The sequence below is a fragment of the Molothrus ater genome, chromosome 12 (assembly GCF_012460135.2).
Source record: "Molothrus ater isolate BHLD 08-10-18 breed brown headed cowbird chromosome 12, BPBGC_Mater_1.1, whole genome shotgun sequence".
Taxonomy (NCBI): domain Eukaryota; kingdom Metazoa; phylum Chordata; class Aves; order Passeriformes; family Icteridae; genus Molothrus; species Molothrus ater.
In genome coordinates this window covers 14,586,083-15,139,723 of record NC_050489.2, presented here as the reverse complement: position 1 = coordinate 15,139,723, position 553,641 = coordinate 14,586,083, and the positions used below count along the sequence as shown (strand labels likewise).

The 553,641-nt window shown below is 49.6% G+C and overlaps 28 protein-coding genes and 1 long non-coding RNA gene across 52 annotated transcripts in view; 16 read left to right on the top strand and 13 right to left on the bottom strand.

Moving 5' to 3' along the window:
* WWOX (WW domain containing oxidoreductase) overlaps positions 1-103,302 on the bottom strand; it is a 473,685-nt gene extending 370,383 nt beyond the window's left edge. The window contains exons 1-6 of one of the 2 annotated variants that reach the window (XM_036390457.2): positions 103,182-103,302; positions 100,868-100,932; positions 99,538-99,595; positions 98,842-99,020; positions 82,006-82,112; positions 10,269-10,357 (exon numbers count right to left, since the gene is read on the bottom strand). In XM_036390457.2, the coding sequence (XP_036246350.1) occupies positions 10,269-10,357; positions 82,006-82,112; positions 98,842-99,020; positions 99,538-99,595; positions 100,868-100,932; positions 103,182-103,288 (605 nt within the window). In that variant the 5' untranslated portion in view covers positions 103,289-103,302. The other variant, XM_036390458.2, reaches the window with a different exon arrangement.
* Positions 103,303-105,863: 2,561 nt separating this feature from the next.
* On the bottom strand, positions 105,864-125,003 carry NDRG4 (NDRG family member 4). 4 transcript variants are annotated; one of them, XM_036390128.2, is made up of 17 exons: positions 124,866-125,003; positions 121,115-121,206; positions 120,628-120,672; positions 114,064-114,169; positions 112,718-112,838; positions 112,392-112,454; positions 112,137-112,197; positions 111,743-111,829; positions 111,591-111,647; positions 111,159-111,262; positions 110,565-110,621; positions 110,417-110,468; positions 109,843-109,890; positions 109,567-109,602; positions 109,316-109,367; positions 108,757-108,795; positions 105,864-108,169 (listed from the first exon to the last, which is right to left on the bottom strand). In XM_036390128.2, exons 1-17 carry the CDS (start codon positions 124,900-124,902, stop codon positions 108,015-108,017), a joined length of 1,212 nt encoding a protein of 403 aa, XP_036246021.1. In that variant the 5' UTR covers positions 124,903-125,003; the 3' UTR covers positions 105,864-108,014. The 4 variants fall into 4 exon arrangements, with proteins under 4 accessions (XP_036246021.1, XP_036246022.1, XP_036246023.1 ...); XM_036390129.2 differs by lacking the exon at positions 108,757-108,795 and having other exon boundaries at positions 124,866-125,000; XM_036390130.2 differs by lacking the exons at positions 120,628-120,672; positions 121,115-121,206; positions 124,866-125,003 and adding an exon at positions 116,319-116,453.
* Positions 125,004-134,558: 9,555 nt separating this feature from the next.
* Positions 134,559-139,774, bottom strand: GINS3 (GINS complex subunit 3). Its single transcript, XM_036390456.2, has 3 exons — positions 139,578-139,774; positions 138,802-139,035; positions 134,559-136,415 (listed from the first exon to the last, which is right to left on the bottom strand). The coding sequence occupies exons 1-3, from the start codon at positions 139,749-139,751 to the stop codon at positions 136,185-136,187; spliced, it is 639 nt and encodes a 212-aa protein (XP_036246349.1). The 5' UTR covers positions 139,752-139,774; the 3' UTR covers positions 134,559-136,184.
* LOC118691306 (uncharacterized) lies at positions 136,358-141,024 on the top strand. Its single transcript, XR_004980989.2, has 2 exons — positions 136,358-136,443; positions 137,196-141,024. It is a non-coding gene; the product is annotated as an uncharacterized LOC118691306 (long non-coding RNA).
* A 33,293-nt stretch (positions 141,025-174,317) lies between these two features.
* CSNK2A2 (casein kinase 2 alpha 2) lies at positions 174,318-201,648 on the top strand. Of its 2 annotated transcripts, XM_036390357.2 has the most exons (12): positions 174,318-174,484; positions 174,680-174,791; positions 185,589-185,690; positions 186,412-186,462; positions 192,490-192,549; positions 194,546-194,629; positions 195,811-195,921; positions 196,136-196,237; positions 196,551-196,651; positions 197,371-197,519; positions 197,707-197,800; positions 201,212-201,648. In XM_036390357.2, the coding sequence occupies exons 1-11, from the start codon at positions 174,381-174,383 to the stop codon at positions 197,781-197,783; spliced, it is 1,053 nt and encodes a 350-aa protein (XP_036246250.1). In that variant the 5' UTR covers positions 174,318-174,380; the 3' UTR covers positions 197,784-197,800; positions 201,212-201,648. The 2 variants fall into 2 exon arrangements, with proteins under 2 accessions (XP_036246250.1, XP_054372135.1); XM_054516160.1 differs by lacking the exon at positions 201,212-201,648 and having other exon boundaries at positions 197,707-199,225.
* Positions 201,649-205,292: 3,644 nt separating this feature from the next.
* On the top strand, positions 205,293-211,688 carry CFAP20 (cilia and flagella associated protein 20). Of its 2 annotated transcripts, XM_036390214.2 has the most exons (6): positions 205,293-205,465; positions 207,509-207,588; positions 208,668-208,779; positions 209,113-209,301; positions 210,361-210,471; positions 211,371-211,688. In XM_036390214.2, exons 1-6 carry the CDS (start codon positions 205,382-205,384, stop codon positions 211,374-211,376), a joined length of 582 nt encoding a protein of 193 aa, XP_036246107.1. In that variant the 5' UTR covers positions 205,293-205,381; the 3' UTR covers positions 211,377-211,688. The 2 variants fall into 2 exon arrangements, with proteins under 2 accessions (XP_036246107.1, XP_036246106.1); XM_036390213.1 differs by lacking the exon at positions 211,371-211,688 and having other exon boundaries at positions 210,361-210,480.
* A 6,361-nt stretch (positions 211,689-218,049) lies between these two features.
* MMP15 (matrix metallopeptidase 15) lies at positions 218,050-223,099 on the bottom strand. The gene is made up of 10 exons (XM_036390212.2): positions 222,973-223,099; positions 221,777-221,925; positions 221,406-221,528; positions 220,995-221,302; positions 220,602-220,763; positions 220,257-220,480; positions 219,990-220,128; positions 219,598-219,748; positions 219,394-219,509; positions 218,050-219,141 (listed from the first exon to the last, which is right to left on the bottom strand). The coding sequence occupies exons 1-10, from the start codon at positions 223,078-223,080 to the stop codon at positions 218,705-218,707; spliced, it is 1,917 nt and encodes a 638-aa protein (XP_036246105.1). The 5' UTR covers positions 223,081-223,099; the 3' UTR covers positions 218,050-218,704.
* A 1,610-nt stretch (positions 223,100-224,709) lies between these two features.
* USB1 (U6 snRNA biogenesis phosphodiesterase 1) lies at positions 224,710-229,159 on the bottom strand. The gene is made up of 7 exons (XM_036390595.2): positions 229,020-229,159; positions 228,765-228,916; positions 228,437-228,620; positions 227,891-227,944; positions 226,761-226,866; positions 226,037-226,120; positions 224,710-225,755 (listed from the first exon to the last, which is right to left on the bottom strand). The coding sequence occupies exons 1-7, from the start codon at positions 229,121-229,123 to the stop codon at positions 225,651-225,653; spliced, it is 789 nt and encodes a 262-aa protein (XP_036246488.1). The 5' UTR covers positions 229,124-229,159; the 3' UTR covers positions 224,710-225,650.
* A 497-nt stretch (positions 229,160-229,656) lies between these two features.
* On the top strand, positions 229,657-238,624 carry ZNF319 (zinc finger protein 319). 2 transcript variants are annotated; one of them, XM_036390281.2, is made up of 2 exons: positions 229,657-229,853; positions 231,252-238,624. In XM_036390281.2, the coding sequence occupies exon 2, from the start codon at positions 231,623-231,625 to the stop codon at positions 233,282-233,284; it is 1,662 nt and encodes a 553-aa protein (XP_036246174.1). In that variant the 5' UTR covers positions 229,657-229,853; positions 231,252-231,622; the 3' UTR covers positions 233,285-238,624. The 2 variants fall into 2 exon arrangements, with proteins under 2 accessions (XP_036246174.1, XP_036246173.1); XM_036390280.2 differs by having other exon boundaries at positions 229,657-229,863.
* Positions 238,625-241,764: 3,140 nt separating this feature from the next.
* CNGB1 (cyclic nucleotide gated channel subunit beta 1) lies at positions 241,765-270,448 on the top strand. Its single transcript, XM_054516187.1, has 34 exons — positions 241,765-241,901; positions 242,129-242,186; positions 242,315-242,372; positions 242,479-242,605; positions 242,819-242,861; positions 243,025-243,091; positions 243,243-243,324; positions 244,220-244,256; positions 244,582-244,732; positions 244,837-244,912; positions 245,448-245,484; positions 249,168-249,333; positions 249,820-249,937; positions 249,979-250,610; positions 252,231-252,360; positions 252,695-252,769; positions 253,703-253,958; positions 255,260-255,392; positions 257,818-257,913; positions 258,394-258,551; positions 258,711-258,890; positions 259,535-259,743; positions 260,732-260,782; positions 260,895-260,981; positions 261,310-261,374; positions 261,752-261,874; positions 262,911-263,052; positions 263,258-263,417; positions 264,026-264,123; positions 264,212-264,295; positions 265,022-265,140; positions 265,709-265,855; positions 266,272-266,512; positions 267,775-270,448. Exons 1-34 carry the CDS (start codon positions 241,821-241,823, stop codon positions 267,985-267,987), a joined length of 4,500 nt encoding a protein of 1,499 aa, XP_054372162.1. The 5' UTR covers positions 241,765-241,820; the 3' UTR covers positions 267,988-270,448.
* Positions 270,449-281,528: 11,080 nt separating this feature from the next.
* KIFC3 (kinesin family member C3) lies at positions 281,529-297,283 on the top strand. Of its 4 annotated transcripts, none has more exons than XM_036390384.2 (21): positions 281,529-281,579; positions 282,297-282,411; positions 284,054-284,199; positions 285,343-285,484; positions 287,632-287,828; positions 289,950-290,015; positions 290,431-290,565; positions 290,650-290,889; positions 291,099-291,272; positions 291,385-291,532; positions 291,619-291,749; positions 291,840-291,951; positions 292,086-292,267; positions 292,344-292,448; positions 292,669-292,799; positions 293,375-293,498; positions 293,946-294,075; positions 294,185-294,414; positions 295,091-295,225; positions 295,564-295,672; positions 296,166-297,283. In XM_036390384.2, exons 2-21 carry the CDS (start codon positions 282,327-282,329, stop codon positions 296,189-296,191), a joined length of 2,748 nt encoding a protein of 915 aa, XP_036246277.1. In that variant the 5' UTR covers positions 281,529-281,579; positions 282,297-282,326; the 3' UTR covers positions 296,192-297,283. The 4 variants fall into 4 exon arrangements, with proteins under 4 accessions (XP_036246277.1, XP_036246276.1, XP_036246279.1 ...); XM_036390383.1 differs by lacking the exon at positions 281,529-281,579 and adding an exon at positions 281,589-281,893; XM_036390386.1 differs by lacking the exons at positions 281,529-281,579; positions 284,054-284,199; positions 285,343-285,484 and having other exon boundaries at positions 281,589-282,411.
* A 951-nt stretch (positions 297,284-298,234) lies between these two features.
* KATNB1 (katanin regulatory subunit B1) lies at positions 298,235-316,207 on the bottom strand. 2 transcript variants are annotated; one of them, XM_036390251.2, is made up of 19 exons: positions 315,824-316,207; positions 312,481-312,611; positions 310,324-310,441; positions 308,528-308,628; positions 307,975-308,016; positions 307,247-307,330; positions 306,188-306,303; positions 305,590-305,661; positions 305,195-305,345; positions 304,618-304,805; positions 304,363-304,493; positions 303,509-303,556; positions 303,261-303,337; positions 302,536-302,655; positions 301,622-301,771; positions 301,226-301,302; positions 300,759-300,833; positions 299,972-300,088; positions 298,235-299,390 (listed from the first exon to the last, which is right to left on the bottom strand). In XM_036390251.2, the coding sequence occupies exons 1-19, from the start codon at positions 315,861-315,863 to the stop codon at positions 299,258-299,260; spliced, it is 1,971 nt and encodes a 656-aa protein (XP_036246144.1). In that variant the 5' UTR covers positions 315,864-316,207; the 3' UTR covers positions 298,235-299,257. The 2 variants fall into 2 exon arrangements, with proteins under 2 accessions (XP_036246144.1, XP_036246143.1); XM_036390250.2 differs by having other exon boundaries at positions 304,363-304,496; positions 315,824-316,206.
* A 1,260-nt stretch (positions 316,208-317,467) lies between these two features.
* Positions 317,468-330,607, bottom strand: DRC7 (dynein regulatory complex subunit 7). Of its 2 annotated transcripts, none has more exons than XM_036390249.1 (16): positions 330,545-330,607; positions 329,848-329,986; positions 329,261-329,435; positions 328,291-328,416; positions 326,964-327,158; positions 326,503-326,646; positions 325,969-326,187; positions 325,152-325,262; positions 324,288-324,363; positions 323,661-323,789; positions 322,689-322,817; positions 322,013-322,239; positions 320,908-321,123; positions 319,765-319,875; positions 318,601-318,699; positions 317,468-317,920 (listed from the first exon to the last, which is right to left on the bottom strand). In XM_036390249.1, the coding sequence occupies exons 2-16, from the start codon at positions 329,973-329,975 to the stop codon at positions 317,807-317,809; spliced, it is 2,199 nt and encodes a 732-aa protein (XP_036246142.1). In that variant the 5' UTR covers positions 329,976-329,986; positions 330,545-330,607; the 3' UTR covers positions 317,468-317,806. The 2 variants fall into 2 exon arrangements, with proteins under 2 accessions (XP_036246142.1, XP_054372117.1); XM_054516142.1 differs by lacking the exon at positions 330,545-330,607 and adding an exon at positions 330,491-330,530.
* Positions 330,608-332,082: 1,475 nt separating this feature from the next.
* On the top strand, positions 332,083-336,684 carry LOC118691377 (uromodulin-like). The gene is made up of 9 exons (XM_036390543.1): positions 332,083-332,099; positions 332,928-332,994; positions 333,480-333,647; positions 334,215-334,420; positions 334,946-335,106; positions 335,295-335,540; positions 335,708-335,867; positions 336,145-336,289; positions 336,584-336,684. Exons 1-9 carry the CDS (start codon positions 332,097-332,099, stop codon positions 336,682-336,684), a joined length of 1,257 nt encoding a protein of 418 aa, XP_036246436.1. The 5' UTR covers positions 332,083-332,096.
* Positions 336,685-337,917: 1,233 nt separating this feature from the next.
* On the bottom strand, positions 337,918-343,374 carry ADGRG3 (adhesion G protein-coupled receptor G3). Its single transcript, XM_036390504.2, has 13 exons — positions 343,278-343,374; positions 342,809-342,838; positions 342,562-342,721; positions 342,372-342,480; positions 341,698-341,838; positions 341,487-341,609; positions 340,684-340,723; positions 340,504-340,604; positions 339,921-340,033; positions 339,491-339,774; positions 339,136-339,229; positions 338,442-338,728; positions 337,918-338,033 (listed from the first exon to the last, which is right to left on the bottom strand). Exons 1-13 carry the CDS (start codon positions 343,357-343,359, stop codon positions 337,918-337,920), a joined length of 1,680 nt encoding a protein of 559 aa, XP_036246397.1. The 5' UTR covers positions 343,360-343,374.
* A 726-nt stretch (positions 343,375-344,100) lies between these two features.
* On the bottom strand, positions 344,101-357,209 carry LOC118691325 (adhesion G-protein coupled receptor G1-like). Of its 3 annotated transcripts, none has more exons than XM_036390479.2 (14): positions 357,084-357,209; positions 351,725-351,810; positions 350,389-350,814; positions 349,797-349,920; positions 349,569-349,719; positions 349,357-349,485; positions 349,024-349,140; positions 348,422-348,467; positions 347,972-348,072; positions 347,770-347,885; positions 346,522-346,796; positions 345,814-345,925; positions 345,298-345,566; positions 344,101-344,737 (listed from the first exon to the last, which is right to left on the bottom strand). In XM_036390479.2, the coding sequence occupies exons 2-14, from the start codon at positions 351,762-351,764 to the stop codon at positions 344,631-344,633; spliced, it is 2,013 nt and encodes a 670-aa protein (XP_036246372.1). In that variant the 5' UTR covers positions 351,765-351,810; positions 357,084-357,209; the 3' UTR covers positions 344,101-344,630. The 3 variants fall into 3 exon arrangements, with proteins under 3 accessions (XP_036246372.1, XP_036246374.1, XP_036246373.1); XM_036390481.2 differs by having other exon boundaries at positions 349,569-349,716; positions 357,084-357,208; XM_036390480.2 differs by lacking the exon at positions 357,084-357,209 and adding an exon at positions 354,152-354,585.
* Positions 357,210-365,705: 8,496 nt separating this feature from the next.
* Positions 365,706-370,711, top strand: CCDC102A (coiled-coil domain containing 102A). The gene is made up of 9 exons (XM_036390324.1): positions 365,706-366,248; positions 367,344-367,546; positions 367,662-367,770; positions 368,012-368,128; positions 368,213-368,422; positions 368,665-368,835; positions 369,110-369,213; positions 370,189-370,306; positions 370,385-370,711. The coding sequence occupies exons 1-9, from the start codon at positions 365,706-365,708 to the stop codon at positions 370,400-370,402; spliced, it is 1,593 nt and encodes a 530-aa protein (XP_036246217.1). The 3' UTR covers positions 370,403-370,711.
* Positions 370,712-371,427: 716 nt separating this feature from the next.
* Positions 371,428-376,791, top strand: DOK4 (docking protein 4). 4 transcript variants are annotated; one of them, XM_036390511.2, is made up of 9 exons: positions 371,428-371,513; positions 372,543-372,750; positions 373,622-373,729; positions 373,924-374,038; positions 374,135-374,254; positions 374,358-374,547; positions 374,851-374,989; positions 375,077-375,200; positions 375,294-376,791. In XM_036390511.2, the coding sequence occupies exons 2-9, from the start codon at positions 372,685-372,687 to the stop codon at positions 375,416-375,418; spliced, it is 987 nt and encodes a 328-aa protein (XP_036246404.1). In that variant the 5' UTR covers positions 371,428-371,513; positions 372,543-372,684; the 3' UTR covers positions 375,419-376,791. The 4 variants fall into 4 exon arrangements, with proteins under 4 accessions (XP_036246404.1, XP_054372114.1, XP_036246403.1 ...); XM_036390510.2 differs by having other exon boundaries at positions 371,477-371,632; XM_036390512.2 differs by having other exon boundaries at positions 371,478-371,568.
* A 1,260-nt stretch (positions 376,792-378,051) lies between these two features.
* Positions 378,052-384,815, bottom strand: POLR2C (RNA polymerase II subunit C). The gene is made up of 9 exons (XM_036390121.2): positions 384,641-384,815; positions 384,415-384,464; positions 384,123-384,191; positions 383,964-384,016; positions 383,730-383,858; positions 382,430-382,481; positions 381,439-381,607; positions 379,208-379,282; positions 378,052-378,562 (listed from the first exon to the last, which is right to left on the bottom strand). The coding sequence occupies exons 1-9, from the start codon at positions 384,724-384,726 to the stop codon at positions 378,418-378,420; spliced, it is 828 nt and encodes a 275-aa protein (XP_036246014.1). The 5' UTR covers positions 384,727-384,815; the 3' UTR covers positions 378,052-378,417.
* A 28-nt stretch (positions 384,816-384,843) lies between these two features.
* On the bottom strand, positions 384,844-392,247 carry COQ9 (coenzyme Q9). The gene is given in 10 exon segments (XM_036390119.2): positions 384,844-384,954; positions 386,238-386,263; positions 386,266-386,290; positions 386,659-386,814; positions 388,396-388,500; positions 389,742-389,826; positions 390,106-390,248; positions 390,605-390,740; positions 391,321-391,492; positions 392,181-392,247. Coding segments are annotated over 10 exon segments (945 nt in total). The 5' UTR covers positions 392,242-392,247; the 3' UTR covers positions 384,844-384,918.
* Positions 392,248-394,307: 2,060 nt separating this feature from the next.
* On the top strand, positions 394,308-398,269 carry CIAPIN1 (cytokine induced apoptosis inhibitor 1). The gene is made up of 8 exons (XM_036390120.2): positions 394,308-394,479; positions 394,775-394,927; positions 395,783-395,859; positions 396,109-396,277; positions 396,486-396,559; positions 396,893-397,008; positions 397,541-397,610; positions 398,116-398,269. Exons 1-8 carry the CDS (start codon positions 394,323-394,325, stop codon positions 398,224-398,226), a joined length of 927 nt encoding a protein of 308 aa, XP_036246013.1. The 5' UTR covers positions 394,308-394,322; the 3' UTR covers positions 398,227-398,269.
* A 3,464-nt stretch (positions 398,270-401,733) lies between these two features.
* LOC118691378 (uncharacterized) lies at positions 401,734-405,620 on the bottom strand. Its single transcript, XM_036390545.2, has 6 exons — positions 405,542-405,620; positions 403,915-404,307; positions 403,489-403,539; positions 403,002-403,106; positions 402,486-402,532; positions 401,734-402,194 (listed from the first exon to the last, which is right to left on the bottom strand). Exons 1-6 carry the CDS (start codon positions 405,618-405,620, stop codon positions 402,006-402,008), a joined length of 864 nt encoding a protein of 287 aa, XP_036246438.1. The 3' UTR covers positions 401,734-402,005.
* Positions 405,621-407,898: 2,278 nt separating this feature from the next.
* On the top strand, positions 407,899-419,839 carry GFOD2 (glucose-fructose oxidoreductase domain containing 2). 3 transcript variants are annotated; one of them, XM_036390472.2, is made up of 3 exons: positions 407,899-407,990; positions 412,985-413,332; positions 417,584-419,839. In XM_036390472.2, the coding sequence occupies exons 2-3, from the start codon at positions 413,074-413,076 to the stop codon at positions 418,480-418,482; spliced, it is 1,158 nt and encodes a 385-aa protein (XP_036246365.1). In that variant the 5' UTR covers positions 407,899-407,990; positions 412,985-413,073; the 3' UTR covers positions 418,483-419,839. The 3 variants fall into 3 exon arrangements, with proteins under 3 accessions (XP_036246365.1, XP_036246366.1, XP_036246367.1); XM_036390473.2 differs by lacking the exon at positions 407,899-407,990 and adding an exon at positions 408,521-410,069; XM_036390474.2 differs by lacking the exon at positions 407,899-407,990 and adding an exon at positions 411,956-412,741.
* A 1,120-nt stretch (positions 419,840-420,959) lies between these two features.
* ENKD1 (enkurin domain containing 1) lies at positions 420,960-432,691 on the top strand. Of its 2 annotated transcripts, none has more exons than XM_036390417.1 (8): positions 420,960-421,061; positions 425,170-425,276; positions 425,549-425,773; positions 426,836-427,008; positions 429,135-429,296; positions 430,351-430,520; positions 431,360-431,496; positions 431,962-432,691. In XM_036390417.1, exons 2-8 carry the CDS (start codon positions 425,192-425,194, stop codon positions 432,120-432,122), a joined length of 1,113 nt encoding a protein of 370 aa, XP_036246310.1. In that variant the 5' UTR covers positions 420,960-421,061; positions 425,170-425,191; the 3' UTR covers positions 432,123-432,691. The 2 variants fall into 2 exon arrangements, with proteins under 2 accessions (XP_036246310.1, XP_036246308.1); XM_036390415.2 differs by lacking the exon at positions 420,960-421,061 and adding an exon at positions 421,081-421,465.
* Positions 432,692-434,197: 1,506 nt separating this feature from the next.
* PARD6A (par-6 family cell polarity regulator alpha) lies at positions 434,198-439,614 on the bottom strand. Of its 2 annotated transcripts, none has more exons than XM_036390418.2 (3): positions 439,479-439,614; positions 438,007-438,229; positions 434,198-435,276 (listed from the first exon to the last, which is right to left on the bottom strand). In XM_036390418.2, exons 1-3 carry the CDS (start codon positions 439,539-439,541, stop codon positions 434,489-434,491), a joined length of 1,074 nt encoding a protein of 357 aa, XP_036246311.1. In that variant the 5' UTR covers positions 439,542-439,614; the 3' UTR covers positions 434,198-434,488. The 2 variants fall into 2 exon arrangements, with proteins under 2 accessions (XP_036246311.1, XP_036246312.1); XM_036390419.2 differs by having other exon boundaries at positions 434,198-435,273.
* A 3,576-nt stretch (positions 439,615-443,190) lies between these two features.
* On the top strand, positions 443,191-450,358 carry HERPUD1 (homocysteine inducible ER protein with ubiquitin like domain 1). The gene is made up of 8 exons (XM_036390590.1): positions 443,191-443,343; positions 444,831-444,908; positions 444,992-445,066; positions 446,103-446,224; positions 446,690-446,812; positions 447,426-447,764; positions 448,612-448,717; positions 449,300-450,358. The coding sequence occupies exons 1-8, from the start codon at positions 443,212-443,214 to the stop codon at positions 449,465-449,467; spliced, it is 1,143 nt and encodes a 380-aa protein (XP_036246483.1). The 5' UTR covers positions 443,191-443,211; the 3' UTR covers positions 449,468-450,358.
* Positions 450,359-455,893: 5,535 nt separating this feature from the next.
* Positions 455,894-464,592, top strand: CETP (cholesteryl ester transfer protein). The gene is made up of 16 exons (XM_036390392.2): positions 455,894-456,038; positions 457,006-457,120; positions 457,886-458,020; positions 458,741-458,811; positions 459,231-459,318; positions 459,412-459,481; positions 459,768-459,828; positions 460,421-460,512; positions 461,099-461,278; positions 461,670-461,720; positions 462,092-462,259; positions 463,632-463,699; positions 463,820-463,862; positions 463,950-464,019; positions 464,345-464,430; positions 464,518-464,592. Exons 1-16 carry the CDS (start codon positions 455,894-455,896, stop codon positions 464,590-464,592), a joined length of 1,518 nt encoding a protein of 505 aa, XP_036246285.1.
* Positions 464,593-466,212: 1,620 nt separating this feature from the next.
* Positions 466,213-501,906, top strand: NLRC5 (NLR family CARD domain containing 5). Its single transcript, XM_036390546.2, has 51 exons — positions 466,213-466,284; positions 466,589-466,644; positions 467,182-467,301; positions 467,388-467,659; positions 470,299-470,363; positions 471,183-471,483; positions 472,830-472,892; positions 474,030-474,095; positions 474,528-476,277; positions 476,655-476,738; positions 477,086-477,169; positions 477,245-477,328; positions 478,813-478,902; positions 479,579-479,629; positions 479,958-480,023; positions 480,254-480,337; positions 480,675-480,758; positions 480,901-480,990; positions 481,851-481,916; positions 483,004-483,081; positions 483,462-483,545; positions 483,739-483,822; positions 484,752-484,841; positions 484,969-485,016; positions 485,845-485,913; positions 486,578-486,661; positions 487,385-487,468; positions 488,240-488,329; positions 488,437-488,499; positions 489,048-489,131; positions 489,736-489,819; positions 490,854-490,943; positions 491,834-491,899; positions 492,385-492,468; positions 492,544-492,627; positions 493,133-493,219; positions 493,662-493,742; positions 494,262-494,342; positions 494,708-494,791; positions 495,045-495,128; positions 495,630-495,713; positions 495,804-495,887; positions 496,548-496,631; positions 497,068-497,151; positions 497,997-498,080; positions 498,744-498,827; positions 499,656-499,739; positions 499,837-499,920; positions 500,911-500,994; positions 501,261-501,344; positions 501,781-501,906. The coding sequence occupies exons 1-51, from the start codon at positions 466,213-466,215 to the stop codon at positions 501,860-501,862; spliced, it is 6,153 nt and encodes a 2,050-aa protein (XP_036246439.1). The 3' UTR covers positions 501,863-501,906.
* A 3,985-nt stretch (positions 501,907-505,891) lies between these two features.
* On the top strand, positions 505,892-552,959 carry CPNE2 (copine 2). Of its 3 annotated transcripts, none has more exons than XM_036390062.2 (16): positions 505,892-505,992; positions 518,750-518,946; positions 524,006-524,185; positions 527,140-527,214; positions 529,932-530,003; positions 533,473-533,556; positions 536,641-536,730; positions 536,932-537,030; positions 537,819-537,905; positions 538,062-538,121; positions 540,431-540,564; positions 541,230-541,284; positions 545,528-545,579; positions 546,501-546,634; positions 550,253-550,489; positions 552,360-552,959. In XM_036390062.2, exons 2-16 carry the CDS (start codon positions 518,779-518,781, stop codon positions 552,465-552,467), a joined length of 1,635 nt encoding a protein of 544 aa, XP_036245955.1. In that variant the 5' UTR covers positions 505,892-505,992; positions 518,750-518,778; the 3' UTR covers positions 552,468-552,959. The 3 variants fall into 3 exon arrangements, with proteins under 3 accessions (XP_036245955.1, XP_036245956.1, XP_054372086.1); XM_036390063.2 differs by lacking the exon at positions 505,892-505,992 and adding an exon at positions 511,492-511,619; XM_054516111.1 differs by lacking the exon at positions 505,892-505,992 and having other exon boundaries at positions 518,591-518,946.
* The last annotated feature ends 682 nt before the right edge of the window (positions 552,960-553,641 follow it).

Sequence of the window (553,641 nt, the reverse complement as noted above, 5' to 3'; positions counted from 1 at the left end):
CCCATTTCTCATTTTTTTCAAAGTAAAAGTAATTCTGATTTAAGAGACTGTAAAATTAACATTATTTACAATATTTTATTATTAAAATCTGTGAAGAAATAGAAAAATAAATACAAAAACATTTTAAACAGTTATCATAGTGAAAATTTCATATCAGACTCCCTTTTAGAATTCCTTTATTTTTAATTAGCACTCGTGGTTTTAAATGCTAAATAATAAAGGATTTTTTTTCCTAGATAACTCCACAGAAAAGAAACCTAAAGGGTTGTATGAATAGACATGGATGTTGTGCTTCATTTCAGCTCAGAAAAAAGCCACCTCTCAGCTTTGGATCCACGTCCATTAAGCTATCGGTGTCTCTCGTCAGACTGCTAACAAAGGTCCAATTACTGAAAATTGTCATCTGAGTTTTTGTGACCCGGCCATTTGCACACCAGGAAATGAATGAGATTACCTGGGTAACAGCCACTGTGCAGTTATGAATTTCAGCCACAGATGACAGATTCTAATCTCAGTGGTGCACAGCTCTGTGTCACTGAACGTATCATTATGCAGGGACAAAATTTTTAAGATACGTGACAATTCACACCACACATCTGGCACTGCAGCTTTGCTTTATGACAGGGGTATTTTCAAGTGATAGCAGAACTATGACCTTGATTTCACAAGTTCATTAAAAACATTGCTGCAATCTGCATGAGGCTTCCAAGGAAAAAAAATATCCCCCCTCAGTTTAAAATAGTTTGTAATTCTACATCAAAGACACAGCAAAGGCCAACAAAGGATGTCAGAAGCAAAGGAAATTTTCCAGTGTTTACTCCTGGTATTGACATGACCAAGTGCTCCCTCTAACCATGACACCCATGAGATATTTTTGGAGACACTGCAGCTACAACCTGGCAGAGTGTTATGAAAATTTACCTCTATGTCTCCCTAAAATGTCTTCAGGCAGTGACTTACATCCCACCAAGGGAGCTAACGTGGGATACCAGCGCCATTTAGGTGGGCACTAGGACCTGATCTGCTCTGTTTTTTCAGGTTGTCACTGCTTCTTGAGCCTCAGGAACACACTGCTCCAACTGCAGGGTACCCAGCAATCCCAGAAAACCCTCACCATGCTGGTAACTGTGCCTACAACTTAGTGAAACTTTAAAAGCATGTAGAATCAGCCAGGACAATCTTATATGTGAATACCTGAGCTGAAATGCAGCTAATATTCTGTGCACTTCACAAAGCCTGTGATACTTCACTAACCTTTGCACTGGGGAAGTCATTCAGATCTCACATGCTGTGCACAATTCACCATTAGAAGCAACTAAGCAATCCAACTCCTCTGCACTATTTGAAATACAGTAAGTGAATACATTAGAGAGATACAGAAATTAAATTGTTGCTATAAATCAGTTAGTTATGAAATTTAATAATCAATTTGTTAGCACCTGATGTAAAACTGTGATCTGTCAGCAGCCTCCCAAGCTGGCTGTGTGCAGCAGTAGATATTTCCAAGGGAATTAATTACTGATGATTTGCAAAGGTAAGAATAATATTTTTCAACAAATGTAGCCTGTGCACTAGGAGGTTAAACAAACACCACCAAAATGTCAACAGAGTTCTTGGCTTTGGTGTTCTCCCGTTTCAAACGCAATGAAATAGTTAACCAGAGAGCCTGCACAGGGAATACTTTCAAATCTTCCCATGAAGCAGAATGTCACACCATCTGGGGCACTTCTCAAGTGATTTGAAAAGTTCACACTGTTTGGAATTACACAGAAATTCAACAGAAAAGGCCTCACCATATCCCCAAAGTCCCATAAGCAACTGTAGACCTCTGTCACGGCCAGTAAAGAAGGCAGAGCTGTGACTTCTCTTCCACAAAGAAGCAAAGTCACAGCCCACCAAACTTTTCCACCCCATAACCCTGAACACCCAGGCTGCTTTCTCTGGAAGTTAGAAAGTTGTGCTTCTTTCCACGAGGGAATGCCTAGATACACAAAGGGAATACCCAACAGGCAAGGGAGGCTTATGGCTCTCCAGAAAATGGGTAAATTAAACAACCATCTCTAGAAATCCCCCTCAGTTTACAAACAGTACTGACAGGAAACCAAGCAACAAGAAAATCACTAAGTCAGGGTTCAGACAGCAGCAGGAAAACTCAGAACCATGTATAATCTAATACTGACACAAAAATATTTAAATGTTTACTGGTTCAATGTAAAAGAAAAAAAAAAGCACTATTTAACTCAATAGCTTTCAGAAACAAAATGCTTAATGCCTAACTTCCCTTTTTTATAAAGATATTGGCTAAAAGGTCAGCAAAAATGCCCTTATTGCCAACTGCCAGCTGACAGAAATGTGGATCATTGTCATTCAGGCTTCATTTTAAGGCAAGCCTCTAACACAGGACTTAGAGCCCTGATGGATGACCTCCTGCTAGAAGCAAGGAAAATTCTCTGCAATTCATCCTACTGGATTTCTCTCTCCAGGATTTGACACTGTTGATCAGCAAATACTTTTGCTCCACTTCTAAGAGATTAATGGGAGTGGACTGAAGCTGTTCTGATTCTTCCTTCATAACACATCCATGGGAATTACTGTGAGCAGCTGCTCCTGTGCCTTCCTAATACATCATCTGCATACTGCATAGAGGTCAACCATCCCTCAATCATTACTCATTACCTCTCTAGAAGCTTCAGTGTACAATTTCATAAATGTTTGGAGAAGGAACAGAGGTCTCAACTGATTTGGAACTAAACACAAAACATCCATTAGTCGTGGTTTTCCCTTTATTATTTTTTCTTACATATACGGTGAGGGACAACTACCAAAATAACCCCACATCATCGTGCACCTTCAGAAATTAATAAGAGGCAATAGCAACTAAAATATCCAGAATCTGGTAATTTTCATTCAGCAGCCCACCTAAGGACACTTGCTGCTTCAAAGTGCATCTTTTTCAAAGTCTGTCAGAAAATCATTATTTACACACATTCACATATAGTCACAAAAAAGCATAAGCCAGACCTAAAGAAATATTCATTTTTGTAACAACCATGGAATGATTTTTTGCATGTACTTCTAAATATACAAATTTTGTTTGCACACAATAAGGAATTGTTAGAAAAAGAAAGCTACAACTCACCAAAAGAAAAGGTCAATTACTACATTTATTATATATTTATAATATTTTCACTTGAAAACAGCTAAATCCTTGGAAAATGTTTTTGGGACCACAGTTGATCATTCAAAGAATAAAACACCTCATTTTGAGCATTTCACTTTCCAATGACTCTTCCCTGTTTTACCCAGAGATTATAGAGCTGTAACAGAATTCACACACAGCCCTTCAGCAGCTGTGTGCTGCCATTCAGACCTGAAAGATTCCATGCTGTGATGGAAATTAATGTACTTTGACATCCTCTGGGATTCTGGGGAACAGCTAATAAAGAAATACAACCTTTTCAGTCTATTACACAAATTTTTGGATTCTAAGATCCATGGCCAGTCTCAGGCTAGCAGTGAGCCTTCCCTACCCAAGTAGCAGAAGACTCTGCCTTCTTTTTTTTTAATTATCTCCCCTAGAAAGCATTTAACTAAATAGACTAAATATATATTAATGTATATGTAATTAAATCCTCTGGCCTGATAATTCAGAATTTTTAGAAGGCAACATCAATTAAACACACAGAGCTTCTCAAAACTCATTAATCCATAATGCCCAAAGATCCTTGGTATAGTTGTGACAGAATATGTTTTAATCAGTTATTAATCATATTAATCAGACATATTTTTCTTATTTAGATGCTCAAAAGAGCTTTCACAGCTGGTGCATCTTGTGGAATTTTTTTAGGAAAACAGAGCCCCAAGCCATCTTAGACTCACCCTGGATTTAGCACAGACGTGGCTGAAAATGGCACCAGAACAACCAGGGAGCAGAAAGTCCCCGGGGGGTTTTCAAGGTTTCTTCATTAGGGCAGAGTGAAGTGAGTGCAAAGTGTCCAAAGACAAGTGGCAGGTTTGGAAATTTTGGACAGCACAGTCGTAGTCATAAAACTGTGCAACAAACACCAAACAAAATCTTTTTGTTAGTAATGTCTAAAAGCACTTCATCATTTTTTGTAGACGTAACCGTGTGTAAAGTTATGGTTAAGTAATATGGACTTTACTTAAAATAAAAAAAAAAAAAGAAATATTCTGAGGCAAAAGGTATTTCCACAATAGAGCAGATGAAAAGAAAGGTGATCTGATGAAAACATCAGGATCTCTGCCTCCAGGAAAAGGGGGAAGGATCTAAGATTCTGAGATTTTTAATTTTTCATTTATAAAGTACTGGAAATAATTTTTGGATCCACATGATTTGACACACGCTACCACAAAGGGGTAATTGTGTACAAGAGGTAAAAAACAGAAGAAAGAAGAAAAAGAAAAACTATTTATGCAGAAAACCAATCCCTAGGCTTTAATAAGGCATAGCATCACCACAAAGAGAAAAAAAAAAAGTTTTACCCTAATATTATTATGTACGTTTCAAAGGTAGTCAGCCTTTGATCTTATTTAAATTTAAGATATGTGCTGTCTGCAACAGTAGCTTCTGAACTATGCATGTTTCTTAATTCAATGTGGGTATTTTTTGATATCTCAAAATGCACAATGTTGTCCAGAAGTTTCTGCCTTGGTGGCACTGCCAGTATGCCAACCATACTCTAAGCTGAGAAAACAAATGTAAAATCTCAACTGTCACTAGTTTTAATTCACAGGAAGTAATTCTATTAATGGCAAAGAGTTAACAGAGTTTTACAGGGATATAAAATATGTTCAGCTTTGGAAAGACAATAAGCAGTGGCAACAATCATCTTTGATAGAGATACATTGACTACAGAACCATTAAACATGTTGGCATAATGGCATCACTGATAATTCATCTGAATCATATATTCATTTTTTTCCAGACCTTTTAAGTTATATTTGTACTGATTTGCTGAGCAGATCCCATTTTTACATATGTATTCTCAGGTATGCATAGAATTTATCACACAGTATCTATGATCTAATTGTCATTCAATTAGAATTAAAAAAACAAACCTGCAATATGTCAGTTATAATAAGGAAATGCAGAAAAATCATATTCTGGACTGACTTTTCATCAGGCTCCAAAATCTTAATTGCACCTGCAAGGTTTCAGTACACTTCTGCCTGCAGCATGAAAAATGAATGCAGTTACAGAGTTTGGGGCCTCAGCTAAGGAAGCCAGCTGAAAACCTGGCCCACTCCATTTTGGGTCTGGTTAGGAAAATCAGAAGAGACTAAACTTCCAAATGGAGAACCATAATTCATAACTGCTGTCTTTTCCATATTTCTACACACATCATTAGTGAATAAACTGTTAGCAGATGCCAATTCTTACCACAAAAAAAAATCTTTCTTTAAAGTATAGGACAGTAACTGCATTGAAGATCTACATCTGGAAGTCCTGCATAACTGTGAATTGCTCCTAACAATTCAGAAAATTCTAAGCAGTAGCTATTGGCAAACATTGTTTCATGTCTTTGGAGTAATTCAAGATTTTTCAGGATGACTTCAGCTTTTTTCTCTCAAACACTGAGAACATTAAATTAAAGCCTTACTGTTTGGCAGAAAATAACTTTAATTCAAACCAAGTGGCACCATGCACCACTGAAAAGTACAAATGCACATAAAATTTAATCTATAACTTTCCTGCTGTTTTGATCATGGAAGTGTTTTTATGGTGAGGTCCAGGCAAACGCCAGGACACCATGGCTGTAAATACTGGCAACAGGTCCTGTCCTGGGACTTTTAGAACTGAAACACCAGTGCTTCCCTCAGTTAAAGTATGCAGGTTTCAGCCAAGTATGGGATGATCAAATTGAGAAATAAAAACCAAGGTGCCACATCCACACGTCTCCACTCCTACGCAAACACCAATTCCACAGACCCTGAGCCACCCAACACTGACCCTGACTGAATTCCAATGCTGTGCTCCATACAATCACAGCAGGGCTGTCATTTTGTCTGTAAGGGGGATTAATACCAACCCTAATTCCTCACATCATGCCCACTCAATGAATAGCAGATTCAATTCTGTGTTTCTTAGTTCCAAAACGCTAATATGAAAGATTGGTTGGTGTGCCTCTGCCAGCTGAACAGAAATCAGCTCATGCCAAATCCATCTTAGCCCAGAACATTATTATAAACAGATCATTTATTTGACTTTCAGAGACATTCAATGAACTGCCTGAGCTGGAAACCAGCAGAGGGGAAAGACTTGATACATATAAAAGAAGTAACTTGAACAAATCCAGCCATTTAGGTGCACTGAGATCTCTTGTCCCATTCTCATCCTAACGTTAGCACTGTCTTGACAAGGAAGGAAGATGGAGTTCATTCACTCCTGGTGAAAATATCCAGTGGAGAATGTCCCTGCAGAAAATAAGCCAGAAATACTAAATACTAAAAGATAGCTGGATTTCTCCAAAAATTTTTTGCTAGAAATCCTTGAGGGCTATTTTTTATTGGACATCCCTTTTATGTGTTAGTCTGTGTGTTCAGGTTGTGCTACAATGATAGATTAAATATTAAACAGCAATATTGTTTTATTCTGTCTTCTCTCTAAGTTGACTTTGGGAGATCCAACTGATTTAGGTTTTTACCTTATTTTTCCCACTGAATCCTTCTACCTGTGAGACCAGAAAAAAAATGGAGGGCACTGTCCTGCTCCTAGAGAAAGTTTGAGTGTTGCAATCACAGAACTGCAGGATCTAAAATAATCAGCAAAACCCTTCTGCATGGATAAAAAAGTCTCAGAAAGAGAAACAGCTGTATCAACTCACAAGTATAGATAATGCAAACAAAAAAACCCCTCTTTTTCTCTGAGAGGAGGAAGGATTTTCTAGAATATATTTATAGGAATATGGCATAATTTACTGGTGTTTATATATTCAGAGCTCAGATTTTATCTGTGGACAAGTCTGCAACACCTAAAAAATCCATGTAGGAATAAAAGATTTCCACTAAATCTCAGAAGTATGATAATTTATAGATGAATCATCTGACTTTTACTTTCAAACAGGGAAGGCTTCTTAGCCTTAGCCTTTAAAGTACCATTCCAATTCATATTAAATATTTCTTTTCAGAGTAACTATTTCCTCCTGTTTATTATTTATGCTTTTCTCAAGGCTCCCTCTGTTGCATCATTTGTTGTCTGTATGCAACCAGCCCTGTTAAATTCCTGCTGAGCAGAGGATGACATTTCTTCATTCTTCATGTGGTTTCCACAATCCCTCAGATTCCCAAGCACATTCAAGAAGGCTTTTTTTTTTCTCTACAACTTATTTGATTAAGGCAAGAGATTCACAGTTTCAGCAATTTCCCCTCTGCTCTCTGCAATGCAAACAGCCCCAGCTTCCCCAGCTGCAAAGGTTTCAACTCAGTAAAATTTAGGGATCCTTTTTCTGAAGTTGTTCCATTTTAGTTTTCTCATCCAGGAGATCTGTTCTTCAAGACTATTTTCCAATTGCTGTCAACCAGGGAAGAACAGGGTCCCAGGCTGTGACGTGACTATGAGCACACCCTTACATCTGCTGACAAAAAATAACACCTAGAGCCAAAAAGTGTGCCAGAAAAGCAGAATTTCAGAAGGCATCTATCATCTATTTAAGAAATTTTCAGTTACTAGGTCATATGTCACCAAGACCAACACGTTGTGGAAAATACCAGTGTCCCAGAAACCAACAGTGCACTGGAGAAACCAAACAGAGAATATCACTACTAGCACAGAGATGTTTAAGATGTTCACCACTGAATACTAAAGGCCTCTTCACATAAGGAAAATGCAGGTCTTTATTAAAATGTGTGTGCTCATACAAAATTTCTCCTTGACATTTTAGAAGTATTGTAGTTTTCCCCAGAAACCAAGATCTAGACAGCTCAGAACTCAAATGACAGTTTTGTTTGGGAAGCAAAATTTAAAAATAAAACAACACCCACTAAATTTGCTTTTCCTATCAGCTTCATTGTTGAGAAATCTGTAAGAGAAAGAAAAACCTCTTCTCCTAAGGTATTTCCTACAGTCACTAACAAGAGTGACAGGTCCCTCATGGGAAGGGGGGGGACTCCAGCACGATGTGCTTCTCCTACAAGATATTTCAGAAATATTTCAGAAATTTTGGCTGCCAACAGACAAGACTGGCCCAAGCATAAAGAACAAGGCTCAGTCTGTCACTGGAGCCTGTAAGATTCCTTCCAGTTGCTCATAAAGCCCCAGGTGCAGAGGAATTCCCAACGTGACAAAAGCCTCTGGACACTGAGGCAAAACCGACGAAAGAGGAGACAGACAAAGGTCATCAGTGCTCACCAGGGCTGGAAAACTCATCAGCCACCACTGCAGCAGGAAGATGCCTCTGCCACATAACTGCTTTTCCAAACTTACCCAGACACAGTTAAATCACAAAAAAAATCAGAGGCCAGAAAGAGCTGGTAGATCTCCCAGTCCACCCTCCTGCTGGTGCAGATGGTTGTAAGGTGAATTTCTGTATCTGCATCAGATAAAAGATGCAGTGCTACAGGCAGTGTGTGAGGTCTGGTTTCCATCCAGCCCCAGACTTTAAACAAAATATTACTGGAAATTCATTTTGGTCAAAACCAAAGTCTCACAGTAGATACAGAACATAGACTTCCACATTATGCTTGGATGAGTCCTGCCAGACACAGGCAAATCTGAGCATATTTAAGAGAGAAAAGCCTGAAGGCAAGGCAGAGGCTTTGAATGCTGTCTATTACTAAACTATTTTCCAAATAAAATGAGTGAAACATTAGTAATGCCTGTCCATCACTGACAATGTAGCTTTACAGACCTACACTGGGAGAAATGGGGTATGCCAACAAAAACAAACCAGGTTTTACTGATTCTAGATCTTCTCCTTTCTTCAGTTCTCTGCCAAAATTGATTTAAGCCTGTTCACTTCCAAGGATTTATAAACATGCATACCTAATGGACTAGCTAGGACAATCAGGGTGTGAGCTGCAACACACAAATCAGGAAATGAGCTGCATTTGGAAAAAGAGTGGTTTTGACTTTTCACTGAACCACACACTTAAAGAAATGTAGCATATTAAAAGCATGAAGATTCTAAATTAAAACACTTACTGCTCTCACACCACAAAACCAAGTTAGTAGTAAAGAGCAATACTTGCAAGGATTTGTCTTGCAAGAAATTTTAATATATGAAGATGACATGATAAGAAAATATTGATACTAAGGATTTTGGCAGTAAAGAAATTCTGTTAGAAGTCAGTTTTGACAATTCTTTGCATCTAAAAGACCTACATATCTGGCTCATAAGTACTAAAATGTCATCTGTCTATTCATGTGAGATTTATCTTTGGCAGTGTTTCAAAAGTGAAAAAAAAACACTCTTTGTAATAATTTTCTCTAAGACAATGTATTTTCAAAGCTAAGAGGTCATATTCTCTGGAGAAGAACAGTAAGATGCATATCAGTTACAGAAATACTTGCAGAAAATAGCTAAGTTTGAATACACACAACAATCAATGGGTCAAACTGTGGATAAAAGCACAAAATGTGGAATTTATTGTCAAGACTTGGAAGTTAAAAGCTTTCAAATAATTTCTTCAATTCAGACATTCATTGCTCTGTTCAAGCTAAATTAAAGGAACCACTTGGAATCTAACCTGCTTATCTCCATATAAATTTGTCTACTGTTAAGTGATGTCATTATCACAACCTCTCCCCTTTTGTTTTTCTTTTTTTTTTTTGTTATGGACTATTCCACAGAGAGGTCTGGAAAATGGAGCTGTCTGGCTCATAGGGCTGTGGTTTTTTAAGGCTTTAAAGAGGAAAAGGAGAGAGAGAAGGTTAGAAAACAACACAAGACAAGAAGTGCACTAATTGTTCACCCTTGACCTCTTCCAAACCACTGCCAAACTGTTACCAGTTGCCTGAGCTGTCTTTATGCAATTCAGCTTTGGTCTTTTTCAACAGCCACAGGGTAAAAAAGCCCTTTAAAAGTGGGGCTACACATCAAATAATAGAAGATCTGTTATTTATTTTTGTGTGTGTGTGTGTATGAAAACAAATGATCTTTAATTTACATTGAAAAAAATTCCCGTGAAATGATTATTCACTCACTGCAGTTGGTGATCCATCCAACTATGGTGATCCTGCCAACTGTGCTCAGCTGATAAAGACATTAAAATAACAAGAAATTATTACATCTAATTTTCTGAGTACTTACAGATTCTTGGATTTGAATGCTTCAGCAAAGTGCTGCACACTCTGAAGAGAAGCAAGGTCTAAGGTCATTGCCTCTACCTTGGCTTTATGCTGGAACAAGAGAAAATATAAAAAAGGATAAATAACAGCAAGTTCAGTTCACAGTATCACATTACAGTAAATGTGTTATGAAACTTGTCTGATTCCCTTGTTTAACATTATAACCCCAGAGTGAATACAAATCATCAAAAGGGATGGACAAGCACAACATTTAGTGCCAAAAGTAGCATTTGTGATTTGGTGATTCTGCTGAAAACACACACTATGTAATGCACAGCTTTATATAATGCAATGAATGGACTCAAGGCAGTGTTAAGGTTAACAGCTATCTTTTTTGCTTTGATTTTGACAGTGAAACTTATGTAACTCATGAAATAAAAAGTAGAGTAAGTGCTATTCTCAACACATGCTATTTTTTGGAACCATACCAATAGGAAAAAAAAAAATAAATATTCTATAAAAAACAGCTTGAGATTGACACATATTAATTTTAAAAAATCTATTTTTCATGGTAGGTGATATAAAGGACAGTATAAAATGACTACAGAAAATAACAGATCAGTCTACACAGTGCTTTATACAGTTAGAGTTTATCAGGACATATTATAGATACACACTTCCCTGTCAGGGTGGGGAGGCCCTGGCACAGGTTGCCCAGAGAGGTTGTGGACTCCCCATTCCTGGAAGTGTCCTAGGCCAGGCTGGATGGGCTTGGAGCAGCCTGGGATGGTGGAAGGTGTCCCTGCCCATGGCAGGGGCTTGGAACAAGATGGGCTTTAAGTTCCAACACAAACCATTCTGTGATTCTGTGTTTTCAAAAGAAATTCTGTATACACCTAAAGCAAACTTCTCACCTAGGAGGGACACACTGTGCCAAAACACAATTTTCAGCTTTAAGATCCCTGTTTCCAGGTATTTTGAAACTCCAAATCTCAAAACAAATTGAACCAAAAGATGTGTACCTATTTTCATCACAACGCTGAAGTCATCACTGAACCAAGCAGCTGGTGGTTGCACCAGGGTCTGCTGGGATTACAAGGTTATACCATGAGCATTGCTGGAGGAATGAAAGGACAGAAGGAAGCCAGGAAGAGTCTCCCATTGTCTCCCAAGCTCAAGTGATCCATCTGACCTCCCCATTTCATTGCATCTGGCACTTTCTCCCTACATCTGTTTTCTATTTTGCTATGAACCCATTCTGCCTGCTACAACTACCTTACAGGTTTGCCTTAAACAGAATATCATCACTCCAATTCCTCTTGTCCCATTCCAGCCAGACTTATCAGGACAGCAAAATAAACACAACTAAAATTTCAACAGGTTCAGTCTTCATAGGAAGTATCAATTGCTGGAGGTGGAAAATGCTAAACCAAACTTTGCTGCAAAGAGGTATTTTACCCCTACAAGATGCACATCATTCAGGAATTCATTCTTCCCCACTGGGTAAATATTTTCTTCTGTTTGATGGTCAGAGACTTGAGAAAGATGATGCTGCCTTGCATTATGCAATAGAACTCCAGAACAATTTCCCTTCAGCTGTGCAGTTCAAAGCTGTTTACTCACTACTGAAGTCATGTGCATAGTTGGGTTTACTTTGCCTCTGCTTTCCTCAGTTGAAACATTCTCCTGTCTCTCCCAAGGGTAAAAGGACATAGGGAGGTCAAAAAACATAATAATCAAGTTGTTCAACAGGCTAGACCACAAGCTGCCAGCCACTGTCCTCTTGGGGACAAGGGTTCAAGTCCACACGACATCACTCAGGTAATGCTTTTCCTCTTGGTGTCACACATTAGGCTTCTGCTACTGATTCCAGGAACAGAAAAGAGGTGTCTGTACTTCATGTCCAAAAGAAAAAAAGAAAGTATGAAGCCTCCAAAATACTTTCTGAAATAGAAGTTAAGCTGACTCAAGTTGGCCTGATTTGAGGATTAATATATTGAAAATGTAAAAATCAGAAATTTTAAAATTATAATATTTTTTCAATTTTCTCCCTGCTTTTGCTGTTTAAAACCTTGATGGTTGAAGCCTGCATTTCCTTCACTTGCACAGAAGGCACATCCTGAGCACAGACAAATACATTTACTCTGTTTTCCTCATGGGAGAAACTGGAGCATGGGACATCCAAAGCACTCAGAACCTGAGTGAGAAGCTGACACCTCAGCTTCTGAAGGCACTCAAGAAGCCAGGTGTGAGTGTTTTCTCCAAGCACAGCTGGGGAAGAAATCACTTTAATGTACCATGAGTTTAGGCAAGTTCCCCAACTTTTTTGTTTCAGATTCTCCCCTCAACTGAGAATCCAGCACCTCTCACCCCACAGAGGTTTTGTGTAGACCAACAATTCCTGCTACAGTTTGAGACTGTGAAATGCAAAACCTTTAGTATCAATTCAATTTTATTTAAATTTTCCCACTGTTACTTATATCACAATATCTCTTTTTAAAAAACCTATGAATAAAGGAATATACTTGCAAGGTATGTTCTTAATAATGTACGAATATCTCCATAAATGACAAGTAGAAGGTTTTATGTTTGTTTTCTTACAGTAGCTCACAATTACCTCTGTTATAATGTTTTCCCTGTTTCCCTAGAATCCTAGGTGTCACACATTGTGATATGTATACAAGAGCATAGGAGGTTTTCATAAAAAATAAAACTAAAAATCATTTTTGCTAAAAGGCATCTTAACTGTAATTGTTCTCTGCAGTCAGAAGTGGTTGGTAATGGTATGCTGCAAATCCTGATCTAATGCGTCATAATTGTATTATGCTGATGTCTCTCATTACTTCACATGTTTTCAGCACTGAATTATGCCTCATTTTATGTTGTGAAACCTTAATGAGACTTGCCACCTTCCCAAATACAGCAGACAGTCTTTAAACTGCCATCATCAAATCCGTACACTAAGGCAGGAAACTCCAGAAATTTTGAAAATTAAATTGACAAAAAGTATTAATGTTCCCTCTACTGTTTTATTTTCAATTACATCATTTAAGGAGAAAGTAGATACTGAAATGAGTTTAGAATAATTTAGAGAGCTCTTTTCTAAACCACAGGCTCATAACTACGTGGTGCCATTGAAAAGCTGTGTGAAATGAACTGCTGTCCTTGCTGCAGGTATGCAGGACAAATGTCCCATCCAAAACCCCTTCAGGACCAGAGCCAGACCAGCTCTGCAAAGTGGCCAGAGGAGAACAGACACAAGGGGAGGGGACATTCCTGCTGTCTGCTGAGCCCTGAGCAATCCAGGTCAGCCAGAACCAGCCGAGAGGTTTGAGTTTGGGATGGGGGTATTTGTATTTCATGAAGCCCAATAAGCAGTTCAAGGCTAACAGTGTCCAGGCATCAATGTGGTGCCTTTGAAGAAACAGCCAAAGGCAAATCAACCTCCAGTTCCAAACAAGTCCTCTTCTAAACCCAACACAATAGCACTTTGAAAAGTCCAAAGAAAAAAATTTATCTTGTATTTCATGTTTCACACTCAGTTCTAAAAGCCTTTCATCAATATTTCCAGGTAGGTTTCATTACTCTGTACAGCCCAAGAAAACAGCTTATTCAGTTTTGTATGTAAGCTGCTCCCTATTGGAGCAAAAATATTAAAAATACTTAAGTGCAATTGGCTATACTTTGCACTCATGCTAGAAAAATGCTTATTGAGCCAGAAAGTAACACAAAAGTGAAAACCCCCAGCAAGCCAGCTATTTCACTATATGCAATGCATTCACTTTACAGCCTAAAAATTGTTTAAAAATGAACACTGCATGGTAGAGTAGTTTGGCAGTAAACATGATTGTGCATTTGTGTCTTGGTATTGAAGAAGGAGCCTTTTTTCATAGTGAATTTTTCATTCAAATGTAAGTGATGATTTACGTTAAATATAGGTAAAGCATAGCTACATTTTCCTGAAGGATTGCAAGGAAGTGAAGAGCAGTACAATAAGTTGAAGCATAAAAGCTTTCTCTGTCATAATATTTATTATAATGGCATATAAAATAGCTGAAATAAATAATAGATGACTAAAAGTAAATTCATATGATAAAGAATCTTTCAGCAGACACCATTACTTCTGACTGCTCCAGTTTCATACAGAGTTGAAGAGTCTTAATAAATATGCTGTAGCCTCTGTATCTGATGTAAGTACAAGTCATTTTGTGAGGGCCTGCTTAAAATGTACCATAGTGGACACTACATAATTTACTGTATAATTTTACTCTCAGAAAATAGTGCGTGTACATCTTCAATGTTTAAAAGTCCTTAACTCAAAACTGAATACTTGGCACAACAACAGGACTATCTGACTTTGAGGAACTGAAAGTACAATCAATTGGTAAAAAGTGGTTTAATTTAATACAGAAAAAATCTTCATGACAATGTCTTGGAATGCAGATAGTTCTGACAGGCTGTCTGAGAAAGAAAATCTTGGGGAAAAAAAAGAATTTTACATCAAAGCTGATGAAAAATCTGTGGAATTATCTGAAAATAGGTAAACAAATAACCAAATCTCAGCATATGACAAGCAATGCCCACATAAACTCATATTTCCACGTTGAGGATGGAGCAGGGGGTGTTTTAGAAGCACATCTGACAATTTGACACATAGCTTATGACAGTCAATAGCCAGTGCCATGCACTATTTATGGGGGTACCTAATGGGGAAAAAGGCTTTCACTCAGGATTAGGACTGCAAATATTATTGTCCCTAATGTAGTCAATATTTGGTGCTTCATGCAAAACTGTATTTATGCAATGGCAGCTCCAGCTGGTTGTGTGCTCTGAATGCTCTGCAGCTCCTGGGAGCTGATGGGGATGGATGCATCCATTGCTGCTTTTAGAGCAATCCAGCACCTCTGGACGATGCTCTAATAATGTGTTCTTCTGCTACCTTTGGGATTCATCAATAAAGTTCCTTAGAAGACCTTGTGGTGGAACATTTTTACACTCCCACCTTCCTCCTCCCCCCAATATCAGCAGTATTTGTGCAGTACTTACAAATTTCCACTAACTTTATGCAAGACAACACAAATCAATTTCCCAAATATTAACCATTTTACCAGCACATTCATGAGATGTACAAGGAAATAGCTAGGACTTACTTGATTCTTCATGAAAATCAGAGATGAAAAGGATTTCCATTCTTTCATTAAAAAAAAAAAATTTAGTAATACTTGGTTTCATTATTTTCTGATGTGGTTTTTTTTACCTGTATTTTGGTTGTAATTTAGTGGTGTAAATTTTTCCATTATTCTTCTTGCTCAATTCTGTCATAGTCTGATGCTGTGTGTGACCTCTCCCAAAAATTCATTTGTAAAGCCTGGTTCTTCCTGCTTAAGTAACTTGATCTTCTGATCCTCACAAAAATGAAATTCCTCCAGGGGTTGCCTTCATCCAAGTGAAGAGAACAGCACACAGATCAAGATTTAATGGGTCAGTGTGAGCCTGCAAACTGCTCAGATTACTGATCAGCCTTGGACCAACATTTTATCATGAAGAATAAATTATTAGTACCATTGTTTTCTTTGTCTCTATCCCTTCTCCAGAATTCTGGAGAATTCTGGATGTTTGGCACAGAACAGTGTTTATCTTTCTGGCATCATCTACAACTTAGAGGCCTCTTCAGAAAAGCCTGAAGCCCTCAAGCTGTTGTAGGATTGTCCTGCAAATTAATGCCCAAAAGTTGCAATTGCCTGAAATTCTGAGCCAAAAAGCCTGAAATTCTGAAGGTGAGAGTTGTGGAAAAAAGATAAGATAGCCTGACAGGAAGGAGTTCAGCTTCTGAGGATGGCATAGACCAATCTGGCATTTGGTCTCACATTTAAACAATTGCTGTTCACAACAATATGTTTCCTTCATCCAAATACTTCATTTCTCTATAATTTAAAATCCAAATACAAAAATGGGACTCAAGTCTCCAGGTACACTTTGTATATTTGACTTATCATGCAATCACCATTTTAAATTTCCCAATAGTTTTAGAACTTTATCTCTTTCTATTAGCAAATGTCTACACATACACTCATTCATTTCTTTGTGGTTGCTTCATTTTTCAGATTTTAATATCCTTTTTTAATAAATCTTCTATAATAAATACCACTTACCACTACAATAAGCAATAATGTTATTTCATAATCTTTACATTAGTTAACTCTTAGATCAGTATCTCTGTAAATTTGGCCTTTCATATCTTCTGAAGATAATTATAAAGGAAAAAAGGGAAAACATCTGCATTTCTTTATGAAATTAATATCTTCAGTGAAGTAAACTATGCTCCAGCAATCCTAAATCATGCTTAGAAAGAGTAAAAGAAGTCATTCTCCTGAAGATATTTTAAAAATTATTTATTCCATAACCAGAGAGAACAAAAAACATACAAAAACTGCTGGACTATAATTTCAGAACACTTCATTTAGTAGGCTCCGAATGCCCTGGTTTTTTTCTGGAGAAACACGGTTCCGTTGCACACAGGACACATTTGCTTCAATAATGAGAAATTACATGTATTTAAACAAAAATCTACTGTAGATTTTGGCAATAGGAATTTGTTTAGCCCTTAATGCACATGAACTGTAGGTAATTACTTGGGAGCCCACTTTTAGCTGGAATTTCTTTTTTCTTTCCCTGGATATAGATCACTTCTTTCTGTCTCCAAACACCCATTCCTGTAAAGCTCATTTGAATTTATCTTGGGGAATCTCAAATAATCTTGGCAATATATAACAACATGTGTATGGTTTACCATTCTAATAAACATATCTCCTTGTTTAGAGAATGATCAAGGGAGCCTGGGAACATGTAACAGAATCTCAGCTGTGGAGAGCCTCCTATTCAGATGCTTCCAATTCCTTTCATTCTGCACCATCCCAAGTGATAGCAGAATGCATTTTCAAAGAGAGGAACAAGGCAAACAGCATCAGGGTAATTTAGAAGCTACAGGTTTGGGTTTTTTTCCTTTTAAAAATTCCTTCTATTTGAAGTTTTTAAGATTAAATAAGCCCAGTTTAGGAGTTGCAGAGAAGGAAGCAATGTAGGAGGCAATAGGGTAATGGATTTGTTGGAAATGGCAGAAGCTGGGGGAAAAAGGAGAATTTCTAAATGGACTAAACCAGTAACGTCCCTATTTCAATACATTATTACCATTGTTAATTACCCATAAAATTAAAGAGGTGTTATCTTACATGTACAGCTCCACACACAGTGGTGTACAGAACTTCCAGGAGGATTTCACACAGAGGGAAGGGAAGGCAGCATCCCCACTCCAGACAACAAACAAGAGGAGAAGAGCAGGATGGTCAAAAGGGCAACAATGTTTAAGTAAATACAAAATGAAGCCTTTTTCCCTGTTCTCTCATGATCCATAACCATAAGCTACGTTGTTGCCTGAAAGTGCAGACGTGCACTGTGCAGTGCATTAATCCTTCAAACACTAACAGATGCTGGCAGGGATTTAGGCTGGAATGTATTTACAAAGTGACAAATTATGTTCTGTATTATACAGAGAGAGAAAGAGCACCCACAAATAGGCTGATAAATGTCAGCTGCAGTCACGACAAACGGTTTATTTTTATTATACTGTAACCACAAATGTTTTTTGCAGGGAGGCCCAAAGATTTATTTGTTGCAGGAAAAAACAAGATTATATATGACACAAAGTAATAACTGTGAGATCACTGATGTTCTGGGCAGCTTGCCCTCCTGGAAGCTGTGTTCAGATTGAAAAATGTCGCTTAAAAAATGGTACGTTAAATGACACAAAATAAGTAGTTCATAAATCTGCATTGAAACAACAATAACTAATAATTAAAGACAACTCTTACAACATGGCTCCTACAAGCTAGAAAGGAAAGCACGCCCTTCTCTTTAGTGGAAATGAAAAAGCAGTGAGAATATTGGAAGGAATGGGATGGAACAGTTTCCGACCAAAGCCCCAGCGCTGCGATGGTGAGATGGAGCCCTCGCTGCGGGCAGAGCGCGGGCAGCAGCGCAGCTCGTTGGCAGGATGCTGACGTCTGCAGGCTCACAAATGCACTGCAGCTCTTTGGGAGGGTGGCAAAGCTGGCCAAGGGATTTAAGGTACAGTCCTTTCCCCCCACTGTTAATATTGGGGGGGAAAATAAAATATCAGTGTGGTTAAAAGTCATCACTTCTGTACCCATGAATAATGTCGGGATGCTTCAACGTAAGTAGAAATAAATATATGAGACAAAGATATGAAAGAACTGAATAATTAGCTATTTAAGCCATTTTAATTGGCAGTTCGTGGTTACAATTTCCTAGATTTAAACAATATAACATTGATAACTTACAGAACAGTATGCTCAAAGAAATAAACACATACACAAACTCTTTTGTTTCCCCAGCTGTTCACATTTCCAAGCTAAGAGATGCATTGAAAATGGTCACATTGATATGTATGTAATTTTAGAAAGTGAAATAAAAGGGCTGAATCACATTAGTAAAGATTTCTTGTACAAGGGTTGGCAGGATCAGCTTCTTAATATACACTCAATATACACAATATAGACTTGAACAAAAATATGAAGTCTTTCTGCATGCACAGGAAAATATCAGCACCAGAATACGAAAATCTGCCCTTCTGCCACCTGATCTGTGGTCACTAAAGGAGGAAGCTTTTCTCTACTTTCCTTCTAAAGAAATATGATGTGGCAAATAAAACATGAAGAAAATAAACAGAAAGGCTGAAATTAAATGCGTGTGCAAACGTGGCCCATCTCAGGAATCACTGACGTAAAACCAAGCACATCATTAAATAGGTAAGGTAATCCCAAGGTTGTCTGAAAAGCTGAGATCAAAGTCCAGACCATGTATTTTACAGAGGCACAATGGGGCAGCCCCAGACAGGAGGGGTCAGAAGGCCACATCCCATTGTTCTGATAATTAAGAAAGTTTAAAATAACTTAAATGTAAATGTGAAAAAAGTTCGCGATCAAGTGTCTTATTTTTAAGCACCATCAACATGAAAAGCTTTGAAATTTTCATTTACTAAATATGCATTAATTTTCTGGTAAAATTTTGACCTCAAGATAACAAAAGTAATCCAGAAAATAATTGTCTCATGCAAAATAATTGTCTCTCATCATTAAACTTACTAAAGCACTTGTTTCCTAAATACAATTTGTGTATGTACAATATGGTCAGAAGGACAAAGAATATGCCTTAAAAATTATATTTGCACAGGTATTTGTACATAAAAAAACAAGCAGTGGTGCCAGGACAAAAAATAAAGCAGCAGGAAAAGCATAAAAACCACCTACTTCCAACTTTAAATATTTGCCTGAAGAATATGTGTGAGAGATTCATACAAATACTTTACTGGTAAGAGGAAAACAAAAAATTAAAAAAAAAAAAAACCACTGCCTTTCCCCTCTATAAAGGAAAGAGACTAAAAGGGACTAGAAGAGACTTTTCAGATGCCTTCTGCAATCCTGCAACCATAAGGGTTAATGCCAAGTTTTAATGTAGTCATTCAATTATTAAATTGCTTTTAATTTAACAGATATTGTTACACAGCTAAATAATCAGCACATATTCTACCTTGAAATTTTGGGGTTTAAGCAAGTAACTTAGGCTTTTCCCAAATGTTAAGGCTGTACCTACCTGAACACCTGAAAAAATAGCAGGTACTGTGTATCTTACCCATATGCCACATGCAAAAATGTAAAACATATTAAAAAAAAATTCAAAAAGAAAATTTCCAAGCAGATGTTTATAAACAGAAGGTAACGGATAAAAACCCAAACACAATGCTGCATTATGTTACATGATTCACTGATGAACCCATTGGAACTACAGCAAAAAGCCCTTCTGGAAAACTTCCAGAAATTAAAAGGTGCAAACAAGCTGCCTAATACCCTTGCGTAGACTGAATTCTTATGAAGAAAATAAAGTTTATTGTCTGGAAACAGAGAAAGCATGAGGAAAGCACTAAAGCAATGGAGGTGAACAATTAGACAGATGTTCACTTAAGGAAATAAAGAGAACAGAAGAAGCCATCACTGAGGAATTTTACGAGAATACTGACAACTCTGCACCTCATCAAGGGCACTGGTAAAGTTAAAGCCACTGAAGCCATTTCTCCTCAACTCCAGTTTAACTGCTGACCTTGCAAAAGTCTGCATTTAGCAAATGTGGCTTAGGAAAATAGCATTAGACTTTTCATTCCACTATTTTTTCCCGAAGTCCATTTATATACCCTACTGTATATTTCAAGAAAATTAACTTTATTTCCTTGTGTAATATTACATGTGCTCTGAATTTTTTCCTAACTCTGCTCAGGTATCAGGAAAATCTATACTTACAAAGCCTTTGTTACTTAAGTAAAATTAAATACTGTCAATTACATCTGAGATTCATAAAAGCATATACATGAATAGCTGGAATGGCTTTTGCTTAATATGATTATAGATATGTTTCTAAAATAGTCAGGGTTTGCATAAGATACAATCTGGCAATCTGGACATGTTTCAGAACTTGGAACATTTGGCATTTAACTACTGAAAGAAAAATGGAGAAAAAAGCATCTTTTGTTGATAAACTGTCTCATAGAGCAAAAAAATATGGGCATACAGGCAAAAGGAGGAGCAATTAATAATAAGAGGAAAGATTTTTTGTCAAGGACAAAAATCTTACTCTTCTGTGCTCGTTCACACTGAGGTACAAATGTAATTTGTTCCACAAATGTATCTCCTGCTTAAAATACAGTTTAAACATTCTTGGGTTTGATAATAGTTCTCTTGCAGATTTTCAGGAAAAAAAAAACCCTCCAAATCTCAAGTGCATTACTGATTACTCCTTTTATCTGCTCGTGTATTTTCAGAAATTACTGTCAAAGAAACCAGAAAATGTATCTCAGTGTCACTAACAGAACTTCCTGAGTGCACCAGGCTGCTTCCCACAACATTCCCCAAATGTTCCTGAGCTTTAAATTAAACACAACACCCATCACCTTCCTCTCACAGTGCAGGGGACACAAATACCAGAAGTGGGCTCAGCTGCCCAGGAGCTCCCCCAGCTCCCTGCACACACCAAACTTGCTCAGTAACATTATTGGCACGATTTGGGTTCTGGGAATAGGAAGGTACCAGTTAAAAGCTGTATCCTTATCTAAACATTACCTGTACACAAAGCAAACAGAAATCCTGTGAAGCAGATCTTTTTTATAAAATACTCCTGTTCTTTGCCAGCCCCAGTTTCACTGATGAGAAGGGACAGCTCACCCACTGCAAAGGGTTTTTTTTGCAGTGTTTGCAATGCAACCAGGGCTTGGCCCAGCTCTGCAGGGAACAGCCTGCACATTTCCCACACACTCAGGTTTGAAAGTTCTCAGTAACCTGGGAGAAATCCACAGGAAAATTTCATGATTCGCATTTTAAATAATATAAAAGATGTGGAATGTGATTGATTTCACACTAGAGAGAATTGAAATTACAGTTATGGGATAGGTTTTTTCATGTACTGTAAGGTCAAGTAATAGTAAATAATTAATGAATTATGAAACAAGTTTTCCATAAGGCAACACATAAATTCTATTCAATAGGATCTAAATGTGTAGTTACACCAAAAAGCCACATAATATATCACAAAATGAAGAAAATGCCTGATGCTGAGGAATAAAGGGGGGCTGCCATTATATTGGAACAACTGTTACTCTTGTGGAATATAAATAAGATCTTTCCATACATACACGTAATTTTCATAACTTTTATATCTCACAATCTGCAGGAAAAAGAAAAGAAAGCGTTTTCAACTTCTTCTGTCATTGTCTTTTGTAGTAAATCTCTTTCCTCACCTCTCCAGCAGTCAGAGGGGTTCTCAAGCACTGGGGAGGAGAATGATGAAGTGGATCAGAGTCTGGGTGAAACCACAGGGCTCCTTCTCTGATCCTACTGCTGATTTGATTCTTGGCTGAAATCAAGGTGTTGCTGATCCATACTCCCTCTTCACCAGCATAAATTTCACATTCTGTGATGCTCAGGCTGTCTCCTAGAACTTATTCAGGTGCACAATGTGATATTGAAGCTACCTTGGTTAGATCTCTGTGGGCCACTGACATACAGTCAGTGACCTGAATGGGAGGCAAGAAGTCAAAACACAAACACCAAAACATATTTCTTGCCTTGACATCATAAAATTAGTTGAGTTTTGACATTTCTGGATTGGTACAGGGGAAACTTTTTTCTCCAACTGTATAAAATTCTTTTCTGACTCTAATAACAATGTTCTGACCTGTAAGACCATGGGAAACTGGATTATCTTACCTGCAGTAAGAAAAAGGTTTTGCTTAAAGATGACAATACTCTGGATTTCAGGTTCAACTACATACAGAAAAGGACCAAGGGGAGGAGGAAACATTATCAGCATTTGAGGAATGTGTTTCTTATTTATGGTGGCTGCTTAAAGTCATTTGAAAATTTCACAAGGGCTAGTAAATAAAAAAAATTAAAAAACAAAGAGGCAGAGTTTCTGCCAAATTATTGTATCAAATGCAGATAATTTATCAGATCTGCTTCATAAAGAATCCTGACTAAAAGCCCTGAAATAATTCAAAGTCAGGTTTTAGGTCTCCAACAGCGACTGCCTCACCCTAAAATGTCTTTGGTTTTGGTCTCAGTAAGTGCAGGGAGGACCAAGTGCATAACTGGTCCTCACAGGGTAAAAACAGAGAGGAAGTTTTGAGATCATTCACAAGCACCCTCATCTGCAGAGCTATAAATGCTCACCAATAACCTGCAGTAGTGTAAATGTAAGGAGCTGAAACCCAGTCCCACCAAAATACATCAAGTTTCATTGAGATGCAATCTGATCCATGAACACCCCATGGCAACATTCTGTGCTCTCCTGCCAGATTGAAAGATAAATTACTAAAGTACAAATGAAGGCTTGCTTTTTTGGTTTGGTTTTTTTTTACTATTTTAATGGTAGGCTTGCAACTTTTAAGAAATACACAAAAAAAAAATTTCAAGGAAATCTGTAACAGATATTACCTTTTGCTCTGGAAGAAATTTTAACTTCTAAAAACTTACAGCAGTTTTCAGAGATGCTTAAAATCGCATCATAAATGATGCAATTATCAAAAGTGACTTACAAAGACTCAGTCTAAATGCAAAGGCAAATTCTCTAGAAATTATAGAAAGCTACTTTTCAATGAGCAACCTTCTAAACTTCTATAATAGATTTTATAAATCGTTTTGTACAATTTATAAATGCAAAAGCAGTCAGAACTACACAGGTTTTCATGGGAACCCATGGTTCCTATGCTGTGCTCCACAGACTGTGTTAAATAATTTACAGAACCCTACAGTTCTTGCAACATTTTCAGGTACAGCTTTCACAGCCATGATGTGCCTTACAGAACATGCTCAGAACTGACCACGACACAATGGCTGTGAACTTTACAGTTGGTTTATTTTCCTCATCTGCCTCTATCTGGAAAAGCCTGGCAAAGTTACCTGAAAATAGCCCTTTTCTCCCCTCCCATGTCACCATTCAGCACAATTTTTTAGTCTTTTTACTTTATTCTGTCTTCTCCAATCTAAACAGCAAATTTGACCAGTTAAAGAACACTGAATTGCACAAGGTTCCACAGAGCATTTCGAGGCATGACTCACTAATTCTCTCAGGCCCATGAAAAAGCATGTGCCAAGAAAACAAGCAGAGGTTTACAGTCATAAAACTTTGATTAAGTAGGCAATTTTAGGAGGACAGAGGCAAGTTTAAAAAAAATGAAAAGGCTGCAAAAATACTGAATTTTTGTTTAAAAAATCAACAGCATCCATACAATCAACTAAATAGATGATTATTTCCTAAATTAAAGTATCCAGAAATGAAAAATGCAATTAATGCAGTAGATGAGGCAATGAGAAACCATTTATATACTTTTTAACTCTTGTAAGTTTTAGATGACACTTTTCCTTCCTTTCTGTTGTATTTTAATTCCTTACCAACCTTTAAAAGAACTGGGCTCCTTTGCCAGCACCTTTGCTGTGTCCCGGCAACACTGAACAGCTAAAATCAGGTAGTGAAAAGGTTTTCCATTCAAATGACCCATCTGAAGCCAGGCCATTTTTTAAGCAGTAGATCAGAATGGATTCCTAAATTTTAAAGTACTAAACCCAGTCTTTCTCAAGGTTACAGGCAGCTCAGAGGCAGAATCTAACCAGAACAACCAGCATCATCCAAGTCTCACAACAGATGTAAAAACCTTCACAGCATCAGCTCTCATGAATGTGCCTCTTAATAAGGTACAGAAAAAGAGAAAATGTAGAACTGACCTTTAAGAAATATTCTTGTTATGCTTTTTAGCCACTGTGATGATAAGGAAAAAGTGTTTTTTTTCTGAATGAGTACCCTATACCTTTAATGGTTCATTTGTAGTTCAGCGTAAAATCTGAACTATTTGTTGTTCATTGTTGCTATATTCTGTTCCAAGGTTCATAATTTGAAAATTGACTTTGGGGACTTTTTGCTTGGTCTATTAAAATGATTCATGTTGCATTCAACATAAATTGTGCATACACAGAGGAGGTTTAGCACACGTATTCACAGTATAATAACTAAAGTGAATTTTGTACAAGCTGCAGTTTGTGGCAAGGATGCAGTATCATTTATCTTAATTTTTTTTCAGCATTACATTAGGCTCGGGCATTTACATTTTCAGGTATGGCTAAACACTTTAAAACTTTCTTTTTACAGCATGAGTAAAGAGAGAATCAAATCTACATGTTTATATGATGTAACAAAGTAATGCCTTTTTACTGTCTAAAGTACACATGGATTTACTTTCCATTTACCCTCCTGCACAAAGGCAAATGCAAAGTGCATGAAATATTCACCACCTATGAATCACACAGTGTTCCTATTAAAAAGATGATCATGTTCTGTTTTACCTTTCAAACCATGATATGGTAACAGCCACAGTGTCTAAATGGTTTTGTCACTCAAAACTACCAAAGTAATATACAGTAAGGAATGAGAGTGGTTACAGTGTTTTATATGACTTCAGGACAATCTAGTGTCAACTAAATAAATAATTAAGAGCAGAGATATTATTTCAGGCACTAGGCTCAGAAATATTTCTTTTCAAAAATCTGAGTAAGTGGATTTGCCAGAAGAGTGTGAATCCCACCAAATAGGTGGAGGGGGAAAGGAGAAACCAAGATTCTCATCTCCCACTTGATCTTTGAGTCTCAGAAAAACTTCACCTGTTTTTTGTACTTATTTAACAATTACTTTAGTATTTCTGACATGGAAATCTAGGAGATGTTTCAACTTTCAGCTCTACTGAGTGTAATTTTTCTCTATGGTTATTTTCTGGTTTTCATTCCTGCAGCACAAATTTCTGCTCACACAGAACTTTAGTATCAAAGTGTCAAAGCTTGAGGCTAAAAAACACTCAGAAATTAATATCTATGGACAAACTGTGTGGGCAGAGAGTCTGGAGAAATGGGTTTTCTGCACAAAAGACATGCATCCATAAGAAGAGAATGACCTGCATATTCAGGAACTGATCAGTCCCTAGAAGTTGTGTTAGTTGGGTACCAACATCATCACAAAAAAAATACCTTAAAAGTAAACAACTTTATTTATGTAGAGACCAATAATCCAGAATGGATTTTGCACAAAAAACAGATAAGGAGTCATTATGCACTAAATATTGCACTATGAAGGAGCCAACTCCTGTGGGAAGAAGTTTAGCCAACACATTATTTTGCCTTCAGAGTACAAAGAAAAGAAACTTTCCTTCTTAATTTGTTTTTGATGGTTAAGGCAGTCCAGAATTATTTAATAACATGGAAAACTGACTTCTCTAAAGTTTAATACAATCTGAGAAGCACTTAAAAACTGCAGTGTACTGACACTGAACCAAGTCTGACCACCACAGTGGGCCAAAGAGAAATCCCATTTTATCTGTTCAGTTGAACAGATTCTCATGCCTGAAAAGAAAAAGGTTGTTGCCATTGCACAAAAAGGGTAACATAAATGCTCACCTCGAAAGTGTTTTCAAAATTTAATTAGGGTTGTTCTGATCAGACTTCAGCCATGCAAATATTTTATTTTCTAAGGGGAGATCAGTCCCTAAGGCTGATTCCATGAAATGAAGCAGAAGAGCAACTCCCACACACCACATTACAATAGGGGCCAAATTTCAGCAGCTGCCAGCTCCTTTTTCTTCTTTCTAAGCAAACAAAACCCAAAATCACCAAAACTCATAAACCTTCTTAATAGTAACTATTTTAGCTACAAGCAGTACAATTGATATTGTGCAAGACTGGGTGAAGAACAAGTAAAAAACACAAGAGTTTTTATGATTGCACAAAAAAGCACAGAGAAATATATCCCTGCCTTTAAAAATGGCACAGAAACCAGGTATCAGAACACATCTTTCCCTCATTTATTTATATAACCATACTCAAATTGTAGGACTTGCTTCTTGTTTTTACAACTTCTGCTTTCATTAGGAGCATCAGTTTCCCATCACATTTTGAAATTACATAAACACTTACCAATATCTAGGAAAGATATAAAGATCTCTACTGATTATATTTATTAAAATTCCAGAAATTCAAGTTAAAAGTCCACTGCAGAAAATGAAAAAAAAAACCCCATGTAGAAGTGCTTAATTTTAAAATGCATTCAGAATCATAGAGATGCAGGAACTGTATGTGTTAAATCATATGGGCTAAAAAAAAAAATCTATATTTTAATCTTTTTGGGCAGAAACAAATTATCTTATTTACTACATGAATGGTTTCCTCAATTTGACGCCAATCTTTGGAGGCAACTTCAACCTGTCTGAATTAAACAGTCTGCAGAAGAAAAGACTAGATTATTTATATTACAGAATACTGTTAAGAAATAAAATTGAAGGATTACTTTACCACACATTGAAAATAAGAACATGCACATCACTCCAGCTTACAAAAATCTAATTTTACTTTTTCTGTTCTGAGAGAACTTTGATAAGTAGGAGACATGTTTATCTATACACATAAATATGTGTGTGCATGTATAAATTCCCCCCAAATGGACAAGCACCTAAAAAGAGGAGAAATTCACAAAATTGTTTTGTGCCTGTGATTTGTGATTATGAATGCAATGAGAATAATCTTTGATATTTAACCTTTTAGATGGTCCCAAAGTTCCAAACCAAACCCTTCTATGATTTTCTCATCATCAGTAAAATAAAAATATTTTATTATCTATTTAATCCAAAATGCCTCTTTTTATCGCTGAAACATTTTTAACGTTGTTGCTGTTGTTTTTATTATTTATTATTAAAAATTATTCTGAACATCTGTTAAATCACTGTTGCAAAGAATTCATGAGGAAGTAAAAAAACCCAATGTGAATGTCCCCTTTGCCAAAGCCAAAAATAAAAGCTGCATGAGTATCTTGAGCTTAAACTGAGGTAACCCAGACATATCAAAGTCTTGGATATCATGCAAGTTAATGTCACATGTGCCAGCAAGAGAATGTCATATTAAATTAACATCTACCGCTCCTCTACTGACATGTTAGTTTGCATAGAATGACTGAATTCATGTCAAAATTGAAACCACAGTCATACATTCAACTATCAGAGAGCAAAACTGACCAGTGCACAAATATGTAAACCTGAGGAAACTGTTGAGAAAATGCTACTGGCATTTTGGTTTTGCAGGAAAACAACTTTGAATATTTTAAAAGAAATTAATTACTACTGAGAATAAACTAAACATGGATGTAACTGCATTCATAGGACAGGCTCAACACACTGCACAGGGCCACAGCCACTCAGGGTTATGATCACCATCAGAAAACAGCTCATTACTCTTTAAAATAAAACTTTCTACACAAGTGGTAAGAATGAGAAGGGGCAGGAGGGAACACCTGAAGGATGCAGAAGTGCTACATGCGTGCATTTATGAGGGTACTGTGGGACTGATCAAGAAGATTTTGTGGGAAAAGCAATTTCACTGCAGCTTTATGTTCTTGTGTCCTGCTTTGACTTAACCATCATCGCCCTGAAGGAAGCTGTGTTTCATCCCAGTACCAGACCTGAGCACTTTGCCTCATAACAACACACATGGAAGAATTAAGGATGGTTTCTTCTCAAAAAACTTCCTTTTCAGAACTACCAGTGAGTACTCATACTAAAGAACAAATCTGAACCATTCAAAACCCTGCAGCTCCAATGGGATGAACATTCTTGGGTACACAAAAGACTGTCCTAAGCAGACACTTCAATGAGAGTCCCATGGAAAACACCAGGTGCCAAAAGCCCCTTACAGCAATCTGCAAGAGGGAGAAATGAATTAATCAAACTGCCAAATGAAGAAGGCTGGGTTTGACCTCCTTCTGATCTCATTACTTCTCTATTACCCTTTTGAAAAACATCCTCTTACAAAGATCACTAATTGAAGATTATGTGGAGGGGAATCGCACCTCTCCATCACCGTGGTAACTTTGACTCATTTGTCATTCTAATAATTCACTTATTTTCTTTTCTGAACAGACAGAGACATTAATAGACTACCATCAGTTAAAAAGGCAATTTTTCCATTTAATTGCACTCATTAAATACTGGAGTAGAACAATTGGAAAAGCAATACTCTCAATATTTAATCATACAATAGCAATAATGAAACATTACTTCAAAACAAACGTAGCAACATGTAGGATGACATAAAATTCATATTGTAACTTCTGCAGCACCAACTTAATTTCTCATAAAGGTATTTGAGCCCTTTTTCCTTACCTTTTTTGACAATTAGCTATATGAGTGGTCTAACAGCATTGACTACAGCAATGCACTGGAGAAAAAACAGTGGGCAAACTGCTCTGTAATTACCTCATCTCTCTTGTCACTGAAGCACAACAACAGAAAGGATTTCATAAGCCAAAACAGCAAGTCAATGTATTTGTGGGAAATATTGAACAAGACTGGATCTGCACACTATTTTACTGGAACAAATTGTATCACTTAGGAATGTAATTGAAGATAAAAAGGTTAATCACACTGGTGGAGTGACTGCAATGGGCACAGTCATCAGGTATTTATTTGCCTGGGATATCTTATTTTCCATCTCCTACAGAAATCCTATATCTGTCTTCAGTGTAAGTGCATTCCCATTATAGAAAGTTCACTGTAGTTTAATACTACCATAACATAGTAGGAGCTATAATAAACCTCTGAGTTGAGGAGATGCGCAGAAAATTTAGAAGTGCCTGTTTCAATTTCAGATGTCACAATACACAATGCCTGTCAAGAAATGTTTCCACTTTTACTGCAATTCTAAACACACAAAACCCAGCCAAGCAGTCAGGCAAACTTCACTGGGACTGTTCATGTCAATAGATACCACTTTATCTGCTATTTTTCTATCTGGCTTTGTGTAGGACCAAATTATTTAAATATTTCATTTAGAATTTGATGAGCACAGCAGGCAGGGGTGGTGACCAATATCCAAGCAAGCTTTGCCATTCTGGATTACAACTTTTAAAACTGAGCAGGTTAAGGGTTTTAGAAGGGAAACAGGGAGAAAATCACTTGGTTTGAGCTACACAGGTGCCGAGTAGCCACTTGTCCCAGCTGTTGTACACACCAAGTGGTACCACCACTTTACAAAGATTCCAGCTCACATCAATCAGATTATCTGGTAGATTCCATGTTCTGCTTGTTCAGTGGAAGAAATGAGGGATAATCAGTGAAAGGAAAGAAGTTTTTCACAAAAAACAGTTATGTTGGCTACCTTTGCTAGGAAAAGATGTGACAAGTGTAGCATCTCCTTAATCAATTATTTATTCAACACTTGCATGTGAGCAACCTTATTGATTCCAGTGAGACTAAGTGCCAGACCAATATGAAAGAAAATGACAGCAGGACAGGAAGTCAAGAAGCATCATGCAAGGCCAGGTCAGAAAGGCTGAAACACATAAAATATTCAATTTAGGAAAAATTGCAATTTAGTTTTATTCCTCTAACTACAAATCATATCATAAAGTTTTCAATTACAAATATCTATGTGTAACATTTTACAGTCAAAGAATAGTCCCTGAATGACTATAGCGCACAAATCAAATATACAGTTATACCTAGGATCTTTTTTCCACATAGCTTTTTTTATAATTATGTTATTATTTACCTATGCAACTAGCAACTTTTTATATGAATTCTAACTTAGATTATATTTAGCCATTACTCTTTTTAAATAAAATTTCCCATATCTTTAAAAATCGTATCTAACTATTGTGAAACCAGGAGTTGTGGTCCAGATGAGGAGACAGTGGGCACTCAAACACATGCCTTTTCCTTCAGAAGTCATTCTTGCAAAAATTCCAGGTGTGAGGATGCAATCAGGCTTTCAGAGGGGCACAGGGATAAGCAAGGGATGTCCCTCCTTGCACACGAATGTCAAGGCCATCTTGGGGTTCAGAAAATGTGAACAGTCATACTCCATTATCTAAACAGGCTTCAAAGTGGTTTTCTGACCCACACCTCAGTCCTCCATATATTTTTACATATATTAGAGGACAAACTGGCTCATCAAGCAGTATTTCAATACCTGCAACAGAGCAGGCAGCTGCCCAGCCAGGCCAAGTCCAATCACTACAAAGGACAGCCAATAATTAAAACAACAAAATTATTCTCAGCAATGCAGTGCAGCATTACAGAACCTTCTTCAGGTGTTTGTTAATGATACAGCAGCAACCTTCCATCTTGAGTCAGCTCATTTATCTGTACTGATGACTTGTTTGGTGTTGAGGTATAAAAATTTCAAGGAAAAAAAATACACTATTAGTGATAGATATGTGTATCAATAACTCCATCTTCATCCTCAGATGGTCCCTTCTTTGAAGCCACCAGACAGAAATAAAAATGCCGTGTATTGCCAGACCTACACATTCTCACCACAAGAGAGTCAAGACATTAAAAGGAGCGACAAGCATCAAGTGTTTTATCCTAAAGCACTCAGTGACAAAGACATAAAGCACAAATGGACGGTTTTCTTTACTTTTTTCTTTTCACTCCAACACGACAGACTCTTTTTCCCCAATATGTATGTGCAAAACTTCACTGGGAAAGCCAAACTACAAACAGGTTGAAAATGAAAATGAACAAGTTTACCTAAGATAAGTCTACTGCATTTTAAATTCTTTACATGGGTGCAGTGTCCAGCTACAGAAGTACCCAAACTGTTAATTACTGAAAACCAGAAGGGTTCAGCAAGGGAGAAATCATTCTGCACATGTTCTGTTAGTCCCCCTCTTTAGCCATCTGCCCCTGACCATTGTTTGAGACAGGGCCCAGGACCCAATGGATTTGCAATTTCACTTAAATGCTGTACTTAGATTTTTAATATTAAAATCTCAAATCACAGAAAGCAGATTAAATGGCTTTATACCTGCCATTAGAAGACTTTCACTCTAATGGTTTAGTTTCAATCACCTTCAGTTTTGCATAGGCAGCCCAAAGAAATTGAGTCAATATACCTGTATGCACATAACATGATTTATTGTCTTCTCACTGGAGACATCAAGTGTAACCTTGGGTTGATGCTTTATCGATTCAGTATCTATCATGTAAAGGATATAAAATTGGTTTCCTGCTTTTAAGACCAGTAGCCCACAAACATACAAACTTCCTTTCCAGCACCTGAACTGTGCACTGTAGCCATAGAGTGAGCAATGAAAAGGATTAGGGTCCAGTAATTTTAACTTAGAAATCAAAATCCTGATCAGAGCATGCAGAAATTTATAGTTTGGGCATTTTACCCATTCAAAGAAACTTGAGGGAAAAGTAGACTCAAGTCAAGCCTGCTCTTCACTACATTGTCATTGTGAATATTGTAAATGGCATAGACCTAATGCATTTACAAAATATTTCTCATTTATCTAGTTACTTGCTTGTAGAAATCCAGGGAAAAGCAGCTGCACAAGAATGATCTACGCACATCAGGCATTTCAAAAGTAGCAAAGTCATGGCAGAGATGAATGAAATACCTTCATCAAAAGCTAAAGGAGTAGCACATAGAGGAATAAAACCTGCCTCCAAGAAGCCATAAATCCACTCACTGATTCCTGTCTTCTCATCCTTCTTTATGTTTATTTGGCTAGAAGGGAGAAAAAAATTAAAACCTAATTTTTCAGGACTGGTAGGAAACCTCGATACCAGCAGAAAAAAAAAATGGGGTAATTTATAGAGTTGAAAGAAAATGCAAACTAGGTCACTTATGGTATAAACTAAGTGAATGCTACCATGTGCAAAAAGTAGATCGTATAATTTTAGAAAATAAATAAAGCACAATTTGCCTTTAAAAGTATCAGTTTAAAAACAAGGGAAAAAGAAAAAAAACAAGGCCTTTCTCTCTTAAATGTTACAACTGATAAGATTTCAAACAAGCCATCTGTGGTCATAAACAGGTGCCCACCCTTTGGCCCTGCTGTATTTTTGAATTCTTACTCCTTCTGAGCCACAGGCAGGAAATAATGCAAGGAAAGAAAAACCTACCATCATAGGAAGAATAAACACAGTTGGCAAAGAACATGTACACTCTGTGCAAAGACCAAACTACACTTTTCAGTCTCTTTAACACCATAGAAGTAACAGGAAAATAAGAATGCCACTTGTACTTCTTTAGCCTTTCCAGTAAAAATATATTTAGCTGCTTTACAAACATTTACTGTCAAAACATTCCCTGAAATTAAAATGATAAATTAAGTGTAACAAAACAAGTAATTCAAGTAACTATAAAATTCAGCAAAAAGGAAAAACCATAAAGCCTGAAATACTCCAAACTTCCAGTGCTCATTAATTCCCAATTTGCATGCCTGGAGTAGGCTGCTCACTGCAGCTAAACAGCCTGCACTAAAGACTCAGGGTCTGGCATAACTGGACTGTCCAGAAGACTATTCTCAATTTACAATTGCAGAAACAAAATATATCAATCCTGAAAAGATCTCATCTCATAAGATGCTTAATTCCCAGTGACTCCTAAACAAACTGCAAAGGGAATTTAGCTTTCTTTACAAAGACCTAAGAGGTCACTTTTGGTCACAACTTCATTTACTGACAGAAGCAAGAGGTAAAATTCTGGAAATCCTGGTTTCCACTCCTATACTCAGATTGTACACAAGCTTATCTCAGCTTAGATTTTACAACATAGCCAAATACATTTATCACATGGAAGAACAAAAAAGCAAGTTCAGTGTTCAGACAAACTGTATTGAGCTGATAACAAATAAATCAATTTGTAGGTTTTTAGCTTCTTTATCAATAGCACTCTTACAGATCAAGAATTTTCTAACAAGAAGCTTTGATTGCTGACTATACAATTTCAATTTTTTTTTTCTTTTAAGCGTGTGTCAGCTTATGCTTACTGGTATAAAAACAGCATAAATTCACTTCCTCTGGATTTACACTGCTGTAGCTAAAATCCGTTTCTAAAGTCAATAAAATGGGTTTAATGAAAAATAAAATTTAAAAGTTACAATAAAAACAAATGATTTTCCCATAAAAATGTGGTGATACATGTCAAAGTACTACAGCTGAGACTACAGACAGAAGTATTATTCTGAAATCAGAGGGACTAACTAGAATGAGATTCTCTTAAAGGCAAGTGAGTGTATCAGAATTTATTCCTGCTACAAAGCTTGAAGTCTCACAGTGATTTTTTACTGGAAACTTCTTTATCTCATCTCAGATCACTGACAACAGGTCTTGCTGCCACAGACTTCAGCCCCCTGTGCAGAACTCCCCAAATGCACCCTCTTCCCTGTGCTCCCAGAGCTCTGTCCACACTCCTGATGTTTTGGCCTTTCTGCCCTTCCCAGAGCCCCACCTGTGCCTGTCTTGGCCCTGTCTCCTGCATGGTCCTGGCACCTCTGCTGAAGCCTCATCTCCAGCCCTGTCTCTGCTCCAATCCTGCTGCTCCTGCCTGGATGAGCTGAGACCCCTTTTACCTTTTCTGGGTCTGTTCAGGGAAATCATCATCCCCACCCTGCTCAGCCCTGGGGCTTTGGCTTGGGGCTCACCCTCCCCAGCAGCACTGCCACATCTTCCAAGCATTAACATAACTCATCACCAGGGCTGCTCTTTCTCAGCAGAAACCTTCTGTGGAGCCCTTAGTGTGCTTTCCTGGCTGCTGAATTCTTTCAAGAATTCCCAGTTCTTCTAGGAGTCAGATTTCTGATATAATTCATTCTATCATCCCAACAGGAAATAAAAACACGTCTTCATTTCCATTCACACTGAGACCAATTCAGATTTATTAAGGCTTCCTTGATATTCAGTGATGTCTTATAAGCACTAAATCATCATGAAAGCTCCATAAGCAAAAGGCTGCAATCCTAAAAAAAAAAAAAAAACCAAAGCAAAACCCAATCAAATAAGAAGCCCTCTGAGAAGAATACATCTCCCCCACAGCACAGAGCTTTCTAGAGCTGCCCAGGATGATCCCTGAACATCTATTGCCCCTTTTTCCCTCTTTGGGTGATCAATCACATCCAGCAACAAGAAGAAATGGAAACACGTTCTGATCTCTGGGCTTCTGGGGTGGCTTGAAAACCTGCAGAGCCCTTTCCTCTTGCAAAAACAAAACAATAAGAATAAAAATGAGCTCCAGATTTTAAGATCCTCACTCTTAAGATCCTCTAAGTACTGGACTTAACATGTCTGTAGTATCTCTCCATGCTATCATGATATAAATGCTTCCTAACCAGTGAGAGACAAGGACTATACTGACACTTAAAGATAAAACACAGAAGTCTGTTTGTTCACCATTCAACAGCATATTAAGAAATTAAGTTCTGGAATGTTTTCTTTCGTTCTCTCAGGAAATGTGCCATACATCTTTATTTCTGCTTTCCACAGCAAAGATTTTAATAAACAATTCTGCAATTTTGATTATAAAGAGTATATGAAATGGAACAGCAAAGCGTTCATTTTCTCACAGTGAAATTGTCACCGAAGGAACCTCAGAGGTGTTTGTATTTGTGGAGTTTTATTATACAAACAAGTTGGAGGTTAAAAGAGCAAAAAGCACAGCAATAGAGGAGGGTGTTTGTGTTTTCAAAACTTGGGTACAGCCAGTGGAGAGCTATACCTGTCAGTCCTGTGACATTTGGGGAACTTTCAGCCTTTGAAACCACCCTGAACTTCTCACGGGCGAAATCAGTCACCCACTCCATGTCACACATCCATAAACCTCCTGATCTGAGGCTGAGTAACCTGGCATAGCCCATGGGCCTGTTCCTGGCCTGATTTCCCTGGAAATGTAGCATGAGCAATTTCCTGGGGGTTTTCTTTACCTCTGCTGCAGTGAGAATACTCAAACAATGAGAGAGGACACCCAGAGCCATCAATTCCAGCACACACAACACTGACTTCTGTAGAACTTCAGATGCACCAAAGACCTTTTGATAAATCAGCAACACAAGAGCATTACCACTGCAGAGTACTTACTACAATACTTACTCCCCTCCAGCTCAAAAATCTGTACTTAAGCTTTCCTGAGAGATGGCTCAAAGTATTGGACACATTTTATGGGTTTTTTTGTATTTAAGAGCACAATCCTTTCAAACCTTCATTGCAAGGAAGCAGAACTAGTTCCTGCTGTATCTCAGAACCTAGAAGCTATTTTAAAGGATGTTGTCATCACACCAGAATCAGTCCCAGGTCCTCAAAACCCTTCTAAGCATGACACTTTTTGAAAATTGCTAATAGGTTTTACTATTTACTAGGCTTCATGGTATAATTAACACATGATGTAAAATCGCTAACATATCAGGAAGAGGGAGTCAGATGTGTTTTAAGTACTTTGGGAGCCAGCCCAGCAAAGGTGTTGGTCCATCAAAAGATCAAACTGATGCTGAGAGCATCCTCCAGTTTCCAGAATTGTTAGTCAAAGGCAGGAGCCATACAACAAAACCCATCCAGAGTGGGTAATGACCCTGCTGTGGAGTGAGATATCAGCATTGGATAAAAGTGAAAACCTACCTAGGAATAAAAAAAAAAAGAAATTTGATATTTTGCAGCTTTAGTTCCAACCTGATCTATCATAACCAAACGTGGCTGAAAACAGAACATTTTAACCATTTGATATACCTGGCAAAAACCTTGCCTTTGCTTCTTTTTCCTTACATGGAATAATAAGAAAAAAGCCATTCAGAGACATTTAATAAATGGCAAAAAGAGGGGGTTGGTCAAATTTTAATCTGTTTGACCATGCAAACTGTATTGAATCTGATAATGTTCATGAGAGGTCTACTGAGGGACTTGCATCCTGTATGAATTATACCCAAGGCTCTTAAATTCATTTGAATGCATTAATTCCTAACCTAAATCACAGAAAAGTAATATACTGTTATTGTATTTTCCAATGTATACTCTAGCACAATGCACAAACAGAAGAGTAGTTCATTTATATCATGTGGATTCATTAAAAATGAAATCACCTCCTAAGTCTGTGTGTGTTGGTTTTTGAGTCACAAACATTCATATTTCCCATGTGGAGGAAAGGAATAATTTTATACTTAGGTGTATTCAAGGCTTTGAACTTGATATACATGTAATATTAGCGAAGGAAAATAAAAGTATAATGAAAGATTCTCTATTTCACGTGTTAGAAAACAATATGTTTTCCTCATTAAACCCTCAGATATAAATTCCATAAACCATGAAATTACCTTTGAGCCCTTACTGAAATAACCAGTTCACAAATTAATGATCCATGCAGGAAGAAAAGCAAAGATTAAAATAATAAAAGAAAGTTATATTTTTATATCAGCCGTCAAAAAAGAAAAGGAAAAGGAAAAAAACCAGCAAATTACTACTGAAGCACAGACTTGCAGAGGAGAGATTCTGCTTGAACAGGTAATCCTGAATGATTTAATTCAGCCACACTCAGAGATACATTAGTTGTATGATCCAAGATTATCAGGAATTAACTCTCACAAGAAATTGAGACTAACTTGGTCAAGGGAAACATTTGCACAGCTTTTGTTCCATCCAAGTTCCACCAAGCACCCTGTTTTGCATCCTGTTCCTAAATCAGTACCAATTAAATATTGCTTTTTGATGCAACCCGTCATTCTGCTCCTTGAACAGCCTCCTAGTTGTCCATTTCAGCAAAAGTTAAGATCACAGTTAGAAAGTTGACTTCTCTGAAGACTGTCAGGTCAATTTTCCAAAAAGTACCTAGCTCAGGAGCACTGAATGCCATTAAAACCAACCCTACCAAAGGAAAGTTCATTGGGAAAGTTAATTTGGTTAATTGGGAAAGAGACAGCTGGTGGGATTTGGTGGCCTCCATCAGAGATCACCATCAACTGCTTTCCCCTCAAAACCATTTATTATTCCCAGAGCTGTCACAAGAATTATTCTCCATTTCTATTCCAGTCCTCACTAGTCCCATCCCAGTTTTCCCAGTCTCTCTCCTTCACAAGTTCTGGATTTTCCTTACAAGTCCCTCACATCAAAAAATCACAACTCAATTGTTTTTGTGATGGCCTTTTTGCAGCATTTCACTGCTTTGGGCAGGCACTTCACTTTGTGGCAGCCCCCAGCACACCCTGCTCAGCACCTTCCATCTGGCTGTCACACCCCAGGGAATGGAGAGAACCCAAAATATTCTGGGTATGTGAATCAGATCTGAGCAGGCCTTACTTAACCTATAGAAAATGGGGAATAATCCATCATTTATTGCATATGCTATACTGCAGTTAAACTGATGTGTAGTGGTTTTCTTTTTTTCTTGTAGTATCTTTCAAAGAATTTTACCAGGGCCATGAGCAAAAGCAGATTAATTTTAGAGATATGGAAACATAGGAACAGAAAAAAAAAGAAATTACTGTATTAAATTAATTTGGTTTTCAAGGGACAAAGTGCAGGCTCTCCAAGGGCAGAAACATAAACAAGAACCCATGCCCTAAATATCTTTTAATCTAAATTTTAAAAAACAGGCAGAAGATAAGAAAATGTTTAGCATGTGAACATATGAACAGAAAGAGCCTTTTGCAATATGAAACAGGAGGAGGGAGGGGAACTGCTGAGGTGGAGAAACATGGCAAGAGAAGGAGTGGAGAACGCAAAGGTTGGAGCTCAACCCCAGCCAGCACGAGGGACAAAATCCTGAAAGCAACCAGAGAACAGGCTGATGTCACCAGTGACAGAGCTGGTTCTGCTTCTTGCTTCCTGCTGTGCCAGCTTCAGCCTCTGGCTGACCCCTGCATTCAGCTACTTTTCCCCAAAAACATGTGCTTGGGAAAGGCTACACTGCAGGTCCCTGGGGAGCCTCTCAGAGCAGCTCTGAGTCCATGGAGCATTATAGAAGAGAAGCCATTATGCCTCACTCAATTAAAACAAGGGGCTGCAAGCATAATTGCCTCTATTTTTTAGAGCTGCAGGGTATCATCCACACAAAACAATGGTGATTCTTCAGGTAATCGAGTGGCAAAGCTTTAAAGTCAAAGCCAGCACTATTTACCTACTCTACAATAATAGGAGCTAAAAACTCTAGGAGCAAGACTAGATTGTGACATCTGTTTAAGAAAAATTAATTAAAAAATCAAAACCAAACAAAAATATGGAATTATGCACTGAAAAATACATCAGACTGCACCCAAAATTCCATTACCACTCAAAATTCAACATCTAACCCCTGTATTCACAATGTAGTCAGCCTATTGCCATTCCCTCGAAGTGCAGTAGCAATTCACATGTTTTGGACTTAAAACATCAGAAGTGGAGAAGCTTCCAATTCTTTATTTAACTTAGAAATCTTTGATAGAAAGGCAAGCTAGTATTCGTGAAAATTTACTCGATAAAAATAATATCGACTCCTTTTCTTTTCAGCAATACTGGAAGTTTAGACACCTAATGTCAGGAGGACAGGAAACTTTAAGACTGAATTCTGAACCTGTGAAAACAAGCACCTATAACTGAACACAGAGACAAACTCTTAAACACTCCTATTAGATGTGCCTTTTGTACTTTGCACATATTTCCAATAAAAGCAGTTACAAGGCAGCTCCGGCCATAGACAGGAATTTAAGTTAGCACATATTAGCAGCCTGCAGTGGGCAAATGTTCAAGCACATTACGGTTTTAATATAATTATAATTGTTGAACATGTTCAACCAATTAGCCACAAATATTCTGTTTATCTGAGATGCTGCCAAAAATTGTGAGCTGCAGTCAAAATAACACGATACTGTCGTCCTTCTGCAAAGAATAGCACTAAATCAAAGGCAAAAACATATGGAAAAAGCCAAAGCAAATATCTTATCTGATAATTTATAAATCATCAAATACCATATTTTAAAAATGTTGCTCGTACAGATAGAAACTGCCACATATATTTATTTGATAAATTCACATTTTAAAAGTTCACGTCACCTACTTAAACAAAGGGCTTCAGAATAACTTGCAGCACGTTTCTTTTTTGTCCAGCCCCCAGACATCAAAATTCCACAAAGCATAAACAAAATGCAGATAACTGAGAGCCACCAGTTAAAAGCTGACGTGCCTTCAGGGTCAAGAACAAAATCATTTGGTTGCCTGCTTTTCTGCATCAACTGTGCAAGTACAAAAGTATTTTAAACAACCAGATGAGTCTAACTTACGAGGAAAACAAAATAAACCGCTACAATTTGTCTTTAAGAAAGAATTATTAAAAAACTGAGCAGTGTAACTCCTATTTAGACAATCTGCAATGCTGCAAAAGCAGTTTTTTCAGTGGTGTCCCCTAAATAATTAAGCTGTTCCTTTTACCATACTTCCTATATTACAGAAGTCATTTTCCTACAATAAATCAATAACTCATTCCTTATGTCAGTCATTTTTCTCCATTTAACTGAACGGACTAAAGACCAACACTGAAAGTTAGATTACCTTTGAATTATGTGCGTGATTTAAAATTCAAAGTACCACACTAAGGAGCCTTTTAGAGTGACCACTCTGCAGCCTCTTCATGCAGACACCCCCTCACAGAGCTGCCCACAGCTCTGAGCAGAACAGCAGCTCAGAAAGGGTTAAAAACGTGAGCACTGGACTGGCACAGACCAGGGCCAACATTTTCCTTTATTTACAGAGTTAAAACCCCAAGCAAGAGCTGAGAATTCCAACACCATCCCCAGCACCCCCCCCCCCGTTCATTCAGATTAACTCCTATTTGCATCTGATGGCATAATTTATTAAAGCAGCTTCCAGTGACCTTCTTTTGCAGACATTATCAATCAAAAATTTAGCCCTACCAATAAAATATTTGAAAATGTTGCTTATTTCTTAGATAATCCAATGGAGACTAAAAATGAAGAAAATTAAATGATCAAATATCGATTTCTCTACATTTTAATGAGCATAAAATAGAATATCTTAACATCAGCGTGTAGTTTAGTCACAGGTTAAGGGAAACACGGGTTCATTTTACATTAATTTATAGCATAAAATGTGCTCTTATTAGAAATAAATCACTGACAAGAGAATAACTGTTAGAGACAAGAAAAAAGATAATACGTCAAAAATGCCCTAAAAAAATGTTTATACTTCCTGCAATTTGCAGGAAAATTGATAATATTAAGGAAAACAAGTTTCCAGAGGCAATCTACAAACAGTGCAAGCCTGGGAAGCCTGTATCAATTAATTAACTGTCCTGTCTCAAAAGCATAAAACTATTTAATCCATCCTTCTATATGAAAGGTATGGATTTGTGCACAGGGCTCTGTCATCTGTTAGCTGTCTGTGAATCTAAAGCACAAGTTGTTGTGACATTTGTATTCTCCAGAACTAATAACCATCATTTCACTATCTCAGCCATACTTCATTTTAAGATTTTTTAAGAAAAACTTCATAGGCTCTTTTCCTGCCTCTGATGTTTACCAGCAGTGACTGACACAGCTGGACAGCCCCTCTGGCCATGCACTGACTAAAGCTGTCAAAGAGGAAAACTTTTGGTTCAAAAGACTTTTTTTTAATTTTTTTTTTAATTTTTATTTTTACTGAACTTTATTTTATAGTTAGGTTTGAGCTCCCACTCCATGCCCCAAAATTAGCAATTTATAGAAGCACTATGTGCCAAGATCTCTGATTTGGGGATTTGTACAGAATCAGAATTATTATTTTTTAATGTAGCACATCCTTACAATCAATCACTGTTTTTTGGTTTGTCTTGTTTGTTTTTTTTTTTTGATTATATAACTGCAAAAACTGCAAAAATGTACTTTTTTTAAAACGCAGAAATTCTCATCTTCCAGCCTTAGCATCATTCCAGCAGGCTCTGAACCTCAGCATTACCTGAAGCAATTAGAAGGAACCAAAGTGGCAAAGCAGTGTTAGGTAATGCTTTATCCTCAGCATTCTGGAAGCTCAGCAAGGCTCCCCCTCAAAGCTGCTCTCCACTCCATTTCAGCTCAGCACCCCGGATCTGTTCTTTACCAGCTGCTGATGTTCCTTGCATTAAACTGAGAATTTGTGAGAAAAGCAAAACTTCCTGCTGGGTGTCAGCTTTGCACGAGAGCACTCCACCCTAGGTCGTGACACTCTTCGGATGCTTTTCTGTAAATATTTTTCATTTCAGGTAAACATGGAGGGGGGGAGGTTCAATAAATTAAGTACTAATTATAATTATTAGAACTACTGCTTACTTGAAAGCAAAATAATACATTGTTGAATTTTGCTTTTATACAATTTTTTTACAGTAATAATTTAGTGAAGAGACCACACATCAGTTTCTGATTTTCATTAGCCAACTGCTTAACTTTGATTATTTTACATAAGGAGTATAAAGAAAATCAGCACGACAAGTTAGAATGAATCAGTTTTGTTATAGATCTAGTTTTAATGGGAAATCCTTAACACAAAACCCTTGCACCTGTTCTGGTATCTTAAATTGACCAACTTAGAAAAACTAAGATGAAACAAAAATTTAACCATTATTGGCTGAATTATAAACAAGCTATAGGGTCCATTCTTTATACAGCAGGACAGTAATTCTTCTGCATGTAGATTTTTCATGAGATCAAAATATTATTTAGCTTTAAATCAAAAGATCTGTTATTTTAGTAAAGACTAACAATACTCAGAAGTAAAATTCCTCATCTGGGGCTGTAATATTTGCTGAAAAAAACCTACTTCAAAACATTAATCAAATTTTTCGCCTACTGGGCAGCCATATGGTAAAGCAGCATGTGAATCTCACAAACTTGCTGATCTTCTGTAACTGGGTGCTATTAATTACGCTTGCTGCATCCATCTCTTAGATTTTTGCTTTGTGAAAAAAAGTATTTATTGCAACAGCTTTTACAAAACAAGGGAATGAAAATCACAATTGATTAATGAGCTGAATGGAAATATTTCCGTTAGCAGCTTTTTAAAATGAGTAAGGATTAATACTATGGGTGAAAATGAACCCTAATTGTGTGTCCCCCCCACCACTTTCTGTTTGGCAAGGGGCTGCATGAGCAGGGAGAGGGTCTAATATGCATTATTCACTGCACTGGTTTTAGGTGATAATAGGGTTTAAATTAAATAGTTCAATGCTATAAAGGCTGAGGACTTCATGAGTTTTAGTGCTAAATTCCTTCCTACGAAATTGAATTGTCACACAACGGCAAATTGCATTTGGTTTGGATTTGGGCTTTGTTTTTGTTTCTCAAACACAGCTAAGAGTTTTCCTGAAATCCAGAGAAGCAAACAATTCAGAATGATAGTCTCCATTTTGGCTTTAATTCCTCAGGCCACAGTACTGAGGCTGTTTTGGGATCTCAGCCATAAATCTAGTTAATCATAAATTATAGCTAGAATATAATCCTTGACTCTACAGCCTCATGTGCCAGGGAAACGGACTCCCAGGAATTACTGAAAGAAGATTGTAGGGGCTGGGCTGAAAAGCTAGCAAATAAGTTAAAATTGTGTTAGTTCACACACAAAAATCCCAGCCTGGGGAAAGGAGATGTGATACCTTTGGCCACTGCACACACCCAGAGCAGCAGAAGTCATGGCACACCTGTGAAGATTTGCCATATCACATCTTCGAGTTAGAAAAGATGATTTTTCTTGCTCTAATCTTCCCATTAGTCTCCTCTACAAAACTAGCTTATTTCAACATTTGGCAGAGTGTGTGAACTTCATCCCAGGTACCAAGGGCAATAATTAGAAGGAAAAGGTGAGGATTAGTTTTAGAGAGGGACCAACACAGTCATCAAAAGCATAAAACCCAGACTCACTCCTTATTTCCTCCCAGTGTAAAAGAATGAGACAGACTGAAAACACAAAACAGCTCTAACCCAAAATATTCTGTGTATGTGAATCATCCCCTCAGACTTGAGAAAAAGAACAGTGAAATACCTGGAATATTCAAATAATTGTAATAATTATGATGATGATGATGATGATGATGAGTGTAACCCCTCAAATAACTACTACTGGCAGCTTGGTGCAGGTAGAAGAGAGGGAAAACAGTGTCTTGAATATAGAACTAGGACTCACTAGAGTTATTATTTATTTAAAATGACCAACTCAAATACAGAAACTTCATGTGGAAGGAGACAAAGAAACCTTTACAATAAGGCAGGCTGCTGAATGATTTAAAAGATTACATATTTCCCAGACTCTTGAAACACAACACTCAGATATGCAGAGGAGTCACTTCTGTCCTGCCAAGTCACCTTCCTGAACCATGGTGTAAATTCCCTTGGCTCCCTAAAGTCTTTGTGCTTCTTAGCTTACAGAAATATAAGCAAGTAATAATCTAAATGGCAAAATATTTAATTATCAGCTACTTCAAATTACATGGCCACCCACTGGATGAGATTTCATTCAGCCTTGTGTACATATCTGTATTCATAAAGAAAGAACAGGAGGGAAAAAAATCAAGTGCCTTCAAGTGCTAAAGCAGCAAGGGAAGTTTTGCATTAAGAAAAAAATTAAATAGAAGGAAACTATATTTTTTAAAAAACCAACAAACATATGCTTCACTGAGCATGATTCTTATTAGAGAGTAGAAAAAGAAATAATAGCAGTTTCTAAGTCTCATTACTCCCTTTTTCCCTGTTTCATCCCAATTCCAATACAAATTACTATCTAAAAAGCAGTCTTAAAATGAATATGAAATGTTTAAACAATTTTTAATTAGTGACCCAAAATGTGTGCCATAACTTTTCATCACCTCGTGGGTGATCTCTAAACCTCTCCTGCATACATTGACTGTCTGCTTAAAAGTTTAAAGAGCTAACAAAATGTTTTAACGAGATACAAATCTCAGAGATCATTAATCAATATGTTCAATGTTATTTGTGATAATTCATCATGACATGATATTAATGGGTTACTGTACCCTTCAGAGGTGAGATTAATGCAAATGAGCAGCCACAATTAACTTTACTGCTCCCAACTCACAGGAATGGACAGATGATTATAAATGACAACTATATGTCAATTACAATATCCAATAAAGTGAAGCTTAGAGGGCAATCTATCTACTTTTATAGTTCTTGCCTGACATAGCTGAATTTAGCTCAACCCACTGTTGTCACAGTGTAACCACTGCTTTGAAGGAGGGGTCAAAGTTTTAATTTTCTATTTCTTAGGAAGGAATTCAAATTGTGCATCTAAATGCATTGTCTGAAGGAAAGCTGCAGGAAACCAAGAACAGATGTTGCTTTCTTCATCAGCTGAAGGAAATTGTATCTGTTCTCAAATTGCAACAGCAAGGCCACAAAGAAAATAATCTGCCCTGCTGTGTAATATATTTATGCAATTAAAAAAAAATAGAGCCAACATATCAATGCAGCGATGGGAAGGAATTTACATTTGGTAAATTGCTTTGTCACACACAGGATGCTGAGTCCACTCAGGTTAAGGATTCTGAGTGAGGTGTTGACTGCTGTGTGCAGCTTTGTGCACAAACAGATATTGTGTGATCACCTTTTGAGCACCCAGGCTCCTGCACCAAACAGATAAGACTTCACAGGAAAATACCCAAATTTCTACTGGCAACAAAAGAGCTAGAAACAAAGCCTTCAGATGTTCATAAACCAGACAGCTGGACAGATTGAGGAAATTCTGAAAACATGAGAGATAAAACTTCATATGATACCTCAGTAAACGACATATTTACCAAAAATGGGGAAATCAGCTCTGATAACATGGTCAGATTTTGGCTTTCTGCCCTCCAACAGAAAAAAGTAAAAAAGAGCTTCAGTGATGAAAGAAGAGAAACATTAGTCAAAACATTGTGGAAGCTATAGAAACACCATAAAACAGATATTTTTTGTAATTTCCTAAATTTTTCTTTGTAGAGTCTTTCCTATGTGTTATGTCCAATCATGATGCCCTGGGACAGCTGCTCTGCACAGGGGCCAGAGATGTCACCCATGGTTAAGGATGAGCCCCAGTGCAGTAACAAATCCTACAGCTACATTTCACATTTACTCATTAAGCTCATTTAATGAGAAACAACAGCAGAACCTACAACTTCAGCTCTTCAAAACACCCAGAAAATTCAGACCACGCTCAGTTTCTATAAAATCAGACACAAAGGGTTTCCAGAAAAAGTTAACCTGCACCTGGAAGTGTGTTTTGAGATAAATCCAGAGTCCTTGAGCAACAGTGGAACAACCAATGCCAGTTGTGCAAAGGACCCACTGACCACCCAATTTTCCTTGAGAAAAACTCCAAGGATGCTTCTTGATTTTAATTGCACCTCCTCAACATGAAGTATTTGCAATCCATTTTAGCTATACTTAGAAGGAAAATATTGAAAAGTTATTAGTGATTTATTTTTTCATTATCTTCTCTTTCCTCATACACTCATCTGAAAATCAGGCTCAGCTTCTGTGGCCTCTGCTTTGCTGTGAGCAGCTCCCAATTCTACAAGGCAAGTCATACCCTGGCATTGCAGTGAAATCAGGGAAGAAATCGGGGAAAGAATCAGGGAAAGAATCAGGCAGGGAAATCAGGGAGTGGAGGGGCAGGGTCTGGAACGCCTCACCAGGGGCACCAGAAGCTCCACTTGAAAAATATTCAACAAAAGCCACTGGGGGTTTTGGCTAAACAATATTTTAGACAGTATTTAACCAGTTACATTAGCATAACACTATATTTTTATCCATCATTCAAGTCATAAGATCATGTATGTTTGTACCTTAACACTTTGCTGGAGGACAGCAGAAAGTTCCTGATTTTCTTTAAAGCAATGTTTTCCAAAGGAACTCTCTCCTCCACCTCATTTTGTTTAATCTAATCATCAAGAAAAATGGTTTTTTGCTGAATAAAACTGCTGACACCATTATCATCATTTTCAACGAGGGGAAATAGGAGAAATTCTTTACTGCTTCCAATATGGATGATAATACACATTTTTGTGACTATTTTGTCGATTTCCTGATACGATAGCACATCCTGAAAAAACATGCCTTGAGAAGAAACAGTTTCCATGCTGACCTCTAAAAAACTGAATTCTACAACTATCCTTCAAATAATTTTATGATAGATAATTAGCTTCAGAGCTAATACTTTAACTAAAAGCAGTATGCCCTATAAGTCCTCAAAAATCCCAGATCCACCACCAGAAATAAGGTTTATTCCATAAAAATAACACACTACACTTTGAGCACAGAAAAATGCCAGATAAATTAATAATTTTAAACTACATTTGTGTAAGAGAAGGATTTCCTTCTGGATTTATTTTTTTGTTGGTGATGTTTTTTGGCGGTTTGTTTTTGTTTGTTTTTTGTGTTTGGATTTTTTTTGTTGTTGTTGTTGTTGGTTTTGTTTGTTTTTGGGGGTTTCCTTGTTTTAACTAATTAATCAACAAATTTGAGCTGGCTAAATAAAACCTCTTCCAACGCCTCCTATTTAATTGCAGTTTGGCACCAACAAATATATATCAAAATTATAGTATCTCCCTTGACAGGAAGCTCCTTGCTTCCACACACAGTTATGGCTCTCTGCAGAGTAACCAAGAACTGCTGACAACCTTGAACACTGCTACAACAATATTACTATACTTGGCAGAGAAGTACCCTTGCGGCAAGAGAAAAGCTGTAATTTTGACTGTCACTTCACATTACACTAGATATTATTTCACTGTATACACACACACACACACACACTCACAAAACTCTTAATAGACTACAGTTTTCTCCCTGCCCAGCTCCTCTATTATAAATGACAATATAATACTGTTGACCTACTGGTGGGATTGCTAATAAAGCCAACATTTAACATCACTGAAAATTTTCTTTTAAAATATAGCCATCATAAATTGCCTTGTCCTGGTCGTCTCAAGCTACTTGAGTAGCTCAAATTTATTTCATCTATTTTATTATTCATTTCAAATGAAAGAAAAGGTTTTAAAACAAAGAGGAATTATAATTCATTTGGATTTTGATAGCATGCTCTAAAATAGTTGAATAATTGCTGGTATTGTAAACTTTAATACCTTCATCCACAAGCTGCTTTGGTAAGAAAGGGATTAGTATACTCAAAAAGACCCCCAAAAAATAATCTTTCTAGATTTCCAATAATAATATAAGTAGAAAGGTAACAATAGGTGATAAATAACAGGGAGTCAGAAGTAGAGCTAAATTACTGACTTCTTCTCTGGGCCCATTTCTGTAACTACAAAAATGAGTATGGAATCATTTAATTGAAAAATAAATTTTGAGTACATAAGTACAGAGGACGAAGCCCCTTCTTTAAAAGGGGGTTTTTCAGAGCATTCCAAAATGCTCTGCTATGGAAATTAGTATCTTTGTGGCACAATGAAAGGGATCTATTTTGTTCTTTTAAACCAGATCCAACTCTATGATAGTTTTCAACCCAGTTTACGTCCTTACTTTTTATTCTGTATGCTGCATCCCTTCAAAACAGACTGCCTCCCTGATTTCCAAACATCTTTGCATGTACACATTCAGAATTTGCACAGTCCCACTGTACATCAGCAAAAGAATCTCAGTGAAATATGGCCATGATCAAATCCTGACCAGCCTAACTGCTAGAAAACAAGTTTTGCAATACTCTGATGTCAATTCACTACACTACAAGCAACTCCTGTGTTTTTGCTAAAAGTAAAACAAGATTTAATTAAGCAAACTGGATTTAAATAGACCCAAGAATCACCTGGAAACAGTCATTACTAAAAAGCACCACTCTGATTTTACTGTAGTCCAGGCATGCTTTGCTCCTACCCTTGTGTTATTGATATAGTGTTTCAAATGCATTTAGAAAGGCACCATCTCACTGGTGCTGTTTAGATAAGGAAGCATCACTGAACCTCTTTGCCCTTCTCCAATAAAATGTATCAAAAATTTCAGCACTGTCTGCTGACCGCACCACATTTAACAAGATTCACAAATGAACCCAGAGTAAGTTTCCCACTGTGACACATTAATAATAAGTTCCTTATCCCATCTATCCCAAGCCATGAATATGTAATGTTATAAAATGAGTCCTTTTCACACAACAGAACCTCAGACGTGAATAAATAAAAACTATCCATCACAAGCCTGTGAAAAATTAATGAGAGTTCTGAGACATAAAGAAAAATTGGTTACTGAGATGATAAGGTCCAGTATGTAAAAATCATGTTCCTCACCAGCTGTAAATTTTATTTTAAACTTTGCAAAAAGAGTTTAAAAAAAAAAAAAAAAGTCTTTCTTTCTAGAGCATATTTACCATAAGAAACAGAGAAGGGGAAAATGCTTTAATGGTGAGACATATATCTGAGTAACCCAGACAGCCTTTGGAATCAGGAAGGGGATCAAACACTGCCATAACAGGGAGTTACAGCTCCAGTTACAGCAAAGGTGTAACCTTAGATATTTAGAGCCACAATTCCTATTCTACTTCTTTTCCCTTCCTGATGAAATACGGCACTATACTTCCCTAAACTTCATTTACTCAGATAAAAGAAGAACAAGTAGAAATAAATTATTTTCATTTGAGTGTCTCTTTACTGTGCCAGTGAAGACTTTAATCTCTCAATATGGAGTAATCTAGCTTGCAATATGAACAGAAAAAAGAAAAAAAAATAATTTTTCAAAAGTCAAGCTCCCACTTTGTTTATCAATACATTTTCCCAATCTTGGCCCAAAGACCATGTTGATGTTTGAGGGCCACAAGGGCTGTACAAGGTCTGCTCCAACCACATCACCAAGAAATGCTGGAATGCTGCCCCAGGCCAGGAAACAAACAGAGAAAGAGCAAGAGGTACTGCCCAAGCCCTTGAAAGACTTTCTTCAACACAGACAGCACTTTCTAAACTTTTTACCAATGGACTTCAGGAAAGATTGCATGATCTACAGCCCATTTTGTGAAATGTTAGCCATTTTAATGCCTCACAGCTAAAATGAAAATTATGCTTTGTGATACCAAACTAGGTCACCTATTTTTCTCCAAAATCTATCTCTGCTCACTCAGCTCTTCCCCATTAATTAAGTTTTTCTCTTTTCTATCCCACCATCATTCCCGCATCAAGAATCTATGGCTTCCTCCAGGTTTGGAGTTCCAAACTGTTTATCGTTTCTTAGTTTCCTAATTTTGACAAATAAAAAAAGAGCATTTAACTCCTTGTTGTTTACTTTAATGACCATTTTCTGTTAACACATCCCATGGTGCAGTGGATGGAAAACAAACAGAGGGCTTCTCCTTTGCTGGGTGGTGCACATGTGTGAAGTGATGAGCTTGGAGGATGTGTTACTGACCCTTTCCTTGGTTAACAGGACAGGAAACCATAATGAAAAAGGACAGTGGCAGAGCCCTGCTCCCTCCCCAGAGTACAGATTAGATTTCTTTATCTAGGAGTGGCTTCACTACATCAAAACCTGGTCAAGCAGGATGTTTTATCCTGGGCTTCTTGAAAGTGGTTATGTCAGAAAGGATGGCCTCCAGAGTGCTGTCAGGGGTGTCTATCTGCAAAATAAATTACTTTTTCAAGTCTGCACTGGCAGTGATTGAGTGACTGTAAAGAATTATTTATTAGTCTTAAAATGCCAGTGGATACAGTTAAGGAACTATTTTTTCTACAAAACTATCATGGTCTCCAAGAAGAAAGGGAAATATGGTATGACCTGCTTAGACTGTTGGGTTTCGTTGAGGGAAGGGCAGGTCCCCTCTGCAAGGCTCTACAAGATATCAATCCCTGTTCAAAATTCCTATATTCCAGAAAAAATGGCCTGACTCCCTTTGGGTTTCTCTTGGTCATCTTTGCCATGACCACTTAGCTTTCTTGACTTTAATGCTTTAATGCAGCAACTCTCTTGGGAGAGGAAATGGGGGCAGAAATCATTAAAAAAAAAAAAAATCAACAAAAAAAACTCCAAAACCAACCTTAGCACAGTTCCATTACCACAAAGATTTTCTTACCATGGTAAAAAAAAAATACAAACCTGCAGCCAAATCATTTCACATCATTAGCTACTCCTGTTTTAAAATATCTGACATTTAAATCCTTTGGTTTACATTCAGACCATATTTTCATTACATTTTCTTATTAAAATTTTTCTCTCCCCTTTTACTCACGAAATTTCACAGTCTCTCAAATATGTTCATCAGACTATTTATAAGACCTTGCTGCTTAAATAGGTATTAGATTTTCAACTGTGCCAATGCAGCTGAAGATTCCTTTGCTAAATACCCTTATTGCAGGTTGACCTTTCCTGACTTGATACACACATTTTGCAGGGGAAAAGCCTTCAGGTCCATAATCAGCACAGTCATATGCCCACCACACCAACACAGAGGAGATGGCAAAAGCCTGCTAAATATCTTTGACATATATTATTACTACACTTTGAGGTCAACTTTACATATCAACTCCCATGAGGAAAGGCCAATTGAGGGTTGATTAATTTTCAGACGTATTTTAACTCTTACAATATGCATCACCATACGGGAGCAAAAGACACTGAAATGTGGTTTTTTCATACTTTGGGGGTGGGGAGAGGTGGAATTAAGAGCACCACTGTTTGTTCTTGGATTCTCTAAGTCACAAGGGGCAGCAGTGAAGGACAACCAGAAACGATTTCAATTTGCTATTTCCGTCTGAAGAGTAGCAGCCCCTGTAATGCACTTCCTCTGCTGTTGCAGCATCAACACTCCTCTGTATTTTTATGCAATCTATATTTTCCCCTGCTTGGCACTGCAGTGGTTGCAATTGGCAGTGCAATAGATGAGTGGGCAAAGCATGAAATTAAAAGATATTCTTCCTGCATTGCGCTGACAGTGCAAAATCTCAGCCAATAGCAGCCAAACCCCAGAATGTTTATTTTTAAACTAGGGCAATATACCATTAGTTCTCAAGTTTAATTCGATTGATTTTCAGGCAAATAACAATAAAATTAACCCCTAGATAGGACAATCTTTGGGTGATGGATGAGAGTGCTGCAGTGAACACCAGACCTCACCCAATGGATTCTCTGCCATCAGAAAACTCCCCCATGGGACACCCAGGCAGAGCAGGACAGATTCTGGGGCCAAGAGGAGTTCCCTGCTTCATCACCTTAGCAAAGATGGATTCCACGACCTTCTGAGAAAAGCCTATATATAATTTTTGCTGAATAGGCCCCTCAGTTAGCAGCAGAATCCAATTTGTAATTTAGCCTTAAATGCATACTCCACAAAAAGCTATCAGGTAAGAAAAACACCTGACATGTAGATAAAAATGCTTTTTGACATACGTAAGTAAAAATAATACTATGGCATTTCTCAAATTAGCCATTTGAAGTGTGCACACCCTGGAAAAGTTTCAGCATATAAGCATTTCTTTTGGTTTCACTTTTTTTTGGACCAAGAAAATATTTATGAAAAGAAAAATAAATAATTAATTTTCCTGGCTGCAAGCTGGGATTCTTTCCTGGTTAAACTATATGCAGTGAAATGGCATTTAAATTATATGAGAGAATTGATTCAAATGGCTTCCATTAGCAATTTGGCAGGCTGCTGTGAATTGCTCCTAATCAATTTTAAATAAAGCCATTCTATCTGCAAATGGAGGCATCTTCATGTTAAACATCTCCACATTGCACAACTGAAAAACAGTGGCTAAAATACAAATTTCTTCATAATTTTTTATAACTCGTTGTGTTTAACAATGTGCCATCAGTGAAACTAATGCAGAATAAAATAACTATCTGTGTCCTTAGAGAAATGTTCTGGGCTCTAAAGTTTTTCTCTTTTCTCTTATGTTAATGAATATTTCAAAGTAATGCTGTTCTAGGTCATTTTACAGTACAATTGTATCTTAATTTTGCTTGAGATTTTATCAAGAGTAATTAGATCCATTTGAGTTGTAGATGTTCAGCACACATACAGTATAACCATTTGAAGCAGGTGCATTTGTATTATGAGAGTTTACATTAAAAAAATAAAAACTGTAAGAATTTCATCAGACATTCAGAATTTTTGGCTCGATGTGTCTGGCTGTCATTTAGAGAAGACATCTACAATTTCAAATCAAACTTTTTTCCTGCAAAATCTTTCTACAGCACAGGAGAACAAATTCTAGTTGTGACAATCTATCTTCTACTTAATGTAGCTCAAAGGGCACACTTTCATAGTGGGCAAAATAAGACAAACAGAGAAATTAAACCATTGCAGTTCCCATTAATCCAGGCACATTGTTCAAATAAGCTTGTTAATGGATTTATAAAACCATTGAAGTTGAAATATCTTACAGTAGCAACAAAATCATTTCAATATGACTCTTCAGTCTGACTTCACATGTCATGGAAAGAGACAAGGCTGGGTTAGGCGCTGCAAAATTCTGAGTGAACTCGGTGACACATTTTCAGATGGCCACAGCCTGGTTTGGTGTGTCTGGCAAAGCAGGTACTGGCACGTGAGTGTCAGAAAGGGTCTCTGTTTGTCTCTCCTGGAAGAGGATCTCAAAAAACCTTGTCCTGGTGGTTTCAATGATTGTGGCATTCAGAAAATCTCCCTCCTCAGACTGATGTCCAACTCTTAATGGATCATATTTGGTACCGAGTCATTTAAAAAAAGAGATACTGTTCATCTTATACAGAGATGCCTGAGTCTTCCTTCAGAAAGTATTTTAAATATAAGAAATAATTAAGAGAGTAATGGTAGCAAGAACATTGTAATGAGACAAAACTAAGGAAGTAAAAAAAAATTATCATTTTAGGAGCATTGTTTACATGTGATCTGCTAATAGTTTAAATCATCTTCCTAATAATGGCAAAGTACATAATAAACTGTCAGAAACCAGTGAAAAAGCAGATTCAGTCACAGACAAGGAATTCACACTTTGTGGGCTGGAGAGACCTGGGGAATGGGAACATGAAGTGCTTGTTCCACACGAAGAAAAACAGTTATTTAACAGACTGTGACTGCTACAGTAAATCAAAGATTTGCTTTACAAAGCAGTAAATATGGTGAGGGGGAACCTCTCCCAAAGCCCATAAAGCAAAGAGGTGTAAGTAAATAAAGCTGTCCCACACACTTCCACTGCTCAGCTCCAAACACTAAAGCACAGCTTTCAAGAATCACCAAAGTTAGCGGGAGGTATTGCACAGGATACCTTTGCTTATTTGTCCTCCACCATCCCCTCTCTGACTTGTCCAGCAGAAAATGTGGAAAAACAGAGCCTGGAGATGCAGATGGAGCAATGCAGGCCAACAGCTGATAGGAAGGAACGCTTCATTCTGCTGCTGCGCTGTGCAGTGCAGGCACAGCCTGGTCTGCGTGCTGAGGTTTAGGAATGCACATTCTCTGCTGACAAAAGTTCAAATTGCACAGCACCTACACAGGAGAGCTTGATGGCTTCCCTGAGAACTGCAACCCCACATGCCCTTGAAGGGAAGAATCACCCTTTCCCACCCACAGCTGGAGAGATACCTCTTTGTTTCATGATGAAAGCAAAAACACTGAAAAAGGACTGCATCCCTCCTGCTTTCCTTGTGAAATCACTATGGAAATCACTAACCTTCCCAAACAGAAGCAGAAAACGTTTTCTGATGTGAGAAACTCAGTATCAAATTTTGTTTTGGAAAAGATTTTTGTGGTATGTTAACTACTTCAAAATAGAGATCTATTAATATCTCTATTATTAATAAAACCTACAGAGGAAGCAATTAACACAACCTTAATGCTAAACAAATTTTTGAACTCAGCACATTTAGTCAAGACTACTCATCACAAAATTACTATTCGTATTTCTGTTGGTTGCGAAACAAGGTAATACACTAATACTTACCACAACAGTATTATGCAATGATCCAGTTTTAATGCACACCAGCATTCAAGAAATTAGATATAGCAAAAATCTCTCATGACTACTTAAATTTTAATCACTTTTTTATTGTTATACTGCAGGAGTCAAGAGTAGAGTAAACAACGTTCTTAACCCCACTGGGCCTTAAGCAGGTTCTCTTTACAGAAATGTGAAGATGTTGGCAATTTGTACTGTTCAGAGATGCTAAAAAAGTCTGCCATCATCCAATACCCCCTTGTATCATTAAAACATTCTTATACAGCTAATTCACTGACAGTTCAGGTACCTCAAATCCATCAATAGCATTGGGAAAAAAGAAATAGACTATGGAAAAAAATTTCAACAAATCTTTAAAGCAACTTCTTTAAAAAATGCTTTGTTTGAGGATTTCTCATAAACTTGTACAAGACAGGGAAAAAAAAGGCATAAAAAAATTCCATTGCCTGAGCTTGCTGAAGTAATCAAGGATTTCTATTGAGAAGGAGTGCTATTGAAATAAACAATACTATTTGGCTGGCTGAGTAAGACAGCCAGTAAATTAAATCTTCCATGTCTTCTACAAATATTTTTTTTTATGAACAGGTTTGTATCTATCCCAGAAATAAAATTCTGATGGTTCAAAATCCCAGGTTTTCTATACCAGTTACAAGCCTGTGTTTGACCAGTCTCCTCCTCAAACACAAGACAAACAGAGGTGCATTGAACCTCTTCATGTTTACACAAACTGCAGGGTTCAGCTGCTCTTGAACACAATTTCACAGAGCTGAGGTCCTCAGATGTAACTCAGACCCAGTGCTGGACCCACTATTGCTTCTGGGTTTCTACACATGGGGAAAAAATCCCAGAATATGTCAACTCAAAGAGAAGCTCTGGAAAGGGTGTAATGAACACAGAGAACAAGCATCCAAAGGAAGGTAACCCAGCACTCAGGGTCAGCTCCCAGCCAGCTCAAAACCAGCAGGAGTGGCTTTGGAAATGTCCTGTGGGACAAGGTACTGAAGGACATAGAGCGGAATATTGCTTAAAGTCCTGGAATATGCTTAGTACCTTATTTAGAAGGAAAATAAAAGCTATATTAACGTCTTCCATACTGTCTCTTCATGCTGTCTCCAATTAGCAGGTTTCTCTCCTCAACATCTAATTTAGGTATTCTAAGTCCCTCATAACTTAGAACATTTATCAGCCATCCTTATGGTACTTGGAACAAACTATTTAAATAAACACCAAGACAAATGTTGGACCCTCACTACCTGTATTTTTCTATCCTGACCTCTCCTAGCACAGTACATTCATCAGTTTAGAAAGCAAAGAAAGAGGTTAAAAGGTAAGATCTTTCCTGTCTTCAAAGTGTCTGATAAATATGAATATCAGCTTTTCATCCATGACTCATGACATCTTATGACATTTTAAAATATATTTAATAGCTTAAAAAAAAACCCCTCTAAATGGCTCTAGTCATTTACTGTAAATGTCCACTGTAGGTCACATGCTCATCAGATGGAGTACATTTAGCATGCATTTAAGGGCTTGCTGTTGCTCTTCAAAACAAAAAGATATAAATCTTAATACTCTCAGTTCTAATGTATGGATACAAGCCATTAATCACTCAGACAAACATATGTAGGTTGCAGCCCTGTACATGCCTTAAGAATAGAAATCAGATGAACAGAGCTCACACCTTCAGGTACATCTGGGCTCTCCCTAAACCCTCATCATTTGAAATTTGGTACAGACGTTGAGTTGTGCTCTTTCTGTAAATATCTACATCACCTGCAGGCCACCCCCTTCAGGGATTTTTGGTGTTCTGTGATTTTTGAATGAACCAGAGCAGACAGTGAACATTTCACTATGAACTGTCAACTTTTTCGTGCGGATTGAAGTCTTCATCTTCCTTTTTTACTTACCATTACAAACAGAAAAGGGGATTTATAACAATAATGCATCAGCATGAGTCTTATCCCAATTCTGTTTCTACTAAAATCACTGCCAAACTCCCATTGATTTCAGCATCACAAAAGAGCCATTCCATAAAGTACTGCCTCATATTTTATGAGTTTGGATTTCTTCTCTGGTACTGCTACTAGAAATATTCCCATTCTAAGAAAACACAACAGACAGGTTTAATTTTACATATTACCAAAAGAAAGTCTCCCAAACCCTGCACATTTATTTTCAGACAAGAACATTATATAACAGTCTGCTAAAAGAATGATTAATGCACATCTCAACTTCAAATTTCAGCAGTGGAAGATATAATAGGAATATTTGATGCAGTTGAAGTAGTTTCCTTCAGTAGAAGGAGTAGGAAAAAAAGTTTGCAAGCAAACACAATTGTCTGCTAAGAAAATAAAATTAAATTGTGACCATTGTCTTGTTCACATAAACAAAAGAAAAAAAAATTGCTAATATTGACAGGTGTCCTTTCTCCCAGGACAGCTTGCAATACACTCAGTGACAGCAAGCACCAGAGAAGCACTGCTCCCTGAATAGATTTGAGGTTAGGCTAAAAACCTTAAATCCTACTTATAATTCTGGAAATAAGGTAAGCAACAGAAACCAAACCCAATCTGGTCATGAGAGAAAGGGATGGGCAGAATTCAAATTTTCTTCTGCTCTTAAGGAAAGGACAGGGAATCAACAGAAAGAAAAATACATCTTCAAATAACAAATACAAGTTTTCTTTATATGTGGAAAAACGTATAAAGTATTCCCATTCCTGATTTCCAAAGCTACCAAGTAAACAATCACAGAAACACAGGATGGTTTCTTTTGGAAGGGACCTTAAAGCTCATCTCACTCAACCCCCTGCCATGGGCTGGGACATCTCCCACCATCCCAGGCTGCTCCAACCTGGCCTCGGGCACTGCCAGGGATCCAGGGGCAGCCACAGCTTCTCCACCTGTGCCAGGGCCTGCCCACCCTCACAGGAAGGATTCCTTCCTTCAGTCCTGCCAATGACTCAAATTTACTGTGGATTCCACTGTCTGAGCCTTAAGGTATTTCAATATGAAAATCTCCTTGTTCCTCTTCTCATTTATCACTGCCTACGTTAGGGTCACGCTCCAGCAGCATTCAGGTGCCAGACAGGGAGGAAGAGGCAAAGAAAAAACAAGAAGTATTTGTCAGATTAACACAAAACCAACCAGAGATAATGAGGAGCTGTGTGAGACTGCCAGACACCAGAAACACCACGGATAGATAGATCTGATGGAGACAGGAGCCAAACCCACCCCATCAGTGGAGTGAATTCTGTCTCCAAGGAGTGGGGGAAACTCCTGCAGTGCAAGGGCAAAGTCATTTTGCCTTGAAGGCCAGATTTTAATCTGCAATGTAACATATATTGTGCGGTATCTTATGTTTTGCTATTATCTATAGTGAGCCTTTACTGTTCAGGCAAAAGAGATGCTGAATTAAAAGGGGGCAGGGGTGAGATCCCTATACCACAAAAAGGAAAAAAAAAGGCATTGGGAGATAATAAAAAATTTTTAAGGTACATTGTGAGTGAGTATTATGTATTTTATACTTGATCTATAGCTACAACTTTGAAACAAATTATGAAATTAAGGTTTCTGAAAGCCATTTTCTTGGAGATGATGACACACAAGACACTAAATAACAATTTGTCTGCACTCCCATAGAAAATATAAGCAACATCAAGAGCCTTTGTACATTTAAAACCAAAACCCATCCTCTCTAAAAAGTCATAAATAGTACCATGTAGAATTCTTACTAATATTGCAACTACCCATATTCCCCAAGTTCATATGGGTAGTATCAATAAAATATTCTCCCCTGAGTCAAACCTTTGCAAAGGTATTCACTTAAAGAATTATCTCCATTAGAACTTGGTGCTCAGCATGTTCTGCAATTTCTGACCCAGCCAATGACTTTAGAGATTAAAATGTGACTTCTGAAAAAAAATACCCAGTATGTTTTACAGAGAAATTTTATATCATAAAGGTAATATATTTGTAAAGATTGTATGATTTTACTGATTCTTGACAAAAATAAAGATTTCCAGAAACAGGACCCCTAACGTGATGAACTAAATTACTTTAACAGTTTTGAATCTTTTGCTTTGAAAATGAACAATACAATGTTCACTGCAATAAAGAACAGAATTAAAATAAAGGTTTCATGCTAAATGCTTTGTGTACAAATGGATTCGTGTTCTACTTTTACTGGAGCTTTGTGGTGCTTTGAGAAGACACTAATAAAAATGTTCATTATAGCTTAGGAAATGTGTGGAAAGAGATAGCGTTAACCAGAGCAAGGCTTGGTCCATGTTAGCTGAATATCTATTTAGACAACACACAGTGGTTAATATTTGCCAAAGAATGTAGCATTCTGCAGCAACCAGGTCAAAACCACAGTATGTCAACTTCCAATTAAGTTAAAAATAATGCAAAAATGTTTAACTTAGGCCTCCAAGACCTCGTCAGCTTTTAATTTAAATGGCTGCTGGGAACAGTATACAAAATCATATTTTATGAAGTTTTGAAATCTAGAATCATCTTTTATAACAAATAATCCGATCAAACTGAAATTAACCTCTAAATGAACAATGTCAACTACGATAAAGCAAAAAGTACTGTACAGATTCAAGCTGAATACACTGAAAGTCTGACTACCTTTGAAACTCAACCAGGAGATTTGCAAAAGAACTGGCACCCACCTCCCATCTCTGCAGCCACAAGGAGCTATGAGATTTTCATCACTGGAGTCAGAGCAATTATTGGGCCCCCACTCTAACTCCAGTAGACACTAATGCCTTTCACCACAAAGGGCAGCCAGCTCATTAGCATTCACTGCACAAGAAGCTTTTTTGGCTTTGTATGTTTTCTTTCTTAAAATTACTTTCTTCTCCACAGCCCCTGTATTTGCTGTAGCTGTGCACATCCATTACTGCACTCTACAGATAGGCAGACCCATTTTCTGCTAAACACTAATATTATTCCAAGTACTTAGTATATTATTCTGAAGTTTTGACAGGTTTCCGACGAGACAGGAAGAATATTTCCTGGCACACATAATCCCACCATCATCCAAGGAGGGAAGAACCACAAAAGAAAACAAAAATTAAATTTGCTTTAAACAAACATTTTCTTCTAAGGTTTTTCTTTTGAACGTGATTAAAATTTAAATTAAATTAAAGCTTTGGATCAGAAACAAATTCAAATTGTTCTGTGATACTCTAAAAAAAAACCCCAATTCTTTTAATATCGTAGTTGCAGATTCGTGTCATAGGGGAAGAAGAAATTTGGCTGCAATAAAGAGCAATTTAAATGTTCAAGAGGGACTAAGACAAGCCCTCAGTAGACCTCACAGTCACCCATCCTGCTACTAACACAGCTCTCCTACCACAACACAGAATGCCACGATGTCCCTCGAATTTTGAAATCCTGCCTGCACAAGCTGTGACAGAGATCCCCAGGCAAAAATAAATATATCATATATAATTAAAGACTATACCCATATATTCACAGAGGCAGAGTTCTCACTCTCTAATGCCTAAGGAAGAATGCAAAAATATGACACTGCCTTGGGATACTCTCCAACTCTCAAACAAGTTTTAAGCCTAGGACACCCAGAGTCAGAGACAACAAAAATTGTTGTCTAACAATTTTTTTCTATTACATTTCCATCTGACCAATTCCTCTTGAATCCATGTAAATTTCTGTAGTCAGAAAGCACAGAAAGTTTCAGCTTTGCTATTTCCTCTGCAGAAGGGATAAAATACAATTCTGGATGATAAGGTAAGTTTGAGCTGGGTTATACACGAAAGAAAGAGCACTCTGACAAAATAATCCACGACAACAAAAAAAGGCACAAGATCAGAGTTACATAATGAAAATGATCACATTTATTCAGTTAAATAGTTGAAGTCTTCAGAGAAATGCTACCAGCTGAACAGAAAATTCAATAAAAATGTTTCATAAATCTGAGCAGAAGCTTTAGGATTTGACTCATTACTGCTACTCATTCTCAATCTTCAAATCTTTCTCAAATATTTTTATACTCCCAAACAGATCCTCACCCCAACTGATTTTATTTGCTGATTCAAGAATTTAAGTGCAGCTGCATAGCACAGTATACTTTTTAAACAGAGGAGCAAAACAAAACACATCTCATGAGTAACTCTTAATCTGCCAGGAAATCAATTATAGAGAGCTTCTGTAAAAAGCATCTGAAAATCTGCTTCCAGTCAACACAACTTAGCCATCTGCTTTCCACAGATATCTGCCAGGAACGGGTTTGCAAAACCAAATTAACGGTGATTACACAAAAATATTCAAAATTTAATTTCAGCTTGCCAATCACTTTTATAGTCCTTCACATGCATGTGCAAAGAATCCTCCCCTCACCTCTTTGAAGTTAATGACATGTTTAAGCCGCCCCAGAAAAATGGCTCAAGCCACATTTAGCAGATTGGGTTGAAATTAGCTTTGTGGGTGCCACTGCAGTGTCAGGAAGGACACAGCCACCCCTGGGCTCACACATCCCTCAGCTGAAACACAAAGGCTGCTGTCCTCCAGCAGGGACTGAATTCACTGTAAAAAAGAGTGATACCTCTACTTCAGCTGCTTTGTTAATCCTGGATTAGTAGAGTTTTGGCTATCAGAGGTGTCAGTTCACCTCCTGACAGTTATTTATTGTACATCTGCTCACCAACTGTTCCACCACACTTGTTGCCAGTAGCCCCAGTCTATTCTAGATGCTCTATGTGCAACCATTACAATACTCCTTCCTCAATTTTTTCCTCTTTTTTTTCAGCATCCCAAACTGCCAGTTTGTAGAAATTCCCACTGTTTAATGACTACCAATACAAAGTTAATCTTGCAAGGAGCCACTCATCATCAGGCCCTTTTTCAGCAAGCACAATGAAGGATGCTGATAACCACACAGGAGGTACTAACCTTAGACAGATGTGCAAATAATCCTTTCACATGAGGATAGGGCTGCAATTTTATCCATCTCTATTTTTAAAACCAGGAAAAAATGTACAGAAATATTAGTTTTATATTTCCTCTTGCAAGACATGCAGTGAATTACAATACAAGGTGTAAATACTTCTCTTCTTAAAACTTTTCAATCCATGCCTTTAAAAAAATGGGATTAAATTAGAAGCATCTGTATTACTCTGCAGCCAAAGTCACATCATTCCAATAACATTGTTCCAATTCCTTCAATTTCTGTCGCAATCTTGTTGTACAAGTATATAATTTTATATCTAGCTACAAATACTGGAATCTCTGCCACTACTTCTGTTATCAGAACCAGGTTTTAAAGTTCAGAGCTCACATTTCTATTAAATGTAATATACAAATTTTTGGCCAAAAATATAAATATTTTTCTCGTGGCTTTAAATTTAAACAATAATTTTTAAAAGTAATTTAAATTAAGTACTTGGATGCCATTTAAAGATATACTATAACCTATCTGTTATCTTTAGTTTTAGAGGAAAATGCATGCGTAACATGTCCTAACACATTAGGAAACCATATAATTATAAAAGCATATTTAAAAGCTCTGAATTTTTCTATTCTGATCAAAGTAGAACATGAGCACTCCTGCAATGCAAATCAATAATTCAGTACCCCAAAACAGTGTAAACTAAAGCACAGAAAGCTGTGATGTTCTAATCACATCTGACAATGGATATTAATTTACTTTTGAGATGCTGGCTTCAAAACATAAAAAGAGGCCATGGCCAAATCCAAGCAGGGTCCAGGGTGGCTCCAGGAGCAGGCTTTTGTCTGTGTCCCTTTTAAACCTTTCCCACAGGATGTCACTCTTGCTCCACAGCAGTGGGGAGTGTGTCTGACAGACACTGGGGACTTCCACATTCCCCTCTCACAAGTATACATGACACAGATATTTCAGCATCTTCTGATTTTGTAAATAAGATTACAACAATGACTGATCCATCTCAGCTGCCATGTTGCAAGCCCAAATATTTGCTGACTTTTAAACTAATTAAATCCTGTTACAGTCCCTCCAGCTTGGAAAACTAGAACACTAACAAACCTGGAAACAGTGATGCTAATGCCTGTACATTGTCCCTACTTAAACAGAACACAATCCAACTGAAGACATTAAAGAATATTCTTCTTTAAATTCCTGCAGTTTCCCCTTTTAGGGCTATACAATTTATTTTCCAGATATTCATGCCATTAGATAGATTTTTTCCTAACAAAAGAGTGACATCTCGTGGTGACACAGAAACCCTGGCTGGAGCACCACTCATCTCTGCATGGAACAGAGAGCAAACCCAGCACTGCTTAAAAGCTGCAGCCCCAGCCCTGCCAGCTCCTTGAGCTGCAGTCAGGTCTCCTCTGTGGCAGCGAGGAGATCCCCTATGGATCCAGGAATTGTGGTCATGTCTCCAGAGACAAGAGGTCCCCACATTGCCCTGCCTTTAGCCAACCACTGCCACCTTTGTCTGGCAGTCAGGTGTGTGACCTGGAGGTTTGGAGGTAACTTCTCACAGTCACACGTGTCTGGCAAAAATGTCTGCAAGAACACCAGAATCAGTGAGAATCCAGATTTTCTAAAATGCAGTGGGTCAAATTAGCCATAGCATACTACAAGATGAAACTGAGCTCAGCAAAAATTAGATTTCAATCACCACACCTGTAATTAGACTTTCAAGATTAGCTTTTTTAAAGTGGGGTTTTCAGTGCTCCTATTCTGTTCAGTGAGTACCTTGAACTCATAAGTATATGAGTATAATGTTATGGGGGATAATATTTTTCAAAGGGATTTTTACATATTTATGCCTTGTTTTTGCAAATATATTTGCCTTAATAAGGTAAAACATGAATGTTCATATTGTTGACAATTCAAAAAAGTTAAAGCAGGTGTGTCGGGGTTTTTTAGTCTTTTATAGTAAATACTTTCTTGTTATGGAAATGATGAGAGTGTTTTGTACAGTCTTTTTGCCTGTTAGTGCTGCTTAATGGATACTGACACTTAATGAACAATGTATTTGTAGAGTGCTGTGCCTGAAACAAGGCATCATCAGCAGAAATCAGAAAAGAAAATTTCCCATTCTGCCATTACCATATATGCAATGCAACAATAATGAAGACCAGGTGCACACATGTGTGAGTTATTTTATACAAGAACAGCAAAACTGTCACTGGGGTCAGCAGTCTGTGAAGAATATAAACTAGAAAAATTACAATGTTGCAGAGGAAAACCCCCTAAAGTAATTACTGAAGTTTATTTAGCAGAATATGCACCTTTGCTACTCTTAAGGTAGTGGTGCTCCAGTTTGTGTTACCCAATATTTTAAATAACCTGCCATCTTCAGACCCACACTTCAAGCCAATTACACTGTTTTTTATTGTGCTCAGGACTGAATTAAAGCCAACAGGAAATATCCCATGTCAACAACCCTCTGATCCCAAATATTGCACATCAGTTGTTCCAAAAGAGCCATTCAAAATGATGCAGGATGAACCCAGAGCTCCGAGACACAGGAATCAATTTCCATTCACAAAAATGATGAATGTAATAATGCATCTGCAACATTCCTGAGAAAACTCTGAATCTTGCAATATTTAATGATTTTTCATGGTTGCAAGGCTGAGATTAGAACAGAGACAATTTAAAATCCATAAGGCAAATGATTACACCTTTCTTATAAAATGTCTCAACATATTAAAGACCATCTGATAATTTTATTTGGCAGCTGACACTTGGCATGGAGAACTCTTTTGCCTAAACTCTGTGAGGATGTATTATTGCAGAAACAATTAGAAATACTGAAGAGGTCAACAACCCAAACCATGCTGTTACAGAATAATATATTCTGAGATTCAGCCAAGAGCTCTATCAACAACAAGATTTAATCCCTTTCTTTTTTCACTGGAATAATCATCTTTCTCCAAGAGCAAATAACCTGTATTGCTTCTCTTCTCTTATCTGTTGTTCAAACTGCTGCTACATGGTAATGTCAGTAAAATACTCTAAAACTGCTACTGGAAATCAGCTTTCTGAACTCCTGGCACATTTCAAATGATTGAAGGGGTAATCTTGTTGCCCTGAGGTTTTCCACATGTTTTCACACACCTTGCTGTAAGTTTTAATCATCACTAACTATCAAAAATTTATATTGAGTTTAATGAGTCTAAAACCAACCAGATCTGAAGTTTCTAAAGAGCCTCAAGAATTGTCAATGTCAACTCCTTTTGAGGTGCCTAAGGAATCAATAAACCTCCATAGCAATAAAGGAAAAATAAAAACAGAGATATAAACTTATGCTGTCAGCATCTCAAATCAAAGGAAAATATAACAAAACCAGCTGTAAAAAATAGGCACAAAAAGAAGAGTGGTCATGTAAGAGTTAAAAAACCTACACAAATTATAAAGTATATATTATGGTTTCTCATTTCAGGCGTGATACCACAAATCTTAATCATGCAAAGAACTGCTTTGTTTCCTCATCAAAAGAGAGGGAACTAGAGGGAAGTTTTAGCTCATTTAACTCATTGTTAATGACAGTGCAGGAATTATTTCATCAAAATAACTTAAAGTAATATATTCATTCCTTTATATCTAATTAAAAATATCCTGGAGGGTGAATCCAGATAAACCCACAGTCACCTTGGTAAAGATGAGTTAGGTGAGGTCTCAAAATGCAAACCCCAGAGGCTGCTGATCCAGGATGAGAGACAGAATGGAGAAAAGTCTGTGTGCAAGAATCTGCATCAACTCACCACCAAAAACAGCTCTGCTAAGAGCTCTTTTAACTCAGTGATAGGCATAGAGGTAGGAATCACAATTATTCATATTCCCTGACCCTATTCCTCCACCAGAAGTTGGCATGGAAAGAGAATAAAATAAAATTGTAAGTAATTCCAATGTTGTTTGGCACAGGGAGAAAAATAAATCCATTTCAACTCCATATAATATGGATTCCATGGGTACAATCCAGTGATTGAAGAACTGAACTGGACATGATTTGAATCAGACACCAAAAACGTGGCTGAACTACTTGACATGCAATGTTGATTCTCCAGCTTTTTTCCCTACCAGAATGGACCTTCAACAAACTGGCACCATGAAGAGAAAAGTTAATGCTGAAATAAAGCAGAAGTCACAGAGAAAAAAAGCCAATTAAATAGTGAATTATTTATCAAACAAATTAAATGCAACAGAACATATTTACTTTATCTTAAGAAAAAAAAAAGTAGTGATCTTGAAAAATCATTCTGCAGATGGCAAAGTTTTTGCTATTTTCTTACAAACTGAACTGGACTTTCTTGGTAACAAATTTCTTAAGAATTATGGACACCAGATTTATACAACTGAACAGATGAAGTGGTTTGACTAGTTTGTAACACAGATTTGCATTCTGATATGGTTGCATGGCTGTAATTTCCAGGTGTTTGTGGATGCCTGTCAGGAAGTCTCTAGATCCATGTTTATTTTGGCCAATGACTTGACCAGTTTGGCAGTGTAACCACTGTCCTGATGGCTCTATCAATTAACTTGAGATGTACTATGAAATAATACTCTTACAAGTAGGGTATGGTTCCTGGATGGATCTTGGTTGCTGACCAGTATCACTATCAGGACTATTGATTTTCAGAATATTACAGTCTCATTGGTTTTCCATCAATGAAACTCACCATCTTAAAACAGAAACAACCTGCTCTCATTTGCAAACAAAACTAAAGGAAGGATTTGAAATCAAGATTGAAATCCTCATCATTAGAACATACACCCTAAGACATAGATCACAAAATAATACTTTTTTTGTTCAAGCAACAAAAGTGTCAAATAAAATGCTTGATTATTAAACCTTATGGAAAAGATAATATTAGACATCTTAAATTGATATCTTAAATTTTCACCTGGTTTACATTCTACTGCACTATTCCAAAACTTTGATGTTACAAAAGAACTGTTATTCCATTTTTTTCCTCCAGCCCCTCCAGAGCTTTAATCAAGGCAGCTGAAATGTTCCTAAGGACTACAGCATTCACCTCACTGCTTCCTCCTCCAGAAAGTTTATCTGTTGTGCCTACTGCCTGTCCTGCATATTGTCCAGTCTTTTATGGATTAAATCCACAGTCTTCTGAAACCTCAATTGCTCTACCCTGGCATAAGTCAGGCACAATCTCATAAGTACAGCACAGTTTGATGCATCACTGATATAAAACACAGCTACTACATTTCAAAGGCTTTTATTTCTTTTTATTTCCAGCTGATATCAACCAACCACTGCATCTACCCATGGGCATCATTTTCTACTTCTGAGAGAAGCAATAAAGAAATAAATAACAGATTTTTAGAATTTGTACTACAAAACTGACCACAGGACATTTCTTCTTACACATGACCATTTTTCCTGCACACAGATCTAGAAAACAGGCCCAGGAGCAGTTATACATATTATAAAGTATTGCTATACACATATCATTCTACACTCTTTATACATTTCTAAAGGTAAATGAAAAGGTAAATGAGAATTTATGTACTTCTGTACTAGAAATATATCAAGAGAAAGCTGGGATAAAATGAGGGTTATCAAACAAAAGCAATTTTCAACCATTTATGGAAGTTACAAACCAATTCTTGGTTTTCCAAACAAAAACTGCGGCCAGTATCAAGTGAGGGTTTTGACCTTCTAATCTGTCCATTTTATCCTTCATATCTTCCCTCTATAAAATATACTATTTCAGTTCATTATTAAATCTGAAGTGACTTGTTTCACAATAAAGCATCTCAGGAACCCTAACAGGGCTTTATGTTTGTTTGGTTGCTCAAGGTAGTGTGTAACAGATAAGCCATTGCAATAAAACTCAAAAATAATTTTAAAAAAAATTTAAAATAGAGAACCAAATCTAAAGACATAAAGAACCTTAAGCACATTTAAAATGCTGTAACAAAGGTATTTTGAGAGGGGGGAAGTTACCCAAAGTTTGGCTACTCTTAATTCTGTTAATGTAACACTGAATTCACTGTGAAAGTACAAACCAGCACTCAATACAGTGCCTTACCCACCAGCTGACTTCTGGATCATTCAGAGAAAGAACAAGTCCAAGTTTCTGGCCAGGGTGACTATCAGGAATATACTTTTGACAGTATTACTGTTCCACTGCTTATGCTTCCATGAGCTCCCCCTCTTAAAACAGAGACAAACTGCTCACTCGCAAAAGTGAGATTCACCGAGTTAAAAAATTAAGTTGTACAGATCAGAAATGTAATCATGGGAGACAAGCTCTGAGAGTTTTTCAATCACTGAGGGGCTGCATCAATTTAAAGTCATGTTACATTAAAGAGAAAAACGTCTGGGAAAGTCTCCCAGTTGTCACTTTAGATTAGATTTGTTGTTGTTATCAGACTGTGCATTTTGTAGGCTTTTTTACATTTTAAAGATATTGCCTCATGCAGCTACACAGTGCATAAAGAAACAGGAAACATACCATTTTTTTAATCAGATTGCCTGGAGATGAGGAGTTTGCACAAATTAACTGGTAGTCTAATAAAATAATCAAAAAAGGAAACATGCACGCACATCTTCTTGAAGCTTATTAACATTTAAACTTTAACTACCTTAGAGTCACAGGGAAGCCACCCAACTTAACCTTGCTCCACAGAAAGAAAGCCTCCATCCTTCCAACAATAAAACAGAACCCATTGTGAAGACCTCGTGTTCCTGGCCATCACAACTGCTTTTTTTTTTTTGTAAATTACCCACTATATTAATGGATTTATCCATGTAACCTACACTAAATCTGCTACAATGGCTCTCAGAATCAGGCCCTCATACCAAACAACTACCCACTACACAGACAATACAGGATTTCCCTATATAAAAATAAGATTGAAGAATTTTAGTTTATTTCTGCACGATTTCAAGCTGACCTCTAATATATGGCATTTATCAGAGCTTTGGAGAATTATCTTAATTACTCTGATTGTCAAGCTGTCATGTAAAGGATTCTTGAACATTACCATATGTATTCATGTTGTCAAACACTGTCTCAGACAAGTGTAGCAAAGCTACTGAATATGTTGCTCTACATTACTGTTTCAAGCAAATATTCCAAGTAATATTCATACAACACAATGATTTTAACTTGAATTGCATACAAGTATTTTAGCTATTAAAATTATACCTTCTAATATGAATTAAGGGATTTTTGTACAGCCTTTAAGTGTAGTATTTCAGTAATTGTAATTTTTCTAAATATATAGCCAGTAGCACACTAGTTTAAGTTCAAATATTTAACGGACACTCTTTAAATCAAATGCACACCTTTGATCTAGACCTAAACTTTTTGATACCTAAGGCAAAATACCGGGGTCAGACCATGCAGCACCTCCCTTCTTGCAATTTTTCCCATGGTGAGAAATATTCCCAGACTTTACTAAAGGGAAACCATTAGAAAAATTTGGAAAATGCAACAGTAGGTTGACAGCATGTAAGCAACATCCATCCTGACTCCAGCAACACCATCCTAGCAGAAAGAGCAGTGACAGGATTAAATCTGTTTAAATACCTCTGACCTCCCCAGGCAGCTGCCAGCTCTGCACAAAGTTTGTCTGTAGAACATCAAAATTAAGAAGCAAAGTCAGGCACTTACAAATAGTGGATTTTGCTCTTTTATTTTGGTTTTGGAGTCACAAGACTTTCACCAGTTTGGTGGGATTTCAGTACCATGGGGAAATGAGGTCTTTTGAAGCCATTAATGTTTTCTTACTAATGAAATTAATTCCTTTATACAAATAAAAACTCTCTTCTACTGCATAATATTTGTGTTGAAAAAAAAGCTACTCCCAATCTCCTCAGATGCCATAGAGGTACCCAGAAGAACCAGACTAAACTCAACCTCTATGAAAGATCTTTCTGCTCCAAGAGAAGACAAAGTATAGAGTTTTTAAGCTTTACCATTTCCTTGAGACCTACCACATTAATGGAAAACACCACAGACTGACATTTTTAAATTATTAACAAGTTTCAGACTTGCTTTGCTTTTTCTGAAGGTGAACTTTCAGCCCTGTAAGGAACACCAAAAGGAAGAATTTTATCCCCAAGTATGACAACTGTAACAGCTATGTCTTAGAATAGTACATCTTTAATCTAACACCACAGTCCTAAATCTGTTCTGGTTCTACAAATGCCTCTAGTTATTTCCTTTTTATCAGTGAAGAAAATGAAATAAAAAGTATTTCATACTTAACACCAAACAGACCATGTTACCCCAGAAGATGTGCTTAAATAATTCAGCTGTTAAAAAGAATCTTTAACTATAAATGTACTAAATTCCAGTGCAAAAGATTAACTACAAAAGAAATTAACACTGCCTAAGGAAAAAGAGATAACATTTTTCTAAAGCATTTCTAAAGCTTTTTGATATGCTATTTTTTAGAATTATATCTGGAGAGAACTAATATTTTTAAATGAGACTTTCAGAGCTGCTCAAATTGTAAAGTACCATTTGTGCCAGTCCAAGAGTTCTGAGGAACTTCGTTTTCTCCCATAAAGAAAAATCAGTACCCAATCTTTACCCACTAAAATCAGAATTTGATATTCAAATAATATTCACCTAAAAAAATGTTGTTCCTGCTTCTATCAACAACTTTGTCACAATATATCAAAGCAAAATAACATTTTCTCCCCTCAACAACTTAGAAGTTTCCAGGGCTTTATCATCAGTCGAAGCAGTCTGTTTGCATTCTCCAATACAAACTGACAATCTGGTGATACAGTACATTAAAAATTCTCTGTAGTATTGACTGCCTGAAGCTGATGCTCCCTTGCTAAATGCAGTGCAGTTCAATTAACAGCTCTTCAATATACAATTTAATTTTTCTTTCATCTTGATCCACAGCCGAGCTTGAAATGAGGAATGTTGGAATAGATGTACTTTAAATATTGAAGCAAGTCTTTATAAATAAATCTATCAAACTCGTAATGATTTCTGTCAGAACAGGACCAAACAGATGAACCTGAATGTCTGTGACTTTCAGGTTTGTGCATTGTTGTTCTCAGCTTTATTCCCTCAGTGAATTCCTCGTGCGGGGGAAGGCTCCAAAAACTCCCCCAAAGAGTGGAAGAGCTTTTCCTTTACTGCACCATTCTTAGAACTGAAAGGAACAGGTTTCTGCTGATGCTTTATAAAGTCTTTTGCATGTAAAAATCCAACTTGTCACTTATGCCACAATATCTCAAGGAGTTTTAATACTTCTCTCATTATTTAAGAAGGTCATCAAACAGAGAAGTACATGGCACCAGTTTCCATTACCAAATCTGCACTCAACCAATCCTGAACTGAAAAATAAATATTTAATGCATAAATACTACCCTGGATACCATTTTCCCCCCTGCAGTGTGAAAGTACATAGTACACTTCAAATTTTATCTAGGTAGTCATGCCATTTCAGAGGAAAATGTAAGGTTAATTTAACCAGGGCAGAATGAAATATTTCATTTCAAAGTTCCTCTAAGTGGGACACTGCTGAAGGAAGCTATTAATATCTCTTGTAGCATGCATGCTCAAGGAAACACAAGGACCAGCTCCTTTCTCACAGGTACACTCCACAGCTTTCCAAGTGGGAGGATTCACTACAGTTCATCAGAAGGGAAAACACTCCTCTCCTAAGCTAGAGGCACTTTCTACTCTTTAAGCATTCACAGAATTCACCTGACACTGACAGCAGAGCAGCACCACGGCCAGGGAGGGCTCCCAGCCTGCACCAGATGAGCTGGAAGCCAGAGAGGCTTGGCAGGAAAACACAAACAGCATTGCAAGAACAGAAATCCATTTCAGATGAGCTCAGTCAAACGTTCTTGATTATACTTAAGTGCATGGTGAAATGCACAGGTTTACCTTGTTTGTGTTCATATTTATAATGGTATTAGCTGAGATGGCAAGATTTTATTTTTAAATGTTACATTTCTTTCTTCTTCACGTATTTTTAATCATCTTATCTGGTTTATCACTTTGAATGCTGAAAAAATCTTTATAAAATTAACCAGTCTCATTATTGTCACCATTTCCTTTTTCCCTTTATTTCCAGTCCTACATTTTTAAGAAGTATCTCAGTACTGTATTTAAATTGTCACTGAAATAACATTCAGCATTTACAGCAATTAACTCATCATTACTGCGAATAACTACACTAATTGGGATGCTCTACAAACCTGCAACACTGCAGAATTAAAAATAAACATAACAAAGATACAATTTACAACTAATCTATACTTACAATTAAAGTTAGTTTCAAGATTTATTTCATTCTATTATTTTTTATTAGCTACAGCAGACAGTAAATGGGGTGTACTATGTTCTGCTTTGCAAACACCTAGATTATAAAACATAATTGCACAAATTAATTAGAAATGAGTACATACACTCATGTCTTTGTTTGCAGCCATAACATGTTAAACATGACTATATTATTGAACAGTTCCTAAAATTTATAAGCTGGTATAACCGAGGAAAACATTAAATCTCCCTGACCACACAAGGCATAAATGTCACAGAGAAGGTCACCACCACTCCAGATCTCCTGATGTCCTGTTCTGCAGCTGCAGGCAGTGTGCAGCTCCTTCTAAACAGCAGAGTAACAACTCCTAAGAACATCTCAGCACCCAGAGCAGAACACAAGTGCAGACTGAAACTTTCCCTGAACTGGGTTTTGTACATTCTTTCCCACCTGCTCTCAAGGGTTCTCTGATGTCTAAGAGCCTGAAGTCCCTTCAGTTGTGCCCACTGACTGCAAAGTTGGTTCAAAGCCTATTTTGCCTGGCTCTAGTAAAAACAAAGTAAGAAAACCCTATCCCAAATACTCATTTTGCTGCATTAATCCCACCCTTTTATTTGATACGCAAATTTTTTTGTTGAAGTTAATACTCTGTCTCAGTGACCCCCAATGATATAGGGGAAAGAACAAGTTTAGCACACCACCTCCAAAGGTGATTATTAAGATAAAAGGGAATTAAAGGATTGGGAGAAATTAGAAAGGACAGTAAATTAAACAAAAAGTATGATGCTTTGGCTTTATAGTGATAAAAGGTTTACAAATATAATTGACAATCACATAAATTATTAGCACTTTTTAAGCACTCCACTCAGCAAGTCTGTTTTCAAGACACCTCCTGCATTCCTGTTGAGCTCCAGCTATGCTTGTTTTATGTCACTTATGCTGCTCTGTAGTCATATAAGGCTGATAATTATCTTCAGTTTTATAAGCTGTTGTGGATCATGAAACAAGTCAGTGCTTCTTTTGATACCCTCACATTAGTCCCTTGTCACTGTTAAAACTGCGAGTGATCCTGCAACCACTTTTTATTCTTTTTTTCCTTCTTTTTAATGCATAACAATTCTGCAGTTGTACTACACCATCCTGGAGTTACTATTTTCCTGCTCTACTACATTTAGTCTCACAGTAAGACCTTAAGATTTTTAGGTTTATCATCAAGATTCTTTTAAACCTTATCACCCTGTCACAGCACTGCAGATTCACAAGCAGGAATTGTTCTTCCCCACACTGAGCTCAACCAAAATATATTTCTGTGCTTCAGAAGATTCATTAACCATATTGATAGACTGCTACAAGCTTAAGAAATCAAATCTTAAAGAACTGATTCTGCACATTGCAGGCTCTATGACTCACCAAATCAAATTCTTTGGGATCTAAAAACATTTTTAAGGCTAAAAACACAAATGCTGAGTCCCCCCTTTGGCTTTGTTTTAATTTCTGGGCAATTTTTAGGGTAAAGGCCCATTTTAGAATCATGACAGAGAAAACCAAGACAAGAACACAACACACACCAGGTTAGCAACAAGTGTGCACTGCACTTGACAAGTAAGAGTGTGTTTTGCTATGAAGCATTCTGTTTCTTGAATGTGTTGGAAGAGCTACAATCATTGCCCACTAACACTGCCTGCAGTACCAACAGCCCACCCTGTTCACTTCTGCTGATGAAATAAACTAATAAAGTTGAGGGATTCACGTGAAAATGTGATTAATGGAAATGTGTAACATCCTGAACACAAAACCATGAGTCCTTTGTTTACTTCTTATAAAATTAAAGCAAAGAACGAATCTGGCGACAAAAACCACCCGCCAGATTTTACCACGACTTGCACAAAAAAGCAATGATCAGAGGGCGCATTAAATCATGAGTGAGGCAGTTTTAGCATGCAGAGAATGGCAGGCGTGCAGAGGCAGAGGCGGAGCAGGGCCATAATTACCAGGCAGTGCTGTGCAGCCCAGCTAATGCCTGCTCTGACAGTGCAAGGCTATTCCTGCTCCCCCGAGCCCGCTGCAGACAGGGCTCCTCTAATTGGGTCCAAAGCACAGCCCACCAGCACAGCTCCTCCAGCCCAGGAATGGTAATTTCCACACCACTGTAAATAGTGTTTGCAAACAATACAAACACGGTAATAAGAGGCTAGGTGGGTAATTAATGTGGTTACAAAGCAGCTTATTTGCATTTTTATTTAAAACTGCCTTCTTTAAAAAGCTGCTCAGATTTCTTTTTGCGAGAGGAGCCTTGGTTAAGGAATAGAGCAGTAATTACTCTCTTTAGGGGTTCTTTTATACATTCTTTAGGGAATTAGAGTGAAAAGATAAGCAGAATTATAAAGGGAATCATGTAAAATATGAAATGCACTATAAACACTTAGTACTGTATTTACCATAAGCTAAGCTTGTCTTCTTTATTAATGGAATATATTACAAGCTTATGTTACAATCAGATTAATTGTGAAGATGGTTTAAATTATATATATGTATATCCAGACACTTTAATTCCTCCTCTTCCAGAACTGACAGCTAAAAATCCAGTGACAACAGAACTCACCCAATGTAAGAACACATCTATCTGTACTACAGTAAATAAGTTTTGAATGTCAATGTCAGCAACATTAAAGAGTTTTATAAAACACATTCTGAGAGAGAAGGATTCAGGAAAACACCAAACCCAAGTTACGCTAAATATATAAATTATCAGAGAAAACCCAAACTTTATATCCTATAAGCTACACTCAAGTCAATGTAAAAAGTCTACTTTTTTATAAAGACAGACATCCCCAGACAGGTTGGTGATATATTTGAGCACACAGTGTCTCCTAGTGACTTCTAACTGAAGACCAAGCATAAAGTGCAGTTTTTAAAGGGGTTATCCTGAGGTCTGTTACTGTCTGGGGGGGAAGGGGGGGGGGGGGAATCTTACTTTTTTTTTTTTTTGTTAAAAAAGCTCAAACTGCGTTTAAGTAGTATTATTATAAAGCTTTAGGCATGGTAGGGATTTTGTGACTCACATTTCCAGATTAAGAACAGCAGGGCTGTGCTAAAGAAACAAATTACCAAAAAGATCACTTCAACATTTCTATGTATAAAATTCTGCTGACTGGAGGAAAAAATTAAGGAATAGTAAAATACTGTGACTTCTTTAAAAAAAAAAATCTAGAATGTAATTTTAATACACATGTAACAGATATTGGAATGTGAAGAGAATTATGAGAGTAGAAGTAATTAAGCCAACTCAAAAGACAACTTTTATCTTTACTGGAGGAAACGATAGCAAATTGTCTTACTATGTTAAAAACCCTGCAACCTGATAGCTCTGGGGGTGCTCAGTTCCTATCAGCTGTGTACAGTTATGAACTCAGACACACCTGGGTGCTTTGGGGTGCAAACAGATTTAGGGTTTGCTCCTGTGTAGAAACCCAGGGCACTGGGAATATTTCTCTGTCTGCTCTGGGGTGCCCTGACCCCCAGGGCAGCACTGACTTTGACCCTCATTCATGGAGAAAGTTTCCTAAACTTCAAGATAGACTGGAATCCACAAAAGTGTGAAACAGATTATAGAGAGTAGTGTAGGTGTATCACTTGGTGAGAAATTGAGATTTTGGGATTTTTAGTATGTTGTGGATGGCAGCAAGATGGAGGGCACAGGGTGTCATCCTGGCTTTCTCCTTCATGCTTCTTCTTCTTCTTCATGGGTTTGGGTGGCATTTTGTAATTGGGCAGAAAAGTCTCCATTGCAGCCTCTTTGGGATCAGTTATTGGGTTAAAAGGGAAAATAATCCAGGTGTCAGTTCTTAATTGGATAGTTTAGTCTGAAAAGACCTTGTAACAAGAGATTGTTGGCCATTTTGTGCCTTCTAAGGAAAAGCTGCAGAACTCATGGTTGTGAGACTGTTTCACTGATAAGAAATAATAAACACCTGAGTCTGAACATGAACTACCATCACAAGTGCCTTCAATGCAGACCCAGAGAAACCCATACTCCTGGATTTGGGCAAGGGTCAGGGTCTAAGGGCTATCTCAGGTTTGGGGGTTGGAAGCTGTTAAAGGCAGCAGGGCCCAGTGGAACAAACCCTGTCCCTGCAGCAGAGGCAGGCAGGGCACCCTGGGAGGGCTGGGCTGTTTGCTCCATCATGATAAATAATCAAACTCTATCTGTTGTATGTATCCATACAGCACCAGTGCAGAGCTAACTGCAGATGAAAATCTAAGTGTGAAACAGCTCAGCTGCAGCCAGTACATCAACTCTGCAAGTAACTGCTATCAGTATTCAGGAGGATGCCCAACCCTGAAAGTTAGGGGCTTAACACATCTGCTATATAATTCAGACTCTGTTTTACAGCAGTTTCATTACTAACCATAAAAACTGTAACAGTGGAACTGTATAAACAAAATGAACAGTGTTTTTACTGTAAAACATGAATGTAATATAAATATTTGCCTTTCCCTTTTCTCAGCATCTGTAATGAGATCAAATTCATGCCATATGTTTATGGTGTGCAAAAAAAAAAACTATCTCAACAATCCATCCATGTAAATGTTGATTGTATTATTCCATGTTTTTAACTTCATGTGGGGGGATTTTTAAGCATCTGTATTTGGAAAATAGCTTTGCAGCACACACCACTCTCTTAAGGTTTCTCAACTGAGCAGATTACTCACAGAAACTTACTGAATTCTTAAACATTATGGCCAAAATCTGGTCATACATTCATATTGGTCCCAATGAGTTGTTGCCAGCAACAGAACTGGGTAATGTTCATACTGTCAATTCTCCATGAGCAACATACAGTCTGATTGCACTGCAATTAACTAAAATTAATTAGTTAATTAATTAGTTTTTGTTTCAGAAAAATCTGGATCACATCCTGAAGAATTAAAAAAGGCTTTATACTCAGCAGAGGAATAATTCTTTAGTTGGAGCGTCCACAGCTGCAAGCGAGACAAGTTGATGCAGATTTTTTTTTTTATTGCATTACCAGTTCATTTAATACAAGATACTGCCCCTTCCTGCAAGGCCTTTTCCCCACAGCAAGGTTTGGATAACTCCCTTGAACATGATTCTTCAGCATGGGCACTGCTCAAGCACTGGAAAATGAAATATGTCTACATATTGCAGGCCTTTCTAAGTGTATATTACACTGTGATGGCATGTGAGCCAGCAATACATAGTTTAGGATATCCTGCTTTGAAACAAGACAATTCTTTATCATGAAATAATAACAGAATATTTGGAAGCAATATTCTCACAGAAATTAATGTGCTTTACTTGTAGGAAATTCTGAAATATTTCCTATTTTGAGGATTATTTTTAAGAGCTTTTATTTAGCACCACTTTGGAACCCTTTGATTCTGTATTAACAGACTGTGATTTCAGTCTGTATTTACTACATCTCCAAAGCCATCTCCTAAGCAGTCTCCATCTTTTCCCATAAATGAAAACCTGCCACTAACCACGAGGAGGTTTGAAAAAAATTCTAAACCAAGGACAGCAGTGGAGACCAAACACTTTATGGGAAAACAGAGCTCCTTCCTCGAGGGGGAAACACACACAGTGACCACATGGAAACTGCTGCCCATGGACTGGTAAACATGCCCAGTTTGCTTCTTGTCTTTCTGCACTTGACAGGATCACAACTGGAATACAAAGACTCACTTATCAGGTTTTAATTTCATTCAGTTACTTAATCAGCAAGAATATAAATCACTCCTTCAGTGAAGAATACTGCAGGGGAAAGGAATACAGCAAGGAGTCATGTTTGTTTGGTTGGTTTTCTTCACAGCTTTTCTCTCTTCTCTTGTCACATCTCTACCTTGTGAGTCTCTACTTAAAAAGCAAAGTCAAATGTTCTTTTTACAGTTTAATCTAATCTTTAATGTAGCTGTAGGTTTAACACTGAGGAAAAATTACCAAAGAAACATAATATTTTTTATGAAATATTAAACTTACAATTTATCTTTTAATATGTACTTCAAAGGCTATTTGACAGGAATAAATAAATGAGAGCTTCTTGGCAAGAAAAGCTGTGATTTATGAAATATTTTATTCATTCATATTATTAAGTATTTTCTTGAGAATACCACTAACATCTGGAGCTACTCACTCTTATCCAAACATTCTGCTCATACTCAATTAGAAAATTATATCAATAATAATGTAAAATAAATTACCTAGCCTCTCTTCCTGGAGCATACATTTCCATGTTTGTCAGGGCAACTATGCATACAAACAGCACTGTAGTGTTTTTCATTAAGCCTCCAAGTCAATTAAGCTACGAATTGGAACAATCATTCCTCCTTTGCAAAGTATTGATATTTTTCTTGGCTGCTTTCAGGCCTTTTCACTACTCAAGGAGAGATTTATGTTTGACAATTTCTTTCTGATTAAAATGAATCATAACTCTAGAATTCTAATTTCCTCTTTTCCGAGCAAGAAATTATCAAACAGTTTTAAATTGATATTGAACGTCATCGTGCATGAACACTCATTTTCCAGATATCAAATGGAAAGCTATACTGATCTCTCTTTTTATCTGCTGCCTTTACACACTTTCTCTTCCTTCCTCTGTCTATATAAATGCATGTGTATAAACATTAGATTGCACCAATATAATCAACCATACCCTTCCATAAAAATTATATTTGATAGACCAGCCAGCCCAATCACATTAAAACTTGTCACAATGCTTTACACAAGGCAATTACCCTTGATTTGCAATATTAGCAAAATTCTGCTGTAGTTTAGAAAGAAAATAACTGGAATACTTCAGGTTGCAAACAAATGTCACTTAACCAAGGTAATTAGCAAGTTTATATGGGTAATCCTCACTCAAATGGCTCAAATTCCCTACAAAACAGCTCTTCGGGCATAAATTGTTACAAACAAAGTTCTCTAGATTTGTCTACAACAGCCAGTTAAGATCAGTTTTCATTTGCTTTTTAAACATAATGGCAGCTAATCTGAAAAAAAAATCTTATTTTCTCCAATTATTCCTGCTTTTTTTTCTCTAAATCTTAACAATTGGATTTTCCCAAGCCATTTAGCCAATCCATTTTGTCTTTATAAACTTGATTTTCAGCTTTCACCACAAGCGAACTGAAACTGCATTTTTTTGCCCAACAACTGATTTCAAAGTACAGCAGGCCCAGAGCAGAGAGGTGTTTCTGCAGACACTCAGTCTGTGGCATTCCAGACAAGGATGTCACAAACAGACTCACTAGGGGACCCAGCTGGGTGGTTTTCCTTAGTACTGTTATTTTATGCACACTGTACTTTATTTTTAAATGCTGCTTTACACTAGGTTTGATTTGGGTTTGTTTTGGGTTTTTTTTTTTTTTTGTTGTGGCTTGGCAGAGGTGGTGGTTGGGGTTTTAAAAATTACAGTTTTTTCCATATATATATTCCAGGCTCTATTTAATACAGCCCATCAATTAGGTAATTGTATCAAAATTTGAAATAACAAGTTGTTTTGTTACACACTTTAAATCATTTTCTCTTCTTGCAAAGTATGTGGAACTCTTGTATCTACAAAGAATGGAAAAAGAAATTTTCTGTGTGCAACATCTAAACCTTGATTAACAAAGGTTACTGTCCCACAGAACAGTCAGCATAGGGTACACACTGCTTTTGGTAATATACATGTTTTTATAGAAATACCAATTATATTACAACAACTTACAGTAAAATTCCACACTTAGGACAGGTAAACACACTAGAACTCCATTTCCAACAGTCTGGGGTTTTTTTGTTATAAGAGCATATCTCATGCAAATGAAAAGAGGTTTGGTTTCCTACTCAGTTGAAGAGTAGGAACACATTTATCAGATTTCTAACCCTCAAATTACTGGAGGAACATTGTATTTAATAGTGCAGCTCAGAGATTCAATCTCAAAGATTTACAAGAAAACATAAAACAAATGGGTAGCACTATTGCTACTGAAAATCCTACCTGAGTACCATGAGCGTGAGGCTTGGTGAGGCTGCAACCTAACCAGCTGTATTTTTCTTTAAATTGATTCCAAACAAAAAGTAAATCAGCTTCCTTGCAATAATTTTGCTTTCCCCAGGAACAGAGGAGACAAAATTCTGTTCATGCTTTGAAGCTCTTTCTAACAGAGCAGTTGCAGCTACATATTGAGAACTCATCCCAATCAGATGCAGAGGTTGTTGGTATTTTTTTAAACTCTTTCATTTTGAGGAAAGGATTTTCAATTAACAACTTCCTGTAGTTACACCTATAAGCTAAAAATTAATATTTGACATCCATATTTTAATATTAGAAGCAAATCAGTCAAATTAATCTTTGTCTCTTTGTTTTCAGTAGCTGATTTTGGGGCTGGATTTTGTGTTTGTTTTCCTCAAGACTGCTCACAATTTGATGTAAATTTTAAGCATCTTGTAATTCATCAACTAATTCTCTCCTGGTTACACACTCCAAGTAATTAAAGTTCAGTAATAACTTATTCTTTCTGCTCCAGCACCTGCATTTCATTTGTTTATTTTCCCAGAGTCATAAATCTGAGGGACTGTCAAAGTGCCATAATATTAGTGCAATAATCAAAGTTAATTAGTCCCTCTCAATAAACAACAACAAAGCCATTACAAAGATGCATTGAAGGTTTTCCAGCTACCAGTTTACAGATGAGACTCTTTTTCTGAACAATTAGAATTTGAAAACTGTTAGTAAATAAATGCAGTGTTTCTGAAGTAATTTGACCTTCAATGTTCTTCATTCAATTAACAACTCATTAACTTTGGGTGAGATAATACAGGTATTTAAGACAAGTATTCTGAACTCCCATTGTCTTCAAAGTGGTCAGAGATATGGTTAGGATTAAGAGGGTAATGGGATATTTTTCAAATAAAAGATGTTCACCACTGCCTAATTTTAGTTAGATAACGCTCATATAAACAGCCATATTTAGCTGGCCTGTGACTATCAAATTCAAACAGAATATCACCAAATCCAGTTCTATTGAAAGATAACAGACACTGTGCTGGCCTCCGTTGGAATTCTCTTGGAATTCTATGCTATTTAAATATTTTTTTTAATTTAACAAAATTTTTTTTTTAATTTTAAAAATAAGAGAGTTTTAATGGAATGAAAGTAGTAAGGAAGATATTTTTCCCAACCAACCCTTTACTGTAAATCATTCATATGATCTGGGCAAGAGAAAAAGGCCTAAATCCAGAGATTGATTCTTCATGAAACTTGTGGTTACAAAAATTAGCAGTATTGAAAGCATCACTCATCTGGAAATACATGTAAATAAGCACCATTTGTTTTGCATTAATAAATATTATAATTATCTTTAGACCACTTATGTGTAAATATTAATACTACTCAGTGCTCTCCCATGTCATCTAGCAGCAGCTGAAATACTTTGAGAGCTCAGGAAATAAAAGCAAAACATTCATCACTAATTTTAGTTGGCAAGAAATAAAAATCCAAGAATCTGATCCATTGGTCTTTTATTCATTTAAGTGTAGAGATGTCACCACATTCTCTCATGGAAGTCAGCAGTCCCAGCAAGCTCAAACAAAAGTAGCCTGCAATCCTTGCTAGCAAATAAATGATTGTGGGAGGAATAAATTAGGACAGCTGAATATATTTTAATTAAGGCCTTAGAAGATCGTTTAAAAAAATGGGGATCGGGGAATGGAAACAAAGAGCAACAAGGCAATAGATGGGACTGAAAAGCTGGTTTGTGTGACAAAAATGGGAGAAAAATGAAAGAAAGTGGGAAGAAGGTAGAAGGAAAAACCACTGTGACAGCCTGGCAGCAGGGCTGCAGAGCCTGATGAACTCGGAGAAGGAGAAATATTCTTGTGTATGAAAAGTACAAACATGACCCTCTGAAATCTCTCACTATAGAAAAATTATGGGCGAAACAGTGCCTGTGTCCATCCTCCTTTGGGTTGTCGTTCACTTGGGTTCTGCAATGTCCTTTCCTATGAACCAAGCCTCGATGGTTCTTCCAAACATTTTTTCCCTTACAAAGCATCCACAAACAAGATGGATAACAGCACATCAAACCTTGCAGTCCAACACACTCACAAGGAATGAAAAACCTCTATCACCCCTGCACCAGTGGCTGAGCAGGGCATTACCCAATGAGACAAATGACTTTTTGCTGATTGTGGCATGTGCCCATGACTGTGGCAGTGCCCAGAGGATGCCACCCCCGGCGTGCACTCACCCATTCCTCCAGGATGCGCTGCACGGCCGCGCCGCCTCGCGCCGGGCTCCTGCAGGCCAGGATGACACACGCCCCATGCAGGGCCAGGGACTTGGCAGTTTCAAAACCTAGGATAAAACATGGTCCTAGTCACAAACACATCCCAGGAGCAGCACAGAGCTATGAAATTACCTGAAAACAGGAGCCACATATTTCAGTGCAGTTAGGCCACCTGCAGTCTGGTGACCTGAGAGTCACCTGGACTCGGCTTTTAAAAGCACACATGAAAAACACAGACACCTCAATTTGATCAGGTCTTCTGGACAATAATCGTATTCTTTTGTGCAAACCAGGTTTGGCATCTTCAAGAAACAGACTCAACTTCTCTGCCTACCAGTGCTCTCAGCTGTTGGAAGGGCAGGATTGGATGTGCTCCTTCCTTGTCTGACTGTGAACAATGTGCCACACAGAGAGACTGCACAGCCACTGTGCCTGGCAACTTCATCTGGAAGTGACAGAGCATCCAACACGGCTCAGGGCTCTTTAGATGCACAGTTGGCCTCAGAGTCATCAATCTGAGCACCACCTGTGGCAGGGGGAATAAAACGTTGTTTCACTGTTCAATTCACTAATGAAAAGCTGCATAGAAGTTGGTCCAAAGGAAACTTCATTAAATGGGAAAAAATCTGTGAGAATTTACAACAGGAGAGGAGGACTTTTGGGGAGAGCAGAATGCCCATGAAGTGCAGAGAACTGAGGGAGAACCTGGGTTTCTTCCAGGAGTGAGCTACTACATATTTGTGATGCAGCTAATGGTATCACTGGGTGTCCATCTCCATGGAGAACTGTGCCAATGACAGGAATTGCCTTCTAGCTGAAAGAGGCATAACACAGCTTAATGAGCTCAATTAGAAAAGCCTAAACTATGAAAGAAAGAATCAAACTGAAATGCCCAACAATCTGAGTATGTGAAGAATTCAAAGAGAAGAGGCATTTGTTTTAGCTTTATGACATTTAAAGCATGTTCATGATTTGCTGTTAAAAACTGTTTATCAAAAAGCCTACGAAGATGGGCTGTCTCGCTTCCAAAACACCCTGGAGCACCAAAATCCAGTTACAGCACAAAACATAGCTTATATTATAGAAACAACAGACACCAAGACAAATTTATACAATTTTCTGCAATTACATACTTACGGTATTTAAGTCCAAGCAATTTTCCTGTATCTCCTTTAAAGCCTTCACTGCACCAAGCAACTTTAATTACCTGGATAATTCATTGCATGCACATGAATTCAGCTACAGCATATGCAAAGATTTCCCTTGCTCCTAATTCCAGTTTAAGCATATTTAACTAGAATTTTTCATGTAACTAATGTAAGATGTACCATTAGCTAGCTGTTATGCTTCTTGTTTTGCACAAGAATACTTATTTTGACTAGCTGACCGTATTATTAAAAACTAGTTGGAATGCCTGGGAATAGTTTTGCTATTGTTAAACAAAGATTGAGAGCTGGTGGCCAGATTAATTAGCAAAGCATGATGATGTTTTGCTAACTCTTCCCCATGTCACACTGCGCAAAATAATCAACTGTGCAAAATAATACGTTCCATGCCATTCTCCCCTGTAGTTAATAACTTCATACTCATTATAAACTAAGTAAGTTACATGCTGTGAGTTTCGTTCATTTTATGCCATCCTGACTCTTCCCTGCAAATGTGGAGAGCAGTGTTAAGCACTTCTCTTTAGGATGTCCTTGCTCTTCTCTGAGCTTCAAAGAGCGATTCTTCACCCCTAGGCAAACATGTTCTGATCTTTACATGAAACCATGTGCTAAAAAACTCCACTTGAATGTTGTCACAGGTGAAGTGCTGACATGTCTCCCCATCAGACATATTTTAAAGTAATTCACAAACACTCCTGCACTTAATTTAGGACAGATACACATGCAACTTCTAACCGGAACACCTGAAGGAGGAGTTTGGAAGCACCTCAGTATCCAAGTCTTTTTACAGCTTTAGCTCTCTGGTTCTTCTGCAACAATTAATGCTTTTTTGTTCCCCCTTAGTATCAAAAAGCTTAGACAGGTCAAGTTTCCCTTTTCCCTTACCTTCCAGCATCTCCTGTCAGATTCACTGTGTTAAACTAAGTCTGTTCTTCAGCAAAATGCAGCTATATTTTCAATATACAGTAAATTTTAAAACCTCAGCCTAACACATGGATTGAGTGAAGTACAAAACTATTTAAACTCTATCAATAAAAATCTTATCTCTCTATAAAAACTACCAATGAATCACAATCCACACTGAATGTGGTTTCATACACCAAAGTTAAACCACAAAGATCATAAACACCCAAACAGTAAAACCTTGAAAAAAATCACAGCAGGGTTACATAGAAAGAGAAGCCTAAATAAGTATGTAAGGGACATGCACAATTAAGGAACCAGAGCAACCTTAATGCTTAATTACAAAAAACCTAAATTACAAAAGTAACTCTGTGGTCTTCAAAAGAAGTAAAGATTGTCTTAACACTTCACGTATCTGACACTGTCACCACTTAGGGACACAGCACTTTCACAGTGAGGGGACACTAACAGCAAGGACATTGGCTTCTTCTCCAAGAAATAAGCTATATTCTCCTGGGGTGAATCTTCCCTGTACCACAGCACCAGGCCATGGTAGAGCTACTTAAGACAGGTAAAAGAGACAGCACAAGTTATACACTAGTTGTGGGGGTTTTAAAAGTAGGGAAAAGTACACTAGAAAAACAGCACAGAATTACAGACTTGTGCATCAAGGTCAACCAATTACAAGGAATAAAAGAGACTCTTCCCCAAATGTGACAGGAGAGTAACATACTTAACTAACATCCACTTTGGAAAAGTAATCACTGCATTGTATGAGTATTTAAATAAACTATTTTGAGCAAATGTTTTATAAAACTAATTTCAAGCAATTGCCCTGGAAATCTCAAGTTTGTGCTGAGATCAACTACTCTTGCTGCTGGTGCTGTGGCTGAACGAGCTCTAATCCGACACTCAGAAGTGAAAATCCTCTTTAAGAATAAGACATACATGGGGATAAATATTATGGCACAGTTCTACATCACCAGCTAACCTAAAGGACTGGAAGCAGAACTAACAAGAGAGCTACAAGCACATGGGATTTGCTAGAGACATTTAAAACCCTTCAGCCCCTTCCTTACAGTATTCGTTCATAAAGACTCAGAAATTAGCACTCAATTTCATTCTTCATCTTCTACCCTGATTGTTCAATACTCTCACATTCCTGGCTATCTGCAGTGACTGCTGCCACTAAATTTTGGTGCAGATTTTCAGCTAATGGTGGCAATTAAGAAGCAGTTAGCATCGCTCAATTAATGCCAGCTACACTGTGTCAACACACACCAGATGAGAACAGGGCTCTGTCCAATGGTGCAACCTCCTCTATAAAACACAGAAAAGGATTCACTGAGTGGAAAAGTATTTCAGCTATTTCTTGTTTAAACAGAGAGCATACAGTCCATCAATCAGGAGGGACATTTTGTAAAGAATTTGCACCAGGCCATCACATGCTTTAAAACATTCCTTTATTTCAAATATAAGGCAGTTTGAATACACAAGAAAAACTCAAGAACATTTTAGACAATAGCAGGTTTTCTTCAGCTTCTCTGCCTTTGCCCAAATACTCCAGGATACCTTGGAGCTGTCCTTTACAACAATTTGGAACACAATGATGTCATCTTTCTTTGAACAGCTCAGTTCTCAGTGTAAAAGCCTACAGGGTTTGCTTACAACAAACAGTCTTGAAAACTCAAAATAGACTCTCATCCCAACTGCTGCATCTCAGCAAACAGACTGTTTTCTGATTTTGGGAACTCAAGAGAACTATATATAAACAAAAAAGAAACTTGTGTCCAAGAAATCACTTAGATTTCTTCAAATCTGGAAGACCTAAACACCAGTGAGAGTGGATCAGTCCATCTTACTCAACACTTCTTCAGAACAGGAGTAAAGATAATTCAAATGTGCTACAAACAAAGTGATAAAGAATTCTTTTCAGGCTGAAATACTGCAACACTGAGGTGTGATTTAGAGAAGAATCTTCTGCAGCCAGGATCACTGCTGCCTGTGCTGGTGGATCCAGAGTGCAACATCCAACAGAGCTCACAGAGGCACATGCAGAACATCACATCATTGACAAACTCACACCTTTCACAGCCAAAAAAGCACCACACATTCCACATCAGGATTGCTTGGCCTCATCCACTCTGCTTCAGTACAGATATTTAGGATAAAATCTTAAAATTCAACTTGCTCCAAATGCAAGTTTTCAAGCAACTAAAGCACTAAGATATTTTAAGAGACTCAATTTAAAACAAGCAATTCCCATGGAATACTAATGCTGCCTTTGTTCCCATGTGTTTACAGGCACATGGCAATGACACATACTGATATTTTTCATAGCAAAGTGTGATTTTATATGGAAGATACATCTTGCCTCTCCCTTTGTGTGTAAATTGGACAAACGTGTTTTTCTTGGAGTCACGAAGCACAGAAAAAGCCAACACAAACGAAGCAGGATGAGTAATGCACTGGTTCTGTTTTCCATCTAACCAACTATGCACTCCTTACACTTTTTTTGCAATACACTACCCTGGGTAAGGCCAACTTATTCTTTACAGTAAGTGCACTGCTTTTGTCACTGACAAAACCCCAAAATATCTTGTTTCCTCTGAAGGGAGCACGCCACTAAACAAGCATTTTAAAACACCAATAAATGAATGGGATTATAAATATCTGTTGCTGTAAAAAATTTAAAATGCATCATTTGAGGGTAAGAAAGCTGAATTTGTGACTGATGATGCTGCAAGCAGCAAGAACCCAGCACAGGGACCATGTCAGGCACATACATCACAAATGTGCTGCAACTGAGAGCCATGGGGCTGCAACCAGTGCTGGTATCTGCTCCAGCTCACTGCCCAAAGACATCCACCAACCCAACTCTACAATGTCCTCACACCAGACACGAAGGAAGCTGGGATTTGAGTCCTTTGAGCTGTTTCACCCAACCCTGATCCGTATCTCAGCTACCCAAAGGTGCCACAGCAGATCCAAACACGCGCTGCTGACCCTTCATGGTGCAGAGGAGCCACTTCCCAATAAAAACACTGGAATAACAGCCAGGGGCTCCAGCCTGGAATGAGCCCTGGAGTGGGAATGCACACGTTAAATCCAGAGCCAAGCTACCTCTCACGTCCCAAGGTAAGACCTTGTTGTGTCAAGGCAATTCCCACCAACCCCTAAAATACAAGGAGATACTGCTCATACTAACTGGTTTTCAGCTCAGTTAGATTGCCTTAAAACAGCCTAATGGAAACATAAAAGGAGACAAAACCAAAACTGAAATTTTATACTAAACTGCAGAGATCATCCCCATCAAGATTCTTTTCCACTTCCCAAGTCATCTAAATGCAAACAGGTCCTGCAACATGCCTGAATAAAGGAACAGTGGCCAGGGATTCATCTGAGGGGAAGAAAAGGAGAATCAGAGATAACAAGTGAATTTTCTATCAAATCCAAGTTCTATCTTTCATACCTACTCCTTGCTTTTGATGCACATCAATGACCAAAAATCACAGTCAAATAGTTCAGATTTGCATCTTCCATTTCAACCAATCCCAAAGCTCTGTTTAGAAAAAATACACTCCTTTAAAAGGGGGTAAAAAAAAACCCTCCCAGCCTTCATGTTTCATCTTCATCTTGCATTTCTTTATCTATTACAGGATCATGCTCCTACCAAATCCCAATTAATTTCTACTGAATATTTTTAAAGTGTATTGCATAAGTCCAGTGGCCATCACATCTGGAACTAGGGATTATTCTGTTTGAACTTTTTATTCTCAGTGTTTCTTCAAGCATAGAATAAATTCATGTTTTCTTTTGTCTTTAAAAATGACAGTGTGGCTTCCTGCAAGCCAAGGTAGCCAGTTTTCCTAACACAAATCAATTACTGTATTAAGTAAAACAATCCAAATTTAGCGTTTGGCTATATCATTTAATGTTTACAGGGAATTTATTAAAGAGTTTATTTTTCTGTTTGCATACCATATTTTTCCTTTGCAACAGGTAAAATATCATGAAGGCAGACAGGTATCTGAATATGACACAACTCAACACACAACTTCACATTTTCTAAACAGAAACCACCTTTCCACTTGAAAGTGTATTTAAATGTATTATTATCAAGTCAAGTCAAATAGAGTTACACACATTTTAAAAGAAACCTGGAATAGCACTTTGTCTCAAAATAAGCAGAACTTATTTTAGTGTGACTCATATTCTTTATTTTAGTAAAAACTCTAAATTATTCAGAATTATAAATGCTTATATTCATAAGGGATAAAAAATATTTTGTTAGACTGTAGTTATGTTAAAACACTACTTCTATTTTTACTGCAAAATAAACACTTCCAAATTAAACATTTAACTGAAATCTGGAGTAGCAGAAAACAACAGATCTGCCCATAATGTAAGTCAACATCAAACCAGCATCTTGAGGAAACCTGGATCAGGTCTGAGCAGTCAAATTTGCTGTGACATTTAGGGCACTCCATGTCTCAGCAGTGACTGTTCCTGAAGGTTTGGCAGCTGTGGGATAAATGACCAGTTCCTTTGTTTATTTGCTTAAATAAAGTCAGTCTACTTATAAATACCAGTACTTGAATACATTATTAAGGAAATAACATTTCTGTGCATACTGCTGTTAATCAGATTTTTTTTTTAAAGTTCCAAATTCAGAGAAATAGGGTTGACAAACTTCTCTAAAGCTGCTCTTTGCAGCAGCTTTTGGCAACACAAGAGTTTTTCCCACCAAAGCAAAAATGGAGGAAAAAAGGCAGAAATTTTCTAGTTTCTTTTCAAGTACACCTCTGTTCCTCTGTTAGCCAACACCATCATAGGTTTCTGTACTGCTGAGCTGAGCCCTAATTAAACATAATAAAAAAATTAGTTGCATGTTTTGAATCTCCTTTTGGCAAGTACAACAGTGCAATGTTAATAAAAGAAGTAAATTCAATAAAGAGGAATACTTCATCCAAGGCAGAATAATTAAAAGACATACTGTGCTGTCAGCTAAAGTGCTAGATCCTCCTAGCTTTAATCTCAAAGTCATTTCATGAGAAATGTTCACAGTTATGTAAAGATACAGAGAAAGTGCTACAACATAAACTGGACCAATTTTTTTCTTAAAACAAACTTGATATTTATTTATATCAGTTACACAAACAGTGAAAAATTTTAAAACACACACTAGACATTTTACAGATAAATAATAAAACAAGGTTCTGTCCTAAAAAGCTCACAGTTCAGCTTACAAAAAAAAAAAAAAAGAGAGAGATCTATGGGAATCAAACACACAGAGCCAGATCCTGTTCTAAGGAGCTCACATTTTGCGTCAGGGGAAAGGAACAGACTGAAAATTAAAACAACACTACCTGATTTCTGGCAGTCTCCACCCACCTCTGTCTTTGGGCCATAGGAGATAGGACAATTTGGTTTGGCAGCAAAGGAAGAGTTTAATAAAAGAGTCATTTGAGGGTCCTGCAGAAAGGCCTGAGTACAGGAAAGATGCATTCACTGGTCTCTAGCTCAAACCTGGCAAACCTTTGGGTGTGCTTTAAACTACGAAGGGAAGAGGGAGGTGGGAAGCTGTTATGTAACTCAAATGATCCATCATGTGCTTCCAACACACAAAGTAAGGCAGGAGATGGAGTTCTGAAACAAAAGATGGAGAATAAGAACAGTATTAACAAAAAGTGTCTGTACACAAAAGCAAGGAGAATGGATAACAAGCAAGAATTAGAAATCAATTACAACGTAAGGCCATGGGCAAAAAAAAAACAAAAAACCACAATTGAAGACCTCTTTGCCACACCTTCAAGAAGTGCATGAAAACATGTCATGCATCTTCCCACACCAAAATTAATTTGTGTCTTTTTAGGAGACATTTAAAGTCTATCTGCTCACAGCTGGAACACCAGCAGCCCACCCCAGAGCTCAGTGACAACCATCCTCTACAGCAAAGGACCAATAACAATTACACATTCCAGACCAAGTTTTTTCCTCTATTATTCTATCATGAAGCCTCTCTCTGCCTTACATTCCAGGTGCACAACTTTTTGTTTTGCCAGAGATGAGTGTTTGAAGTGCCAGATGCAAAGAGCAGAACCAAGAAGCCTCAGGCTCCATTCCCTGGACCACAGACTCAATTCAGGAACACAGAGAGACACCTCACAGATCACAATCTCCATTCACTCACAATGCCAAAAGTGTGCTGCCAAATAGGTCATGCATGTTTTTATGCACTCCTCTTTGCTTAGCAAGGCACAAAATAATCCAATTTTACCTTCAAAATTAAAAATCTTTAAGCAAGAATAAGTTTATACCCCTCAGCATCTGCTCACAGCTGGACACAGACCCAAACAAATGAGGCTTTCTTAAAAAAAGCTTTCTTTTTTAGTTGCTGTATTTTCTACTCTTAATATATCTTAATTACTCTCTGCTGAACAATCAGAATAGCATCTAGAGAAATAGATATTTTATCTTGTGACAGAACAATGCAACTCCCACTTTAAACTGGAATAATCTGTAAATGTGGGTAATTTACTGCATCCATACACTGCTCCATAAGTAAAATAAGGCTATTAACACATTTTTCAAAATCTTCAGTAGCACAATCAATGTCTACAATGTACAAATGTACAGAAGCAAGGCATGCTGTTCATGCTCGCCAGGGCCAGGAGAGGAACACGCCCAGAATCTCTGAATTTCCTGAAGCACTGAATACATGTGAGAGTGTCTCCTTCAATTTGGCTGTGATACAGGAGAATTAGCAAACCTCCTCACAAACTTTTAAACTGTAACTTTCTGCACAAAGGAAGCATTTTGACTAATTACCACAAGAGGAAAATGCCCCAGAAATTCTATGATTTTGATTTTCATATAAGAAATAAAGGAAACGCAATTAGAGAATGTATAGTGTTAAAGCTGCTTGGATAAAGAATAAATAATGAGGAGGCACCAAATGCACCTTCTGCAAAGATAACAGAACCTGAGAAAAATATGAAAAAATTCTAAGCAACATTCATTGTTTGGAGCCTTGAGTGACAATGAGTAAGATTTCAATAAATACATCCAGAACTGAACTGCGACACATATTATTTCTACCAAGCAAGTATAACAACAATCAGGATAGCTAACTTCACTAGGATCTTTAACACAAAGAAGACATGAACTATGAATAGGAACTCAGGAACAGTGACTAAGGTAACTATCATTAATGGAAGGAGAGGAAATAAAATGTACTACTATGAAACAATTCAGATTTGAAGACAGATTGTAGGGAGCTTTCTGAAGCAACAGATGAAGTACTGAAATCCACAGTGTAGAAGTACAGCAAGAAATCAAAACCAGCTGGATGGTACAGGAACAAAAATACTGAGGTTATGTAGCTGAACATAAAGCTACAGAGATCTCACATATTAAAAGCCAACAGAATAAATGGAAAAAGGAGAAGAAAAAAATATCCACAGAAGAAAAATAAAAACAAGAGAAAGGCTTACAAGTGTAACATGTGACCTAAAAACTGCAAATACCATTAACTAATCTTAAAAAGGAAGACAAAGGTACTTTTGTTTTTGATGGTCTTCCCTTGAGGACTCCTGAAAGAATGTGACACTTGACAAATTTATTTTCATAAATCACACACTGTCTTTTTTAAAAAAAACTATGTATTGTAGACTTTAGGATGAGTAAGATCAGCTCCATTCTCACTGTACTATTTTTATTCTCTAATTCAGACAAAATTCTGACATCACAAATTCTGAAGATCAAACTCCTTTTAATCAGGTCAGGATTTAGATCTTTGTCTTCCCAGGTTTTTACCTGTCTCATTTCACTTCCTTCTTGGTAGGGATTTACTGTTTCACACCTGAGTTTCAAGACCTTGTAACACCTTGACACAACCAAGCAGTGAGAAGCATAAAAAGGACACAGGATACCGAAATCCTTCCTTCCTGTGCACCTACCTAGCATAGATGTAGTCACTAAAAATTTTCTGCTAGTAAGACAAGAATATCACATTAATGTACATCTACAGACTATAACCAGAATTGTCAGCACCTAGAAAAGCCCCTACATGTTTCAGAAGATCCTGTCATTAGAAAATAAAATGCATTTAGCAACCTCTTCCCTCTCCAGCATCTAGCATGCATTCCTAAATAATTCAAATGTACATGTATCTATTCAAACACTTCTTGAAGCACAATGAGTTTTCAAAGCATGAAGACACAAAATGATGCAAAGAGTAATCTCAATGTTGCAGCAAGACAAACTGAATCATGCAAAAGGTCTTTTCACCTCTGAAGTATGCATAAAATAATACAAAAAACCTTTGTGAAATTCAATATTTCAAAAGACAGAAAAGCAATCAAGTTGAAAAGTCTTTCTAGCTCTTGGTGTTAAGGGGGAAGTATCACCTAGGAAGGCTCCCTGTTCTACAAATGTTATTTCTCTGTAAAAGGAATACCTGAAAGTACAACACAGGCCCACAGCTCAATCCCACCCTTTGTGAAAATATTCCCTTACAAGCAGTAATCATTATTGAACCTTTTAGCCCAGATGTAATTTCTTACATGTTACAACAAGTTTCACATGCACTGTGAATTTCAGCCAAGGTTGATGAAGTTCAATAACTTGGCTAACCAACCATGTGTACTACTCATTACACAAGTAATAAATAGATTCATCAAAATGGACATGAAAAAACAGTATGAACATCTGACACCATTTTCAGCTTACTCAATAAGAAATATAAATTACAGGAAGTCCAAGGGGACCTCTTAATATTTACAGTATGTAACAAGTAAGCAGTTGGAGCCTTATGTAAAGCAGAGCAATATTAATATTCCACAATATTAAGCCACAGTTAAAACAGAGTGATGGCACTCATGGAAAGCTCACTATTACTTGCCATAAATTTTAAGAATACAGTTCTGTAAGCTAAAGAGAACCCTCTTCTATTAATCCAATTTTGAAAATAAAAGCTATTAGTGGATTTTTATTTGTTCAAAGTAGATCAGTACTAATCCCTGACTGACAGCTACAAACATCCCACAACAGAAGGAGTTAAAAGTTCCACCCCAGAGGCACACTGCCCTCCATAAATTGTGTTTTTCTACATCAGTTACCCCAATGGTCTACTCCAGCCAAAACACTTCCTGCAAGACCCAGGCTCTCCTGGGAAAGCACTGTACTCCCATTCCCCTAAAAAACTGGTACAACAAAATTCATGCCTGCTACAAACGTCTGGACTTCCACAAAGGAAATGCCCAGGGGAAAAAATAGCTAAGTGTAAGTTTAAGTAAGAAGCAAAAAACAGAACTTCTACACAGGCACCAACATTTTCATGGTAGTGCTACTCATGGGGTGTAAGATAATTGATGATACATGGAGCCAAAGATTCACCAAAAAAAAAAAAAAAATCAAAATATGCATCAAGGAACAGTTCTTCCATGCTTTTAAAAGCCAAATAAATAAAAAAAAACCCATGAAGTACAATACATGAAAACATTCTCAGGGACAGCTAGGACTTGGCCAAAAAAAATAATCCCAGGTTAGATATTGCTGATCTTTCTGTCTGCCTCACAATAAGCTCTGAGCCCAAACCTCCACAAATAAGCACCACCCCAGCTCTCCACAGGTGCAACCCTTGCAGCATGGAAACCTCCAGCCATGCAGAGGCTGCAGCAGCTCCTTCACCACAACTCCTGCTCTGTACTGAGAACACGAGATGCATCCCCTTAGCAAAACCCCAGCACTCCCTTCTCTGTGCACCCCTGAGCTACATCACAACCATGCACAGAAATTCTTTTAAAAACAGGCAAAAGTTTAATTAAGCCACAGGATTTCACACATTTATGAACATGAATTTGGTTCAGACAACAAACTCTTCTCACTAAGCTGGGGAAAAGTGGGGAAAAGACCATTCAAGAGGCATTGTCACAAGTTTGCTGCCCCAGCTCACATCCCTTGTTCTGCTCTTATAGAAACAGGATGCAAATAATAATTACTAGAAAGCAAAGACCTTGCTCTTTTTTCACCATAATAAGCCATTTAAATAAGTTTACACTAAGAAATCTTAAAATCATCATATGGATAGAATTGAGAAAAATATGGACCAACAGCAGACAGATGTATTTTCTCTGAGAGGTTTTCCTCTTCCCAAAACAAACTGTGTAGCAAAAACAAGCTGACTTTTTCAAGGCTGACAAAGTCCAGGTGTTCCAGCACATGAGAAATTCCAAAACCATACAAGAAATCATAAAGTGAACATATTTAAGGCAGTCAGACTAACATTAATAAAATCAAGCACCCAGTGACATGTAAAGGGTCTGTTTAATTCCTCCCATATGATCAGAGTTTGACTTAAATGAGTAAAACAGAAAAACTGTTATCATTTATAGAAGTTAAATGGCCAGACATTGAAAACAATTTCTTCTATCATAAAGCAGATGTTTAATTGAGATAGATTATAAGCACATTTCCCAACCTTTTGCACCAGTATGACACAAGTTGCTAACACTGAAGTTGGGTACAAGAAATAAAAACTATGGTAACTTCTTACACCAAATGTATATACACAGCAGGGACTCATCTTTTAAGCACTAATTTAGCAACTAATCCACAGTTTCTCTCCTGGCTAAGGCTTCTCCACTGCACAGAAATAAAAGTTCCAGAAAAAAATAAAAAAGAGAATTCCAACAAAACCCTAAACAAGCCACATTGTGGCTGGAGCTTCTGGACTTTCTTCAGCCTCTGAAAAAAAAAAAAATTCTGGTTGTTTTGGGCATCCCTCACAAAAGCAAGGCTTCTTTTGACCTTCATCTAGCAGAAAAATCAGAATCCCAGTTTGACCAACTGCTTGGTTGTGAATATCAATACATTTTTGTGATAAAATCTTGGAAAAGCATTAAGAAACAACCTGCTTTGTGGAATCTTCCTGAGTGGACAGAACAGACCCATTTTGCCCTTCCATTATATTCTGCAACACCACTTGCACTTCACCACTCAGACACACTCCAGTCACTGGGTTAGATCAAGTGCACCTGACACAGAAACCAGATCCCATCATGGTCCCATGGTCATACATGATCCTTAAAAACAGACAGCAATTTTTGCATAAGTCAAAAAATCATATTAGCTACACAACTGGCTCTCTCATACACTTTTTAAAAAATACTTGAACTTGGTTTTAGTATCATTTAAGATTGCTTACACATACAGTTGAAAATACCACATCTCTGTGTAAAATTAAACCTAGAGGAACTGCTGACACACTTTTATAAATTTACAATTCTTGCCCTAATAATTAAGAACACAAACAACAGAATTACAGGAGCATTTCTTAAGAACAGCAGTAAGCTTTTGTTCAGTATTTTCAAAGAGCAACACAGACCTCTACTGGCAACACTGGGGAGCAGGAATCAGCTCATACTAGCAGCAAGCTGGGGAAGGTCTTTCTCTATAAACTCATGTTGAGACCTTTAAACATAAAAACAACACTCAAAACTGCACACACCTTCAATTCCTCCCAGTGGAATAAATCTTACCAACCAACTGACAATTTACACTATTCATGTTTAAGTGTACAGACAATATGTTTTTATAACCAGACTGACAGCACAAGACTGAACTGTTCAGTAAGTCTGTCCTACTTCTTATTACACCAGCTTTATTGGGACCAAAATATACCTCAACTTTCTAATGTGATATTCAGACTAAAATTTTGATTGAGCTTGAAAAGTAGATGAGAAAATGCTACCATCTTATTGCAGGGGTTCCATACTGTTGTCTCCTTATCTCAAAAGTTTAATACCTTCTTGGTGTTTCTCGTGGGCATCTCCTCCAAGCACTGACTCTTTCTTCTTCACAAAGCAGCCACTGACCCCAGCTCCCTTTTTCTCACCCAGCCACCCCACTCTTTTATAGCACTCTTCTTCTCATTGGGTTACAGCTGTAGCCTGTAAAGTCAGGCCCATTCCTAATCCTTTGATGATTGGCCCAGCTGCAACTCCTTAGGGGTAAGATTACTTTCTACACTATATTTTCTTATATTCTATCCCCTACAAGCAAAGAAACCCTAAAGAATACTTGGACTGCACTGTCAGAAGAAAAAGCTTCAAAAATAAAAAAGAAAATATTTCACTAATAACTCTTGAGCTGCTAGGACCTCTTCATATTGTAAGAACAGAATCATTTGTTAACCTTTTCCAAGCTGCTAATCAAAAATTAAGTGTTTATGAATGCAATTTTTTAGCAGTTTTTCCCCTCACACTTTGCAGAGCAATTTTAAGGATTAAGTTAATAAAGTGGGTGTATAATCTAGGAAATTCTTACAGACCACTTTCCTAATCAGGAATGAAAAGAGCCAGCACAGGACAGACAGTGTCCCTATTTATAGACAAGTTAATGGCAATGAGGCAACGTGTGACACCACTAAAACCCTAAAACTGCTGAAGGCATCCAAAGTATTCCCTCAGAAACTAAACAAGTATCTCTGTTTTTCACAAGTTGAGGAGATTTTTCAAATCTAAGGGAAAAAAGTGCTCCTGACAAGCAAGATAGAAGTCCCTGTATTAGATTCACAAATAAAGTGAATTAAGATATCATTCCATCTTTGCTGATCTGTTTTTAACATTGCTATCTTAAAGCAGAGTATATGTATGAATAAAAACATCACTTATGTGTCCATCCATCTTTCAAGGGATTCTCAGCATTTCCCAAACTTTATCTTGAGCATCCAGCAATGCAGTAATTGAAAATGCATTTTTCTGACTGCAGTCTACCAAATTACAGCTTGATCTTTGTTCTATGCATCCTGAAATGAAACATTTCTCAACAAATGGACAGACACCATAGCTAGTTATTTTCAAATATACCACTGAAACTCATTTGGACAACAATCAAACGGCTCAGTTGTTTTTTTCCTTGCATTATTGAGTACAAATGCTCAACAAGTGATACACTATTTTTATCTCTCTTTCTACTTCATGGAGAACATTTCCCTCAAATTATTTACGCTTACCTCTACAAGAAAACATTTTGCTGTTCTGAAATCACAGGAATTGTTTACTCCTCAAAATAATCAGGGAGGAAACTATTACCTCCAACAGACACAGAAAATTCAAAAGGAATATCTACCACACCAAGTGGAGCATAGCAGTGAAATCCTAAACCAACTGCAAAAATAAGCTCCAAAACTGGTAAGAGTCCCTTTGAACCAGCTAATGAATCCATGCTCCATGGGAAATGGTAGGAAACATCAGACACTGCATAGGACTAAACAGCACTAAATGCAATGTGTGATAAGCAAGAGTTTTGAGTTCTACAGGTCCTAACACCATCTGGATCACACATTTTTACCTTCAAATTTATGGACTCTATGTCAAAGCAAAAAATATTTCAAGCAAGGATATGATTGATTACTTGTGACCAATGCAGATTATAAACTAAGGGAGAAACATGGAAAAAAAATTTTTGACAAAACCATTGTGTATCTTGGATTAATCTTTTGCCATATTTGAAACACCTCCCACTGATTCAGCAAGGCTGAATGGCAGCTCTGCTCCTGCTGAAGGCAAATCCCTTTGAGTCCAGGTAACTCTTGAAATGTTCAGAGACTGCACAATTGCATAAAGAGCAAATTGTACTGCTGGGTGTAATGTAGAGAAATGCTGCATCACAACTTGGAACACAAACCTCACTAGAAAGCCCCAATTCATTGAGACAGGTAAGTACAACACTTGCTGCCCAACTGCAGTGCCAATCTGTAGCAGCACATCAGGCAGAGACAGCAGGATGTCACTGCAAGGCACAGTGAAGCTCTAAATTCTTCATGTGCAGTAACACTCCCTTAAATAATTAAGAAATAAAACCCAAGAAAATTCAGAGTGGTAAGTTCTGCTATTAACCCATTTTACAGAAAGTCTTCAAGGTTTTCCAATGTCCTCAAAAATGCATTTAAGTCAAAATTCTGAACTAAACTAAAAACCACCAAATAATTTGCATAAGGACTCCTTCAATATTGATGTAATCCCATCACAAAGAAAAATGCAAAAAATAAAAGGCAACAAAAGGTCAACAGTTATCTGAATCTCTCACTCACCCACTAGAGAAGCAGTAATATTTAAAAGATATCTAAAGAAGCTGGGTCTGAAAGGATTGATGAATCTGTGAGACAATATAACTAGCAGGGATAACTAAAGGTCATAAATTGTATTTCTTTGAACTAAAGGAGCATTGAGTAAAACATCCTGACACAAGTTCATCATCAAATTCACTTGAAACTACCTTCAGAGATAAAAATGCCACAGCTTCCTAGGAAAATCTTTACCTGAATTTTCTTGCTAGCATAAGGCAGTCTTTCTGAATACTTTACCTGAACTGCCCTGCAGTGATACAAACCTCACTCCTTGTCCTAGCCACCAAGATCATCAAAATAAAATTCCTTTCTCTTTCACAGCCATCCTTTATATATTTGCATAATGTTAAGTGCCTCCATCAATATTTTTCTAGACAAAAATCAATTGTTTCAACACTTGATATCTTTCCTGTAGCTCTCCTATAAAGTCCAAATTCTCCCCAGATTTTTAAAAAACACCTTTCTAACTAGTGGCTTTATATGAAAAAAGTGCAAATCAAGTTTGAAAACAAAAAATACAGAGATATTTAAACAAGCAAGTAGGTTGTCAGACAAAGTTTGCCTTATTTTACCTTTTGTGCAATGTTAACTTACCTATTCCTGAATTGGCTCCTGTGATTATTGCCACTTTCCCACTCAAGTCACGGCCCTGCAGAATTTCCATTGCAGTACTGTTCCCATCATATTTTTGTCTTGTAGTGGGTTTTACTGGGTTATCTTCTACTGTAAAGGCCAGTCTTGGGTCAAGGTAGGTAGTCCTTTTGTTTATGTGGCTGCAAAAGAACACAAAAACTCAACTGCTTGAACTCTTCTGTTCTCTACATTTAGATTTTAGATGTATTTCAACCACTGCTGTGTACAATTCCAGTGGATTATTCAGATTCCCAAAGAATCTTTTTTTTTCAGTTTGGTTGAAATTATCCCAATTATTTTTTTAATCAAACTTTTTTTTTCCAGTTGTGACAGCATCCATTAATAATTGTATTTACATACTTCACAAGCTATTCTTAACTTCATGTGAACCCCTGATATAAAAGGCAGAACTGTGTCAGGGGAAAAAAGAAGAAAATCTTGTTACATTAGAGAAGATCTTGCTATCTTTTATAGCAAGTCTATAAAAGGACCCTAAACTTGCAGACACTGCAATATCTGCATTTGGATTCTGAAGCTGCATTTATTCATCTTTTTGTCTTTCCAGCTGATATTGTCACAGTCTCATAACTCAGGAGGCTACTCAGCATGTAACCCAGCTGTCCTCCTTCTACATACTCCACAATTTGAGATACTTACTCCACAAAATAGACTTGTCCATTTTCATCAGTCTCCTGCTCCCATCCATATGGCAGATCTAGGAAGCACATAAAGCATTGACTTTATTCTCAGGCATTAGAATACTCTTCAGTTTGAAGTTTAAGTGATTTCTCAGAGTGATGAGATAATTCTGCATTGTTTTCTGTGGGTGGTGCAGCTACCTGCTGTCCTTGAGTACAGAACTTGACAGAAGGATTGCTTCCCTAATCACACACAATTGCTCTCTCATGGAAGTACAACACACAGAAGATCTGGTACAAGTGCAATGGCTGGTAGATTAAGTACAAAGACAGTCTTAGAAAATCTTTATAAAGATTATTTCATGTTATAGTACAAAAAAATATAGCAAAATGCAACCATGCTTCCAAGCACATACAGATCTATACTACTCCCAGTTCAGTATCTATCCCTGCTAAAATAAATAGCAAAAGCATATAGGAAAATTTATGTGTAACACATACCAAAAGCTGAAAGATCAGAGCCCTCAAGTGGGCATGAGATACAATAAATCAAACCTAAATGATTCAATGAAGTTAGAAGGACAGATAAAAGAAAAATGACAAATCTTTACGTAACAAATTCTTACATAAAAGATTCTACAAAGGTAGTTAACAGATGGCATTCAGAGTATTTCTAACCTTACACAGACAATTTAAATGGAATATCTACAACTGGAAAGTATTCATTTCACTTTGACTGATTGAAGACTTAGTGAAAACATTCCACTTACAGTCAGATTACCAATGCCAACAGAAACATGGCCTGCCAACAGTGTGGTGTCCCCAGGTACAGAAGCTTCTGGAAGATCTGATTTAAGGCACTGACCCAAGGTCCTTGAGAAGATTTTCCTCTGGAAGTGTCCTGCAACACTGCCTGCCTTCTGCTCTGGCACAAATACTCAGTTGGGTTGGGGAGAGTGAGAACTAATGAGGTTTCCTTCCATGCCAGGGATACTCCTTGATGAAATACATTCTTTGAAGAATATAATCCAAATATAAATATTATCAGATGCACACCAGGAACACAGAACCCCAGCTTTTGACTGTGCTTAACAAGCCACACTAAACAAACCCTGTAACCTGGAATTAGTACTTTGGCTTTGTGGAGCAATACAGGGAAGCCATAAAACTGCAAAGTGATCACTCTACACAGACACAATCACAGAGGTAAAACCCCACTGAAATCAGCCATATTCTGCAAGCTCAGAATCAGTGACAACTAGGAGATCAAAATGAGATCAGTCAGAGTTTGTGAAGGAACCAGGTGTTTGTAAGATAATGTCAGTTCATTAGAAAAGTTTAACACAAACCTCCTGCAACACGCTTCCTCTTGCCAGACTTAGGATGTTCCCACTGTGTTTTTTCTTCTAGGTGGCTGCAGGAAAAGAAGACGTTTAAGATTTTTAAAAATTGCCTAATAATCTTTCTGATGTAACCCAAAATATCCCCACAGTTCTGAAAGTAACTAACCAGAGAGCACAGGAGTCTATAAAAATTCAAATAAATGTCTGCCTTCCAATCAAAGTTTTGTTGCTTATAAGGGAAAAAAAAAAAAACTCATTTAAAAATAACATTAACAGACTCAAAAAACACCTCAAAAATATAATGATCCTTGGCAGGAGTAAGGAAGAAAGAAGCAAGAAAAGAATTTATCACCAGCTAGTAATAATAAGTCTTCAAATTACAAAAGCACCTTTACAAATCAATATTGTTAGGTAGGAGTTTTAGAAAGATGCTTTTGAATTTGAAAGGTGTTTTAGAAAGGTTACTAATATTATACTCCACAAATAAATATTGTTAGGAGTTTTAGAGAGTAAAATATAAGTTGGATTTCTATGAGCAATTGTAGCTTTGGACAAGTAAGTTTATCCACAGGCCTTGACTAGCAGGATATTTATTTAATATACATAACAATGGTATCCCACCTTTTCTTCCAGTTCAGAGACTTTATTCATTTAAATCACTAGCAGAATTAAAATACTCCATCATAAGATTTTCTGCACTATAGACTAATAAGCAAAGTCATGTGCACATAAACAAGGTTCTAAAATAACCAAAGCACTGAAATCGAGTTGGACATTAGGATCTCATCTTTCATTGAGTATTTTTAAATAACAACCAAGTTTTAAGAGTCAGGCAGGGATTAATTGAGTGCCCAAATTGACAGCTGCCCAAGTGTGAAATAAAGAGTGACAACAGCAATAAATAACATACAAAAAACTACAAATAACCTACAGGCCTAACAGCCATTTACACACAACAAAAGCAACTTTCCCTTCTTACAGCAAGGCCACAGTGACAGCTCACGGTATTACAGGAATCACAGCTGGGGAGCTGGGACTAAACAAGTGCACCTGTGTGACCTGAAAATAGGAGATATTTAACCAAATTACAGCAGCCTGACAAGCGAATGCTGTCCACCTGTGTGCCCACCTAACTCATCATAAACACCTTTAAAAGTCTTCAAGCAAAATAATCTTATTCCAGCTAAAAGTTCATATTGGTGATAAGGTTTAAAGTAAATTCCCAGAATATGCAGAAGAATCACACATACAGAGTGTATACTTAAAGACAGCAGCAGTGCAATATATTTTTAGACACCCTGGGCAAGATTTTCAGAGAGTAAAGATATATTATGCTATGTCGTCAAACTGAACCAGCCCAGTTTCACAAGAGTTCAGAAACTGACCTGTTGAACTGACTGTGTAACAATTCTGCTCAACAATACCTCGTTATTTCGTAGGTTTGTTACTTTCACCAAGAGACTCCTTCCTGAAAGAGCTTTTGAAATCAAAGGAAATACACAAGCAATTGACATTAGACAAACACCTAGAATGAAATTGCAGTGTGGATAAACTAAAGCATTCTGTCCAGCGTTTTTAAGAGCAGAACTTGGAAGGACAAGGCACCAGTGAGATTGAACCATACTTTTCCACTCTTTTGTGGAAGGGAGTAAACTCTTAGGGCTTTCAACAGAAGGAGGTCCCAAGATCAGCATGGCTACAGAAACCACGCAAGAGGAGAGAGTGTATAAACACATATTCCACTGAGTTAGCTCATCCTGCGGCACATTCCCTTTGTAACCCGGGAGGATGGGATCCTGTCCAGCAGCACGGGCAGGAGGTGCTCAGTGCAATTGTTCATCTCTTGCCCCAGGTGTACTGAAGAGCTGCGGAGCAGCACGCACAGGGTTTAACTTCCACCGCACTTGTTTCTCCTCTGCTCCCATAAGGAAGCACCCTGACCAATCTGCAATATTGTGTGAGCCTTAACCAGCACGCACAAAGATCGCCCCGGAGTCCCGAGGCGCCCTGGAACGGCTCCCGGCCGCTCCGACACCGCTCCCAGGCGGGTCCCGCGGCTCCGCACCGCTCCGGCCGCTCGGAGCGGCTCCGCAGGGGCGGCTGTGGCTGTCAGAGCCTTCGGAGCCCGTCCCGCAACCCAGCCCAGCGCTCCCGCAGCCGGGCGGGCACCGCACACGGACCGCGCACCGCGCACCCCGCACCAGCCCCGCGGTGCGTCCGTGAGGGGCGGCTCCTGCCCCGCACCAAGGGGCGGCTCCGCGGACGCTGCCGCGGGGCGGTCAAAGCGCTCCCGGCGCGCTCGCCCCGCTCCCGCCCTTACTTGGCGTAGTAAACCCAGCCGTCCTTGGTGGTGCGCTCCTCCCAGCCCGGCGGCAGCTCCTCCTCGCTGTCCGTGTCCTCCAGCCCCGCGTACTTGAGCGCGGCCATGGGCTCGGCGCGGCCCCGCTCCGCCGGCGCGCCCCGCTTCCGCCCGGCCCCGCGGCACCATGGGAGCTGTAGTTCCCGCCGCATCGCCCGGTCACCGACACCGCAAGGGGCCCCGGCTGAGCTCGGAACAGGGGTCGCAAGGTTTGGGCTGCTCTGGTAGACTCAGTGAGGCACATCTGGAGCGCTCTGTCCAGTTCTGGGATCTCCAGTACAAGGGAGATGAGGAGTTAGCGGAGAGGGTCCGATGATGAGGGGTCCGGAGCGCCTGATGTGAGGAGGCACCGCGGGACTGGGCGTGTTTGGTCTGGAGAAGAACAGACTGAGAGGGGATCTCATTAATGCATGGAAATATCTCAAAGGTCGGTGCCCAGGGGATAGTGCAAGGCTCTTTTCTGTCGTGCCCAGCAGTGGGACGAGAAGCAATGGCCATAAACTAAAACACAAGTTCCACCTCAACGTGAGGAAGAGTTTCTTTACGTGGAGGGTGGCAGAGCTCTGGAATAGCTGCCCAGGGAGGTGGACATTCAAACCACACCTGGACACATTCCTGTGCCACCTGCTCCAGGTGATTGTGCCTTGGAAGGGGGATTGGACTGGATGATCTCCCAAGGTGCCTTCCCATCTGATTTTCAGGGTATCAGGTGCTTCCAGCCCTCTGTTTTCAGAGCGGTGAATACAGTGAGGCCCTGGGAAGCAATGGGAAATGAACTGGTCTTGAAGGGCAAAAGTTCTTTCCGCCGTTATCTGTCCCAACCTCATCTCAGGGATGAGACTCTTCCTCATTAGTGAGGGATCCTTGCTGAGGAAGGCCTGGCTGGAGAGAAGAACCTGGCTGTGCCAACACCCACCTGGGACCCTGCAGGTGCCTTCACCTGCTCGGAGGCACAAACACGGTCACCTTTGCCAAGCCTGGCTCTCTGGTGACACAGCACGGTCAGCTGCAAAGGCTGAAGCATTCAGTGAGCTGGCCAAAAGCTGCAGTAACTCTGGCCTGGCAGCTGAAGCCCTCTCCCCTGTGCAGCTGGGACAGATGGAGAGGGAATGGCTGTCACCATTGCTCAGCTGCTTCTGATTCCCGGACCCGTGTACTGTCATATTCCTGTCTGTTTACATAACCAAACCCAGCAGCCAGCGGTTGTAACAGCATTGCTGTCCTTTAGTGGGGTGTTTTAAACAAAATCAAGGCAAAGGCGGCGCTGGGCAGAGGCTGTGAGCACTTCAGACCGCACCAGGTGGCAGTGCAGCCTCACAGATGCACCGCAGGCTCTAAATCGAATTTTCATGCACTATTTGAGGCACTGACCTATATCGTTCCCTCACTCCCCACTAATGGCATCCGTATCTGGCCAGAAAAAACAGCCTGAATTTTTTTCTGCCCTGCTGCTCCCATTGCTTTGCAGGTTCCCCCGAGGGATTACACGTACTAAATGATCTCCTGCTAGAAATAAAAACTCATGCATCATCAACAGCCTGTTCTCATGCGAGTATTACTGGCAGTATTAAAAAAAGCTGTGACTATACTTTTTTGGGTAAACATTTTGGAAGGAAAGCTTCAGTGACATACTTGCTTCTGGTCCAAGAAGAGGTAACTGAATGGTGAGATGGGCCAGGTCCCAAGAAAATAGATTATTTAATCTGAAGTACAGAAAAAGAGTTTTATTCTAGCAGTAGTACTGTAGGGATATGGAGTTAGTTTTCTTCCTGTTGCAGTCTGTCAGTATGCAGCATTCAGCACTCCATGAATTGCATTCAGTGGGAATGTGGAAGTCATTTGTCTGACTCCTATCCCAGCCATCTGTACAGTATAAAGTCTGCACTATGCCCTGGATGGATACAGCAGTATTTCTGCATCTCAGTGATAAGGGTGGGGTGTGTGCAGTGTACACATCCCCCCAGGTGAGGCTCACCCTGACCAGCAGAACAAACCAGCCCAGAAAGGCTCCTGGGCTGCCTGCCCACACCTCAGCTCTGCCTTGGCCCTCTGCATTCCCCCACATGTCCAGGCTTGCTCTGCCCACCCCAGGCAGCCATGAGTGTGGGCTACACAACCACAGTGTCTCCGTGCTTTGGCTCTGGGACCAGTCTGGAGTGACCCAGCACGAGGCAGACACTGACACACTTGAGCAGGGACAAGGGCTAGGATGTAGGGAGGGGATCCTTCCCAGGAAAGGGAAGAGCTTAGAAAAGAGCTATGGTCTGGGACACTCAGACCTTGATGGGGAGACAAGCAGGGAGTGGACAGGGAAGCTGAGTGTCCCAAGGACCCTGCTCATCCCCAGAGTTGTGCAGCCACAGATCTGTTCTTCCCCAGTGGATACCCCTTGGATCCAACATCACTGGGTTACAACTGGCAGCTTTCCAGCCTCCATCCACTCTTTACATACAGGGCAGCCTGCCTATGGCTACCCCAAAGCCAAAGCACCCCACACCTTTCCCCCATGGGGTCCTGTGGGCATCACTAGTGGGGTTGGTGGCCAAGGTGTGTCCCCCTTGTCCTCCGTGCCTGCCAGGTCTCTGCAGGCAGGCCCCAGGTGGGCTCAGACCCATTTCCCTGCAGCATGTTGTAAAGAGAACAGCAGGTTCTTAACATCTTTATTAGTTAGTTGGTTTATTTCCAACACAGTAACTCCTCTCTACAGCAACAGGTTAGTTAAATCCGGTTTACATATTGCTGTCTCACGAGTGCTGCGGCCTCCGTGCCGCTGTGACAAAACCAGGCTGCACTCAGACAGGAAAATGTGTTAAATTCTGCTGTGACTGGGAAAAAAAGGAAAACCAACAAAAATCAAAAGAACAAACCACCAGGGAAAACCAAACCAACCAACCAACAAAACCAAGGTGAGGAACTGAAGGCGAGCACGGCCACACCACCTCCAGGGAAACCACACGGCACTGCTTGGACAAGAATGCAAGGAGGAGTGAACCCAAAAAGGTCAGGGATTGGGCAAACCCTTATATATATATTATGTATAGGTATTTATATATATATATCATCTGGAAGGACACGCTGAGAAAACAAGAGATCGCAGCGGTATCTACCGTAAAAAAGAGCTACGTAGCTTTCAGAGTCACACCAAGAAGGAAGCACACAGCAGAACAAAGTGGGGGACAAAGGGGCACACTGGTGTTTTGGGGTGGCCTTTTACCAGGGGAGGGTTTGGGTGGGGCACGGGTCTCAGGGCCAAAAGCCCTCATAGACCCGATGGGAGCCCCAGGAGCTCTGTGCCCTTCACTGGGGAGCAGGGATGGGGTCTGAGGGCAGAATGCTTTTGTGGGGCTGGCTGGGACCTGCTCCAGCGGGCTGGTTCTGCTCACCCAGGTGGTGGCACCTGGTGGGTTCCCTGCTCAGGTCCCCCATGGACCACCTACAGAGACCTGAGCACCCATCAGCAGAGGCAGGGCCATCCTTACCTGTGCCAGGAGGGGCTGGGCACGGCTGCTCGGGCAGCAGAGGCTGGCTGGTGGCCATCACTGGGGTTATGCAATGGCAGGGGTCCGTGCCGAGTGAGAGAGGCAAGAGCCACCTGGAGCTGGTGGCCAGAGGGGGCCCCACGGCCTGGGGGGAGCCAAGCCCTTAAGAGATGCCCCGCCCAGAGCGCAGGCAAAGTGCTGGAGGTGGGGTGTGGGTTTGGGGAGCCTCGGTGGGTCTGGGCAGCCGTGTGGGCAAAGCCAGACCATGGAGTGCTCCCCACAGCCCATGGGTCACCCCACAGTGTCAGCACCTTGTGGTGAGGCAGCCTGAGGGGCAGGGGGTGCTGAGGGCTCCCCAGCACGGCAGGGGGAGTGTCTGATCTTATTGCTAATGGCTCCTCGGTGATGACACCCACAGGTTATGGCAAAACTTGAGGTGGGATTTGCTGTGTGACATCCCCTAAAACAGTGGCCTCTGGACCCTGGCAGGCTCAGCCTAAGAGCTGGGAGTGGAACTGACAGTGTGGCAGGGGCCAAGTCAGCCAATTCCCCATCCCCAGTGCATTTCTGGTGGCAGATGGTAATTGTCCTTTTTGCAACAAGGGACCAAGGAAGTGCCACCACCGGTGGCAGGGGGACACTCATACCACCCTTCTGCCCTTACAGCTTCTGGGCTGACCTCTCTTCGGTTGCCCCAGGGCAGCCCTCAGGATACATCACCAGGGCAAAGGGACAGTTTGGGATGTGATTTCTCACGAGGCTCAGCCAGCTCTGGGGTAGCAAGTCCTGGGTGTGCTGGGGGATCCTGTGCTAGCTCTCCCTAGAGAGGGCCACCAGGGAGAAAAGAAAACTGCATCCCTAGGAACAGACCAGTGACCTCCCATTAAGCGCTGCTCCCTGTTCCTGTATTCCTTTCCATCAGTTGAACTTGGGAGACCAATCTACCTCCTGTGTCCTCTCCACGTGCTGTCCCATCCCATCATCCTGCCCCATCCCAACATCCTGTCCCCATCTCACCACCCTGACCCTGCTACCCCATCCTGGCCCTGTCCCCCTGCCACCCACCCTCCCGAGCCGGGGCCAAGCTAATGCTGGGGAGGGTGAGGACCAATGCAGAACCATGTGTGACTGCTGGACAAAGCCCCTCTCCTTCTCCTGTACCAGACAAGGGGGTGAGGCCAACGGCAAAGAAGACAAATTGACCCCGAAGAAGCGAGGGCCCTGGTGGAGGATGTCCACGGGGCGGGTGGGTGCTGGCGGGATGCTGACGGATGGGAGATGGCTCTGAAGGAGACGTCGGCGGCGGGCGTGGACCTCAGCACGAAACCTCCATGGTGTGGTTGATCTGCCCCATGGCCTCGGTGCTCTCCGAGTGGGTGCAGGCGCGCGGGCGGGTGCCATCCACGGAGCTGGCGCTGGTGAGGGAGGCCGTGCGGGAGCGTGCCAGGCGGGTCATGCTGGCAGATGGCACTGCACGGGCACAGAGAGACGGCCGGGCTGCTCAGGTCCCTCTGACAACCTGAGCCAACATTGCCACCAGCCCTGCTCCCTGATGCGACTGAGCCTGGGCACAAGCTTGCAGCAAGCGGTGCTGTGACAACATGAGCAGCTCCAGGTGAGGGACAGCAGGGCAGGGCTGCTCTGGGCAGGCTGAACACCAGACTCACTCCTGGGCATGCAACCTCTGGGCATCAGGCAGTGGCGTGACTACCTGACTACCATGCTCCAGGAAAAGACTGAGCTGGGATCAGAGCTCCCCTGGCTGCCCAGGGAGTGCAGGAAAGGTGGCACCATCCCCCAGGCAGGATGGCCCACCTGGAAGAGGGCACAGTGGGCACACTGCCGAGACTGTGCCTGCATGGAGGGGGAGTTCTCTGAATGCCATTTCTCAGCCCCCAGCCCTGGCTTAGGGTGCCATCTCAGGCAAAGCAAAGCGAGGCAGTGGGCATCTGGCAGGGAAGGGCCAGTCCTGCACCCAGGCTGCCCCCAAAGGTGCCCAGGCAGCTGGAGGGCACAGGCCAGGCAGGCACCATGCAGCAGCGGGCACTGAGCAGTACCTGTGCCTCCACTCAGCCTCCGATCCTTCAGGTGGGTGACTGGCAGGGGCAGGAGAAGGGCAGGGAGGGCAGAGAGAGAGTGTCAGCCCTGTCAGCCACTCCTCTGGGCCAGGAGCCCCTGCCCAGCCCACGTGTGCCTGCACACGGAGCTGTCCCTGTGCACACAGACTGCACACACACACGGACACACAGACACACAGACACACCCACACACGTGGACTTTTGCAACCGTGCACACATAGGTCAACATGTACACACACATGGTCTTAAACTGTGCACACACACACAGACTCCTGCACATGAGCTCTGCTTGTCTTTGTTGCACACACACAGCCCCTGCTCGTGCATGCCCACACACACACACATGTGCACACCAACACGGGGAGCCTGACACACACATTTGTACACACAGAGCCCTTGTACACACATCTGTGCACACAGAGCCTGTACACCCCACTCCCCCCTGTGGACACACGGACAGACAGACCTGCAGCAGGTCAGCACACAGACATAGGCACACACAGACCCACCCCAGCCCCAACCCAGCCCCAGCACTCACTGTAGCCCATGCCTTGCAGGAAGTACTTGAAGGCTTCAGTCAGCTTGCCTGGCTGTAGGGAGAGAGCAGAGTGAGCTGAGCTGAGGCAGCACTGAGGCTGAGATCCCCTCTCAGCCCTGAGCAGCTTCTGGCAGCCCCAGTGTGAGACCCCTATGCCCTCATCAGCCCATCCCCAGCTAGCCAAGGACAGCACCAGTGCATGTCTCAGGGCCCAGTATGCCCAGGTAACTGGGGGAATTGTGAGGGCTCACCTGTGTGACCTGGGGCAGCCCACCGGAGTCAGCCATCTGCAAAGAGAAGGTCCTGCTTAGTTTGGGAGGGTGCCTGTATGGCCCACGATCCCCCCATACCCGCTGGCAGGATGCCACTGCTGGGGTCACCCTGCTCTCCCCATACACCCCCAGCTCCAAGGGCCATGATGGACCTGGAATGGAGAGATGGGGACACCCTGCAGCCATGGGGCAGAAGTCAATGGGGCACTTCATAGGCAGCAGGAACCTCCCTACTGCCTGTTGCCACCAGCCTACCTTCAGGAATGTGGTGTTGGTGGGATCCAGCTTGGAGTTACACTCCACCTGCAGGCAAGAGAGATGATATTAGCACCCTAGGAAGCCAGGAGCCAAGAAGAAGTAGTCCACTGGCCCACAGCATTCCAGCTAGCAAATCCCATCCCAGCCAGGAGCAGACAGGGCACTAGGTGAGCCCTGCACCTGCAGGACCTCCATCCCTGCCATGGGACAGAGGGGACTTTCCTCCAATGAGTGGGGACTGGAACAAGAGGTGAGGGGGACTGGTGAGTCACTCTGTGTCACACGGGTGTGTACACGCACACAAGTGTGCCAGCAGCTGTGTGGGTGCACGTGGCCAAGCAGGGAGTGCCCATGTGCCCACACATCCGAGCGTGCACGGTGTGAGCACATCTGGGCATATGGAGAAGGGGAAGTTTCCCAGGTGTGGTGAGCAGGCAGAGCTGTGTGTGCACAGGTGCCCACACGAGCAGGCAGGTCTGTGCACCAGCAGGCTCCCACCCCCAGGAGCAGGCAGTGAACGTGTGCGTGCCCGTGCGTGGGCATCGCCCGCCTGCCGCCCTGCAGCACTCACCACCCCCTCCTCAGCAGGCGCGTTGTCTCCGACCACCAGCATCACGGGGCAGCTGCAAGTGACAGGAGAAGGGGGCCTGGTCAGGGTTTGGTCTGAGTGAATTCCCCTGCCCAGGGACCCCTCCATGACTTGCTGGTGTGACTCTTACCGCAGTGTCTTGGCATTGGGCACAGTCCCAGGCCGGTTGATGTCCAGATCCCTGCGGCTGATGGGGGAGAAAGGCCAGTGTGAGCTCATGGGCGGGTGCCACCACTGATGCCACAGCACAAGAATCGGGCCACTGCCTGAGAAGCTACACCCAGCCCTGCTGTCCCAGCATCCTGTGCATGGAGGATGCCATGGCCACCTCTGCCACAGCCCAAGCAGAGCCTGTGCCCCAGGATGCAGCACCTAGCAGAGTGGCAGGGCTCCCAAGCCCCTGCATGCATGGCACAGCATCTTTGCCCCCTCTCCCAGGCCTGTGCCAGCACCCAGTGCAGGAGGAGACATGGGAATGTGTACCCATGGTGGTGGGCTCTGGGACATGGCAAGGCTTTGTTTCAGGTACGACCACTCCCACATCCCCAGCCAGCAGGGGCAGACAGCTTTGCACTGCTGCCTGCATGCACTGGAGGGTGATGACAGCACCCAACAGGGGTCTGGGTTCTCACAGTGACCTCAGAGCCACCCACCAGCACTGCAGCCCCTCACCCTAGCACAGACAGGGACACAGCGCAGCAGCAGGGCTGCCTGGAGCACTCACCCATTGTACATGTTGAGGAAGAGCTGGAGGTTGAACTGGTTCACCACACTGCCAATCTGCTGCCGGTAACTCTGCACCAGCTCCGTATTGTTCATCAGCTCCTCCTGTGCCAGCAGGGGATGGAGGTCAGGACAGGTGCTGGGGACACACCCTGCTCCCCCAGTCCTGCCAGCCAGCACAGACAAGAGGGATGCTGGGCAGTGCAGCTGGGCACAGTGGTGCTGCAGGCAGCACAGCCAGGCAGGACATGGGCACGGGTCTCAAACTCCTCAAGGTTAAGCCTCAAACCAGGCAGCCCTTGACTGAGCCCAGCCCTGTAGATGGGACAGGCCCAGTGGCACTGTGGCACTGGCAGGGCACAGCCCAGGTGACCCAGCTGGGATGCTGGGCCGGGGGCTGGTGGCAGGGGCCTGGAGGGTGCACAGCCCTTACCTGGCTGAACAGGTGGGACAGGACAATGTCTGGCAGCGTGCTGGTGAGGCCGGAGAGCTGCAGAGGGAGCACAGGGAGTTACTGCACTGCCGTGGCTGCCTCCTGCCCCAGGAAGCTGCCAGGACTGGGAGGAGGGGTCAGGGCCTGCCCACCTTGGCAGCTGCCCAGTCAATCCAGCCTTTGCCGTTAGGGTCGATGTTCATCAGGACCAGCCCTTCAACCAGGTCAGGGAAGATGAGCTGCAGAGAGCAAGAGGGGAGAGGCTCAGAGGGGAGGGGAGATGTGCCCTGAGCAGCCCCCCACCAGAGCATTGCACAGGCACTGCACGGAGCTGATGTGACCCCATCCTGGGAGCAACAGGAGACCTGTGGCAAGACTGCCCAGCCACTGTGGCCTTGGCACTGCCGTCCTGGGTGCCCCAACCCCCCAGGAGCCTCTGCAGCAACAGAGACTGCCTGAAGGTATCAGCTCCTGCTCTCCCCCATGCCCTGGACTGACAGCAGGTACAAATAACTCAAGGCCAGCCCATCCCAGCCCCAGGCTCACCGCAAACTTGGCCAGCACGTAGGCTCCTGCCCCAACACCGATCCCGATCACATACTTGAACCTGGAAACATGGAGAGGTCCGTATGAGGGACAGCAGGCTCCAACACATTCCCTGGGACACCCCTCCACCCACAGCAAGAAGACTTGCAGGGTGCCAGCTTACAGGGACAACTCCCCCAGCCCCAAATCCTTGTCTTCTGTCCATCTCCCTGCCAGGACCTTCAGCCAGCAGCTGTGGAAGAGAGGCTGACTCACCCAAAATGCTGCACCACGCTGGGTAACATGGCAGCCAGCTGGTCCATGGATGGATACTGGTACCTGTGGCACAGGGAGGCACAGGATGGTGGTTATGGAACCTGTTCAGAGCACAGCGTCTGGGACAGGGCAGCTGGGCTGCCTGAAATGGGCAGGGAAATGCCACCCACCTGCAAACCACCCACCCTGGGCCAGTTGTCTGCCACAGGCTTTGGCACAGTTTGGAAAGACTCACAGACAGGGCACAACTGCCAGGCAGCAACAACCCAAGGGGCAGGGAGGTGACACCCCAGCAGGCACAGCGAGCCCCTGCAGCTGGCACCTACCCCTGAGGGAACTGTGAGGCTCCTGCCTGCTGTCCTGGTGCATCCACGTGGCACACCACAAAGTGCTTCGTGATCTCCTGCATGTCCTCGTAGTTGAAGAAGGTGTTGAAACAAAGCTTGTCTGTAAAGGGCAGGTGGGTATCAGAGACTAAACACCCCAACACTGGAGCCTGGTGGGCCAGGGGAGCATGGACAGCAGCTGCCCACCCTCCCACTGCCCTTCAACAAGGAGGTAACATGCCACCAAAACCATCCCATCCCCTTCCCTCCAGGCTCCTTGTCCTCCCAGCAGAGATCACAGCTACTGTTAGCAAGGGCTGCATCCTTACAGGTGTCAGGAGGCATGGGGATGGGCAGACACAGCGAGAATGAGGAGTTTGGGATGGCCTCATTCTCAGAAGGATGGGACCGAGGGATGCAGAGCCCAGGACTGCAAGACCACCCAGTGGGCAGCAGGATTAGCAGCCTGGGGTATTAGCCCTGTCCAAAATCCCTAGAAAGGGCTCAAGCAAACACAGGATTTGAGGAACAGCTGCAAATCTCCCTACTTGGAAATAGTCAGAGAAACATCTCCAGCTGTGGACAAAACCCCAGCACTGCAGTGGGATCCAGATACTGCCAGGGCTTGGAGGGGTCCTGTCCCATGGCATCAGTGCTGGGAGATGACTCCGAACACGTGGGGTGAGGCAGGTTGTGAGGCCCCTTGCAGCCAGCGTGACGTGTACCTGAGCAGCCAGAGCTGCTGCAATGGTGACACAGCTCATGTGGCATGTCAGTGACTCAGCCTCAGCCGCCAGCAGAGCGGGAGATGCTTCTCCCCACTCGCAGGGAATTGGGCATCCTGGCTCAGCTGGAGAGCACAGCCAGGAAAGGGCTCTGGGTGCAGGTCTAGGGCTGCAGGCTGACAGAAAGGGCAGCATCTCCACATCAGAGCCCCAGCTCAGGGTCCCTCCTTCCCTGCTATTCCCAGTCTCTCTTGTCCCCCACTCTGCCCTGCTGCCAGCTGGGTCCATGCTCTGAATACCAATGGGCTGGCAGCAGCAGCGAGGACCAGCCCAGCATCCCCCATGTCCCATCCCTGCCTGCTGTGGGCAGCATCCCCCATGTCCCATCCCTGCCTGCTGTGCTGTGGGCAGGCAGGCAGCCAGCACTGGGGTGGCCAAGCACTCCTGGCTGTGCCTGGCCTGGGCTTTGTGTCCAGCTGAGCATCCAAACGCCCCTGGTGCTTTCAAAAACCCCGTGCAGCCATGGGTGGGGACAAAGGAGCTGAGCCAGGGGTGATGTCCTGGCACCCCCTGGGGCTCAGCCCCGCCTGCCCTGCAGCCCCAGCTGGGAGCAGCACTCACGGTTGAGGCCCACATCGTGGTAGGTCAGGATGGCCGGGCGGTTCCCCTTGGGAGAGCCCCGGATCACCACGTGCAGCAGCCCGTAGGGGGTCTCAATGTCGTGTTCCTGGGGAAGAGGAGAGATGGGGTGATGCCCACCTGCCCTGAGGCATTCTTTCATCCTCTCCTGCCATCACACCCTTCCCTGCTGCTTCCCCAAATGGCTGGATCCCGTGGGAAGACACGGGAAAGAGGAGCAGCTGTCCCAGGAAAAAATAAACAGCTCTGGGCATCCCAGAGAGGGTAGAAAGCAGGACAAATCATGAGGGAAGGGAAGGGAAGGGATCATAGGATGTAGGATTGGACACGTGTATCATGGGATGGGATCGCAGGATGGTATCAAGGGATGGATCCAAGACAGCTTGAGAGAGAAGGATAACAGGATAGGACCACAGCACAGAAGAGGAGATCTTCAAGGGCTTGAGACTGAGAAAATTTTGGCAACATGGTAGGGGTTCACAGCATGGCCCAGTTGGGCACAGATTTGATGTATCTGGGACAAACAGGCAGAGGTCAGACCCTGGACAGCACTCCAGGAAATGCTGCAACTGATCCCAAAATTACAGCTAAAGTAACTTTAAAACCTGAAATGGCAGTGCCCCCACCCAGAGACAAAAACTACCCTGTGCCTCAGTTTTCCTGTCTAGGAGGGCTCCTTTCCTTCCACATCCTGGCCCTTGCTGCTAGCCAGCACAGGAAACTGAGCCCAGGTGCTCCCCAAGGACAAGGGACCAGAGGTCCCCTCCAGATGCCCGCCAGCCAGTCCAGCAGCAGCGACCTCAAGGCTGGGATCTGCTGGGTGCAGGAGCAGCATGTGCTGAGCAGGGCAGGGCAGGGGATGGTGGCAGGGTGCCCAAGTATCACAGTCCTCACTGCTGGCACTGGCAGCCCCATGGCTGGGCTGGTGGGAGGGGAGCAGGTACGTGGATGCTCACGCGGGTTACACGCCACCAAGGACTCTGAAGGACACGGGCCTGGGTGGGAGGAACAGCCTGGGGACAGGGTCTCCTCACTGCAGTGCCTCCCCTCACTGAGACCTGCTGTCCCTGGGGGAACACGGTGGCCAAAAGCAGATCCAGGGCTCTGTGGAGACATCTCTTCTCACCCAAGGGCACCCTGACCCCATCCCTCATCCACAGCTGTCCCTCCACCCCCTGCAGCTGCATCAGTCCATGAGCAGTGACATCCCTCTGCAACAACACATTGGGACACTGAGGCAGAGCAAGGGCCTGGCCCAAGGTCACAGAGCAGGAGACATCCATGTGGTCTGGTTCTGTGCAAGGGCTGCCTCCTTGCCAGCACCATCCCCATGGTCCCCATCACATGCCCAACAGCTCAGCTTTCAATCCTACCCCAAAATCACCTGCCCACGGTAGCAGATCCAGCCTCAGCACTGCTCCCTCCTGCCCCCCACCCTCCACCAAGCCAGGCACATCCTGCCCGTGGTGCAGCCTCTGCAGCACCGCTGGCTACCACAGCCCTGCCCTTTGCCGCAGGGATGCTCGCTGGGGGAAGAGCCTCGGCATGCAGGGGATGCACGCAGCAAGGAGAGAGGGGAACAAACAACCCCAGCAAGAAGAGAGGGGCACAGACAACCCACAGCAAGGAGAGAGGAGCACAGACAACCCAAGCAAGGAGAGAGGGGCACAGACAACCCACAGCCCCAGCGAGGAGGGGCATGGGGGTCTCAGCACCCATAGGTGTCTGACAGAGCCCACCCGTGTCCAGGCTACCTGCTCACCGCTGCAGTGCTCCCTCCTCACTCACCCCCTCTGCACCAGCCTGTTGCCATCGGGTGTTGCCATCACCGCAGAGGCCAGAAAGCAACTGAGGGCTTGTTTCAAAACAGCCAGAGACCCTGTCCCTCTGCAGCTCAGGGGGTGGGCAAGGGGCAGTGTGCCCCTGTCAGCAGACAGCCCCAGCACGGAACACATCATCTCTGGGCACAGCATCTCTGCCGGCCTCGGGGAGGACACGCTCAAGGACAACGCGTCCCCAAAACCTGCAGCACATCAGGGATGCGGCAGCAGGGCTGGGGGAAGGAAGGGCTCCCCAGCCGCGGGTTCTCCCTGCCCCAGTGCCAGCCTGAGCCACGCCGAGCACTGCCGGCTGCAAAGGCCCAGCCTGGGCAAGCAGGAGAGACGCTGGGGCAAAATACCTGGGGAGGGAGGGAGGGAGAGAGGGAGGGCAGCGAGCAGGGGAACGGCGGTACCTACCCCATCCCAGCACTCCGGCATGGTGAGGAGCTGGGCGGACGAGGATGCTCAGGCGGCGTGGGCCAAGCTGGAGGTGCGGGTGTGGGGCACAGTAACGCAGCGGCCGGGGCCAAGCGGAGCTCTGCGCCGGTTCAGCCCCTCTGCTGGATTTATAGCGGAGCCCCAGCCCTGCGCTGAGCCCTCCCTCGCCCTTCCCCCTCGGCAGGCTTGGCCTCCATTGCGGGCGAGCGCCGCGATGGAGCCAGCACTCAGCCATTGGCTGCCGCGGGAATTATTCATGCTCCAATTGGCCCCAAATACCCTTGTTTATGAAGAAAAAACGCCTGGCACCGTGCGGTACCTTCTCCATCTTCCCTCTTTGGGCAGACGGAGGCAGGCGGGGTGTCTGGACTGGCATCCCGCGGAGCAGCCCCGGCACGGCCAGGGCAGCGCCCGCTGTGCCCCTGCACACACCTGAATGCAGCCACACAGAGCAAATGCACACACCTGAATGCAGCCACACAGAGCCCACTGCACACACCTGAATGCAGCCACACAGAGCAAATGCACACACCTGAGTGCAGCCACACAGAGCCCACTGCACACACCTGAATGCAGCCACACAGAGCAAATGCACACACCTGAGTGCAGCCACACAGAGCAAATGCACACACCTGAATGCAGCCACACAGAGCAAATGCACACACCTGAATGCAGCCACACAGAGCCCACTGCACACACCTGAATGCAGCCACACAGAGCAAATGCACACACCTGAGTGCAGCCACACAGAGTCCACTGCACACACCTGAATGCAGCCACACAGAGCAAATGCACACACCTGAGTGCAGCCACACAGAGCCCACTGCACACACCTGAATGCAGCCACACAGAGCAAATGCACACACCTGAATGCAGCCACACAGAGCCCACTGCACACACCTGAATGCAGCCACACAGAGCCACAGCCGAGCCCGCAGCCATGGCCAGGGCCCTGCAGCCGTGCCCAGGCAGGGCAGCACACACACAGCCACAGATGGACACGGGCACACACTAAAAACAGGAGAGGGATGTGGCAGGCGTGCTGTGCCACGTGCACGTGACCACGTGTGTGCATGCACAGGAACACGTACCAACACAGACACACATGGGCCAGGCAAAACCCTGCCTGCCAGGGGGAAAACTGGGAAAGTTAATACCATTACCCACACCAAAGCACGTGCACCCCACAGAATGCTTGAGGCACAGCCCCCAGGCCAGGCCCTGTGTGTGTCAGTACCTGTTGCTGTGCATGTCGTGCACACCAGGAGCACACCTGCTGCATCCTCCTCCTGTGTGCTCAGCATGGATGCCATGGCCATCACTAGTGCTGGTGGATGCACAGCGAGCTGCACACCTGCAGAGCCTTGGACAGGTGTGCACAGAGGGGCACACACATGTCCACACCTGTGTCACCTCACCCAGCAGCACACTCGTCCCACCTGCTGCGGGATGATGGCAGGCAGGGGATGTGCAGGGTTTCTCCCTGACCTGGGGATGTGCAGGGTTTCTCCCTGACCTGGGCACTGCCAGTGGCAGGCAAATAAAGCAGGAGGAGGGACAATCCAGCAGCTCCAAAGGGTTGGATCATGTCCCTGGACTGACACATGCTGTGTGCATGCACACAGGTGTGAGTATTCCCATGTGCACATGTGTGCAGCAGAAGATTTCTTCCCTGATCCCAACGAGGCTTCTCACCACCACTGCCCCAAAACCCCCCAGCAGTCTGTGGGTGCCCTTCCCCTGTACCCTGCCTGCCCCTGCCCAGCCCAGCACCACTGCCCAGCTTGGCATGACCAGCACAAATCTGGGCAATCGTGGATGGAGAAGGAGTCCCACAGTCCTTTCACTGCCTTTCAGGAACCCACTGAAAGCCATGTGCTACAAACAAGCCAGGGCTGCACAGGCAGAAAGTCTGGCTGTGGGAGAAAGGACAGGCAGGCAGAGGGATGACATTCCCACTGCCTCCACCAGGCTTCACTCTGACTGCTCTGCTCCCGTGGGGAGCTCAGACCTAGACCTGGAAAGAGGCACCTCTGCAAATGAAGGACTGAGTATGATGGGGAAGCCCAGCTCCCAGGTAGTTCCTGGCACTCCAGGTGCCATTTTTTGTTTCCCCAGCCCTGCTGCCTGTAGAGCCAAAGACCATGACAGCCACAGTCCCCGGAAGAAAAAAAAAAACAAGAGATGCAGAGGGACGAAAAAAGACAGAAAGTGGTTAACAGAAGACAGAAGGGGTAGAAGAGCCAAGGTGAATGCAAAAGGGCTTCAGGGAGATGGGAGGGCTGAGCAAGGCTGACTTTGCTGGAGCAGCATCAAATGGGATCACCACTGCCTTGGCTACTAGCCCACTTGCCAGGCAGGTGGCCCAGGCCTCCTGCAGGATCCAGGGCACCTGGTTCCCAGGGCACCTTCCCCCAGCTCTCCTGCACCTTGGCTTCTGTCTCAAGGGCTTTACTTTGGCTGGTGGCACAAGTGGGGGCTCTCCAGGCCCCCCACTGCCCCAGCCACCCTGAGCATCCCATCAACAACTGGCTCTAGGGAGGAGCAAACAGACAGTGAAGAGTTAAACTGGGGGCTGGATTGGATTATCCCAAGGAGGTGAGCCTAGAAAATTGGGTAAGATCTCCCCAAGGAATGGCAGTCAGCCCCCAGCCTTTGCACTGCACCAACACACAAATATCAGAGTGGAGAAAAGGAGGTGGTTGCCCTGGCATAGCCCAGGAAACTCAGTCAATCCCTGCCTGGAGGCTCTTGGAGGGAAACCAAGAGGTCAAAGGGTCTGGCTGGCTTGGGAAAAGCTGCCTTGGTTGTTGCCCAATTCCTTTTCTAGGTCCTGAGGTGCATCCCTGTGGCATTTGCTGTCCAGAACTGCTCCACTTGGGCACCACCAGGGACACAGTTCAGTGCCACCACGGGCCAACCCTGAAATACACAACGATTGTCCTGGGAGGGACACTGCTCTTTAATATCCCCTGTGTGCCAACCAAGCCCTGCCCCAGCACAGCTGAGCCAAAGCCACACTGGTGCCTCTGGTGCTACTGAGAGCTCTGGGCAGCCTGGCACTGCCACCTCCCTCCCTCCTCACCTCCCTCTCCCTTCTCTCTCTCTCTCTGGTGACACCAGGAGGTTTGGTGTCCCCTCCAGTGGCCAACAGAAGCCCTGAGCAAGCAGAGAAAGGAGCAGCCCAGCCCTGCTGCTCCCAGCCCCAGCACCTCACCAGCTTTGGAGCTGCTGGGGAAGGCACCATTTTAATTATTTTGTGGCTTTTGAGAGGGCCATCAGGTATGTCCCACTCTGTGAACCACAGCAGGCAGCACCCAGCACCCTGCCAAAGGCCTTACTCCCTTACCAACTGCCCCCTCTCACCTGCATGGGAGTGGGCCAGCCCCAAAATTCTGGGCCTGCTAAAACAGGGACCTGTGCTCCCCTGCCCTTTTCCTGGGATGAATGAATTCCACATTTATTTTTTCCTTACAGGTGATGTTGTTTCAGTGCTGTTCAGCCATCACCACCCAGTCCCAGTCTCCCCATGGTCCCGCTGCTGGCAAAGTGGCAGCACACAGCCTGAAGTTGTGACAATCACTGGTGTCCCCTGGCAAGGGAACGCTTTGGGAGGGGGACAGGCAGCACTACCCAGTACCCTCCCTCCCCAGGGAGCCTGGTGCAGGATGGGCCTTGGCAGGGGTGTGGGAGGGATGCAGGGCAGACCAACGTGGGAGCCAGGCACAAGCTGAGCTCCCATGAGTGCTGGAGCTGTATCATGGGGCTCCTCTGGAGAGCAGAAATGGAGGTACAAGATGGGCAGGTGCCAGCCGAGGGAGCAAAGGGGCCCTGCTCTCCAAGAGAGGTGGGTGGTATAGGGGGCAATGCCCCAGCCCTCCAAAAGAGAAAGAGGCTTTCAAACACCCTTATGTAAGCAGGGAGCTGGCATTGCCTGGGAAACCATTGCCATGGCAATGGTAGAGGGGCTGGAAAAGCAGCTCGGCCTTCCTGAGAAGAAATTGCCTGTTTTAAAGGTTTTGTCCCCAGCCCATGGCCAAGTGCCCACCAGCCACATCTGAGCACCAGCACAGAGGTGCCTGGCAGCATCCCCCTGTCCCCTTCTGACAAGGACCACGATGGATGTGCAGCCTCATGCACAGACACTGACCAGGCACTGCATCCCATGAAAAAAGGGACAGCAACACCCCTGAGTCCACTCAGTGCCCTCCCCCAGCCTTCCCCAGGCACAGGCTGCTGTTCCATGCGAAACCCGAGGGTGGGCAGCACCTCCCATGGCTGCTCCTACCTTCCAGTCTGTGTCCACAGTGGAGAGGAAGACATCCGAGTTCTCCTGGGATGAGAAGGAGCCGTTAGGGACAGAGACACCCCTCACTCCGGCAGCGCCCTCCCACCCAGCTCACAAAGCCCCCTGACACCACAGGCGCCACTCCCCGGGGCTGCAGGGGGCACAGTGCCCACATGTGTGCACACACACCCTTCCACAACAGCTGCACACACGTGCATGTGTTACCTGAGTGTAATGTAGCATGATGTGCAACCCGTGCACACACATCCATCACCCCTGCAGACCACACCTGTGCTCAGCCATGGGGGCTCACCACCGTGAGCTCTCACACACTGAGGAGCACCAATGCGCACCCAAAACCAGCACACACACACACACACACAGAATACCACCCCAGCACCAGCACACCACCCTCCAGCCCTCCCAGGCTCCCCTGTCCCGGTGCCCCATGTGCAGGAGCCAGAGCCAGTGTGGTCCCCATACTCACCAGCTCGGCGTCCTGTCCCCGCAGCAGCGGCTTCTCCTCGGTGAAGCGCAGCTCGTGCAGCCCTGCCATGGTCATCTCCTGCAGCAGCAGCCCTGCCAGGGCAAGGCACAGGTCAGGCCAGGTCCTTTCCTTGGTTCTCTTTGCCCCAGCCCTCCAGAGCTTCATGGGGCTCCCTCCCATAGGGATGGGACCCAAATCAGCTTCACTGCACACATCTACTATGGGCACTTGGTGCTTCAGCTTGTCCAGGGGCTGCAGTGAGCCCCTCTGCACAGAGCAGACAGTGCCTGGATGGGCTCAGCTCCCAGCTCCTACCAGCTCCAGTTCTCCCAGTTAAGGACAAACCTATCTCCAGGGCGTGATCTTGGCCAAACTGAGGGGCCAGCCTCATCTGTCCATGCTGGTCACCTCAGTAAGCACCCAACCCAGAGCAAGAACATCCAAATTTTCATCCAGTTTTCAGCATAGGTCAAAGATAGAAAATCCAAATTTTTAGCCAGTTTTAGGCTGCAGATAGGTATGGATGGGACAGAGGCAGATCTCCCTGCGCAGGCAGAATGAGGGGTGATGTTTCTCAGCGATGCCAGGAGGCAGAGGGATGTTCCAAGCAGAAAGAGAACAGTGAGACAGCCTGAAGTTTGTACAGCAATGATGGAAGAAATCCAAATGTGAAGCCTTTGCTCCCAAAGTCTTCTCCTTGCCTGTGAGTCAGGTGCTGGCCCATTGGTACCTCAGCCCCACGACTTGGAGGGACAGACCTCTCCATGGAGCCACTGCTCAGCAGCGGTGTGAGACTGGGGTGCTGCTGACCTCAACCAACACTGGCATCTCCAAAAACACCCCCAGGCACAAGCTCAGCTCAGAGAGCACAAGAGAGCAAGGAGATCAGCAGCTGCCTGCACACAGAAGGTGAAAGACATGGGGACACAGGGAGCAGTCCAGGCTCCCCTGTGTTTGAATGGGATGGGTACCTGGCAAATCCCAGTGCCAGGGGATTATCTGCACTCAGACCTCAGGCATTGCCTTTGCAGCCTCTGTTTTTATCCCTTCCACAAGACCAAGCCTTCAGAAAAGCTATTGCTTCTCCAAATGAGCCAGAACAGATCCCACACCCTCCCAGCTGTCTCCCCCCTGTGCAATCTCCCTGGACATAACAGGGATGGTCTGGGTTGTACGAGCACCACAGCAGACACAGACCCACTCCATCCACACAGCCTCAGCTGAGCCTGCTTCACACTTTGTCCACCTCCAAACCCAGGTGAGCCCAGGCTGACAATGTGGGTCGGCCAAGAAATGCCACAAATATTGCAAAGCCACCAGGAATACAGGAGCTGGTCATAAACTGCCCTCCAAAGTCGGGTTTTGCTCCTCCAACTGGGTTTTCCATTCAAAACTCAAGCAGGCTGTGCCACCTGCCTGCTCCCTGCAGACACGGCGCTTTGCCTTGCTCCTTGGGAGCCATCCAACAATCCAGAACTGTTTGGAGGGAGAAACACCACTGCAAAGCCTCTCGAGATTCCCAGGGCACCCAGCACCAGGAGTCTCCTCATCACCCCCTGCCCAGAGGGTCCCACCAGGCTGGGGGATGTTGAGAGGTGCCCTCAGCCCCAAGGAGGGGCACAAGTGAGGGGCACACTGCTCCAGGCTGGGCTGTGCTGCTGGGGAGATGGCTCTGTGCACAGAGACAGCCCTGGCCCACAGCCCACCAGCACAGCCTGCAGAGCCACCAACAGAGCAACCCCACAACCCCAGGGGGAAAAACAGGAGAAAAATCAGCCTCACCAATAGCTGGGTCTGGAGGAGAGCAGGAGAGTCCCACGCTGAGCACACCAACCCACCGTGTGGCCACGGCCCCAGGGTGGCTGGGAACAGCACTTAGTGTATGGTGAATGCCTTTATTAATTACAGCCTGCAGCTAATATGGGAGGGAGGGAGGATGGCTGAGCCATGAGGAAAGGCCCCGTGACCTTGTTTGAGTGGTGGGGGCAAAGCTGGCTCAGGGGGGACGTGGCAGAGCCCTGCCCCTGCACGGGGTGGACAGTCTCCCAAAGTGGTGCTGAATGTGGGAACAGAGAAGGGATCAGTAAGTCAGGGATCAGTAAGCAGGGTCACACCATGCTGCCACCTGTCCTGCGTGCTCTGCATCCCATGGCACCCCACAGGAGCCCTCATCCCTCCTCAGCAGCATAGCTGTGGGGCTGTGGCAGTCTCACCCAGCCCCACTGAGCCACCATCGCTGCGGAGGGCTGGTGAGGAAGCCACAGCTCCAGGTCTCCTAGCCAAAACTCAGACTTGGCTCCCATCTTCTGCCAGGGTAACATGCCCAGCAATGAGCCCCTTTCCTTGCAGCTCACCCCAGTGCTCTCCAACGAGCACCCATTCCCAGGGTACCCCCCCAAACACACCCATCTCTGCTCCCACTCTGCCTTCCCAGTGTGGTGCCACAGTTTCCTTGGCACAGCCAGGACACGTCTCTTCCCTAATTCCCAATCAGTTCCAAACCCAGCAGGACATAAGTGCTCTGTCTGGGACTAGTGCTCTGCCCCACCAGGGCCCTGGCACTGTGTACATAGATGGGACAGGAGCAGCCACATTGGCTTCCCTTCCCCGGGGATCTGCAGCCCACTGCTGGCTAACTGGAGGAGAACCAGCTTGTAGCACAATTACTATTATTATTATTATTATTATTATTATTATTATTATATTATCATGATCACAACAAGGCTGTGAGCTCCATTTCACACTTGTGAGTGTGTTTGGTCACAGGGCAGGGATTCCCCAGATGTTGCCTCTGTGTCACAGGAGTCCCCACACTGAGTACCTGCGTGCTGCCCTGGCACGGATGTGGTGCCCACAGGATGTTGGCACCGACACCTCGGGCTGACTGAGCAGCAACAAACAGTCAGACAAATCAGGAGAAGTGAGGGCTGGCTCCTGCCAGGCAGTGAAGCCAAGGCAGCCTTCAGTGAGGCTGGGAGAGGGAGGAAGGGAACTTGCAGCTCCGACCGAGCCACGGCCGTGTGCCCATAGCATTGCCCCCCGAGCAGGAGGGATGGGGGAGCACGATGGGGTGAAGGAAAACCCCAGTGTGACACAGCCTGGCCACATCCTGCTCCACCGGTGCAGGAGGAACAGCCACGGCTGTCTCTGAACCCATAGGGGACACAGGACCCCAGCAGCCCCCACAAACCAGCCCCACAGTGCGGTCCAGCTGAGGGTGCAGGACCGAGCAGCCACACCACGGGAGCCGCCAGGCCGGGGGACACGGTGCCACTGATGAGGGCTGAGCAGCGCAGGGTCCGGGGGTGGCGGTGGCAGCCGGGGGCTTTGGAGGGGCTCAGGCTGTCTCGCTGTTGCTAAGAGCAGCCTCCTTTCCCAGCCCAGCGCATTGTCGGGGCAGCGGGGAGACTCCCGGGGGAGGCTGGCTGAGGAGCCGGGAGGCACCGCAGGGATGCTCCGGCAATCCCCCGGCTGTCTGCTGGCCGCCCTCCTTGCCTGGAGCTGCCGCCTCCGTTCCCCGTTCCCCAGCACCCCCGGGCTGGCTCTCCCCGCTGCAGCAAGGCATCGCCTCCCGGAGCCCGGGAAGGACCCGAGCCCGGCACCCACACCCAGGGAGCAAAGCCAGGGTGAGGCTGTGGGGGCAGCTCCATCTCCTCGGGGGGGGCTCAGGGGCTGAAGGCTCTCGCCGCCCCCGGCCCCACCGCCCCTCCGGGTTTCACAGCCCCGCTCCGGCACCGCGGCCGGGCCGTACCTGTCAGGAGCTCGATCTTGTGCCGGAGCACCTTCATGCCGGGGCGGGCGGGGCGGGCGGCGAGCGGCGGCGGCGGCCCCGGCGCGGGGGGCGAGCGGAGCCGGAGCCGATGCCGGAGCCGGAGCCGGAGCCGGTGCCGGAGCCGGAGCCGGAGCCGGTGCCGGTGCCGGTGCCGGAGCCGGAGCCGGTGCCGGTGCGAGGTGCGCGGGGCGGCGCAGGGGCTGGGCTGGGCACGGCCCCGCCGGCCGGATCCTCCTCCCCTCGCCGAGGCCGGAGGGGAGGGACGGGGCCGGGATCGGGAACGGGGGCACCGGGAGAACAACGGGGCTGAGGGAGGCGGGAGCGAACGGGAGATGGAGACTGCGGGGGTTTCGCGGAGCGCTGGGGGTGCCGGGGGCTGCACGGGGGATGGAGGCTGCCGAGGGCACACATCACCCTCTAGGGAACCATTTCGGTCCCAGGGTGGGACTGTGATGGCCAATAGGTCCAACAGGTCCCTGTGGTCGTGGAGTCCCAGAAGCAGGGGACAGCGGGAGCCCTCAGGAGCCCCAGGTATGGCACAAGGGGTCTGGGTCTCCCTGAGAGCAGGGCAAGGTGATAATCAAGGTGCTGGGGAGGATCTGGGACAAGAGGGGACCTGTGCACAAAAATGATACCTGGAACACAGCCATTGGTGGCCAGGGAATGTAGGGAATCCTGGAGAGTGGGGACATGGAGGACAAAGTGCTTGGGAGTATCCAGGAACAAAAGCACAGATGACAAGGGACCCTCTGGGGCACGGGAATGCAGGTTCCTCTGGGCATAGGATGGGCCTGATCAAGGTTGCCAGGTGGTTCCAGGATAAGAAAGACCTGTGCAATGAAGGTCCCCACAGCAGGGCCATAATGATGTGGGGCTGTGAGGGAATGGGGATTATGACAGTCGAGAAGGATCACTCAGGAGTGGAGGCTGTGACTGGGGTCATGATGACCCCATTCACACTGATGCTGGAGGTGTAGGGTGGCACCTGTTTGGGGCAGAGCAGGAGGTTGTGAATCACTTGTGTTCTCCAGAATTGGGACAATTGGGACATTGAGAGCAGAGGGCCTTGGCCTGCCCCAGGGAAAGGGCTGAATCCTGCTTGTCTCTACACTAGACAAGCCCATTCTGACACTGTTCCTTCCTCTGTACTTCTTTGCTAGCACTTTAACTGATTTTTTTTCCCACAGCTAGGGATGTAACAGCCTCCACTCCCATGCTGCCTGAGGCAACTGCACAGGACATAACCATCCAAAACTGACCCTTATCAAAACATGGGGAGCTCCTGAGGACCCCATCACCTCCTCTCAGTGGCCTTGGTTCCTCAGCACCTGGGTTGAATCAGGTATCTCAGAGCCCTCAGCCAGCCACAGTGGCCAAGAGACCGCTCTGCTTCAGGGCACATTTGCCTGCTGGGCCAGGGGGTGCCTTGAGAGCAGCCACAGGCAGTGCTCCTACAAACAGCTGCTGGGGGGCTGGAGAAATGTCTGCTCATACTGCCATTCATCCGTGGTACATCAATTTTAACAGCTTGTCCCAGGCTTTTTGGATGGCAACCAGATTTCAGCTGATTTCAACCTCTCCCGCTGAGTCACCACGAGTTCTGCATCCAGGCTGCATTCATTTGCCTTTTCACCTCAAAGAGAGGAAAAGCCCATGATGTCAGGGAGCTCAGGGACTCTTGAATCCCTCAAGTAGGAGCCAGCCCCTCACCTAGCCCTTTAATGGGATCAGATCTTCCCTGCCTTCAGTGCTGCTTTTCCCCCTCTTCTGTGGGTCCAGCAGCCAAGGGGTTTTCTCTGAACTGGTCAGGGATGAGACAGTGTTGGTTCTGATCTTCCTGGCATTGCACACATTGAAACCTCCTCCTCGTCCTCCTCCTTCAGTTGCCAGGGGTTTCTATGGGAATAAATTCTTTTTCATGCTTGGGTTTTATCTTCTCCTCAGCAGTCACACCTCCAAGTAGAGGCAGAGGGGGCCAGAACTGCTGAACCCATGGAGGTGGCAAGAGGGAGTTGGCAGGACTAGAGGCCCTGGGACCTTTCATTTTCCCTTTCTCTGGAAAGATTCTATGAGAAAGGCAGGGACCATAAAACTCCAACAAAAATGCTCCAGCATGACCCTGCTCCCTCCCAAAGTTCCTGTTGCAATGGTTCTCTCTCGACCTGGCAGAGGTGAGCTGGGACCCCTAACCCTGCTGCAGGCATCTCTGCACCCCTTGGCCACCCTTCCCACAGTGTCACCCAGTGCTGGCAGTGCCACCAGGACCCCTCCTGAGGTGGGCAGCTGGTGGTGGACAGAGCACACAGCAGAGAGGGACATAGAGGTGACCAGCTGGGAAGCAGAGGCTGGAATCCAAGCCCCGAGGCAGGGCAGGGTTTGACACCCATCCACAGCTCCAGGCTGCAGCCTGTGCTGCACACAGGGCTGGTCTGGGCAGGAGGAGAAGCAGCCTGGGGCAGATGTGCTGGCTGCCCAGGCTGGCTGTGCAGGCACCAGCAGGATCAATGTGCCTCTATTGAAGGGCTTCATGGGCATCGGGTACCACCCCAGGCACAGGCAGTCCAGTGACGATGTGCAGAGGAGTCACAGCTAAATTTAGCCTCATTTGTGCGTGAGTGTGATGTTTTTATTCTTGCCCTTAAATAAAAACATTATTGGAAGCCAGTGGCTGGTTCTGCTTTGATCAGCCCTGGACCTTGGATGGGTTGTTTCAGTCAAGCTATTCAAAAGAGGGAGAAACCAGAATCAGCAGTTGGTGAGACATATCCCAAAGACCTATTTTCAAAAATGCTCAGGAGCCATTTCCCAGAATCTAGCAGTGCACACAAAGCAGTGGGAGTGTGACTTTGGTGGCTGTGGGGATGTGCTGGTGCTGAGGGAGAGGTGTCTTCCAGGTAAAGCTGCTCCATGGGCATGGGATGACATGCTGGAGCCTTGACCATAGTGAGGGGTGTCTTGGGCAGGTTGGTGATGGGCCCCATCCTGCACCCCACCTTGGCTGGACATCCCACCCCTAGGATAGGCACAATATGCCCCAGCCTCACATCCCCAGGGCAGAAAAATGCACCTTGCTGGCTCCAAAATAATCAGAACCAGAATGACAGCAGGGCAATTAGATCTTGGGTGCCCCAAAAGAGACACCTCAAACCTTGCCCAGAGGTCCCAGATTGGTGCCAGGATGGGTTGGTGTCCCCAGAACTGCTGGGCTTCATGCAGAACAAGGCAGGGCTGCACTGTGGGCTGTGGGCAGGAACAGGGACAGGGACAGGCAGGAGCCAGCCCTGCTGCTCCACATCCTGACACCACACATTCCACTGAAGCTGCCTGGGAAGGCAAAATCCTGCAGGGAGCTCAGCATCCTCTCCCTGCCACACAGCCCCCAAGCCCAGGCTGGAGCAGAGGCTGTGACCTGGCCCAGGGAAGAGCTGGGCTGTGCCCTGTGTGCCCCACAAAGCATGTGCTGGGGCTGGCGAGCTGCCCGTCCCCCCCGGCTGCCTCCTGCCCTCAGGGCTGCCAGTAATTTTCCATGCTGGCTGTGAGCTCTGCCCTAACGAGATGTTCTCCTCTGTCCCTCTAACAGGGCTGGGCCCCATTCAAGTTTCTCTGTTCATTCAGACCCTGGGTCCCCACGCTGTTTTGCTGCACAAGCTGCCCACCAGTTCTGCAGGATGGCTGCTCCTCTGAGCCCTGTTCCTCACAGTGCTCACAGCCCCTCTGCCTCAGGGCAATGGGATGATTTTGTCCAAAAGGCAGGGAAAAAAAAAAAAAGAAAGAAAAGAAAAAGACCAGCAACCAGCCAAGAAAAATTCCCATGGCTCAGCTGCACTGGGGCCAGGAACAAGGCAGCCCTGGGGACTTTGCCTTCAGCCATTTCCAAAGCTGCCTCTGCACAGGCACCTCTGCCCGGAATTGCAGGTCTGGTCCATCAGCTGCACTGGCTGGCTGAGCACATCAGAGTAAAGTTGATCTCCAGAGGAAGGTACCTGGCCCTGGAGCACTGTGCCTGCAGGGTGTGTGCAGCAGTGTGCTGCCTTCAGCTCCTTGCCCTTGCAATGAAACTGCTCAACTCTGACCTCCCTTTAGGCATTCACTTTGTGGGCCTGGAGAGCCACCCACTACCAGGAGACATCTCTTGCAGAGGCAGAATTCTGAGCCCATCTCTCCAGAGCAGGCTCCTCCATCCCCTCCTGCCTCCCCCAGCCACAGGAGCCAGCAGCACTGCCCAGGCCCACTGTGCTGCTTCTGCCACGGCCTCTTCTCGGAGCCAAGCCAGGCTTGAAATAACTCCCTGTCAGCAGAGCCCAGGCAGTGCTCAGAGTGAGGCATGTGTGTGTTTAGCAGGTTGATAGGCGTGAGACAGAGCACAGACAGCAGGGGCTCTCTCCTCGGAGGCCAGAGACTGGCACATTCTCAAAGGCAGCATTAATCAGCATTTTCAACTGCACAGCACCTGTCACAACACAGCAGAGTTGCCCACTCTTACCTTCTCTTGGAGGATGGAATAATGCCATTTCCAAGGGCTGATCTCTCTAGCTGCAAGCTGCTGTGATGCTTTAGGGGGAGGGTGATGGATTTGGAGCACTGAACTCCTGTTCTCAGAGTTTCCACAGTTCCCCAGTCCCCACCAGCTGCAGTCCCTCCTCCGTGATGGTCAAGAAAGCCCTCACAGGAGCAGACCAACACCCAGCTCCCCTTGCCTTGCACCCCACCAGCTCTGCCCCTGACCTTCTCCTTGGCCCTCAGCTGATCAATACCTCTAGCTCTGGTCCATCAATCCTAACGATTTCATCCCACTTCTCACTAATGCACTCTCTTGTTATGCTGCATTTGGGCCATGGACCCAGCAGATGCTGGGAGGGGGCAGAGGCTGGCCAAAGGTGTGTCACTGCTGTCCCAGGACAGCACATTGACTCTGAAGCACCAACCTCTCTCCCTTCCTGAGGCAAGCCTTCATCTCTTCCTCCCACTCTTGGCTCGCTGGACAACCACAAAGCTCCCTCCTTCAGCTCTCCAGCTCCCTGCACACTCATCCTTTCCTTCCCTTTTTAGCCCTGTCCCTTGTAGATGCCTAAGATAAAACCAAGATGAAGCCCCAAACTGGTTTGGGGAGAGCTGGATACCAGGTGCTGTCCTGTGCATCTTCCCGCCTCAGGGGCTTTAAATCAAATCTTTGTATCACCCAGCCCTGGAAAGAGTGGTTTGCACCAGTGGGTGCCAGATACCCACCCAAACCCACTTCTCTTGGAGTCTCCATGAGCTCCTGAGTCAGGGTGTTGCACACCCTGGGGTTAAATGCCCCCTGAGGTGGCTGCTGCTCTGCAGCTGATCCTGGCAGGGCTCCTGGAGCCCCCTCCACGTGCTGGAGTGCACCAAACAAGGGGCTCCAGCCCATCCTGGCACTGACCTTCCCTGCCAAGCCAGTCACACGCACCCCATCAATAACAAAGTGCAAGATAACAAAATGAGCTGTCACAGCCAATTAACATGCTGGGCTTAATCGGCTTGTGGGCTTTCAGGGTGGAGGTGAGGGGCTGGCTCCAGGCTGGAAGGGCCAGAGGGAGGCAGGGTGAGGTGTTTCATGGATTGCAGCCACCCCTCTCTACTGGCTCCCTGGGCCAAGAGCCAGGAGTGGGAGGCCAGGGCAGTGCTTCCCACAGCCATGGCGTCATCTCAGGGGTGTGTGGGCACCCCAGCCCCGGGCACGGCCAGCAGGGAGGGACAGGCAGCCCGAGGTGACTGGTGTCAGACACCCCACACAGGGATTTAGCCCCCAGGCACACCCTCTTGCTAGGAGAGCAGCCAGCACAAATGCCAAACCCAAAAGGCTTCCACTTAAAGCCAGGAGGGATCTCAGTGGCTGTCGCTGAGCACCTCTCAATTAATTAGCATCCTGCTGATTCTACAATTGAGGCGATTGCTAAGGAGATTAAATCGGTCCCTGCCATAAAGCAGATGCTGTTCCCAAGGCCTGATTTGCAGTGATTTCCTTTTCCTAGAGCCTTTTCCCTGCCCTGTTGAGTCAGCTGAAGCCCCAGGGTGCTGGGTGCAGCCAGGACACAGCAGAGCTCCAGAGGGTGATGAGGGTGGGAGCAGTCAGTTAAATGTCACTGCACGCCCCAGGAGGGCTCGCTTGGAGGATGCAGTGAGAATCCAGAGCAGTGCTGGCTGAACAGAGCCTGGCCACCCAGGGAGGCCGTGGTCTGTTCACCCCATTCTGCCTCCATCAGCAGGGACAGACTCAGCCGGGCAGCCAGAGCTGCATTTGTGCACCTGAGAGCCCAAACTGAAAGGGAAAATACCAGCTCAGCCTCCAGGCAGAGCTCAGTAAATCCACCATGACTGCAATAAACCCTGCTGATTTGGTGCAAACTTGGAGTAACCCCAAATGCACAGGGCACAACCCCAATACTACAGGGCAGTAGCAGATGAGTGCAGAGTACAGCCCAGCCCAGGAGGCTTGGCTCCACTCCATCAGCACTCCTTGGGTCCCCACCAGCACAGCTGAGGAGAGGGAGGACCTTTCTCTGGAAGCCTTTGCAAAGGGTGTGACTCTCACAGTTGGTTTGTTAGTGCTGCCCAGGGCCTGTGTCTGGCTTGTTCCCTCACCCCAGCAGAGAAATGGCCATTCAGCCACCCATGGACACAAAGAGCACTTAGGAAAGGGCCTGCAGGATGTCAACTAAACAGCCAAAAACCTGCAAATCTGGTATTTGTGAGGTGAAGGCAAGAAACTCATCTTAAATCCTTGCTGTGATGAGAGCCTGTCTGCAAAGATACACCCACCCTGCCCAGGATGGTCCCACAGCAAGAGAAATAAGCACATGTGAGGGCTGCTTTGATTGTACTGATTACTGCATCTGCCTCACTGCTTCCTCCCATGGGCATTGCTGCCAAGTCCCACAGCCACCTCCTCACTCCATTCTGCTCTAATGCCTGAGGAAAAAACCACCACATTACATCCTCAGCATTTGGCAGCTTCCTGCTCTGAAGTCAGGGGGAAAATTGTCTTTTATGTTCAGCGAGGGTTTGTGAGGGTTTGTCACCATCCTCCTCTGCTTTCCCTGGGGAGAACCCAGGGCTCTCCAGGGGCCAATGGGACAGCAAGGGACAAGCCCTGTCCTACAAGCCACACAAGCTGAGTCGAGTTTTCAACCTCCATTTGATTTCTGCCACCTTTGTTTTTGTATCACAGCATCACAAAAAGGGAACAGCACCACTGTGACCCTCAGGTGATATCTCCTTACTACTGCCCATTTCCAGACACAGAAATCCCAGGAGGGTGAGTTTGGGACTGTCTTTAGGGTTGCAGTTTCTCAAGCTCATCTGCAGGCAAACTGGGATTCCCTATTCTGTGTCCCTCTATGCTCCTCACCCCCAAACCCTGCTCAGCAGCAGAAAAATGCTTTTTTCCTACATCAGAGGAGATCTCTGCCTTGCACAGGTCCAGCTGGGAATCCCAAAATCCCAAACTGGGATTCCTTATTCTGTGTCCCTCTATGCTACTCACCCCCAAACCTTGCTAAGCCCGTCTGCTGCCTGTGCCTTGCCTCGACCCCGCAGCAGAAAAGTGGCTTTTTTCCTACAACAGAGGAGATCTCTGCCTTGCACAGGTCCAGCTGGGAATCCCAAGGAAGGTGCATTTTCCCCAAGGTGTGGGGAAGCACTGCAAAGAGCTGCAGCTGTAAATCCTCCCAAAGGCTAATGAAAGGCAATGGACCAGTGTGCCCTGCCAATCCTGATAGAAAGGATACTGAGGCTGCTGGCACTGCCTGGCAGCCTGCCACGAGGAATAACTCTTCAAAAATAGAAGCACGCTAATCTGAGGAACCTGCTGGTATTGTCAATGACATTAATGAAGTGTTTGGAAAACCAGAACAAATGCCTTGGCTTTTTGGGGCTGTGCCCCTTGTAATTTTCCACAGCAGCTGAGGAGTGTTCTGGCAAACAGCACAGTGCTCCTGGTGCTGTCCTGCTCCCCAGAGCAGAGCAAGGAGCTGGCTCTGGGGGCTCCAGGCAAGCCTGGCCCTGTGCAGCAGAGCCTGGCCAGCCCCCAGGGAAGAGACTCCCCAGAGCAATTCCCATTGGGAAGCAAAGCCCATCAGGCACACTCAGTGTGCCCAGGGGAGGTGGAAGCTCAGTCTCCTCTTCCTTCTTGTTTTTGTTCCTTGTCTCAAGCCCCCTCTGGGTTCCACCATGGTCAGGACCTGGGGGTGGCAAATTTCTCCCTGGCAGAAGGGTTTTGGATTCCACAGCTTTCTCACCCCTTCCCTCCTGCGGCAGCAGTCAGTAATCCTTCATTTTCATTGCCAACCATGACATCCACTCCTCCTGTATGCTCCAATCTAGGACAAGATAGTGCAACCTACCAAACCCAGATTTCGATTAAAATTTTGAACGAAGCTTCTGTTGTAGCTGGTTACCCAAAAAGGTAGAAAATCACTGGTTGAAGATCAGAACAGCTTATGCTCCTAACTCAGCCAGGTGCCACTGTGTCTCTCATAAAAATAATACTTGGTGTTACAGTATGTCAGTTCCTCCTGGTTGCTGCTCAAATTTTGCCTATTTTTTCACTTGATTGCAATGAAAACATTTGTGGCAATACTGTAAAATGTGTCTATGGACTGATTTGTCATAAATACCAGCAGTCCTTCAATTTAAAAACTGAAGGACATGGGAGAAATAAAACTTAATAGTCCATTTCAGACCTTTTCCAGGTAGTTCTGTAATGAAGATTTATTGTACCATTCTGGAAACACACAAGTTCAAACTCCTCTAACTTAGCGCTTGCTGCAGTGCCATGGAAAAGGACAGCTGTGTTCACAAGAAGTAAAGAGCACTCTTCTGGACAGAAAAAAAACTAACCAATACTGCAATTTAAAATTACAGGATCAGATTTTTAAGGGTTCTTAACTCATGGTTATTACAAGTGGCATTGCCTTCTTACAAAAAGCCAGTGACATTGAAGACTACTTCAGGCATTTTTTTCCTCCCTACTCTGAAGGCTGTTGCACAAAATGTTGGCAAGTGAGCAGCCTTCTGCTTGGATTTTGCATCTAGCAGTAGAGAAGAAAAATGTTCTTACAAATGCAAGAAAATTAGCTTGGATAGTCACCAAAACCAGTCCAGAAACTGATGAAACTCATGATTTTTGTTATAAACCAGCTACATCCCAAGGCAAACATCTCAGTAAAATAATATTTCCAATTGAAAGATGCTTCTTGTCACAGATGGACTTCAACTTGCTCCCCTTGCAGCATTGATCACAGCTCTGCCATGGTACACAAAATGTTTGCCACAGTGCCTGGAGCAGCAGGATCTGGATAGAGACAGCCAATTCCCACCTCCCACCAGCACTACAACAAAGCTGAAGTAACACAGAGTCATCTCTACCCATCTCATGTTCCTAAAAATGCAATTCATTAAAGCAGCAGCTTATTGATTGCCTGGCAGGGTCTCTGCCACAGCCTGTGCAAGCTGCCAGACCCCACCTGGGCTAAGTCAGACAGGAACTGTTTCTACACTGGTACAACTGCACAAGTTAGCTCCTGACCACATTACCTGTAAGAGCAGAGGGATTATCTACCATGGCCACACTTGTGTACAGACCTGGACTTTCCCATTTGATTTTTCTGCTGCGACGCAATTAACAACAGACTTTTCACACTATGAGCATTGCCTTACAAAACATTTATTCAAGATAAAAATCCAGAAATGGACAACTGCCAAATGCATAAGCCATTATGTGCCATTAAGTCATTAAGTGCAGCAGCATTTCATCCTGCACATACTTCAAATACTTTGTCAGGCAAGCTTCCAGCTGGTCTCCTGTGGCAGGGCAGCTGAGGGGAGGCACTGAGACAGCTGTGAAGGCACAACACTGTCCCCTCTGACCACCTCCACAGGCTGAGCTTCAACATCTCTGGCCAAGGAACAGCCCTTTGTGCTCGAGGTCTTGTTTGAATCCAATATCCAGGGCCTCTGCAAGTCCAGTAACAGCTCCTCTGAGACTTGGATCTTGCTGTCACCTCCCAGGGAGGTGAAATAAACTTCCCACAGAAGTGGAAGTGCTCAGCAGCACCAGGACCCAGCTCCTCTGCTTAGGTTCTCTTTCTACAGAGGCACAGAAGCACCTCTAAGGTGTCTAATACTGCTCCCAAAGGACAACCATCCTGAGGGCTGCAGGAACTAAGCCCTACAGAGATAACCACATCTTCTGTCTCCATCCAATGGGACTTGAGATGATCTAGGTTTAAGGGCATCCACATGGGATGATAATCACTGTGCTGTTTAGCAAGTCCCAAATCCAGTCACTCCTACTGGCAAGGATGACATTTACCAGGATCATATTCCTAGATTCATTTGGATGGATCAGAAGGAAGGAAACTCAGTTCATTTGCTCTGTCCCTTCTACTAACCAAATTTAGAAATCAGACGAATTTCTCACGGAGGAACAAGTATTTCAAAGGTTGATAATGGGGCAGAGGTTCCATTGAAGTTTCTGCTTTTGATCTGGTCCAGACTTTACTCTTTGCTGCCTTCTCCTTCCTCCTCTGTAGAACACCCATCACAGAGACAAATCCAGTGCAAAAGCCACAGGCATCAAACAAGAACACTCTTTACTGCACAGCACCAAGGTCACAAGGGCCAAAAAGGGAGAGGGAGGACAAGGCAGCACGAGACCTGTGCAGCCACTTGCTGTGTGGGTTTGAGGAGGAATTTCTCTCCAGGGCACTGGTACTGTGTACAGGAGTCAGCAAAGATAAACATTCCTGCCTCACTAAGAGCACCTGTTCCACCTCAGTGTATAAGAAATGAAATTAATGCTGTATCACATTTTTTCCACATCACTGGGGCTCTCTAAAGAACAGGGAACCTGGAAACAGCTGTTCAAAGAATCAACAGTTGTTTCCAGGAGGTTGGGATGGGAAGGACAAGATTAAATACATAAATTACATTTCTGTCCAGATCTGATATTGTTAATATCAATTTGGAGCAATAATTAGTATTTATAACCCTTTTAGAAAATCCTCTCATGGCCTTTCAGCCACCTAGCAAACACTTTAGCTGCAACTCCTCAAGAGTGCCATGAGTAAGCTGTAAGGCTGTTCAGTGGTGTCATCTTGTTCTTGTACCCTTGCCCTCTGCCTTTAAAATTTTCATTAGTTTTACCCAAAGCTGCTACAAAGAATGCCCATTAATGGACAGGGAGCCTGTCCTTCCCTAAATTGATTGATTTTTCTCTTCTACAACAGGCTGTAAATCTGTATTCCCAACTGTAACTTCATGTTCTTGAGACTTTTAACCATCCACTTCTGTGAGCTTCCTTTTCCCATAGTTCTGCACCAGACTGGAAGCTGTGATTTGAGAAGCCTGTCCCTTTTCCCAGCACTGGAAGTCATTCAGCCCTTTCTGGCCCACTTGAAAGAGAGCCCTTTCCAGCTCATCCAGGCGTGCCACCAGCGCGGACGTGTCCTCGTTGTAGGCGTTCTGAGAGGAGTCCATGATGCGGCGGAAACGGGCAACGAACGTCTGAGGGGACAGACAGAGTCACAGACAGGTAACACAGCCTCAGCTCCAGGCTCACACCTGGAGCCCTGAGCTGTCACAGCTGAAAAGACAAAGTTTAGGCTCCTGTTCACAAGTCTGCAACCAGCACATTGCTTGTTAAGCTCGGCTACAAAGACAAAATCGCCTCGTGCCTGAGCTGGGACATCAAATACCTGATATTGGATGGGAAGCAAACACAGAATTGGATTTTGGCTGCTTCCTCAAAACAGGCTTGAGGAGACCACAGGATACAACACAGCTATGATCTATTCTGTCTCACTTCTCAAGCAATCATTGCTTTAGAGCAGGAAGAATGAATCTCATGCCACAGGAACGTACAAGCTGCAAGTTGTGAAGCTAAGCCAAACTGCTGCTGAAAAGCACTCAGTATGCTAGAAAAACATTTAACCATGAAAAAGGTGAAAAAACAAACCAATCTGCAACTTATAAATACTATTTTGAAAAGCTAAGGAACAAGATGTATTTAAGGCATTTTATTTTCCTCTCTATCTTTGCTTTTGAGAACTGGAAAAAAAAAAGGGTCAGAACTCTTTGAAAACTGTGCTTTGTTATTTCAGAAGTTGATTTTAGAGTTCCCAGAACTTATAGGATAAAGTAATAGGTTAAATAAGGATAAACTTATAGGTTTTTAACTCAGCACAACTCCCCCCTTGTTTGCTTTTAAAAAGAGAAATCAAACCTGGCATGCTTTGATTTTTCTGTCAATAAGTAATGAATTCTACTGTGGCTTTTTTCCCTCAGATGTCCATTAGCAGAAAAAGAAAAGACAAGGAAAGGCGTGGGCACCTCCTCAATGCACAAAGCACATGTTCAGTGGACAGCTCCAAGAAAGCAGCAGCACTTTAAAGCCTCTCTGCATCAGCCTTAATGTAAAGCACGGAGAAAGGGAAAAAAAAATGCAATAAAAATCTTCCCAGCCCACTTAGAGACCTGGCTGAAGAGATCTCAGAGCTGTTAGTGGTTATGTTTAAAAGCTCAAGAAGACTCAAGTCCGGAAACAGACAAAGATGACATCTATCTTTTAAAAGAGAAAGGGGAGATGGAGAGGGAGAAGGGAAGAGCCAGGGAATTATAAATCCATCAGCATCAATTCCTGGAAGCATACTGGAACAAAGAAGCAATACAGAAACTTCTGCAAGATAATAAAAGAATCACAGCCACCACGGACTTGCCAAGAACAAATTCCCAGAGCCCAGCCTGGTTTCCTGCTAGGGCAGGGCGCCAGGCCTTGCACAGGCAGGAAGAGCAGCAGAGGGGCATCTGTCATGGGGCACTGCTGGAAGATGTAGCCAGACCACCCAAAGATTGTCAGGGGAGACAGCCATCATCCACAGCTCCTGTCAGGAGGGAAGAACACACTGAGTGGAGTTCCACTGGGGTCTCTGTGGAACCAGCTACTGCTTGAGATGTTAATTAATGAGCTTACTAAAGGAATAGAAGCTGTGCTTATTAAATCAGCATGCAACATGCAGGAGAAGGAGAAGGGCTGACTGCAGGCATGTCGGGGAGCAGAACTCTTAATTCATAGCAATCCTGACTAATTAGAAAGATGGTGTGAAAACAATAGGCTGTCATTCCCCCAGGACTAACAGAAGGTTTTACATTAAGGCAGAAATAGCACAGAGTCAGGAAATTATTTGTTCACAGATGCAACCTGTACCATCTCAGTGAGGACTGCAAACCAAAGACAGATCCGTGTGACTGCATCGTGACAAACCAGATGCTGCACCAAGATGAGCCAAGAGCATCGCAGCCACACAAAACTCACAAAGTAATCCTTTTGTTTTCAGCAGCACAAGTCCTGAGCATGAGACTGCACTGCTGTTCAGGGCATGGTGTGGTGGATGCAGATCCACTGGTGAGGCACCAGCAGTGCACAATGAGGGCACTGAGGTTAGGGAGCATGACCCATAGAGAAACATCAAATGAACTGGGACTGCTGCAGGAGGGAAGAGAATAATCTGTCCTCTGCATTTACTTTGTATGAGACAAACAGAACAGAGCTTGTATTGCTGTGAAGGAGCTTTGGTTCAGACATTGGAGCAAACCTCCTAAGGTGAGGCTGGCAAGGTACTGAAAGAGATTGCCCAGAGCAGGGTGAGCTCTCAGCATTAGAGAGATTTAAAGACAGGTAGTGTTAAATAATCCTACATCTCCTCTAGTCCTGTTTTACAGGATTTTATGAAATACCCAGCCGGTGCAGCTGCCAAGAGGGACATCCATATTCAATCCAGAAGTCATCTGGATTAAACCAGGATATTTTTCCTGAAGACTGCTAAGCAGCTGGGAACTAAACGAAGACAGAAAAATGCAAATCTAAGTTTCAAGACCTGATTCAGATACTTGCCTGCAGGATACTCTGAGCTATCTCAGGATTCTCTGGATTCTCAAAATTCAGGAGCTGTGAGCCAAATCCATAGTAGTAGGGCCCCATTTTATGCAGATCAACCACATTGGCATCAGCACTGAACACCGTCCTCCAGGCTTCCTTGTAAATCTTTGGCAGTTCCACAGAGATGATTCTCCTTTTGCTGTCATGCAGCCCTTTAGCAAGCCACAGGGGGATTTCCAGCTTCGATCCCTGGGGGAACCAGAGAAGCCAAAAGTTATCCTTGCCATCAAAGTACACCTGAAGCAGCCCCAAAGACATAGAGTGAACTTTATTAATGAAGATCCAGCATTTAAAAAGTCAATTTTGTTTCCAGAACAGTCCTTTGTCACTGCAGCATAAACCAGACACACTTAGAGGCCTTATTACCGCAAGACTCAGAAAGGGGACTTTCTATTCACGTTCTATGGTTTAAGAATTGTCAGCTGATGAAACAGCAAGAGAAAAAGAAGGAAAAAAAAAACCCAAACAGGCAAGCTGTATATAATAAAAGCAGAATAACTTTAGGGAAAGTAGCGGAGAGCATCCTTGCAGTGACCACCAAGAGAGGGCGGCCGGGCCTGGGAGGCGCGACAGGAGGGGCGGGCGAGGCGGCGGGCCCGGGACAGAGACGCCGCGCCCCGTCCCCTCCCGAGAGCGACACTCCCGTGTCCCGTGTCCCCTCCCGAGAGCGACAGTCCGGGGTCCCGTGTCCCATCCCGAGAGCGACGCTCCCGCGTCCCCTTCCCCGTTACCTCCGGGACGGACTCGGCGCTGCTGGCGCCCTGCCCCATCAACACGGCCAGGCGCGGCAGCGCGCTCTCGGCGCGCCCCGGCAGCTTCTCCTGCGACATCAGGATATCGTCCAGCGAGAGGAAATTCTCCTCCATGCCCAGCCCGGGGCCCACGGGGAAATACGCCTCGGACATGGCCGGGCCGCGGCTCCCGCCAGCCCGTGAGGCACCGCCCGCCACCGGCACCACGCATGCGCCGGGCCCGGCCCGCGCCCGGCGCCGCTGAGGGGGGACCGGGACCGGGACCGGGAATTGGGATCAGGATCGTGATGCGACTGGGATCGGGATCAGGACTGGGGACTGGGGATCGGGGATCGGGGATCGGGACCAGGACCGGGATGGGGAGCGGGAGCGGGAGCGGGATCAGCACCGGCATCGGCACCGCGGCTGCCCCAGCGCCGGGGCTCCGCAGCCGCTGCCGTCCGTCCCCGCGCCCCGCAGCCCGAGGTGCGCTAAAGCGGCGTCTCGGAGCTGTATCAGGACAGCCTCACACTGGGATTGGGTTTTGCGGGGAATTCCTCGCTGTGCGGGCGGCCCTGGCACAGGCTGCCCGGAGCAGCTGTGGGTGCTCCATCCCTGCAGGTGTCCGGGGCCCGGTCGGACGGGTTTGGAGCAGCCGGGGATGGCTGCGGGTGTCTCTCCCCATGGCAGGGCTGGATCAGGATGGGCTCTGCAGGCCCTTCCTGCACAGAGCACTCCGGGCATCTCTGCTCGGGCAGGGCGGGCTGGGCACGGCTGCCCTGCCCAGGCCCCCTGAGCCCCGCGGCGCTGAGGGCGCTGCCCCGGCCCGGCCCTCAGAGCGCTGTTCTCTGTGAAAAATGCGTACTTTATGACTGGCTTTTCGCAAATATTAAAATGAATATTCTATGTGTTATGTTAGAAAGTTATGCTGTATTAATTTTCTTATGGAGTGTGTTAAATAGAGTCTTGGGTTATAACATAAGTTTAAAATAGAAACTATGCTATGTAGGATAGTTTTTTTTTTAAAGAAAGGACTCGCACCAAGATAGCAGCCACAGGACACCTAAATCTTTCAGAGAAAGAGAATTTATTGCTCTCTTATCAGAAGAAACAAACTTCTTCCTGCCTCGCTCAGCCATGAAGACACTGGTTAGGATTAAGAGGAAGAAGTTGATGATGACCGGACAGAATCCTGTGTTTGAATGGAATTTATGCATCGTGTATGAGATGTGTGAATATGCAACAGGTTATTGCTTTTAAGGGTTAATCCTCTGTTAACGTGTGTCCTTTTTCAGGCTTATGCTGCCCAGAAGAAGGTACCCAGACTGTCCATAACTCTTTGTTTCTATTGTCTCATATTGTCCTACTCCAAATTGTCCAAATTATTATTACTCTAATTATATTGCTATTTTTATAACTATTTTATTATCATTAAACTTTTAAAATTTTTAAAAAAAACAAACAAAACCAAGTGATTGGCGTTTTTGACAGGCTCCAGCACCTCCATCCACACCCTCCAGGTGGTTTGTGGGAAGCCAAGGGAATGCTGCCCGTGTGCTTGGCTCTGCCCGTGTTTCTCCTTGGCAATTCAGGACGTGGATCCCTGCAGAGCACATGATCAGGCCGAGGGATGTGGCTGTGCTGAGTAGGCAGAAGGCAGTGCAAATGAACCGTGTATACTTTGAGTTTCAAGGGGAGGCTACAGCCCAAAGTAGTTCATTTCAGTGCTGTAATACAAAGATTCAAGTCATACTGTTGGCAGAATCAAATACCCTGTGCTGAATTCTGGGTTTTGTTTTATAAAGATAAAAGAAGTGGTTATCTCCCATTTTGATCAGTGTTTTACTTCATTTTAGAACCTGACCTTGTGGGTTTTTTGCTCATTGTTTTGTTTTTTAGAAAGTAATTCATTTTTCATCAGATTAAAATTTTCTTGCTATTCCCTGAGCTGTACATGCTGAAAACATTACTTTTTCTATAGACAGTGGTCTATAAAATAACATTTAAATAATATAGTAAATATTTCAGTCTTTGTTCTGTTGAGGAAGGAAAATAAACAATTGAGCAGTGTTGCAATACCTGACAATTTCCCTGAGAAATAATCATGGAGTTATTTATAGAGGGTTTGATGATTTTTTTAATGACATTTTCAGTCCATGACTAAGGCGTAGCCCAATGCATCTTTAATCATCTGTTAATTCGTACAACCTCAGCATTCTTCCTGCTGCTGTTTGCTCAGGCTGGATCCACTATGATTTGTTACTCTTTTGTCATCATTAATTAGCATGTTGGTACTTCAACATCTTCATCAAAGCCAGACCCATGCAAAATAATAAAATCTGAACCGGTTTATTGAACCTTGTGCTGTTTTATTTCATACTGATAAAAATAAAGCACGGGCAGTGTGGGCTGAGACCTCGGGATGATGTGTGTCACTTCCACATCCCCTGGGTCCCACGGCAGCCTGTGCTATAAAAATCCAGCCAACAAAGGCAGGGTGAGGTGTTGTGAGCTGCGAGAGCAGAAGACATGAACCCAAGTGTGTTTGTCAGCGTGACACCCACACACTGCTGAGTCCAGGGCCAGGTACATCAAATACTGACAGCAGCTCTGAGGGCAGTGCATGCCCCCAAAGAGAGAGTTCCTGTAAAGCTCATTTCTTGTGAGATGCTGGATTTCCTTCTGTAGCATAGAAAACAAACATTGTATTAATTTTAGCAGCACTAACTATTGTCCTGTATTGGTTTTGTTTGGGATTTTTGTTGGTGTTTTTTTTTGTTTTAATGAGAGATTAAAACTCTCTGTTTGGAAAATAAATCCTCCTATCTGTGCACATTTTCCAGATGAGTTGCAGAGCAATTTCTGAAAGCTCTTTCTAAAGGACAGTTCTGATAAAACTATAATTTGCTGAATTGGATTAGTAAAAGTATTCCCTGCTTAATGAGGTTTAGGAAACAAATCTCTGCTAAATATGAAAGTGTGCACTTTGTAAGTGAGAAAAGAGAACAATGCAAATGGAATATGCAGGCTAAGACATCTGGAAAAAGAAGAAAGAAAAGCACAATTTCCCTGTGTCCTGAGATGCCTCAGCCTCCAGTGTGTGATACAGAAAGAAGCATCAAGATGCAGAAAACCCAAAGTACTGGGTAAAGCTGAAAAAACACAGAGGGAAAGATGTTTATACTCACTGTAAAAGCAGTTGAAGAATGGTTCTTTTGTGAGAATTTTAAAAAATAATGAGTTTGGTAGACAAAATTATGTCAACCCTTCTCATCCAGAGAAAGGCACCAGGCAGGTTCTTATTCTTGAACACTTTTGTGTGAATCTTAGTGTAAAAATATGCATAACGAGCCCAGCATCCTAAACCATATTATATTTTCATAAATATGATTTCATGGCCTTCCTGGAGGAAAAGGATTGTCCTGTGTCATAACTGATATATGCCAAAAATTGAGTAATAACAGAGAAAAGTGTTACAGAATTAAGGTTGAGCTGTGATGAATAAGACCCAAATCACTTGAAGGTAGAGTAGATAAATCAGAGGATTGCAAAGTACAGGAAAGTGTAAAATCTTTGAAATCAAGGAACAGCCTCTTACATCTGATCTATGTTCTTCTAAAATCTTGAATTCCACAGAGTTCAGCCAATTTAATATCAGATAAATTTGGGGAAGGCAGGGTTGTTACCTTTGATCAGAGCAGCCCGAGTCTGTGTGTGCTGCAGAGCTGCTGAGCTCTGTCACGTCAGCATCTGCATGGGGGTGATGCCAGAGCAGCTGAGGGACCCACCCTGGCCAATCTAAATAGCATTAAATCCACCAGGAAAGTCAGCTGAAAGAGCTGCAGCATGCTGGTGAGAGAAGGAAGCACCTCTCTCCCTGTGGCCTCTCCTTACCCTACTTTTTAAGGTCAAAGTGGGAGAGGAATCATCAGTCTCCACGTATTGGACTAAACCACAGCACAAATTGAGGTTAATCTTGAATCTTTTTCCCCTCTGAAGTAGAGAGGATTACAGAATGATTTGCTTTTCTTATTTGCATGTGTTATCCAGCAATCAGAAATGCTGGCAGGGTTTATTGCTGCCTTAGCATCCCTAGATGAGACATCTGGCAGCCAGAGCTTCACTGTCGAGCCTGGCCGAAGGATGCCGAGTAGCACCCTGCGAATGTCTGGTGTTCACGCCTGCTGAGAGCAGAGCGGAGGAGGGCAGCACTCACCTCGCACACATCCCTCACCCCCAGCCCCGGGCAGAATGTCTGAGCTGCTTTAGATAATTATTTACTAAGTAAGCAGCTAATGCTCCTTAGCTACTCCTTTCCCTCCTGGAAGTTCCACTCCACAAATTTGCATTTCCTAATCAGTTAACTTGCCCGTGGCAGTGGGAGACCTCATTTGTAAATCGTACTTTGTCTTTGCTGCCCCTTTGTTGTGCAAATACGGGTGTAGAACTCAAGTGAAGCAATTGGCTTCGGTAGGATTATCCTGAGGGAGTTAGGTGTTGTGTCATGTGAATAAACTCTGCTCTCCAAGGACAGGTTCTGCAGTCCAGCACAGCTTCAGCTCTTGGAGGAAAAGGGGGTAGCAGCACAAATCAGTAGTTAAATTGAAGAGATAATCACTTCCCTGTTCAGTTTATCTGCGAATGTGAGATGTTCAGCAGCAGCAGTAAGGACACACCATATCCATATTTACATTTCAGAGTATCATTCCTTTTCATGTGGAGGAAGTGTGGAGGATTGTGTCCTCACATAACCCCACATATTGTGGATGGGAGAGCAGCCACAGATAAAATGATGGGATTTAGGGTAACCAAACATCCTATGGGAAGGATCTTTTGGCTTCCATCTTCCAGCAAGGGTCTCTTAGCCAGAAGGCAGCTGGGAGTCTGGCCAGCTTTTACAATGAATTTCAAAATCTTTTAAACATCTTCTAAAAAAGAAGTATTGAAGTCGTAAGATCAACCAGATGCTGTAGCTTGCATTGCAAAAAAGAATTCTAAAAGAACAAAAACATTTCTAGAATTCCAATATTTTTCCCCAGCTGTCATTTACTCTGTTATTATGCAGGAGTAGATTCAGCACTTTCCAAGGCTTTTTCAACCATTGTGTAGTTTTTCTGGTAGGTGGAGAGTCACAGTTAAATCAGCAGCAGGAATTTGCAGAAAGTTTCTTGTTTTAAGCAGTAGTGCCATGTTGCTCAAACTTTTGATGGTTTAGTTGGGAATGCTGCCAAAATTGTTGATGTTTCTTCCATTTGGGGTTCCCTAGATGACAATTCACTGTTGTTTTTGTTCAGAAGTGTGGGAATATTGTAATTGTGACAACTTCCTTTAACAAGAAATTAATTGCTGATGACTGTGCAGAATTGCTGATGACTGTGCAGCAAATTCTAAAAGGGTGACATTTCTCAAACTTTTGGTGTCTCAAGGTGACTGTGATGATGTGAGTAGAAAACTCACAGTATTTTAGTTTCTTTCACATCCACACACATGATGGGGATGAAAGAAAAGTACTGTGTTCATTCTTGACAGGGAGACCCCTTCCTACTCATAAAGCACTCAAGCTGCTGAGTAAAACAATGAATCCTTTCCACAGCATAAAACATTAAAAATCAGCAATTTCTTTTTCTTGTGTCTCACCATTCAGAGTAAATATCCCAGGGAGATGTTGGAAATTATGCTCTTCCAATTAAGTTGCATGAACTCCAACTCTATTCAACTAAAGGCTGTTCAATGCCCAGAGACAAAAAAAATCTAATGAATCAATCTTTGTGCACAGAAAAAAAAAAAAGACCAAACCTTTCTTTTCCTTTTTTCTTTTTTTTTTTTGGTTTTTTTTTTTTGTTTGTTTGTTTGTTTTTTTTTTAAGGAAATTACATAAAAACTAGAAGCTGGTGACCTCTTTGAAAGGAAGAGATGGGGTGGGTTGCTATATGAGCTTCACTTTCTAAATGATGTGGGGGCTTTTTTTTCTGAGCTATCCAGGACACTTCCAGTAAAACCTAGCTAAAATATGCAGCTTTTACTGTGAAGAAAAGATTATTCTTTGTCTTTCAGACTCAGATATGCAATTGTAAATGCAGCTACAGATATTTTTCATGCTTTTCTCTTTATATCCTAATACTCCCGTTCTTCATTCTAGGTTCTCACTCTTGTTTTTATTACTCTGGAGAGTTTTAAAGTGAATTACTGGAAAAGAAAAAAAAGCAACCCTGTGTTTTTCACAAGATCCAGAATGAGAGTGTGAATTCTGAATTGCAGAGAGCAGGTTCCTACCAACTCACATAAAAGTAATCAGTCAGTTACTACAACATAAATGCCAACAGTTTCTTCACTGCCTTCATTCAGATTTCTTCTGTCTGGCTTCTGCACAAGCTGGAGAGGATGCACTCATCTGCATTTCTGTGCTCAGCTGCCTGTGCTCTTTGAGCCATGGTTTCAGCATTACTCCAGCCCTTCATCTCTCAGCACTGGATGAGCAGAATGCTGATATTCCAGGGCTTTTTCAGAGCATAAATGCTCCTTTTGGCCCATAGCTCACTGTCTTTTGGCAGCAGAATCTCTGAATTCTTTAAACCTGATTGCCTCTTGGCTGCTGCTTCTCAGTTCTGGACTGTGGGTATGTGGTCAGGCTGTCCTGTGTTTTTTGAGGCATACTAGAGCAGGAAAAGATCCAAGTTGTTTATTCTCTGATCAGATATGGGAAGGGAAATCTAACAGCACCTCACTGAAGCCCACTGCATTGTGTCAAAAAGTAGAGAATCTTGTTCTTAACTTGTGAGGAAGCTTTTCATCCTTCAAGGAAAGAAATGCTGTAGAAATGTCAGGCCACACTGAATACATGCTGAGAATATGGCTGAAATAATGGGATTACAGTCCAAATGAGCACACCAAAACTTCTGTGTCCCAGTGAGAAAGACTATTAATATAATATCAACTAGGAGTTCTGTGAGGAGCAGAGCAAACCCAGTTTCTTGCTGGCATTCCTGGTGTCATGGGGAGAGGGAGAGGTGGCTGCTGCAAATCAGTTTCTAGAGGCTGGCAGGGAGCAGCAATTTCTGAGCTGTTCAAAGGCATCACAGGCAGAATGGGAGATTTGGACAAGGTTTATCAGGGAGACCCTCCCACTGAGCCATGAGAGCCCCCCTGCTTTCTAAGCCCCTTCTCAGAGACAAGATGCAGCTGGTTCCACCTCTACCCCCAGACCTGGTCTGTGGTTTATGTCTATATAAAGGATTATATAGGTGTAATTGAGCCTTTGTACTGCTTTGTCCTTCAGGAGAAAGGATGGTAAACCAAATACATTTATATGAATAAAATAACTTATTTATTTGAATTGATGATGATTAGATTAAGAGATCTTAATCAGAATTATTTACTACACAGAATAGGTAGTGCACTACCTGTGCACTATTTATTGCAGCATTATTAAAGCAATTGTAGCCAAACCAGCAAAATAATTATTAGGTAGAGGTTGATGTTCCCCACCCTTAGCAAGGATCATGGGCAAATCTCTTTTGCTCCTGTGATGTTTAACTTTGGGGTTGATGAGTCTGGCTGGTCTCAGCATTCTCCAACACCAAAAGCAGCTGACCCTCCTCCTCCATCCAGCGCTGCTCACTTTTGCACTGGGTGAGTTTGGAGCTGTTTCAGCCCCAGGCAGGCAGAGCACCTGACACAAAGGGGTGCCCTGAGGGACCCTGCAGGTTCCCCCCACATCGTTTGCCAGTGCAGTCAGGCAATCCCAGGTGCTGGGAGCTTGGGAAGCATGGGGGGAGAGTTTGAGAGGTTAACCAGGGACTGAGGGGAAAATGCAGTTTGTTTTGAGCATCCTATCTGGAAGAATTCCAGTGATTCACAGTGTGGGGGAATGCAAAGAAGAGACAAGACAGGCAGCTTGCATGTCTGACAGCTGAATGGCTCTGTAGTTCTGAGAACATCCTGTCTCGGTGTATCCTCAGATCTGACAGCTTTGCTCTGCCAGGCAGGGACTGCTCTGTGATCCTGTAAAGTTTACCTTGGTTTTCATGAAACACCCCTGTACATGCCCAGCAATATATCTCATTGCCAGTAAGCCAGCAGTGTGCAAGAGCCAGCAGCTAAATATCCAGGAATGTTGTATTCAAAAGTGACAAAACCCCATGAGATGTGTTAAAAGCAAACACATTTTCTCTGGACTTTGTGGCTTGTACTCAGTGGCAGCCTTTATCACACAAACACAGATGAGGATTTTTGACAGGGTTTTAACCTCTTCTAGGAGAAGCTGTGTATCTTTTGATTTCCTCATTTTTCTTATAATCCTGTATTTACAAGCAGAGCTAGTAAAATAACAGAAAAATACATTAAGTGGGGAAGGTTTGGCAAACACAGCATAATCTTATTGAGATGACTGATGGGTTTAGATCTTGTTTTCGAAAAAAGGAGTTCAAAAATCTATCTCTTCACAGAATTATGGGCAAAATATCTCCATGGTATAAATAGATGTAAATCCACTACAGAAAGTGCAGCTTTCATCAGAAACACTGAGGGTGATTTTGTTGTTTTGTTGATGACATCAACATGTATCAATTCAATATTACAATTAGCAGTCCTTAAAGACAGTGACACCTTTGATGGGTGCTTCAATGCAAATGCTTTGGTTTTGTTCTCTTTTGACTAATAGTGTCCATCTTAGAGCCTCAGAGTGCATTAAACGTTGTGTCACAGACATTTTTGCCTTTCCCTTATGTCCCTTCTGAGACTTGCTTGCAGGGCAGAGTTGTTTCTGTGCTCCAATTCTAAATGCCCACAATTCTATGGCTTTTCTAGTAGAGATGTCAGACTGGATGGTGGTTGTTTTTCACTTCAGGTGAAACATGATAGAGTTTGTGGTTCCTAATGAGCTCGTTCCACAAATAAGTCCCAGCTTTTTGACAGTGAAATGTGTGAGTCAGACCTTGAAGATAAAGGTCTTATGCAACTGCTTAAAATTGCAGCAGGTTGTTTATAACATCCTTAGCACTCAAGCCTGCTCTGGCTTTAAGCATCGGGAAGAATTTTGTGACAGAGCAGTGCACTGGATCTGTCAGGGTTGGAGTTAACTTTTGTCACAGCTGCCTGGGTGGTGCATTTGTGCCTAAAGCAGTGCTGCTGCTGCTGCTGCTGCTGCTGCTGCCCAGAGTTCTGGCTGCTCTGAGCAGTGCTGGCACAGGGCAGGGCTCCTCCTGCTCCCTCTGCAGTCAGGGCTGGGGGTGAGCTGAGAGATGGGGAAGTGTTGGATTAAGCTTTTTGATTTATTTATTTAGAGATGGGGTAACTGAGAGGTGTTTTAAAAACTTTTATTCTATTTTCAGGGAAGCTTAACCCAACAGGGAAGGGACATGACCAAAGGGATATTCCATTTATCGTGGCAGGCTCAGCAGTAAGAGCTCAGGGAGAGGAGGTGGAGCAGGGGGATGTTTGTGCTCATGGTGCTTCTGTTCTCAAGCAATGTTGCCCATGCTGAGACCCTTCTTCCCAGGGAGGGACTGGGCATCTGCCTGCTGATGGGAAGTAGTGAATTAATCCTTTTTGCTTTTGCTTTTCCTGTTGAACTTGATCCATGAGTCTTTTCTTCTCTTTCTCCCCAGAGAATGGAGTGAGCAAAAGGCTGGATGGGTGCTTGGCTGCTGGTTGAGCTCAACCCATCAGGAGCACCAGAAAACAGACACTCAGCTCCTGCTCCTAATAAACATTGCTCATCTTGCTCTGCTGCATGGTGTTACATTGTTATTTCAGGATGTTCCTCTGCTTTTACATTTTCACCTACTTTTACATTTTCCCTCACATTCAATTTCCTTCCAAATAATTAGTTGTGGAAGTAATGACGTCATCCCAATTTGCTCTGACTGCCCACACCAGAACAGCTGGCTATTTCTGCAAAGCTGATTAGGAATGGCACCCTTCAAAACATTGAATCTAACTAAATTAGCATTTAGTTTTCAGAGAAAATGTCTCATGGAAACCCAGCCTCCTGAGATGTCAAAGACTGATACTGATTTCCTTCCCTAATTCAGGAGGTTTGTACAAAAGGTGCTGGACTACACAATTTTGAAAGGAGCTGTTTAAAGCTTGATTCACACAGAGCCTCTGCCCAGATTTTCCACTGCTGCCTTTGCAAGGTGCCTCACCCACAGAAGGTGCTCACAAGGGCAATCCCACCCCCCAGGAGGATGGCTGAGCAGCTGGCCAGGAATCTGCTTTGTCTTAATTCAGTCTCATCTTTTCACTGGGTCTGCTCTACACAAACTCTGCTGAGCCCATGGGCTCAGGAGCTTCTGCTCCATAAATGCAGCTCCTGACTTGCAGCAGCCTGATGGATGATCCACAAAGAAGCTGCAGTTTGCCCTTGGTGCCAGCAAGTTCAGCCCAGCCCAGCCTCTGGCCACACACATCAGCCATGTCTTCACACCAGTGGAGAGTACAGTTCTTTCATAATTTTTGTTATTTCATTCTTTTCAGCTTTTCTTTTGCTTGTTCGTCCTGCAGTTTTTATAGAAAGATATTATTTAAAAGTGGGTGAACTGGTTCGTTACTAATTGTGTTTGCTCTGTGTAATGATGGGTATTTCTAGCAGAACCCATCCTTTTAATCCAATTCTTTGCCACATATACACAAAGGGAAACAAAATGCCTTTAGGACATCGTATTTGTAAAGAACATTAGTAATGCAGTGAGGTAGATCAGCTTCATGCATTCATTTGAAGGCTAGGGTCTAAATTTAGATTTATTCCCAAATGAGAAGGGATTTGTGGCCTCAATTTCAATAGCTGTTTCAATCCAAAGCCACCACAGGAGTTAGTGCAGTGAGAAGTCCTTGATTTGGGGTCTGGGAAGGAATGGTAGATTAGAAGCAGGACCTCCAGCCTTCAGTGGAAATTCCTGGCAGAAATTCCTTGGATGTCTGACTTTGCTCTCTGTCCAACCTTTCTGTGAGTCCTCAATGTCACCAAATTCCCCTTGATTTACTCCAGGTTACTCGCAAGGCCCAGGTCTCCCAAAGCATTCCTGTCTGACTCAGGTTGGTGGTGCTGAAAGTGTGGGGTTGCTGTGGCAGCCTCTGAGTTTGCTTCCAGTGAGCCATTCCTGCTGTGGGGTGAAAGCCACAGCTCCAGGTGAGAGATTTGGTTTGGGGTAGAAGTGTTACCCCGCTTCACCAGCAGAACAAGGGTAGAACATCCCATCTCTGGACTTCTGCTGCTCAGAGTGACCCCGAGATGTGTTAGAAAGTCTCTTTTCCCAGCCCAGCAGTGGAAGAAGGAGTCAGAACTCTTCTATTGTCATTCTCAAGGTTGTTTATTGTTTTTTATCTATAAAATTCTTTCTCCTGCCCTGCCAAGGTCCGCTCAGCAGGACAGACAGAGGCACTCTGCCTGCCCCCGGGGTGGTGTTGTCTTTTTATACAAAAAACTACATGTACAGTATTTACAATTACTTCCAATACCTATCATTTATGTTAGACAGTGAGCTTCTACTCTAAACCAATCCAAATGTGCCAGCATCACAGCAGAAGATGGAGGCCAAGAAGGAGAAGGAGAAAGACTGGACATGCCCAGATTCTTCCATCTTGCCTCCTGAACCCCTATTCTAAAAACCTCAAAAATCTATTTTTCACCCCGTGACAAACTAATTATTATTCTACTTAGACTTTCGTGGCTTGCAGATCCTCATATAAGGTTGGTAACTTTTCCCATGGGTCATAATCAAAGTCACAGATGTCTTGGGCTCTGTGCCAGGGTCTCTGAGCCCCCTGGCAGGGGTTTGGGCCATCCAGGGCAGCCAGAGAGATGTCCTGAATTCCAATGGTGCCAGAGCTGGAGTGGCTGTCACTGCAGAAGAGCTTCTGTGTAATCTGTAACCCTGAAAATGACAAAGCATTTTAAAGTATGTGGGGAAGACTCACAAAGTTATTGTGTCTTATGCAGGATGCAAAGCTGGGGTCAGTTCTGTCCTTTTGTCTTGCTATATTAAGTGTCACAATCTTTGCCCCTTGTATATGTGTGGCCTCCATGAGGGATAATGGTAATGAGTTTTCATACCAAGGGGATATTAAATCTCCATTCCCCTTCAGTAATGTATAATGTCAACAGCAGGCTTTGATGAATTCAGCTTCTTCTTAATTAGATGCTTGAGCAAGAGATTATTAATCCATTTATCTCAAATTCTAATTGTACCATGAATTGCTTGCTGTTTCATGCCCAAGTTTATGATCATAGTTATCTTCTTACAACCTTTAAGAAGTCATGCTCTTAAGTGAATTTATTTCTGGAAACTTGAATTGTTGTGTTCTTATTTGTATTACTTTTCCTCAATATGTGTGTGTGTAGATATTCCAAAAGCCCCACTCCATCAGCCAGGGCTCTCCTGCAACACAGCAATTCAGCAACTGCAGCTAGATGACATTTCCATGGTAGTGACATCAGGCTTTAAAAAAATTTAATTTTAGCACCAATAAGGGGAACTGGGTGCTTTTCATGGCAAAGGCTGGGGGTTTTATACCAGAATTACTGAGTGGGCTTCATTTGGAGACCTACCAGCTTTGAAATGCAGGTTAAAACCATAAACTTCAGTTGTGATACCAATGTATAATCACTAATGATCCTATAGATCTAAAAATCAGTCCTAGGACATTCAGGGCAAGCCAGTTCATTTGTTGAAAGAGCATGTAGTTGCCTGAGTGACACACACTTGCCTGGATACAGCCAAGGATTCTTTTGAAAATGTCCTCAGAGCAGGCAGAAGGGTTTTTTTTTCCCTTTTAACAGGCTGAACTGGCCTAGTTTGCAATCCATGGTGAATACTGCAATGGCTCCATCTGCTGAAACAACTAAATCACTGGGAGCTTCAAAAAGTTGCAGCAAATGGGATTTATTTTCTTCTGGGCTCTGTGCTGTTCCTCCCCTCTGTGTTTCTGTGTCTGGGCTGGGCTATTTCAGAATGGACTCAGAACATTCTGTAGCTTCTCTGTGTGTCCCCACAGAGCAATGGGTCTGACAGGCACGTGGCTGACATTCAGTCAAGTGGAATAATAAATGATAGTGGGTGAGGGCACTTTCTCACTGCTCCTGTTTTTATATGGGCTGCTGTGTAGTGTTGCTGTGTGCAAATAGGGATTTAATGGCACCATCTGAATGGTACAGTGGTATCTGGGAAGAGAGAAGGGTATTAGAGTGAGGGTAGCAAGTTTTTCTCTTGTGTTCCCTGGTTTTATCCATCTATACTGGCTGCTATTAAAAAATACAAACAAAGCCTCCCACAGTCACTTCCTCTCCTGAATCCTGGGGCACATGACAGCTCTTCTGGCTCTGCAGGGCTCAGGTGCTGCCAAATGATTGCTTTGCACTGGTGTTCCTGATGTCCTCACTGACAGCTTGTCCTGGCTGTCCTTTTCAGGGCAGGGCTTGTTTCTCATGGGGTCTCTGTATCTCACTGGGGTCCCTGCATCCCACTGCTGAACAAATCCCAACCAGGACAAGGCTGGCTGCTCCCACCCCTGCAGCACTGGCAGAAGCTGTGAGCGTGTTCACAAGCAGCTGGGCTGAGTTTAGCTCCAAATACCCCTAAAATGAATTCCTACCTGCACAGCTGAGTGCCACTGTGTCTCGTTTTGGATGAGAGAATGGTTTAGGTGTCTGCTTTGAATGCATCTGGCAGACTGCATGGACTGCAGGGATATCTGCAGTCAGAGTAGCAAGGACAGGGGAGTTTCTTGCCCTGTCTGCACTTGGGTAGCTGTGCTCACTTGGTGTGTGAGCCCCAGCTTCACTGCAATTGCTCTACTCTTCTTTCTCATAGCTGGAGAGCAGCTGACCTTGTTTGTGTATCCCAGCACTGCCCTGCAACTGTTCCCCACTTCCAGGAGAATCAAATGTGAGAGGAACCACCAGGACACAAAGGCAGCAGATCCAGAGCCCTTTGTCAGCCTGGGTGGCAGCAGCCATTAAAAACTCTGATCTGTTTGTGCATGGGCTGGGCTCAGAACTGGGATTTCTGCACCTACAGCTTTCTGAACTCCCCCAGCTCTGCCAAGGGTGTACTTTGTGACTTGGGGAAAGTCAGATCTCTCTCTTTCAGTTTCCCCTCAGAGGGTGTCTCTGAGCCATGGAAATGTCTCTTGCCTCACCAAGACTGGGAGGATTAGTTGATCTGTGCATTTGAAGTCAGAAATTGCCATGCAGGACAAGACCCTGCACCAGTGCATCAAGGGAGGTTTTATCATTGCTTTTGAAGGGAGGAGAACTGTGATCCAAGTGCCCACAAGTGGGCAAACCCCACAGTGACAGGGCAAGTTAATTCATAAATTCTTTTCCCTGTCTCCCTCAAGCCTCCCTGTTGGCTTTTCTTATTCATTTAGAAATATTCCTGCCCAGTCTTCAGGCTCAGCTTTCTCCTGAGCTTTGTTTGTTCCTGCTGCTCTTTCTAGCAGGGCTCTTCTGCTTGAAAAAGGCACTTTGATTCACTCTATGCTCTTGACTTGAAGCTAATGGGGTTCATCTGATCTGGTGAGTCACAGAAAGTTCCTTTGCATCTCTGTCTTGTGGACTGAGTGAAGCAGAGCCTCTGTGAAGACAGACATGGGGTCATATTAGAGTGTACACACTGTGCCTGACTCAATCTTGAACCAATTCAGTGTAAAACATGCCTTTTTGCCTTGAGTGTATGGGGAATAATGGCTAAAATTATTTCAGTTCCTCTCTGCCTTTGACAAATTTAAAAGCAGTGTTATGCTGATGCTGAGTGATTTGTTTTGAATACTACACTGCATGCTTCTTTTTAGTCAAAGTCTTATTTATTCTGCTTTTTAACTTCTCTGCTCTCCACTTCTTAGAACATATGAATCTCTTTAATGTAAGTCACAACGTTTTCTGGTTATATTACTAGTATTTTGTGGGGCTCATAACCTCAAAGTGGAGATTTTTCATTACAGGATCTCCTGTTAAAGTAACCCAAGAATGGCAGTGCTGGATCCAGGTTTCCCATGCTGTCTGTGTGTGGCAATGAAGAAGCCATTTGTACCAGAGGCCCAGCTCACAGCTGAAACCTTAGAGACAAGAGGCAGTGGATGAGTTCATAACCAAGTGCCACAACACAGAGAGACACAATTAATGATTCTTGCCGTGGTCTGGCTGCTCCCTGTGTCCCACTGGGGCAGCACTGTTGGGGTAAGCAGGCACACCAGGTAGAAACTGTGGGTTCTCTGGCTCTGGGGTGCTGCAAGGGCCCAGTGGATCCCAGAAGACAGAGCAGAGGGATCCCTGGCCCAGTTTGCTGGAGAATTCCCAGGGGTGAAAGCAAAAGCAGAAGGGGGTGCAATATTCCTGCTGATACCTGATGTCATGAGAAGCTGAGTAGTGCAGGATCAGCCATTCCTGGTTATGTAACCCATTTCTGGCCTCAGATTCATTTGATCCCTTTTATGCATTTTGTTGGCAGCAGAACATTCTAGCCATTGCCCCAGGAAGGATGAAAGAGGGCAATCAGAGCAGATCACATAGCCAGTGAACCTGAAAGGGAAAGGTAACTAACCATCCCTTTCCAGTGGTTACCCTCTCCTCTGTCAGCAGAGCAGGATTTGTATCACAAATCTACCCCAAGCTGCTGAGGAAGGCCAGCAAGTGGGTAGCTTCTTCTTCCACCAAAGGAATAACCATCCCTTTCATGATCTGTTTGATGTGACATTATTCCTTCAAAATCCAGCCTTTGCTGGAAATTACTGATTTTAGAAGTGACCTAAGATTGCCAGCTTCAAGCTTGGTGTTGTATATTTGACAGCACTTTGGGTATAAGAAGTTCTGCCACCTCCTCCTGCCTGGTCTGTTTTGTGTCTTTCACCAGGAGACAGAGAAAAAAGTTCAAATGGAAAGCATTTTTAGAAAATCACAAGTGTTGGTGGCTAGTGAGTATTTCAGGGCACATGCAGGTGCTGAGAACATTTTCAAACACATTTTTGAATTATCCCTTTTTGGTGACTGATAAAATTAATTTGCATCTTTGAAAAGTCCCTTCCCTTGGACTCCTTGGGTGCTGTGAAGCTTTCTGTGTTCTGAAGGTCAGGGTGTGAGCTCAGGTTCCCAAATGGCAATCTAACATTAGATATCTGGTTTTTGAGCATCCCCAAACTCATCCTCACGAGTTGCACATGTGATGCATGTCTCACAGGCCTGCAAGCCATCAAGGCAGAGCCCTGCTGCTGTGCCTGCACGCTGGGCAGCAGGGCAGGGCTGCTCCTTGATCTGCTGGGCACAGATAAGGCCCTGCTCAGAGGATGTGTTTACCTTAGGAGCTGTCTGTGATGGGTCCTCTCGTGGATGAGAGCAGAGCTCTGTGTCTGCTCAGTTTCCCTGAGCAAACAGCTCCTCTCAGCTTTCAGCACAAGGCTCTGGGTGCTGCACCCCTGCACTGGGCAGGAGGTTCTGTGCTGGCCCTGGGGATGGATGCAGAGGATTTTATCTGCTGTGAAGTGCAGCTGGGGCTTAGGAGGCTCTTTCACCTTTGTCCTTAGACCAAGGCTGTAAGTCTGATGAGCACTTTGTCCTTTAGGATATGCAAAAATGGACAAAAACCTTTCAGTTCCCCATCCTTTAATATCAAGAATACTTTTGGTGGCCTCAACAAAGCAGCAATCACCCAGTGCCATTACAGTGTAGATAATTTCTCTGTGTCATTCAGTGTTATCTCATCAATGTTGCAGTCCTGAGCTTGGCACCATTCTGTTTACTGTCACATTGTTAGTCCTGAAGGAAGCTTAAAGTCCCTCTTCTTCTTTTTACTTGGGGTTATTTTATGTAGGGATTCAGTGATGTGCTGGTCATGGCTCTGTGCAGGCACAAGAGGATGTACATGCCCCATTCTCAGGGCTAGGAATGGTCCTCACAAAGCCTGAGGTTCTTTAGGATTTGTGTATTTACATGGGTTTCAGCAGCATGGTGACTCCCATCTATTTCCCAGCTACAATTAATGAAACCATGACCACGTATGCACTGATACAGCACCCATAGCTCCACAGAACAAGTTGAATGTCACAGCAGAACAGTTTTCACTAGATCTTTCATTTAAAAAATCAGTGTGATATTTCCCTTCTTTCTTCCCAGACTCATACTACTTTCTGCTGGACCCCACAGTTCACTACTACTTGAATTTTCCAAGAAATTCAAGGGCAAACACTGCTCTATCATTAAAAGGCTCCAGAAGTAGTGAGAAAATGAGACTGCACTTATCCCTGTCCACTTCAGAGACTCTCCTTGGATGGTAACAGCTCTTGTGTTGAGCCAAGAGATTCACACCAAGGCTGACAAATGCTCCCTGGGATGCTGACACTACAACTGGGTGTCCAACACTGCCCTATCACAAAGGCATATAGCTTCTGCTGTTTGGCAAAAAGTGGGAAGCTATTTCTGAGATTGAAGAATCATTTTCTCATCTCTGCTGGGCCCTGAAGGACTAAACACACGTCCTGCAGACTGTACATGCACTGCTAGAAATGCAGCCATCACCAGAGCTGTCTGACACTCCTCTCCTTGGGTCCAATCATGATGCAATTTTGATGTGAAAAAATGACAATTTCAGACATTACACAGTGGTATTTTACTACTCATGACAACTTTACTCATCCTTTTCTAATCCCTCTCCCCTTTTTTAGGATATTTGAATAAAAGTTACTATTTGGTTGTCAAGGCTTAACCTTTTGAAGGGCTCTTGTAGGGTCCCATGATTTCACAGACATGATATGAAGCATGTGTGGCTTTCACCTCCTGCCAGTGAACCAGCCCAGATTAATCCCTCTGGTCCAGCAGCTCATCACAGGCAAGACTGAGCATGGTGCACTCACTGCCAGTGCAGGAACGTGCATGGTGAGAGCTCTGAAGCACTGACAGTGAGAGGAGTCCTTGCTCTGAGATGTTGACATTTTGTGCTAGGGTGAGTAATGTGCTGGGATGTGTGCCAGCCTCTGAGACCTTCATGGGAAGGCAGCACCATAAGCAATTTCAGTGTCAGTTAATTACACTTGAAGACACTGTGGTGGTTGTGGTATCTAAACACAAAATAGACAGAGATGCAGAGAGGTGCCTCAGGACATGGTGACTTTAGTGTGACAGAATCAGTGAGGGGCTTTGAAGTCTTGTCTTGTATTCTTTGCAGATATTTCTCTATGATCTCATGCTGGGATTTGCTTGGGGTTGTTTTTTGGGTTTTTTTTGACAGGTGTTGGTTTTTTATTTAATTTTAAAACCCCTTGTCACATATAACAAGAGCTGCTGGATGCAGTTCTTAGCCCCTGACATTAGAGGAAAGTTATGGCTGACCTGCATTGCTGAGCTCTCCAAACCTCCTCTGCAGCACCTTGATGCTGGTGTCCTGCAGGGCTCCCCCTCTTCATCATGGCTGTAGCCATCCTCATCTCCCTGAAACACAGTGGCTGCCCCAAGATGATGATTCCAGTGCCTGCTCTGTGTAGAGAAAGCAAAGGGAGGACACTGGGATCAGGGGTGCTGCCTGTCTCATTTTATGGCCTATTAGATGATCTCTGGATGTCTTCTCTTCTCTGTGAAAGACTGACATTTTTTAGGACATTTGGATCCACAGAAGAAAAGCTTTGTAGCTGCATTAATACAAATAATTCTTTTCCATGCTTCCTGTGGCACTCTCCCAGAAGCTGTCACTGGCTTTGTGCAGGACCTCTGGCAGAATTTCCCCAGAACCCTTTTTCTGCCAACAGCGTGGGCAGCTGAAAATGGTAAAATTATATTTTTTAAAAATTAGTGGAGGCCATAAAGTATATTTTTAATGCCAGTAAGTATGATATGGTTGTATTAAAGCCACTGCTGTATTGAAGCACTTAAAATAGCTTCCCCTGCAAGCGGCTCACACTGGGGGATTTGCTGTGGATGCTCTTGGCTGTTAAACCATCCCAGCAGAACTTTTTTGTGCCTTTCTGTCTCGGATACAGAAGACTGGAGGACTTTGTCCTGCTGGCCTTTGTCCTGCCTGCACAGGGGGGCTTCAGTGCTGAAGGCTTTACAGCCATCCTCATCCTCCCTTTGCCAGTGCCAGCATCTCATCAGTCTGTGTGGACTTGCATGCACCAGGGGCTGCAGCTGTGTTTTCTCAGCAGAGCAGGCACAAAATAATGAGTCACTTTGCAGGGCCTTCCAATCAAAACTGTGTGTACCTCAACTCCTCTCTATTTTTCCTTTCAGTGCATTTTACCAAATATACATGAATCAGCAAAGCTAATAGATGTAAGCAAATAGTGCCAGTTTATTTTCTTTAAGCATATTCTGCTTCATGTCATTGCTAGAGGTGATATTCTAGTCTGTTTTATTTGTTTTTCCTGGAAATAGTGTTTCTTTCTTACAGAATACATCTGAAATTTGCAGTAAGGTCAATCTACAAGGTTTTTGTTGAACAGCTGCTCTGATGTGTTTGTCACAGAGTTCACCTTGCACTGTAGAACAAAGGAGGTCAGAGAATGCAAGCACGTGAATCCTGTTCCCTTCTAAATGCTGTCAAATTCCATTCATTGCCCTTCATGGTGGTGTTACTGAAACACCTTCACACAAAATACCAATATCAAAACCAATGGATTTCCTGCAGTACCTGTGTCTCTTGTGGGAGTCATTATTTTGTGTAGGCTCTTGTAATCAGTTTTTATGAGGCTTGAAGAAGTGTCTGTACTTTGCAGTAGAAAGGCTTTTTTGGATAAGAGCATTTTGCAGTATTTTTTTAAAACCTGCCTGGAACTTAATCTGCTACCTGGAGAGTATTTCATTCCCAGCTCTTTGCTGGCTCATTTTTGGGCTGTAGTGTCCTGGCAGTGTAACTCTTGGGTGGTTTGGGGGTTGAAGTGTGGTTCAGCAGCACTCCATGCATCCCGTTGGTGCTAAGGAAGGATCTGTGAATGGCTGTGTGTGAGCTGGGCACTGACAGCCTGTGCTGGCTGCAGCACACGCTCTGCATTCACAGCCAGCTCCATGCAGTGACTTGTGGTGACACAGCCAGGAAGAGAGGAACACACAGAGTCTGGGCTGAGAACAAGAAACAGATTTTTTTTAGAGCTGGAGTGAAAATTCCAGCACTATTTAGCAGCCATGTCTCTTGTCCAAACACTTGTGCAGGAAGAACCATCCCATATCTGAGGGAACCATGTGGGGTTTTTTCTCCCCTGGTTTCATTCTGCCCACTTCAGTCACTTCATATTTCCATGCAAAGCCTCTCCCCAGCTCCCCACCCACTGGCCCTGACCCACTCAGGGGGTCTGCAACCCCTACATGGGAATTTATGAGCAAAGCTGCTGCTCAGGAGGAGCAGGGGGTCTTTTGCTGCTGCACCTCAGAGCCCTGGTGGCCTTTAGAGCCAGTTACTGCCCTCCCAATAATTCATATTATTTTAAGTGGATTTGGGCCCAGACTCAACAACCAATTTAATCCCCAAACCTCCTGCTGAAATAAATGGGCTGCAACATTCATGTTGACTTTAGTGGGATTTCTGTCCTGTGATTCATTCATTGCTCTTTTCTGTATCTGAACCCTTCCCATTCTATTTTAAGGGTGCAGGGACTGAGCACAGCTCTGCTGTCTCTGCTTGTTGCACAGAGCTCTTTGCACACCCTTCAGGTTGTTAAATTCCGTGATATTTGAGGAGGAGTATTAATAGCCAGGATCCTGCTCAGGGACTAGCTTTGAAGGCCTCTAGGGTGGCATTCAGACTGCATGGGGTTCATTGCCACTCTTGCCTGGCTCCCTGTCTCCAGGCAGAAGGTGGCCTGTGGACAAGCTCAGGTCACTGCCTGAGCATGGGCAGGCTCTCAAAAGAGGATTCCCAAAATGTGCCAGGCAGTTCCTGTCCGATCCAGAGGTGAGCCAGGGGGATGGCTGGGAATTCCTTGAAAGCCTCTGTTTAAAGCCTAAGGGCCCCACGCCTCTATTTTCTGTTTCTGTGAACCTATTTATTTGAGAAATATACTATTTCTCATATTGCCCTGCTTTTATCACAATACTGAGCTGTAAGTAGCATCTTTAGTCTTGTGTAAGAGCCCTCATGCTTGGAGAGTAACATTGGTGTAGTTCATGACAATACAGGTTTAATTAACAGCTGCTCTGTGCAGGCAAGATTCAGGTTGGTAACACTCCTGGAAGGTAACATTGTGTTTAATAAACAAGAATTTGTGAACTAAAAGTCTTGAGTGTTTGCTGACACCCTTGTATCTTAATGAAGCTTTTCTTAAAATAACAAATCACACAGGTTTGCCATCACCACAGGGCACCCCCTCCATCCATGCCTGGAGAAGGAGGCTGAGGAATACAAGCACAGACTAAAGCTGTCTCAGCCTTGTTTCCTTAAGGGCTGTTTTCATGCTCTCTATTCCAAAATTATCTCATTACACAGCATAGACCCATATAGCTTTGCAATAGTACCCTGCCCTCCTTTGGTCTGTGAACTTATATCTGAAACATTTTTATTTGTTGTTTTTTTAATGTCATATTTTAAAGCTTCTCATGGTGCTTGACCTGCAAATGGATACTTGAAACCAGTTCTCTATAAGAACAGTTTCTGTGGAAAGAGTACAATCATATTAGATTATATTCAAACTGTGCTGAAGGAGTGGAATTGAACCAAGAGGGAAATATGATTTTTATTGCCTGCTTCTCCTGTAGATGACACATCATTTCATCTGGCTCATTTTTTTATTGGTATTTTCCCTCCTGCTTCAGTTGCAGAATTACTGTGATTTGGGGCACTGGCAATTTTACTGAGACCAGTGTCTTTGAGGTAAGGTGCCTTCCACCTCTTTCAAAAAGGGTGCTGCTGCTTCATTTGAAATCAGACTGTCAGCCAACATGATTTGAGTTTGTTAAGAACTGCAAATCAGTTTTCAAACTAGAACACTGGCACAGGTCTAATTTGACAGATCTCTGGCATGACAGAATTTAACAAGTTGGGTTCAGTGCATAATCCATGCTTGACGACAGCAAGATAAGAGTTTCACCAAAAAAAATTCAGAGCCCTGGTGTTTCTCACATTTAGGATTGTTATTGATGTTTTGGAGGACATCTTGATATCACTAACAGATGGCAAGGAGTCAGCAGCTAAACAAAAATGTGTGTGTCCAACTAGAGGTTCCTGACTAGAGCTGAAGTCTTTCAGAAGCTGCTGTATTTCCCATTGAGACAGAGCTATTCTGATCTATTGAAATTTTTTTAAAAAGTGAGATGACACTTTATCAGAAATTCATTTTGTCTGTTTGATTTTTAAATATTTCATTTTCAAATGAACACTTTTTATCTTCTTTAGGGCTAGATGAATTCATTATACTTACATACTATAGCCAGTAAAATCCTCTTAATACTAATTACCTATATATGTATAGACATGCATTATATATTTATATTTTCATTAGATATCTATTTACAATATATATCACTAATTATTCTCTTGAAAAAAATATTAAGAAGTTAAATGTTGAATGCCCAGAAGTTCAAATGTGGGCTTCCAAAGAGAACAGCAACTTGTATTGACCAAGAAGGGAAACAGGATCTGCAGTGCCTTAAAGGATGGGGTTAGATCTGATAGAGAGAGAGAATTTATGTAAGATCTGATGTTAAAAAAGTTGATTGTGATCTCTCAAGTCACGTCACATTAGTCAAGAATACAGCCTTTTGTTTTCAAACATCATTAGATTTTTTAAAATGTGTAAAATACATTCAGATTTGTTAATGTAGATATTATACTATTATTTCATACTAAAACAAGCAATGATTGACACTTGCAGCAGGGCAGGGTGCAGGTCAGACCTGTGGTGGCAGTGGCACAGGGCAGGCAGGGATGGCAGGATCCCTGTTCCAAGGCAGCCCTGGCATGGGATGCACAGCACCTTCTGGGCTGTGTCATTGCTGTTCTCTCATTTTCCAAGGTGCTGCGAGGAGCTCTGTGTCCTTGCCATATCCTCTAAGGCAAAAAGATCTCAAGTGTCACAGTGTCTGCTCTCTGGGGATGCTGGCTAATAAAGTGCTCTGCCAGTGCCTGCTTCTTAGAAATAACCCAAACTCAGGAGGTTACAGAATCCATTAACCCCAGGATGTGTTATTATCCCTAAGCAACAAAGATTTTTATGAGCTAAATCATAGCTTTGACAACAATATATTTTAGAAAATAATGCCATGGTTCCTAAAAGTCATGAAGATGTCTTAGAAGTCATAGGTTTTAGGTTTTTCAGCAGGTCTGAGATTTATTTTTTAACATTAGTATCATGATGATGTCTAATTCTCAACAATTTTCAAGTTTGAAAAAAGTACTAGTTTTTTTTCCTCCTGATGAAATGTGGCTTCAGACCTTGGGCTCTGAGGAAATCAGTAAATATTGCAATACAAAAACATTCCACAGTCTTTCAAATCCTGACTGTTAATTTTTAAGACAGTATGAATTAATTGTAAGTTTCTGACACAGACACAGCATCTAAGAGAACTGTAAGATTACAGTCCCCAGAGTATAATCAGAAGATGTTTTCTTTGGATCCTTCATCCTCTTCCACTGCTGAAAGCACTGAAATGAGGATGAAACTTTATTATTCTGGCAGAGTCAGAGCCAAGGCAGCGAGTGCTGGTAGCTCTCATCGAGCAGATGTTTGTCACTCTGCCTGACCAACCATTCCTGTTCTCCCTGGCTGCCACAGCTGTGAAAGGGAAACTGGCCCTGGAGCTGTTGGAGTGACAGGCTCAGACTCCTCCAGCTCCCCAGCAGCAGCACTGGGTGTGTGTCACAGCTCAGGTGTGCATCAGCCAGGTGTGAAGGCTGCAGAGAGGCATCTCCTTTTCTCCTCCTGGGAAATACCTACAGCTGGCAGATCATTTCTAGAATATTTTCCAGCACCTGATTTTGCCAAAATCTAAAGCTGATGTTTTTGGAGGCTTTCTCTTGGGCCCATGACTTCAGACGTGCTTTTGGAAGTAAGCCTGATACACCTTCTTGTCTGTCAAGGGCCAAAAAAAAAATTATTATCCTTAAGTTAGTTGATTTACCACACCAATGCTGCAGCTGTTGTGTTTGAGGTCATGGTCTCTAAACTCTGTATCTGAAAATAACATAGGATGCTGCTATAGAAATGGCTGGCAGCAAACAGCAATTGTTGCCTGCATTTCTGGATTCAAGGGTGGCCAGGAATTCAGCTGTGCTGTAAAAACCAGCCCACCTGCAATTTTTTTCTTAATGCACCTTCACCTTGCCCATGGGGAAGGATGCCCATCCAGTAGGGTGGGTGTGTGTTTTCTCTGGAGCTAATAAAGCCTGGTTTAACTCTTCCTCATACAGGAATGCAGACTGCTCTTGCAGCTCTGGTCCAGATGGAATACCCCAGCCCAGAAATGAATGCTCTGAGGCATTCAGGCACTGAATGCTCCAGTTAACATGATCTGTGTTTGAAAGAGGAAATACTGGTGCTGGGAAATCAGTAACATTAACCATCTTCATCTTTTTTGAAGGATGAACTTGCTATGGGAATGTCTGTCTGTCTCCTGCATAGCTCTGAAAGTTTGGCTGCCTTGAAATTTAACTCAGAAGCATTGTAATTAAATCTTGGCATTTGAAGTAATTAAGAAGCAGTCTACATTTTAGCATAATCTCAAAGTATCAGCAGGGTGCTGACAAAAATGAAATATGTTAATTTAAAAGTGTCAAAGTTCCTGTAAGCACGTGGTTCATACTGTTGGCAACAAGCTCTTCAGAAAGAGCACTGTAGCCCCAGTAATACAGAACCCAGCCCTTCTCTAAGGAGGGGTCGAAGAGGAGAGTCCAACTGCAGGAAAATGAGGGCCAGAGTTAGCACTCCCCATCAAAGAATAAATCTTACCTCACCATCTCTGCTCCTTCACCTCAAAATCTTGGGGAGGTCTAGGAAGCCCAGACTGTGAGCATCTCCAGGAGATGCCTAGGAAGGAAGCAGAATCCAAACTACTGCTTAGTGCTTCATCTGGAAACTGGACCTTTTGACATTGATAAATAGCCAGAAAATGTTTCTTTCCATCAGTGCCTCTGGGAGCCTGTTCATCACCACATGCAGATTCAGAAAAGTAAAAAATGGAGACGTGTTTTAGCCCAAAAGCCTCCAGGAGAGAAACTCAGTCACCTGTCACCCAGTGCCAGCCAGGGAGTGGGTTCACAGCTCAGGATTGCTGCCGTTTTACTGCTTGAAGAGTGTTGAAAAGGCAGCAGTGTAAATACCAAGACTTTTCAGTGAAGAGGTCAGGACTGGCAGCATCTGTGACGGTGACTCAGCCCCTACAAAGTCACAAGCATTTTGTGGAGCACCCTTGTGTCAATCTCTTGGTGATAAGAGCTTTTGCCTAGTTTTAAAAAGTAGTCCATGAAGTCAAGCTCCCAAGGCAAATAAATCAGAAGACAAATAAAGGTCCTCAGATGTATTCATGGCATCCAGTAAGTACTGAGCACTCACGAAAAGCAGACGCAAGCTGCGTGTTTTCGGTGCCCTCAGTGTTAAGGAAACTTCCCAGTCTGACCATTCAAGATACTCTCTGGAATTCACACTCCCAGTGCCAGAATTCCACTGCTGGGATATGTGGCATTCACATTCTCTAAAAATCCCTTGGCCCAGGGCTTTTCCCCTGGGAAGCTGAGAAGCCTCAGAAAAAAGGAAAACAATAATTATGTCATTTGCTTCTCCTCAGTTTTACTCGTGTGTGGAATGTGTTTGGAGACAGTTTACCCACAGGTGATTGTTTCATTGGATTCTGCTGTGAGTTGTTTTCACTCTTTGGCCAATCAGGGCCAAGCTGTGTTGACGCTCTGGAAAGAGTCACAAGTTTTCATTATTAACTTTTTAGCATTGAGTAAGTATCCTTTCTGTATTCTTTAGTACAGTTAGTATATTATTCTTTAATATAATATAGTATTATAAAGTAATAAATTAGCCTTCTGAGAACATGGAGTCAGATTCATCATTCCTGCCTTCATCAGGGCATTCCCTGCAAATACAGTAGGGACAGAAGCCCCTTCACAGTGGGTGGATCCAGTGAGCTCCAGTCCCACTGGACTCCTTAACCACACAGCCAGACCAGGTTTCCTTCCCAGTTTAACCCATCTCAGAGTCTCATTTGTCTGCTTCCATTAAGCCATTTATTCCTCCAAGGAGGAGCTGCAACAAAGGAACCCTTGAGCTTTTATAACCTCACAGTCTCCTGACATGCAAGTCTTGCTCTTCTTCCTGAGTCCCCGTCTCTGTGTGAACCCACCTCGCTGACATCACTCCTCTCCATCTCTTAAGATCATTTTTTAAGTTCTCCTCCTCCTATGTCACTAGATTTCTGATGTGTGCACAGTAAAAGATGCCAAGGAGGGGTTTAAACAGATCCTGTATCAAAGCACACGGGGCTGGGCAGTGTGTGAAGGTTTAGACTTTGTTTCAGCAGCTCGGGGCAGCCTCCTACCAAGATCCATCACTCAGTGCTGAGGTCTTGGAAACCAACCACGTTTCCAGCAGAAGCTTTAGCTGTTGCATGAGATGCTCCCCTCACTCAGGTGTGTGGGTACCTGGAGCAGCTCCCCCAGCAGCTCCTTGGCGTTTTGGGACTGACTCATACAAACCACATTTTCCTGCTGTGTGTGCTTAACCTTGGTATTAGTGACTAATAGTGTCTATCAAGTTTTTTTCCCATTTTTCTGTGCTCTGTAAACAAGCATATCTACAAGCCCTTCCTGCACCATGGTTATGGCAAGTGGCAGCCCCAGCTGGCTGCATTCCCCCTCCCTGTGTGTTCCCACAAAGAGGTCACAGGAACAGCTGTCCTGGTCACAGCCACAGCCTCTCACACATGGAAATCCCAGTTTTATTTGCAGCAGCTCAGACTGTGTGCTTTGCTTTAGTTGCCTGCAGACCCCAAACTTGCCTTTAGCTGCATCCATGTCTAGACCAAAGCAATGAGGTTTGGGGGTGGGAATGAGCTAGCAAATGGTTTTACATAGTGATGTGAGTTCTGGTGAGAGGAATCACACTGCAAAATAACGCTTCAACTTCACAGACTGATGAGATTACACTCCAGCCTGCTGGTACTGGCACTGCTGAGTGGTCAGGTCCCCAGTGCCTCAGTAGCTTGATTGCTTGCAGTTCCTGATCTTCCTCCTATGCTGACAACCTGCTAACTTGGGTTCAGAGTAAACTCTGGATTAAGCTAGAAGTTTCAATGGTTAAAGGTGAGGTCTTTAGCTGCCCTCTGAAGAAAATTTTTAGTTTCCAAGGACCTAGGACACAATGTCTGGAAAAAGAGTCAGTTAAAGGTCAGTATGCCTGGAGGAAAGAAGCACTGTGGCAATTTAACAAATGTGGCAGTGCCAGGCTCTGCCTCCTACTGCAAAGGATCCAGTACCCAAGAGGCAGGGATGTCTATGAAAGTGTCTGTCCCCTGCATTTTGGCCCTGACCAGCTTTCTGTCACAGACCATTAAGTCTGACCCTGTTCTGCCATGCAAACTGTTTCATTAATCACTGGGTGCTCCATCAGCCATTCATGTCTTTGGGCATCCTACAGCTTTGCAGGTGTTAGAACAGCCCAGTTCCGCAGGGATTAGGGATAGGTCACACAAGAAAATGTAGGGAACTTTCACATCCTCACACCGATGAGTTGGGATAGGTGGATGTAGGCAGGAATAAAGACAGAATAAAGAAACTGGATGAGCCATTGGTCTGCATGGCATCTCCTGCTTCTGTGGCAGAAGAATTTGTAGCACGGATAATACTGTCACTTATACTAAGGACATTGCTTTGTGACTTCAGCTATTGCTCTGGGGAAGCCTGGGGAAGCCAGTGGTGCCCCAATCCAAGGAAGGAATGGAGTGTTAAGGAGATTTCTCTCTGTATACATCTGATTCTCACAGCTTAGACTAAAGTGACGGGACCATCAGAAAAATGGACAAAGCTGGAAAATTTTTACTTGGGACAGGTGTCCTGGCTGGCCAACTCAATATTGCTCCACTTAGTGGGAACAGTGCCAGACTGGTGGCCTGGCAGAAGCTGTGAATCTCAAGGCTTTCTTTCCCTTTTTTGGATTAATTTTAACTTAAGTTTCCCTCCAAAATGAAGTCAATGAATTCCCACTAATTTTGGATCCTTCATGCTTCCTCAACTACACATCACCTGCTGTTGTACAGAGCCAATACAAGACATGATCACACAGATTTCCTCACTGTAACAATCTGTCAAATGCAATGATTTCTGAGTGCAAAACTTGTGGCCTCCTGTAATCCTTCCCATCTAGCCTCTTCCAGCCTTTAAAAATAATTCCATACTCTTTCCATTCCCATGAGACCTGTAAGTCTGGCAGCTCTTGGTTCTGTAGGATGGGAAAGACCCTTTCTGTGCTAGCCTGGTAAGATTTTAGCATTAATGGGGTTTTTAATTGTTTTATTATGAACTACACAGACACAGAGCCCTTTGGCAAGGGCACCCTGTAGAAATAAATTGAGTCATCATCCTTATAATAGAAAAGCTAATTCAGTATGGATCTGTCCTCCAGTTAAGAGCATGCACATCCCTCAGAGAATGGTTTTACCAACCAGACTTCTGCTTTAACCACTGTTTGCTTTTCCTGACAGATCCTACTGTCCTGCCTATGGAAATGATTTATCCATGTCTTCTACAGTAATGTGTAGGATCAGCCTGATCCTGGGGCCCCCTCAAACTGTGCTGCTCTACTTCCAGGACTACTGCATCATCCACTGCTAGAGGGACTGGGCTTGGAGACTGTTCTCCTGCCCAGAACCAAATTGCCCTCTACTTTCTGCCTTCTCTTCTATACAAATGTAGCAATACAACCCCAGGTTTGAAATACTCTTCTCCTTAATATGTGAGAGTCTGCAGAGACTGTAAAACTTCCATCTGGTTACAGAGAGAAAAATGAAAAAATTCAGGTTGTTGTCTGTCCATAGTGAAGATGTGTTTGTCCTGGATCAGCTCTTTGTACCATTGGTATGACAGTGGACAAAGGCCTCCTCAGACACTTCCTCTTCTGCCCTGGCTTTCTTAATATCTTCTCTCTTTTGATTTGATATCCTCTTCTTATTGGGAAGGAGGGATTTCATGTGGAACTGGGCTAAAAGGGATTTTAATGGTCCACTAATTCCAGTGTCCTGCAAAAGGTATTGAGTCACTTCCCAAATGTCTCTTGGTGCCCTCTCCATGACCAGGATGCTCCATGCAAACTCCAGACAAGTGACTCCACTGAGCTGCCACCAGCCATGCATTGGAGGGCCACACCAGGGAACAGATCCTGCAGGCAGCACCCTCGAGAGCCTCCATGTGTGCTCTGATAAAAAGCAAGTTTCCCATCCAGAGGTGTGTTCCAGGAGCTGGCTAAGTAAGCTGTACAGCAGATCTGCGCAATCACTCTGCCTGCCTGGAGTCATTCCCTGCTGGCCACACAGTCCCAGGCCACCTTCACTGAGAATGGCAGACACCAACATCTCTGGGAGGTAGATGGGTTTGCTCATGTGTGCTCAACATCTACTGAAAGGAGCTCAACCAAGACAAACACACTGGTGGCCTCAGTCTGCTGGTACCTGACCCATCCAGGCTGGCATGCCTATGCCATGGGAGTCTCTGTTCCAGCTGCTGCCTCCAGCACAGAACTAACACCATCCATCACAGCACTGGAAGTCTTCCAGGATTACTCACAGGTGGTTCAAATTTTGTCTTGGAGTCAAAACTTGTCTTGAGATTTGTCTCCAAGGCAAGATTTGAACCATCTGTGAGTAATACTGTGAGACTTGAAGGCACCAGTGGCCAAAAGCTGTTTTCTTGCAGAGTTCCTCAGTGAAGACAAGGTGCATCATTCCTGCCAGGCACCTGGCCAGGAGGGCTGTCACCAGGAGTCACCAGGAGTCAGGACCTCATTGCTAAGGCCAGCAGCAAGGGGAGCAGTGTGGTCCGGAAACACAAGAGGAGAAGCACAAAATGCCAAGGAAATGACATAAGAACTTGTCTTTGCACAACAGCAAACCAGGCCTGGAGAAGGAAGCGACCTTCAAACATCTCACTGCACTTTGGTAACACAAGCTGTACTCAAAGACTCCACACTGGTGACATTGCAAGTACCACACAGCATTTGTTTTTCTGGGTGGTAAATTGAATGGACGTGTCCTGAAGGCTGTGAGGGCTGTGCTGTACAGACTGGTTTGGCTGGGTTGGTGCTTTACTGTGGTTGATAGATTTTTATCAGATGCTTTTACTTGTTAAATTTTCCTTGGTTGTGGGAACAATCCAGCAAATAGTAAAAATGATGGAGCACCAGGAGACATGCAGCCAAGGAGATCATTTGTTTGGCTGGATCCCTTCCTGCACAAGGGAGGCTTTGTGTGAGCTCACAGAAGAGCCGTGTTCATCTTGCTGTGGGCAGAACTGGCAGCAGGCTTCAGGCTTTGTCTCCATGCAGAGTCAGGCTGGCTTGGTTCTCCACGGAGCCGAAAACTCATTATTTCCGAGGTTACAGCCAGGCTGCTGGGAGGCTCCAGCTCCTTGTGAGAAGTGCCTGTCTCCCAGCAGCATTGGCAAGGAGGCAGCCAGGCCTTTGGACAAAGGAAGATGTTTGTGCTGGTCTCAGAAAGGAATTCCATGCTGCCTGGGAGAGCTGCCATGGGGGTCGTGCTTCTTTGGCAGTGCTGACCTCCTCAGAGAGCTGCAAAGACAGGGGAACCCATGGCCTGTGGGTCTAGGACACGTGGTGGTCATGGCTCCACCAGCAGCTGGTCTCCAAGGTAAACTGCTCTGATAGAGGTACAAATGCAGAAACGGATCAGGTGCAGTACAAATGCATCTGTGGAGGATTGGCTGCAGTGGCAGGGGGTGTGATGGCAAAGGGACAGCCCTCCCAGGGGTCTCCTGGGGTGCACGTCGCTCCTGCTCCTGCAGCACAGGCTCCCAGAAGCTCCTGATTAGGCACTGCCACCAGGCTCCTTGGCACCAGCTGTGCCTGGCAGGACTCAGTCCAACAGCTGGGTGGTGAAGACTCCAGAGGGCTGCAGCAAACACTGGTCCCCTGCTCACATCTGAGGTACATCTGCGCCTCAGTGGGTGTTTCTCTGTCCATGACTCTGCAATCTTCCTCTTACAGACTCTGCTTTGTCACAATCTGGCTGTAAAACTGGGGGAACAATAGCACCAGTCCTGAAGGCAGCTGTCCCTACAGGCATGCCTAGTTTTAGGAGCTTTGTGAGGGTGTGGAGAATCATTTGCAAGTATCCCTGTTGCTGGATCCAGACCATGGAATAGCAATGTGCTCTGACTTCTCCATGCTGGATGCTCAGGGCCAATGGCAGTGGGTAGCAGGTCTGTTTAAATGTGTGTGTCTCCCCCAAAAGCTGATGATGTGGCCACAGCTTTTTTGGGATGAGGGGTACGAGTCAATCTAATCATATATACATGAGAAAAATCCATGCCCTGGCAAAGCCAGTCCCATTTCTGGCTAGAACATGTCAAAACTCATCTTCAAAATGCATCCAGTTCATGGGAGGAACCTTGCTTCCTGGCCTTGTTGAGTGCAGGGATGAACATCCTTCATTGAGGGATCTTCACCACATACAGACCTCAGTACCAGAAATTGAATGTTTTGGGATGAAGAGGAGGGAACAGCATGTATGGGGGCCATAGCCTGGAGCTCATCCTTGCATGCAAGGTGGGATGGGGATCCCATGAAAAAGCTGAACATGGGCACATGAATTAAAAGCTGTCTTCAAAGCAGTGCTTGTGTGTGTTGGCTGATTAAGACTGCAAAGATAACTGTAACACCAGGTCTCCACACCAGCCCATGGCTGTGATGCCTCAGCCTGACACAGGCCATGATTCAGTGGGTTGGGGAGAGGCAGCTGAGTGACCCAGCAGAGCCATGATGGGATGGTGAGCAAGGATGTCATCACTGGACAGCCAAGAGGTTTTGCAGATGCAGAAATATGGGGTGCAGATTTTTAAGGTGTTTATAGCTCTGTCCAGCCACACGAAGCTATTCAAAGGTCAGCAGGAGACCCAGCACTTTTCTGCCAGGTTTGTCCCTTGCTAAACACCAGACTCCAGAGATCTTGTCTTCAGACAAGGTGATGTTTTAATGGCTGAACAAATATTTTCCTTGACTTTGCTCTGGGAAATAGCTGGGCTTTGTATGGCCAGATTTGAAAATAATAATAATAATAATAATAATAATAATAATAATAATAATAATAATAATAATAATAATAATAATAACAATAGTAAAAACAGCTCTCTAGCATTTCAGTGAAAGTAGGTAAAGCTTGGCAAACTCCCCATAACTGCAAACAGGGCTTTTTGCTGTGGGCAGTGCCAGGCAGCATTAGAAGGCAGCCGTGGTGCCCAGAGCTGGGCAGCCCAGGCGCCAGCTGGAGGAGCTGGCAGCACACTGGCCAGCTTTCCTGCCAGGAATCAGCCTGGCAAGCCAGTTCAATAGCCTGCCTGTGTCCCACTGGAAAGCATCAAGGAAGATGTCACCAGTGATGAAATTGCTGATAATCCAGTGTACTCTACCAGGAAAATTATCCATCAGAAAAAAAAATTTAAATTGCCAACTCTGTGCTTGAGCATCTCTGCCCAAATAGTAGCACCCTGTGGAAGACAAATTCCCTTTTAGCACAAGATTTTGCTGTGGTCCCATGCAGAATTTGCCGTGAGAGAAGAACATCTCAGCTGTGTAGCAGGGCAGCTCCAGCCACCTCGCTCTGCAAAACAGCCACCTGCACATCCCAGTGTCACAGCACTGCTTCAACCAGTGACTCAGGCATTGGCCTTTGCATATCTGCCATGAACTCCAGTTTATGCAGGGCCTGATGCTTTGTTTATGCATTCCTACATCTCCTCCAGATCCTAGGAGATGATGTTTGTCTTCACTCTGGTGAAGACAAAGGGTGATAGGAAGGGCCAGTAAGCTGGGCTCAGGATGGAGCAGCCTTCCCAAAGGACAGCTGATCTTCCTCTTGCTTTGTTAAGACAGGTTTAGCAGGAGTGGGTGTCACATCTGGCTTTTCTCTCCAGGGCTGAATGCCCTGGAAGAGCAAGCATCATGAACACACCCTCCTTGTTTTCCAAAGATCCTGCAAAAGTCTTGCCTGAACTGCATTCAATCAGGACTCAAAGTATGAAATTTTAAAGTCCTCTTGGGTTTTTTCATCACGGAAAGCTCACTGGGTTTTGCAGTGTCTGGTTGAATCCACATTCTTATCTTTCCACGGGTCCTTTGGAGTCAAGGCTGATTTCACCTGAGCCTAAGCTGATGTTTTGGGGCCAGCCATAAGCAGCCCCATGTCCCAAGCTCTGATCTGTCAGCTCAGGCTGGTGGCTGGTGTTGAGGCCTGGCTGCACCCAGCCAGAGGGGCTTGAGGAAGAGCTGGGGTTGGCAGCTCCCCTGCGACTCGGGGAGGTGAGGGGGATTGAAAATTGGCCCAGAATGTGGTGATAAGAGCACAAAGTCTAGCTGGAGGCCAGTCACTAGCACAGTATCTCGGGGGTCAAAACCACACCCAGTTCTATTGGGAAGTAGCTTTATTGAAAAGGATCTGGGGATCTTAGCAGGCACCACACTGAACATAAGCCACAGAGAAGACTAAGGGTTGCTTTAGTCAAAACATTGCCAGGAGGTGAAGAGAGGAGATGCTTCCCCTGTGCTCAGCCATGGTGGATCACCCCTAGAGCCTTGTGTCCAGTGCTGGGCTGCTCAGTGCCAGGGAGACAGGGACACAGTGGGGAGAAGCCAGTGAAGGGACATGAAGGTGAACGAGGGACTGGAGAGAGGGTGCAAAGTAGATGGAGCCAGGCTCTTCCCAGTGGTGCCCAGTGCCAGGACCAGAGGCCACAGGCGCATGCTAAAACACAGGAGGGTCCCTCTGAACTTCAGGAAACACTTTCTCACTATGAGTAGGACCAAACACTGACAGAGCTGGCCGGAGAGGTTGTGGAGACTCCATCCTGAGAGATGTCTGGACATGAGCCTGGACAGCCAGCCCCGGGTGACCCTGCTGGAGCAGGGCTTGGACCAGGTGAGCTCCGGAGGTGCCTCACCTCAGCCAGCCCTGGCTCTGGGAGCTCCTCCAGAGGAACATGGAGCCCTTTGTTCACCCCAGGTCCCACCTTGGGGCCGGCGAGATGTGGTGGGGTGACAGGAATAACGAGGGAGTGTGACTGGAGGTGGCGATGGGGTGACAGTGTGACAGGGCTGTGACCAGGCCGAGGCGGCAGAGGTGAGGGTGGCAGAGGTGACAGTGTCTGCAGCGGTGTGAGGGAGTGGCGCGGGAGTGGCGGGCGTGTGACAGGCTGCGATGGCGCAGGCAGGAGGAGGCTGGGCGGGTGACACGGCTGCGAGAGGGTGTCAGGGTGTGGCGGGGCGGGGACACGGGACAGGCGACAAGCGACGGGAGGTTCGCGTGGCGGGACCCGGCGCCTGAGGGGCGGGCGCGATGGCGGGAGCAGGGAAAGGGCCGGACCTCCAGGCCGCCGGGGGGCGCTGCGCGGCGATGGGCGGGTGTGGCGGCGGCGGCGCCGTTTCCGGGTTGGCTGCGCGGCGCTCGGGGCGGCCCCGCCTGCAGCCGCCGGCACCGGGCCCGGGCCTCGGCAGCTCCGCGGGCCCCGCGCCCGCCGCCCCCGGGCCGGCCCCGCCCCGCCCCGGCCCCGCTCCGGCCTAGCCCTGCCGCCCGCCGCCGCCGCCCTCCTGCGCGCCGCGCCCCGTCTCGCCGGCCTCCCGCGCCGGCCCCGCGCCCTCCTCCTCCTCCTGCTGCAGCCGCCGCCCGGCGCCGCCATGCCCGGCCCGGCCGCCGGCAGCCGGGCGCGGGTGTACGCGGAGGTGAACAGCCTGAGGAGCCGCGAGTACTGGGACTACGAGGCGCACGTCCCGAGCTGGGGGTAAAGCGCCGTGCGGGGACCCGCCCTCCCTGGCGCGGGAGGGCCTCAGCCCGTGGGGAGGGTTCCTGATCCCCCGCTCCCGTGCTGGGCTGGGCTGTCCCGGGGGGCTGGGAGGGGACCCCGCTGCCCGGCCCGCTGCCCTGTTCGTTATCCACTCTTCCCCCACCGCCGCCTCTCTCCTCTTGGTGCCCACAGCAACCAGGACGACTACCAGCTGGTTCGAAAGCTCGGCCGAGGGAAGTACAGCGAGGTCTTTGAGGCCATCAACATCACCAACAACGAGAGGGTCGTCGTGAAGATCCTCAAGGTGAGTATCCCGTTGATGATGTAGGGGCTTGTGCTGGCTGGGAGCGAGAGAGAGAGGAGCTGGGTTGGCAGGGCCAAAGAACTGTTGGATCTCTTTCTTCACTCCAAAACTCCTGTTTTCTCGTTAAGGACATTGGGATGGTGTGTTTGGAAATGGATTTGGTGTCTTGCGTGCTGTAGCGATGTTCTGATGTCTCCACCTCTCCTTGTCCAGCGTAGCTCAGGGCTGAGAGTTCCTCTGGTGGGGGAGAGCTCTGAGTCCTGACATTTGAACAGCGTTGCGTGTTCTGCCTGTGTTTGGCAAATCGTGTCTGGCAATGCCTGTCTAAAACAGCCCAGGGACTGCCATTTCAACAGGAATGTGAAGCCTGGAGGGGGGAATCCTTCTGTTACTCTCTAGACCCGCCAGCATGTGGCCTTTTCAGAGCCAGGCTATGGGATGCTCAGCGGTTAAAAAAGCACCAATATTTTATATTCAGTCCTTTAGAGGATCTGATGTGAAAAATAACTTCATCACAGCCAGACTACAAACACTTTGGAAACTTGAGGGGGCTCAAGGAGACCTACCAAAGTTTGGCAGTGTTGGTGACCTGTGTGCTGGTGTGTTGACCCTGGTGGGGTTGGGCTGTGGGGACCTTTGTGCAGCACTGGGAGGTTGTAGTTTGGGATGGCTGTGCACGGGTTGTACACTGCAGGGCATGTCTCAGGTGTTTGACACTGAAGTAACAGCTCACAGCAAGCTGTGCTAACTACCAGCACTCTGTGTTGGTGATCTCGGGGCAGGCAGGGGAGTTAAGACAGAGATGAAAGGTTAGAGTTGCAGGTACGTTTGGTTCTGGCTTGGCTGACACTTGTGGCTGTCACTTGTTGGACCAGTGACACTTGTCACTTGTTCCCCAAGAGCACGTGGGAGCCAGTGTCTGACCATGGGTGTCCTAAGAATTTGGGCATATGTTCATCCACAGTGTGCAGGCGGTTCTGAGCTTAGTGTGCCCCTGCAGCCACTGACAAGAGCAGCTTTCCAGGACATGCATCTCTGCAGGGCTGTGGCCTTAAGGCATTCACTGGATCCACTGGGATAGCGTGTCTGGCTGTCTCTGCTGACATTCCCACTCTCACTGTGCCTGCTTCCTTGAGATCTGCATTAGCTTCCCAAAGAACTTGTCATGGTTTGTCCAGCCAGCACTCCTGGGAAAGGTGTGATCTTCCATCTGCCTCTGGGAGGAGGCACACAAACCCCAGCTTTGGCTGTGGGCAAGGAGGTGGCCAGGTGAGCTGTTTGGGAGAGCCTCTGTGGCTGAGCCTGACGTCAGGGTGAGGTTCACGTGTCCTTGCCAAGCCAGGTTCCTCTGGCATGCTCCCCCTCCTTTGGATGCTTTCTGTGGTTTGGGGTTTTGTCTTTTTTGAAGCAGATGCAGGCAGAAGTTTTTGCTGCGAGACAGTGGTCACAAGTGGCAAGTGCAGAGCTGGATTTTACAGCAAGATGCCTTGTGGCTGGCCTGGGGAAACTGTGCACTTGTGCATGCTGCTCTGGAGTCCCTGATGGCCTCTTTGGGACTGCTGTGGTTCATTGAAATCCTAGGTCTTGTCCCACAGAGAAAGGCAACACGAGGCTGAGAGGAGGCTGCAGGGAAAGTCATCAGAAGCCCTGCTCCTTGCCTCTTCCCAGCCCAGAGAGCCTCCCCTGGAGCGATGCTGCCCTGCCTGTGGCAGCTGAACTCTGTCACGTCTGGGGAGCCTGTCAGCCTTGGACGGTGAGTCAGCTGGCAAGAGTCATCTGAGGGCAGCTGGGTGCTCCTTCTCCTTGGGGCCTGAATGTGTTGCCTTAATGCCCTGCAAGCAGGAGACTGGATTGTCCCAGATATGAAGTGGTTGGTGTTGCCACTGGTTCCCTTGGCCCTCCCCACTTGCATTAACATGCAGACAGCATTCCTGTGAGTGAGCAAGGAAAAGCAGAAGGTCCAGATAAATAAAGATGAACTTTCTCCTTAGTGGAAAGTGGGTCAGTGAAAAGGGAGTTTCAGAGCACCACGTTGTGTACATTATGAAAACCTGTGAAGTGTGGCAATAGCATCACTCTGATCTGTGGAAAGTGCCTCTGGTTTCCTGTAACTAGACTCAAAACTTAATTGCAAACATAATTTTATGTATCTACAGGGGAGCCTTAGCAAAGGGGCTGGGTGTCTCTGTTCCTACTAACAGGAGAAAAAATTGGATTCTGTGAGATGAGAAATGCAACCAAAAGTCTTCAGGTTTTTGTGTGATGTAGGGATGGGTCAAAGGGAAGTGCCATGGTTGGGCAATGGATGTAATTCTTTAGCACAGTTGCTCCTTTCTCTTTAACATTTTTTGAGAGCACAAATTATGTTAGGTGTTAGAGTGAGTTTTAGCAGGAGTCACTGTCTTGATATCTCAGCTTTATGGGAAGTCACTGGTGTGTCTTCCTAGCCTTTGCTCTTTGAAGCAGCTTGTCCTTACTGAGCTCCAGCTAGCATATAGCAAGTGCTTCCCCTGCTTTGGTGTTGCACTACCTGAACATCTTGTACCATCCTCCACAGAGGTCAGGAAATTTTATCACCCTTTGATGCAGAACTGAGCCACAGAGATTTCCTGTGTGATTTTGGGCAAGTCCCTTAGCCTCAACAAAGCTGAGACTAGAACACAGGTCCTGGTTTAGGGCTGCATGAGGGAGATAACTGCTCTTCCTCTTAGGGCAGCCCTTGCCTGGTTTGTCTGTAAGTGCTCCATGAAGACTTTTTACCTTTGGACAAGGCCAGGGAGCTGAGGGCTCTGGTTGGTACCACAGTGCTCTCAGCCTTTTGGGCTTCCATAAAGCAAGGTGTCCTGTTTCCCTGGCCAGCACCCAGCATTTCCTTTCAGTTCTGCTGCCCCAAGTGCAGAACCAGGCATATCCTACAGGAAAATGGGATGTTGTTAGTTGTGGTCATAACATGCATCAGTAAAGGAAGAGAATTAAGATCATGCAAATGACTTTGACATTACCATTTTCTGGATTAAGTGCCTTACAAATATGGTGCTCTTAATGTCACTTTTCCTGGGAAAATTCTGCAGCTCTTTTTTAAAAAGGCAAATGAAGCAAGCAGGTTGTTTCTCACTCCACTGCAGCAGGACACCAGGATGCACTGTGGAGGATGGTGTGTGCAAAGCAGTGGGGCAGGAGCCTGGTTTGCCACACGACACACCTCCTGCCCAACATCCTCCAAAAGCTTTTATCTTGAGCAGTGAGGCAGAGGACAACTCCCCCCCCTTTTCAGTGTATTCAGGGAGCAAAGAGTGAGAAGTGTGGGGACTCTGCACTGTACTGACCTTCCTACCCCTCAGGTTAGTAGGGCATGGACTCAGGCAGCAGCTCTGCTCCTCAGTCCCTGACTGGTGTTGGAGGTTCCTGTCGGCTCTTTGATTTGCCTGGCCTGGGTACAGCTGTGGCCCTGCTTCCTGCCTGCCTTGGGGCAGCCCACACCAGGAAGGGGGAGTGTGTGAAAGTGTTCTGTACGTGTTTTCGTATCTGATGCTAAGGTTTGACTCCCAGGATGAGGCCTGACATTCCTCAGCATGTAGAGAGGAAGTTTAAGACATCCTTGTTGCCAGTGACTCCTGTCACTGTCCTGTCCTGTCTACATACAATGCAGGTATCTGAAGCACAGCTCTCTTCTTCCATATCTTACCACACAGAAGTTTTTGATGGACCACTGAGGTCAGTCTGTGCTGCCTCTTTGAGCTTCTCATTTTGTTTTTCTGCTAATGCAGCTCCAAAATGTCTCCCTGCATGCCTTTAAAGTGAATCCTCTGTTCTGGGGTAACAGTGTTCTTGGAGGATGTGAACAGTGTTGCAAGTTGCCACTCTAAAAGGCAAAGGCTGACTTTCCACGTTGCTTGTAACTGCTACAGGTGATAGATACCATGTAGTGGGAATGATGCTGTTATAATAAGTTACCTGCAGTTAGTGCTGGTGCTGAGCATTTGCTGTACCACCTGTGTAGGTGTGTCCTTCACCTCCCAGTCTCCTGTACTGCCTCCATCTCTACTGCACCCCTCCGTGGGGGTGGAGATTACAGCATCCATGTTGGCAGGTCTCTGCAGGAATCAGGAGTCATCCTGCTTTTGTGATGCACCTGTGTGTCCATGTATGCTCTGCTTGCCTGCAAAGCATTAAACCCATCATGAAGAGGCTGTTTCGTCTCCTAGTGTGGTTACTCTGCATAGGCACAACATGGGTGGAGGTAGGGGAAGAATGCAGATGCAAGGAGAGGGACCAGTGAGATGGAGGTCCTGCAGCAGTGATGAAATAGCCTTTTTCTCCTTTGGTGGCTTTTGTCCCTCTGTGCTGAGTCCATGCACTGGAAATTTCAACCATGTACATGGTTTCACAAGTGCATTCTTGCTTGTTTGGCTTTGTTTTTCCCCTGTTCCCCCATTTGGGCTGTGTGAAGCCTCCAGAGCTGCTCCTTATACCAGGCACTCTTGGAAGATCCTGCCAGTGTTGAACTCCAGTTATCACTCTAGTAACTAGAGAACCAAGTTGGGATGGTGGCTCTGCCAAGTTTTCTTCTGTCTCTACAAGCTTTAGAGCCTACATACATCAGCTTGTTCTAGAGGGAGGCTGAAATGACTCTCATGCTGGTGTGCAGAAGGGATTGCACAGGGAAATAGGATTGGATGCTGTTGGTCCCTCAGGCTGGAGCTTTTGACTGCATCAGTGACCTTCCACCGAAGCCGTTCAATGCCTGCTCCTGCTAACTCTGTGTCTCTTGCTCCTCCTGCATTTGCATGCACTGAATCAGCTCCCCCTGGCCCACTTCCTCCTCTGGCAGTCTTGAAATGAGCCCTTTTGCAAGAGAGATGGGTACACAGCTCTGGTCTTTCAAACACCGGTTGCCCACAATGAGCTTGGCAGAGTTGGCTGCTGGAGTCCAGCCTTGTGTGAGCTGAGACCAACTGGGACAGCACTGGGTGCCTTGCAGAGGCCTGGAGATGCAGCTGGTGACTCTCCTGGTGGTGGTGTAACACCAAGGAACTGATGAACTGCAAAGCTGCAGATCCACGTGGAGAAGGGTGAGATACAGCCTTGTGTCTGTTTGCAGGGCCTGAAGGAATGATTCCCATCCCATGGAATGGTGATGGGGATCAGGGCTTGGTCCTCATGTGCCTCCCTTTTAGTTGACTGCAGAATTCTTGATGTATCATGGGCAGTTCTGAAGCCCCAGGAGGGCTGGTTTGGGGTGTGCCATGTTGGAATGAAAAGGATTCTGAAGGAAAGAATGAAACTGCCTTCAGAATACATGCTGGGATATTCTATCAAACTTAAGTGTATTTTATTTAACTAAAAAAGCAATGGTACTTTTGTACTTTCAAGGTATGTTTTTCCCCCCCTCTTTTCTAAAATTCAAGAGCAGCTCACAAAAGTTTGAATTTCCACAATGGAAGTGGTAAAATGCAAACAACCAACAGAATGTTAACATAAGTGGGCTCCTCGATTTTGTAGCTCTTTGGAATACGATTATTTGGTTTCCCAGCTGATGTCTGGCAAAATAAGCAGAGCTGCTCTGAAGCCAATTTTCCTATTGAGCAATTGGTGTCAGGCTTTATAGGCCGATTATTGTGATCCTTTTGATAATACTTGCTAGAGACAAATGAGCTTCTAGTGCCAGCTTTTAAATGTTCAAAGCCTGTGACAGGGATGCTGCTGGAGCCTTTCACTGGTCCTGGACATTGTGTGTTCACATCTCCCTGCTTGTTCACTGGAAGCATCGTTGTATTTCCAGGCTATTCTGGCTTGGTGAGCAAATAATTGATTTTTTTAAATGGGATGGTGGAATACATCACTTTAGTTTCTCGTGGATTTGTATCTTTTGACTGCTAAACCTTCTTTCCTGCTGTGCTAACCCCAGTTTTGTTTCAGAGCACCTGCTGGGCAAAGCCCAGCACCTTCTGGGATTCCTTCAGAGCAGCACGTGTGCTCCTCAGCTGGCAGCGTGTGTGCACTGCCAGGCTGCCTGCTCTGGGCTAATGTAAAATGATTTTTATGCTTTGGACTTAACTCGTATTTCACATGCCTTCCTGGTCACTGCTTTTCTTTCACAGTGAGAAAATGCATAGAGAACTTTGGATAACAAATCTGATTTCTCTCTTTGCTTCAATTCAAGCAGTGCCTTCCCAGGTTGTTGGGGAAGGCTGGAACTGGAGCATCTGACAGAACAGTGTTCTCCCTTTGCTTTAGAAACCAAGAAAAAAAGATGTTTAGCCAGGCAGCCATTTATTCGTTCTAGACAGGAAGTGATGGTTGCAGTCTTTTATTTAAAGGTTTATTTTAGCAAACAATGTTAATTCTCCCAGCTGGTGTTTACTGCAGCTGGACTCCTTCCCTGCTTACAAGTTTGCATGATCCTGTGGGAAATGACCCAGGATCTGTTCTCTTGGTCACAAAAGGGTGTTTTCTTCTGGATCTACCTGACTGCAAAGATTATTGTGTGACATTTTTCACCTCTGCAGAGGGATAGCTTTGCATGATGCTCCCCAGTCTTTGGGCAAAGAGAGTTGGGATAGCTCTGGTCACTGTCACTGCCTCTTCTGCCTGACTTTCAAGGGAATTGAAGCATCTTTATCCATTTGGCTGGTAGGGTAGGCAAGGATAGGTGGCTGAGGACAGAGACCATCCTCCTGTGGCTGGAGTGATCTTGTCCCTCTGCTCTGGGCACTCAGCTGTGAGCTGCATGTTTTGTCTCCACAATCCACAGCCACCTCACTTCCAGTTTGCCTGAGGAAGGAAGCAATTTTCTGGGAAACTGGAGAACTGGCTTGTGCTAGACAGTAATGTTGTTCTAAGGGTACTGATGCAGTTGAAGTAATTAAACCCCTCCCAGTGTAGACACGGTTAAAGTGAGACATGTCTTTTAGCCTGGTTTCCTATGGAAACGAGTCTTACGCAATCCTGCTGTCTGTCAGCCTTTCTCCCCCTCCTCCCCCCAGGAGTTTTTGCACTGGTTGGCCAATTTCAACCAAATGCGACAGAAGTCTCCAAGCTGTCAAGTTTGTAGAGATTTCACAGAAGTAGGTGTTTGCACAGAGCAGAGAGACTGTGTTGGAGCCCCTTTCAGAGGGAAGGGCTTTGACCCATACTGGTCACTGGAGAATCCCAGCATGGAGGAAAGCTTTGAAATACCTCTGGTGTGGGAACAGATGGAGTTGGAGGCTGTACCTGTGTAAAACATTGCCTTACAAACACAAGGTGGATCAAACTCAGGAGCAGTTGATTTTGTTGAGGTGCCTGCTCCTTTCCTCTGCAGGAAATCCCCCTCCCAGTGCAGGAGGACTGGCCTGTGTAGGAAGCACAATCTGAAATGCTGCTGTTCATAGCCTGGTTTAATAAAATAGCCTTAAATGAGTATTGTTAAAAATACTCTGGCTGTAAGGGCTGGTGTTTTAGAAGCTATCCCTGCTGGGAGAGGCAGATGGTTGGAGGCCATAATAGCTTCAGTTCACATTTAATCCATGTGTGTTTGGAGTCAACATCCTTGGAGAGACAGATCGAGTGACTCTCAGAGACAGTTGTAGCAACCCAGACTTAATCCTGGTGTGTGGCTGATATGCTGCTGCCAGCCTGTAGTTTCAGCTCTGCTGGGCTCTGGGACGTGAGGAAGTCAGCAAAGTTTCTCTGGTTTGAACAGTGACCCCCAATGCAGTGCTGGCCATGTGCTGGAGTGGTTTGCACCAAGGTTTTTGACTTGCCAGATGCAAGAGCTTGGGCTTGGAATGGGTTACTGGACAAAAAAAGGAGCCCCAGTGATGTGCCCTTGGATAGCACATCCAGGGACTGTGCAGCTGTGGCTGGAGCAGTGGTGTGGGACCTGTGGGTAGGAGGTGGCATGAGGCTGGGTAGGTGAAAGCTGTGCAGGATGGGGTGCAGGCCAGCAGTCACCACTGAAATGGGGAAACTGTTCCCCCCATTGCTCTCTCTGAGGACACTTCTAGGCAATAGCTTTTCCTCTGAAATGACTTCAGCCAATGGCATTTCTTTTGCCTCATCCTTGTTTACTTAGTGGTGGAAAACCCCACTCCGAGTGTGGCTGAGGATGCAGAGCTTCCCAGCCCCAGCCCTGCCTGGAGGCTGGTGGGGCCCTGGCCCCAGCTCACAGCTGATGTGGGGATGGTGTGACCAGCCTGGCCAGAGCTCTGCAGCCCTGCAACTTAGCCAGAAAAAGTGCAAACAGCGAGTGGCTTTTAACTCTCCCTCTTGCTGAGACAGTGTTCACCCGAGCATCTTCCCTTGGTGATGTCAGAGATGCTGCTGGTGGTGATTATCTGCAGGCATTTCATTAAAAAAGACCAGCTTTCTTCTCTCCTTTTTTCTAAAAGTCACTGATTTTGTCTGCTCTAGTGTTTTAATGAGTATTGGGTAAGGGTAGATGGAGATTATCTCCATGGAATTTCTCATGGAGATAATGCAGAGCATCATTCTCCCATCCTGCAAAAGGTGAAAGAAACATGTGGAAGTGACTGGAAGACAACAACTTCTGCCCCAATGGGAGCAGTGGTTATTATGAAAGGAGAAAAGGGAATCTTGGAGGGATTGAGGATTATCCTCCCCTACCTAGCTGATGCAAAAAGCCCCTGAAATAACTACAGTACAAAGGAAAAGGTGTTTCAGAGTGGGCTTTCAGTTCTCTTGGCTGTGTTCAGGGACTGTTTCAGCTCCCAGTCAAGTGCAAGTGTTGCAGCAGAGAGGCTGGAAGGCATGTCTGTCATAGCCAGGCCTTTCAGGGAGCACCTTCAGGATATCAGTGCCTCAATTCCTCTTTGAAGTTCCTTGGAAAACAGCTTGTGTGTGCATCTGCCTCGCTGGACAAGCAGAGTAACCAAATTACATCCTCTAATTCCATCTTGGCCTTCTGGTAAGATCTGTGCATGTGGGTGACACAAGGGCGGTGTCTGTCTCCATGCTGACATAAATTAAATTAGTTCCTAATGAAGCATCCTCCTCTCAGGTTCCCAGATGTAGCTCTCACTCTTGCTGGTTTACATGCCCCTGCTCTGGCTGATTGTCCCTTTGTGTCCAAGCTCCCAGGAGCTCCAGCATTCTCTGGGTGCTGCTCTGGGGCTGTTGGTCCCACTCCCCAGCAAGCCTTGCCCAGCATCACTCCAGCTCTGACAGCTGCAGTGGCCTTGCTGCCATTTTCCACAGTGGCTTTATGAGGTGCTGACGCTCCCTGTGCTGGCATTGGTGTTATTTTTGGCACTTTGCTTCAGGCTGAGATTCTCATCTTTTGGCTTTAAAGTCTAGCTCATGCCTTTTAACTTGCAAGAGGAGAAGAGCAGGATTCGAATCTGAAGGTTTCAGCCACCTGAAGAGCCTGGAAATACAGCATATTTTATCACTTACATAAATGCCATATTTTCCCACTATATAAAACCTTCTGTTCCTTCTCCTGTCTGCTCATACATTTCTGCCAGGGGTCTGAAAACAGGGATTGCCTTGCATTTGCCTGTAAGGGGAGTATGAGTTGTACCATCAGCATTCTGTGGCTGTCATAGAAGTGGGAGGCTGTGGCAGAGGTGAGGTGGTGAGCATGAGCTGCTGAGCTCCTGTAGCTCCTTGTCCTTCACACAGACATCTGCTAATGTGTGTTACTTTGGGAAGGTGCCTCATACCTTTGCCATTCCTCATCACACCCCTCCACACATACCAGATTCAGTGCCAGATGATGAATGTTTTAGAAAGCTAGAAGTCTGGAGAGTGCTTTCATCAGCAGCCTCAGAGATGGGGCTTTACTAGCAAAGGGCTTTACCAGTCCCTGCAAGATGTTTCTGCAGCTCTTTTTAGTGGTACTGGTGGGGCAGGAGGGGATGTTCCAGCTATGGAATGAAGGACTGCTAGACTTGGTGACTTGCAGCTGGTGCTGCCCACACTGGTAAATAGCCAAGGCTCATTAAAAAGTCTCACCTCTTATCTGCTCTAAACTGCCTTTCATTTCCAGCAGGCATGGAGCTAGGCTTGTGCTGGGAGTGGATGAGTTACAGAAAGGATCATTTGCATTGAAGTGAACCACTGGATCAGCAGAGTGTAAAAGCCAGCCCAGGCACTGAGCCTCTGCCTTGGGAGCAGCTGTTCTTTGTCACTCTCCACAGGGGGATGTCCAAAGGAAAGCTTACTTTGCAAAGAGGGCTCCTGAGACTGAGCAGATTAGAGGAGGAGTCAAAACTGTTTAAAATGTCTTCAGGCTTTAAAAATAATCATGGTTATGGATGCAGTGACATGCAGTGCAGTTGGCTCTGTGCATTTGAGGTGGTTGCAAGTGAGGCACAGCAGTGTCTGAGCTTACAAGTAATCTTGGTGCTGGAGACTCTCAGGTTATCGTTTCATGGGATTCAAGTACTCATTGGGAAACTGGCTGAAAAGTGAAAGACTGGTTAGTGCTGGTAAACAAAAGCAGAGCTAGGTCCACCATGCTTGTCCTGTGACTCTGAGTGCACAACATGAATCAGTATGCTGAGGTTACCACCCAGCAGTCCAAGGCACTTTTAACCACAGTTACTGGAGTCACAGTTCTGTTTGTCTGGCACGGTTTGATTGTCCCCCTGATGCGTGGAAGGGTTTCATGGATGAGAGGGAAATCCTGGCTCATGCCAAGTGTCTGTCTCCTCTTGGTGCTAAAAATGTTCCCATGTGAGGGTGGGAGCAGAGAGAGGAGGGGAGGTGATTTGTTCCAGTCAAAATCAATGGCAGAAATCAGTGTTAATTTCTGAAAGGACTCTCACTTCTAATTTCTTTTGTCTATTTAAGCCAGTGAAGAAAAAGAAGATAAAACGCGAGGTTAAGATTCTGGAGAATCTCCGTGGTGGCACCAACATCATTAATCTGATTGACACTGTCAAGGATCCAGTGGTAGGTGCCTGTGTTGGGGGGGTGTGCTGGGATTGCCTTCCCACCAGCTGAAGGCACAAGCTGATTGTTTTGGATGGGCTCCTCTTCCTTTCCATGTTCCCCAGACTCCTCAACACCCTTCTGTGTCCTTCGTGAGTTGCCCCAGCTGATGGGGGAAAGTTTTGAAGTCCTACAAATTTTCTGTAAGAAAGCAGAGCCTGTAACCTTCTGTCTGGCATCTGTAACTTAAGTACCAGCCAGGGCAACTGGATATGAAGTTCTTTAATCCTTCTGGTTGCTGTCCTACCCAGTGACCGGTGGTCATGTCATGGTCTGCACTGCCACAGTTACCCCATTCCTGGGGAGTTTCCTGTGACTGGCAGCTGGCTCAGGGCTGTGACTCCTGGCCTGCTGGCAGCCCTGGAGAGGAAATCCTGCTGCAGTGTCACAGTTCTGGCTGACCTCTCTCCTGGGAGGAAGGCTGGGAGGCCTGAGCTCCTGGTGACAGGGTTTGCCTTGCCCAGTGCTCTCCCTGTTCCGTGGCGAGGGGGGAGCAGCGCTGGCCAAAATGCTGAGTTGGTGCTCAGAGTGTGGGGTATGAGCAGGGCTGCACTTGCCATGTCCTGCTCCACCTCGCTGTCCCTAGTGAGGGCTGGGCAGGAAGCAAAGGCTTTCTCAGGTCTCTTGGAGCCAAAGAAAGGTCAAGTGTGTATTTTAAACCATGACTTTTTCTCTCTTGCAGTCAAAGACCCCTGCTCTGGTGTTTGAGTACATCAATAACACAGATTTTAAGGTGAGTTTGCCTGAGTGTAGGGGAGGGAGGCTTCCCATTTCTGTAAAATGCTGTGATTTTCATATAATTCTCAAGAGCTGTGGGGGGAATTTAGAGTTTTCACAATTGTCAGCTTCACTTTTCTTTCTTAATGTAAATCAGAAACCTGTTAATGGGCTCTAGATGAAAAGGCATAAAAGATTTGTGTGCTGAATGTCCCAACTCTGAGGAGTAAGGTCAACAGGTTTAGATATTCTTGCTCCCCTCTCAATTTAGTAATCACTGCTGTGCTATATATTCAGCCCAAGTTAATCCCTGAGCTCTAGTGCTCTGTTTACAGCAGTGCAGTTGATGGAGCTGATGACACTGATTTATTCTGGAATCCTTCAGACCTGGGAACTGTGGGGTGGCAGAGGCTGGAGAGCTCATCTCCCACTGCTAGTGGGCCTGGTAATGAGGGATTGAACATTCCTGAATACATCTTACATTTTTTCCTTGGCTGAGGCTGCTGCATATTCCCTGGCTCTTCTGATGTCTGGGGACTTCCAGGGATATTACTGTTCCCAAAATGAGGGTCCTTCTGTCTGAGTGCAGCTACAACTGCCTTTGCTTCCAAAATGCTTCCAGACAAAAGGGATCTATAATGAGCAGCCACACCTATCTTAATGGTACCTTTGCTTCCCCCATGTGAGCCTTTACCCTAAATCACCAAGTCAGTGGTGGGGAATTAATTGAGCAGTTGCCATTAGAAAGCCAGCAGTCATCCCTCCTGCTCCATTCAGGGATCTCTTTCATTCCATGTTATGGGATGGTGGATTTTTCTTCCTTTCTGTCACAGATCATTATGTAGGTACAGGTTTTGCAGGAAGTAGATGTACCAAACACCCAGAGAAGGATCTTGGGCTGGTGTTGGTTGTAAGGGAAGCAGCTCCTGCAGCCCTGCATGCTGAGGGGCAGCACACATAGTTTGTGTCCCTCTGGGGTGGGCTGGTGAGCTGGATGCTGCCAGGTGGGATGTGTGTATGTAGCCAGAGCTGCAGCCATGCTGCACTGAAGGTCTGAGTGCTGTTTAATCTCATGTAGATATAACTGCAGGAGCCATAATAACAGCAACTTGCAGCAGCATCTGCCCTGACAGCTCTGGGTAGGGAGGAGTGTTGCCTCCATCAAGTAAACAGCCATGAGAGGAGTGCTCTGTGGTGACCTTTCAGGGCTAATTAAAGCAGGTTTGGTTTGCCTGGGCTTTGTTGACATCAGCTGGGCTGTGCCAGTGCCTCTGTGCTTCTGTGACCCACAGCCTCCTTGGAGTGCTGGTCCTAGAAGTTTTAAACTTTCTCTTTAGAGACCTTTTAATTATTTCATTGATTTTTATTTTTAATACATGTCTTGACATCAGCTACATTGCTCAGGCACTGGTACACCTTGCTGGGGATTGCTTTGTGTCTCCAAGTCAAAATGTGATTACACCACTCTGTTGTATCTTTAGAGGAAAAAAAATTTCCTCAAGGATATCCCCCAGAAACTGAAATGTGTCCATGGAGTGAAGTTTTCAGCTGTACCTTGGGGCTGGTGACTCCTAACTGAAAATGCTGGGCTTGGAGTCCATGGTCCTTTGGCCATCCTGGCCACATGGAGAGCCAGGCTGGGCACTGCTGCAGCAGTGAGCAGCATTGGACTGGCACTGCACAAGGGACAGTGCTCAGCTCTGGCTGTTGCATTAGAAACAACTACATGAGCTTGCAGCAGACTTTTGTAGGCTCCTGGGAGAAAGCCTTGCTCCTTGGGGAAGTCCAGATTCACAGCTGTACAAGTCCAAGACAGAAAGTATTGATGCTTTTGATGCTGATTGGTACAAGGCAGGAATAACTTGTCTTGGGAATGCAAGTGTGTCCCCAGGGCATGCAGTGTGGCTTCTTGTGTTCAGAGCTTATTTGTAACCTGAATTTCCCTAGCTGTGTATGGGGTGTGTGGGTTGTTTGATGCTCCACTCCCATGAGCTGTCTGCCTGTTTGAGTAGGTTCTTGGGGCTGCAGCTAATTGCAGATTATAGAGCTGCTTCTACTGAGGGTGCCTGTGGGTGTTTTCTTCTATATAGAAACTCCCAAGATGTCTCTTGTCTTGCTCTGAAGTGCCAAGCAGAGAGTTCAGAGTACGTGAGACCACTTGTGTTGGTCTCAGCTTGCTCTGTGCCTGCACATGTGAAGCAGCTGGAGAGCACCCAGTCATTGTCCCCCTGCTCCATAGTCCTTACCTCCCTGGGCAGCCAAGTTCTGCTGGAGTTAAGTGCCACAGGAGCTAATCCAGGTGCCAAGGACCTCTTCTCTTTGTTTGGATGTGGCTGCTGCTGATGTGCCCATCTCTGTGTTGGCATCTGGATTCAGCAGCACTGATGAGAGCCAGCATGTCACTGGCAAATCACCTTCAGGGTGTGTGAGGGGTTCCCAGGGCAGCCTGTGTGGCTCAGGGCTGTGACTCCCAGCCTGCTGGCAGCTCTGGAGGGGAAATGCTGCTGCAGTGTTGGCAGTCCTGGCTGACCTTCCTCCTGTGAGGAAGGCTGGGAGGCCTTAGCTCCTCTAGCTTGCAGGCACCAGGTGGTTGCTGACCACTCCACATGCTTTCATTTTTCTCTGTCCCATTGGCAGTAATTGCTCACAAACTTGGATGTCTGCTCAGTTGTCTCCTTTCTGGAAGTTCCTTTCCTCCAGCATTTTTATTTTTTGCTTTGATGCTTATACTTTGACCCCTTTGCCTGTTCAAATGGCAGAACACTGTTCATGTCAGTGCACCATGGAAGTGGCTGCTGGGTTTCCTCAGCTCTCTGTGCCTGGGCAGAAGCTGCAGTTCTGTGGGATCCAAGCTGGGGCTGTGGATGATCCCAGATCAGAAGCACAAGCTTTTATTTCACTATTCTTAAATGATGGTATAAACAGGAGACTTAGGTGATACCCCCCCAGAGCTGATTACATTTTCTTAAATTACCTGTCTGGTCCCTTCTGGAAGTGACAGCACTTGCCAGGAGGATGAGCTGGAGCCAGGCTGGATATGTATTCTGTGTTCTGCTGTGTGAGGACAGCAGCTTGTGTACAGGGTTAGTGTTTCTCTTCAGACCTGCTGCATTACTTGTCATCTGAGAGCATTCAAGCTCCCCACAGCAATTTGCCTTAAATGAAAGCTGCACTGCAGAGCCACATGCAACTGAGGAGCCATCAGTGAAATTAAATGTCTATTGGTAATTGGTTTCAAACTAGAAATGAGACGCCTGCACTTCAGCCACTGTCAGCTGTCATGTATTTTGTACCTGGTACTGTGCCTTTCATTGCCCCAAAAAGGCAAATGGGGCCAGAGACAGGTCTCAAGGAGCTGAAGATGAAATGGGTAAGAAAGGTGAGCAATGGAAGGCTGCTCCAGGATGTTCAGCCTGCTGGAGTTGTGGGTACAGTGGGCTTTTGAGTCAAGTCTTCCACTTCACCTGCATTTTGGTGATTTTTCAGGCCCAGTTGCTGTGAGGGAAATGTGTGCATGGGTTTTATCCTTGTACATCCAGAGTTTGTTTAAAAAAATGGTTGTTGCCCTGCATAAGCAATGCAGAAGTAGAAAAGATTCTCCTCCCTTGTGTGGCGGCTGCCAAGCAAGACTGGATGCTTTGGGAACTGTTTTCCTTTTTTTTTTCCTTTTGTTGCTGCTGCTGCCCTGCACCCCAAAGCAGTGTGTCTCCTCACAGCCACCCTGTTGCTCTGCAGATGCTGCTTCCTGCACGTAGCCAGCTGTGTTGCTCACTCAAGGGAGAGGAATAAGCATTTAACTCCTGTCAGCCCCATGCTGGGGGAAGTGTGTCTCTGCCTCCTCAGGCACAAACAGGATTGGTTTATGATTGGTTCTGTGATGTGTGCCAAAATATCACCGAAAGCTGGAGAGGAGTAGTGGCTGTCTGTGGGTGGGTTTGGCCTTTCCTGGTGCTCTGTATGGAGAAAGGAGACCAGCCCAGGTCCTCTGGGGCCTTGTGGGATCCTGAGTGCTGAGCAGATGTTTGAGCTGGGTATGTCTGCAAAGCGGGTGTCTGTCCTGCCCTGCTAGGCTGGGCAGAGGGGATTTGGAGCCCACTGTCAAAGCCTGCTAGAGGCAGCTGCCTGTGCAGGAGCTGCTTGCAGTGGAAACCTTGGCTCTGTCCTTCAGAGCTGTCTGCATGCATTGGCTGCCTGCAGGGCTGAGCAGGCTCCTGCAGGGACTGTTCCCTGTGGTGAGCAGAGCTGGGCACTGCTGGCCTTGGCACTGCCAGAGGTCACAGGGGCTGGGTTGCACAGGCAGCTCTCCCAGGGAAATCTGTTGAATGCTGTTTGCCCAACAGTGTTTGGGCTTATCATGGCCCAGTGCCGAAGGCCACGAGCCAGAGAAGCAACAGCATTGCAGGTCTGAGAAGAAAGACATTGGTGACCTCCCTTCCATCCCCTCCCTTCCCACTTACAGGCAGCAAGAGGCAGAGAGCCAGGGAATAGGGAAAATGAGGCCTAGACTGGTAATGCCACTGCCTTTCCTGCCCTCCTCCTTCCCCAGGCGCATTGGTGTTGCCAGGTGAAGTTGAACAGGGCAGTGAATGCCAGAAGGGGGATATTTTACACATTTCTTAGAGTGTTTGTAACCTAGGAGGCCATTTAAACAGACCTGGAAGGACTCAGCTGTCCTCTGCTGGCCCTGTGTCCTGCATCAGTTGTGCACAAGTCAGGAAATCCATCCCTGCTATGGCTCTGTAGCTTGTGGCTATGTCTTTTTTGCTCCCTGCTCACTTGTCTGCTTCACTGGGTTGCTCCAAAGCATTAGGATCATCCCAGCTCACGAGAATACAATGCAGTTGTGTCCTGGAGGCTGTTAAAGCTCTGTGTGTGTAAGTGACACTTGTATATTGTCAAATGATTTCTGATTTTGGGGCTGGGCAGGGGCTGTTTGCAGATGGACCTCAGTAAGGCAGGAACCTGAGGATCTCAGCATGGGCCTGGAGGGGATCCAGGGCTAGAGCTGCTTCTTTGGAATGTGAATTTCAATCCCTTGCTCTGGGATTTTTCCTGAAGCTGCCAAGGGGTGCCTGTGATGGACAGCGGGCTCCAGTGCTGATGCAATTGGTGATTTGTCTGAGCTGTGAGATGATCCTTGTTTGTAAGAAAGGCCAGAGAGGTCTGGTCCCACTGCTGACCTGTGAGTGTCCTTCCTTGCCCTGCCCTGGCATCTTGCCTTGCTTTCCCTGAGAGAGAGGACAGCTCAACAAGGTTGGACTGACTCCACAGCCAGTGAAAGATTCTGAAGGCAGATTTGGGGGCAGCTGTGACCTGGTGTGGGAGCAGCAGGAAGATGAGTTTTTCTGTGATGGTGCTGGTGGCACAGGGCAGGTTAAAGTGCCCCCCTGGAGCTCTGTCACCTCCACATGAGCTGCTGCAGGACACAGGACAGCAGAGTGGTGGCAGTGAGCACTTCCCCACAACTCGAGTTGTGCTCTCCTTGGTCCCACAAGCATTCCTGTGCTCTTCAGTTGCATTAGCCTTTACCCTGGGATAGAGGAGAGGATACAGCCCTGTGGCTCTAAGGCTGGCTCTCTCTGTGCCTCCCAATCCCATGCTCCTTTAGATTGATGTTTTCCTCTCCCTGTCACACCCTGAACACCTGGACACCTTCCCATGTGTTCCCAGCCCACCTTCTTTGAATGCTGTTGTCAGTGCTGACCTACAAAGTCATCACAGTGACTTGACAACAGAAAGAAAGTCACAATTGTCTGTGCCTCCTCCAGAGCTCTGTTCACCTTGGACAGACAGCCAGACATCTCCTGCTGGAAAGTTGTGACAAGTCTGAATGATGCCAGTAGCATTTCACAGGAGCTCTTGCATCCTTTCTAGATTTCCTGGCAGGTCTGAGATCAGGAGAGCCCTCAGGAATGGTAGCATTCATAGGGAATCTGGACTGGGTCAATGACTGGAAGCAGGTGAGGTTCAGGAAATTAAACTAATCCAAATCTGGAGTATTTATTTTCTCTCTTTTTTTCCTCCCTCCCCAAATCTGTTTCAGCAACTGTACCAGATCCTGACAGACTTTGATATTCGGTTTTATATGTATGAGCTGCTTAAGGTGAGTGGCATTGCACATGACAGTCTGGATGGGGAGACCAGGAATGAGGGTGGCAGTAGTGGGGCTCATGGGGCACTGTTGCTAAGAGGTTCCTTCCCTTGTGTTCAGTGCAGAATCCAAGTCTCATAACCTGGGAAGGTTTGGGAAGAGATCAGGTTACCTGGCTTGTTGCTGTGAGGTATTGCAGCCAAATTGGGGGGCTTTGGTAACCTCCAAAGAGTCTGTGATTCTCTGAGGTCTAAAGTCTTTGTGATTGTGTCACCAGGTAGAGCTGTGCTTGGTCTCCCTATCACTCTTGCACCATTGGGCTGCTGTGAGGAAAATCAACTCCCAGAAAAACAGCCAGAGCCAGGACAAGGCCCTTGAGGCAGGGCTGGGGAACTGTGATGCCAGGGAGAGTAGAAGAGAGGGATTGGCAGCTCCAGGCTTTCCTCTGCTGCAGTATTCAAATGCAGCCCCAGAAGGTGAATGCTGCCACTAGTTATGGCAGCTGTTACATGTAACATCAGTATTTTCCTTTGACACCTCCCAGCCAAAGCTTTCCTTGCCCCTCTGATGAAAGGTGAGGAGTGCCCTAAATACCTCCCCTTAACTAGCCTAGCTTGCACTTCCCCATGGGAATTCCCTCCAGGAGCCATGGCAGGTCTGTGGGATGTGCTGCTCTGGCTCTTGGGGCTCTCCAGCTGCAGGACAGGGGAGGCCCCAGGGCACCAGGGAGAGTTGACAGCTCTGACCCATCCATCCCAGGGCTGTTCTGGGCTGACCTGCTGGAGCAGCAGCTTGGCTGTCTCAGGTCCTAGCAGGGCCTTGGCACTTCTGGGCTGGCACTTTGCAGCTCCCATTGTCTGGAAATGAGTGGGGCAGGCTAGGGAAGCCCTTTGTGCTCCAGGACATGATGACTGAAGGAGACTTCCTGAAACAGATCCAGTGGGCTCAAGGGAGGCTTTCTTCTCTTCAGCCCCATGCTTCCCTCCAAGGGAAGGACCTTCCTGCTGGGTGTGGGAGTGAGCCTGAGGCACCCTGGGATTAGGATGGGAGGGGTGATGAAGTTCAGTCAATCCTTGAGACACAAGACACTAGAAGAGCTTCATCCCTGGAAGCAGTTTGTGTAACCTGTTAGAGATCTCCTGGACTGGCGATCCAGGAGCACAGTTTGTGTGAGTCCTGTGAGGCCACATGTCCCTGCAGGGCTGTTCTCTGCTGGGATGGAAGCTGTTGCCTCCTTGCTTCCCTCTGTGGCACAGGCCCAAGGACAGCGTTGCTTCCCTGGCACTGGTGTCTTGGATATTGAATGACCACAAGCTGTACCCTCTTTCTGTGCTGCTGGAGATGCCATAGCATCTGATAGATGTTGATGGATGGATCTCCCTCCCCTTGGAGATGAGAAAACAACATTCTCACCCCCTTGCTCAAGGGAACAGCTGCGCTGGGTGGGCAAGTGGTGCAAGGTCATGGAGCTGGGGAGCTTATATGTGCTCCTGCCTACAAGCTTGAAGCAGCTTTGCTCTCCCTCATGTGCTATCACTTGCCTTTTTAAAGTGCAGTTTGGCTTAAATCAGCAGGGCAGAGGTGACTTTCTAACTTGAGTGTGTTTTGGGACACAAGTGGAAAGCCTCACTGGAAGGCCATGAAACTGCATGCATGTAGGAATCATTCCCTTGCTAGGGAAGACAGCCTGACCTAGGAAGCACAGGGCTACCCCAGGCTGGAGCACTGGGCTTGCCACCAGGTGGGACACCTCTCTGCATTGTGTTCTTCAACAACTGTGCAGGGAGCACAGGAAATACCTGTGACTGCAGTAGGGCACAAGGTCCATACAGTCTTGTTGCCAGCTTGTCATTTTATCATGTGCAGCATAAGAGCTGAAACTGCTCATTTCATGTGCCAGGGTTATGGCACTTCTTGTGAACTCTTGCTTCTGGCTGAGAACTGTTTCATTGGTAATGCTGTGCCCATGGTTACAGCCATGTCTAATGTGTGTGTGTGTGTCTGCCAGGCCCTGGATTACTGTCACAGCATGGGAATCATGCACAGGGATGTCAAACCCCACAACGTCATGATAGACCACCAACAGAAAAAGGTACTGTGACACCAGGGCTTACAAGCAGGGGTTTTCCAGGGAAACTGAAAACTCTGCTGCCTCTGTGCCCATAGCCCTGGCAGATACCCCTCTAATCTGCACAACCCTCTGTAACCTTTCTTTACTGGCTCCCCTCCACCTGTGCCAGCATCAGGAGATGGTCAAAGTCCCACAGGGAAGCACCTCAGTGGGAGTCCATGGCTTCCTCACTGCTGGGGTGTGCTGGTTAGAGCACAGGAAATGGGCAGCACAGGGGCCTACCCCATCCCATCATGGTACTTCTGTCCCATTGAGTGCTGAGTGTGCCTGCCCCAGGGACCTGGAATTTGTGTCAAGGAACTAGTTGGTGGTCCACAGGTCCCTCTCTGTCAATCAGCAGTGGCTGTACAGGCAAGGCAAGGTATATAAGGAAGGGAATCTCTTACTGGAGTCCATCCCTAGTAAGCAGGTTGTCCATCCCTGTTGCTATAGGACACAAAGGAACACACGCTCACACCGTTCTCAAGGTGAACGAGAGAAAAGGGCCGTTTATTTTCTGACTCCAACATTTATAGTTTTCCAAAAGTGACAGTGGATTGGAGGGTGACAGTGGCACCTCTCCAATGCTACTGGTTAAACCAACAGTCTATCAACTCTCTCCTCCTCCATAGAGGAATGCAAAACAATAAGTTATTTACAGAAAGTGTGTGAGAAAATTCACTACAAGAATGTCAACATCAGAAAGCTTAGAGAATCTTAAAAACTCAGAGTGACACATCCCTGCAGCTGTGGGGATGGGCTGCTTTGCAGGATGTGCTGAGCCCCTCCTGCCCCATTTTCTGCTCTCAGTCCCTAGGTAAAATCAACACTGCTTTCAGCTCAGCCCTTCTAAACAGTGGGATGAGACTTTTGCCTGTCCCTTAGTACTCAAGGACCTGGTGGTGCTGGTGAGGAGCCAGCTGCCCAGCAGTAAAAGTGTGCTTGGACTCAGAAGGCAGTGGAGCTCTCTAAGCTGGGCTTTACCCCACCAGCTGATGTTAGGGGAAAGGGAAAAACCTGATCAGAGAACTGCTCAGAGCATCTGCTGTCCACAGAGGGCCTCCCTCCACCCTGGGCTCCACCCTTGCAGCAGGGGATTGAGGTTTGGCCAGTGTGGCTCCTCCTGCCTGGCTGCTGACTCTGTGTCTCTCTTGCCTGCCCAGCTGCGGCTCATAGACTGGGGTCTGGCCGAGTTCTACCACCCAGCTCAGGAATACAACGTCCGTGTGGCCTCTAGGTACTTCAAAGGACCAGAGCTCCTTGTGGACTACCAAGTAAGAGTCTGTCTCCTCCTTGCTGTCTATCCAGTGATAACACTTGTGGCTGCACTTCAGCCACCTTTGGGTTGTCTGGTTTTGCCTGTCAGGGCATTGCCTGGGTTGGAGAGAGGCTGGCTGTGAAGTACAAAGACTGAGACTGCCTGTGCTTGTGGGGAACCAGGCTGTGGTGAGTGTGCCTTTTCTGACAGCTTCTCCTTTTCTCCCTCAGATGTATGACTACAGCTTAGACATGTGGAGTTTAGGCTGTATGCTGGCAAGCATGATCTTCCGAAAGGAGCCCTTCTTCCACGGCCAGGACAATTATGACCAAGTAAAGACATTGTTACCTGGCTTGCTTTGTGAAAAGTTTGTCCCCAGTTCATCTCTGTGTGTACAGTGGGGAGGCTCTGGGGATGGGGCTGCCAGGCTGGGAGGATGCTGCTATGATTGGTTGAGCCATCTCTGATTTTGCTGCCTTGTGTAGGAAACTTGTTTTCTGCACATCTTGCAAAAGCAAGTTTCAAGGGAGAAAATCCTTCTGTCTGGATGTTTCCAGAAGGAGGGCTCTTAGATTTGGGTAGCTCTGGCTCTGCAAAAGAGTGCTGGGGTGCCCTTCTGCTCTCTGAACATTCCTTTTGTTCCAGCTGGTTCGCATTGCAAAGGTCCTGGGCACAGATGAGCTGTATGGGTATCTCAAGAAGTACCACATAGAACTGGACCCACACTTCAATGACATCCTGGGCCAGTAAGTGGAGAAGTGAAATGCTGCCTTTTTTTCCTTGTAAGCACAGAGAGGGAGATAAACTGATGTCTGTACCCTTGAGGCTCTCTCAGCAAAGGCCTGCTCGATCTTCTGGATAACGGTGCTGCTTGCAGGCTTCACATCTAGCTGCTCGTGCCATCTCAGGAAGTCACTGAAATGCAGGCTCTTTCCTTTTGTGTCTCCCATGATTCCTGTGCCATCCCCTATTTCTTCTCTCTCCTGCATGTTCACATCCTTTACATGGAGCTGTAGAAACTGCAGTTAAGTGTGGGCTGAGTAGCTCAGAGTCTTCCAGCTGAGATTTCTGAAAAGGACAAGTGGAATGGATGGAATAGTGAGGGCAGCTTCTGTGAGGCTGGGATTAGTGAGGACAGGTTCTGTGAGGCTGGCTGGCAAGCCAGACCAGTTCTAGTCCCAAGAGTGTCATCCTGCCTGCCACATGCTGTTGTCTAGTCCCTGAAGACAGAAGGGAATGTGCAATGTTGTGCCTTTCCTGGCACAGGAGATCATACAATTGTCTACATAAAGAAGAAGATTTTCCACCTTTGGCAGGTGTTTTCTGGGCAGTAGCTTGTGTAAGAAAGAGCTGTGAGCTGTTTATCACAGCCACCTATACTCAGAAGTGGCTGGTGGCAGGTGATTCCCCTGGGACATGGGGGCAGTGCTGTGCAGTGACAGCTGGTCCCTCTGTCCCTTTGCAGGCATTCCCGGAAGCGCTGGGAGAACTTCATCCACAGTGAGAACAGGCACCTGGTCAGTCCTGAAGTCCTTGACCTCCTGGACAAGCTGCTGCGATATGACCATCAACAGAGGCTGACTGCCAAGGAGGCCATGGATCACCCCTATTTCTGTGAGTCTGTGCAGTAGCTGGGGCCAGCAGGGATGGAGTTGTGGGGGCACATTTTGGCTCCCCACTCTGCAAAAGCCTTAGCAGCTCTGTGGGGTTTCAGGGCAGTTTCTCTGGAAGGATTTGCCTGGGTGGAGCTTCCGCTTTATTAAATGCTGTTTCCTTTTCCTGCCTGGTCTGTCTCCTGTAGATCCAGTGGTGAAGGAGCAGTCCCAGCCCAGCTCAGAAAATGCTGTGCTCTCCAGTGGCATGACAACAGCACGATGAGGACTGGAAAACGACGGGTAATTCAAGATGTTTACAAATAAAAGCAAAACCTTCGGTCACACAGTGAAGGGAAAAGAACCAAGGACCCCCCCCCTCCTTTCCCTCCCCTTTATACTTGGCAGAAATCTAACCTTGGGGGGGGGTCTTAAACCTCAGTTCCTCTCTGGTGGTTGTGGTTAATGTAACTCTAACCCTGTGGTACCAAAGCCCTGGGCAAATGGTCTTGCAAGAGCTAAATATGTAGTGATATCCCCAGGGCTCCACACAACTGATTCTGGTTCACATCTCTATGGATCCTTCTCTTCCTTCTCAGTCCAGCCTTCCCCACCATGCTGGTGAGGACAAATTGGTTGTTCCACCATCAGCCCTTAGCATGCCTCTTTCTAAACTTGCCTTTCTGACTTGTAGACTCTGAATGAACCAAATTCAGGCTGGGGGTCAGCAGGTGCAACTCTGTTTTGAGGTCCAAGTCTTTACTGCTCACTCTGGGCTTGAATTTGGCCCTTGAATTCCAGTTTCAATTGTGAATGCCGGGGTGGTTGGGGGGGAGGGGGGGGGAGTTCGACAAAAAACAACCCACAAACCCAGCAGCATCTCGGGATTGGTTTGGAGCATTAACACGAAGGCACTGATCCGAGTTGCTGGGGAGAGGAGATCCCCCCCTCCAGTGTGTTTGACAAAGGCTCGCTCTGAGAAGAAACTCAATAGACCTGCTTTGGAAACTTGTGAATGTGAGGGCTGCTCTTGTGGCAGGAGAGGGGAGGGACTATCCAGACTTTCCCACCGAGCTCAGGAAAGTCAGTGTTGCAAGATTTCTTGTGATAGGTGTGCAACCACGTACCTCATGACGTGGCTCCCATGAGAATTCGTGCCAGACGCAGACTTGTGCCAGAGCACAGCTCTGGAGCGGTTCAATCCAGCACCGCAGCATGGAGGAGTGGAGAGGAGGCCGGGGAGGAGAGCACAGGGAGGGGGGAGGATCAACAAACAGCGGCGTCAGGGCGGGGGCTGTGCAGCTCCTGATCCAGGCCTTGGAATCCCACACAGTGTTTGAACAAAGTCAGCCGTTTGTTGAATTCCGGGGTGCCGATCCTGTTGGGGGGTGGGGGGTTCGTCTTATGGGTTCTTTCATCAGATCCCTCGATGGCTTTATAGCCCCACAATTCACAGTTGCCTCCTCTACTTGTTCTGTGTGTAACTTCATCAAGTGGTTCTGGTGACACTCAAACCTAGACGCTGGAGATAGTGTTTTCCCACCAGCACCTAAACACAGAATTTCCTTCTGCGGCATTGTTGAAATAGTTAATTTTTTATAAGGTTGCAATGTTTCTATTTGAAACATCTGTTTACATTCCATATTCCAATAAAGTTCTATTGGCATCGACAGCAGGTCAATCCATTTGTATAATTCACTGAAACCAATAAATATCTATACGTCTGAATGTCTGCCGTCTCAAATCTCTGGGATAGCCAGAAGGCCTGAGAGCTGGAGGCCTTGTCTCCTCCAGGAGGGCAGGTCGGCTCTTCCAGCCCCTCTTGTCTGTGCTTTTTGGGGATCTCTCACTCAGTCTTTGGTTGCAGTTCTTCCTGCTGTCAGCCCTGAGAGTTTCTCTGGGACAGATTGTCTCCACTGCAGAGGAGGTGTGAGGGTTTGGGCACAGCGTGGGGCTCAGCTCTTGTGCTGCACTGAGGGACTGACCTGACTGCTGTTACCTGGTGGGTCAGACCAGGGCACCAGTGCACAGCTGGAACGCGGGGTTCTCCACCTGGGCACCCCCCTGCTCATCTGCTTTCAGCCTGCGTGGCTGGCTTGGTCTAAAGATGTGCTGAGTAGGGAGTAGCTGTCTCCCTGCACCTGGGGACTGTCCTGGGTGTCTGGCTGAAGTGCAGCCCGTGATTGCTGCCATCCTGCAGGGCCTTGCTAGCATTTGCTCTCCTGCAGAGGCTGCTGAAGGCATTGGTGAGTGTTCCCAGCCCTCCTTCCATCTGCCCACCCTCCTGGCTGCCCGGCCTGAGGGGCAGGGGGGTCTCTTGTGCTCTTACACTGTGCCAGTAGCAGCAGGGTTGGTTTGGGGTTTTAATATCAAGTTTTGAACTGATTTTAAATATCCATTGAATTGCTCCACTGAGAAGTGGATGTTTCTCATGGCCTGTCCAAGTTGCTATGGGAGAAGCTTGTCTGTTTTCCAGCTCTTGTGTGTTGGCATTCCCAGCTTCTGGAGGGGCAAGGCAGAAGAGGTGGGGAGAAGAAAAATGGGTTGAGTGGGGGAACTTTGGTAGGTGAACACTGTTGACCACTGTGTATGAGTGTGCTGCATATAAATGCTTGACAGTATCTGAACCTGATGGTGAAATTTCAGGGTGCTACTTGGGGAAGTGTCTGTTCTGTAACCCTGCGTCAGGAATTCTTTCCTGGTACCCGCAAGCAGAGGAAGAGAGTTGCTCTTCCAGAGACTGAAATGGCTTTCCCTGGTTGCAGTAAGCAGAGAGGCTGGAATAACCTGCCCCTTATCTCCCCACATCCCTACCCCAGCTCTAGGGTAGGATGAGCAGTGACAGAGTCATCCTGGAGGGAAACAGCAGCTGAGCAAGAGTAGTCTGGGAATGAGGAGGGTGTGGAGTCTCCTGATCCCAGGGCAGAGGGGATGTTTAACTGCAGCTTGCACCAGTTTGTCTCTGCAGCCAGTGGCTCTTCCAGCACTCAGAGCAGGAAATCCTTCTCTCCTCTGGGCCTTAGCAAAGATTCTCCTGGCTGCAAGGACAGCCAGGAGCTGGGGAAGAGTGCTTTGTACCTAGGAAGTTAAGAGGACTGGGGAACATGCATCTTCATGTGCTTTCCCCTGGAGAAAATTAGGAGAGTCCTAGTGCATGTTCCTGGCCTTTCAGCTGGCCTGGCTCCAGCTTTCTAGCAGAGGTAGAGCATTGGTTTGGCTGAGTGCCTTGTAAGAGGAAAGACTCAAAACTGAGCCCCACAGCCACTGAGGGATGCAATAGGAAATGGATGCAGCAAGCAGCCTTGCCAGCTTGTCTGTTGCAAGTGTGCTGGGCACGATGGGTGCTTTAAGTGGAATTGTGGGAGGTGTTTGTGGTAGTGGAGGGAAACTCCAAACAGCAGGTCATGGAAAAAAACTCCAAACTTGTCTTTGGCTGTCTGTGACAGTTCTGCTTTGCTGGACTGCATCTCTCTCCTGCCTTGCTCAGCTCTGCCTTCCTTTCTCACTTCTTCCAAAGCAGGCTGAGGTTCCATGCTGTGCCCAGGTCCCTGCAGAGGTTCCCTGCTGTCCCCAGGTCCAGAGGGCCATGGAGGGTGCGCCTGGGCCTGGCTGGGGTGGGGTGGCAGATCGGGGGCAGCGTGCCCAGCCGAGGAGCTCCTTGTTGAGCTGGCAGTGCCCCACGACGCTCACTTCCCTCCTCCCGTCTCTCCTCAGGTCCGATGCTGTTGCTCCCAATTTTCCATAAGCAGAATGAGAACCAAATCAAACGTCCCATCGGCGCGGTAGAGCGACGGCGGGCGGACTGCGCGGCGCGGGCAGGGCTCCGAGCGGGGCGCACGCCTGGCTGGACGGCACTCGCCTCGCCATGACCGCAGCCCTTCCCTCCGAGTGTTAAAGGTTCTTCTGCCTCTGTTTCCTTGTTGAGCTCTTCCTGACCCAGAAAGCGTGGAAATGTGAAGGGTGTGCAAAGCAGTTGTTGGTTAGTCGTTCCTTCCTCTGTTCCGGCTGTTCCCCCCCGACCTCTGATGGACCATGGTTGGACAGCTTGTGCCTGTCTCTTCCAGGACATGGAGGGGATGTAGTATCGTGATGGACAGTTCTATACTATAATTAAAAGAATTCTATATTGTTGAATAAAAGTTTTAAAAGAAGCATGCAAGGAGGAGTATTCAGTGGGGAGGGAGCTGGAGAGTGCTGGCAGAGTGAGCTGTTCCCTGTGCCCAGCTAGGACAGGTTGGGTGAGGAAAGCAAGAGAAAATCGTACAAAGTCAGTGTGGGCAGAGGCAAAGGAGCCACTTGCCACCTTTGGAGGTGTTTCTCCTTTCCCTCCTTAGGCCCCCATGCTCTTCTGAAGGTGCCTGCCTGAGTGGTGGCCTGAGTGCTAATGCTGGTACCTGTTTTTTCTGGCCTTGGGGAGGCTTGGGCATGGCTCTGTCTGTGAACCACTGGAGCTCCCATCTCTTCCTCTTTCTTGGGCTCAGGTTCTCCTCTTCCTCCCCAGCACCATGACCACAAAGCTGTGAGCCTGGAGGTCCTGCCCAAGGGCCACTGCATTGCAGGAGTTCCTCTAAGATGTGGTCCTTCACTGGCAGAGCTCAGGAGAGTCTGCCTGCAATAATGGTTGCTGGCCAAGCTGGACTTTGGTCTTAGGTATTAATGAACTACTTGAAATTCTGTCTAAAAGCCACCAGCTGGGCTCTATATGACTGTACATGGTCATTTCTCTTGTGTTGTCCCATTCCTTCATTGCCCATATATTTTTCCCTATACAGTTTTCCCCTATTCTGAAGCTGCCCTGGGGAAAGGGTACCTCTGAGACAAGGCTCTTGTCTGGGAAAGAGAGACCTGTTGCTGGTTTCCAGGGAAGGGAGCACAGCCATGGGCTCCTGCCAAGCACAGAACCACTCAGCACTGCTCTCACCCTGCCCTGGGCACTGGCCAAAGTGGAATTGCACGAGTGAGTCCTTGCATTACCCCTTGTAATGGGTACAGGTGTGGGAAGGCACTGTCCTGGTGTGTCACACATGGAGATTTGCTGTGGCCCAGATGTGGACATGGGCATCAGGTAAGTTTGACCTACTGGTGCTGTAAGGCAGGGCATGGTCCATTGCCAAGGAACAGTTTAATGGCAGCTCTGTTGTATCCAGGACTGTGCTGATCTCTGGCATCTACGTTCATCAAGACTGGTTTTGGTGGGTGTAGCTCTGGCCAGCAGTGAGAGCAGAAAAGAGCCCATGGCAGAGCCCACAGTGGGCCCACACTGGGCAGAAGCAGCACTGTGAGCATGTGCTGAGCTGAGGTCCCTGCAGCAGGTGGCACATCCGAGCACTGCTGCTGCTTGGATCTATCCATCTCCTGATGCTGTTGGATCATGTTCCCCATTGCCACCTGCTGCCTGTTGCAGCCCATATCCTTTCCAAGTTAACAGCTTGTCCCCAGAGAATGCTCCCAGTGACTTTTTAGACTGTTGTTTGTCACATATAAACTCTTCTTTGCCTATCCTTCTTTGTCTCCAGTTCATCTGGAGTCAAAAAGGTTTTGCTCATTGTGGCCCCTTGCTCCATCGACTGCACGGGTGTCCCTCCAAGGCAGTGTGTCCTCCTTCCTTGCTTTTCTCTGCCACCTTGCTCCAGTACATGGTGGCATTGCCTCCTTCTGCACCCCCTGATGTTTATACCTTTGTTCTCTTCTGAACCCTTGCTCAGCATCAGCCCAGCTTCTTCCTCTTCCTCCTTGTGCACTGTTCAGAGTTCGGTTCAGTGTGAGGCCCAAAGCCTTCAGGTTGCCTCAGCACCCAGAGCCACTTTTGGGCCTTGCCTCTCCTGGCATGTGGTGGTTATGGATCTCCTGCCCAATTGTCTTTTTGATTTTCCCATTACAGCTGCTGTTCACACAGTGCTGCTCCTGTAGGAAAATCCAGGCTGGAAGAGCCAGCTGGAGTCATCTGGACAAATCCCAGGATCTCACAGTCCTTGCAGGAGTTCTTTGGTTTGAACAAACCAATACTTTGTTCTTGGTTTTGCCATGGCTCACAAAGGAACTGACTGAATCTGGTGCTGTTTTTACTGGTCCAAGCTCTGTCCTTGGAGCTGGCCCAGCCCTGGCCATCTGCTCTCCAGCCTCAGTCAAGAGGGCAATGGCCTGGGTTAGGATTTCCCAGGCCATTGAACCTGGACCAGGTGCTCCAAGGCAAGCACAGACTTGGTGATACTGGAGAGACCTGCTGCATTTTGGTGTCATAACTGCACCCAGCAATGTGACACTTAAGAGCAGCAACATTTCAGAAGCTTCCTGAAAATCTCATTCCTCTGAAGGCATCGGATTGCTGAGAATTCTGAAGGGAAGGAAGTGCTTTAGTGGGCAGTTATTTCTGGAGCAGGCACTCTCTGCTCACTCCATGGACCAGATTATTTTCTTAGGATGGGCCGTTTCCTCCATCTGCTCCCCCAAATTCAATCCCTGTACACCCTGGGAATTGGAAGCAGGGGTAAGGTAACATACCAACATCTTCCTACCAATCTTCCAGGTGGATAACATCAGGGTGTGAGTCTCTGAAATACATCCCTCAGAGACCTCTTCCCAAATGCCAGCCTCAATTATTAATATGGGTTAATGATTTACAGGGCTCTCTGCCCACACATGCCCAGGAAAGGAGGAGGGGCAACGGGTGCTACATTTTCTTAAAATTAATTGAGAAATAAGGAAAATTTGAAACCACAACCTATTTCTGTGTACAGCAGAACATGACATTAAAGGGGTAAGTGGAGAGCATGTGAATGAGCCGGCTGTTCAGAAATGGCAGCTGGATATTTGTCCCAGTTGTCTCCTACCATCTGATTAAGGGAACAAGTTATTTCATCCTGCCATATAAAGTGTACTCTAACCCTCTGACTAAATATAGCTGATCATTTCTAACTAATGCCTTGCTTTTTGTGTTCTCTACTTATTTGTGCAAGGAATTGTGAAGGAAATAGAAAGTGCTGCTAACCCAGCTGCTGTGAGGGAGTGTTTGTAGCTCCTGGGAGAGACGAGCACACCTAGCAGTCAACATTGTCTGGATTTGAATGGGGCATTAGTCAGCAACAGAGGCCTGGAGTTAACCTGAAGAACTATAAAGCTGGTGCAGAATGGTAATTTTTATGCTGTTTAGTGTCTGTACATTGAATATAGATGGTGTAAACAGCTGTTATTACAGCCAGAAGAAATGTATGTCAGCTTAGAAATGTAATTTCCAGCCCAAGCTGTTCCTGTTAAGCCTCTTCAGCTGTGCCAAGGCCTTGTCTCTACTCAGAGAGATTCTCACAGCCATAAAGCAATATTGCCAGGGTCCTGTATGTTATCCCTGCCTGGCTTAGAGCAGCAAGAACACACAGGAGGCTCCAAGGGCACCCAGGATTGAGTGCAGCTAAAGGAAGCAATGAAGTGGAGCAAACGCTCTCCAGTCCTGCAAAAGCAGCTCAGGGAACCCCTGGGAGGAACGAGCAGAGCCCAGGCCGAGAAACATCCCACGGGCAAAAAGCAAAAACCATCCTAGGGAAAAGCAAACCACGGCGTCCCCTTTGGCCTGAGGGTCGTGAAGAACGGAGATGTTTGAGAGGCGTCCCTGCCACAGCCCAGGCGTTCGGTGAACGCGGTACCAACCCCAGGGCACCGGGCACGCTTTGGAGCGGGCTCGGCTCCGGCAGCTCGGCGGAGCGAGGGAGGGCAGAGGCCGGAGCCGCGGTTGCCGTGGCAGCGCTCCCGCAACACCGTCCCCGTCACCGGGAAGTGCATCCGGGGCCGCCCCAAGTAGTTCCTCGGTGACGGCGGCGGCGCGGCGCGGGGGATCCGCCGTGTCCTGGCAGAGCGGCGGCCGCGGCGCGGCCCTGCCCGCCCGGCCCCGGCATGTTCAAGAACACCTTCCAGAGCGGCTTCCTCTCCGTGCTCTACAGCATCGGCAGCAAACCGCTCCAGATCTGGGACAAGAAGGTGAGGCGGCGGCCTCGGCCAGCGCCGCGGCCCGGGGAGCGGCGGAGCCTCCCGGGGCAGGCCCGGGGCCGCCGGAACCCCCGGGCCGCTCCGGACACCTGTGGGGCCTCTCGGCCCCCGCCGGGCCGGAGCTGCGGTGGCCGGGTTACCGGGACCCCGGGAACGGGATAGCGGGATCTCTCGGGCACTGGTTACCGGCACGGCCCCGGGGCCGGTACCGGGCCCCTGGGGTGTTTCTGAGGGGAATGTGTTATTATGAGCCTTTTCTGCCTTTGCCGGGCAGAGGAGCCCGCCCGGCACCAGGAGCTGCAGCGCTGTGGGGCAGCTGCAGGAGTGGCCAGCAGCGGCCATAGGCTGCGGGATGCCCGGGGCCCTGTGGGGCCGAGGTGGGGTCTCCTGGTGCGTGACCCACCTTCAGACAGGCTCTCCAGAGACATTCAGAAGTGGGCTGTGTGGCGGCTTGTGGGTGTAGGAGAAGTTGGGAACGTCTCATCACTTTGTTTCTCCCTCCTGCCAGTTTTTAGAGTGGTTTTGCTCAGGGCCCTGTGCCTTCTCCAGGCTATCTCTCATCAAGGAGCCGTCCTCAGGATGTTTGGAGATGTTGAGCTGTGCTGCATCCCCCATCACAAACCATCCATGGTTTAGTGATTCTGCAAAATACTTGTTGTGACCTCTGAGACCAAGGCTACAACCTGTATTTGGTTGCTTGTGCGTGAGCCTTAGCTGAGTTGTTTTGTGGTTTCAGCAGAAACAAAAGCCTTCACAGCAGTTCAGACAGCTGTGATGTTTGACCTGAGTGGGCTTGTGTGAGCATGTACAAGTTGTGAGATGGGCAACAGGAAGCACAGACCTATCCTGTTGCCCATCAGTGGGTACCCATGTAGCTCTGTGAAGAGCTGGGATGCCTCACACTGCCCGTGTGCGTGTGTCTGTGTCTTGCACAAATATTTCTGACTTTGAAAAAGGATCTACAGCTTATTTGGATGGTGCAAGGACGGGATGCATTAAAGACTCTTAGACTAGGGGTGTGCTGTCAGACTGGATAAGCCATAAGCAGGCTGTGCTGACCCTGCTTGAAGGAGGAGGTTGGACTGGAGACCTCTGGAGGCACCTTCCCATGTGAATTGTCCTGTGCAGGGTGATGCTGTTATGATTGTGTGGCCCATGAGTGGGAGCAGGAGCTCTGCTTGCAGGGTGGATGTCAGCAGTGGTCCTTTCAGCTGCAATTGCCTTGCAGTAGTCTCTCTTGCATGAAGCATGGCCAGCCTGGGTGTGCTTGTTGTGAGGATTGCCATGCTCTCTTCAGCAGTGCATGAAATGCCCCTGTCATTTTGGTGAGAACTGGAAACAGTATTTGACATTCTCCTGTGTCCAGGGTACATGCCTGAGATTACTGGGTTCATAGCTGTCCTAATGTAGACTTTCATATCTTCGCAAAAAGAACCAGCAGGCTGTGATTTCTACTTTTTGTACATCTCAGGGAATATCTCAAGCTTTTGTGACGTGGGGAAAACCCATATATTTTTTGGCCATAGTAGGACGTGCACTGCTTGTGCTTGTAGAGAGTGTGTGTGTGTGGGTGTGCAAGAGTGTGCCTGAGTGTGTGAGCCCTTCCCCAGAGGCAGTCAGCCATGCCCAGCAGTACAAACCAAGTTCCCTTGGTGACCAGTGGCTGGCTGGTGGCTCCCCTGTATTGCTTGTCCTTTTTTTACCCCTTACTGCACTCAAGTTTGACTCTCACTCTTTTATGTTTGTTTATTTGGGCGTCTGATATGAGGTTGAGTCCCTTGTGTTCACTGCAGCATGTTTTGATAGATGCAAGTCTTGCACTCAGTCTATGTGCAGCATGCTGGGCTGTAAACTCTTGCTGGCACTCTGGGGCAGTGATCAAAGCCTTGGAAACAGCAAGGTCCAGGAGAGTAGGAGCCAGGTGAATGTAGATGGGTCCTCCTGGGGTTTTATTCCTTCTCCTAATGGAGCTGTGGGTGCCTCTTTTTCCCCTCTCAAGTGACGTCTGTGCTGTCTGCCCCACTTCTGTTCCAGGTGCGCAATGGCCACATCAAGCGAATCACGGACAATGACATTCAGTCACTGGTGCTGGAGATTGAAGGAACAAATGTCAGGTAGGAGAAGCCTCTTCTGCTGTTCTGGGGGAGCAGGACTCTGCCCTGAAGCAGAGTGAAAGATGGCAGTGCCCAGCAGACATCATCTTCAAACTACAGCAGTGTGATGGCAATGTCTTTGTCAATAAATGGAAGAATCTGGGTCATATCACTGATACTCCCCCTGTGGCAGTGTGCTGTGCCTTTCCCTGGATGTGCTTGTAGAGCTCTCATTCTTATCCTCACTGGGGCTAAGGGATAAAAAATAAAATCCCATTATTCTTCCATCACTTGAAGGGGAAAAAGGCGGTATTTAATACCCAGCCTCAGTCAGCACTGCCAGTTACCGAAAAAGCAGCACTGTCTGCTGTCTCTTCTATTGTCTTGGGTCTGTTTTCCTCACGTGACAGCTGCTCTCCCTACAGCAGGAAGATCAGAGGGAGATTTATGAGAGGAATTGCTTGTGGAGCTTCTCTTAGCAACCTCGTCTCCATCGCCCCGGGAGACAGACGCCAGCTCCATGAGCGGGCTCAGAGTCTCCAAGGCTTCTCCAGGGGTGATTCAGAGCAGGGCGCTCCTTATAAGGGCAGTGGAGACTCCTCTCCTGCAGACAGACTGAGGCAATGCTTCTCTTCCTCCAAGAAGTGTTGATACAAAACTTGCCAGGCGTGACGTGTGCTTCTAGGGCTCACAACCTCTGTTTTCCCAGCCATATAGAGCACACAGGGCCTCTGCCATGATCTGGAGGGCTCTACCTGTTCAGTCAAGGGTAGGAGGAGGTTGTGTTAAGAAACAGCGCTGACATGGCCTTGAAACTGGGGAGGTGAAGCTGTCCAGGAAGGTGTTTCATGCCCTGGGTGAGAAAAGTGCAATTTGAGATGCATTCTTTGTGCCTTTTATCTTTTTCTGCCTGCAGCTACCTCTGAAACTCCCCCTCCTGTTACAGGAAGCCCTGGTTGTTGCTGAGATCTTATGATCACAGTAACCCATTTCTGCCTGTCCTCCAAGGCTGCACTGGGCCAAGGGGGAGACTTGGGTTACCTCAGGCTGTGCACTTTGTGCCGTGTGAGATGCTAAAGTGTTTTTCTCTCACCTCTCAGTACCACGTACATCACGTGCCCTGCTGACCCAAAGAAGACCCTGGGCATCAAACTACCTTTCCTAGTGATGATCATCAAGAACCTGAAAAAATACTTCACTTTTGAAGTGCAGGTGAGGAGTGTGCAGTGGGGAGGCCCCTCCAGGGACCACTGAGGAAGGCGCCAGAGAGCCTGCAGTCTTGTGTTGGAACTTGTCCCAGGCAGTGAGTGATCCCCAAAACAGTTTTGCTTTCTTGGCCATGTGGTGTGTCAGGTCTTCTGGTATGGGGGCATCAGTCAGCTGACAAACACATTGTTGCTATTCCTGAAAATGGGTCTGTTTCCTGTGTTAAAATTACTTCTGCCGTGGAACGGAGGGGTGGGGAGTAGAGAGCCCTCTTGGAGTCGGGTAGCGCTGTCCTGGGGGCCTGGTGCCGGGGTGAGCAGCCCTGCCCTCCTTGCCCAGGTGCTGGATGACAAGAACGTCCGTCGGCGTTTCCGGGCGAGCAACTACCAGAGCACGACTCGGGTGAAGCCCTTCATCTGCACCATGCCCATGCGGCTGGACGACGGCTGGAACCAGATCCAGTTCAACCTGTCCGACTTCACGCGCCGCGCCTACGGCACCAACTACATCGAGACCCTGAGAGTGCAGGTGAGGAGCTGCCCTGGGAAACCAAGGGCTGCTCGTGTTCCTGCTGCCTGGGACAGCAGGAGGGGAATCTGCCTTTAGCCCTCTGGGGTTCCTTTGCAGAGCACTCTGGAAGGTGGGCAAAGGCCTGACTGGAAGGCCTCACCTAACTTGCTTAGGCTGGGATGAAGGAGCCCTTTTGCCTCTTGTTTCTCTGGCTGTGCGTTGGTCAGGGTGAGAGTTGCAGTTCCCTGTGGCATGCCATGAAAGCTGGGTATTGCCTCACTGTCCAGATAGGCTGGACAGTGACTGGCTGAACAGGAACGTGGATGGGAAAGCCCCACGATGTACAGACCATTCATACCCCTGGTCAAGCTTGTTTCCTAGTGGTAGTGGAGTTACCCTGCTTTCACTGAGTCCCTTGTAAAAGAGCTGATGCAGGGTTTGTTCCTGCTGAGGACATGGAACTTGTTCCATATGCTAGGGAGTCATGTTCAGTGGTGTGTGTTATTTTGAGGAATGTCTGTGTGTGGAGCGTGCCTGTTCCTTGGTGTGAGGGGAGTGCTGCAGTTCCTTGCAGGATTGCCCTGAGGTGCAGGCAGTCAGCTGAGAGTTGTCTGCCTTCTCACATACTCACGAGGGGGACCAGAGCAACTACTTTGCTGCCAGCTGATAGTGAAGGCAGCACAGGCTGGACAGGCTCATTCCTGACCTCAGGGAGGCCCTGAAGTGGGCGTGTTAAAAATGCAGCAGGCTGAGGCTGTGAGTGTTCTGGCAAGTGCTGATACCAGCCAAGCAGAGGTCGGTTCACAGCAAAGAATCCCCTTAGCAACTAAGACAGTTGGCAGAGATACCAGAGCTTGGCCAAATCTTTTGAGTGTTCATACCTGGAGACAGGAATGCAAATGCAAAGCAGAGGGCACAGACCAACATTTTGCTGATGCCCTGTCATATTCAAAAAAGCAAGAGAGTGAGATAGATTTCCAGCTGCTGAGCCAAAGAATCCATGTTGCAGCATGACACCAAAGCTGGCTGTGGAAAGAGCACGTGGAAAATGGACTGACTCTTTGTTTTGACTCCCAGATCCACGCCAACTGTCGCATCCGACGGGTGTATTTCTCTGACCGGCTGTACTCAGAGGATGAGCTCCCAGCCGAGTTCAAGCTGTATCTGCCTGTCCAGAATAAGGCCAAGGTGAGCTAGATGTGGGAAGGAGGGTGGGAGAACAGTGAGCCAGACTAGCATTCCTCTGCCTCCTCCTGCTGCCTTCGCAACCCGGAGTTTCTTCTGGCAGCAGAGCTCTTGCCAGCTTTGGCCTCCAGCCAGGGAGCACCCTCTCTGTTGCCAGGGTGAGCAGTCTGTCTGGGGTGCTTTGTTGTGTAGCTTTCCTGCCAAAACACATGGAAATTGTCATTCCCATCTAGGAGCAGGGTGAGCTGTTCAGCTGCTCTCCATGTCCTCCCTGATTGTGTTGAAGGACTCTGGGCAGTTGCAGCCTCCCGGCATCTCTCCAGAGCTTTCATCCATGACTCAGCTCAGCAACTTTGCTCTTCAGAGCAGCTGCAGCTCCACATTTGTCTTCCAGGAGAGATTCTGTTTGTGTCCCTCTAGCCCAAAATGAGTCCCCTCCGATCTTTACCCTGCCCAGTACCAGACAGTGGTGCCATGAGGGGGGAAGGAGACACCATGGCTGCCCTCAGGAGGAGGTGCCAAGCTATGCTCCTGCAGCGATGGGAGAGGAGTGAACATGCTGGCATATTCAGAGATCTTGAGCAACATGCAGCAATTTTGAGGCTTGTGAGGAAACACCTTCTTTGCCAGGGCCAGCCTGTCCCAATGCAGACACTTCTTTTAGCAAAGAAGATTCCTGGGCAAAGTTTCAAGCTGCTGAGGGAGGATATTGGGGGCTGATGGTAGTGGGAGGTAGAAGGCAGTGTTAACTGTAGGTAACACCTCTGGGGAACCTGTCACTGCCTCCTGGGCTGTAGCAGCCTCACAGATGTGTCTGGGGAGTGCTTGGAGCCCTCCCAGTACTGTTGTCTTGTGCTGCCAAGTCTTGTAAGTGTCTCCTTTCTTCTCCCTGCTCTGTCCAGCAATAACATCACGTTGGGAAGAGATGTTGGCGTGCAAATTGTACAGAGTCAGAGTTTTCCTGGCTGTTCCTAAAGTGCTGAGCCTAAACTCTGCAGGTGGCCTGGCACCCCAGTCTTGTCTTGCTCAAAGTGGCCACTGTGCCTCCAAAGAAGGGATTCAGCAGGAATTGTGGAGTGTATCCATCCATCATCACAATTCAAGTGTATCCTCTTGAAGTTAGCAATTTTATTTTTTATTTCCTTGTTTCCATCTCTTATATATGCTCTAAATATGGATGTAATACTTGTTCTTGAAAATTAAACATTTGGCTCTGTAAATCTGCTTCTGTCTTCTTCCTCCTTTGATGGATCCCTAACTTTTTAGTGCTTCAGAAAGTGCCAGAGAATTTCTTTGAGAACCCAAATGTTAGAATTTGCCTCTGAACTTGACTTTGATCAGCACCCTCACTGTTTAAGGGATAGCACAGACACAACCAGCAGCAATCTGATGAGAGGAAAATTAGTGAGGTTTCCACAGAGAATACAGAAACTGTCTCCAATCCATGAAGTTTGTGGTACTGTGACAAAAACTCATGCTGTTCATGAAAATGGATTTTTCATTCCCTCTTTCCTTGAAGCCATTTTCCCCAGCAGTGACCAATTAGGCTTACCTGCCTGTTAGGGCACAGTTTTGTTGGCTGTGTAGTTACCAACTCGCTCCAGCTCTCAGCCAAGCCTTCAGCAGCACAAGGCACACAATAGCCTCCCAGCTGCCAGATTGTCCCTTCCCCAGGGATCAAAGGGGAGGTGCAGCACAACAGGAGCGGAAGTCTTTTCCTGTGCTGAATCTGCCCTTCCCTGCCTCAAACCAATCTGCCTTTGTTGTAGAAAGGCTTGTGAAGGGGAGGCCAGAGACTCCATCAGTAAGGGGGTGAGTCTGGGAGTAGATGATGCCTTTCCTGCCCGGGGCCAAGCCCCCATCAGGTCTTGGGGGGGGCAGGTCCCAAAGGCTGGCACTGATCCTTCCCTGGGCTGTGCAGTGAATGGGGAGGATTTCACTTCTGTTACTGCTCTGTAGAACAAAGCTGCTCTCTCCCAGGAGGAGGAGAGCCTGCTGGGGGACATCTTAGATTGCCTTAGATTCTGGGTTTAATCCTGACCACTGAGACCCTGCCTGGTTTAAAGGTTTGGCATGTCTGTGCATCCTCTTTTTGCACCTCTGTGGCCTCTCCTGTAATGGAGCTGCTGGGCTTTGAACTGGAGGTGCTGCCACGTGGGGCTGGATTGCACCTGCAGAAGGCTTTCTGGAGAAGACCTTTGCAGTTCTTCTAGCAGCTGAAAGCTTGGTAGCTCTAAGGAGCCCAGCCAAGGAAGCCTACATGAGAAATCACCATCCATCTTGCGTTGACATGTCAAGGCTTGGCTGGACTCGGTCTGTTCAGTGGAATTGCACTGGATCATGTGCCAGGGGTTCACCTTAATGAAGTCCATGGTGAGGCTTTCTCCATGTTTGCAAAGCTTGCCAGAGCTGGGGGAGCTGCTGAGCAAATCCATCAGACTCCAGGAGGGTAAAATGTGCATCCTTTCCCGCAAGGCCTTGCTCAACACCATGTGTTTTTGGCAGTCTTTGGCAGCTGAACACTCAGCAGGAGCTGCTGCTGCCTTTCCCTGCCCTGCTGGAGCCTGTGCTGGAGTTTCCCCTGGTCCCTGAGGAGCTGAGCTCACCCTGAGTGACCAGCCCTAATGCACTGAGAGGGGCTGGGCTCCCCTGGGCCCTGAGCTGGCTGCCTCTGCAGAGATCAGATGGGCACTGCTGCCAATTCGTGCCTGACCTCTAGGAGCTGTGCCAGCAGATTTGCTGGAATAAACTCCCAGCCACAAACCCTTACATCCATATGGACCTTCTGTGTATTTTTAAATACGAAACAAAATACTGAATCTTCCTGTTTACTTGTTGCACAAAGTGGAGCATCATCAGATACTGGCTCTTTCCTTTACAGCCAGATGCTTGGTGATTTACACAGTGCTTCCAAAATCTTTCTCTTCTAATCCCTCTCTCCCATCAAAACTTTAACCATCTCACTGAAGGTGGGTGAAGTTGGATGCTCTCCCTGTGGGAGAAGAGGATGCTGCTGGTGGGTGGGCCAGACTGTCAGCAGCCCTTTCCTCAATGTGCACAAGCAAAACTCCTGTGGTGGAGCACTCAGCTTCTCACTCCTTTGGTTATGGCTTTTGACGTGGCTGGGATGCAACATCCTCTTACATGGAAAGAGTGGAGGAATGCAGGAAGGAGGTGGGGGCAGAGGTGGGAGTCAGGGATGGCTACTGCCTGCCTGCTCCTGGGGCAGCCTCAGCTGGGTATGAGGGGAGGGCAGAGGGGAGTGTCCCAGTTCACTGCAGGCAGCCTATGGAGAAAAGATCTTAAATATCTCCTCATTCACCTTTCTGTGGGTGGCCTGCTCCTTCCTCCATGCATAAGTCCTTGTTGCAGTTCATGTTTAGTGGGAGAGAAAAGAATCTTTGTGGGGAGCCCTGGTTTCAACCCCAGGCAGAGCAGGGCCCACCCAAAGATCAGTTTTCCTTCTCTGCACCAGCTTTTCACCTTTGTCTTCCACTGGCTGGGGCAAGGTTCTGCACTTGGACACTTCAATCAGGACCTCAGTGCTGGTAGCTACTTTCTGCATGAAAGGCAAAGCTTCCCTTGGAAAGCTTGGGTGCTGAAATACGGTGAGTGCACAGGCTGCAGCTCCTTGGAGCAAGGGACCCACCCTGGGCTGGGCCAGCAGCAGCAGGCTTGGGCTGGAGCAGCTGGCACTCCCTGTGGTGGGAGCCAAGGCTGGGACATCCCAAGGCTCCAGTGGCTCTGCCTGGGCAGGTGGCAGCTGCTGGCAGAGCAAGCAGGCAATGGGGTTTTCCTGGAAAGCTTTCTCAGCTTGCTCTGCTGCTGGGGCAGAAGAATCCTGTGTGAGCGTCCAGCCCAGCAGACATTGTCTGGCAGGATATGGACACAAGCTTCTGTCCCTGCCTGTGTTTGTCCCCTTGCACTTTGTCACTTTCCTATCAAGTGGGTCCTGGCAAAGAAGCACAGAGCTGTTATCACAGAGGGATAAGCAGGAATCAAAAAAATCTGGGCCAAACTCTGCTTCTTGTCCATTCTGCATCTCCCTGGATGTCTTGGGCCAAATGTTGTCATCTTTATAGAAGGATTACACCTCCAGGGCGACATTAATCCTTTGCAGCTGTTGTCTAATGTGGGGCAGGCAGTGCTGGAGGCAAGGGAAATATTTATTTTGAGTTTTACCACTGGCCACCGCCCAGGAAAAGCAAGTGACAGTACTGGGGACTTTGGCCACCGTGCATGCAGAGAGAGCTGATGTTCCTGCCCTGCCGGTGCCTGCAGGAGAGGGGTGAGAGCTTCACCTGGCAGGCTGCAAAATGGGACCACCCAAACACGATTTTTTGGGGTAAGGGAGAAATTGTGCACCCTGAGAGCTAACCTGGGTGCAGTGGGGAAAGCCTCAGAGCTGCTAGAAGTGAGACGATGGATACCAACTTGTGCTGAAGCAGAACCGCAGCCCATCTGCTTCACCATCCCTTCACGTGTTGCCCCTGCAGCCCCAGGAATGACTTTCTGTGAGATGAGGGGTCCCAGCACCCCGGGAGCAGGCTGGGGGCTGCCCTATGGGTGTGAGGGGAGCAGAGGGGCATGAGCCACATACACCTGAGCCGAGCTCGGCATGGTTGGTGGGTGCATCCCACCGCAGCGGGGCTGTGCTGGCACCGACCCCTCCCGGGAGCCTCCGCCCTGCGTGCAGCGAGCACAGGCAGCAGGTTCGGCCCCTCCCGGGCCCCGCGGCCCTTCCCTCCATCCCCAGCATTGTTTCCTCCGACCTTGAGCTGCCGGGTTGCTGCTTGCTGTATCCCAGCCCCGGTTCTTCCTCTGCACTGAGCCCGGCTTCCTCTGTGTTTTCCGGGTCCTTTCCTCAGCACTGAACAGGGGCTCGTGCCCTGGCTTGCAGAGGAAGAGGAGGATTCTCCTGAGATGCTGCCAGAAGGGCAGAGAGCCCCTGCCAGCCCTGGTCTCCCCCTCATGCCCACCCCAGCACAGCAGAGCCTGGAGGACTCTGAGCTCCCAGGGTCTTTTCCAGGTCAGGCTCTCCAACCTATTTTTGGGAAGCAGGGAGCTGCCAGGCTCCCTGGCAGTGGATCCTGGCAGGGCAGCCCGGTGCCTGCCAGAGCCAGGCTCAGCCAGGCTCGCGCTCCCCATGCTCCCAACAGCCCTGTCCTTAGAGCAGGTGCCTGCTGCCCTCCTGGGCTCACACCCACGGCTGGCCAGAGGTGAGCTGACCTCACTGTGGGCGTGCAGAGCGGTGCAGGGGCCTCCGGCAGAGCCTGGGCGCCGCTGAAATGCTGGGCTTTATCTGCAGCAGGTCCCTCACTGCTGTCCATGAGCGTTTCCAGATGGCCCCGGGCTCCTGGCACCAGCTCTGCTGCAGCATCCGGGGAAAAGCAGGCGGGGGTGGGAAGTGGTGTCCCAGCTCACCAAGCGTGGTGGCCTGGGCCTCTGCTCCCAGCATCCCTAATTCCCGCTGGGGAATTGTTCCCAGCTCCTGTCCCACTGTGAATCAGCAAGGAGGCTCCTCCCCTGCCATGGAAGGGATGCCATAAGCAGCTGGCCCTGTGCACCCTTGTCCAGCTCTGCCTTTCCCTGCAAGCCAGGCGTCTTTCCAGGTACCAGGCTTTGGTGTCCCAGCCCTGCACCCCGTCGAACCCTCTGTACCCCCAGGAGAGAAGGGAAACACCTCTGTACCCCCAGGAGAGAGGGCTGCCGTGGGAAATGCAGCTGTTGTTGGAAATGCATCTGCCACAGAAGAGCATCCAGTGTGGGAAATGCATCTGCCGTGGGAAATGCATCTGCACTGGCCTCTGGAGCAGTCTCTGCAGGGGTGGAGAGAGTGAATCCCAGCCGTGCTTTCCTCCTGCCTCGCCTTTTGGCCAGGTTCATGGCTTTTGGCAGCTCCTGGTGCCTCTCTGGCCCCGGTTCAGCACAGGCTGGAGTGTCAGGCTGCCCCATGGCAGGGCTCCCAGCTCGGCAGAGCTGTGGGTCCTCCTTCAGCTCTGGGGAAGACCAACACGAGCACAAATCTGAGCAAAATGGTAAAAACCGAACTGAAAGAAGTTAAAAGCCAAGGAATGTGACCCAGCAAGGCTTGGCTGATGGAATACAACAGCCCTGAGCCACTTGGAGATCTTTTTCCACCCACTCCCCCCAATTCCTCAGGGGTTTTCTGTTCCTGATTTTGACTTCTCACTTGGCTGCAGTGACGTGCTGAGTCTGAGCCAAACGTGTTTTCCAGGGAATCAGCTCATGGCTGGAAATCGCTGCCCAGTGTGGGTAGGGATGGAGGCTGGGGCAGGGGATGGTGACTCAGGCCACAGGGTTCCCCCCCAGCACCAGAAAAATGGGGTGAGAGCCAGCATCCATCCTTCCCTTTTACAGTAATTAGTGGCTGATGAGTAGCTGGGTAGCCCAGGGTAATTCAGTGCTGGGAAGTGGTTGTAGCAGTCGGGAACTGAGCCAGCAGCCCTGGGCCCTGGGGAGGGGGAAGGATGGGGGAAGCACAAAGTCTTCATATCCTCATCCATGAACTGGGGGAACCCTCCCATCCACCCACCCGGGCTGGCAGGAGGGGATGAGGGCAAAGGAGCAGCTGGAGCACCAGGGCAAGGGGAGCAGGGCAGGAGTGCACCAAGACAGAGATGCCCAGGGCAGAGAGGCAGGGCACAGGTGCTGGCACAGGTGCTGGCCCTGGTCCTGCTGCAAGGGAGGCTGGAGGAAGCAAAGATGCTGACTGGAATCAATTCCCACCCCAGTTCCACAGGGTCATCCCCACAGGGATGGGCCAGGTTCACACAACCCCCTTGCCCAGCACAGCCCAACCAGCCTCCCCACCAGGGCAGCAATGGTGCTGGGCCTCTGCTGCCCACCCCAAGGCTGCACCTGCAGAACAAACCTGGCTCCAGCTGCCACCCCTGTGATCATCACATCACCAGCTTCTGTGGTTTGGTTTTTCTTCCCATTAATGTCTGAGCAACATTTTTCCCCGGATAAAGCCAGTTTCCTACCCCTGGAGTCTAATCTTTCCCACTCCCATGATTATTTCTCTGATCTCTGCAGCAGTCGTGACTCCTCTTGCCTTCCTCTGCTGGGACAGCAGTGGTGAGACAGGATATGGCCACCCCTTCCCCCCAGGAAACTCAGCAGGGCTGCGTGGGGACAGGGAGCTGGAGCACGCTGTGAAGCGGCTCCAGGAGGGTCCCCCAGCTGCTCCCGGCCCCTGCATGGGGAAGGGAGGTGGCTGCCCAGGGCTGAAGAGCAGCGCTGGCTGGGGGAGAACAAGGCACCCTGTGTTCCCAGCCCTTGTCACTGCCGTGGGAGCTGCTGAAAGGCTGCTCTGTCCACTGGTGGGGGTGGGGGGGCTGCTTTAGCTGACCCCCCTCAAGTGGCAGCCCCAGGGCAGGGACTGCTGCAGGGACATCACTGGCCATGCTGGCCCCTTCCCTGCATCCCCTGGCATGGCACTCAGTCCCCTGGGGGTGCCATGCAGGGTGACCCCCCAGACAAGCCCCGTTACCACAAAATTTGCCCAGTCCCTCCCAGGGCACCCCCGCAGCAGGAAGGGCAATGGCACCACAGCTCTCCACACACCCGACCCGTTTAATGGACATACAAGGTGGCTGTGCCCACTGCCCTGCTCACAGGGTACGTGCCCCAGGGCTTCATCCCACAGTGGCAGCAGCAGGGCCCGGACTGAGCTGAGCCCCAGCAGGGCTGCAGAGGTGGCATCTCCAAGCTCACACTGTCTTTAGGCACTACATCCCTGTATCCCCATGGTTCAACAGGAAACACAGCCATGAGCTCAGCCCTCCCTTCCCTACCACTGTAGGTGCCAGAGGCTGAGACCTGCCAGCCTGGAGCACTGGGGAGCAGCCCCCAGCCCACTCACCACCCGAGCTGCAGCGGGCTCACCCAGGAGGAAGGGACCCTGCAGGGACCCATGGCAGATGCAGGCACGTGATGGGTGGCAGCCTGAGGGTCACAGCTAGGGGGAGGCACAGGCACTGGGGAGCAGGCAGGGCCTGGATGCCCTCCAGCCCCCCCATGACCATCCCCGGTCCCAGCCCGGCTGCTCTGGAGGGGCTGGGGGGGTTGGGCATCCCCCCTTTTCTGAGGCTGGAGCCATCAAGCAACAATGGGGTAGAGGGGCCGAGGCCGTGGTGAGGGTCAGGGGGAGGGGGTGTCAGGTCCATCTTAGCACCATGGTGGTGGGGGCGGCTGGGGGAGGGAGCCAGGGTCAGACCCACTCCTGCAAGGAGCGCTTGCAGTACAGGAGCATTCGGGGGGCGCCCTTCCTCTGCATCTGGACGATGACGTAGATGAGGCCCAGGATGCAGAGCAGCAGCACCAGCAGCACCAGCACCATGACCACGCTCATGGTGCGTGTGTACTCATCGATCTGCACCACCACGTCCACGTCCCTGCCTGGCTGGCCATCTCCCTCGTTGTAATCCTCATCTTCCTCTTCCTCCTCCTCACCTTCAGTCCCCCCATCCCCATCAGGGTTGAAGGGGGGTCGGTCCACATCGGGCCAGCGGGGATTGGGGTCTGGGACCAGCTCCGTGTGACAGCCCATGAAGTCCCGTAGGATGGATTTGGGATAGCCTGGCTCTGTCTTGAGACGCTCATTGTCGAACTTCCAGTACTTTGTGCCTCTGTAGAAGTAGGTGGAGGCTGGGGGACAGAAGATGGAGACAAGGGGTAAGTGGGTGGGCACAGGACACTGCAGAACCACCACCTGCCACCCCTGCAGATGCCCAAGACAGCAGGTTTTACTCCCAAGACTGGTGAAACCCCTCAGAAGGGGATTCACTGCTGACTCCCACACACTGTCCCCAAGTCCATCCCATGTGGCCAGGCTATCAGAGGGACAATCTCATCTCCAAGACCCCCACTACCACCACCCCCCACCCCTCCTCTACTTACAGGCGTCCGGGCTGAGGAAGGCTCCCTTGGGCGAGGGAGGGATGCCCACCCAGACAGAGATGGGCTTTGGGTACCCAGGGTCCACCGAGCGTGTGTCCTCATTGAAGCGCCAGTATCTGGGGAGGGAGGTGGGGGGTAAGTGACAAGCACAGGGGTCCCACTGCCCAACATTCTCCCCCCTGACAGAACCCCACAGACACTCACCTGTCCCCACGGAAGAAGAAGGTGTGTCCCGTGGGTTCCCACCAGACGGCCGTGTCAATGCTGTCGTAGGGGATGCCCTGCCCGTAGGTGACCAGGGGCTGTGGGTACCCAGGCTCCAGGTTGGCTTCTCGGAAGAGCCAGTACCGGTCACCTAGAGGGAAAAGAGTTGGAGAAGGGGATGAGAAGGTCCTGCCCAGCTGCTGTAGCAGGTGCACAAATGGATAGGGATAGTGGTAATGCCTGTGGCCCTCCTGACTCCTTGGGATCACAGAGCAGCTGTGGCTGGGGAGGTGGGTCAGGATGAGATGAAGCCAACCAGCTCTCAACAGCTTTGTGGGAGACACTGGGGTCTCGCTTCCACCTCAGCCCTCCCATCCAGCTTTCCTGCTCACCTTTAAAGAAGACGAACCTCCCGTCATGCCTCTCGTAGGCAGCATCAATGTCCCCAGGGAGGCCCCGCCAGAAGTGTCCAATGGGCATGGGGTAATTGTCCAGCACCCGGTTGTGCCGGACCCTCCAGAACCACCGGCCCTGGAAAGAAACGGGGTTGGCAGAGGATGGGGAGGACACAGGGACACAGTCACCTTGCTGAGGGGTCCTCCCACCCACAGACCCACTACATCCCCAAGGAAGGGGCAGGAGTGGGTCCTGGCAGGTACCTTGAATACAAACATCTCCCCACGCAGCACCGCCACGGTGTCGAAGTCCCCATCGCAGATGTCGGGGCCGTACTGGTCAGGTCGGTCTGGGCTGCCAGGTTTGGGTGGGCGCTCTGGTTTCCCCGGAGGGGGAGGTTTAGGGGGTCTCTGGTCAGGCCTGCCAGGTCTCCGGGGTGTCACGGTGGGCAAAGGCTTGGTGGGCTGAGGGTGCCCATCTGCGGTACCTGGATCGGGCAGGTGAGAGAAAGGATGTGATGATGCAGAACAGCAACACCTGTACCTCAGTTTCCCTACACACATGCCCAAAATCCCACCTCTGGCATGATCCTCCAACCAACTCCTCACCGTAGAGCTGCTGGATGCCCTTGAGGTCATCCTCAGGCAGCTGGAAGTTCTCTGTGTCCATCCACTGGTAGAAGGGTGCCATGATTGCACTGGGGTTGCTGGAGTGCTCCAAGCCCAGCGAGTGCCCCAGCTCGTGCACAGCCACCAGGAAAAGGTTGTTCCCTGCATGGAGAGGCACCATCAGCAAGAGGGGGTGGAGAACATGACACATGAGGCAGACTCCTGGACCCAGCATCCAGCAACAGGGGTGCTCTAGTGGGATCGGCCTGCATACCCATGGTGGACCTGCTCTCCCTGCCAGTCCTGTTCACACCAGCACAGCTCCCCCCTCCACCCACAGTGGCCACCAGGCTCCTCTGGTCACCTTTACAACCTCCTTGGCCCTCAACTCACCAGACACATCTGCATTCTCCAGCGTCCAGGGCTCATCCAAGTCGAAATGCGTGTCTCCCCCCATGCCAGGGCCGGGAAAATAGGCATGAGCCAAAAATCCCCCAAGGCCATCAAAGGGAGAGCTGTCTCCATGGAATCCAGAGGCAAAGAGCACCATGATGTCAGCCTCCTTCTTCCTCTTCTGCCGGATGTCCTCGTAGGCCACCTCCCGGAAAACCAGCGGCGTGGCTTGCTCCCACACGCGGAAAGCTCGTCGGACAGCCTCGTGGGAGTGGTACCGACCCAGCTTCTCCGTGTAGTTTTGGATGCTGGGGATACAGAATTCACTAGGGAAGGCCTGGAGCAGCACTCTGAGGGGATCTATGGGTCACCATGGGCCTGGGGGAGGGAATCCCTGGCAGTGCTGGGTACCTGAAGGTGAGGTGGCTCTGGCTCCAGCGCCGCCCTGTCAGCGCGTACCGCTTCCGACGCATGTTGGACTTCATCCGTGCTCCAAACTGATCCGGGACCCCACAGCGGGGACGTTTCATCCACCTGCCAGGAGGACACCGAGCCAGGGCTCAGCCCACCACAGCCAACATCCCTGCGGGGTTACAGCACCCACAGACAGCAGGGACACTATCCTGGCTGCAGAGGTGCAGCCCCCAAAAGGGGAGAAGCACAAGGGGGACAGCACCCACTCTTCCAGGTGCCAGTAGAGCCCCGAGGCTGTCAGAGAAAACCACAAAGCCCGAGAGTGGAGCTGCCATCTGCTTGAGCAAGGGGACAATAAAGAAACTCACGCCTTGGTCTCCTCGTCCAGGACGCCGGTGACGGTGATGCCGTAGAACTTCTGCATCTCGGCGAGCGCAGCGGAGAAGGTCTGGGCCGAGCGCATGGTGGACATGCGGCGGCTGGGCTGCGGCAGGTACCCGTAGAGCCGCAGCCATGCCTGGCCGGGAGAGCCACGCGTCAGCCCGGCACCGAGCAGCCCTGGAGCTCCCCAACGCCCGCTGGGGAAGGATCTGCCCCCGCCTGCCTGCACCCCAGCCCCACGTCCCTTCACAGGGCGGTCAGTGCCAGCTGCCAGTGGCAAATGCCACTCTCGAGCAGGCAGCGCTGCGGCAGCAGGGCACGGGGTCCCTGCCCTGCCCTGCAAGGTGAGGGAGCCGGGGATCTCGGGGGGCTGCTGCCGGATGGGCCGACTCCAGGGACCAGGCAGCTGGCAGGGGGCCAGGCTGCCTGCGGGCTGCCTGTCCCTGTCCTCCTCCGGAGGCGTCCCCTGGGAGCTGCCGAGGGATGTGAAGCCTGGGACCCCCACCCCGGCCTGCACCCACAAAGGAGCTTCTGTCCTGCAGGGCTGCAGCCCCAGGGCGGGGGGCAGGAGGGTGCTGGGGCGCGCCGGGGCTCTTCCTTCCTGCCCCAGCCTCCACCTCCTCTTGTCTGCTTTAAATGCATTTTATTTTTATCTTCATTATTACTCTTTTGTAACTTTTTTTTTCCCTCCTAGTTTTCACTTATATTTTCCAAATTAGGGGGGGTTTCCTTTTAATCTTTAAAGCTTTTTTTTCTAAATTCCTTCCAATTCTTTTTCCTTTTCCAAGTCTTATTGCTCTTCCAAGTCTTTTTCCTTTTCCAAGTCTTCTCCAGGTTCTCCAATCCTTTTCCTACCCCAATTCTTTTCCTATCACTTTTTTTTTTTTTCCAAAAACGGCTTAACATTTTAATTGCTAAAAACACTAAATCTATTAAATTCTTCTACCCCCACTCCCGTTCCCCGGCAGGGTGGTGGAGCAGAGCCTTTATCAAAAGCCCTTTCACCCCCTCCCCCGCCGGGCACAAAGCGCTTCCTCCCCACACCCCGCACCCGCCGCCCGCCACCCCCGGCGGCGACCTGCACCCCACCACCCCGTTCCCCGCCTGCACCTGCCCCGGCCGGCGGTGCGGCGGCCCCGCAGGTGCCGGTGCGGGGGTGCGGAGCCCCGGGCCCGTGCCTCACCTCGGCGTTGATCTCCTCGCCCGCCGCCCCCGCCAGCAGCACCAGCAGCACCACGAGCGGCGGGAGGCGCCCGCCCGCCCGCCAGGGGGCGCCGCCCCCTACTGCCATTCCGCGCCGCCGCCGGGTCGCGGCTGCCCCCGGCCGCGCCGGGCCGGGCCGGGCCGGGCCGGGCCGGGCCGAGCGCGGCGGTGTCGGAGCTACGCCGCCCTCATGGCCCGGGGCCGAGCCGCCGCGGGGGGCTGCGCACGGTGCATGGGAGGCGCTGCCAGGCGCGGCCCGTCGCCTCCCGGCCCGCCTATTGTGCGTGAGGTCAGCACGGCGGAGCGAGGCACATTGGCGACCGGAGGGGCGCGGCTCCTCTCAGCAACCCTGCCGCCCTCTGCCCGCCGCCGGGAGCACCGGAGCGGCTGGCGGAAGGCGGGCGCGGCGGCGGCGGCGGCGGCGCCGGGGAGCGGTGGGGCGGGGCGGGGCGGGGGCGGGGCGGGGGCGGGGCGGTGGGGGGGGGCGGGGCCGGGGCCGCCCCCCCCCGCACGTGTGTGTGCGGCGGGGCCGCGGGAGAGACCCCGCACCGGGCAGAGACCCCCGAACCGGGCAGAGACCCCGCACCGGGCAGAGACCCCGCACCGGGCAGAGACCCTGCACCGGGCACAGACCCCCGAACCGAGCACAGACCCCCGCACCGGGCACAGACCCCCGCACCGGGCACAGACCCCCGCACCGGGCAGAGACCCCCGAACCGAGCACAGACCCCCGCACCGGGCATAGACCCTGCACCGGGCACAGACCCCCGCACCGGGCAGAGACCCTGCACCGGGCACAGACCCCCGCACCGGGCACAGACCCCCGCACCGGGCAGAGACCCCCGCACCGGGCAGAGACCCTGCACCGGGCACAGACCCCCGCACCGGGCAGAGACCCCCGAACCGGGCAGAGACCCCCGAACCGGGCATAGACCCCGCACCGGGCAGAAACCCCCGAACCGGGCACAGACCCCCGCACCGGGCAGAGACCCCGCACCGGGCAGAGACCCCCGAACCGGGCACAGACCCCCGCACCGGGCATAGACCCCGCACCGGGCACAGACCGCCCGCACTGGGCACAGACCCCCGAACCGGGCACAGATCCCCGAACCGGGCACAGACCCGCGAACCGGGCAGAGACCCCCGCACCGGGCAGAGACCCCCGAACCGGGCACAGACCCCGCACCGGGCACAGACCCCGCACCGGGCACAGACCCCCGCACCCGGCCCTGCCGGCAGCCGCCACATCCCCGACTTTGCCCCCACAGCCACCGTGCCCTGTCCCGGGGGTCTCTGACACCCGGTGTTACACAACCGGGTGCAGTGCCAGGCCCGGCTGGGGCCAGTGGTTGAGCATTAACCTGGGAGAAACCGGTTTCACTGAAGTCCCCAGGGGCTAAATATATCTCTGTTTGTTTTTCTTTGCCCCAAAAGAAACTTATCTTGCGGATCCCCATCCCGGAAACTAACTGGCTAAAGACTTAACAGGTTTTTTGTTAAGCACTTCAAAAGGCTGCTGGCAGCGGCAACTGGCTTCGATGCTCCCAGGGACACAAATCCCGACTGTCTGGAGATGCTCCCACAGACAAAGCCACTCTCTGTGCCAGGACAGGCAGCATGGAGCTCACAGGAGCACTTACAGAAGTGGTCTCACGTGAAGCTTTGCAGGAGTTGTGCGTGTCTAAAAGGAAACGGCTGAAATACACCACAGACACAATTTTATGACATGAGGAAACAGATTTTTACTGTTCAGAAGTCCTGGACAGACATGGAATAAAAGATTCAGGGCATCACATCAGCATCCTGTTCCAACTACCTGAGAAGTTGCAGCTGACCAACCCACAGGGACAAAAGCATAAAAAGGAGTTTCTCCCAAGGGACAATGTCCAGCCCGTGATCCCCTGGGTCATCATCCACCTGGGGTGCTGATCACACAGTGTGGAGCCTGGGCAGGAGCCGCCACCCCTTGACTCACCTGTGGGCACTGCCCTCCCAGCTCAGGCAAACACTGACACTGTCTGTTCCAGGGCTCACCCACACCTGGCAGCAAGCTCTTGTTCTTTGGCAAAAGGATCAGACACTGAAATGTCCCTACAGAGGCAGCAGCAGTGTGAGAGGGACACAACATGACTCAGGAGCTTGTCCAAGCTGGCTTACGGTAGGAAAACACTCAGGGAAGAGGATCCAGCTCCATGTCCTTCCCTCTTGCTACTCAAAACATGCCCAGAGCCTCCCAACAATCTGGCAGTGCTACTTCCCACTGTGTGAGACACTCTCCCTTTAGTAGCAGCTTCCCACGCTACCTTCTTCCTCCTTCCCATAAGGCATCTATGGCTTTTGAAGAATTTTTTTTTCTTTTTTCTTTTTTTTTTTTTAAATCAGCAAAATTAGCGACCGTGGGATGTCTGGAACCACCAGTGCTGACTGCAGCACATCCAGCAGCGAGGATGAAATCTGCTACAAGCACACTTTTCTTCAGGCAGCAGCTCAAACTGGAAGTGGCCTGACTTGAGGCCACCAATGCCGCAGAGACGCTGAGCAGGCAAGAAGAGCGCGGAGGTGCGTGAGAGCCCACGCCACCCAGAGCTGTGCCAGACTGCAGCCCTTGTTCCAGGGTCAGGCTCTTCGGGGCTCCAAAAGGCACAGCCCCACCCACCCCTACCTCAAGGGGAAGGAGAAGTACTTGTTCCCTGACTTGCAGCGGATTTGCTCCCATTGGATACGCAGCAGGAATGCTGACTCCTCAAACCCATCCACAATGTCCTGGAAAACAGAGGCAGGAGTCAGTACCAGGAGAGTGGATCTGCCAGAGGATGGAGCTGGCAGCTCCCTGTCTGAAGCAAGTCACAGGTGAAGCCATTTGCAGCTGGAAGCCTCAGGAGGGTCATTTAACTCATGCTCCCCCCAAAAGCTTCTCATCTTTCAGCCCACTGAAGTTTGTCCTGCTCAGTTGAAGATCTGCACCCCAGGCAGGGAGATGTGGCTGGAGTCCAGCTCTGCCCTCCCCCTGCTCTCCACACCACCCCATGTCTGTGGGGACACACCTGGAGCTCCTGCAGACACTGCCCTTCCAGCCTGCCAGCCAGGTCCCCCACGCACCAGGCCAAGCTGATGTGGAACGATGGGTCCTGAAGGCAAAACAAACAGGGATAAGAATGTGAGGGCTAAAGGAGGCTTTGCTCAATGCACAGAGCCACAGTGGGACATCTGGCATGATGCTGCTGCCCTGTCTGGGATCACAGAGGCTGGAGGATCCCAAAGCTGGGAGTCCCCTCTGCCAACTCAACAGCTGCAGAGCTGATATGGACAGTGCTGGAGGCAAGAGGAGTCCTGGGCTTCCCACCCCAGCCCCTTTGGACTCCAGTGGGCAAGGCTGCCTGGCTCCCAGCCTCCCTGTGCTCAACTCTGCAGCTGTGGGAGAATCTCTCAGGACTGGTTTTGGAGCAGGTACATGGGTCACTGCTGAATAATCCACATGAGCTCCTTGCTCAGCTCTAGGCACAGACAAACTGGGCCCTGGCCCTTCAAAATCCCAAACCTGTTCCCAAAGCTAGTACTAAGCAAAAAGGCTGGACTAATGCCCAAGAAAGCTGCCCAAGGCAAAGACACAAGGATTGTCCTCAGTCTCACAGTGCCCATTCTATCCTAGGACAACCCTGTTTCCATGCACAGCAGGGCAGCCACTGCAACTGGCTCCTGTTTATTTGAGTGAACAGGGAACCAGCCAGCATGTCCAGACTGGCAGGGGAGCAAGCAGGAACGCCTCACCTTGTAGAATGTGGGAAGGTCAAATTCCTCTAGAACGCCATCCACCTCCGAGACCAGCTCCAGCAGCTGGAAATGCCCAGCAGAGACCTCCAAGCCAATAAAGGTCCTAGAGAAAGGCAAGGAGAGACTGCAAGCACCCTTTCATGCTGCAGAAAGCACAGCCCTACGAATACATAGCCCTTCATTCCTACTGGGCAAGTTCCTTACTCCCTAACACAAGGAAATCTGAGGAATGCCAGGTTTAAGCATCCAGGGATGCTGATTGTATTCTGAAGAAAAACAGAAGATGTGGTGGCAGGCAGAAGCAGGATTGGATGATAAACCATGTAGATTTACTAGATTAGCCTAGTACCTTTTGGGACATGAAAATCAGTTTTCCAGGCAAAGGATGCACTGGATGAATTTCAGCAGAGTGCCGTGCCCACGCAGGAGCTGCATTAAAAAAGTGGAAGTTGCTGGAGAGGTTTCACAGTGTGAGAGGAAGCAGGGAATGGGAAGTACCAGGCTGGAGAGGTGTGACAAAGAAGTCAGCACCTCCTCCAGGACTGTGGGGATGACACTTTCTAGAGTCATTTAGAGTCATCAATTCTTCCCCTCCAGGAGGAAAGCAGAAGATTCAAGTGTCACCCAGTGGTTCCATATCCACTTTTTCCTACCCATGACTATCTTGGGCTGCCTTTCCCACCAGATTCAGCAACTTTCTGCAATTTTAATCACCATTGCTTTGACATTCAAAAAAAACTTAATTGCATTCAGTTGGAATCAGGCTTCTGAGCTGATGCCCAGGAGAATTAGCACCATCTCAGCTATTTCTCTCCAGCTCTTGGAAGACCTGCACTACAATTTCATGACTGGCACTGCTGCCAAAAGAGGTGGTCCCACTCTGCTCGCCCCAGGCTGTGTATGCTGGCTAATGAGACCAAAAGCTTGCAGAGAATCAGTGCCAAAGCCAAAACTTTGTACAGATGGCTGGGGAAAGGTGTGAAATGTCTGGAGATGATCTGGAGGTGATCACATACTGTGTTGTCACGCAGCCCAACTGTGGGATAGGCAGGGTGACACTTCCCATCCACCCAGCGCCCTGCTCAGACTTCTCCTGGGGCAGGCAGGCTGCTCCACTGTGCACTCACCTGGTTTTGTTCTGGTTGGTGTAAACCTTCACTTGGTCAGCCACGCAGAAGAACCTGAAATAAGAAAGATCCTATTTCAGCTGCAGGGAAAAAAATAAAAAAGGAGAAGATGAGGAGAGGTCAGGATTGTTACCAAGCCATGGAAAGATACAGGCAAATATAAGCTGCAATCGGACCAAATTGGTGCAACCAGAACCTCTTGGGGCTCAAATTAATTAATTTCCCTCCCACTTCCAGCCCTCCAAAGCCTGCACAGTGACAGAAGCTCTGAAGAAGCTGATGCTCAGCCAGTGCCTGAGCCACATGTAAGCAACAAAACCACCCATGGTTTAGAGGATGGCACAGCTCTGGCCTGATCCTGGAAAGCCAAAACCTGATGCATCTGGTGCCAGATCCTGAGGCAGTGAGGAAAAATCCCCAGGGCTTTAATGTCCTGCCAGCACCAGCTGCCAGGGACACCTTAGGGCGTGGATGCTGGCAAAACACGGGTCCCGAGGGCAGGGGAGGGGTGTGAGGAGCGCTCTGCCGGGGCTCTGCCAAACCCACCTGTGGAAGGCGGCCAGGCGCTCCCGGAGGGAGCGGACGAAGGGCTCAATCCAGTGGTAGCGCAGCACCACGCACTGCGAGAGGCTCAGGTGGAACTCCTCCATGGCAGCCAGCGACGGCACGAAGGTGCGGGCGTGGGACACCAGCAGCTCCAGCAGCTCCAGGAACTCCTCCTGGGCAATGTCTGCGGGGCAGCGCCGTCAGAGGAGCCGCGCATCCCCGCCGGGACCGAGGGGCTGGGGTCCGTCCCGCCATCCTCCCGGACCCATCCCGGTCCCGGTCCCGGTCCCATCCCGCTCGCGGTCGCGGTCGCGGTGCCGGTACCTACAGGGCAGGTAGACGTGCGTGGCCCAGTTGCCCCGCTCGTGGGGGAAGCCGCGCACGCGGCCGCCGTGCCGGGAGCTGTCATCGCTCACGGCCTCCTGCGGGTCCGGGTCTCCGGGCAGGCCGGCGGGTACGGGCAGGCGGGGGCGGCCGGCGCTGCGGGACCGGAGCGGGGTGAGAACGAGGAAGAGGAGGAAGAAGGCCGTGCGCTCCCGCCGCCTCCCGCGCGCTCCCGCCGCCGCCACCCCACCGCACCCACCTGGCCCCGGGGAGCCCCTGCGCGGCGCCGCCCCGGCACCCCCCTTCCTGCTCCTGCTCCTGCTCCTCCTCGGAGCTGCTGTAGCCCACCAGCGCGGCGCTCATGGCCGCGGCCCCGCCGCCACGGCCCGCGCCCCGCTGGCAGCGCAGTTGCCGGCGCGGCCCGGCAGGGGGCAGCACTCGCCGCGCCCGCCCCGCCTCCTCCGCCGCCGCCGCGGCCGCCCCGGCCCGGCCCGCTCCGCTCCCTCCGCTGCGCTCCCGCCCGCCGCTCGCTCCCTTCCCTCCCTCCCCTCCTCCCTCCCGGCTCCCGCCTCCACGCCAGCGCGGGGCTCGGGCGCAGCGCGCAGGCCGCGGCCCTGCCGCCGGCGAGGCCTCCTCCCGCCGTAGGTGATCGGCCCGGCCGCCGCCGCCGCCCTTTGTGTGCGCCTCGCCGGGGCGGGGGCGGCCCCGGGCGGGCAGCGACCCCCTACACCCGAGCCCAGCGCGGGGCCTCCCGGCGCGGCGGCGGTGAAGGCCTCGGGGCGCCGTCCCCGCGCTGCCAGCGGGGCCGCCCGATGGGGAGCGGCGAGCGGCGGGCCGGGCCTGGCCGCGGGCTGCGGCGGCGGCGGCTGCTGGTGGCCTGCGAGCTCCCCGGCCGCCCCCGCGCCCCGCGGCCCTGAGGCGGCCCGGGCCTGGCGGGAGCAGCCGGGCCATGCCGAGCAGGCCGCCTCGCCAGTTTGAAAGTACCTCTGCGCTCCCGACCGCGCTCCCTAAATGGTTGTCGCTTCCCACCTCCCACGGAGGGATGAGTTAGGCTGGAGCTGGCGCCGACGCGGGTCCCCGCGCAGAGCCCTCGGTAAGCCAAGGTTGGTATCGCTCTCCCCTGCGAGGGGCGCAGTCTTCCCTCCCCGTTAGCCCGGGGTGCGCCGGCGGTGGGTTCATCCCGCCGCGGTTCGCGGTGTGTGCGGGGGAAGGTGGCGTTCGGGCTGGGCTGAAGTTTGGTGTCCCGCCGAGCTCGGTGCAGGTACCGGCACTGCGAGCCCTCGCTCCGTCAAGGTGAGCTCTGTAGGAGAAGGAGGGCATCCTGCGTGCCTGCAGGGCTGTGATGGTGCCCCTGGGGGCTTTGCTGGAGCACAAAATAATGAAGTGTCCCCACAGTCAGAGGTGGGTCCAGGACTAGCTGAGCTGCGGGGCTCAACCCCGTCTCAACTGAGTGCCAGTGGAGGTGGGGATGCTGGGGAGTGGGATTCTCTGATGCTCTTTGTTGCATAGTTTTAACCATAAAAAATATTGTTGTGGTAGACCAAGGATTTCCTTACCCTGAGGGCAGGTGGTTTGACACAGACCTGGGGGTGCTCTCAAGGCCCAGGAGTGCTGGTGGCTGCTGCTCACCAGGGCTTGCACCTTCTTCTCTCTTGAGGTGTGTTGACACTGCTGCTATCTGCTGCTCGCTGGTGGGTCTTATTCTTCTCTAAGTTGTTGCCAGGTTTTATTGGACATCTCACTTTCCAGTGAGCCTGATGATGCTCTGTAGCAAGGCCAGGCTGCGGATCTGGCATAGGTTGGTTGGCTTCAGTGTACTTTTATTACATGGTTTGGTAGGAGGTTCAGCTAAGCCGCTGCTTTAACTCCACTTTTATCTTCACAGAGTGATCCCTGTGTCTGAGGATAGGATAACACTGAGGGCAAATATTCTCCTGAGCTCCCCGGCTCTTCCAGTCTAGAAGCGCTGCCCAGAGAGGGGGAAATGCTTTGCATGCATCCCTTGGGTAATGGGCTCGATATCCAGGCTGCAGGAGGAGCAGAACCGTTTCACAGGGCTGTTTCAGCTGGGGTGGGATCATGTTAGAATGTGTAAAATCTAACCCAGTAGCTTCTTGATTGCACAGTGTTTGGTGCATAGCCTGTGCAGAGAGACCATGTTCTGGGACAGTGCCACAGCAGTGCTGGACATCCACTGACCCTCTCAAGGCTGAGCTGAGCAGCTCCTGGGCAGTTTTGCTGCCTCTCGTGAGGGCACAACACCTAAACGTGTGCCTGGCTGTGTCCAAGCAGAGCCCAGCCCTTTTCAGGCTGAGAACTCCTTGTCCCAGGCCCTTTGCACAGCAGCAAGTGCAGCTCTGGTTCTGCAATGGCTTCTTGGTAGCTTTGCAGGGATGCAGGAGAGTTTTCAAAGAGAGACATGGGAGAAGGTTGATAGAGAATTGCCCACATTTCCTCTAAGAACTGACATGAGCTGTCTTCTTTCCTGCAGAGAGAGCTGCTCCCTGGGTTGTATCCTGTGCCCCTCACAAGTGTGAGCACGTCGCAGCCAGCACGGAGAAGAGCCTCCTCTCCTCTTCAAGGCACTTGCCTCTGCCTCCTGTTCCTTTGTCCAAAAGAAGGAAAAGCCAGACCAAATCAGTCCATAAAGAACCTGTGCTGGTCTAAGGAGGAGGCTCTGGAGTCCGTTCACCGCTTTTCTTTCCAGGATCCTGGCTGTGGGCTGGATTTTCTGGTCTCAACTTGAGGGGATCATTTACAGGGAATCAGGATCTCAGAATCTTTGTGTCTTGCTTTTACTTGAACCCTTTCATCCGGGAAGCTGAAGCTATCACTGCTAAAATCCCATTTTTTTCCCCAAGCATGTCAGAAAGCTGGCAGCAGCAACAGCAGCAACCACAGCAGCCGCCGCCACCGCAGCAGCACCACGCTGGGGCAGCCGCCCTCCCAGAGCACTCCATCCCTCCCAGCACTGCTGACAACCCCCTGGGCTGTGCCGTGTACGGCATCCTGCTCCAGCCAGACCCTGGACTGCAGCACCACCAGCACGCCCCCATCCAGGCTGGAGAGCCATCCCACAAGTGCGGTGTGTGTGGCCATGACCTCGCCCACCTCTCCAACCCCCATGAGCACCAGTGCTTGCCAAGCCATGACCGCTCTTTCCAGTGTACCCAGTGCCTGAAGATCTTCCACCAGGCCACCGACCTCCTCGAACATCAGTGTATCCAAGTGGAGCAGAAGCCCTTCGTGTGTGGGGTTTGCAAGATGGGCTTCTCCCTCCTGACCTCGCTGGCGCAGCACCACAACGTCCACAACGGCAACGCCATGAAGTGCTCTATTTGTGAGAAGACCTACAAGCCTCCCGAGGTGGAGCATTCACAGCCTCTCGACCCCTCGGAGAAGCCCTACAGCTGCTCCATCTGTCAGAAAACCTTCAAGCACCTCTCGGAGCTGTCCCGGCACGAGCGCATCCACACAGGCGAGAAGCCGTACAAGTGCACGCTGTGCGACAAGAGCTTCAGCCAGTCCTCCCACCTGGTGCACCACAAACGGACGCACAGCTCGGAGCGGCCCTACAAGTGCACGGTGTGCGAGAAGACCTTCAAGCACCGCTCCCACCTGGTGCGCCACATGTACGCCCACTCGGGGGAGCACCTCTTCAAGTGCAACGTCTGCGAGCTGCACTTCAAGGAATCCTCGGAGCTGCTGCAGCACCCCTGCACGCCCAGCGGGGAGCGGCCCTTCCGCTGCGGGGAGTGTCAGAAGGCCTTCAAGCGTCCCTCGGACCTGCGGCAGCACGAGCGCACGCACAGCGAGGAGCGGCCCTTCAAGTGCGACCTCTGCCAGATGAGCTTCAAGCAGCAGTACGCGCTCATGCGCCACCGCCGCACGCACAAGGCCGAGGAGCGCTTCAAGTGCAACCTGTGCGAGAAGGGCTTCGTGCAGCCCTCGCACCTGGTGTACCACCAGCACGTGCACGGCATAGAGAACCTCTTCAAGTGCAACGTGTGCCAGAAAGGCTTCAACCAGTCCTCGGAACTGCTGCGGCACAAGTGCGTGCAGAACGCGGAGCGGCCCTTCAAGTGCGCGGTGTGCAACAAGTCCTACAAGCGGGCCTCGGCTCTGCAGAAGCACCAGCTGGCCCACTGCGCCGAGAAGCCGCTCAAGTGCACGCTCTGCGAGAGACGTTTCTTCTCCTCCTCGGAGTTCGTGCAGCACCGCTGCGACCCGGCCCGCGAGAAGCCCCTCAAGTGCCCCGACTGCGAAAAGCGGTTCAAGTACGCGTCGGACCTGCAGCGGCACCGGCGCGTGCACACGGGCGAGAAGCCCTACAAGTGCTCCTCCTGCGAGAAGGCCTTCAAGCAGCGCGAGCACCTCAACAAGCACCACAGCGTGCACGCCCGCGAGCAGCAGTACAAGTGCATGTGGTGCGGGGAGCGCTTCCTGGACCTGGGCCTGCTGCAGGAGCACAGCGTGCAGCACACGGCCGAGGGTGCCTACCAGGTGGCTGCCTGCTTGCCGTGAGCCTCCCGCCCCGCCGTGGCTTTCAGCTTGCATGGGACGCTCCCGAGCCTCTGCCTTCCCTTCCCTCTCCAACCTCCAGGGAGTGTGGGGGAAAGGGGGGGCACGGTGTGTGGGCAGGTAAACTTTCCTCTGGCCTCAGATATGCTGCCTGTATCGAAGTAGCAACAGACGACGTGGACATCTCAAAGGGGTGGAAAGGAGAGGAGGGAGGTGGAGGGAGGAAGCTATGCCTGTAGATGCCTGGTGTTCCCTGGACTGTAGTTTGTGCTGTACCTGCAGTTCCAGTCCTGGAGCTCAGCTGTCTGTTGCAGGCACCAGCTCTTTGCGTGCAGCCTTTTTCCCCTGTCCTGCTGGCACGGTTGGTGGGGAGGATTGGGTGATTCTCCTTCTGGAGAGGGTTTAGGAGCAAGGCAGAGCCAGCCCTCCTTTCTCCCAGGGAGTGCTGCTTGGCATAGAGATGGCAGATTTCTGCTGCTGGGGTCTCCCAACTTGGTCCAGGCTCAGTTGAGGGCATCATTTCAGATCATTAATGTTGATTGACTGCCCCAACCTCCCCTGCTCTCCCTCCTTCTAGAGTGTTGAAAGGGAAAAGCCATGGGGCTTCACAGCTCCAAAAAGCACTTTGGCATTGCTGCTTTTGCAGTGGCTGGCTGTCACACTCTGCAGGGGTCTGAGTGAGCCTGCCTGCCCCCTGTCCCTGCCAGCTGCACAGGGAGCTGTAGGAAGCTGCCACCAGAAAGCATGGCACGGAGCACTGGGAGGAGGTCATGGATTCTCCCTCTCTGGAGACATTCAGAACCCACCTGGACATATTTCTGTGTAACCTGCTTTAGGTGACCCTAACTTAGCAGGGGGGTTGGACTAGATAATCTCCAAAGGTCCTTCCAGCCCTAAAGTTCCATGATTCTGTTACAGCATTCATACCCTGCTCCCAACCAAAAGCCTGCCATTCAAGAGCTGCTTCCCAAGGCCCTTAGCCTCCTCCTGCCTTGCCTCCAGCCCCTTGAGCACCCCTTGGGCTGACTGTAGTACCTCCAGCAGGGTCAGGCAATGGGCTGTCATAGCTCCAACACTAAGGGGTGAGATGAACACTACAATAACCTACAGCTGTGAGCCAGGAGAATCCTTTATGGCCTGCAGGCTCAGCTCCATGGGGAGGGCAAAGTTAGCAGTGGGTAAAGGAGAAGTCTATTTTTTCCCCTCTTGCAGGAGTCCTGTTTTACCCCTTTGCCCTTTCTTTACCTCGTCTGTATTCTTCAGGTTTTGCACACTTCTTGTAAACATCACTTAAAAATAAATCTCCCCTAGCAAGGTTGATGCAGCCTCAGGTGTTTTCATCTGCAGGAATTTGCTGGCTTCTCATGTCCAAGAGATCCATTACATGTCAGTTAGATGCCTTGGAGGTTGAAAATGTGCCTACTAGGTTGTCCCCCAGCCTTCCCCCTCCATCTCTCCATCTTTGGAGATACTGAGTGTCCCTCTGTGGAGATGTTCAGGCCCTGGCTGGATGTGGTCCTGAACAACCTGCTGCAGCTGACCTGTGCAAGCAAGGAGTTGGACCTGGGGGTCTTCAGAGGTCCCTGCCAGCCTCAGCTCAGCTCTGCTGTTGGCTGGTACTCCTGTGAGGTTGCAGTGAGCAGCAGCCAGGGTGTTGCCCCTGTGCTCCACGAGTGATTAGGACAAGGTTAATGACTCTTGTCCATGGCAAGTGTAGACAGATTAACCTTGCAGAGGGTTGGACTGGGCCTGCATCTCTTTTGGGGGACATTTGTCTGAAAGGTGGAGAAAGGCTTTAGTTTTCCATTTCCAGCATGGTGAGGGGGAACAGGGTGCATTTTCAGGGGCTGGGACAGGGAAGTGACAGGGTAGACCCTGGGGCTGAGTCTTCTTCATGTGCAACTTTAAGGTGATTAAAACAGACTGTGCTCTCTGCTGCCCAAGGAAGAGGGACCCATGATGGTTATCTTACTTTGTGCTGCCTCAAAGATGTAGAACTTCCTACCAAGTTTTCCATCTGTGTTTCTTTTTCCTCTTTTTTTTTTTTTTGTTTTACCTTTTTTTTAAAAAAAGCAGTTTGTTAAAATTCATTAAAAATACTGTATAGTTTAACTTGATGTCATACTGAATCTTTAAAAAGCAAAAGAGATGTGGTAACTTGGATTTTTAAAGAGCTCTTTAGTTCTAGGTAACTGGTTTTTGCTGTTTAATATGTAGTAAGTTCAGTGTATACTTTACTGTAGGAGTAAAAGAGAGTCCAAACAAAGGAAGGCTAATCCTGTCTTTGCAGAAGGGCTTGGTGGTGATGGAGGCTGCAAATGTGGGACCAGATGAGGACTGTGGCACTCACCTGAACCCTTGCTCTGTTCCTGCCTTGGTTCCTCTGCTCTTTGCCAGCACAGCTGCCAGGGGTTCAGTGGTCACTGGCAGCCAGGATCAGTGCCCAGGGCTCAGAGCTTGCAGAGAGGCTCAGCTTTGCTAGGAGGGGATTGTGAGATAGAGTCAGCTGCAGCCTCCCTGAGCTGTTGTGGCTCTGCTGTTTCTTTCTGGAGCAGCAGAGGAGGGTTTGGAGAAATCATCAGCTGGATGTGCCCTGCTCTCTTCTCTCCCAGGAGCCTGGGGAGCTGCCTGGGTGACTGCCTGGCACTTGGAGCAGAGGAGGGTGGTGCTGACCCCCAGACACAGCTCCACACTTTGCAGAGCCTTGGTACAGCTGGACACAGGAACTGTTGGGGGGTGTTTCTCTTCTGCTGAGCAGCTGGGAAAGCCCTGGATATCCCAGTGAGGCTCTGCCTAGGATGTGGCAATGGCCAAGCAGTGCCCTGGGCAGAGAGACTCATCTGGGCTGTGTGCATGGGCCCCATGCCAGGGAGAGAGGGGAGAGCTTGGCAGGGATGAGCCCAGGTCTAGGTCATCAGCTGGTGAATAGGGGCCTCCAGGTTCAAAAACATCATGGTGCAGGATTAGAACATCATTATTAGGCCTGGCTGTGAGTCCATGGTGTCTCAGTCTCTTGTTTCATTTGCTGCCCTGCAGGAGCCCAAATCCAGCTGAAGCCCATGGAGAACATGCAGCTGGAGCACATTGCTCTGTGGGGTGGGCACTGAGTGGCCACAGAGAGCTTTGGGTATATTTTTATAGGAGCATTTTCTAGCTGGAAGCAGCAGTGTTGCCTACAGGGCTGGGGGAAGCAGGTCCATCTCCATTGCTGTGCCTTTAGGTCAGGTTGTGTCCAGTGAGGTGGGAGGAGGTGGAGGCAGCAGGAGGCACAGGAGGGTCAGGAGCACTGTGCTGCTGTGTGGGGAGGCACAGGCTGCCCTGGGAGCTGGTGTCCCTGGGACATCACACTGCAGGGCTCTGCTCACTGCTGGTGTTTCCTTTTCAAACCAAAGAGCAGCTGGGGCCAAAGCCCTCTGGGGAGTAAACCATGTCTCTACTCTGTACCTGTTGCACTTCACTTCTGGTGTTTATTTCGAGCAACTTTCAGGCTCCAGCCTCTGCTTGGCCTCTTGCATTCCTCACTGCCCTGCAGCACCCCAGAGAGTTGCTGTGCTGGAGCTGGTGTGCCATCAGCCCCATGGCAAGTGCTCCAGGCAGTTCAGGACCTGGCTGCAGCCCACCTGAAGATGCTGAGGGGCTGGGTAGGGGGCTCCCTCCCAAAGGGTGGCTCTCCTTGGCAGGCAGTCTGAGTAGGTGGAGAGGAGGGTTAGGTTGGGCAGAGGTTGTGTGGGTGTTCTCCAGGACATAAGTCCTGCTCTCTAGGGCTGTTGTTCCTCTGGCTTCCTGGGTCCAGGAAAAGGTAGTCTATAACCTGGGCTTTTATTGATCTTCACTTCCCCTGACCCTACCTACAGGATGCCTTTAGCTGTCTCAGCTCTTTCCTTTCTACAGCTTATACTTTTAAAAGACATTCTCAGCTTCTTTTCTTTGTTCAGTTCTTTATTTGTAAGCAGTGGTTTGTTTTTCATTCCTTCTTCCACACTGATTGTGAAGTCCCTTCCTTCCTTCCCACCTCCCTCTGCTCTCCCCAGCCCCAAATTCCTTTCCCAGGCTGAGGCTGGATCCCAGTGATACCAAACCACTGATGGTGAGATCAGGTGTTTAGGACCTGAGTCTTGCTGGAATGCAGTGGTCCTTCCCCACAGCAGGCCATCCATTTCACTGAGCATGGGCAATGCCTGTGACCTGGCAGCTTGGCATGGGGTCCTGCCCATGCTCTGACAAGTGAATCCAAGCCAGGACCAAGAGCCAGAGCAGAGCTGTAGGAAATGGAGACTGGGGTGGGAGCTTCCATTTCCATCTCCAAGGCTGGGGATTAGGTCAGGGAAGGACTGTCAGCATTCCTGGGAGGTGTCCTGGCACTGGGGTGGGCTCAGGCAGTGCAGTTGGTTCCCCTGGGAGTGCTGTGGAGCAGCTGTGTGCATCAAGCAGGCAGCTGAGCTGAGTTAGCTGTGGCAGGGACACCCCTGGGACCAGGGGCATGCTCAGGTGGCCATGCCAGCTCTCTGGTGAGCAGATGCCATCTCTGCAGTCTGGGTGGGAAGATGTTCATGCTCTGATCTTGGGGCCCATGTGCTGGACTGGGGGACAAAGGGGAAAGCATCCTCTGACTGAGTTTTGGGACCATCTCTGGGCACTCAAGCCTGCTCTTGCAGGGAGGAGGGAGGAGAACACTTTCTGCACTTCCCTTGGGTATTTACTATCAACTCCAGGCTGCAGCTGAAGCCTGGCCATTACAAAATAGGCAAAACCCTCTTGTTTATCTTGTTATACTTCAGAGTTTGACTCTCTCCATTGGGTGGTGAGTTCACCTGTGGGAAGGTTCCTGTGCATGCAGGTGAAATGCTGAGGTTCAGTAAGGGCAGGCCAGTGAGGTTTGGGGCTGCAGCTCCCCCCAGGCCCAGGTGAGGACCCAGCTTCTCCCCAGCTTCCTCTGCAGCATCTCCTGGCAGCTGCCCCTGGCACTTTGTGGACATGAAGATGCTGCTCTCACAGCGTGCCTGGGATGCTCAGTGGGGAGAGCAGGACCACAGGTGGCAGCTGGACCGTGGGCTTGTTTCTGAGTGCCTCCAAGCCGTGGATCTGAGGGACTTCATGGTCAGGGAGATTCCTGGGCACCTCCCAACCTGTGCTCATGACTCCAGCAGAGTTTCTCGGGCTGTCAGGAGTCACAGCCAAGGTTGCTGAGGTTTGTGTGGCTTGCAGTGCCTTTAACACTGCTCTCCATGTGTTTCTAAGATGATACTCCATGTATGTGTGTATATATATTGTAATAACACATCCCGCTCTTCTGTGTGAGTGTCAAATGGTTTTGCTTTACTAATAAATTTATAGTTATTTATACCTTCCTGTGGGTGTGTAAGGTTTCTGGAGAGGAGGCCCTGTGCCAAGCACTGCCTCCTCATCTGTCTTTATGCTCTGTCTGGCTCTGCTTGGGGTTTTTTTTCATGTTTTCTTTCTTTCCCCTGAACTTTTTCAAAGTAGAATTGATGGTTCATCTTCCTGGTAACCAGAAGATGCAGGGTATGAGCAGGCTCCCAGGGGCTGAAAGCAAACACAAGCAGAGGATGCTGAGTGGTTTTGCCCCTGCTAGAACTGGAATGATCCCTCCCCAGGTCAAAACTCCTCTCTGGGAGCTTCAGGGCAGGAGCAGGCAGGAGTCTCTTCCTGCCCGAAGGGAGCAGCTGTTCATGGAGCAGAAACTGCTGCGTGTTGTGCTCTGGGATGCCAGCCCCACATCCAACTGTTCAAGCTCTTCCTGAGAGTTTGTTCTGCATCCCTCCTCCTGTGACAGCACGAGAGGAGCCTGCTACAGAGCTCTGAGGCTCGGCAGGATGGGTACTCGTTGCCTACCCATGGAGCCAGGGAAGGAGGAAGCAGGTCAGGGAGCTCTGGGCATGCAGAAACATGCTGGACATGGGCCACAGAAGCCATGTCGGCACCTGGATTCCAGGGTGTCATTGTGGCCAAGATTAGGGGCAGTGGGAAAGGCTGGCAGTCGTGCAGGGCTGGAGGTAAACGGATCAAGCAGCAATTGGCAGGCTCAGCAAGGGGAGGCTTAGCCCAGCCCAGCGCAGATTTGCTGTGGTTGCTCAGGAGCTGGGGCAGAGCTGTGGGTGGAGCACCCTTGGCACATCACCTTGTGTCACCGCACGGGGTTTCAGCAGCTCCAGTGCTGCTCCTCTGCACATCCCTGCACCCCCTGCCCATGGGTGAGACTCCTGCCTTCCCCACATCACTGCTGGTGAGTGCCTGGGGTACCTTTGGGATTTTGAGAGCGCTCAAACCTGTTTGATTTTGGGTTTGGTTTTTTTTGGTTTTTTTTCAGCACCCTGCTGCACCAAAGGCAGGCAGGCTGCTGGAAGCCGGGGCACTCAGGACAGCTGGGTGGCAGTAATCCCATTTGCAGGCAGCACAGGGCTAATCCCCGCAGAGCCCTGAGCCGATCGGGGTGGCTGGGGGGGCAGTGGCGAGCTGCAGTGGCCAGGGGAGCCCTCCGACCCACGGTGGCTGCCCAGGGAGGCAGTGCTGAGCCCGCGGGGGTAAGTGGCAGCCAGGGAGGCGAGGGAGGCTCTGCAGGGCCACCTCTGCCATCCCAGGGGGTTTGGGGATCTGAAACAGCCGGGGGAGGAGCTGTGCTGGTCCATGGGGAGTGATGCTGCGAGGGCTGGGTGGTGTGGAGGTTTCATCAGCTGCTGGGGGGGAAGGAAAGGCCACGGTGCTCCCTGCTCCAAATGGGGCTGTGGGTCTGTGCCCTTCTTGCTCTTAGAAATGAGACCAAGGCCCTTTGCTGGCTGGCAAAAGGAGCTGCCACAACAGGTGGTGGCACCGCTGGGTGCCTGCAATGCAGGGTGCAGAAGGCTGCCAACTCTTTCATGTCACTGAAGGCAAATCCTGGCTCCTTATTCCTATTTCTTTCAGCAGCTAGTTTTGTGGGGACCCACAAATGTTTCTGCCCATTTCTTGTTCAGATCTGGCAGAGGAACAGACTCTGCCCTCCACTTTCTCTCCCAGACCAAGGACAGGGATATGGTCCAGGCTGTTACAGCTGCACAAACTCATGGTGAGGGAGGAGGAGCCCTTGGCTGACAAGAGGGGCACGTTGCAGCCTCAGGGGACTTTCTCCAGGATTGTTTGGGCTCACTTGTGCCCATGGACCCTGGGCTTCTTTGGGACCAAAGCATGGGTGGAAATGCCTCTGCTGCAGGCACTGGCAGCTTCTCCTTGCTGTTCCCAGGGTGTTCACAGCTCCTTAATCCCTTGTACCCAGTGAGATACAAGGTGATTTAATTGATTTCTGGCTGTCAGGCCTCAGGAGGTGTTTTACAGCCACTCTGTCCAGCTGTGGGGTCTGGGGGTCTCTGAGAGAGTGCATGGAGTTGCAGGCAAGCAAAGGGCTGAGGGCACACATCACCCTTCCTGCAAACCCCAGCCTGGAGTTTGGCTTTGGAGAGCCCCCAGTGAGCCATCTCAAGGGAACTGAAGATGTCCTGCATGTCTGAAAGCTGCATGAGGGGTTAATTCAAAGAGCCCAGTGCTGAGCAGCTTCCAGCCTCTTCCTGCTGCATGTGGGACTGGGATTGAAACTCCTGTGCAGTCTCCTGGCCAGGCTGGAAGGAGCTCAGGGCTCTGCTTCCTTTTGCCCTTCACAGGTAGCACCTGTGGCTGTCTGAGGTGCTCCTGAGCCCTTCATTTTGGGCAGAGTGGGGTATCTTTAGAGGGGCATTTTGGGCAAAGCACAGCCCTTCAGAGAGACAACAAGAAGTGACACCCCCAGTTTGAGCTGGCTGAGAGCCCCCAGCTCTTGTTCAGTACCTAAGGGGAATGTGCAGCATCACTTGGCTCTGTATCCTAGCCTGGCTTCACAAAGGGAAGGAAGGGACCCAAAAAGACCAAGCATCCAGAGCTTGGACAGCTCTGCAAAATCTCACTTTTCCCTGCCCTATCAACATCACAGCAGCCAGTGCTGGGTGCCTTTGCTGCCTTTGCCAGAGCACCCAGCAGGTGCCCCAGCAGCCACCAAGTCCCTGGGGTGTGGCTGAAAGGTGGTGGAGCAGAGTTGTTTTGTAGGGACAGAAAGAGGGGATTTGTGTGTTGTGACATGAACTTCCTCATAAAAAGCATCTTCAAATTACTGTTCAGCTTCCCTCAAATGAAAAATGATGGGGAGAGTAGGGCAGAGCATCACAGCTTCTGTGATCTATCTGCAATGGCTTCCTAGTCAGGACAGGTGTGAAAATAAAACACCTAACTGAGGAGTTACCTTCAGGAAAAGCAAGTTTAACTGAGATGGTGAGAATAAAAGAGTGTTTATTTTGCTCCCAATAGCAGTGAGGGATGAGGGCTTAGCTGGGGTTTGCTCTGGTTGTGCCGCAGTGCCGTGTTTCCCACGCAGGACCTGGAGGCAGAGGGACACCAAGGACCTTCTTGGGCTGCTCAGGAGACAGCCCAGTGAGTGGCTGGTGTTCCTGGGCAGTGTGCACCCCCGTGCTGGGCTCCTGCCAGCTGGAGAGCCCAGGCAGTGCCCACAGCCAGCGGGATGATGGGCTGGATTGACCGGGTGGTGCCCCAGCCCCCCGTGCCCCACGTGGCAGAGGAGACCCCTGTGCAGCCAGCCAAGGTGAGCAGGGAGCCAGCCTGGGGGGTGATGGGGACATCATGAGCATGGTGAGAGGTGCCTGGTGCCTCTGCGTCCATCCCCAGCACTGCAGCATCCCCAGCAGGGAAGGGGGCTGGGATGCATTCCTGCAGGAGCACGGGGAGTCCCTGGGGTTTGCAGCCACCTTTGAACAGGGACAGTGTCCCCTGTGCCTCATTCTCTGCCACCTCCTGCCTTTTGTCCTGAAGGCACCGACAGGAAAGGCTGCTGGCCCCACAGATGCTGCTGAGCGGGCACGCACGGAGGGTAAGCCCCACATGGCTCAGGCTGCGCATCAGTGCTCCTTTACCCTCCTGTCCCACTCCTGCCTGGCCTCCTGGGGCTGCCAGAGTGGTGATAGGAGCTTGTCTCATTTTCCCCTGCTGCTGTTGAAGAAATAGAAAAGAAAGTGACCTTTGTGGCTTCTGAGGAATCAAGTTCTGTGTTTGACAGGTACAGCTCCTGCACCCTTTGTGCAGCATGATTTCTTGGGATTTTGCTTTTTGTTGGGGATGCCTTGGATGGTGTTCCCAGCTTGACTCACCCGTTTCCCTGGCAGTGTGGGGAGCAGTGTGCTCTCCTGGCTCTCCCATGGGCTGGAGAAGGTGATTCCCCAGCCAGCCCCAGCCCCAGGGCTGCAGGCACTCGGGAAGAGCTTCGAGACAAGCATTGACATTGCTGATGAGGTAGGAGACAGATCTGGGAAATTATTTGGTATATTTGAGCTTCTGCCTCTTTTTACCTTTTCTTCTTTTTTCCTTCTTATCACTCTCCCGGTGCTAACTGGGAGCACTAAACCTGCCCTGCATGGGTTTCTACATTCATCCATCCTTGGGGAAAGGGCAGGTTTTCCCCCTCTTGGGCTGTCAGGTTTTCAGACAATATGTTTGGCTTTTCAGACAGAGGTCCAGGTCATTGGAGATGAGGACGACGATGGTCTGGGTAAGGAGAGCTGGGGGTTTGTAGCGTGCAGCATCCTGGGACTCCCCATCCCACTCCCCGGCTGGTGACGCCGGCACTATTGTCCCCTTGCGCTGGCTGATGGGGACACCTGAAGCTGCCAGCAGTGCAATTCCCCATGGCCACTGCAGTGCTCTCCTTGCAGAGATAACTCCCTTCGATGCCGAGGAGGACGTGTCCGAGGGGGAGCCGGAGAGCACCCCGGAGCAATGGTGGGTGCCCGGCCGGGCCGGGGGATGCGGGAGGGCAGCAGGGAGCAGGATGAGCTCCCCGGAGCAGTGGTGGGTGCCCGGCCGGGCCGGGGGATGCGGGAGGGCAGCAGGGAGCAGGATGAGCTCCCCGAGCGCGGCGCTCTCCCCGCAGGGCAGGACAACGAGTGCTCAGCTGGCTCTCCCAGGGCTTCGAGAGGATTTTGCCGCAGCCAGAGGGGATGAAAAAGCCGGAGGTGAGCGCTGCCTAGCTCGGGAGGAGCGGGGGCTACCGGGCAGAGAGGAGAATGGGGCGAGCTCCCTGCCTTCATCCTCTGCACAGCTGGGACCCTGGGGAGGAAAACCCAAGGGAATTCCGCAGAGCAAAAAGAGACCTCTGGTGCTGTCCCGGTGTTCCTCCACCCTGATGCAGGGAGAATCCTTCCTTTGGGACTGACGGGCTGGGGTCAGCAGCGCTGGTGTCTGGGTTAACTGTTTGTTGTCAGGGCAGTGGGGCTGAAACTAGAGCGGGCAGTGTGTGGGGCTGAGCATGAGGGGCTGAGCATGTGGGCATGAGCATGAGGGGCTGAGCATGTGGGGATGAGCGTGTGGGCATGAGCATGAGGGGCTGAGCATGTGGGGATGAGCGTGTGGGGATGAGCGTGTGGGGCTGAGCATGTGGGGATGAGCATGTGGGGCTGAGCATGTGGGCATGAGCATGTGGGGATGAGCGTGTGGGGCTGAGCATGTGGGGATGAGCATGTGGGGCTGAGCATGTGGGCATGAGCATGTGGGGATGAGCATGAGGGGCTGGGCATGTGGGCATGAGCATGAGGGGCTGAGCATGTGGGGCTGAGCATGTGGGGCTGAGCATGGGGGGGTGAGCATGAGGGGATGAGCATAAGGGGCTGAGCATGTGGGGCTGAGCATAAGGGGCTGAGCATGTGGGGCTGAGCATGGGGGGGTGAGCATGAGGGGCTGAGCATGTGGGGATGAGCATGTGGGGATGAGCATGTGGGGCTGAGCATGAGGGGATGAGCATGTAGGGATGAGCATGAGGGTCCTCTTGTGCTGGGGACATGTCCACCTGGGGTGGCCTGAGGCCGTGGGCAGTGCTTTGCCACGTCCATCCGTCCCTCTGTCCCTCTGCAGACAGAGCCGAAGGAGAAGAGTGAAGGCGCGGTGGAAGGTGAGCGATCCGATCCGATCCGCGACCCCGGCTGGGCCGGGCTGGGCCGGGCCGGGCTGGCCTCGTCTCCAGGATTCCCTCTGTGCCAGGAGGGGTGGGGACACGCGTCCCAGGGGTGGGGACAAAGGTCCTGCCATCCTGGCACAGCCCTCCACAGCCTGCGTCCCCATCTGTCCCCATGTCCTCACCCCAGGCAGGCTGCCAGGGGAGCCCCCGAGGCCTGTCCCTCTGCGGGACAGGGCGACCCTTCCTGGCTTGCTCCACTTCCCAACAATTTATGACAGCTCCATTGCCAGTCCTCCTTCTTTCCAATAAACCTGAGCAGGCACAGAAGGGACTAAAACCCAGGAGAAGTCTAAACCCAGCGCTCCAGGCGCTCCAAGCACCACAGCGGCAGCGAAGGCAGTGGCAGCCCAGGGCCAGCCAGAGCCAGGGGCTGCCCTGAGCCCCCAGCCCGGGGCTGGGGATGGCACCAGGTAACCACAGGGGCACCTTCTGCCAGGCTCTGCTGGCCACAGGGGTGGCTGGTGCTGGAGAAAGGCTCTGGCTGCCAGCCCTACCAGGGGTTTCTTGTCTGCAGGATGTTCAGCTGGTTTATCCAGGGGCTGGAGAAGGTGATGCCGCAGCCGGTGACCAGGGAGAAGCAGGACACACAGGTAGGCTGCCTGATGGACAGGGAAAGAGCACGGGAACACCACATCCCTGATGAGCAGGGCGTCCCCTGCCCTGCAGATGCCACTAGATCGGTGCTGGGACCTGCTTTGGGCTGTCACCCAGTTCTGTCGGGAGAACAAGTCCCCATGACCTGCTTAGCTGATGAAAGCCAATGTTTGGCTTCTGAGCAGCAGGAGATCCTGTAGCATGTGCTTTCTTTACTGTTCCCTTGCCTTTCTGTGCAGCACTGGCTGGTGTCCAGGCTCTGGCATCTCATGCAGGTGTGGTCCCAGCTCTAAGGAGAAGCACCAGCAGCTTTACAGAGTTCTCCTTTCCTTCCCTGGCCCCCAGGCAAACCCCTGCTCTGTACCATTGAGTGTGGGGATGCTCATGCCCATGGCCAAACCATCCAACTTGCCACAAAAATGGGGTATTTAGAGTAAAAGGGCTACCTGTACTGAAAGGGGCATTGAGGGTAAAAAATTAAGGGTTATTGAAAATGAGCAGTGTCTCATGGTTCCCTTCTCCTCTTGACAGGGAGTGGCCACAGCAACCTCGAGTCCTGTGGAACAAAGTAAGTGATGGCTCCATTTCTTCATGGTGGTTTGACTGCCAAGCTCTTTATTGGCTTTGGTTACTGGGAAGAGGGGTCACTGGCACCTTTATCCCCTGGTCTGCCCTGGGTGCCAGCTCGGGAGCCCCTGGAACCCCCCAGGGAAGCCATGGGAGGCTGTTGACACTTGAGAAGAGGGAGCTGTTGCTGAGCTGTGTTATGGGCTTGGTAAAACTCAGGCTGAGGGAGTCTCCAAGTGCAGCATGCCACAGCCTCAGGTCCTGGGTTTTCAGGTTAGTGCTGAAACCAGGGTCTGTCCTGAGCTGTGCTGGAGCTGGAGGGATTTGATCAAAGAATTTACAAGGAATTCAAACCTCCTGCTTTCTTTCTCTCCTTTGGTGTTTGCCAAACCTGGTGTGAGATGTCTAGGAAGGTACCCCAGGAAAACAAAATGCTGGGGTTAGATGTCTTAGAATGGAATCTGCATGGTTGAGGGAAAACCTGCAGGGTTCACACTGCTGCATGCCCATGGAGGGCATCAAGCACCAGCTCTGCAGGCAGGGGGGGCTTGGCTCCCCACTGCAGCCACTTTGGGGGATGCTGGACAAAATGCAGAGCCACAGCTGCCTCTGTGGATGGTCTGAGCAGGGTTACACACCCCTGTGCAAGTGCTGTCCCTTGAAAGGAGTGGCTGGTTGGGCTGCGGGAGCTGCTGATGGCAGCAGGGACAGTTGAGGCACATGGAAAATGCACACCCCCAGGGATATGCTGGGAGGTTGCTCCCAAAGGCCAACAGCCCCTTGGCAGAAGCTGAGAGAGGGAAATCCTGGGGGAAGGCATTTCTCCATGTGTTTGTACAAACTGGAGCCCTGTGTGCTGCCATGGAGCTCGGGAAGAGGCAGAGCCAGGGATGCTGCTGGGTGAGCACAGCCCTGGTGCCCAGCTGGCTTTGGTGCCTTGAGGCATCTCCAGGTCACTTAACCTGCCCAAGGAAGGGAATTATTGAGTCAAGCAAGAGATCTGCCCTGGCACCAGACTGCCAGCACACTCATTAATGTTTTCCTTCTCCTTTTGTTTCAGGGGGCAAAGGGGCTTAGCGCCTCTGAAACAAACGGAAAACGAAGACCATGGCAAACCAGCCCTTCCCACACCCAAAAGAGACCAACCTGAGGAGAAAGCACAGCTGGGGAGGAAAAGCAAAGGGGAATCTGCAAATGGTGTCCAGCTCCTTCCCAGCTGGGGCAGTGGGGACCCAAGGCTGGCACAGGGACCCAGCCCCAGGGCTGTCCCACTTGGCTCCCTCTTTGCTCTGGGAATTGGAGCTGCTGGTTTTGCAGGATGGTGTCTGTGAGATGGGAGCTATAATTTACAGGATGGTAGAAAAGCATCACTCAGGACACCTCAGTGGCAGAAATCCTCTTGCTGCAGTCTCCCAGCACTCCTGGCCCTGTCAATGCCCCCACATCTGAATATTCACCCCAAGACCCCCAGCTGAAATCTCCAGGCTTCTTTGAGTCAACTTCTGCCTCTGAGGTGTAATGTTATAAACCTCTTGAAGCTCTTGTCAGCTCCTTGTTGCTTTTCTTCCATAACTGAGTGTTTCCTCCCAGCAAGTGGAAAGGGCTCTGATTTGCAGCAGCAAATCAGGAGGGTGAGGTTATCTCTAGGTGAATAGGTTGGAGTTCATGGTTAAACATATTTGCCCAGGCTCTTCTTCTGAGAGAACTTACCCCAAACTCTCCTTACCCCCAGCTATGGCTGCTCCCTCCTGAAGCTCTCAGCTCCATGGATGCAGCAGCAGGAATGTCCCAGCAGGGAGGGGATTCCAGGGGCTGTCTCCAGCCCAGAGGTTGCAGGCAGGCATGGCCAGGGCAGGCACGCTGGGCTCAGGGCAGTGGGAGCCCCAGGTTTTGGATACTGACCTGGGAGTAGCAGTCTGGTTTGGGTTGTGAGTGACCTTTGAAGATGATCTGGTCCAACTTCCCTGTCCATTGGACAAAGTTGCTCCAGGCCCTGTCCAACCTGGCCTTGAACACTTCCAGCATGGAGCAGCCACAGCACACTATTCCTTCCTTTTGTCCAATATGAATGTCCCTCTTTCAGTTTAAAACTGTTGCCCCTTGTCCTTACAGACTTTGGTAAAAAGCCTTTTTCCATATTTTGAATAAGCCCCCTGATGTATTGATAGGCCAGGTTAAGATCTCCCGCTGTTGCATCTCTCAAGGACCATCCAGGCAATTCTAACAATGAGTTGTGAGCCAGGAGACCCCTTGAGATCCACCCCCTGTGTTTAAAATGAATCTTGCTTGTACCAGGACACAGTTTTAGTATTTACCACATTTTCATATAATGTATCCAAAAGCCATGGTGTGCTTTAAAAGCCATTTCCGTGATTGCTGCCCCGTGTTTTAATTAATGGAAATCCAGAGGGAATGGGCTAAAGGCATTGCGGACACCATGGGGTGGGTAAATAAGCCACAGATATGACACTGCACAGGTTTCCGGCCTTTCTGTAGTTCACTTTGCACATTTCCTATTAGCTTTGCTGTGGACATGTAAGTTTTGCTGTCAGGCAGACCTCAAAATAAACTGGTTTTCCAGCGAGCGGATGTGCTTCCTCCTCCTGTTTCTCTGGTGCGAGCCTGATGTGGCAGGATGGGCACCCCTGGGACAGGGAGAGGGCTCCTCATGGGTCAGACTCTTCACTCTGCAGCTGCCTAAACCCAGTAACCTGCTGTGGGTTTTGCCCTAGAGATGCTGGGAAGTGCTGTGGGATGTTCCTTGGGGAGGGTGCTCAGAGCAGGCAGGACATGGTGCTTGAGTGCTGTGATGTGGGCTCTGGGTTGGGTCTTGCAGACCCAGGGCCCTTGGGCTGTGCTAGGGCAGAAATTCACATAGGGGAAAGGCTTTGGGCTCTTCCAGATTGCAAGGAGGGTGAAAACATGGCCTGGAGGTGGGCCAGGACACTGCTGGTGGAGGAGGCTGCACGTGCAGGGCAGCCAGCACTCATCTGTGTGCAGAGGATTGTGGCTTTCATAGACTCACAGCATGGTTTGGGTTGGCAGGGCCCTTAAAGCTGAACCAGTTCCACCCCCCTTGCTGTGGGCAGGGACATTTCCACTAGACCAGGTTGCTCAAGGCCTTTGTGGGGTTTTGGCTGTGCTTGGCAGAAAATGGTGAATTTTCTTCTTCCTTCTGACAAAGGAGCCCAAGGCACCTGGGCAGCCCAGCTCAGGGGTGATGCTGTTGAGTCAGGGACAGAAAGAAAGACTCCAGTCCTCAGGTGGATCAGAAGGCCCCTTTAGTGAAAGTTGTGGGTCTTTTTATCATGTGGTAATAAGGTGATCCTTGACTGGTCTCAAAGTAGAAGCATCTCACTCACACTATTGGCATACTTTGAACAGCACACTGTGGAGAGCCATAACTATAAACAATGGTTACAGAAAGAGAGATAATAATTGGTTTAATTCTTTTCCTCAAAGATTCCCAGGCTCTCCCAGCCTGGGAGAAATTGTCTCTGTTCTTTCTTGGACTGAACTGGGAATATCCACACAGGGGCAGCAGGGCTGCCCAGCTGCCCAGGCTGAGAGCTGCTTCAGCACTGCCCCGCTGAGCACAGCAAACCTGGGCCCTGCCCTGGCTCTGGAGAAGCTGCTGCTGTCCCTGTCCCTTCATCACCTCCCTCTCCCCGGTTCCTGTTTCAGTTCATGCAGCCCCTGGGCAGCAGGAGGAAACCCATCTCATCCTGGAAGAGATGGAGGATGGCCAGATGAATGAAGAGATGACAGCCCGGGCTCACGAGGCTGAGCTGCAGGCAGATCCTCATTCCCTTCCCACCATACAGGAGGAGCCTCAGGAAGAAGAGCCCAGGTAGGGGAAGGGAGATGCTCTTGATGGGCAGGTCTGTGTGCTCTCCAGCCACCAGTGTGGTGGCCATGGGAGGGAACAAGCCTGTCCCTGGGCATCCATCCTTGCAAGGGCTGGTGCTGGCAGCCAAGGTGCCTGTTTCCAAAAAGGAGGACATCCCCCAGCAGGATCCAAAAGGTGCTTGATCAAATATCTTTTTCTCCTGGTGTCTCAGGTTAGTGCAGAGCCACGGGAGCAATGCTCACAGTGCCTTGCAGAGGACAGGTGAGGGAGGCTCTGCTTGGGCTCCTGTGAGTAGAATTTGGCCCCAGGGCAAGAGGCTTTGTTCCAGCAGTGGTGCATGCAGCTGGAATGCCATTCAGAAATGGAAGCTGTCTCTGTATAATTCACCCTTGCTTCTGCCATAGAAACCATGCTGGGGTCTGCCCAAGGGCTGGGCAGTGTGTTCAGAGCTGGGGGGGCTTCAACTCATGAGCTTCTCCTTTCCAGAATCTGTTTGTGCTCCCCAAACACTGCCAAGGGGGATGAAGAAAAGGAGGAGGAGGAGAAGAAAGAGGAGGAGGAGGAGGAAGAGAGGAAGAAAGAGGAAGAGGAAAAGAAGAAAGAAGAAGAGAGGAGAGGAAGAAAGAGGAAGAGGAGATGAAGCAAGAGGAGGAGAGGAAAGAAGAGGAGATGAAGCAAGAGGAAGAAGAGAGGAAAGAAGAGATGAAGCAAAAGAAAGAGGACAGGAAAGAGGAAGAGGACAGGAGAAAGGAGGAAAAGGAGAGGAAGCAAGAGGAGGAGGACAGGAAAGAGGAGGAAGAAGAGAGGAGGAAAGAGGAAGAGGACAGGAAAAATGAGGAAGAGGAGATGAAGCAAGAGGAGGAGGAGAAGATGAAGCAAGAGGAGGAAGACCGGAAAAAAGAGGAAGAGGAGAGGAAGAAAGAGAAGGAGGAGAACAGGGAAAATGGGGAAGAAGAGAGGAAGATAGAAGAGGAGGACAGGAAGAAAGAGGAAGAGGAGAGGAGGAAAGAGGAAGAGGAGAGGAAGATAGAGGAGGAGGACAGGAAGAAAGAGGAAGAGGAGAGGAGGAAAGAGGAAGAGGAGAGGAAGATAGAGGAGGACAGAAAGGAAGAGGAGAGGAAGGAGGAGGTGAAGAAGAAAGAAGAGAAGAAGAAGAAGGAGGAGGTGAAGAAGAAAGAGGAGAAAAGGAAGAAAGAGAAGGAGAGGAAAAAAGAGAAGGAGAAGGAGAAGAAGAAAGAGGAAGATAAGAAAGAGGAGGAGCAGCAGGAGAGTGCAGAGTGAGTGGCTCCCGTTGCCTTTAGGGCTTTGTTGGAAACGAGCGATTGCAGCTTTTGTTTCAAGTGCGTTCACCAGCTGGAGAGGCTGAAACACCCACGGCAGAGCAGAGCTCCCAGCCTGGCAGGCTGGGCAGGGATGGCTGTGCTGGGCAGGGATGGCTGTGCTGGGCAGGGATGGCAAGCAGGAAGGATGGCAGGAGAGAGGGATGGCAGGAGGGATGGCACGCAGGAGGGGTGGCAGGCAGGAGGGGTGGCAGGAGAGAGGGATGGCACGCAGGAGGGATGGCACGCAGGAGGGATGGCACGCAGGAGGGATGGCACGCAGGAGGGATGGCACGCAGGAGGGATGCTTTGGCCACCGGCTGCCCCAGGGCTCGCTGCTGACGCGGCACCTGGTGACAGGAGCGTCTCCTGGTGACTCGGGCTCCGTCTCCATCGCGGCCGCCCGTAGCAACCGCAGCCCCTCCTGAGCCTTTGGGAGGCGGGAGCTGCCAGCTTCGGGAGATGGGCCGTGCTGTTCAAACCATGCCCATTAATTCAGGGCACTCGAGATTATTTTGAGTGCTACAGAGCTGAATGTAAAGACAGGATGATGTGTTGATGCTGCTTCATACAAGTAGGTACAATTTTACATTTTTTCCTGTTGTAGAAAATAGCCGAGCTCTTGTGGAAGGTGGTGACTTTGGTCTGGATGCTATTGGGAGACATCTTTCTGCTCAGATTAGTAGTTTGCTCTGATTTCACATGAGATAAACATTTAGGGATTTATTACCTAGCACTACAATATTATTCTGTGTTAATTCCTCTAAAGTAGCTAGATTTTCAGGAAGGAGCTGAAAACACATGATTACTCACTGTTAAACCCATATGTTTGTATTTCATCAAAATCTGTTCCTGGAGCTTCATTGTAGAAACTTGAGCCTCAGTTGTGGAGTGAATGAGATGCTACTCCATCCTTCAATGTGTTTGTTTACTGGGAAAAGAGAGACCAACAGGTCTCCCTTGGTCTAGTTTAGGAAGGAAAGATTGTTTTTTTTTTAGTTTAGATTTTCTAGTTTAGGATGGAAAGATTTGTGACCACATTTGAAGGGAGCATAATTTTAAATATGAAGGGGGGAAATTATTAAAAATAACAAAACAAATATTTTCATGCATTTAGCTGTCTTAAAATTCTCATTATGCCAAATCCCTGCTTTGCATTTCTTGCCAGGAAAGAGCAAATCAAGAGGTAAATGCACAGAGCAACATTTGAGGTGCTTTCATTTCAGTTATGAAGTTATATTAAAGCAACAAAATCAGTCTTGAGAGCCCCTTTGTCAGAATGGTGGAGCTGAGGCCTGTGCTTGCTTAGGAAGGAAAATGAGAATTATGTGTCCTGGTGGTGTCTTGCACAGGCAAACGTGGGATTTGAATAGTGCCTGTGGGAAAGCCTAACTGGAAATTAGATTTTGGCTTTTTATTTGTCCCATTTTAATTATATGAGAAATGATGCACAGGAGGAGAAACATTCTGCCTGGATCTTTCTGCCTGTGCAGGTTTTGCCCATGGCCATGCAATGCCCTGATTTATTTATCACCTCTCACCTGGTCTCCCATGCAGTATTTTTTCTCTACCTTCCAGACCCCTGCTGCAGCCTCCTTGTCCCCCTGCTGATGAGGGTGTGGATGAAGCCTGCCTTGCCCAGGAGGCCCTCAGGGCTGAGCAGCTGGAGGAAGTTGAGATAAGTAATCTGCAAGGTGCCCTTGTGCAGGTACAGCACCGCTCCCTGCTTGGCCCCCTGCACTGGGCTCCTGCTCTGCCCGGGGGCTCAGAGCTTCTCTGAGGGGATGCAGTGCCCTGGCAGGAGCAGGCTGGGCTGGGCACAGGCCATGCTGCCCACCAGGGTGTCCCCATCCCTGAAGCTGGGCCAGCAGAAGTGGCTGTGGGTGGAGGGAAGGCTCCTCTCACCCTCCAGTGTGGGCACTGAACAGGCTGAGAGTCTGAGCAGGAGGGACATGGGGCAGCCAGTCAAGCTGCAAAGGCTGCTCTTGCACTGACAGAATGGGCTTTTTCTCCTTAAAATGGCTTTCTTTTTCATTTTGAAGGTGGAAGAGGAGACAGCTGAAGCTGCTGAAACTGATGCTGAAGGTACAAGGTGGATGGTGCCAGACTGGGATGGAGTGAGGCAGGGATGGGGGGAGAATCCAGCTTCTCCTCTCCTGCTGGCAGGGAGCAGGGAGCTGACTTCTCTGCAGCCTGCAGGGCCAGTCAGGACTGTTCACAGGGCAAAACATCCTGTGGGCACAGCACAATGGCAATATTGGCATTGTCTGGAGCTAGCTCTGAATGTACAATGCTGTTAGTCCTGTTGATTCAGCAATCCCTGATGTGAAATAAGAGTTTCTCCTTCAGCTGGAGGATGTACAGGGATAAAAGGTATTTTCTCTACCACTTTCCTCCCTTTGGGAAATAACCAGTGGCATAAGACACATTTTAATATAACATTTTAGGAAGCAACAGTTGGTAATGAAAATTAGGTGGTGAGTTCCCATTGCAGCCTGACTGAGCAGAGGCACATCCTGGCAGAACTCCACTGGCATCAGGAAGTTGCAGAGGGAATGGCTTGCCCTCACCCCTAAGATTCTCTGCATGCAGCCCTTGCAGAGGGACAATGATGCTGGAAAATGCTGATTTGTCAGGAACTGTAGTGATAGGACAAGGAGTAATGGGTACAAAGTGAAAGAGGGGGAATGTAAGTTAAATTATTAGGAAGAAATTCTTCCCAGTGAGGGTGGTGAGATACAGAAACATGTTGCCCAGGGAAGTTGTGGATGCCCCAAGCTCAAGGCAAGGCTGGATAAGACCTTGACCAACCTGGAGTAGCAGATGTCCCTGCCCATGGGACACGACCTTTAATGTCCCTTCCACCCCTTAACCTTCTATGACTCCATGAAAAACACGTGCTGGGATGCCCAGCACTGCCACCAGCCCCTGTGAGCAGCAGCAGCAGCCCCAAACCCGGGTCAGCCCCACATCCCTGCCGTGCCACATCCCTCCCTTCTCACACCACTCTGTTCTGTTGCAGCTGCAGATGCCTTGTCCCTTGCTTGAAGCTCCCAGCAGCTGCTAGCAGCATGGCCAGGCGGGCCCAGGACGTCGAGCTCTTCCAGCTGGTGCATGACAAGCCCTGGGCTGGCAGAGCCCCCTCCCCTGCTGGCCACGGGGCTCTAGAGCAGCTGCCCAATGTCCCCAATGTCCCCAGTGTCCCCAGCTGCCGAGTCCCCGCTGCCACCCCTGTCCTTGCCACCAGCAAGCCAAAGGCTGGAGTTGTCAACCCCAGTTTTTGCACTGAGGAGCACTCCCCACTAGGTATTAGAGATGTTGGCTTTGATGCCTTGTGTAGCTAGAGGGGTGCAGGGGGGGTTCCTGGAGTAGTTGCTTTTTTTGTTGCTTTCTGGGAGGGGGGGAAGAATTAAAAAAAAAAAATAAAAGCACGCTTCATGTTGCAGCACAGAGGCTGGGGAACAAAACCCACGTGTTTGTCTGCTTCTGCCTCATCACTATGTGCCTTTTTAGCCAAGCCTAGAGAATGTCTGCAAATGCTGTGTGTTTAGAGCTGCTCAGAAAAGCTCTTCTGAAGGAGCTGCAGGCAGAGGGTGCAATATCACCACACACAGTTTTCTCTCCAGCATTTGTGCAGCCTGCTCATGCTAACAGGAGAGGAAGGTGGAGGTTTGCTGCTCATGGCTTTCTGCCTTTTCTGCAGCTTTGCTTTGCTTTGTTTTTCACCAGCAAGCTGAATTCTGCTGCTTTTCCTGACATGCAACAGGATTTTAACTTTGCTACCCAAACAGGCTTTTTCTCAGGCATTTAATCCAGCCACACTCTGATCCCCTAGCTTCACATCAGTGTGAGGTAGGAGGAGGTGCATGGGGTCTCTCAGATGTGTGAAAAGAAAGAAATCCTGCAGGAATTAATTTTATTTTGTTGAATAGCTAAGAGAGACATCACACTTCACAGCCAAGTGACTGTGAGGTCTGGCCAAGGTAGCCCCAGTGCCATTTCTCCTTTGGACAACTGGCATCTTTCTTTACCCACTATAAACATCCAACCTTCCTGCTTCTGACCTTGCCTGTGGCAGGAAGCAGTTATTACCTCTGCAGAAGAAAGAAGCCATAAATGCTTATTGAAATAGTGCCTTATTCTGCATGAAAAGCAAACACTGTGTGGTTCAGGGCTGTCACAATCCATGTGTTTGCATTCAGAAGAACCAGGAGAATCTCTACACCCTGGGAGGCAGGTTTGCTCCTGGAAATCCTGGGTTCCTGCATGGCACCTGCAGCTGGGAATCCTAATTTCCATGGTTTTCCAAACCACAGGAGCCCAACACTCAGATGGAGTAGCTGCAATCACTGCAAGCTGGGCAAGCAGAAGGGCAGCAGATGGCAGTTCTTAGACTGTTAAAAACCGGGCAAAAAAAAAAGATAAAGAAATGCTCCAAATGCTTAGGAGAAAGGAGAGCCAGGCAAGAAGGGAAGGGAGGGAGAAGGAGAGTCCTTCCCACACTCTGCAGGGCCTGGGGGCAGCTCTGGGCTCTGGGGAGCCATCCTGGCTGCAGGGGGGTCCTGTGCCCCCCTCACCTGCCATTATTGTCCTTCCCCACGGAGCAGGTCATCCCCCCACCGTGGAGATCAAGGATGTGGACAGCCCAGAGCGTGCTGTGGAGATCCACGGCACCTATGGAGAGCTGCCTGCTGCCGGCGCTCCCAACCTGCTGGCCGTGCCCGGCGCTGCATCCCCCAGGTACGGCTCTGCAGGGGCTGCATCCCCCAGGCACAGCATCCCCAGGTACGGCTCTGCAGGGCACAGCATCCCCCAGGCACAGCATCCCCAGGTACGGCTCTGCAGGGCACAGCATCCCCCAGGCACAGCATCCCCAGGTACGGCTCTGCAGGGCACAGCATCCCCCAGGCACAGCATCCCCAGGTACGGCTCTGCAGGGCACAGCATCCCCCAGGTACGGCATCCCCAGGTATGGCTCTGCCAGGCACAGCATCCCCCAGGTACAGCATCCCCCAGGTACAGCATCCCCAGGTATGGCTCTGCAGGGCACAGCATCCCCCAGGCACAGCATCCCCCAGGCACAGCATCCCCAGGTACGGTTCTGCCGGGGCTGCATCCCAGAGGTAGAGCAAACCCCAGGTACAGCATCCCCCAGGCACAGCTCTGCCCAGCACAGCATCCCCCAGGTACAGCATCCCCAGGTATGGCTCTGCCTGGTGGTCCCAGCTCCCCCTGAGGCTGCCAGCACAGGAACATTTATTATCCACATTTTTTCATGTGGAGATGCTCATTCCCAGCAGATTTGGAGAGTGCTGTGTGTGCAGTGGGTGTCACCCCAGTGCACAGCAGAGGAGATGGCCAAAGCCTTGCCTCTTGTTTACATTTTTAAATTACATTTTGTTTAAAACTTCTGTGGTCAGGGACAGCCCTGTCTATGTGTCCTCCCTGGAGATGGGCTGGATCCCCAGGCCATGGGCAAATCCCATTTGTCTCTGTTCCCAAATTTAGAGCACAGAGGGTCTATGTGCTGGATATGAGCTTAAAAATAATCTATCTTCCTCTTTTATTTTTGCTGCAAGAGTTTGCAGTGTGTCCCCCCTGGATTTGAGCTTTCAGAGGAGTGGTGGAAACTCCATCCTGCAAAGTGCTTAAGGCCAGGTTGGATGGGGCTTGGAGCTACCTGGTCTAGTTGGAAGGTGTCCCTTCCAAGCCACATCATTCAGTGATTCTATGCTTGGAGAGAGGGAGGATTAAAACTGAGCTTTAAAATTTAGGCTGGAGGAAGCTGTGGATTTTTTTCTAGGTTTTTTTGAGGCTCACCCATGCAGAGGATTCAAAATGAAAGCTAAAGTAGGATTCTTTTCTGTGCTGTAATCCAGGTGCTGTAGTCATTCTCACTTAATAGTTTGGATCTTTTAGTTTTTGCTCCTGGAGGAGCAAAAAAAAAAAAAAAAGGCAAAAATGTCCACAGTCCTGTTGAACAGCTAAAAAAAATGACAAAAATGTCCACAATCCATTTGAACAGCTATTTATACTGGGACAGCAGAGCCCAAGGCTCCATGTAAAATACCTGCAGTGAAAATATTGCCAGCATTAAACATATTTGCAGTTACACATGTGAGCATATAAACCCTTCTGCTGGGTCTCCAGGGAGTGTCTCAAAACAACACTGGGTATTTTTAAAAGCAAGGACTCCTGTTCTCCTACATAAGGAAATAAAAATTGATTCTTGTGAGCCAGAAGGAAAATGCTCATGTCCTGCTGGTGTTTCCAGAGGAAGACGACATAACTGCACTGAGCAGTCACCCAGCATCTCTAAATCCCTTCCACTGGCCACAGCCTGGAGTGATTTCCTACCTGGCTCTGGCAGGGCCCATTTCTTGGGAAATGAAGGTTCATCAGTCTTGTTCACCTGCTCCACCTCCCAGCAGGACACACCTGGGAGCCAGAGAGGCTGAAGGTGGTGGGTTCACAGCATTTGAATCCCATTTGACTCCCATTTCTTTGGGAGATTTGTGCTGGCAGGATGACCTCCCTCAGCACCCTGCCTTCTCCTGCCCCACACACAGCACTGAGACATTCTGTGCCATGGCCAGTGGGATCTGCACTTGTGGTGGCTGGAGACAATTTCCTCATTACAGCTGAAGTTCTGGGCTTGGCTGCAGGTTTGCAAACCAGTCTAGATTTTTGCTGGGAGTGCTATCTTCATATTCAGCTTCCCTTCTGACACCTTTTGTGCCCACGTGTAAGGAATTCACCTGAGAAACCCATCTGTGCCAAAGGGAGCCCCAGCTGTGGTAGGACACAAGCTCTGGGTGCTCTGACATTGCATTTTCCTTGCCCCTTGAAGTGCAGTGATGTGGAGCTGTGGCACTGGGGGCAAGCACAGGATGATGCCTGCCCTCTGTGCCTGTTGCAAAGTACCCAAACTGAGTTGGAAAATGGGCCAGGTGGCTGCATGTCCATGGCTGGTGCTCAGGGAGAAGCAGGGCCTCAGCAGGAAAGGAGCAGGGGGCTCACTCCCAACTACCCCAGGCAATGGCAAAAATTAGGGGAAACTGACCCCACTAGGAGAAGGGGGAATGGAAAACAGGTCACACCTGGGAGAAGGAGGAGGAGGGAGAGGAGCCAAGCCAACCCTTGGTCTCTGTGTTTGTGTCTGCAGGAGGAAGCAACTGCTCCCAGAGGATGCTCTGGACAAGGGGCTGGTGAGCCAATCCCCCAGCCAAGGGCTGGGCTGGGACCAGGAACAGAGGGAAAGGTGAGAAATGGGCCCGGGGGCTCCAGATCAGCCAGGGGTTCACATCCTGGGGTTCACATCCTGGGGCTTGGGTGGAAATAGCAAACACCCCAAATATCCTTTGGGATACCAAAGGGAGAGGGAGCCATGCCAGTTTGTGTTCTTCTCAGTACACAATACCCAAACAAACACAGGTAAATCCTAATTCAGATGCTGCAGGTTAGAGAATGGGTCATGACTGGGTCATGGTTCAAGGCCAGGTTGGATGGGGCTGGGAGCAGCCTGGTCTAGTGGAAGATGTCCCTGCCCATGGCAGAGAGGCTGGAACGAGATGAGCTTTAAGGTCCCTTCTAACCCAAACCATTCCAGGTTTCTATGACCCTGTGAACCTGCCCTGGCCTTTCCTTTCCCTTCTAACCCAAACCATTCCAGGTTTCTATGGCTCCAATAACCTGTCCTGGCCTTTCCTACCTCCATGCAATGCCCTCTGGTGTCCCCCAGCCTCCCCGAGCGCATCGGCTCGGCCTCGAGCCTGAGCAGTGCCATCATCAACACCCGGCTCCAGGAGCTGGTGAGGCTCTTCAAAGAGAGGACTGAGAAGGTGAAGGAGAAGCTGATTGACTCTGATGTCACCTCAGATGATGAGAGCCCCGTGGCATGTGAGTCCAGGTGGGGCTGGGAATGTTTCCCTGGTGGGTCCCCATACACGCTGTGTTTTCTGGGAGGCAGCTGTTTTATTAACAGTTTAAAGACCTTAAGAAAAACTGGCATAAGAAGATTTTTTCTTCCCTTTGAAATAACTGTGTGGCCTCTCCCAGCTCCCACCAAGCCAGCACCTGCAGCAGCAGCAGTGCCTGCCCCAGGAGGGGAGCTGGAAGGGGACAAACCTTTGGGGGATGACCACTACTGCGAGATGCTGTGCTGCACATTCAAGCGCCGGCCCTGGCTGGAGCACCTGAAAAGTTACCAGTTCCCCAGCAGCATTGACCCCCTGACCAGTGAGTGATGGAGCACAGCTTGGGCTGGGGGCACGCTGGTGGGACTGGGGGAGAGAGGGTGATGGGGGGGGGAGAAAAACTAAGCAAGAAGCAACTTAGTTTTTTCACTAAAGCTCAGATTTTTAAATTCCTCTGCAAGGCAAAGGCTTTCCTAAATACTTCCAGCTGTGGGTGTCAGCAGCAGGACTGGGCATTCTGCTTTCCCTGTGGTGTGGATACCCTCCCAAAAAATTAAAATCACAAAAGAAGATTCTGTGTGGCCACCCCACCGAAGCCCAGCTCTTTCCTTAGTCTTTCATATTCCTCAGTCCTTTGGAAGCCTCTGGGCTCAGGCAGCCAGCCACTAGCTCAGCATGGCTGGAGGGTAAAAACAAAAACAGGGAAATTGCAGTTGTGAGAGCAGAGCAAAAGCAAATATAGCTGAATGAGCAAAGTTAGAAGAAGCTTTCTGCTAAAACATGGTGTGTTCTGTGACCAGGGGTGTTCACTCTGTGCTAGAGATCAAACACTGTCACCAAGAGACTTCCTGCAGGTTTTCCTTTGTGCTGAGGGCAGGTCAGGGGATGGAAACCCCTCTGTGAGGAGGATTCCCCCAGAGGTGGGATGTGTTTCCAGCTGATGGTGGTGCTGTTCCCTGTGTGCAGATCTGATGTACGTGCTGTGGCTCTTCTTCGTGGTCATGGCCTGGAACTGGAACTGCTGGCTGATCCCCGTCCGCTGGGCCTTCCCCTACCAGACCCCAGCCAACATCCACTACTGGCTGCTGGTGGATTACCTCTGTGACCTCATTTACCTGCTGGACATCCTCATCTTCCAGACCCGGCTGCAGTTCGTGAAGGGGGGAGACATCATTGTGAGTGGCAGGGCACTGCATCCAGCCCTGGGCACCAGCTGGGGCACTCCCACCCCATCACCCTGAGGGTGCTGCTGGACCCTGAACTGAGCCCTCTCACCATGGCCATGGCCATCAGGTGCTGCTGGACCCTGAACTGAGCCCTCTCACCATGGCCATGGCCATCAGGTGCTGCTGGACCCTGAACTGAGCCCTCTCACCATGGCCATGGCCATCAGGTGCTGCTGGACCCTGAACTGAGCCCTCTCACGGTGGCCATGGCCATCAGGGCTCTGTCCAGTCCCAGACACCACGAGCATCTCTCCTGACCCTGACTGGATAAGCCAGCAGTCTTTTTATCTGCCAAACACACTGTTTTCCCCTATGAAATCAGTTCCATCCTATCCAGCACTGTGTGGCATTCCTGTTGCTGGGCAGGGATGCCTGCAGGGTGCTGCTCCAAGGGGTGGCTCTGCCCATGGTGAGGGCCTCATTGACTGGCCCTGGCACAGCCGTGTGGTGCCAACCTTGGGCATGGGTGTAACAAACTCTGGGGTTAATTTTCAGGAGCACACCAGGCAGGATGTGTTAGCAATTGCAATCTGAACATACAGATCACTCCCTTGAGATAAGGGAAGCCCTGGATTTCATTTCCATATTCAACTAAACAAACTGAAAAAACCACACCTTGAGGGTGCAGCCTTCCCATGCCCATGCAGATGCTCAGACAGGCAGTTTCCCCTGCAAATGCTGATTTTGTGGTGCTGGCACTGTGATGTGCTTTTCCTGGGATGCAAAATCAACACAGGATGTCCCAAGGTAGGATGGGAAGATGGCATACAGCCAGGGCTTCTCTGCTTGCTCTTCTCCCCTTTCCAGGCACAAAGGGAGCATCTTTCCTGTTGTGGTGCAGAGGAGGAAAGCCAGGCATGACCACACTGGCCCTAGCTTTCCTTTCTCTAAGCAGTAATCAATATTCTTCTCTCTCTCCCCTTCCTATTCCCCCCAGACTGACAAAAAGGCCATGAAAGAGAACTACCTGCGATCACAGCGCTTCAAGGTTTGTCAGCACTGTCCTTATTCACCTGAATCTTTCACCTGCCCTGTGGGCTCAGCCCCACCTCAGGGCTCCTGCAGCTCCCCACAGAGGTGTCTCCCTGTGTGGATTTCAGATGGATGTGCTGTGCCTGCTGCCCCTGGATTTATTCTACTTCAAAGTGGGTGTGAACCCCCTGCTGCGCTTCCCCCGCTGTCTGAAGGTGAGCCAGGGCTCACAGAGCCAGAGCAGCACAGGGCACAGAGGGGTCCTCTGCTGCTTGGGTGAGCTCTGCCTGCTCAGACCCATCCATGATGACAGGAGAATTACAAAATGGAGGGGAGTTTTGTCCCAAAGGCTTTGCAGGTCACACACTTAATTTCAATCCTAAACCACTCACGTTTGACTAGAGGGGCACTGAAGGATGGAGACAAATCTACCTGTGGCAGTCCATGCTGCAGAGGGGCTGCAGCAGGGAAATGAGGGGGGTTTTATGGGGAGGGGATTCTCCCAGGGGAACCTGGAACCTGCAGCTCTCCTTCTCCTCCCAGTACATGGCCTTCTTCGAGTTCAACAACCGCCTGGAGGCCATCCTGACCAAGGCATACATCTACAGGTGAGGGACCTGGGGGGAAGGAGGGAGCATGGAACTGCTCTTTGCCACTGGGGAGGAATGTTCCCTTCATTCTGCACTGTTCTGACCCCTGATTTCTTTCCCTGCTGTGCCTGGGTTGGCTGACATGGACTTTGGCTGATGTGGTGGGACATGAGGCTCCCAAAGCCTGCATGGGTAGGATCACCCCTCTCCAACCCACAGGGACAGGGGTGCTGGCAGTGAAGGAGAGCCATCAGCAGATAAACTGCTTTTCCTGGCACTTCTGGAGCTGCAGGAGGCAGCAGCAGGGTTGGAATGCTCTGTCACCTGTATGGTCACCGCTTCAAGGCCTGGCAGACCTCATGTCCCTTCCTGCTCTCTCCTGGGTTTTTCTGCAGAGTGATTCGCACCACTGCCTACTTGCTGTACAGCCTGCATGTGAACTCCTGCCTCTACTACTGGGCATCAGCCTATGAAGGACTGGGCTCCACCACCTGGGTCTATGATGGGGAAGGAAACAGGTACAGGCCAGGGCTGGGGGTCTCACACAGCACAGCCTGCTGGAGCTGGAGCAATAGGGAGGTGTTGGGATGCAGCTGGATTCATGAAAACCCCTGAAGCAAAGGGTTGGGAGTGCCAGGAGATGATGTGGAGCCAGGGAGAATGGCAAGGACAGCAGGGATGGGATGTGCAGTAATACACAGTGCTGCAAGATGAGGCTGCAGCTGGGCAGAGGTGGAAAGCAGCTGCAGGTTGAAGGGGCTGGGATCCTGGTGCTGGGAAGCAAAGGAATGCTCCCTGGCCAACCAGGAGACATTCAAAGCATGAATCCTGCTCCTGTCTGTGCTGACTGTTGCCAGGCTGGGATGGAGGAGGGTCCCTGTGTGTCCCTGTGCCCTGTGCCAGGCCCCTCAGACCTGTGGCTCTCTCTGAGTGTGAGATGGGGACAGTGGCCAGCCCTTCCCCTCACCATGGCAATACCTGCGTTAAATGTCCTCTGTGCAGTCAGTGATTGATGCCACAGGCAGAGTCCTTGGCTCACAAGCTGAATGCCCACACCTGTGTTAATGATGCTGCTAGAGAGTTATTTTGTATGATATACAAATCTGTGTCCATCTTCAGGTGGAAACAAAACACCCAAGGGAATGCCCAAGACCAGGGAACCAGGAATTCACTTGGCTTCCCTTAAATGCTCTTCCAACAATTTGTTCACAAACATGTTTTTCCCCCTGATAATTTCTAAAAGTTTAAATTTGGCTGAAAATATATTGCTGCTTTATGGCAGAGGAGCAGAAACCCAGAGTATCCAGAGCTGAGCCTCCCAGGTGGAGGTTCCTGGAGGGACCATAGGTTCCCCTGCTCCTGTGGCATCTCCAGAAGCACCTGCTGGTGTGGTGGGGAGTCTGAAGCCCTTCAGTTTTGCCTTTTGTCATCCATAATTACTCTCAGCAGGCTCTGGCTTGCCATGGCCAGAGGCTGTGAGCTCAGTGCTGAGGGGTGAAACAGAAATGCCTTCAGAGCTGCCTCCTCTCCTCCCTTCTCCTCCTCTCCTCCCAGCTACATCCGCTGTTACTACTGGGCAGTGAAAACCCTCATCACCATTGGGGGCCTGCCAGACCCCAAGACCCTGTTTGAGATCGTCTTCCAGCTGCTGAATTACTTCACAGGGGTCTTTGCTTTCTCTGTCATGATAGGGCAGGTGAGTTGGAGTCAGGGGGGATTTACAGCCTCAGGTGGGGGTGGTTTTGGTGGGTTTGATCCACAGGTTTGCCTCTCTGGGTTTGTTTTCCCCATGGGAAGACAAAAAGGGTTTGGCAGATGCTGGTAGGGCTCAGCTTACATCCTTAACCTGCTGATGGATAAGTGACAGCAACTTAAAGTTCTCCTCCACCTCTTCCTTTCAGATGAGAGACGTGGTTGGTGCTGCTACTGCAGGACAAACGTACTATCGGAGCTGCATGGACAGCACCATTAAATACATGAACTTCTACAGGATCCCCAGAGCAGTGCAGAACAGGGTGAAGACGTGGTACGAGTACACATGGCACTCCCAAGGCATGCTAGGTGAGATCCAGCCACTGCAAGGCTGAATGCTTGAATCTCATGTTTTATCTCGTGTTTTATCTCATGTGGTAATTCTGCAGAGCTGAAATGTTACTGTCAAACAGCACTACAGTTTGGGGGTGGAGGGTGGCTTATTGTAATCTTCAGTGTAGGGGCTGGTTTGCCCACCTATGGAGCTTACAGACTGCCACTGGGTCACAGCAGCACTTTGGTGACATGGCGTCACCCACAGCACACTGAGTCCCATGTCCCAGGTGCCCTGGAGAGAGGACAGTGACTGTCCATCAGTGGCCAGAGTGTGTCCAGCAGCAAAGCCTCCAGCTCACCCTACAGTGAGTCATCAGGCAGGACCAGAACCTCTGTGCCCACCCTCCTGGATAAGGAAAATGCTGATTTGGGCTTGGTGGTCTGTTTCTGAGAGCCATCAGGGCAGGGATAATGCAAAGGTGATTTTCCATCACACTTCAGATTTAGACCTGCAAGTTTCTGGGTGGGCAGAGGCTCCTGCCCTCTGCCACCACAATGTGGGCTGCTTCCCCACTGCCTCACGAAGGACACATGCCCAAATCAAGTGCTGGAAGCAGCCACTTTTCTGCTCTGTCTCACAGATGAGTCAGAGCTGCTGGTGCAACTGCCAGACAAGATGAGGCTGGACATCGCCATCGACGTGAACTACAACATCGTGAGCAAAGTGGCCCTTTTCCAGGTACCCTCTGCAGCACAGCCCTGCCTGGCACGGCCTGCCATGCCAGCACACACTGAGGCTGGCATGTTTTGGCTCTGTTTGGGCCCAGGGCTGTGACAGACAGATGATCTTTGACATGCTGAAGCGGCTCAGATCGGTGGTGTACCTGCCCAACGACTACGTGTGCAAGAAGGTAAGGGGATGCTTGGGAGTCACAGCCAGGCTGTGCAGGGCACAGGGAGAGCCAGGCCTGGCCCATCACCCTGCTGAGCCACCTCACAGGGAGGGAATTTGGAGCAAAAACACCCTCAGTGGCAGCTGGCCTTGTACAAAGCAGCTCTGAACAGCAGGGGAAAGCTTGTTGGGTGTGGTGGTGTTCACAGGGGTCCCAGGAAGAGGGAAGAGATGAGGATCTGACTCCATGTTTCAGAAGGCTTCATTTATTATTTTATTATATATATTATATTAAAACTATACTAAAAGAAGACAAGAAAGGATTTCATCAGAAGGCCAGCAAGCTAGAAGAAGAATGATAACAAAAGCTTGTGTCTGACCGAGACAGTCTGGACAGCTGGGCTGTGATTGGCCATTAATTAGAAACAACCAACATGGGCCAATCACAGATGAATCTGTTGCATTCCACAGCAGCAGATAATCATTATTTGCATTTTGTTCCTGAGGCCTCTCAGCTTCTCAGGAGAAAAAATCCTAAGGAAAGGATTTTTCATAAAACATCATGGCTACAGTTGGGGTCTTGGGGATGCTGAGATGAGGATGCTCAGGAGTGAGCACCATCAAGATATTTTGGGAGCTTGGAGAGGGCAGTGTGGCCATGGGGATTCCCAGCAGGATGCTCCTTAGGGCATCCCTGAGGTGTCCCTGTTTCTGGGCACCCCAGGCAGCTCCCCCTTCCTTGCAGGGAGAGATCGGCCGGGAGATGTACATCATCCAGGCGGGACAGGTGCAGGTGCTGGGGGGACCCGACGGCAAATCCGTGCTGGTGACTCTGAAAGCTGGATCTGTCTTTGGGGAAATCAGGTGAGAGAAGCATTGCCAGGGAGCTGGGGAAATACAGCCTGTGGGTGAGCAGGGTGGGAAGTGGAGGGATCAGCAGCATCCCAATTAATCTTTGTGACTGAGAGCCATGAATGCTGGGCAGTGGCTGAGACACAAATCACAGCTTTCCTGCTGTTTCTGTCATCATGTTTTCTTCTGCCTGGGGAGCTGGTGATGGTAAACAGGGGAATATGGATGGAGGAATGGGAAAATTGATCAGAAAAGGTGTTTCACAAATACAGTCTCCCAGCCCTTCCACGGGAATGAAAAGCCCTGCACCGGTTGGTAGCACAGCAATACTGCTGCCTCCCCACAGCCCAGTATTGTGTAAAACGCAATATTTAACCCTTCAAACCCACAAATAATATTTTATATAGTACTCCATGCAAGGTTTCCCTTTATCATTCTTTAAAAACAGCACGATAAATCCCATCAGGAGTGAAAATTAAACTCTGAGTCCCCTGAAAGAGAGAGGTGCAGACGTGTAAAGGAGATTTGCAGTTCCGAGCCTGCCAACAGAGGTGTTGATGTCTCGCATTGTCTCTCCCAGCCTGCTGGCAGCAGGAGGGGGAAATCGCCGCACAGCAAACGTCGTGGCCCACGGCTTCGCCAACCTTTTTATTTTGGAGAAGAAAGACTTGAACGAGATTTTGGTGCATTACCCGGAGTCTCAGAAGCTGCTGCGCAAGAAAGCCAAGTGCGTGCTTGGGCTGCTGCTTTCTGGGGTGTAAAACCAGCAGAGCCGGGGCTTCGCAGTCTCGGGGGGGTTTTTCTCTCTGTATGAAGCCCTGGGATGCTCCTGTGCGGAGCGGCTGCGGCCGCCGTCCCTCGGCAGAGGGCACCCGGCCCCCGGCGCTGCTCCGGAGCCTCCGCCGGCCAAAATCCGCCTGGCACAGCGGGTGGAGCTGGGCAAGGAGCGTGGCCAAAGTGCCTTCGCTTAAAAACCCCTGTGAAGATTCGGTTTGGTTTTTAGCATCGCTTAGATTTGTTGTTCTGTCCTCCCTAAGACACACAAAGCTCCTTGTGCTTTTAACGCCTGGGTTCTCTGCATTATAAAATCCAGCTAACAGAATGTTCCCGGACTGACATCACCTCTCCCTTTCTGTGCTGCAGGAAAATGCTGAGAAGCAACAACAAACCCAAAGATGAGAAGGGAGGCCCTGGAGATGCCTTGGTCATCCCCCCGAAAGCTGAGACCCCAAAGCTGTTCAGGGCTGCCCTGGCGGCCACGGGGAGGATGGGGGGCAAGGGGCCCCTGGGGCGGCTCCGCTGGAGGCTGCGGGAGCTGCAGGAGCTGCAGGCGATGCAGGAGGCGCAGGCGATGCAGGAGGCGCAGGCGATGCAGGAGGCGCAGGTCAGCACGGGGAGCACAGAGATGCGGCTTTGCTTCCCTTGGTGCCAAAAGTGCTCTCCCCACCAGCTCTGGAGTGGTTCAGGTGCCTTAGAGGACCGAGCTCAGGATGTTGGGGTCTCTCAAAGCGTGGGCAGACAGGAAGGGGTGACCCAGCATCTTGCACAGGGCTTTGGTGGAGTGCCAGTGTCCCATGTTTTGCTATACAAAAGGGAAATACATTAAAATTTTGCCTGCCTGTGCTAAGCCTGAGTCCAATTTCTAGCTGGGCTATAGCCATAGATGAATGAATGTCTCTTCTATCCTGCAGAGACAGGATAATTAATCATAATTAATAATTATGATTAATAATTAATCAATGTACTGGCACCCACAGCTCAGTTGATGTCCCAAATCTTTCTCCAGGTGGCCAGGACAGGGGTGCCCACAGCCTGCAATGCCATCCTGCCACCTCTGCAGGAACCCCCTTGTTTTTTGCCATGGGCAGCTGAAAAGGAAAATGGCCCTGTCCTTTTTTTCCCCCCTTTTTTATTTCCAGCTGTCTCCACTAAACTTGTAAGGAAAGTTTTGTCTCCGTGCAGGCCCTGCTGTTGTTATTCTCAGCATGGAGCCAGGCACACTTATCACATGTGGATGTGCACAGGGAGTGCAGTGACCTTGAGGCTGGGTAAACACCAGGCTGATGCCAAGCACAGCTGCATTTCTGCAGCCCTCCAGAGGCTTGAGAAGCTTCAAACCATGTGGTGTTTAACATTAATCCATAACCAGCAGTGAGCAGTGGCAATGAGGGCTCTGAATGAGGGAAAAGAAGCCCTGAAACAAGTGCTGAAGGGTGAATGAACTGGGAACTGACCCCACTGGTGGGTGAGCAGGACCTGCTGACATCTCTCTCCTTGGCACATCCCTGGGGCTGGCCTCGAATGCTCGCCTCCAAAGGAGGACAGGGCAGGCTGGACTGCTCCCTCACAGCAGCTCTAGGGCCAGGTGTGGCCAAGACCAGCCCCTCCAGGAGCTTCAGGAGCAAACCAAGAGTTAGTGCAGAGGTGGGAGAGCTCTGCTGTGCTCCTCTCTCTGTGCTTCTCTAGACAGGCAGGATAGAATCCAGCAGCCCCTCTTGCAGGGAGCAGCTCTGGCATCAAGCTGGCATCCCAGTGTGGAGATCCTGTGGTGGAACCACAAACTCCTGTCCAGCTTTGCCATGTCAGGGGTACTGGGCAAGGATCTGCTAAGGTTGTTTTTGCCTCTTTTTTAACTTTTCATTGCAGGGTTCCAGTGTCAGCCCAACCCCACCGAAGTCACCAGTGCACCAGAGATCTCCTGTCACATCCCGCAGAGCACAAACCCGCCCGGGAGAAGAAATATCCTCAGAATCTTCTGATCATTCAGTCACCATTCGTGTGATTTCCACAGCAAAGGAGGATGAGGAAATCCTTGCTGCTGAGATTTCAGAGAAAGATGAAAAGAAAGAAGAGCAATGAAACAGCAGCAGGGCCCAGGGCAGGCGTAGGAGTCAGGCAAATGCCTGGCCCAGCAGATTTTTGTTGTTAATGATTTCCATGCAGTGGCTGTAGGTTTTGCTATGTGCTGTGGGTAGGATCTGCCTCTCTCTTCTGCCCAGACCCTCAATCACTGCTGATAAAACCCTCTGCCATTTGACCCAGAACCATGTAAGGTTCTTCCACTCTGCAGATCTATTGAGCACCTTTATGAATTCCCCACTAAATCTCAGGTCAGCCCTCTTGCTTTGAAATCTGGCCTTGTGGAAGGAGAGCTATGTAAAAATTGCTTTTTATGGCTCTGGATGGTTAATGAGTGTTCAGACAAAGCATGAAGAATTATTCACCTCTGACAGCTGAGTCACCACTTGGCTAGAAACAACCAAGGGAAAAAAACACAACAAGGTTTCTCTGTTGGGCTCCTCAAGGTTGACAGCAGCACTGGGGAGTGATTCATCTGAAAAGGATGTGGGCTATGCTCACAGGCCAAGCTTGATTTGCTCACAGATCAAGCTGTCATGAGAATGCCAAGCTCTGTCCCCAAGTGCACAGACTGCAAGATGCCTGAGGGTCCCCTCGTGGTGCCAGGACCACCTTGGCTTTGCCACTGGGAAGAATTCCTGCTGGGAAGGTGGTGGGCTCTCCATTACTGGGGGGGCTCTTATGGGGAGATTTGATGAGCATCTTTCAAGGATAGAGAAGCACAATCCTGGATGAGATGGATGCTCCTGGAGTTCTTTTCCAGCATTGGGATTTTTCTGTGCCGCCACTGCTGGCAGGGATAAACAGAGAGCAGGAAGGGAGAAGCAGAGTTGGCTCCCAGCTGGGAGGGGAAAGAGAAGGGCAGAAAGAGCCCTCCTCTCCCAGACAGTGTTTCAGAGTCAGCTCTGAGCCTGCCATGTGCCCACAAGCATGCATGAGCATGCAGGGGCTCCCCTGCACTCCGTGCTGGACCTCAGTGGCATCCTGTTATAGGAGCCCCCTCGAGCCAGGTCTCACCAGCTCTCAGAGGTCTATAACACACCCAAGATAGCTCAGCTACCTTTGGAGGCATAAAAATCAGCAGGATGGCTTCTGTTGCAGTGTTGGAAACAAAAAGGTTTAATAAAAGGCGAAAAAAATAACAAAGAGAGAAAAACCAAGCCAGGTGCAAGAGGTTCTTGTTCCTGGTAAAACACCTCACAAGAGCAATTACTTTCTCTGTTCACTTCTTTTTCTACTCAATTGCCCAAGTGACACTTTTAGGCTTCTGTCCAATTAGCTATCCCTGAGTTTGGGGGAAGTCCCCTAAGCCTATGAGGTGGCTTTTCACCTCATTGAGGAGAGAAACTTCTGGGCTTCTTTCCTTTTTGAGGGGACAAAGGAAAATTTTGCCACTCCATCAACAGGGGTCACATTCCCATAGCATCCCCATTTCCAGCAGGCAATTCCCAGCCCTTCAGCCACCTCAGGCTGGCTGCTGGCCACATTTCCCAGGAGAGAGAAGCCACTCTGGTGCTGCTCAGCTCTGAAGTCATGAAGCCACTGTCCCACTGTGCTGGGGCCGGGTGCTGGAGGGGAAGGCAAACACCTGCTCAGCACCCAGCTGGTGGCTCAAGGTGCCCCATCTTCCTCCAGCACCACCAGCTCCCTCCTCATCCTCCTCCAAGCCAGCACCCAGCAGAGTGAGCTGAGAGGTGGTGAGGAGCAGTGCATGAGGTGGTGCTGGGTGAGGTTTGCAGATCCTCCCCAAGTTTTTGGCTGTCCATGTTCCCACAGAGGGGAGCCACTTTCCATCCTCTGGAGGAGAAGCTGGGGCAGGTTTTGCTGCAGGGAGCAGCCCTGTCACCGTGGCCAAGGCGCTTCCCGGGTGTTCAGCAAACGCAGGGAGCAGTGCTGCAGGTTCCACAGGTCTGGCTGGGACACAGGGAAGGGTGGCAGGGCTGCTGGCACCCCCTGGGTGATCCCTCTTCCCATCCAGGGCTGACCTTCCCCTCCTTTGGGATCTCCTTTTGCTGCTTTTTCCCCCCTCTCTTGCAAAATGTATGGGTTTCTGTGGCAAAAAATAAAGCCAGAATAGGTGTTAGCATTAGTTAATAAGGCCTTGCTTTCTTTTTAAACAAATTTAATGAGCTCCACTGTACTGCAGGAGGGTCTGAAGGATCACATTGCAGGGGAGAGCCTGCACTCACCCAAACCTCCCTGAATATTTCTCATCCTCAGATATTTGCAAGTGGTTTCCTGCCAGCTAGAAGATTTTGATGGGGAGTGAAAAGTTGTGGGTTTTTTACACTCTTTAAATATTTATATAATCAAACCAGGAAATGTGCAAAAATCACACTGGGGCTCTGATTTACTTTTGTGATTTAATATTCTTTAGAAAAAGCATTTAAATAAATAGTGGGCTGTAATTGCTCTCATAATTCACTGTATCTACAATAAACACCATGTAGATTACCATTTATTTGGTGTGGATTTATTTCAACATTCCAGCTGTTATTTTGACTTCTTGCTCACTCATGCACTGACAGAGCCAGAAAATCCTCACATGCAGTTCAGATTTCCCAATAAATAATTGAGAGGCTCAGGAGGTCACATAATATTGGTAGTAGGATTGTAATTTGTCTTTAATCACCAATAGGAGGGGAAGAAAACTTTCTTAAATAGAAAAGATTGCTTGAAGATCTTAGTTTTCAGCAGGCAGCATGAAGTGGTGATGGATACACAACTGGTAATTCTGGAACCATGGGGAGATCTGAAATTATCCTTCTCTGTGATCTGTTTATGGCTTTAGTTCTTTGGAGAGATTATTCTCCAGGTAATAATTAAGGTCAAGGTAGGGCTAGACTTGCAGGCTGGGCTGGGAGTTGAGCTCAGGTCTGTTTGCTCTGCTCTGTTTAGAGATGACAGAGGACAGAGACTTCAGTGCCTCTTGTTTGGGGGTGGCCATGGCTTGGATTTCTTCTGTTGCATTTTTAAATTCCATTCATTTACCAGTTTTGCTGTGTTTGCAATGGGCTTCCTTTGCACTGGCTCCAATAAATACCTTGCAGAGGGCACTCATCACTCAGTGTTCCTTCCACTGCCCTTGGAACATTCCTGATGGCTTTGGTAACACTCCATGTACCTTTACTGCATTTCTTATTAGCTTTTGCTCATTCCTCTTGGTGTCCTCAAGTCTGGGGTCGATCTGATATGAGATCCTCTCTTCTATTAATGCAGCACTTAGGGAATCTTGACAGGCAGCTGCTTATTGCCATAGAAACCAGGTTTTCTTGCAGTGATATTTTAGCTGTTGCAGCTTTTTAGTGAAATGAGTGGAATAGAGAAGTGCTGAAGGAAGAAGAAGAGCTTCTCTTTGGAGCTGTAGGAATGTGGAAGGTTTTGCCTCACTGTCACCAGTAGCATCTTTACTGGAGCCTTTATATATGCTGTTTATATTTTTATATATGGATTTTTATTTTTTTTATATACTGGGGGTGTATTCATATTCCTTGTGGCCTGTGTCTTTCAGAGAACTGACACTGATTCAATGTTCTCTAGGAAGTTAGAGGAGACAAATGTCTCCCATTAGAAAAATCAGCTGACAGAAGGAATAGTACAACCCACCACAGACACCTGGCAGTGAGGGAAGTTATTTTCCCCTGGACAGAAACAGGGCAGGTAGCTTCTCTGTATTTATAGCCAGAGAAATCTTTTAAAAAGATTAAGTGCAATTGCAGGTTAATCACTGATAAGGTTGTAACGAAAGTAAAAGCAAATAAGCAGGTTTGGGGATTAGACACAGGTCCAGAAAGAAATTGCAGGATAAATGGAAAGCCCAGTTAAATGGTGTTTAATTAGGAAGCTGGAAAGAAAATTAAGCACTTCAACCTTGAAACCTGCAGACCTTAGCCAGCAGGACACACTCCTAGTTTGGGAACAGTCTGTAACCCACTTTTTCTGTCTATATATATATTTTTCCTTTGTGTAGCTCTGCTTTGAGTGACACTTGCATATAAATCTGTCTGAATCCCTTTTGCCTTCCCCTAAAATGGAGCTGATACAAGTCTGGTTTTCTCTGCTCCGAGCACACAGCTCCTTTTTAGTGCAGTAATGGTCCCACTGGAGTTAGCACCCTGAAAAAACACCAGACCACCTTTTGGAAAGGGGCCATACAGAGGTTCACAACCATTGGATGCCCGTGGCAGCTCCTGTTAGCAGCAGCTGAGGCTGAGCTCGGGCTCAATGACCTTTCCTTTTCTCATTCTTTCCTCATTTACCTGGTCTGGTTTTGGGATGAAACTTGCCCACTTTGGTTCATGCCCTAGGGTGAATGTCTAAGGGGGATCTGTGCAGTATCAGGGTTTGATCATCTGAAGAATTGAAGACTAGAAACCTTTGTTCTTTCATGCAGTTTTCCCTGCTCTTAGAAGTCCCTTGAGGCACGAGAAGAGCTGGAAGTGGAACAGTTAAAGGCTCAAAACTGTTTTCTTGGATAAACTGGAAGAAATTTGAGAAGAAATGTAAACACCTGGGGGAGTGAGATAAATCAGGTCGTGGGGATACCAGGGAGCACCCCTGCAGCTCTGGGCTGTGACATCCTGGGGACAGCCAGCGTGGCCCAGATGGCTTCACAGGGTTTGCAGATGCTCATTTTGCAAAGCTGAGCCCAGCAGGACGATCCCTGCTCCCTCCCCTGCTCTGTTTGCCAGCAGTGGTGGGGAGGGCTGGCTCTGCCTCCCGCAGTGGGGTCGATTCTGGGGCTGGGGGAGCACCCGGGGCATCCTGGAGCCCCCAGGGATGATCTGGATGCGTCCCAGGGGAGCGTCGCCTGGACGGCCCGAATTTGCCCCATGGTGAGCATCCCATGAGCTGCCCCACGATGCCTCAGCAATAAGCAGAGGAATGAAGACCAGCCAGAGCAGTCACTCATTCTAGATAAGAGGCTCTTTTGTGCTGCAGAAATGCCAAAATCACGTGCAAATCCCTCCGCTGCCATGGTTACTGGCCACCGGCAGAGCCGCGGGCAGGCGAGAGAGGCTGTGGCATTGACAGGGCTTCTGCTCCTCCCTTTATAGGGGAAAACCCATAAAGCTGCATTCTGCCCCAAAAGGGAGGGGAGGTGGCACTGACAGGGCTCCTGCTCATCCCTTCATAGGTGAAACCCCATAAAAGCTGCATTCTGCCCCAAAAGGGAGGGGAGGCGGCACTGACAGGGTTTCTGCCCTTCCCTTCACAGGGGAAACCCCATAAAGCTGCATTCTGCCCCAAAAGGGAGGGGAGCTGGCATTGACAGGGCTCCTGCTCTTCCCTTCATAGGTGAAACCCCATAAAAGCTGCATTCTGCCCCAAAAGGGAGGGGAGGCGGCACTGACAGGGCTCCTGCTCTTCCCTTCATAGGTGAAACCCCATCAAAGCTGCATTCTGCCCCAAAAGGGAGGGGAGGCGGCTGCAGGGAGCCCTCTCCACACCTGGCATCCCGATGCTCAGAGCTGCCGATGGAGGCTCTGCCCGGCCGCTGGGCTTTATACTCTGGGTTTTCTGAATTCCTCACTCACAGCCTGAGATATTACTAAAAAAATGAGAAATTGGTGCTGCGGCTTGGGTGGGCAGAGATCAGCTGTGCCCCATTTCCTGTTTTTCTGGCATTAGGAACAGCTTGACCTCTTGGCACTCTTGCTTTTTGCACTAATGCTCTTCTCATTAAAGTGCTTTCCTGAGCACTAATTAGGGCGGTTTTCCTTTTGTAAATTAGCCTGATACGATCTGTGTGTCTTGGCAGACACCCTCGGAGCAGGAACCCAGGGCTTTGCGTTTGATCGCTGTTTATTTTGCAAATCTCCCCAGTTTCAATGTTCTTAACTGCCTTCTAGAAAGTGCTGGCAGGTGGAGATAATTGGGAGGGAAATGGGGCTTTCCAGCTGGCCTGCCTTGAGAAACAGGAGATTTTTTGGTGCTACAGGGGCCTTCCAGTGGGTGGCTGGGTTGATGGGGTGCTGTGGGCACCCAGAAGCTCCTTCCCATCCCATCTTGGCATCCTTGTGCAGGAGGAGCAGGGCTGCAAGGAGAGGCACTGTCTGAACCAACCTCTTAACAGGCAATAGGAAAAAGAAAATCAAATTAACACATTCATTTTCTGCTGTTAAATCACTTCTTGTGACCACAGGAAACGCTCAGACCCCAAAGCAATCCCAAACCCATCTAGCACTGGGTGTCTGTGGGCAGAGGGAAGTCCACCTGGCTGCCACTGCCCCCACATTGTGGTGTCAGCAGTTTGCTGGGACCAATGGTGCTCGGGAGGGGATGGACTTTAATCAGCTCTCGTTTTTCTAATGCGCTGGCAGATGGGAGCAGAGGGCACGGAGCTCTCCCTGTCTCTGGCCACGGATGGGACAGAGCCACAAGGGATGGGCTGAGCAATTCAGTGGGGAAGGCAAGGCTGGGTGCAGAAGCCATCCTCTGGCCTGGCTTGCTGGGGAGGCTGGAGCATCCCTGGGCAGCGCCACCACCCTGTCTGCACCAGCACTGGGACCCTCCTGGGACCTGGCACCGTTAGGGACCATCTGCACCACAGCATTTACTGGTCCCCAGTAGGGAGGAACTGCAGGGGGGCGGCACTCAGAGACCCCTGAGGCTGGGACAGAGCCAACAAAGCCCCTGATGAAAAGACAGCGATTTTCCAGTGCTGGTGTGCCAGCCCTGTGGCACCAGGTGTGGGAAAGCACAGGGAAGGATCCCACCCCAGGGAGCTGCTGCCAGCATCGGCCAGCCCAGCTCGCTCCTGGTGCCTGAGAGGAGCTGCCCACAGACCAGACCCCGAGCTCAGAGCCCCTTCCCAGGCTGTGCTGAGCCATGCACACCCTGTGGGCGCTGGCAGGACTGTCAGTGCAGGGCTGGAGCAGCAGGAGGAGCAGGATGCAGGCTGTGGAGAGCATCCCTGCCCACGGCGAGGAGCGTGAGCACTGCAGACCCATGGGCACCATGAGGAGACTCACCTGTGCAGGAGGATGCTTCCAGAAAAAGTGCCCAGGACTGGGGTTGGCCTGGATGGCTCCACAGGTGAGAGCAGTGGTGGGGTCTGGGGGCAAGCAGGGCATTGTCTGTGTCAAAATCAAAGGCTGGGGATGAAAACCAGCACAATGCCTTTGGGTTGGAGTTGTTTCCATGAAACATGCCTGGATGTTTGCACACAGGCTCTGTGTTTATTTTGCTGTTGCTTCCTGGGGGGTTAATTCAGCTCCACATTTTGTCTGGTGGGCTAAAGATGAAGATAAGTGAATAGAGATGCCTGAGCCCCAGAGAGCCCTGGTCCCACCTCTGCTGGGTGCCCTGGCCATGCCTTGCTCCCACCTTGTGTACCATTCTGTACCTTCTACACCATTGTGTACCTTCTCCATCTCACCCCTCTTGGATGTGCAAACAGATGTGGAAGCCCAGGAAGCTGGCAGCTATTCATTCCACCTCAGCCTGCACAAACCCTGCCTGCACTGCCAGCTTTTCCTCAATGTCTCCTTGTTTTTCCAGTTGGGAGTGATTGCTGAAGGGATCCCCTGGCAGAGAAGACTCAGGTTCACCCTTCACATCCCGTTCACCTCTGAGGCACATGCATGAAAATCTGGGTGTGGGTCTGCTCCTCTCCATGAGGAGGAATTAAATCAGCTCAGGCAGCAGAGCGAAGCGTGTGGCTCTTTAATATTCATTGGGCGTAGATGTAAAACTTTTCTGTTCTAAAATAGCCTTGCACAGCACTGTGCTGCTCCTTCTTCCCTAAACCACAGCAGGAGGCTGGAATTCAGTGTTTCCTTTGCTTGTCTTCTCCAGTTTTCCCTGGCTCAGCCAGGAAGCAGAAGACCCTTACTGGGTGTAAAGCCTGCTTTGAGGACAGATCCCAGCACTGTGGGTGCAGTTTGTAATTCTAGAGTCTGCTGGGAAAGAAGCTTTGAAGCACCAACACAGGAACAAGAAATTTTGCTTTTGTTTTATAACAGGATGAGTGGCCGTGGTAGTTATGGATCTATTTTTGTGTTAACAAGAAAACATAGTTTTTCCTGTAAAATTTTGGCAGGTAGATTCATGGATCTCTTTGGTGATTCACTCAACTGAGTGCAGTTTTCTTCACCATCTCAATTGCACAGTAGAATTAAAAAAAAACAAACAAAACAAAAAAAACTAAAATCTGGTCACAGTTAGGTCCATAATAATTAAATTACCACGAAATATCCTACAGTAAGTTAAACTGGAAAAACCTCAGCCTTTTTCCTTGGTGAGTGGGAAGCTGTGATAGCATGGGGTGGGTTGGAATGCTGCAGCTCAGTGTAGATAAAAGCAGGGCCGAGATCACCCAGCAGTGAGTGGAGGCAGTGGGAGCATTCCCCTGGAAATGGGGACTGGATGGAAATGGATTCAGTGCAGTACAACAGACCCTGGGCAGGGCAGGGCCCAGGCTGTGGTGCAGGATCTCTGCTGGTGCCCCACTGCTGCCAAGGGGCTCCCTTGTGAGCTCACTGTGAGCACTGGGACATTCATTATCCCCAGCGGGTGTGGGTGACCCAGGGAGGATCCTGATTCCATCCCCCTGGTGCCAGAGCTGCAGAGCAGGGTCGGTCCAGCATCCCAGGGCACAGCCCAGCGCGGAGCTCTGCTGAGCATCCCTGGGGCACACAAAGGTGACACGGAGCGAGCCCGGGACCCGCGGGGCAGCGTGCTGTGCCCGTGCCAGGATGGACTCTCAGGGGGATTCTGCAGAGAGCTGGATATCGAGCAGGCAAAGCCGGTTAGCAGCAAAGCTGTTTAATTCCGCCGGTGAATATCCCCCCTCGTTTGCATATTCATTCCTTTGTTGGGCGCAGCTCTCGCGATGCAGCCGGGATGCAGCTGAGCCCATCGCTCATCACGTTATTTTCCTTTGCATGGCTGCATTTGCTTTATGACCACAGGGACATTTCCCTATTCCCTGCAGAGGCTCTCACTGATTTACCTCTGCCCATGCCTCGATCAGCTGGATATTATTAGCAAGCCCTGCATTCCTCCAGCCCCTGCCCCAGTGTAGCACAGCCATTTACTACAGCCCCAAAACTCTGTTCCCTAAATTATTCAGAATTACTGTGTTTGCTTCGTTCCTTCTCCAAAGACAAGCACACTTTGGAGGGCACTAAAAATAAATGGGTTTGCTGAGAACTGAATCTATTTCTTAAAGAGATGGCTCCCCTCCTTTCTGACTGTGCAGAGGGAAGCCTCCCTCTGCACACCTTGTCACCAGTGTCACCCAGCCAGGGGAACAGGTTCAGTGGCATTGTGGGGGCTTGGCTTCAAGGAGAAAATGAGCACCAGAAGTGGTAAAATTCTTAAAAGGTTCCAATTTCCCACCTGCAGCTTCTATCTTCAGATATTTATTTAGTTAGAAAGAACTGCAGAAAGCACCCAAGGTCCCAAGTGAGGGTCCCAAGGATGCCCTGTAAGCACTGGCTGGGGGAGTGCTGGTGGGCTCCTTCCAGACCAGGAGGACCAGGATCTCCTCCTGACATGCAGCCATCTTTCCAGTACAGCCAGAATTTTCATTTGCAGGTTGAAACAGCCTGGATGGAATTCACTTGGTGTCAAGCTGCTCCCTCTCTGGGTCTGCTCCAACCAGCAGGGGCATCCCCCAGCCAGCAGAGAGGGTTTAGCCTCAGCAAGGACACCTCGTGCTTATTCTTAGCCTTGTTTCTAAGAAGTGCTTTATAAGCAGGAGCCTGTGTTGATTAATGCCATGAAACATTAATGACTTAGGAGGTGAGCTGCAGTCCTCCCACAGAGCAGCTCCCCATCCCCAGCAGCCAGAGAGGCACAGGATGAGCCCAGAACTGCTCTGCTTAGGCAAGGCCCAGGCATTAAAGCCAAACCCAAGTTGTTCCTGAAGCCAGCTGAAAAATATGACAAAGATAAAAGGTAGGTGAAAGGGAGAAGGAGGCTGAGGTTTGGTTAGATGGTGTGTGTGCGCTGAAGTCCAAGATAAGAAATTTGGAAGGGTGAAAGAGTCACCCTCCCAAAGGCTGCTACATCTCACATGGCACTGCCCTGGCTGCCAGCACAGCAGAAGCTTTGTCTGCCTGAATGCAGCAGGTTGAAAAAGGTGTTGCTTTTGCCATTTGCTTGATATAGAGGAGATTTGCATGGGGCACAGGGGCAGAGCTGAGCCAGGCATGCAGCAGCTCCCAGCTGGAGCAGCCAGATCCTTGGCTGTGGACGGGCTCTGGGCTGCCCTGGGCTGCCCAAACCCAGCCCAACTGGCTCGAGGGGCTTGGCCAAGGTGCTGAGCTGCAGAGACACCACCACCAGCCGAGGCAGCACCCCAGTGTGTTGGATTTTGGCAGCGATCCTTGGAACACCCCTGCCCAGCTCCTGCTCTCCACCCAGTTCCACACAACCCTATCGCCAGGATCAGAGCCTCGGGGTTGAATTAATGCAACTAGGGAGCTTTAAAATGAGTATTAAATTTCTCAGGAGCATGCTAAGACTTAATTAAAACTCCTGTCATTGTGTGAAATGGCAATGTAGGAATGTAGGAATGTAGGAATGCAGGGGGCTCTTCCTGCTTTGCAAAGCATTTCATGTCAGCTTGGCAAAGCTGAGAAATCCCCTCACCTCCTCGAGGAGGAGCAAAATTAGAATAATGAGCTGGTTTATAATTAATTGTGCTCTGGGGACACTTTCTCACGCTGTCTGATGCTTCTGGTGGGAATTTTCTACAGGGAGCATCCCAACAGACAATAGGTTTCAGGTATCAGGTGTGCTCTCGCCTGCATTCCTAGACCAGGTTATCAGGTTGCTCCAAGGGAGAGTAGGAGGAGTTACATTTTTTCTGGCATTCGGGGGATTTTTTAGCTGTCTTACAGATGTAGGTTAAATATTTGCTCAGGGCAGAACAAACACCCAATACAAAGGGCCCCATTCGGTGATGTGTTTCGATCGCTGGAGCTTCCCTCCATCCAAGTAAAAGGCAAATTAACCTGCCTGACTTCACCACACCACGGCAGCGATGCTTTTCAGCTACAGCACAGGGGCTGGGCTAAAAGCAGAGCTAAACCCGAGCCAGGGTCACTGTCCCCGGGCAGGGTGGTGCTGTCCAGGCAGGGCAGATGTTTTAGCCCTGCTGGTCACGGGTGTTTCGAGCCCTCCCTCTACCTGCTGGCTGTGGCAGGAGGTGCTGCTGGGCCAGCCCCGCTCCTCGGTGCCGCTCCTCTGCCTGCCTGCAAAGCGGCATTTCTAAAAATACCTCCGGCGATGTCGTCAGCCGGTGCTCGCTCAGGTCACGGAGACGTGACAGCCAAGGGAAGGAGGATGGGAGAGCATCGCTGGGGACCAGGCTGAGCTTATCCCAGCCGGCGTGGGTGAATCCCTGCAGAGAGGGGGGCACGGGCAGGGTACCTGCTGCCTGCAGCCCCCCAGAATGTCCAGCAGCAAGTGGGCATCCCCTGGGATCCACAGTGCTGCCTTGAGCCAAAGAGTGCAGGGAAAGGGAGCTGGTAGCTGGCCAGCAGCCAGAGTAACCCCACCTCTGGAGCCCTGGAGAGCCTGTTCCTGGTGTGCTGGGCCTGCCAGAGAGCCACGGTGCCCTTGCCAAAAGCAGCCCAGCAGCTGGGAGGGGTGGGTTTTGTACTGCTCACAGGTGACTGTTTGAATAGGGCTGTTGGCACGGAACCCTTCCTGCAGCTCAGATTTTGTTCCATGCTTATTCATTGAGTTATTCTTCTAAACTGAGGAATTCATGCATGTGCCTGCTTAATGTAGACTCACTTGATGTAATTGATACAACTTATGTGCTTTGCATAATTGCAATACCATTAAAAACCTGAAGCATTCAAAAGCCAGGAAATTACTTCCCAGTTAAAGTAAATTACATAAACATTTATTTTACTCTTTACAGCTCATAAATGAAGTCAGCCATGATATGGCTTTACAGTTGCTATCGGAAAGGGGAAAGTAACTTTCTGTGTGTCAATATTATCCCCAAACCAGCCTCAGGAGCTGCACAGATAATGGGTTACTCATGCAAATTAGACACTGCTTAGGGCCTCTGTGGGTAAATGTATGTGGATATGGCTGTGTGTCTATAGGCACACACACCTCTATCCATCCATGCCAGGATCCATGCTGGGAATGCCAATAAACCTCTGATGAAGAGGGGGAGGCTGGGAGGTTTTCACTGGCTGCAGGGGAATGGCAAATGCAGTGCAGAGCTGGAGGCAGCTGCCAGGCCAGGATGGCATTGGCTTCTCAGGGGCAAGTTTCTGTGCCAGGGGCGTGGGGACAGGGAGGTGACCCTTCACAGCCCCCTCTCTCTGGGGTGAGTGCCTAGAGCAGCCTGTCCCCCCCCACACCAGTGGCTTCTCGTCACCCCTCACCACGGGGCTGGCTGGTGACAGGGAGTGGAGCTGTGTCTCCTGGGGGGTCTCTGAGAATGTCCAAGAGGGACAGGCCAGGATGAAAGGACAAGGTTGAATCCTGCTCCAAACCTGGCCAGGAGTGAGCAAAAGGCTGGGACTGAGTGTGGTGAGATCAGAGGTGGAGAACACATGGTCTGAGGGGAGCACAGCACGGGCCTGGCATCAAACCCTCCTTTCCCAAGGGACACCACTCCTGCGTGCCCAGACCCACGTGGGACACAGGTCTGGCTGCCATCAGGTGTGTGGATGTGAGCCATGGGCACGGGGCACCTGCTGCCACCACCAAGGATGCCAAGTTCAGCTCTGGTATGGGGAATATCCGGTACTGCCAGTTCATTACCCTGAACAAGTCATGAGTGACTCGTGTCACCCAAACCAGCCATTACTGCGAGGGCTGTGTGAGCAATACAGGGAGGCAGATACAAATCACACCCAAAAAATTCATATATGTTATATTTAAAACAGGATCTTCTGTTGCCTTTCCGACACCAGGGTTTTTGTAGAGGTCTTGGCACACGAGGCTGTTTTCTCCATGCCTCTGGGTTAGAAAAGGGTTGTTTTTCATGTGATATCCGTGTCCCTGAGCCCGAAGAGCCTGGGGTGTCAGCTGGCATTGCTCCCCGGGGATGTTTGGGAGTAGTGGGGAGGTGGCAGAGTGTCAGGAAGGCACAGTTTGGGTAGGCAGGTCCTTGGTGTGTAGGACATCAGCACCACTGTCCCCGTGGTCCCCCAAGGTCCCCGTGATGAGTGATGCCAGGAGGGGTGCACAGGTGAGGGGCAGTTACACTGGGACTCCCTGGAGAGCTCGGGCTTGGGGTGGGAATGGCAGAGACACACCGGGAGTACCCGGGGCACACCGGGAGCCCCAGCGCTATAGCAAGGGAGGCTCAGGGGAGCACGGCGGGGGCGGGCCGCCCTGAGAAGGGCCCGGGGAGCACCGGGGCTCCCCTGTGCTTCCAGGGTTCCGGCCAGAGGGGCCGGGGTGCCGCGCTCCCGGAGCCCCGCGCTCCCGGAGCCGCTGCGGGAAGGGGAGCCCCGCCTCCGCCGCCCGTCGGGGGTTTCACGCGTTTCCGTGGTAACGGGTGCGGGGCGGAGCTCGGCGCTTCCGTTACCGAAGCGCCCGGGAAGGCGGGGACGGGCCGGGGCTGTGCCGGGTGCCCCGCTGCTGCCGCCGCCGCCCCGCGCCCGGTGAGTGGCCCCGCGGGGCGGCACCGGCACCGCCGGCACCGGGGAACCGGGCAGGACCGGGCAGGACCGGGGGTCCCTTTGTCTGCGGGCTGGGAGCGCTGGCACGGAGCGCGGCGAGAGCGCGGCTCCCGTTAACCCGCGGCGGGCGGCGCCACCGGGACCGGCACCGGCGCTGCGCGGAGCGGGGCTGCGCCTCCGGCACCGGGACTGCCCCGCTGCAGGTCCCTCCCGCCCGGAGCCGCCGGTCGGGAGAACAAGGGACCCCACGGTGGGCTGGGCGGCTCCGCGTCCCGTTCCCCGCCGGAGCGGCCCCGGTGAGGAGCGGCGAGTGCGGAGCGGAGCGGGCGGTGCCGTGCGGGGCATTGTGTGCGCCGAGATGCGGTGGGTGCGGTGCCGCCCGGCTGCGGGGCTGCCCCTGGTCCCGGAGTTCCTAACTCCCTAAAGTCAGCCCCAGCCCGAGGTTAGGAGGGGCCTGGAGAGGCTTCAGGAGTGAGTAAATTAATTACAGACACCGTTTATGTCACATCCGCTGGGAGCACGGAGGGAGCCCGGGGCTGTCGCCTTTTCGGGAGCAAAAAACGGGATTGATGCAACTTCCTGCGGGTTTCGGGAGTCGGAGCTGGTGTTACCGCCGTGTTTTGCTCCAGAACGTCCCGCTGGGATTTACAGCTGGACACTGAGACCGGCTGAGATGTCCGTCCTTGCGCTTCTCCGCAGAGGTGCTGCTGTGCTCGGGACCCCCGTGCCATGATCACATCCCGCTCCGCCTGGCACCTGGGATCCGGGCCCTCCGCCGGAGCCGCCTGGAACACCAAGGACCTTGCCCCGGACGGTGAGTACAGCACGGTGGCTTGTCCCTTGTCCTTGCCCCTTGGGGCTCAGCCTGCTGCACTCACGCCCTGCTCGCTGGGGAAGGAGAGGCTGGGAACAGGCCAGCCTGCATTTTTCACATTTCTTTCCGGATGAAGGTCAAGATTTGAGAAACGGGGACTCAGAAGCAGGCACAAAGCTCCGGGCAGCCTGCTGGTGGGAGGAGAGGGCTGCCTCCATCTCCCTGCTGGCCCTTCCGAGCGGGAATCGTGGGGAGAAAGGTTAAAATTTAACATGTAAGATAGAAAACAGAGTGATCTGCATGGCAGGGTGAATGCAGGCCCTTTGCCTTTTCCCAGCCTTGGCTCCTTGGAAAGGTTCCTTGTCCCTCCTTGGCACATGGACCCCATGGGTGAGTTTAGCTGGAGTTTGCTCTGTGGAGGCTGAGCTGCTTTGCAGGCAGCTCAGCCTGCAGCTGCCTGCCCCAACCTGCAGCCACTTGCTGGGAAACAGCCCTTCCCTTCCCATCTCCCTCACCAATGGTGCTGAATGGGGCTTGGCAAAGGGGGAGGCTGAACCCCCCTGATTTGAACTTCTTTTGCTCTTGGCTTCAGCATTTGCCTTCATCCCTCCGTGCTGGCAGACACTTCTCTGGGCACAGCTTCTTCTCTGGCACTCAGGCCAGTCCAGCCAAATGCTGGTTGGCACCAAAGCCTCCAAAACCAGGGTTTTCAGCTTATTTCTGTGCCCAACGGCTGCTGCTGCCCGTGCCAGGATGGGGAAATCACCTCCTGTTATCCAGCACTTTGGAAATGCTCGATTTTCATGGCGTGTGCAAAATGTTATGAATAATTAGAGGCTGGGAAGAAGTCCAGAGTGGTGGACTAACTTCATAAGGGCACATCTCCCTCTGGACATTGGTTCCACCTTTGGCCCAACTTCCTCTGTGTGGTTTTAGGGGGAAAAAGGCTGCATTATTGAGGTTTGATTTGTGAGCAATTGATTTTTTCCCTGCCAGCTGGAGAAGAGATTTGGCCACCCGCAATGGTGGCAGCACTTGTGGCAGACAGGCTGGGGGGCAGAGGGTCCCAAGCAGTGGGATGGAGCCCTTGCCAGCTGCTTTGCCTGTAGCAGAAGAGGGGACAGCCATGGGAGAAGGCTCCTTGGGTTGCTCAGTGTGGCTCAGCAGGACAGGGAAGTGCTGCCCTGGCTGCTTTCAGGTTTGGCTGCCTGACAAACGAAGGAAATATTTGGGGGCAGTGGAGGGAGGTGACGCCGCCAGGGTCCGTCTGTCTGGTTTTGGTGATGCAAGCTGGCTTTGGCAGCTTTGCCAAGATAGGATCGTAGGAAGTGGAGCAGCTTGGCCAGGGGTAGAGCTGGGATATCCCTGGTGCGGGCACGGACCTGGTCCTGCCAAGGCCAGACGGAAGCTACACCCTGAATTCTCATTACTAGTCATTGGCAACCAGTCTCCGCCCCCCGGAGGGCTAATTTTTCTAATTAACATAATTAACATTTTTAATAAAAGTCATGCGCTGTCTCTGCCACGCTGGTGTGGTGGCAGCAGCAGGGAGGAGGAGGAGGAGGGTTTGCTGAGCTGGCCGAAGGCTGTGTCTGTGCTGGGCTCCCAGGTGGATCCAGTGATGCTCTTTGCTCCCTCTCAGGCCGTGGGCAGGACAGGCTCGGCGCTGGGGGCGGAGCAGGCGCCGCTCCCCGGGCTCCTCTGCTGCCGGCGCTGCTTCACCATAAAATCCTCAGCGTGAGCTGGCCGGACACTGCAAACCCCCGTGGGCTCTGCCGGGTACTGCAGGTGAGGAATGTCGAGCCAGCCATGGCATGTACGGGGAGGGCAGTTTTAGGGTGATGGGGAGGGTGCCCTGCACCCATCTGGGCCATCAAGTGGGAGCCAGCTTGTTCCCTCCCTCAGCACAACCAGGTTGTGTCTGGAGGCCAGCAGCGTGTGCCTGGGTGGAGGGAAAAGCATCTCTGGGGAGTGAAAAGGCATCAATGGGGAACACTGTTCATAACAGAATAGCATTTCTGGGTCACTTATGGGTCATGCTGGCAGGAGAGCTCAAGGCAGAGGTGTGATAAGAAAATGCAGGGCCGTGAGGTGGTGTTTGCCAGTGGGATGGAGGAGAAGGAGGTGGCAGGGTGCCACGGCCAGGGACAGTGTCGGGACACCACGTACTGGTGTAGCTGCCATGTACTGGTGTAGCTGCCACGAGTTCATTCCAGGCTTCAGGCAAATCATTCAAATTCCCCTTCTTTGAAAAGAAGGAAAACACCTTCTTATCACACACCAGCCTCAATGAATTCCCTTCGGCAAAACCCCTCTGGAGTCTCAGATGCAGAGGCACCGCAGACACGCAGCTTCTCCAGGAGGATGCTGCCACCTCCTTCCAAATTACTCCCAAATTACTGGCATGTACCAAGTATCTGCCCCTCTGCTGGAGTGAGGTTTCCCCAGCATCGCTGGCCTGTGGGGTGATGCCACAGGCTCTGAGATAAGGTTTGAGAAAGAAAAGGCATTATTGAGCAGGGTGAGCTTGGCTGATCATCCCCTTTTATAGCAGCCTTATGAAAGCTCCTTTCAGATTCTTCTGATTTTTTTGGAGTTCCATCACAGGGCATGAGCCATGCCTCCAAGTCAGAGTCTCTTTCTTTTGAAGGCCATAGGGAGAAAAATAAGAAATATTCAGTACAGGTGTGTGGCCAGGCTGAGCTAAGTTTTTTATGTGGAGAACTAAAAACCTGATAAGTTCATCGTGGCAGCTTCCCAACACAGAACTCCCTTGGAGGGAGGGTTTCCCCAAGCTCCGCTGTTCTGTCTTCTGCACTTCCCGCCCTGCTCACTCCTCCTGGCCAGCCCTGGGTGGTGCCAGCTGCTGGCACCGTGTCCAGCCCGGTGTGGCTGTCACTGCCTCAGCTCCCTGACCTGTTTGTGCCACAGGCCCTGCGGGACACGACGTGCAAGCGGCGGGAGGAGCCGCGGCACCGGGCCCCGGCCCCGGCCACGGAGGAGGAGCCGCCCGCAGCCCCCCGTGAGCCAGGGGCGGTGCAGGCAGCCTCCACCATGAACCTGGAGAAAACAGGTGAGGGGAGAGCAGGGATGCAGTGCTGGGTGCTCAGGACCTGGAGGGATGGGATGGGATGGGATGATGAGGGCTTGGTATCTGCCCGTGGGTATCGAGGAAACCTCTCCTCTGTTGGGGTGCATGTAGATGTGTGGCTGAGCTCACTGTGGGAACAGGGCACAGGAGAAATCCAACACCAGCCAGCTGCTGGCTGCTGACAGGGACTGATGAATTATTGAGCTGGATGAACAGAGCAGGTGAGCTCTGATGAACCTGCTGCTGTTTCCTCCTTCTTAAGGAAAATGTAACGTGTGTGGAAACGCTTGCAGCGTGCGTGGCTGTGCCAGGATGGGGAAATCCCAAAGTCCCATAGTCTCCTGTCTTTTTTGGTCAGGATTGGATTGTGTGAGCTTGTCAGGGCACATCTCGGGAGCTGCTCCTGGCCTGGTCCCCAGCTGCATCCCAGAGCAGCTCCTGAGGTGGGGTAGTGGCTGGGAAGGGGCAGGGGTGCAGGAGAAAGGGGGTCAGGGTCTGACTGGCAGTGGTAACAGGGCAGAGCTGAGGAACAGGTGTCTTTCCGAATTTTGCAAATTTCTGCATTTTGGAAAGCAGGAGGGTCACTGTGCTCCCTGCCTGCCACGCTCAGACCACCCATGGCCAGGGGGAGATGTAACACAGAGCTGGTCGGCATCTCCTCTCCCGTGGATGCTGTCACAGGAAGAAGGTGCTGGAGTGTGGAGGAAGGCATGATCTGAGGGGGATTTTCCTGCCTAGCAGTTTGACTTGCAGCTGAGTGTTGCAGCTCTCAACCTGGCTCTGCCTTGGGTCTCAGCCCAGGATTAGTGTGAATGATGTGTGCAGACATGCAGTGTGTCCACAGGAGCCTGGTGCTTCCTGGAATTTTGTCTTACCCCTGCACACTCCCCAGGGGATGAAAGCTGGTGTTCCTGGCAACTTTGGAGATTTTGGGGTGGGACTTTTGGTTTTTGTTTGGGATTTTTATGTGTTGATTTTAAAGAGAAGACCATGGTCCTCTGCCTGAGCTGGGCTGAGCTTTCAGCATGGAAAGAAAGAAAAGCCAGCACCTGACAGTGCTGTTTTAGGGTGTCCAGCCCATGGCAGGAAGACAAAATCTGTTGATCACTTCTGCAACCACTGCTGGATAAGTCCCATGGCATGCAGTCAGCAGCAGAGTTGTGGTTTGGTCCCAGCACTTCATCTTTTTGCGGGTTACGCTGCCTCCTTAACTCCATTTAGGGGTAGAAAATCTGACTCACAGACAAAAAAGTCTCTTTTTGCATTCAGGACGTTTCCCATGAAGCAGGCAGCATCTCCCCACAGGCAGCACAGCGATTCCCAGCAGCACCTCCTGCCTGTGAAACCTCAGGTTTCTGGTGGCAGCAGCTGAAATCCACAGCAGGCAGGGAAGGGCGCCGGGCAGCCGGGATCCTGTCCGTCAGTCCTGCCGCCTCATCCCACACTGGGGATGAGTCACGCCAGCTCATTGCTTCTTGGGAACTACCAGGTCATTTGGTAGGCTCTGATGTACGGCCAGGTTGGCTTCTGTCAGCACTGGTGGCTCTATTAACATGCAGAAAGTGATGTTTAAAATAATACTAGGAAGGTTAGAAAGCCAAACACACAAGGATTAGGCAATATGGCCATTCAGGGTACCTGTATAATTTAAATTTTGCTTCCATTATGTTTGTGTGTAATGACGCAGACGTTAATGACATGATCACACACTGCTTTTCCACGGGCACCTGCTCATTCAGAAGAAAGGATGCTGGGGTGAATCAGCGTCCTGCTGAGGGCAGTTGTTATCTGAGCGAGGCAGCAGCATTGCAGTGTGTGATGGGGCTGGGTCACGCTGCACTGCTGTGGGCAGCTGCTCTGTGCTGTGGCCTGGGATGCTCTGCTGGCACCAGCAAATCCCTCTGGCTCCCACCCAGCTGGACCCCAGTGCTGGCCAGGCCTGCTCTGGTGAGCACCTTGGCACTCAGGATGCACCTCTGACACGTCACTGCATTCTCTGGGACCTGTGCAAGTCCAGTTTCCTGCGTTCCCATCTGCAGCTCAGCCCCTGGGGACTCCCCATGGCTGGCATTCTGCTCCCCAGCGAGGTGGCTGTGTCCTGACCAGCTCCATCTTTGCTCATGCTGCAGGAGGGAGGCTCTGTGGTGGGAAACGTGCCAGCCTGTCCACGGCCCGGCCCTTCCCCGTGATCCAGGAGGTCATGGCCTCCATGGCACATCTGCAGAAGGAGAAGCTGCGGCTGCAGGAGGAGCTGCTGGAGCTGCAGGAGAAACTCACTGCCCAGGAGAACAACGAGCTCTCCCTCTCTCTCCAGCTGCAAGGCCAGGTATGAAGGGGACAGGGTGACACAAGGGGGTTCATCAAGGTTTTCAGCCTCAGGCTGTGGCTTGGCTGGAGCTCTGTGGCAGTTGGTGATGGCTGCACTTGGAAGGAGTGTAGGATCTCCATCATTGAGCATCTTCTTCACTGGGTGCCCCTGAGCACCAGCTTTGGCTGTGCCTCCCTTGGGATGCTTGCAGTCCCCAGTGACACTGCAATAGTGCTGACAAGGCTGTGTGGCTCTGTGGACGTGACATGGCCAGGAGGGCTTTGGGCATCAGGATGCAGCTCTGCACCAGTCATCCATCCACTCAGCACAGGACGGCTGCCATGGGGTCTGCTTGTTAGCCTGACCTAGCAGTTTAATTCTAGGGACTTTCAGCAGGTGGAAAGTGAATGTGAAGGCACAGAATTGTCTGATGAAGGTTCAGGTTTTGACCACTGTGACACACTCCCCCAAAACCACCTCCTGCACTGATGCAGGCACATCCTCAGCACGAGTACTTGGGTCGTCTCAGGGACATGGAAATTTTGGCTGCTCGTAAAGAGATTTGCATGTGGCTGTTGTGGAAGCTGTTACAGTCAGGTTCTGCTTGTTCCACGGGTGTCAAAAGGAGGAGGTAATTGTCCTGCATTTGGTTGGCATCCTCTGCATGACACAAGCGTGAGCGCAGCGGGATCTGGCCCTGCGCTCACCACTTCGGCAGCAGGCGCAGCCGGCGCCGGCCGGAGCCAAGAGCTGCCCCAAACTTCCAAAGCTCTGGGATGGCCGGGCCATGGCTCGAGCCAGACCCAGCTGCCAAAGAGTCCCTGTCACGTCCAGAGAGCAGGATGCAGCTGGAGATGCCCGAGCAGGTAGGGGAAGGAGGAACATTGACGGCACAGGGGATGGTGGGCAGGCTGCGGCGTGTGTGCCGGCTGATCGGGCTGGCGGCTTTCCCGGAACAAGCCGCGACTCTTTTCTTCTCAGTACCTCTCCTCCCTTAAAAATACTTATAAAAATAGCTTAATAATCTCCCTCAGTGGATATGGAAATGGGGTTTTCCCACTCAGGCGCTCACTCGGCCCCCAGCCAGAGCCAGGGAGATTTGCTGTGGAAGGAGCGGGATCCCGATCCTGGCTGGGAGCAGTTGCTGTTCCCCACCTGTAGCTGGGGTGCTCCAGCTCCCAGCTGTGCCAAATACAGGGCACACAGAGGGGCTGCCCGCCCTGCTGCCATCTCTGCAAGGGTGTGGCTGAATAATTTACCAGATTAATTACAGCCCCATGTCAGCACATCTGCATTGGTTATTAATCAGCAGTTCCTAAATTATGGTCCATGGAGAGCCAGTTGCTGGCTGGTTATTGGGATGGGGCAATACCCAGGTGTGTCCCAGAGAGGGCTTTGGTGGCTTTCTGGAGTGGGGAAACTGGGAGCTGGGCTGGGATCTGGGGGATGGTGGTCAAGTGAGGGACAGAGCAGGTGGGTAAACCCCACTATGACACAGCCCATGAGACTGCTGGCTTTACCATGCACTCACTGCTGCTGTTTATTCCAATAACTGCAGATTTTGGGAGAGCTTCACTGGTCTCTGCACAAAAAAAGGTTGAAGATTTTTGAGATCCATTTGGTTTGGCAGGGAGGGCAGCCTGGTTACATGAGATGGGCAGATGCCCAGATGGGGGTTGATGGAGAGCATCATCCCATGGGACTCAGACATGTGGCCTTCTTGAAGAGCTCTTGCTCTCTCTTTGTACCAAGATAACTTTCCTAGAAAGAAAAATAGAGAAGGTAGAGCAAAGCTGGTTGTGAGGGCAGGACAAGGCACTTCTGGCTCTTCAAGCACAGTTATGGATGGGTTTGTTTTTTCCCTTCTCCAAAGACGATGCCTTTTTATTTTTTTAATAATTGTTTCTGCTAGTGCTCAACATGGACAAATTATACCCATGGTTGAACAAGGTCAAAGCAAAGCTTTCATTATTGCTCATTTTAATCTGCTCGTGTGAATCAGGTGCTCAGAGCCAGGTGGAAAATTAAAGCATAACAAAAGTGTGAGCCAGACTGGACATGTGTGGCTGGGCCAGCACCGCAGGGTCCCCTTCAGAAGCTGCTGAGGTGCCTCCTGGTTAACCTGGTCTGTGTTGACAGGTGGAAACTCTGAAGGAAAAGCTCCTGGAGCAGGCACAGGAGATCAGCCGGCTGTGCTCAGAGCTGGTGAGCTGCCACTGGGATGGGACTGAGCCACCCTTGCCCTGAGGGACGCTGGAGCTCTGGGTCACTGAGAGGAAGAGGGAACACGGGGTGGGCAGAGAAGGATTAAACCTCCCCAGGGTCACAGTTTGGACCATGCAGGCCAAGAGACACTGAGGAACAAAAATGTGGGATTTTCTGTGCAATGCAATGCGGCACTGGTGACGCTGGGGCTGTCACCCTGTGGGTGGGAAATGAAAGCCCCTCTGTGGGTTGGGGCTCTCTGGGGGCAGCAGGAGGCTCATCAATGCAGCAGGCTGAGTGATTCCCAAAGGACAGGCAGGGACTCCCAGGGAATGGCACACTGGGGGCTGGGGGATCCCTGGGGGCAGCTGGCTGGGGTGCGTGGCGATTCCATGTCCTCTCCCATCCACTCCAGGGTGGCACCGATGCGGAGAAGCACCGGGACCTGCTGGCGGCCGAGAACGAGCGCCTGCGGCAGGAGATGAAAGCGCTGGAGGGGGAGCTGCAGCGGCAGCAGCCGGCACCGTGCCGCGACTGCCCCCACCTGCAGGTGACTCGCCGGTGGTGGCAGTGGTGGTGGCAGGGTGACGGGCGCCCATGGGTGACATGGCCCTGACTGTCCTGTCCTTGCCAGGAGAACGCTGAGCTGCAGGAGCAGCTGTCCCAGCTGCAGCGGGAGGCAGAGGAGACGCGGGCCAGGCTGGTGGAGCTGGACCTGGAGGTGCAGCAGAAGACGAACCGCCTGGCTGAGGTGGAGCTGCGCCTCAAGGACTCCCTGGCAGAGAGAGCCGAGGAGGAGGAGAGGCTCAGCCGGCGGCTGCGGGACAGCCAGGAGACCATTGCCAGCCTCAAGTCCCAGCCCCAGCAGATTAAGGTGAGCTCTCCATTTTTCCTGGCTGGGCTGGATGCCTTGCAGTGCCCGGTAGATGCCCTGCAAGTGCCACCTGTGTTTCTACCCTGAGCACATCAGCACAGCACCATGATTTTCTAAATTATCTCCCCCTGGGCCAGCAACAGTTCCATCCAGGCCCTTCAGGTGCTGTTTCCCCAGCACACCCCATCTGTGGGTGCTTTCCCCTGCAGTACATCATCAAGACGGTGGAGGTGGAGTCAGCCAAGGTAAAACAAGCCCTGTGCGAGACCCAGTCCCGAAACCAGTACCTGCAGGAGCAAGTGGGGATGCAGAAGCAGGTGTTGAAGGAGATGGAGCAGCAGCTGCAGAGCTCCCAGAAGACAGAGGCTCAGCTCCGAGCTCAGGTCTGAGTGTGACTCCCCCCTCATTCTCTGCCTGCCTGGTGCTTGCCAGGTTACACGGTGTGGCAGTGGGTGGGTGCTCACTCAGTGTCATCCCCCACTGCTCCTCTCCCAGATCATGATGTACGAGGCTGAGCTGGAGCGAGCCCATGGGCAGATGCTGGAGGAGATGCAGGCAATGGAGGACGAGAAGAACCATGCCATTGAAGAGGCATTTTCCCGTGCCCAGGTGGAGATGAAGGCGGTGCATGAGAACCTGGCAGGTGAGGAGGGTGCAAGGGGCTGGCAGGGTTGCCTGACTGGTGTTGGGGTGTCACCATCTGCCCCTCACCCTGCCTCACACCTGCAGGTGTCCGGACCAACCTCCTGACGCTGCAGCCGGCGCTGCGCACCCTCACCCACGACTACAACAGCCTGAAGCGTCAGGTCCGCGACTTCCCCCTGCTTCTCCAGGAGACCCTGCGAAGCGCCAGGGCCGAGGTGAGCCCCCCAGGACCACCACCCAGCACCCTCCATGCAGGTGGAGGTGCTGGGGGGTCGCACTGAGCCTCTGTTCTCTGCTGTCCCCAGATCAGCCAGGCCATCGAGGAGGTGCACAGCACCAACCGGGAGCTGCTGCGCAAGTACCGGAGGGAGCTGCAGCTCCGCAAGAAGTGTCACAACGAGCTGGTGCGGCTCAAAGGTGTGTGGGGTGTGGTGTCACTGAGGTGGGACAGGAGGGACACAGGAGCGTCCCCATAAGCTGGTTGGGTTGGCTGCAGGATGCTTCAGCCCACCCCGTGTTTGATGGCTGACTCCCTGCTTCTCTCCTCCAAGGAAACATCCGTGTTTTTGGGAGAGTCCGCCCCATCACAAAAGAGGATGGGGAGGGCCCCGAGGCAGCCAACGCTGTGACCTTTGATGCTGACGATGACGCTGTCCTGCACCTCCTGCACAAGGGGAAGCAGGTGTCCTTTGAGCTGGATAAGGTCTTCCCCCCACAAGCGTCCCAGGAGGAGGTGGGTGCTACTGTCCACTGCTGGTGTGAGGGGGGCAGGCAGCCACCTTCTCCTCACTCTCCCCTGTCTCCCCCAGGTGTTTCAGGAGGTTCAAGCCCTGGTCACCTCCTGCATTGATGGCTACAATGTCTGCATCTTTGCCTATGGGCAGACAGGGGCAGGAAAAACCTACACAATGGAGGTGAGTTTGCTTGGCTTTGTTTCCAGCTTCTTGCTTGGCTTCCCACCCTGCAGTGCCCAGTCTCCATCACCGAGGCTGGTGGTCAGCTCAGACCTGGTGTGCTCTGGTGATGGTCACTGCTGCTCCACATCATCCCCCTGGGCTTTACTTCTGCTCAGAAAAAATACAGAATAAAATGCCAAAGGGTGTTTTTTCCCTGTTTGTCACCTCAATTCTTCAGGGGACGGCTGCAAACCCAGGGATCAACCAGCGGGCCCTGCAGCTCCTCTTCTCTGAGGTGCGGGGCAAAGCGGCTGACTGGGACTACACCATCACCGTCAGCGCCGCCGAGATCTACAACGAGGCACTCAGGTACGGGGATGGGCAAGAAGCTTTTTGGACATCACCCCATGCTGCTCTCCCCCACATCCCTCCACCCCTTCCTAGGCCCCAGAGCTTGTCCCAGGGCACTGCATTTGGCCCTGCAAGGATTTATTTTTAATTTATTTGGTGCACACTGCCCTTCCCATGAGCTCCATCGCTTGCACAGGCTCCCAGCTGTGCCATCACTCCCACTCTCTGACCCTGATGCAGCGGTGGGGGCATCTCCTTCTCCTCCCTTTCCCTGCCCACAGACACTATATTTAGGAATTTGTAACTGGGAGCTGAAAGCATGAGAAATATTTTCCTTCCTAGTCCAGCCACAGGAGGGGGAGGAGCCTGGGTTCTCATCCATGAGAGTAACCAGGAGCAGGGATGGGAGTGGGGTCTGAGCTGGGTGAGAGGAGGCACATGGGAGCCAAGAGAGTTGAGGTCTATAAATAGGGTGTGCAGCTTTCCCGGGAAGAGATGGCTGCTCTGGCAGTGCTGGCACACAGCCCTGAGCCACGGAATGGATGCCAGCACTCCCTTGGGATGGGAATGATAACGAGTGCCCCTTTGCCCAGGGACTTGCTGGGGAAGGAGCCGCAGGAGAAGCTGGAGATCAAGCTGTGCCCTGATGGCAGCGGGCAGCTCTACGTGCCCGGGCTCACCGAGTTCAGGGTGCAGAGCGTGGAGGACATCAACAAGGTGTGGGGACATGGGGGCAGCGGGCACAGGAGGGTGCCAGCAGGGGTGCAGTGAACTGGGGAGGGGTCTTTGGTGTGTGACTCCTGGATTTGGGAGCATTTCTGAAGCCATGGGGAGCAACAGAGACCAAAATAGGTCCCTGGGTGTGATGTGACGGTCACTGTCCCATGGGATGAGCCACAGGGGGTTAAAAATAAAAGCGTGGGGCCCAGAGAGTTCCTGAGGGATTAGTGGGGTGCGGCTGTCACCGCAGTGCCCTGCCTGTCACCTCTGCCTTTGGTGCATCACCCAGGCTGAGACCTGACAGGGGTCATTACCCTGCTAGGCCAGCACCCCGTGGGGGGCTGATGCTCAGGTTACATCCCTGGCCATCCCTGGATCACAGGGGATTTGTGGTGGGGCTGAGGCGAGTTGGCCTCACCCCCTCAACTCCCTGGGCTCCCTCAGGTCTTCGAGTTTGGCCACATCAAGCGGGTGACAGAGTGCACCAACCTGAACGAGCACAGCTCTCGCTCCCACGCCCTCCTCATCGTCACCGTCCGCGGCCTGGACCGCAGCACGGGGCTCCGCACCACAGGTGGGTGTCCCACAGCAAACCCTCACCAGGGCACCTGGGCTGTGCCATCCCAGGGGTCTGTAGGGCTGGGTGCTGATGCCAGCGATGGGGTTTGGCTGTGTGCCCTCAGGGAAGCTGAACCTGGTGGACCTGGCGGGCTCAGAGCGGGTCGGGCGGTCGGGCGCGGAGGGCAGCCGGCTCCGCGAGGCGCAGCACATCAACAAGTCCCTGTCAGCGCTGGGCGATGTCATCTACGCCCTGCGCTCCCGCCAGGGCCACGTGCCCTTCCGCAACTCCAAGCTGACCTACCTGCTGCAGGACTCGCTCAGCGGTGACAGCAAGACCCTCATGATGGTGCAGGTAGGGGCTGGGCACCAGTGCCTGTATCCCCACAGCCAGTCACTGATTTCTGAGCCCCTTCTCGCCCCAGTGCTGAGGCAGGTGGGAGGGAGGCTGGAATCAAGGGATGGGGCTCACCCATGGGTGAGCAGTCTGCAATCATGGTGCCAGTGAAAGCTCTCTTCACCCTAGACAAGGCCAAGGAGTGGGGAATTAACCACCCTGTCTCTGCACCCTAGACAAGGCCAAGGAGTGGGGAATTAACTCGGAGGTCCACAATCCTGGCCTCCCTGCCTGCATGTGGATGCTATCCCTATGGGCAGCATTATACAACCTCTTCGTATATTGCCATCTGCCCATCCCCTCTCTTTCTGAGAGGATTTTAAGCTTTGGTAGCTTCTCCAGCCCTGCCCTGTGACCCCCCAACTCCCAGCTGCTGGCACCCACACTGAGCCCTGGGGGAGCTGCCTGAGCCCCTGCACCTGCCACAACTATTTCTGGCTGCCCCTCACACTGGGGCAGTTGGTGACAGGGAATCCAGCTGGCTCAGACACCAGGGATGGACGGGGCTAGCCTGGGAGGGGCAGGTTAATAATAGCATCTCACCGGCCAGCAGCAGCAGGTTTTGTAGAGGGGAGCCCCCGGGGTGCACAGGCAGCTGCCAGGGTGACTTTGTGTCTCTCCCCCCTGAGCACAGGTCTCCCCTGCTGAGAAGAATACCAGTGAGACGCTGTGCTCCCTCAAGTTTGCTGAGAGGGTTCGCTCTGTGGAGCTGGGTCCTGTCTCCCGCAAGGCTGAGCTGGGCTCCTGGCCCAGCCAGGAGCACCTGGAGGTACTCAAGATATGCTGGTGCCCTTCACCCTCACCCCAGAGATTGCCCCTGTTTTGGTCCCACATGTCATCCCCAGAGCTGTTGGATTTTCCCCTAGAGCCACCCCCATTGGGGACAATCACTTGGTGGGATGCAGGTTGTCCCCACACTGCAGTGTCCAGCCAATGCTGCCACCTTGGCTGTTCCAAGCCCTGTTTTGCAGCAGCCCCATGGTACCCCCTGAGAACATTTGGGCACCACTACCCAGGCATGAACTATCTGCCTTTGAGCCCGTCCCCATTCCTTCCCTCTGGGGCCTGGCCTGGGCTGACCCTGGGCTGTGTCCCCTCTCCTCCCAGGGTGACTCGCCGGGTTCCTCAGCACCTGCAGGCCGGGGCCATGCATCCCCCAGCCCAGGGCAGCTCTCCAGTCGTTCTGCCTCCATCCGCAGGAAGCTCCACACCTCAGGTGGGTGGTGGGACAGCTTGAGAGCCCAGACAGAGTCCCTCTGTCCCAGGAGGCTCCAGCCAACAGCCCATGGCAAAGCCTGCAGTGGGGAGTACAGAGCAGCTCTACAGAGCTCTCTAGTTAATAGCTAGCTCATTAGTTAATAGCTAATTAGCCATGGTTAGCACTTCCCCAAGAGTGCCCTGGTTCAAAGGCACTGCTGATGGCTCGGGGGGGGCAAGGGGAGGGCAGTGCCAGCAGGCTGAACCTTTTTCCCCTTTGATTTCAGCCTGACTTAGGGGCAGCCGTGGCTGCCAGGTGAGTGCCTGCCGCTGGTGCTGGTGGAGGGCTCTGCTTTCACCCCGCTCCCCACACAGGGCAGGGCTGCTGGACTGTGCAGGGATATTCCTGGGAATGCTTGTGGTACCACCTCCTGCTACAATGCCACCAGACAGGCCTGGGGCACTGGTGGCTGTGCCCCTGCCTGCTGTCACCTATACATCTCTCCCCTCAGGGAAGCTGAGGCCCATCCCCCTGTGATGAGTGCCAGCCATGGCATCCAACCTGCTGCGGGACCCAGCCCCTCACAGTGACACAGAGACGGCTACTGGAAGACATGAAGGCTTTGGTGCTGTTCCCTTGGCCACCAGGACCCATGACCAGAGGGTGATGGCACCTCTTACCATGAGCAGCACGGGGTCAGGGTCTCCCAGCAGCCATGCCCCCCTCTCAAGGTAGGGGACAGTGGTGCTGGGCAGAGATCTGCCCCCTCGGATGCTCAGCTGTGTGAGTTTATTTTTGCTGGACAGATGTTTTTAGCCAGAGCAGGGAGCTGCTGGGTGCTCCCTCCATCTCTCCATCTCTGCTTTTACAATGAGATCTAGCTGGAACAGGTACACAGAGCCAGACCAGTCCCTGGTCCTGCCTCTGCTACTGCCACAGGGCCATCCTGGCCACAGCTCCTGCAAGACTGCATCTGGACAGCTGCCCAATGTCTTTCACAGCAGCACTTCCTCCAAGTTAAGAAATCCCAGCAGCTCTGTTCCCTGTCAGTTTCTCAAGCCCTGTTGTTGCATGAAGGCCCCCGGTGCTGTGCATGAGCTGAGCTGCTGCCAGGGCCCCACGCTGGCTGCCTGTGGTCCCTGGCACCAGGGGGGATGGAGCAGTCTCAAATGAAGCTATTGTAAAGTTATTTACCAGTTGTCTTGTCAAGAGAGATCACAGTGTGGTCGAGATGAAAGTGTTTGAAATATTTATACCTGTTTACATGGTCTTGGAATGGAAAAGTAGTGGAAAACAAACAAAAAGACCCCAAACCTCCAGTCCAAAAGCCTCTTGGCTTATGTATGGGGATGGTGGTTGGCAGGGGCATGGGAGGGGATGACACTGCCCTTGGACCTCTCAAGACCCACCTGTGGGTACATCTCCTCCTGCTGCAAGCCCCTGCTGGATGCACTGATGGCTCTTTCCACCACTCTCTCCTCTCGCGCTTCCACAGCGTATTCTATTTAAAAACAAAAAAGGGAAAAATAAATTTAGCCTTTTGTAAGATTAGATGTTTCTATGTATTTTAATAATTAAAAAATACCCTGTTTTGTAACAAAACTTATTTTAAATAAACTCTTAAAGCTAGTCCTCCTGTGCTGCACTGTTCTTGAACCCTGCTTGAGGAGGGGTGGGTGCTTCTTCCCTCCCCCCCTAGGACTGGAAAAGCCCATCATATCTTTCTCCTTGCAGCTGCTCCTGGGGCCAGCCTGGCAGCACAGTCCCCACCCCAATTTGCAGCTATCAGGCTCCTGCAATTAGTGGGAGAGCAGTGGTTAAATCCGAAGTGAGTCCCAATGTGCCCATGTCCTGCTCTACCTTGTGCTGCCCCACCTCACATCCCAGCACTAGGCTGGTGGCTGGCAGAGCCTTTTCACACCTCATGGGGGTCCAGGCATGGGATTATCACCAGATAAAGCAGGAAGCAGCTGCAGAGCAGGAGGACACAAACCCTGTGAGTGTCCTGGTGCTCGAAGCAGTCAGCACTCACCGTCAGTCCTGCAGTGGCTCAGTGCAAGGGCCTCTTGCTGTACAAGCCACTTTTGGAGCCACCTCCTCCAGAGCCACAGAGCACAGCAGGCACTCCCATTTGTTCCCAAAAGGTGACTGTTTGGATGAAGCATCAGCAATGTGGGGACTGGCTTTAGCTTTCCTGATGGCCCCACTCCAGCTCCCCAGAACAGCCTTCCAAATGAGCTCCCTGGCTCAGAGCTCACTGCCACTCTGCCCAGATCCACAGGAGAGCCAGGGGAGGGAGATCTGTGTGCAGCCAGGGAGAAGGATGAGCCCTAAATGATGACACTGCTCCTTGGGCTGGGAATGACCCAGCAGAGTGAAACTGCCCCCGGGATTTCCACAAGCCACCTGGCAAGTGCTGGCTCTCCTGTTGTTCACCACAGCCTCCCAGGAGGAAGGGTAAGAATGGTCAGCTTCCTCTGGGACAGGCAGGGAACACAGCCCTGCTTTTCCTGGGCACTCCCAGCCAGGAGCTATGCCAAGGTGAAGAGCACTTCAAGAGATTCAGGCATTTAACACAACTTTAAAAAAAATTACAAATATTTTAATAAAATTCATTATAAGTTACAGATTCCTGGAGAACAGGCTCCAGTGTATAAAATGGGAGACAGGCTGGGAAGAGCAGGGAAAGCACCAAGAGGAACCTCTTTCCCCAGAGGAAAGAAGAAAGAGGAACAGAAAGGTTCTGACAGACATTTATTGGGGGAAAAAACCAAAAACAAACCTCTAAGAATGGTCCAGTGGATGTAGAAAGACATAACTCAGTCCATGTCCCTCTGTTCCTCCACCCTTCCAAATCCTCACCCCCAAAGGCAAGCACATACGACGAGTCCTGTTTAAGTCACATGTTTTACCAGGTCCAGGTAGACCTCAGATCCAAGGACAGTCTGAAGATACTGATCCTCTGCAGCCCTGGCTGCCAGCAGGGATGGCTGAGAAGCCAAGAGAAAATCTCTCGGTTCAGGTCCTTGAGATGCACCAGCACAGTGGCACAGTGTCCTTGCCCATGTCAGATGAAGCCAAAGGGGCAGATCCCCCATGGCAGTTGAAGTCCCTTCTGTATGGAAAGGGCATCACCCCACAGCAGGCGTTTGAGGGGTGGTGCCTGCAGTCCTCAGCAGCTGCACAGCGAGAGCAGGGCCCTGACCCACAGGGCCAGGCAACAAGAACCGACAGCACAAGCGGGAAGGAGGGGTGACAGCAGGCTCAGAGCCCTCCTGCAGGGACAGGCCAGCACACAGAGCAGCCCAGAGCTTGATGCTGAGATGAAGAGCTGAAATGAAGCAGCTTCCCTACAGGGCTCTGTGGGGCCCTCCACCCGCCAGGGCCCCTCCCACAGCACACACATCTCTCCACTGGGGTCCTCCATCCAGCCCCTAAGGCACCAGGGCTGGCTGGGCGACCAGCCAGGCAGATTGCACTTCCCTACCATGCTGGAGAGGGGCAGGGGGAAAGGACGGACACACGGAGAGATCTGAAATCCAGCCAGACCACGAGCAGGGGAAGCTTGGCCACCTGTATTTGTACATGAGGAGGTGGTGGCTGTTAGTCCAGGACAGCCATGAGGAGCAGCAGTTCCCGAAAGGCACTACCATGGCGGCCGCTGAGCCCAGACTTGTTCTTGACAACGTTGCTGATGTTCTTCAGTTGCTTGTAGCACAGCTTGCATTTGTGAAGCCTGGAAAAAAAGGACAGCAGACACAGCATGAATCCCTAGTTGCCTGAGGTGTGGCAGTTCCTGCAGTGCCAGAGAGGCAACTCAAGCAGGAGAGAAAAGCCCTGAAAATGGCCTGGAAGAGGCTGAAATATGAGCACAGCTCTGCAAAAACACCAAGCAATTCAGCCCACGTCCTGACGAGACAGGAGAACAGCATCCACATAAGGGCTCTTTCAGCCCTCCTCCCCCTTTGGCAGTACAGTCCAGGGAAAAAGACAGTGCTATTTTCCAAAAGCCAATTCCCAGAGAGGAGCTATCCTGTGAATGAACTCAAAATCCAGGGCCTGGCTACCAAATCATGTTTCTCGTGAGGCAGAGGGGAAAAGCACAGGCTGGTTTAACTCCCAATACTTTGTTTATGTATGACTCAATGCACAGAGGCAAAGGGAAAGGCAGTCCTTTTCCTGTGAGCACGAGGGATTGGTGCTTGCAGACAAAGGGAAGGCATGTCCAGTCTGGTAGCAGAGGCCTGATGGCAAGGGCAAAGCTCACCCAAGAGAAAGGCTGTAGCCAGGAGGGAGCAAAAGAAGTGTGTGCCTCACCTTTCCTCTCTGCTGATGTCCACTCCAACAGAAGGTGGTGCAGCGAGGATGTCTGTGATGAGTGGCAGGAATCTCTGGAGAATGAGTTTCAAGGATGTGCAGCCAGTCTGCACGTAACTGAAAACAGAGAATCGGGTCCCACTTGAATGCCATTCCTGTCCCCCCAGCACACAGCCCCCAAACAACTCCACTCCAGCACCTGTAACCAGGGAAGGAGAGCAACAGCCAAGTACCAACAACACATCTCAGTTCCAAAGCTTTCACAAAGCAAGTCTGTTCCAAAGGTCCTGGCACATACCCCACCCAAGTGGGACCTCTCTGCTCAAGGGCAGAGATGTCCTGCCAAGGGAACCTGGCAGGAACCTCTCTCCCAGAAGAAAGGAAGAGTAGAAACTCCATCCTAAGACAGGCTGCAATTTTCCCCCCTACAGATGAGTCCCCAGGGCTGTTGCAGGACTTCCTTCCTTGTCCCAAGCTGACAGCTTCACTCCCAGCAGTGGGCAAATCCCATTTGTTTTACATGACCCCTCCTGGCTGCCAGAGCTGTCTTAAACCAAAATCTAGGACAAATCCCACTATCCTGTTCTTCCTGCCCATGCATACTTTCTGTATCTTTTCTCACACACACCTGGCAACTCCATCATTCTTTTTGAGGCATCATATCAGCATGAGACTGTATCTGCAGTGATTTCTCATGATTTTCCTTCAGGTACAAAATACCCAGCACAGCTCCCCTATCACTACATACACCCTGTCCCTCAAGCACACCATGTTCTTGAGGCCTCACCTTTCATATTTACTTTGGAGTAGTTTTTCTATCTGTGGCAGGACTATAGTACACAAATCCAACTTCCAGAGAGACCTGAAAAGAAAAGGACATATCCTGAGACTGGAGACAGGCTTTACAAAGCCAAAGTGACACAATAAGAATTCCTGGCAAATGCCCAGACACTGACACACTCAGGTTCAGAGAGCAAGTTCACTGACTCCCCCTCGTGAGAGAAAGTGGAAGGTTCGGACATATTTCTTTGTCAGCAGAATCACTTTATGAAGCTCCAAGACTGACTTTGATTTTCCTTGGCCACAAGTAATTCCAGCAGTTACTGCCACTGCAGGCCTGAAGATGTGACTACAAGCACATGCATTTCATGCTGCCACAGCCCACTGGACATGGGGCAGGTACAAGGCAGAGCTCCCAACTCCCAACCAGGCAGCTCTTGCACATCCCAGGGGCTGACCCCATCCAGGACTCACGCTTTTTGGTTGACAATATTCAAGAGATCCACGACAACAGACAGATCATTGATAGCCACTGCAGAGTCCAGAGAGTTCTGAGAGAGAAGGGGAAGGAAAAAGTCATCTATTGCAGAGGTCAAACTGGTTAGGCTAATGCAAATTAGTATCTAGTGCTGCTTTTCCAAAACAAGGTAGAGGAAACATGAAGTTGGCCAGGGAAGAGAACTCTCTCATGGGAAAGTCTTCTCCATGTGAGTCTCTTTGTGACCATTCAGCTGCAGCACTCTGTGGTGCATCCCTGGGGACAAACGCTGTGAGACCCCTGTTTTGTATGAGGCAGAACCAGCCCCAGAGAAGCAGAGAGAGCTGCTCAGCTGCTCCCTTTATGAGCCTCAGGCATGTCCCCATGCTTGCCTTGATGTCACTGGTGCTCCACACGGCGCGCACGGCGTCCAGGTTCTTGTGGCGGCTGGTGAGCACCACACACATGGTCTCGTGGCCTTTCCTGATCTGGGACATGGCCTCCTCATCCACCAGCTCTGTCTGGCTTTGGTTCTTCACAGCCTGCAAGTACAGACACCACGAACAGAGCAGGATGGCACAGAAGGTGGGAGCGTTCTCTGGCCTAGGTGAGAGCCAATTTTGGTGCAGAGATTGTCAGTGAATACTGACTTCCTTGCAGATGGTTGTAAAAACCTTTTGAAATGGAAATGCTCAATTTGTTCTGATTTCAGTTACTTATTTCCTGCTTTTTTCTACTACATCAATCACAAACGTGTTTAAAGCTTTGGGAAAACTCTCAAAAAAGGTGAATTTAAAGTAAGTTTTCAAAACCAGTATGTGTTAATGAAGAAATGTTTTCACACAAACCCATTTTTTTTATGTGAAACACTTGTCTGGGAACTGCAAGTTTTATTTCAAAGCCAAAATCTTACATAATTCATTAGACTCTCAATTTGCTTCCTGCCCAAGCCATGATAGAATCACTAATTCCTTTACTCACATTTAGTTTGACATCATCAGGATGCTCTGGTCTTTCCCCCTTTTTAGGACAAGGGAAGACCTTCCTCAAGAGAGACTAAGAAGCCTCCAAGATGCAAGAGGCAAAGATTCCTGTGAAATTATTATGTAATGGCAAACACCAATTTTTTAAATTAATCACTGTCTGGTGCATAGAATAGTTCAGTGACTGTCTCACCTCTTGCTCTCTGCTTTGGTAAGAGCAGGGCTCAACTCTGCTGTATTCATACCTATCACAATGGGGCACCCCATTTCTGATGCCACCCAACACAGACATTGGCTGGAAAACATTGTCCAGAGACACTTACTGGGAGAAAGTCAGAGGCCTTCAGGCCAATGGGCTCATTCCTGGCTGCAGGAATCACTGATGGCTCTGTTCTGCTCAAAGAAGTTGAGGAGGCATTCATTGGCCTCTGGACTGGATCAGGCTGCAGGAGAAATTGGGATAAAAGCTCTAGTAGGAACAGTTTGGCCCTAGTCTGATGACCTTTATTTCTGACCTGCTTTCTTCTCACAGCAGGGCCCTAACACAGAAGCAGTCTGCAGTTTGCTAGCATAATTTAAGAGGCAATAAAGTGACTCTCAGGTACGCACCACGATGTAATTAAGTTTGTAAAGAACATGGAGATGCCCCAGCAGAAGTGCCAAGTGCTGTTATTGTTATCTGAAATTAGGGCAATGGGCTGTGGCCAGCCTGAAGGCTAAGGGAGAATTCTAAAGAAGGCAGTAAAATGAATACTGGCCCATCAGCTGCTTGCACTTTTGGCAACAAAACAGCCTCTGTTCAAGCACTGGTAGAAACCTGGCACTTGATTCTCTGAGTGCCCCAATTATGAGATGCAAGGAGAAGCACCACTGCAAGCACAAGCAGCAAAGAAAAACAACAGGCCTTAGTTTCACTGCTAAGGCAAGACACTTGGCAGCACAAAGCCTGGAGCTGCACTTTTACTGTCCTGCAGTGAAGGAATCAGCCTGAGCAGAAATCACAAATTCTCCAGCTCTGCACATCCCTCACAGAGCACACAGAACGTACGAGCTCCTGCTTTGGCAGCGAGGTCTGGACATCCACAGCTTGGCTGGGCTTCACTGCTTCCTTTGCAGTTCCAGGCTCTACCAAGAGGGAGAGAAGTGGGAAAGCAGAAACTGATTGTTACTTTCAAGAGTTGAGAGCAAAGGTTCTGTTTAGCTATACTGCAAGGGGTAATTTCTGCCTTCAGGCAGCTCTCCCTCTTTTGAGGGCCATTATCCCCATCCCCACCAAGGAGTCATTTCCACACTCACCATCCTCAGGAGGGGCAGGAAAGGGCTCATTTCGAGGAGGAGTTCGACCTACAGAAAAAGATTTAAATAATAAAATGAAGGAGCATCCAAGGCTACAGATAAGTGGTAAGTCAACCTTGGAGCAGTGAAATCTCCAACAACTCCACACATGAGGGTAAATCAGTGATACAACAAGCAGAGTTATCTCTTTTGGACCTTGACACTATTGTTGAGCTTAACTAAAAGCTTTCAGCCTTCATGGATAGAAGGGACAAAACTGACCCCTGTGGTTCACTGCTGCTGTAGAGGTGTGAAGCATGAGACAAGGCACTGTCACAACAAATGATATTAGGCAAAATCCACCTCCTGTTATTGATTTTTATAAGTAAATAAAAATAATGCAATGAATTCCTCAGAAAGAGTATCTCATTTTTATCATTTGCATAAAAATGACATACAGACACTGTACAATGCCTCCTAAACAACAGTCTTTGCTTTAACAAAACATTTTGCCTTTCCTTCTTTAAAGAAGACTCCTGATCTTATACATATCAAAATTCTAAGCTAATAAAATTCACTTAACACTCTAATCAGAGCAGGCAGGCAGCACATTTACAATGAAGCCCTGGATTCTGAGCCAGGCTTCAAATAGACATCACTGTACCCTAGTTAATGTGCCTCCTATAAGTCATTTACCAACATGATCTGTGCATCAGTGTCCCAGCACAGAATATTAAAGAAAAGCTTTCTAAACTCTCCAGTCACAGGTGAAGCCTCTGTTACAGCAAGCCAAAGGTCAGTTCTATCGAATCACTTTAGCTCCCTGATCTCAAACCCAAACACTACTCAAAAGTACTGTAAACCCTGGTACTGACAGATTGCATTCTTGGGCTGGAAGATCTCTTTGTAATCCTCCTGGTTCTGGATCTCAGCCTTTGATTCCTTCTCATCCCGGTCATCTTCACTGCTAGGACTGTGCCTCTCACTCTCAGAGTTGTGCTTCACTCTGCTGTGAAAAATAGTTGTTGTCAGGGGAAGCCATATTGTCAGAGAGAGAGAGAACACTGAGTGCGTGTTTCCAGATATTTCCTTAAAATCTGCAAACTCAACAAGCCAGCAGACTGCCTCACCTCTGGGGCTTGCTGCAGCTCGTTGAGGGCCTGTCATAGATGCGGCGAAGGGAGGACCCTGTGGGGGTAGGTGGCACAAGAGGCTGGTCGTCCCTGATCAACCCTTGAGGAACAGAATCTGACTTTGGGACTCTGCTGAGATCCACAACGAAGGAAGAGACTGTGCTTTGTGCAAAGGAAACTCCTATCTGCAGAGGCAAAAGATCAAGATAATTCACCAAGGAGTGGGGTGCACACCAGCCCTTTTGAGAACAGGCACGATGGAGTGACCCTGAGCAACTGTGCTTGAGGACTGCTCAGTTCAGTGCTGCAGATTTTCCAACCTGAAGTTGCCAGCAATTTTGAAAGGCTGGGATAAAATTTTTGCCAAGCATAGCTTCTAAATATTAGTCAAACTAAGCTCCAGCTCTTTCCTCCAGAAGCCAGAGACACAAAGTCAGGAGCACAAGGCACACAGCCTTTGGGTGTGCTGCAAGCCCTGACACAAGCTTACAGGTCTGAAGGCCTGCAAGGAGGCAACAGGATTTTATCTTGTGTTTCACAGCTGCCTAACCCTGCCTCAGGAGCAGTGGCTTACCAGCTGGTTGTTGCTGATAGACAAGTCAGCTACTTTTCCCCAGTTCACCAAGACCACATCAAAACAGCGCTCTGGCTCCCAGCCGTACACTCGCAGCGAATCCTGGAAGCCGCTGTACAAGCAGCAGCCATCAGGGTTGAAGAGCACACACCTGGGAGGAAGGCAGGAGGAGAATCAGGCACAGCATTCCCACCTTGCTCAGTCCCTGTGGATCTCTGACTACACTGGACATCTTCAGTTTTGATTCTAACAATGAACCCTGCAATGTGGTGCTCACCTGTGCAGTATCTCCAGCAGGCCAAACTTCTCCCCAGGAAAGTTTCTCTCTGAGGAAACCCCCCCTTCACCCCACCTTTAGTCTCTGCCTAGTACAGTTCAGTAGGAATATAAAGTACCTGACAGGAGTGGCCTCCTCTTCAATACAGCTCACAACTTGAAACTTCTCCAAGTCCCAGAACCGAACAGTCCTGTACACACAACACAACAAAACTCATTGCTCATCATTCTAGAAAACACTCTAGGATCCAGATTTTAAACAAAACACTAACAGTTAGAATGACTTTTGCTGTTGTGCACATACAGTGAGCCTACACAGAAGGCTGGTCTAGCTAAGATCCATGAATCCAGACAGAGATACTTAGAGGCTCTAGACACAGACAGGCATTTAGAGCCAGCCCAGAGCTAAGAGAACACCCTGCCAGCTGAGCAGGGCTGCCTGCTGTTCACACAGGATGTCAGCTGGATTTATGAGAGGCTTGGGGCTACACATTGGTTTCTAGTGTGGCAGAAGGTGCCATCCATTTTGGATGAGAAGGGAAGATCTCCATGTTCTGCCCATCACAGATGCCATGTCCTGCTGTCTAGATGTCTGGCTCTCGCAATGGCAGGATTGAATTGAGTGACATTCCTCTTGACATGCCCTTTTACAAGGAAAGGCACCAGGAAATGGAACAGACATATACATTTCCCTTTTTTGTCCCTCCCATTATGTACCTGTCAGAGCTGCCAGAAGCCAAAAGGTACTCATTGGGATGGAATTCAACAACATTTACTGGGCCGGTGTGTCCTGTAAACTCAAACATCAACTTCCCAGCAGTCAGATCCCACAGCTGAAAGGAGGAAAGAACAGAGACTCTTGAAGAGATTAAATGTTTCAGATTTCCAATACACCTGGGATTTCCTTGTACTGGCAACCTTCTAACACTTCCCCCCTCCAAGAACATACCCAAGTCTGTCAAAGAAGTCAATAATCAAGGAAAGACTACCATCCAAATAATTTAAGGCTTTGTTTTGGTTTTGTTTTTTGTATTATCTTTTATTTTCTACATAACTTCTCCCCTAGACGTTTCTGGTTTATATTTAGAGACTGAGACAAAATATAGCAGTTCCATCTGTCCCCACAGACTGTATCTCAAAAGTTAACAGAAATCCAAAGCTCTGAATCCCTTAGCAATTCCTTCTTCCTGTGCTCTACTCTCCACTCGAAAATGCCATGAAATAACTGATCAGTTAATTTCATGTGAAACTGAAAATAAAATCAGTGCTTTATCTCCATTCCTCCATACTCCATGTGAAACAACTGAAGTCACTACTTCAGTCAACACCTTCCTGATCTCCTCCTCTTGCTCTGCTCAGTCCTGACAGCAATTTTCAGACTGATAATCACATGTAGTGTGTATAACACAAACAGAGCCAGAAATTAGTCTGGTGAAGCAATGTGCTGTGGACAACTCATTTGACAATGTTTACTGAGGCCAACATTCAGGTATCACAACTCTATTACCATCAAAACATTGATTTTTCTGTGCATAGTCTCTCCCAATGTGTCTGCTGCATAAGGGCATTTCAACCCATGCAGCTCTTCCATGGGTGTTGGGAGCCATCAGACAGGATCCCCACAGGAAAACCAATCTCTGCAACCCCATGAGGCTCAGCCAGTTGCCAAATGAACTGAGGGTATTTATGAGTGAGTGCTGGTAACGCCTGGAAAAAAGCCAATCCCAGCATTCCCATGTGCCACAAGCACATAAGGAAGGTGTCACAATAAATTACCTTTACAGTGTGATCATCAGCAGCAGAGGCCACCCATTTCCCATCAGGGCTGAAGCGGAGACACCGAACTGCTTCTGTGTGACCCTGAGATGAGCAAAACCAACAGTATTCTGGCTTTTGTCTTTCAATCCTATGCAATATAATAACCCAAAACCAATCAAGTGTTTTACAGAGCTCAAAGCCTGCAGAACACAACACTGTACTCAAGCCACATGAAATGTGTGTAGTCTCTCTCACCTAGTCATTTATGCTATCAGTTTAAGTATGGTAAATACAGATCTGGCTTCACTAATAAGAATCAGTTCTAAATTACAGATGTACATATGGTCAGATAGAAGTGCTGTCACACTTAATCTCTGGTTTCTACATGAAATTAATATACAGCAAGTTCTTCAGATAAAAAAGGTCCCAAGAACAGAACCATCTCAGTGCAGTGGTAATACCATTAAGAATATAAAGAAACCCTCACGGATGCTCTCCATCCCCCACTGAAGCCATCCACACTATAGCACATGATAGCCATTGATATCCTGTAATATCCATTTCATATTCCCATACAGCTTGCAGAGGCCTGCTGAGGATTGCCAGGCCACTTCACAAATCATGCGATCTTATTTTCATGCTGGAAAACCAGGAAGTTCGTTGTACATAATCACATTTAGGTTTGCTCACAAGTCCTCAAAATAAATATTTCTCCCCTCTTTGCCAAACCTAATGAAATATTTTACCTTGAATGTGAAGATACAGCCTTTTCTTCTTACATCCCAGAGCTACAAGGAAGAAAAGCAAACAAATTGTACGTTTAGAGCAGTATGTTGGGAGCTCAAGGGTCCTGCCAGAACAAGAGATCCCTGTGTCACCAAGCTAACAGATACTGCAGAATGAATGGGCTGCTGAACCCCTGTAGGTCTTAGGGGTATTTTCTGACTCCCCAAGTGAGAATCACTCCTGGAAGGTATCTCCTACTACAGCAGCTCAGTTCTGACAGTCAAACACAGTCTGAGGAAGCAGATACAATCCACAGCAAGCAGGACATCTGTGCTTGCTGACACCAGGCACCTTACTCAGAGCCACATTCCACAGCAGAGGAGTCACATTCATGAGCTGGCTGTGAAAATACACACAAGGATTTCACAAGCACTCACAAACACACCTGCCCACACACAGAAATGATGATGGGCAGCATCCACCAACAGCTTGACACAAAACATGTTCTGGCACTCTTCAAAACAAAGACACTGCAAGTAAAGAGGGAAATCTCTGGTGGAAGCTGGGTTTTACCTTAATGTTGGTGTCCAAAGAGCCAGATGCCACAAAGCTTCCAAAAGGATGGAAATGAAGGCTGCAGATATTCGCTTTGTGACCTGGTAGGGTACGAAGAACTGGGAAAAGGAGAGGCAGAGCAGAGAGAAGGAATAGGGGGAAAATATTTAATAGCTCGTTTCCACCAGACACCATGCAGATGTGTAGCCATATTATCCCCACCATTATTTTATGGAAATATACATTATTTTGTGGAAATGCCTCTGCCCTGGCAATGCAAAGAAACAGCAATAGAAAGCTCATGATCAATGAGCTTAATGAAAGTCCTGTCCTTAGGTATGGAAACTACAGGCAGAACTCCAAATATCTCCATTCTGAAAATGAGGCAGCTGGCAGGCAGTGCATCTTTCCATTTGTTACATAGACAGCAAAATGGGCCAGAGGAGGAACAGTTTTGGCTGGGAAGTGAAGTGAAGTGAAACAGTCTTGACTGCCTTCAGCATTCACCTTGCAGGTATTAGACAGACCCTTTCCCAGGACTCTGCACCCCATCCAAGCACCACCTCTTAGGTTCCAATATTCACCCTGGAGTCCTTCAACTGCCCCTTGCAAGAATCCCCACAAAGACAGGAAATGGATGCTTAGGGAGCAGGAGACAAAGAAACGATCAGTGTTTCAGCAAGTCATCAAGTAACACCCCTGTAATTCTGGAAACCAGCAAGGACCAGTAGAACTGGTACATTTTATCTCAGCAAGCAGTGACAAATGCAGAGCTCAACTCTAAGAAAAACTGCTCAGATAATAACAAGGGCAATCCCTCTCCCTCATCCCTCACCTGGAACAAGCTGATGATTCCCCTGGCAGAAATTAGCTCTTGAGCCAGAGCTGGGGTGGTCATTTGCAGAGACACTGGCTCATAGGTCTAATAAATGCAGCCAGATCAGCTACTCCCCACAGGCAGAGCCAAACTATTCCATAACTGAGCTGATTCTAACTGTCAGAATGACATCAGTGCTTTCCATTATTGATGCTGCCTGTGGTTTGCCTCCTTAGCTCAGCCAGTGTAAGTCTATTTTCATTACACATTCCTTCTATGAACAAGTAGTAACCCATAAGAAATATTCAGTCATTTTCTGGTATTCCTCCTGGAATGCACTCAAGTGATTTATGATACTTTTGCAAACTCATTCTAGGATTTGAGGAAAATGCAATAAATAAAGCATGACTCAACAGTGGCCTTTAAAGGATCAGAGCTTGATGAGTTCATAGCTTTTACAGTTTATTAAAAATTAGGTCTTTGTCTATTTATGTGGCCATGCAAGAGCAGGACAGCAGAAAAACTGCTAGAGGAAAAAAGAAAAGTTAGAACTTAAGAACAAGAAGACAACAAGCAGAGGATTCCTGCATTTGTGCAGAACCTAATAAACTTAAAACTTCCAATCTGGTTTGGGATCCTTTTATTAAGGTTGACAATTCTAAGTTGAGACTCTGAATACAAATTCTGCATACCTAGTTATCCATACGTGCATGGAAACTGATCTGGAATACAGATTTTGACACACTCAGGTCAAAACCATAGAAACTAGTTCCTCAGATCACTGTCCCCAAAACATGCCCAAATTGCTGCTCAAGCATGAATACACAGCGCTATAGCCTCAATAGAAGGGCAAAAAAGAGATACAGATGAAGACAAAAGCAATGTCAGGCTCCTGTTCCTTCTTAAATCAGGAACCTTCTGGGTCAGTATAGGCATTAAACATAAGGATTCCCCAAAAAGTGTGCATGACCAGAAGCACAAACCCATGGGCACATACCTTTGGCAGCTTCCAGGTCCCAAACTCGAATGGACCCTGAGCGGGACCCTGCCACTATGAGCTTCTCATTTGGGTTCACTTGTAGGCTCTCAATGGGGGTTGTGTGGCCTGTCAAGCTCTGTAAAGAAAACCATCAGTGTCAGTGAGCAGCTGCTGGCACAGCTCTGCAGGAACCATAGGAACCATGGCATTGTTCATCATCGAGGGGTAACTCTTGAGCCATGAGCTAGGACCACCTGGCTGTGCCATAATCCTTTTTCCTCAGCAGCCACCAGGGTGGCAGAGCACTCTGAAGGCCATCACTGCACCCAGCACAGCACAGCTGTATTCCCACATTATCTTTGGAATCCCTTTCTGGGGCACACTGACTAAGTTTTAAAGGATGCATCAACAGAGACACAGGTAGTTAAACATTAGGTGCGGGTGCTCAGACAAGGCTGACACATTCTTACATCATACAAATTATGCTGTGGTAGCACAATGCCACCGTGTTTGCTCTAAATGGGTCATGTAAGTGTCATGAACCAGTTACAAAATCAAAGCAAGAGCAAAAGCAGGGCTACTTTGAAAACTTCACACAAGCACCAAGCCATAGGTTGCTGCCAGCAATGGATGTCACAGTGATAGCATGGTGCTAACACTGAAGTACTGACTTGAGGCATAAGGCAGTAATTCACATGAAGTTCCTTTCATCCTTGAACACCTGAAAGCTTACAAATTACATCAGCATTTTGAAAAGGCCTATATTTTAGTAAAACACAAGAATATTTAAAACTAGCTCTAGAAAACAAATCCCACCATTGCAGACTTTCTGCTTGCCAACCTGCTTTAGTCCATCCTCAAATGTCTTTTTAAATAGCTGCACTAGCTCTGTGCCTCCCACACACATACAGAGGCTGGGAATGCCAGTTGGAAGTTGCCTGTTCTGATGGAGCTTTCTTAGGAATCCATGTGCAATTGAAATCCTTTACAAAATCCACAGTAGCAACTGCCATTACTGAGAACTAGAGCTCACACTTAAACCAAGTCCAATGTTACTTGAGAAGTCCCTCTTCTCCCTCTTTCCCAACATAAACATCCATAATCATTATAATATAAACACTAAAAATGAACTTCGGAGGACAACCCCAAAAATCAAGATTTTTTTTTGATATAGAAGAATGGCACAAGCAGCTTCAGTCAGTCCCTGCCTCTCAGAAACAGCAGCTCTGTGGCTCCCAGGGAGTGCAGGAGAGGTGCAGCTCTGCCACCACAGAAAGGTACAGGTTAGTCCTTCAATCTTTTCTAGTAAGGCAACAGTCCAGTTTCAAACTGGAGTCATGCCACCACCAAGGGCCTGAAAAGACACTGCTTAAGTACACTATGCAAAAAGCACAGCCTTGTTAAATCATCCACACATTTAATGAATAGAAAAATAAAGTGGACAAATTCTCCTTTTAGCCTTTTTGACCTGACTTTCCTTTTTTCTCACAAGGCTCACACTGGCTAGAGCAACGCCTTTGATGCCACAACATTATTGTGTTGTTAATTAAACAAATGACAAGAGATGTGCTAAAGCTGGTTTTACACAACACACACTCAAAGTGATGCAGGATAGGTATCTGTTAAATATATATTTATGGTGCTCTTTAGTGATCACTGCTGGGGTAACCCTACCCTTGCTAACACACTGCAACCAGAGTTACTCCTCCCCAGCCTACAGCAAACTATTGTGGCAACCTTCATGGTGACAGTTAGGGAGGGTGGCACAGGTGGGAATGCATCCTGCTGGGGATATCTCCTGCTGTGACTGCAAACCCCAGGGTATGTAACTGGCCCCTGTAGCCTGCACTATAAAACCAGCTGTTCTTGTACAAAACTCTTCCTTTCATTATTTGTAGCCTGGTAACGTACTAAAGCACAATATTTATTATCTGAGTAAGCACTGGTCCAGCTCAAGTATTCCCACAATGTCTCTAGAGAGAGCAGTGGTCTCACCAGGCACCCAGTTCTGTCCCTATCTTTAGCTAGAATCTGGTTACACAGCTTTGTGTTGGCAAACTCTATTCAAAAGTCCCACAGGCTCCACCCCAACAATCTTTCCCCTCATTCTCTACCCTCCAAACCTCAGAATTAATATTCCCACCCCCCACAAGCTGCAAACAGGCCTGTCCTTACCATGATGCAGTTGGGCTTGCTAACTGACCATATGTTGACCCGACAGTCGTCTCCTCCAGTGGCCAGCATCCGGCCTGAACCTTTTCCCAGGACTACTGAGGACACATTGCTGCTGTGGGCCATGATCTCTTCTGCACAAAACAAAGCAAACACTTATTACAGATCAGTTATAAAAATTTTCATCCTTCCAAAAGGTCTAAAAAAAAATTCTTTCTCCAGAAACACTTTCCAGTTTCCACTGGACAAGCTGCAGCAGCCCACTGCTCAGATAAGAAGTCACACCATTATCTTGCTTAGAACAGTCCTTCTTGGCTCTTCCTGCTGCACTAAAACATTTGCTGACCGAAGTTTCACTACTCCAGTGCTCACATGGCTTACAAAAAGCATCTTCTCTCACTTGCAGCAGCTCAGGAGCTTTTAAAGATTTGCTCAAGTGCAGCAAAGCACTTTACCTGCAGTACTGCACAGCAGCCAGAGTCATCTAGTGAAAGGCCCTCTAATCCTGTTCTAGAGAGCAGCAGCAGACAGTCCAACCTGAGAGGAACTGGCAGAGGAGCAGCAGTACAGTTTGTTACCTTACCCAGGAAAAAGCCAGACTCAGCAGTGGGGAGAGGTGGAGCTCCCTTCCCTGAGCTTCGGCAGAGGCTTTGCTACATCCCCACCAGGGAACACAGGCAAAACTGAGCACTGCAGGGCATGCAGCTGTGACAAAGGAGGGTGAATATCCATCCAAATGGGCAGAAAATAACAAATCTGATTGATGCTACATGACTGTTAAAAAACTGAGCTCTGACACTGCAACAAATGGAAACCTCATCATAAAGAAACCAATTTGGGGCAAAAAAAGAAGCTAAATTAGCATATTTGCTTACACATCTCACAGTGGAATTTTAAATTCATTCAGAATTTTGTCAGGGGCTTTTGGCAGATGCATTTACCAATATCTTCATCTAACAGTTCTCTTCTTTGAAACATCACAGGATTTTCATGCCTAATAGTTATGAAACTGTAAAAATGGTTCTGAGTCTGTAAAAAGGCTAGGGAGCATCAATTCAGCTTCCATTCAGTGTTTTCCTGGGAGGAGCAATTTGATCACTCTACATGCAACACTAATCCAAAAGGATTTTGGGTGGCTGCAATAATAATTACAGGTACTTTGATCTCAAACTCTCAAGAGTGTTTTTCTGAAAGCAGAACTGCGCAACTTTCACTTGGACTGGGGAAACACCTTTCAAATGACAAAGGTGACTGGACCATAAATTACATGTGAAGGCCAAATCTGAAAATCCACCTGCATTGTGTTGAAAGACCAAACTTCCACATAAAACTGCTAAAATAAAGCCTGTATGGATACACAGACTATAAGGTAAACAAAAGTACAATTAGCATTACTAGACCAAGTCACTAGTTAAAATTGCAAGGACAGATGCTGAGCATTGCTGCTGAAATGAGTGTGTCAGCACCTCCACTTCTTCATGTCTTGATTTCCTTCTTAATAATATATTGTAAGTTTAAAAGTCATTGTGAAAGCACCCAACCCTCTGTTCCTAAAAGCCATGTGATAAACTGATGTCTGCCTTGGGCAGAGAGGTTCATTTGCTCTCCCTCAAGTCCCTTAAACCCACAATTTTTTTATTTAATGAAATTCTTGTCACCAGCTATCACCTACCAGCCCAGTAACATTCAACTCCTAATTAGCATTGCTGAAACATCCCTAACACTCAGAATGCTTTTCCCTCCAAAGAGGATGCTAAGATGGGGCAGCAGCCAGCAAAAATGAAGATCAAGAACCTCTGCACATCTATGGAAAATGGAGATGGACAGACTTCCAGCTCTTCCTGCAACTGGAGTTTCAGGGATGGGAAGATAACAGCAAATTGGCTTTCTGCTCAGAAAGATAGAAAATTCCTAAGTCAGTAATCTCAGATGATTTCATGTGTTACCAGCCAAGGACACTATTTCTGACAGGCAGTTTCCAGAGCCCACTCACTGACTAAAGCAACTGATCACATCCTATTGCTTCTAAGAATTCCTCAATGAAATAACTCATCAGTGACCAGCTAGAAATTGATAGTCAGCAACTGTCTACTGCTCCTTCAGAGGAAGAATAATGGACATAAAGCCAGCAGATTCTTACTGTCTCTTGCAAAGCAATTTCAAGAGGGTGGGACACAGAGGCCCTGCAAAGATCACCTCATTTCTCCTGCAGCAGAGAGCTCAGTGAACCAAGTGAGCACCAATGAAGGACAACCCCAGAGAGGCTAAGTTTGAGGCCTTCTCCCTGATACCGAAGGGATGCCCCATCAAAACTTGGCTCTCAAGAGCAGTTTCCATTGAATGACAGAATATTCTGAGTTAGAAGGGACCCATAAGGATCATCAAGTCCTACTCCTGCTTGTCCTACACAGGACAATCCCCCCTTTCCCTGCAAGCATTGGCCAAACACAGGCTTGGTGCTGTAAGTACCTCTCCAGGGAGGCTGTTCATGCTCCTGTGAAGGTGAAGAATTTTTTCCTAATATTCAACTTAAACATCCCCTCCAGAGGCTCGCTCAGGTCCTTTCACTGGTCAGAGACAGCAGAGATCAGAGCTGTCCCTCCAATGCACTCAAGAAGCTGCTGCAGCTCATGACAAGCTCTGCCCTCACTCTCCTCCAAGCTGAAGAAGCCAAGAGACCTCAATCACTCCTTTGCATGGCTTCCTCTCTAGACCCTTCACCATATTCACAGTCCTTCTTTGGATGCTCTCCAAAAGCTTTATAATCCTTCTCAAACTGTGGTGCCCAAACCTGCCCCCAGGACTTGAGGTGAGGCTGCACCAGCACAGAGAAGAGGGGGACCATCACCTTCCTCGGTGCATCCCAGGGCACAGCCAGCCCTTTGGGCTACCAGGGCACACTGGTGACTCATTTTCAACTTGACGTCGACCAGGAATCCCACATCCCTTTTTGTGGGGCTGCTGTCCAGCCTCTCATTCCCCAGCCTCTCTGTACATCCAGGGTTATCCTCTCTGTACATCCAGGGTTATCCCCTGGCAGGTGCCCCATCCCTCACTGCCTCGGTCCTTCTTGTAGTACAGCAGAGTCATGTGGGGTCAGACAGGCACTCAGCTCAGCACGGCAGCAACTATCCAGAAAAAATAAAGACAGTGACCCTTTGAAAACAGCACTGACAAGGCCACGCTATTCACTGTGCCGCTATGTTTTCCAACAGGACTTCAAGGAGTTAAAAATTCCAGTCAGCAATGTAGAAAGAGGGCCGGGGCACCATATCCAGGGCAGGGATGAGGTGGCTCCCACCCCTCCCCGCTCCCAGCCGGGGCGGCTCCCCCGCCCGCCACTCACGCAGCTTCCATGCCGTCTTCGTGGTGACGGCCACGGCCATGGCTCAGCGCGGCGCCTCTGGGGCGGGCAGCGCCTTCCTCCTCCCGGCGGGGGCTCCGCTCCTCTAGCGCGTCCTACGGCCGGGCCGTGCACCGGGGCTGCCGCGGCCGTCCTGCGGGCACTCAAACGCGGTCACGGCGAGACTCTCCTGAGAGGCGGCGCGGCGGGGGACGAGGCCTCACCGCTGACGAACATCACGGGACGAGAGCGCCGGTCGGGGTTCGGGCGATCGCCTGGACGCTGGCGGCGGCGGGGTCCGGCAGTAGCAGACCGGGACCCCCTGGCCGCCCCCGCCCCGCAACCGGCCCTTCACAACAACCCCGCGCCGCGCCGGGCGGTTGCCCGGGCTCCGCGCGCTGCTCGGCCAATAGGAAGCGAGGGCGGGGTGGTTGCCATGGCGACGGCAGCGCGGCCTCCACTCGTGGAGCGGCTTCTTGGTGGAGCCCCGCGGGCGCGGCCAATGAGGAGGCGGCGCTCTGGATGGGGGCCGCCATTTTGCGGGGCCGCCCTGAGGGGCGGGGGCCGGGCTGCTCCTGCTCTGCGGCCGCTCCGGAGCTTCCGTGAGGGCGGCCGGGGACTCTACCGGGCCTCGGAGCTCACGGCCCGCCGGTGGTTGAGGCCGTCGTGCCCTGTTAGGCGGCTCACGGGTGTCTCGCCACAGCCCCGGTGGGAGCGGGACTCCTGCGAGGCTTCTGTGCCTCCCCCGCCCGGCTGAGGGGCGGTCGCGCCGCTTGTGCGTCTTTCTCGGAGTCTTTGAAACCGATTGCTCCATCAACAGAGAAAAATCCCATTAATTTGACGCTACTCCTTGATAATGACCTAAGAATGAAGGCTGAATTTCAAGGATTATATCCTTCAAGCTCAAGAGCGATGCATACCGACAAGAGGGAAATCAAGCAAGAATGCCAGGAGGCCTTCGTGGATGGATAAGAAGCTGCTGAGCAGCAGAGAAAAAAAATACGGCTGTAGAAGAGTTTTTTTCTTAGAAAGAAAAAAGAAACTTTAAAGAAGTGGATACGAGGACAAGTGGCCTTGGAGGACTACAGGGAAATCTCCTGGCCAGGGGGCTTGGGGCTAGATGATATTTAAGGACCATTCCAACCCTGTAATGTTCTATGATTCTATAATATGCATTTGCTGATGGTTTGGCAGCTGCTGTGTCCCTAATGCCTGTAAAAGGATTTTAAAATTAATTCATTCTGGTGTCTTCTCTAGTATTGAATTAACATTTATGAGTTCATATCCACAGTGTTATATGGGGCAATGTTTTGTCATTACAGGGCTCTAGATCAGGTCAAAGAAATGTTACATTTGTGAACTCACCAGTTCAAAACCTTTGCTTATGAAAAACTGACTTATAAATTCATTAAACTATTATGTTGGAAAAGAATCAGTATTCCTAAATAATCCTGCTCCTGCTGCCAGCAGCTATGGAGCAGATTTGGAAAAGAAAAGCCCTGAAAGACTGTGCATGGTTTGTCTCCCCTTCTGAAGCAGACCTTAGGGCTAAGCTCTCATTCAGACTCAAGTCTCAAACATGATGGAGTTTCATGAGGAGACAACTGATGTAATTGCAGATGGGCCTTAGAAAAAAATTAGGGAAAGAAAGGTGCAGAATGGTGTAAATTTATTAAAATGTCTGCAAATCTGATAATACTGAAAAGTTTACTGTAGGCAACTCCAGAAAGGGAAAGAAGAAATCAGTTATGCCTGAGGTGCCCAGCCAGGTGAGGATTCCTGAGCAGCACCTCTTTAGGAGAATGGTTTTTTCTATTGTGCCAACTGCTTTTTCTTAGAACAAGAAGGGGGAAATCAGAAGGAAACTGCAGTGGGACATGGATTAAAGCATTTCACAGAGTAGCTTCTGTTCCAGGTTGCCAGGAGGCCGAGTTGTAAACGTGCCGTGCTCAGGCAGTCATTCCCAGCCCCTGCAGAGGCTCCACTTCACATCGTGGAGTTGGTTGCAGTGTGGTGGGTGACGGATTCATCCTCCCCTCCCGTTTGCTGACTCTTCTTCTCCAAGGAACTCTGAGAGCTCTTCTGCTCCTCTTCCAGCAACTGTGAGGGAACAAGCAACCAGAAGTCAGGGAAATAAGAGAGGAAAGTGAGGAGCAAAAGCACAACTCAATTCACAGAGCTGAGATGAAGGAAACAACAATCTGGAGCTGATTTATTTTTGGGAGGGGGCAAAAAGTTTGAGATGAGGTCTCATGAGAAGAAGAAAACAAGGGGAATCAAAATGTGGAGCACAAAGAGGCAGCAAATCCAAATGTTTTGCCTCACTAGAGTCAAGAAGCCCTGGAGAACCAAATAATCTGTGATTGGGCTAAGGACTAAATTTGACCCTGTGGCTATTTTGTTCTTTGATGCTAATTACAAATAAAAATACATATATCTGTATATATACAGGCATATTTATGACTCTTTTAAAATACTCCCCCACAATCCCTATTATCAACTAAACATTCTTAATTGTTTTCTTTATTAACTAAACAAAACATAGTAATCTTTCTCAGTGGTGCAAGTTTTTCCAGAAAGTCAGAAGGTGACCATAGCACAACCATGTTATATTTCCCTGGGAAGGCAATTGAAGCTGACTTACACCATACTGTTATTTGTCCCAATATATTTTAATGATATTAAAAGCTGTTCAGAGATAATTCCTGATAGAGACAAAGCTGACTCTGGATTTCTTTGAGTGCATGTACTGAATGCTGCCATTAATGAGGTTTACCTACCGTGGCTATACGCTGTTCTCTCTGTGCAGCGCTGTATATTGAAACTGTCAATTTAATATTGGCTTCTTCCTTCTCACGGACCGTCAAAATATTTAACATCTTCCAAGAAATCAGAAGAAAGACCCCTCAGCTTTCCCACAAAATGAATGTACCTCTACAAGCCTGACCTGCTAACAGAGCAAATGCTGCATACAAGAATTGTAGAATGAGATTAAATATAGATCTGTGCAAACATGTCTACATCCTGCTAGATCAAGCTCATAGTCTTAATTTTAGACTGCTACTGTGTATGAAATTCTTGAATGTAATTACTGATATTAACTGATAAAGCTTTTCTGGAATCACAGTTTTGGCACTACTTTAGAAATGGCACTGATAGCTTTGGCTTATTCTTTGTCTTACATAGGATATGCAGTACAAGCAATGGGAATATTTTGTCTGTTGATACATCAAGACTGAGAAATTTGGCAAGGTAGTTCATGAGGTCACAGTGAACTAGTTTCAAATTTCTGAGGAAAAAATGTGATTTTTGCCAAGTTGTTCTTAATTACTACTAATATTCTGGACTAATGTAGTTGAGCATTCCCTCTGCAGCTCCTTCAGGGATTTCTCTTCCTCAAAAAAACATTACAAGAAATCCAATAGCTGTGGCTCCATCTGCTAGAATGATTATATTTATCATGAAGTAATTACAAAGAACACGGATCTGTTACACCAGTCAGTGTGATCAGCAGTAAAAGCAAAGAGTTTTATGAAGTATTTCCCTACAGCTGCTCATGCAACAAGTCACTTCAGCATTTGGGATAGGGTTTCCTGCAATGCCTAGCACCTAGATTTAGCATTACATACAATATCCTTCCTTTTTGGCCTCATTCCTGGGCAAATGGCAGGTAGGCTTCCAGATGCCCCAATTCATATATGGTCATTTGCTCTCTGAAATGTTTCCTCACAGGGAAGGAAGACTAAGAGCAGGAGAGTGTGTGACCCTCCATAAATATATTACAGCTACATCTTCACTGAACAATGCCTGAGTAGCAAGCATAATAATTCAGCATGGACACCAGCTTTGTCTTATTTTATCACAGTTTATGCTGAGGAAGCTTTCAGTCAGCTGAAACTATTTCTGCACCTGATCAGCTCTCACACTGGACACCTCCCTGTTACCTCTGCTTCAGAGTCCCGCACCAGCTGCTTCAGATCCTTCTGTTCTGCTCTCAGCTCCCACAGCAAGTTGTAGAGGTAGCGCATGTTCTTGTGCTTCTCTGAGGACCAGGGCTGGAAGCAGATCAGTCAGTGAGAAACAGCAGCACTGCCTGGGTGCACAGATCAGGTACTCTGCTGGCAGAAACTGGCACGATCCTGCTACAGCCAGTAAAGCAGCACTCATTTCCATCATTGAAACATCAAAGCCATGGTCAGCATGGGTTTATCAGACTTCATTTTGATTTAGAATCCATCAGTAATGTGAACCAGATGGCACACTTTGCTGATGCTGCTGTTTTACAGTTGAAATGAGATGAATAGGAATGTATAGAAATAGAGATGAAAAACATGGAATTCCAGCAATGCTATTCTGTGTATTCTCCCCAGTGGGAAACGGGAATTTTAAAAACCCTATAACATTAAAAAAAACCCCTACTTTGTATTCTCTATTTGGTTTTCCTAAGTGTAATTGTACAGCATCACCAGAATTTACTGGCAGCCTTCTGCCTCTGGTTACAGACTTGCACTGATGCTGTTAGTGGGGTAACCCCTCACTCCTGATGAGATCATTGGCCTTAATGGCAGCACTCCACTTCTTTTGGAATATCTTTTATTTAAGGCTATCTAGCTAGCTAGCTAGCTATCTGCAATGTATTAAACCTCTGCATCTGCAGAGTAAACACTGAGCTATCTAAGGAATGATAGGACCCAAGAACTCCACAGCAGAAACAGAGCCAGAACAAAGAGTATCTGCCTTTGCTGCTCTGTTCTTGCTCTTTTTGAAGAGGGAACAACAGAGGACATTTCAGCTTCCCTGCTATGAATCTCCAGAACTGAGTCCAACAGCTGCTGAGCCTACATTTTGCAGGATCCCAGGGGATGTAGAGTTGCCTGATGACCAAATCTAAGAAGATGACCTCAGGCATGGCCAGAGCAGGCCTGCCATGTCACCTGTCCTGCACTCCCAGCATGGTAGTGCATCTCCTGGGCTGTGGGTGTTGTCAGCCTGGAGCTGTGCAGGTGGAGTAGAGGGGCAGCATGGAATCTGTCATGTTTGTAGTTCTTTCACTGACATTTCACCTTTGTGTCTTGTGATCTTCATACCTGGTATTTGACAGTGTTTTCTCTGCTCAGGAAGATTTCACCTTCTCTCTTCTCCCTCCCTATTACTCTAGAGAAAACCACCTTTGAAGGGATGATGTCATAGACCTCAAGGTGATATGTCAGCTGGATGACATCATCTATGACCTTAAAGACACGTTCCTCTACATCTTCATCAGCAGGCTTTTTTGGATTTCTGTGGAAATACTCCTTGATTTGCTAATGGAGAGTGAAAAAAAGATACAGAAGCAACTTAGACAACACAAAACTGGGAAATTTACAGATTTGGGTAAAACCCCAAGGTAAAAATTGTGCTTTTCTGCCTGGACTTGCATCTTTTGGCCAATGGTCCTACTGTTCTTGCCTATGTCTTAAAAAAACGCAACCACAAAGCTGCTTAAAGCAATACAGAAGTTTCCTATTTGTGGATCAGAGTATGCTTTCCAAACTCCAGGTTAGCTTGGGATGCATCCCTGCCTGAGGGACCTGCAGGAAGCAAGGTTATTTTGGAGGAAAGCAAGGTTTCCCACATTTCCCAACACAGGGGAGGAAAAGGTAGCATGTTTGGTGCTAGTCCAAAGACAGACCACTGCATGGCTCTGTCTTGGCAGGTGAAGTGTCTGAGCCATACATGCTGCCAGATGTCAGACTTTCTCCTTCTGTTCTGCAAACCCGACCTGACAAGAGGAAGAGTAATATTACCTGCCTGTAACAAATCAGAGTGATGAGACAATTAATCAGGAACCTAGGATGATACTAGTTTGGGCTCAGCACACAAAATCATTTTCCTAGTTCTGAATCTTGTGAAAATTTTGTTCTGAAATCATAGTCACTTTTTTTTTTCTTTCCTCTGACACACAATTTCCAAGCCTTAGTTTCCTAGTTTAATTCTAGCTGCTCAGTACAGCTCCTGACAACTGCTCACACTGTAGTTCTCTGTCAGGGAAGCAACTGTGAGACACAGCAGCTGAACAACGCTTGGATGTCTCATCTGGAGACATCAGCCTCAGCCGTGCCCACTGAAAATGAACTGAAGCCCCAGGCAGTATGTTTTGCATAGTTTAAATATCACAGTGACACATATTTTCTGTTCCTGCCTTGGCCATACCACTATGGGCCGGGCGTTAGCCTCAGCTGTGCCTCCAGCCGTTTCCATTCCCTGGTCTCTTTCACCAAAGTTTATGTGCCGCTTGTGCAGGAGGTCCTCCCGCTCCTCGAAGTACTCTGTCATCTCTGTAGCAGTTTCAGAACGTTTCCAGAGGCCATCAACTCGTGCTTTGTGGTAAAACTCCACTGTGTGCCCAGTCTCAGGTTCCAGTGATGTGTAGGTGTGAGCTACGGACAAATCAGACACAATTTCAGAGTTAGCAGCTGTAATACACTGAACACAAGCATGGCCAGGGGAGGTCTCATTTTCTTCAGCTTTAGCAACAGATCTGATGCAGGAGTTATCCTCAGCTGCACAACACTGAGAGAACAAACATAATCCTACAGAGAAAGTTTCAGCTTCCATCAATTCTACTGATAAAAGCAGAAATGTATCACCCTGATACACATGACAACTATGTATTTTTCTAACACACAGAAAACTATATAGCTGTGGGAGCACTGCCCAGGACTGCAAGCCACCAACCCAATTCTCTACTCTTCACTGGAGATCGTTTTATTTATCTAGAAAATTTATCCCACAAGTATCCTGTCCCCCATGCCTTTCAGCTTTGGGCTTTTGCCACTGCTAGAAGGGAGTCATGTGAAATCCCATCAGCTGCAGTGAGCTGGAATACCTTTAAGAAGGAGGGGGTGTCCAGGATTAAAATGGTCTGTGATCAGCTGTGTTTGATGATTCACTTCTCTCATATACAGCAGGTCTTTTCGGTGTTCGAACCATTCCTTCACCTCCAGTTCTTCAGTACCTGGCAGGAGACAAGTCATTTTGCAACCTTAGGTCACCCTGTTGGAGGTGGCAAAATTCTGATGGGCTCTGAGTGTCTGTGCCAGCAGCCCTGTGCTCCTGATACAGCCTCAGTGGACACAGCACGGCCACTGGAACTGCCCCTGTGCACAGGGGAATTTTGGATGTGAATCCTGATCTACATTTGTGTAGATGAATTATACCCTAAGGGGGTCTATTCCTCTTCATCAACCAGAACTGGAGTAATGAGCTCAGGAATAGAACATGGCACAGCAAAGGGCTATGGATAGACAAGAGAAATTCCATCCCAAATATTTATTGATGGTGTCAGGAGATTGGAGCATCACAATATCCAAGAAGGCTGAGGGCAGAACACTGTATGTACAGTTTGGAATCTGCATGGTTTCTTGAACCAGCTGTTAAAAATAATGTTTTCAACTACAGAGATATCCTCAGACTGTAGCTGCCCCTTTCTATGGCCCCTTTTGACACCAGTGAGGAAATGAAGATAGTGACACTATTGGATCAAATCCAACCAGCCTTCCATTTCTCTGAAGACTGAAAACCCAAGCAGCTGACCTGTGACACTGAACAGTTTCACTGGTGTATAAAACAGATTCAAACTCTTGTGAAAACCCCTAGCAATGCTGGAAAGTTCAGGGGCTTCACAGACTAAGCATGACAAAGAGTTGGAGGATAAAGTAAATAATTCCCCCACAAAGCTGAAAGGAAAATGAGAAAGCACAAGAGAGACTCTGGCAGAAAGGGAACACCTCCCCCTGTCCATCAGCACGGCCCAGGCTGTGTGCTCAGTGTGTGGAGTGTGCTCATTCATCCCTCTTACGGTCAGAGTCTGCGTAGACAGTGAGGCGTTCCACCAGCCCGTCTGCATTTGCATACGCCGCCCATTTCTCCTGCTTTGCTTTATCGTACAGGATCACCTTCTTCCCCCGGGGAAAGGGATTCTCATATTCTGCAGTGGGCAAGAGAGATGTCAGACAAATTGACTCCTCTGTACTCAGCCCCAAAAAAAAAAGAATTCAAGAGAGGAAAAAACCATGGTATAAGGGACATTATCCATTCATTTATTGTGTTCTGCTGGCAATAAAGCTGTTCAGATTCTGCCTGTTGTCCTTTAATGTTATAATGGTATAATAACTCTTTTCTCTCCCCAAACAGGTATTTGATAATGCAGGAGCAGTTCCTTGTGCATAGCAGTAAGAGAAAGACCATCCCAGGCAAAATTCCCAGCTGGCAGGAAAACACAGTGTGGGGTGTGTGTCTGTGGGGGATGAGACAGGGCAGCATTGAGGACAGCCACTGGAACCAATGGGTGTTGTGGCCTTCATCTATTGTGCTTCACTGTCACTGTTTGACCACCTGAAGGGAGAACCCTGTGAGAGAGACAAATGTCCCAAACCCACTGAAAGGTCAGCTGGGGGCAAGCAAAAGGCAAAGGAAAAATACCTACCTTTGCAAGATACCTTAATTCGGTCTACCCATGATAGTGGCATCTCAAAGCTCCTCCCTATTTTCTTCTTTTCTTGCTGAAACAGAAGCAGAGATTTGTGGTTTTGGCAGCATCTCTTACTGTGCCAGGAAGCATTTTGGTCCTGGTGAACTGCAGTGATGAGAGCTCAGCTCATGTGAGGCTGTGTTCTGGTGAGCACCATGGCACAGCTACAACAGCGCATCCCTACTTGAGTCTGATGAAATTATCTTCTCCTGGCTACTGCTCATGCTGGCAGGGAATGAATGTGGCAATCACCAGATTATTTTATGTAGACCCTGGAGGACTCTTTGCTCCCCAGTTATGGGCACAGGCTGAGAAGAGTAGATAGCAGGAGAGAATTATTATTTGCATTCCTCTGTCCTGCTGTGCAGGTGCAATGTCTGTTTTATCATGCTGTCTTCTCCCAACACGACAACATTTTGTACTTCTAGTACATGGCATTTTTTGTATTTTAGAGGACACACATTATTTCTGTATTTGGTTGGCAGGTTCACCTTGCAGCCAAGAGGGGAAGGTGACCAGCATAGAAAGAATGTCCACAAAAATCTCATTCTGGATTTTATTTTTTAAAATTATTTCACCCCAAAGGCCAATGCACTGGAGGCTTACACAGATCCCTAGCCACTTATGACACCTAAAGTACCACTTGGAGTCCTGCTTCAGAAATCACCAGAACTCTCCTAGATTGAGAAGGAATCTAAACCTGGCCAGAGTAGAAGGGATGTGACCTGGAGAGGGCAGCAGGCAGGCAGATATTCACTATGGACACACTGGTTCCACACAGGGTCCCCAGTGCTTGAGAGCATTGCTTGGGTCACTCACCATTTCATCTGTGCTGTTCTTGGGTGACTCTGTGGGCAACTGAGAGGCCTCGTCGCTCTCTGGAAACATAATTTCCCAGCAGAAACGATTACTCAAGTCAAAGCTGAGATCCTAGGGCATATAGAAAAAACTCTTTTAACTACAGGGCATTGTCAAGGGCCTGGCACTAAATTTGACCACTGCATCAATATGTCTGTGGTGCTCTGGACCTGCCTGGGTGCCAGAGACTTTAGGAACTCTAGGGAGTTGAGCTCCTCAAATCCTTGGCTGGCTGGTGGGACCCCAAAGACTGTCCCTGTGCCTTGAGGTTGCAGAACCCCTTCCTCGTGGTGCCTCTTCCACAGATGAGAGGAAATGGCTGGAAATGCTTCTGCCTCCTTCCTCTGGACAAGTATGGCCCCCCAGGGCAAGCTGATCTAACTCAGACCCTCACCTCCCAGACTCTGTGTCTGCTGGGGCGTAGCTGAGGTGTGGTAAGAGCTGAATCAAGATTTTACCTTCCTTGAGCTATGCCTGACAGACCCAAAACATCCTCTGCCTCAAAAGCTGCTGTTTGAGAGAAGGAGTGCCTAGGCAGCCTTAAAAGCTGAAACTTTTGCACTGTAGGGATTTAATAGATGTGATCTGTATTTACCAGCTCAGAGTCTGGGATGCCCTGGAGTAGTTCCATAGTCTGTGTAATCAGAGCAACATGACCAAAACCAACACAAGGAATGGTTAAGTGGAAACTGGAGCACTCCTGGTCTTGGACTTCCCCAGGACTCAGGTGAGCCCAGCTGTCCCTCAGTGCCCAGGCAGGGTGCTAAGGGCTCCCTACCTTGCAGCCTTTGCGGCAGTCCTGCATGTTCACCCAGTAGTTCTTGTCATTCCAGATGCTCTCAATCCCAAGGAAGCACTCATCCTTGGTGCTGTGGTTGTTTCCTGTGAAGGGGTTGATGAAGAAGGTCTCGGGAACCTTCCTCTTCCCAGACAGAACCAGAACCCAGGCGTGCACCCGTAAGCCATGCAAAGGGTCTCGCTTGGGCTTTTCCACCTCCTGTAGCACAGAGGATAGAGCAATAATTATTGCCATTTCACTGACACTTTACTCCAACCCAAGGGCCATCTTGTCCTTTCCTCTGTCCACTTCTAAAGAACTCCAGGCTCTTAATGCTCTTTAGGAGTGAGGTACATAGTCAGCACATGTTCCTGTGCCAGCCCACACTGTGCTCCTGGAGGCCAAGTGCTCATGGCCATGATCAAGGTTGTGTCATGCTTCAGGAGGGTGTGAGCTGTTCTCTTTGGCCAGCCATTACCTCTGTCTCAGCTACTTTTCCTGAAGCTCACAGGAAGGTGGACCTTGCTAACTCACCTCAACCACCTCCTCTTCTCTTTCCTCCTCTTGTGTGGATTTAGCTTCTTCCTCCTCCTTGGCCTTCTGCTGAAGCTCAAACTGGCTCTTTGGCTCTAAAGGGTACTTAATTCTATACTTGTTGGGATCCTCCTTTACCGGTACCTGCAAAAGCAGGATATTACTGTGAAACCCAGCAGAGATCAAGAGAAGTAAGTAAATGTATGGCTTACAGGTAACCCCCAGTTCCCAACATTTGGCAGTTTGCAATATTGCACCTGGTGAGCAGAAATTCAGTGAAGCCAAAAAGGCCTTGTAAGGAGCTGTAGAAAATCACTCAAAAGATTCCTTTGGTGGGCACAGACTGAAACCCAGTGTGGACCTGAAGCTGTTCCCCCTAGCTCAGCTCTGGAGCTCACTGGACATGAACAGGCTGAGAATGTGTGCTGGACTCCTCTCTGCCCACTGCCTGCAGATCTCACCTCTGGGGGCTTCCTGAGCCGTGGGCACACCTCCTGGGTCTGGTCCAGGGAGCACATCTCGAGGGTGGCATATCCATGTACACAGTAGGCATCGTAGCCAGCCCCCACCAGCAGGGAGCACAGCAGCACGCTGAAGTCAAAGCAGTTCCCTCGCTGGTACTTCACAATGGTGGTTGGGGAATAGAGTGAGCTGGGCTTGAAAGAGAGAGATGACATTCACAGTGCTTGTCTTGTGGAGCTGAAACGTGCACCAGGCAGAGAGAGGCATTCCCCACATCCCTGGGCCCTGCACCCTATGGGAATCTGTTATGTAACATTTCTTTAAAAGCCACTGACTCTAAAACTCCCCTCCAAAATGATCTGGGGAAACTCTGACCTCAAACCTGGTGACAAATTTAACCACAGGAAGGGAAGGAAATTACAAACTCATCAAACTGCTGAAAACCTAATGCTGATCCTGGAATGGGATTTCCCTCTCTCTCCTGCTGTTCTGTCTGCAGGTCTTCCAAGGAAAACACCCATAAGCTAAATTATAGTTCACAGGAGGAAACATATTTCTTTCTGACCCTTGCTGGTGAGCAATAAAAAGTATCACTACACACATACTGCATACAGAGAGGTTCTAATCCCACTCAGTTCTCAGACAACACCTAAAGTGATCAAGGCAGTCTCCACCTGCTAAATGGAGATACCTTCTGTGTAGTCAAAAAGTGCCAGAGCTCCTTTTGAGACCCTGGGGCTCTTGGGACAGCCTGTGCCTGGTGTAGATTGTTTAGGTCACTCTGCAGTCCTTGCTAGCAAGGAGTGTGTTCTCTTAGCTGATTCTCATCAAGAACTTGTCCCAGCTCTGGCATCATCCCTTTTTTGCTAACCTAGAAATCTCCCTTCATCCCAAAATATGCCCAGATATGGGAATATAAAAGTCAAAAAGTGCCTAAGAACAGGTCACTGAGGTCAAGTATCATCCCCTAGGGTTTATGTGCTCCTCTGTTCCAAAGTGTCTTGATTTTCAGAGGGGAGGCTTGTCAGCCATTGCCTCCCACTGTGCTCCAACTGTTCATCTGGGCTGGCTGAAGGCAGGGTCTGGTCTTGAAGAAATGGTGCTTAATTACTTAAAAGGTATCACACTGCACATGCACTGGGACCGTGGGTCCAACAGAATGCACTGGGTCTAGGAAAATCAGGGGCTGCCTAAATACTGAGGGGATGGTGGAAGTGTCAGAGACCTTTGTGATCCCAGCCACTGGGACCTGGCCACTGTGTGCTGCTGAAAGGCCCTTCTGTCACCTCTGTTGTGTCTCTGCTGGGGCTGCAGCTCCTTTCTTACCGGTGTGACTGGGCACTTGAGGGGCTCCATGATGAGGTAATCACTGACAAAGCTGGCACAGCCTGACCAGTAGTACATGTCTGGGTAAGGCAGCAGGGTTGGCCTCACTGTTGTGCTCACAAACTTCTGTAGGGCAACAAGAGGAGTTTGGTTAGCCAACAGGGCCTTGGCAGAGTGTCCTCTCCAAAGCCATCCTCAGACCACCCCCGGATGTTGCAGATCAAATTCAGGATCTTTCTACAGCATATCAACAGCATCAATATCCCTTCTCTCCAGTTCCAGGATGGAAATTTCATGGGGCTGGGAGGCCGTCTGCTTGCCTGTGGCTGAAACTTCAACCTCATCTCAGACACATTTCAGAGGTGAGCCAGTTCTTCTCTTCATTTTCAAGCAAGTCAAATAACTACTGCCTTTTCTGGCTTTTACATCCTCCAGCATTCTTTTTTGCCTTGCATGTTAATGATACAATAAATTTTGGGGAAAGCTAGTACAAACTAGCAATTCCAGGTGCCCAGAGGGGCAGGGGGGAAACATCAGGTCCAGAACTAGACAACAGTTGTGCAGCTTGGGCCCAGAGAAAACAAAACCAGACCAAAAACTTCCACATTTACTCCTTCCCTGTAACTTCAGAGAAGTTCAGAGTAAGTCCTAACTCTGGATCCCTATCTGTGGCTGAGCCTGAGCCTTATCTAGTTCATGTATTTCTTTTCCTTCCCTTTATATTTCTGTGGTCTCTCCTGTTTCCTAAGCATCACACTGCAGCCCACATGGCAACACCAACATTTATACGGCTCATGGATTTGGACAGCCATGGTGTTCCTGGGGCTCTGTGTGCTCGCTCAGGGGCTGTGGGTTCAGCCAGCAGGTTCCCATTCCCTTTAGCCAGGAGGGGCTGCTGCTCTTCCACAGCATTTGGCACAGTGGAATCCAGGTGTTCCCTGTGCTGTGCCCAGCCCCAGCCACCCCATACCTGCACACCACACTCGTTGAGCGGGTGGATGAAGAGCGGCTTGCGGTCAGGGCACAGGTGAGAGTACTGCTGCAAGAAATTGTCAGCGAGCTGCAGCAGCTTCTTCTCCTGCCGGGAATTTGTCTTGTACGAAGATGGTAAGTTGGATGTGTCAATGGAGCTCCAGTCAAAATCACTTACGTAGAAGGGGGAGGCAGAGAGACACAAGTAATAAGCCAGGAGCAATACAGGCAGGATGATCTGATATCAAAACATGGCAGGGCTTCCCTGTTTCACAGGTACAAAATGGGGGCCATATCCAAGGATATGATTTTGACATAGCCAAACATCTCTGGAGCAATGGGAAACTGACATATACCCAGAGTCTTGGGGGATCTTTATACAGTGGTGAATGGATGTACAACCAAATGAGTTACCTTGTCTTACTTGCACACCCACAATCTTGGACAAACTCATCAGGCACAAGAAACTTGCTCACTCCTATCACCATGCAAGGGGGACCACATGTGCCATCCACACACGTGCAATCACCCTGTGGGGCCCAAAGGGAACGTCCCTGCTCATCCAAGCCATGGGCAGAGACTTACGATTCATTGCTTATGACAGAGGCTTCCTCCGCATCTAGTTCCAGCTCATCGAGGTAATCACTGATATTCAAAGAGATCACATCATCTGGTGTTTGCTCCACTTCCTCCTTCTCCTCCAAGGCCTCCATTCTGCCGGGCACTACAGGAATGCACACACCAGGGTGAATTCAGGGGTGGGACCCAGATACACAGGAAGAGAGAAACACTCCCATTGTGGCCGCAGTGCTTTGGTACACGAACATGGCCGAGGCAGCCAGAAAGGGAGAGCACTGAGTTTGGGCTGGGACAAACTGTCCAATGTTCGTGGACACCCTAAGCGTGCAGAGCAGGCAGAGCCTGTCTCCGTAGGGCAGAGCACGTCCCCACATTCAGACCGCATCCCCCGTGTCCTCCCCCCTGCTCGGGCTGCTGCTGGCGGAGCAGCAGCTCCATCAACCCGCTGGGCACCGGCCGTGCCCCAGCCCGCGGCCCGCAGGGGCCTTGGAGGGAGAGGCCGCTCCGCGGAGCCGGCAGCCCCCAAGGGCAGCGCCTGCCGCGTATCATTTGTGTGCCGTCCCTGCGGTCAGGCTGACCCCGAGCGGGGCACACAGGGAGCCGCAGACCTTGCCCAGGGGCCCCGCACCGCCCCCGGCCGTCCCCTCACCGCGGCTCCAAGGGCAGAGCGGCCGCTCCGGCCCCGCTCGGCTCCGTTGCTCACCATGGCAACGCCCGCGCCGCGGCTCCGGGGACGGGCCCGCGGCTCCTCGAGACGGGGCCCGCGGCTCCTCGAGACGGGCCCGCGGCTCCTCGGCACGGGACCTGCGGCCACCGGGGCCCTCCCAGACCTTCTGCCACAGCCCCCGGTCCCGGAGGTTCCCCGGGACCCCTGCGCTGCCCCAGCCCCGGCGCCTGTCCCGGCCCGGCCGCCGGCACCGTGCCCCGGGCCCGCTGGGAGAAGGCGACAGAGCGGAGCAAAGCAGGGGACAGCGGCCGGCCCTGCCCGCCACCACGGCTGAGCTGTCGCCCTCCGAGACCCGCTCCGAAACTCACGAGTTCGGCTCTCTTAAAATTAAAGCCACCCCCAGTGATCCTTTGTTGCAGAGGCACTTACCCAAAAGCTGGCACCGAGGGATAGCGAGACGCCTTGTTCTTCTTTTCTTTTTCTTTTCTTTTTCTACTTCTTTTTCTTCTCCTTCACCATTTCCTTTTCCTTTTGTTTTTTCCTTTTCCTTTTTATATTTTCATTTTCCTCTTTTTTCCCCTTTATTTCCTTTTTTTTCTTAATTGGCAGTTCATTAGACTGTAAGCAGGGTCAGATGCTAAACACTTTTTTTTCTGGTTTGTTGTTGTAGTTAAGAAAAAATACGGATTGATGGACGGATGTTCACATTAGGCACTCTGTTAAGGGAACTGTAGCAATTAAAGCTATGAGGATGCACAAACTGCAATCAAAATATATAAAGAAGCATCATTTTGAGTGATTAATGCAGTTTGCAGCTGGTTACTGCTGCCCAAATGGCATGAACCTGTATTGAGTGCAGGGGTTTAGGTTGGATATTAGGAAAAGGTTCTTCTCCCAAAGAGTGGTTGGGCACTGGAACAGGCTCTCCAGGGAAATGGTTGCATCCCCTAAGCTTGCCAGAGTTCAAAGAACATTTGGACAATGCCCTGAGAGGCACAGGGTGGGACTGCTGGGGTGGTCCTGTGCAGGGACCAGGAGTTGGACTCAGTCACTGGGGGTGTGTTTCACATCTGGGTATGAAACAAAGTGGGGTAGGATCCTCCATCTCTCACCAGTACTTCTCAGCAGTTCTTAAATGCCAGAAGTCAATTAAAAAAAAAAAAAAAAAGAAAAAAGATAAGGGAAATGTATGTTGTGGTTCCAAACTCCCTGTACTCAGCACCCAAAGTTATCTGGCCTTGGCATGTGCTGCTGTGGTATCTATTGTTATTGCTGCATCAAAAACAGATTCCACAAAACCAGCTGGATGCCCAGACCCCAGATCCTGGAGGGTTTTGCTGACACTCCCTGTCAGGGCTGTGAATTGGGTCAGCATCCACAAGCTGTGGGCTCATGGGCACGGAGGATGGACTTTGAGAGTCCTTTCCTCCTCCCCGGCCCCGAGGGATGCCCAGCGGGCTCTTGTGCAATCCCAAAGGCTGCGTGTTTGCCATGAGCTGTCGGGAGGCGATAAAAGGCACACAGAGGAGGCACCGAGCCACCCCCGAGGGGAAGGAACATGGGTGGAGGAGCAGAGAGCAGCCTGGCAATGGTGAGCAGGGGGAGAACAAGGTGGTGGGGTCTCTCAGGATGGATCTCTCAGGATGGATCTCTCAGAATGGCTGAGCAAGGAGCAGATGGGGCATTAACTCTTCCTGTCCAGCTGCTCAGGGTCAGTGCAGGGGGGTGTGGGTGAGCTGTGTGAGGGGATTTTGGCACTGGCTTTGTCCTGCTCTCAGCATTGCCCAGACACCAGTCCTGGCTGACTTGCATCCACATCTCTGATAAGGAGTATCTGGTGTCCAGGGCTGATCCACCGTTGTGCCAATAGTTTCCCTAAAGAAATGCATTATCTGTACCAACAGAAGAGATTGCCCTTTTGACACTAATTTTAGTAATGTTCAAAGCTTTGGGTTTGTTTTACTATCCCATTGTCTCCTTGTTATAGTTATGATTTACCAGAACAGTGAGGATCCTCTTGCAAATCCTAACTCTTCAAAAGAGCTATAGTGGGAAGAGGATAACTTCTTTCCTCTTTGGGGAGCCCAGATTGATGTCCCATCTGTGCAGCTTTACTCAAATTGCCACTGAAATGTGGCTTTATAACTGTCAGCACATCCCTGTGGGTCTCAGGGCTGGTTTCTCCCACCTCCTTTCTGGAATAGCTACCTAAATTCAGGAGAGTATTTGACCCTTGTGTTAACCTGATGAAGGAAGGCTGATCTGGACCTTTGGGATGGGAAATTACTTTGCTTCATGGAAATACAGCACAGAAAATATTGCACCAATGCTTGAGGATTCAGCCTTTCTGAATGACTGCAAACATCTCCAGTGAGCATGATAACAAATCCAAGTCATCCAGAGCCTGCTTGTTTTTCAGGACAGGATTGTGAGATGTTTGCTGCTGCTCTCTGTGCTCTGCCTGGCTGGCTGTGAAGGCAACAAGAGTGAGTGTCCCTGTGCTCTGTCCCTGCTGGGTCATGGATGGGTAGCATGGCAAGGAAAGGTCAAACCTCCACCTGATCCATGTTCAAGTTCCTCATTCAGCACACTGCTGAATGCTAAAGAGGAACAATAGAACAGGGCTCAGAGAGGCAGGAACTGGGCTCCAGGAGCCAGCAAAATTGGCAGAAACTGCAGCCTGTCCCCCCCAGCCAGGAAGGGTGTGCTGCAATGTGCCACCATGCTCCTTGGTGACAGTGACAGGCCCCTTAGCTCTGGTCCAGATTACAGCCAGGCTGAGGAGGTCTCACAGCCTCCCAGCAAGCTGAGGCAGCAGGTTCATCCTCAGATATGTCTGCTCTGGCTCCAGGTGAGGATCTCAGCCCCTGAGAGCTGTGCAGAGCTTCCTGCTGTGGGGTGAGTTCTCAAATCTCTCATCAGGGAGAAATTCTTGCTGCATTTCATCTTTCTTGCCTTGCCTTTGCTGCAGGTGAGCTGGCCAGCACCCATGGCCCGAGGTCAGGGGTTGCCCTCCGTGTCAAGAGGAGCCCAGATGCCTGCCTGCCCAACCCGTGCCAGCACCAGGGGCAGTGCCAGGTGGCTGTGGACAGACCAGTTTGCAGCTGCAAGCCAGGCTTCACAGGGGAATTCTGCCAAGGTAGGGCTGGGAATGCTGGTGAGCCTTCCCCAGTCTGTCCATGGGCACCAGAGGGAAGGGAGATGGGCACTGGTGTTATCATTGCTCTCCACCCCTGCAGCACATCCCAGCTCCTGCTTCAGGTGTACTGTGCACCTCTACAGCCATACCCTGGCTATGTGCTGGTAGAAAACCCAGCCATTTTCTTCTTCCCCAAACGCCTGAGTTGCTTGGCTGTGCCATGGTGCAGCAGGGCACAGCTCCCTCACAGTTTCAGAACAAGCACATCCACCCTGGCACAGATACAGTGAAGCCCCTTCCAGACACTGGCCACAAACTCTGTTTTCTTCCTCTGAAGGAGAGGGTCCCTGTCCCTCTGGTGCCCCAGACACACTGTGGGGGTTGTGTGGACAGCCCTCCAAAGGGAGCAGCCTGTCTCCTGCCCAGTGTCTCTGAAGAGCCCTGCAGTCTGCACCGAGGCTGGGATGAGAGGCTGCTGAGCTCAGTGGGACTGTGCCACCCTCCAGCTGGCCTGGGGCTCCTTCAGGCCTCTCCCTCATTGCTATTGCAGATGGCTTTTTCCCCCAGATGTGGTGCTGAAGCTGGCCTGTGAGGAAGAGCACATGAAGATGATGGTCAGGAAGGAGGTGTTTGAGCTCTTGAAAATCCCACTGGAGCTTGTCCACTTGAAGAACCAGGCATGCAAGGTCTCAGAGAAGGAAGAAGAGGGTGAGCTGTTTTTTGCAGCCATTCTCACAGGTGAAAACCACACTGCCTGTGGATCAGTAATCCAGGTGAGGATGCATAGCTCCAAAGCCAGGAGAGGAGCATATGTGGTGAGGTGGGACAGCAAAGGGCAACCCCAAAGGCTTTTGCTTTTGTATCTGGGTGCTGAAAAGTTCTCATTCCCCTTGAAAGTCTTCCCTAAGGATGTCAGAAAGCTCTTCTGCCCCCACCAAACCCCTGCTGGCAGCACATTTTGTCTTATTTAGGAGAGCTTGGAAGTCTCATTGTGCACTGGTAGGAGCCCTCAGTTTTCTGGAGACATCCTGTGAGCTCTGCAGCCCTGTCCCCTTGGTCCCTGACTTGCTTCATGGAGCAGGAAGGGAGCAGACAAGGTGCTCGAGCTCTGCATTGCACAGCAGAGCCCTGTGCTCACCTGTGCCCACTGTCCTGACTGCTGTGCCATCAGCCCCCTGGCACAGGCTGAAAGCCCAGCAGATATCCAGGCCTGGAACAGCTACAGCTGAGTTGTGCCTTCTGAACCTGCAGCTCTGTGCTTGGCTTTAGTCATGACCTTGATTTCTGTGTTGTCCCAGCAAAACAGCTCCCATGTCTCCTACTCCAACGCCATCGAGTCGGAGCAGGAGGTCCCCAGGGCCACGATCTCCCGCAGTTTTCAGCTGGAGGTGCACTTCTCCTGCATCTACGCCTACCAGCAGGTGGTGAGACTGCCCTTCGCTCTCACTGCTGTTGACAAGTGAGTGTCCCACTTCACTTGGCTGCTCACATGGTGTCTTTGAGCTTGGAGAGAAGTAGATTCAGTGAGACAATTTGCAAAGGCTCTGGGGAGCCCTAGAGAGCTCTGAGAGCATTGGTGGCTTCACCTGTGCAAGGTCCTTCCCACCTCCTTGCTCTGTGAGCTCTCATCCTGTGCTCCCCTCTCAGGCTGGTACAGCTTGTGGTCAGAGAAGGACACTTCAATGTCAGCATGAGACTCTACAAATCCCCCTCCTACCTCGAGCCTTATCACCTGCCAAGTGTGGCTGTGCCCCTCACGGACACCCTCTATGTCCTGCTGAAGATGGAAGGGCAGCACCAGCTCAAGTACTTCCTGCTGAGTGTTCTGGACTGCTGGGCCACGCCGAGCACAGATCCACACCAGGACACGCAGCACAAGCTCATTGAGCAGGGGTGAGAGAGTGTCCCCAGCACATCCAGTCTCCTTGCACACAGTCTGTCAGGGACTAGACAGAAATAGGCCTGTGGGCTGCACCCATTCCCTGGGGGATGTGTTATCCCACAGGGATAACCCTGCTCCACCCCATTTACCACCCACTGATCCAGCCCCCATGTCCCAGGTGTCCCCATGACGAGACAGTGACCTATCTGAATGCCATTGGGGAGAGCACCACTGCCAAGTTCAGCTTCCAGATGTTTCAGTTTGTTGGTTACCCTGAGATGTTCCTGCACTGCCGTGTGCAGCTCTGTGTTCCTGACAGCCCAGAGCCCTGTGCCAAGGTGAGCTCCCTTGCTGGGCTGCACCTGCCCTGGGTGGCTGTGGGACCTCCCTTCACTGCCTCTGCTTGGACAAGGGGCTCTGCTCTGCTTTTGGGTGCCTCACAGAATAAACACTTCCAGAATCAGAGGCCCTAAGCACCAAAGGTGCAGGGGCCTGAACCCACCAGAGACCTCCTTTCCCTCTTCCCTGGGAAAGGAAGGGAGATCTACAGGATGGCCCAGGTGCAGGGTGCCCTCCCCTGCCCTCCCTTCACCCTTCCTTTGGCTTTGCTGACAGGAATGCCCCAGGCACTGGAGGAGGAGGCGGGCACTGGCAGATGACTACAACAGGATTGTCTCCTACGGGCCCATCCTCCTGCTGGCTGCTCCTTCCTCAGGAGCAGAGATCCACCATTCCAGCAGTGACCAGCAGGACCCAGCGGGTATGTATGTCCTCCTGAGCACCAAGGGCAGTCCAGGAGCAGGGCTGGTGGCAAGCCTACCTACAGCATGGCTCAGAGCAGGCATGCATGCTGAGCTGTAGGCAGCAGGGGTGGGTGGAGGCCATTTGAGGTGTTGAGTCCTGTCAGCTTCCTCAGGATCCCAAAGTACCCCCAGCTCCTGTGGCTCCTGCCTGTCACAGGAGATGATCTCCCTGAAAGTATCCCCAGTCAGGAGATGCCTCAGCAGGGCTCAGGGGACCCAGATACACACCCAGTCTCTCTCCTCTTTGGCAGGACCCAGCCCGTGGCTCTCCAGGGCCCTCGTCCTGCTGGGTGTGCTTGCCGTGCTCGCTGTGGCTGCTGCGGCGGTCAGCGTGGGGCGGAGGATGGGTTAGGAAACAGCTGTTTCCCAATAAACATCACAGGAGCAGAGAGGCTCTTGCTGTGTCTCTGTGGGTGTTTTGGGGAAGGGGGTAATGGCTGGGTGCAAACAGTGCTTGAAGGATGAGGTGCATCACAGTGTTTCTGTCCCCTGTTGCATCTCTTGGACCTTCTCCCCTGCAGACCCATAGTCTCTGAACCCAGAGTATGTACCCAGGGATGGGAGAGCCCTTCCTCCTGCTTCCTTCTCCCCCACAGAGTCACCCTGGCATGTGGGGAGATGGAAGTACCTCACTCTAGATACCAAAGCTGGTCCTTGCATAGTTCTGTGCCACACAAAGGCAGCGTTAGCAGAGAAAGGGCTGCTTTGTGCATGCACACGTGTGTGTGTGTGTGTGTGTGTGTGTGTGTGGGTGTGTGCACCCATCCATGGTGATTTCTCCCTTCATTCTTAACATTTCTCTTTTCATTCATGGCAAATGGCCAGCAAGATTTTCCCACTGATACATCCCTAATATAAAGCAAATAACAAACAATAATTTAGGTATTAAAGACTAAATTCACAGTGCTCAGCCAGCAGGCAGGGATTTAATACCAAAACACAGATCAGGAGAAGACAGCAGTTGCCCTGCAAGGCAGCTGTATGTGCATTTTGGCTAGAGCATCATGTCCATGAGGGAATTGCTGCTGGCCCCAGAGGCTGTTTGGCATGAAGGACACACAGCAGATCTCTGCCAGAGAGCAAGGAGATGTTTTGCAAAGAAGCTCATGGATTTCCTCTTCTTTTTGCTGATTCCCAAATGCAAAATTCCCACATCTGGGCTGGAGCAAGTCAACCCTCTCCCTCCAGTGGCAGGAAACTCCCTGCTGGGCTGGTTCAGCACCAAAAGCCACCTCGAGCAAAGAGGGTGATGGCTCCATCATGGCTGAAGGCAGGTGCTTTGGGGGCTTCCTCCTTGTCCCCTGGGGAATGACATCAGGGCCACCTCGAGACCATGGAGCTGCAGCCTGGAGGGACTTTGCAGAAGCATCATCTGTGGAGCTCCTTGCCCAGGGCAGCCCAGCAGGAATGAAAGGGACAAAGCAAAGAGCCCTGCTGAGGTGGATCATGCCCACTGAAGGGGAAACTGAGGCATTGTTAGCTGATCTCTCCCTCTGGGAGGAAGCTGCATCTGCCAGGATGGCTCTCGGTGGATGCAGGTGCAGTCAGGGAGAGAGCTCCAGCCAGGAGCTGCTCTAGCCAGGAGCTAGTCCTGGGAGGCTGTGGTGGTTTTGTCATGTTTGATGATGTAGGAGAGGGAACCAGTGCTCTCCTTTGTCTTTGGGTAGTAGAGGACAACCAACCAGATGAATATGAAGAGTCCTGCAGGGAAAGGAAGACAAACACTCAGCAGCAGCAGGAGACAACGGGAAGCATCTTGGCAGGATGCTAATGACACTTTCCTTCCATTTCCAGGGGATTCCCTCAGCTCACCCCCTCCTTCACATGAACCATTTGGCTGGGAGTGGAGAGTGTCCCTAGTCCTCTGCAGGAATGTCTTTCTCAGAAAACCCACCATGGGTGGAGAGTGTGTAATTGGGGGCCATGAGCAGCTCCATGCTGGTAGTTGGGACCTGCTGCTTGGTGTGCCCTGACAAAAGGAGGGGTATGGCAGTGCTGGGAAGGCACTGGTGCCTTGGGATCCCTGGTCAACCCACAGCCAGGCTGGCTTCTGCCTCCTCCACCTTCCCCACCCAAGGCCAGGGAACCCAGCTCAGAGTGAGTGCTGACCTTGCAGAGAGTTGAGGATGGTGAAGAGGTAGAGCACAGCTGCAGAGGAGATGCCATAGGTGAGGAATGCCAGGGCCCAAGTGGCTCCCAGCAGGCAGAAGAGCCCTGCTGCCACCAGAGCCACCTTCCAGGGCTTACGGTGTCCCTGCACTGCCCCAGTGCCCTGCAAGCTGCAGCTCTTGTGGGTCACCACCCCAAACACAGCCATGTTGAAGAGGAAGATGAGGCCAAAGTAGCCACAGTTGGTGATGTAGTGGACCAGAAGATATTTGGAAGTGATCCAGCACCTGAAAAGAGACAACCATGGTGCCTCCAGCAGCCCTGCAAACCTCAGCAGCACCCATGGGAGCCTTCCCCTGCTGGGATTTTCCAAGGCCAGGGTGAAGCAGGGGGACAGGGGTTGGTATCCACTGCCCTCGTGTTGCTCAGCTGGCAGGGAGCCTGGACAAGCTCCAGGTGGACCTTGGACATCCCTCCATGACCTGGAAGGCTGCAGGCATGACTGAGGAGGCTCAGCATGAGAGCTGGGGGTGGCTGATGTGTGGCAATCACAATTAAGGAAGCAGAAGCAGAAGCATGGCCCAAAGCCAAAGCAGATGGGTGCAATCCCTGACTGCTGCACTCCTGGCAGGACTGAGCTGCCCCTCCCTGTGCCAAAGGGCCCCCTGAGCCCTGTGGGCAGTGGCACACGCACAGGTGGGCTATGGCCTGGTGGTCCATGGTCTGGATGCTGTATTCTCCATAGCTGCCAAGAGCTCCTGCCACTCCCACCACGAGAGCAGGGAAGCCTGGAAGAAGGGAGACACAATCACAGAATTGTTTAGGTTGGAAAAGAACTCTAAGATCATCAAGTCCAGCCATTAATTAACTCACCCACTAAACCATGTCCCCAAGTGCCACATCCACTCGTGTTTGAACACTTCCAAGGTTGGGAAGTCCACCACTGCCCAGGGCCCCCTGTTCCAGTACCTAACCACCCTTTCAGTGAAGACATTTTCCCCAATACCCAATCCAAACCTCCCACTGCCCCTCTCACCCAGGCTGCTCACCCCAGCCAAGCAGGCACAGCTTTGCCAGGTAGTGGTGGATGTAGGTGCCGAGGACCTTGACAAAGAGGAGGTAGAGCTGGCAGCCCTCCAGCGCCATCCAGGTGAAGCAGCAGAGCAGGCAGTAGTGGGTGAGCCCCCCCAGGACCCTGCAGGTGCTTGGGGAGGCCCTGCCAGCGAGCCCAGTGTTGAGCAGGAAGGCCAGGTTGAGGAGGAGCAGGCTGCCCACGAGGTTGAGGTGCAGCCCCAGGTTGGTGCGGACGGTCTCCTCCAGCCTGAACCTGCACCTGTGTCCCCACAGGGAGCAGGAAGGGCAGGGTCACAGCTGAGCAGGGCCCTGGGCTGTGGCACAGCAGGTCCAGGAGAGGCACTGGCACTGCCTCACGCCTCTCCCAGCCTGACAAGCCCCCATGGAGCTGCTGGCTCATCCCACCTGACGAAGATGCAGAAGGCCATGGTGAAGATGGAGAAAGCCATGGCTACCCCACAGCCAGCGGTGGCAACAGCCAGCAGAGCTCTTGCTGTGGAGCCATCCAGAGCTGGGTTCTGCCAAACGTGCACATGTTGGGTTAGATAGGCCCTGCACCAGCCTAGGAAACCTGACTGCAGGTACCAGAGCCATGGGGCTGGTAGCCCCAGTGGGCTGCTGCAGGGACCCCATACCAGCCCCAGAAGATCTTCAGGGGAAGCAGGGCAGTGGTGACTCAGAGGAGATGCTCTGTGGGTGAAATGGATCACTGTGAGCACCCTCCTGGGAGTCTCCACCAGGATCTGTGACCTCAAGCCTTGTTCTGCCAGAGCCTGCACCAAGCTGGGGCCTTTTCCAGCCTGCCCTGCCCAGCTGATCTGCTGCTGCCCTCTTGAGCTGGGGCTGGGCTCGGGTTTGGGACCTTGCCTTGCCTGGGCACAGCTATAATTGTCCCTGTGTGGCTACTCATGACACCCAAGGGGCCACAAAAGTGGGCAGGCAGCACTGCCAGGGAACAAGCAGGAGCTGCAGGAAGTGGGATCGTCACCAGGAGGAGGGTGAAGAAGGTGAGATGGTCACAGGAGCAGACTGTCCCCTTGTCCCCGGGCTGTGTGACACATCCACTGCTGCGCCAGCCTCCTGCCTGCCCTGCAAGAGGCCCGGGAGCGGCTGTGAGCGCTGGGACAGCGCCTGTGCCCCGCCCCACCCCTGCCCCGAGCAGCCGCACCTTTGCTGGCATCCCAGAACACGCATCGGGGAGTGACACCCTGCAAGGGGGAGAGCAGCGTCAGCCTTGTCATGGGGAGAGCAGCAGCAGCCCCTGCCCCGGGGAGAGCAGCGTCAGCCCCTGCATGGGGAGAGCAGCATCAGCCCCTGCATGGGGAGAGCAGCATCAGCCCCTGCATGGGGAGAGCAGCATCAGCCCCTGAATGGGGAGAGCAGCAGCAGCCCCTGCATGGGGAGAGCAGCGTCAGCCCCTGCATGGGGAGAGCAGCAGCAGCCCCTGAATGGGGAGAGCAGCGTCAGCCCCTGCATGGGGAGAGCAGCGTCAGCCCCTGCATGGGGAGAGCAGCATCAGCCCCTGCATGGGGAGAGCAGCAGCAGCCCCTGCATGGGGAGAGCAGCATCAGCCCCTGAATGGGGAGAGCAGCAGCAGCCCCTGCATGGGGAGAGCAGCATCAGCCCCTGCATGGGGAGGGCAGCATCAGCCCCTGCATGGGGAGAGCAGCAGCAGCCCCTGAATGGGGAGAGCAGCAGCAGCCCCTGAATGGGGAGAGCAGCAGCAGCCCCTGCATGGGGAGAGCAGCATCAGCCCCTGCATGGGGAGGGCAGCATCAGCCCCTGCATGGGGAGAGCAGCAGCAGCCCCTGAATGGGGAGAGCAGCATCAGCCCCTGTCCCGGGGAGGGCAGCAGCAGCCCCTGCATGGGGAGAGCAGCAGCAGCCCCTGCATGGGGAGGGCAGCATCAGCCCCTGTCCCGGGGAGGGGCACTGCAGGGGAGGGCAGGGCAGCCCTGCGGGGCTGGCTCACCTGGGGCAGCTCCCCGTGGGGGAAGGTGATCTGCACGGGCTCCTGCAGCCCCGAGATGCTGCTCTCGCCCACCGTGATGCCCACCACGGTGTTGTCCAGGACCTGCCCTGTCTGGTTGACTTCCTGTGGAGGGGAAACCCTGCAAGGGCTGAGCTGGTGGGTGGCAGGGGCTGGAGGCAGCGGGAAGGATGCTGGCAGTGCCAGCCTGTACCTTGAACATGCCAAGCTGCTGGATATTGAGGACTGTCACCACCACACGCACTGTTTGGCTGCCCAGGGACTGGAATATCTCCCTGGGGAAGTGGATTTTACCTGCCTTCCCTTTCTCTGTGCTGTTCAGCCTGCTGGGGCCCTGCAGCAGAGAACAGTGAGAGGTTGTTGCTGCCAGGTCACATCTCTGTTCAGAACCCACCAATCTTGCTCCAGGCACAAATTGAGCCCCGCCCAGCTGGGTTTGCTCAGTAACATTGGCAGGAGCCCTGAGAGCAGAAGGAAAGAACCTCATTCCCAGCACTCAGCATCTATGGGGGCAGAGCTGGGAGTGGGACCCGGCAGATTCTCTACCCACACATGGTCCCCTGGGACATCCAGAGCCTGGGAGTGCCTCTGGGTGGGCAGGAGGCACAAGGTTACACCTGTCTCTGCTCCTTTCCTGCCTCACACTCCCCCTGCCCACCTGGTCTGCTGGGAGGGCTCCTTGGGGAGGGCTCTTTCCTCCCAAGCACCACTTCACGTGACTCCTTGCCAAGGGATGTTGATGGGGGCCCATGATGCAACCCCACAGGGAGGAGGAAGAGCACAGCAGGGCACACCACGCCCTGGTGTGAGGGATGCTTGGAAGGTGTGAGACCTTCCAAGCAAGGGAGAGGGAGGGGCACAGCTCACCTCTTTGGGGGAGAAGGTGATGAGGACATCACGGGTGACAGCCCTGCTGACATTGAAGAGCAGAGTCTTGAGCCCAGCCAGCCGACTGTGCCACCCTGACTGCAGCAGCCTGTGGGACAAGGGGGGCTGTGGGACACGGGGACATGGGGACTGAGCCCCCAGACCCTGTCCTGGCCAGCCCTGCCCCTACCTGAGCCAGTGCTCCCTCAGGCAGGCGCAGGCGCGGCTCTGGGAGCGCCACAGCTCCGGGCAGCGCTGGGACAGGTGGAGCACTCGGGTGCTGCTGCCTGGGCTCTGCTGCTCCAGCTCCACACTGCAGCACTCCCGGTGCTGATCACCCCGCTGCAGCTCTGGGCAGGGCGGCAGCAGTGACCACTGGGCACCACAGCACGGGGTGGGCACTGGGAGCAAGGGGGGGAATGGGAGGGGACACTCACCGGAACAGCTGTCCTGTCCTTCGGCAACATCTGGAACAGGGGGATATGGAGAAAGGGGAGGAAACGCCAAAATCTGGGGTCAGCCCTCCCTCTGTCCAGAGGGAAAGGGGAGGAGAAGGCAGGAGAGTCTGGCAGCTGCCAGGTTTTGAAGGAACGGCCCTGCAGTTACGTGGGCTTCAAAAACACCTGGACAGCGATCAGAGCTGGCGAGGGCACAACCACCGTGTCCAGCCTGACAGAGGGGCTCACAAAGGAGACCCTGGACTGCTGAGCCCAGGTTTTAAAAAAGCCCCCAGCAACAAAGCCCCCAACTCTGCTCACCTCTGCGCATCCCAGTGGGGATGCTCCTCTCTGGCCTGTCCACGTTTCAGGATGAAATCCCCACTTGGTCTTTTGGTGAACACCTTCCCCTGGGAAAACCTTCCCACAAAGCCCATGCACCACCCCCGGTGCTAAGGATGCCACTCACCTGGCAGCAGCAGGAGCAGCAGGACAGTGCCCAGGAACAAGTTCATGCCACTTTGTGGGGTCTCCTGGCTGCCCCCGGCCATCCCACCACGCTCTGCTCCCCTTGTCCCAACAGCTCTGCTCCTCCCCAGGCTCGCCCAGGGCTTGTGGCCACTTCTGACGCAAGAGCTGTTCCTCTTTTGGGAGCCCCTCACGCCTTCCTGTGGGCTGGCAAGTGACCTCCTGTCCCAGCTCTCAGCAACGGCAGCAACCGCCCGGCTCCTGCCCCTGACAGCTCGGGGCTCTTTGCTTTCCCTTTCTCCCCACACTCCTGATGGCCCTGACCAGCCCAGAAAATGCTGGAGCATCCTCATCCTAAACTGGGCACCACCACAGGCCTCCAGGATGAAATATTCCCCTCCTGCCCCAGCTGGGTGGACGGGGATGATCGGCAGGCAGCTGGAAGGGGGACGGTGGGATGGGAAATGTGGTGCTGTGTTTGCAAGAGGCACAGCCAGGACAGCCAGATTCTGCCTGGCTCCACAAGCACTGAGGGGATGATTCCCATCCTTTGATGTCTCCCTCTTCAGATCCCTGTCCTCCCTTTCTGCTGGGGAGTGGCAGTCCCTGGAGATTCCCAAGCCGTGATCCCTCCCTCCATAACCCCAGCAGCACCAGGCAGCCAGTGCTCTGCCAGGAGCACCATCATCAGTGCCACTAGCCTCAGCAGGACCCTCCAGGGTGAAATGCTGGGTCCTGCCCCAGAAATGGGATAGCCCAGATGAGAGATGGATCCCATTGGAGAGCCCACCAACGCACCCAGCAGAGACCCCAGAGAGCCACACTCAGAGAAAAACCGCTTTAATGGGCACAGATCTGGTGTGCAGGCATGCTCACTGAGCTCCTACATCACCCAAAAATAGACATTAAACAAAACAACAAAAATAGATCATTTCAGCTGCCTGAGAGTGTGGCAGGGGCAGAGTCATTCTGTCTTCTCTGGGGAAGGACCCTCATGGTGACCATCAGCAGGGCCGAAAACCGGGCCCTTCCCACCCATCACTCCTGGCCTCAGGATGTGGGAGGGGACATCCAAAGGCACTGGGGACCCTGTCCCTGCCCCTTCCACTTTTTACAGCCCCCACTGCCCAATAAGAATCCCTCCCTCCCTCCCTCCCTCCTGCCCCAAGGGTGCCAAGCCAGTCAGGATGAGAAAATTGGGGAGGGGGCCAGCAGAGGGGGGGGTGGCTGGCCCCACTGTGGGTCCCTGGGCTCCCTGTGGCACTACAGGGCAGGTGCAGTAGCAAAGCAGATGGTGTGCTCCTTCTTGTGGCCGTGCTTGGCATGGGGAGCTCTGGCACAGCCACCGCGGGGCTCAGCTGCTGCTGGGCTGCAGCTTGGCACTGTCAGAGCTGCTCTGGGAGTCAGGGGCCTTCCTCGCCTGCAGCACCATGGTCCAGTACCAGAGGAAGATGAGGAAACCTGGCAGAGGGGAGAGGAAGTGTCACAGACATCTTTTATGAAAAACCCTTTCCTTAGAACTTTTTCCCCCTGAGAAGCTGAGAGGCCTCAGGAGCAAAATGTAAACAATGGTTATCTGCTGCTGTGGAATGCAACAGGTGCATCTGGGATTGGTGTCATGCAGTTGTTTCTAATTCATGGCCAATCATAGTGAGCTGGCTTGGACTCTCTGTCCGGGACAGAAGCTTTTGTTATCATTCTTTCTTTTTCTATTCTTAGCTAGCCTTCTGATGAAATCCTTTCTTCTATTCTTTTAGTATAGTTTTAATATAATACATATCATAAAATTATAAATCAAGCCTTCTGAAACATGGAGTCAGATCCTTGTCTCTTCCCTCATCCTAAGACCCCTGTGAGCACGGGCACAAGGAAGCGTGGGTGAGCCCCCTTGAGGGACAAACCACAGTTGAGAGTGAGCCACACCCAGGCTGCCAGAGCTCATCCTGCACACCATCACCACCCCACCAACACCCCGTGAAAATCCTGCTGCTCTTCAGAGGAGCCCAGAGTCACTGGCTCACCTTGGAGGGAGTTGATGATGGTGAAGATGTAGAGGGAGACAAGGCAGAACACACCAGAGGTAAAGGAGAAGAAGATCAGCGCCCAGGGGATGCCCAGCAGGATGCTCAGCCCAAGGAGGGCCAGGACATGCTTGAGCTTGTGACCCTTTTTGTTCTGCCGGAGGATCTCCCGCACCATGGCCCCCAGCATGACCGAGTTAAAGAGGAACACCAGGCTGAAGAAACCCAGGTTCACGGAGTTATGGACCAGGGGGCTCGTGATCCAGCAGCTGGAGGGAGGAGAAAGGGCAGATTTATTATTTTATTATATATATTATATTAAGTTACTCTGTGTCCACCCACGGGGTCACGAGGAGGGGCTGGGAGAAGCACAGAAGTTGTGGAGCCAGCCCAGAGCCCACAGGGAGGGGGATCCCCTGGCACAAAACCCCAGAAAAGGCCCAGGCCATGGTGAAGGTTTGGCCAGCTGACTTTACCTATGGCCAGAGACCAGGTAACCCATGTGCCGTGACTCACATGGTTGCATTGATGGTTCTGCCATCAATGGATTCGTAGATGGGAATGGAGACGGGGCCGTAGTTGGTCCAGCTTGCCAGGAGGATCACCATCACACAGAAGACAGGGAGCCCTGGGTGGAAAGAGCAGAGGGAAGTTGCTGCCCTACTCCCTGGCCTTTGGACCTTCTGGAAGGACTTGCTGGCCCTTTCTCCCTGCACAGAGCACAAGCCAACATCCTCCCTCCCAAAGGGAAACCAGGGATGGAACACACATCAGGGGCACCTGGAATAAGCCCCAGCCTGGGAGGGAGTGGTGCTGTGCTGACCCCACCTGGGGACCTCCCAGGGATGTGGATCTTTAGGCCATAAAGATCACAAGATCTTCCTGCCATGACCTCCAGCCCAGAGCATGGCAGAGAAGCATGGGCACTTCCTGCATCCAGCCCTGGGCTGTCCTGGATGTCTCCTTCAGAAAGAAAGGATCCTATCACTATTTAAAGATCCCAAGTGGTGGCTCTCCATTGAGGTCTCCATTGCTGGCTGATCCCCCAGGATGACCCACCCTTGCTTTAGCACCAGCTTCTGCTCTCAGCCTTCCAGTCTCACCAAGGCTCCTGACAGACAGCTGCTCCCCACAGCTGTGTCTCCATCCCTCTCCAGGCCTTGTATCCCAAGGGAAAGACCCACCCCAGTGCCCCTCAGGGGGTCTCTGCCCCCCCATGCTCACCCCAGCCAACCAGGCAGAGCTTGAGCAGGAAATGGTCGTGGTAGGCGTTGAAGACTTCGATCACAAGCCTGTAGAGGTTGTAGCCCTCAATGCCCATCCAGGTGAGGCAGCTCAGGAGTGAGAAGTGCAGAAACAGCCCCCCAGCTGTGCAGATGGCCTCGCTGCTGCTGGCAGCCAAGTGCTCAGAGATGAGGAAGGTGATGTCCAGGAGGAAGATGGCAGCCAGCAGGTTCATGTGGATGTGCATGCTCGTGATCTGGTCTCGCTGTTTGCTTCTGCAGAACCAAAGGGAGCAGGACTCACCACCCTGCCTGGCCAGCACCAGTGGTGCCCACAGCACCCCACAGCCCTCATGGGGCACTTTGCCCCAGCAGAAGAGCAAGGAGACCCTTTGGTAGTGCCAGGAACTGAGACACCAACCCCACTGAGAGACCATCCATCCCAAATCCAGCCCCTGCAGCTGACCCTGCATTGAAGATGCTCAGAGGACTGAAGCATTTTCCTGTGAGGAGGCTGAGTGAGTTTGGGTTGTGCAGCCTGGAGGAGGCTCCAGACCTTAAAGCACCTTCCAGTGCCTAAAGAGAGCTGGAAAGGGACTTTGAACAAGGGCATGGAGTGACAGGACAAGGGAGAATGGCTTCAGTCTGAGGACAGGTTTAGTTTAGATATTCTGAAGAAATTGTGAGGATGGTGAGGCCCTGGCACAGGTTGCCAAGAGAAGTTGTGGCTGCCCCATCCCTGGAATTGTTCAAGGCCAGGTTGGATGGAGTTCTGAGCAACCTGGTGTAGTGGAAGGTGTCCCTGCCTGAGGCAGAGGAGTTGGAAATGAATGATCTTTCAGTGCCTTCCAACCCAAACCATTCTATATTTTATGATTCTAAGATTTCAGGTCTGAATCATCCACTTAGGATCAGTAACATGACTCAGGAGAAAACACTCATGTTCAAAACACTCATGTTCTCCTCCAGGTCCTTGAAAAGATCTTTGCATACTTCTGCTTGCTGCATCCATAACAATCAAGAAGATTTTCCAAAATCTTTGAAAAGAGCTGGTGTGTCTGAGCACCCTGCAGGAGACCTGACAGAGGGGGTGGACCCTGGACAGGAGAACTCTGCTTTCTTCAAACAAGGCTCCTTCATGATGCTTCTATCCAGGCCACCAACTGCTTGGAGAGCTTGTGCCCACCCAGGGGTTCATGGCCAGGGACAGGACACAGCAGGGAGTGTGGGGTGAACCATCAGACTGTACCTGAAGTAGAGGAAGAAAATGGTGCAAATGGAAGCCAAAGCTGAGATCAGGCAGCCAACGTAGCTTATGATACTCAGGTAATTCCTGTGCACAGAGGTGATGTCTGGAGAGGAAACCTGAGGAAGAGGAGGAGGAATGAGAGATGGTGAGGAAGAGCACCACTGGGAATGAAGTGAGGGATCTGAGGGAAGGTGCTACCCACCATGAGCACAGCAAAGTAGGTGAGGTGGTTGCACCTGCATTCTGTCTGGCTGCTCCCTGTCACTGTGGCACAGCCAGAGCTGTCCCAGTTCCCAGAGCTGCCTGTGCAAGAGAAAGGGAGAGCATCTGCTGAGCAGCAGGAACATCTGCCATGGCCTAAAGGATCTTCAGGGCCACGTGTCCATGGAAAGAGGGAGAACAAGAGTGGGGGGTCCCAGCTTGCCCCAGGCCAAGCACACATATTCAAACAGCCCCCTCGGCACAGCAACCCATCCCTAGGGAAGGGGAAAGCCTTAGGTTAGCTCTGGAGGGGAAAGGACCCTGACATCAGCCCTGTGGGGATGGCTTATGGAGATGGAGTGAGGAAGGGAGGTGCAGAGCAACCTTCACCCTGTTGGTGGGGCTGTGGTGCCTTGGAAAAGGGCCTGACTTCACTGCCGGGGGCACTCACCAGAGGTGTCCTCCTGCCAGAACACGCACAATGGGGTCACGTTCCTCTGCAACGACAAAACCACAGGTCCTGCTCAGGAGGCAGCTGTGGGTTTGCTGCCTGCCCAGCACTTCTGATAGGGGACAGCACGGGGCAGGAGACGGGATGGTCTCAGGAGACAAAATATGACTTGGATAAACCAGACTGCCCCTACGATGGGAGTGGGCTCCAGGCAGAGACCACTCTGTTAACAGCTGATGGAGCAGATGCCTCCTTCCAGATCCTCTTTTCCAAACAAAGGGTTCGGCTTTGAACGGGCACCTGGCAGAGCCGTGATGAGCCAAGGTCCTGCTGACACAGTGTGCCCCAGCCCTGATAACAGTGCTGGATGTGACACACCTGCCATGAGGCATCTCCTGGAGCGGGGAGGGCGGTGCCACCACCAGCGCACACAGACAAGCCATGACTGTGATCAGCCCCAGAAGCACAGCAGACCCTGCACAAGCAGGCCATGGGCAAGGACCTGCTGGACTGTGAGCCCACCCTAAGCTAGCAGGGGCTGAGCCCTCCTTGCCCCTCCATTCCTGGTGGGATCAGGTTCTGTGGGGCTGTTCCCCACCTACCGGGAGCTGGTCGTGGAAGAAGGTGAGCACCACTGGCTCGGAGAGGTTGGCCACCACTGTGTCCACCAGGGAGATGCTGACCACCTTGTCACCCAGCACGTGGCTGCTGTTTTCATCCTGTAGGAGAAGAGGAGGCAGTGGCAGGGTGGGAAGGGAGAGCAGCCAGGTGAGAAGTAGGGGAGGGTGCCCAAGAAGGTCCTGTGACTTTACCCATCAAGCTTTTAGCTCATCTTTGAAGCATCTTCTCCCAGTGAGCAGCAGCACCCTGGTCTGGGGGCACCCCTGCAGCCCAGGACCACAGGACACCCAGCCTGCCATTCACATGGGCATTACCTGGAACATGGTCTGCCTGTTGATGTCCATGACGAGCACCCTGTGCTCCACCACCTCCTCCCTCTCCTTCACCACCATGAACAGGCTGCTTGGCAGGTCCACTGTGAATCCCTGGACCTCTCCACTCTCCTGCAAAGGGACACTCATCAGGAAAGAGGTGTAGAGGGAGCATGCTGGGCCAAGAGCACCAGGGCAGACTTTGCAGGACCCACCTCTCTCAGGGGAGCAAAGGTGAGTGGCTGAGGAGCCGGGCTGGGCTGCACCCTCAGGACGGTGGCGTGCACAGTGGCCTCCCCAAAGGTCTGGTTCTGCCCTTCCAGCTCCACCTTGGCCAGCATCTTCTCCAGCTCCCCGAGTTTGCTGCTGGGCAAGGGGCACAGTGAGCTGGGTGCAGCAGGGGTGCCGTGGCAGCAGCAGGAATGGGGTGAGCCGGGACTCACCGCCGGAGCCTCTGCTGCTCCCTGGCCCCCGGGGCTGCTGCCAGGGGCTGGGCAATGAGGCTGTCCAGGACACTGAGCTGCTCCTCCACATCCTGCTCCCACACAGGCATGCTCTCTGGAGAGGCTGGAGGAATGGAAATGCCATTAAATGCATGGGCACAATTGGCTTCCTGATGCCCCAAAATAACTGGCAGAGCCCTGGTGGGAACAGAAAGCAGAGGGCTTCAAGGTGATCCTGAGCCAGGAAAGCTGATAGTGACCCCAAGCTACAGGGCTTTCCTGCCAACCAGAACTCAGCTCCCACTGAGGCCATGGGGACCTCATGGTAGAGACTGGACCCTGAGAAACCACTGCAAAGACCTTAATTTTCTGGGATTTTAGGCAGCATTTTGAAAATCTCCACCTTTAGGGATGCTGGGTACCAGGCCTGTCTTTGGGCTGCTTCAAGAAAACCTACATCCCCTTCAATCACCCTTCACACCAGGCTAAACCACACACTGGGAAACAATCAGTGCTCTGATGACGACTAGGGAACAGGCTGGGGACAAAACAACCCTTCAATTTCCTTAAAATAACATTAAATTGCATTTACCAGGGAAGAAGTATTCAGCTTTAGCATCCAGGGAGGTGTTCTTCCCACCCTTTATGATATAGGACACGTTGAAGATGTTGGCTCTGGTTCTTTCAGTCTTCTGACTCTCCTGTCCCCAGGAGATGCTGCTGGATGTGTCCCCACCCAGGGGGATGCTGTGCTTCCCATACACCAGCTGCAGGCTCCTGTTGGACTCAAACCAGAAGATGCAGAAGCGGTACCTGCCCAAGGTGGGGGGCAACCTGTACTTGTAGTAAGAGTTTCTCCTGCTTGGCAAAAAGGGCCTTTTTATGATCAGAGCCTGGGCCGTGTTCTCGATGGAGATGGTGGCAGGGCCGTGCTGGAAGATGGCAGAGCTCTCCTGGGTCTGGTTCCGGTCACCACAGAAGCGAAAATCCTCTTCCCTGTGGCCACTGGCTCCCAGCCCTGCGTTGTACAGGCACACAGGGACAGCAGATCAGCTGCAGGGACAGCCAGCCCTGCAAGCACCCCAGCCCTGCAGCAGCTGTCACACGTGGCACACCAGGCTCTCCACCCCAGTTATCCCAACCCTTAAAAGGGCCATGGTCCTGCAGGCTGAGTGACACCAGCCACGTCCCCAGTGTCACACCCACGCTGCTGACAGGGCCCTTTGGGCAACAGGACCTCCTGTCCTTCAGGGACACCCTCTCCCATGTGCCACCACCCACATCAGCAGACCTGTCCATTCCCTGGAGGGAGGGAGGGAGGGAGGGATGGATGGATGGATGGATGGATGGATGGACGGACGGACGGATGGATGGGATGGATGGATGGATGGGATGGGATGGAGGGATGGAGGGATGGAGGGATGGAGGGATGGAGGGATGGATGGGATGGAGGGATGGAGGGATGGATGGGATGGAGGGATGGAGGGATGGATGGAGGGATGGATGGATGGATGGATGGATGGATGGATGGATGGATGGATGGGATGGAGGGATGGATGGAGGGATGGATGGATGGAGGGAGGGATGGATGGATGGATGGATGGATGGATGGATGGATGGATGGATGGATGGATGGATGGATGGATGGATGGATGGATGGATGGATGGATGGAGGGATGGATGGAGGGATGGATGGAGGGATGGATGGAGGGATGGATGGAGGGAGGGATGGAGGCCACCTCCTCTCCCTGGAAAGGACACATTCTGCCCAAGAGACCCACCAGAGCACATCGTCCCAGGAGATGTTTTACTTCTGTGGAAGCTTTGGTTGCACACATCTCATGGTGCCCCTCAGCCAATGTTTTGGGGCTGCCAGTTACTCCCAGCAGCCCAAACCCAGCCCACCATCCCAAGGCAGGACAGTCTACCTTGGAGGAGGGAGAGAAGGAGCAGGAAGAGGACCTTCATCCTGGGCAGCTCTACCTTGGCTTGGCCTTCAAGGTGACAGCAGAGCCTGAAAGGGTACAAAGGGAAGGGACCACATGAGTATTTGAGCATCCCCCATGCCATGAGGGCAGGGATGAGAGCAAAGGCTGTGCAGGTGGGACACCAGCTGGTGTCACAGCCAGCTCCCTTTGCCTGTGCCTCCAGAGGAGCCAGGAGCACTGGGCATCCAAGCTGGCTGTGGGCTGGAAGGAAGGCAGAGGCTGGGAGCCCCTGAGCTCTGAGCATGGAGAGGGTGCCCCAGCACTCCAACCCAAGAATCCACACAGGAGGGGTCCCAGGGTGCCCCAGCACTCCAACCCAAGAATCCGCACAGGAGGGGTCCCAGGGTGCCCCAGCACTCCAACCCAAGAATCCACACAGGAGGGGTCCCAGGGTGCCCCAGCACTCCAACCCAAGAATCCACACAGGAGGGGTCCCTCCCCTCTTCCGCTCTCAGCTCCACATCTCAGTGAACACCCTGACTTGTTATCATAAGTGATAGGAACAGAAGGAAACTGTGGTTTCCTAATTTTCCAGCCCTGAAATTATTTTCTTGTATGTTTTCAGCTCCTGCAGATTAGCTGAGGAGCTGGGCACATTGCAAACCACCCCATCGTTTCAGCCTGCAGAAACAGGCTCTCCCAGGCACATCCTGGCAATGCCAGCACAGCAGCCATGGCTGCCCAAATCTGCTGCTCACAACCAGCTGGGCCACATCCTGCACAGCCCCTTTGCCCATCCTTTCATCTGCCACCCTGCTCCACCACCCTTTTCTTTATCTTTGCACGTGGAAGAGCTTCTGTGACCTCCGCCCAGGCCAGCACTGAGCACCCTCAAGTGCTCCCACACCCCTGCACTCACCCAGCCACTGCCTACACACATACAGCTTTTTTCATTGTGCTTTCCGCCTGCCCCAGGCCACAGACTGCACCTCCAGCTCTGCTGGGATGCACCAAACGTGGCCTCCTCCTCACCCTGCTGTCACTGCAACCATGGGACACACCCCGCCAGGGTCTGTACCCTGCAGAAGCCCCTCAGGGTGGGACAGCATTGGTGGAGCTGTCAGAGCTGCTGGCCCAGCCCAGCACTTGTCAATGCCCAAAGTGAAGCCAGCACCCTTGGCCACTGCTGTACCCACTCCTGCGCTGCTCTCAAACACCCCCCAAAAACCTACCAAGCTGTCAAAACTGTTTTGTTTGCACCAACCAGCATCACCTGCAAAGGCTCACAGCTCTCCCAGATGCTCAAGGGTCATCAGATGCTCAATAACTCATTAGCAGATTTCTCCCACCAGCACAGGCTTTTCTGGAAGTTTCTCCAGCAAGCACAGATCCTGCACAGGTGTACAGCCCACTCCACATCCTTCCCCCCCTGTTTCTTGTGGCAATTTATCATCAGCGGACGGGGGCTTCGGGTTGTTAATTAACCTGCTGCCGTGGCTGTAGCTAAGTGACACTAACGAGGTCTCCCAGTGTGAGCTGGGAGGGTTTTGCACAGGCGTGACTTGGCAGGAGTAAATGGATTTGGATGGGGCTGGCACCCCAGTGCCTTGCCACACACTTAGGAATCTCACCTATATATCCAAAAAACATGGACCTGGGGTGGCAAAATGCTGTGGGTAATGGAAAACACCTGGAGCACTTAAAAGCAATGGAGCTTCAACCATGTTGAGGCAGCACAGAGCTGGCAGGCCAATAAAGCATCGCCGCTGGATGGGGAATACTGAATGCTAATGAGGCCTCAGCCCACCCCACTGTGCTGACATCTTTAAGGTTTAATTGGGAAGGTTGGAGGAGAGGATCAGCCCCTTTCAGTGTTACTCAGCTGGGACCAGAAATCCCTGTGGGAAGCAGGGTGGGGGAGCCGGTATTTCGGTATTTCCCCTCCGAGCCCTGTGTGCTCCTGCTGGCCCGACCCTGATTGCCGCTTCCTGAGCTGAACAATAGCAAGAGAAAATCCCCTGAAAATGGTTTCACTGTGAGAAACCAGGGCCTCCATCCACACTGGCAACAAGCACAGCAAAGGGAGCAGGATGTGCTGGGTTCTCGTCAGGGCTGAATCCTGCCTCGTCATCTTCCCATGCCCGGATGGCAGTGGGGAAAAATTCCTGGCTTGGTGTCAAAATCAACCAGATCACATACAAAGAGGTGGCAGACACTCTGCCAGGGCTGCACAGCTTGGAGCAGGCTCCCTTATCAGCAGAGAGGGAGGCTTATTCCTGGGCACCAGTTCTTATCCTCCCATCACCATAAAGGTACTGGCCTTGGGAAGAAAAGCCAAAGCATCATACTGAGGTCTCTAAACCTCAGGTGAATGGAGAGCAGGGGGAAAAGACTTAAAACCCCACAAACAAAGGTGTTTACTACAACCTTACTGCCTTCTGGGTGACTTGGCAGCAGGCATTTAAGCTTTTGGAGGTGGCACGTGGCTTCTGGACATGACGTTTTTCCCAAGGAGAAGGGAAGATGTTACTCCCAGCTCTGATGACTCAAACAAACAGAGGATGCAGGGAGATCCAGGAGCTTTTATCTGTTTTCCTTCCAGCTCCGTTAGGAAAGTGACACTCTGTTCCTCGAGGTGTGAGTGAGTCTGAACTCGTCACCACAGTGGTTACTCAGGCACTCAGCAGCATGATGAGGAAACTGGCACAGAGAGGCAAGCCACGACAGGTTCCTGGAGATGCAAAACAGCTTTGGACAACCAGCCCTTCATTGTAGGGACCAAAAACAATGTGCCCTGGCTCTGGAGCTGTACAGGACGTGAGCACCCCATGGGGGTCCCCCTGCAAAGGGATGCCCCAGCGTCAGTGTCTGAGTGCTTCACAAAGTGCCCTTGTCCTTGGCCGGTGGTGCGTGCCCAGGGCCAGCCTCACGTTATTCATGGCGTTGGCATGCGATTCCCAGCACTGGTGGGCTTGGCTGATGCCCAGGGAGTCAAGGGGCAGCTGCACTGTGCCAGCAGCCTGGCACTGCCAAGCTGTGCCTTGGGGTGCTTCGGCTTTTCCCGGGCCATGGCACTGCACAGAGCACCCAGCACCTTCCAGATGAGCCTTGCCAAGAGGATGAAACCAGATCTGCTGGTGATTCCCACGGGAACGGCACAGCTCCCTGCCAGATCTGCTCTTTGCCAGCCACTGGCAGCCATCCCTTCCCACAAAGGCTGGCATCCCTCCACACAAAGGTGGGGAGAACCAAGGGGAGGCTGGCACAGGCGCCTGCCAGTGCCTGCAGCTCCTGGGACGCAGCATTTGCTTAGAGCTGGGTCTTGACATTCAAAACTTTTTTAAAAATTTCCATTTCCTAAAAAACACCACAAACAGAAGTACCACAGTCAACTAACCCAGCACTTCCTCCAGTGCCAGGGCAACACGGCACCTAGCTCAGCCACACATGAAGCCTTGTGGCTCCAGCAGCAGCCACACACACTCTGCAAAGGACCAGGTACACCTACGCTGGGCTGAGGCTGACGTGACACGGTTACAACACAGTGCAAGGACATCTCTGGCCACAGGGATACAGACAGTTGTCCCTGCCACACGCTGCCACCACACAGTCTTCTCTGAGAGCAGCTCCATTTCTCCTCCTGCACATCCCCCTTCCAAATCACTCCATTGGGTTTCAAATGGCTCCCAAAACACCCTGTCCACTCCTTGGGTTTCAAATGGCTCCAAAACACTCGGTCCACTCCCGGGTCTTCCCATGAGCAAGGTCCTCATGGCCTGCCTCTGCTGCAGGTGCCAGGCAAGGGAAGTGCAAAGTAGCTCAGGACCACCCCAAATCAGGTTCCCAAGTATTTGGCATGGAAAGCAAGGTGCTGGAGCCTAAGTGAGGGCAAAGCCTGCAGCACCCAATGAGCCAGGTGACAGACTGTGGGCCTCCCAGATTCCTGCCAAAGCCCAGCTGTCGGGTGAGCTGATGGGAAAGGAGCTGGTGAGTCCAAGAGCTCCTGAAAAGCAGGCGCCAGCAGGCTGAGCCCAGCTGGTCCCGTGCAGACATTGGCACGCTGGGAGCGACCCATCCTGCTGCCTGTGAACCACAGAGCTCTGCCCCTGCACCCACGGGTGCCACCGCAAGGTGCAGGGATGGCCAGCCCCAGGGATCCCCCTTCAGCCAACACACAGTTGCTCCAAACCTGTTCCTCTGCAAATAGCAGCCCCCAGGCCGCAGGATTAAGAGCTGGACTGCAACCAAGTATGCAGCATTTTCAGGCCTTGGCTTAATTCACGTAGGAGCTGTGAACCCAGCAAGGGACACGGCAAACCCCACTGTGGCTGCAGTCCCAGGCTCAAAGGATTTGCCCCCTCCCCATCTCTGCAACACTCCTGGCTCCCTGATGGTGGGGGAGCTTGTGGGGGGGTGGGGATGGGGGCTGGGGGGTTACTGCAGCCCTCAGACCATGAAATGAGCTTTGGCTGCCTTCCCTCCACAACAGCCACTCGGACTTGCTGCCAGGAGGTTATTCCAGGAGACTTCATTTCAATTCTCCAGCTGGTCTCACTGAGCTGTGCTGGTCTCTCTGGAGGGGCAGCACAGACAGTGGGTAGAGACCACCCCAAGCATCCTACATCCCGTATCCCACAGAGACATGCCAGGACCGGCACGAACAAACTGGGATGTTGCAGGAGGAATCCCCCCAAAAGGCATTTTAGGGAAGGGAGATCACCCTGTCGAGACATGCCGGCGATCCCACGGGATGCTGCACCCTCCGCCGGGAGGGAGGAGAGGAAGGAATGAGGTGTGCTGGTGGTTCCCAGAAAGTGGGAAGCAATGGCCACACACCGGCCGGGGCTTCGAGGAGCTCAGCTCTGCCGCTGGCAGCAGCGCCGGTCCCGGCAGCTCCGGGGCTTTTGCGGCTTCACGGCCCAGGAATCCAGCCTGGCTGCGGGGCAGGCGAGTGCGAGCCCACGGCGCAGGGATGAAGGTTGGTTTCGCAGATCACTGGCACCACGGCCACCAGCAGAGTCCCCGGGCGCTGCCCAGCCGCACGCATCACCCCCAGCGCTGCGCCCCCGCACCCGGAGCGGGGTGCCGCTCAGCCCCCAGAGAGACCCCTCCGCTCCATCCATCCAGCCAGGCTGCTCCCTGCCCGAGCAAGCCGGGGCGCTGCCGGTGCCGCCGTCCGCACGGAGCCCCCGCACCCCATTCACTCCCGTCCCGCCGCTCTGCCCGCGCCCGCAGCATCCCCTCTGCTCCCGGTACCGGGCAAACGCCCCTCAGCGCGGCCTCTGGGACTCCCACGGGGGGCACCGGGCTCCGCGATCCTCCCCCGTCCCGGCTCAACCGCTCCCCGTTGCTTCCATACCTGGAGTCAGTGCGGGCTCGGCTCGGCTCGGCTCGGCTCGGCCCGGCCCGGCACCGCCCGGCTCGGCCCGGCTCCGCTCAGCTGGGCTAGCACGGCTCGGCGCGGCTCGGCCCCGCTGCCCCGCGCACCTCTGAGCGCGGCTGCTCAGCGCGGTGCCCCGGGAGCCGTGCCCCGCCCCGTCCCCTCGCGGCCGGTGACTCAGCGGGGCGGTACCGGCACCGCTCCCCCCTCACCGACCCCTCCGAGAGCCCCCGGGATCGCTGCGGGGTCGCCGCCGTCCGGCACGGCACCTGCCCGCTTCTGCTCGGCCCGGTTCGGTTCGGCTCGGCGCGGCCCGCAGCGCCTCCAGCCCGGCTCGGCTCAGAGCGGTATCCCGGGACCGGCGGCCCCAGCCCGTTCCCCGGCGAGACCCCCCGAGATCGCCGCCCCCGGTCACGGCACCTGCCCAGAGAGCCCCGGGCCGGCAGCACCGGGGGCTGCGGCCCCCCCGGGCCGGTACCGGCCCCGGCACCTCCGTGGGCTGGGGAGCTCGGCTGGGGACAGCCGGGCGTGCCGCGTCCCGCCGCCCTTCAGCTGCGGGCTGGCGGGCGTCCAGCGGCGGAGCCAGCAGGCTGCACGCCTGACTGCCAACGGGATTAAAAAATAACAATTAATGGGAAAGCAGCCGGGACGGAGTGTCCCGGTGACCCCTGTCCCGCTCCCCTGGAGCAGGGTGTGAGGGAGGAAAGGAGCAGGGCAGGGAGCCCAGATCCCAGGACAGGGAGGAGAGGGACGCACAGCGCTCCCCTGGAGCAGGTGGGATGGGGTGTGGGGTGTAGAGCCTGGACGCGACCACAGCGCCCTCAGCACCCACCCCAGGGCTGGAGATGGTGGAGATGGGCACCCCGGGGCTGCAGGCAGCGCTGTTGGAGCGGGTAAAGCTGCTCCTGCAGCGCCTGCACCCAGCCCTTTGTGTGTGCCGCGGGAAACAGCCGGGCTGGAGAAAGCCCAGACCAGGGAGAGGAGGGAGCAGGGCGGGAGAAGTGCCTTGGGTAAATAGTTGCTCTTGCAGATATTTTCAATGGCTTGAATGAGACTTTTCTTTCTGCAGGGGGAAGGGCGCGAACAACTTCCCTCTGCAGCCGGGAAGGTGATGGACCTTGATCCACGAGGATTGTGCCAGCGCAGGTGCCATGGCTGCTTTGGGATCCCTGCAGCAGGGAGCATCCAGCAGTTTACATCACCCCACTGGGTTAATTTCCAGCTCCAAGCCTCAGTTTCCCCGGCTGCCACGGGACAAGGCTCCCATGGGAAGCAGCTCACATGGCCGGACCGTGGCTAAAGCGGCCGGACCATGGCTAACAGAGCTGCCTTTGAAGTCCGGCCGTCCCCACGCCTCGGGGAGCTGGGCGAGCTCTCAAACGCACTGCTCGGAGCAGCCAGAGCCGAGGGAGCATCGCGGGGAGCCAAACCTCCCTCCCACTGCGGTCATCCCGACCGGCTCCTTGGGAAAACGCCATAAATCCACCTCCCGGGAATAGCCCTGCTAAACCCAGGATCAGGCTCTCCTGGAGAGGGGAATTAGGTGCAGACCCCTCGGACCAGCGAGGAAAGAATTCTTTTTGCTGCTGCTCGTGGAACAAAGAGTCTTTTGTCTGCATCCGATGTTATCAGAAGTTATTTTTAGGTCAACGCCTGCACTTGCTGGTGTTGTCGGGATTATCTCCGAGTCGACAGACCTTCAAAGACTCTGCCTGAGCACGAAGAGGGAGGAAATCCTTGTGTTGTCTCTTGGAAGGGACATTTGCCCTTGTACTCGGCCTGATAAGGGTTTATTGCTTCAACTGGGGAATTCCTATGAAAGCCCTACAACTTCTTAAGAGTCCTAAGAACTCCTAAATCCATTAAAGCGCCTAAATATGCTTAAAGTTCCTGAAAGTCCTAAAAGATCCTGAAAGCCCTGAAAGCTCCTAAAGCCATAAAATGTCCCAAAAACCCTACAAGATCCTAAATGCCCTAAACCCCCATAAACCCAAAAAGTTCCTGAATATCCTTGAAGTTCCTAAAAGCCCTAAAAATCACTAAAAGCCCTAAGAGTTTCCAAACCTCTTAAAAGTTCCTAAAAGCCCCAAAAGTTCCCAAACCCCCTTCAATTTCCTAAAAGCTCTAAAAGCTCCAAAAGAACGCTAAGACTTCCAAAATCCTCTAAAAGCCCTAAATGTTGCTGAAAGCTCCTCAAGGCTGCGGCGGCGGGAGGGAGGGATCAGCAGATCGCGGCGGCGGGGCGAGGGGATGGGCAGACTCCGGCAGGAGAGGGCACGCCGCACCGGGGCTGCTGCCAAACAAGGGAGACAAGCGTGGGCAGGGGAGCCCTGGCGCCGTCTGCAGCCGAGAGCTGTGCCCAGCAATGCCAGGGTGCCCAGACACCCCCAAAACCTCTCGGGTGCTGCCAGCAAAATGCCACCATAACCAGGGCTCAGCCCAGCTCCGGTGGATGGAGGAGGATGAGGATGAGGAAGCAGAAAGGGGCTGGTGGGAGGGGATGCCTCTAGATCTCTCATCCAAATCTGGTGAGCAATGCCAGAGCAGCCTGGGGAGTCTCTAGGGGAGTGTCTCAGCTACCTTTGAGCGGCTGTGGGTGCTCGTGTTCCCCCCTCGCTGCTGCTCCACCTCCTGAGCCTTCCTCCTGGAAAAACATCCGGTGAGGAGGTGGGTCCGCCCCACCCCACGTCGGGATTTCTCCTTCAACGAAAACAGCGACACAACAGGTGCCAGGGCAGTAAAACCGAACCTGTAGGCACAGCAATAAACCGGATTATTTGTTTAGGTTCGGCTTTGCAAATAAACTCCGGGTGATGTCAGAAAGTCTGGGGGAAATTGGTCCCCGCGTGTGTCTGCACGAGCATCGGGTGAGGATGCTCCCATGGGATGCAGTAACTGGGCTCATCAGCTCCCCAGCAGACAAGTCCCAAAAGCAGATCCCAAAATGGACCCAAGGTCTTCTCCAAACCTTCCATTTCCCACGTGGATTTACTGTTTTTCCTGGCTGCCTGTTTCCCCAAAATCTGTGGCATTTGCTATAATTCCACAGCTTTGCTCCTGGAGCCAAGGCTGGCTCTGAAGCCTGAAGGCACCTTGGTTCCACCAACCCTCCTCTCCTGGGGGAAAGGGATGGCACAGCCCCTCCAGCAGCCCAGCCCTGGCTCCTGCCAGGCAAGGTGCCCAGAAAGGGAAATGGCACCATTTCTCCTCGAGAAGGTCATAGGGGCCAGGCCCCCTCCTGCCCATGCCCAGGTGCTGGATGGAGCCAGCCCTGGCACCGTGGCACTGGGGGGATGGGAGGCTCAATCCCAACCCCTGCTCCCTGGGGAGTGCTCCAACCTGCTCCTGGTGTGGCAGGCTGGGAAGAGGGTGACCGGCAGTGGGCTCAGCTGCCCAAGAGCCAGCGTGTCCCACCAGTCCCCAGAAGGTTTAGTTCCCTGGGGACCTCCCAGGGATGCTGTTCCCGCTGCCAGGAGGCAATCACCGAGCGATTGTTTTCCAAGCACCACCGGATACCGGAGCAAGGTGGACGCACGGCAGCCAGAGTGACTCACAGCACAAACCCCCAAATCTGGAGATGGGGAGAACGGGCACGGAAAGCGCTGGGATGTGACTCTCCCGCGATGGGGCTCATGGGGGAAAGTCGGGCGCTTGGCACCTCCCCAAAGCCGCAGGCTCTCAGTGAATAGCTGAAGTCACCGCCGGAGCGGTGAGCCATGCACAGCTCATCCCGTGCGAGCGGGGGCAGCGCGGGGCCCGGCGGGCAGCGGGGAGGGGACGCAGAGCCCCGGCGGGACGGGGGCACTGACGGGAACGCGGCGGCGCTGGCTGCCCTTTGTGCCCGGAACAAAGAACAACAGCCAGAGGCTTCCTTCGCTGTCCAGAAGCGGGAAGGAGCCAGAAAGGGAAATGTCACTCGGCAGAGAGGGGCAGCGTGTCCGGTGGGGCTCTGTCCCCTGCCAGAAACGGGCACACCGGCTCATGGCACCTCCCTGGTTCACCCTGCAGGGACAAGCGTGGGGGCTGTGGGGACCCTGATGTCGCCACAGGCGGATTTGCCATGTTGCGATGCTGGTCTGCATTCCAGCAGGCAGAGCGGGATGTCCAGCTCCAAACCTCAGTCATCAGGAGAGGAAAAATCCCGGTAACATTTCCAGGTGATGTCTGGTCTATGCGAATGCACCATGGGCTCAGGACCGACTCGCTGCCCCCAGCTGATGGATTTTGTCCCTGCAATTTGTCCTGGCTACTTATTTCCACAGGCTGGATTGCTTCAACTCCTCCCGAAAGTGTTTGGTCATCTTGAGGAGCTCTGCTTGGCTCTGCCTTCCTCAGTGAGAGCGGGAGGAAAGCCGAGTATCAGCTCACTTACTCACTTGCCATCCTCTCCTCCACCCAAACTCGTCTGCCCGATGCCAAGACAAAGCCCTGCTCACCCATTTTCCCGCCGCCCCAGGGCTGCGGGTGGCCTCCACCCCTGCGCTGGATTTGGGGCGAGAGGGAGGGCGTCTGGTGTGATGCTGTCGTGGCTGAAAACCCAGGCTCGGGGTGGTTTTGTGATGCCACGGCCGTACAGCCCCTCCTGCCAGCCTGCAGCCGTGCTGGCACCGAGCGGACCTGGGGGATGTAAGCGGAGATCTCCCGCTTTTCACCGTGCCTCGTGAGACGCGCAGTGGCAGCTCCTCAAGGGGGCTCAGAGGTCCCCTACCATTTGTCAGGGCACATTTCGGCACCGCTCATCGCCACCGGCCGTCCCTGCGCCTGCACATTCCCGATGTGGGACCATTCCTGCGATCCTTGTGCCATCTAGTGGGACCTGCACCAACCACCCGGCGGGTGTCCGAGCGGAGCAGAGCCCGGCCAGAGGCGCCCGGCTCAGCCGGCAGCGGAGGGGACCCACACGGGCAATGCAAACGCGCTGCTAAAGAGAAGCAGCGGCCACTGCGGGTCGCTAACAGAGACACCACGGGCAGGGGGGCAGCCCCGCGGTCCCCAGGACACACAGCACCCCAAGCTGCAGCCCCTCAGCAGCAGCTCCCACCACCCAGAGATTCAGCTTTTAGCCCCAGGGCTGTGCCCAGAGTGTCAGGGTGCTCAAACTGTCCCGCGGGGCAAGCTGTGCCTGGCACCCTCGCTGTGTCTGCTGTCTGTGCTGTGCCCAGCCTGCCTGGGAAATGTGGTGTGCCGGGGGTTCCTGGGGTGCACATGGTGCTGATCTCCACTCTCTGTGAAAGGACACAGGAGGTGGAATGAAGTTGCTGCAGGGGAAGTTGAGTTTGGGCATTAGGAAAAGGCTTTTCACTGAGAAGGTGGTCAGATACAGGGACAGGCTCCCCAGAGAAGAGGTCATGGCATCAAGCCTGGCAGAGTTAAGGAGTGTCTGGATGATGTTCTTAGCAAACATGGTTTGCTTTCAGGTTGTCCTGCAAGGGGCAGGGAGTTGGCCTCAGTGTTTCTTATGTGTCCCTTTGAACTCAAGATAGTCTGATCCTGTGATAGCACAGTGGATGCTATTGCCAGGATGGAGCCACAACACTCCATGACACCCCCAGTGGCCACAGCACAGCCCTCCAGCAATGCCAGCTGGCCTAGCTGAGGGAACAAAGGTCTTTTTTTTTACCCAAAATTGTTAGGTTTGCCCCAAAAGGCTTCATCTTGTGCTTCATCTTGGCTGCTGGGTCCAGCTGCAGGGATGTGGCCATGAGCAGAGTTGCAGGGAGCAGGGGTGACTCAGCCACAGCAGTGCTCATTGTGGGGCAGCAGTGCCACGCTGTGCTTGCCCAGCACCTGCATCCACTCGTGTCACATTTCTAGCTCTCAGTTCATGACTTAGGGCAATTCTCTGCTTCAGTCTGACCTATCCCAAATGGGGGCCCTTTGGGAACAGATTTAAGGGACCTGCTGGCCTTGGCCAGGGTGGAAACCCAGAACTAGAGGAGAAGGGCATCAGGACGGTGATGCTTGGACCACAGACGTGGGTCACTGGCCACATCTTTTGGTGACACACCCCAGATCAAGGAGGTTTGATTTTTGCAAGGGTAAGCCCCACAAATCCCAGGATGCTGCAATGCATCCTCGAGCCTGCTGGTGTCACCAAGCCACGCATGTCCGAGCAAACAGTAAAGACACGCTTGGATAAAACTTTGCCGGTTTTAGCGCCGGGAGCGGGTTAAAGCCGCAACCACGCGCCCGCAGCTCTGGCCAAGCCGCCTGCAAAATCGCTTCACCGGCTGCAAGAGACGGCGCCGGCTCCCCTGGCACAAGACGCTGGGATAGGGGCGTAGGAGAGGAAAGCATGCCTCGCCTCCAGCTTTTTGGGGTTGTTTCCAGCTGGAAAAAAAAAAAATCCGATCTTGGAAAGAAGTTTTGCTTTAATTTGATTTGGTTTCCCCTGCCTCGCTCGATCCTGGAGGAGAAAAAGTTGCTGGTGTCCCATGGCATCGATTCCACGTCCCGCGGAACACAAACCCAATTTTTTGTCTGAAAGGCATCCAGCAAAGGGAACGAGACAGCGGCAAAATGGTGGTTGGGGTTTTTGCCGCTGGGCCAGGAGGGAGCCAGCACGGGTGTGTGTGTGGGGATGCAGACACCACGCGGCCACCGCTCATCCGGGGTGCCCCGCGTCCCCCAGCGCGTCCCCGGGGCAGACACGTGTGCGCAGCCCAGCAGCAGCCAGGGGCAGGGTCCCCAGCCTTGGGAGCGCTCGCTGTCCGAGCCCCCGGGCCCGGCACGCTGGGCAGGGCTGCCCGCAGCCTCCGAGCGCCGGAGCCCCACGCGTGCGGCCGCCCCGCCCGTGCCACGGGGCAGGACACGCAGCGCGGCCCGGACCGGCCCCCGGGCGCGGGCGGGGGGCGGGAGCGGCGGCGAGGGGAGGAGGAGGAGGGCGAGGAGGAGGAGGAGGAGGAGACTCGGCCGCAGCGCCCCGGCCCGCGCGGGCCGCCCGCACCGCCGCCGCCGCCACCGCCGGGTGAGCGACCGGGCCGGGCCGGACTGGGTCGGGTCGGGCTGGGCTGGGCCGGGCTGGGCTGGGCCGGGCCGGCGGGCGGGCGGCGGCACCGGGAAACTTGGGAGAAACTTTGTTGGGGGAGGGGCCGCGCCGGGCCGGGCCGGGCCGCGGTGGGGCGGGCGGGGCCGTGGCGAACCGGGCGGGGCCGGGCCGAGCGGTGCCTCCCGGCCGGAGCGGGGGGAATTCCGGCGGAGCGGAGGAATGCGGGGCTCCCGCCGCCCGGGCCGCGGCCGGTGAGTGACGGAGCCCGGCGCCAATGCGGAGGCGCGGGGGCGGCCCCGCCGGGAGCCCCGGGGAGGGGGCGCGATCCGCCCGTGCCGGTGACCCACGCGTGATTCCCGCGGCTGTTCCGGGGTGTCCATGACCCACGCGTGCTTCCCGCGGGTGTCCCATGGGTGTTCGTGCTCCACTCGTGTTCCCCGTGGATGTTCAGGGCTGCCCTGGGTCCACTCGTGCCCCCCGTGGGTGCTGCATGGTTGCCGGTTCCCGGCATGCGTTCCGTGGGTTTTGCGTGGGTGCCTCGGCACCGTCTGTGCTCCCGTGGGCGCTGCTTGTGCCGGGTTCTGCCAATGCCTGGGATTCCTCCAGGAGCAGCCCAGAGAGCACGGGCCTGGGCTTGCTGCTGAGTTTTAGCAAAACTTCACCATTTCAGCAAATATCACAGGACAATTTAGTTCTTTCTCCCATGCAAATCCCAACTGCTATCGGTCTCTGCTCCCGCTGCTCCAGCACCGGCTCTCCCAGCCCAGCCGGATTTGGTAGCAGGTCTGGGCTGCACCGTCCCAGAAACCTGCCGGGGCTGTGGGCAGCCGCGGCTGGACCCTGTACTTATCCCATTAGGACGCGCAGCAGCCTCCCATTGAGGTTTCCTGGGGCGGTTTGCCTGCCCGGCCGCACCGGGTGTGAGATCCAGGGCGGGATGTGAGCTCCATGCCGGGATGGGGACACTCAGCAGCGGCCCTTTGTTGCGGCATCATCGCAGAGCACATCCAGCTGCCGGGACACACGTCCTGCTGCCACGCCAGTCCCGCAGCTCCGGGCTCTCCTTCCGGAGCTGTTCCTGCCTTGCTGGCGCCGGATCCGGGCTGCAGCCCTCGCTGGAGCTGCTGGGGTGCAGCCGAGTACCCCAACCCCAGCATCAGGGATGGTTCTGGAGGCTCGCAGATGATGATGATGTCATCAGATGACCTCATGCAGATGACATCATGCGAATGACATGTAGATGTCTTCCCTTCATTGTGGCGCGCTGGCAGAGGCGCCTGCAGAGCCAAGCTGAGACCAGATGCCGGTGGGCTGTGGGCTGTGGTCTTCATTGAGGACCTCACTGGTGTCTCCACTGGGGATCTGGCTGGGGCTGTCACTTGGCTGCCAGCTGGGGACCTGGCTGGGGCCATTGCCAGAGTCCTCACTGGGGACCTGGCTGGGGTCCATCCCAGGGATCTCATCACTCAGTGTGCCGCTCCCCAGAACCAGGGACCGTGCCCCTGCCACCCCTTCCCTCCCGCCAGCTGTGGCCGTCCCCAGCTGAGCCGCGGTGTCTCCTGCAGGTGCCCGGGTGCAGGACGGTGACGGCCATGCCCTAGGGGAGCCCCGCCATGAGCCAGAGCGGGGCTTCGCGCCTGGCGGGCTCCCCGCCGCTGCCGGGGGGCTCCCTCCTGGCCCTGCTGGCCCCCGAGCCCTCCCCGTCCCCCCCCAGCGGGACCCCCTCGCCCGGGCCCCCGCCGGCGCTGCTGGAAGGGGACTGGGAAGGGCGGGAGGAGCTGCGGCTGCGGGAGCTGGAGGAGGCGCGGGCGCGGGCGGCGCAGATGGAGAAGACGATGCGCTGGTGGTCGGACTGCACGGCCAACTGGCGAGAGAAGTGGAGCAAGGTGCGAGCCGAGCGCAACCGGGCTCGGGAGGAGGTGCGGCAGCTGCGGCACCGCCTGGAGGCCCTCACCAAGGAGCTGGCCAGCCTGCGCCGCGACCGCGACCGCGAGCGGCCCGACGAGCGCCCGCCGCGGCCACCGGGACAGGCACCGGCACCGGCACCGGCGCAGGGCAGCGCCGGCAGCCCGCCCGCCGACGGAGCAGAGGGGGACGCCGGCCCTGAGCAAGAGCCTGTGCGGGATGTGGGGGCTGAGGTGCCCCAAAAAGCCAAGGTGGGCGTGCGGGGCTGCCCTGGGTGAGCAGGGGAGCAGGGGAGCTCCTCATCCTTGTCTGCTGCCCATGGGCACCCCCAAACCAGCACTGCCTGTCCTGTAAAATGGGCAGTGTGGGGGGACTGCTCTTGGGGCAGGATTGGGAGGGACAGACCCCTCTCAGAGCAGAACAGGGTGGTCAGACCCCTCTTGGATTAGTGTGGGGGGTGTCAGACCCCTCCAAGCAGCACTTTGGGCTCAGATCCCTCTTGGAGCAGTACAGGACAATCAGATCCCTCTTGGAACAGCACTGGGGGAGATCAGACTCCTCAGAGCAGTGTCATGAGGAGATCCAGAGCCATCACAGCCCCATGCAGTGAGATCACCTTGGCACTGGCACCAATCCCTTTCCTGGGGCTTTCCCTTTGGGGGCACTAAGCAAAAATCACTGTGCCAGTACAGGGGATGGTGGCATTGGCAGTGCTGGTGGCATCTCCCAGCCACGGCTTGATTGCCAGGGTGTCCATATGGGCTTCTGGCAGGGGTTTTTGCTGAGGGAAGGAGAAGGAAGAGGAGGAAGGGGGGAGCACACCAGAGCCACCTCAGGGATTATCCCAGCTGCTGTAGCCATCCCTCCCCTGCTGCTGTTAGCTCTGTCACAGCACAGAAGTCACTGCTCAGGGTGCATGCTGTGACAGTTCAGTCCACCTGACAGCACAGCTGCCAAGTGACAAATCTGAGACTAATGTGAGCATCCCCCACGGGCTCCACACTTGGTCCCCAGGGACATCCTGTCCCCTGGAACCTCCTGCTGCTCATTTACAGTGTGCTCAGAGTGCCTGTAGAAGGTCACTCGTGGCAGTCCTGGGTGAGATTGGTGTCATAAATTGGTTTTAAATTTTTGATACCACATTTCCAGCATGGCAGGGAGCTGGCAGCAGAGTGTGGTGACATGTGGGAGCTCCCCTGGGAGGGCAAGTCCCTCTTCATCAGCCTTAGGGGATCCCCGGGGGATGGAGGGAGAGGTGCCCTTGTTATGGAGTGGGAGCTGGGTGCTGTAGGGCTGGGGAGTCCTCTCACCCTGTCCCCTGTGCTGGGCCACCCACGGCGCCACAGGAGCTGGAGCTGATGGAAAACATCTTGACGAGCAAGCAGGAGGAGAGCTGGGAGCAGCGGGGCCCCCGGGCCTCCTTCAGCCGCCAGGAGCGGAGCCGCCTGCTCTGGGAGGACGTCAGCGCCGTGGAGGAGGACGCCACCAAAGTCACCGCCCTGAAGCTCAGGCTGGATGAGTCCCAAAAAGTGCTGCTCAAGGAGAGGGAGTGAGTGCTTGGGGCATCGTCCTTGCAGGGTGCCAGCTGATGCCAGCCTGGTGCCCACTGGGGTGCCACGTCCCATGGGGTCCTGCAGGCTGTCACTTTCACTGCCTCTCCCCAGGGACAAGCTGGCGCTCAGCAAGAACATTGAGAAGCTGGAGGGCGAGCTCAGCCAGTGGAAGATCAAGTATGAGGAGCTCAACAAGAACAAGCAGGAGGTGATGAAGCAGGTGAGCAAGGTGCCTGGGGACAGAGCTGCCCCAGGGGGTGGCCTGTCCCTCACAGGGTGGCACATCCTGATGGGCATGGTGGCCCACAGTCACTTCCCAACTCCAGGCTGCTTGTTAAGGGTTTTCATTAGTGCTGTTGATGCAGTGGGTTCATCCGTAGAGGTTGGGTGGATGTGTGTGGGCAGGGCTCAGGTGGAAGGTGGATGTTCACAGCCCCCTTTGGTGCCACGTCCCCCCACAGCTCAACATCCTGAAGGAGATTCACCAGGACGAGCTGGGGCGCATCTCCGAGGACCTGGAGGATGAGCTGGGAGCTCGCTCCAGCATGGACAAGAAACTGGCTGAGCTGCGTGCAGAGGTGAGGCCAGACCCCAGCCTGGGGGACAAAGGGGGCAGAGAGGGGGGTCCTGGTGCCCCCCAGCCACCCCCTGCCCTGTCCCAGATGGAGAGGCTGCAGGCAGAGAACGCGGCTGAGTGGGGCCGGCGGGAGCGGCTGGAGACGGAGAAGCTCAACCTGGAGAGGGAGAACAAGAAGCTGCGGGCACAGATCGAGGACCTGGAGGAGGTGCTGGCTCGCAAGCGGCGCCAGACAGCCAGTGCCCTGGACACTGACCTCAAAACCATCCAGGCTGAGCTCTTCGAGAAGAACAAGGTGCCACAGGGGTGTTGTCCCCCACCACCGCATCCCTGGGTGACTCTCTTGTGGGGCTCAGCCTCCCCAAGGACTCCCTCAAGCCCAAATTTTGCCACCACCCTTCAAGGGATGGTGGTGACCCCATCAGCTCCTGGGTCATGGGGTGTGGCAATGGGAGAGACCCCTGGGGAGGGAGGAGGGGACACCCAGTGGTGGGGGTGGCTGTCCCATGCTCAGCCCCCTCCCCATGGCCACCACAGGAGCTGGCTGACCTGAAGCACATCCACACCAAGCTGAAGAAGCAGTACCAGGAGAAGATGGCCGAGCTGGCACACGCCAACCGCCGCGTGGAGCAGCACGAGGGAGAGGTGAAGAAGCTGCGCCTGAGGGTGGAGGAGCTGAAGAAGGAGCTGGCCCAGGCTGAGGATGAGGTGGGAAAACTCATGCTGGTGGAGGAGGTCAGGGAGCTGTTCTGCTCCCTACACAGCCGCTAACAGCACCATGCCATGCCATGCCATGCCATGCCACCCCATCCCATCCCATCCCATCCCATCCCATCCCATCCCATCCCATCCCATCCCATCCCATCCCATCCCATCCCATCCCATCCCATCCCATCCCATCCCATCCTATCCCATCCCATCCCATCCCATCCCATCCCATCCCATCCCATCCCATCCCATCCCATCCCATCCCACCCCACAGCTGGATGAGGCCCACAACCAGACGCGGAAGCTGCAGCGGTCGCTGGACGAGCAGACGGAGCAGAGCGAGAGCTTCCAGGTGCAGCTGGAGCACCTGCAGTCACGGTGAGCAGGGGCTGGGTGAGCCACGTGGGCACCAGCCAGGATGGGATGATGTTCTCCTTGCCACCATCCCTCAGCCAGCATCTGCCTGGTTGAACCCATGGCCCAAGTGCCTCTGACATCCTTGGAAGGGGCACAGCCATCCTCTGAGTAGTCTTCACCCCACCTTGAGCTGGGTGGCATTCACCTCCCAGTTAAACCAGCACAAGTTTGCCCAGAGACCAGCACAGCTCGTTTTTATGCTGCTTAGGGTTGCACCCACTAGTACCCACAGCCAGGGCAGGCTGCTGGCATCCCACACCAGTTTGGGGAGGTGGGAGCTGAGTTTTCTTGCCCTTACAACTTTGCCTGGCCCTGCTTTGCCTCTCCAGCAGTAAAGAGCTGAAATGGCCGTGGGATCGATGCCGTGGCTCCAGGAGGCACTGGGGGGTGTTTATAATCATCCTTTATTTTATTGGGACATCTGCATTAAATCAGGGAAGCATAATGGAGGATTCATCACCCCCCTCAGACTCCCTGTGCAATCAACCCTAAATAATTCATGCTTTCCAGTAAAGTGTGGTGGACTGGTTGGATCTCACTGGATCCTTGGCCTTTAGATTTCAAATTTGATTCATAAAATTTCCTTGATGAATTTTCACACAAGGGCAAGCAAAGAGCTAAAACCACCACAGGGCAAGTAAAGAGCTAGAACCACCACAGGCTCCTGGGGTTTTTGAGGGTTCCTCAGTTTAGGGGGATGGCACCTCCCTTCTCTGCAGTCCTGTCTGTGACAGGGATGTCCATCCATGGAGGGGTTTAGCCTGTGCCCCATCCACAGCTCCCAGTTCCAGGCTGGCCCCAGGCTGCGGGGGAGCTCCGAGCTTAGCGAGGGCTGCAGGAAGGGATGTCTGGGGTGCAGCCATGCTGTAGGGGGGATGCAGGGGAATGCAGGCGCCCAGGGCCATGCTGCCCCCAGCCCAGCAGCTGTCCCCGCAGGCTGCGGCGCCAGCAGAGCGCCCCGCTGTTCGGCAAGATGCGCAGCGCCCGCTTCGGCCCCGACGACGCCGGCGACGGCACCAGCGACCCCGACGAGGATGAGGACCTGCAGATCCAGGTGCCCTAGAGCCCAGGGCAGTGCCACCACTGCAGGACGTGCCACATCAGTCCCCTGCATTCAAGCGTGTTGTCACAGGGCCCAGCTGTGCGGTGATTCTTGTATAGACGGGGAAACTGAGGCACGGAGCGGTGGGGAGGAATTTGCCCAGGGGTGCTCCAGAACCCACTGCCTCTTGGACAGTACTGGATGGCCCTGCAGCCACTGGCATCTCCTGGTACACTGGTGTGGCCACCAAAGCCAGCATCACCGAGCAGCCCAGGAGGAGAAGGCACAGGCCAAGAGAGGCACCAAGCTTGGCAGCCACAAACTGCCCACTTCTTTTTATATATATTATATATATGTATGTATTTGTATATGATTTTTTTATTATAAATACAGAGCCCAGATGGGCCCAGGCTCTGATGGTGGTGTGAGCTGCTGGTCTGTCCCCACACAGGAGCGAGGGTGGGTGGGGGACACATCAGGGATAATCAGCATTTCTTCACCAGCCACACACGGGCCTGGATGTCACCCACTGGCATCCCTGTCCCCATGCCTGGATTGCAGCCCAGTGTGGGGTAAAGCCTGTCCCTGGGCCTGTGCAGTGAAACGGGCTCACCCAGGGGTGCTCACCCTGGGGAGGTGCCCAGGTGCCGACCCAGGGGTGCAGAGGTGCTCACCTGAGGGTGCTGCTCACCCCAGCACAGCCCCTTCAACCCAGCCCCCCAGCACAGGGCCTTGGGGGCTTTGGAGGCGCTCAGACACAACCTTATTAAAAATTAATATTTCGGTGAGCTAATCCTCTCGCTCTGCCTTTTAATTGATTGGCTAAAAGCGCAGCTCTTTGCTGCTCATGGGGTTTTTTTAGTGCCCTTTTATTTGCAGCGATTATTCATATTTTTACTGCCCAGCAAGTGAGGCCGCCGGGGTGGGGGTGCCTGGGGCAGTTTGGGGGCGCGGAGCGGGGATGCGGTGACACCTGAGCCGAGGGACGGACCAGAGGCTGCTGCCGCCGCCCGTCAGTCGCTGCGGGGTGTTCCCTCCAAAGCCGAATGATGGAATTTTCTTTCCAGGGCGGCCGGTTGTGGCTCTGGTTGGGCAGCCCGGGGGTGGAGGGAGGGGACCGGGGCGGGGCGGGGACCGGGGCGGGGCCGGGCGGGGCCGAGCGGCTCCGGGGCTCGCAGGACGCGGAGGCTCCGCCGGGTCCGCTCGCACCGGGAGCCCGGTAAGGCGGCGGGACCGGCGGGGGAACGGGTGACACCGGACGGGGCTGGAGCGAGGTTTGGGCTGACAAGCGTCGGGGGCAAACGGCCGGGAGGTGACAACGCCCGGAGGGACGTCCCGGTGTGATGGACCGGGTGTGATGGGAGATGGGGGCCGGGGGGGCGCCGGGTGTGGGGGTGACAGGTCCGGGGCAGGGGGCGGGAGGTGCCCCCCAGCAGCTCTGGGTTCCCTGGGGGTGTTGGTGTGCGTGGGTGGGTGATGGCGATGGGGAACGGCGGAATGGGGGAATGGGGGATGTTCCCCCACAGGAGCGCTGCCACTCTCGGACAGCGGGCGGTCCCCAAGGCGCTGTCCCAGCCCGATCCCCCTGCTGGGCTCTGGGGACCCGGGTGTCGCTGGCATGGAGGAGCATCCCCGGCGATGGCCCTGCTCTGTTTCCTGGGTTGCTGCCTCCACCTGGGACTGCTCCACCTGGCAAAGGAACCTGGTCCCCACCTGGTCCCGCCGGTGGGGGCTGGGGGAGCAGCAGGGACCGGGCTGAGCGAGGCCGAGCTCACGGGAGGGCTGGACAGGGGCTGGGTGACACCGGGGGGCGAGGTTGGAAGCCGGGGTCCCTCCGGCCCCCGGTGCCGGGCGAAACAGCCCAGAGCAGAGCCGGCCCGGCCGCTCCCACCGAACCCAGCCGTGCCCAGGGGCCGGGGCCGTGTTCCTGCCCGAGCGAGCAGCCTGGGAGGAAGGAGGGGAGTGCGAGAGCTGATGGAGACCTGCGGGCGAGGTGTGGTGCGGGTGTCCCTCGGACACATGTTGGAGCTGGCGGCAGGGGACTGACCGCCTGTCTGTGCCACCCTGGCTCCGCCGTGCTGGCAGGGGTTAATATCACCGGACTGTTCCACTCGGATGGTTCAGGCAGAGAAGGGAGGAGGAAGAGGAGGAGGAGGAGGGGAAGGAGGAGGAGGAGGAGGACGACAAGGAGGAGGGGGAGGAGGACGAGGAAGATGTCACCCGTCGATCTGTCATTTCTCTTTTCCAGCCAGCATGGGGGACACTGCTAGCACCAAGCTGGGCCGGTGGTGAGACAGGAGGGGTAGGGAGGAAGAGGATGGAGAGGGGGGGGCGAAGGTGAAGGCAGCCCCCCCCTCCCAAAATATCCCCTACCCTATCGAGCCATCGCCATGGCGACGAATTTTAACGACATCATCAAGCAGGGCTATGTGAGGATGAAGAGCAAGAAGCTGGGGGTGAGTGGGGATCTTGGGGACTGGGGAGATATGGGGGGGGAACACCCATGGATTTGGGGTGCTGGTTTCCCACTGAGGTGAGATGGACAGGTCCCTCTTGTGGCTTCCTGTGCCCCTGTTTTGGGGTTGAATCAGCAGCCTTTTGGGGCTGTGGTGGCAGAGGAGTGGGGGATGGCAGGGACGGGCCACTTGTTGGTACCCAAATCACCCAGCAGCCCCAGGGGTCCAGCATCTGCACCGGCCGAATCCTGCACCGAGCAACACCCGTTCACCTGTCCCAGGTCACCCGGGGTTTGGGGAATGTCTACGAGCCCTCCCTTCCCCCCGTGCCTCAGTTTCCCTGCACACACAATTTGGCATCGGGGATGCCGCGCACCGGGAGGGGTTGGAGCTGCTGGGTGCAAATTAGGGTGGTGTGGGAGTGCAGCACCCACAGGTGGGGGGTCAGGGGGGTTTGATCCCATCTCCATGGTTGGGAGCCGCAGCAACGAGCATGCTGGGTAATTTCATGCTAATTAGGGAGAACAAAGAGGGAGCGGGATCCAGGGGAGGGGGACATGCCTGGGGACGGTGGCCCCACCACCCTCAGAGGCAGGGGATGTAGGAGAGGGGACGGGGAAATGCCAGAACAGCGGTCCCCTTGGGAGCTTTGTCCGTGTTCATTAATTAAGCTCTGTAATCAGCACTGGCGGGGGGTGGGGGCAGATGATGGCAGCCCCGGCACAGCCCTATCCCCAGCATCCCCTCCTGTCCCCAGGCCAGCAGGGTCAGCAGAACCAGGCACGGGGCCTGGGGATGGGGACAGGGGGCTGTGGTGGGGACAGGGGGCCTGTGGTGGCACCGAGCAGCCGCCGCGCTCTCTGTCCGGCAGATCTACCGGCGCTGCTGGCTGGTCTTCCGCAAATCCTCCAGCAAAGGGCCCCAGCGCCTGGAGAAGTACCCGGATGAGAAGTCAGCGTGCCTGCGGGGGTGCCCCAAGGTGAGGGGGTGCGCAGGAGGGGTGCTGGGGTGCTGCCCGCTGCTCGGGGACCCGACCACAGCAGCTCCTTCCTTGCCTGAACTCGCTCCGGAGGGGGATGCAGCTGGGTCTGGGTGCTGCAGGTGTCAGGGTCTGCGTGCATCAGGGAACAGGGGCTGGGAGCAGCCCTGGGTGACCCCCCAGCTCCTCTGCAGGTCACCGAGATCAGCAACGTCAAGTGCATCACGCGGCTGCCCAAGGAGACCAAGAGACAGGCGGTGGCCATCGTTTTTACCGACGACTCCGCCCGGACCTTCACCTGCGACTCAGGTACGGGGCAGCGCCCAGGGGAGCCGGGCCGAGGGTGCTGGGTGGGGCAGCCCGGCGTGGCCAGGGTCGCCCAGGGGCTGCCGTGGTGCCTTGCAGAGCTGGAGGCGGAGGAGTGGTACAAGACGCTGTCGGTGGAGTGCCTGGGCGCCCGCCTGAACGACATCAGCCTGGGGGAGCCCGACCTGCTGGCGCCCGGTGTGCAGTGCGAGCAGACGGGTGAGCGCGGCGGGGAGTGCTCGCCCGGGGCTCCGCCTTGCTGCACCTCCCGCTGATTATTTTATTTTATTTCTTTTTTTTTTTTTTTTTTTTCCCTTTCTAGACCGGTTCAACGTGTTCCTCCTCCCCTGCCCCAACCTGGACGTCTATGGCGAGTGCAAGCTGCAGATCACCCACGAAAACATCTACCTCTGGGACACGCACAACCCCCGGGTGAAGCTGCTCTCCTGGCCCCTCTGTTCCCTGCGCCGCTACGGCCGCGACGCCACCCGCTTCACCTTCGAGGCCGGACGGTGAGATGTCACCCTCGCCAGGACAGGATCACAGCTCTGTGCCCTCCTCCAGCTGGGCAGTGGCACTGACCTCAGAACCTGACCACAGGGCAGGCTTGAGGCTGGGGTGATGCCCGTGGCTGTACAGTGTGCCCATGGCAGGCAGGGCTTGGAGCTGGTTCTGGTCCCAGATCAGCGCCGTGAAGGGGACCTAGGCACAGCTCTAACAGTATGGGAAGCTGCCCTAGCTGTCATCTGGGTGGGTTTTGTTCATCATGCCTTGGCTTGAAGACCTTGGTGACATCCTGTGCCCTGTCCCCATAGGATGTGTGATGCAGGAGAAGGTCTCTACACCTTCCAGACGCAGGAGGGTGAGCAGATCTACCAGCGTGTGCACAGCGCCACATTGGCCATTGCTGAGCAGCACAAGAGGGTCCTGCTGGAGATGGAGAAGAACGTCAGGGTGAGCTCCAGCCCATGCTGAGGGGGGACACGGCTGGGGGAGATTCTGGGGGCCCTGTATCACCCTCCTCCCCTCCATCCACTGCAGCTGCTGAACAAGGGCACTGAGCACTTCTCCTACCCCTGCACGCCCACGACCATGCTGCCCCGCAGCGCCTACTGGCACCACATCACCGGCTCCCAGAACATGGCTGAGTCCTCCAGCTATGCTGGTGAGTGTCCCCACCCCACACCGAGGAGATGCTGCTCCTCCAGCCCCCAGAGCTTTCCCCGCCAGGTGAGCCCAGCCTCTATTTTGTCCCCAGGGGAGGCGTATGCAGGTGCCCAGGCCAGCTCGGACACCGACCTCCTCAACAGGTTCATCTTGCTGAAGCCAAAGTCCTCCAAAAGCGACAAGCCTGAAGACAGGGAGCCCACATCGTCCCCATGAGCTGGTGTGGGGGGACTGTGGCAGGGGTCCCCTTTTTCTTCTCCAAGGGGTGGCGAGGACGCAGGCAGTGACCCCTCAGAATCCCAGGAGCCCGAGCTGGGGCAGCTCGGTGCCAAGGCCTTGGGAAGCAGGCACTGGCTCACGCCCTGGGCTGGCGTTAGTGGAGGCGATGGCTGGCTCAGCCTCAACTGACTTCAAATATATATTGAATACCCGTATTGTAAGAGATATTTCCTTCTCACATGAATGCAAATGTGGTGGCTGCTGAAGAGCCCTTGGGCAGATGCCCAGAGGTTTTTGACTCTTGGGGATCCAACTGGGAGGTGAAGAGAGGTGGGGCGGGGGAGAGTCAAGAAATTTGGAGTTTTCTGCGTGGCAGGAAGGCTGGAGCATCACTCTGCCATGGCCATGGAGCAGCGTCGGAGGATGCAGCTGTGTCAGGCTGATGGTGCAGGGTCCCACCCCTCCATGAAGAGCAGGGTGCTTCTGAGGACACCCTGCCTTCCCTGAGCTGATTTTTGCACTTCTTCAAGCTATTTAAATGCTCGCTGTAGAATTGATGTGTCTCAGGAGAAACTGGTTTTCCTTCCAGGGGGGTTGGCTGGGGTGAGTGGCCAGGCAGAGCCAAGCTCCCTGGCTTCTCCCACCCCAACACCCCTCACTCCTCCCACAGCTGTGTCCCCCTGCCATGCCCCTGGTTTATCTGCTGGTGGGCAACCATGGGACTGGTTTTGGCCAGTAGCATCTGTCTCTCAAGGGGCAGCTTTGTGGATATGAGAAGCCCCAGGGCAGAGAAACCCATGCTGATGGGGAGAGAGCCACATTCCTCTGTGCATTCCCACAGCCCTCACTTCCTCCTCACCCACTGGGGGTGGAACTGGGCTTTATGTGCTGAACTTAAAAAGCAATTGATTTTTTCTAGTTCTCCTATTTATTGACCTCCTTTAGAAGGGCTATCTTTTTATTGCCGTGCAAACCTTGGTGTTTCTTTGGAGTCTTCTTTCTGTCTGGGTTGGATGCTTGGTGGTTTTTATTTCTGCCCTTTAAAGCTCCAGGTCCATGTGCTGGGCACAGGGAGTGTTGTGATGTGGGAATCTGTGGTCTGTAAATACTGTGTTTCAGGGTGGTGTAGCTTGTGGCAGAGGGGACATGGGGACAGAGAAAGGTTGCTCCTCGCAGCATGGCTGTGCACAGAGGGGCTCTGGACCCTAGCACTGCCCAGCAGCGTGTCCTCCCTGGGGTGAGAGGTGGAACCTGCCCTCTTTTCCTGGCTACACACCTCATCTGGAAAAGATTTAACATTTGTTACCAAAAACGTTTGGGTTTTCTGTTTTTTAAGGAGTTGCTCAATGAATAAACAACCCTTATCCACATCCACCCTTCCTGTTTGTCTGTTCCATCCAAGCGCGCTCGGGAAGCGCGAGTGGGAGTTGTGCCTGCCAGAGAGAAAAATGCTGATGGGGGAGATTTCTGAGGTTCCTGGCAGCATGCTTGGCTCAGGGCTTTGTTCTGCCTCCAGCTATGGCCAAGACATTTCAAGTGAAGCCCTAAAACCACTGGAACAGGAAGAAGGGTAAAGGGAGTTGCCACTCTCCATCAAACAACCCCGAGTGGGACAGGATGCCCGCACCCCCGTCACCCTCATGTCCAGCTGCCCGTGGCTCTGGGGATGTGCCAGGCCAGTGGTGGCTCCAAGTCCCCAGGTGGAGTTTCAAGACACACCATCTCCCAGCTCTCCCAGAGCTGTGCCAGGTAAGCTATCCATGCCATGACTGCCTGGCAGCACTGGCCTCAAGGTAAGACAGCCATGCCAGCCAGCAGAGTGATCCCTGCAGGGATGGGGACACGGGGAGCCATGCTGCAGCCAGCTCTGCCATGGCAAGGAAATGGAAGCAGCAGCCTGGCTGCAGCAGCTTTTGCCTGGAAGGGGAAGGCAATGCTGGCATGGGCTGCTCTCCCCAGCTCAGTGTGACCCTAGCACCACCCCTGAACCATCCCCATCCATATCAGGATAAGCATGGGGCCACACAGGCCTTCCCCTCCCTCCCTCCCAGCTGCAGGTCTCTCCAGAAACTGTCACCAAGAAGCTCATCCCAAGTCATGCTGGGCAGTGATGAAGGGGAAGAGGAGGGGTGACAAAGGCCATTGCTTTCAGCCACTGCCAGTGGGGTCAGGGCATGGGACCTGCACCAAACTCCAGCCCAACACACACTGGGGGCTGTGGGCACAAAGAAAGGTATCAGCCAGGGGCCATTACTGACAGCCCATGTGCCACCCAGCTCCTCAGAAAAGGGTTCTACAGCACAGGGGTGGAGTCTGTTCCAGAGGATTCTGTAAGTACAGCTCTGCCTGCCTGGCCCAGCTGGGCTCCCCTGCAGTGCTGCCTTCTGCAGCTCTCGCCCACCCCAGCCTCAAACATGTGCTTTACACACAGCCCTGGATCAATGAACCACGGGCTGCCTGCAGGAGGGTGCTGCTCTCCTCAGGAGATAATGTCACAAGCAGCAATCAGCATCAGCGAGCAATGCTCCCTCCAAAGCAGATCTCATTAAGTTAATGTCTATTGGAGAGAAGTAAATGATGTGACATCTCCTCCAGCAGCTTTGAATGAGCTTTCAGGGATAACAGAAAAATTTGGGGGTAAGGCTTTATTCAGCACAGTAAAGAATGGACATGTAAATAAGGTAGGGTTGTGTAACAAAGGTACACACTTCCCCATCCCAAACACCACATGGCCAAAATCCAACACCAGAACCAAAATCCAGGATCATTTGGAGATAAAGCCTGTCCTGGCTAAGATGCTCACTGACTGATTCCCTTCCTGTTCTACCCCAACCATCACAATGGCTTTCCCTAGGAAGGAGGGCCAGGGAAGAGGTGTCACCAACCAACTGCTGGGCCAGGAAAGGCAGAAGGAGATGATGGGGAGGTAAAAGCCTCTCCCCAGATCTCAGCCAGACATCACTCACAGCTCACAGCACTCTCTTGCCAGGGCCACCTCAGTTGATAGTGAGGACATCACTCTGGATCTCGTGGCTCAGCTGTGTCTGGAGGTCACTCAGTTTCTTCTTGAGGCCGGACAGGGCAGACAGGACGATGGTCTCGGGGCGCAGGGAGCCACAGGACTCCACATTGTAATAAAACCTGAGGTTACAAGGCAGGGGTTAAGTCACCACCACCCCTGCAAGGAGGTGCAAACCCAGACTGCACATCATTCCAGCCCATCCACACCCACAGCAGGGAGATCTGCCTGCAATCCCAACCATCATCATCACCATTCACCTCCCAAGCAAGCAACAGCCAGTGCTGCCCCTCTAGAACCCTCACACCAACACTCACAACTTCACAGGCTGCAAGAGCACTTCTGAGATTGATTTCTGTTCAGCACTGTGACCTGTGAGCCAGCACCACAAGCCAGGGACTAAGGCTGGCCGAGGCACTTTTGCAGTGCAAATAACACCAGCAATCAGAGCATGAGACACACACAGGTGAATGAACACCTTTAGCCAGGGTGTTTCCCCTGCAGGCCTCACACCTCACTGAGTGTGCACCGCCCTCCCTGGCAACATGAACTCAGGAGAACTGTCTAGGATCTCCCAGAGGGGAAAACCTGCCACATCCAGGTATATCACCACTTAACACCAACTCCTGCCCTGCTTTTCAGGAAATGTCAGCTCCCTGGGCTGGCAATTTCAGCACAGTGTAGACACTCTTTATTAATGAAAGCCCATGAGATGCTCCCAGCCAGTCACCCCCTCTCCCAGCTGCAGCACTGCCTTCAGCTCCCACCTCTCTGGCTTCCCGTTGGGGTCGTAGGGAGCCTGAGCATCCTCATCGTCGATCTCCGAGTACTCACTCTTGGGCCTGGAATCAGAGAGCAGGAGAGGTTACACAGAGGTTACACAGAGCCTGCTCCAGCCTGGCCCCACACACAAGGAGAGCAGGAGAGGTTACACAGAGCCCTGCTCCAGCCTGGCCCCACACACAAGGAGAGCAGGAGAGGTTACACAGAGCCCTGCTCCAGGCTGGCCCCACAGAGCCCAGGCACTCAGTCTGGCCCCAGTGAGTGAGCACTGGCCTCACATGCAGCACACAACAGGCTGGTCATCAAACATCAAGTCAGAGAAAAAAGCTCAGTCACACATTGTGTTTTCTGGCCCCTCATTAATGCCCCAGAGTCATCCAGCAGCACTGGAAGAAGGGGATCAGCCCTGCTCTGCCCAAACTCAGCAAGCCCTGTACTGCGGCTCCATCCACCTACACTGGTACAATCTGGCAGGTGCTTACAGTGAAGGGATGTTGATTCCTGAAGAGACTGTTTATGGAGCCTGGATGCTTTTATGGAGTAATGGACCTTGAGTTATCTTTTCTTTCTGCTTCCCACTGGGCCAGGAAAGCACAGGAGTACTCCAGCACTCAAGTCTGTGAGGCACAGTTGGCTTGGAGCCAGCAGGAAAAATATCTCCTGTACAACAGACACCACCTGCATCAGTGAGCTCCATCCTGATGTCCTGCACCTCCACTCCTCTACCAAAATCACTGCAATTCCTGTGCATCAGTTAGGCAAACACATCTCTCTACCTGCTGCATCCCTTGGTTTATAGAGCACCACACCAGAGAGACTGTGTGGAACCACTTAATCCATGTCAAAAACCCAAAGCCTTGAGCTGTGTGAGAAGCCAGCACAGAAAATCCTGTACCCACCAAGGTCTCCTGCTGGCCTTCCTCTGCCCCAGCAATGTCCAGGAACACTGATCCCAGCACCCTGTAATCAGCTGCCTGAAATAAAATTCTATTTCTCAAACAAACCCTCTGCCTGTACAAACCTGTACTGAGAGAGATGAAGTGTTAATGAAGGTGGGATTTCTTGTCGCTTGCAGAACCACTCATGACCAAAACAGCACAGAGGTTTCCATGACCCTGACAGCTGTTTGGAGAACCCAGCTGCATGCCAGTGATCTGCCAACAGCCTCAAAAAGCAACTAGCATGAAAAACTAAACCAAAAATCATAGCTAGCCTTGGACAGCAGAAGGCTTTGGCTCTGTATTGTCTTCACAGGGAGTCAGATGAACTTGAAAAGACAGACATAGTGTCAAGAACTGGCAGCTCCAATATCAATCCTCTTTTGGGATTTTTCCAACTTTTACATATTTTTTGCCTAGCACTTCTCAAAAATTGTTTCGTGGTGCCCTGTCTGTTGTATGCCACACCAGGTTTGTGAGCCTGCCACTTATCAATGTTTATATCAGAACATCCACCACCCTGCCCAGTCCCTGCTCTCAGCCTGCCCTGCCTAAAGCACCTGGCTGGCTCCAGAGTGCTCAGTGACAGGATGTCTGCTACGTGATCACTGGGATACAGAGCCAGGAGCAGCTCAGGTGAGCAGCATTCATGAGAAGTCATGCTGGATAAAGTCCTCACCCAGGCCAAAGCAAGGCAGCAGCTTTCCAAAAGTAAAATCACGTCACTTTTGGATGAGAAGCTGTGTGCAACTTGTGCAGAATGGTATTTCAGAGGAGAGGAAAGGGCGAGAGAGGGAAACACTGCAAGAGCTCAGACTCCAAGAGTGAGGAGAGGTATGGGTTAAATCACAGCCATACTGGGCTTCCTCAAGCCAGCCTGAAAAATCAGTCTTGAAACCCAACCTTCCACTCTTTGCTCTCATAGCAATTTCTTTCATCTCACATGGATCTGCTCCTTCCTCAGACCTTACTCTGACCTACAAAACACTTGCACAGGGAAGAAAAAAAATCAGCAAGAAGTGGTGAAAAAGGGCATGAAAGTGAGGCAAACCAGCAGTGATGGTACGTGAGGGAGGACAAAAGATGACCACAAACCAGTCCACCTTGTGTGCAGCTGCTAACAAGTGACTGGCCTTGCTACCCAACCCCAGGAGCAGAGTTTGTGCAAGGGGATGTGGCAGGCACGCTCCCCATGAGACAAATTACAGGGCTGAAATGTAAGTTGTGGCCTGCTGGAAAACCCTTCCCAGTTGCTGCAGACAGACAGCAGGACGTACCACTCCTCTGGTTTGGGGTACACGGTGTGCCTGAGCGCGTTGTCGGGGTCGTACTCGAAGGCCACGCCGGCCGTGGGGTTCCACTTGGCGTGCTCCTTGCCAAAGCCCTTCTTGGCGTAGGCCCGCAGCCGCAGCTCCTGCCCCTTGCGCAGCTTCACGATCAGGATGTCTGCAAAGCACACAGGGGAGACAGCAGCGTGTGAGCACACTCTGCAAAGGCAGATTTCTGGTGGAAGATGTCATCAGTGTCCAGGTTTAGCTTGGATTCTTAGTGGGGTGTGACGGTGTTTACAGGGGTCTTAGGATGAGGGAAGAGACAAGGATCTGACTCCATGTTTCGGAAGGCTTGATTTATTATTTTATGATATATATTATATTAAAACTATACTAAAAGAATAGAAGAAAGGATTTCATCAGAAGGCTGGCTAAGAATAGAAAAAGAAAGAATGATAACAAAGGCTTGTATGTCGGACAGAGAGTCCGAGCCAGCTGACTGTGATTGGCCGTTAATTAGAAACAACTGCATGAGACCCATCACAGATGCACCTGTTGCATTCCACAGCAGCAGATAACCATTGTTTACATTTTGTTCCTGAGGCCTCTCAGCTTCTCAGGAGAAAAAATCCTATGGAAAGGGTTTTTCATAAAAGATATCTGTGACAGTGGGGCTCAGCTGAGTCCCCAGAAGAGTGAAGTAAAAAGGAGCTGTACAGGCCCCCAAGGAACAGCCAACAGCACAGCATTTCACCTCCTTGCTGTCTCTGAGCTCTCACAAGGAGAGACAGAAGCACCCTCTTCAGTTCTGGGACAATCTGAGTGGCAGCAAGACAAAATGCTACCCCACTTGTGCAGTGACACCAGCTGCTCAGAAGTGTGATATTTACAGCTGCCTTACAGTTGCACAGCTAGTAAAGGAAGAATGAGTTCAAAGAACCTGAGGGAAAAGGGAATTTCCTGCTACAGTTCTTATTGCCAGTCACCCACCACTCACCATCCTGCTCCACATAGTCATTGGGGTCGTTGTCTCTGCTCCGAGATGTCACCTGCAGCAGCCAAACAAAACCAAGCAAAATTAGGGACAAGATCAACTTGGATGAGTGCTCCAGCCCAGCACATCTGCTTGGCTCCTAAAGTCACTCCCACAGCTGCTACAGATGACACACAGCACTCAGAGCACCTCAGCCAAAGGCAAGTAACAGACAGCAGGCTCCAGCTGGGCTTTACCCAGGCACACAGTGTCACCAGGCAGCAGGAGCAGCCCAGGCTGTGGTGACATCTGGATTCACCTCAACAGTGTACTAGAACATTCTCTGCAAGTCCCTTTGCCTCTGTCCTACTTTGGCACCACCACCCCTCCCCAAGATGACTGCACAGGAGCTGCTTGGCAGCACTGCCCTGGCCTGGGCTCCTCACACTCTGCCATGCTGAGAGTCCAGAACCAGCAAGCAGAGGCCTCAGGGCAGCCAAGGATTTTGGGATGAGGGGTGCAGGATGAGGCCACACTGCTTGCAGCCCATCAGACAGCAAGTGAAGGACAGCATGGCAGAGACAGGGAGGGCACTGGCACACATGCTGCTCCTGCAGATACTCCTGCTTTAATCAACCACTAGGGTTTAAGTGGAGCTTTAGGAAACATGAAACGTGGTCAGTGTCTACATTCCCTGTGTGTGCCACCCTGCCTCAGCAGGAGCAGGGAGGTCATCCTTCCCCTGTATTGGGCACTGGTGAGGGCACACCTTGAGTGCTGTGTCCAGTTCTGGTCCCTCAGCTTGGGAAGGACATTGAGACACTCGAGCACATCCAGAGGAGGCAACAAGGCTGGAGAGGGGCTGGGAACACAAACCCTGTTAGGAACTACTGAGGGAGCTGGGGCTGCTCAGCCTGGAGAAAAGGAGACTCAGAAGTGAGCTTATCATTCTACAGCTCCCTGAAAGGTGGCTGTGGTCAGGTGGGGCTGGGCTCTTTCTCCAGGCAGCGCTGACAGAACAAGAGGGCAGTCTCAAACTGCATCAAGGGAAATACAGGTTGGATATGAGGAAAACGTTTTTTCATGGAAAGAGTGATGAAGCACTGGAATTGTCTGCCTGCAGAGGTGGTGGAGTCACCATCCCTGGATGTGTTTATAAAAGCCTGGATGTTGCACTGGGTGCCAGGGTTTAGTTGAAGTGTTGGGGCGTGGCTGGGTTGGACTCGGTGATCTTGAAGGTCTCTTCCAACCCTGTCATTCTGTGAATCCTGTAAATCCTGTGAATTATCCTGTGAGTGCAGGGAGTGCAGGAGGTGGCACTGACCGGGATAACACGGGGGTTGTTGGAGATGAGGTCCCGAGATGTCACGTGCCGAGTCTGGTCCTCGTTGCAGCGAACGTCCAGCGTGAACTCCACGGAGCACTCGGGGCAGAACTCGTCACACGTGCAGTCCTGGCACACACACGGGTTCTTTATGCACAAACTGCCAGAGCTTCCCATCAGATCCAACACCCACCACCCTCAAAATGACTCCCCACAGGATTTTTCGTGACTCACTCTGGAATATTGCATCTTATCCACAATGTCGTCGCTGGTGAGCGGGATGAGACCTGGGAGAAGCAGGAGATCAGAGGAATGTCTGAGTAGGACCACAAGAGCCCCTAACCCTGATTTTGCCAGAATACACCTTCATCTTCCTCCCCACCCAGCACTCACCCAGCCTGTGTGCAATGAACTCATCGTGGAGCACAGAGGAGTTGGCATCTATCTGGACCCAGTCAATAGCTGCACAGAAGAGAAAGTCACAAACTGAGGAATACTGATGTGGGGAAAAGCCAGCTTGAGGGCACAGAAAACATTACAGAGACTGCAGAGACACTGGGGCAGCATCTGCAGGGCACAGTACTGGCTGAACACGGGTAAGGAGAGCCAAAAGCAGAGAGGAGGAGTGGGAGAACACGGAGGGCAGCCCAAGGGACTGTGATCACAGGCAAGCGAAAGGCCTCACCTATGATGGGGACTTCTGCGATGAACACTCTTCGAATGGAATTCGCCACCCTGAGGGAGGGAAACACCGTGGTTGGGCGTGAGGGAGCGTGGGGCTGCAGGCCCGCACAGACCGGGCCGCGGCTGCTGTGGGGCTTGCCTCAGAGACCCTGCCCGGCCGCCCCCGGGGCCTCCCGCGGCCGCTTCACCCCTGGGCCCGCCCGCCCCGGCCCCGCGGCGGTGCTCACGCCAGGTCCGTGTTCTCGATGATGAACTTGACGTTCTCGTCCGTGAGCTCGGTGATGCGCACGGTGGGCTGGTTGGCGTACGGCATAGCTGCCCCGCCCCGCTCCCGCCTGCTCCCGGCCCCGCGCCCGCCGCCCGGAGCGCCCGCCCGGTCCGTCCCGCCCCGCTCCCCCGGCCCCGGTGCGCCCGCAATAAGAGTCCGTGCCAGGCTGAGTACGACTTTATTGGTGCCGGGGAAGGACCGGGCGCGGCCGCTCCGGTGCTCGCCGCCGCCGCTGCCTCACCGGCGCTGGTTCAGCCCCGCCAGGTTCTTGATCTGTGGGCACAGGGAGAACGGGGTTTAGTGCTCCTCTCCCGGGCGGCCGGTCCGAGGGGAGGCCGGTGTGCTACGAGCAGGGATGCGGGGCCGAGAGGCATCTCTGTGGTCTGGGCAAGAACCGAACCGGAGCCACCTTTGGCCACCCCTCGGACCGGAGCCTGCCCTCCCGGTCAGCAGGTTTGGGTTTATTTCTGCGGCCACACAGAACTCGGCAGTGAATTTGTGCTTTTGGGGCATTATTTGGCTCATCCATTTTGCAGAGACCTGCAGGGCTCAGCACTCCTGAACAGGAATGCACCTCGGGACACCCTGCACCTGTGGGAGGTGCGGAATGTGCTCCCCTGTCGGGTATGTACTGGGATGATTCTGCCCTAAAGGCATCTGACCACAGCCCACCCCCCCTCAGAATGCACCCAGGTTTATCTGGGCAGTGGATCTGCTGCAGGGACAGACCAACATCAGCACTGGGAGATATCCCGGACCCGAGGGCATTGTGTGGATGTAAAACAGAGCCCGGGGCTTCTCTAGGGGAGGATCCTTTTGGCACACGCAGGTGTGAGAGAGGAGAGAGCCTGAGAGACACCAAATTCCACACACACACAACTGCAGGGGGAAGGAGGTGGGAGAAATTCTTGACAAGTGCTTCAGCAGTTACAATGTCTAATTTATGTTCCAGCCTACTTGTCCCATAACAAGAAAATCACTTTGTTACTAAATAAAATGGGAGTTGTCCAAAAATAGAATCACAGCGAGGCCCTGAAGCCCTTCAAAAGTCACTCCTGGGTACACAAAGGGTTATTTTGTATCCCAAAGGAAGTGCAGTTCCCTGACAGAAAGCAGTCCAGGACACTACCAAGAAGTGGAGGAATTCTTGGAAGAACGCTGAAGTCGAATGAAACAGCCTGAGGAAGTCACCCTGCTGTGGCTCAGGGCCTGGTGCTATCTCCATGGGGCCACTGACCCTCTGTCAAGATTTCCAGCACAGGGAGAGATCTTGTGACAAGCAATGGAGAACAGTTGTATTTATTCTGATCACCTGTCTCTCATCCCTAAAGTTCACCCTGCAGCTTCAGACTTAATTTCCTTATGCTCTATTCAAGTTCTTCCACCACAAAACAGTGAACTAACCTCAAACTACCAAGGAAATCACCCTTAAATAAATCTCAGTTATGAAAGATGACAGTTTTTCCATGTTGTTCTCTAGACTGGGGAGGAAAACACCTGCTGACATTCAGGAGCAATTCTGCTCTCACAGCCCTGCTGGTTCCAGCATTACTTACAGTAACTGCAGCTCCCATCAGGCCTGGACAACAGCTTCTCCAGTGGATTGTACCTGGGAGACACAGGGAGAACACCACATTTTGCTTCCTGCAGTTGCACCTGAGGCCCCAAACCCAGAGGGAATGCACAACAAACACGTATCTGCCACAGAAAGGTGCTGACAGCACTGCAGACAAGTGGCAGCCACAGACAGGGCACATGGAAGGGGTTTCCTGGGATGTCTCCTAACCACTGGGACAATCTGACAAAGAGGGCACCTACATGTCAGTTTACTAAAAACCACATAACCATTTATTGATTTTGAGCTGACAGCAACAAGGGGGTCTCTCAGCAGATGTGCACGATGGAAAAGCCAGCTGTGCCTGCACATATCCTTGTGGAGAAGGGATATGCTGCATGCACACCTGTCCCCAGGCTTACCTGAGTGGCTGTATTGCTCATGGTCATGGCATCAGCCACTCTGTTCTCCAGGAAGCGCCAGGTGTCCTCGAAGCCAGGGGACGAGTCCTGCATCATGACCAGCTCCGTGGTGTTGTAGATGGCAGTGAGCACTGCCCGCCGAGTGTACCAGTTAAACTGCAGGGCACAGGGGACAGAGAGAGAGCTGTGACCTGAGTGCACATCCAGGGTGCAGACAACTGCCAGGGAAACCCCACACCCACAGCACGTTCCTCCCTGTGGGATTTTCTGAGTCCCCTGTCACTGGGAGGAATGATGAATCTGACTCCATGTTCTTAGAAGGCTAATTTATTTTTTTATGATCTATATTATATTAAAGAATACTATACTAAATTATGCTAAAGAACAGAGAAAGGATACAGACAGAAGGCTAAAAGATACTAATGAAAACTCATGACTCTCTTCAGAGTCTGACACAGCTTGGCACTGATTGGTCATTAAGTAAAAACAATTCACATTAAACCAATGAGACCACTACCTGTTGGATAAACAATCTCCAACCACATTCCAAAGCAGCAAAACACAGGTGATATTATTGTTTTCATTTTTCTCTGAGGCTTCTCAGCTTCCCAGGAGAGAAATTCTGGGCAAGGGGATTTTTCCAGAAAATATGACAGTGACACCTCCCCATATAGAGGAATTTGCCATTTGCAACTGGATCTCTCAGGGCCTCAGACAAAACTCTTTCTGGTCTCTTCCTGTTCCTAAAATCCCACCTGAAGGGGTCTCTGAGGCATGAGAATTCACTGCCTGGCTCCTGGTGTTGGAAAGAGGGATCTGCTGTGAGTGACTTTAGACCCAATTAGTGGGAAAGAGGGAGCAGGCTCAGCATCACAGCTTTCCTGGAAAACTCATGCAAGCAGTCAGGAGATGCAAACAAAACACAACTTTAGAACCTCTCCTAATCCCTGCATCAGTGAGACTTTAGGAACAGCTCAGTGCAGACACTGGCTCCAACACGTTGATTTGACTTGCATAACACGTAAGGGACTTTCAGTTCCTGAAGCAATTGTGTTACTTCAGTTGTCTTCTGGTTTATTCCTTTAATTTTTCTGCTGCCTTATTTATTTTTCACTTCAGTAGCTTCTCTTTTATACACAGATAAAAGAAGGTTATTAAAGTAGTTTGTTAAAATGGTTCATTTAGCTTTTTCCATCTCACCCTACATCTATAAGAATTAAAGTAATTTATTAATTGCTATAATTAAGGTTATAATTTTCTTTTATTTCCTGCCAGAAAGATGAAAGCTTTAATAAGCTACTGGTATTTTTAGGTAGGTTCTTTAAAGGTATTCAAGTCAAGTCTGTAAATGCTATTGCTGGTAGAAGAGAGCTGTTTGACAGACCCACTGCTCACTCACTGAAAACTGGATCAACTTCTCAATCTCAAAATCTCAACAACTTTGTCTGTGTCTTCAAAAAAGAAAAAAGAAGAGCACTTAAGAGCCTAGGAAAGTAGCTCCTTTTAATTTGCACTAATCCCATTGGCAGTAATTTGCATTCAGCCTCAGTGGCTCTTAAGTCTCTTTAGAAATTAGACTGTTGTTTACAAGGACCCTTGGGTGCCTCTGAAATACCTTCTTCACTCAACAAATGGGCCATGTGCAGAGGGACTCAGCCCCGCTCCTGTCTGAACCCGGTGATTTTGCCAAAGTGCTGAGGGGTAGGAGCACCTTGTCCCCACAGCACAAGGACTCACATCTGTGGACTGGTCCCCAGCATAGTGCCAGATATCATCAATCATGCTGGTGAGGAGGGTGAGGCTGGAAGGGATGTTACGTGGGAGCAGCAGGACACTCAGGGCCTGCAAAGGAAACACACACAGAAAGGGGAGCCAAAGAGAGAAGGATCTAACACCAAAGGAGACCAACAGCGCTCTGCCCTGTTATCTTTTCCCTGTTGCTGCTGACTGAGCCTGTCACTTGTCACTCCAGCTCCCAGTGACAAGTCCTCCCAGCTCTCTGCAGTCTTTCCAAGCAGCAGGATGTACAGGGAGCACACAGTGTGGCTCAGCAGGATGTGCAGGGAGCACACAGCGTGGCTCAGTAAGTGGCACACTAAGTTCAGGCCTCAGCCTGTACAGGCCTGAAAGATCCCTGCTCAGTTCAAACATCCCTGTGCTGTCCCTCCTGAGCTGCCTCTCCAGCATGGAAACATCAGAGCCTGAGCTGACTCACACTGTGCTGTGCCCCTGTGGGCAGGGAGTCACATCTCTCATTTCTCTGAATTTGACTTTGAACTCAGAGCTGCAACCAAGGGCAGAACAGCGCCAGCCATAATGGCCCTGCTGGGATCCTGCAGCCTTTGAACGTAATCACACAGTGCCAGGAGAGACACAAACCACCCACATCCTTCACAGGGCAAATTATGCTAATCTGAAAGAAGAACGTGAAGCCTGTATTCTGTCTCTGTGCATGAGGTGCAGGATTCAGCTGCCCAGAGGCCAGCAGTGGCTCTGGACAGAGGCTGACCTCGCAGCAATCTTTGCAGCCCAAGATTAGGAACTCTCTGCTGGTCACTGTAGCCACAATTCAACTCCCTTCCCACTGTGGGAAGAATGGCTTGAGAGTTAAATCTGAATTTAGAAGCATGGAGCCCTCCCAGTTCAGCTCTACCCTCAGGCTGCCAGGGGTCTGTCAGTCACACACTGGAAGGACAGTTCCCTGCAGCAAAGCAGTTCTGCATTTCCAGGTGTGAGGTGATCCCGGTGCAGCCACAACAACGCTGCACAGAGCCTGACTCGCAGTGACCCTGCAAACAGGACTGAGCAGAGACACAGTAACCAAACCCTTGGGGATGCCAGATGGGTGGAGGGAACAGCAGAGAGCTCTGCCTTTCCAGAACTTCGAGAAACAGTTGCTCTAAGGTCACCTTTAACTGCCTCCTTCCAAGGCTGCTCTCCTCCTGAAGGCTACTAATCATCTGAAAGCAGCCAGGGCTTCATTTACTACCTTGAACTAATCTGGTGGAGAGACTGTGTTGAAAGTCACAGGGTGTTTAAAGTACACAAACACAAAAGAGACAATGCTGATATTACTTTTATACCTGGGGCCATTTCTCAATATATGGAATCAGCATCCTCAGTCTGGCTTCCACAGCATCTCTCAGGAATTCATCTATAGGCTTCTTCCTGAGTAAGGAATAAAAATTAGGAAAAATATCCAAGTTAAACTCAATTCTGATCTTGAAAGATCAATCTCCACCTGGCTGAGCAATAGATCAGGAAAGTATTATATATCCTTCATGCCTTTGGTCCTAGGGAAGACCAAAGTATCTGGGATCTGGGAAGATGGTTTTATTTGGGTAAATTATACTTTTAATTTAAAGCATCTGTGTTCCAGGTGGCCTCTCTGTCTACCCAGCTCCCAAAATCTGCAAAGGAAGACATTTGTTCACACCCAGTACTCACTCTGCTTGACCCAGCTGCACTAGCTTCTGCTCATTCTTCAGCAGCTCAGACAATTTGGTATTGCACTCAGACACAAAGTGCAGGATCAGTTCACTTCCATCACTGTGAAACAGCCCTGCTGCAGCAACAGAGAGGCCCAGGGTCTGGAGGGAAGAAGAGATAAGCACAGACCAGGTCAGACACAGCTAAGCAGAATCCACCTAGAAAAAAGTTGTATTTATTTTGTGAAAGACATTATGTGAGTTTAAACAAAGCAACACTGCATTAAAAAATATTTCCTAGTCACAGTCTCTCTTTAGGATTCACTACTCTACACAGTGCCTCAGTCTAACTCTGAAGGGGTTATCCTGTAGCAGCTGGGTTTCATTCCTGCCCAGTAGCGTTTGCTGACTAGGGTGCATCGCCCAAGAGTATGTGGGGGAAGCATGCAGGCCTGGCTGTCTCTGCACTTCAGCTCCATCCAGTTTTCAACTGGTTTGTTGCTTCTCTCCCCACATACCTTGGCTCCCTCTGCAATGGCCTCTGCAGTCCAGCCATGCTCAGGCACAAACTCCAGCGCCGCTGTGAGGATTCGATGCTGCAGCTGCTCCTCGCTCTCATAGTCCTCAGACTCCTGGCCGCCCTGGCCAGTGTAACTATGAGAAGGTATTGTTACAGTGAGGGGAGTGTCACCACCAAACACAGAGCCCTGGGCTCTGCCACTCACTCGCTGACACCAGGCACATTTTGAGACCTGCTTAGTATCAATCTGGCCTCCTCCAGTAAAATCCTTCCCTCTCCAGAAAAACGATTCTTAATGAACCTTTGCTGAGAGAGAAGAGGAAAACAAGGAAAGGAGGGCTCAATGGAGATGGAGACCAATCAGCTCCACATTCCCCTCCTTTACAGAAAACTAAACTATAACCTTTTCCAACATGGGCTTTATACTATGGGCATATGGACAACATATGGTCCCTGTTTTTTTTAGATTCACACAAAAATCCAGAAGCAAAGACTAGAGCTTTATAGACAAGAGTTTCCCTACTGAAAGCAAGCCCCATACTGTCTCCATGGTGGAATTTGCACGGTCACAGCAAACCAGCTCTCCAGCTGCTGCAGTCTGGCACTCCTTAACTCTGGATCTCACAGTCTTCCAGTTTCAGATGTGAGGTTCAGGAAAGCAAAAGCCCTCCGATCCCTCTTGGTGGGACAGTGCTAGAAGGAGTTGTGGGTTACCTGGGGTGAGGGCCCTGAGGTTTCTGTTCAGGCTGGTGACCAGCTGGAGGTGAATCGAAGTGCTGCTGGGAGGAAGATGCCCATGGCTCCTTCTTGTGCTCATCGGAGGGTGCCCTCAGCGCGGCCGAGGCCTGGAGAGCGCAGAGTGGTGGGTACTGCTGGCACCTGACCACTGCAAGGGAAAACAAGAGTCAGCATCTCCTTCCCACACCAGGAAAATCAAGGTGGGGAGAGTTGTGGTGAATGCAGCTGAAAAGAACACAAATTCACAGTGTCTTTTTTCGTGCTTCTGTTAAGTGCCACTCTCAGCTGAGCTCATGTCTATGTGAATACAGCAAAAATGTTTTGTGAGGGAAAGGGCAGTGCAAATGGCACGTATTGCAAATTGTTTCTCAATCTCGGACTGGAAACCAGGCACCCAAACATGCCCTCTCCACATTTTGGTCCCTGATTAAGGTGCTGCCCTCCGAGCAGGGGAGATAAGGCAAGACTCGGGAGCTGAAGAGCCCCGACGGACACCACACGCTAATCACTGAGTGATTACTCAACGACACTCTGGGAGAACTTTTAATTTAGCTGCTGGTTTTTAGATTTGGGTTTCTTTTAAAAAATAAATTGGGTTTCACAGCCCAAGCTTCTAACGAAAACCACCACCGACCAACCCCTCATTCAAACCCACCAGCTCAGCGCCCGCCCCACTTCCCTCACGCCCCTCGTGCCCTTCACCTCACCTTGCCCCGCCCCGCCCCGCCCCGCTCCGATCGCCGGGGGGCGCGCACGGGGGCGCGCACGGAAGCGCGCTCCCCCCTTCCTTCCCTCCCCGCCCCGCGTCCCGGGCGCGTCCCCCCCCCGCCTCTCACCCGCGCGCCGTGCCCGCCACAGCCGCCAGCCCGCGCGCTGCAGCCCGCCCGCCGCCGCCATCTTGGAAGCGGGCAGAGCGCGATGACGTCACAGTGACGGCGTCAGCCCGGGACGAGCGAGCCGAGCCGAGCGGGCCGGGCCACGGGAGGTGAGCGGCGTGAGACCGGTCTGGCGCTGCCCCTTTTTCCCCCTAAAAATCTTTTCTGATTCTGAGACTTTGTCTGAAGCGCTGAGGGGGTGGGTGGGGTGTACTTTGTGCATGTGTGCCTTTAAGTAATTCCTTCACGAAATTTCCTCATGTTTCCTGTCCTTGCTGCCGCTGAACCGTCCCTGCTTGGTGACCGAGAGGTTTATTGCGCCCGTTCCCCCTGCTCTTAATATGCGCACCCGCTGTCGGGCCCGCAGTCTTGCGCCGCCGGAGCGTCCCGGGCCTGCCGGGAGCCGGAGCATTTCCAGGCCGCCGGAGTTTTCCAGGCCCGCCGGGAGCCGGAGCCTTCCTGGCACGCTGGCAGCCGGAGCGTTCCCGGGACGCTGGAATCTGGCTGTGCTGCGTCAGGAGGCTGCAGTTTACAGCCCTGGAATGGTTTGGGTTGGAAAGGACTGTCAGGATCATCCCATTCCACCACAGCAGCTTTCTGATCTATCTTTCTGACCTGCGCTATTGTTTAACCCCTTTCCTTGGCCTGTTCCTCAGGACTGTTAAATGTGTGTGACATGGAGATAAGGGCCCCTCCTCCGCGGCCTCCTCGCCGCATCTCAGGGAGGTGGTGCTGCTGTTGATGCAGTTTGGGCTCTGATTGATCTTGCAAGGTCATCGCCTGCTGTTCAGAGAGGAAGCTGTGACTTCAGGTTTATCTTTCCCACCTTAGCCTTGCAGCTTAGGTGTCTTTTGAGATTTTCAGCCTTCTTCTTGGGAAAGGTGACTTTTTAATGGGATTAATATGTGTGATTACAAATGTTACTGTCTGCTGTAGCTGCTTAGCTTGTGTCACACATGCAGAACCAGCTGTGAGGTGTTACAACCTGTAGTATACATCCAAGATGTATATTCCCTACTGGGTTTGTATTGTGGTTGTTTTAGTGTGAATTCCTACCACAGTAGGTCAGAAAAGGCACACGTTGTCCCATTCTGAACTTGTTGGCAGTTTCCAGGAGGGAGGGGGAGTCCACAGCACACAGAGCCAGAGGAACTGTGGGTGAAAATCCACTCCCCATCTCACTGCAGTTAAATGTGGTACAGCATATCCATGAGCTGTGCTTCAGTGACAATGTGGTGGCAGTAAGGCATTGCCCAGGATGTGTGATGTAGCAGTTCCTGGTACAGACCTTGCTTACAGCTGTCTCTCCAGAAATAGGTGTGTTGTTTCCAGGTAATTGAAAACAAACTGGCAACTGTTCTGGTCAGCAGTGCTCTCTGTTCTCTGTGGTTGTGTTAAATTAGGAAGAAAATAGGTTTGTGTTGGATAGAGGAAAGAGGAGAGGTCACAGGGTTCAGTAGCTGGTGCTGCTGTGAGAACAGGTGATGATGGGATACTATTGCCATACAAGGAATACAATCTCACATAAAAGATCAGTGGAGACAGCTTTCTCAAAACTGTCACTGCACATTCTGTTCTGCTCCTCCCTCCCTCTAATTTGCTCACCCAGTGCCACCAATCCTAACGGTGGGAAGAGCCTCAATCTGGAATGCTGGGAATGCTGAAAGTTACTTTTTTCTTCTCATGTACTGCATAAGTAAACTCTGCTAGGTCCTGTTTGAAGTAGGAGACACAAGGCAGTGTTTAATGTCAAATAGCTGTCACTGCTCAGGAAATCCACAAATCCTGTGTTTGTCTTACTCAGATTTTTAAGGAAAGCAGGTACGTTTTTTTTTGTTATTTCATTGGTTTCTTTAAAGCATGGCTTGCAGTCTCCTAGCAATGAACTGGAGAGAAACTGAATTATGCCCTGAAGTGTAGCTCTTTCTTCATGTCCTGCTAACGCTCAGTTTGTGGCAACTTTGTGTTGCCCATTTCCAGAAAATTACCCCCACTTACTAAAACAACTCAGCTAATTAAGTCACAGTCCACAGAGGTTCGTGCTGTGTTTGGCACTTACCCTTCCCCTCTCTCCCCAGCCCTGCCAGGTTTGCTGCTGCTGCAATGGGCGAGTACGGATTGGCTCCAGGCCAGCGCGTGGCCATCATCTGGGACAGCTCCTCGCCCGTCGAAGCCCTGAAGGATTTGGTGGATAAAGTCCAGGCACTGGTGGGAGCTGATAATCATATCTCTGTGGAAAATGTTAACCAGCTGCCTCTGTGTAAGAATGAGCTTAATTTTTCACTGTTTCCTTAAAAGGGAGAGGGTTCTGCTGCTGTGTGAACCAAAACCTTCCTACTTTGGGAGTCAGCACTTAGACCATTGTTAGCACCTGCTGCTGCCTCTTACCTGGGCAGTACAGCAGGGGAAGTGATACACCTTGGCTGTGCTTCTAAGATTGGTGTCTTTGATCAGTTCCTGCTGTTGTACTCAAGCATGAGGGATGAGGGAGGTGGAACTGGTGTTTTAAGCTGTGTGTACATGTTCAATGGTGCCATCTTGCTCTTTCTTCCCAGCGGCTCACAGGAAGTCCAGTTTCGATGTAATCCTCTCTGGCATGGTACCAGGCAGTGCAGCACAGCACAGTGTGGAGCTCCTGGCAGAAGTAGCTCGGATACTTAAGCCAGGGGGCCGTGTCCTGCTGAAAGAACCCGTGGTTACAGAGTCAGGTGAGAGAATCTTGCTTCCATGGCAACATAGCATTTCTCGTGAGGATTAAGCTGAAATAGAAAGGACAGGAACCCTGATCAACATGGAGAGATTTTCATTCTCCTGACACACTAACTCAAGTCACAAGGCTTTTATCCTGTGCCTATGCTGGTATCCATCAAAGATGTTTGCAATCAGTCTCCTATCAAAAAAGCAGGATGGGCTTGTTCCTAAACTACACTGAAAAGCTTCAGTGACCGCTATTTTCTCCTCAGGGTGCAGTGTTAAGTAGTTGCAGATGTTCTGTTTCTGAGGAGCTTCTGAAGTGGTTTTAAAAACAGGTGACAGATGCTGAAGAGATTGCCTCATAAGTCCATTGAGAAATAGTTATCCAGGAAAGGTTAAAAGTCTTTGGACTGAGTTTTAGGAGAAAAGCCAGAGCATCTGTCATGGGACAGCTGGAGGAGCCATGAGAAGGCAAACACAGGATGATTTCTTAATGTAGTGTGTTCATTTAGGAGTCCATGTTTTGAAAACTTCATGAGTAGTTTAACAGGTAAAAATGTTGGGGAGGGAGTTTTTTTGGGGTTTGGAGATTTGTTAAAATCTTTTTTGATGGGTATTGATTGGATTGAGAAATGTTTTGGCATATATAGAACATATTTGGAGCTAGAATGGCTTTGTGACCCCACACTGTTATTCTAATGAACAAGCTGCTGCTGCTTTTCCTGGTTTGTTCTGTTGACTAGAAAAGGCCCAATTTTGGTGCAGAAGTTTGGCTCGAGTACTTCCCTCTAAAGTTCTTGCTCTTTCAGGTTTCTCAGTGAGGTGTATTCTTGTTCTTGCCTTCTACTCTCTGCTTTTGTGTCTTGCAGGAAACAATACCAAAATCAAGACAGCATCCAAGCTCCTCACAACTCTGACTCTCTCTGGGTTGGTGGAAGTGAAGGAGGTAGGGATGTGTTTACCATTTCCAGAAATGCCCTTGGGCAGTTACCTGGGGATTTGTTGGGTGATGAGGGTTTTAGCTACCCTGGTTTGCTGTAAATGTGTATGGCCACTGCCTGGCACAAACTTTGGATAGTCAGCATAGTGGTTTTCTTTAGGATTGAAAATACTGACTATCTGTTCACTGGGGTGCTGGGCTTGGTGTTAAAATAAAGGGTTCTGCATAAGGTTAACCTAAAATCTTTCTTGGCAGCTACAAAAGGAAGCACTGACCCCAGAGGAGACCCAGTCTGTTGGAGAACATCTGGGTTACCAAGGCAATGACCTTCTCATTATTCAGATAGAAGGCAGGAAGCCCAATTTCGAAGTGGGATCCTCAAGTCAGCTCAAACTGTCCTTTGCCAAGAAACCTGGTCCTTCAGGTGAGGAGTGGTGCATGCTGAATATCTGGATTTGCTGGCTTTCAGTGACAGGCATCACTTGCAACAGGAAGACAGTTCCCAAGCAGGGAGTGCTACAGTAAAAAGCTATGAAATGGGGCTTTCCAGAGTTGCTTGAACTCTTTATTTTTTGGAGTAGATGGGGCAAAGGCTGGAATAACTACAATTTCTTCCTTTGTTTTGGTTCCAGCAAAACCCCATGTGGACCCAGCTGCTGCCAAGCTGTGGACACTGTCTGCCAATGATATGAATGATGAAGAGATGGTAAGTGGTTTTGTTTTCTTTGTGAGGCTTTGCTGTTCCTTCTCTCTCTCCATTCTTTCCTATTCTACATACTTTCAGTCATGCCTCTTAGGAAGCTTTACAACTTCAGAGGTAGAAAAACCTCCCTAGGGCAAAATAGCTCATCTCTTTCATGGGGTCTGGAGAGCTCAGTGATGTGGTGGGGGCAGAGAGGAGACAGGGATAAGAGAGCAGAGCTGCAGCACTTTAATGCCAGTGTACAGAAAATACCTTTTCTTTGAATGTAACTCACCAGTGTCATTCCCTACTGAAAAGTTCATTTCCTGCATTTTGTCTCCCATGATGTGTTTTCAGGATCTTTTGGACTCTGATGAGCTGTTGGATTCAGAGGATTTGAAAAAGCCAGATCCATCATCCCTCAGAGCTCCATCCTGCAATGAAAAGGGCAAAAAGAAAGCCTGCAAGAACTGGTCAGTGCTGGAATTCATGTATCAGTGAAACTTTCAACTGCAGCATTAAACTCTTAAGAGTTGGAGGGATTTAAAAAGTTTGTAGGCAATTTGCTGTTCTTCAAAGTCTAACTCTCTTAGTTCATGTCCTTTCTTATCTTAATTACTGGAATGTAAATCCAAATACAGTGAGAATTGACCTGTAACAGCTACAAATTATCACAATGGTGTATATTATCAACAGCCATCTTGGAGGTGGCTGCATAGCTTGTGCAGCTTGCCTAAAACCCTGGTTTCTCACATTGCAAGGAGAAACAGCACATGTAGCATGTGCTGTAGTGTCATTTCCCACTCAGTTTAAACTTGAGGAGTGTTTCAACACTTGTTATACAAACTGTGGTGTTGAAGAGCAAAGTGAGGAGCGTGAGTCCCAGAGTCAGCTGTGTCGTGTGACAGAGTGAGGGCTGGTGCATGTGAGCAGGGCTGGCACAAGTGTTGATGACTCATGACCTTTAAGCAGAAAGATGCAGGTGACTTCTTTGTTTTTCTACAGCACATGTGGCCTGGCTGAAGAACTGGAAAAGGAGAAGAAGGGCTCCCAGCCTAAATCTGCCTGTGGAAATGTAATTAGTAATTTTTGTCTTTATACTATGGTTCTCTGTGTAAGAATTGTGTTCCCTAGTCACTGCAGCCTGAGCTGGATCACTGCTTCCACACACTGCCTGTGCAGCTTCTGCAGAGCTTCAGCCTTTGCCCTGTGCCCATGTGCTCTGTACCAGCACATGCTGTTCTGACTCCCTGGGGCAGTCAGAGTGAGCAGTGACCCTTTCCCTCTCTGCTCATGGCCTAACCAGGGACCTGCCCAGGGAGGGTTGCCCTGTGGGAGCTCAGGGGGCTGCCCCAGCCTAGGCACACCAAGTGGGGTGGAGACTCATTTCTGTGTGAGCCTGCACAGCTCTGCCATCCACACTAACCAGGTGTGTTGAGAAGGGGGTAGAAGGGAAGCAGTTTCTGTGCTCATAGATGCTGAGGAGCATGACACCTCTTGACCTGGAGAAACCATATCACAGGGGAAGAGACCTGAAAGTGGCACCTGATTACAGACAGTGCTTTTCTTTCCCTTGCCAGTGCTACCTGGGGGATGCATTCCGTTGTGCCAGCTGCCCTTACCTGGGGATGCCTGCCTTCAAGCCTGGGGAGAAGATTCTCCTGCCAGAGAACCAGCTGCACGATGCCTAACAAAGACATGTCCTGCCAAGGACTCCTGCTGCTTTTCCATCACTCTGAGGTTCTTCCTGCAGTCCTCATCCTCTCAAACTCTTGCTCTCCAGCCAGTACTCCATATGGGGAGGGGCACTGACACTGCTGTGAGCTCACCACTTGTCATCGGCCTTGGGCTACCTGATCCTCTGGTGACAAGTCACGTATTAGACTTCATGTGACACCTTGTTTTGGCTGACCTGGCTTGATCCTGGATGCTGGCTGTCACAGCGTGTCCCACCAGCAGAGGGAAGTACAGTCACATGTCAGAGTGTCCTTGTGTGCCTGTGGCATTTCCCATGTCCTACAGCTCTAATTAGTCCTGACTGTCCCTGGTGAATCAGCAGCTCTGGCTCAGCCCCCGGGGTGATGGGCTCCTGCTCTCTTTGAAATTTCAACCTGCAGCCTCTTGTGTGGAGATGGTTCAGCAGCTCCTGTGGCAGGTCAGGAGCAGGGAGTACCCTTTGCAGTGTGTACTCATAGCAGTGTGCATGGGAAAGGCTGGCAGGCATGATGAATTTCCAGGTGTATTGGGAGCCCCTTCCCCCAGCTGTTTTCAGTAAAATGACAAAGATTCAGTCCCACCAAGAACTCGTGCCTTTAAGGCAGGGAGCTGATGAAACAAGATCTGTCTTGTCTCCCCACAGCTTTCAGTCCAACACAATCTGATAACACAAGGGCAAACTGAGACTGTCACCTCTCTTGGTGGTTACCCAAGTGAGTTACCTGCAGTGTCAAATAGATAAGAACATAGCAATAACTTAATTTTCCAGATGATCTGTGGTGGCCCTCTGCTCCCTCTCCATGAGATACTATTTATTTGTGTAGTTACTCCTAGTGAAGCATCCTGCAGGTGTGGGATCAGGGTGCTGTTCACATTTGGTGCTGGGCTTGCTTTTCACCTAGGGAGGGGGAGGAGGAAAGCCCACATTCAGTGTCTCAGTGGGGACTGCTTTCTTTGGAGCTCTTGCTCTACAGGATGTGACTTCTTCTTGTGTGCTACCTGAGTTACTAAACTCATGGAGAGGGCTGGGATGAAAGGCTGTTCTGTTCTTGAAATAAAAGTGACCAATAGTAAAGCCTTTGTTTTAAGGCTGGTATTAGTGGTATTCTAAGTGTGTCTCCTTCTACTCAGCCTCTCAGTGATTTCTTAAACTGTTCAAATGTTAGGTTGCATTCTCCATAAATTGTTCCTCTGAAAACTTGACTTGAATATGTGATATGCACTGGAAACCACAGATGTTAGGGAAACTTAAGAAAACACCTTTCTGACTGCTCTGGGAATCACACTTGCACTGCCCCAGGCTGTCACTGGTAGGATTGAAACTCCTTCCTTCCAGAGCACAGCTTTACCAGACTCCTCTTTCACTTCTCCCCAGTCCCTGCTTCTGTCATCAGTGAGAACAGCTCCCAAGGAGACAGGATTTGTGTGATAAACCACCTGTCCAACTAACTTGTAGCTAGTGATTATCCTAGAAGGAAATGGGTAAAAGCTCTGTACACTTACAGCCTTTGGGGGTTATATTGCCATTTTCAGCCTCACTGGTAGTAGAAGATCAGATCTCTTTATGAAGTCTCTGATAAAGGCAGCCCTTACCCTGAGCTCCACTTTCCTCTTGCCCAAACTGGGAGACGCAGCACTTTTATTTCTCTGCATGAGTCAGTCTTCCTTTTTATGGCCAGCAGAGCTTGGGGGCCAGCAAGGACACATTCTGTGCTCCTGATATGAAAACCTATTGTGGATGTTCCCCCCACCTGCCTTGGGTGCACACAGGGACAAGGAGCCCTCTCCATATGGAGGAGCTCTCCATAAGGAGAGCATTGTGTTTATTATTGTTTTACCTTCACACAGTTCCTCAAGTGCTTGTGATAGCACCTTTCTGAGAAGTGAAATTTGGAGGCTCAGCTCTGGCCATGGCAGCTGCTTCACCTTTTTAAAAATAACCAATGGGCAAAGATTGCCCCCACCCTTCCTGTCTGCACTGGAGATGTTGCCTCAGCGAGTTCCTCCAGCAGCCCTGGCTGCCTTTCCCTGCCTCTTGTCACTGCTGTTACTGCTCCAAGGCTATTTCATGGCTCCTTGCTAGGTTCCCTGTTAAAAATGCTATCCCAGATCTGCTTCCCCACTAACCTTGGGCATAAAGGAGGATGCAAATGCAGAACTGTGAATGTCCCAGCTTCCTCCATTTCATTGATCAATAACTTTCCTGGTGAAGCCATGAGCCATGTTTTTCTCTCCACTTCTTTTTAAGGCAGTTAAGCAAATGCAGAGCCTCTGGCAGCCCTTGTTAGTCTTAATTTGATTTGCACCTCAGCTTTCCAATTTTGCCTCTTTGCAATTTAGCAAGCATGTCATTCTGCTCATGTCCTTTGTGGTTTTCCTCATGGCCTTGGGTTTTGACCAGTGGGATTCTGAAGAACTCTGCAGCTATATTTGCCTCCTCTGAAACTTCCCCTCCTTCCCTCAGCAAATAAGTGGCTACCAAGGTTGTTAGTACAAGTCTCAGGTGTCTGGCTCAGCTCTTCTTGAATTCATGAGCAGTCTGTCCCTCTTAGTTGAAGGTTTTTTAACACCCTTTTCTCCTTAAAATAACAATATAAGTAATTTCATGCTAGAGACACAAGAGAAGGGCTATGCTGGTCCAGCCCAAGGGCCACCCAGCCTGGCTGTAGAGAATCATGGGATCTTTTTAGGTCAGAAAAAACATGTTTGAGTGCAACAGTAGTTACCCCATCATTGCCAAGCTTGTGCAGGTGTTTAGGTCACTGGTGGCAGGGATGTTGATGGGGCACTGAATAGAACCTGGTCATGCAGGTGCTGATGATGCCATGCCTGGCAGAGAAGCTGATGAGGTGGGTTGTTTAATGGTTGGACATCTGCCCAAGCTGGATCATATGATCTGAGACTAACCCAGAAGATCTGGACTATCTTTCTGGGGTCATCTCTAAACCTCAGCATTGTTGTGGCTGTAACACTAAATCACTAGAGCTATGTGCTCGTTTCAAACCCAGTGGGAAAGTTAACTCCACTCAAGCTGCTTCTCTTCCAACAGCAGGGGAAACACCAGGCAAGACCACATGTAGGAATCACAATTTTACTGAAAAACTCACAATAAACACAACATTATCAATAAAAGAGGGCACAAAAGAGAGTGTTCTACCCATGAGAAGGCTATTCACCACCAAGCCAACAAAAACACCTAGCTACTCCCAGTACAAAGCAGATCCATGTGCATCACTGCAGCAGCACCTCTGTGAAGCAAGCAATGCTTTTCCATCCTTGCCCCTTGTGTTTCAAGTGAGTGAATGAAACAAAGGTCAGCCCACATCACAGCAGGTGCCTGCTCCAGAGAAAATCCAGAATATTGCTCCAGGACTTCTCTGGATGGCCAGCATGTGCCACCCAGCACGTCCAGGACCAAGCTCTTCCTGAACACCATGCTGGCCACACAATGTACAGTGACATTCCTGAACATGGAACAAGCAGCAAGAGGAGCCTGGCAGCAATTGGAGACAGTGAAAATAATTGCTGAGGCTTGGCAGTGCTTGGAGCTGCAAAAGGCAAGGGGAAAACGGGCTCAAGAGCCCTGTCCTCACCATGAGACATGGCTTCTTCCAGGGGAACATAAAGCAGGGCTCTGCAGCCACTCAGGGGGAATAGGTGTCTTTGGTCCCCAAGACTGCACTGCTGTATGAGCTAACACCTAGTTTTTGAGGAGGATGACCCCAACAGGTGGACAATAAGCTGCTCACCTCCCTCACTTGCCCTCTTCCTTGGGGGAGACATCCACCTCTGTGTTGGCAGCACTGCCATCCCCACCACTCTGCTTCTGTTGCAATGGCTTGATCTCAGTGTAAATGACATTGGAGGAGGCAGATCCTGTCCCCTTCTTTTCAAATTTCAGGTTGGCATAGGTCAGATCCTCAGTTCCTGTCACCGGGGCTGCCTGCAGGGAGACAGCAATGAGTAGAGCCTTGGCTTTTCTTTCTGTGTCTCCCCTGCTTACATATTTCCACTGGAACAATTCTTTTGCTGCCCAAGCATTACCCAGATTGCTCAGAAGTTCCACCTACTCAAACACTCATAAGCCCTTATTTAATAGGAATTAATAAGTGTTTAGGACCATGTTTTCAGAAAGCAAAGCTGATTTTACTATGAAATCCTTTAAGTGGGTATTCAAGAATGCTTTTTTTGACAGGGAGGAGGAGGCAATACGTGGAAAGCTCCCCCAGCTTACCGTACTGACTTGATTCTCCTCTGTCACTTCCTCGTTCATGAGCTCTCCTGAAAAAGGAAACCTAGTTTAAATAGTAGTTAAAATAGTGGCAATGATCATTATTTTAAATTAAGAAGATAATGAAAGAATGAAGCAAACATCTGCATTGGTCCTGCTTTTGTTGTGGGAGAGGATGAGGCATTGCAGCTCTGTGGTTCTGAAGATGGTCAAAGGGCTGCAGGGGTTGGCAAGGGCTTAAAAGCCCTTGGAGGGGCTGGAGAAGAGCTCTGAGATGGACACTTCTGGATATGCAAGACCTGTTTCAATAACACAACAGGCTGTGCCATAGCCAGACTCCCACCAACAACTGGCCAGAAGGAAAAGAGGGAGGTGAACCTTCTCACCACACTGGGACAGCTGGTTCAGGAGGACTTGTGAAGGGAACACAGCGAGCAAGAGCAGTAGGATGTCAAGGATGGACAAAGATCTCCCAAGCCTGACTTCGTCCAGACCAGCAGTTGAGGAAGAAACACCAACCTGTTCTGTTCCTTCTGCACTGCCACAGCAGGAAGCCAATTATGGGCATGTAAAGGAGTGTCCCCACCGCTAATCCAAGGAGGATGCACAGGAGGAGGTGGAGTCCTGTACACACAACATCACAGAGGCACTCGTGAGCCACCATCATCCCCCCTGCAGGGACACTGCTGCCATTGCCTCCTTCATGGCACAGCCAGTTTCTTCCCAGACTTGGCCTTCCAGACCCTGAACCCTCTACAGCTTCAGGGTGCTGATAAAACCCAGTGGGGAGTGGTCTCCAAACTCATTCAGGGGTAGTTGGAGCCATCAGAGCCCCTTCCCAGCATCACAGCCTCTGATCCACTGGTGCCTACCCCAGTTTGGCACTGGCTCCCATCCACTCATGGGAAAACATCTGGCTGTTTTATCCCTTACAGCTCCTCCCTCTTTTTCCCTGAGGACCCCTCCCGCCCTCCACCCTTGCAGCCAGGGGACTGTGGGGACACACCTGTCCAGATCTTGCCTGTGACATCAGTCTGAGGTGCTGCACAGCCACAGCCTGAAAGGCAGAAACACGAGTGAGAGACTGTCCTGAGGCAGAGAATACCCTGCACCCTGCTCTGCTTTGGAGCAGGAGCCTTGAGCCCACAGTCCTGGCTGTCCCTCTCCTGCCAGCACAGCTTCAGCCATGTCAGTATTTGCCTGATGTGCTGCAGCTGGAGAATATGGCAGGTCCTAGGAAGGAACCAATGGCCCAGCAGCTCCATGGTCTGTCCCCCCATCCCATGGTGGGATGAGTCTGCTGGGCTGGCTCCTCCAGTTCTCAGGATGCTTTCAGAGGAAACAACACATGGAAGAACCAGAGGAGTGCTGGAAGGAGCATCCTTCTCTGCCCACTCATCTCCCCCATGGAAACAGCCCCACTGCCACTTACTGAGATCTGCTGCTTGCGTGCCGTTTCCAGCGTCTGTCGAGTTTGGTTGTCTGATGAAGACCCTGCACACACAGATTCCTGTGCTGACTGTACACAGGCTTGAGCTGGTGAAATTCATACAGTTTCCACCCAGAAACACAGGGTTGGTTTGATTTCCAGCATCTGTTGAGTTTGGTGTTGTGATGAAGACCCCAGACACACAGATTCCTGTGTGGGCTGTACACAGGTTTGAGCTGGTGAAATTCATACAATTTTCTCCCAGAAACACAGAGTTGGTTTGATTCTCCCCCTTCAGACATTCAGGATTGTACCACTTCACCTGCACTGTGAGATTCTCCAAACCAATCTCGAGCTGCACAGTGGTGACTGGCTTTACCATCTGCCTGGCTGTTCCTGGAGGAAACAAAACCAAAAGTGATAGCTGAAATATAGATGATCTTACAGGGTCATGTCCCACGTGTCACTCATGAAAGACACAGTCAAGTGACCATCCCTTTCTGCAGCAGCTGATGATCTTTTCCAAATCTGGCTGCTAATGATTCTAAGCATTCTAACCATGCTAAGCACTCAACACTGAAATGTTGCATGTTGACTTGTGCCACTGGATGCTGTGCAGTGCACAAACTGTGCCTCAGGAAGGATTGAAAATGTGAGGATCAGGGGGAAGGCACCTCCTCCACCAGTGACATAGGCACCCAAGCAGGAAGTGTCTCAGGCTCCAGCATTTCATGGAGCATGAGGTGGGACTGGGGGATTGGCAGTGGAGGATGGTCAGCCCTGGAGAAGCAAAGAAAATACAGTAAAGATTCCCTGCAGGCTCGCTGGCTTCATCCCACCCATAATGCTCACTCTGGAGTATTTCAGAATCACTGAGCTGAAGTCACTTCACACGTTCTCAGCTGAGTCCTCCCTCTCTCACCTCTCTTCAGTCCTTTCTTTCCACTCCAAGGGATGTTGGTGGACTTCTCTCCCTTACCACCCTTGCTCAGTTCAGAACATCTGCTCTTGGACGTGTTCTCCACCCTGCATGGGTACGTTCCTGCATTTGCTTTGTTCACATTGGCAAAGATGAGCTGGGCCAGATAATTTTTCTTCTCCACACCCCCTCCATTCTGCTGTTCTCCATCATTTCAGGTGACATTAAACCACTTCACCTCCATGGCAGTGCTGCTCAAACCTGCCTGGGGCAGACACTGCAAGATGAAACCTAAACCCTACCAACACATCAACTGTGGCTGAAATCTGGTGAGCAAGTCCTGCTGGCAAAAAAACAAACCTATAGGAGGGCTGGTTTTGTCTTAAAGAATATCCACCTCTGCCCTGTGAATCTGACCCCACTCTGCAATAATCAGGCTGATAAGCATTTCTGTTTCCTTCCCCCCAACTGTTTTCTCTCCCTGCTGCTGAAGGCAAAGCTGGTTCAAAGCCCTTAGAGCGCACAGCCTGTACAAGCACAGCTGCAAGGGGAACCCCTTTGCAAGGCACATGGCAAGGTGCTGCTGCAGAAGAGGGGCTTAATGATGCAAGAGGGGAGGTAAAAGCAGCAGCAGGCACTTTCCACACCTTCTGCAGGCATAAGCAAAGAGGGAAGAGTTCAGAGCAGAGGCAAGGGCACTGGGAGACTCACCAAGTGGCAGCCAGGTGAGGAGCAGCAGGGGCAGGAAGGTGCTGGCCAGCCAGGGCTCCATGCTCCCCAAGAGCCTCATGGTGACCGTGCTGGGAGCCTGGTGGGATCGGCCGGGAGCCTCCGTCTCTCCCTGCAGTGTGGGGTCACTGCTCAGCCAAGGGCAGCTGAAGCCTTGCTGGGACCTCACCCCTGCACCACTGGGCCAAGCAGTTTCCTCTGTGCTCACAGGCTTCCCCTCTGTTCCCCTTCTCTTGCCTCAGCCCAGTTCTTATCTCCTCTGTTCTCTGATTCCTCCTCTGGTTTCATCCTGACCGCAAGCTCTGGGCCCTGAGACCCGAGTAAAGCCCCGGGAGCTGCTGAGGGTCATTTCCCACTGCTAGGGCCAGCCCAGCTCCCTGCCACTTCCCCAGCTTCCTGCAGCACCACCTCCCCACGCCAGCCGAGCCTGTTGTGTTTTGCACCAGGGAATGGAGCCCCTGGAGGAAGCACTGCTGCCACAAGGGGTGATGTCCACGCCCATGTGGTGATCGGGTGTGCTCCTGCTGAGCCCAGGTGGGGACACACACACTGCCAGCCCCACACACACCCTGCCACCCCCAGGGACCTGTGGTTTGACATAGGGATGGGCTTGATCAGAGTGCTCTGCTCGTGGGCTGTATGTGGCCCTGCAGAGCCCCGCCCCAGCTATGGCCATGAGGGCCCAGATGCCAGCTCCTGCCACTTCATTGCCACTGCCCTCTATTTCTCTGCCACCTCCGGCATGAGGGACATGAGCATCCACCAGACCAGACACAGCTTGTGTCACCCTTGCCACCAAAGGGACAAGGGCAGCAGTCAGCAGGTGCAGGGCCCTCTGTCGTCCCAGCCTCTGTGGGTGCAATCTCTGCTGCTCCCCACTGTCTGCCACCATTCTTCATACTCAGAGCAAAACCTCCTCCCATCTGCCATTTCCTCCCCTCTGGTTTCTATCAGCATCCACAGGAACCACCCTCCACACCATGGTGGGCACACACAGCCCAGCCACACGTGTCTCCAGAAGAAAGGCTGTTCACTGGAGCTCTGCTCCACCAGCCAGCGGAACTTCCTGGCTGAAGCTGAGGTCTCATCTGTAAACCAACCCACATGAGGAAACAGCAACACCAGCATGATATTTGCTGATAAGATGATACAAGATCCACAAAAATGACAAGTGAGAGGTCCTGTATCCCTCTTGCTCTGCCCTCAGGACCTCTGCATCTTTTCCCATGCTCTTTCTGATGTTCAGTTCCTCTCTGCATTTGAATCTTCATCTTCTCTCATTTCACAACTGCATAACGATGTGTACTTGTCTGCTTCCTCCCTTTTCATTTCTATTCCGGTTCTCACGTTTTCTGGCACTTCCAGGAAGCCAAGACCTTCTCCAGCAGGACATGCCTTCCCCCTGTCCCCCAGCTGTGGTGCTGGTGGAACTAAAGGTTAATATCTTGCTTTCTGCTGACTCCACAGAGGTGTTCTCCTACCAGAGCCCCTTCCAGCTCCACAGCCATATTCCATGGTGCTCTCTGCCAAGGAGAAAAGAGAGCAGGAAACGACAATGCTGCTGTTAATAACAGGGTGCCCCGTATCAGCAGCAGCTACACCGGGCACTACACGATGTCCACAGCAACAGGGAGGCTGCAGAGTTCCTCAGGAGCTCCCCATTCCCTTGAAGCTCACGAGGGAAATACAGAATGGGCCACCAAGGTTTTCCTCTCCCAGCTGCTGGGAGCCGGCAAGCAGCCGTGCGAGGCTGGGGAGGATGAGGAGCGCTGTGAGGAGCGCTGTTTTCAGCCGGCCCCGCGGTGGATTTACAGAGCTCTTCCTTGGGCGTCGTGGTGCTCTGCCCTCCGCAGGGCCGCCAAAAGCGATCCTGCCCTCAGCCCGAACCTCACAGCACTGTGAGGGGGTTGTTGAGGGGGCTGACGGGGGCACATCGATCTGAGGCCCCTGAGCCCTCACGGAGCTGGGCTGGGCACGGAAGGACCACCGTCAGAGCAGCTGGTGCTGATGCCACCGAGCAGGAAGTGCTGCAGACACCGGCGGTGTCCCGCGCTCCCTGAGGCACAGCACCGTCGGGAGGCGGCCGCCCCGCAGACCAGCTCCGGGCACAGCCCGAGAGCCCTAGAGCGCCTCACCGCAGCCCATCGCGCTGCTCTCCCATTGGCTGCTCTCTGTGTCCGTCACCGTAAGCCCCGCCTCTTCGCCCATCTCCGGCAGCAGGATTGGCTGTCCCTCACGCGGCTTGTGAAGCCCCACAAGGCGCCGCCATGCCCGGGGCCGCTGCCCGGCGGAGGGGCGGTACGGCGCTGGGCTGTAGCGCATGCGCGGGCCGGGCAGGGCCGCCGCCCCGGGAGCGCGCGGCCGCCTCGGGAGCGCGCCCGGCCCGAGGATGCGCCAGGCGGGACAACCCCGGTGGCCCGGCCGGGCACAGGTGAGGGCAGCTCGGATCCCTCGAGCGCCCCGGGTTCCTCCGCTGTCCCGGGGCCGCTGGGCGGCGAGGGGGGCGCGCTCCTGCCAGAGGGCGCGGGGCCGGGAGCGGCCGGGGAGGGGCCGGGGGTACCAACTCTGTGTGGGCCGGTGAGGTGAGGGGGGCCCGTCCCGCCCAGATCCCTGACGGGGGAGGCCTGGTGAGGTGAGGCGAGGTGAGCCCTGCCCTGTTGCAGAGGTGAGGCGAGGTCAGATGAGCTCTGTCCCGTCCAGCCCCGTGAGGAGCCGCACACGGGGAGCAGCTGCCCGAGCCCCGGTGCCCCGGGCACACAGAGAGAGTGTGTGGGCCGTGCCAGCGGCATCCCGGGGCTGCCATGGCCGTGCCACGAGCTTTGCATCAAGGCCGGTTTGGTTTCCCAGGGTGTTCCCGCTGCTGCTGTCTCCGGCACGGTCCTCACTGCCACCTTTGGCCTCGGGCGGCATCTGTGGGAAGAGCCGTGCCTGGAACGGGGCCTTTGCTGCCGTACGTGCAGACCAGGAAGGACAGAGTGCTGTGCCGGGCTTGTCTCCAGGTGTGGTGGGAGCTCCTGCAGGCTGTGGACTCGTGGGTTATCGCACAACCCGCTGGCACTGAATCAAAAGCACGTTTAGTAAAGAAAGCACGTCAGTTTTGACATCGACAAGTGAACCATTCCATACACAGCCTCAAGTATATTCGTGCCAGAGGGCAGAAGTGTTTGCTGGTGTGCTCCTCCACCATGTGCCTCATCTCTCTTGGAACCCAAAAGGAACTTTTCAGGATAAGTTGGAGACATGTGAAAAGCTTTCTCTTATGCAGAGTCAGTGCTACCCTGGCCAGCACCTTTCTGAACAGGGGCTGTTATTTTCACTACCTTTGGCCATCTGTAATGGCCCACAGCAGTTCTGGGCCCTGTGATCCTTGACTGTACTATCTAGCTTTTGAGACTTCTGCCTTTGGAGCTCCCAGACTGCTTCAACATGGAATTGAATGGGATGCTGTAGGAACCATCAGGTTTTTCATTGCACTGGGTCACAAACTTGTTGCTATGTGTACCAAAACAGTCAAAAAGCTCCTTTCTATGACCACGATGAGACTTCAAACTCACTGTGAAATTCAGCAAAAATGAAGGTGTTTTGTGGCCACCAAAAAAAGGAATGGCAGAGCTCTGCTTCTGTTGGAAAATTTAAGTCAGAATGATGTTGCAGGATTGATTGTTTAATCTCTGTTAAAAAGAGATTGATTTTTATCTCCTGACATGCAAGATACCTGTTGCAGTCTGGTTTCAGTTGCCCATAAAAGTTCTTCCTTTTGTGTTTTCTAGGGGAGGGTTCTCATTGAAGTGTTCATTCCAGTGTTTGACTGCTGGAGAGGTTGATGCACTAGGATTTTAATTTTTGTAACTAATTTGCTGAGGCTTGTGTGAAGGTTTGAGGCTTGGTGAGTTCTAAAGTAAATATGTAGAAATTGTACCTAATTCTAAGATGATGTTGGTACCAGTTTCAGGCACTTCTTTCTCAGAGCTGTTCCCATGCTCTGCCAAAACCAGTTTTCTCAAGTTTTCAGTTCAGTGCTAGATATGACTTCTGTGCATTCAGTGAGCCTCAGTGGATAGACAAGAGTCTCTCTTTTCACTCCCTGTAAATGAAAAATATCCAAATATCTGCACTGTCTCATGGCAAGGGCACTTCACAACTTTAAAAGTCTGCTGCAGGGAGCCACCTCCTTCAGATTGTTTTGATCCAGCCTTGTCTGAGCTCCATTTGGTGTGCTCTTATGTGGTGAAGGACAGTGAAAATTTTGGTTTTCTCCATCCTAAGCCACTCTTGACTTTATTACTTGTGATGTCTCTTCCAAACTGAGGAATCTTTCCTTGCTCAGATCTTCCTTTTCAGGAGAGTTTGATGCTTTTGATCACCTCTGCAGCCCTTGCAGTTCTGCTCCCCCTTGCTTAGAGGAAAAGTCCCAGATGTGCACGCAGAGCTCCAGACGATGGTGCTCTGGGGACTTCTGTGGCAGCACAGTGCTGTTCTCCTGAGATCCCTGTTCCTTCTCCCCAAACTGGTAATTACAGCTGCCTCTCCTCAGCAGTGGCCTTTTTCTGGCATGGAGGGTTTAGGCTGTTTCCTCAGGGTGGCCTGGGCTGGAATCCCTCTCCTGCCAGCCCTGGAGTGTGTCTGCAGTGTGTGTTTGTGTGTGTGAAGGCTGCAGTACCCACGTGTAGCCCTTTCTAAAAGCTCTCTCAGCTCAGTTCTGCTCGTGCTCTGTGATTTTCCTGTGTAAGGATTGGCTTTTTGCTGCCCTTCAGCACCCACATCCACCCCTGCTGTGCCTGCCCTGCCAAACCAGCACTTCCCAGCTGGTAAAAGTCTGGAGGCTGCAGGTGGCTCTCAGGAGAGGGAAGAGAAGCTTGTCCTGTGCTCAGGGCCACTCTGCAGAGCCTGGTGGCTGCAGTGTTTGGGGTCTCCAGCCCTGTGGGGCCCTTGGACCATGCAAGCTGTGTCTCCATTCCCAGAGAGCTCAGGCTGCCCTGCTGGAAGTCATTGCTGAGGCTGGGTTGGCCACTTGTTGCTTTGTGCTGGTGCTGGTGACCTGAAGTTCTTGTAGCATCAGGAACTGGTGCATGGTAGCTCATCATCAGATTTTGTAGGTTTGTGCCAGTAGCTCCCAGTGATACCAATGTAGAAGCATGCTATCTTTTGGGATAAATGAGTTTAAGATTAATTCCACTTGACTGAGATTATTTTTAAGAGGCAGCTGGATCGAAAACAGGGAAGAGTAACACTTAAACTGAGTGATTGTTACAGAAATCAGCTTATCTGAGTAGCAGGAGCCTCCTGTTGCACATACTGAGGTGTTCTCCTGGAGCATTTTCAATGAATTCAGCCTTTTCTAAACTGTTGTGGTGTTGTGTGAGTTAGACACATCTGTGTGATCTGTGCAAGCAGGGACACACTCACCTGGTCTGTGTTCCACCTCACTTTGTGTCCCTTCCAACAAAGATGTTCTTGCTGCTGTAAGAATTTTTAACTCTTCCAGACCATAAACTGCTAAACAGATTTGTGGGGACTTCAGTAGTTATGCCTGCTGTCCATCCAGTTGCAAGGGTTTTTGGGTTTGTTTTTTTGTTGGTTTTTTTTTGGTTTTTTGGGTGATTTATATAAAACAAGCCTGGGTAGAAGCCATCCTCCTTGCCAGTATCCCAGGGTCCCACCCTTTTATGTAGACTAGCAAATATTTTCAAGATCCTTTTGAGCTTTGTCACTGCCTTGTTTGAGTGTTGTGCTAAATGGTGGATAAAAAGGAGTTTATGCCAATGAACGTTGTTCATTTTTATAAAGAATGACAGTGACAGTATCACAGCAAATGCTACATCACACAGAATAAGGAAAAACATACTGAATTAATTAAGTAAATATTTCATAAGCTGTTTTATAGCATCTGTAAACATTTCTGCATTTTGCAAGATAAATATTCTCAAGCATTTCTGTTTTCTAGTTTTGTGTCTGCACTACAGAAATACCTGGGAATTCAGTCAGGGCTCAGTTTTATGGCACAAGCTGGGCAGTGCAGGCACCCCCAGACTGATGAGATGCTGATTGCAAACAAAGCCCTTGCACTGGGAGTAGTTCCACTTCTGTGCTGCTACTGCCCAGTGCTGTCTCAGGGTTTGCTTCATGTCTTGTAACTTGATGTGAGTATCTTGGGATGGGGAGATGAGTAACTCTGTTTCTGAAACAGGCCATGATTCTTGCTGCTTTTAGGTGTCTTTTCCAGAGGTGTTGATGTGGTGCTGGTACCAGTTCTCTTTTTAAATATGGTCTTTGCTTTTTCATTGTAAGCTTCTAATGAAAACTGAAATCATCATGTTTTTCTCTCAAAAAAAAAAAAAGTCAAGAAAGGTCAAGTGGGTGTAGTAGATGAGAATTCAGAAAGGCACAGAACAAAAGCTGTGTTTAGTAGGTTTCTGTGGTGTCAGAGATTGAGGAGATTTCTGACATCTCTCCTTACAGTCGGTGCTGAAGGCAGTTTGGCCAGGTGTGCACAGCAGCAGGTAGGGATTGAAGGAATTGATTTACCAGGAAATATTTGGAAGAACAAAAGGAGTGTCACTTGACCAATAATTTGTGTGTAGGGAGTATAATAATTCTGTGCAAACCCTGCATTCCTGGAGGTTAAGTGGCATTGGCAGAAGGAGACATTTTTAACTGTCCTGAGGGAAGCTTTTAACTACCCACGGTGGACACAGAGGAGCGCCCTTCTCCTTTCAGCAAGCAGATTGCTGTGTATTTAAGCACTGGCATTCCCTCTCCTTGTAGGCTTCTCCTCCCCAGGCAAAACAAGCTCACTGAGTCCAGGCTTTCCCCACAGGACATAGTTTATAAATCTTCTCTAGACTGACTTATCTATTTGCCGTAAAATTGTTAAGGTCCAAGTAGTTGTTTTCAGTTTGTGTATTTAATTTGGAAGAAAGATTTATGTGTCCCAAAGCATGTCTATTATTTCCAGCTATTTCAATTGGTCTAATAAAAGATATTACCTCATCTCACAAACCTTTATCTCATTTAGGGGCTTACATCATCACAAATAAAGCAGCACTGCTTTTACTGCTGGTGTGACAGACTCCATGTCCTGTCCTCTTGGTGCTTCCTGCCACTCCCAGTTTGTGCCTCTCTGTGTCTGGTTTATCCTGGATTCTTGGGTGTGTTTCTGTCCCCATGTGCTGAGTTTTGAAGGTGAGGAGATGACTCTCTCAAGCTGCTTTCTTACCATTCTTCTGCAATAGGTTTGTTAGGTTTGCCCTTAATACTCTGTCTCTATAGATTGCACTTTTTGGGGCTTTTGGTTTTTGTCATTAGGATGTTTGAGAATGTTGAAAGCCATACAAAGGACAGAAGGAGGCATTCAGGGTAGGTGTGTTTGATACCACACAAAATGTGCCTTTTTCTGATAATGACTTGCAACTTTTCCCATTTTAGGAGCTGTGGATGGAACACCGAGCTGAGGAGCCGAACATTTTACTGAAGGCCTGTGTGTAGACCCCAATGCTTGAATGAATGAATGAAGAATGAAAATGCTCCCTGGAGTGGGTGTGTTTGGAACTGGTAGTGCTGCCCGGGTCCTGGTACCCTTGCTGAGGGCAGAAGGCTTCTCCATTGAAGCTCTTTGGGGCAAGACTGAGGAGGAGGCCAAGCAGCTGGCAGAGGAAATGAACATCTCCTTCTACACCAGTCGCACTGACGATGTCCTGCTGCATCAGGACGTGGATTTGGTCTGCATCAACATCCCTCCACCACTGACTCGGCAAATTGCTGTGAAGGCTCTAGGTACCTGTTTATCCTTGGAGTTGCACCAAAAATCTGTAGCTTGTTGACAGATTGAGATTGGAGGCTGTAAGCCCAGCACGGTTCTGGTTGCACCAATAGGCAAATGCAGTGCTAAAAATTTTGTGTGGCATTTGTGAGAAGGATACCTGGGTTTTTTTTTTTTGTAAAAATACTGTTAATAATTGCTTATAGATCTGCTTGAACCGATTGGGCTAAAATACTTTGCTTGAGTCAGACTGAAGTTATGGTAGGGAGTTTGTAATAAAAAATCAGCTGTATCAGAGACAATAATGAGAGGGTAAATGGCTTTATGCCCATTTAAAAAACCCACAGCAACAACCGAATAAAAAACCAACCCCAAACCAAAAACCTAAACAAATTGTTTAATTCATTTTAAATTTTTAGAAAACTGACATTTGCCTGGAAGGAGAAGGTTGTTCAGCTCTGCTTTATGCTTTCTCCACAAGTAAATCAAACTTGCAAGTTGAAAGCCTTTGAAAAAATATTTGTATGCACTCAGTAGAATCTTCTGAATTAGGAGCTAAGAGATGCTGTTTTAGCTGTGACTCTGGCCACTACCTGGACCACTCTTGGCACATCCATGTCCATAGCAGGCTGATGTGGTCCCAGGTGGAGGAATCCTTCTGCCTGCCTCAGGAGGGCAGATGCTGGGGACAGCAGGAGGAATCCAGCTAGATGAGAAAGAAGGGATGACACCCCAGACTGGTTGGGCAGGGAGATGGGAGCCAACTGCCCAGGCAGCCTGACGTTTCTAATTCCCCAGTGGGTGACTTTGTAGTGTTAATGTCCTCTCCTGCAGTGCAGCGTGGGTGTCAGTTTGCGTGTAATTCTGTAAGTAACAAGGGTGATATTTCTACTGTGTTTACAGGAGATACACGAGTTAATTTTAGGACAGGTAATCTCAGACCATGTGAGCCAGGGTGGTTTGTTGTGCCTCTTTTCTCTACAGTAATTTCTTTTGGAAGTAAACAAGTTCCTGGACAAACATTTGCAATGCCACTTAGGTATGCAGAGTGAGATTTCAGGCTTTTTCTTCCTTTTTTATACTGTTAGATTTGTTTGTTTACCTTGTTAGAGTACTGTCCTTTGAACTTTAAGGTACTCTGATTTTTAAATATTTGAACTACAAGTTAGAATTTTTCTCTTCAAATATGCTAAAAGCTCTTTAAAGCACTTGTTAGGTAATATGCATTTCACTGGGTCTTGTGGCTCTTGATGATCAGATGGGCTAAAAAGGAGAGGATTCACCATTCTCTGATGGATTATTAACTAAAAAGAGATTGGGATTTCTTAATTGAAGGCTGGGAACCCATAAGATGACATTATCCAGAGGAGGAAAGGGAGGTAAAGCTGGTGCAGAAATACAGAGGTTGTGTGTTTGCTTGAATGCAAATTTAGGAAGTGTAAGGCTGAAAAAGCCAGGAGAGAAGCAGGAGAGGGTAACAATCCCTTCCTCTGTCCTGAGATGTTCTGGACTGTAAACTGATGCAGACATCTCAGGCCAGTGTGGTGCTGACCTTGCCTTTCAGCTCTCCAGGTTCATTGCAGTGCTATTTGCAGGTCTGCTGCCCAGTATATTGTGACTTTTTAAAGCCAGTGTTGGGTGGTTTCCTGTGCCTGAATGTTCTGAAGGAACACAGAACCAGGTGAGGGCCAAAGGTGGCAGCAACATATTTTTTTGGAAGTTGAGCTTGATACAGTGATGATTATAATCAGAGGATTATTTGCTGTGAATTGTTTATAACAGATTGGTGTTTACTTGCCAAGAGACTGGGCTTTAGGAATGTTTTGTTGGACTTGGTTTGTTTGTTTTAAAGTGGTGGTGACACTTTTATCATTTATTTTTTACCTTTTTCTACTTTTTTTAAAAACCTGTGCTTCATTTGTTAAAGAGGAGAAAACCCCAGTTTTTCTAGGTGGTGCAGTTTCCTTGCCTAAGTTTCTTGCTGACAGGTATCCATGAACAAGCCTGGGGACAAAGCAGTGACACTGGTTTGAGTTCATGAACCAGACAGGACAGATCAAAGCCCAGGGGATAGTTCATATTAAAATCAGGGTAATCTTATGGTTTATCTCCACAGCAGGCAAAGCAAGAAGCTCTCTTTAAATTTGTGCTTCTTTTGATCTCAGAGCAACTAAATAAATTTCTCCTCATGTCTGTGTTGTGGTTCATGTCCCACAGTTAAATGCACCCATCCATGCTCTCATGTCTCCTGGCTGGTGAGGGCCCCAGCTGAAAATTTTGCAGCTGTGGTTTAGGAAAACAATATGGTACAAAGTTCAGGTTATTCATTACCAAAACAATAGTAACAATCCCAGGGAGGTAAGCTGCACTCCTTTGAAAAACAAAAGGCATGGCCATTACCTTGGTAAGGGACCTTGTAGCTGTCTCTGACTTGGCCCCTGTCCTTGCTTCATGGCCATCTCTGTGAGCCTGGGGACAGCTGGAGGGATGTCCCACTGAAGGCAACAGCAGGATTATCCCAGAGCTGTTGTGTGTTCCCAGGTGTCACCCTGGCACTCTGGCAGTGCACAGTGGGCTGTGCTGAGCTGTCAGTGTGCTGCACTGGCTGCCCTCCCAAAAAAAGGCATCAGACACTTTTAGCTCCTCAGGTGGCTCAGCCTGGGCTGCCACAGCAGGCACAGCACTGAGCGAGGGCAAGGCTGCTCAGCAGAGCAGGGAGAGCCCGGGGTGACAGGGCTGTCCCCAGGCTCTGCTGTCTCTGCTCTCAGTCCCTGCTGCAGGGAGCCAGGGCTGGGCAGCAGGGGAGCAGCACCAGCACAGCACTGGCTGCAGAGCTGTTCCCATGGAGCCAGAGTCTCTTTGGTTTTCTGCAAGCCTTGGGCTTTCTGCAAGCTTTGAAGGGTGCAGATCTGCTCAGGACGCTGTGAGCATCCCTTTGCTTTCTCTGGTGGTGCTTTGCTGTGACCTGCCTGGAGACAAGCACCATTTAAACAAGGCAGATAAACTGGGCTGAAGCAGCTCTAGATGCTTGTCCAGGTGCTTCAGCTAGCCCTGAAAAGTACTGAGCTGAGGGCTGTGCCTTGTCTTGGCAGCAGGACTGGGGACAGAAAGGGTCCCTGAAATGGGGGTTACCAATGGACAGCCCGGGTGTCCACTGGGAGTTTGACCTGACCCTTTGGTCATTAAAGCTGCTGTAGACTCGTATCAATACTTTTCCTGCAATTCTTGGGCAGAACCTGAGGTGTGCCATGACTGACATTCAGGTCTGGCATCCCCAGTTAGTGTCTGTAAAAACCATGTTAGGAATAGCATAGTTATTACACTGAAAAATGTTCAGATAATTATTTGATCAGAACAGATATAAAACAGGAAAAAACAGTAAAAGTAAAGCCCTGCCATAAGAAGGAGGATATCAGAAATGTAAGAACTGGTTAAAACTTGTACTGTCATGCTCTTTTGTATTACTTAATTTCTGCTTTACAGTTAGGGGAAGAAAGAGGATTATTGACTGCCCTATTGATTTATGCTGAGCACCCTGTAAAGTGCATCAGGAGCAATAACAGTGCAGTGGGTCAGCTTGGGGGTGCAGCTCTTGTCTGTGTAACTCAGTCACCTTTTGTCTGATTGTACATACAGGCTGTATATGCAGACCAAAATTATTTGCTTTCTAATTAGAAAGGGTTGTTTTAAAACAGTCCACTTACCAAAACATTGTTTCTAATTCTTGTGTTCTGTACACAGAATCTGTATGTATTTCTTTGATATATATACATTTTTTATATAAGTAAATTGCATGTCCCATTTATATTAATTAATTAAAAAAATTGTACAGTGATGGTGAAATACAAAGTGAAAATCAAATTTCCCTTCCCCCCACCTCTTCCCTGCAGGGTACATGGTGCTTTTTTTCTCCTCTGGCTATACAGGTATTCAAATAATGTTTTAAATATACACTCATGTTGTGTCTTGTTTAGATGCCATGTGATGCCATTTGGACATTTATCTTTCATGATGTAAAAATCCTCTCTTTATTTGGAGCCTCCCTCTGTGAGAGTTTGTCAGCTCTGCAACTGGAGCATCTTGGAAACAGCATTGAGTCTTGCTGGACTTGGCATTCCTACTTTAGTTCCCAGATCTTTACCTTAGAAATTGCATCAGGAAAGCCCAACTCTTAAAATTACCACTTCTTGACAACCTTTGGGGTATCTGGGCATGTTTTGCTCAAGTGTGCTAAATATTGTATTTTTTTTTCATTTGTGCTGCAGGAATAGGGAAGAACGTGCTGTGTGAGAAAGCTGCTACCTCTGTGGATGCCTTCAGGATGGTGACAGCTGCCAGGTACTACCCCAAGCTGATGAGCATCGTTGGCAACGTGCTGCGTTTCCTGCCCGCCTTCGTGAAGATGAAGCAGCTGATAGAGGAGCACTACGTGGGCAACGTCATCATCTGCGACGTGCGGGTCTACGGGGGCAGCCTGCTCAGCCACCAGTACAACTGGATCTGTGACGAGCTCATGGGAGGGGGCGGCCTGCACACCATGGGCACCTACATCATCGACCTCCTGACTCACCTCACCAGCAGGAGAGCTGAGAAGGTGCACGGTTTGCTCAAGACTTTTGTGAAGCAGAACACGGCCATCAGCGGGATCCGCCACGTCACCAGCGATGACTTCTGCGTTTTCCAGATGCTCATGAGCGACGGCGTCTGTTGCACTGTGACTCTCAACTTCAACATGCCCGGCTCCTTCATCCATGAGGTCATGATCGTGGGCTCTGCCGGCCGCCTCATAGCTCGTGGGACGGACTTGTACGGGCAGAAGAACTCTGCTCTCCAGGAGGAGCTGCTGTTCACAGACTCTCTGCCTGTCAACAAGGGCCTTTTGGAGAATGGCTTTAAGGACATCCCTCTGCTTTACCTGAAAGGAATGGTGTACATGGTGCAAGCCCTGCGGCAGTCTTTCCAAGAGCAGGAAGACCGTCGGACGTGGGATCATAAACCTGTGGCTATGGCAGCCTCTTTTGAAGATGGCCTGTACATGCAGAGTGTGGTAGAGGCCATCAAGAAATCCAGTAGGTCAGGTGAGTGGGAGACTGTGGAGGTGATGACTGAGGAACCAGATGCCAACCAAAACCTCTGTGAGGCACTTCAAAGAAATAACTTATGAACATTCCTACCTTGGAAAATACTACTTCTGGCTGTAATGTAAAAAAACCCAGTTTTTAAGATATGTAGATTCTTATTTAATAGCCTGAGTTTCTTGGTTTTTTTAAACATGTAAAATATGTTCTCATAGGAACAGTTCTGGATTAAATTGTTTGAAGAGTTTTAAATGTTTCTGTTTTTTGCAAACATTTAATTTTTGTCTTGGAGACTGGTAGGAAAACTTGAATTGCCCTTTGCACTTGCAGTGAAGTGAATTGTGGGATCTCTGCCATTGCATGGCTTGGAAATGGGACACAACCCCTGTTGCACAGGTTGCTGATTTAACCATGAGAGCACGTAGAGCAAGATCAGGGAGTATCTGTTGTTCAGATGCCTTTTTCCTGTCTCTTGGAGTTTTAATTCTCAGTTTGTAAAATTTTAGAAAATAGTTCAGTGATGTGACAAGTCTCTGAACTCCTATAGGACAAAAAGTAGAAGGAATGGATTAAAGTCAGTAACATACAGATCAGCCTTTTGGCTTCCTGTGTGTGGTGAATGTCTTTCAAGTTTATTCAAACTGATGTTTTATTAAATGATACTATAATTCTCTGTTGTTGGTGTCTTGGCAAGAAAATATTCAGGAAGTCTGTGATGCATTGAGCTATTCTTCCATATCTGTAGACATTATTCCTTCTACTCAAGAGGCTGCCTGCATCCAGCAGCTGTTTTTCCATAAGCTCTGTGCTTATGTCAGTTGTGTTTACTGCCTGGCAGCACCAGTGCCGTGCCTGTGGGGCCAGGTTCTCATTTCTGTGACTGTTACTAAATAAATGCCTCCCTGGGTCATGGGACTGCCACAGTGTCGTGGGTAACAAAGTTGTACAGCATGAACCTTTCAGGGACCTGAAAGTGGAAGGAAGGAGGTATTTCCTACCTCTTGCAGCTCTCTTCATGTGCTGGCTGGGTAACTGTCACACTACACACATCCTGATAGTTGAGAGAGCAGGGACTGAACTGCCATGGGTAAATGTGCTCTGGATCTCAAACACTGGCTATTAACCCTCTGGGCCAGCCCATCTTCACTCCCTTCTGCAGCTGGTGTCCAGTGGAGAGATTTGTTGGCAGATGATGGGGTGGGAGTTCATTCCTTTTGAGAAATGTTTCTCTCTGAGGCAGGTATGTGGAAAGGATAGTCTAATTTTACTACATTTGTTTTGTGTACTTGAAAGCTTTTTTTAAAATGTATTTCCCACTAAATTGTAACCCTTTGTATTTATGTATATTAACATGCACGCTGCTGTTCCATAAGCTGGACCTTCCTGAAAAGTATCATGTTTTCTACAGAAATAAAAAGTTGTGTTTGTTGAGGGAATTCTCTATGCAGCTGTGTGCTTGTGTTTGATTTGGTCAAGCTAAAACCATCTTAATAAAAGTAAACAGGAGAGTCAGAGCTGGGACTCCGTATCTGGTGAGTCCTTCCCCACTTATTGTAGAAGTTGCCAGAAGGCCCCCAGTAAGAAGCAAAATCCTTGCAGTATTGATGGGACCACTTTCTTTGCTTGGTGTATAAATTAGGTATTTACCTTTGGATGTTTACTTTCCAGAAACAAGTCAACTGCTGTGCTGCTTTAAAGCATGGCTGCTCTTGTGCTCTGCACATTCTCATCTCTACTGTAAGCTGTGTGAAGGAAGTGCATGGTTAGATTGGATACTAGGAAAAGGTTCCTCACCCAGAAGGTGGTTGGGCACTGGAACAGTCTCCCCAGGGAAGTGGTCATGGCCCAAGTGTGCCAGAGTGCAAGAAGAGTTTGGACAATGCTCTGGGAGGCACAGGGTGAGATTCTTGGGGCTGCCCTGTGCAGGGCTGGGAGTTGTACTCAATGATCCTGCCATAAGTGTGAGCATCTACTGCCTGTGGAGTCTGTGCTACGTAAAATGGATGAGACAATGTGTCCTGAGCTCACCTGGCACTCACCACCTTCATTCAGATAGAAGAGCTCTGACTGTTTTCATACCATTTTGGGGTCTGTTTTGAAGCTGTCCTTCTGGAACTGAGAACCTTCCTTTGTGCCTTTGTCATTAAATTTGTACTGGGCAGAACAAATCTAAAGTACAGCTCCTTGTCTATGGGAAGAAAGAAGCACAAAACATCTCCGGACGATCCCAGTGAAGGAAGGAGGGAGTCGAGACTGCTGGGTGAGAAAGAGACACGACGGCAGAACTGTGCGGAAAGGTGAGAGGGGCCTCTGTGGGCTGGCTGCAGCCTGAGGCTGCCCTGCTCGGGCAGAGCGGGACGGTGACCGCAGGAGCGCCCGTTTGGGCGAAGCGGGTTCCAGCCTGGATCACCCCGTGCAGTCCCTGTGTGTTTAATGCAGATATTGTGCATGAGGGGCCGGGGGCTCGGTGCCCCCGTGTTCTGCGGCTGCCCGGGCACAGCCGGCGGTGCCGAGGGAGCAGCGCCGGGGGCCCTCGGGGCCGGGCCCGCCCATCCCGGCGGAAGCGGCGGTTGCCGGGGAGCCGCGGGGCCGGGCCGGGCCTCGGCTGCCGGCGGGCCCAGCCCAGCCCGGCCCGGCGGGGAGCGCTTCTCCGCGGCCTCCCTCGGTGAGTCCTCTCGGGGCGGCCGCACAGGGCCCTGCCCGGCCCGGGGCCGCCCGCCGGGGCTCGGGAGCGGCGCAGGCCGGGGACGGCGGGAGCCGGGCCGGGAAGCGCCGGGCCCAGAGCAGGGGCAGCGCCCGCGGGGGGAGGCCAGGGGCCCCCGGCACCGCGGGACTGCGCTGCTGGCAGCGCCCCCGAGCCCCGGAGAAGGGAGCCAGAGGGTCCCCAGCGGTGTCCGGTCCCCAGCGGTGCCCGCTGTCGCTCAGCGGTGCCGGTCTCAGCACGTGTTGATCTCGGGGCCGGTGTTGATCTCCCGTGCCAGCCCGGCCGAAGGAGTCGGGGCTCCCACACAAGCTCCAGCCTCAGCACGGGGCTCGTCCGTGCATCCCAGAGGAATCGCACGCCTTGAGGTGAGGCTCCGTGCCCTCATCTGTGCTTGCCCTCCGGAGAGGACTGGGCTGCAGCTCTGTGATACCCACAGTGGTCCCTGCCGAGCACGGCCCTCGTTCAGCTCCTGCCCCAGCCGCTGCAGGAAATGAAATGCGTCTGACTCCCTGGGCAGACTGTCCAAGCCGGCTTTATTCCTTAAGAGCTGTTGGTAGACACCAGCTCCCAGAAATGCAAATGCCAGTGTCACATCTGGCTGTACCTGTCCCTCTGTTTTCAGAGAGACAAAAGGAAAAATGGGTCTTTGAGACTGGCAGATGGGGAAGAGCTGGTGAGACCTGGGGAAACTCACGTGGGGAATATTAAAAGGAGAATATTAATCTCTCCCGTAGCAGTCAGCAAGGACAAGGCTTAGGCACGGACAAAAAACCACTGGTAGGTTCACAGCACATTGACCTCTGGTCCTGACTCCCAGTTTTTTGGGAGGAATGGTCTCAGATCCATTGGTGCTGTTTTGGTGCAGCCCTCGGGCATGGAAGTTATCCTGATGTGACTTTCCATTTCAGCTAAAACAGTTGAGGAAGGAATCAAACATGCAAGACCAGCTGCACGGAGATTAGCCCTTTGATTTGCTGCAGATGACTTGCTCTGCTTATCACAGCTTATCACAACCGTGGGATGTTTTTTCCCATGCTTTTTGCAGAGATTGGCTCATGAAGGCAAGAAGCTGGGCTGGCATCAGCTCTGTGTGTGGTAGCAGCTTCCTGGCCAGGGACCCAGGCACAGTGAAAATGTCATCTGTGGAAAAGAGGGAATGCTTCAAAGTCAGATGCTAAGGGTTCAAGGCTGTGAAATGCACCTGCCTGAGGCTTGTCTGTTCCCATGTTTTGCAGTTACCTTAACTACTATGCTAAAAACAAGCCACAAAAGGAAGCTGTGGTTCTTACAGGCTCAGTTTACCAGGGGGATAAATAGCATTTTTACCACTTGGTCAGCTGCAGCAAAGGGCACAGAGTTGAGTTAGTGGTTATTAAACTTGCAGACACTCTGGGAGAGAGAGGACCGGAGCCTGCATTGCTTGGCTCCTAGGCCAGCTCAAAGCCATGTTCTGGTGGAGAAGGGAGCAGCACACTGGGCTGAGTGAGCAGTGTTGAAGTTATTGGGTTACTCCAGCAACTGCTCTGTGCCTCCTGGAGCTGTGCAGGGTGGCTGGGAGCTGGGACTCTTCCCTAGGGATCCTGCAGGCTGGCTGGGGACAGGAGCAGAGAGGAGTGGCACACATGAATCTGTGTGCCTGGACTTATTCAGCCTGCTTCTGCAGAGTGTGCCTGAATCTCACAGCCTGTGAGTGCATAAATGGTGTGTGTCTGGTGGCAGCAGGTCGGGTGCTGCACTGTTGATGTTTAGGTTGCTGATGTGGTGGTAAAGCAGATGCTCTCCTGGGTGCAGGAAAGCCCCCAAGAGGGCTGACCCTGTCCCCTCATCCCCCTCCTCTGTGTTCATAACTCCTGCTGTGTTTCCCTGGTGCTTGCTCCAGTGCTTGTCTGACCCCCCTGTGGATGTAAAAGTCACGTTCCTATTGGACAAAAGGTTACATGGGCAGAAAACAAACCCAGTGCAAGAAGCGACTTGTTTGGTGCAGGGGCAATTGGCTCAGCACAGGACTGTTGGTGCTGCAAAGCTGTCCCAAGAAACACAGCAGGTGGGAATGACAGCAGAGGCCATACAGTCCCTCTTGGCAGGAGTGAGCCATGAGGGTCTCCCACTCTGTGCCCCAGCTGGGCCCGTGGCCAGCAGGAGCAGAGCAGCAGCTGGGGAAGTGTGTCCCTGGAAGTCTGGCTGGGACACTGCTGCTGGGAGCTTGTGTCCCTGTTGTCCCCACACGGACAAGGTGCTCCCTATTGTAATGAGGCTCTCTGTTCCTGCAGGATCCCATGCCAGAGGTGATGTGACTTGCAAATCAGGGAGTGGGTGTCATTTGCAAGTTCCCTGCAGCAGGGCAGGGTGCAGTTGGGATGTGAAGGTATAAAATGAGCCTTCCATCCCCCGCCTCCCCTCAGCTTGCCTTTCCTCCTCAGTCCCCCGCAATCATTGTCTGCTCTGCTACAGGGCTTGATTTCAGCCTGTCATTTTACCTGTAAATCACTGGGGTGGGACCTGAGTTCAGATCAAGATCAGATGTGCATTTCAAAGCCAGTAGCTGTTCTGGAGTGATCTCATGGTGAACACTTTCTGGGTTTTTTTCCCTCTAGAATAAGAGAGGCTGTTCTGGCTTAGTTGATCCATTATCGAGGAGATTAAATAATACCAAGCCAGCATCCTTTTATCTCTGGCTGAGAGTCTGTGCCTGCTTTTCAGAAATAGCTTTTCCAGAGCAGCTGGCTAGAGGCTGCACATGCATGCTGGTGTGCAGCAGTCAGCACTGCTTGCATTGCCTCTGCTGTTGTGTCCAGGAGATGAATAACAGCATTTTGCTAATGGGTCTCATGTCAACAGGGGTGATTTAGCAGGGAAGACTGCAGTGCATTAGTTGCTATGAGTCAGATTCACTCAGCCTCGCACTGATCCTTTATTGGTTTATAAATTAAACTGCAGATGCTGCATCCCGTCAGTGCTGGCATGCTGAGGATCCTGAAAAGGGTTCTTCCCGTGGACTTGTCTCAGAAATGTTTAAATTACTGCCTCAGGAGTCAGGGAGTGCAGGTTGTAGCCCCAGCTCTTACAGCAGTGACTCCAGCCAAGCTGCCCTGGTGCCTGTCAGAATTGTGGTGTGACTGTGATGAGGCTCTTGTGGCATCTGCTGAGAGCTCATCAGCAGTGTGTGCCTGCTGGGTGGCATCCTGCAGGCTCGTGCTCTGAGCTCTGGGTTTGTTGTAGGTATAAAAAGGCTGTCCAGGAGATCTTGGTGAGCAGTGCAGGGAGATTGATGCTGGCTGCTCCTGGTGGAAGGGTCTGTGCTTCTGTCATGGAGAGAAGAGAAGCAACAGGGACCCGTGTGGGCCAGAGCAGGGATTTGTGGCTTTGTGCTGCTTTGAAAAGTACTTCAGAAATGAAAAACATATTCTTCTCTGTTCTCCCCAAGACCTGAGAAACCATCTGGGCTCTTCCCCAGAAATCCAGTCTCTGCCCCACATGGTCCTGGAGGGAAATGTTTTGTCTTTTTGTAAAGTGTTTGTCCTTCTGAGGGTCAGCCCCAGCCTGCTCAGGGGTGGTGACAGCACAGGTGTGTTCTCGGGGGGGATATGGCCATGTGGGGCAGGAGCTTCAGCTTGCTTTGGACAAATTGTGTTTGAACCACAGGAGCCATTTAGAGGGAGCCTAGGGTACAAGATAATTAAAATCTCAGGCTAAAAGCTGTCAGATGATGGCCAGCTACCTCGTGTTTCCTGTTCACTCCTTCTGTGTCTGCATTCAGTGTTTCCATCTGGGAGAACAAAGGCACAAAGGATTTTTTGTACTGAAGGTACCAACATTACAGCAACCGTGGGCATTTTCAGCACTGGTAAAAACACTGACCCACAGCAAGGACAGGGCTGCTGGACCCTTCACCTTCACAGAGTCCAATTTGGGGTGGTTTGTACCTGCAGGACATTTCTGGAGCTGGGGATGAGGTGTCAAATGAAAGTCAGAAATTCCCTATGCACATATATATATATATATTAAATGTAGCTTTCCAGTGGCAATGAGCCCTGCTCATTTCTGTTCTGGTGGTTGGTTTCTGTGGCAGAGGCAGAGCAACGTGTGGCAGGATGTGTGAAGGGCCATCCAGGATTTCTGGACCCATTCCTCCAGACCCAGGGCTCTTCCCAGAGTATTACAAACGCCCTCTCTCAGGTGAGTCCTCGATGCTTGGTGCAGGTTTTACTTTGTGCTTTGGTGTGACACAGCTTGATGTTCTTATCCCTTGGTGTCCTCAACAGTCTCTATTCACACTGGTGAAGGTGCTTCTGGTGGTGACCCTAAAGTATTTTGTACAGCTGGGTGAAAGATGGGAAAGCATAAGGCAGAGGTGAAGAGGGGGTCATCACGTTGTTGGTGGGCTGTGGGTGCAGAAAACTGAGGTAAGATCATTTCCTGACAAGGTTCTCCTTTTTCTTTCCCTGCAGCTCGAGGGAGGCTGGAAGGAAATGCTCAGAGGCTGTTTTTAACCTCCAGCCCCCTGGACACAGTCCCCAGCCCCTGCCTGGCTCTGGGCAGTGCCCGGCAGGCCCAGCCAGCCCCTCGTGTCCGCCCCAGCGGGAAGGAATTCCTGGAGAGGGGACAGAAAGGGACACTCAGCCTCCTGCTGCAGCTCCAGGGCATCTCCCTTGATGGAGGGGTGCCAGCCAAGAGTAAGTACAGCCAATTCACTGCTGGCTTCAGCTGCCTTTGGGGCCAGGCATGAAGCATTTGGGGTGGATCTGCTGCCTGAGGAGAGCTTGAGCTTCACAGGGCTGGTCACCCCATCTGCAGCTTTTGGCCTGGCAGTGGAGTCACCTGTGCTGGAGCCAGTGATGTTTTGGCTTCAGTTTCAGTTTTAGAATGGGAAGAGGGACTTGAAAAAAGTAGAACTTCTTTACAGTCAAGTTTCTATATGAATCAAACAAAACCTTGATGTATTGAGGATGTTTGACATGGTGAGTTCCTAGTTGGTGAAGCCAGGCAGGATTTGGGAAGGGTGCCTGTGTATGTGGATGTAAGAACATCTTTGCAGAAGATGTTCCCTTCTCCAGGGCAGGGATGTCTCCCAGAATACATTCAGAGGTTCAGGAAGGAGATAAGGTTGAACCCTGTGTGTCATTTTAATTTATTTCATGTGCTGGCATTGCCCTGAGCTGGTGCCAGTGTGGTAGATGCCACAAGTGCTGTGCCCAAGCAGGGGGGAAACAAATGAGCATCTGGTTATGTCAGCTGAGCTGTTCCCTGCCTTGGGGAGCCCAAGGAAGGATAATTTTTGATTCAAAACCAAAACAAAACAGAGTCCTAATCCATAATCTTGGTTGTGTCAATGTGGGACAATGGCTGATCCTAAAACCAGGAACAGGGCAAGCTCAAGGCTCTGCAGCCCTGTCTACTTCAGAAACACCATGTGAGCTGAGCTGGGAATTCACCTTGCTCTTGAGAGGATGCTGGCATGGCTTGTCTGGCATGGTCCATACTGGGACAAGAGGAGAACAGGGGAGTCTGTGGACACCAGCAGTGAGCACAGACCTGTTCTGATGCTCACCTGGGCAGGGTGGGATCCTCTGGCAGAGGAGTCAGCCTGGGAGTGTGCATCTACAGGGGCAGGAGCAGACATGGTCTGGCTGCAGGAGAGGGAAGGACTTGCTGGTTCTCTTGGCTCTTGGGCCAGCTTTGGGAGGGATCTGTGGCAGTGTCTGGGAGGTGAAGGTGTGTCTCCCCTTGCTGAGCAGGGAAAGAGGCCAAGGACTACGAGAAGGAAAATGTGAGGCGGATAAAGGAGATTCAGAGGAAGTGCAAGGAGAAGGAGCGAGCCCAGGAGCACAGCCAGCCCAAGCCTGTGAAAGCTCTCTGGAAATCCCAGAAATATGAAAATGTGGAGTCAAAGGTGAAGGCCAAACTGCAGGTTGGTATCTGTGGAGGAGCTCTTGAACTCTCCAGGCTTGGGGAACAGTGGGATGATGGAGACAGGGGAGTCCTGGAGCCTGCAGGGTCTGGGGGCATCTCAGTGCTGAGGCACAATGGGCAGATGTGGCTGTGGGACTGTGAGTGAGAGTGTGGGTTTGGGTCCAGACAGTGATTGCTGCCATAATCCCTGTCCTGCTTTCCCCTCATAGCTGTATTTCCTGCCAGGGGTTGCTCCCATCTGGCTTTTCAGCTTCCCCATGTTTGGGCCAGCACCTCTCTGGGGTTTGTGCCAAAAGGCTGTGCTGTTTTACCCAGAGGTAAGATCAGCAGGCTGCATTGAGCCTCAGTCCATCCATTCCCACCCTCTGGATACACAGTGGGCAGTGTCTTCCATGTGTGAGCATCTTTCCCAAGTGATTGTCCTGGTGAATAACTGGGATTCACATTCTCTCTCTCTCTCAGGTTCAGAGAATGTGAATCCCACAGATGACCACTGCTCTGGGGGGCACACAGACATCTCCAGGCAGTCAGGGTTGAGGCCTCAGAGATCAGCACAGCCTCTGAGGGTGCTGAGTTGGAGCCTTTAAGTTCCTCCTCATCTCTGCATTGCCTCCCTTTCATCTGTAGCCAGCTTTCAATGCTAAAATTACATGTATTGATAACAACTGCAACAATTGGCAAGATGATTCCTAAGCCAGCGGTTCCAAGTGCTGTGTCCCTTTTTCCAGGTGTGTCACCAACGTCTTTGGTATCTGTGACCCTTCCACACACGGGAGCAAACCCACGAGTGCTTCAAGAACACAAGCCCACGCTGTTGTTTGACAAATCCTCTGGGTTAGAGGAAGATTGAGCTCATTTCTGCCTTTGTTGTGGGGAAGGGGGGTGGTCTCTGCGCAGGCAGGTTCTGCGTGGTGCGTTCCCTGTGCTCTGTGTGTTCCTCCAGAGAGGCCCTGGCACTGACTCATGATGCTTTAACTGTTGCTGGGGCTCTCCTGGAGCTGAGGTGTTCCCTGTGAAGGATCTCCATCTTCTGTGGAGCTGCTGCTGCTGCTGCTGCTCAGAGTTTCAGTTGATTCTGCTGGATCTGGATGACTCATGCAGAGTTTTTTCTCTGTCATCTGCCCCTGAGGCTGTCAGCTGTAGCAGTTGTCTTGGGAAGGGTTCTGGCAGTCCCAGTGCCCTCGTGGAGGGAGATGGGGCAAGCTGTGAAGCTGTGCCCTGTGCTCCTGAGGTCACAGACTCAACTTTGAGACAGCTATGCTAGGTGAAGGCAATTCTCATAAACTTACCAGAGAGATCCAGATTTGTTGAAACAAGACTGATCATCTTTGGAGCATGAGCAGTCTGGGCAGTGCAGAGGGCATCCCATACCCTGCTCCTCACACCAATCCCAGCAGTGTGGCTGCCCAGTCCCACCATCTGTCTGCAGCTCTGCCCAGCTGAATGGGCCAGGCAAGAGGAAATCTTCCCCAGGGAGCTGAGTTCAGCTGAGACCTTGGGTATTTGTGAAGATCTGGGGTGGCCCTGTGCAGTTCCCATCACTCCCAAGGGCAGAGCAGTGCCCCAGCTGCGTTTTTCATAGGGTCACTCACTTGCCACAGTGCCAACTTTCAGTTTTCAGGGTTTGTTTGCAACAAAACTGTCTGAGATAGTCCCAGACCACCTGCTAGGCATCAAGTACTGTCACCTTGTGCCACAGCCTTTGAAGATGCCCCTCAGATGCAATTCCACCAGACTCCTTCACTCTCTGCTCCTTTTTCTTTTTAGAGTGATACAAGCCCAGATTTGAGGTGCTGAGCAGAGCAGCCCTGGAGAACAGCAGCTCAGCAGGCAGCCTTGTGCCTCCCTGCTTGATCCAAATTTGCTTCTGCAGAGTTCCCCCCCTGTTTCTTAGCCATTCATTCCGTGGCCAGGTCTGATCTGTTGCTGTTTGTTGGCCTTTGCTGGCTGATTACAGATTCTCTTCCCCCAAGAATTTCTGCAGGCCATGGCAGGAAGTGTGTGCTGTTGTGTGCCTGCTGGAAACCTGTGCTGAGCTCCTGGTTCACCACCCAGACTTGTTTGAGAGAGTTTTTCTTTGCCCCAGCCTCTCTCCACTGTTGGATCTTTTCTTGCCTTTCCCAGGAGACCTCTCCACCTCCCAATCCTGAGGCTGTGAATTTCCTGAGGGCGTATTCCCGCTGTGGCTCTGGGATCAAGCCATGCAGACCACTGTCCCCAAGGCCTGGCAGGGCAAAAGCAGGAGCAGACACAGAGGCTCCAGAGGCACAGGGTGCTGAAACCAAGGTGAGTTACACACTGACTGCATCCATCCCAGGCATTTCTGGCATGGAAAATCCATTCTTCTGAAGTGTTGGGGCAGATGTGCTGCATGAGTAAGGAGATCTGTAAATGCTGTTCCTGGCTGAAGGGAAGGAGCAGGGTCCTGGTCACTGGGGTAGTGAGATGGATATTCAGGGACTGTTAATTCTAGCTTCATCCTCACTCATAGTTCAGGAGCCTGTGAAGTTCCCTGTGAAAATTCCACCTCCTCATGCCAGCAATCTCAAATCTGCTCTTCCAATGGCTTTGCAGCAGGTCTTGGGGTTTTGGAGGCAGTTCCCACTGTAATCAAAGGAACTGTGGCTTCTGGATGTTAGATAAAAATTTGGGAAATGAGTGTGTGTTTTAGTAAGGAGAGTTAAATCAGCATTAGTAGTTAAACCTTTCAAGTAGTCTGTTTGGGAGGTCCTAAATAGCTCCATGACTCATGTCCTTTTCCCTTGGCAATTGTGAGATTGTCAGTTTGTTGGTTCCTAAATGCCATGAACAACTTAATTAAACAGGACATGATCTACAAAGGAGGAAGACCAGGGAAATCTTAAATGCAAACACAGCCACCTTCTCCACTGTTTTGTCCAGCAGAGGAGCTGTGGTGGAGGTGCTGTCTCTGGGGAAGTGCCCAAGCAGCAAAGTTCCTGCTCTGCCAGGGGTTCTGTTGCATTTCTTGGTGAGCTCCCAACCTGTTTTTCTTCTGCCCTCAAAATGCTTCATGGGGACTACATCAAGCCTGAGGTTTTCTGTCTTTCTGGCTTTTAAGGCATGTGGTCATCTTGGGGACCTTAAAGAGGCCAGGATTAGGCTTGGCTTTAGGTGCCTGCCTTCCCAAAGCATGGCCACAGCTCCTGCCTCTGTGTGGCTGCACACTGAGACAGGCTGTGCCGAGGGTCCGCCTGTCCTGCCGTCACACGATCCACTCCCTCGTGTGCTGCATTTCTGCTTTCCCCTCGTGTGGCCAGTGTCAGCTGGCCGTGTGCCTGTGCCCAGCCTGCCCCTGATGCCTGGCTCTCTGTTTTTGCAGATGCAGGTGGAGGGCAGGAGCGTTGACTTCATCAGGCACAACGCGTGCAGCGCCAAGCGGGCGCCGCTGCGCCGCTCGCAGTCCCTGCAGGCGCTGGCCCAGCTGCTGCAGCAGCGGCAGCAGGAGCAGGAGCAGTACAACACCAGGCAAAAGGGACACGTCCCCCAGTAGTAAGTGTGCCCCTCTCTGCTCCATGGGACTGGAACAGGCTTAATGCACCCCCTGGGTGTGTTTAGAGAGATGGGCTGGGCACAGAGGGGCTCCTGCAATGTGCAGCAGTGCCTTTTTCAGAGAATGGGGAGTAAACGCTGTCCCTCCTGCTTTCTTGGCTTAACCAGCCCAGTGTGACAGGGCTCAGAGGGAGTTTTGTCTCCTCCTCCCTTGCTTGCCATTGTACAATGATGCTGATATGGGGAAGCTCTCTGTGTGCTTTGAGAAATGTGCTCTTGCCCCTTTGTAGGCTTTGTTCCATGTGATGTACCTTTGGCATGGAGAGGTCTGGTTTGGAGAGGCAGAGAGCTCGCTCTGCCTCACAGCTGTTCATCCTGCCTTGGGCCTGGGTTCTGGGGAACATCCAGCTAGTGCTGTGCATTTTGGGGCTCTGCATGGGAAACAGACCCTGTCCTAGGACTGACTGTGGTGCCAGTCCTTTGGCTGGGCTGTCCTCTGTCAGCATCCCTGGCCATGAGCTGCTGTCTGACTTCGTTCTGCCATTGACCCACAGATGGTTTGGCGAGGACTCAATGAGCCAGAAATGAGGAGCAGCAGCCCTTGTCTCCAAGGAGCACTGTTGGCCTGAGTGCATCTCTGCCAGCAGCCCTTTGTGCCTGTGGAGCACATTTGCTGGCCCACATATGTGCTTTGAACACGGTGTATCCCCCACCAGGAGGGTGTGTGGCTCCCTGGGGTCCTGAGCCAGTGGCATGGAACCTGGTAGGGTTTGACGGGCACATTCCTGGCCACATCTGCCTGTGCCAGAGGTGCTGACACCTCTCTGCTTTGTCCCCAGCCTGCTGGAGAGGAAGGAGCTGTGGCGCAAGCAGGCGGAGGAGCGGCTGCGGAACCTGCCTGACCCTGACACCCCACCTGGGCACACCCTGATGCCCGAGGGCCAGCGCCTGGAGACCCTCAGCAACCTGAAACAGAGTAAGAGGGGAAAAAAACAGCGAATCCAGCTCAGAAAAACAAACAATCCCAGGCAGGATAAGGGAGAAGAGACACAGGGACACATTCCTGCCACTTGGAGAGCTGCCTGGATTAAGGCATATATAGGCAGGATGTGAGCTGGGTGCTTGGAAAGAGGAATCAGTGTCCTGCAGGTTACAGGACTGGCGCTCTGGAGCACACTTGTCCACTGGACTTGATGTCAGGGTTGCTATTGCTCCTAAAATCTTAAAAAGATTTTGGCTGGAAGGGACCTTCAGAGGTCTCTAGTCCAATCCTTGGTTCTCAAAGCTGTAGCAGGTCCCTCAGGTCTTCATCCATCTGAGGTTTAAATAGAAGGATTCTAGTTCCTTGTTCCAGTGCTGCCATTGTGTTCATAGCGCTAGAAAAAGGGTGGATTTCTTTGCTTTTCAACTGACACAACTTTTTTTTTTCCTCTTTTTACAGGCCAGGAGCAGCTGGTAAAGGACCTGGTTCTGCTGCCCATGCGTGGAGACAGCCTCAGGATGCAGAAGAGGCGGGTAGAGCTCGAGAGGAAGCTCTCCCAGATAGACGAGGCAATCAAAATTTTCTCAAGGCCAAAAGTCTTCATCAAGTTGGACTCCTGAACTGGTGGGGCCAGGTGGGCTGTGCTGCTCTGCCTGAACATCCTTTGTTGCTGGGCAGGAATGGACATCACTTTTTGGGAGGGAAGGAGAAGCCAAGTTCCAGACCCTGGGCCCATGGAGGTGCCAATAACAGTGTCCAATGCCCAGCTGGCATCTCTTGCTCACCTTTCAGTGCTGTGTCTTGTCCACAGAAAAGGGAGGGAGATGCCCAAATAAAGGCCCTGCTCAATGGTCTGGGGAGCAGTTGTCTCTGCTGCTTGGCTTCTCACAGATCAGCTTTCTGCTCTGGATCTTTTTTTCCCTACTTCTAGAAACTGGTAGGAGGTCTCTTATGCTACTGCCTGTGATATTCCTTGTCATTCTCTTTCTCCTGAGCTGGACCGTGGTCATGGCTCATCCTGAGCACCTGAGAGCTCAGGGGACAGCTTGGGGACAAGAAAGGCACAGAGCTTCAGTGTTTTCTGCCCAGGGAGGGCTGAGCTGTCAGGAGGGTCTGGTCAGATGTCTGGAGAACCTTTGTTGTCTGTGGGGCAGGAGATACTACAATAAATCATCATTGCCATCTTGCAGTGTGTGTGCAGCTCCCAGTGGGCCCAGCAGGGCCTGAGGAATGGTGTGGGCAGCAGAAACCATCAGTGCAGGCAGGAGGGGATCATGGACTGGAGAATGTGCAAAATCCTGCTGGATCTCCATCCACAGGCTGGCAGGACAGGGCTGGAAGGTGCCATCACATAGGTGAGCTCTCTGCTGCCTTGCCTTGAGATGCCATGCAGGAGCCTGTGCAGACCTTTGCAGGGATTTTGCTGCATGAAGCAAAGAAGCTGTGAGGGATGGCTGGAGGGCTTGGTGCATCTCCTGCTCAGCAGAGGCACAGTGCCACAGCTTGGAGCCACATCCAACTGAATTTGGAGAATCTCCAGGGAGGGGCTTGCCCCCTTCACCTTGCTGGGGCTCTCTCTCCAGACAGTGCTGGCCTCAGGGGGAACACTTTTTCCCCTGAAATCCCATCAGGTTTTCCCTTCTTGCAGCTTGTGCTGTTGCTCCATCTCCATTTGCTACACAGGGTGGATTTGCTACTGTGTGTGGATTTTGCAAGCAGCTGCCTTTTTGCAGGGGTTGCTCCATCCTGGGCAGGATTTTGTGGAGTGGGGATATTGTGGAGTGTCCTAGCCCTGCCTGTGCCACCTGGCACACTGCAGTGCCCTGGGATGTCAGGGCTGACACTGCTGCCAAGGGGTGGGGAATATTTTGGCACTGGAGGGCTGGAGGAGGTGAGATGCCAACTGGAAAATCACCCCATGTGCCCTTGGAGATACCTCAGGGCAACCCCCAGCCAGGCTGAGCCGGCTGGATGAGAGTGACTGGGGGCCATGGGCACAGCCCCTGGGCACCTCCCTGCCCCAAAGCAGCCTGGGCTAACCAGCCCTGCTGCCAGATCTGCTCTCTGCTCTGTCTGGGCCCTGGCTGTGTGCCATGAGTGTCCTCAGCCCTTGCTGCACTCCCAGCCTGCCCTGGCCTGAGGCTCTGGACAGAGTTGGTGCTGGCTTTTCAGACCCTGAGAGCTGCAGGGCTTCCTCCTTGCCAGTCCCACCACAAGCCCTTGGCAGCAGTGAGTGCCACCATCAGCTTGGCACTTCTGGGAGAGGGACTGAGGGTGCTGGGAGCTCCAGCAGAGCAGCAGGGGCAGGTGTGGACCCCCCCTGCCCTGAGCTTGGGGCTGAAGAAGGAGGATGGGGCTGCACTATCCCCAGCAGCATTTGCAGGGCTGAGTGACAGCCAAGGTGCTGCTGCCAGACCAGGTGTCCCCTGCATTAGTGAGGGCCCTGCAGTGGGGACAAGGTGGGAATGGGGGGACCAAGCAAGGCTGACTGCATCAGGCCATCAGGCCAGGCAGCTGCCCAAAACAGCCTGGACATGTGTCCTGGAACAGGCACAATGAGTCTCAGTGGGGTCACCCAGCACAGCAGCAAAGCTCAAGGCCAGAGCCCCCAGGCACTGCCTTATGTGCATAGGGCTGGGGAACCCACCCACTGTCCCCCTCCTCCCTGCAGTGACATCAACCAGGGACAAGCACGGTCCTTTCTAGAAAAAGTTTTACTGTCCATTGCAATATATTAATGATGCATATTTCAATAAAACAATTAAAAACCCCCACTTGCTTGGAAGAGGAGGCAAGGGCGCTCAGAGGGGCAGTGCCCAGCTTGAGTGGGTCCCACAGTGGGCTCCCGGGGTCACAGGGGGTGGGAGAAGGCAGAGGGCAGCCCCTCTCCACCCCTGCCCGCTGGCCACATCATCACCCTGGTGTCCACATCCAGCCCGGATCAGCAGAAACCCATCCAGCCAGCGAGTGGCACGGGCCCCTGCGGCTATAGGGTGAGGAGGGTGCCGTCCTCCCGTGAGCTGCCCCTGCCAGGGCTGCCGTCGTGGCTGCCCAGGGACTGCAGGGAGCCCCGCGAGCTGTGCGGGGACAGGCTCCGCCGCAGGGCTCCCTCAGCAGGGCCCCCGTTGGGGCAGCCCCCGGGGATGTAGTGCGAGGCGCTGTCGCTCTCGATGACCAGGTCCCCCTCCTCGTCGCTCTCGGCCGTGCTGTAGTTGCTCAGGTACTGCGAGGCCGGGCTGGGGGTCTGCTGGCTGGGGGTGCTGTCCGTGGACACGCCGGAGCTGCCCGAGGCCTTGCTGCTGCGGATGACGTTGTTGCGCTGGTTGGCCGGCTTGACGGTGATGATCAGGTTGTGGCTGTTGGCCACCATCATGTCCGTCACTTGGTCCAGCGACTTGCCGGCCACGTCGATGCCGTTCACCTCCAGGATCTCGTCGCTGACCGCCAGCAGCCCCGTGCTCTCGGCCAAGCCGCCCTTCACCAGGCGGGAGATGAAGATGCCGGGCACCTTCTCGACGCCCTGCGGGGCCACGCGCACGCTGACGCCATCGCGGATGTAGAAGCCCAGCGGTTTGTCGGAGCCGTGCTTGTGGAGCCGCACGCGCCGGTGCGTCTCGGGCAGGATGTCCACGTCGATGATGGAGGAGATCTGGCGGAAGTCCTGGGGCATCCCGATCAGGAGGTGAGGCTTGGCCCGGTAGTGCGCTGGCCGCAGCAGCCCCTTCTTCTTCCGCTGCAGGGAGTTGGAGGCGAAGACGCTGGCGTCAGACTCTGCTGTAGGAGCGAGGGAGGACACGGGTCAGGTGCTGGAGCTGCCAGCGATGTGAGCGTGAGCCCCAGGTGCTGGGGCAGTGCTCAGCAGAGGGCCCTGCTCACAGCTCTCACCGGCTTTTCCTCCCCACATCATCAGCCTGGCTCTCCCTGCAGCCTGTCTCCGCTGGGGCCCATCTCCTGGGATTACCCAGCGTACACAGGCACACAGGCCAGGATTAGTGGGATCGAGGCAGTGATTCAGCCTTAATCACACTTTAAGCCAAACTCTGCAGTTTAACACTAGAGCTGCCAGCCCTGATGGCCTGGGAGCTGCAGCCATGCCCCCGTTTGGGTTTGGGGAGAGAGGATCCCCCCACATAAGTGTGCTGTGGTGGCAACCAACTCCCATAGGGTGAGTCCAAGCCCAGGAGACAGCACCAGAGTCCTCTGCCCCACCAGAGCAGGGCTATCACTGGCGTGGGTTGGTGATAGCCACCACTGTGTCCTGCAGAACTCTGCCATTCCCAAGGACAGAGACTCCCCTCCTCCTGGAAATTCATCTCAGGGCTGCAGCATCCTGAGAGCACCTGAATATCCCAGAGTGTGATTTGTGCCCATGTCTCTTACGGCACCATCAGGCACCTTCATACAGGGTTAGACTCTGTCCTTCTGGACTGTGGCCTGGGGCTGCTCTGTGGGGCCCAGCTCCAACCCATCCCTCTTGGCCTCATCCACCAGGTGCTGGCGAGTAGCCCCTGGTTCCTCTCTGGTTTTTCCCCATCTCTTTCTATGGGGGAGCCCACATCTGGATGCTTCACCGTCAGCACATTCCACACAGTGTCCCCCACCAGCACCTGGACCCTGCTCCAGCTGCAGGGCTGCCAGGGATGTCCCCAAGCCCAGGGGACATGGGATTTCTCCCTAGTCAAGCCAGCCTGCCAGGGCTCCTGGTTTATAAATATCTCCCTGCACACACAGCCTTGGCATATTTTTAGCTCGGGGAAGGGTGGCGGAGGCTTTCCCACAGCTATTTCAGCACACAGCTCCTCTCCAAGGGGCGCAGAGTGGCGGGGCCAGGCAGGTCCAGCACACCATGGATGAGCCCCATGGTGGCCCTGGCAATGTCCCACACTTCCCCCTGTCCTTCCCACGAGCCTTGGCCCAGCCAAGGAGGAGCAGCACCATTGTCCCAGCCAGGCTGCCCTGCAGGGACGGCTTCACCCAATGGGGTGATGGCACAGAGGGGAGTCCAGCTCAGCTGCAGCCTTTGCTTTTTGACCCGCTGTGGCAGGACTAGCTGCTGCAGAGCCCACTGCCAGGAGCACACCTGTGTGTGTGCACAGCTCCCTGCACCCAGCGGGGTGAGAGGCTCTGCAGCCACATTCCTCAGCGACCCAGACCGGTTCAACGACAGCCCAGCCTCGGGATGACCTGGATCCATCTTAAATTAGCTGTGATTCACCCAGGACTTGCTCCTGGCCTCTCTGCTCACCTCCCTGAGGTGCTGGCAGCCCTGCAGCCCCTCTCCTGCGGGCACAGCTGGGTGCTGGGGCTCCCTGGTGCTGCCTGCTCGCCTTCCTTATCATGCTGTCCATGGAGCCAGGCTCTGCCTGCTCCCTCTGCACACTGTGCTGTCTTGGCACAGTGGGCCAGGGGCCCTCACAGGCTTCTCCAGCAGCTCATAGGATGGCTCTTGGGAGCAGGAGTGATGGTCCCACTGCAGCCTTGGCACACCCACCCCTGCACTGGCTCTCCATGTCACAGCCTGGGTCCAAGCATTGGGCCAGGAGCCGGGGATGGCTCAGTGCTGGCAGTGACAGCCCCTGAGCACACCATGAGCTCCAGCAGCCTGGATCACTGCTGCCAGCCCCCACACCATGTGGCCACAGGGATAACACATGTCCACATCACCCTGATGCAAAAGCCCAGGAAAACTGACACGGCAGCCAGGGCTGGCCACCAGCATCACCTCTTGCCCAGAGAATTCATACTGCTAACATGAGCTGGAAACATGGACTCACTCTGCCTGCTGTGCTGACCCTGTGGCTCTGGGTCTGTGAACTGCTGACTGATGGTGCTGTGAAAGAGAAAACCTCGGTGCTACTAAACTGAGTGGAGGGTTTGGGCTTGTTTTCCCTGCAAACAGGAGAAATACTCAGAGTGTTTGTCACTTGGAGGCTTTCATCTTCACCAGGACACACATCATCTTCACCAGGATGCTATCAGGTGTACCTGTGCAAGGAAGTGGTTCCCTGGGAATATGCCACTAAGGTAAGGGCAGGGAGGCATCAAGCCTCTTCCCAAAACCAGAAATCCAGCAGCACCTGGCACCCTGACAGCTCTGCCAAAATGATGGCTGCTGCCTCCTCGGGGCAGGAAGCTGGATGGGGCTGCTGGCACAGCACTCACAGGAGCAACACGGGTGTTATCTGGGAGCCCACGCTGGCTAGGCTGGAAAACACAACTTCAAAGGGGTGAATTGCAAGGATCTGCCTTTGCTCACCAGGTCACATGGGGCTGGGCTGAGGCAGGAGCCCTGGGCTGCCAGGGAGAGCCTGTGTGGTTGCCACAGCCCTGGCAGGGTTCTGGCAGCCTCCCAGTGCCTCCATCTCCACATCCTCCACCAAAGCAGTGGCTGGAGGGTGTGTGACCAGCCAGGCCCTGCTGGCACAGTCCAAAGGTGGAACCAGCAGTACTGGGGGATGTGGTTCATCTCTCTTGACAGGAGGACACATCCAGTGCCCCGCTTACCCTTCTTCTGGATGATGACCCTGAGGAGGGGGTTGGCAGAGGACAGGGCTTTGTGGTAGTTGTCGTCGTTGTTGATGGGCAGGAGGTCGCCGTGGATGTCCGTGTAGCCCAGGAGCACATCCACCCGTGGGATCTGGTGCACTGTCTGCAGCAGCTGGTAGAAGTCCTGGAAGCTGCCGGCGCCGGAGCGCTTCATGGCAAAGCGGCGAAATTCAGCGTCGAACTGCAGGGGAGGACGAGGAAGAGGAGGAAGAGGGTGACTCTGGGCAGGGCAGACCCCGGCCGGCAGGACCGATGCAGGCAGGGCACCACACAGAGCTGCCCCGGGGCAGGCAGAGCCAGTCAGGAGGAGCCCGTCCCAAAAACAAAGTAAGAGGAGGGAAGCCGTTTTTCTGCCCAAACACCGAAGCGAAGGGGCACAAAGATGGCCCCGCGGCGGAGGAAGGACGCTCCGGCCGTACCACCAGCCGTGGCAGACTCCGCGCTGCCGGGAGGCCATTCCCTGCGACACGGGCGCTGCCGTAGCACCTGGTGAGCAACAGCGCTAATTAATGCCTCCTTCCGTCACGACGAACGGGAAGCCAATTAAGAACAGGCTGAGGAGCGCTGCGAGGATCGCGCTGCCCGCGGGGGTCACACCCCAGCTGTCGGGGCAGGCGGTGGCCACCACGTCCTGGGAAGGAGAGCACCCTGCACCCTGCCGGGGGTCCCGAGCCGGCAGTGGCACAGCTGGATAAGGATGCACAGCTGGATAAGGGTGCAGAAAGGGAGTGCACGCGTCTGGGTGAGCACAGGGATGGGTGGATGGGCACAGGTGGGCGATGGTGCATATCTGGGTGACAGCACACATCTGGGCAGGGGTGTGCCAGGTGAGCGCATATCTGGGTGCGCAGACACGTCTGCGGGAGACCACAACTGGGCGAGCGCACAGTCATGCAGGTGTGCACATCTGGATGCGCGACAGGGGCTCGTCCCTTGCTGGGGGCGCACATCTGGGTGATGGCACAGCCGGGGATGAGCCTGCCTTGGCGAGCACGCACATCTGGGCGAGTGCACATCTGGGCGAGGTGTGTCCCCGGGGTGACCGCGCACCCCGCACACCCGCACCGCCGGGGGCCACCCCGCACACCGGGGCTGCCGGAACGGGCGCACCGGCGCCCTGCGCATCTGGCGAGCGCTCCGCCGCGGCGTTCCCACGGCCGCACCGAGCGAGCCCGCGGCCCGGCAGAGCCCACGGTGGCGGGACGCCGCGGCCGCCGGGCTGGGCTGCGCTCGGGGAGGCTCCGGGCAGCGCCGCCGCAGCGCGGGGAGCGGAGAGCCCGCCCGGCCTGGCTCCCGCGCCGCTCCCCGGTGCGCGGTGCCACCCCACGTGTGCCGCCCGACGCGGGGGCGACGCGCTCGGTCGTGACCCGGCGGAACCGGCGCGGGCATCGGCATCGGCATCCCCGGCCCCGTCCCCGGCGGGCGCTCACCTTGCTCTTGACCTCGATGACGGGCTCGGCGGAGCGCGCCGGCGTGCGGTGGTGCTTGGCCATGGTGCGGGCCGGGCCGGGCCGCGGGGCCGCGCCGCCACCGCCGCTCCCGCGGCCACGGGGGATTTTCACCGGCCATGACGTCACCGGCGGGCAGGCCGGGCGCCGCCGCGCCATTGGCCCAGGCGGGGCGAGGGGCGGGGCCAGACGGCTGCTGACAACGTCGCCGTGGAAACGGGGGTGGGGACGGGAGGGCGGCAGGACCCCCATCCTCAGCCCCGTCCCCAGCCCCGTCCCCAAGCCTGGCTCCATCCCAGTCCCCTCTGAGCCCGTCTACCGAGCACGGCTCCGCTCCCCGTCCGGCCGCCGCCGCGCCGAGACGGCACCGGGCACCGCGCCGGTAACCTCGGGCATCCCATCGCTGTCAGGAACATCCTTTGCGACACATTAAACCCAACAGCGGCCCCTCTCTGGGGACACCGAGCTCCGGCAGGCGGCCAGCATCCGCACGGAATCCCCGCGAGTGTCACCGGTGGAAGCCTCGGCCCCGCCCGGGAACATCCCTGCATTCCCCCGTGCTGGCAGGGGGCCTCCCATGCCACCGGTTTGGTGGCCTTTGGCACAGGCAACCCTGGTAGCAGGGGACGTTTTCCGGCTGTGCCCCTCATTCCCCACCTCCTGGCTCGTTCTGGCTTTTCTCCCTTGTCTGGCAGGGAAGTTTCATGCTGCCCCAGAGCAGCGTGGGCCAGGGAAGGTTCATTGTTTTGGGGATGATTTGCCTTACTGAGCAGTGGAACAGCTGAGCGAGGGGAGGGAAACTGACCAAGTTCACCGTGCCCATCCCAGCACCAGGCTGCCAGGATGTGCAGGCAGAGCACATCTCCTCCATGCTGCCAGGCTGTGTCCACAGGTGATGCCCGTGGGATGTGTCTCTGGCAGAACTGGCTCTGCTTGGACACAGAGACACTCAGGGACAGCCAGAGAAACCCTTCCCTGCAGATCCTGCTGCAGTGCAGCTCTGCCAGCAATGCCAGAGCACACTGTGAGCTCCCTCCTGCCAGCACCAGGGTCACCAGCCCCAGAGCCTGAACAAAACCAGACTCTTGCTCACGGACTCTGAGGAATTTTGGAGCCAAAGGGGCCATGACAGCAGCACCATGAAACAGTTTTTAAAGCCAGACACCCAACGAGCACAGTGCTTCTGACAGACTAAACATATTGAACCAAGCCCAGAGAATCAGCTTGGCTTGTCTGGATTCTGCTGCCCTTTGATCCTTGCCCTGTCCTGGCCCAGGGAGCAATTTTGGTCAGGACAAAATTGCATCACAGCCCAGCATCCCTACAGCACCAGGCCTGTGTTAGCTGCTCTCAGGCTCGTCCCTTGTGTCACTGTGCCTGGATGAGCAAAGGAGCACACCAGGCTGTAAGACCATGGGGCATCTCCTCATGTGCTGGCAAATTCTCCTCCGGCTGTTCCTGCTGTGCCAGGAGATTTCCATGCCATGAAAACCAGCCTGACCACAAACAGAACTGTAAACTCATCAGCAATAGCCACTCAGCCCCCCCAGTTTTGTTTGTTTTTTTTTAACAGAGTAATTGTGTTAAGTTCAGAGAGATAATCCTGGTTAATATTTACGCAGGCGACAAAAGCAGCTTGCAGCCCTTCATCTCCAATTTTGTAAATTGGAGTTAATTGTTCAGCAGGACAGTGGGGTGATGTGCTGGTCACACCTTCTGGTTTGTGCTGTGGCCCCTTATCTGCTGCCACAGAGTGAGCTAAGCTAAGCAGACACTAACAGGGCAAGTGTTTGTTTTGCCTCAGTCCCAGGAGCTCTGAATCAGCCTCTGGAACTGGAGCATGTGCTACCTGATGTCCAGATGTGTCCCCTGACTCCAGATCCACCAGTTCTTGGCTGCTGTGGGTGAGAGAAGTGAGGGTCTGGCTCTCTGGAGGGTCCAGCACCCCCAGACATGGAGAGGGGCTGCTGAAGTTTAGCACTCAGGTGCCTCAGGAGGTTGTTCCTCCAGCCCCTGCTCCAAGCCAGGTCAGTGTTGGATTCAGGTAAGTTTGTCCAATGAGCAGGCATTTTCCCCAGCAATGGCTCAGACACGGAACGAGCAGAAAGCAGCTCAGCTGAGTTCTACCCCTCTTGTCTGTGATGAAGGAGAAGCACAGGAGCCTGAGCTCAAGGCAGGATCGGCGCTGTGGCTACAGCTGCACAGCTGGTCCACAGAACAGCAACAGCACAGGGAGTCCCAGATAAAACACACAGAGTGCCTGATCCTGGTTTCACTCCAACACCTGCACAGCCTTATCCTGTCCCTGCCACCCACGGGAACTCGCTTGGTGCTCTGAACAAAGGCTGCAGCCAAGCGAGCAGCAAAGTCACCTTGACTTTGGCAATGGCAAGGGTGGCCCTGGACACTGCTTGTCTTTCCCCACTGTCAGCAGGAGCTGAGGGATAGGGATCCCGATCTGTGCTGATGGAGCAAGAGCAGCAAACAGCTCCGGTCGTGTCTCCTCGGGCTGGTGGGACACAGAGAGAGGGAGAGCAGAGGGAGGCAGAGCCCACCCGGGCATTGAGCCCTCGCAGGGACAGCAGGGGCAGAGCAGGCAGGAGCGCAGCCCCAGGGCTCGCTGTGGGATGGATGCGAGAGGAGAACGGGCTCCGATGGAACTGTCCCCCCTCACAAGGACGTACCCTGGCAGCTGCGGGGGCTTCACCCGGCCAGAGCCAGGCTCAGCTCAGTTCCTCGCGGTTCTGTGCTGTCGGCTCCCACGGCAGCGCTGCCTCTGGCTCGGCTCTGACCCGGGAGCCGCGGGGTGATGCATCCCCGTGGCAGAGCGGCTTTCCTGCTCGCAAAATCTACTCTTGGCTGCACACTCATCCGTGCCTTTGGGCAACAGGTCTGGCTGCCAAGGAACACCGAGCAGATCCTGAAACACGCACAGTAAATACCTGGTGCCGAGATAAACCCGACGTTCCTACAGTTTTGTTTGAAGGACGCGAAAACCCCCTCCTGGTGCATCGGGATCATTACCACGGGGTTTTTACAGGAAGATGGGCAAAAGGAGGAGCGCTCAGAAGTTGCTGGTCCACATTTTTATGGCTTTTTTTTTTTTTGTTAGCAAAAACGTAATTAATTATTAACTTTCCCAGGCATCTCTGCACACTTCTTTTGGTTCCAGCCAAAAATATGGTTTGTCGTGTACCCACAAAGCCCGCAGCAAACCGGCTGTCGGGTAAAATAACCATAGGGAAAAAGGGGATGTTTCACCCGGATCAGGCTGTGGATGGAGCACATGCGGGGCTCCACAGAGCGGTGCTGCTCCAGCGGGCGAGGGGAGAGGGAAGGCGAAGCAAGGGATCGCTAGGAGCAGCGTTGGTGCCGGTGTTGGAGGGAGGGACGGAGGGAGGGAGGGAGGGAGGGAGGGAGGAACGCAGGGGAGCAGCACCAGCCCGGCCATGGCCTCCACCCTTCAGGGCCGGGGCGGGGCGGGTCACGGTCGTCGTGGTGACCGCATAGTCCCGCCCCTCACCCAACACTACCCAATCAGCGCCTCCGTTTCTTCACGGCTCTGCGCTCGAGGCTCCGTCCCATTGGCCCACGTGGCAGCCCCCGCCCCCACCGCGGCCAATCAGCCGCAGCCACCGCGGCCCTGCGGCGGGGCGGACCCCTATAAAATTCTGGCCGGGGAGGTTTTGCAATCCCCGTCCGCCTCGCGCCCGCCATGGAGGAGCCGCTGTCGCTGCTGGTCCGGAGCCCCGCGCAGCGGCACCGCGATCTCCACCTCAGCGCCCGGCCTGCCTGGACCGTGCGCCGCCTCAAGACCGAGCTGCGCCGCCTCCTGCCCGACGCGCCGGTGAGTGCGCAGTCCGCTCTTGCCGCAGCCCCGCCGGGGTCCCTGCGCGCAGCCCGGCTGGGTGGGTGGTGCGGGTTGGCTGGCTGGATGCTCCCCGCGGGGCAGCGGCGGCAGCTGCCGCGGGGCTCTCGCGGGGCTCCGGGACCGGTACCTGCCCCCCTCCGGGATATCCTGGTCCCGGTTGCGTCAGCCGCGCTTGGGGCGCGCTTGGGCTATTTCGGGACTGGTTTGTGGCCGGCCGCGGTTAATGATTAACCGGCCTCCCGGCACGGCGCGGCCCGCAGGTGTGCGGGGACGGCAGAGCCCGCGGCACCGCAGCCGCGCCCGGGCACCGCACCCAGCCGGGCGGGCAGGGCCTTTCCCGGGGCACGGGGGGCACGGCGCTGTGAGGGGCTGCAGTGCCGGTGTGTGCCTGCCCCCGAGCCCCGGGACAGCCGCGCTGTGAGGGGCTGCAGTGCCGGTGTGTGCCTGCCCCGGGACAGCCGCGCTGTGAGGGGCTGCAGTGCCGGTGTGTGCCTGCCCCGGGACAGCCGCGCTGTGAGGGGCTGCAGTGCCGGTGTGTGCCTGCCCCCGAGCCCCGGGACAGCCGCGCTGTGAGGGGCTGCAGTGCCGGTGTGTGCCTGCCCCGGGACAGCCGCGCTGTGAGGGGCTGCAGTGCCGGTGTGTGCCTGCCCCCGAGCCCCGGGACACGGGAGCCGAGGCGGGAGCGCTGCTGCAGCAGCTGCTCTCCCAGTCCCGCTGCTCCCACGGGACGGTATGTGGCCTTCACAGGGCCGATAAACTGGGGCGAGATCTCCAAGTTCAACCTTGACTAAATGCCACTATATCTAAGACACACTTAGATATAGTGTGGCTATATCTAGATATGTGGCATGTCTATACTCATTTTTTTAAGAGTTCCAGAGATAGCGACTCCATTTCCCAGGGTAGCCCATTTCAATAGTTAGCTATTCCTTCAATGAAGAAGTTAATGTCCAGCTGGAGTCTGCCTTGCAAACTTAATGCTGTTTCCCCTTGTCCTGTTGCTTGGTACAAGGCCTGATTCCCGTGCTGTGCCATGCTTTCCTGGCAGTGGTGATTTGCCAGGAACAGGCTCAATGTGTTCCACCAGCTCCTGATGAAGAGCAGCTGGGTCCCATTCGATGGGGTGTAACAGATTCCCTTGACACCACCTCTGGTGCTGATCAGATTAGATGGAACTACAAACTTCTGTTTCTAAGCAATACAGGTGTTTTTGTTGGGATTGTAAAAGATATTACACATAACCAAATTCTTTGCCCAAGGGACTTTGGATTCTTATGCAGGTTTGCACCTCGATTATATCCCACTTGGGCATTCAGTTGTGCTCATAACTTCAGCTGAATTTAGAGGTGCACCTTGGTATGTGGGATGTTCTAAGCTCCGTGCCTTTCTCCACCAGCTGTAATCTATGTTGGTTAATGCTTGGCAGAGCAAGTAATCCTATTCCCTATTTTCTTTCTTCAAAGCCTGAAGAGGACCAAAAGCTGATTTATTCTGGGAAGCTGCTTCTTGATCACCACTGTCTGGGAGAATTGTTGCCAAAGGTATAAAAGAGTATCTTTTATGATGTGCTGAAATATATCCAGAGAAGGGATTTTTTTTTAATGGATCTTCTTTTATATTTCAGCATGGGGAGCTGCATGCTCTTCATTTGGTATACAACTTCAAGACTCCTGCAAATATGCAAGGAACCAAATCAGAGGTAATTCAACTTAAGTTAACTCTGAATCTTGGGCTTGTAACTGAAAACAAGAAGTGTTGGATGACCATTTTAAAGTTCCCTTTTACTGCAGTTCCCTTTTCCCTATTAGTACAACAGCAGTATTAGTTTGTGATAATTTGTTTGGGAATGTGAGAATGTATGTGGATTAAGCTGAGTTAAAAATTACCTCTGCAGTTCATCAGTAAAGTTTCTCATGGTATCTGCCAAGAAATATCTAGTTGTGATGTGCTGCTCAGGGGAGAAATGCCTTCTGATAGATTCAGTTTTATTAAATAGATTATGACTTGCTATGTCCCAGGCACACTTGGACAAACTGAACTTGTGGTCAGAAGTAGAGGGAAGTGGTTGTGATGTGTGTGAGGAGGGAAGAAGGCTGAGAACTGCAGACACTTCAACTGCTCCCATTAATGACTCATCTCTGGCTTCCTCTCTGCGGGCTCAGCCTTAGTGCTTGAGCTCGGTATGGGCTGCTCTCAAGTACAAATGACCAAAACCCTTTCTTTCTTTAAGGTGGCTGGGCAAAGGTTTCTAGAGGTGTGTTCCTGTTGCCCAGTAAAGGCACTGTGAGCTAACCCTACCCATGCCTGTTGGCTGCTAGATGTCAGCCAGCTTTGGCTGGGTGTTAGACAGATGTACCACCACAGGACAGCTCTTGAACTGTGTACAGCAGTTTGTGCAAGTACAAATTTATCATAGGAAAAAGCCAAAGTGTCTTTTGTATTTTATATTTTTATAGCCAGATGGACACAATGGGATACAATGTGTGTATAAGTAACAAATACAGTATGGATATTGTGGAAGGGAAGAGTAGTATAAAATCAGTTTTGCATCCCAGTAATTTGGTTCCAGGAGGTTTAGAATTGTGATAGAGGTGCTTGTGGGCAGGGGCAGCACTGAGAGGTGCTGTGCGGGAACAGGTGTTAAAACAAGGGCATGCTTTGTGGGGTGCAGCCTTTTTGCACAAAGTGTGTGTGGTGTCCTGAGTAAACCTCACTGGCTGCCCTGCTGTCTGTAGGTTAAAGCTGATCAGCCCAAGTTACCATCAGAAGCCAGGCAGGAATCAAATGTGTCTTCCTCAAATGGTGCAAGGTCGAGGAGCTCTTCAGGTGTCCAGTCATCAGCAGAAGCCAGTAATGGGTAAATATAATTTTATGTACATTTTCAAGATGGTGTGTTTGTGTTGGATGGCAGCTCCTTATGCCACATGTACTGCCATAAGTCCATAGAACATGGGCCACATGTGGTGAGGCTTTATATAAAAGCTTTAGTAGACATACAATAATTTGGATTGGAAGGAACCTTTAAAGGCCATCTAATCCAACCCTCTGCCATGGGGGACACCTTCCACTGGGTCAGGTTGCTCTGTCCAACCTGGCCTTGAACACTTCCAAGGATGTTACATATAAAGGAAAATGCACTGCTCTGTTAATTAGGAAGAAAAGTCATTCCTTTGTTCATGAGGGTGAAGAGGTGTCTAGAAGGAAGAATTAATTTTGTGTTTGGGTGCACAAAACGGCAGAAACTATTTACATTGTTCTGTGATAAATTGCTCTTGCTGTTAGTCCAATGTTTGTTAATGAATGTGTTCAAATTTTGACCAAGGCTGGAACCAACTCAGCATCCCTTCCAGAGTGTGGCCCCTGGCTTCTCTGCTTACACAACCTACAGCATGCTTCAGATGTCCTGGTTCCAGCAGATTTATGCAAGACAGTACTACATGCAATAGTAAGTGCTCTATTCAAGCTGCCAGTGGGAAGTAGAAACTGTAATACAAGAAATTTGAGAGCTCCTGGCAATTCTTCCTCTTTTGATGGTGCTTGGGGACTTTTTAATCATAACTTGTGCTGAATGTTGTGGGAGTGTACCCCGACTGTGCTGCTCTGCTGCTGTTCAGGCCAGTGGTTCTGAATCTTGCCCATTGTCTGACTGTTCACCAGGAGGGCAGGTGGCTCTGGAGTAAATCTGATCCTGCTGAGGAGCCTTTGTTCTTTTTTTTGACTGTTCAAAGTGCATTGACTGGACATCAGCGATAGGTCAAGCTGAGACTTGCAGAAGCTTTTAGACTACCTGCAGATTACTCTAAATTGTTTTTGTGAAGTATTGACATTACTGTTGATAAAGGGGAGGGTGCCTGGTTTGATTTGTTGAAGTCACTGTACAATTGTTTTAGGTAGAACTAAAACTTGTTTATAATGCTTCTGTAGCCTCTAAACTTAATGCTTTGTACTTGCATGTGAGCTGACTCTATTGCTAAAGATGGACAGACTCACACACAGGCCCTGTGTGGAGTGAGAGGATTTGACTGAGCCTCATTCTGTACTTTGTTCTCTGCTTCCAGCTTGGCTTCCACTGTTGCATCTGCTGACCCATCCCATGCACGGCATTCTCAGGAGATACCAGTGACACCTCCAGCTCCTCTCCCAGACCCATTTCCTGCCCAAAACCAGCCTGGAAACCAGAATGTTGCTGCTCAGGTTAATGCAGTGGCTGACCAGAACTTGAGGATGAATGCCCAAGGGGGGCCCCTCATGGAGGAAGATGAGGAGGGTGGCAATCGAGACTGGTTGGACTGGCTCTACTCAGCAACACTGTTATATGTTTTTGTCAACATGGTCTATTTCTACTCCAGCATCAGCAGACTCCTCCTCGTCATGGGTGGCACTGTTCTGATGTATCTGTAAGTGGATGTGTTAATATTTGCTGTTCAGAAGGGTTTCACTGAAGTACTGAGTTCTGTGCTCAGGGAGCTTCCTGGTGGTTGAGCTTCATAGGACTCTTGGACCTGGAAAGGGCAAACTGCTCCTCTATATCCTGGTATAACTCAGTATTTAGAAAAATTATAATTAAGCCTATGTCTGGATTAAATTAAGAATGTGGCTGATCTTGCTGGGGTTTTGCAGTTTTTGGTGTGGCTGCCTTTCTATTTCAGAAAACTGCTTGAAACCAAAGTAGCCCCTATTGTAAAGCTCCAGCGACTCAGCAGCATGGAGCAGACAAACCTCTAGGTTCAGTGTGGGAAATTAGAGTTTATTGTTGGGGAATTAGTGGTTGAAGTCTGGGAAGGGGTCTCACACTTGCTGTTCAGTCATGCATCCATGCAGTTCTGCTGTGTTGCCCCTCTGGAGAACAGACCAAGCTGAACTGAGTGGAGTGTCCTGAACTGCCTTTGAACCTCTCTGTGTGGGGGAATATAATTAGGATAAAAACACAGATAATGGACCCTCAGCTGCTATGCTTGGGATGTCTTATCTGGGAAAAATAATCTGTCCTCTTCAATTCTTTGATCACCTGTGGAACAAGTGATGTAGGTGTCTGAATTGTAGATCTAGGAGTTAAAATGGAGCAGCTTTTCCAACATCTATGTAGACTTGGAGAGTTGAAACGTAATTGTTCCACTGAAAGTCCTTAAATTTTACTGTTGATGGTTGCCAACAGCTCTGAGCAGTCAGATGTGCAGCTGTGTGTAAGAGGATGAGTAATGTTGAAACAGCATTCATTAATTAATTAATTTTTGCCTTCCCCAGGCACCATGCTGGACGGTTCCCATTTAGGCGAAGACCAGTTCAGCCCTTCCCAGGCAATGTTCCTCCTCAAGCTGCTCTAAACCAGGACCAGAACAATAATTTTCAGGTATTGTCTTGCTATATTTTTAAACCATGAAACCCTGGGAAGTTTTTGCTTTTGGTTTAATAATTGTGTAGTAGAAAAAAATCTTTTCTTGAAACATCTGTACAACAGTATGGGAGATAATTGTCACCCGAGTCTTCCATTGGTGTAGCGAATTCCTTAGTTCATCAAAATATTTCAGGATGAAGGTTATTTTTTAGCTGGTTCTGTCCTTTAGGAAGTTGTAGTGGGAAGTGGTCTGTTACAGGCTGTAACTGAGGGCAGGGTCAGGCTACACCTCTGTAGGATTTAAGTCTTTCATTTCAAGCTGACAGTTCTGATGTTGGTGAAAGTTAATTAGCTGTAAATACACAATTCACCTGATCTGGTGCTTGATGGCTGTCCTGGACAGTGTTTCTGGACACCAGTGAGAGTTAACCAGTAGTGTTACTCCATGTGCAGCTTGGGCTTTTGACTTTGTATCTGGAGCTACTTGAAAAATTTTATATTCAAGTGACATTTTGGCAACAAAACCACAGTTTGATGCCAGATTTTTCTAATATGTTTCTGAAATTCTTCTTTACCAAATACCTTTTCTTTTGACAGAGGGAGAATGGAGGCAGAACCAATGAGTCTGAGGCACCTCCTGATGAGGGACAGGCTTTCCAAGAGCTGCAGCAGGCCAGCCCTTCACTCATGAGCACGGTGTGGGTTTTCTTCAAGACTTTCTTTGCCTCCCTCCTTCCAGAAGGGCCTGGACTGACCCGTAACTGATCTGTCACCAATCTGCTTGTCTGAAACTGCAGTGGACACCTGAGAGAAGCAGACACCAACTCCAGAGCAGGCATGGAAAGGGATGGCACTTCCTCTGGCTTTCACTGAGCGAGCAAATAAAGCTGCAAGAAGCCTTACATCATTACAGCCCAGGACTGGGATGCTTGTCCTCATTCCAAAGAACTTTGTTCCATAGCATTTATTAGGTACCTATGTAGAGGCTTGGCATTGTGGACTTGTGCACTAAAGGCACAGGCTCTGAGCAGGTGTGCAAAAATGTTAGGGAAGCAAATTGCTTCTTCTGTGCAATGTGATTCCTGTTGGAATGTTTCAAATGCTGTTTTAATTACACTGAGTGTAGGATCTCAAACAAAAATTGCTAGATATGCATTAGCAGATTTTTAGGAAAGATCTATTGTTAAATTGCTTCAATATTTTAAATTTTCTTTGTAAATATTTCCCTATGAAGAATGTATTGTGCAATCTCCTTGGTGGACAAAGTGGAGGACTGTAAGATGGTGATGTGGATGAGCAATTACCTCAGTGGAGTTGCAGACTAAATTTCATGTTGCTGAATTCAGATAATTTAAATTCAAGATTTAATTCCTCCTTCCCCTCTGCCCTGCTGCCAGATCATGGGGGGGAAGAGTGTGTGTGTTCAGGTATAAATATATTTAGCAAAAACTTATGCAAAATGTAAACTTTTTCACTGCTTTTGGATGCAAAGTTAAATCAGTTTAATTCCTGTATTCAACTTGCATTCTCACTCCAGTGCAACTCCTCTTGTATTATTTCATTGTGTTCCCTTTAATTTCTGATATAGTTAAGGGCTGTTACTGCAATAAAATTTGCAGGCATTTATATCCACATTTGTATATAGCCTCTAAAGCACAGGGTGTGTTCTTGCCTATTTTTTATTGAAAAGTCTTGATGAGGGTGTTGGGATATGAGGGGAAAAGGTGCTTAGCTCAGTTCCTTGCCCAGCTGTGTTCTTCAGCAGGTGAAGTGCCTTGAATAGTTTGGAGGTTGTTTGCTTATGGAAAGCTGGTAACAAAAAGGCCATGGACATCTTGAAATGAGGAATTCTGTAGGTATTTGGGAAGATGGCTTCCTTGAACCCTGCCTGAGACTCGTGGTGGAGTTGCTGCGCAGTCTTGGCTCAGGGTTTAGCTTGGCTTGAAGTGTGCTCTCTAGGAACAGCTGCCACTCTGGAACTTGTCACTGTTTTCCTCTGCTGCCTGCACCTGGCAGGACAATGTGAGGAGCATTGGCAGGGCCAGCACTCATCACTTGGGACCAGCAGTTGGAGCAGGTAATGCTTGATCTTGCCATGGCAGATCAGACTGATGCTGGACATGGTTTGTTGGTGTTACCTGTGGAATCCACTTAATCCTTGTGCTGGTTTTGATTTGAACAAATTCTTTTCCAGGCTTGTTTTTCTGCCATATCTTCAGTTTGGTGTAGACTTGGAGGGATGGGTAGGACAGTGGTAAAATAATTATTTAAAATGAAATCATTTGAGAGGAGGTCAGTTTTTTTGCCCCAGATGTATCCTGCATAAGCCTTTGAGAATGTTCCTGGAGGAGATGCCCACTCTTTCTTGCCTGGATAATGATCTGGTGCTGCTCTGAGAATTGCTCTCCCCCAAAAAGAGGCATCCCCAGGCTTTTTCACTGTCACAGTCTGTGTCCCTGTCCCTGTGGTAGGCACAGGGTGGGTGACAGCCATTCCCCACCCTTGATACAGCTGCAGCTCTCACCTGAGCTGCTGCACTGGGTGAGCTCCACATCAAGGGTGCTTTGTGGCTTGTGGGTTTTTCTCTCAGGATGTAGCAAATCATCACTCAGTGCCTAAATTAACTGAGCTGTGCCTGTGCTCAGTTTGAGCAGGAGAGAGGAGTTCCTGGCAGCCAGAAATAACCTGGTTTGATATGGTTAAGACAATGAGCACATAATGCTGGATTACTTGTGAAATCTCTAGTCTGAAAATTTGAGACAGCAAAACATCTGTTGTCTTGCAGCTTTTGCTGTTCCCAGGAGCAGGCCAGCTGGGTTTAAACCTAGTTGAAAAACTAATGAAGTGTAGCTAATGCTACTGCAGAGATGCGGTGAGAGTCCTGGACCTTAGAGGAGATTTCCTTAATGGTTCTGTGAAGTGCATTGGGGGGGAGGGAGGCTGACTGCAACAGAGGACACAAAATGTGGAAGTAAATCCTGTGTAATCCTGCAGAGGCAGCTGCCAGTGGTGTGCACCCAGGCAGGAGCACTAGGCTGTGAGGGAACAGTGCCTGGCTGAGGGTTCCAGGCACTTCTGACTCAGCCAGCCTGGTGTTCTGGGGAGTTGGGGGTTTGGGGTGGCCCTAACCCTGTCACTGAGCCCTGAGCAGAGGATGCCTCTGGCTGCCTGAGACCCTGGGAGCAAGCAGAGACAACTGAGGCATGAAAGGAACTGAGGCAGCTCAGCTTGGAGAGCTCTCAGTGTAAACAGTGAGGGAGGGATGGCAAGGAAGGGCATAGAGCCTGGGTGCCAGTGAGCATGGCCCTGAAAATGAGGGAATCCAGATTAGACACAAGGCAAACAAACCTTGAATCTTCCAGAGCAAGCCTGTCCCCTCTGCTGGGACAGGAGCTGAGAGACCAGAAGGGGCCTTGAGGCTTGTGGGTTTAGGAGGCTGGCTTTGCCTTGGCTCACACTTCAAGCTCTGATTCTGCTGCTGCTTTAGCTCCTTGGCGTGTGAGCTGCAGCCCCATTGTGTAGGGCTCCCGAGAGCAGGCAGGTTATAGCACTGAAAGTCCTTTGAAGATCCACAGGGTGGCAAAGTGAGCAGCAGGACAAAGCCAGTTCCTCTGCTCTGTGTCCCCTGATACGCTCTGGCAGCTGCCCCTAGCTGAGAGCAGCTCTCTGTCCCCAGTGAGAAACAAGTCAGAGAAAAATGTACAATCTGGTTTTCTCAGACACCTTTGTTCTCGTTGTGGAAGCTCCTACCAGGCTCCCTGCTTGGGAGCCACTCAAGTGCTGTTTGTCCCTACAGATATGGTCCTGTCCTCAGCTCTGGGAGCACAAAGCTCATGAGCGTGAGGCTGCTGCCGAGCAGTTAAGCTGGTGCTGGGTTCGTTTGTGTGGCTCCCCTTTTCTCTGAAGAGCTGTTTCATTTATGCACTGACTTGCCTGCTATCCTTGTTCTCAGCAGCCAGGGCATCCCCAGAGCTGAGCAATTCCCAGCTGAGCATTACAGCCTCCCTCTGCTCTTTGTCCTGTGATCCATTTCTAGCTGTGGGGCTGGTGGCATTTGCAAAGCAGTGCACACAAACTGAGTCTCCTCAGTGCTACCAAACGTGCCAACTGCATCTTCACCACCTCCCTCCTGCCCTTCTGCTGCACAAGAATAGCTCTTGAAATGCCTGCTAGTGTTCAGTGTGCTGTGAATTTCAAATGGAGTGATATCATGGGGGTGAACAGCCCTGGTGTGACAGCCCCTCACAAACCTGCAGTGAGTTCATGTTCAGCTGCCTGCCTGGGAGGGTTGGACAAATCCTGGGAACTGTTGGCTCCATGTCTTGTGTCTGCTCAGTGGCCTGAGCTGCAGAAGAACCTCCCCAGCTTCTCACAGTAGTGCTGAAAGTTGTATTTGCTGTCGTTTCAGCCTGGATTTACCAGTGCCACAGAAATGCAGCTGGCTGCACTTCCAGCTCCAACCCAGCTGCCCTGGACACCCTCAGCTGTGAAAAGCCTGGGCTGACCTAGGGCCACCTGTGTGTGCCAGCTTATTTTTTCTTTTTGGAGGTTGTTATGGATGATACTGGTACAGAAGAGAAGGAATTGAGTTGGCTTCGGGACAATTTGGAGTTGCAGTGGGGGAACCCTCCCCTGGGGTCAGGACATCACCCATGAACACTCCTTGAGGTTGAGAACCCTCACTTTATTGTGTGATGGTGGATTCCAGGTTACTCCTGCTTTCTAAAATTTTGAGAGTAACTTGGGTAATACCAATTTCTTTTGGCACCACAAATCTGTATTCAAACATTGCATAGCTTTAACTGATTTAACTAGTTCATAAAACAAATCTTATTTGAATGCCATTTGCCTCAATTTTATAAACATCAATGTGAGATGGGAGCAGTGCTCTTTGGGCTGGCCCTGCTGCCGTGGCAGGGCTGAGCTGCAGTTGGATCCTGGCGGTGCTGCAGGGCCCGTCCTGCTGACGGGTGCAGCCAGTGTACCTGGAAAGCTCTCAGGAAGCATCTGCAGGGTTACACCAAATGTTTTGGTCAATGCAGCACAAAGATTAATGGCACTGTGATGTACCTCTGCCCTGGACAATGTGGGGAAAAACAACCCCAGTTACAGGACAGCGCACAGCAAGGTGGTGAGTGCATGTGTGCGTGCACGGCCTTCAGATAAAGCCTTACACAGCAAGTATTTATCAAAACATCTTCCAGCATCCCCTTTGCAGCTTGGATGTTTAACTTTTCTTTGGGGTTTAAAGCCTGCCCTGCCTCCTGCTAGCCAAAATTAACTTTTCCTTAGGCTTTTAAATCTGACCTGACTTGTCCTAGCCTGACCTTGCACTGGGAGGGGGGTGGGCTCTGGTGTCCCTCCTGCCCTGGCCTCTGCCTGGTTACTCCAGGACAAGGATGCTCACAGCATCTCTGTGTTCCACATGCTTTTGCTATTGTAGGCAGAAAGGCTCCAGCCTTCCTGTTCCCGCTGGAGGTCAATGCCCAGCAGTTCCCTGTTCACCTTTTCTCTGAGCTGTTGCCTGCTGACAGCAGCCTCTGCAAGGGGGCTGGGAATGCACTGGATCCACCAGGAACAGCACAATGGGGCTGGGGTCTTGGGCTTTGTGCCTTTATCTACCCTGGTGGCAAATACCCCTGTGTCAAAGTGCCAGTTTTCCCTTTCCTCCACGCTGGTGTGAATTGCTGCCCTGAGCAAATGAGTGGTTGTGGCCTCCTGGGGCCTGCAGGGTTCCCTTTATGCCAGGCATTGGCCACTGTGCCCACACCCTTAAACTGAGAGGACAGAAAACAGGGCTGTTAGATGGTTAAATCCTCTTGAATTCCACTCCTTTTGTAACATGGCCAGGCTCTGTGCAGCTGCCCTGGGATGAGTTCTCCTGGCTGGAGCAGCGGGGATGCTGTGGCAGCTGAGATGATGCCGTGTGGGAGCTCTGCTGCTCCAGCACCTGCTGCCTCTGCCCGGCGTGTTTCCAACAATTAGCTGCTCATTTACAAAGCACTTTGGGCTGGCAGCAGGCAGTCTGTCCATGGCCACCACGCTGCTCTGCTGGAGGAGCCTGGAGAAAGCTGCAGATGCTCGGCTTCCCTCGGGGTCAGCGACCGGCAGTGCCTCCCGCGGGGTACCCGAGGCCGTTCACTTTCTCAACTCAGGAAGAAAACAGCCCGGCAGGGTGGGGGCTGCTGGACAGCGGGGACCCCGCAGGAAATGTGCTCAGCCTGCCCAGGGAGGATGAGGCATCTGCCAGGGAGAGGAGAGAGGCTGGCACCGCGCCTCGCTCAGGGCGCTGCTCCTGCAGCGCTGCCAAGTTCTCACCTGGGCTTCTCCCTCAGCCTTTTCTGGCAAAAAGGTTCAGGGGAGCTGCTGTGGGCCTCCTTTCTGAAATAACCCCGCTCTGGTTTGTGCTGGGGGTTGTTTTGGGGTTGGGAGGGGCCCCAGCAGCGCAGCAGAGGGGCAGGAGGGCAGTGGCACACAGGGCAGATGTGCGCAAGGAGTGGGTGTGAGCCTGGGTCTCTGATGTTCCCCAAACAGCGGCTGAGAGTCTGGGTGCAGGGAAAGCTCTGCCTTCATGGGATGGGGGCAAATCAGACTGTTCACAAACACAGACAAGAGGCAAAAAGCATCCCAGGTCATGGAGCTTTCCAGGAGATGTGGGTTCACCCAGTGGGAGCAGGAAACACTCCTGTCCCAGGAGTGTGCCTCAGTTTCCCCCCAGTGTGTATAAAATCAGTGGAAGGAGGAGCAGTGAGTGATGTAGGCACCTTTCAAACAGGGCTTTGCTGGGGAATTACTGCAGGAACACAAAATAAGGAATATTTCTATCAAGAAGAAATGATGAAGTGGCTTGAGGCAGCATGTGAGGCTGCTCCCTTGACTTTATCCTCCTCCACTCTCCATCCCCCTCCAGCTTTTCCCACCCACCCTGGTGTGTCCATGTCCTGAGCTAAAGCAGTCTTGGCAGCAGCACCAAGCCCTGCAGCCCAAACTCCTGCTGAGGGAGGAAGGCAGCGTGCAACATGACTGGTGTTAAGGAAACTATAGGAAGATTAGGAAATGTGTGATGAGTTTTGATAAGTGGAGGAAGCAGGTCATGTCCTGCTTCGAGTGGGCTCTGCTGGGGGTATGAAAGCAGCTCTGCCTCCGTCAAGAATCACTTGGTCTCCTCAGCTCTCTCTGCTCTGGCTGAGGATGTGCTGGGCTGGCAGGATGGCGCTGGGGACCTTCAGCATCCTGCTAGGGCTTGTCCATGCAGCAGCAGCCTGCGAGTTTGGGCCCTTTCCCTACCGAGGCACGGGGATCGTCTGCAGGATGACCAAGCCCGCGGCATTGCTGTGTAAGTGCCTGCGCCTTGGGGCTGCCCTTGCCCAGCTCTGCCGCGAATCTGGGGCAGATCAGCCCAGGGAGGGGGTTTCTTGCTTCTCTGCCTCTTGTGTGAACACCTGCCTGGAGCACAGGTTAAAGCGTGAGCAGGCAAAGGAGCTTGAAAATTGTCCTCATCTCCTCTCCTCAGCCCCAGGATTTAGTGCTGTTCCTTTGGGCTTGGCATGATGAAAGAGTTTGAACAAATGTGTGCTTGATTTCTCTCCTCATTGCAATCTCGTCTCTTGGGGTCGGTAGGCAGAGGGGGGAAGCAGGTTCTCATCTGCTGTGGGGTTATCTGCAAGGATTTGGGAGCTTTGCAGGCGGGGGAAGAACTTAATTCTTCTGTGGAGGGTGGGAACACCTCTGTCCTGTCCCATCTGACAGTGGGACATGCAGAGAAAGCTGTATTCATGCTGGGCTGAACTAACAGAGGGTATTTCTGGAAGGAAAAATCCTGTACAAGGATGTGCTTGAGGCTGAGGCTGGAATGGGCTGTGTAACATTAGGAAAATGGGCACAGAAACTTTTTCCGAATTTTTTCTTTATAGACCCAAGAGCTGACTGCAATACAAATAAGCAGAAACAAAGCAAAGCACTGGGGTAAAGTCAACAGCTTGTGTGGTGTAAGGATGAGCACAGCCTTGCCCTTTCCAAAATCTGCTCCTGAGGTGTGTGAAAGCTGCCCACGACTCCCTGCGACAGCTCCCACTGGTGGCTGTCGAGCCACACACGCTGCTGTCCCTTGCTGCCATCAGCTGTCACAGTAGGGATTTTTAATTTTCCTTATTTACTCTGAAACTACTTCTAGTGCTTCCTGAATCCAACACAAATGCCTCAGATAAAAGCCTTCTGTAGTGCTTTAATCCAGAGAGCAGCTCTGGCTTTGCAGCCAGGACAGATTAAAGTTTGACATCTCTGCCCTTTTCTTCCACCCACAGTGAACCGGGAAACAGCCCAGGTCATTCAGGCAGCCTTCAGGAACGCCCAGTTCCCAAACATCACCGGGGAAAGGTCCATGAGGCTGCTGGGCAGGGTGGCCTATGGGCTCAGTGGGTGAGTATCTGTGTGTGTCTGTGCCAGGGGAGGGGATGGGGCACACAGGGGACCAGAAACTGCCCTTGGAGGGAGCCTCGATCCAGCAGTTCCTGGGGAAAGCAAAGCTCTGGACTGGGGCAGACACAGTTTTGGATCTAAGCCTCGCAGACAATTTGCGTGTTAAGGTTTAGGCTGCTAATGTGTTATTTAAGTTATTTACTTTTCCAGAAGAATGGGAAGGCAGCATGTAGAGCTCATTTCTGACAATGGGGATGGGGAGTAACCCCTGTGGGCTGGGGCACCTGTGGCCACTGATGGCAGATGGTGCCCAAGGCACATTGAGAGGCAGAGGGGACCCATCCAGGCTGCCAGAGCCACCCCTGTCAGCAGGATGTCACTTGGCTGTGTTTGTGACAAAGCAGGCTGGGTGTCTCTGAGTTATTCACTTTTATTTAGGGACCACAAATCCAGGGGTGTACTCACAAAACAGACTTCCTGCCATGGCCACGGCTGCACAGAGCACTGCAACAAAACAGGGTGGCATTGTTCCATGTTTCCTGTTTAAATCATCCCAAAACCTTGTATCCAAACATGGCACAGTGCACCAAGGCTGAGCACAAGCATCACTGTCACTGTCCTTGTACCTGGCCCTGGGATTTGCAAAAGCTCCAGAGTCTGGCACCGGAGTCCCTCAGAGATCCCATTCATTCCTGAGGAACAAACCCAAAACAACCCCAGCAAACACCCCTGGGCTGGGACAAACTCTGTCTCTGTTGTTTCCAGCATCCAGGTCAATGACTTGTCCATCGAGAGGAGTGAGGTGGAGCTCAAGGAGGACAATGCCATCCACATCTCCATTAGGAATGTGACAGCCTTGTTCAAAGGGACCCTGACCTACGGCTACGCTGGGGCCTGGTTGTGAGTACGGGGCTGGAGCTGCCCTGCTCCCCTCCCAGCCCTGCTGCTGATTTCCCCTCCCAGCCCTGCTGCTGAGCACCTCTCCCAGCCCTGCTGCCCATCTCCTCTCCCAGCTCTGCTGCTGCCCCTGAGACTGGCCTGCAGGGCTGGAGCTGCTGAGCTCCATTTCCAGCTCTGCTGCTGAGCTCCACTCCCAGCCCTGCTGCCCATCTCCACTCCCAGCCCTGCTGCCCATCTCCTCTCCCAGCTCTGCTGCCCATCTCCTCTCCCAGCTCTGCTGCTGCCCCTGGCGCTGTGGCAAAGCACAAGTGGGGCTGCTCTCCTCAGTCTCTCTGGCCCTGCCTGCATTGATGGCTGCCTGAGACAGGATTTTATACTCCAGCAGAGCTTCTCAGCCCCATCTTGCTTTCTGCCTTTCTGTCCTCACCTTGTATGACAAGACCAGATGGACAAAGCACAGGAGTTGACTGAGTCTCTCTGCTTTGTTGCTCTGTAAACTCTGAGTGGATAAAAAGGGGGGGGGTTAATGCTCCAAAGTGCCACTAAGGCAGGAGTTTGCAGTGATTTAAAGACAGAGTGTCTGAGATGGACTGGGCTGTCCTGGGGGTTGGCCCAATGCAGTGCAAAGACAGCTGTGAGAGGTGTTATAAAATCCACATCTGTCAGGGAGAAGCTGCTCCTGGCTCAGGTTCCTCAATGTCCTCTCTTCTGCCATTACAGCTTGCAGCTTTTCCATTCAGTTGATTTTGAAATTGAGTCTTCCATTGATCTCCAGCTAAATATCAATCTGAGTAAGTATGCTGCAATACCCAAACATTTTGCAATATGAATAAATTCCCTCCCCGCTCTGGTTTGTGGGTTGCATGCACTGTCCACGTTCTCCTGGGTTGTGTCAGGGGACAGCTGAGTCCCTGCTGGCAGGAGCCAGTGCAGCTGGCAGGGATGCAGAGGAAGAAGAGTGCCTGGCAGGCCAGCTCAGCTGGAGCTGTGGGCAGGAACCATCCAGGTGCAAGGCAGCCCCACCTGCCCCAACCTGGCAGGGCCTGGAATGCTTTGGAAGCATCCCCTGGGAGATGTGGGGAGCCCTCTGCAGTAGTGCCCTGCTCCAGCTCCAGGCCTGCAGTGTCTGCAAAGTGCACTCTGCCTCCTCCTCTCAGTAACAAATCAGCTATTTTTTGGCTTTTTTCCTTTTTCCTTTCGTCCCATGCAGTGTGCCAAAAGGACCAAGTGGCTCCTGATGCTTCAGACTGCTACCTGACTTTCCACAAACTCACACTTCACCTCCAAGGAGACAAGCAGTGAGTCTGACCCCTTTCAACATCAGGATTTATTGTCCCCAAATGCCACCCACCCAAACGTGCAGAGCTCACTGTGCTCCCTGTCTTGCACAGGCCTGGCTGGCTGAAGCAGCTCTTCACAGATTTCATCTCCTTCACTCTGAAGCTTGTCCTCAAGAGGGAGGTAAGATAAGATCAGCCTGTGGACTGAGGGAAGCTCTCTGTGTATGCCACACACTTTTCTTGCCCACAAGACAGTAGCAGTGACATGTTAGTGCTCATGAAAAATAGGACAAATAAACTGAATCCACAATAAAAAAGCAGCTTGGGCAAAGTGAGAGCTGCTGCTGACCCTGAGGCTGTCATGGGACTCTGACCAACAGCCCCTAGACCTCAATGAGGCTCAGCTCTGCTCTGCAGTGCAAAATCCTACCCTTTCCCTTAATTTTCTCCCTCTTTTCCTCCTGTAGGTCTGCAAGGAAATAAATGCTGTTGCTCAGATGCTGACAAATTATATACTCGATTTAGCAGGTAAATATTCTTGTTTTTTCTGCTTTCTTTTTTGATGTACAGCTTTTAATGTTTGAGTGGTAGCCACATCCATCAAAAATGTCCTTCAAAAATGTCAATGGGATCCCAAGCCCTCAGACAGCAGCAAAATAAACCGTAGTAATGTTATGTTTGGATTTTTCTGCATCGGGCTGAATCTTTTAGGATGATTACATAGATTCAAAGACATTTCAATTAATAAAGAATTTCTCTTCAGTATGCACTGATCAGCTGTGCAGGATGCTGCAAGACCAATGTTAGCTAGAACAGGAGCAGGTACTACAGGATTAGGCATGAGGCTGTACACCATCTGGAGATTTCCTACTCCCAAATATCAGGGAAAAGGAATGCAATGTAAAACTGAGCATAATTATCCCAATTTCTCAGGGAAGAAACAGAGTCAGGGAGCTTTAGCAAGATCAGTGCTAGCATCCAAAGGAGTGGGAACCCTTGTGCCACCCCTGTGTCCTTCATTACATCCCTGTCACCCCCTGCACCCAGCCCTAAAAGTGACAGTCACAATCCCTGTTCAAGGTCCTGTTTCTGGTGTGAGGTTTTTGTGTTTTTCCTGCAGCCAATTTTGTCCGGTACAAGGACATCGCTGTTGATATCTCCCTTGCATCAGACCCTGTCATAAAAGCAACGTACATAGAGTCCCACCACAAGGTAAAGCACCCCAGGCTGCTCAGACACCAAAGGTTTCTGGCCATGCTGCGCTCTGCAGGGCTTGGAGGGGCTGGTTCTGTGGGGCTGTGCTGGGGCACTGCTGATGCTCCCTGCTGTGTCCAGCCAGGCCTTTGCCTTGCCATGGAAATGCAGGTGTGTCACAGACATCTGTTATGAAAAAATCCTTTCCTTAGGATTTTTCCTCCTGAGGCCTGTTTACAAAATGTAAGCAATGGTTATCTGCTGCTGTGGAATGCAACAGGTGCATCTGGGATTGGCCTCATAGAGTTGTTTCTAATTCATGGCCAATCACAGTCAGCTGGCTTGGACACTCTGTCTGAGACAGAAGCTTTTGTTATCATTCTTTCCTATTCTATTCTTAGCCAGCCTTCTGATGAAATCCTTTCTTCTATTCTTTTAGTATAGTTTTAATGTAATATATATAATAAAATAATAAATCAAGCCTTCTGAAACACGGAGTCAGATCCTCATCTCTTCCCCCATCCAAAAACAGTCACACAGATGCTGGCTTTTCTCCTGTCTCCCTGCCACTTGCTGTGACCAGCCCCCTTGTTTTCCTGCCCAGGGCATTGTGCTGTACAGGAACAGCTCCAGCAGGCTCAGTGACTCCGTTTTCTCCCCATCCCTGCTGACCGAGTCCCGGATGCTCTACTTCTGGCTCTCTGAGCACAGCCTCAGCTCCCTGGCTGCTGCAGCCTTCCTGGATGGGCAGCTGGTGCTGGACCTCAGAGGGGAGAAACTCCAGGTCAGTCCCAGAGGGGTGCCCTCCTTACCCCATACATCATATTTTGGGGAGAAAGTGGAAAATTCACTAAATACCGTGTTTTGTGAGAGCTGGTTTTTGTAGAAGGTAGAAATCTACAGTCAGTCACTTCATGTGCTCCTGGAACTGGTGCCCTCTTATCAAGAGGGCAGAGTTATTCCTTGGAGGGATAAGAGCAGCTGACAGGAAACTTGTCTGCTGAATTGTAGAGGGATGTGATTTTCTGGGGGATCACTGGGATGGAAAAAAGGGTGGGAGCTGGGGGAGCTCAGCCCTGTCCTGCCCTGGGCATAGCCCCCACCTCAGTGCTCTGCACCAGGAGCAACCACAACCTTTTGTTTTTCCACAATCTGTTTCTGGTTTGTTTCTGAAGGAGCTGTTTGAGATGGAAGACTCAGAAGTGCAGAGGAAGGCAGTGCAGATGGTAACTTTTTGTCCTGTTCTGAGCATTGCATGCCAAATGAGGACATTTCAAATGGATTCTGTTGCATTGTAACAACTTGGGTCCTTCCCTTGGCAATCTGAGTCTTGGGTGGGCCAGATGGAGGAAAAGAGGGGCTGATGGAGAAGCAGTTGTGCTGTGCAAGGAGGAATTCTCCATCTTCCATGCTGGTTTCCATCTCCATCTCCATCTTCCAACTGGTTTCCAGTTTCCCTGAAACCTGGCTGAGTTACTGGGCTTGGGTGAACAGGAGGAGGAGGTGGGGACAGCAGAAGGAATGCAGCTGTGTGACAAGCTGGCATGAAATTGGTATGGAAAAAGCCTGACTCAACTTCTGCTCCTTACCCAACCAGATTTTCCAAGGCACCTCCTACAATGACTCTGTGGCCAAGGTGTGGAGTCTCAGCCAGCCCCAGATTTCCTTTCAGCCTGAAGGGACCATTGTGAGGTCCTCAGTGGCAGTGGAGGTCAGCATCCTCCTGGCAGGAGAAGAACCCCTGGTGGCCCTGTACATGGAGAAGGTCAGTTCTGGCACCTCCTGGCTGTGAAGAGCTTGGGACAGGCTCTGTCCCAGGTCAGGACCATCCCTGGTGTGCAGGGAGCCCTTTGGGAAGGGTGGGTGGGGAACTCACAGCAGGTGGAGAAGGTAAATCAGTTTCTTTCAACACTCCCATGTGTTCCTCTGACCTTTGAGGCTGGAAATGGTGGCAGTGGCCATGTTGGCTCAATGCCCCCTCAGCTGGCCAGCCACTATCAGTGTGCAAGGTGGTCAGAGCAGCAGAAAGCTCTGAGGAGGCCCCATTAACATTTCTCTGACACAGGGTAGTGTCACTGAGATGTTTTAGGAGAAAGTGAAGGCACCATGGGAATGTATTTATTTTGAACTCTCCTTGTACCCAAATTCCAGCTCCACACTAAGAGTATACTGTGTCAGAAATGGACATGAAGCTCTGAAGAATGTGGAGCTCAAAATATGACCTTTTTCTCTATGTGAGCCTGTGTGAAGGGTCCTGATTACACTGTGTTTCACCCCAAACTCTTTATAGTGAATCTAAGGAAGCAGAAAAAAGAAATGCCAGCAGCTTCCCTGTCATGGTTAGCATCACAGGAAAGCAGTGTGTTTGTCCAGTCTTGTAGCTGTGGGCTGAGACAGACACAAAACCAGCCCAAACCCTTGCCTGAGGGCTGGGCACACTCACTTTTAAAGGTTTAACCACAGCTGAGAATAATTCTCTCAGCAAGTATCCCCTGTTAGCAGGGTGTTAGAGGAAATATGCATGGCTGTTCCTTATGCCCCAAATGGTATCTTGAAATACATTTCAAGGATTGCAGAAGGACTGGACTAGAGGTGATCCCCAAAATTGTGGCTCCTAGGATGAGATCTGCTCCTGGATTGCCAAAACCCTGGTTGTGATCTGCAACTGCATCACAAAATGTTCCTCTTAAATGAATGTTTACATGCAGACAACTGCAAGGCAATGAGCCTAAGTGGCCAGAATTCAGAGATTGCTTTCTTTTTCTAATTTGGTCTGCATTGGATTGACTACCTGTGGCAGCCCTGAGGCTGTTCTCTCTACATCCAGTCAGATGTTGAGCGGGGTGTCATGGGAAAGAACACCCTAGAAAGCCATTTCCATCCTTGTGCAGGATTCACAAAATAGCAAAAGTGCAGTGGATGAGCCAGCCTGCAGCTCCAGAGGCTGAGGCTATGGGCATGAGGGGGAGTTTATTGCATGCAAGGGGAGAAGGAAAGTGCTGGCCTTCTCTAGCAACCCCTGGAGGTAAAGCCAAAAGGATGTTGAGCTCTGGCTCCCAGAAAACAACCCAAAATATCCAAATGCAGCTCCTTGCTATGGAGGCTATGCCTGAACCCTGCTGTTCTTCTCTCTGCAGGAAATCACAGCCACCATCCAAGCTACCTATGCAGACAAGAAACTCATTTTGCAGCCTGTGGACTCCAGGTTGGTGCTGTGCTCTCTTGGGAGTTGCCTCTTTTGGCCCATGTTTAAAAGCAGCACAAAAGGAGGATCTCTGCAGCACTTAGTGACTTTTCTTCCCCTTTCCCCCCCTCTTCCTTTCAGTGTAGAGATTAAAGTGTTTAAATGCACAGCTGATCCAAGTGGGGTAAGTCCTAAAAAAAGTATTCTCTAAGCCATTTGAGGCTAAACAATGTCTTTTAAATAATTTTTGTATGAAATTTCTGGTTTTCAGGAGGACCCATCCATACAAAGCTTCCTGCAGAATATGATCCTGGTTGCTGGCATTCCAGAAGTAACTTCAAGTGAGTTTTCCTTTGGGGAAGTCCAGCCTGCTCCATAAATTGTCTAACATCAGATCTCCTAAACCTGAGCACTGAAAAAAACACATCAATAACACTGATAACTGGGAAGTGAGGGGAACCACATTTGTGGTTTGAATTTCTATTGAAATCTGTTTGAAATTTCTGCTGGATACACTTGGGGAATGAGGGACCCCATGTAAATGTCTGGGAGAAAGGAAAAGTGAGTTTTCTGTCAGGCTGAAGGTCGTGGGACATTGAGGCACAATTAGCAGCAGCAAGCCAGGATGGACATCCCTGTAACTGGATGGGTTTGCTGATCCCACAGGTATTGGATCAGCTCTGACCTCACTGCTGAACAGCAAAAGGCTTGATCTCTTTGACATCATAAATCCTGAGATCATTACCAGAAAGGTAAGCAGAGCTACCCAGCTCTCAAAGCCCTTTTGGGATTGTGGCAACAACTAAAATAACATTTTCTGTTCTCTCCCCACATTTTAGGGATATGTAATTGTACAGCTTGACTTTGGCTTCCCGAGTCATTTACTTCTTAATTTTCTTGAGAAAAGTTTGTAGAGCTCATCCCTTCACAGAGGAGCACAGAAACTTGTGTACAACCAGAAAAATTGTGTCTGGACCAATTAAAAGATGAGCTGCTTTAAATCAGTTTTGGTTGAATTTTATTTCCTTTTCCTGAGAAATGCTCTAGGCTCTGTGCAACTGTGCTTCCATGGAGCCTTTCTTCTGCAAAGATTTTGAAGTCTGTACCTCAATCCACACTATTTTTTCAGGATCTTTAAAGGGCTTGTATTCTTAGAAGTCAGGGCTGGGCTCTTGAAGTGCACAGGCTTTGGGTTAGCAGTCTCAGGAGGCAGCAGAAATGGGTTTTGCCACCTTTTGGCATCTCTGTTGTTACATTTTGGAAATACAGCACCTTTCATTCTCATCCTGGGTTTTACTTCCACCAAGAGCCTCCTGATTTTGACAGAATCCAGCAAGTCAAATTACCAAACTCCCAGTAAGCTTAGAACCAGTAATGCTAAAAGACCTGGATAAGGCTGAAAAAAGTAAATGGGATGTGAACTTGCAGTGCAGTACAATAACAGAGATCTTGTGCCCAGGGTAATTTTTTACAGACCCTGATGGTTCAGTGGAGAGCTCCAAACTGATAATGGCCATGTTGTTGTTGACAGAGTGACAGCAAAGATGAAAAAAGCATTGAAAATTATAAGGAAACAAAAGAGATTATAAGAGAAACTTTAAGTGTTTAATCGAACACCAAGTTCCTTTTCTTTCCTACTACAGTGCAATAATTTATCTCAAGTGGCTCAGTTATTTTCCTGTACCAGTTCATGTTGTTTGGGTTTTTTTTAAGTCTTTTCACTTGGAGGAGATCTTGGGTGATAAATCCAACACCTGTAAAGGTGATCACATTACCAAAGGTAGAGATAATGGTCTCTTCCACCACAGAGCAGAATAAAAGCATTAAACTTTGTCCCAGAAAGAGGCTGGAAGCAGGATGGGCTCAATTTCCTGAGCTCCTTGGGCATAGTGGTTGCTCCCTCTGCATTACCATGGATAGAAGCCAGGTCCCTCTGGGCTGCTTCTCTCTCACCCACAGCACCAGAGGCCCTTCCTTGTCCTGGGTGCCTGCTGGGCTGTCATGCCTTCAGGGGTGCTGGTGCCCAGGCTGGTGGGGAAGGAGGCTGGAGGGGCCTCAGGGGCTCCATGGCAGCCAGGGAAGGTGTGAGCCAGCTGTGTCCCTGGGATGACAGGAGTGTGACCCAGCTGTGTCCCTGGGATGACAGGAGTGTGAGCCAGCTGTGTGCCTGGGATGACAGGAGTGTGACCCAGCTGTGTGCCTGGGACAGCAGGAGTGTGACCCAGCTGTGTGCCTGGGACAGGAGTGTGAGCCAGCTGTGTGCCTGGGACAGGAGTGTGAGCCAGCTGTGTCCCTGGGACAGCAGGAGCCGAGGGGCACCAAGGCTGTGATGCTGTGACTGTGCCCTGGAAGAAGCCCTGGTGTGGTGGGCAGTTTTCTACCTCCCTTCTCACCCTGTTCCCATCACTGCCAGCTGTGTCAGTACCAGCCAAGGGCTTGTCCATGTTCCCTCCTGCTCCAAAGCCACCAGTGCTCAGGTGACATTTTCACTCCTTACACAGCAATGTCTGCTGTGGGACAATGAGGTCGTCTCAATGAGGACCTCTCATGGGGACCTGGCTTCCATCAAGCCACAGCCCTTAAACGACATCTCACAGGAGAGGGATGTAATTTTATTAATGCTCATTAATAAAAAGGAAATGGCAGGAGAAAAGCACCCTTTTTCTGCCATGCAGGTGCCTGGCCCCACTGGGGCTGCTCAGTGGTGACTGGACAGGGCTGCCCTTCCATGGGGACAGAGGAGGGCAAGAGAGCTGGGGAAGGATCTGGAGCAGAAGTTTGATGAGGAGCACTGATGGAATTGGGAGGATCCAGCCTGGAGAAAAAGAAGCTCAGGGAGGTCCTTGGCACTCTACAAATCCCTGAAAGGAGGATGGAGCCAGCTGGGGCTCTGTCTGTCTTTTCTCCCAGGTAGCAAGTGACAGAACAAGTGCAAACTCCCTCAAGTTACAGCAGGCGAGATTTAGGTTGGTTATTAGGGAAAATGCCTTAATCGTGTTAGGAAAACTGATCCACAAACACCAGAGGTTTATGTCCAAAAAGGAGACAGAGGAGTCCTTTTGGACTTTTTTCAAATAAAGGGAGAGGCCATGGGGCATTCCCCTGGGATCTCTCAAATTTTTGGAGGACGCAGCCTCCTTTTTATCCCAATGTCCTGGCTGCATTTCCCTTCTCTCTTTCCCCATTGGCCGAGGTACTTGAGAGGCACAGACTCCCCAATACGCCTGATAGCAGAGATTTCCCTCTAATATAAAACCCTCCCTTTTCATTTATAATTCTTACGGAATTTAGGGGTTTTTCTGCCCCGTTATTTCTTTCATCTTTCAATGTCTAATTTCATTTATCAGCAAACCTAAAGTTTATTTGTAAAAGCAAATATCTTTTTCCATTCATCAATCAGTAGGATCCTTCCCATTGTTTCTTTTAACCCCCAGTGCCAGTTTTATCTACCAACAGTCCCACAGCTTGTTTATAAAGACAAATCCGCTCTTCCTCTCAACCAGGAGCGGGGTCAGCCTGCGCGGGATAGAGGTGAACTCCAAAGGTGCGCGGGTGCCGCACCTGGGCGGGACCCGGCTCGGTGCTGAGCACAGCAGCAGCGCTCAGTTATTGAACTCGCTGATGTGAGAGGTCTTTTCTTTTAGAGACCCAAACTAAATTATTCCAGGAGGGAACAGTGAAACTTCCGCTGCCCCCGGGGGATCCCGAGCTGCCTCTCCGCCATCCGGGGCCGCCTCCCTCCGCAGTCCCACGTGCTTTCCCGGCAGAGCCGCCGCTTTCGCTTTCGAGCGCTGCCGCTGTCCCGGGCTCGGCGCTGTCTCGAGTTGTCCCGAGCATCGCAGTTGTCCCGAGCATCGCAGCTGTCCCGGGCTGCCGCAGCTGTCCCGGGCTGTCCCGGGCTGTCCCGGGCTGTCCCGGGTCCGCCGCTGTCCCGGGCATCGCCGCTGTCCCGGGCTGCCCGCGGGGACGCAGCGGGGCCAGGTGAGTGCTCCGGGGAGCGGGGACATCGCGCTGGGCACCCCGGGGAGGGACCGGGCGAGGCGTCGTGCTGGGAACCCCACGAGGGTTTGGGGCTGGAGGTCTGGCTCTGCTTCCCAGCCCTGAGATGTTCGTGTCTAATGGGAAAAGCCAGGACAGAGAACCCACGAGGGTTTGGGGCTGGAGGTCTGGCTCTGCTCCCCAGCCCTGAGATGTTCGTGTCTAATGGGAAAAGCCAGGACAGAGGGTTTGGGGCTGGAGGTCTGGCTCTGCTGCCCAGCCCTGAGATGTTCGTGTCTAATGGGAAAAGCCAGGACAGAGAACCCACGAGGGTTTGGGGCTGGAGGTCTGGCTCTGCTGCCCAGCCCTGAGATGTTCGTGTCTAATGGGAAAAGCCAGGACAGAGGGTTTGGGGCTGGAGGTCTGGCTCTGCTGCCCAGCCCTGAGATGTTTGTGTCTTATGCGAAAAACCGGGATAGAGAGCGGGATGTGAACGCTGGAAAACACCCCCGAGGTCTTGGAGTCCGAACTTCAGCCGAGCTGGTGGCTTGTGCTCCCAGGTAAAAGGTGGGCCAGGAGGTGGCAAAGTGGGGCAGAGCCTGGCAGGTGTCCCCATTGTGCCTCCATCCAGCCCCGGTTCTGCAGAGCTCCCCCCACTCAGGGCAGGACAGCCAGGGTCAGTGTGTCTGTCTGGAGACATGGGTGTTGCTGAATCTGGGTATTTATTTTCTCTGATAAATGAATTACAGCACAGCACAGTGTGCCACTTTGCCTTCTCTGGGACTCGGCTGCAGGCTCCATCTGGTTTTCCAATGCAGCTTCCCTAGCCTTCAGAGAAATATTAACAACATTTCATTGTGGCAGCTCATCCGATTAGATCTGGAGATCTCTGCACACACAGCTCTATCTAGACATGGGATCTTTTGTCTAATCATTCACATCTGCTACATTATCACTTAAACCTTGTTCTTATCCCAAAGGAAAAGCAACTTGTTTTTTCCTCTTACATATAATGGAAGAGGTAATTAAATATTTCCCCATGTACCAAATAATCGGATTTATGCATGTGAATACGAATATTCCCATTGAAAGTGCCTTGACCAAAACCAAAACCAAGTCAGAATTTACTCCACTAACTGTTAACTCCAGCAAGTATTGTTGCTTGTCCTGGGTACCATTTCTTTGGATTACTCCTCAAATGCTTTACCTAAATTAATTATACCTAGCTATAGATTTTAAGCCATAGATTTTAAGATTTTTGCTAATTTCTCTGGTTTTACTGCAGATACATTTCAGCTGGGGAATTCCCAACTGGTTTTACTTTCATTTTGCTCAGTCTTTTGTTTGTTAAAGGTAGGAAGGACTTTGTGCCTGGGGACCGTGGTGAATTAGCACGTGGGGAAATCAAGGCAGTGGGTATTGTCCTCCAGCTTTGTTGTTTGGTGACCCCCACACTGGTTTTGGTGCTGGTACTCTGTTTCTGGGCTTCTGGTAAGTGCTCTGTGCCCTCAGAGCGGGCAAGAAGTTGGCAGATTTGCAACTGGGAGTTTCACATTTCAGTTTAATTTTTTTTGTGGCTGGGAGCTGTGCAAATGCCAAGTTGAGGAGGTTTAGTTCTGCAAAGTTTGTTAAAGACAGTTTTGCATTTGAAGGGAAAGGATCGAGGCTCGAAAGTTTCCTGGCTTTTCTTGGGAGGTTTTTGTGCTTCATTTTGGGATCAGAGGTATTTTATTGAAGGTAACTGCCAACCATTCTTGAGCAGAACAGTAGTACAGGAGCTGTGCAGCGTGGCTGAGCTTTCATTCAACTTTTCACTGTTGCTTTCATCTTGAATATGAGTCTTTCATTGACGTGTATGAATCTACTCTTTGTCTGAATGGCTTTCAGTCTACACTGGCATTAAGTGCTGATTTTATTCATTTATATATGCATTTAGTATGGCTTTATTAAGTCTGTTGTTGTCTGTTGACTGGATGGTGACTGCTTTTCTCTTCCCTTTCCCTGTGGGAGGGGTGGCTGGACACCAACAACTGCCAGGTGCAGAGCAGGGTGAAATTTCCCTTCACCCTTTCTGCTGAGGGGTGGAGAGCTAGCACTGGGAGATTTTTCAACCCCCTACACTTGAAACACTTTTGTGAGAACTGTGCAGTCTCAGAGGATCAGCTTTTCACAGTTTTTCTGGTGTAACTGACTGCCTGACTTGAGCAAGATCCTGCGGCTTCTGCATCAGCTTCCAAAGAGGGGCTGACAGCAGCAGAGTGGCACAGCCCAGCTCAAACCAGGCACTGACACCAGGAAAGCTGTGATTCCCACAAAGTGTCCCTCTGAAGCTGTCTTCCCTTGCATTCTAGGGCACAAGGCTCAGTCCTGCATTTTCATGAGACCAGGAGTGAATCCTCAAACGTCGAAACTTTGTGGTCGCGGCTGGTTTGAGTGAGAAGAGACAAAAAGCATCAGAGCTGAGCCTTGGATCGAAGGCAGAAGCTCCTAGATTTGTGACCCACGTAATTGCCATGGCCTGGCATGTCTACATCAAGCTCTGCTGTCGTTATCCTCAGGCATCTGTACCAAGTGAGGCATGTCCCACGTGTTGGGGTGTGTCGGTGTCCTGAGACCGCCTCCAGCAGATCAATTCCCTTCAGAATATGGAGGAGAAGCCACCTTTGCACTTGACAACTGGAAGGAGACTGATTACACAACGATGCAGGTAGGAGATGGTGTGTGTGGCTTTGTGGGAAGGAAGTGGGAATGGAAGGTGGTGTTGTTACCACAGCAGGAATGGGTTGTTCATCCCCACAAAGTGAGCAGCAAGAACGGTTGCCTGAGCTCTTTGTGCAGCGGGGTCTTGCACAAACTTGTGAACTGAGATACAGCTGAACAAGGAAAACCAAAGCTGCACACACAAGGAAAGCAAAACAAGGAATTCTTTCACAGCTTCTCATGGGCAAGCAGGAGTTCTGCCATCTCCAGGAAAGCAGGGCTCTATCACATGTAATGGTTATCTGGGGGAGACAAACATCATCACTCTAACTCCCTGCCTTCCTCCTTCTTACCCCAGCTTTATGTTCTGAGCAGGGCCAGGTGAAGTCAGCTGTCCTGGCTGTGTTCCCTCCCAGCCCCTTGTGCATCCCTGACCTATTTGTTGGTAGGGTATTATGAGAAGCAGAAAACCTTGCCTCTGTGTAAGCACTCTTGGGCAATAACAAAAACATCCCTGACCTCCCCAGAGGTCCTGGTACATGTGAGAGATGTCTGGGATGTTTGGCAGATGGCCACTATAGATGCCAACAGCTTCTCCCTGGCTGGAGCCAGAAAGATTGCCCCCGTCCTTCAGTGCCTGCTGTGAGGCACTGTGATGGCAGACAAGGACTGCCATGAGTGGGCTCAGATCTCTACTCTAAACTCAGAAGGTAAGAAATTCTAGGTTAGGCCAAGGGGTCTAAAGGCAGATCAAGCCATGCAGGGCTGTGTGGGTGAACACCTCTTGCTCCTGTGCCCACTGCTGCCCTTTGTCTGATCCCTGCAGCCCCCATTCCAGCATGATGACCTGGATGTGGCAGCAGCTGTAGCAAGAGCCCGTCCCCAGCTGGTGGAGTTGCTCACCCAGTGCCCCGAGTGGCTGCTCTGCACTGCCCAGCGCCTCGTGCCCCCGGCAGCCCTGAGCAGCCTGGGCACCATCACCAGCCCCAGGGAAAAAACATCTCTGCTCCTTGACCTGCTGGAGGAGGCTGGTCCTGCTGCCTGGAAGCACTTTGCACAGTCTCTCTGCATGGAGTATGACCTGCCCCTGGACCTGGAGGTGCTGCTTATGAGTTCTGCAGGAGAAGGTAAGAGAGGTCAGGCCAGTTTCCCCTGACCAAACACAGCCAACACCTTGGCCACCCATCACCATCACCCAGTCCAGGCAGTGGGACCACCAGTGCCCTCAGTTGCATGGCCTTGTTTTTCTTGGAAGCACAACTTCTGGCTTAGAAATGTAATTTGAGGTAAAAAACCCCTGACATTAACAGATTAAAACAATAAAAATTGTACGCCCCCACCTCCAGTAAAGCTGAGATGCGATTTTTGGATGGATTTATTTGAAGGAAGAAATGCTCCAATCTCTTTGTTCTGCAGACTTTTAATTGTTATTTTTTTTAAATTTTCCTGATCCAGAAAGGCAAGGAACACAGAATCATAGAATTACCACACAAAACCACTTCTCCATATTCCTCCTTAGCAGGGGCAGTGGCTTTAGGGAAAACGAGTGATCCCTGGGGACCACGGTCCGTTAGTGTGTGTCATCTTGCAAACTACACAGAGTGTGCACACCCTCTGCCTTGTGAGGGCCTGTGGGGCCAGATAAGCTGTGCCTTTCCTTTAGGGGTTGCTTTCTCTGGTGATTAATTCTTCTCTTCTGCAGGAAGTCTCGCAGGATGGGTCCTTCTCAACGGTACTTTCACATTCTGCTTGTGGTAACTCATTGGTTGCATCAGCTGGGTGGATGCAGCCTTTGTAACCAAGTGCAGCAGCAGCAGCTATTTTGGCTGAGATGAAACAGGGCAAAGACCAGACAATCATCAGGGAATGTGGATTGGTGGGGGATTTCTCTCAGGACTGAAGCTGAAACAGCTTTCAGCCTTTTGATACTGTGACATATCATAAAAGGATGTCTCTTAAGGAGCTGGCTTATACTGGTTTAATTTTGTAGTAACAGCTGAGCATTACTAACCCCTCTGAAGGTGAACTGCTTCTGATTATGCTGAGGGGGTTTTGTGGCAGCTTTGAGCTGTGCAGTGAGGCAGAAAAGGCCCTTGAATGCGCTGCTGACTCAGCCAGTGGTTTATTAACAGAAAACCCTTCTTTGCAGGGAAAGTAGGGCTTACCTTTTGAGCAACAGTGTGGTTTTAGATCCGCCAGAGCTGCCCATACTCCGAGTTTGTTTGTATCAGAGTAAAGTTGTTTCTCTTCTGCCTTGAAAGTGAAACTAACTGTGCTGTAGAGTAACCTGGAAGGAAAAGATCAGATGGAGACTTTTGAACCTGGATGTTTGCATCCCTTATACTGAGGCTTGGTTTGTGCCACTGTCTGTGTTGCAAGATGCTTGTCCTTTGTCTCTGGCCAGCTGCACTCCGAATTTTGAGAGCAGAATGCTCACATTAACCATAATTAATTTCCCATTCCACTCCTTTAGGTAACTTCAGCCAGACAGAAGAATCAGGCATAGACACAAGAGCCCAGTCATCTGTGCCAAAAGGTAAGGCTGGCACAGACCCTGGGCACTGAGCTCTTGGAGTTTTTCTTCTCTGCACATGGCCTGGGCAGGGCTCCAAATGTCCAGATGTCCCAGGTATTGACCCTCAGCACTGGCAAGGTGTGGAGAAGCCACTGCAACTTGACATTTCATTGTTCTGTTCTTGCTGCTTTGCATGTGAACCTCCCCTGGTTTTGTTTTCTCTCCCCGAATTTCAGAAAAGCCTTGCTGGCCCCCTGCTAAGGAACTCACTCATTTCAGTTTCTCTGCAGGAATCTCCCACCCACTCTACAAAACCCATGCTGTTTGCACTATTACTGTGGTCAGCTCACTGGGAGGTGGAAGAGATTGGTTTGGCTTTTAAAGGAAGAGCAGAAAAACTATCCAGGTGTTGATCAAGCAGAAACCACTCCAGAGTTGTCAGAATAGGAGCTTAAGGGAACAGATAGTAAGGTTTTCTTCAGGCTGCATTGGAGACTTTCCCAGCTGGTGCAGGTCATGAAGAGACACTTCTGCCTCTGCTTTATGCTCAGAGACTTCTGAGTCACAGCACTGCAAATGTCACATGAATGTCCTCTGTGTCATGTGCAGGTTTAAGATGTTGAAAATAAGAAGAAAAAAGTGACCTTTGTTCTGCATTGACTGCTGCCAGCTGCTGTGTGTCCTAGTGGGTCCATCTCACCAGTTGCTGGTGGAATGGAAATTTGAAAAAAAAGCTGAAAGTTACTAAGACAGTCAAGAAAGACACATGCCTCTGTCACCTCTGTCCATTCTTCCCATCTGACAGTCCATCATAAAAAAACAGGAAATGAACCACTATAAACAGCCCTGGGAATCTGTGGGCTCTGCATTCCCCAGACACAGATATTCCCAGCCACATTCCCCAGGATATCAAAGCAGTTCCTCTGTTCAAAGCAAGGCAGCTGCCTCATCCAGCCTGCAAAAATCTCACCAGTGAGGTGCTTGTGGCCCGTCTCAGAAGAAGCAATTCTGTAATCTCAGCCTGAGTTTACAAATAGTTTTGTCTGTTTAGTTTTTCCTCTTCAGCTCCCCAGATTCTTTGCTGGAGGGTCTTGCCCAGCTTTACATGCTGCCATCCAAAATGCTCTTTTGACGTGGTTCTGACCTTTCCATTTCCAGGCTCTGCTCGCCGTCGCCCTTCCAGCAGCCCTGGGAGTGACAAAGATGCCAAACAGCGAAGGCTGGGTATGTGAATATTCCAGAAGCTGTGCTGGGCTTCCCTCTGAGGAAAGGGATGTTAAACCTATTTAACATCCCTGCAGAAACACCCAGGAAATCAACTTCCAGCACTGAGGCCAGCATGGGTGAAGAGGGAGCTAGAGAACAGGGAATAACATGCATAATACACAGATACCTATTTCTCATCTTAGTAAGATTTAATTTTCATATAAAGCTGTCTCATCTTTTTCCTGAATGTTGTTCTACTTTGGCCCCTGTGAAGAATTAGGAAGGGTTATGGGTTATTTTCAGGAGTTCAGTAGAAATTTGTCATTTCTACCCAGCAACCTCTGATCAGGGCTATCGTTTCTCTGTCTATAAGTGGTAGTATTTTGGATCTGTGGTGACTCACAACCAGCTTTTTCACCCTCATACCCCCTCTGTTGTCTTCTCTCTTAGATGCATGTGTGAAGTACAGGCATCTCCTCCTCAGTTCCATCCGCCAGAGATACGGGAGCAGGAGAGCAGCAGAAGCACAGGAGCAAACACAGCCACTGCCTTTCAACCAAACCTTTGTCAACGTTGTCATCCATCAGAGCAAAGCCCCTCGCTTTAAAGAGAGAACAGAGAAAGGCCAAGAGGGCCTGGCAGGTGCTGCTGAGGCAGAAGAATGTGCAGACACAGCTTTGAAAGTGTCAGACCTGCTCTGCAGCGAGGCCCCGCCGCACACGACCAAGGTGATCTTTTTGTTTGGGAAACCAGGTATAGGCAAGACCAGGCTAATGCACAGGATTTGTCAGAAATGGGCAGAAGGTGTCCTACCTCAGTTTCTCTTCACTTTCCTGTTTGAGTTTCGGCAGCTGAATTTGTTAAAGAGGAAATTGACCCTGAAGGATCTTTTGTTTGACATGTTCCTGCAGCCAGAGGACAGCCCTGACGCCGTGTTCCAGGGCCTCCTGGAGAATGCCCAGCAGACACTGATCATCTTTGATGGGCTGGATGAGTTTGCAGCCAACATGGACATGTCACCCTCCTCTAAGAGAGGCCCAGCTCTTACCTCCCCTCTGTCCATATCCCAGCTCTTTGCAGACCTCTGCCATGGGAACCTCCTGCCTGGTTGCACAGTGTTGGTCACCAGCCGCCCGAAGAGGCTGCCTGACTTCTTATTATACACAGTAAGTGTGTTGGCAGAAATTTGGGGATTTGACCATGAGAAGGTTGAGGAATATGTCAGCCACTATTTCTGTCAGCATTCATTCAGAGAACGAGCTATTGCTCACGTGAAGAACAACACCAAACTCCTCAGCATGTGCCTCATCCCTGCTCTGTGTAACATTGTGTGCATCTGCTTGGAGTATCTGTTCCTCAAACACCAGATGAGCGTGGAGCTTCCTCAGACTATGACACAGTTTTATATCAAAATGTTTCTCATCTTCCTGAACAAGCATCAAGGAGACTGTGCAGGTGATGAGGAGACTCAGGTGAACTGTAACAAAAAGGCCATTTTGGGTCTGTTTGACCTTGCACTGAGAGGCCTGGAAGAGAAGAAACTCGTATTTTATGTCCATGATATTCCTGAGGACGTGAAGGAATTTGCTTCCTTGCATGGGTTGCTGACTGTCTTTGAGGTGAAGACGAGTGGCACCTGCCCAGAGGCTGGCTATGCCTTTGTGCACTTGAGCTTGCAGGAGTTTTTTGCAGCACTGTGTCTCATGGTGAGTAGGAGGGTGGACAAGAACGACCTGAAGAAGAAGTTCTTCTTGAAGTCAAAGTGGACTTTAAAGAATGAGACAAAGACTGAGTTTATGGAGAGTTTTCACATATTTCTCTCGGGTTTGTCATCAAGAGAGTGTAGGACATTCCTCATGATGCTGGCAGAGCAAGATGAGGCTTGGGTGCAGGAAAAGCAGGATGTGATCCTGCAGTCTCTCAAGAAACTGGCAGCCACTCATCTGTCAGGGCCTAAGGTCCTTGAGCTCTGCCACTGCACCTTTGAAACACAAAACCTCGAGGTAGCCCAGCACATTGGGAGCCTGCTGAATTTCAAGTATGAGTTTAAAAACTTCAGACTGACAACGCTGGACATGTCGGCTTTGGTTTTTGTCATAAACTCGGGCCAGAACTTGATTTGTTTGGATTTTGCAGGATGTCTGGTGGACACTGACTGTTTGGAGGTTCTGGCTGGCTGTAAAAATGTGGAACACTTGAGGTAAACACAGTGAGTGCTGTGAGCTGCTGGGTGGGGAGAAGGGATTGGAAGATCAAACCTCAAGTTTGTTCTAGGACAGAGAGAGAGATGATGTGAGAAAATTTGATCAGAACAGCATCACTTCAGTACTGCAGAAATGTATGAAATAATGAATTTATGAGTGATTGAAGGATAATAAGGTGAAAAAACCATTCTGGCTATATTTTTGTTTGTTTTTCCATTTTGATTAAGGTGAACAGCGGGGTAGTTAATGCCGTAGATAAGAGGGAAGGTGATAGGAATTTCTTTTCAATACGAAGGAAGGGTGAATCCTGCAGGCAAATGAAAATATCAGCTTTTGGTGTGTTTGTCTTTTTCCACTTTTCTTCACATTTTAGCTTTCGTAGCAGGAGATGTGGTGACGACTTTGCTGCTGCTCTTTCAAAGGGCTTACAAGGAATGGGGAGCCTGAAGAAACTGGAGTAAGTCTTTGCTTGTAACCCCTCTTCTCCCTTCCTGTCTGTTCTCTGCTCAATGACTTTGGCTCACTGCAGGCTGATCTGTTCTGTGCAGGGTGTGAGGGTGACAGTGCCACACACAGCAGCACAGACACTGTGGCTCTGGCTTTATGCTGGCACCAAGAGCAGAGTTGTGTTACCCTGATGGAAAGGGAGCATGAAGTTGGTTCAGGTGGCAGAGCCAGGCTGCCCCCTCTTTGTCTGTATGGGGGACACATGGTGCAGGCAAGGGTCTGAGACAGGCTTGCCACGTGCTCCAGGGGATTCCAGTCCTCCCTCTGCTTGGTTTGAGTGATCCTTTCTCTTTCCAGGCTGACAGGTGGGTGCATCACAGCTGAGGGGATGGCTAACCTGGTCCAGGCTGCATCCCAGTGCCTCCAGCTTGAGGAAATGAAGTGAGTGTGTTGTGGCAATGACCATAAATCAGCCATTCCTTCCTTGGGATACTAATGAGGATGAATCCTGTGCAGCTTGCAGGACAATCGGATCCGGGATCCAGAAGTGAAGAGGGTGATGGACCTGTTTTCCAAAATGGAAAAGCTGAAGAAAGTAGAGTGAGTAAAAATGGATTAAACCTTGGGTATTGTGAAGCCAAGCATAGCACAGAGATGTGGGGCACCAAGCTGAGGCACAGACATTTCAGTGCCAGCAGGGCTGTGCTGGACTCGGTTTGAGGTAGGCTCAGCCTCACAGTTCTTTTCTAATTCTTTTGAAATCATTCCAAGGGAGCCCTGGCGCCACTGACACCTCTCCAGGAATTACAGTGCATGTGCTCAGCTCAGTGGCTGGCTTGACTTTCCCTCTCCTGTTCCCCTTGGTGAGGTTCAGGTTGAGATATCCCACTCTGATTTAGGGAGGATGGCTCCATCAGAGTCTTCCCAGCCTTTCCACAGCTCCCTTCTCCTGTGCTGCTCCTTCTAAAGCTCCTGTGGCCATCCTGAGCTGGCTGAGAGGGACAGACTGCTAGCAAAACTCCCAGCATGGATCTGCAGCTTTTTAGATGGAGAGAAGCAGCCTGGCTGAGGGGATTTAAAGCCTCTGAAGAGCTGCCAGGGGCAGTTGAAGCAGCAGCAGAGCTGCTGTGAGTGCTGGAGTCTGAGTGCATTTGTGTGACAGGACAGGGATAGCCACAAAGCCATGGGGTCAGAGCTCCACCTGCCCATCCCAGCTGAAAGGGACAGACTCTGCCTTTAAAGGCTTCCACACACCCTCAAGTGCAAGCAGGTAAATCCAAAATACCTGCAGTCATTGCTGGATCCCACACAAGATTTAATCACTGGCCTTGCAGTGTGGTCAGAGGTGTTTAAAAGCACAGCAGAAGGACAGAGGAAAGGAGGATTGTACCTGCTGCTCTTGCTCTCCTGGGCACTCTGGAAAAAAGCTTGTAGGGAATGCCAGCCTGCCCCAGGGAGCAGAAGAGGCAGGGAAACGGTGCCATTTGTAATCCCCACTGCTCACCCATCCCTAACACCCACAGAGTGCTGTTCCCAGGGATGGCTCCTTCCAGGCTCTCAGGAGCGGTGCCCCATGGCCCTGAGAACAAGCAGAGGATTTGTAGCAGCAAGATCTTGTGTTTCACATCTGATGAGCTCCAATGAAACAGAACGAATGTGCAATTAAAGAGTAAACCCTTAGAGGCTGGAGGATTGTGTTCAGGCCTCCCTGCTTTAATAAGGCATAATTAAAATGGATGTAGTGGTAGTTGAACTGCACTGTGGATCAGTGGTGTAATCATGAAAATGTGAACTACCTCCACTAACTAACCCAAAACTGGTTAGTGCTCATATTGCTGCACATGGAAGAGTTATCTCTGATTCTAAATTCATGGGAGCTACAGCTTGCAGAGAAAGAACTGATAAAAATCTGATAATGCTTTTGTTGAGTCCTAGATGGAAATGTCAGAAGTTTTTGAGAAATACCCTTATTAAAAGATCATGTGCTTCAGGATATTTGGGGAGCAGAGCAGAGGGCATTTGTGCTACAAAAGAACATGCTGTGAGCTCCAGCAGCTGAGCTTCTATTTTTCCTCTGTTCACAGCCTGAGCAACAACCATCTTTCCTTGAATGCTGTTCTCAGTTTGGCAAAGGAAGGCATCGTGTGTCAAAATGTCACTGAACTCTGTGCCAGGTATCAGTACATGGGAGCTCTTACAAAAGCAAGCAGGTTGTCTCTTTAGATGCTGACTTTAAATGGACACTGCTTTTCAGCTTAATTGTTGGCTAATTGAAATGAACAAAAATCAGTTTGACTCCTTTTTTCTTTTCTATTGGAAACAAAATGTGAATTCCTCATACCATGTACTTCCTCTTTGTATTTTTAATAGGTCTTTTTATCCTTGGTCTATAAAACCATTTGCAGGGTGTAAAATTCTTGTTGTATTACGGAATTTAAACTTTTAAAATTTAAACGGAGCTCTGCAATATATCAGAAAGGAAATTCTTTACTAACTAGCATACATTTGCTATGAGTCAGCTAAGTTCAGTGAAAAGGTGTGAATTTAGCTCCAGCTCTGCATCCCTTTAAATTACAGGCTTTGGGGTTTTCATGTGTCTGGGATGACAAAGGGATGATTTTTTAAATCATCCTGGCTCTTGTGGTTGTCTTATGTTCTAAGTTTAACAGGCCAAAGTAATCCCTGGTGTAACTCAAATTGCATATGGCTTTTTCTTATTTTTCTTGCTGGAAGGGAGTTTCTACTGAATCTCTTTCCAACAAACTTTGCAAAAAAAAAAAAAAAAAAAAATATTCCTGGCCCAGTCTTTTTCAGTGTGTGACCTAATACTGACCTGGATCTCTTTTTCAGGGGGAACACCGTGGTTATTCATTTTTCTGGCACATCTGGGAGAGCTCAAAGGTGAGACACTGCACTGTGGTGACACTGTGTGCAGTTGTGCTGATTGAAGTGTCACCATAAACCACAATGACAGCACAGCTGGTGCCCACTGCCCTTGCATCTGCCTGAGCAATGGGAAATGCAGCCAGAAATAGCTGGGTTTGCACACACACCTAAAGCAGCTCCTTAGAGCCTGGGTAAGATTGAGGTGCTGTGGTTCTATTGCAAAACTGCTGAAAGACACAGAGCACAGACCTGGTGGTTTCTGCTGGGAAATACTGACTGGGACCCAAGCTGTCAGATAGTTCATGAAAGCATATCAAAAGCCAAATATTTTGCTTGTTTGCAGATCTCTGGATTTGAAGTTGGAAGAGAATAAAGAGCACATAATTCCAACTAGACATGTGAATTTATGGTAAGAGGAGATATAGAGTCCTGCTGGTGCATGTGATTTGCAGATAGCAGGTACTATAGAAGGGCCAGAGAAGCAGATGTGCTCATCCTTAAGGACAGATGATATTTCCACATGTGGAAAAGTCTTGAACTAAACCTGAATCAGTAAATAAAAATGACAATAGAAATCCTATCCAGCCCAGCCAGGGCACCCCCATCACCTCACTGCTCACCAAACCTCCCTGTTCACAGCTTGCAGGATCACAGGCTGCTTTCCCAACATGCCAAGATGATTGTGGCCGTTCTCCAGAGCTGTCCCTGTCTCTCTGAAGTGGAGTGAGTGCCTCCTTTCCTTCCTGTTGAGTGGCTGCAGGCAGGTGATCCCTGTGGGAGCAGGGGATCACAGGATCACAGGCTGGTTTGGGTTGGAAAGGGCCTTAAGGAGCATGGATTTTCTAAAGCAAGATGGTTTGGGTCTAAAACATGAATCATGTTGCCCAAGGGCTAAAACTTTTTGTCTGAAGTTGATTGATGCAGAAATAAGCAGGGAAGATTGATCTGAGACAGAACAGTCCAGACAAAACAGCAATTGCAGGAAAGGAACAGCAAGCAGGTTTTGAGGGCTTTGTTTTTACTGTTCCAATCAGTCCCCACTAACTGGAAAATGCTTCAGTTTGTCAGGCAACAAGCTTGGAGATGAAGGCTGCAGTTGTCTGCTGGAAAGCCTCCCCTGTCTATCAATTTCAAAGCAGCTGAAGTAAGTGTTGCCTTGTACAGAACCAACCTGCCTTGGTTTCTCCTGAAGGGAAATGGTTCCAAGCAGGCACAACACAGGTGGCTGCTTCACAGGGCATCCTGTGGGATTCCAGGGACCAGCTAATTGCCTTTTTCTTTCCCAGTCTCAGTCAAAACTGCCTCTCTGTCAGTGGCATGTGCACCCTGCTGAAGTCAGTAAATACCTGCCAGGAGGTGATGGAGGTGCAGGTCAGGTATGTGGCTCTGGAACCATTCCTGGCGTTAATCCCAGCCTGGGAGTTGCATTCTGAGGTTTTTGTTGGGTCACCTCGGGCGTGGGGTGGGTGCAGAGCGTGTCCCAAGGTGGTCACTGACACTTGGTGGCCCTTGGTGACATTGCTGGGAGCTGATTGCACCAGGGCCATGGAGGGAGATGGAAAGCAAGAGAACAGAGACAGTGCAGAAGGCAATCTCACCCCCGAGGAGCTGCAGTTGTACTAATTACCAAGGATTAGGAACAGCTGTGTCCCATGAGGATGAGTGCAATAAAAGGTGGGAGGGGAGCCCCTCCAGAGGAGAGCTGGAGTGTGTTGGCTGTGTGGAGAAGAAGGAGTCAGGGCTGTGAGGAGCTGCCCATGAGAGGCCACTGAGAAGGTTTGGAACTTTTGCAATAAGATGGCCACAGGCCATCAACCTCAATCTGAGTGCTTGCAAACCTGGCTGTCCTTTCATGCATGAGGTGTTTTAAAATGCTTCCCTGCTCTGTGCCTTGGGAAGTTTTGGAGACAGGATCTCTGCAGAGTGTGAGAACTGGTGACACCTCCTGGAGCAGCACTGGAAGTTCTTTCTCCTCTATTACTTTCACTTGAGAACAGACTCAAGTACAGCAATTTTGTCTGTGCTTTGTCTAGTGATTCAGAGAAACTGGATCATCACATACTGCATAATTTAATCCAGCCAGCATTTAAAGCTGATGGAGATTATTTTATCTTGCTTTGGGAGTGTTTTAAGCACAAATGATTGGTGTCACCAGAGTTTTGCAGAACAAAACCAAACAAGAAGTCCTGTAAATAACCTGACCATGACATTGATTGATTACTTCTCTTCCTCACAGCCTTTCTTGTGATACTGCAGTCCTGAGGTTCAGAGAAGACGGGGAGTTTGCTTCCCTTCCTCCTAGGTAGGCTGTGTGTGCACAAATGGTGTTATCTCAGCATCCTGTTTGCTTCTTGCATCCTGTGTAGGTACCAAGGGTAACACTCCACTTCACAGCAGTTGCTGCCTCCCACCCCCCAAATCTAAATGTGGAGCTGTCTCCTGGCTTTCTCAGCCACTTTGAAAAGTTGTCACTGCCTTCTGTAGTGTTTTATGTCTCTAGAGCAGCACGTTTCATCCCACAGCATCCTAAGCAGAGCAGGCTGTTCAATGACACCCGTGCTAGCTGATAATTGTGAGGGTAAAAAACCCAAGAGAACGCCCCACCAAATTCTCAAAAGATTCACAGATCCCTGCAGTTCAGAACACTCTGCATTCTGGATCATGGTACTCCTAAATCATGAGAGGTTTGGAGGTTAATTTTCCCCTCAGAAAACTATGGTTAAAATAGCTCAACATGAAGGTTTTGTCCAAGAAACGCTTTCCTGTTGCTCCTGGGATTTCAGGTTCTCTCTTTATACCCTTGTTCTCTGTGGACTGAGCTCACAGTAAAACAGCATCTCCCATGGAATTCCACCTTTTAGCCAGGGAGAAACTGTGGCACCCTTACAGGCACAGCCCAGTGGTTGAGCTTGAAAGAGAGTGACAGCCCGACACAGGCGATCTGTGGGCTCCTTTAAGGCACCAGGTGGCATTTCAAACTCTGATATTTTAGGTTTTGCATGTTCCATTTAGTCATGAATAGTCAGATTTAGTTATAGTTTTAATGTTTATAGTTGTAGCTTTTAGTTACAGTTTAGTTAGTCATAGACAGTTCCATTTAATTATGAATAGTCAGATTTTTGTACAGGCACTTCACAAAACTTATTTAGGCAAAAGCTAAAATCAGCAAAATTCAGCTAAATTCAGCAAAAGCTGAATTCTCCATCAAACTTAGATAGAAATATCTCTTTCCCCTTCTCTCCAGTTGTCTGCATGCTCAGATATTTGGGTAGAAAAGGAGAGCTTGCAATTGGGAAAATGCAGGCTGGAGCCAGGGTAGCCCCAGGGATCTGCCAAACTGCTAAAGCAGAAGAGTTTCACCACCTTTGTCTGCTTTTGTGCTCACTTAGGGAGGAGCCTGTGTTCTCTACTGGTGACCAGCAAAGTGGGGAGGAAAACCAGACACCAACCACCTGCCAAAAAATCAGGTACCCTGGCCGATTTTCATTGTGTCCATGCACGTCCCATCTCTGGGTCCTGTTTCCAGTGTAACCTGCATCTCTAAGAGGGGAATCACAAGAGACCTGGGGAGCTGCAGGGTCTGCCCTGGCTGAGGGAATGCTGGAGCCCCTGGCAAGGGGCTGGGACCTGGTGCCCCCCCTGTGCCTTACCAAGGACACAGGACCTGCAGTGCCAGGCAGGGGTGGCATCACCTGGAGACCCTGTGGGAGCTGCTAAGCATCAAGGCATTTTTAAATTTCATTATTTTCTCTTCACTGATTCTCTAATTTTCAGAGGAGTGAAGTTTACAACCTTTATTTGAAATCCTGCAGACCTGGATGATTGATTTCTTTTTTTTCCCCCCTAGACTGACAGACTGTAATCTTCAAGGCAGTGACCTGAAGAATGTGTGTGCAGTCCTGAAGGAATGTGGCCACATCTCTGAGCTGGAGTGAGTCCTCCTTAGCTCCTGTGGTGTTTTCCTGCAGTTATTTGGGATGCTGAGAAAATGCTCCTCAGTGTTGTAGAGGGTGGGGTAGAGGCACAGCCTGGTGGAAGATGTGGCTGTGCATACAGATAACAGAGCTGATGGTGCCTATGGGTGTTTTTACTGTGAAAATTAAATGCCTTTCTTTAAATCCTAGCCTATCAGGGAATTTTCTGGGAGATGAGGGACTTTTGCAGCTGTTTCAGTGCCTCCCAAAACTGAAAATGTTACGTTCTCTCAAGTGAGTAGCTCCTGTTTTTTCCTTATGCATGGGCTGGGTTTTGTGGAGTGCTGTTTGTGGAAGCACACTTGGGAAGGGCCCCTCACAATCAGTGCAGGATATTCTGTGTTGGGCAGATGCACTGTGCTGTCTGCTCTGCCCCCACCTCCAGCCCAGAGCAGATTGAGTCCATTTGAAGCTTGGCTGAGATCAGTGCCCCAGAGGCTCCGTGCTCGCCCCTCCATGAAGGGGACAGGTGGTTTTCTGTCAGGTACCTCTGTCTGAAACTGCCTGAGGTCTTTAGCAGCTCACTGAATTTTTCCTCACTGGGAGGGGGAGCAGCTTGGAAGGCAGGGAAGTGCTGGGGAGACCCAGCTTCAGTGGTGGAGTCTGAATTCACCTGCAGTGCTGGCTGGTGTTTGTTTATCTGGGTATTTCACCTGCACTGCCACTGCAAGTGCTCTGTGCAGGACTGTGGCTGAAGGAGAATGGCACCATTCTGCCCTGTTGAAAGAAATATTTATTGTTCCTGTTTGGTTAATTGAGCTTGTCTCAAGCCAAGACTGTTCCAGTTAGACAATCTCATTAGAACAAGTTGCTCTGAGAGAATGTGAATTCTCTGTCTTTGGAGATGATAAAATCCCAGCTGCACAATGTCCTGAGCTGCCTCCTCCATGCTGACCCTCCTGAGCAGGAGCTTCACCAGATCAGCTCTAGAGACCCATTCCAGCCTTGGCTATTCTGTGATTCTCTGAACACTAAAAGTGAGAGATGAATTTAAAATATGTGGGAGTGAGTTGTGTCTGCAGAACTGTAGCAGGAAACACAGGCAGAGGGTGGGACAGCAGCAGCCTGGGAGTGCTGCACAAGGATCTGTGCAGCAGATGTGGTGTGGGGTTTATTTTTATCAGTTTTGCTTGCAGCAGCTGGTTTTATCTTTTCTCCTGCAGGTTTAACAACAACCGGATCTCCCTTAGCTCTGTGTTTTTCTTAGCTGAATCATTAACTACACTGGAACACATTAAAACAATGAGCCTCAGGTATGGCCAGGAGTACTTTCTTATATTCTTTTGCTGTTTAAAACCTCAAGCTGTGGGGTTTTTTAGGGATGATACAGGAGCTTGTGTTGTCAAACTCCATGCTGATGATGTTCTTTTCTGGTTACAGCTTAGGGCACCCCCAGGTGGTTCATCTGAACTTTTGGGAAAGAGTCAGGTAAAACCATACCCACTCACATAAGTCTTTAAAACTCCTTGTGAAGGTGACACGTGGGTCCCTGAGGTGTGTCAATGAAGAGCCAAACTCCAGCCAGGCTGGGGGAGCCCAGGGAGCTGTTTCATGGCTGATGGAGGGCATGGAGTGTGACCGTGCTCACAGGGGTTTTCGGATTGGGGAAGAGATGAGGATCTGACTCCATGTTTCAGAAGGCTTGGTTTATTATTTTATGATATATATTACATTAAAACTATACTAAAAGAATAGGAGAAAAGGTTTCATCAGAAGGCTGGCTAAGAATAGAATAGAATAGAAAGGAATGATAACAAAGGCTTGTGGCTCGGCGCTCTGTCTGAGCCAGCTGGGCTGTGATTGGCCATTAATTACAAACATCCAACATGGGCCAATCCCAGATGCACCTGTTGCATTCCACAGCAGCAGATAACCATTGGTTACATTTTGTTCCTGAGGCCTCTCAGCTTCTCAGGAAGGAAAAATCCTAAGGAAAGGATTTTTCATGAAGGATGTCTGCAACAATGGAGCAGGCCAGCAGCACCCAGCTGCTGAGACAGGCTGCAGTCACCTCCCTGCTGGCCAGGACACAGCACATGCCCAAGTGCTGAGGGGCTGCACAACTCTCTGGAGGCTGGAAAAGGGCAAATAAAGCTATTTTCTTCTGGGGATGGGCTGAACCTCATTCTGGCAGGTGGTGAGGGGAGGCAGATTGGAACAGGAGGCCACTGCCACCACCTCAGCCCCTTCATGGGGAGCTGGCTACAGGGGGGAGAACAGCAGCACAGCTCATGGGCTAAACTGTTCCTTCCCCAGCAGCACCAGCAGATGGAGAAGTGGCTCCCTGGCACGGCCCAAGCAGGAAGCAAAAGGACAAAGCTTTAGGTATGGCAGCCTGGCTTCCCTTCCTACCAGGACTGGGGGCAAGGTGATTGTGGGGGTCTGTGGGGGTCTTTAAGGCAGTGTGGTGTGTGGGACTGACCCATCCCTCCAGCTGTGTCTCCTCAGAGAGGAAATTAAATAGTGCATCTTTTGCTTGGTTTGAGGGGATTGTCTTGCTTTCCAGCAGAGGAAGCTCCTACCCATAAATAAGGAGAGACAGATCTGTGTGAGTGTGACATTCATCCCATGCAGACCTGCCAGTTTGTCACCCAAAAAGGCTTCTAGGATTTCCTTCCTGGAGGAAAAGGACAGAGGAGGCACCAATTCCAGCCTTCCTCTGGGAGAGCCCAGACAGTGCTGAGGAGGGAAAGATGCTCTCCATTCTCCTGAGACAACTGAGTCACCAATGATGTGGCTCTAGGGAGGGAACACCCAAAGTTTTGGTATTTTGGTGGACTGGCTCTCTCCAATCAGCTCAGGGGTGGTGAAGTCATCTGCTTGTCCCAGGTTGTGATTTCTTAGTCCCAGACCAAGGGTAGCAAAACCTGTGTAGTGGAAGTGAGACGGTCCCCATGGGCCTTGTCCTGGGCTGTGAGGCTCTGGGGTGTGCAGGGACTGGTGGCATCCTGTGAGCATGTCCAGCTCCTGAGTGCTTTGTTTGCTTCAGTCTCAGGGACTGCAGAGTGGGTCTGGAGGATGTGACCAGGCTGTGCCAGATACTGGCTCAGTGTCCCCAGCTGACAGAAATCCAGTAAGTCTGTCTGTCTGTCTGTCTGTCTCCCCAGCCCCAGACACAGATTTGATGTTCAAACCCCAGATTTGATGTTCAGGGTGGCAGCTGGTGTACCCCAGCTCTCCTCTCACCTCATCCTCACCCAGATACTTGGCTAAACCCAGACTTTCTACTGTCCTGCTTCAAAGAGAGCTTGGCCCTTCCTAGGGCTACCACATCAGTGTGTAAAGGCCCCAGAAACACATGTGTGTTCTCATGATCTTCCTCAATCCTGTCTAGAAACAATTGTTGTCATCTATTCCTTGAGACCTCAGCTTGTAGCAAGGCCAGCAAGAGCTCCTGGCCCACCAAGCCATGAGCTCTGCTCCTCAAGGGCTCCAGGCAGGAGCTTGGCTCTGAGAAAACTAGAATGCTGGTCAGAACAAAAACTGAGTAATAGCAAATAAAAATAACCTAATTCCCCTATTGCCTGCATGAAAGACATCAGTGGCATCGTTTTGTAAATGTACAGTAATGGAAAAGTAAGACTCCTGAAACTGGAATGTTGATTGGCTGTAGGATGTAAAGAAACACAGAGATCAGGCTGTAAGGACTAAATCTTGCCCAATTCTCATGGCATTTCTGGACATGCCCTTTCACAGAATTTGCCCATTTGTGTGTGCATGTCCTTGTAAATGTTACAGAAATAATTAGGGATTTAAACAGTTTCTCCTGGGTTTTGTTTCCTGCCATGTTTTGCAGTCTGTCTGGAAATTCATTGAGTGACCAGAGCATTGAGAGATTACTGAGCTTTCTGCCATCCCTCTGTCATCTGACACTACTGAGGTAATGCTTGGGGTCCCTGCTTTCAAACATTGGTTTGGAAAGTGTTAATAGCACAGTAGATCTTTGGAGCATTAATCAGTAATTGTAAACTAACAAGCAAGGCAAAGGAAATGCAGAAATGCTTTCACACCCATTCCTTTCTTGTTTCTAGAAATAAAGCAGCACTTTAATGATATTTAGCAGAGGGCAATTCAGAATCACAGAATAATGAGGTTGGAAGAGACCTCTAAGATCATCGAGTCCAACCCACGCCCTAACACCTCAGCTAGACTATAGCACCAAGTGCCATGCCCAGTCTTTTTTTAAACTTTTGTTTCAGGCTGGAATCCAGGCCAGGGAAGCCCTGTCAGGGGATAGGGCACTCCAGTGTGTGGACTAAGAGCCCAGGAGGGGCTTGGCCGTGTTTTACGAGGTGTTGTAGCATGGAGGAGCAGCAGGGTCTCGTGAGACTGAGTTTGCCCAGTCAGGAGGTTGCTTCCAGTTTGGGGTGTCTCTAGTCCAGCAGCCCCAAAGGAGGAGTAGCCCAGTGTAAGCCCTTGGTCTGTACTCCCTTTTTAGTCAAAGGGGACTAAAGGAGCCTCTCCTTTAGGTAGAGGAGCACTGAGTGCCAATGCTCCAAACTTTAGGTCCTTGCTCCCTCATCCTGAGTTAAATGGGATGTATCCAGTCTTCTGTGTCTCAAAATGAACAATGGGAAAATTGGGCTGTGTGTATGGGAGCCTCTCTTCTTGGGAGCTGATTTCAGTGTTTCTTCTTTCCCTTCCCTTACAGTATTAGGAAAAACTCCTTGTCCCCACGTTGTGCTGTTCTACTGCTCAACTCCATCAACCTCTGTGAGCGGATCAGAGCGGTGGAAGTCCGGTGAGGCACTCAGACTCTGGAGCCCAGCAGCTCAGCCCTGCAGGGCCTACAAAGCCTGTCATCCTTGGAGATCAGTGCTGAAGGACTGTCCTTTGTGTCTGCTTCAGGTCCAGGGAAAATGCCTTCCTGCATTTAGGAGCAAGCACGCAGAGCCAAAGGACATCGTGCAGGTACTGGCACCGAGCACTGGCTGGAATCCTCTGTGGGTGGGTTTGAAGCACCAGTGCAGGGAGCCAGATTGCCTCTTGTATTGAGAATTCATGGGCTGGTGGCCAAGGAGCTCAGGCCCCTGAGCTTTAGGGCTCAATTAATCTGCTCAAGTGCAGGTCAGAACCTGTTTGGATACACTGGGATGGCAGAGGCCAGTGCTTTTCTTTTTCTCCTTTTTTTCTTTATGATCATCTTGAGTTGCACCAAATTATGCTGCATGAGCACCTGAATTGAGCTCTCATCAGTGCACTCTCCAAATGTGTGCCTCAAATTCTGGAGGATAACCTCCACATGACCATCTGTGTGATGAGAGATGTGTCTGCAGCCCTCTGGGAGTGATGGCCCTGGAGTGCCCCTGCACAGGAGCCTGTAAATGTCTCTGTCCCAGCACCAAGGGATGGCAAAAAATGTGAATTCTACACAGAAACTGGTGTGAAGGTGCAGGTGGGCAGTGCTCAGGCTGAGCTGGCTGCTGGCCATGCTTTAACTCTCCTGCTGCCTCCCACAGGCTGACAGGCTGTGCCATTGGGGAAGGGCAGGTGGAGGAGCTCTGCAGCATCCTGGAGCAGCACGGCTGGCTGGCAGAAGTAGAGTAAGTGGGGCTGGGGGTGTTGCCATGATCTTGAGCAGAGTCACAGGGGGAGAGCTGTGTTTGTGGGGTTCAGCATTGCCTGGAGTTTCCCAGCCTGTCTGCAGGGGTATGTGTGCTCATTCAGGCTGCTGAGAAACACAATCAATTAGCAATTATACTTTTTGAGCTGATGGGACAGCTGCTTTGGGATTTCACTCCTTTACTCTTTGGAGGCATTTGTTGCTTCACCTGAGCTCTTCATTTGAGCTTGCTCTGGAGCTTATGCATGAGGTAATTTCATAAGGCAGTGATTTGTTTTAAACAGACCTTTTTTTGGCTAAGCTAGGATTTAAGTGCAGGAAATTAGAGTTTTTTCTCCAAAGCTTCTCAGAGGACCATTGCTGTTTAAAATAAATATAGAATTATAGAATACCTTTTTTTTTTTTTTTTGGAAAGGCTCTTTAAAGGCCATCTCGTCTAACTCCCTGTCATGAGCAGGGACATCTTCAACTAGATCAGGTCTCTCAGAACCTGAGAATATCCAGGCATGGGGAAACCCCCACCTCTTGGGCAACCTGTTTCAAAGGCTGGGTTTTGGCTGGCCACATGTTCTTCTGCCTTTCAGTCTCTCCAGGAATCAGCTGGGGGATGCAGGCCTGAGGTGCCTCTTGGACCACTTGCATCGAGTGCCTGGTACCTGTTCCCTCAAGTAAGAGAGCACACAGTGAATCCAAGGAGCAGGAGGGTGTTGGTGTGATCCTCCAGGAAAGCTGCTGCTTGTGCTTCTTGCCCTCTCCTGCCTTGGGAGCAAAGCTGTGACTGAACTGTGAGCACAGCTCAAGGCCACCAGGCTGTGGTGACTCAGGGTCTGATCCAAAACCTGCTGAAAATAAGTGAAAGTCTTTTTATCAGTGTCAGCAGGAAATAGCAATGCCCAGAGTGGGGTGGGATTGTGTTTGTAGGGGACCCCCGTGGCAGGGAGGAATGATGGATCTGACTCCATGTGCTCAGATGGCTAATTTACTATTTTATAATACTTTATTATATTAAAGAATACTAAACTATATTAAAGAATACAGAAAGGATACTTACAGAAGGCTAAAAAGATAATAATGAAAACTTGTGACTCTTTCCAGAGTCCTAATACAGCTTGGCCCCGATTGGCCATTGAGCCAAAACAACTCACACCAGAATGCAATGAAACAATCACCTGTGGTAAACAATCTCCAAACACATTCCACATGAGCAAAACAGAGGAGAAGCAAATGACATAATTATTGTTTTCCTTTTCCTCTGAGGCTTCTCAGCTACCCGGGAGAAAAATCCTGGGCAAAGGGATTTTTCAGAGACTGTGAATGTCCACAGGGTGGTGTGACAGAAGTTGACCCAGAGCTTTCAGCTCATCACTCTTCTGGGTGTGGTGTCCTCTCTGAGTAACTCAGTTCCCAAGGTGCTGTGGGCTGATCTGTGCCCTACCCAGCCTCTCCCCTTCCCTTTCTGCTGGGGCAGTAAATGTTCCAGCTGCTGCCGCCTCTGCAGTGCAAGGGGAAAATAGCATTTTCTGTACCCCAAATCATCAGTGCTGTCTTGGGGGAGTTCAGTGGCTGAGCAAAGCTGAAGGGGCTCAGCACCCCACAAACTGTTCTGTCTTTGGTGCCAACTTGAGTTTTGTTTCTGTGCCTGAGGAGCCTGGGACAGCCCTGACTCCTGACACGTGAAATTCCTTCCTTCCCTTCTGTGCAGTCTCAGCCATAATGGGATTTCTCAGGATGGAGTCCTACATCTCATAGATGCCTTTGTCACATCTGGAAACACCACTGAAGTTCAAGTCAGGTGACTGTTTTTCTTCATTAATTTCTGAGCTTTCCCTGCTTGTTTTCCTCTTAATTAATGAAATTTTGTGACCTTCAGGTAAGAATGATGAGGACCATGTTTTCAACTACCTAAACCTTTGGTTTATGTCCACTTTAAATGGCCAAACATAACTGCCAAGCAGAACTACCATTCCACAGGGCCAGGTTATTTTTGTGTATAGGCACAGATATTCAGCTGTACCAACAATTATTGTCATGTATTTATTTGTTAATGAACCTCTTCAGGGCAGGAGCCAGCATTGCTCTCTAAGGCTCTCTTCAGTATTTTGAGATTTCAGAGGCAATAGAAAGCAATTTCCCATGTTCTTTCACTTGGATTTGCATTTTATCTCCTTTCCTCTCAGGCAAAAATATCCCATGGGCTCTGGGCCTGTGCCCTGGCACAAAGTGCTTTTCTCACAGATTCCAGGGAGAGACTGGGCTGTGCTGCTCATCTGTGGGGCTTTATCAGTGTTTGTGTTCATGGGACCAGCTGCTCTGTCCTGAACCACTTTTAACCAGGGCCACTTCCATTCCTTCCTGCAGATGTGACTGCTGAATCTCTGGGCTACTCTAAAGTCTCCTGTTGTGCCTCTCCCCAGAGCTCAACAGAGAGTGCAGAGGAGGCAAATAAAAGCAGGACAGGTCAGGATTGCTCAACCAGTTCTGCCTCTAGGCCAATTTAGCATGAGTGAGACCTCACTGAAGCATTTCCCTGGGCTGGTTTATTTTAGGGAGGGCTGAGCTGGGCCAGGTACCTGTCACTGCTGTGCTGGATTATTTTCTGGAGTTTGGGACCATTAAATTCTGAACACTGGGAAAAGTAGTAATTCTCCATCTAAATCTTACACTCGTGTCTTCTCTGTGCAGTTTGTGCTCCAAAGCAACTTTAATCATCAAGCTGACAAGAGGATATGACCCAAGAAAGATTTTGAGGTAATGTTACAGACTTTTTAGGGTGATTTCTTTGGTAAAAGTGGGGTCCTTTTTTGAGGGACAAGACAGACAAAACAGCAGCATCTTTTTGCTCCTGGCATAGTGATGTTTTGCACTAGCAGCTGATACATTTCCTTGGACTCACCTTGTGAGAAGAGCTTTGTCACATCACAGATAATCCCACCTCCCTTTCTCTCTGTGCTTCCCCACTGTCTGTTCCTCACCTGGGCCCCTGTAGGTGTTCCTACAGTCACAGGACAGGGTCCTACAAAGAGCAGTGCCATTATAGCACACAGGTGTATATCAGGATATCTCCACAGATGCTTTTGAAGTGTTGCCACAGTCTTTTTTGAAATCCTTAAAGGTGTTTAAGGTTTTTGTGCCATCCCCCTTCCTCTGTTAGGCTGTGCTGCCTGATGTTCCCAGCTCAGGAAGCCTGAACTGTTTGTGATGAATTAAGGCTGCTCTCTTTCTCTTCCTTTCAGACTGGCAGAGTGCAACTTTCAGCCAGAGCACTTGGAAAAGTTGTTCTTTCTCCTGGAAAGGTGCACTGGTCTGACAGAGTACACGTGAGTTAATGGCTCTTGGACCCATTGGGGGGGGTTCATCTGTGAGCTGCTCATCACAGTGAGCTTTGGTTCTAGGTCCTCAAATAACAACATGACACTCCAAGCTGCAGAAAGACTTCTGCATTCCCTGAGGAAGGATCTGGGGCTGCTGAAAATCAGGTACTGTGTCACTGTGCTTTTGTGGATACTGGTGTGATCTTCTGAGATCTCCTTTCATTAAAAAAAAAAATAAAGTGAGCTGTGCTTCTTCCAAAAGCAGGGAGCATTGGCCTGAGAAACTCCCATGGCTGACTCTGATATTGGTGTTTGGCTCTATCTCCTTGAGCCAAAGGAGATAAAGCTTTATCCCCCACTGAGTCTCGTGTAGAGCTCTGGCCATAACCTGTGCTGGCTCTGCAGAGCCCTGCCAGCCTCACAGAGAAGGGTGATCATCCTGGGGGACACATTCCTGCTGCCAGAGCATCCTGGCTGGCAAATTCTCCCCTTCTCTGCAGGGAATCTGGGCTATTCTGCCAGTTCCCAGGCTGCCCCTGTCCCATGAGACATTCCTCTGCTAAGCCAAGCAGCCTTTCCATGGGTTTGGAGTGTGGAACTCTCAGCTGGAGAGGCAGGGATGGATCCAAGTATGTGACTAAAGCAGAGCTGCCTGTGTTCTGCTTTGCAGCATAGAAGAGCCATGGGTGTGCAGAGAGAGAGTTGTGAACCTGCTTGAGCTGGCTCTCCAGGCCTCTGGAAGCATCACTGAGATCACGTGAGTGGCACCTCAGGTGTCTTCCAGATATTTTCTTTTAGCCTGATACTCTTAAGGAAATGAAATTGAAGCCAGCACTGGTTCTCCTGTTGTTAATTCACTGTCTCCAGTGCATTTGTGATCTTTTTGCCCACTTGAACCCATTTTAACCCAAATGGCTGGTGGGTAGAAGTGCTCAGAAGGTTTGTGGTCTCACAGCTCAGAAGGTTTAACGGGAAGGAGATCATGTTCCTGGTTGCTCTTGGGAGAGAGGGTGCCCAGTTTAGGCTGGTTTTGGAGCTAGTTTAAACATTACAAACCTCTTCAGAGATGGGTGATTAGCTGTCATGTGCCAGCATCACCCTGTCCCATTCAGTCCTCCTGATTTTTCCTATGGAAAATAGCATTTTCTTCCCTCAGGAGTTCACAGATTTGTGCTGTTCTCTAATCTCTAACTTTTCAGGATATGTAAGGATAAAACCCTCTTCCAATTAGTCATAAGATTCCCACACTGCCTGGAGAAGACAGAATCAGTCATCAGCAGGTGAGAAGGCAACTATTTATCATTATTTTCTGCTTGCTTTGAATTTCACTGTGGAATGAAAAATACCTTCAGAGTGTCTAAGGTTCCCTGGGTTCAGTCTCAGAGAGCCACACATGTGGGAGGAACCTTATGCATGTGCACAGTCCTTTGGGCTGCTCTCCTTCACCCATGCTGGACCTAAACAAGGCTAAAAAATCCATCTGCCTTCCTGGGAGCCATCAGGAGCACTTTGAGGCCTCTGAAGACATGCTGGCTTCTGCATGAGAGTGCAGAGAGAGCAGCATCAGTGTCCTTTTCCTTTTGTGCAGCTGAAGGAAGAGGCAGCTCTTGTCCTGGGCAGTGGGGATGGGCTGTGCTTCTCTACATGGACTGTGACATAAATGGGACGTGGCAGGGAAGCCCCAGGTGGGCTCTTGGAAGCCCTGATCTGTCCCTAATTGTGTCCCAGGGGGGCCACCAGATGCTGCACTGGGCTCTGCTGCTCCTCACTGAGTTGTGTTCTGTGTTTGTGTCCTGCAGACTGAGTCTGTACAAGCCAGAAATGAAGCACTCCCTCTGCCAAAGGCTTTGTGAGAAATGTGCTCAGCTTCAGCAGCTGAGGTGAGTTACCAGGTGTGGTGAAGGGTTTTTAGGGAGGGGAGCAGCTTGTCCTGGTGATCCAGTACTCTGAACACTCAGCAGGGCACGAGAGAGGCCAGGGCAAGGTCCCAGTCCCTGCCTTTGGGTCCCCTTCTTGGAGTGCTTGAATGGAAAATAGGAAAGACCCATAGACCTGGTGGCTTGCAGGGGTATCCTTTGAAATCCCCTCAGTCCCCCAGTGCCCAGAGAAGCTACACTGCCCTAGCATGGCTGGGAGCTCCTGTGGGACCTTGCCAGTGCCAGTGTTGTGTCCCTCCTTCAAGGTCTCAGCACAGACCTTGTGCCACCCCTGGACAAAGCCCAGACCTGTTGTTCCCTCCTTGCAGATGGTCCCACATGGAACTCCAGGAGGGTGAAGCAGAAATGCTGGTCAGGATTTTGCTGCCCCTTCCAGAGCTGAAGATGTTTGGGTATGTGTGACCTTGGGTTTGTGTGTGTCCAGCTGGGACCTTTTGCACACATTTATTATTTGTTCAATCCTCTGCCTCGGGCCAGTCCTCTTAGCCCTGCACACCAGGGGTGTGGAAATCTCTCCAAACTTGCTGGTCCCTGATGTCTGTGCTGTCTGGGGTTTGGTATGGGGCAGTTTGCCTGTCAGTGGAGTAAACTCTGCCTCGGTGTGCTGAGACCTGATCTCCTCATCTGATCCTTGCTGTTTTGCAGGCTGACCTCCAGCAGTGTTACACCAGCTGGAATTGATTATTTGATCTCAGGCTTGCAGAATTGCCAGGCCATTGAAGAACTCAAGTGAGTGAGTGTGTTGTTACCAGGCTGACCAGAGGCTGCCAGGACTTCCTAGAAGCTTCAGTTAATCTGCAGCCTCCCTTCTGCATGTACTGTGGACAGATGTGCTTTTTCTGATGGCTTCTGATAGGGAAGAAGCAGCAATTATTTTATATTTGCAATGAGCAGTGAGTGAGAGAGACACAGATCAGTAATCTGTGGCAGGGAATTCCAGTGGAGAATCAAATGTTTTGGCAGTTATTTTTGCATGGATCTTGTTGTCCTGGGGTCACAGAGGCACTTTGCTCCAGGAGGGGCTGGGCTCTTGCTCCAGAGGTTTGCTGTTCTGTTGGTGTTTTATCCAAATCCAGACAGGTCCACTAGAATTGCATTAAAGAGCAAAACTGAAATTATTCCCAGGGATTAGAATACACTCCCCCATCTCTCCCACCTTGTTCTGCTCCCCTCTGTGCTGAGTGCTCACACCACTGTCCCTGGAGAGTTAATTGTTATTTCACCCTCCAGCCTGGGCTACATGAAACTCAGCAGCGCTGCCATCCCTGGGCTTGTGCTGGGGCTTTGTGAGATGCCATCCCTGAGAAAGTTTATGTAAGTATGGTTGATGCAGCTCACCTCTGGCCTGGCTTGGCATGCTGAGTAGCAGCTAAACCTCCATTTTCCTGGGGATGTTGTTTCCAGCTTGAACCACAACAGCATTGGTGACGAAGGCTGCTCCAGACTTGCAGAAGCCTTGAGGAAAATGCACAGCCTGGAGGAAATCAAGTGAGTTTCTCCTTTCTTGCAGAGAGGTGACCACCAGTGCCAGCACTTGGAGAGAACCAGATGTGCTTGTACACAGTATTGTCACAAAAGGAGGGAGGTTGCAAAATGCTCATGTATGAGGTACCTTGGACTAGAGGAAATCAGAACTTGATGTTCAGAAGAGGAAACTTTGGTCTTACCCCAGTCAGTCATGTAGAAAATGGATTAAATAGAATATAAATCTTCCCTGGGATCCAGAATAGGACTAGAGACTCTCTTCTGTCCTCAGAGAGCCTCAGACCCAGCATTTGTCTGAAAAGATCTGTCCTGGAGCCAACCCCAGGCTCTGCTTTCTCCCTCTCTCTCTTGCTAGATGCTGCTCATTCTCTGCTGTAGCAATTTGTAAAATAATAACCACCTATCTTCATCCTGTCTTGGTATTCTGGCTGAAGTAATTTCCCACCTGTCAACAGGATCCAGTGATTTTAATTGTTCTTTGCAATTTTTTTAAATTCCTCATTAGCACCTATTAATTTTCTGTGAGATAGTTGAGATAAACAGCTCTTTGATTCTGCTGGCAAGGCCTGAGGTGTCATCCAGCAAATGGGACACATTAAATAAGATCTTGCACTTTGCCTGCCATCTTCCTTTACAACACAGCCTTCCATCTCTTCTTTAAAGTTTAAGCCACAACGAGATTGGAGATCCAGGCCTGATAAATCTTGCTGCTGTCCTGCTGGAAATGCAAAACCTGAAGAAAATCGAGTGAGTCCCTTTGTTCTGGTTCAGCTGTTTTGGTCATGGCCATGGTTGGTGGGGAAGCCTGTGTGGGAATCCCTGTGCAAGGCTGAGACATGGACTCAAACTGTTCCTTCTCCCAGGGAACAGAAATTAGAGCATCCAGGCTCTTTGTTAGGCTCAGCTCTTGGGGAAAGCCTGGTAACTTTTTGAAATGAAAAACCTGGAAGTGACTTGGAGCAAGACAAGGAAGTTCCCAGTTCTGTCTGAGAGGGGAAACTGTTCCTTCCCCACATTCCCTGCAGGGCCAGGAGTTACTCAGCACTTGACAAAAGAACCTAAAAATCCCCAGACCATTTCCCAGGAGCCTGAGTCTCCCATCACAGCAGGCAAACAGTGAAATATCTTAACCTGGTACATTCTGGTTCTCATTTAGTCACTGAGAGTCTCATGTTTATTTCAGCCTTTCAGGGAACTGTCCCAGTCCTGCTGGAGGGGAAAAGCTGATGGAAGCTCTTGCCCATTGCAAGCACATCAAGGAGTTACTGTGAGTGTGTGATTTCAAATATCCTTTTGAGAAGCTGGGCAAAAGTCAAGGCATAGAAATCAGATATGACTCTGATAAAGCCAAGATCAGTTTTACCCCGTGATTCTTGTGAGAGCAGAGTAAAAACTCTGCTGCCACCACAGCAATGTGTGGTGCTGGATGTGGAAGGTTTGGGGATTGGTTGCTGGATTGTCTTGAAGATTTCCAAGAAGTGTGCAGTCTGCATTAGTGGATTAATGGATTCAAGAGCTGAATCTGCAGGTTCATAGGCAGTGTCAGGAGCTGCTCAGTGCTTGTGTTGGCCAGGATACCAGCATTAATCTGTGTGGCTGCAAAAATGGAAGGAAGTGGACAGACAAAGGCTTTACAGTCAGATCTATTGGTGCTCTATTCCAGAGCAGTTTAAAGAACATACATGCCCTGCCATATTAAAGAAATGAAATTAAAAAATAACAAATAAGGAAAAGTTACAGTTAAACTACTGGAACTGTCCTTGTAACCTTCAGATTAGGGTGTGTGTACTGAGGGCACATATGAAAAAGTTCAATTTCAGCTCAATTCCAGCTCAGGTAACTCAGTCATGGAGGGAGATAAGTCTGTTTCTGGGAAGTGCAGCTCAGTTTTACTTTCCTGTTTAACTTCTGCTGCAGGATTTCAAAACCTCATTGTTTCTTCCCCCCACCCTCAGAGTCCTTTGAGTCTGGGCACTTTGGGTCCTCTCAGCAGAGTCCCAGGCACACGTGGGTGAGGAATGGGGGTCACACATCAGTGTGGGGGTGACACACAGGTGAGGAATGAGGCTCTGGACTTCACTGCCAGCAACATTTCACTTCTGCTTCTCCCAGGCTATCAAGGAATGGTTTTGGAGACAGGACAGCAGTGACACTTGCCCTCTGTCTGCCCCACATGGCCAACCTGAAGGTCCTGCAGTAAGTGTCAGCCTCTGCCCCAGGAAGGCTGGGTACCCTGGGGAGAATGGGGATTGTTGAAAGAAGGAATGGGAAAAGGCATGGGCACTGGTTGCTTAGAGAGTAACTTCAGTGTCCCAGGGTTGAGAAACCCTCCACAGTTACTCTGTTGTAAGAGTCACATAAACTCTTCTTGCTTCATCTCTTGCAGCATTAGCTATAGAGACAAACCAGGAAGAGAGTATACAGTAAAATAAACCTTAAAATTGGAGTATGTTGGTTTCTGATGCCTCTGGTGGAATGTAAGCATAAGGATGCACATCTTTTATGGACCCTCACCCTTTTGTGCAGGCACCTCTGAGTAATTTCTTTTCCCTGAACTTGTGTTACTGTATTTTTAAAACTTTTGTGGGAGTCTTTCCAGGATTCTAATATGTAGGACTTTCTTTTACTGTTTTATAGTAACAAAACAAGAAATTGGTGAGCTAGAAGTGCTCCCTGGGCTCAATTAGCCTAGAGGCATCTCTTCCAGCCTGTGTCTAAGATGTCATCAAAAGTTAACTTAGAAAAGGAATCCCAGTGGTGGGACACCATCTCTGGTTGGGTTCTTGGCAGTTTAAATATGAGCTTCTGTTACAGCTTCATTCCAAAATAATCCTCCAATGCTTATGTTTCCTTGGTTAGCTTCCAGAACAATAACATTGGGCAGGCAGGAGGGCTGGAGCTGGCCAGAGCCCTGGTGGTGTGTGAGCTGCTGGAAGAGATAAGGTAGGTCATGGCTGGTGCACCCAGGATGGTGCCAAAGATATCACAGGCTGGTTTTGGTTGGAAGGGACCCTTGATGATCTCCTGGCTCCAATCCCCCTGCCATGGGCAGGGACATTTTCCACTGGACCAGGTTTCTCCAAGCCCTGTCCAGCCTGGCCTTGGTCAATTCCAGGGATGGGATATCTACAGCTTCTCTGGGAAACCTGTGCCAGGGCCTCACCACCCTCACAGGGAAGAATTTCTGCTTCCTAATATCCAACTCCCTCAGCTTGAAGTTCACCCCCCTTGTCCCGTCTCTCCACGCCCTTGTCCAAAGGCTCTCTCCAGCTCCCTTGTAGTCCCTTTAGGTATTGGAAGGTCTTCCCATTCTCTCTCACTGCCATTTCCTCTCAAGTCACACCAGTCATTAACTCCAGTTTTTGAGGTTTTTTTATTTCCACTTTCACATGCAACACATGATGTGCTGCTGATCTGCCCTTCTTTGGCACAGGTATAACCCCACATTTCTGTCTGCAGGCAAGGACTGAGGTTGGGAGTTACAGCAGGGCTGTCACTCCCATTGTGCCAAGCAGTGAATTGAATTAAAGTTGCTGTTTACCAATCTGGCCCATCCCTGCTGTCTACAGAGTCACTCCCATTGTGCCAAGCAGTGAATTGAATTAAAGTTGCTGTTTACCAATCTGGTTCATCCCTGCTGTCTGCAGAGTCCTCACTTAGTCTGGGTAGCAGTTACTAACTTGCTAGTTCACATGATTGCTCTCATGGTGGCTTTTCTCTGACTGTACCTGCTTTTTCTCACCACTCAAAGCTTTTCCATGCCTCTTTCAGTTTATCAGAAAACAACCTTGGGGAGCAGAGCATCCGTGCCCTGTCCAAGGGGCTGCCGAGCTTCAGACGCCTCCGGAAGATCGAGTGAGTGCCGGGGCCTCAGGGGACGTGGTGCTGTGCTCCCCTCAGCTCTGACACCAGCACTCCATGCTCTCTGTTTGCTCTCTCCCTGCTGCTTCAGCTTGAAATTCTGTGGAGTCACTGATGGTGCTTCAAAGTCCCTCTCTCTGGGCTTCCAGCGGTGCCCGTCCATGGAGGAGATAATGTGAGTGTGGGGAGGGTGGGGAGGCACTGCAGCATGCACAGGTCACTCTCATTTTGGTGTCTGCTCCTCTTTGGAGATGCAGGGCACTTCTCACCCTGCTGGATGCTTGTTAAAGTATTTTATAATACTTTCCACCAAGTACATTTTGGTGGTATATGTATCAGTAATTTACTAATTGATGAAATACACTGCTAAAAAATTTAGTGGGCTAAAGCTTTGTGCTCTGCAGCCATTTCCATTTTTCACATCTCATTCCCTGGGCCTGCAGAACTCTGAGATAACCACAGACACTCCTTGGTGTCTTATCATGCATGGAAATATGTGGTGAAACGGAGAAAAATCCTCAGAATTAAGCTTGCAATCCAAGATCACCATGATATTTTCTGAAAAATCCCTTCACCAGGATTTCTTCTCCTGGGAAGATGAGAAGCCTCAGCTTCTCCATATTTTACTGCTCTGGAATGTGGTCTGGAGAGTGTTTACCCAAACATGTGAATTGTTTAATTAATGACCTGTTACCATCAGCTGTGTTGGACTCTGAGGAATCAGTCACAGGTTTTTATTATTCATTATTTTCTAGCCTTCTGATGTATACTTTCTTTTTCCTTAGTATAGTTTTAGTATAGCATTTTTAATATAATATAATATAATATAATATAATATAATATAATATAATATAATATAATATAATATAATATAATATAATATAATATAATATAATATAATATAATATAATATAATATAATATAATATAATATAATATAATATAATATAATATAATATCATAAACTAATAAATCAGCCTTCTGAGAACATGGAGTGAAATTCTCATCTCTCACCTCGTCCTGGGAACCTCACAAACACTGCACCAGGGGAATGTTTACCTGTCATGATAAGAGGGTGATTAGCTCTTGCAAAAAGGCTAATCCATGAGGGATAATGTCACCAGTGCTCATCCAGACTCACAACTGGGATTTCTTGTCTGCCTTAGACTGTCTTGGAATGCCCTTGGAGACAGAGGAGCCCAAGAGTTGGCCATTGCTCTCCCGAAGATGGAAAAGCTGAAGGTGTTGGAGTGAGTACAGCCCTGAGAAACACCCTGGGAAGGCTCATTTTTCTGTCCTTGAGCCTTCAGTTACTGGGCTTCCAAAAAGGGGATGCACTTTAGGAACAACAGGCAGGCTCCTGCAGTTTAAGCTCCATGCACCAAGGGCCAGCCTTGCCTGGCTGATTGAATTAACACTTATTTTACTTAAGGTGACTACAACTTGGGACAATTCAGCTGTTTTCCACTCTGCATTTGTTTTGGATTTCAAAATTCTCTTTTGGTTTTTAAAACAGCCTGGAGAAGAACCACATTGGAGCCTGTGGGGCCACAAAGCTCGCAGAGGAACTTGCCACGTGCCCAGAAATTGAGTCCATCAGGTGAGCAGGTGTCCCAGAGCTCTGTGGCTGGCTCTTGGCTCAGCAAGGAGAGGTCAGGGTGGCAAGGGTGGGGACAGATGTGTCCCATGCCCCTGCTGCCCTGGGTTAGCTGGCAGGGCATAGGGCATTGCAGGGAATGCAGACACAAGGCAAGTGAGGGTTTTCTCGGACAGTTTCACCTCCTCACAAAGTCCAGGGGAAAAAGGAACTGGAAAGCTTGCTGGCTTTAAATGAGGCACAAAATGAAGACCCAGTTGTGTAATATCCCCATCAGGAAGTTGTTGCATTTGTTCTTTAAAGTTTTCTTTCTCTCATTCCTTCTGGTTTCTCTTCTGATGAGCATTCCTGCCCTGTCCCACTCTGCCCTGGGATCCACATCTCCAGATGTTTGGGCCCCACACCTGGTCCTGCAGTAACACTTTTGCTGTCCTTGCAGGCTGTGGGGCAATCCAGTGCCCAAGGGCCTTCCCGAGACTTTGACAAGCCAAGACCCAAGACTGTGCTTCTCCTTCAACTAGAGAAGAGGAGCCTTGCCCTAGCTAGGAGTTCTCTGCTGCTGCTGCTCTCAAAACTGCACTGAAGAACCTGGAGCTCAAAGTTCCTACAACTGAAAGCTGTAAATATTGGATTTTTCTCTGCTGCACTGAACCAAGTGTGGACACTGGGGTTTGGTTTTTTTTTTGTTTGGGGTTTTGTTTTGTTTGTTTCTGTTGGGTTTGTTTGTTTGTTTTGTTTCTTGTGGTTTTGGTTTTTTTTATTGTACAGAAGAGAAAACTACTGTAAATAACTTCTGCTGAGCAGGCAGGATGGTATTCTTGGTAGAAAAGCACTGAAACTCTCTTCATGAGAATAACTTTCCAGAAAATAATTAGCAAACTGTGATAAGAATGCTTATGTACTAGACATTATTTATTTATGTATTGCCCTACAATGAAAGGTTCACCATCACCTCCATCCAAGCTTCAACTTCAAATTAGAAGTTCAATAGTTTGTCTTTATTTTGAGGGAGGGGCAGTGAGTGACAGAAAGAATAAACACCATAATTAAGTTCTCACACACTGTCAGAAAAAAGTAAGATATAAGGCTTTCTCAGAGCTGTGAGATTTTGGAGTCATCATCCCTGGAAGTGTTCAGAAAATGTGTGGTTGTGGCACTTGAAGACATGGTTTAGAGATGAACATGTTGATGCTGGTTTAAGGGTTTGACTCAGGGATCTTAGAGGCCTTTTCCAACCTTAACCCTTCTATGACTGCATTATTCTAGGATGAAATGCATCTCCTCAGGCATTCAGAAAGGCAGCAGAATATTTCATTATCCTTAATCAAAATTACTACACCACCCTGCAGGTGTTCTAAAAGAATACACATCCTTTAGGAGAGACTGTAAAAATAAATATTTAATTATTGTGTTGGATTTATTTATGGAATTTTGTTTGCAGCAGCGTTTGCCTGGGGAGATGTAACTGATCTGACTTGGGCAGGGCAGGCATCTGGAATGAGACAGAAATGCTGCTCCAGCAAATCTTTGGGCAACTGGCTGTGAGCAGGTGGTGCTGGTTATTCCTGGGGGAGCCACTGTCCCTATTTAAAGATCAGCATCATCCTTTGTGACATAATGACGTGGTGGTGTAAAAGTGGGACGCATTTTGCAGGGCTACTCTGAAAAGGGTTTTTAAAAACAAAAACAAAGAAAAAAAGAGGCAGTGAAATTCCTCATCAGGTTATATAATTCAATGGAGTAAGCAAGTACCTCAGATTTAAGCACTGCCACTTAGAAAAAGCTTCACCAGATGTGGTGAACTGATATGAGGAAGAAATTCTTCCCTGTGAGGTTGCCCAGAGAAGCTGTGGCTGCCCCATCCCTGGAAGTGTTAAGGTTGGGCAGAGCTTGGAGCAGCCTGGTCCAGTGAAAGGTGTCTCTACCCATGGCAGGGGGGTTGGAACAAGATGATTTTTAAGCTCTCCTCCTACCCAAACTGTTCTAAGATAAATGGGTCTGAGGTTCCCCCCTGCAGTCCCCCGATTGCTGGAGTCAGGAGGTGTCCGTCGGCACCGTGAGGTTTGCCGGGGTGTAACACCACGAGAACGTTCCTACAGCACTGCTCTTGTCTCGAGGTGTTAAAGAGGGACTCAAACCGAACTGCACACCTGCACTTCTCAGGGTCTGCCCCAAATTCAGGGCTCCGGTCTGACCCGGAGAGTGAACATCCCAAGGGGAGCCAGGGAGGGGAATTGCAGGAACACACAGCATCTTTTCCAGAACACCAGGTGTCAGCAAAACCCCAAAAACGGGAAGAGGTTGTCTGTAATCCAGCAGTTCGGGACAAAAACGGGCTCTGTGCTCTATTTTATGTGCATGGGTTGCATTTTTTAAAAACCAGAGGTTTGGACCGAGTTGTACATGGAACACAAGAACATGCTGGGCCTGTGGTTCAATTCTTCCATGTGATGCCAAGGACTTCTGGGGCGTGCTTCCCATTTCCATTGTGCTTGCCATGTCCCTGCTCCAGCTGGTGCTCGTTTCTGAAAGTTTCTGAGGGGAACTTGGGGGCTTTGTCCAATTTTGAGGGGTTAAATGTATCTTCTGGAATGCAGGGAGACGTGAGGCCATGAGGGATTGTGTGTGATGGCCAAAAAACAAACCAATTCCCAACCACCTAATTACTGCAGGCCATTTTTAGAGCTGTTACTATTAGGTTTTGGATTTATCATGGTCCAAAAATGGAAATGCATCAGGACTCTCTGCACTCCCCTATTGTTTCAGGCTGCCTGCAGTCTCTGGAAGACAATGTCTGAGCTAGTCAGTACTGGTTTCATACACAGAAGGCATTTTGCCCCCTGAGACCGGATCTTTAGAAAGAAGCACTGTGCTGTAAATAAACAGGCTGCTGGAGGGCGGGAGGGAGCCTGGATTTGGTGCTGGGGAGCAGCTGGAGCCAGGCTGGGCCAGGATCCTGCACACGATGGAGGCAGCTCCAAAGAGCTGCAAATGCAGCCTCTGTTTCCTCTCTGCTGAATCCAGTTCCAGGTAGCCCTGAACCTGCTCTGACTTGGAGGCATAGTGAGAGAAAACACAGGAAAATCTGATCTGGGAGAAAACAGGCATATTGGCATTTCTGAAATACAGCCTGCCTCTCCCTTTTCCCCTCAAAGTGACATTTTAAGCCTCAGGCAAGGAGGTAGGAGGGCAGGGCTGGCACAGACCCCGCTTCTCCCACTGAATTCCTCTTTCAGGCACAGCCTGGTCCCTTTCTGTGATGGTTTCTGGCCACACAGAAAGAGCAGGGTTGTTCCTCAGCCTTAGGCTCAGCTCTTAGCTGGGTGTTGCCTGTGCTGAGAGGAGCCCTGGTGCCCCCTGAGCCTGTCCTGTGTCCGCTGCTCCACTCCTGGGGCTGGCAGAGGGAACACCTTGTACAGGCTAAAAACTCGGTGCCTTAAAACTCCTCTGCCTTCCACAGCTCAAACTGAGGGAGAAGAAAGTATCCCAGCTGGCCAGGGGAATTTGGGACTTGCTTATTTGCCTCTGATCTTCCAAAGCATGAGCAGGGCCCACAGCAAAGAGCTCTGATCAAATACAGATGGTTTATTTAATCAGCAGCCTCAGAGAGAGGCTTTCAGCCTTAGTACCATATCTCCACATCAAAAACATCTCTATAGATATCCTGGACACCTCAAGATGTGTCCACCAAGGGCAGGTGAGATTGCCAATGGCACTTTGGTGGTACCAGTGGTGGTACCAGCCTGGAAGGGAGCACGCGCCAGCTCCTTGGGGTGGGTGGGTGATGGCTGGGTGTGACACTGCCCAGCCCTGTGGCCAGCCCTTCACGCTGGGCCATGCATTTGGGGCCTGCTTCTTTTCCTTCTTTACCCATCTTTTTCCCACAGGAAGCAGAATCAGCGGGACATAGTCCAGGCCTGAATGGTTTCAGCACCTGGAGCACCCACACTGGCTGGGCAGGGAAAACCCTGCTTACACCCAACCAGCAAAAACCCGGTGGTTTTACTTAAAAGCGATGACTGTTGATCCAACAAAGTTATATTTTCCCTTGAATCTGAATGCATAATACAGAAAACAATTTTCTAGATGAATTTTTTGGCTGTTTTTAAGCTTTTTTTTTTTTTTTCCAAACAGCAAAGCAAAAGCAGCGAGAGAAGAAGTTTTGGGGTGGATTTTTTTTTCTTTTTTTTTTAATTTCTCTTTTTTCTCTTTTTTTTTCTCTTTTTTTTTCCTCTTTTTTTTCTCTTTTTTTTCCTCTTTTTTTTCCTCTTTTTTTTCCTCTTTTTTTTCTCTTTTTTTTTTCTCTTTTTTTTCCTCTTTTTTTTCTCTTTTTTTCTCTTCTTTTTTGTATCTTTTTTTTCTTTTTTTCCTCTCTTTTTTTTTCTTTTTTCTCTATTTTTTTTTCCTCTTTTCTCTTTTTTTCCTCTCTTTTTTCTCTTTTTTTTTATTTTTTAATTTTGTTAGTCAGGAACGGCTGCTGCTCGTTGCGGGAGGGGGAGCCCGAGCCCGGCCGCGCCCGCCGCCCGCCCCCGGCCCCGCCGTTCGGGGCGGGAGGGTGGGCGGTGATGGCGAGGGGCGGGCGCGGCCGCGCGGAGCTTCTGAGCCCGCAGCCCCGCGGGAGCGGCTCGGCCCGGCCCGGCCCGGCCCGGCGGTGAGTACCGGCAGCGCCCGAGGATGCGCTGGGGATAGCGGAGCGGGGCTGCTCGGGCGGGTGGTGCTGGGAGAGCGGAGAGTCCGGTGCGAGGGTGGCCTGGCCGGGACAGCGCAACACCGGTGTCACCCACAGGATGGGGACCTGTAGGGTGGTGTCCCCCACTGGCTCGTCCCGAGGTGTGTGGTGGCGCTTCTGCCCTCCATGCTTCTGGACAGATCCTCCGTCCTGCCAGACAGACCCTCTGTGCTCTTGGACAGATCCTCCGTCCTGCCAGACAGAGCCTCTGTGCCCTGGGACAGACTTTTGGTTCCTTGACCATCCCTTAGGATGCCTCCCCTGTCACTTTCCGCCCCCCTTCCCCAGCCCATCCCTTCGTTCATGCACGGTGTCGAAGTTCTTCTGCTCCCACTCTCTGTGTGTCTGTATCCACTTCTAAAGGTGTGAACTGGGTATGTGACCCCCAGGCAAGTGCCAGGGCCTCGTGGCTTCACTCCCCAAGCCTGGGGGTGTTTGTAGGGTTTTTTCTGGGCAGCTGCTGCAAGCCCCTCTCCTTATCCTCTGGCACTGAGTCCAGGGGGGATCTGGTGAGTTGGGGGCTGAGGAATAAGAGTCACTTCTTCAGGTGCTGTTTGCAGCCTGATGCTGCTGCAGCTGGTGATGATGTCCCTCATGCCATGCATTTTGGGGGCACTGGGAGAGTTTCTGCTCACGGGTGTGCTGCCTCTCTCTGCTCTGTGCCCAGCAAGAGGCTTTGTTCTCTGAGCAAGAGGCGAGCGGAGCGTTTCGCTCAGCAGTGTGAGGGTGCTGGGAGGATGGCAGGCAGGGAGGTGTTTTCCTGTCAGCTCTGCCAGCCTGAAGACCTGATGCAATAAGTCTCTGTGTGAGTAACCCTAATTTAGGCAGAGGCTGGACTAAAGCCAGCAGGGCTGGAGGACTTGGTGGGCAAACACACCCTTTGGAGCTGGTCACCACAAGGAGGGTGGAACAGGAAACAGAGGTGAGTAGAGAGCTGAGCCTCGGTGGCAGAAACATCTCTGAAGGGCTGGGTCCTTGCTGCTGACTCCCCAGAGTGTGAGCTGCTTTGTGGAAAGGAATTGGGAGGATCCTCATGAACCTCGAGGACCAGGTTTGAACCTGCTGGCAATACACCTGAACCTCGCTGGAAAAGCTGGACTTGTGAGCACAGCCCAGGTGTGCTCAGTTCTGATCCTGCTCCCCTGTCACCTGCATCAGCCTCCTCGAGCCAGCCCAGGTACTGGGGCCTCTGTTACCACTGTGCTTCTCTGGAGTCAGAAAATTATTTATTATCAGCCAGAAATAGCCTTCCACCAAAGCCTGTTGGGGGCAGGGAAGGGAGAGATGGGAGGAGGAAGGCTGGGAACAAAAGCTCGGGGCATGTGGAAAGGAGCTGTTTTGAGGAACGCAGTCAGAGGAGGATGTTTTCGTGTAGCTGCCTTGGGGAAATGCTGCATTTGCTTTGGTTACAGCTGTGTGACAGCCTGGGACACACGTTTTCTGGTGATGTGTGTGTTTCTTTCCCTGCTATTGCTGCTGGAGCATCCTGACTGGGATAAAGTGGAGGGAAGGAGTGAGGGCATCTAGTGAGGCTTCCACGTGTCCCCAGCTTTCATCTTCCTGTGGTGTAGGCAGCCCCTAGCCCCTGCCCTGGGCAGACACACGGTCCTAGAGCTGCTCTCTAAGAGCCAACGCTGTCCCCAGCCCCCAGAGGATGGAGTTTGCCAGCAGCCTGCCTCTGCTGGCACTGTTGGCATGTGCCCTGCTGTTCCCAGGAGCTGCTTGGTCAGGAGCACGGTTTGTATCTCTTGCAGGGGCTGCAGACCCTGCCCTGGTGCAGTGTGAGGGTGGGCAGGGTCTCCCTGCTGCCCTGTGAGCTCCAGCTGAAGGGAGCTGAGATCCTGAGGATCAGCATGTTGTGTCCTGGGGACATCCTTGCTCCCTGGGTCTGTGCTGGGGGACAGCAAGGGGTTCATGCTGGTTGCTGATAAGCTGTTGTGAAGCTGCTGCTTATCAGGGTAGGACAACTCCAGTCTGTGCTGTAGGAGGGGCCCTGCACCCCAGGAGCTGGGGATTCCAGTGTGGAAAAATCCTGTTGGGATTCAGCTGCTGGAGCTGAGCTGTGGATGAAGATGCTCTTTGCCTTGGGGCAGTACATCAGCTGCACAGCCCTTGGCAGTCCTTGATTCTGCTCCTCTGGCAGGGATCCTTCTCCCTCACCCCAAAGCATCCGGATTTTGCGGTGCTGGAGCAGCCTGGAGCTGCCCCACGATTTACCAGTCTGCCCAGTTGTGTGCTGGAATTGCAGCAGCTTTGTTTGCCTTTCAGCAGTCTCAGTGTGGTGCATGGAGAGTACACATGGGAGGAACAACTTCTCCTGCTCCACTTGGTGGGAAGAGTTTCCCCCTGCCTTCAGTGGAAAGCCCAGCCTGGGGGGAGCCACTGTAAATCGGGGCTTGTTCTCCAGGAGCCCTCGGCATGCTGGGAACAGAATTCCAGGTTAATTGATGAAACAGCAACTCCTGTCCGGGTTCAGGGCTGCCAGCTCTCATAAGGAACTCTTTATGTGAGAACCTTGGCTGGTGTTCAGAGGCAGGGTGGGGGGATAGAGGGAAAGGTAAATTTTCTGGTGCGGTGGAATTGCCTGGCATTTGAAATAGTGCTCCTGGCAAGATGCAAAACCCACAAAACAGTGTGAAGGAAAAGAAGAATTGAACACTTCCCCACCCTTTCTGCCCCTGAAATCTTACAGTTTGTCTTTTAAACCTCTGTAAAATATTTGTTGAAGGACCTGAGTCATCACTTTTTGCTGCTTTGGCTCAGTTTGCTGGCTGCTGGCTTTGCAAGGTTTCTTGTTTGGATCATGGGAGCAGGGGAAAAACTAATTCCCAGGAACTCAGGTGAGTTTGGAGATCCCAACATTGTTGTTAAAATGCCAGTAAAACAAATGAGTGTAGAATTCAGCAAGAAGGGCTCCAATTTTATTTGTCTGCTGCTTTTGCTAAGGCCTTGTGTTAGGGAGCTGTCATATTTTCTGCCTGTAGCCAGCAGGAAAAATCTTGTGTCTAAAATAGTCGCCTTCCTCAGAGCCCTGGATTTTCCACCATCACGTGATTCCAGAAGCTGAGGATTTAGGAAGAAACATCAGCTGTCATGAGGCTGATTTTAAAAATGATACAAGCTGGGAATGCAAGTTTTGCTATTAAACAAGTCCAGTGCTGTGCAACCATTTAAACCCAGTCTGATATTCCCTCGAGCGGTGTCTAAAGCTGTTGAGAAGGGGTCGAGAATTAGTCAGACGTCATTCTCACAAACCACAGCATTTTTGTCTCGCTGGCACACAATTCTGTCTCAGGGTGAAGCTTCACACATCAAGTGGCAGCATCTCTCTGCTGCAAAGCAGGCCAAAAAAAAATTAAAATTCTGTGGGAAAATGTTGGATCTTGGCAATGAAAATCCCGTCTGTGAAGAGGAAGGGATGGGGGGCTCTGAAGGGTGGGATGGAAGGGAGGGGGAAAGGTGGCTCCAGCCATGGGGACAGCAGTGCTCTGCATGGCTTGGTGTCCCAGTGCAAATGAGCATTGCACATAAATACCTGTGAATTAATATTTATTTATCTTATCAGCTCTGAAGCACTGGTAGCTTTAGGGATGAAATAGTGCATGGGAAGGAGGGCGCTGCACAGCTGCCTGCTGCTGGGGCTGTTCTGGCTGACATGAGGTTAGGCTGACATGCAGTGAGGTCCAAAAGCAGTTAAAGATATTTCTGATTGCATAAATGATGATTTTTTTTTTGTCTTCCCCTCTCACATGTGATAGATGGTGTTGGCTGGGAATAGGAATCCAATTAAGATTCAGAAAGCCAGCATTTTTGTTTTCAACAGCATAGGAAAGTGGTTAATAAGTTAAACAGCCTGTTATGTACATGGTGTATAGTTGGGATGTGGGAGGTTCCCTCTGCACCTGCAAGGGGGCCCAGCCACCCTCCCCACAGCCCTGATCCCTTACATTCCATAGGGATGGAATGTAAAGACTTTAATTAAGTCCACTTTTTCCTCCAAATCCAGTTTTGAAACAGATCCATCCCCCTTCCTTGTGACCCTGTGCCCAGCTTTCATATGGCTGCTGTAGGATGGGGCAGGGAATTTTGAATACTGGAAGCTAAAATATGCCCCAAACCCTGAGAGTGCCTTGTCCTCCTCCCTTGCTGCATCTCCTGTTTGTCCTACCTGGAGCAGGTGTCTGACAAGAGCATCCCTGCCTTGGGGAGGCAGGAGATTTGTGTTTGGTGATTTTCTCTGTTGGACAGAGGCTCCCACAGGTCTGCCTGTGGCTGCTCCTGCAGGACTGAGCCTCCCAGTCCCTTGTGGAATGGGCAGCGTGGATTTCAGCCTGGGAAGGGGCAGGAGCTGGATTTCAGCCTGAGAAGGGGCAGGAGGTGGATTTCTGCCTGGGAAGGGGCAGGAGGTGGATTTCAGCCTGGGAAAGGTACAGGAGGTGGATTTCAGCCTGGGAAAGGTACAGGAGGTGGATTTCAGCCTGGGAAGGTACAGGAGGTGGATTTCTGCCTGGGAAGGTGCAGGAGGTGGATTTCTGCCTGGGAAAGGTACAGGAGGTGGATTTCTGCCTGGGAAAGGTACAGGAGGTGGATTTCAGCCTGGGAAGGTGCAGGAGGTGGATTTCTGCCTGGGAAAGTTACAGGAGGTGGATTTCAGCCTGGGAAGGTGCAGGAGGTGGATTTCAGCCTGGGAACACGGAGGGTACAGAGCCGGCACACGAACCCTTCCCTTGGGTCCGCCTTTTAGGGCGGCTGTGTGCAGGGTTTGATGCGAGCGCCACGATTCACGGTGACATCACGATGTTTTCTGCCCTGAATCACAGATTTCCCTAAATTGAGCCCCAGAGGAAACTCGTAGTCAAGCGAAAATGTGCAACCCTTCTCAGCGCATCTGAGCCAAATACGTGCGAGCCCGTGCGGACGGCAATGGGCTCTGTCCGTGTGTGTCCCGAGCAGGGGGAGCTCTGCCCTGCTCCTTGTTTGCCCTTTCTCCTGCCTGAGCAGCAAGCCTGGAAGGCACCCGTGGATCTGTGAGCCTGGGCATGGATGTGCGGGGTTGGCACCAGCGTGGGCTCTGCCCCCTGCACACGCACCCCTGTGCGGCTGCCTGGTAGCACAGCCCCTGTTTCCTCTCCGGTTTTGAGGAAGGACTCTTTCCCGTGGTGTTTTTGGTGGTTTTGGGTTTTTTTGTTTGGTTGGTTGGTTGGTTTTTTTGGGTTTTTTTGTGGTTTTTTGGTTTTTTTTTTTTGTTTTTTTTTGTTGTTGTTGTTTTGCTTGTTTGGATTTTTGGGTTTTTTTTTTCTGTTTGTTCGTTCTTGGGGTGTTTTTGGGTTTTTTTGGGTTTGGTTTTGTTGTTTTGTTTTTCATTGTGTGACTTCCTGAGCACGCCCCCGGCCCCTGCAGCTCCTCCCGGCCGTGTCACCAGGGGTGCTCTCTGTCTGTCACCGCGGGGTGTGGAGGAGCGAGTTTTGCTTTCGTTTGCCAGCCTGGAGCCCTCGGCTCTGCGACGCTGAGGATTGCGGAAACACCTCAATCCTCGTGATTTCCCGTCGGTGAGTAGGTTTAGGTACTTTGGGGGACGTTTTCAGACTTAATCTGTAGAGGGTTGGAGAACGGATTTGCTCCTTGGTCCCCAGTGCCCGGGCAGGCTCTGTCCGGAGCCGCCTCCATGCCAGAAGCACCGAAAGGTGTTTGGGTTTCCTCTCCCCTCCCTGGCTGGCTGAGATTTCCAGTTTGGGTGTCTCTGCGGGTGTGAGCCCCCCCTGAGGAGCTGTGTCCCTCCTGGAGCAGTGGCCGGGCACGGCTGTGTCCCTGCTCTGGCACAGGGACCGGCTCTCCCCCCAGGGGATGCTGGCACGGCGGCTTTTGCCCTCCTGCTCGGGACAGAGCAGCCCCAGGTGCTTCCAGCTCCTGCTCAAAGGAGGAAGCAGCCAGGATGGCAAATTTGGTGGTCACGGGGGGACCCTTGGGGTCGTGGTCGGGGCTGTGAGGTGGTGCAGGAGCAGGGATACAGGGCAGGAAGAGTCACTGCCACCCTGCCATCCTTCAGTGTGAGCCAGGCTCTTCCCTAATGCCACTGCCACAGCAGCTGCTGTGCCACGTGAGGGGATGGCAGAGAGGCTGCTGGAGCTGGTGGGTCCCTGCTTGGCATCAGCAGTGGCTGTCTCAGCTCTGTCCTGGGCGCAGCAAAGGGCTCTGGAGCTGCTTTTCAGGGGATGATACTTTCAAAATGAGATGAGCCACATTGGGGGTGTCCAGCTCTGGTGCCACAGAGTTTGCCTTGGACTTTTCTTGCAATTTGTGACTCCCAGGTTACCTCAGGTGACTTCTCAGGGCTCTGCTGATGCTCAGCCCCTGGAGCAGCTTTGCTGGGTGCTGCCCCTGTGCTGGTTGGTGCTGCCCTCACTGGCACCAAACCTGCACAGACCTGGTAGGTGAGGGACAGAAGGGCCTGAGAGGAGCTGGCACTGTGGGTTAGGATGGCCCAAGTGTGAACTGGAGAAGCAGTCACTGTCCCAGCAGTGGCCACCAGCCCTTGAGAGGGAATTTTGCAGTGCTGCTGTGAGCAGCTCAGCTGTCAGCACCAGCAGCATTGTCTATTGTAGCCCATTAGGGACAGTTTCCATCAGGAAAGGGTTCATTGGAGATATCACTTTATTAGGCTGTCCTGAAACACTTTGTCCCTCTGTATCAGGCACCAAAGTATCTCAGTACAGTCCCCTTGACTGTGAGACTTGTGCTTCAGGCTGGAAAGAGCCCTGCCTGGGCATCTCTGTCTGCTGGGTCTCCCCCAAATCTCTGTGAATGTGGGTGGATTTGAGCTCAGTCCCAGCTGTGCTGGGGTGCTCAGGGGCAGTTTTCAGCCTTTCCCTGCCCTGTGGGAGAGATGAAGGTCCTCTGGCAGTAGCAGGCACCCAAGGAGCATCCACAGGGATGTACCAAGCATCCCCTTTCTGCCTCCCAGGCTGCTCACCTGTGGCAGAGGCATCTGCTGGGGACCAGCAGCAAGGTGCTGTGTCCAGACTAATTGCACCTGTGTGCAGAAGGTAATGAGGCTGCTAAAGGACCAGGGGCAAGCTGTGAATCCACTGAAATGCCTGCGTGGGACTGAGGCAAACGCTTTTGCTTTGTGAAAGAATTCTGGAGATGGCTCTGTTGGTCAGCAGGAGAGGGGAAAGTGACCTCTGTGAGCTGTGGTGCTGTGGGGAGCTGCCTCAGGTGTCCATTGCAGTGCATCCCAGCTTTTCCTGGTGTCCCCAGCTCCATGTGTCCTGGGTTTCAGCTTTTCTGCTGCTCTGGGCAACCAGTTTCTGTATCCTCACACTCCTCTCTTGCTTCAATCTGATGACAACCTGTTTTCACCTGCCCCTAATCCTCCCTCAGGTACTGCTGCTCTCCCTCTGTGTCTCCACTGCCTGTGAGCTCAGACATGTGATTTATACCAGCCCAAATTCACCTGTTTGATGCTCCTCCGTCATTTTTGCCTTCCTGAAAGGAATTTTGCTTCTATAATTTCAATAGGCTGTAGTGGGACAGCCTTAGTGGGGAAACAGTCACAGGTGACTTTTGTGGGCTCTTACAGAAATCATGGATCATCCCAAAGAAGGATCTCCTGTTCCCTGGGATGGACACAGCAGAATTTTGCATGGTATCACTGCTGGGTGTCAGTACTTCTGTGCTTGTTCCAAATATGCCTGGTATTGGCCATGAAAAGAAATTATTTCTGTAATGAGAGGAGATCACTGAATTTAGGGCACTATTAAGATTGAGCTCCTACCCCCCCCCCCCCCCCCAAATGTTTTACTTAAAGCACAGGTTTATTTTTTTTTCTGCTGTTTTTTCTTGTTAATGTTTAACACAGAACTTTAGCATGTTTAGCATGGCCTGAGGAACTGCTGCTTGTGGGGCTGCTCTTCTGCAGAGGGAAGGGGGAACCTCTTCGGTCAGGAGTTACTTTGCAAATCAGATATCTCCTTCCCCTCTTTCCTTTTCAGATAATTAAGGAAATGAAGCTCCCAGGTTTTTCTGCTGACCCTTTTACATTTGTAAAAGTGATTTTGCTCTCTGCTGTAGAGATTGGGGTGCCATGGGATGAGACTCTGCTCTGGGACTGCTAGATATTCTTAGATATCCCCAGGGCTTGTGTGTGCCCCCAGGCAGCAAAACCCTTCTCTGTGGGTTGCTGTGGACATGAAACAGCTTGGAAGTGACCAGGCCATGGAGAAGAAAAGTACTTGAAAGCTCTAAGCACAAAGATGTTCAGTTCAGAAGGGCCTGGAAGCTGGAGCCCAAAAAGGATTTGGTGACCATGTCCCTGCATTCTGGTCCTGCTCCTGTGACACCTCCTGATAGCAGAGGGACCCTGGGGCAGCCAAAGCCTCAGGCTCATCCCTGAGAGCCCTCCTGGGTAACCTGGCTGTGTTCCCTTGGGACACCACGTGTGTGTGCTGGAGCTGGCAGCTGGGATGGAGCACAGGACAATGTTTGGCTGCAGATGCTGAGCCAGCCACAGGACTTTGTTCAGGGTAGCAAATGTGGGGAGAGGAGAACAAAAACGGAGGAGAGGCTGGAATGCAGATGATGGCACACTGACTCTTCCTGTGCCAGCTCAAATACCCCCTGAATTTAAAGCTTTTGTGGGGTGTTAGGATGGTGCTGGCTCACTGATGGTGCCTCAGATGTGAAGCCTCTGAGCTGATGCTGAGGCAGCAGGGGCTGCACCCACACCTGGCCCTGTGAAGGTGCTGGATCCATGCTGGTGTAGCAAGAGGAAGGTGCTGGATCCATGGCAGGAGAGGTGGCTTCCCAGGGTTTGCTCTGGCTGGTGCTGGCCATCTCCTCATCCCAGTGCCTGTGACCATGCCCACCCTGGGGAGCCAGACAGGCTGAGCTCAGGGGCTGGAGTATGGGTGATGTGCTGTGCACCAAGAGGATGTTTTGGTGTCTGCCAGCCCTGGGAAAAAAGGTTTTTCCACTGAGTCACTTGCTGCCTCTGCTTTTTATGAGACTGCACTGAGATCTGGGGGAAGGGGAGATGGAAAAACCCAGCCCAGATCTCCCTGCTCTGGCAGGACCAGGTCCATGCCAGCACAGCTGCCCCACGTTTGCTTCTCAGAGGGAGTAGTAGACAGACAGCAGCATAAATAGAACAGGCTTGGCTATTTTAGGACATTGATTACATGATCAGTGCATCAAAGAAAATTAATGAAGTAAAATCTTCACTTTAGCTGCAGCTGGCAACATGGGCTTGGGTGGAGCAGAACAGGGATGGGCACCCTGGGGCTGGTCCCCAGCCATGGTGGATGAGCCATGAGGGCTTCTGCTTCTCCACGTGTTCCTCCTTGAGGCTGCAGTAGATGGAAGGTTTCCCACATGTGCCACCGTGCTGGTGTGACAGTGCCACGGTGCTGGTGTGACAGTGCCACCATTTGGGTGTGACCCTGCCACTGTTCTGGCCCTGTCCTGCTGTGCTCTTCCCTGAGCAGCAGTCTGGGGTGAAGAAACATTTGGGGGAGGGGGTGTCTTAATCTTAATAGTGTCCTAAATTCAGTGATCTCCTCTCATTAAAGAAATAATTTCTTTTCATGGCCAATACCAGGCATATTTGAAACAGACACAGAAGTACTGACACCCAGCAGTGATACCATGCAAAATTCTGCTGTGTCCATCCCAGGGAACAGGAGATCCTTTGGGATGATCCATGATTTCTGTAAGAGCCCACCTGCTTGCACAGGGGGTGATGGCACCAGACAGGCTGGGTCTAGGCAAGGGGGAGCTTGGGAGAGGGATGTGGGTGCTGTTTTGGTGATGCACACCAGTGTCTGCAGCCAGGGACGGGGTTTTCCTTCTTCTGGAGAAGTTTCTGAGTTCCTATGGAGCTGAGATGGTTGTACCACTCTTTGCCTGAGCAGCAGTCTGGGGTGAAGAGCTTTTGTTTACTGGTGGGGTTAAAACCAGGCTTGTTTCTGGTGACTTAGTGCCAAGCAGAGATCTTGGCAGGCAGAAGAAGAAGGCTCCAAGCCTTGGGAGCTGGAGCTGTTTTCTGCCCAGAATTCCTTGCAGCAGGGCTGAGCGCTCAGGACAGCTGGTGGTGAGCCCAGAGCTCCTTCCACAGCCCTGCTGGGATCACCCTATCCCTGCCCTCCTTCCCCATTCCAGCTGGGAAGCTGAGCTGCAAGGGAAAAGGGCAGCAGCCCAGCTCCTGGCAGCACAAGGGCTTGTAAATACTCATACCCAGGCAAAACAAATAGATAATATTAATTGGGGTTTCAATGCCAAATAGAAGCAGATGGTTTATCAAGGTGGAGAAGGCAATGTTTGAGGGCTTCAGATAAAGTGGATGAGCTAGGAGCCACTCTTGAAAAAGAAGATAAAAAATATTGAAGCAGCTGCTGAGAAGGGCTCACTGTCCACTAGCAAAAATAGCCACAAAATTTTGTTAGTGTAAATTAATCTAAAAATGCTTTTTTTCTTCTTTTTTTCTCCCCCTTCTTCTCCATTGAAGACCACTGGTGATTCATGACAAGTAAAATGCATATCAGAAGTCAAGACTGTCCTGTGGGATGAGGTTTTGCACTAATAATGGTATAAAACCCATTTATCTCTGCAAAATGGCTTTGGTAGCAGGCTTCTGATAAGATTTTAAATGGATTTTTAGTCAGGGCCCTGTAAATCATGCTCCAGGTCATGCAGTGCTTGTCACATGTGCCTTCACTGCTCTGAAACAACTATTGCCACTTTTTACCTGCTGCCAGAGCCAGTGTTCTGTGCTGGCCCTGGGAGCTGGGTGGAGATGGGGCTGATTGAGGGCTGGAGCTGCTCTGCATCATACTCATCCTCACCGTCTCACCCCTTTCCCTATGATGATTTGCAGAGCAGAGCTCAAGTCTGCCCCTCGTAGCTTAGGTCTGTGGTCTGTTGCCTGGGGACAGACAGACAGACAGCAATCAGGTTTGTGCTCAAAGATGGTGTGGGAGTGTGGCTCCTCAGCACAAACAAAAGCCCAGCATGCTGGAAGAAGAGGCTGGGGAGTTCCCTCTCCATTGAGGGAATAAGATGTTGCCTTTTTTTGAAAAATCTGTTATTTATGGATCAAACTCACATTAGGTCATGGATGCTCTGCTGGGCTTCCACTTGGGACACCTGGGAGATGGAGCCAGGAGAGCCTCATGGTCACTTGTGGAACTCAGAGCAAGAGGCTCTGCCCGTGGCCACGCTGTGTGTGCCCAGCTCTGCTGTAAACCAAAGGCAACTCTGACACAGGAGAGAGAATGATGATGAGGACTCTGTAGCTATCAGAAAGCAATTAATTACTTTATTGTACTATACTATATACATTTTATTTAAATTGAATCTGTTAAGCACTCACTCTGCACGCAACTGCTCACACTGCACAAAATTTCGTGGCTGTCACCCGACAGTCCACACACACCACACATCCTCTTGGCCCTGATAGGCCAAGGAAACAAAACATCTTCACTTTGGCTAAACAATCTCCATATTGCATTCTACTTTAGCACAACACAAGCACAGCAAGTAATAAGAACTGTGTTTTCTCTTTCTCTGAAGCTCAGAGAATGCGAATTTCAGAAATCTTTGAGAAGGGTTGTGCCTTGCTTTTCTCTGTGAGGAGGAATGTGGCAGCACCTCTCAGCAGTGCTGACAGGAGGTTTGGTGTCCCCAGCACTGAGGCTTGTCCCTGTGCTGTCCCACACTGAGGTTTGGTGTCCCCAGCACTGAGGTTTGTGCCTGTGCTGTCCCACCCTGGGGTTTGTCCCTGTGCTGTCTCACACTGAGGTTTGTCCCTGTGCTGTCTCACACTGAGGTTTGTCCCTGTGCTGTCCCACACTGAGGTTTGTGCCTGTGCTGTCCCACACTGAGGTTTGTCCCTGTGCTGTCCCACACTGAGGTTTGGTGTCCCCAGCACTGAGGTTTGTGCCTGTGCTGTCCCACACTGAGGTTTGTGCCTGTGCTGTCCCACACTGAGGTTTGTCCCTGTGCTGTCCCACACTGGGGTTTGTCCCTGTGCTGTCCCACACTGGGGTTTGTCCCTGTGCTGTCTCACACTGAGGTTTGTCCCTGTGCTGTCCCACACTGAGGTTTGTCCCTGTGCTGTCCCACACTGGGGCTTGTCCCTGTGCTGTCTCACACTGGGGTTTGTCCCTGTGCTGTCCCACACTGAGGTTTGTCCCTGTGCTGTCCCACACTGGGGCTTGTCCCTGTGCTGTCTCACACTGGGGTTTGTCCCTGTGCTGTCCCACGCTGAGGTTTGTCCCTGTGCTGTCCCACACTGAGGTTTATCCCTGTGCTGTCCCACACTGGGGTTTGTCCCTGTGCTGTCCCACGCTGAGGTTTGTCCCTGTGCTGTCCCACACTGGGGTTTGTCCCTGTGCTGTCCCACACTGAGGTTTGTCCCTGTGCTGTCCCACACTGAGGTTTGTCCCTGTGCTGTCTCACCCTGGGGTTTGTCCCTGTGCTGTCCCACACTGAGGTTTGTGCCTGTGCTGTCCCACACTGAGGTTTGTCCCTGTGCTGTCCCACACTGAGGTTTGTCCCTGTGCTGTCCCACACTGGGGTTTGTCCCTGTGCTGTCTCACCCTGGGGTTTGTCCCTGTGCTGTCCCACACTGAGGCTTGTCCCTGTGCTGTCTCACACTGGGGTTTGTCCCTGTGCTGTCCCACAGAGTGCCAGGAGCTGCTGTCCCCCGGGCCCATGGCGTACACGGCGCCTCCCTCGCCGCCAGGGCCCGTGGGCTCTCAGTACTGTGTCTGCAAAGTCGAGCTCTCCATCTGCGGCCAGAACCTCCTGGACAGGGACGTCACCTCCAAATCCGACCCTTTCTGCGTCCTCTTCATGGAAGTCAACGGGAAGTGGGTGGAGGTAAGTCCTGCTGATGTTTATATTTGTTCCTCCCGTGGTTTGCTCGTGCCTCCCTGAGCAGGAGTGGAGACTTTCCTGGTGCTCCTGAGGCTGTGTGTGGCACCAGTGTGAATTGTTCTGTGTCACAACTGGTCCTTCCCCCATCAGTGCCTTCTGCTTTGTGCTGGGCATTGGCTTTAACTGCAACTTCTGGTTTATTCTGCTTGGTCTGGGAGGGAGCAGGGTAGGCAGAGTATGGGTATGTGGTGGATACAGGCACCCACACTGGGTGCAGCAGAAAATGGGCATAGAGGGATTTAAATCATGTAAACCAAACAAAATGGGAAATTAGGTGTTCTCATTCAGGTTCTTGCCCAAGGAGCTGGTGAATGGCCAGCACCACCTCAGGTGTTCAGCAGTGATCTCACCTTCAGCAGGGAGAGTGTAGGGGAAAACCTCACTTTGCCACAGCCTGCAATTAACTTTTTTCAGCCTGGATGAGACTAATGGACTTTCCAGCCTTGATAGGTGTCATCTCTGACCTAATTGTGCTTTTCAGGAATTTTTCTTTCTGTCAGTAATGTCTCAGTCCAGCGGTTTTGATCCCAAAGCCTTCAATGCGATACAAATGTGTGCTGCTTTTAGGTTTTTGTTTTTCTTTTCTTCTGCTATTTTTAGCTTCTTTCTAATTGGCACGGTAGGCACGGGACTGAGCCTTGAGCAGCAGCTTGCTGGTGGTGTCAGCAGGGCTGGAAGGGGCTGGCACGGGGTGTGGTGTGCTGGTGCCTCTGAGCTCTGCCCAGTGGCACCTTGGGGACACTGCTGGCATTGACTCACAGGTGTCAGGGGTGCTGTGTGGGTTTGGCTCGTGGCTGAGTGCCAGGCAGGGTCAGGAGAGGTGGGATTGACCATGAGAACCTCGCTGGATGGGATGTTGGGTGGACTCTTGGCAGCTGATGGCACGTGGTTCACAGCTACCCCCTTGTTCTCTGTGATTTTGGCCACACAGATGTGCCCCTTGCCCTAATGGGGACAGAATAAGCTCATTGGAGCCCATCCCAGCCTACTGCCCCTTTGTCCTCCACACCAGATTAGGGACATGTCCCAGGCCTTGGTCCTGGTTGTGGTGGTGGGTCTCCTCCTTTGGCACCAGCCCTGGTGCTGGATCTGAGCTGGGCAGTGGGGCTGTGGCACCAGCTGATGCCAGCAGGGAGATTTCTGCTCACTGTTCTTTCTAGCTGTAACATTTGTTCCCAAATACAATTATTTTGTCTCACTGAGCTTAATAGGAATTTAAAATCTTTGTGAATCAGCCTTGGAGGAGTGGGGGAGGAGGGACAATAAACCACAGGCTGGGAAGTGAAGATGGGTGATGCTTAAATGTTCTACCCAGTGACGTCATCTCACAGAAGCCATGAAAGAGCTGACCTGTGGTGCCAGGAACAGGGACAAGGGACACATGACTCAGCCCTGCAGCTACCTTTGTGCCACTGAGTCATCCAGGCAGTCCTGCACCCTCAGCATCAGCTTCCCTTGGCACTTCAGGCAGTTGGGGCATGAAGCACCTCCCCATGCTGGGGATGCCTGAAGGTCCCAGCCAGCCTCCCCCTGAACACTGGAAGACTCTCCAGTGCAGTCACTGAGCACAAGGGCTGCTGCTGGAGATGATTTCCTGGTTTTGTGCTCAATTTCCCAAATCATAGGATTGTGGACTGGATCCTTTGGGAAGGAACCTAAAGATCACCTCGTTCCTACCCCCCTGCCATGACCCTTGCTTGAAGCCATATCAGCCTGGCCTTGAGCACTTCCAGGGATGGGGCAGCCACAGCTTCTCTGGATAGTCTGTGCCAGGGCCTCACCACCCTCATGGGGAAGAATTTCTTCCAAACACCCAATCTAACCCTGCCCTCTGTCAGTTTGAAGCCATTTCCCCACGCCCTGTCACTTTGTGCCATTGTCTGAAGTCCCTCTCCAGCTCTCCTGTAGCCCTTTCAGGTGTCCTAAGGTCTCCCCTGAGCCTTCTGTCTTCTGAGCAATCCCAAGGCTCTCAGCCTTTTCTCTCAGGAGAGCCACTCCATCCCTCTAATTGTCTTTGTGGCCCTTTGAGGCTCTTATCCAAACAGATTTTTTTAATTAGCCTGGCTGCCTCTTACCAACCCTTGTGCTTTTCTGCTTTTTGGTGGCAAAGGCCCTGTTCTTTCCTGCAGATCTGAAGGGGATGGCAGGAGCTGCTGGCAGTGAGGGATGTGTGATGGTCACCAGCGAGGTGGCTTGTACCCACCAACCCAAAGCTCAAACCTTGTGCAGCTGCCAGCTGGGGATATTGTTGTGCTTCACACTGGCACTGGGCAGGAGATTAAACTGTTGGATCTGGGGGTTGAAGAAAGCCCCATCACTCCCAAGTTTACCCCAAGCTGGCTGGGATTTTCATACCCTTCCTTCAGCCACTTCTTCCAGAACAGAGCTGGAGATGGGACCTCAAGTTATCTCCTTCAGGCTGGGGTCTGGCTGTGAAAGGACTGGTTTCTCTTGGTCCCTGGCTTCCCAGTCATTCAAAGAACATGGAAGGACCTAAAATCCATCTCCGCTGCCTGTGCAGTCCCATCTCCGAGAGCTGGAGGGGGATTTGTGTGTGTTGTGCAGCTGAAATGAAGCAGAGCTGTGGGTGCCTCTGCTCCTGGTCCAGCTCACCCCTGAGCAGAGGCTCCTTTGGTAGGGGATGGCAGCAGAGAGGGTTTGTGTGAAGCTGTGTGGCCCTGGCCAGCTCACAGCCCACTGGTGTTGCTGGCTTTGGTTCCCTAGGGTGCAGCAGGTGGCTATTCTGGGAACACAGCATTTACTTTAGTAAATTTACTTTACTTCAGTCGTTTCTTGGCAATTAAGACAGACTAAGCGAGCAATTGCAAAAAGCCCCGTGATGGTTGGGTGTATAAATAGCAAACTCACCACATTTCCACTGAGCCCCTCCAAACCTGCCTTCTGTGCTGAATGAGTTTCTTTGGGACTAAGGTATGTGTTTGCTTGCTTTTTTATTCTTTTTTTTTTTTTCTTTTTTTGGAGGCTTTTTCTGCTCTGCTTATTCCTGGCTCAGCAGCCCTGGCAGACATCCCACGGTCCCACAGCCTGGTTGGTGCTGCCCAGGGATGCCAGCTGCTTTCCAGAGAGGTCTTGCCCTGGATCTGGGATGCACAGCCTTGCCCAGAACTGGGTGTCCTGGCTGCAGGACAGGGTGGAATGCCAGCCAGGGTCACAGCATGGCCAGAGGCTTTGTGCTGCCCCACAGGGAGATGGGATGGTCTTTCCAGACACTGAGGGCAGCAGCTTTGATAAAATCACACTGGACAGTGCCTGTGTTTCCTTCTCTTTTAATATCCATGTTACCATACCCTGGGATAACAGGGTGATGTGGCAAAGTGCCAGTGCTGTCATAACACCTTCCACGAGTCCAGGCTGCTCAGAGCCACATCCAACCTGGCCTGGAGCACTCCAGGGATGAGGCAACCACAGCTTCTCTGGGCAAACTGTGCCAGTGACTCACCACCCTCACAGGCAAGAATTTCTTCAGAACATCTAATCTACACCTGCCCTTAGTCAGTTTGAAGCCATTCCCTCGTGGTCCTGTCACTCCAGACCTTTGTCCAAAGTCCCTCTCCAGCTCTCTTGGACCCATTTACGTGCTGGAAGTTGCTCTGAGGTCTCCCCAGAGCTTTATCATCTCCAGGCTGAGCAGTGATACCAACATGATACCATCTGCTGCTCTTCTGACAGAGCTCCTGCTTGCTTTGCAGGATTCCCCCCCAGCTCTGGTGTTCCTTGTTCAGCTCTCAGGCTCTGCTGCCCCTGCCCTTCCTGCCCCTTTCAGCTTCACAAGGATATTTTGCATGTCAGGCTCTAAACTTGCCCTTTAGCATGCCTAGGAGGGAGTATGGGTTCTGACATGAGAGTTCAGACTCTCCTTGCCCAGGGACTTCCAGAAGTAAATACATCAGCCTCAGTTTCCCCAGTTTCTAACACTCTGGCCAAAATCCTGGGGGTTTGTCTTTGTGCAAGCTCATCACAGCACCCTGCTGGTGCTGCCACCCTTCCTGCAGTGTGAGCTGTGGGGTCTGGGACCAAAGTTCCATTGCTGCAGAGCAGCATTCCAGGATCTCATTGTGGCTGTCCTCAGGATGGTGTTTTGGCTCCCACAAGGCTTTCTGACCACCTGTGCCATGCAGTGCTGTAAACCCACACTTCCACCAGCTGCCTGCCAAGTTTCCTCTGCTCCTCTCCCTGCTCCTGGCTGTGGGGTGCTGCAGAGAGCTGTGGTGTTTCCCCTCTGACAGTGGGTTCCCCACATTCTTCCAGTCTCCATTTCCCCTCTGTGCCTGCCCTTCCAGTTCATCATTGCTTCCAGCCTGCTTGCAACAGCTCTTGGTGACAATATCTACTGAAGTTTTGTCTCTGGGCCCCTCCAGCCTCTTGTTGCTACTAATGCTTGATGAAATCTATGAAAAAAGGGACTGTGGTGATGTTTTTTTATCTTTTTATCTATGGAAGGCCAATAAAGAAAAAACCACATGTATGTTTTGGGTTGAGTTCCAGAGGGAAATGCTAGAAAGTTGTGTGCTGGCTCATGACACTTCTTGTTTTGCTTGTCCTTGTTGCTGGCTGCACAGACTAGAAGAAGCAATTTTGGCATTACAGCTGTGAGGGTCTGCTGAGGATAAGAGGTGTGTGAGAGCCTCAGCTCATGGGAGAACAGGGCTTAAAGCAAATGAAGCAATTCTGGCTTCAGTGATCCTCGAGTCCATGCTGAGCCTTGGCTGGGTGGGCACTTCCATCCTGGCTGTTGGGTGGGGAGGGTGTCCATGCCCCCCATCCTCGGGAGGCAGCTCTGCCTGATGTGCCCTTGTGTGTTTAGATGGATCTCAGCTTGTGCACCCAGGTGTCACAGCCTGTGTTTAGGGACAGCTCTGCTGAGGGCTTGCTGTGCTCATTCTGGTGGTCACCATGGGCTTTCTGGGTGGCTCTGGCTGAATTCAGTTTCAGTGACAAAGCTGTAAAATGCACTTGCCTAAATGCCTCTTTTTCTCTGCAGCTGGACAGGACAGAGACAGCTGTGAACAACCTCAACCCAGCTTTTGCCAAGAAGTTCATCATTGACTACCACTTTGAAGAGGTGCAGAAGCTCAAGTTTGCCCTGTTTGACCAGGACAAGTCAAGCACACAGCTGTATGAGCACGATTTCCTGGGCGAGTTCTCCTGCACCCTGGGCACGGTGGGTCTGGGGTCCCTGCAGCAAAGGGGACCCCAAAACACATCAGACACGGGGATGTGGTGAGGTGGCAGCTGTTCTTCTCACCCCATGCAAGTTCTCTGGCTCCTTCCTGGAAGGACAAATGTGATTTGCTTGTCACCCTTCAGCTGTTGAGGTTGAGCTGTTGCACATTAGGGAATGTCTGCTTGCTCCAGTCTGAGCTAATCATGGTGTGGTTTCTGCTGGTGCTGGCAAAGGGACATCAGCTGGAAGCTTCTGGCTCTGTCTTCACCATGGGGTATAGTATAAGGGCCCAGTTTAGGCTTGGGAAACTTCCAGATATTTAAAGTTAGGATGCATGTAGTCTGCCTTTCTTTCACAGTTTGGGTTTTCTCTTTCTGAAAGTTTTGTCCATCGCTGTTGTGTAGCAAAACATTCCTCCTGCTTGAGCATGTTGGTGCTGGAATGTGTCTTCTGCTCTTCCTGTGGAAAAGCTTTTGGGACACAATGTGATTTATAAGTTTTTGGAAGGTCTTTTCATTCATGAGCCCAGACCCTGTTAGAAGCTGGCAGCTGCATTCTCCAAATGTCTTTGTCCTCTGGCTCAGAAGCTGGGAATGAGGGGGATTTTTTCCATCTTTTTGCAGCATCCAGCAGCTGAGGGCTGCTGTGGTACCTGGCACAAATGCAGAGGCTGGGAGAAACTGCTTCTGTAGTGCTCAGTGCTGGGACTGGGCAGGAAGGAGGTGCTGTAATAGGTGGGTCAGCATGGGGAGGGAGCCCAAGGTGCTCAGGGAGGCTCATGAGCACAGTTGCTTCGCTCACAGAGTGCAGCATGGCACTGCATGTGGCAGGCAGCACCAGGGGCTTTACCACTGCCAGCTCAAGAGCTTGACAGGTTAGAAGAGCACTGACATTTACAGGGTTTGAAGTTAATGACTGGAATTTTGGAAGTGGTCTGTGATGACCTAATTCTGCTCCTGCAGAAGTTTAGAGACGGTGCAGGCAGCAGCTCTGGCCTGTGTTCAGTGGTTCAGCTTAAACCCATCCTTTACTGTTAGTTCTGCTGTGCTGAAACACATCCAGAGTGGGGCAGCTCAGCAAGGGCTGCTTGAGAAAGTCATGTCTTGGTGGAAGCGGAGAATTCATGGACATAAGGACACAGCTGGAACCTTGCTGTTCCTGAGTGTGGCTCTGCAGCAGCCCAGGGCTCTGCAGGCTCTTGTTGGGGAAGAACATTATCCATGTGCAGTGGGGAGGAAGGTGGAAGGGTCTGAACCATCTTCTCCTGCTTGTTGGGTCTCCCAGATGGTCTCAGCCCTTCTGGTGCTTGGGAAGGTGACTGGTCAGAGAGGAGCCTGCACAGACCCTCCTGGGCTGTGCTGATGCTGGGGATGGGCAGGTGCTGGCAGGTCTCACATCCAGGGGCTCTCTCAGAGCAGCTGATGGTTTTGCCATGGTGGCATCACTGTCTGCTGTGTATTTGGGCACAGCCAATGGGTTTAGCCTGTCAGGAAGAAGAGAGCTTGCAATTCTGCAAGCTTACCCCCAGTATTTCCACTCTGCAATGGAGAACTTGACCTGTGCCCAGTTTTTGCAGCAGTTCCAACATCAGCTTCTTGGTGACATTTAGTCCTCAACAGGACACCAGCTTGGAATGGAGGAATCTTTTAATTTCCCTTTTTCCCCTGAAGTCCTGTTTGCCTCCTCTCCCTGTGGCCAGCATGGGCTGGCAGCACAGCCCAGCTGTGGAGCAGAGGTGGGCAGGAGGGGTGGCACTTGTGCAGGGTGAGGAGAGGAATGAAGCAAAGTGCATGGGGGCTTGTGGGTTCAGCCACCCTGCCTTGGGTTTCCTGAGGGTTGGAATTTGCTTGGTGAGATGTTTCCATGAGCTGCCAGAAGCAGAGAACAGCTGTGGGCACCAATAACTGGGCAGTGAGAATCTGACTTTTCAGTTCTGAGTTTGCACTGGAGCTCAGTCAGATCAGCCAGGTTGCTTAGTGCAGCTGATGAGGTCTGTAGTAGGATTTAAAAGGAGGCCTGGATCATTCCCAGGCCTGTTATGACCTCTGTGGCCAAAGGAAATGCAGCAGGGATCAGACTCCAGGCTGGAGGGTGTCCATGGTTTCTGTAGCCAGGGCTGTGAGGTTTGTCCTGCCTGTTCCCAGTGTGGCACAAAGATCTGGTTACACTGCCTGGTGATTCCTGTGCACCAAAAGCACTGGGACTTGGCTGGCTCCTCACAAATGTAAAGGGTTTTTGCTTTGAAATTGCAAGAATCAGGATCACAGAATGGTTTGGGTGGAAAGGGACCTTTAAAGCTCATCCAGACTCAAGGGGTCACACTGGATGTGGGATCAGGGCACAGGTGGCTCCAGCAGGTTGCTGGATCTCCATGTGGGTTATCTGCACCTCATAAGGAAAAATTACAGGTTCTCCAGATCTGAAGGAGACTGAAACTCACTGAGCTGGGAAAGATCTCAGGGTTTAATTAATTTCCCAGTTTATTCTGTCTGTCCTGTTACAAACCAGAAGTGAAGGGAAGAACTTTGCATGCCTTTGGGGGTGCTGTCCCTGCTCAGGGGGTGCTCAGAATGATGCTGGGGGAGAGCATCCAGCTTTAATCAGGATCCACCCATGGAAACATGTCCTGCAATCAAGGGGCTAGCAGGGGTCGTGGTAGAAGTGTGTGAAATGGGCCTTGAGGGAGTGAGTGGTGATGTTGCTGGGATCAAATTGCAGTGGTTCTGTCTGTGTGAGGACCCACTGATCTCCCCCCCTGGTCCCTGGGTTCCCTGAGGGCTGGGGTGTCACTGGTGGTATTCCCACTCTCACAGCCATCCCTGCATATTGGTGCCTTTCTTCTACTCCTGCAAATGAATCTGAATTAACCAACATGAGCAATGATCAGTTGCTTATGAGTCTGCTTTTGATCACTTGTACAATCATGGCTTTATTGTCTTTGGCTTCTCTAGATTGTCTCCAGCAAGAAAATAACACGGACTCTCCTCCTGGGGAATGGCAAGCCAGCTGGGAAGGGCATGATCACGGTAGGTTGGCTCCTTTGTGTTGCTGCTGGGCCTCTGAAGGTGGATGGGGGCAAGGCAGGGCACTCACAGGGGCTCCAGGAGATTGGGGTGAATCTCTTGAATATGTTTCCCTTTGCCTCTTGTTTTCCTGGCCACTTTGGTCTGTTTGGAGGACAGTTTATTTGGGACAGGACAGTTTATTTGGGACAGGATCTTGCTCAGTGTCTGTCCTGTTCTTAGCACTGTGAGTCTTCAACTTCTGCTTCAGTCTCAGAAATACAAAATGCCTCAATCTGCAGAAGTACAAAGTAAATCTGTGCTGCCGTTGTTTGTTATCTGGTAGAAGGCGCCTGCTCAGACCTCTCTGGTGCAGTGACAGGTAATAGGGCTCATTCCTTTTGCAGGGATGGGTGATTTTGTTTGTAGGATGAGGATGTGCCATGGCAACAACTCTCATGGCAACAGCCACTGCTTCTGATCCAGACCCCTTCGGGCAGTGGCCTTCCTGCTGTGGATCTCTTCAGCAATGTTCTTTTTGAAAAAGAAGAGACTAAATTTAGGTGTGTTTCTGTCTTACCTCAGCTCCCATCATTTTTGGATCTCTGCTGTGTTATGGGTTTTGTGAAATGTGCAGCTGGGCTGCAAAGTTGTGGAAGGAAAGGCCAGCAAGGAGTTAAACTTCTGTCAGGTTTAAAAGCACTAGAGAGGTTTAAAAGCCTGGGACCTGCTGCATCTCCGTTCTGTTTGCTTTAGGGGAAGATATTTTTCTCTCCTAATTGCTGCAGTTAGTCTTTAAATGCAAGGGGAAAAGCCACAGTGAGGTTCAGAAGTGGGGCCATTCCCAGGGCTCTCACATCCCATCTGCTGCTTGAGTGGGAAGAGCTGGAAAAGTTTCCAGCCAAGTTCAAAGGTTACATGCTTTAGAGAAAGGAAGGTCCTGTTGTGTCACTAATGTGCCATTAAACATCCAAGGGGCAGAGGCATCTGCTTCATTTTGTAGAACTGATATGATTTCTTGATCTGGGTTTTTTTTGTCCTGGCCTGGCGTGGGTGATGACATCAGGGCTGTGTGTGTGGGCACCTTTCCCTTGGTGCAGTGCTGGAGAACAGGCCATGGACACCACTGGAGGAGCAGGCTCCAGGGAGTTTGGAGCCTAAGCCTGACTTCCTTGTCCTCATTCCCTTCAGTTGTGCCCAGCTATCCATTTTCCTGGCTGAGATGCCACACAGGTGAATGCAGCTGAAGAGCCTTGGCTGAACACATGGGACTGAGTTTGAAGAGAGGGGATCCCAAAGCAAAATTCTGTGTTTGTAGAAGTCAATTTTAAAATCTTGCTGCACCCCTGTGCTGGACATAGTGGTGGGGATGTTGCTACTGTCCATGCTGGCCAAGAGAAGATGCCACCAGCAACTGTGACAGGATGGCACAAGGACATTCCTGGCCTGTCTGCACAGCCTGGTTTTTACATAGCCTACAGGAGCCCCAAAGTGCTGGATTCCAGCTGGACATGCGTTTGTGGGGCTGAGGAAAGGGCAGATTTCATCCTCTTCCCTGCAGTTTCTCTTCCTCCTGCTGGTTTTGGTGACTGCTTACACCTGCCAGGGATTAGGTGGGAGAGAAAAGTAATTCCATGGCATGGCAATAGGGAACTCCTGTATGGAGCAGAGGGGAAAACTGGGGTTCATGTGGCTCCTCTGTGCACCAAAGAGTTGTGTCCACCATGGGAAGGCCAGGAGGTTGCCCAGGAGCTGTGGCTCATCCCCTCAGCTGCCCAGGCAGATGCAGGAGCTGCATCTCTGCCTCCTCATCTCTGCCACCTCCCCAGCTCTCCTAAGTGCCAATAACCCTCTGATTGCTCCTTCTGTAGAAAATTGTCCCCTGGAGTTCTGCAAGTTTTTCTCGAAGCCTTGGTGTAATGACACTGTGTGATTTCAGGGCAGGACAGCCCCTTGTGAGAGCCAGGAAGCAACCATGCTTGGGACACTGCACATGCACAAGGACAATGTCCAGGCTGTGTTCCTGGCTGTCCTGGTGCTGGCTCCTGCCCTGGGAGAAGGGGGATGCAGCTGGAAATGCTGGGGAACAGCTCAGCCCACCTCAAGAGATCAGAGAAAGGAGAGGTGAAGAGCAGATGCTTGGGCAGGAAAAAAAAGACAAGTGATTCAGAAAATGGCTTGTAATAAAAGCGAATAAATGTGGGGTTTTGTTATAAACATTCCTTTAAAATACCAAGAGACTGATTAGACCACATTCCAGACAAAACTGGCCCACTGGGGGCTGGCAGCCAAAGCCCTTCTGGAGCATGTGGGAATGAAGTCTCTCCAGCTGAAGGGGTCTGGGCTGTGCTCCTGCCTGCTGCAGCTCCTCAGGAGCACTCGTGGGCTCTTCGTCCTTGGGGCTGCCTTACCAGGAGCTCATCTGGAGACATGGCTCAAGTCCTGGCTTCCACCAGCATTTCCCCTGAGGGAAATGTTCCCCTAAGGATGTTTTTGCCATGCCGAGCCCAGGACGTGGAGGATGAGGTGGCACATCTTGCTGGCAAGGGTTCAGATGGCTTCTCCTTCCTCTTGGCTCAGTCCTTGGAGGCTTCTCCTCCTTGGAGGTCCTGAAGGAGCCCTAGTGCAGAAAAGCCATGTGAGACCAAGTCCAGCATAACACTCAAGAAAGGGGTTGTGTTTTTTACAAGAAACATAGTTTTTTATGCTGAAAATGAATGCAGCCTTCCCTTGTCTTTCAGATAGCTGCCCAGGAGCTCTCAGATAACAGGGTGATTACTCTGAGCATGGCTGGCAGAAAACTGGATAAAAAGGTGAGTGGAGCTGTGTCTGGGGGATGCCATGTTAAATTTCTGCCCTTGGGATCTAAAGAAATCTCTGCTTTGGGTCTAGCAGTGACAGAAAGCAGTCCCACTGGAGAAAACTTAAGGATGAAACTGGGCAAGATCCTCTGGCTGCTGGGCACAGCTGTGCCTCAGTTTCCCTGTTGTCACTATTCATCATCACACATCTCCAGGTGGAAGGATTCTGTGTGTATCAGCATGTCTCAGAGACAGCACATTTACTGCCTCAGTGGCAGCTTTTGGAATTGCCTCCTGACAGAGCTGGAAGTTTTGATGACCCTTGACTCCATGAGCTGAGAGCTCCTGGCTTGTCACCTTCAGCCCCTCTGGAAACGGGGCAAAGATCTGCTTCTGCATCAAAGTGTAGGGCCTGTCCTCTCCCAGGAAGTGAGGATCTCACAGGGACAGGGAGCACAGGAGCTTTGCTTTGGATGTGATGCACAGGAAACATTCTTAAAGCCTCTCTGAACAGCATCTTCTGACCTTATTTACCAGGCAACCAGAGCTATTCCTCTTGAACCACTCCTGTTGCTAAGCAATCCATGGGAATATTATTTTTTCCTTTTTCCTAGTCTCTCCAGAGCTTGTTTTATTGGCAGGATGGCCCTGGGTTTCTTTGAAAACAGGGTAAAGCAAGCAGCCAGGCAGGAGGGTATTTGCTGGGGCAGAAGATGGGGCTCACCCAGTCCTGTTGTTAAAATTCAGTGGGTATCTGGTTTATCCAAGATGTTTTTCCCACCTGTTGGAAGTGGCTGTTTTCTACCCTTCTACTTACCCTGCCTAGTGCAAGGAGCCAAATGCTCCAGTTAGGAGGTAACAAACAGCTCAATTTCATCTGTAGGTGTCAGCAGAAAGGTTGTGCTCAGTGACCACTTGCTGTCACCAAGAGCTGACAAGGGTTCTTTGCCAATTCCCATGCTGCAGGACAGAGCTGCAGTGCTCAAAGCCCTGCTTATGAGCAAAGGATGCTCAGGTCACTTAATGCAAATTAAAATGGCTCTTGAACAAGGATATTGGATGAAAAACAATATTTTTGTGTCATTTTTGGTTATGGTTGAAATGGAGCTGTGGGAGCTGGGTAAAACTTGTTTAAGGTTAGGAAAGACAGTGGAAAATTGAATAAACAAAAGAAAACCAAGGCTAAGGTTGCAGCCTGGGGAGTTGCAGCATCCTGTACCACAGAGCATGGAGCTGGGAGCACAGCTACAGGCTCAGACATTATAGGGAGGGACTGGATCTCACAGGACTTTGTGGTGGGGTCAGGGATCATCTTCAGTGCACACACCAAGCTGAAGCTGTGCTCATCCCTTACTGGCAGCTGTGCCACAAGCCCAGCCTGGAGCAGTGCTCAGCCCCAGGCAGCTCCTTCTGCCATGGCTGCCCTGAGGCTGGGATCTCTTTGAGGCTGCAGGCAGGTCCTCCTCCCCATCACATCCCATCCTCTCCACCTGCATCTCACTACCTTGATGTAAATGTTGAAACTGCAAAGCATGTCAGCAGCAAATTCAGCCTGGGGCTCTCATACCTTATGATCAGTTCTTGGGAGAGTTGTTGAAAGATAAAATATCTTGCAGAAGAGGAGGCATTTCCACCTGGGGCCAGGCACGTGGAGCCCAGGGCCGTCTGTGCCACCACAGCAGTGGGGACAGCAGGAGGGCAGTGATGCTTCAGCATGGCTGGGGGACAGCAAGTGCTACAAGCCAGAGCTGCTGCTGGAAGCTGTGATTTAGGGAGCTGTATCTGTGATTTAGGGAGCTGTATCTGCTGGAGGTGCCAGCTCCACCCTCCTTCTCCATAGTGTTTTAAACCAGTTTGGATCATTTCACTTCTTGGATCGATTTGCAGATCGATCCGGTCTGCTGAGCTCCTTTGGTTGCTCAGTTTCCACCTCCTGCCAGGTTTGCAGGGGTGAGATGTGGGTGGGTTTGATGTTTTAAAATAGCAGCCCACAATCTTGTGGCTTGGAGGCATCTCCCACCCTGCTTTGAAGAGAACAAGGCCGACTGGACTTGCAAGCCAGGCTGATGCACGTGGGATGGCAGCAAATCCTTCAAAGCTCCCCAGAGCCTCCACCAGCCCACGCTGGGCTGCTGCTGCTGCTCCTGAAGCTGCCTTGGTGGGAGCTTAAGCCAGCACAGGCAGGGTCAGGTACCCACCACTGGTTCTTTAATCCATCTGAGAAGCCTGCAAGTGCCAAGCCCAGGTGGTGGGTGAGGGATCAGAGCTGTGCTATAGCCACAAAGCTGCAGATGGAATGGCTTGTGTTTCTAGCCTACAAATGTGTGAAAAAGGGTAGGGAAAAAAATAGCCTCATCTCACCAGAGAGCCTTTATGGTCTGCTTCTCTGCAGAAGAATTTTGACTGAAGCAAGTTGTAGTTTCCCCAAGCCAAAACACTTTGCAGTGATTTACTTTTCTGGCTGGCTTCAGAAACAGGATTTAGATGGAAATGTTGATGGATTTTCTGCTGGGGCATCATTAGAACCCATGTGCATCCCAGCTGCCATCTCCTGGGCTTGCTGTGGACAGGAGGTCCTGGAGTGTCCACGTTTCCCCCTTCCCCATGCACAGCCCCTCACATCCCCACTGCATCACTCAGAAGCACAAACCCATAAAAAGTTCCTCCAGCTCTTTGAAGGATTCAGACACCCACCCTCCTCTAGGAGGAAAACCCAACTGAAATAACTTAAATTCTCCATAGATTGTCTGGAATATTTGGGATTTGGTTTCTTCTTAGCAACTCCTTGGGTTTTTTTCTGAATGGGAATGAAGCTCTGCCTAGAAAAGCTGGAGTTTCCCCGTCGGTGCCTTCCTCCTCCCGAGGCAGCCCCCGAGCTGATCCCAGCAGAGGGGTGTGTGTGCACGTTCCCACAAAGCAGAGCCTTTGTGGGGGGATTATCTGAGGAGATGCTGGCAGCAGAGGCAGCACACACTGACTCAGGGCTGCCTTGCTCAGGGTGTTACATGATCCCTGTCAACACCAGGGCAGCTCGCTCCTTAAAGACTTCCTCTGCTTATGCTTTGCTGCTGTGTGTAGGAGGGTGGATTTTCTTCCTTTCTCCCCCAAGACATGCACTTCAAAATTCTGGTTTTCCTCTGAGGCTTTGGATGTTTTTCCAAGCCCAAATGCAGCTGCCTCCCAGCTGGGGCTGTTTTCTGTGGCATCTGTGTCCAGAAAGCTCATTGGGTACAGGCACACGCTGGGGTGCCAACACACCCAGCTCACAAAATGTGCTGAGGAAATCCAGAGGATTCACACAGCCAGGAATTCACACAGCCAGGACACTGCCTGTGGGTGCTGCCTGTTTGCCAGAGTGCCTGACCTGGCCCCACGAGGACAGGAGAGTGTCTGCAGGGCTGGCAGTGACACAGAAACATCTCCCTTGGACCTCTGCTGCTTGCAGAGCACCATGTAACCCATCCTGTTCTTCTCCCTCCAGGACCTTTTTGGGAAGTCAGACCCCTTCTTGGAGTTTTATAAGCCAGGTGATGATGGGAAGTGGATGCTGGTTCACAGAACAGAGGTGAGCAAAACTCCAACCTGAGCTGCTGAGACACCTCCATCCTCACATCAGCTCCTCTTGCCCTTCATGGAGTTATCCATTGCCTGTAGAGCAGGGTGGGATCCAGGGATTTCAGAACCTCACAGCTTGCTTCCTGGTGTCCAACTGAGGCTGCTGGACTCCAGCAGATGAAGGTTCACTGGGGCCAGCAAAGTCCTGAAATATTTTCTGTGCACTGCTGTATCCAGAATGCAGAGAAGGAGATGGTCTTGAAGCCCGTGATAATCCCCAGTCCTGGGCTTAGACCGAGCTCTGGGCCACTCTCCCTCCACTTTCAGGAGCATCAGGATGAGCTGTGACCTGGGGAGGTGGTGGAGAGAGGTGGTGTGAGGTGGGGAAAGGTTAAAATGAGCTTTTTCCCCACCTCCACCTAAGCTGGGTGTTGAGGCACCTCCAGTTTCAGTGCAGGAGCACCCTCCCCATGTCTCTCATGAGCCAGAGCCACAGCCAGGGAGGCAGAGAGCTGTACCAGGGTCTTGGTGGGTGTGAGCAGGGCCAGCTGACCCCTCCTCTCCCTCATTTATACCTGCTGTGCTAATTTGGTCTCAGCTGGTCACTTCTCAAGCTGCTAAAGCCAGTGGTGTCAGGAATACCAGGCACAGCATAGGCAGGGAGAAAAAGGCTGGATTTTGCTTTAACAATGGACTAATAAGTACTTTTCAACGGCTTGCTTTCTTCTCCTCAGAGCTTGTTTCAAGGCTCTTTTTAGTTTGTACATAGTTCCTGGCAGCTGGCAGAGAGGGGAGGGGGAATCACTCGATGGGGGGACTCACAGCAGCTTCCATGGCAGAGGAAGAGAGCTCCATCTCACCCCCTTCTTTCTCCATCCCTTTTCTTGTGCCCCTCAAAGCCTGGTTAAGGAGTTGTACCATCACAGGAAATGGCTGTAACAAAACACAGGGGGAGCTCAGGTGGAAGGAGAAAGTGGTGTTTGTTTACAAAGTCTCTCCATATGTTTGGTTTTACCACTTCTGTGCAAAGTCCATGAGGATTTCCTTCCCTCACACACCCACAGGCACGTGAGCACCAGGATGTGGGCAATGCCTTGTGTCCTGTGGTACCAATCCAGGCCATCCTTACAACCTCAGCTCTGCTGTTTATTTTCTGGTGCTTTCCCACACACCTTTCCATGCATATTTAGCTCACATCAGCCTTAGTATTTCTCTTGTGGGAGCAGGCTGGGACCTTACTTGTTTTTCCCCTCATGATTCAGTGTGTGTAGCTGGGCTTTGACTCAACAAGATGTGTTTCTCAGATGTGGGGGTTTGGAGTGGCCCCCAGCCCTTCCTTCTGGAAGAGGCATGGGGAGGTGACTGTGCACCAGCCATTGCTGGGATCTCTAAAAGCCTCTAAAAGGTTTGTGGGGAGCAGATGTCTGTACTGGTGTTTCCTCTGAGTTGCTGCCCATTGTCCTGTCTCACTGGATCAAGGTCTAGACAAGTTTTCTTTTGAGTAATGGATGCTCCAACTGCCTCCACCTTCCCAGCCCTGCATACATCCAGCTGCCCTGAGAGGGGTACCATGGTAGGTGACCCATCCCTGGAAGAGTCCAAGGCCAGGTTGGATGGGTTTGGAAGCATCCTGGTCTAGTGAAAGGTGTCCCTGCCCATGGTGGGGGACTGGAACTGGATGATCTTCAAGGCCCCTTCCAACCCAAACCATTCTATGGTACTGTGACCATCTTTGTGCTTTGAGGCTGGATATGAAGAAATAAAATTCTCCATTCCTGCAGCTTCCAGTGCAGGAATAGACCCAGCTTTCAGTGTGATGCTGGCATTTCCCCTGCCCCAGCAGACAGGGCAGGTGTGACAGGGCAGGTGTGACAGGGCAGGAGGGATGCTCTGCTGCAGCTTGTTGTCCAAGCACAGATGTGAATGAAGGCTCAGCTGGAACTCTGGATCCTGCCCCACCCACCCTGGTGACCAGGCAGCATTTTGGGATGTGTGGGCACCCCCTGCTCTCCTAGGCTCCTGGAGGAGGTGTTTAGGTGTTTACAAATTCAGCTGAGCTGTTCCTGCCGTGTCAGGGTTTCCCCCACTCTCAGGAAGAGCCTGGCTCTCAAACAGGATCCCAGGTGCTGTGCAGCTGTTTGCCCACAGCAGCAGCAGCCATGGATCTCTTCCTCCCTGCTCTGTGCAGTGACTGTCCCAGCTGCAGAGATCCAAGGTCCTTCACACCAGAATCCCCCCTGGTTGCCTCGCACAGAAAAGGGTTAATTTGCTGCCTTGCACAGAAAAGGGTTAATTTGCTGCCTCAAACAGAAAAGGGTTAATTTGCTGCCTGTGCCTGACTTTCTGAACATCCCTGCGAATCTCTCTTTGTAAGCACCACACCTTTGTGAAAAGGGATCTTTGCCTGCCCTGCAGGCACCTCTGATGTTCACAGCATGTGCCTGGAGCCCGCTCCAGTTTGCTCAGGTTTCTACTAAGCAATTGCATTCTCTCAGGAAATGTCAAAAAGCATCAATTAATATTTCTCCAGCCCAGGCAGCAGATGTTACACAGATGAGACAAGAGAGCTTAATGTGCCCCGGGCTGATTTGGCTTTCCAAGGCTGCTTGCAGCATCTTGCTGCTCCATCTTCTCAGTGGTCAGAGCCCAGATGGATTCAGGCTGTGTTTGGGTGCTGGGGGGCTCTAAGCAATGAGCAGGGGGCAAGCAGAGGATGCAGAGGGCAGAAATGGCAGCTGCTGGCCTGGGGGTTGTGCAGTGAGTGGCTGTGCCCGTGCTCAGGCATTGCTGTGCCCGTGCTGCCCAGTGTGCCACAGCTGTTCTCTCAGGCAGATTTCCTTAATTGCTCCCATGGGTGGATCAATCACCCAGCACAATGAAAACAAACCTGGTTTAACTCACACCTGCTGCAGCCTGAGACCAGCACATCTGCTGTGTCTCAATTATGGAGGCAGGAGAGAGCTGGGACAGCTTGCCTGGCCTTGTCCACCAAGAGCTGCTTCAGGGTCACTCTTGGAGATGTGTCCCTGCTTTGTCCTGATCTGTACCTGTGGCTGTGCCCATGGTGACAGCATTCCTGTGCTCCCCCCTGCAGGTGATCAAATACACTCTGGACCCTGTCTGGAAGCCATTCACTGTGCCTTTGGTGTCACTGTGTGATGGAGAGATGGAGAAGATGATAAAGGTAGTGGGGAGCCCCCTGTGGGGATCAGCCTCTGGGATTGACTCTCAAACATCTGAATCCCCATGGCTGCCTTATTAACAAACCCCAAAGCAACAAAAAATTCCTTGTTTGGGGTCTCCAGCAGGAGAGGCTGGGGACTCCAGCAGCTCTGGCAGGAGGTGGTTGCTGTTCCTGAGGCTGGTTGTGCTCCTTCCACCCCAGGTGGTGTGCTATGACTACGACAGCGATGGGGGACACGACTTCATCGGGGAGTTCCAGACCTCGGTAGCCAGGCTGTGTGAAGCCCAAGATGCCTCTCCTGTAAGTGCTGACATGCTTCTGGGGAAGAATGAGGAAGAATGAGGAAGGGGCTCCTCAGGGTTGATGGTAGACTTTGGTTCTTGCACCCTCAATCTGTGCTCAGGGGAAGCCAAGTCCAAGTTCCTTTCTCCTTCCACCCACACCATGAGTGACCCAGGCTATGGCTGTAGCTGAAACATCTGAGCTGGGGAGAGCTGAGGCAGGCTTTGCTGAAAGTCAGGCTCTGCTGGGTGTCTGAAGCAGCACCCCTGATTTGGAGGTGCCCTGTGGTTTGTGGGGCAGAAGGGCAGGTGTGAATTGCTGCTGGGGCTGCATCTGCAGCAGGGGCAGCCTGGTCCCCAGGAGTGCAGCTCAACACCAGCTTTGTGCCCAAGATGTCCTCATTTTGCCCTGAAGTGCTGGCCAAGATCCTTGGCAGATGCCTCCTGGTTGAAGGGGTGCTGTGAAGACCCCTGGATAGCAGAGCTTTGCACTGCTGTCTCACCAGGATTGCAGGCCAGGAGATCTTGGCCAAGGCATGGAGAGGTGTGAAACAGCATGTGTGGTGCATTGAGTCTTCTGCCTGGGGAAACTGAGGCACAAAGGCATGAAAGTGCCCTGTCTAGGACTGCACAAGGTGGTGGTGCCAGAGGCAGGCATTGAGCCCATTTTTCCTCTGGATTTGCAACCCATAGCCTGGCAATAAAATCTTCCTCCTCAGCCCCCAGGACGTGCTGCTGGTGGCATCTGCAGCCACGGGGCACAGCCCAGCACTGCTCTCACACCAGGGCCTGTCTCGTGTGTTACAGCTTGAGCTGGAGTGCATTAACCCCAAAAAACAAAAGAAGAAAAAGAATTACAAGAACTCTGGGATCATCATTGTCAAGTCCTGCAAGGTGAGTATGTTACCGAGATGTTTCCTTCAGCCCTGACTGAGCTTCTCCAGCTCCCCCCATCCCTTATCCTCTGCCTCCCTTGTGTTTCCAAGGGCCTGCATAGCCTGAATAATGATGACAATTGCTAAAACGCTGCTTTTTTGGTTTTTCTTTCAGATAACCAGAGATTTCTCCTTCCTGGACTACATCCTGGGAGGCTGCCAACTGATGTTCACTGTAAGGACTTTTGCTTCTCTTTGCCCAGTAGTAGTAACACCTATGTGATGGGCAGAACTGGGGAGTGAGGTTCAGTGTGAGATTTGGCACCAGCTTGGGGTGACAGGAGCTGCCCATTTTGCTGTTAAACCATGTGGGTTTGGGGATTCTGGGGATGCTGAGGTACATCCAGTAGCATGGAGGGAGCTGGCTGGACTTTGGCTGAATGCTAGACTTTCAAAAAGACCCTCTGACCCTTCACAAAGTGTCACCAACTTCCCTCCCTATTTCAAGCTTTAACCACCCTCATTTTCTTTATGGCAGCTCTCCTTATTCTGAACCCAGATGGGAGGCTTTGGGATGTTATAGAGATGGTTTTCTGCATTTTTACTGGCATTTCCACCTTTTTTCAAGCTGGACCACAGCTTGTCAGGAGTAAATAAGCAAGAACATGGCAATCCTGAGTGAAACCACCACAATGCAGAAGTGGGCTTCTCAATTTCTGCAAACTTTCCTGGTGCAGTACCCAGAGAGCTGCAGGCACTCGCAGTTAGATCAGTTTGTATTTTGTTGTTTTTTCTGAAAACACGATGGGGGAAGAGTAGGAGGAGGAGGAAGAGTTGCCATAGGAACAGCAATGATTGGGAGAGCTTTTTGTGTGCTGCTCTGCCTCTGTGTGCTTTGGTCTGGGTGCTGGAGAGTGAATAGAAGAGAAAATCAGTGAATTTATTGGTAGTACAGAGCCCTTGTGTGAATTAGGTTTGAATGCAGAAATTTTCCCCCCATCTAAAGATCTGCTGGTTATTGGAGGGCTCCTCCTCCTCCCAAGGCATCTTTGGTCCAAAGGGTGTGTTTCCAGAGGGAACACTGCAGAAACACCTGAGCTGGCAGGAGGATGCTGCACACACCCCCTGCAATTTGGAAAGGCCACTGGTGCCCTCCCCACCGAGGGAGAGGAGGGCTGAGGCCAAAGAAAAGGGGTTTGGGCTCAGCTGTGTGCCCTGTGTTGAAAGCAGAGCAGCTGTGTCCCTCCCAGACCCAGTGCCTGAGTCTTGCTGCTCTTGATGGCACTCCTTGCACCAGCAGGGCCCCTGCCTGTCTCACTCCACCCCACGCCATGCCTCAGTTTCCCTCTTGCTCTCTGGCCATGGTGGCTTGGCCAGAACTTGTGCAGGGGTGTTCCAGAGGTGAACCACAGGTTTGGTGAGGCTGTACAGTTGTTTTATAAAGAAGTTAGGTGTTCATGGAACCATAGGGTGGTTTGGGTTGGAAGGGACCTTCAAAGATCATCTCGTTCCGCCCCCCTGCCATGGACCAGCTTGCCCAGGGCTTTGTCCAACCTGCCCTTAAGCACTTCCAGGGATGGGGAAGCCACAGCTTCTCTGCACAACTTGTGCCTCACCACCCTCATTGTGCAACATTTCTCCCTTATCTCCAATCCAAACCCACACCCTAGCAAGTTTAAAACATGTTCCCTTGTCCTGCCGTGCCCTTTTTCCAGCCACCCTGGCACAGGGTGGTGGCACCTCCTGGCCTGTGATGTCCGCTTGCCCCAGCCAGGCCAAGGTCCCTTCTCAAGCAAACTGCCATTTGTCCTCCCCCATTATAGATACAGAGCAAAATCCCTGAGCTCGATTTAGGCAGTGGAGTTATTTTGGGTTTTGCCTCTTTGCAAAGCAAACCAGTCGAGTGCAGTCACGCTGCCTGTTTGCCTTGTCCCAGCTCTTCCTTCCCAGTCACATCAGATTGGGTTGCTCAGCATCTCTCCTCTCCTGGCCAGATTTATCTGGGTCTGAGATAGGCATTTCTACAAATGCCTTTAAATAGAAAGCCTAATTTAGTGCCTTCCTGACAGAGTCCCCTGAGAGCTCAGCATATATTGGTCCCTGGGGAAGCCTGGTGAAGAGCTGGTCTTCCTGCCTGCAGGGAAAGGTCTGCTCAGGGCTGTGATGCTTTGGTCAAAGACCTTGAGATCCAGATACCCAGGTGGCCCTGGCTGCCCTGGTGGCCCTGGGGCTACTCAGTTCCTGTGCATCTGGGAGATGGGCAGTGAGAACCCTCAGCTGGAGGAGGTGGTGGCTTGCTCCAGGACTAGGGGCTGCTTGGGGACACCTTGTGTGATGCTCATTGGTGGAAACTGGAGGGGAAAGAGTGAATGACTTTGCCTAATGTAGTATTTAATCAGCTTTTTGCAAGAAATGGATTTTGTTAAACTTTTTCCAAAGTTTGAGGTTTGAGGGAACTGTGTGTGTGCCTCACAGCAGTGGAGGATTGGTCTCTGGTGGCATTTGCTAACAGAGGTTGGGTTTATGCTCTCTCTTGTCCTCCAGGTTGGGATTGACTTCACAGCTTCCAATGGGAACCCCCAGGAGCCCTCCTCTTTGCACTACATCAACCCCCTGGGGACAAACGAGTACTTGTCAGCCATCTGGGCTGTGGGCCAGATCATCCAGGACTATGACTCGTAAGCACCGTGCCCTTCTGCCACCACCCCTGTTTGCAGATGTTTCCCTGGCTTCCCAAGAGGCTTCTGGGATGCATCTGCCTTGATCTAGGGCTAAGTAATACCCTAAGGATGTTATTTACCATAAACATCAGGATGCAGGAGGAGAGGGTTGGGATAGGCTTTCTCCTCTCCCCCCATTGCTGCTGTGGAGGGGAAGGATGTTAGCAGAGGTGGAACATCCTGGGGGAAGGTGTCCTCAGCTTGCTGTTGTTTACTGTCAGAGCTGTGACCCCAGACTGCCTCATTCCTCAGACATCCTGAGGAGTGGAGAAAATATAGAAAAAATATCATCTCAGACATTGATAGAGAAAACAAAGCAGGAGTCTGTTGCTTTCACTGTGATGGCTCTTGTGACCAAAATGGATTGCTCACTTTTTAAAATCTCCAGGGTTACATGCCTGCAAGAGACGTGTGTGTTCGGGCAAGAGGATGCTCCTGGTCTCTGTGGGAAACAGAGCAAAGCTGGACTTCCTTTTCTCTAAAGATCAAATCCAAGGGGGAATATCTGTTCTCTCTTAAGAATGTTTATCTCCCATTGAAAAGCACTGCATGTTTTGGGAGAAGCTGTGCAAGCCTGCTTTGTGTGTGTCAGTACACCCATATGTTTTCCTCCTTCTCTTTAGGGACAAGATGTTTCCTGCTCTGGGATTCGGCGCCCAGCTCCCGCCAGACTGGAAGGTGAAGTGCTGCAGCCACCTGAGTGTTTGAGATGGGTTTGTCCTGAAATTGCCTTGGCAGGAGCAGAACTGCCAGGGCTTGGTCAGGGAAAAGCTGCAGGGGAGAGGGGGAAAGGGCAGGTGTGGAATCTCAGCCGGTGGGATGTGTCAGTGTGGGTGGGCAGCAAGGCAGGGATGGGGCACAGGCAGCCCGTTCCTTCATTCTGCACTGGCATGAAAGCAGCAGCTCCCTGGCATTAATAGGCAGAGCCAGGCATTGATTCATTTTCCTGGCAGAAGGCAGGAACAATTCTGGGGAAGGGAAAAGGCCTCTGGATGAATGTGTCAGACAGCAGCTAAGTCTGGAAGGGGGCTGGGAGCTAGGGAGCCTTGATTTGATGCTGCACAGGCAGAGCCTGCAAGGACTGAAGCACAGGAGCTTTCCCAAAAATCCACCTTGATCTTTGGTTAGGATTAGACACTGGTCCTACAAGGACTGAGCTGCACATCCTGCTCTTCTGGAGGGCAGGGAATGGGGCTGTTCCTGCAGCCTGGCTGGCAGATGGGGAGCATCTTCTCAGGGCTGAGACAATGTGCTGGGACACCACCATCATTAATTACTGGCTGGCTCTTCTGGCTGCTCTTTGCTCACGCCCTTCGTGTGCATTTTCTTTCTGCTCACAGCTTTTGAGGCGTTCCCAGCTTCAGGCTGGGGTTGGATCTCAGCGAGCCCTTTGTGTTCTGTGGGAGGGGAGCTGTGCTCTGGGCTGAGCACAGCAGGGCATGTAAGTCATGAGCAGCTGGGAGCTGGGCTGGGAAGCTCATCCCTGCCAGCCCTCGTGGCTGGGGATGTCCTGCCTGCTCCGGCTTTGTGCTTTTCCCTGCCCTCCCAGCAGCCAGAATTTGTATGACTCAAGTGGGAGCTCTTGCTGTTTGCCAGCCACAGAAGGAGATCCCTCCATGTGCACTTTGGAGCTGATTCATCCTCCTTGGCCTCCAAATGTCTCTGGTCTGTCACTTTATCACTTTTGTTGGGAAAATCTAGGTAAGCATCTTCCAAGGTCTTCAGAGCCAGCTGCTGCCAGAGATTCATTACTTGGGGAGAAAAATGGGAATGGCAAATGCAGTAGGCATGGAAAGGGCGCAGCAGCTCAGGATTGTCACAGAGAGCATCCTGTTGTGCTGCCCATGTGTGTGAGTCAGTGCGCACAGGAAGGGCATTGCTGGGCTGGAAACAGCCCTTCTGCAAGACTGGAGGTGGATATTGGGTTGAGGATGAGGGCTGGGGGCTCTGCACATGCCTCCTGTGGGCCAGGAGATGCTCTGGAAAAGCTACCAGAAAAAATACCTTGTTTTTCCCCAGAATGATCTCTAAGCCCAAATAAGCCCCAGTGGGGAGCAGCTTCTTCCTCCCCAGGTGCTTGGGCCATGCCTACAGGTCACCCATGACCCATCAGTTGTCTCATGTTATCAGTGGGGCCATCCCTGGTGCATCTCCCTGCACCACTCCAGCTTGGGGCTTCCTCTCTGCCCAGCTCTCTCTAAGCATCACTGGCTCCACTCACTCATTAATGATTTTTTGGCTGTCAAGGCTCATTGGGTAATTTCAAAGCCAAAGCAGCAGCCCTGTGTGGCAGTGGACAGAAATCAGAGACCCATGGACCCAAGTAAAGATTGCCAAGAGATACAAGAGGTATAAATGGTGCTCTGTGCTCCCGTTGCCATGGCTCCCCCAACGCTTCTCCGGCGCCCGTCGGAGCGAGATGTTTCACACACAAAAGTCGCGTTGGAAATGTCAAAGAACATCTTGCGGTGTAACAGCTCTGTGGAGAGCCTCGAGTGCTTTCCTGGTAGGGAACAGCAGAGGGGAGCAGATGGGTTGTGCTTTCTGGGGGACGAGCAAAGGCAAAGCAGCAGCAGAGAGGGCGATTCTCAATGTTGGTGCCACACCGGTCACCTGGGTTTGTTTGGGAGATGGGATCAGCTGAAGGAAGGTTGTGGCTTGACTGATGTGAAACCTCCAAGGCCTTCCATCCTTTTGCCATATATATATATATGTATAGGCAAACTGAGTCATGGCAGTGATGGGATTCCTTCTGGACGTGGCAGAGAACCCTCTGTGAGGTTGTTCTTACCCTTTGGGATGGTTCAAAAGTTTCTCCCTGTGAGTTACTGGGGAATGGGATAGCTGTAGGTGCTCCATGTACATTTAGCTGGACTCCACAGAAACTGTTTTCAAAGTACAAGCTGAATAGGGAATGACATCCTTTCTTTTAAGTTTTTTTGTTGTTTTGAAGCCCTCCTGTTGATTTTTTTAGGAGATATGTATATGTAGATATATATTTTTATATATGTAAAATTCATAAAAACTCTAGAGGAGGTTTTGCAACACTTCTGCCACGTAGGGGTTCTGCTCTGTAGACAGTGAGGAACACAGCTTGAAACCATTTCATTGCTTCTTAAAAGAAGGAGAAACCCCTCTTTTGCAGAGCAAAACATGGAAATATTTCTGCCTGCCTTGTCTATAAATACTCATGACAGAATTTTGAACATCTTCAAAAAAAAAAAAAAAAGCAAGCCCATTCACAACCACAAGTCAACTGAATTACTGAATTTGGGTGTATTGCCCAAAATCAAGGCTTCTGTGAGAAGGGGTGTATGCAAAACACAGCTATATATTCAGCTTGTCTCTACCCTGGTGGCTGTGGGTGCTCCTGGTGGTGCTCTGCAGGCCTGGGGAGACCTGAGCAGGCTGTGGCCGGTCACCAGTCAGGCAGCCCATCAGCTTTGCAGTATGGGGAAGGCTTTTGGTTGACTTTACTTTTGTTTGGTTGCTGTTTCCCACCCCACAGCCTCTTGTAACAACAGTTTCTGCTGCTTTGGACACAATGCCCAGCATAATTGGAAAGTCTGAATCAGACGCGTGTTGCGTTCGCAGCCTCGGGCGGGCTCTGCCTTCAGACGGCTCTGGGGGACACTCGTTTCTGCCAGCATTGGGAATTTGTGTGTCCCAAAGCAATTCCCTTGCTGGAAAGCTCAGCAATCCTCCACCCTTCCGAGAGGGAGACAATATCCTTGTTTTGTAACACTGGCACAAACACGGTGGGAGCTTTTTGTTGCAGAGTCCTTGAGCTGGTGGCCTGAAGGCCCAAATCACCCCTTCAACTTTCAGAGGTGCTGGGAGAGGCAGTTGCACATCCTTGATGCTCCTGAGAGTCTGTTTGCTTCTTAGAGTGCCTAAATTGCTGGGAGCAGAGTGAGGAATGTGTAACCCCACATATCTGGTGGCTATTGACCCACACAAGCACTATAAAGGTTCATACTGGAAGCCAGGAGCCCACTCCTGCAGCTGGGCTGCTCAGCTTTCTGTGCTGGCTGAGACAGGCTCAAAGCAACTGCTGTCCAGTGCATCAGCCAGGGATCAAGGTGTAGGGCTCTCTGCTCTTGCCACAAGACCTTTTTGCAAAACCATCTCCCTCTGAAAGCTTGAAAGGAGGTGGTGGGAAAGCCAAAGGGTCTTGGATGTGCTGTGGTGGAAGGACGGGTTCATAGGCAATGAAAACCAGCTCAGGTCGTGCTGGGACTTGCTGTCCATCACACCCAAGCTTTCACATCACCTCTCCCACGCTGCCTTTCACCCTCATGCTGACCCAGAGGATGAAGTTAATCAGCTGCTGGTTTGCCATTGTACCTGACATGCCAGACCAGGTCTTCAGCACAGCTCACTCTGTGTCTTCTTATCTCCTGCTGCTTTATCCTCGTGCAGAGAGGTGGGGAATGGAGATGCTGCCAGGACTGGCACTCCCTGTCGCGAGTTTGAGTTTTCTTTCTTTAAAACCTGCAGCAGGATGAAGTAATTTCTCCTAGTGACTGGTGAGATGGCACAGCTGACTGAGAGCATCCCTGCTGCCTGCTTCCCCTCTGGGCAGCCAGCAGGAAGCCACGTGGACAGACCTGCTGTGATAACTGTGGGAGAATGTCTGGTGTGATAATTTCAGGAGGCTCCGTGATGGGGGCACTGGAGAACTGGTTCATCCTCAAGTGCTGCTCAGCCCTGACTGTGTTTGTGTTTGCTGTTTGGGTAGCAGAGGGCTGGGAAGTGTCACTAACCCAGCAGTTATGTGGACCATAACTCTGTGACCACCTGGTTCTGCTCCAGGGGAGCATCACACTTAAACCAGCCCTGCAGCATCAGCTGAACTGTTAGTGAGCTGCCTGCCCTGCACTGGCCCTCCAAATTAACTTGGGTCTTTTCTTCTCCACAGGTATCCCATGAGTTTGCCATTAACTTCAATCCCAGGAATCCATTCTGTTCAGGTAAGCATCTGCCAGGCCTTTAGGACTCCTTAGATGCCTTCAATGCCTTCTGTCCTTCCTCTGCATTTCTTCAGTAACTCCTTCATCCCTGGTTGTGTTCAAGGCCAGGTTGGATGGGGCCCTGAGCAACCTGATCTGGTGGGTGGCATCACCACCCATGCCAGCGTGGTTGGCACTAGATCATCTCTAAGATCCCTTCCAACCTGAATCATTCCATGATTCTGTGATCATGGGGGTTTTTCAAGGCATGTTCAGAGACAGATATGAACAGTGAAGCAGAGCACATGCTAAAGGCACACTCAGAGGAAATCACAGAAAATTTGGGGGTGTGTAGGAAGGCCCAGGGTAAGATGCAGCTGGATTCAGACTGTGTAAAATCCGCCTTCGCTCTGCTGTCTGGTGTGTCCTACCAGCCGTCTGCTCCCCCTGCAAGGCTGCAAGAAACACAAGGCCTGCTTAGCAGATGGGGAATTCAGACTCAATGCTCCATTTAGCAGCTGATAGCTGCTCACAGAGATGGCTGAAGGACTGCTCAAATCCTAAGTAGTAAGGGCTACTATCTATACTAGGGCTACTGCGGACCCTCTATCTCTTTTTTGGTTATGTTCAGAGACCAGGAGTTGCTTTTCTTTTTGCTCCTCCTCCTTGGCTGATTCTGAGATTTTTTCACAATCCCAAGGAATGCTTTCATTGACTGTGAGTCCCACGAGGGTTTCCCTACCACAGAAGGTCTGAGGACCCACTACAAAGTGACTGAAGAGCAAAGCTTGGATATTCAGAAATTTGGGATGAGTCGGGCAGGAAGTGGGGGAAATGGATCTGACTTCAGCTCCATTTCCAGAGCTAATGATTCCTGGTTGGGCTTGCTGTGGTCCTGAGTTGTGTCACTCTGTAATGCCTGTTTCTCTGCTTTCCCTGAAGGTGTGGAGGGCATTGTCCAAGCATACTCTGCCTGCCTGCCCCACATCCGCTTCTACGGCCCCACCAACTTCTCGCCCATCATCAACCACGTGGCTCGTTTTGCAGCTCAAGCCACCCAACAGGAAACTGCATCTGTAAGTCCATGAGATTCCATGATCTGGTGGCTCTGGGCAGGGGAACACAAAGCCTGAGCTGGGTTTCATGTCTCTCCCTTGTCTGTGGGTCCAGCCTTGCCAGTGGTGACCAAGGTGTGCTCTTAGGGGTGTGATGAGCAGCTGAAGTCTGCAAGATAGAGCTCCCTTGGGTCCCTGTGGCAGCAGGCTGCCCATGGAGGATGGCAGATCTGGCCCCTGGATTTTGATGGCCAAAACAGCTCAGCTTGGGCATCAGCAGTTGCATGGCAGGAGGTGTTGGGGTAAAAGCTTCCCTGATTCCTGCCTGGAGCAAAGCAGGATCACACTTAATACCTATTCCCACAAGGACCTTTTCCAGCCTTGCTGTGAGTGCTGTTGCTCTTCCCAGCTCCAGGCATAAGGAAATACTGAATGTGGTTTAATTCAGCACAGATCCAGGTCTCTCCTCATTTTTTCGTTTTCTGTGTCGCTGTCAGTGGGGGAGGGAGAGCCCACGGGCTCAGCACTGAGCAGAGGCACTAATCATATGCAAATTGCACCCCTCTGCTGGCACTAATAGTTTAATCAAGGGAGATTTTAAATAATGGGCACTAATAGTGCCGTCAGAGGCAAGCCTGGCTTGGCTCAGGTGGTTTTTTGGCAGCACAAAGCGTTATTGATGAGGGATCTCACTCCCCCAGGGTCTTCTCCTCTTCTATCCCCTCTTCAGCTCATGCATCAAAGCCACCCCTGGTGCTGAGTGGCTGCCTGAACCTGCCCTCCTCTTCCTCCCGCTCTCGCTTGCTCCCAGCATTTCAAATAAAACCAAAAATCCTCATAGTTTTTCCATAGCAACATAGATCACAAACACAGCCCTCAGCTCGTAAGGGATGGGAGACTAAAACATCCTGGGGCTGGGGGAGGGACAGAAGGGTGTTACACCATTTGGCTCTTGGGGAAGGATTAATAAGCTTTGGGGAATTAAAACTCACCTTTCCAGCAGGGTCCCTGCGTCCAAACCTCCCCTTTTCTCACCTCATGCTGTTCAGTGCTGCCTAATCCCTCCAAGTCCTGCAAACGGATTGGGAATCCTCCCAGAGCCCACATGGATGCAGAGATCAGCCATTTTAACAAGAAAGAGGAGAAAGGAGGCAGGTGCTGCTGGTTGGTGTGCAATGGACCCCCTAGCCTGGTCCCTGTGCACCAGCAGCTCTGATTGTGGCTTGGCAGAGGTGCCACCCTGGCTGAGTACTGCAGCTGGAGCCCGGAGGTGCCACCAGCACCCTTGTCCTGCTGTCATTTACTGACACCACCAAAACTGCCACTGCTCCTTGGGGAATCTCCCACTGATGCTCTCCAGCAGTGCCTCCTGGTCCCTTGCTTCATCACCCCAAGCAGCCCCTGGGCTTTGAGGCTGATTCCCAGCATCAGCTCTTACTTCTTTTGACCTCTGAAATATGTTGTGATAAACATTTGACAAGCTCTGCCTCCCCACCCCTTTCCCTGCATATTTTCCAGCATTTTTCTCAGATGCTGTTATGAATTTCACAGAAAAGAAGGGAACAAAGGGAAATAACCCTTTCCATGTTTCCAGGAGAGAAGCCAGGCAGGGAAAGGGAGAATCAGCTGAAAGTCATTATCAGCTGCTCCCCTCAAGGTTTCATACTCTTCCTCCCATACTGGTTCCCAGATGGGGTGAGGTCCAAGTCCAGCTTCCAGTTATGACCAGAGCAGGTCCTCTCCTGAAGTTCAGTCTTGTCCTCCAGACTCAGATGTTGCAGTCCTGCTCTGCAGACTTATGGTTCACCACGTTTTGCTCTCAAAAGTTCATATTTAGGTAAAAACTAAACCCTGGACTCTGCTGTGCAGGCAGGGTTAATGCATCGAAAGGGGCTGGAGTGGAGAAGGGTCTGGCTTGGCTCCTCACCCGTGTCCTCAGTTGTGTTTAAGCTCTACCCAGCCTTGTTAGTACTTGGAGTTTAGCACTGCAGATCATCAAGAGTGGATGAGGCTTAGGGAAGGTTTCAGGGGATGTGGGCTGGAGGAAGACCAGAAAAACAGGCTTGGGGCAGCACTCCTTCCTCTGCTTTTCCAGGATGCTGCACTAGCGGTTTTCAGAGGAAATGGAAAGAATGAGGAGAGGAACAAAGGCCTTTAATGCTCTTAAGTGCTTGTTTTCGTCATTTCTCCAGCACACGCAAGCTCTGTAATGTGCCAAAATTGAGCTATTACTTTCCTTGGAGACAGAGGAGATGGGATTTCAGGGGTCCACATGCTCCAGTTTGCTGAGCTGAGTCCAGCAGGACCGTCTGTCCATCTCTGTCCATCCTTCTCCAGCTCTGCAGGAGCAGCCCTTTCCCAAGGGAAGGGGAGCAGTTCCTAATGCTGCTGCTCTGTCGTCCCCCAGCTCGCTGATACCCTCTGCATCCCCCTCAGTGCCTCCCACAGCCATGGCTTTGTACAGGAGGTGGACAAGCCCTGAGCACTGTGGGATTGCCCCACAGCCTGGCAGTGCAATGCAGGAAATGCTTCCCATCAGAGCAGGGAGATGTTGATGGGAGCACCCCAAAAAACACCCCACTGTATGCGGGCAGAGGGAGATTTCATTTCCCAGCTGGGCTCATGTCCCAACCCTGAATTCCTCCTGGCCCTGACAGAGATCCTGTGCAGTTTGGAAGTTTATTTTGTGTTGCTTCATTAAGTACAGTAAGTCAGTAATTCAGAAAAATATTTTGGAGTGGGAGCTGGTTTGTTGTTTGTTCAAGATCTTTCAAAAACCATGGGTTTCTGGAATTTCTGGATTCTGGAATTTTGAATTTCTGGATTCTGCTGAAGGGCATGAAATGCCAGCTGACCTGGGAAATGGTGAAGCTCACCCCCAAACCCCAGGGGCCCTGCCACTCCTCGACATGTGTGAGCCCTGACTGCAGTGTGAGGGTGTATCTGGGGACTCTAGCTGGTCAGAGTGACTTCAAGATACGTCAGAAAGTCTTTTTTCTTAGCCTGGCGGTTGAAGGAGGAGCCAGAACTCCAGTTCTCGGTCTCAAGGTTGTTTATTGTTTCTTATCTATAAAATTCTTTCTCCTGCCCTGCCAAGGTCAGCTCAGCAGGACAGACAGAGGCACTCTGCCTGCCCCCGGGGTGGTGTTATCTTTTTATGCTAAAAACTACATGTACAGTATTTACAATTACTTTCCAATACCTATCATTTATGTTAGACAGTGAGCTTCTACTCTAAACCAATCTAAAAGTGCCAGCATCACAGCAGAAGATGGAGGCCAAGAAGAAGAAGAAGGAGAAAGGCTGGACACACTTAAATTCTTCCATCTTGCCTCCTGAACACCTATTCTTAAAACCTCAAAAATCGATTTTTCCCACTGTGACAAACTAATTGTTATTCTACTTAGACTTTTGTGGCTTGCAGATCCTCATATAAGGTTGGTAATTTGCTCCATGGGTCATACTCAAAACCACAGGCGTCCTGGGCTCTGTGCCAGGGTCTCTGAGCCCCCTGGTCTTGGCAATCCAGGACAGCCAGAGGGATTCTGAATTAGATATTAGATTTTATTCAGATGTCCTGAATTCTGACATCTGTACTGGCATCCCACTGGCTCTGACCCCGTGCCCTCCCCTCCGCAGCAATACTTCATCCTCCTCATCATCACGGACGGGGTGATCAGCGACATGGACGAGACGAGGCACGCCGTGGTGCAGGCGTCCAAGCTGCCCATGTCCATCATCATCGTGGGCGTGGGCAACGCTGACTTTGCAGCCATGGAGTTCCTGGACGGGGACAGCCGCGTGCTGCGCTCCCACACCGGCGAGGAGGCCGTGCGCGACATCGTGCAGTTCGTGCCCTTCCGCAACTTCCGCAACGTGAGTGGGGCTGGCAGGGAGGGATCCCGGGGAGATGGGCTGGCAGGGAGGATCCCAGGGAGATGGGCTGGCACGGAGGGATCCCAGGGAGATGGGCTGGCACGGAGGGATCCCAGGGAGATGGGCTGGCAGGGAGGATCCCAGGGGAGATGGGCTGGCAGGGACGGATCCCGGGGAGATGGGCTGGCAGGGAGGGATCCCAGGGAGATGGGCTGGCAGGGAGGGATCCCGGGGAGATGGGCTGGCACGGAGGGATCCCAGGGAGATGGGCTGGCACGGAGGGATCCCAGGGAGATGGGCTGGCAGGGAGGGATCCCGGGGAGATGGGCTGGTAGGGAGGGATCCCGGGGAGATGGGCTGGCAGGGAGGGATCCCGGGGAGATGGGCTGGCAGGGAGGGATCCCGGGGAGATGGGCTGGCACGGAGGGATCCCAGGGAGATGGGCTGGCACGGAGGGATCCCGGGGAGATGGGCTGGCACGGAGGGATCCCAGGGAGATGGGCTGGCAGGGAGGGATCCCAGGGAGATGGGCTGGCAGGGAGGGATCCCGGGGAGATGGGCTGGCAGGGAGGGATCCCAGGGAGATGGGCTGGCATGGAGGGATCCCAGGGAGATGGGCTGTCTACCTAATTAAGGTGTCCAGGGATCTACACTGGAGCACGGATACTCGCATGTATATACCTAACAAAAACTAACAGTAAGGTTAGGACTAAGTCAGCTGTCCTTGGGTGTGTGTGGCAGCCATCTTGACATCTTCAGTGTCATGCTTTTTATAAGCTACAAGAATGTAAAATTTGGTGGGTGATTGGTTGATGATTTATCATCATGGTTTGTATTTTTGTTTGGTTTTTTTGGGGGGGGGGTTAGTTCTGGGGTTAGTTCTGTGTTTGTTTGATGATGACAGTTGGTTATTGTTTTTGATACTAGGAGATATAGAGGAAGGTTAATTGAAAGTGTATTGATGACAAATGATTTGGATAATGTAGGGATATATGGTTTAATTATTTGACCCCAAAAAAATAAATGTCAAGATTAAAAAAATGGATGCGTAAAATGGAATTTTACGCAGACCTGGAAATTACCCTGCAAGTGGAACAGCCAAGGCAGAGGCAAGAGGTACCTGCCTGTCTTGCTCTGTCTTAGCCTCAGGGATGCTGTGGCATGGATCACATAAATCAGCACTGCAGGGAGGGTGACTGTGCTCTGTGGCTCTGTAATGGTTCCACCTGAGCATGCCATGTTTCTCCATGGTCAGACAGGTGGGAGCAGAAACCAGTGACTCAGAGCAGGATCTGGGTTCCTGCAGCAGAGTGTGGCAGCACTGGGCTCACGCCCCTTGCCACTGCCCTGTGCTGGTTATGGTGACTCCCACTCAGGCCTCATCCAGCACCCCTGATGTGCCACACGCCAAGGGCTTTGTGCTGAATTGTCCTGAGGAGGAGCCCCATGCCCCCTGATCCTCTGTAGGAAGGGGCAATGGTGGCACTGGCCCTGCACATCCCCTCTGTGGGATAAGTCCATTGCAATCATCCAGGGACAGCTGTGGGACAGAGGCTGTTGCTGGCACGGGTTTGATTGCCAAGGATGGAGCTTGTGCTTATCTTACCCTTCTCTGCAATTAATCAGTGTCTTTCTATTTCACCTCCTGCCACTCACACCTGTTTTTTCTGACCTACCCAGAAGGTTTTATTCCTGTGTACCAGTGAATTCTCTCCTGGAGGGAGGGTAGTATAGAATATAATAATCCCTGGTGTATAAAATGCTGGCTAGTGGGTATTAAATAAAATGCCAAGATCTGGAGCTGGGGCCAGCTCAGCCAGTGTCCCCTGTGGCTGTCCTAACACTGGTGTTGGTTCCCTTTGGCTCACAGGTCCCCAAGGAGACCCTGGCCAAAGCTGTGCTGGCAGAGCTGCCCCAGCAAGTGGTGCAGTACTTCAAGCACCAAAACCTGCCCCCCATCAACTCGGAGCCCGCGTAGAGCCGTGCCAGGCTGCACCCTCTGCATGCTGCCGAAGCCTGTTGGTCCTGCCAAAAGCACGTCCCACATGCTTTTAAGAGAAGAATACCCTCCCTGAAACACTTTGTACTTCTTAATTTAATTGCTAAGTTCTTAAGACGCATCCCAGCAAAGTGTCTGGATTCATTTTGTACAGTCCTGGCCCAAGGTAACACTAAGCAGCCAGGCCATGCCTTGGTCCTGCTCCGTTGAGTCACTTTTCAGTATTGAATGTACTTTGTATAATTTCAGTGGTAAAGAATACAATTTTTATGATCAAAACTTGCTTTTTCCAAGTAATGAAATGCTTAATATATTATCATTCAATGAACTGGTCGTTGTATAGTTCATGTATTTGTGTTGTACCTGTACACCTGTCAGGTTCTGTGTTCATTTTTATACTGTGTACATGTTATATTTGTTATACTCAGGTTAATAAAGAAACTTGGACATTTAAAACAAGAGTCTCCTGGATGGGAAGGTCTGAGAGTGGCTGTCAGCAGTGCTGGGTGTTTGGAGTCACCCTGACAGGGCCAGTCCTGATCCCGCAGTTGCTGTGCTGGCTGTGCCCAGGATCAGCCCCACACTGTCAATGGCAGCATCCCAGAGGGAGATTTAGTGAAGGTGGGTACCCTGGGGAAGGCAGGATGCCCTTAATGCCTGCCTGAGCTGAGTCTCTGTGCTGGGGAAAACCCTGGTGACCCCGCAACAAACCATCAAAGGGAGTTTCATGGTTCACTGCTGCTCCAACTCTAGAAAATTTTCCAAGTCTGAGTAACAAAAGCTGCCTGCTGCTTGGGAGAAGATGGGCTGGGTAATGAAATCCTGCTCTCCAGCAGCTCCTTTGAGCTGCTCATCAGCAATGTGCTAATTGCTGCTTTATGCTGCTCCTAACCAGATTAAGGTCTTTTGAAGCTGAGTGTGCTGCTGAATATCCGGCAGGGATCACCAGCCCTACTCCTCCAAACTCAAGTAGACTGACTTGAGTCTCCTCCCCATTAATGGAAGCTTTGAGGTGGGAGGTTGCTGTCCCTCTATAAAGCCTGCACAGGCGTGTGCTACTGCTTGTGCTCTCTGCCAGCAGCCTTGTGGCTGTCACTGCTGCCACCAGCACACAGAGGGCCCCGGGCTGTCCCACAGAGAGTTGGCTCCAAGC

What these genes read in the sequence shown, in the direction of transcription:
- NDRG4 (XM_036390128.2), bottom strand. Translation starts at nt 124,902, where the DNA reads ATGAAGGTGCTCCGGCACAAGATCGAGCTCCTGACAG. An exon ending in AGCGTGGTGCAGCATTTTGG is followed by an intron (nt 112,198 to 112,391) that starts GTGAGTCAGCCT and finishes CCATGTTTCCAG; the next exon opens with GTTCAAGTATGTGATCGGGA. An exon ending in TTCCTCAACATGTACAATGG is followed by an intron (nt 110,622 to 111,158) that starts GTGAGTGCTCCA and finishes CTCCCCCATCAG; the next exon opens with CCGCAGGGATCTGGACATCA.
- GINS3 (XM_036390456.2), bottom strand. Translation starts at nt 139,751, where the DNA reads ATGTCCGAGGCGTATTTCCCCGTGGGCCCCGGGCTGGGCATGGAGGAG. An exon ending in GCGCCGAGTCCGTCCCGGAG is followed by an intron (nt 139,036 to 139,577) that starts GTAACGGGGAAG and finishes TGGTTCCCCCAG; the next exon opens with GGATCGAAGCTGGAAATCCC. An exon ending in TAGCTCAGAGTATCCTGCAG is followed by an intron (nt 136,416 to 138,801) that starts GCAAGTATCTGA and finishes CTGTCCCCTCAG; the next exon opens with ACGTTCGTTGCCCGTTTCCG.
- CSNK2A2 (XM_036390357.2), top strand. Translation starts at nt 174,381, where the DNA reads ATGCCCGGCCCGGCCGCCGGCAGCCGGGCGCGGGTGTACGCGGAGGTG. An exon ending in ATATGTATGAGCTGCTTAAG is followed by an intron (nt 192,550 to 194,545) that starts GTGAGTGGCATT and finishes TGTGTCTGCCAG; the next exon opens with GCCCTGGATTACTGTCACAG. An exon ending in CATGGATCACCCCTATTTCT is followed by an intron (nt 197,520 to 197,706) that starts GTGAGTCTGTGC and finishes TGTCTCCTGTAG; the next exon opens with ATCCAGTGGTGAAGGAGCAG.
- CFAP20 (XM_036390213.1), top strand. Translation starts at nt 205,382, where the DNA reads ATGTTCAAGAACACCTTCCAGAGCGGCTTCCTCTCCGTGCTCTACAGC. An exon ending in TCCAGATCTGGGACAAGAAG is followed by an intron (nt 205,466 to 207,508) that starts GTGAGGCGGCGG and finishes CTTCTGTTCCAG; the next exon opens with GTGCGCAATGGCCACATCAA. An exon ending in ACTTCACTTTTGAAGTGCAG is followed by an intron (nt 208,780 to 209,112) that starts GTGAGGAGTGTG and finishes CTCCTTGCCCAG; the next exon opens with GTGCTGGATGACAAGAACGT.
- MMP15 (XM_036390212.2), bottom strand. Translation starts at nt 223,080, where the DNA reads ATGGCAGTAGGGGGCGGCGCCCCCTGGCGGGCGGGCGGGCGCCTCCCG. An exon ending in CAGAGCCACCTCACCTTCAG is followed by an intron (nt 221,303 to 221,405) that starts GTACCCAGCACT and finishes CTGTATCCCCAG; the next exon opens with CATCCAAAACTACACGGAGA. An exon ending in GGGAGATGTTTGTATTCAAG is followed by an intron (nt 220,129 to 220,256) that starts GTACCTGCCAGG and finishes GTTTCTTTCCAG; the next exon opens with GGCCGGTGGTTCTGGAGGGT.
- USB1 (XM_036390595.2), bottom strand. Translation starts at nt 229,123, where the DNA reads ATGAGCGCCGCGCTGGTGGGCTACAGCAGCTCCGAGGAGGAGCAGGAG. An exon ending in CAGGGGCTCCCCGGGGCCAG is followed by an intron (nt 228,917 to 229,019) that starts GTGGGTGCGGTG and finishes CCGGTCCCGCAG; the next exon opens with CGCCGGCCGCCCCCGCCTGC. An exon ending in CGCCTGGCCGCCTTCCACAG is followed by an intron (nt 227,945 to 228,436) that starts GTGGGTTTGGCA and finishes TTCTTATTTCAG; the next exon opens with GTTCTTCTGCGTGGCTGACC.
- ZNF319 (XM_036390281.2), top strand. Translation starts at nt 231,623, where the DNA reads ATGTCAGAAAGCTGGCAGCAGCAACAGCAGCAACCACAGCAGCCGCCG.
- CNGB1 (XM_054516187.1), top strand. Translation starts at nt 241,821, where the DNA reads ATGATGGGCTGGATTGACCGGGTGGTGCCCCAGCCCCCCGTGCCCCAC. An exon ending in TGAGGAGCACTCCCCACTAG is followed by an intron (nt 253,959 to 255,259) that starts GTATTAGAGATG and finishes CCCACGGAGCAG; the next exon opens with GTCATCCCCCCACCGTGGAG. An exon ending in TGATGAGAGCCCCGTGGCAT is followed by an intron (nt 258,552 to 258,710) that starts GTGAGTCCAGGT and finishes GGCCTCTCCCAG; the next exon opens with CTCCCACCAAGCCAGCACCT.
- KIFC3 (XM_036390384.2), top strand. Translation starts at nt 282,327, where the DNA reads ATGATCACATCCCGCTCCGCCTGGCACCTGGGATCCGGGCCCTCCGCC. An exon ending in GCGACTGCCCCCACCTGCAG is followed by an intron (nt 290,566 to 290,649) that starts GTGACTCGCCGG and finishes TGTCCTTGCCAG; the next exon opens with GAGAACGCTGAGCTGCAGGA. An exon ending in TGCGAAGCGCCAGGGCCGAG is followed by an intron (nt 291,750 to 291,839) that starts GTGAGCCCCCCA and finishes TGCTGTCCCCAG; the next exon opens with ATCAGCCAGGCCATCGAGGA.
- KATNB1 (XM_036390250.2), bottom strand. Translation starts at nt 315,863, where the DNA reads ATGGCCGTGGCCGTCACCACGAAGACGGCATGGAAGCTGC. An exon ending in GCAAGCCCAACTGCATCATG is followed by an intron (nt 310,442 to 312,480) that starts GTAAGGACAGGC and finishes TTTTCTTTACAG; the next exon opens with AGCTTGACAGGCCACACAAC. An exon ending in AGGCCTCTGACTTTCTCCCA is followed by an intron (nt 301,772 to 302,535) that starts GTAAGTGTCTCT and finishes CTGTACTTGCAG; the next exon opens with GCTGTGAAGAACCAAAGCCA.
- DRC7 (XM_036390249.1), bottom strand. Translation starts at nt 329,975, where the DNA reads ATGGAGGCCTTGGAGGAGAAGGAGGAAGTGGAGCAAACACCAGATGAT. An exon ending in ACACCCCCTCCTTCTTAAAG is followed by an intron (nt 322,240 to 322,688) that starts GTATTCCAGCTC and finishes ATTTGTCCGTAG; the next exon opens with CTCACACCTACACATCACTG. An exon ending in AAAACACTGTCAAATACCAG is followed by an intron (nt 319,876 to 320,907) that starts GTATGAAGATCA and finishes ATCTGCTTCCAG; the next exon opens with CCCTGGTCCTCAGAGAAGCA.
- LOC118691377 (XM_036390543.1), top strand. An exon ending in CACAGGGGAATTCTGCCAAG is followed by an intron (nt 333,648 to 334,214) that starts GTAGGGCTGGGA and finishes TTTTTCCCCCAG; the next exon opens with ATGTGGTGCTGAAGCTGGCC. An exon ending in CACAAGCTCATTGAGCAGGG is followed by an intron (nt 335,541 to 335,707) that starts GTGAGAGAGTGT and finishes CCCATGTCCCAG; the next exon opens with GTGTCCCCATGACGAGACAG.
- ADGRG3 (XM_036390504.2), bottom strand. Translation starts at nt 343,359, where the DNA reads ATGGCCGGGGGCAGCCAGGAGACCCCACAAAGTGGCATGAACTTGTTC. An exon ending in AGGACAGGACAGCTGTTCCG is followed by an intron (nt 342,722 to 342,808) that starts GTGAGTGTCCCC and finishes CGCCCTGCCCAG; the next exon opens with AGCTGCAGCGGGGTGATCAG. An exon ending in AGCAGCTTGGCATGTTCAAG is followed by an intron (nt 341,610 to 341,697) that starts GTACAGGCTGGC and finishes TCCCCTCCACAG; the next exon opens with GAAGTCAACCAGACAGGGCA.
- LOC118691325 (XM_036390479.2), bottom strand. Translation starts at nt 351,764, where the DNA reads ATGAAGGTCCTCTTCCTGCTCCTTCTCTCCCTCCTCCAAG. An exon ending in CCTACTTTGCTGTGCTCATG is followed by an intron (nt 347,886 to 347,971) that starts GTGGGTAGCACC and finishes CCTCTTCCTCAG; the next exon opens with GTTTCCTCTCCAGACATCAC. An exon ending in GCTCTGCCTGGTTGGCTGGG is followed by an intron (nt 345,926 to 346,521) that starts GTGAGCATGGGG and finishes CTTTCCACCCAG; the next exon opens with GGCTCCCTGTCTTCTGTGTG.
- CCDC102A (XM_036390324.1), top strand. Translation starts at nt 365,706, where the DNA reads ATGAGCCAGAGCGGGGCTTCGCGCCTGGCGGGCTCCCCGCCGCTGCCG. An exon ending in TGGCTGAGCTGCGTGCAGAG is followed by an intron (nt 368,129 to 368,212) that starts GTGAGGCCAGAC and finishes GCCCTGTCCCAG; the next exon opens with ATGGAGAGGCTGCAGGCAGA. An exon ending in AGCTCTTCGAGAAGAACAAG is followed by an intron (nt 368,423 to 368,664) that starts GTGCCACAGGGG and finishes TGGCCACCACAG; the next exon opens with GAGCTGGCTGACCTGAAGCA.
- DOK4 (XM_036390511.2), top strand. Translation starts at nt 372,685, where the DNA reads ATGGCGACGAATTTTAACGACATCATCAAGCAGGGCTATGTGAGGATG. An exon ending in TTCACCTTCGAGGCCGGACG is followed by an intron (nt 374,548 to 374,850) that starts GTGAGATGTCAC and finishes CTGTCCCCATAG; the next exon opens with GATGTGTGATGCAGGAGAAG. An exon ending in TGAGTCCTCCAGCTATGCTG is followed by an intron (nt 375,201 to 375,293) that starts GTGAGTGTCCCC and finishes TTTTGTCCCCAG; the next exon opens with GGGAGGCGTATGCAGGTGCC.
- POLR2C (XM_036390121.2), bottom strand. Translation starts at nt 384,726, where the DNA reads ATGCCGTACGCCAACCAGCCCACCGTGCGCATCACCGAGCTCACGGAC. An exon ending in CGCAGAAGTCCCCATCATAG is followed by an intron (nt 384,192 to 384,414) that starts GTGAGGCCTTTC and finishes TCTTCTGTGCAG; the next exon opens with CTATTGACTGGGTCCAGATA. An exon ending in TACCCCAAACCAGAGGAGTG is followed by an intron (nt 379,283 to 381,438) that starts GTACGTCCTGCT and finishes CTCTGATTCCAG; the next exon opens with GCCCAAGAGTGAGTACTCGG.
- CIAPIN1 (XM_036390120.2), top strand. Translation starts at nt 394,323, where the DNA reads ATGGGCGAGTACGGATTGGCTCCAGGCCAGCGCGTGGCCATCATCTGG. An exon ending in ACCCGTGGTTACAGAGTCAG is followed by an intron (nt 394,928 to 395,782) that starts GTGAGAGAATCT and finishes TGTGTCTTGCAG; the next exon opens with GAAACAATACCAAAATCAAG. An exon ending in AAGAAAGCCTGCAAGAACTG is followed by an intron (nt 397,009 to 397,540) that starts GTCAGTGCTGGA and finishes GTTTTTCTACAG; the next exon opens with CACATGTGGCCTGGCTGAAG.
- LOC118691378 (XM_036390545.2), bottom strand. Translation starts at nt 405,620, where the DNA reads ATGAGGCTCTTGGGGAGCATGGAGCCCTGGCTGGCCAGCACCTTCCTG. An exon ending in CCTCACCTGGCTGCCACTTG is followed by an intron (nt 404,308 to 405,541) that starts GTGAGTCTCCCA and finishes TGTTTCCTCCAG; the next exon opens with GAACAGCCAGGCAGATGGTA. An exon ending in AGGAGAATCAAGTCAGTACG is followed by an intron (nt 402,195 to 402,485) that starts GTAAGCTGGGGG and finishes GTCTCCCTGCAG; the next exon opens with GCAGCCCCGGTGACAGGAAC.
- GFOD2 (XM_036390472.2), top strand. Translation starts at nt 413,074, where the DNA reads ATGAAAATGCTCCCTGGAGTGGGTGTGTTTGGAACTGGTAGTGCTGCC. An exon ending in AATTGCTGTGAAGGCTCTAG is followed by an intron (nt 413,333 to 417,583) that starts GTACCTGTTTAT and finishes TTTGTGCTGCAG; the next exon opens with GAATAGGGAAGAACGTGCTG.
- ENKD1 (XM_036390417.1), top strand. Translation starts at nt 425,192, where the DNA reads ATGTGTGAAGGGCCATCCAGGATTTCTGGACCCATTCCTCCAGACCCA. An exon ending in TTACAAACGCCCTCTCTCAG is followed by an intron (nt 425,277 to 425,548) that starts GTGAGTCCTCGA and finishes CTTTCCCTGCAG; the next exon opens with CTCGAGGGAGGCTGGAAGGA. An exon ending in TGGAGGGGTGCCAGCCAAGA is followed by an intron (nt 425,774 to 426,835) that starts GTAAGTACAGCC and finishes CTTGCTGAGCAG; the next exon opens with GGAAAGAGGCCAAGGACTAC.
- PARD6A (XM_036390418.2), bottom strand. Translation starts at nt 439,541, where the DNA reads ATGGCCAAGCACCACCGCACGCCGGCGCGCTCCGCCGAGCCCGTCATC. An exon ending in TCATCGAGGTCAAGAGCAAG is followed by an intron (nt 438,230 to 439,478) that starts GTGAGCGCCCGC and finishes CCTCCCCTGCAG; the next exon opens with TTCGACGCTGAATTTCGCCG. An exon ending in GGTCATCATCCAGAAGAAGG is followed by an intron (nt 435,277 to 438,006) that starts GTAAGCGGGGCA and finishes TCGCTCCTACAG; the next exon opens with CAGAGTCTGACGCCAGCGTC.
- HERPUD1 (XM_036390590.1), top strand. Translation starts at nt 443,212, where the DNA reads ATGGAGGAGCCGCTGTCGCTGCTGGTCCGGAGCCCCGCGCAGCGGCAC. An exon ending in TGCAAGGAACCAAATCAGAG is followed by an intron (nt 445,067 to 446,102) that starts GTAATTCAACTT and finishes TGCTGTCTGTAG; the next exon opens with GTTAAAGCTGATCAGCCCAA. An exon ending in GGCACTGTTCTGATGTATCT is followed by an intron (nt 447,765 to 448,611) that starts GTAAGTGGATGT and finishes TGCCTTCCCCAG; the next exon opens with GCACCATGCTGGACGGTTCC.
- CETP (XM_036390392.2), top strand. Translation starts at nt 455,894, where the DNA reads ATGTGCTGGGCTGGCAGGATGGCGCTGGGGACCTTCAGCATCCTGCTA. An exon ending in CCAGCTAAATATCAATCTGA is followed by an intron (nt 458,812 to 459,230) that starts GTAAGTATGCTG and finishes CGTCCCATGCAG; the next exon opens with TGTGCCAAAAGGACCAAGTG. An exon ending in CATTCCAGAAGTAACTTCAA is followed by an intron (nt 464,020 to 464,344) that starts GTGAGTTTTCCT and finishes CTGATCCCACAG; the next exon opens with GTATTGGATCAGCTCTGACC.
- NLRC5 (XM_036390546.2), top strand. Translation starts at nt 466,213, where the DNA reads ATGAGGACCTCTCATGGGGACCTGGCTTCCATCAAGCCACAGCCCTTA. An exon ending in GGGAGCCTGAAGAAACTGGA is followed by an intron (nt 476,739 to 477,085) that starts GTAAGTCTTTGC and finishes TTCTCTTTCCAG; the next exon opens with GCTGACAGGTGGGTGCATCA. An exon ending in CTCCAGCTTGAGGAAATGAA is followed by an intron (nt 477,170 to 477,244) that starts GTGAGTGTGTTG and finishes AATCCTGTGCAG; the next exon opens with CTTGCAGGACAATCGGATCC.
- CPNE2 (XM_036390062.2), top strand. Translation starts at nt 518,779, where the DNA reads ATGGCGTACACGGCGCCTCCCTCGCCGCCAGGGCCCGTGGGCTCTCAG. An exon ending in TCTCCTGCACCCTGGGCACG is followed by an intron (nt 524,186 to 527,139) that starts GTGGGTCTGGGG and finishes TGGCTTCTCTAG; the next exon opens with ATTGTCTCCAGCAAGAAAAT. An exon ending in AGCTCCCGCCAGACTGGAAG is followed by an intron (nt 541,285 to 545,527) that starts GTGAAGTGCTGC and finishes TCTTCTCCACAG; the next exon opens with GTATCCCATGAGTTTGCCAT.